This window comes from Symphalangus syndactylus, chromosome 12, assembly GCF_028878055.3.
Source record: "Symphalangus syndactylus isolate Jambi chromosome 12, NHGRI_mSymSyn1-v2.1_pri, whole genome shotgun sequence".
NCBI classification, from domain to species: Eukaryota; Metazoa; Chordata; class Mammalia; order Primates; family Hylobatidae; genus Symphalangus; species Symphalangus syndactylus.
Window position 1 is genome coordinate 31,259,721 of NC_072441.2, and position 480,600 is coordinate 31,740,320.

At 38.8% G+C, this 480,600-nt stretch overlaps 2 protein-coding genes, 1 long non-coding RNA gene and 1 other non-coding gene across 5 annotated transcripts; 3 read left to right on the forward strand and 1 right to left on the reverse strand.

Annotated features, from left to right (window-relative positions):
- Window positions 1-229: 229 nt before the first annotated feature.
- Window positions 230-132,423, reverse strand: PIGK (phosphatidylinositol glycan anchor biosynthesis class K). Its single transcript, XM_063624086.1, has 11 exons — window positions 132,287-132,423; window positions 123,089-123,142; window positions 119,265-119,356; window positions 80,466-80,601; window positions 77,945-78,056; window positions 75,062-75,158; window positions 72,847-72,964; window positions 72,548-72,658; window positions 65,664-65,836; window positions 34,249-34,333; window positions 230-3,716 (listed from the first exon to the last, which is right to left on the reverse strand). The coding sequence occupies exons 1-11, from the start codon at window positions 132,377-132,379 to the stop codon at window positions 3,600-3,602; spliced, it is 1,188 nt and encodes a 395-aa protein (XP_063480156.1). The 5' UTR covers window positions 132,380-132,423; the 3' UTR covers window positions 230-3,599.
- Window positions 132,424-132,458: 35 nt separating this feature from the next.
- On the forward strand, window positions 132,459-187,044 carry LOC134733668 (uncharacterized). Its single transcript, XR_010117310.1, has 7 exons — window positions 132,459-132,639; window positions 133,777-133,982; window positions 160,503-160,732; window positions 174,942-175,069; window positions 180,778-180,865; window positions 181,647-181,749; window positions 186,639-187,044. It is a non-coding gene; the product is annotated as an uncharacterized lncRNA (long non-coding RNA).
- A 6,412-nt stretch (window positions 187,045-193,456) lies between these two features.
- Window positions 193,457-476,506, forward strand: AK5 (adenylate kinase 5). 2 transcript variants are annotated; one of them, XM_063624158.1, is made up of 14 exons: window positions 193,457-193,911; window positions 198,463-198,649; window positions 205,294-205,461; window positions 209,068-209,237; window positions 209,339-209,452; window positions 250,370-250,561; window positions 321,346-321,436; window positions 327,997-328,073; window positions 393,191-393,233; window positions 396,190-396,234; window positions 425,471-425,634; window positions 428,717-428,833; window positions 442,675-442,866; window positions 475,120-476,506. In XM_063624158.1, exons 1-14 carry the CDS (start codon window positions 193,852-193,854, stop codon window positions 475,186-475,188), a joined length of 1,689 nt encoding a protein of 562 aa, XP_063480228.1. In that variant the 5' UTR covers window positions 193,457-193,851; the 3' UTR covers window positions 475,189-476,506. The 2 variants fall into 2 exon arrangements, with proteins under 2 accessions (XP_063480228.1, XP_063480229.1); XM_063624159.1 differs by having other exon boundaries at window positions 205,366-205,461; window positions 475,120-475,256.
- Window positions 330,661-330,722, forward strand: LOC134734991 (U7 small nuclear RNA). Its single transcript, XR_010117856.1, has one exon. It is a non-coding gene; the product is annotated as a U7 small nuclear RNA (small nuclear RNA).
- Window positions 476,507-480,600: the final 4,094 nt, after the last annotated feature.

Sequence of the window (480,600 nt, forward strand, 5' to 3'; positions counted from 1 at the left end):
CACCCTGAGAAAGTTTCACTCATGTCCATCCTTGAAACTCTAACACAGTCAAAGCTGGCACTCCCATAGTCAAAAGAAAGAAAACTGAACGTGGGTCATATCATGTGATTCCCACCTGGCAGACCCTATAACTGGGTATACCTCAGCAGGCAAATCTCAGAGTCTTCTGAAGTCTCTGAGACTGCAAGCTGTGCAGGTGACACAAGAATGACACTGCCACCTTTCCATGTTTGGAGTAAATAAATTTTTAATAACCAGTTTCTTGGTTACAACTTCATCTATATAAATCCCCTTATTCTAGGATCTACACAGTTAAACCTAATATTTCACAGCACATTTCCAAAACAGTACATTTTTTACACTAAGAAAAAAAAAAGCCTGGTTACCACCAAGGTGTATTGTCCATGAATTGAAAGGCTTTCCTATTTAAGTAGCAGGTACATGTGTAAATAGGGCAGGCAGCAACAGAACAGCAATATTGGAGAACGCTTTCTTTATAGTAAATGCCCTTGAGTATGAGATGTGACAATGAAGCAATAAGGCCAATTCTATAAAGCAAAAATGGATACTGATCTCGTTATTTTATAGCCATACCTTGTGGTATGTTTATAATGTATTTCTTTCACATGTTAAAACAGCATCTACTAAAGATGGGCTTAATTTTGGTAATGTCAACTGAAAAAAGTTATATGTTAATGCAATATTTGTTGTAAAGATTCCAGAAACACAGGAGTCAAAATTTCAAATTATGATTCCCACAGTAACTGTAACTCTGGTGTACAACATACATAATGGAAGAAATGTTATCAACATATACCATAGTAGAAAATAGTAAGCAGAAACAAGCTGAGTTATGCCTCTTGTGGGAATCATCATTTTCAACTAGCCGGGAATATATAAAAATCAAAACCATAAATGCACGGATTATTTTTTGCATTTAATTCTAATTTTTCTTGATCCAATTTAATCAGCTTTGTATCTAAACTACATTTTCCTTTCATAAACTGCAAATGAATGTCTTTTGTAATTTTAAAATCCACATCATTTGATTTCTTTTTCTCACACAGGCTGCCTTTGCAGGATGGCATCATTATACCCTGTCCCTCCCTGAAATGTCAGGACACATCTGCTGGGATTCATTTATCTACATTCCTTTTCTCTCTGAAGGACACCACGGGGGAGGAGAAAAAGAACAGCAAAGAGAAAAAGAATCACATTGAGTAGCTTAGAAAGCTACGTAAGTGCACTGTGACCATTAACTTTCCCTTTGGTATCCTCCTAAACCGATATAAGAACAATAATGCCACCATGTATTTACAATTTCCGAAGTGTTTAGTCAAAATATTATCTCATCTGATTCTCACCACAACACTGTGAGAAAGGCAAAAACAAAACACCTTTCTGTTGTTCAGCTTTTGTGACTCAAGTAGAATATATTTAAGGATTTGTTTTTATGTTATTGTTTAAAGTGTAGGCCATTTAATTGCACTGATAATATTTCCTAAACATACTCATCTACCACATGCAGAGGAGTTAGTTATTATGAAGGCAGAGTACGCTCTATGTAAAAAGATTATGGTTATAAGTGAAACATTTAACATACTTTACTTTAAGCTTTTGGCTTTAACTATATTCTGAAGATTCAATAATGAAAGAGAGGAATAACTGCCCTTTGAAATTCTGCCGAGGCAAAATTTATCCTGAATATTTTATCCAGTATTACTTTTCCCAGTTTGGTTTTAACTAAGAAGGGCACCTTCTACAACCTCTGAAGACGAATCCTTTTACTTTCTAGCAGTCTTTACCCATCAGGGTATGTTTCATTATATTCAAACTAAATTACTTTGGCTCAAGAACAATCATAATTCCTTTACCACCCTAAATAGCTCCGCCTCACCATGGTGTCCACGACCTTGTATGAGTGTCTGGAGGGCAACATGGTCAATCTTTTTGTGTCTCAGTGCTACTATAATCAGTCTATTCAATTGCAAGTTTATTTTCCCTTCTTTTCATGTACAGAAAGATCCTTCATATAATCAAAATTTTTCTTCCTCATTTATATAAGACATCAATAAAAAGATCAATTAAAATAAAGATTCAGAGCTGGCAAAAAGCCTCAATATCATTTGTTCTAACTAGGGAGATAACACGGTCAATCCTTTGCCTGTGAAAAGTATGACAATCTTGCATGCAATTAAAAGGTAGTATTATAAGTGCAAAAGGAAAAACAAACCTTAAGGAATATTAACTTTAGGAGGTTTTCTTGTGGAGGAAGAGTTGTCTTAATGTTACCTAAAATTATCAACAAAATTATAAAAAAATCTTTCCATTGAATAAAGATGAACACATAAATTCTTGCATAAAACAGATGAGACACTTGAAGGTATCCCCCCAGACATAAATACTGAACTTTCAGGCTTTTCCTCTACTCACATGCAAAAGTTTGAAAAGAAAAAACAACATCAGGGGTTGGTCATAGCACAGTCTCAATAATATTTCCAAACTAGAATGTCAGTGATGGGGATATGAGCTCTTGCATCTTACCAGAGACCAGAAAAGGGGCTTACTGCCTTATAGGATACATCAGCCAGACATGAAGGCTAGGCCATAAGCGTACATTTTCTTCACAGGTCCATCCACTTTATGGGATTTTTCTCAGGGAAAGTATAGATACAGCCAGTGGGCAAGGTTTACCTAAAACAGAATGAAATAAAGTCCTTGTTGGCTCTCTCTTTCAAGGTGGAAAATGAAGAGAACGTGACCAATTCAAGAAGATCACAGAATGCTTACAAATGAAAAACAATGGGGTATGTTTCTCTTGAGCAGTCAATACGTGAAATTATCAAAGGTCTAAAATTTCCCAAATAAACTGATAACATATAAGGTCCTGGAGATTGTCAGTGCCATAGATTAAAAAACCAATTTTTCATCTTTGCTTTTAATTAAAGCTGCAGGATTCCATGAGTGACCAGCAGTAAAATATTAACATATTAAAGAATAAACCAAAGGTAAATGTTTGGTACAATGTAAGTGGTCCAACAATAGAAGACTGTGAAATGAATTAAATATTCATACAGTGAATACTATGCAGTCATTCACAATGTATTTTTGAGAGGGAAAAGGTTGATAATACATTGTAAAATGAAAAAAGACATTACAAAATAGTATATTCCATATGATCTCCATATTGGGAAAAAATATGTGCGTAAGTCAAAAGATTGGGAGGATATAAAAAAAATAATTAACCGAAGTTACTTCTATTAGTGAGAATTTAATGTCTTCACAATTTTTTCTTTTCCAAATGAAAAGGGGATAAGGGGAAATTACTATTTTCAAAAACGATCAATGTATTCTGATCTCTTTGTCTCATTTGCTTTTATAATACACAAAATACAAAACTGGAATATATTTAGTGCCATTAAACAATTGCATTAACAATTATTTTTCTTTAAGTTATAAAATTAATAGTTGATTCAAATTTAGTTTCCTTATAGTTATTTCCAATTCACACAAGAGAAACACATTTTTAAAAATATATAATGACATAAATTATTATCCAAGTTTGCAGTCTTCCATGCATTCTTCGTTCATCATCAGGTCTAAAAAATGAACTTCATATGCTTAATTCCATAAGTTTTGAAGAAAACCATGATAATAAGTGCCCACAATCCCAGAATAAAGCCCCCAGGAGGATGCCAGTCTTTCAGCTTCGGTTTCTGCAAAACAAGAATAACATGATAAATTTTATAAGAGGTAAATAATTCAGCAATCAATAAAGCAAACATTGATGAAAAAGATAAATTTCACTGGTTGTGTTTGAATGGGGACTAGTTTAGTCAAATTAAACACATTGGGATAGCAACAGTGGTAAAGACTTCAGACAGGGCAAATATCCCACAGGGTAAACTGGCTCCTAACAAAGATCGGTTTCAGCTTCTATTTTGTTTCCTCAAAGAGTCCTTCCCTGACTACCTAATCATACCATCTATCCTCACTCAAGTTACTCAGTAGCCTAACAGTCTTTCTCACTTTGGATTTATATATTCATTAATTTGTCAGATTTATCTATCTCTATTAGACTGTAGTTCCATGAGGGTCATTATATTCCCAGCACCAACCTGCCATGGTGCTTGCCATTCAGGAGGCATTCATATATCATACTGAGTAAATCAGTGGAAGAACAAACGCTACCCAATTCCATTCAGCTATTCAACACACACTTGTTTGAGGGCCAGTGCCTTGGGTCATGTTTTTCCCTTGAGGTAGAATGCTCTCCTTAACCTATTCATTGTGCCTATTCAAAACTCACTAACTCAAATGCCTCCTCCAGACTGTCCTACCTGATATGTTATTTTCTTTGAGTTCCCATAGTACCTGAACTATAACTCCTTCTATTGTTACTGCTATTCACTATTATATTTATCTTTAACATTTATCTCCCTGCATACTCCCTGGGATCAAAGTCCATCTAAGTCAATTTTTTATCCCCCTTCTCTATTCCCCACCCCACAAGTGTCATGTATGCTTTTTTGTCCAGCAAGACCAGTCTTCTCCATTTAGTTGTCATTTCAACAGCTACATTACAGCCTTGTAATTGGAAGTTTGTGACAATGATCTCTTTTCTGCTTACTGAATTACTGGCCAAGACTGTAATGACAGTTATGATATTAGAATCATATTTTAGACTATAGGGGAGAGAAATAGCTAAAATTTGCTTTAGTCATCATGTATAATGTCCATCAATTCAAAATTAACTTTTCAAACTAAAAGGAAAGAAAGCTACCTCAGTATTTTAACTTGAATCATAATGCTAGAGTTTTCAGAGCTTTTAATCAAATGCTTAATATAAACTGACCTACCAATGTTTAAAGTGGTTACATTCCATTTTCATTCCTATGCTTACCCTCAACCTCTACCAGTCCATCCAGAAAACTCCCCCACAATTTATCCCAAAATATTAAATCCAATTTTCCTCATGTTATTTTCCACTTAAGAGTCTGCAGTGGCTTCCACTCAACACGTGCGATGATAATGGCAAAAGTCCTTGCCCTCTAATATCCTACAAGATGGTAAGTTCGGTGGTTCTCAAACCATTTCTAATGGCAAAGCTCTTGGAAGTTACAGTGCTTTCTGTGCAATACTGTGACAAATCTTAATTCCAGTAGAAAATCTAGAATAATTAATAAAAAGCAAAGCTATATTAAAGATAAGTAATATAAATATCACAAGCATGTGTCAATGAAAAAATGAGTGAACTAAACAAGACTACTGCTCAGTTTTTGTCCTGTTTATTTTCTACTAGTCAAACAATTTGTAATTCACACAGAAGGGTTGAAAACGTTTAAGATCTAAAACTACTTTTCCACATACCGGGAAAAGATTACCATTATTCATTATTAGTGGAAGCACACTTTTATACAACCTATAGATATTCCCTGAAAGCCCAGTTTAAAAGCACTGACCTAGTTTGAGAGATCAGATACTGATTTTCCCTAACAACTAGGAGTCCCTGATTTATACAGCATTTAAAAACACTCACAGTTAGGTTACTACTGTAGAAAAGTTAAATACATATTGTCAAAATCTGGCACCAATGTCGACTCTTAACTAAGGAGAACAGGCTATAGACAATTGTTCCATAAATCCAATTAATGAACTTCAGTGCTAAAAGAGTTAAGAAGGCATTTAAACCAAGTCATGTTTTTCAAATAATGGTGAACATCATTTAAGCTCTACCTTCATTAGAGATTATAGAAACAATAATCAAGTAGTTAATAGCAAATCTTAATTCTGCAGCTGTAATAACTCCAGTTGCTTTCCAATGAGATGGGCTCCCTGAGGTCATAATTTTACTATTAAACTTACCAGAAACAGTTGCCAGAGATAAGACAACTATGGAAAAAATAGCATCTTTGAAAGTTAACTATCATTTTTCCAAAGATTCAACAACTAGTCCTGGCAGCTATTTTGACCCATTATTCCACAAGCTGGCTTGGAGAATTCTGGAGGCACTTCATTCTGGTCTTTCAACCTCCTTGACAGGTATGTGTTTCACATCTAGACCACTGATGGCCAGGGTAGGAACAAAGAGAAAATCAAACTATTTCTCCAACAGCAAACTTTAAAAGTAATAATGGAGGACTAAGAAATATATGTAATTTCTGCAAAATTATAATGGAACAGTAAACTTATTCACATGATAACACTGCATAAGCTACCAAAAGCAGCAAATCCTGGCCTTTCAAAACTGCTCTTTGCAGTTGCTATGTTTTTTAATGTTCATTCAATACATTTTTTTGATTAATAAAAAATGGAAAATGCATTATGAACCAAATGCACTTTGGACTCAGCTTAAGAAGGTATCTGAATAGAATCCCCTAGTGCAGTCTCTCCCACCTTCTCACAATAATCCATACAAAGGCACAGAAAAAGACAACAGCACACCCTACCAAAATTCAGTTAACCTCTGATGAGAAATCTCTGACAGTTTCACTATCTGAAAGTCCCAGAAACAAGGATTAGAAACAAATTAATGGTAGGCTTAGTTTTCTGTTTGGTATATACCATGCAAAGGCTTGCTTTGCTCTGTGAAACACAATACTTCTGCCAGCTGAGTAAGGGACTTTAGCTCACTCCCTTTTTCCACCTGCTGTTTAACAGACACAGTGCTTATGCAGTAGAAAGATGGCTTTATGAGGCAGCCAGAGTTGTGTAATTCATTCCCAGTTCCCAGTGGCACACCTCTTTATATGTCCATTTAAATATAATTCCCAGCAAACAATATGACAAAAGGGTAGAGGGGCACTGACAATGGTTCACTGCTTCCTGGAAGGCTCAGTATCACAGGAAAAGTTCCGCAGAGACCAGAAAATGCAGGGAAAACCCTGTTAGTAGTACATGTTTTAAAAATATGGTTTTTTCCCATATACTTCACCTTTTTTAAAGTGCCCCAAAAAACAGGCATAAGTGGCATGGTAGCAGATGATCCTAGTTTAAGCCACATTTAGAGTGGTCTAAGAACCAGTCACTTGGAACCATATAACAACCTATTCCTCAGATACAGATTAGAGAAAGCATTTAAACCTAAGTGGATAGTGAAAACCATCCACACACTCTGTTGGCAAATACCAACAGTGTCCAAATAAAAAGGAAAAACTGAGGTGGACTCCATGAGGAAAAATACTCCCAAACATGAGAAATAAATTATAACCTGAAGATGCAGAGAAGATCTTTCTGAGAAAAATTTAATAAGGAACCAAAAATTAATTTTAGACAATTTTTATCTGGCATGGATTTGAATAAAGATTCACAACCAACCAAAAATGAAAGAACAATATAAACAGAAAAAGAATGCATGATACAAAGACAACAGGCTGAAATAAAAAGGGAGCTGGATGACATAATTTTGTAACAGCAAAATTAAAATCCACATTTACAAGGAACATAGTGTTCTAAGCACATCTTCGAGTCCTTCATTCATCCAATTGTATGTTAGATTGATGGGCAAACATGGCCCTAATTATCCATTCTTGGCTGTGTCCATACCCTCTGCAACGTGACTTTATAGAAGCTGTCATCAAGAGGTAGAATCTATATCCCTATCCTTTGAATCAGCAGGTCTTATGACTTCTTTTGGCCAACAAAATGCAACACAAGTAACAATGTCCCAGCTCTAAGTTAGCCTCAAGAGGCTTGGCTTGCTTCTGCTCTCTCTCAGACCTCTTCCACCACCAGGAGAAAAAGCCTACACTTCCAGCTACAGAAGAGCTGAGCTTCCCTCCAGCTAATAACCAGCCAACTGTAAGGGCAAAACCATCTAACTAATCGAGTTGACCACACCACAGACTCATGACGGAGCCTAACTGAGAACAGAACTGCCCAGCTAAACTCCCCTAAATTGCCAACCTGCAGAATTGTGAGCTAAATAAATGACTGATGTTTTAAATTACTAAGTTTGGAGTGGTTCATGATACATCAAAAGTTATGAAATACATCCACAGAGGTGACAATTAACGTGAAGAAAAGAAAAACCCTGATCCTTTATCACCATAAAAAAACAGAAAAAGTTCCCATCTCCATACTTGTAGCTTCAGGTTTTTCTAACAATGGCATAAGAACAGCATGATGGGCAGCAAATCAAGCCCTCGGTTTAGTGGAGATGCAGTGCTCTCTCCTCTAGCTCTCCTTTCTAGTCTTCTGGAAAGAGAGAAACTCCAACTGCCACCATGCCAGGACTTGCTTTCAAGGAAATGACAGTGACGCAGGGGAATCTAGAAACTAACTCATCTAGCTTCCCTTTAGCCTTCTTCCAACTGAAGTCTAGATCTGAAGTTTGGGTCCTCTTCCCTTTAAAGTTACCAATGAGAGGTAATCACATGTTGCGCCCGTGCTGGAGAAATGCACACTACCCAAGATCTTTATGTACCTTTTTCCATGATAAATGTGCAAGGCAGTTAATGTAATCTAGAAAATTAAGGATGATTTGTTTTCAACTATGATTTGGGTTTTAACTGAAAGATGACCACAGTTTTTCCTTAATCGTGATTTTAACTTTCCTGTGATAAGAACACCCATTGTTAACATTATTAGTTAACATTAATCTGGAATTTCTAGCCAATCCAGATATAACATGTAGGAAGGGAAAGTAAATTTTCATTACTCATAGATATTATTATTAGATATCAAAAAGCTCCATAAAATCAATTCGTACGATTATTGAGAATAAAGGGCTCGGATTTCATATAAATATTTTTAAAAATCATTATCTTTTAAGTATGTCAGCAAATATGAGTCAGAAAATAGAAAAAAATTTCATTCACAATAACTAAAAAAAAACTATGAATACCCATAACATGAGATGTAAGGTAAACAATCTACATTACTCTACAGAGAGGGGTAAAGAGTCAGAAATATTAAAAAATATATATAACGCTATACAATAATGTGATTCTGATGCAAGTGTAGAAAGACGAATAAAACAGAATAGAAACTAGGCAATCAGTCCAGTATCCCAGGATTTAGTATATTATAAAAGGGCTATCACAAATCAGTGGGAAAGGGAACAGTAGTCCTACTGGCGCTGTAACAATGGATTAGCATTTGGAAACAAAATCAGTTTTGTTCCTAACCCAACACCGTAAACAAAAACACACTTTACATGGTTCAGAATTAAATGTAAAAATAGAAGAAGAAAAAAAAGAGATAAAATGTAGGAGAATCTGTACGATAAGGGTATTAATAAGCCTAAAAGCAGTGAGTGAAAATAAAGAGAAGGTGGAGGAAATTTTTTTTATTTTTTTGAGACAGGGTCTTTGTCACACAGGCTGGTGTGCAGTGGCATGATCTCAGCTCACTGCAGACTCCTCAATCTCCCAGGTTCAAGTGATCCTCCTGCCTCAGCACCCCCCTCAAGTAGCTGGGACTACAGGTGTGTGCCACCATGCCTGGCTAATTTTTGTATTTTTGGCAGAGACAGGGTTTCGCCATGTTGACCTGGCTGGTCTCAAACTCCTGAGCTCAAGCAATCCTCCACCCACCTTGGCCTCCTAAAGTGTTAGGATTACCAGGGTGAACTACCGCCCACGCCTGGCTGTAAAGGATTTTTACAAAAGTTTCTGGAAAGATCTGTATTTCAAAATGTATAGAAATCAAAAGGCACATAAATGGAATTTATGACAGAAAAGGGGATAAATTCAATACATGAGGGTCTCCCCCAAATCAGTAAGACATGAGGGTATATCAATAAATGGAACAGGGAAATATTTTCACAAAAGAATAATTACAAATGGCTAACACTTGAAAAAAATCATTTTTCTTCATCATAAACACACTATATTAAGTATTTCTTTCTCTTCTTACAATTAAACCAGTAAATGTTAATAAGGACAGTCAACTTTTCTGGAAAATAACTCATTAACATGTTTAGAGGTCTTTAAAATATTCATTTATTCTAATTCCTAGGATTTGTAACACTTCTAGGATCTATATTAAGGAATTCAGAAATGCTCACAAAGGTTTTCTTCTCAGTGGCTACATAATAAAAAACAGGAAGGAATCTATAGTCACATAATACAGGAAACATTGTACATCCACATATTAATCAATAAAAATATTTTCAAATAATTTTAATGATTTGGAGATGCTTATACTGAAATAATAAAATGGAAACAAGATGTAAATTGAATCTGAAATATGATGTTTTTCTATAACAATATTCAAAGAAGGGAAATATACTAAAGTCTTACTGTTTTTCTGGGGGAAGCAGGGATACAGTTGGTTTTAAATCTCTTCTCTATGCTCACCTAAGCTTTTGAAAATGTTTTCTATAATGTGTATGTCTTACTTTAGTTATTTTGGGGAGAAATTGGATTATGCAGCAAAAATTTGTATTGAAAGAATCCACCTAGAAGAATCTTCATACATTCCTTTCCAAATAGGAGAAGCACTGCAGCAACACTGTTTATTACTGATATCCAACTTTAAGAAAAAGTAACCCGGATAGCATAACAGCAACATAATGTAATAAAGTGCTTTTTCAGTGTGTGTTTAATGATATTGCTGACATATGACAACACTATTTTTAAAACCACTATGTGTAACCTTTTAGACATTTTACAATGATTTTACTTACAATCAAGTGACAAAATTGGTATAATTATTGCATTTGGCAGTATAGCTGCATTTGAGGTAAGTTCATATTAAAGTATATCTTGTAATTTCATTTGTGTCCATTAGAGCTTCTTAAAAAAATGACTGATTTTATGTAGTTAAGGTACTCTAGTGACTGCCATTAAATGCACTCCTCTTTTTTTAAACTTTCACAATAAGTTACAATACAAAGGTGAAAAGCGTACATAAAACACGGCAATATGTTATAAGCAAACACTTAAAAGCTTAAGGGCTACTCTCTTACTGAAATGCCTAATATTTCAAATTTAAAAGAGAGGTAACTAAGCAACACTGTAATTCCAATTGCGAATAGTATTCAGCTTTCCCCTCCATGTTGCTAGGAGAACATTACCACATAACTTTCAAAATAGTTAACAGAGCACAGATCTAAGTATTAAAATTATGTAAAAAGAAAAAACTTGGGATTTTGAAAACTATACACATTTATTGGGAAGCAAATGGAAAATTTCCAAGGTTTCAATGAGATTCTTAAAAGTATAATGAGCATATGAGTTCAGTTAAATTGTATTTTAAGGAAAGAAAGTATAAAACAATCTACTAAGGTTATAGTTATAATTATTTCAGAAAATAGCTGTGTTCAACTATTTAATTAGTAGTGGTTTATTAGTATTTCCAGTCTATCTATATCCTTTATATAAAATGCAATTTGTATTCTTCTAATTATACTAATAGTATAAGTCAAACTGTGGTAAGCAGAATGTAAGACAGCTTCTAAGACTCCCTCAACCTGGGATAAATGCCCTATATAATACCCATCCCTTGAGTCTGGACAAGACCTGTGAATATGCTGGACTATCACTCCTATGATTAGGCTGAATCATATGGCATATGAGGGATTCTGAGGATATAATTAAGGTACCTAATCAGTTGATTCTCAGTTAATAAAAAAGATTATCCAGGGCATAGGGAGAGAGGTGGGAAATAAGGCACTGATCTAATCAGATGAGCCCTTTAAAAGGAGGTCTAGATAGCAGAGACTGAAGTTGGAAAGATAGATGTATTCGAAGTAGCCAAGATGCTCTCCTGTTGGCCTCCCAGAATCAAGCGGCCGTGTTGTACAGTGCACCAGACACAGAATGGAAGACAGCCTTTACAACTGACTAACACCCTCAGTCCTACAAAGAACTGAATTCTTTTAATTAGTAGGCTTGGAAGAGAACCCTGAGCCTCAAATAAGATTACAGTCCTGGTGGACACCTTGATTAAAACTTTGTAAGACCCTGAACAGAGGAACTGACTAAGCTATGCCTGGACTCCTGACTCATGGAAAGTGCAAGATAATAATGGTTTTAAATCACTAAGTTTGTTATACACCAACAAAACTAATTCACAAACAAATTTGCCAAACCTGGATGAATAAACAATACATGAACAAGACATGAAACTACTTATTACATCTGATACTAAAAAAATATGCAAGGAATCTACTTGCATCGTTGGCAGAGTTCCCTGGGTGGAATAACACTTAAAGTTATGACATTAACTTTATGTTCTAAAAAAAAGAAGAAAAATAGCTGAATTCTTCCTAGTCTTCCATACCTATTTATTATTCTCTAAGACCTACCTCAAATTTCACCTCCAGGTTAAGTCTATTCTCATACCCCAGTAAGAATTAATTTCTTCTTTTCAGGGCACTGGTGATATTTGGTTTATTATCTCACACTACAGTTAATATATGGGTGTGATTCTACTACATTTTGATCTGTTTGTGATACCTACTTTTGAACCTGATCAGGTCCTCACAAGCTCTGGATACAACAGGACAATTTGTCTTAGTTATGTATTATTTTCCTCTTGAAGACAAGAAATATAAAATACTCAAATATAAACATCATCTATTAAATGCCAATTCATTAATGTTCTTGGTTTTAGGATTTAAGGAAAAATTAAGAATTATAATGATCAACTGTATAATCTACTTTAGGATTCCACAGTGAGAAGTCATAAATTAAAAAATATTCTTTTGGCCAGGTGCGGTGGCTCACACCTGTAATCCCAGCACTTTGAGACGCCAAGGCGGGTGAATCACAAGGTCAAGAGATCAAGACCATCCTGGCCAACATGGTGAAACCCCATCTCTACTAAAAATACAAAAATTAGCTGGGCATGGTGGTGCACGCCTGCAGTCCCAGCTACTCGGGAGGGTAAGGCATGAGAATCGCTTGAATCCAGGAGGCGGAGGCTGCAGTGAGCTGAGATGGTGCCACTGCACTCCAGCCTGGCGACAGAGTGAGACTCCATCTCACACACACAAAAAATTCTTCTAAAATCATGTAAAAGATGGAATTCCAATGGAGGAGGTTAAAAGACTTTCCAATTGGGCAAAGTAACTACAGTTGGTGAAAACATTCAAAGGTGGCAGCAAGACCTGTTGTGGTATTCCATTCAGTGGATCTCATTTCAATGTATTACTTCATTGTGCGATTAATGAAATCCAAGAATCTCCACAGGAGAGGCATCCACTGAAGAGGCAACCAGGCTTAGTTTCCTAGTGACCACTCCTAACTATTTGGATTCTATTATATTTCTAGAGGCAACACCCTCGAATATTGTGAGTGGTATGCTTTAAAATTGAAGATTATGGATGAAATTAAATTTGCTAATCCATTGACCTTAAAATAGTGAGATTATACTGGATTATTTAGGTGAGCCCAATAGTATCACAAGTGTTCTTCAGTGTAGAGGGAGGCAGAATAGGGAGAACAAGAGCCGTGACAACCTGAGAAGGGACTCTGGCTGACTTTGAAGGTGGAGGAAAGGGGTCATCAGCCATAGGATGTGGGTGGTCTCTAGAAGCTTGATAAGGCAAGGAAACTGATTCTTCCCCACACCCTCCAGAAATGACTGACATCTTGATTTTAGCCCAGTGAGACCCCTGTTGGACAGCTGACCTTCAGAACTGTAAAATAATACATCTGGGTTGTTTTAAACCACCAAGTTTTGGTAATTTGTTACAGCAGTGATAGAAAACTCATACAACAGCAGAAGCTTTTGATGCAGATAGTCCAGATGTTTATTATATGTTTACATTTCAGCTTTTATATTTAAATTTCCGAGAGCTCTTTCTCATACAGAGAAGCTTTTTTTGTTTGTTTTATACCATCCTAGTCTTCTCTAGTGTATAAAATAAGGGTCAGATGGCAATGGCATTCTATCTTTAATTTACTTTGAAGAAAATAACTCATCCTAGGATTCAACATTGAGGGTGAAAGAAAGAGGGAAGGAAGCAAGAAATCAAAGTAAAGTCCAGTTGTTTGTGTAAATGCCCTTCAGTTTGGATCTTTCTGATGTTTTCTCATGATTAGATTCAGGTTATGCATATTGTTTATTAGAAATACTTTGTAAGTAATACTGATTCCTAATTGTATCACATTATGAGGCGTACAATATCAGTTTGTTCCATTATTGGTGACGTTGGCTATGGTGGCGTCCTTCAAGTTATAATACAATAAAATTACTATTTTTACTCTTTGTAATTGGTAAGTAATTTATGGGACAATAACGATTTTCTACTCAAAAAAATGTAAAAGAATTTGAAGTTCAAAGTAAATGAATATATTTTTTAGTTCTTAACTAAGAAAAATAACCCATAGTCCCCTCAAATAAATAATAAAGCTTCATTTATCAACAGTGTCTATCAGTGTCTGTTTAGGGGTAATCAGAGTTATGCTTCCACCTGTGACAGATTAAATGCTAAGGAATTATCTGCCCATCTTGAACAATTAGAAAGTCAGACAAAAGGTAATAAACAATGGTTTTCAGATATTAGACAATTTGCACCAGTTTTCTGATCCCTGAGAAAAACGAAACAAATGAGTCCTTTAATTGCCCCAAGCTCATTGCCTGTAGGCAGTTTCCAAACTACAGCACAAGAAAAGAGACCCAAACACAGCCTGGCAGTCTTCCTGAGTGGAAGAGACACAAATTAGAATTCAGGGAGGTTTAGGTGGTTAGAATTTGCAGGATAGAAGAGGAGGGAGCTGCACAGAAAGAAATACACGAAGGAGCTCCAGAGATCTGCAGAGGAATCTACTTGCATTTTTGGCAGAGTTCTAATCTATGCATGCATGACAAGAAACTACCTATAGCTGGTAGAAGGGAAAAAAATATCAAAAGGCCAAACAATTCCCAAAGCTCCTTCAGGGTTGGGAATTGTTCATGTACACACTTAGAGAAATGGACAGACCTTGTAAGATACAAAAGCATCAGGTCACAGCTTACAGTGAGGCTAAATCAGGATAGTGGGGCTATCTTAAAAAAAAAAAAAAAAAGACTGCTCTGGATCTGTTGGTAACAACTTAAGAGCAATTCTTAAAGTGATCAAACTTACCCTCAAACAAAATTCATCACTCACTATATAAATAAAACAAAAATCTAAAGTCCAGTAGCTAACAGCAACAAAAAAACTAAAAACATCTAGCATCCAATTTAAAAATCCAGGCATGCAAAAAACAGATATATGACATACAGCCAGGAGGAAAAACAATTACTAGAAAAAGACTTATAAATAAAAAATGAAAAAGGTGATTATTTCAATGGACAGGGATCTGAAAGCATATATTTTAAATCAAATGTAAAGAAAAACATGAACATATAAGGAGAGAAATAGAATATTTAAATAAGACCCATATAAGATCTTGAGATAAAAAAACACGAAATTTCATTTCATATGAAATATAAAATACATTGGATGGAATTAACAGCAGATAATACACTGGAAAAGAAACATCAGAGAACAAATAAAATAGCAATAGAAATTATTCATAATGAAGCACAGAAGAAAAAGGGCAGGGAAAAAAATAAACAGAGCCTAAATAAGCTATGGCAAATATCAAGCAGGATAACATTTGCCTAATTGGAGTCCCAAGTAGGAAGGGAGAAAAATATCTAAAACCAATAATGACACAGGATTTTCTCACGCCTTCACCAAACTCGCAACAGAGGCACCCTGTTTACTCGGCCCACCATGCTCAACCCCTTGTGGGAGGGAGCATGTGAGTGAGCAAGTGTGGGATCTGACTGGCTCTTCCAGGCACTGGCAGGAGAAAGCTCCATGCAAGGCCAACAGCAGCACCCAGGTGAGGGTGCCCACGACTCTGAAGCCCCAGAGTGGGTGTTACAGTGTTCTCTTAGTTCTGCTGTCTGTAGACAGCGGTGTGTTAGCGGCTCAGTTGGCCTCTTGCCTCAGTGCATGGAGCAACGGGGTGACTGCCCTCTATTAGCGAGGGTAAAAGGCTGGTGTGAGAGCCTTTCTAGGTACCCACACTTGGTGGGTCCTGAGCTCTTGTCTGGTGTCCAAGAAGAATAAGGTCGTGTAGACAATTGAAGGACGGTGAAGGTAGAGAATGTTATTGAGCAATGAAAACAGCTCTCAGCGGTGAAGGGAGCTGGAGAGGGGACAGAAAGGGCACGTCATCTTCCCTGAAGTCAGGTTATCTCTTCTTAAGTTCAGCTGTCTCCCTTGAAGTCCAGCCATCTCCCTCCCTACCAACTGAATCTGGGGTCTTTATAAGCACAGGATGGCGGGGGGCAGGCCATAGGTAGTTTTGGAAAAGGCAACATTTGATTGGTAAAAAGGCATTATTCAGAAAGAACCAATTGGGAGAGAGTAGGCAAACTTTGGGCCATGGGTTTCAGGCTGTTTGCTTTTTTGGCTTGAAGGTGGGGTTTCACTATCTGCCTAGAATTTCTCTGTCTCCTGCCTCTATCAATAATAGCTGAAATTTTTCCAAATTTCATGAAAACTAGAAACTACCAGATCCCTAAAGCTCAACACCAAGCAGAAGAAACACAGAGAAAACTAACACAAAGGGACAGCATAATCAAAATACTGACAATGACAGAGAATATCTTTAAAACAGTCAGAGAAAAAGGGATTTGTTTTTACAGAGCAGGGTTCAGTAAACTACAATACACATGCTGGACATCTGTTTTTATAACTAAAGTTTCGATGGAACACAGCCATGCTCTTTCATTTACACATTATCTATTGGGGCTTTCACACTATACCAAAAATTGAGTAGTTGTAACAAACACCATGTGGCCCACAAGCCTAAAATATTTACTATTTGGCTGTTTAAGAAAAAGTTTGTAGTTCCTTGCTATAGAGAAACAAAAATAAGAATGACTGAAGCTGCGCTGTCAGAAACCACGGAGGGCAGAAAACAATGGAAAGACATCTTTAAAGTGCTGAAAGAAAAACTAAAATTCTTAATCTTGAATTATACGGAAAATGCACCAAGTTAAAAATCCAAAAAGTACATTAAAACTATATTTTACATGGTATCTTTTTTTTTTTTTTTGAGACGGAGTCTCGCTCTTTCGCCCAGGCTGGAGTGCAGTGGCGCAATCTCGGCTCACTGCAAGCTCCGCCTCCCGGGTTAACGCCATTCTCCTGCCTCAGCCTCTCCGAGTAGCTGGGACTACAGGCGCCCGCCACCACGCCCGGCTAATTTTTTTTTTTTTTGTATTTTTTAGTAGAGACGGGGTTTCACTGTGGTCTCGATCTCCTGACCTCGTGATCCGCCTGCCTCGGCCTCCCAAAGTGCTGGGATTACAAGCGTGAAAAGAAAACCACCAACACACCAAAAATGAATAATGCTTGTTTGCAGTTATGCAAATATTCCTAAATGGGCAAACAGTTAGTGGGAAAAGTTTTAAATTTACTGTAACAGGATTTTGTTACTTTCCTACTTAAAAGGTAAATTCCAACTCCTCGTTTTTAGGCAGAATTTCTTTAACTTCTTTAATATGGATCTCTCAACAGAATCATCACATGCTTTCAAGTGTAAAAGGAGGACTGGCATCCTCCTTCTGAGATACATAGGCTGAGGCACAAATCATTACGCCTCCCACTGTGCTTAAATGAAATCACTCTTGGGAGAAAATAGTTAATTTCAGTCAAATTAACTTTTTGGAACACTATTTACTTGTATTAAAAACGATCATAAACAACATTCCTTTTAAAATAAATTATCTAAAGTTTGAAAAAGTATTTTTAACAAAAGTAGTCACTTTTAGTCATGGTGGTCATACAAATGTTTAACATATTTGTACAACAAAAATGAATCTTATAATTACTTTTCCCATACTCTACTTATAATGATCTTTCCCATGGATAAAGGCCCTCTATGTGGTTTACTCAATGACAATACCCTGAAACCGTCCTTTTCTGCTTCTATATACTAGTTGAAGACAGCACGCTAATGTTTACAGTCTATTATAATAATTAGTTGATAATTTTAGTTATACTAGATACAGCTATTTAGCACAAGGAAAATGTTTAGCATCTACATATCAATATATAATTTATACATCTCTCTCTAGCAATGTTACAGATTGAATAACACTACCCTTTAAAAGTAAACATTAATTTATTTGCGTAGAGGTGTTTATAGTATTCTCTGATGGTAGTTTGTATTTCTGTGGGATCGGTGGTGATATCTCCTTTATCATTTTTTATTGCGTCTATTTGATTCTTCTCTCTTTTCTTCTTTATTAGTCTTGCTAGCGGTCTATCAATTTTGTTGATCTTTTCAAAAAAAACAGCTCCTGGACTCACTGAGTTTCTTTTTTTTTTTTAATTATTATACTTTAGGTTTTAGGGTACATGTGCACAACATGCAGGTTTGTTACATATGTATCCATGTGCCATGTTGTTTTGCTGCACCCATTAACTCGTCATTTAGCATTAGGTATATCTCCTAATGCTGTCCCTCCCCCCTCCCCTCACCCCACAACAGGCCCCAGAGTGTGATGTTCCCCTTCCTGTGTCCATGAGTTCTCATTGTTCAATTCCCACCTATGAGTGAGAATATGTGGTGTTTGGTTTTTTGTCCTTGCGATAGTTTGCTGAGAATGATGTTTTCCAGTTTCATCCATGTCCCTACAAAGGGCATGAGCTCATCATTTTTTATGGCTGCATAGTATTCCATGGTATATATGTGCCACATTTTCTTAATCCAGTCTATCGTTGTTGGACATTTGGGTTGGTTCCAAGTCTTTGCTATTGTGAATAGTGCCGCAATAAACATACGTGTGCATGTGTCTTTATAGCAGCATGATTTATAGTCCTTTGGGTATATACCCAGTAATGGGATGGCTGGGTCAAATGGTATTTCTAGTTCGAGATCCCTGAGGAATCGCCACACTGACTTCCACAATGGTTGAACTAGTTTACAGTCCCACCAACAGTGTAAAAGTGTTCCTATTTCTCCACATCCTCTCCAGCACCTGTTGTTTCCTGACTTTTTAATGATGGCCATTCTAACTGGTGTGAGATGGTATCTCACTGTGGTTTTGATTTGCATTTCTCTGATGGCCAGTGATGATGAGCATTTTTTCATGTGTTTTTTTGGCTGCATAAATGTCTTCTTTTGAGAAGTGTCTGTTCATGTCCTTTGCCCACTTTTTGATGGGGAGTTTTTGAAGGGTTTTTTGTGTCTCTATCTCCTTGAGTTCTGCTCTGATCTTAGTTATTTCTTGCCTTCTGCTAGCTTTTGCATATGTTTGCTCTTGCTTCTCTAGTTCTTTTAATTGTGATGTTAGGGTGTCAATTTTAGATCCTTCCTGCTTTCTCTTGTGGGCATTTAGTGCTATAAATTTCCCTCTACACACTGCTTTAAATGTGTCCCAGAGATTCTGGTATGTTGTGACTTTGGTCTCGCTGGTTTCAAAGAACATCTTTATTTCTGCCTTCATTTCATTATGGACCCAGTAGTCATTCAGGAGCAGGTTGTTCAGTTTCCATGTAATTGAGCGGTTTTGAGTGAGTTTCTTAATCCTGAGTTCTAGTTTGATTGCACTGTGGTCTGAGAGACAGTTATAATTTCTGTTCTTTTACATTTGCTGAGGAGTGCTTTACTTCCAACTATGTGGTCAATTTTGGAATAAGTGTGATGTGGTGCTCAGAAGAATGTATATTCTGTTGATTTGGGGTGGAGAGTTCTGTAGATGTCTATTAGGTCCACTTGGTGCAGAGCTGAGTTCAATTCCTGGATATCCTTGTTAACTTTCTGTCTCGTTGATCTGTCTAATGTTGACAGTGGGGTGTTAAAGTCTCCCATTATTATTGTGTGGGAGTCTAAGTCTCTTTGTAGGTCTCTAAGGACTTGCTTTATGAATCTGGGTGCTCCTGTATTGGGTGCATATATATTTAGGATAGTTAGCTCTTCTTGTTGAATTGATCCCCTTACCATCATGTAATGGCCTTCTTTGTCTCTTTTGATCTTTGTTGGTTTAAAGTCTGTTTTATCAGAGACTAGGATTGCAACCCTTGCCTTTTTTTATTTTCCATTTGCTTGGAAGATCTTCCTCCATCCCTTTATTTTGAGCCTATGTGTGTCTCTGCACATGAGATGGGTTTCCTGAATACAGCACACTGATGGGTCCTTGACTCTTTATCCAATTTTCCAGTCTGTGTCTTTTAATTGGAGTATTTAGCCCATTCACATTTAAGTTAATATTGTTATGTGTGAATTTGATCCTGTCATTATGATGTTAGCTGGTTATTTTGCTCGTTAGTCAACACAGTTTCTTCCTAACATCGATGGTCTTTACAAGTTGGCATGTTTTTGCAGTGGCTGGTACTGGTTGTTCCTCTCCATGTTTAGTGCTTCCTTCAGGAGCTCTTTTAGGGCAGGCCTGGTGGTGACAAAATCTCTCAGCATTTGCTTGTCTGTAAAGGATTTTATTTCTCCTTCACGTATGAACCTTAGTTTAGCTGGATATAAAATTCTGGGTTGAAAATTCTTTTCTTTAAGGATGTTGAATATTGGCCCCCACTGTCTTCTGGCTTGTAGAGTTTATGCTGAGAGATCTGCTGTTAGTCTGATGGGCTTCCCTTTGTGGGTAACCCAACCTTTCTCTCTGGCTGCCCTTAACATTTTTTCCTTCATTTCAACTTTGGTGAATCTGACAGTTATGTGTCTTGCAGTTGCTCTTCTCGAGGAGTATCTTCGTGGCGTTCTCTGTATTTCCTGAATTTGAATGTTGGCCTGCCTTGCTAGGTTGGGGAAGTTCTCCTGGATAATATCCTGCAGAGTGTTTTCCAAACTGGTTCCATTCTCCCCGTCACTTTCAGGTACACCGATCAGATGTAGATTTGGTCTTTTCACATAGTCCCATATTTCTTGGAGGCTTTGTTCGTTTCTTTTTATTCTTTTTTCTCTAAACATCTCTTCTCGCTTCATTTTATTCATTTGATCTTCAATCACTGATACCCTTTCTTCCAGTTGATCGAATTGGCTACTGAAGCTTGTGCATTTGTCACATAGTTCTTGTGCCATGGTTTTCAGCTCCATCGGGTCATTCAAGGACTTCTCTACATTGGTTATTCTAGTTAGCCATTCGTTTAACCTTTTTATCTAGAAGAAATGGATAAATTCCTCTACACATACACCCTCCCAAGACTAAACCAGGAAGAAGTTGAATCTCTGAATAGACCAATAACAGGATCTGAAATTGAGGCAATAATTAATAGCTTACCAACCAAAAAAAGTCCAAGACCAGATGGATTCACAGCCGAATTCTACCAAAGGTACAAGGAGGAGCTGGTACCATTCCTTCTGAAACTATTCCAATCAATAGAAAAAGGAGGAATCCTCCCTAACTCATTTTATGAGGCCAGCATCATCCTGATACCGAAGCCGGGCAGAGACACAACAAAAAAAGAGAATTTTAGACCAATATCCCTGATGAACATCAATGCAAAAATCCTCAATAAAATACTGGCAAACTGAATCCAGCAGCACATCCAAAAGCTTATCTACCATGATCAAGTGGGCTTCATCCCTGGGATGCAAGGCTGGTTCAACATATGCAAATCAATAAATGTAATCCAGCATATAAACAGAACCAAAGACAAAAGCCACATGATTATCTCAATAGATGCAGAAAAGGCCTTTGACAAAATTCAACAACACTTCATGCTAAAAACTCTCAATAAATTAGGTATTGATGGGACATATCTCAAAATAATAAGAGCTATTTATGACAAACCCACAGCCAATATCATACTGAATGGGCAAAAACTGGAAGCATTCCTTTTGAAAACTGGCACAAGACAGGGATGCCCTCTCTCACCACTCCTATTCAACATAGTATTGGAAGTTCTGGCCAGGGCAATCAGGCAGGAGAAAGAAATAAAGGGTATTCAATTAGGAAAAGAGGAAGTCCAATTGTCCCTGTTTGCAGATGACATGATTGTATATCTAGAAAACCCCATTGTCTCAGCCCAAAATCTCCTTAGCTGATAAGCAGCTTCAGCAAAGTCTCAGGATACAAAATCAATGGGCAAAAATCACAAGCATTCTTATACACCAATAACAGACAGAGAACCAAATCATGAGTGAACTCCCATTCACAATTGCTTCAAAGAGAATAAAATACCTAGGAATCCAACTTACAAGGGATGTGAAGGACCTCTTCAAGGAGAACCACAAACCACTGCTCAACGAAATAAAAGAGGACACAAACAAACGGAAGAACATTCCATGCTCATGGATAAGAAGAATCAATATCGTGAAAATGGCCATACTGCCCAAGGTAATTTATAGATTCAGTGCCATCCCCATCAAGTGCCAATGAGTTTCTTCACAGAATTGGAAAAAACTACTTTGAAGTTCATATGGAACTGAAAAAGAGCCCGCATTGCCAAGACAATCCTAAGCCAAAAGAACAAAGCTGGAGGCATCACACTACCTGACTTCAAACTATACTACAGGGCTACAGTAACCAAAACAGCATGCTACTAGTACCAAAACAGATATACAGACCAATGGAACAGAACAGAGCCCTCAGAAATAATACCACACATCTACAACCATCTGATCTTTGACAAACCTGACAAAAACAAGAAAAGGGGAAAGGATTCCCTATTTAATAAATGGTGCTGGGAAAACTTGCTAGCCATATGTAGAAAGCTGAAACTGGATCCCTTCCTTACACCTTATACAAAAATTAATTCAACATAGATTAAAGACTTAAATGTTAGACCTAAAACCATAAAAACTCTAGAAGACAACCTAAGCAATACCATTCAGGACATAGGCGTGGGCAAGGACTTCATGTCTAAAACACCAAAAGCAATGGCAACAAAAGCCAAAATTGACAAATGAGATCTAATTAAACTAAAGAGCTTCCGCACAGCAAAAGAAACTACCATCAGAGTGAACAGGCAACCTACAAAATGGGAGAAAATTTTTGCAATCTACTCATTTGACAAAGGGCTAATATCCAGAATCTACAATGAACTCAAACAAATTTACAAGAAAAAAACAACCCCATCAACAAGTGGGCAAAGGATATCAACAGACACTTCTCAAAAGAAGACATTTATGCGGCCAACAGACACATGAAAAAATGCTCATCATCACTGATCATCAGAGAAATGCAAATCAAACCACAGTGAGATACCATCTCACACCAGTTAGAATGACCATCATTAAAAAGTCAGGAAACAACAGGTGCTGGAGAGGATGTGGAGAAATAGGAACACTTTTACAGTGTTGGTGGGACTGTAAACTAGTTCAACCATTGTGGAAGACAGTATGGGGATTAATCAGGGATCTAGAACTAGAAATACCATTTGACCCAGCCATCCCATTACCGGGTATATACCCAAAGGATTATAAATCATGCTGCTATAAAGACACATGCACACGTATGTTTATTGCGGCACTATTCACAATAACAAAGACTTAGAACCAACCCAAATGTCCAACAATGATAGACTGGATTAAGAAAATGTGGCACATATACACCATGGAATACTATGCAGCCATAAAAAATAATGAATTCCTGTCCTTTGTAGGGACATGGATGAAGATGGAAACCATCATCTCAGCAAACTATCGCAAGGACAAAAAACCCAAACACTGCATGTTCTCACTCATAGGTGGGAATTGAACAATGAGAACACTTGCACACAGGAAGGGGAACATCACACACCGGGGCCTGTTGTGGGGTGGAGGGAGGGGGGAGGGTTAGCCTTAGGAGATATACCTAATGTAAATGACGAGTTAATGGGTGGGTGCAGCAAACCGACATGGCACATGTATACATATGTAACAAACCTGCACATTGTGCACATGTACCCTAGAACTTAAAGTATAATAATAAAAAATACAATAAAATAAAATTACGAAGAAATTTTAAAAAAGTAAACTAATTATTTCCCAAGACTAAGATATCTATTGGCATATTTTAAACTAGAAACACCTTAGTTAATCAAAACTAGGTAAGATGGATACTATTCTGTCTTCGCAAAGTATTAATAGCCTTGGATATAGAATTGGTAAATAAAAAAGATACAGAAAATCAAATAATTAAATACACTGATTAGGCACTGCTAAATATATATGAATGCAGATTAAAGTAAAATAGTCTTTTAAAGGAAAATCTGTGTTTATCTAAGAATGATCAGAAATTATAATCTGAGATAACTGACATAATAATACACAAGTTACCCCCTAAACATGACTGGTGTGATAAAATGAAAGTTAACCCTGAATGTTAAAAATCTGTAACTAAAGATATTGATTCCTTTAATATAAAATGTGACTTTTCTGACATGCATATACCAGTTTTAAAGAGAATAATAATCTTAACTCTTAGCAGCAAGCACATTAAGGTGATTTCAGGTCAACTTAGATGGCAGATTAACTAACTCCTAGTTACATTATTTCGATTAGTTGCAAGTCAGTATCTAAACTACTGTCAAGAATATAGCATGAGGCTGAAGGGAACTGTGTTTTAGTTTGTCTGTATCCAGTCAGTTTCTGTATCTATATGAGAAGAGATCCCCCGTTACCAGTGATACTTCTGGTAATGTTTTTGGTGGATCCCTGGATTTCAGTGATGTTAAGATAGGCATATAATAACAAACTGATAAAAGTAACAATGTATTTTCCTCACTTTTTTCTTTTATCAGTTTGTTATTATATGCCTATCTTTTTCTTTCCTTTAACTAAGATGTTAACTTACCTTATTACGTTGTAAGTCAAAACCATCCCACTAGAAAAACAGGATGCGATGGGCATGAGTAATTTCATTCTATTTTCTTCACTGTATAATGCACTCTTTTCACCCTGTACAGTTTCTCTGCCTTAAAAGCAGGTACAAATACACAGCTAGAGAACCAAGAAGCACCCCTTTTCCATTCCCTGGAGCTGAAAATGGCCCATTTTCTCACTTTCAGTACTGCTTACCTCAACTTCCAGAAAGTCAACATTTATTAAAAACCAACAATCCTCCAGCAAAGCATACATATGCCCGTAACACTACGGTTTACACTTCGCCCTTAAAACAAATACAGTTAGAAAAACCTAATAATATATCAGACGCTATGTGATACATTTTGGCATAAGGGACAACAGAAAAAGAAAACATTCTTCATATTTGGCATATTTACAAAATTACAATGAACTTTAAAGGATCAAAACTCAATTTAGAACAGTCATTATGATTCTATCATGTCTTATTAAAATCAAAATCTATTATAAAGCATATTTAATGTCTTTAATATTTATTAAAAAATTTTAAAAAAGAAAAATTACATATTATTTGTGAAGAAGCACCAAAAACTTTTCTGAAAGCCTCTTTCTTAGTAACTAAGTTGATGAAGATGTAATAGAAAGGGAGAAAAGTTAATTACTACCAAGTATCTTAATATTCAAAGCAATACAAAGGGTCAAATGTCTAATATTCTTTAGGGATGTTTGCGTTCTAAATGTGATGAACTCTAAATTACTATGACTTGTGAAGATGTGTATTTGTCTAGTTGTTTTTAATTACTAATTGTTTTAGTTGTATGTAGCTAATTCTCAAGTATTCAAGGTCCACTCATAAGTTAATGCTCATCAAGGCTCTTTGACACTCATTTTTCTCACAACTTTGGACATTCCACTATGAGCTCCCCACAGTAGTGGGGAAGAGATTAAAAAAAAATAGTACAGGCAATCTTCAACCAGTGAATGAGTTATATTCTAAACATTCTCCTTATCATCAGTTTCATGGAAATTAAAAATGATTTTATTGAAAATCATGTTATGAATGGTGGTTAGATTATCCAGATAGTTCACAAATGCCTATTAAATTCTTAAGGCCATTGCACCATTTAAAAACTACATGGAACCTCAGAATAGGTGACCACATAGCAAAAACTTTCTCTTTTCAAGTCAGCCATCCATAGGCAAAATTTTAAATAAGCAAAGCTAATCTTTAGCACTCTCCCCTATCATTTTTTGAATCCACATCTCTTCATATCTCTACATGTCTTAAACCCTCTTTGGGAAGTCAAGTGCAGCTGGGGTGAAGAAAGCAATTGCAAACAGCATTGAGAAGGTGACTCTCTTTAGCCCAGCATCTAAATAATTGGATACTCATTTGCTGAAGAATTTTGAACTAAATCTGTTGATATTTATTCTTCCAAAATATGTTTTCAATTAATCAGAACATGAATTACACCTGTTGACACCTCCTTCATCAAAATTTTCTGGAGACAAAGCCTTTGTGAAAAAATGTTCATAAGGAGGAAGTATACCACAGTAATTAAGAAGATAAATTTTGGAGTCAAACAGACCTAGAATCAAATACTGGCTATCCCACTTATAAGATGGAAGATCATAGGCAAATTATTTAAACTATTCTGAACCTCAGTTAATTCACGTATAAAATGGGAACAATTTCATCAATGGTACTAGTTATTTTTGGGTGATCATTATCATTATCAACTGTAAAATATGTTTTGCACCTATTTACAGTTGTACAACAAAAATGAAAACAAACAGATGCTTCCTCAACTATTCTTAGTTTAAAAATCTTTATAAATTTGGTGAAAACAGGTATCTGTTTCTGCTTGGGAATACTTATGACTAGTGACACAACTTCCATTTCTATTACATAAATTTCTCATATCAGAAAAGAGATGTAATGACAAATTTGTAGGTGGACCAAAAATTTTCAAACTTAAAAGTTGATGATAATTATTAAAATGTTGATTGTCATTCTCAAACAGCTTTACCCTTGCATTTATTCCTTGATAAGTGACATTTTTGGAAGTGGCTGTAATAAGTTATAATGTGAAAGCTGAGGTTAATTTATATTAATTTAAAAACATATCTGATATTAAGAGATTAGCCCATGACCTTCAAAAAGTTTAGTTTTCATTACTTGCCTTATCACTTGAATAAAAATAAATGAAAACTGTATTATTTTTCACTAGACATCAGTTTTAAAGTTGCTATGGTTAGGGAAATCTCTACAAGATTTTAAAGCAATATAAGTCAGTCCTGAGGCAGACAGAATGCTAGGGATTCAGCATCCTTTTGATGAGTTTCCAGATATTGATAATTCAATAGGCACATTTTTTAAAAGAATGTGGCAGAGATTTCTACTCGATAGACATTTCAGTCAACCTTTAGTAAAGTTTAGCTGTAATGGGGTAGGTATTACTGTAATGGAAAAACACTAAAATGCCAAAATTGCAACAGTGGAACAACATGAAGAGTAATGATAAACAAAAACAGAAGAATTGAAAAATTACCACAATCCATGTCATATAATGTAGGGAGCTAGAATTACAGAGCCCAGGACAACATTTCAGAATGCAGAAAAGTGAGAAGAGATTCTCAACTATACATATTTTGAAATATCCCAATTACAAGAGTAAGAGGCTAATTATACACATAAAACGTTTGTGTATGGGCGGAGACTGCAAATAATTCAAATTACCTTATTGGTCCTCAACCTGAGGTGGTACTGCATTCCACAGGCGGGGAGGAGTTCAGAAAAGGTAAGGGCATTTTTTTTTTAGCATCACAATGACTAAGCAGTGCTATTGGCAACCAGTATTTGGAAGGAGAAGGGATGCCAAACATCCTGCGATGCACAGATCAGTCCTGCACAATGAAAGAACTGTCCCATCCAAATACCTAGAATACTCCCAAAGAGCAACAACGGACACACCAGGATACTGTATGAACTTGCTACACTGGAAAAAATTGTCTCTAGGACTAAAACGGAGTAACAAAGAACAGATGAAACAAGACTTTGCAAGATAATCTTCTGTGTTTTAAGCAAGAGTCTTACAGGAGACCCCAGTACTTCTCTCCAAGAAACTAAATCTGTAATGGATACATAGCTCTAATCTTCTGAGCAGCTTATCTTAAAAAAAGAGAATAGTAAGGTGATACTGTACCACCATCATGTACAGTATGCAGAGGGGCATTAAAAATAGAAATCTTGCAATCTACTAATCTTATCAAAATATTAAAGGATTTGTAGGAGGTCTTGTAACTGAAATAAGGGGAACAAGAGAAAGCCTAGAAGATGGTTAAGAACACAGTGGGGAAAACAATAGATATTTCTCCACCAAGACAAGGTATTCACTGATATATAACATTTGAGTAAGTTAAAGTTTTTTAAAGCATACATGGGTTTATAGCTTTGTTTACACGGAGCCTCTGCCTTAGTGGAGGGACCTAAATTCATGAAGATAAAATTGACTCATAATGGTGACTCCCAGAATTGAATCTCTCACACATCTTTTTTTTTTTTTTTTTTTAGACAGAGTCTCGCTCTGTCACCCAGGCTGGAGTGCAGTGGCACGATCTCGGCTCACTGCAAGCTCCGCCTCCCGGGTTCACACCATTCTCCTGCCTCAGCCTCCTGAGTAGCTGGGACTACAGGCGCCCGCCACCACACCCGGCTAATTTTTTTGTGTTTTTAGTAGAGACGGGGTTTCACCGTGTTAGCCAGGATGGTCGCGATCTCCTGACCTCATGATCCGCCTACCTCAGCCTCCCAAATTGCTGGGATTACAAGCATGAGCCACCGCGCCTGGCCGAATTTCTCACACATCTTAAACCCCAGCAGGCAAGCATCTACCAAAAGGTTTCTAAACAAGCTGTTTAAACGTGTCTGTGTGTGTGTGTGTGTGTATGCTTGCTTAATGTAAGAAGCTGAGATAACAAAGATAAATTTAGTGTCACAATAGAAATAATAGTCATCAGGACCAAGAACAGAGAGACTCCTGAGAGGTTTAAGTTCAGTACTTAGTTTACTGAGTTCACACCATGCTGCTGATGCCTTTCATACCATAGTACAGTCGAGTAATCATATTAACAGTCGAGTCATCATACTCACTGTCATACATTTTCGTTAAATAATTGTTTCATAATTATAACTATGTAACTATTGTTTGAGACATAAAATATTGATAATATATCTTTTCTTATATTAACATAACTTTTACTACTGAAACTAATAGTTGCTTCATTACCCTGTTCACTTAATTTTCTATGTCGCTCTAACTAAATCTACTCAACTTTAAAACTTCTTTTAACATGGTCAGACACGTTAGATAATTTTCCACCATTCCACTGACTGCAGACACCCATCTTGGAGACCTTCATTTTCTTGCTCCAATTTGTACTCTTTACTCTTTAAACTTCTACACAATTGTCACCTCAGGATGCACTTCACCATAAACTTGGGAATTTCACTAGCATCTCACCATGATGGCACAATATCTTGTGCCTTGGATAATTTCCCCTCAGGATTTTTGGTTTGCTCTTTCATTTAACGAATCATATCTCAAGTAGCTTCTTGACAAAGGATGAATAAGAAAAATTATCTATTGAGACTTGGGATGTCTCTATTTTATGATACTTAAACCATAATTTGGAAATGAACAGAACCTTAAGTTGGAAATGATTTTCTCACATAATTCTGAAGACATCACTCCATTGCTTTCTAGTTTGACTGGTATCTTCGGGGAGGAATTCCTCAATCTTCTGCTAATAAAATATAAGCCTAAATTCCAGTGTTCTGAAAGCTAAACAGGAGGAAGACACTTTGGAGAAGGACAAGAGGGTGTTTCTCTTTGGACCCAACCTCTGAGGTGCCTGGTACCTACTTTCCCAGAGCTCTGCAGTATAAATTCGTACAGGGCTCCCGTGTGATGGAAGTTAGGGCTCAGCTTTTCCACTCTGCTAAACTGGTTATCATTTATTCAACTACTTTTCTCCTTCCAAATTGTGTTGCCACTCTCATCTGTCATTCTCTTTTCCATTTTCTTTGTCTTTTGGGGTTTATCTATTTTTATGTCTTTGTTTTCATTTTATTAGTGTTCTTCAGAAGGGTAAAGCACAAAAATATGTCTTCCACCTGTCATGCTTAACTAGTTTATAAACATACTTGCAAATGTTGGTACCAATTACCACAGTGCCCTCAATTTATGCCAATTTATACTCTCCTCCAGTAGTATCACTGCCTCAGGCATCACTGAGTGTTACTACTTTTCATATATTTGCTTGAAGTTAAAAAAAATGAAACTTTCTGATAAAAATAAACAATTCTAACATCATTAATGAACATCAACATGTTTTTTATCAGTTTATTATGCTCTGCTATTTCAACTTTTGAGGCATGTCTGTGTGAGTCTTTATGTAGGTTCATTAGACTGTTCAGTTTTTTTCTTGTCATTCTGTAAGAGCTCTTTATATATGAAGATGTTAATTCCAGGAGGAAAATATTTTTCCACTGTGATATCTGCCTTTTCTTTTCTTTCTTTCTTTTTGAGACAGGATCTCACTCTGTTGCCCAGGCTGGAGTACAGTGGCGTGATCACAGCTCACTGTAACCTCAAACTCCTGGGCTCAGGGTATCCTCCTGCCTCATCCTCTTGAGTAGCTACAATTACAAGTGCCCATCACCATGCCTGGTTAATTTATGTTTTCTTTGTAGAGATGGGGTTTCACTCTGTTGCCCAGGCTGGTTTGCCTTTTCATGTCGATGTATAGAAATTTTACATTTTTACAAAGTCAAATATATCAATTTTCCTTTGTAGTTTTTGCCACAATTTTCATGCTTCGAAAGTTCTTATCCAAAAATTTTGCCAACATACTTTTCTAATTGTTTTGCCATTTCGCATTTTTTGCATTAAGCTTTAATCCTATTAGAATGTACTTTTCCATGTATTATGATGCAAGAACATAGTATCCCCCTCCAGTAGTTGTCTCAGCATAATTTATTGAACGATCTTTAAATTTCCCATTGATCTGTGATGTCACCTTTATCATTTATATAAACCATATACATATTAGGGTATCTAGGTTTGTGATGGTTAGTACTGAGTGTCCACTTGATTGGACTGAAGAATGTGAAGTATTGTTCCTGGGTGTGTCTGTGGGGGTGTTGCTAAAGGAGATTAACATTTGAGTCAGTGGACTGTGAGAGACAGAACCACCCTACACATTAAAAGTCATTATGCATATAAATATTTCTTATCATGAATTGGAATCCATAAAGTTTGAAATTCACTCCTCCATGTGTTCCACTGATCCTCTTGTCTATTCCTTTGTCCATATAATATTTATCTGATTACAGCTGCGTTAGGCTACTATTCTGATATCCACTAAAACAAGTGCCTCTCTTACATACTTTCTTTGGTTATTCTTGGACATTTGTTCTTCCACATAAATCATGTGGTCATTTTTTCCTAACAAAAAAAACTTGTTTCCACTCTAATTAGAATTGCTAAATTGGGAGAATTTACACTTATACTTTCATCATGTTGTTTATTTGGTATGTCTTTCTGTTTCTGAAACATAGTACTTTCCATGATTCTTATTATACAGGTCTATGGTTTACTTGTTAAATCTAATTGTAATTATTTTATAGTTCTCTTCACTGCTGTGACAGAAAAAATTTCCCATTTTCATTTCTGTGTGTTTACTGCAAATACAGAGAAGCTATCAATTTTATTTAAGAAGCCAATTTTATTTGGCTATCTCATCACATTCTCTTATTAATTTTATTGTTCATAACTTGAGTCGCCTGGGTTTCCTAGGTATACAATCATATTTTCTAGGATGGCTAGAAAAATGGTAAATAATTTGACAGCATAAAATGGTAGTAGTGAGAATCCTATCTCCTGATTGTAAAAAGCAGTTTAAATATCACACACAAGAAATGAATTACTGAAATGACTGATGCTCATTCCTCTCTCTTCTATTTCTCAAGTTTCTCCTTCTGTTTCAGCCTCTGTCCCTGCTTTGAAAGCCTCCATCTCTCCTGCAGCTTCTAAGTTGTGCTACTAGTGAGAGTCCTTGGCTTCTGGTGCCTGGGTAGTAGGGAAAAGAGGTGGTCCTGGCTTTCAACATACCACTAAAAATACGTTATCTATCCATTTAGAGATAGGTATACATAGTACAAAGCAAGATGCTAAAAGAAATATCAAGAAACTGAGACTGTCTAGAAAGATGATAAAATAGGATATATAAGACATAAAAATAAGTAACTCTATTTTAAATAGAAACGACATGTGCTCCAAAACAGGTATAGGTAAAGTATAAGATTATTTCTCATGGAAATAGTTACACGGGGAGATTATACACTACAATAATGCTGTAATTTGGATATAGATCAAAAAGCTTTTGTGAAACTAGCTGAACTTAATCATCACATGTATTAATATTCTCTTAGGAAAAAGGTTGCATGCATTCATTCATTTATCGAGACAGGGTCTCACTCTGTCACCCAGACTGGAGTGCAGTGCCACAATCTCAGCTCACTGTAGCCTCAATCTGGATCCCAGGCCCAGGAGATATTCCCACCTCAGCCTCCCGAGTAGGTGGGACTACAGGCACGCACCACCAAGCCCAGCTAATTTTCTGTATTTCTTGTAGACATAGGGTTTTGTTATGTTGCCCAGGCTGGTCCTGAACTCCTGGGCTCAAGTGATCCACCCACCTCGGCCTCCCAAAGGGCTGGGATTATAGGCATGGGGTACCACGTGCCCGGCCAAAATTTGCTTTTAAATAACGGACTTATCAGTTAATTTCTGGCAACATAACTCATATGTTTCTAAAAGACCAGTTGGACCGGCTAATGGTAACAGTCCTTAAGTTGTAGTACTGTCAAAAAAGGGAAATAACAAAAGGAATAAATGAAGAGTCTGCTATTAACAATGACCTGTCCTGAATACTCTTTAACTGAGAACAGAATTCATTTTATTCAATAAAAATAAAATACATAAAGTCCTATTGTGTAAAATTTCTTAAAGATAGGTATTTAGTAAAATCAACTGCTACTGAATTTTAATATAATGTTTGTAATTCAGTGTTAAAATTAACAAAGTCTCTTGTACTGCCAAAAAAATCACAATCTAGAATTTTCACCAGGGTCAAAAATTTTTTATCTTGGAATTCACACAGTGTATAACAGCCAAATGCAGCTGTTACATAAACCAGGTAGTTTATTGGTTCATCCACGCTATAAAAATATTACTGACATTTCATCTGGTCAACCATCTTAAAGGTTAATTCTTGTTTCCTCTTTCAGATTTTATTCTAGGTGAACTGTTCTGGGCAGATTCTATTTACCTATTCTGAGCAAACCACAAACTGTTTCATTGCTCACTCTTACTGTTAAGAACATATTGACTTGCTGCCTGCTCTGCTGTTTAATTCATTTATGCTGAGAGTCAGGCATGAAGACAGAATTTTAAATGTGACATTTGCAGACTGTTAGGTCATTTAAGCTCTGACAACACTAGGGAATTCCTGACATATAAACTGGACCTGATTACCAAGCACAGACGAGCTTCCCAAAGGTGCAAATTTCTGATCATTTTTTGTAATTTCTCACAGAATTGCAATACTAAATTTTAATGTCAATGAAAAATATATATAGCCAACATTTTAAAGTAAAAGCCTCCGTTTCTTTTAATAAAGTTCAAACTGGCACTTCTAATCAATACATATCAGCTAAATAAAAATTATTTTGATGGAAAAAGGCATATGGAAAAACTCACAATAACAATCAACATTCATAACAATTCTGAGAAACTCTGCCATTTAAGGGCTTTTAATATTTACTATAATATGTAAGGTTCTGAAATCTCTGCTAGGTCTAAAGGCTATAACTCTAGTCAACAGACCATTTAAAATTATTAGATTCTGGCCCAGCAGGGCAGAGGTTATATGCTGTCAAATTATAGTACAAAGTCTAAGCTTACATGCTTACAACACTGCCTTCTCAACGATTACAGTTATGTAGAAAGGATGATAAAATCATTATAATTGGAAATGAACAAATTGCCCACATGACATGCAGAATTACACTTTACAAGGGTTGATAATTGGGCGGGGTAAAGGATGCAGGACAAGATTGTTTTCTCTTTTTAGTGACTCCAAAAAATTACACTCAATGATATTTTTGCAGCTCTTTTTCCTTGTCACTAAGTACTATACACAATGGGTCAAAAGGAAAGTTTTCTGAAATTAAATTTTGTAGTTAAATAATGCACAAAAGGTAATCCTTATTTTATCTCATATTTTATGTAAGTAAGAATTCTAGTGTTAAACAGCAAGTAGCTTTTTAATATTGTGCTTTGAATGGGACTTTCAACTGTAATAGGGGTAGTCTAAATAGGGATAGACAGCCCAGAATGCCTTTCAACTATAGCACATTGATTCTGAAAAACCTAACAAAAGCAATTACTTTTGAGAGATTTAAAATCTTGTTTCTTTCAAAAGAATAAAATAAAATGCAAACCTGGTGTATTATCTGAGCTACAGGAAGTTGTTCAGCATATTTCAGAGGTTCCATTAGTTCCTCATCCATCTGGTCTTCCTTATAGCTGGAAAAACAGAATTTAAAAACACAAAGCTAAGGAAAATACTATTTTGAAATATAGCAAATATTTAAATATGTCAAATATGAAATATAGTAAAATGCATATATTTAAGTTTTTGAAATAATCAGTATTTATCAATAATCTTTGAAACACTACCATTGAAAAATTTTAAATGACTATAAAAGTATTCAGACTACATTAAGTAACTATGCAATAAAATGAGCTAGCATCACTTAATGTTCTCAGATCCTGTCTTTCTCTGAGAAAAAATGGTTCAGAATTCTCTGTTCAAAAGAGGGTGTTTCTTTCATAGCACTTACAGGTCTTCAAAACCTGGCTCCAACCAAACTCAAGCCTCATATCCAGCAACCCTTTCTCCACTTAACAGTCTACTGTTTTAGTTATATTTAACTACTGGCCAAACCCCACTGGGCCTTGCACCTCCAGGAGTCTCTCAGTTTCCCCATGCTGTTATATCTGTGTGGAACAACCACCAATTCTCTTCTTTATTTATTCTTCTTTTTAATATATTAATTTGTTTATAGCCATCTAGGTATATTATTTGCACTTCCTTGAAGATGAAACCCATGTCTTTTTCTTCTTTGTATATCTAATATTTATCAAAAAGACTCAAATGTTTGTTGACTGAATAATGAATATATGAATAAAATGAAATAAAAATAATTCTGAGATGTTATTTAATAGACAATATTTCTAATATCTACATGTACAATGAGATACAAAGCTGATATAATCCATAGCTAGGACAATATGAAAGAGTAAATTTAAAAACTTTTCAAATGAAGAAAATGTAGTATAATGATTTTTAAAATTATTGACCCTTTCAGAAACAGCAAGTAAACATTTGATTTCAAGACAATAAAACCTAAAAACATTTAAACTTCCTTTTGCCTTTTCTGTGAATTACACATCAGCTTATCAACTTAAAAATCACTAAATTTTAATTATCTTGAAAAATAAATGAAACAAGATTGGCTAAGTCTCTAGGGCTTCAGTTAAGGAATCTAATGAGAACTCCAGGATCTCTCCCATGAAAAAGGCAGATATATAAAAAAAGACAACATTTTTCATATGATTTAAGAGCTTCAAGAACCTCTTATCTAGGTAAAAGTTTGTGGATATCTTGCAGAATTTGCATAAAAATAACTAGCTTAATTTGAGAGAACTTTGAAGATTCTCACTAATGATGAAAAAAAAAAAAAAACTGCCTCAAAACATGTTTCATGGAGACAGAAAGAAGAATGGTGGCTGCCAGGAGCTGGGAGGAGGGGACACTGGGGAGTAATTGTTTAACAGGTAGAGGTTCAGTTCACGAGATGAAAAAAGTAATGAAGATGGATGGGGGGGGTGATAGTTAGACAATAATATAAATGTATTTAATGCCACTAAAGTATATACTTAAAAATGATTAAAATGATACGTTTTATGTTATGTATTTGTTATGGGCTGAATTGTGCCCTTCAACAAACCCCAAAATTCACATTTTGAAGCCTAACCACCAGTATCTTAGAACGTGACTGTATTTGTAGACAGGGTCTTTAAAGTAGTAATTAGCTTACACGAGGTCATTAGGGTTGATCCTACTCAAATATAACTGGTATCCTTATAAGAGGAGGAGCGTAGGACACCGAGACAGTAAAGATCACACGAAGACACTAGAGGAAAATGGCTGTCTACATGTCAAGGAGACAGACCTTAGGAGAAATCAATCCTGCTGACATCATCTAGCCGCCAGACTGTGAGGAAATACATTTACGTTGTTTAAGCCATGCAGTCTCTAGTATTTTGTTATGGCAACCCTAGCAAACTAATATCTACTAGCATTAGATATTTTTACCTCAATTAAAAAATAAACTAAAGTAAATACTCATTGACCAAAAAAAAATACAACTTGCTTTAAAGTATTTCACAGTGTATCTTTTAAAAGTTTATTTACATTATGTATAAAAAACACATACAGGCCAGGCACAGTGGCTCATGCCTGTAATCCCAGCACTTTGGGAGGCCGAGGCGGGTGGATCTCTTGAGGTCAGGAGTTCAAGGCCAGCCTGGCCAACACAGTGAAACCTCGTCTCTACTAAAAATACAAAAATTAGCCAGGCGTGGTGGGGCACACCTGTAGTCCCAGCTGCTTGGGAGGCTGAGGTAGGAGAACTGCTTGAACACGGGAGATGGAGGTCGCAGTGAGCCAAGACTGTGCCACTGCACTCCAGCCTGGGAGACAGAGCAAGAGTCTGTCTCAAAAAAAAAAAAAAAAACAACACACACACACACATACACACACAGCAACAAATGGAAAACCAGACAAACAAACTGTATAGACATCATCAAATTTTAAGATTCTTTTGTTTCAAAGGACACAATCAAGAATGAAAAAACAGTCTACAGAATGGGAGAAATTTTTTGCAAATCATATAACCAAAAAGGGACTTGTATTAAGAATGCACAAATACAACTCAAGAATAAAAAAGCAAACAACTCAATATTTTTCCTTCCTTATCAAGGACAGTCTTAAGTGCAAATGATGTATTTTTGTTTGTTTCTTTTCTACTGTGGTCAATGGTGGTAAGAATACAGTGACCACTTGTGCAGTTTGATTCCAGTGCCTTGATTCCTGTTAAGGCACCAGCAGTTTTAATAAATATCTTCTAAAAAAATAAAAATTAAATCACTGACATTAATTCTAAGAGTATAAAAGAAATATGACAAAGTCACTCTTCATTGGTTATTTCAAAAATCTAAAACAACAATGTCTAAGATGAAATACATTTTTTTCTCACAAAATGTCTCTTACTCAATATAAAAGATATTCTTTAGGTATACAAAAATATTTGAAATCTGGCAATTTGTTTTGAATAACTTTTTAAAATGCCATGTAGCTGTTATGAAAAATTCCAAACACGTTTCTATATTTTTTATATTATTTTTGTGGGATAATTTAAAAGTGAGCTGCAGATATTGTGACAGTTCACATCTAAATATTTCAGCAAAATGTTTATCAACCAAGGATATGTCTGAAATGTTTCTTAATAACTGCAGCACTTTTTCCAAATGCAATTCACAAGTAATCTTGAGTATCACTGTGGATATATGAGTATTTTGCTTATCCAATGTTTTATAATCAATTAAAATGATTACTCATTTTTATAATTTCTTAAAAACACATGTCCATTGCTTTCTTGCTTTATTTTGATATCAAGAAGTGTGACGCTAAGTTGGTTCTATGTTAATTACTTTCATTTTTAATTACTTTTAATTTTTAAATTACTAATTTATTGGCTTAGAAGCTCAGGCGGCCTTTATTCTCCCTTTTGTTTTAAGGTCTAATACTATAATATATCTTAAAAGTTGATTGTTACAGATCAAGTTTCCCAGGTACACAGGAAACAGGAGTCCTTTCAATATGGAAATTCAGATCTCATTTTATTTCGAAAAAGTTTTATTATAACTTTAAATACCATATCTGTTAATTTTCCACTTGTTTCCTAGTTCAAGGTGTTGAACTAAACATATGGAAAATTCTTTCTGATCCTTTTTATTTCTCTTATTTCAGTTTATTTTCTTGGCTCTTCCTATTCTTTACGTCTTTTATTGAACTTTTGGAATATCTCTCTTCCCTTGTCTACCCTGTAATTTATTTTTCATTTCTGAGATGATTTTTGTCTTTTTTCACCATTTACTTTCCCGAGTTCAGTCAGCTGCTGTTTCACATATCTTCCTGTTTGTCCATTTCAACTATGACTTTTTGAATGTCTGATTCATGGTGTCCTTTCATAATGCAATTGCTTGTTTAATACAGGTTATTCGTGTTCATATGTTTCATTTCAGTTTTCCTGGTTTGTAATTTTTGATTTCTTCCCTTCCTTTTTATTTGTGCTTTCATTCTCTGTGTGTGTAATTTACTAAGAAGGTTTGATTTTAATTTTGTTTTATACTTATCGTAACTTTGTAAAGGTGCTGGCTTCTTTTTCTGTTGAGGATTATTTGTACTGGCTTTTTTAGAATCAGCAGTAACAAGTTCTCTTGCAATGGAGGGTGAACGGAGGTAAACTGACTTACTAGGTTTCTCAGTTCAAGAGCACCCTCTTCTGTGGCTTCACTGAAGTGTAGTTGCTTTAGTAAGTGGCACTTTTTGTGGTGGGAGGGACAGGATTTGTCTTAAAAAAAAATTATCTTTTTCCCATAGTGCCCTTATCTTCAGCTGCTTTCTTCTTTCCTTTCACCACCACGACTCCAAGGGGCACCACAGCCCCACTCTGTCCTTTGCAAGGTGTCTTCCATTATCCCCGAATCCATGCTTTCCCAAGATTGTCACCTTAAGGTCATCCATACATTCTAAGCTCCATCTTGCAAATCATTATTAGTCACGTCTCTGACAAACCATATATAATTCGGAACGAGAAAACCACAAATATTAATTTCAATTTACATGTGGCAGCCATCCTAAAGGAACCTGGAACTTTTCTCCTGTAAAATGGTAAAGTTCTCTTTTCTTAAAGTCATCCAAGTGTTCCTTTTACTTAACATTTTGAGTCATTTCAGAAGCCCCCCTAAAAGAATGTGCTTTTTCCATGATCTCTTTCCAAGGTCCTTCACTAAGAAAACCTACTTAAATAACTTAATAAGGGAATAATTTCTACATGGAAAAAGCTGTGCATTCCTTATTTTGCTTTACTATTTTTTAAAATAGAGTTTTTGTAGAAGACAACACATGATATTTGCTTACTTTATAAAAGGATTTTGACTCTAATAGAGTCATATTACCATCTCAAATGAAAAGGCAGTTAAAATACTGTCCAAATCCTCTGCATAAATAAAATACTCCTGGCAAATTATGAAGCCTATGAAGTCAATCTTTACAATCTCCCTATGCTTTCTGTATCCTTTTTCTCCTTCATGTTTATCCAGTGCCTGAAAAATCTTTCTCTTCTGCCCGGGCGCGGTGGCTCACACTTGTAATCCCAGCACTTTGGGAGGCCGAGGTGGGCGGATCACGAGGTCAGGAGATCGAGACCACGGTGAAACCCCGACTCTACTAAAAATACAAAAAATTAGCCAGGCGCGGTGGCGGGCACCTGTGGTCCCAGCTACTCGGAGAGGCTGAGGCAGGAGAATGGCGTGAACCCGGGAGGCGGAGCTTGCAGTGAGCCGAGATTGCACCACTGCACTCCAGCCTGGGCGACAGAGCAAGACTCCGTCTCAAAAAAAAAAAAAAAAAAAAAAAAAAATCTTTCTCTTCTGTGCTATCCAAGTACTCCTAAAATAACACTGTAAAATTATTTACTGTGTCCATACAGAAGGTTATCTCTAACTCAGAAAGAGTAAAGTTTATATTCTATAGTGCCACACTGAGATCAGACAATCCACGTATAAAATAACATACAGCCAGGTATGATGGCATGTTCCTACAGTCCCAGCTACGTGGGAGATTGAGGAGGAAGGATCACTCGAGCCTAGGAGTTAGAGACCAGCCTGGGTTACACAGTGAGACCCCATCGCAAATACATAAACATAAAATTACATAGTTTATTTCAGGTAGAAGGCCAAAGCATCTTTCTAAACACTGGAAAAAAGCCAACAAAACGAACAAGAAAGCAGAGACACTGTGCTATGCTAGATACAAACTAAAAATTAAGAATATCAATAAATAATTAAAGACACATCATCTAGAGTAATCCAAAATCATTAGGAAGAAATTCTCTACACATACCAAAATAGGAAGGTAGCCCAATAGTTACTGTAACCTGTTTTGAAAATGACAGCTCAAAGAAGCACGTGAAACTAAAAGGAAATAATAGAGAAATCAAATTAATTTCTTCTTACAATCTTTGGAAAAAAGGATAGAAAAATTCACACTCCTAAACTGCATTTTTAAATGTTCAAATAGTCATATAATAGATAACACACATTGTACAAGATATAATTGATAAATCTGAAAATTTAAAGACACTCCGAGCAAAGAAAACTGAAGTTTATTGGTCAATGCAGACAAACACAAAATGCTATTACAAATTCAGAAAGGTCCCAAGAGTCACTAAAGATTATTTTTGTGAAAACAGGTTATATAGCAATGAGAAAACAATCTAATACATTACTTCCCTGAAAACGAGATCCGCTCCAAACTCCCTGCATCACTATTTTTCTAATTATCAAACTAAAAACTTGTGAGAAAAGATATGAAAATAGAACTTCAGTTAAAAGCTACTTTAAAGAAGCACAAGAAAGATGGTAAGCCAGGGAAAAAAGACATAATATGAGGCAGAGAACAGCAAATTAAGTCCAAAGAGAACTAAGGTTACACTAATTTATGGCCCAACTGTTGAAACGCATCTTATTTACTGTCAGTTTCCAATGTATTGTAAAAATGCACACACCAGTTAAATAAGAAGACCTGCCAAGCAACTCAGTAAAGCTGATATAATAAAATCCTAGAAAAATAAACTCTGCTTCTCATTTGGGAGACTTTAAAAGCAACTTCTTGTATGGTGAAAATTATAGGCAGGCTTTCCAGAAGTTCACACAACCAGCTAACCTGAATGCACGAGGAACTATCTGTGTAGAGTCAAAGGCAATTCTAAAATAGTAGTGTAGAGTTCTGGGGGATGTCAGAGAAAAAACTTGTCAAAATTATTGAGCACTTACTCTGAACTCTACTAAGCCTATCAGGAGTTAATGTATATTGTTCCAGTCATTTTATTTTGCTTTTACATACATATTTATGTACACATGAAATATACATAGAATATCTACAAATCATCTCATTAATAAATTATAGAGTGTAATTCAACCACTAGCTTTTTTCATTCAAATATGAGGTCAAATGTGACCTGTCACATGTTTCTGTATGTCCTGTGAGCTAAGAATGGCTTTTATGTTTTTGCATGGTTAGAAAAAATAAGTCTAAAGAAGAATAACATTTCATGACTAGTGAAAATTACACAAAATTTGAATTTCAGTGTTGCACTATAACAGCAGAGTTGTATATTTACAATGGAGACCATATGGCTTATGACCTACAAATGCTTTGAATATTTACTATCTGGCCCTTTACAGAAAAAGTTGCCCAACCTATACATTAGAATAATTATTTAGAAGTGGACTTGCTGGGTCATAAGTTACGTACATTTTAAATTTTGCTAGAAACAAGTAAATTGCTATCCAAAATGGCTGTATCAATTTATACTGCCACCAGAAATGCGTTAAGTTCCCATTTCCTTTCATCATCACCACTTAAATTTCCATAAGAAATAGTATCTCATTGTTTTAATGTTCATTTCCCTTCTAAAATCACCTTTAGGTGATCACTAACATGAGTCTTTTCCTCTTCTTAAACTGTATTTCTTTTTTCTTATATTTGGTTTGTCTTTTAAAAAATTAATATGTAGAGTTATTTCGATAATCTAGACAGAAATTCTTTGAAATAGATGTTACAAATAACGTCACCACACTTTTTCTTCTCTTTCAACTTTGTTTGCATTGTCTTTTTTTGCTATATATGATATTCTATTTCATTAATCTTTGACAATCTTTTTTTATTAGCTGTAATTTGAGTAGTGTGACACCTTTCCCTACTCCTAAGCAAAAAAAAAAAAAAAAAAAGACATTCTGCAATAATTCTGATGTTTTCTTTTTGCATTTTTATCTTTAATCCATTTGTATTTTGTTTTTACGTACAGTGTAAAGGGGAAATCTAATTTTATTTGTTTCTCCATGGCAAACCAATTGCTTCAACATAGAATTTTTTGACTTACCTATCCTTTCCTCCAAGTAAAACCATATCTATCATACATATATTGTTATGCAAGAGTCTCTTTGGGGGCTTTATAATATGTTGTATATGTATTTACCTAATCTGAACCAGTATCACATTATCTGACTCATCACAACTTTAAAACAGAAAATCCTGGTGTCAGATAGACTAAATGCCTCTCCCACCACTACTGTTCATACTCCTTAGTCATCCAAATGGCTTTAGCTTTTTGTTCCTTTACTAGTCCACACGAATTTGATAGCCAGCTTATTAAGTTCCATGAAGAATCCTAGAAAGGCAGAATGTAGTAATAGTTAAGAGAGCATACCTGGGGTCAGACAGCTAGCACTTCCACTTATGAGTTGTGTGACCAGATATAAACCTCTCCACATCTGTAGTCACATATAAAATTACCACATACTCCACAGCTGTTTTGAGGATTAAACAAGTTAATAACTTCAAAGTGCTTAGAATAGTGTTGGGTATTTATTAAATACTGGAAGTTTAAGAGAAATTGAATTGTATTTATTTACAGATAATTTAGATAAAATTATATGATAATTTATTCTTCTCATTCCTAAACATGTTCCACCTCTCCATTTATAGGTGTTCCTTTATGATCTATAATTAATTTTATTTTGTCTCCATAAAGAAGATGTACATCTTTTAAGATGTATAATCGGGTGGCTTATAGCTTTTGTTGCTTTTCATTATCTACAGATACATGCATATATCTATTATATATAAATAATATAGGAATATATACTATTGATTTCCATGTAATGATCTTTTATCTGGCAATCAATCTTACTAAACTCTCTCATTAAATTTAATATTGGTAGATTCACTTAGATTTTTCTATTATATAGCATCTGTGAAAAAGAGGAAGGGGGAGTTCCTGATCCTCACACCTCCTATTTCTTTTCCTTACTCCATTAGTTGAGACTTTTTGTGCAGTAACAAATAGATGGGATTATAGCATGTATTCTTATCTCATCCCTGATTTTCATCGAAATGCTTCTATAATTTCACACTATATAAAGTTTGCTGCTAGCTTTAGACACATTCCCTTTATTATCTCCCATTTATGTGCAGTGTCTAAGCCACACTGCCTTTTTAAAAAACATTATCATTTATGATTAATGATTTTATTCAAATGTTTTTTCTGTATCTATTGAAATAATTACAAAATATTTCTCATTTAATGTATTGATATGATGAAATACACTAATATATTTTCTAATCCTGAATCATTCCTGTAATTTTAAGATAATTTCTATTTGGTCATGAAATGTTTTTATTTATACATTACTGAATTTGAATTGTATTTAAGATTTGTACATCTGTGATGACAAGTGAGGCTGGTTCTCTATTTTTTTCATTCTCTCTTTGTCTAGTTTTGGTTTCAGAATTATATTCGTTCCACCGAATGAGGTAGGAAGCTTTTTTATTCTGTTCATATTATGTCAGCACCTCAAGTGGTTAATAAATGTCAAATGTAAATAAAAACCATCTAAGCCTGCTGTCTTGTTTGCAGTTTGTTGGGAAAGGGTACATGTTTTATACAATTAAAAAACGAGCAATATCTTTCAGTTGAAGGCTTAATTTATTTCTTTTACTTACTTTTTTTCTAAATCTAAATATTACGTTAGCCACATCTAAAGTGATTTTTATATCCTTATATTGAAAATGTCTCATGTAAATAGCACATTTTTAGGTTATGTTTTTAATTTAGTATGACCACTTTTTTCTTTGAAATAGGGTACTTGGTCCAATTATATTTAATGTAATAAGTGATACAGCTGGATTTACAACTACTACCTATTTTCTATCTCCCATCTGTTTGAATTTCCTTTTTCTTCTTTTGAATCAGCCAAATATTTTATTAAACCTTTTTTTCTGCTATCAACTTGATAGGTGTATTTTTACCATTATTGTAACAATTACCTTGGACATGAGAACACCCAACTTGGACCTGGTAGTCTAATCAAACTGTTAAACATTACCATTTCTTCAATAATAGTAGCACCTTACAACACTTTGACTCCATTTGTCCTCCTGCCTTTGACCTTATTATTGTCATATATTTTAATTCTACAAATACTTTAAACTCAACAAGATTGTGGGGTTCTTTTGTCTGATTAATAGTCAATTATTTTAACTGATATATTTACTGATTCTGGCTCTTTTCATTCTTTACTGAATTTTGTTGTTTCTCTTTCTAATCATTTTATTTCTGGCTGAAGATTTTCATTTAGTTTTATTTTATTTCAAGTGCATTGGCAACAAATTCTTTGTCTGAAAAACATCTTGATTTCATCTTCATTTATGTAAGATATTTTTGCTGGGTAGAGAATGATAGGTTAAAAGTTTTCTTCCTCTCACCACTTTAAACATGTCAGTCTATTGTTTTATGGCTCTCATTGTAATAATATGTCAGTATTAAAGATAATGTCAGGCTTTCCTTCTCTGTCAGGCTTTTAAATTTGTTCTCTATGTTTTTTCAGCATTTTGACTATGATGTGCCAAATTGTGGTTTTCTTTACATTCATTTTGCTTACAATGAATTAACTGAATATGTGGTCCGATATATTTCATTAGTTTAGGAAAATGTTTATTATCACTTGAAATATTGTCTGTTCTTATTTTCAATCTGTCATCTAGTTTGAGACGTTATTTACACACATGTTGGACCATTTTTCTGCGTCTAATATGTCTTGTACTCTTTTCTGTTTGTCTTTTCTGTGCTTCATTTTCAATATTTTCTATTGTACTGTCTTCAAGTACACTAACTCCATCATTTTCTGTATCCAATTTGCTGTGAAGCCATCGATTGAGTTCTTAATTTCGGATACTATATTTTTCAATACTAGAATGTTCATTATTTTAGTTATATTCTCTGGTGAAACTCCCCACCTTTTCATCTATTTTCAAGAATATTTTTCCTATTTTCTTGAACATCTTAAACATAGTTATTTTAAAGTTTTCGTCTACTACCTCCAAGTTCTGAATCACTTCTGAGTTTCTTCTATATTCTGTTTTTTTTTGTTTTTCTCTTGGTATATGATGACGGTGTACTAGTAATTTTTAATTGATGGGTATAGGAAACTGCATACTTAAGAAAGGTTATATACAGTGTTATTTTCCACTTAAGAAGGCCCATGTGTTCCTCTGCTGGGCAGTTAAGAGTGATACTCTGATCACTTTTACTCATTCAGGGACTGAGCTGAATTTAGACCACCTGAAAATTTTGATAAAACTAACTCATTACACCTTAATGTGGCCCTATTCTAATGGTGAGGCCCTCCAAGGTTTTTAGTTGAAAGCCTGGCAGGTCTTTGTCTCAACACAGAGAGTAAGACTATAGCAATTTCTACTATACTTTTCAAAGGTTTCTGACTTACATTTTTGGACTATTGTACTGCACAGCTTAAGAATTTGGCATGCCAGCCTCACTGAACTACCAAAAGCTGTACTGATCACTCTGTCCCCGTTAGTAACCCTTTAACAGAGGCCAAGCCCAAATTCTCACCTGTAGCGCAGAGGTATGTGACTTTTCTATGCAACTAATCACCTCAATCATCATAGTATGAAAGCAGCCATGATGATATGTAAATCAATGAATAAGGCTGTTTTCCAATAAATCTTTATTTTAAAAAATAGGCAACAAGAAGATTTGGCCCATGGGCCGTAGTCTGCTGACTTCTGCTTTTGCTGCACCCGGAAAAAGCAAGTGTACCCAAGAGAAAAAAGTGGCTAGAAACTGTCAGCATTAGTTCACCACAGTCTCCACAGCTGTCAACTCTTACCTGGTATGTTCTTAAGGGGCTCTCATCCTGAAGATGTTTATCTCCTCAGTAATACAAGACTAGTAAATTCATAGCTCTGGTTATCAGATGTTTTTTGCTTAGTAATTTAGCTTCCCTTTAGTTTTAGAATTTGGCAAGTATTTTGAAAGGAAAATTGGTAATATGATTGAGGCAAATATCTTGAAAAGGAAAGTTGTTTTGAGTAAATGACAATTTTGTCACTCTAGCCTAACAGTCACCAAAAATGTTGCTGGTGAAATTTCTCTATACTCTAGCAGTGGCCCACTGCCAAGCCCAGATTCTCAACCTTTGGTCTACTCCCAGAATTGGCGAATGATTACAGAGAAAAATTGGCTACAGATTCTCAGCTCATCTCTGAGAAGTTTCCCCAAATCTGGATTTTTAGATTCTCAGTCCTCATTGCTTCTACATCTGATATTTTTAAAAATACGCTTTAATCTGCCTTTCCTAATTGTTCTTGGTGAGCTCATAAGCCTACTGCAAATGATTTCATCCTGTTCAGAAGTAGAAATTGTACACTACTACTTTTGGTATTTTCATTATCACTTAGTCCCACCTATTTTTTAAATTTTCATAGGCTTTTAAATATTACTCTAAGAATTATTCAAAGAGTGTTTTCAAATTCCCAAACATATGTTTTAAACAATTCTTTTTTACTCATGATTGTAACTATTACACTGTGATCCAAAAAAAAAATGCTCCTTAAGATTCCAACACTTTACGTTATTAAGACTTACTCTTTTGGCCTAGTATTGGTTAATATTTGTAAACATTACAGTTGGTCTTAAAGAGAATGTTTATTCCCTAATTGTTCAATTTCTTGGCTCAAGTTTATAGATTATGTTGCTTACATTTTTAATTTTAAAACTTTTGGATGGATCTTTTATTGGCTTCTGATAATGTAATACTGAAATATTCCATTACAATGATAAACTTATCAATCTGTTTTTTAAATATGTACATTTGTTTTAAATATTTTGTGGTTATATTACTAAGTAATTAAGAGTTTAACATGCTTTTCTCTTCCTGATGAGATAAACCTTTACTTAGTTACCTTGCTTATGATTAATAATGTTGTATGTTATATACTCTATGTACTATGTACTATGTGTATACACATATACGTATATATACTATGTATACATTATACGCTGTAAGTATTTAAGCTTTCTTTTGGTGAGCAGTTGCCTGGTAATCCTTTCATTTTCAACTATTTAATATCATTATATTTTCTGTCTGTAGTTATGCCTCTTTTTATCCTAATACAGTATTCTGTTATAAACTTATTATTCACTTAAATTGTGATTACAAAATTAGCATTATTTCTCTTCACTCCTTTACTGCTTTCTCATTGATTTTTTAATTTCATTTTTTCTCCTGCAATGTTTCTGATCTTATTTCCTCTATTTCTATTCATTTATTAATCACTCTAAAAATGTAAACTGCATACTTTCCTCACTGTCTAAAGCTATTAAAATTTACAACCCTTTTCCCAAAGGAAAAAAAAAAAAAGCTGAAACTCCAGAATACTTTAACCAATCACTTCCTCTTCTCTTACACAATGTTGTTATTAAATACATTAATACTTTGGTTTATCTTGCTCCCCCAAATAATTATTATCATTGTCATTATCATCATAATTATAAAATATATTCAGTTTTTGCTTAAATTTACTCACATTTTACCAATTTATTACAGCATTCCTACTTACACTCAGACCTCTTTTCTGGTTCATTTTCCGTTTTCAAAAGTGCATCCCTTTAGGTATTAAGGTGTGTTGACACCAAACACTTTCAGCTTTTGCATATTTGAAAATGTCCTTATTTTTCATTCAGTCTTTAATGGTAGTTTAGCTAGCTTAAATTCTAAGCTAATAGTAATTTTCTCTCAGTACTTTATTGGTATGTATCTTTTGGTTTCCGCTGTTGCTATTAAGATGTTTGCTGTCAACTTAGTTGTTACGCATTGTAGATACCATTTTTCTCTTTGACTGATTTTTAAATCTCTTATGTACTTAGGGAGTTCTAAAATGCTCACATGAAGTATAAACCCTGTGTACTGTGCTTTGGATTTGTTGAACTACCTTCAAAATGCAAAAGTATAAGCCATTATCTCTTATATTTCCTTTTGGTCATTCTATATTTTCTTCTCCCTGGAACTCTAATTAGACATAGCTAACAGTTTCCAGTATTATCTTCATGTCTCATAACCTGTCTTAACACTTTCCATCTCTCTGTCTATATTTCATACTGAGTTATTTCTTTAGATCTATCTTATTTTACTAATTCTCCTTTCAAGTATGAGTAATCTTACAAAAACCATTAAAATCTTTTGCTCCTTCCTGTATCTATTCATACCTTTTTGAGATACGACTTTGTAGTTCCTTCTAAGAAAAGATATAGTCTGTTTTTCCAGCCCTTGAATTTTACTTGGATTTGTGATTCCTTCTGCACAACAGGATGCAGCAAGAATAACAGGGCTCCAGTTTCAAATCTAGGCCACAAAACGTCTTGCACGCTTTTGGGACCCCCGTGGATAGCCTCATGGAGGATAAAGGACCACATGGGAGCTGAACCAACATCAAAAGCCCCAGAAATGTGAGATAGTATGGCCAAAATCAGAAGTCACTCACTCAACCCAAAGATGACAAATGCTGAGAAAGCACAATATAAACTAGAAGAACCATGCAGGTTGAGCCCATCCTAAATTGTCAACCCTCAGAATCAAAAGCTAAATATGTAGTTGTTATTTAAAGATATTAAGTTTTGGAATGGTTTGTGATGTGTCAATACCTCAATAATATGTCTACTATTTAATCTGTTTATTACATCTTTAATTTGAATAATTGTGGTTTACAAATATGAAAGTCTATTTGGCCTTTTCCAAATATGCCTCATCATTCTTTATCATGTTGTAATCCTGTGTAATCCTTCATTTCCTTCTTTTATTTTTATTTTATCTCATTTTCCTCTTTTATTTGTATTTTATTTTATTTTGAGACGGAGTCTCACTCTTGTCACCCAGGCTGGAGTGCGATGGCACGATCTTGGCTCACTGCAACCTCCACCTCCTGGATTCCAGCAGTCTTCCTGCCTCAGCCTCCCAAGTAGCTGGGATTACAGGTGCATACCACCACACCCGGCTAATTTTTGTATTTTTAGTAGAGACGGGGTTTCACCATGTTGGCCAGGCTGGTCGCAAACTACTAACCTCAAGTGATTTGTCCACTTCGGCCTCCCAAAGTGCTGGGATTACAGGAATGAGCCACCACGCCCAACTTCTTTTATTTCAAAAAATAATTTAAATGGTTATTTTGTATTTTGTAATTGATAATTCATGTATCTAATGTTCTTATAGGTCTAATTCTCCTGATTATTCTGTATTGTGGTAAGCAAAATTCTAAGATGACCCTCAAGATTCTTATCCCTTGGTATTCATATGCACTGTATTGTCCACTTTCCTGGAGCATAGGCAGGACTGTGAGTATGATAAACTTCACTCCTATGAAAAGGTTATGTTACATGACAAAAGTGAGGGAATTTTGCAAATATAATTAAGGTCTGAAATCAGTTCACATTTAGTTAATCAGAAGGAGACTGTCCTGAGTGGGCTTGACCTAACCAGGCAAACCATTAAAAGAGACCATGCCCTTCCTAAAGTTAGACAGATTCAAAATAGGAGAGACTCTACTGCAGGTTTTGAAGACACAAACGGCCATACTGTGAACTGCCTTTGGAGGGGCCATGAGGCAAGGACCTAAGACAGTTTATAGGAGCTATGGATAGTGTTTGGTTAATACTCATAAGAAAATGGGATTTCAGCCCTACATGTGCAAGGAGCTGAATTTTGTCAACAATGAGTGAGCTTGGAAGAGGACGCCAAGCCTCAGATGAGACCACGGTATCAGGTGGTCTTTTTCGGCCTGTGAGACTTTAGGTAAAGGACCCAGCTAACCTGTACCCACACTTCCAACCTACAGATACTGTGAGATAGTATACGGGTGTTGTCTTGCACTGCTGAGTTTGTGGTAGCTTGTTATACAGCAATAGAAAACTAATACTCTCACGGGATTAGCTTGCTTTCTCAAATTGTCTATAATTTAAGAATATGAACACCTTAATCTGTGAGGATCCTGAGGAACCTCAATTGAGAATGATACCCAAATCGAATTTGAGTTTGCTTCTGTCTTGCTTTGGGATGCTATCAGTCTAGTATCACTTCAACTGAATTGCTCAACTTTAAATTTCTTGGGCCAAGAAGGTTAACCACGTTAAATCACGTGAGAGTATGACTGATTACATATTCCCAGGGAAGCCTCTTTTACCCCCACATCTCTAGCCAAGGCAGAGAAATGTCCTTATTTTCTTCCTTTCAGGCTGTTAGATTTTATTCCAGCCCACTCTCTGATTGAGGGTAAAGCCTTAGAAGTTAATGGTTTTATGCAGAGGTCTTAAGCTCAACTGTCAACAAATGGATCCAGTCTTTTGTCCTAACCCTCACACAAAGCCATTCTAACTCAAAACTCTAGGTTTCTATATTAGTACATATCACTTAGGCAGTCCTGCCTTCCACCTTCATTCAGCACTTGGGTTTTAGCGTCTATGTGTTTTTTTCCCAAGAGATTTCCCTACCGTTGAGCAAAGCAGAGCTTCCTCTGTTGTGAGCCACTGTTCAGCAACAGGCTCCTGTGAAAACTTTCTGCTCCTAGATAAAAAGGCCAACAGCAGGATAAGGCACACGGTCCCCTGTAAAGGTTTCTTTAGATGAAGGTGCAGCTGGAAACACCATGGGTTGGATCAAGAAGGAAATTACAACCCTAAATCACGTGACAGCCCTAAAGCAAGAAAGGGCTCCCATTGACACTCCCTCTTTTTAAAGTAAATCTATAGCGTCCTTGCAAAAGGAGACTGAGTCTGAACTTGCTGCCAACTGCTCAGGGAAGCTGCATGTTTAGAATACCAGCTGTTACTATCTAGAAACACTGTAGGAAGTGGAACCCATGTAGTCCTTACCACTGAATGAGGGGGTGCCACCAGCTCTGCTTCAATCTGGAAGAAGCCAGCAATGCTATTCATCAAATGTTGTTTGTCTCTATACACTTACTTTCTTGGCAGCTCAGCTAAGTATTTAAAAAGATCTTTTTAAAATATAATTTATAGAGCATCTAGGTATCTCATAACAGGATAATTTTCAGAAAAATCCTGTCAGCAACATTACAAAAGTGAAGTAAATTGATTATTCTTTATTATTAACTTCAAACCATCCCTCTAAACTCATTTACATTAATTTCTTGTTCTGAGAAAGTGAAATGTTGTATCTCATTCTAATATTACAGGGTGTTCTTTTATTGAGAAATGTTTCCTTCTAATGAAATGTGAAACTATGAATGCCAAAGGCTACTGAATTCAAGCTGTATTTTTATATCTGATACAGTTTAGATATTTGTCCCTGCTCAAATATCAGGTTGAACTGTAATCCCCAATGCTGGAGGTGGGGCCTGATGGAAGGTGTTTGGGTCATGGGGGCAGATCCCTCATGGTTTGGTGCTGTCTTCACCATAGTGAGTGAGTTCCCGCAAGATATGGTCGTTTAAAAGTGTGTGGCACCTCCCCAGTGCATGCTCACACTCACTCTCTTTCTCTCTTGCACTCTCTCCCAAACCCTCCCCTTTCTCCCTCCCTCTCTCTTGCTCTCACTCTCTCCCAACCCCCCTGCCCCACTCACTTACACTTGCTCCTGTTCTCCTTCCTATTCTCACCATATGATGTGCCTGTTCCCCATTTGCCTCCTACCATAATTGGAAGCTTCCTGATGCCTCCGCAAAAGTAGATACCCCTATGCTTCCTGTACAGACTGCAGAACAATAAGCCAATTACCCAGTCTCAGGTATTTCTTTATAGCAGTGCAAGAACGACCTAATACAATATCTAAGGTAAAAGTGGGTTTTTTCATATTCAGTGTTAACTCATGGGAACGTCATGTACTCTTTTATTACCAGAAGTTACCTAATTTCTGGATATTCAACGTTTTACTATGTATAATTTTCAAAGAAATAGCAGAAAAACAAAAAAACAAAAAAAAACTACATTTGACACTAAAACCATATGAGATTAATTTTAATCATTTTCTATGATTTAGAAGATACGTATCAGTGTTTTTACATGCAAAAGAGAAATCACTGTGAACATCACTTATTTTTTAAAGCGTAAGTTTGAGCTTTCCCTTTAGTTAGATATAACCTTTTAAATATCTTGCTTATGCATAGCAATTACAGTAGTTACAACTTTATGTCACACCGTATAGTTCCTTATCACCTGTTTCAGTACCTTAAAGGAAAAGTATCAAAGATTGCTATAAAGCATGCAATCTTTAAATCACCTAAGAGAAATATAAAATACTATTTTCTTGCTCCATCTCTCAATATACATGCTCTAAATATACACATCTTTGCTATAAATAAACATTATAAAAATTAAATATATTAATTTTAATCAAACCCAGTTTAAACTGCTTACCAAGTATCTCTGAATCTCTAGCTGGCAATATAGTTCAGGCCAAGCAAACTAAGTCCATTACTACTTGCAGTGTAGTACAACATAATTCTCAGCCAGCACACTTAGTTATCATGTGACATAGGTATTTTGAGATCATATCCTAAGAACTCTTATATTTCATTATTTTCTCTGCTCTTTACTTCTTGGGAAATCATACTAGAACATATTAATATTAGAAGCTGATGCCATCAGATAAGGAACAGAGAATGGCCCTTAATATTGAAGTTAAAATGAAGGAACTGAAAAAGGCATTCCATACAATATAAGCTGCACGCTTCCCTTAGTGAAAGTACTTTCAGAATAATAAGTCACAATTTCATCAAATTAAAGAAAGTACCAAGTCTGGAATATCTTTGAGTATAACAAGAACTTTGTATATAATGAATGCATTTAAAGCAGAGAAAGATGGAGCATAATACAGCTTGTCAGTGTTGGTAAGTCCCCTGATTTTCCTTTATTTTTATGAGAAAAATAATTTCAAAATGAAAATCTTTAATTACTTGATAGTAATTTATCTATAACATCTGTAGAAAAACATACTTTAAACAATATTTACTATATCAATTTAATAAAAGCTCACACAAATAACCTTACTTTGACTTTTTAGGTCCACTTTGGCATTATTCAAAAAATATTTATCATTAAATTTTGATTTTTTTGATTAAGCCCTGAGAAATCAGTTTTCTAATAAATAAAAGTTAACAGCTGTGACCCAAAATTGGTATCCAACATAAAGGATATCACGAGCAAAGACCACAGGTCCGTATCATTTACCAGGTCCAGTTTTCCCCCACAATAAAAGCCATAAATAGTTCAATGCTAATATTGCAATGTCAGAATGAGTATTAAAAAAGACTAATAGGCTATAATATTGAATTAACACTAGTAAGATAAAAATATAAAGAAATAGGCATAAATCCTGAAATTGAGTTGTTTTTTGTTTTGTTTTGTTAAGTCAGCTACACTGGTAAGTATGGGAAAGCCAGGCTGGTAATTCCTGTCAGAATGGGCTATAGATGGCATGGCTGATAAAAACACAAAACAAGCTATAGAAACAGAACTATAATACACCAAATAAAGATGGCATTGTATTGCTCATTGTATCTCTTGCACTGGAGGAAGACATCAATATGACTGTGATGAGCTTTAGATGGCACACTTTTAAAAAGGCATTGACAAAGCATGTTCATTTTATATACTCTACCCTCAATCTTCAAAATAACTCAGAAGGTAGAGAGTAGATCACCCTATGACAGATAAAGTATCTGAGTCTTAGAGAGATTAAATAAGGTACTGTATTAGTCCATTTTCACGCTGCTATAGAAAAATACTCAAGCTGGGTAATTTATAAAGGAAAGAGTTTTAATTGACTCACACTTCCACATGGCTGGGGAGGCCTTAGGAAACTTACGATCATGGCAGAAGGCAAAGGGGAAGCAAGGACCTTCCTCATATGGTGGCAGGAGAGAGAAGTGCAAGCAGGGAAAGGCCAGACACTTATAAAACCATCAGATCTTATAAGAACCCACTCACTATCACAAGAACGGCATGGGGGAAATCACACCCATGACCCAATCACCTTCCTCCTTCTCTCAACACATGGGGATTACAATTCCAGATGAGATTTGAGTGGGAACACAGAGTCAAACCATATTGGGTACCCAAAAAAAGCAAAATGTGAATGCAAGTCCATTCATCTCCATGCTCTTTCTACTAGATGATGTTGCCTTAAAAGTTTCTTTTCGCACTAGGAGGGAGCAATTTGGCCATACTTCACTTGTAGAATATTTGAAAACCAGTTAGCAAGGCACACCATTATGTCAACAGAAATTGACATTTCTGAAATGGGATTACAGATTTATATACTAATGTAAATGTCTTTTCCCTCTTGTTTTACCTAACAGCTACAATCCTAAAGTATTATTATATCAATCAATTTTTAAAATGGAATACACTTTCCCCAATGATAAGCTAGAAATAAAGATTGCCTTATTACTAATTAGTAATAAACAATCCTCACACACAAACACCCCTTAACTTTTTTTGACCCTTCAATTTCTTGGTCAAGTATTTAATAACATGGAAACTAATATCTAAAAATATGCCATAAGTATCTGATAGATTCACCTATTTCATAGATAAAATTCCATATTGTTAGGTTTTTTAAAGCCTACACTTACACATAGAGAGAAATTTTTACCATCCTTTATAAAAAGTTTTTGTGACCCAAAATTGGTATCCAACATAAAGGATATCATAAGCAAAGAACGCAGGTCTGTATCATTTACCAGGTCCATTTCCCCCCCATAATAAAAGCCATATAAAAAAAAAACTTACATACAGAGAGAAATTTTTACCAACCTTTATAAACTGACAATTCAATATCAAAATTATTTTTCTCTACCAGTTTCCTGAAAAAAATAACAATCATAATTTATTTGAAGGTATAACCTACCTTGATCTCCAGCATTTAAAAAAAAATCAAGACCGTTCCCTATGTACAAATATATGATACTACTGCCATCTTCTGGTACAACACAATTTCCCAATTCTGTATAGTATTTCTATAAATGAGAATCCTCCAAATATGAAATAACTAGTTTATATTACTGAAAGCAGAATTGATAATCAGCTAAATGGCTAAAATGCAGTTCAAATAGAATTCCAGCAATAATTAATTTTTATCAGTGTGTGAGATAAGTTCTCTCAATAATACTTAACACTTAGTGCTTTACTATATTTGAGGCATAGAATCAAGTGCTTTCTAAGCAAAATAAAAATTACTTTAATAACTATATGAGGTAGAGTTATTATTCTCATTTTACAGATGTAGAAACTGAGAACAGAAGAGGTCCAGTAATTTGCCCAAGGTTACATAGCTAGTAAATGGCAGAGGATCTGAATTTAGGAGCTTATTGATTCCAATGACTTTGCTTTTATTATTATATTGTAATATCCCCTATAATGTCAAATAGTAGACAATAAGTCTGTTAACTCATTTAGAATGATAAGATTTAATTTAGTGGAGTGGAACAATAATATTACAATCAGTGCAAAGATCAGAAGAGTCACATAAATCAAAAAGACATAAATCAAAGAACTAAAAGAAACCTTAAAGGTCACATAATTTATTTTTCCATATGATACAGAACTTTATCCTCTAAAAATCCAAATGGGTTTGCCTCTAATTGTTTTATAAATATCATATGATTTGTAGATTTTATACAATCAAAAAGTTTAGGTGCTATGCATTTACTGTTTAAATTAAAATTAACTTTGCTTTGACATATTTAAAAATATTAATAAACATTAGTTGGAAACTACTACTCCTAGTAAACATATTTGACAATTTATATTTAGAGATGTTTTATTAACACAAAGGGATATGGTACTATGTTGTGCTATACTATTTATATATACTGATTTCTTAAAAGTCATAAAGCAACTCAGTTGATGTTTTTGTTAATTACAGATAGGGCAGTGAAATAAACTGCTAAAAAACAAAAACAAAAAACTACCCATGACGTGACCAATCCATTTTGAAACTATAACAATAAGAACTTTATATATATGCAAAATAACAAAATGAGCAATTTAATTATGTTTTGGTGCCTTTATAAATCAAACGAATCACATCTAATTTCTGAAATTTCTTGAATAACTGAAGTGACAAACAGCTATAAATAACAATATAAAATAAATGACAAAATAAAATGCTAAGATAATGTGGGATTATACTGATGAGTAAATTAATCACTTTGAAAAATATAGTAAGATGTAGAAAAGTAAAGGAGAAATCCTGTCAACTGTTACTTGAACCATTTTGGTGAATTTTTGGTTCATACAGTTTTATAATTGTATCAATTTACTATGAGCAATTTTAAGCGAATCATGTGATCATAGTTTCATATTCTTCACAATCAATTTTACCCAAATCTCAAAGAGATGTTACTATTGAATATGTAAATTTAACTTTTGATTTAATTTCCTAGTAAATATTATAAATAGACTAGAATCCATATGTTCAATAATATAATATATACTATAGTAGGTCCTTTACATTTCCATATAAATTTTGGAATCAGCTTGTCAATCTCTACCGAAAAATAAAAAAATAAAAAGCCTGCTGGGGTTTTGATTGGAATTGGGTTGACCCCAAATCAATAAGATCTCAGAAAAATAGTCAATATAAAATCAATTGTAATACTTCTGCATTTGAGCAACAAACAAATGTAATGTTTAAAAAATAACATACAAAATGTTTAGGAATAAATTTAATAAAGTGTGTAGGAAATATCTACAATAAAACAATATAGAGAAATTACATGAGATCTAAATAACTGCAGAGATATACTCACGGATTGTGAGGACTCAATATTGTTAAGCTGTGATACAGCCCAATATAAAGTTAATTCGATCCCAATCAAAATCCCAGTAGGCTTTTATTCTTTTTCCTTTTTTACTTTAAGAAACCTACAAGCTGATTCATAAACTTATATGAAAATGCAAAGAACCTAGAACACTGAAAGCAACCTTGAAAATGAAAAAAAAAATTTGGAGGACTTATATAATTTAAGAAGTTTCTATAAAACTACAATAATCAAGAATGTAATACTGGTATAAAGATAGAAATATTACAATGCAACAAAATAAAGTCCAGAAGTAGACCTCAAAATGATTTTTTGACAAAGGGATCAACATAATTTAATGAGGAATAAATACAGATGCTGCTCAACTTATGATGGAGTTATGTCCCAATAAACTCATTGTAAATAAAAAATACTGTAAATTGAAAATGAATTTAATAACATGATAAACCCACTATGAAGTCAAAAATGATAAGTCGAACCATTGTAAGGAAGTTGGAGACCATCTGTAATTTTTCCGACAAATGTTACTGGAATATTTGGATGTCCATATGGAAAAAAAAATGAACCTTAACCTCTGCCTCACACAATACTCAAAAATTAATTCAAAATGGATCACAGGCCTACGCATAAAAGCTAAAACTATAAAACCTCTAGAAGAGAACAAGAAAATCCTAATGACCCTGGTTAAGCAAAGACTGCTTGCATAATAGGTACTAAGCATAAAGAAAAAACAAGTGGATTTCACCAACATTTAAATTTCTACCCTTCCAAAGACATCACTAAGAAAATGAGGCTTGGCACCATAGCTCATGCCTGTAATCCCAGTGCTTTGGGAGACCCAAGCAGGAGGATTGCCTGAGGCCAGGAGTTTTAGGTCAGCCTGGATAACATAGCAAGACCCTGTCTCTACAAAAAAATGTCAAAGAGGCCTGGCAAGATGGCTCACGCCTGTAATCCCAGCACTTTGGGAGGCAGAGGCAGGTGGATTGCCTGAGCTCAGGAGTTCCAGGCCAGCCTGGGCAACACGGTGAAACCTCGTCTCTATTAAAACACAAAAAAATTAGCCAGGCATGGCAGCATGCACCTGTAGTCCCAGCTACTCAGGAGGCTACGGCAGGAGAATTGCTAGAACCTGGGAGGCGAGGTTGCAGTGAGCCAAGATTGCGCCACTGCACTCCAGCCTGGGCGACAGAGCGAGACTCCATCTAAAAAAAAAAAAGTAAAAGAAAAATTAGCCAGGCATGGCAGCTTGAGCTTGTAGTCCCAGCTACTTGGGAGACTGAGGTGGGAGGATCACCTAAGCCTGAAAGTTCAAGGGCACAGTGAGCTATGACTCTGCATAGGCAAGAGAGAAAGATCCTGTGAGGGAAGGTGAGGGAAAGAAGGGAGAGACAGGGAGGAAGGGAGGGGAGGTGTATTAGTCTGTTTTCACACTGCTGAAAAGACATACTCAAGACTTGGAAGAAAAATAGGTTTAATAGACTCACAGTTCCTCATAGCTAGGGAGGCCTCACAATCATGGCAGATGGCAAAAGGCACTTCTTACTTGGTGGCAGTAAGAGAGAATGAGAGGGGAGCGAAAGCAGAAGCCCCTTATAAAGCCATCAGATCTCATGAGACTTATTCACTACCATGAGAACAGTATGGGGGAAACCACCCCCATGATTCAATTATCTCCCACCAGGTCCCTCCCACAACACATGGGAATTAGGGAAGTAAAATTCAAGATGAGATTTGGGTGGGGACACAGAGCCAAACCATATCAGGAGGGGAGAGGAGGGAACGGGAGGGGAGGTGAGGGGAGGGGAGAAAAATTCAGACTAGGTAAGTATCTTCTAACCCACTAAGATAAAAGGTGAGTGTTTAGGGTTCATAATGTCTTAGATTGTTTTTCCTTAGGTAATTCTATAGAATTTAGACTTCTACAAATTTGGTAACACTAAAATGTGCAAAATGTTTACAGTCACAACCTGGAGGATATCTTCCTAATACAGAAAAGATACAAAACTGGTAACCTGAGTAAAAGGTTTGCTGACACAGAATTACCACCAGTTTCTAAAAAACCCAGCTCTTTGAAGAGGAAGACAGTTTATCTGTCTGCATACTTATCCAAAGCCAGCCTATGTATACTACGATGAAGCTGTTTCAAATCAAGTTACGTAAGCAAAGCTTATTACAATCAGTCCTTATTTTACCTCATCTGCTCTTGCAAAGAAATTACAACACAATTAGTAAGACATACGCAGAAACAAAGGGTTGTTACTATGTAACTTTATCTTACTTAACATATCTAAGTTTCAGAAGACACATAAAAACAATTCTTATTTCATATAGGTACTCCCAATCAGTTTTATGTACTAACGTTCTCCATCGTATCTGATTTTACTCTAGTGTACTACACAAAATATAAAATATGAATAACTGAACCAACAGACTCCATTGTTTCCCTAATATGTGTAGAAAGTATTTCTGTCAATTTTAATAACAGTGTATTGATAATTTAACCTAAGATTTTTTAAAATGCATATATACTCCAGCCTATAATTTCCTTAATAAAATAGTTTTTTATGATATCTGATCTCTCATTATATACTTCTCTAAATAAACTTCGGATTGCCATTCATATTTGCATGCAAATAGCACCTACATACAATGAGATAATATTTGTAGCATCTATGTAAAAATTCCTGAACCACTGGGAGCCTGATTCTCATAAATTAACTGAATAAAGTACACCAATAATTATGAAGCCATCTGGTAAATAGCAATATTGTAAATAAAATTTATTTATAAACACTAGAGGGTGCTCTAATTCAACAGTGCTTGCTATCTGGCTGTGATATTTAAAGTAATTTTCTCCTTGATTAAAAACAACATCTTCAGCAATGACAATTTTTGCTACTGTGCTAATACATACAAATAATTTAAGAGCCAAAATTCCATTCTTCCAGAACATGTAACAAAACAATTTGTCAAGATAGGCAATATTAAAAAAATGCAAATTGTGACATGAAAAATTCAAAATGTCGGCGGAGAAGGAGTTAATGTGCACAGGTTTTGGTTTGTTTGTTTGCTTCTTTTCTCTTTTTTGGTGATTGAAGTTACATTAGTATCAGTTTTTGGTCTTTTTTTTTTTTTTGAGACAGAGTCTCGCTCTGTCGCCAGGCTGGAGTGCAGTGGCACTAACTCGGCTTACTGCAGCCCACGCCTCCTGGGTTCAAGCAATTATCCTGCCTCACCCTCTTGAGTAGCTGGGACTACAGGCGTGCACTGCCACGCTCGGCTAATTTTTTTGTATTTTTAGTAGAGACGGGGTTTCACCATGTTGGCCAGAATGGTGTTGATCTCCTGACCTAGTGATCCACCCACCTTGGCCTCCCAAAGTGCTGGGAGTACAGGCGTGAGCCACCACGCCCGGCCATATCAGTTTTAAATAACTTATTAGAACTATACGATTTTTAATGAACCTAATGGTAACCACAAAGCAAAAACCTATAATAGATACACTAAAAGCAAAAAGCAATGAATTAAAACATACCACCAGGGAAAATCATTTAATCGCAAAGGAAAATAGAAAAAAAGGAAGAGAGGAGTTATAAAATAACTAGAAAACAAATAACAAAATGGCTACAGTAAGCCCTTACCTATCAATAATACTGAATATAAATTGACTAAATTCTCCAATTAAAAGACATCATAATTAAAAGACATGACTGACTGTATTAAAAAACAAGACCCACCTATATGTTGCCTACAAGAAACTCACTTCACCTATAAAGATACAGACAAAAAATGAACAAATGGAAAAAGATATTTTATGTAAATGAAAACCAAAAAAGAACATGAGTAGCAATGCTTGTATCAGATAAAACAGACTTTAAGTCAAAAACCATAAAAAGAAACAAAGAAGGTCATCATATAATGATAAAGGAGTCAATTTAGCAAGAGAATATAATAATAGTAAATATGTATATACACATTGCAGTATTACCCAAATATAAAGCAAATATGATTAGATCTAAAGGAAGAGGCAAACTGTAATACAATAATAGTATTTCAACACCCCACTTTTAACAACAGACAGATCATCCAAGCAGAAAATCTACAAAGAAGTATTGGAGTCTATACTGTAGACCAAATGGACCTAATAGACATTTATAGAATATTTCAGTCAGCTGCTGCAGATTATACATTTTCCTCATCAGCACATAAAACATTATCCAGGATAGACCATATGTTAGGTCACAAAACAAGTCTCAACAAATTCAAAAAAGCTGAAATCATTTCAAGTATCTTTTTCTGACTATAAAAAAAAAACCTAAAAGTCAATAACAAGAGGACCTTTGGAAAACTATACAAATACATGGAAATAACATTCTCCTGAATAACAAATGGGTCAATGGAGAAATTAAGAAGAAAATTTAAAAATGTCTTGAAACAAATGAAAATACAAACACAACATATCAGAATATGGGATACAGCAAAAGTAGTATTAAAAGGAAAGTTTATAGCAATAAACGCCTACATCAAAAAGAAAGATTTCAAATAAACAACCTAACTATGCAACTTAAAGAACTCAAAAATCAAGAGCAAAACAAATCCAAAATTAGTAGAAGAAAAGAAATAAGGATCAGACTGGGTGCAGTGGCTTACACTTGTAACCCCAGCACTTTGGGAGGCCAAGGTGGGAGGATCGTTTGAGCCCAGGAGTTCGAGACCAGCCTAGGCAACATACAGAGACCTCCATCTCTACAAAAAATAAAAACAAATTGGCCTGCTGTGGTGGTGCATGTCTGTAGTCCCAGTTATGTGGGAGGCTGAGGCAAAAGGATCACTTGAGCCCAGGAGTTCCAGACTAGCCTGAGCAACAGAGCAAGACCCAATCTCAAAAAAAAAAAAAAAAAAAAAAAAGAAAGAAAAAGAAATTGAGACTAAAAAATATATAAAACATCAACAAAGCAAACTGTTAGTTTTTTGAAAAGATAAAATTGACAAACCTGTAGTTAGACTAAGAAAAAAGATTAAGAGCCCAAATAAATAAAATCAGGGATAAAAAAGGAAACATTTCAACTGATACCACAGAAATACAAAAACTCATTAGAGAATATCATGAACAAGCACATGCCGAAAAAATTGGAAAATCTAGAAGAAACATATAAAATCCTGGACACATAAAACCTACCATCATTGAACCAGAAAGAAATAGAAAATCTAAACAGACCAATAATGAGTAACAAGATCAAAACAGTAGTAAAAAATCTCCCATCAAAGAAAAGCCCAGGACCTGATGGATTCACTACTGAATTCTGCCAAACATTTAAAGAACTAATACCAAGTCTACTCAAACTATTTCAAAAAAACTGAAGGAGGGAATACTTCCAAATTCATCTATGAGGCTAGCATTACCCTGATCACAAAACCAGACAAGGCCACCACACACACACATAAAAAATCTAAAGGCCAATATCTTTGATGAACATAAATGCAGAAATCCTCCACAAAATACTAGCAAACTGAATTCCACAGCATATTAAAAAAAGACCATTCCATCATGATCAAGTGGGATTCATCCCAGATATGCAATAATGGTTCAATACATGCAAATCAATAAACATGATACACGATCAACAGAATCAAGGACAAAATCCATATGATAATTTCAATAGATGCTGAAAAAGCATTCAGTAAAATTCAGCATCCCTTCATGTAAAAACTCTCAACAAACTGGATTAGAAGGAACATACATCAACATGATAAAGGCCATACATAACAAACCCACAGCTAATATCATACTTAATGCGGAACAACTGCAAGACTTTCCACTAAGATCTAGAACAAGATAAGAATGTTCACTCTCATCACTTCTATCCAACATAGTACTGGAATTCCGAGCCAGAGCAATTAGGCAAGAGAAAGAAATAAAGCGTGTCCAAATTGGAAAGGAAGAAGTCAAATTATCTTTGTGTGCAGACAACATGATCTTACATTTAAAAAAAACCTAAAGAGTCCACCAAAAAATTCTTAGAACTGATAAACAAATTCAGTAAAATTTTAGGATATAAAATCAACATACAGAAATCAGTAGCATTTTTATCCAACAGTTATCAATCTGAAAAAGGCATCAAGAAAGCAATCTCACTTGCAATACCTACCAAAGGAAAAAATAATCTAGGAATAAATTTTGCCAAAGCGAAAGATCTCTACAGGAAAAACTACACAAAGCTGATTAAATAAATTGAAGAAGACACAAAAAATGGGAAGACATCCCATGCTCATGGATTGCACGAAATACATTGCTAAAATGTCCATACTACCCAAAGAAGTATATTTATTGATCTATACATATGCAATCTCTATCAAAATTCCAATGGCACTTTTCATATAAATAGAACAATCAACCCTAAAATTTCTATGGAACCACAAAAGACCCAGAATAGCTAAAGCAACCCTGAGCAAGAAGAACAAAGCTGGAAGCATCACACTATTTGATTTCAAATTATACTACATAGCTACGGTAATCAAAACAGCATGGTATAGGGATAAAAACAGACACATAGACCAATAGAACAAATAGAAAACTCAGAAATAAATCCAAGCACTTACAGCCAACTCATTTCCAACAAAGGTGCCAAGAATATACATTGGGAAAGGACACTCTGTATAATAATCGTGCTGGGAAAACTGGATATCCATATGCAGAAGAATGAAACTAGATCCCCATCTTTCACCATATCCCAAAATCAAATCAAAATGGATTAAAGACTTAAATCTAAGACCTGAAACTGTGAAACTACTAAAAGGAAACACTGGGGAAACATTCCAGGACATTATTCTGGGCAGAAATTTTTTAGGTAAAACCTCAAAAGCCATAGGCGACAAAAGCAAAAATAGATAAATGAAATTACATCAAGCTAAAAAGCTTCTGCATAGCAAAGGAAACAATGTTTAAGGTGAAGAGACAACATACAGAATGAGAGAAAATATTTGCAATTCATCCATCTGACAAGCAATTAATAACCAGAAGATATAAGGAATTTGAAACAACTCAATAGCAAAAAAAAAAAAAAAATCTAATTATAAAATGGGCAAATCATCTGAATAGACATTTCACAAAAGAAGACAACAGGTATGTGAAAAAATGCTCAAAATCACTAATCATCAAAGAAATGCAAATCAAAACTACAAGATATCATCTCACCTCAGTTAGCTTATAAAAAAGACCAAAAAATAACAAATGCTGGCAAGGATGTGGAGGAAGGGAACTACTCATACACTACTGGTGGGAATGCAAAATAGTACAGTCATAGAAAACAGTACAGAGGTTGCTCAAAAAATTAAAAATAAAACTACCATATGATCCAGCAATCCCACATCTAGCTACATATCCAGAAGAACGGAAATCAGTATACTGAAGAGTTATCTGCACTCCCATGTCTATTGCAGCAGTATTCACAATAGCCAAGGTATGGAATCAAGATGTGTCCATCAACAGATTAATGGAAAAGGAAAATGTACATATACACAATAAAATGTTATTCAGCTATGAAAAAAAATGAAATCTTGTTATTTGTAACAACACAGATGGAACTGGAAGTTATTGTTAAGTGAAATATGCCAGGCACAGAAAGACAAACATCACATATTCTCATTCACATGTGGGAGCAAAACGAGTGGATGTCAAGGAGGTAGAGGGTAGACCAGAGGCTGGGTAGGGAAAGTGTTTGGGAGGAGAATGAAGAGAAGTTGGTTAAGGAATATAAAAATACAGTTAGATAGAAGATATAAGTTCTAGTATTTGATAGTATAGTAGGGAAATTATTGTTAACAATTTATTGCATATTTCAAAATATCTAGAAAAAAATAGTAATGTACCCAACACAAAGAAAAGACAAATGTCTGAGGTGATGGATATCCCAGTTACCCTGATTTAATCATTAAACACTGTACACAGGTATCAAAATATCACATGTACCCCAAAAATATGTACAAATAATATATATCAATAAAAAAAAGAAACTGTTGTAACTAGAATCAAAGAAAAGCATCTTGTGCCAGTGTTTGAATTTATTCCTACAACATTCATAAGCTCAATCACAAATCCTTGAAATTTTGAAAATTGTTGTAATTATATATATTGCCATTTTTCAATCCAAAAAAAGTTCCCTATAGTGTGTTTCTAATAGATAGCAACAGATAATCACAGATAACAAAGTTTCATGGTATGCCATTATATATTTCAAGAAAGTAGCTATTGACTGACCCATTATTTATTTCTAATAAAGTATTTTACCTTTAAAAATGATTACAGAAAAAATAAAACAAATTATAAGTATTTCTAAAATTCACATACCCAAAGTGAACCAATGTCTCTCAACTTCCACTCTCTTACAAACGTCCGTACTCACTCACTGCTCACTCACATACAATTCACTCCCCAAGGCAGTACCTGGTTTACACTTCTCATTCCTTTCCCTAATGTTACCAAGAGGCCTAACAGAAAATTATGACGCTGGGATAGCCAGTTATGGGGAAAGTTTTAGGCCTTCGTGGCAAGTATCAAACTGAACCACTAGCAAGACTGTCTTTTGGAGCTCCAACATAATCCTAACGATGATCTTAGTTTCCACTAATATTGATAGTTTTTGCCTATAAATCTGTAAAGCATACAGCCTACATAAAGTGAAGACTGGGTATAAATGTGTAATTTTACTTACAAACACCAACTTTTGCCTCTTAATACAATGTTTCAAAAAAATGTACAAATTGTGAGACCAGTGTTCTATTCAAATAATGGTTTAAGATGAATACCTGCTTTCCATGATTTCTGAATCCTGTTGCAATTTAATAGTCTCTGTTGTAATTTCCACTTTCCGTACACTTCCAAAGAAATCAGTTATCAGTACATTTTTAGGATCCCTCTGAAAAAGATCAGTGCGATGTCCAGGAGTAGACACACACAGACTTTTGGGACACACCTGAAACTGAAAAAATATATAATAATAAATGCATGCATCCACACACATACAACATTTATTAAATCCAATGACATAATACACTAAACTATAGTGTATTTTTAAAACTCTCCCAACCTAAAGAAGCTATGTGTTCTAAAGAGCTTAAAGATTAAAGTTTCATTCCTATCATAATGCTCGGAATTTTAAGAAAACTATACAGACATCAGGACAGTAATAAAAAGGTAGCTGGCCACTGTGGGAAAAGGCATACTCACTTTCTTGAATTATATGCTTCAAAGTGTATTGTGAACCCTTAACTCTAAGAAGTCATACTCAACACGATGAAAACAGAATTGCTCTTTTTCTTTGTCTGTATCCATCACAGTGCAGGGCTCTACTAGCGTGGTTTTCAAACGTTTTGCAATCATGCCTCTTGATTCAAACTTTAAATTCAAATAAAGTAGTACATGGAGCCCCAGTATGTAAAAAACATTTAAGTGGAGTTGCTCTGGATTTTAGAATACTGAAGCACAGCCGCTCTACTGCGTATCCTCTTGCTCTCTGTTGTACTCCTATGTAGCATTTTATATATCAAAGCACTTTCTTAGTTTATATACGAAAATAAGCCCAAGCTACCTCCACAAATACTCCAGTGCTCCAAAGAATACAGTCTGAAAAACCACAACTTCACTGCAAAACAGACATCACAGTAATTTTTCTGTTAATCTTATCACTGATACTCCACGTCAGTGAATTACCAAGGACAGACATATATTCACTCACTCAGCAAAGCATAAAAAGCGTCTATCACATAGAATTCAGACTGTTACTTTCCACAGAGGATACAAAGATTGATAAGACATGATGCTGTCCTCAAGGATTTAAGTCTAGTTACAGAAGAATAAACATAACAAAGTAGAAAAAAATGCTAAGTCCCACTTCAGAAAAGGATAAACTTCTATAGTTTGAGGATGGGAAAAAAACAGAGGGTGAAATTCAAGCAATTGTTTTTTCCTTGAAAGAAAACGAGGACTTACTGGTGGGAAATAAGAGCATTCCTAATAAAAGAGCAGTTGCAGAGATGTGCAAAGCAAATGATTTAGTTTGGCTGAAACACAAGATATATGAGGAAAAATATTATAGGCCTGCCAGGAAGGGTCCAGGCGCACAGCACCTATCCACCCATAGAGATAAGACTGTCTGCATTGGCAATCACCAATATGAAGGCAGAAAGGTGGAGAAGGGTAGAGCAGCTACAATTTATAAAACACAGTGTTCCAAGCACTGTGCTAAGCAGTTTGCAGATATTCTCATTTAAACCTACCAATAACTCTGAGGTATACAAAAGTTGTATCTCCACTTCAAACTAAGGCTCAAAGAGATTAAGTAATTTACCTAATACCACACTGCCAGCAATCCTTGTCGTCCCTATTCAGGAAAGCAGTACAAGGAAACACAAAGAAGAACTCAGGATACAAATTAAAAAGGAAAAAAAGTAAAATGCCAAACAGGAATAACAGATAGAAGATTGGAGAAAAAAATGACAGATAAAATAAAATAAGCAGAGATAAAGTTGAAGTCCCAAGAATACTGAAGATCTCTTGGGTATTCCTGTATGAACAACTTGATGGGCTTTCTTAGGTACCAGCAGAAGAAAACACTTAAGAGTATAGCCAAATGGGACCGGGAAACACTGAATAATATTATCTTATTCTTTGCTGCCAAAATAAACATGCTTCCCCTTATTAGGAAGTCACTCCTTTCTTTAAGAATTTTTATCATATCAATCTGATTTCCTTAGCTCACGTAACACAATGACCCACAGGTCCCATATTACTCAGTTTAATTTTCAATAATCTCCTTCAGTTACAGAATGTCCACACTCTGGCCAGGCCATTATCAAAGATAAGAATCATCTATTATTCCAACTTCTGTGTATCTGCACATATTCTATTTCCTTAGTGTATGCTGTACCTCTCTTCCTTCAAACCATCCTTCCTTCAAGCCATTATCAAAGAAAAGGATCATCTATTATTCCAACTTCCATGTGTCTGCAGGTATTTTATTTCCCTAGAGTATGCTATATTTCTTCTCTTCCTTCAAACCTGTACTTACTTTTCCAAGAAAAAGTTATTACTAATCTCACTATATTTAAAGGAACCATACAAATGTGCATTGTTATCATGTCCTTTCATTCATTTAGTAGATATTCAATGAGCATCTACAAATAAACCAGGTACTATAATTAAGTTCTGTGGAGTGTAAGATGAATATAACATGGTCCTTACACCTCGTATTCAAGAAGCTCAAAGCCTTGAGGAAACATCACAAATATAAACAATTACAGTGCAATACTAAAAGTATACTAAAGGTACATGGCAAGAGTTATGTGTTCACAAAGGAAAAAAATTACCTGGAGGATCCAGACATTTCACATAACAAGTAATGCTTTATAAATGTGCTCTTCAGCTGTTACCAATGACACTATAAGTTTTTAAGGGGCTAACACCAGGTCTTCAAATTTTGCTACTCCTAAAGCAACTAACATACTACTGTGAATACAGCTGATACTCAACAAACTTTACTACACACATATACTCTAATAGAAAATAGGTATCATTATACAACTGAGCTAGAGATAGGTTAAGTCACTGCCCCAGTAAACTGCCAGAAAATGAATCATTCTTATTGAATAAGATTACAATAGTCATCATTAAATTTTAAAAATAAAGGTGGTAGGGTAAGATGAGATATTAGTGAGGAATGTTTATTAAAAACTAAATAGCAATTATGAGCAATAAAAAAATAAGTTTCCTTAATCTTTCCTGTATAATCAATAGAAGTATTTTTTAAACACTCATTAGATATTCAATGTGCAAGGTACATATATTTAAACTTTTGAGATAGCATGTCATGCCTTACTTAAATTATAAAATGTACAATCCAAAAATGAGAACTTCCAAACTGAAGTAACTGGAACTCAGGTGACTATAATTTTTTTTACAGTTAAAGTAGCATTATCACAAGTTTTAATATTCAAATTCATATCAAGATTTAATAAACATCAACATACATAATCTTCAAAATGAAGTTAGAAAGTAGTTGATATGGTTTGGCTATGTCCCCACCCAAATCTCATCTTGAATTACAGCTCCCATAATTCCCACATGTTATGGGAGGGACTTGGTAGGAGGTAACTGAATCATGGGGGCAAATCTTTCCCATGCTGTTCTCATGACTGAGTAAGTCTCACAAGATCTGATGGTTTTATAGCAGACAGTTCCCCTGCACATGCTCTCTTGCCTGCCACCATGTAAGACGTGCCCTTACACCTCTTTTGCCTTCCACAATGATTGTGAGGCCTCTCCAGCCATGTGGAACTATAAGCCCATTAAACCTCTTTTTTGTTATTTTTGTTTGTTTGTTTGTTTTTTATTGAGACAGAGTCTCACTCTGTCACCCAGGCTGGAGGGCAGTGGCGCAATCTCAGCTCACTGCAACCTCTCCCTCCCAGGTTCAAGTGATGCTTCTCCTTCTGCCTCCTGAGTAGCTGGGATTACAGGCATGTGCCACCATGCCCAGCTAATTTTTGTATTTTTAGTAGAGACGGGGTTTCACCATGTTGGCCAGGCTGGTCTAGAACTCCTTACCTCAAGTAATCCGCCCACCTCGACCTCCCAAAGTGCTGGGATTACAGGCATGAGCCACTGTGCCCAGCCTAAATCTCTCTCTCTTTTTTTTTTTTAAATAAATTACCGAGTCTCAGGTATTTCTTCGTAGCAGTATGAAAATCGACAAATACAGTAAATCGCTACCAGCATAGTGGGTTACTGCTATTAAGATACCTGAAAATGTGGAAGTAACTTTGGTACTGGGTAACAGGCAGATTTTGGAACAGTGTGGAGGGCTCAGAAGAAAACAGGAAGATGTGAAAAAGTTTGGAGCTTCTTAGAGACTTGTTGAATGGTTTTAACCAAAAAGTCCAGGCTGAGGTGGTCTCAGATGGAGATGAGTAACTACTGGGAATTGGAGCAAAGGTGATTCTTGCTATGCTTTAGCAAAGAGACTGGCAGTATTTTGCCCCTGCCCTAGAGATCTGTGGAACTTCGAAATTGAGGGAGATGATTTAGGGTATCTGGTGGAAGAAATTTCTAAGCAGCAAAGCGTTCAAGAGGAGACTTGGGTGCTGTTAAAATCATTCAAGTTTATGTATTCACAAAGATATGGTTTGGAATTGGACCTTATATTGAAAAGGGAAGCAGACCATAAAGTTCAGAAAATTTGCATCCTGACAATGCAATAAAAAATAAAAACCCATTTTCTGAGCAGAAATTCAAGCCTGCTGCAGAAATTTGCATAAGTAATGAGGAGCCAAATGTTAACTGCCAAGACAATGGGGAAAATGTCTCCAGGGCATGTCAGAGACCTCCACAGCAGCCCCTCCCATCACAGGCCCTGAGGCTTAAAAGGATAAAATGATTTTGTGGGCTGGGCCCAGGACCCCCTGCACTATGCAGTCTAGGGACTTGATGTCCTGTGTCCCAGCCACTCCAGTTGTGGCTAAAATGGGCCAAAGTACATCTTGGTCCATAGCTTCAGAGGGTGTAAGCTCCAAGCCTTGGCAGCTTACACGTGGTGTTAAGCCTGAAGGTGCACAGAAGTCAAGAACTGAGGTTTAAGAAACTCCACCTACATTTCAGAGGATGTATGGAAATGCCTAGATGTCCAGGCAGAAGTTTGCTGCAGGGGCAGGCCCTCATGGAGAACCTCTGCTAGGGCAGTGCAGAAGGAAAATGTGGGGTTGGAGCCCCTACACAGAGTCCCCAGTTGGGTACTGCCTAGTGGAGCTGTGAGAAGAGGGCCACCATCCTCCAGATACCAGAATGGTAGATCCACTGACAGCTTCCACTGTGTACCTGGAAAAGTCACAGACTCTCAACGCCAGCCCGCAAAAGCAAACAAGAGGGGGGCTGTACCCTGCAAAGCCACAAGGGCAAAGCTGCCCAAGGCCAGGGGAGCCCACCTCTTGCATATGTGACCTGGATGTGAGACATGGAGTCAAAGGAGTTCATTTTGGAACTTTAAGGTTTAATGACTGCCCTATTGGATTTCTACATGGGGCCTGTAGTGCCTTCGTTTTGGCCAATTTCTCCCAAGTGGAACAGGTGTATTTACCCAATGCCTATACCCCCATTGTATCTAGGAAGTAACTAACTTGCTTTTGATTTTGCAGGATCATAGGCAGAAGGGACTTGTCTTGTCTCAGATGAGACTTTGGACTGTGGACTTTGAGATAACGATGAAATGGGTTAAGACTTTGGGGAACTGTTGGGAAGGCATGGTTGGTTTTGAAATCTGAGAAAATGAGCTTTGGGAGGGGCCAGAGGCAGAATTGATATAATTTGGCTGTGTCCTCACTCAAATCTCATCTTGAATTGTAGCTCCCATAATTCCCACATGTCATGGGAGGGACTCAGTGGGAGATAATTTAATCATGCGGGGCAGTTACCCGCATGCTATTCTCATGATAGTGCGTGAGTTCTCATGAGATCTGATGGTTGTATAAAGTGCAATTCCCCTGCACATGCTCTCTTGCCTGCCGCCATGTAAGATGTGCCTTTGCTCCTCCTTCACCTTCTGCCATGATTATGAAGCCTCCTCAGCCATGTGGAACTGTGAGTCCATTAACTTTCTTTTACTTTATAAATTACCCAGGCCCAGGTATTTCTTCATAGCAGTATGAAAATGAACTAATACAGTAGTTCTATCAAATTTCACAGCCCATAGCAGTGGGCTTCAAAATCTTAGAGTAAAACCCCCTTAATAAATGAGAATTTACCTAAAAGATTTATATATGATTAAAGAGATCAATGCAAAGCTGCTTGGCTGAAGTGCTAGAGGACAGAGCCCTGTCTATTCAGTCTCGCCTTCATTCTAAGTCCCATGAAAGCAGGAACAGCATCTGCCTCTTTCATTAGGAACAGCCTGTGCTTGGCAGTTAGCAAACACTCAAGAAATGTTTGTGAAAGAATAAACAGACTATAAATTAATGGAGAAAAGAATGAAAGTCATTGACACATAGTAAATTATCCAGTCTAGAATTGTTGTTTCAAGCTTTTTGTTATGCCTACTTTCAACAGCAACTTCAAAGTAGATTTAATTAAAAGAATCAGCACGAAAAATTCAGCAAAAAAAATCTAAATTAAATTCAACAAGCCTTGTCAAATGACTATACTATAAATTGTAGGGCCCACAAAAAATACGTAAGAAAAGGTCTCTCTTTTCCAGGAGTTTCCCATTCAGTGAGAAAGACTTACATTCAATTAGTAAGGTCAATAAAAGACTGTGGTAAATGTTACTAAGGAGAAATAAAGGTCTATGGAGGCTCTGAAAAAAAACAAGAAATTCCCACAGGGAAGAATTCAGGGAGACTTCCTGAAGGAGATAAAATCTGAAGTGGCCCCTGAAGAATATGTATAATTTCAAAAGTTGAATCTAAAAAAAGTACATTTCTGGTAAGGAAAAGAAAATGAGTAAATAAAGGAAAACATCAGGGCTCTTGTAGTAGAAAGACACAGAAATACTAATATACAGGTAAAAGGTAGATATCAAACAGTTTTAAAAGCTATAATTCAAGACATAAAACAAGATCCTCTAGGAGTACAGGGCATAATACACTTCTTTTCACATTAAGGTTAGCATACATATGTGCTATAATCAAATCAAGTGAATACTTACAAGGTCATTCATATTAGTTTGGCTAGCTGGGTTAATTTCTTCCAAAAATTCCAAGACATAAAATGTGTATCTATCCATAAGATGGACTCCAATTGCAGGATCAGGTTGATGCTATGAAAAGGGGGAAAAAAAGTATTTCTAACAGTATCATTATAACAAAATGTTTTAAATGTAATCAAAATTTCCTTCTAATGTATCGGTCTAAGAAAGAACAGATACATTCATAAAGCATTTAATTGGTTTCAGAAATAGCTGCACATTCCAAAGACACAGTTTACAAATGGGGAAAATGCACATACCGAGAGTGAATCTTCTCCCACTTGACTACTAGCTAGAGCCATTATGTTAGGGGAATAAAATCGCTCATACATGGATGCTCCTTGGCAAGTATCAATAATAAACAGTAGCTCATTGTAGCTGAAAGAAAAATGATAACATCTTTGACAAGGATCATGCTGTAAATCATACACTAATATTTCTACAATACTTTCATAAGATGTTTAAATCATATCTTAGTCATTTCATTAGCTAAAAGTTTTCAGCAGAATTCCCAACAGAAATTTGACCTTAGAAAAGTTAAAGGTATAAATTTGTCCAAGGAAACCACAGCAAGTATTGCTTGTGCCCAAGGTGGCTGCCCTAGCTCTTTTCCCTCTCCCTTGTCTGTGCCATATAATTCAGAATCTAAACGAATATTCAACAAGCACTTATTTGGCACCCATGCTGTCCTAGAAATTGAGCTAAGTTCAGAAAAACAAGTATGACTTAGTAACTATACTCAAAGAGCATAAACTCTAAGTGGAAGACAGACAAACATACAACTAATTTGGAATGTGATGAGTACTACAAATATACATTGAGTGCCTACAATGTGCCTGATATTATGCTGGAGATACAATAGTCCCTGACCTCATATAGCCTAGAGTCTAACAAAATCAAAGTGTTGAATGAACACTGAGAAAGGACTAAGGAGAACTGCAAAGAAAAGCAGATCAGAGAAAGGTGATGCCCAATATGGACAATGAAGGATGTTATTTTGTATTACAGAGAAAAGAAGATAACATTCCCTCAGAGAGAAAAGCACATAATGTAAAAAAGTATAAGTGCTTGGGAACAGATCTATGTAGCTAGGATTTAAAGTAAATTTGGGAGAATGGAGGGAAATTGGTTTCAAAAAGGTAGAATAGGTTCAATTTGTAAAGGACACCAAATGAAGTCTGGATCTTATCCTATAAGTTTGGAGAAACCATGAAAGGTTTTTGTTTCTGTTCATTTTAACAAAAGAATAATATAATCAGGTATCTATTGCACAATAAGCTGGCTAGCCGGCAAAAGTTAAAGCAGAGAGGAGACATGTTTTCTGGGAAGTTTTTTCTCAGACACTGGGTCTAGGTAAACAGCTAACATGGAACCTAGAAAACAAAGCATTGAATCTTGAACCACAATATCATCCAAGAAAGTGACAGGAGGCACAATTAATATGACACATTTGTTTTGTGGCAAAATATGTGGAGGCTCCTATGCATTAGAAACACCCAAAGTTAGGAGAGGTTGTGGAGTAAACAAGAGAGCAAGCTCTAGGACTGAACAATCTGGGCATGAATCCTAGCTGTGTAAAGTTCGGCAAGTTATTTAATCTTTCTGTGCCTCAGTTCACTCACTTGTAAAAAGGGAATAATAATAGTATCTACCCCATAGAGTTGTAAAATTAAATGAGACAATAGATGTAAAATACAGTATGCAGCCCCCAGTACACATTCTATAACTGTAAGCTGTGAATAAGACATAATCAGTGCCTAGTAAAAGCTTCCTCTTCAACACTTCCACACATTGCTTATGCTTTTAACATTACAGTATTTATTTTGTAGCATCGTTGTGTACATATTTCTCTTTTCCATTAGATTGTAAACACTTTGAAGGCAGAATAAGCATCATATTCCATTTTCTGCCATAGGAACGGAAGATAGCCTATAAGTGTTTATTGAAAGTAATCAGGTTAAAAGTTCTTTCACTTACAGTCATATGTATGACAGCTTCCAACTAAAGAGATGCTTAGCAAGGGTTACTAACGATCATCCTTAATGTGAGTTAAGTTACAAATTTTATGATAATCATAATTTCAGCGATTTTTTTCCATAGAAGAAATATGTCTATCACATTAGGGGCCAAAGAATGAGCTAGAAAGAATAGGTACAAGTTGAAAAATAAACAGATGTTCATAATCTCCATAATAATAAGTAACTTGGTTGGAGGGACACTTATTTCCTCTAAAAAAGATGCTAAATAACAAGAGATGGAATCTTAAAAGGTTAACTATTTCATGTTATAGAATAACTCTCAGTTTTTCTTTTAAAAACAACCCAGTTCAGAGGAAATAACAAATGTAAATTTAAAAGAGTCAAAGAAATTGTCAAAATAAGTTAAAAATCTTAAAAAATTAAAATTACAAACCTACTAACCATGTGAAAATTAGGTATGAATATAGCTTATGAAAAGAAGTAATTTGCTAATTACCGTCTTTTCTGCCACATTTGTTCAAAAGCATCCGCAAGTTCTATGTTGGTAATTTCTTCAGAATCTTGAAATTTTAAGAAACCATTTCCACCATGTCCTTGTATAAAGAGTAAAAAAGATAAATATTTTTTAATGCAAACTGCATATATCTAGATATATACATTTACTTCATTCATTACATTTTGACATCACTTGTTATTTTAGACTCTAAAATGTATACAATGAAAACAAACAAATTGAATTTTCTACTATGCCAATTAAAAAGAGAATGATAAGACTATATAAAATAGCAGATATAATATCTTTAATACGGTTTCTAATATTCAATTACAGAAACCTATATTTATGCTCTTCCACTGGCTCCATTATTATATCAGAAATGAGTTTCCATTCACAAAAATGTTTCAAATACCAGGCAAACATTTTTGATGAGAAAGAAGCTGAAGACACTAGCTAGTCCCACATTTTTACTACAAGAGGTGGACCAGAAGATTGTGCTATTTGTATGCAATCTAGAGGCAAGCTGTCTGGATTCAAATGGTAGCTATGCCATGTTAGTTTAGGAAAATAATTTAATATTTCTATGCTTCAGTTTCATCAGCCATAAAGTGAGAAATGTATCTGCAACACTATCATTAGCTTACTTATACAGTTGCTTTGCACAGGTTTTTAAAAGGTACTTTCCACTGGGCATGAAAGTAGAAAAAAAAAAAAAAACTAGTCTCCCCACCTTCCTCCTGAATACATGCAGCCCTGTGAGCTTACAAGTGGTTAGTTGACTATGCCTTTGTGGGAGAAAAAAGTATCCCTCCCTCCCATTAGAATACAACCCTGTGGTAGGGCAGATTGCTTAGTAAGTGTAAGCACATACTAGATTTCAGTTCCCACTTAACCCCCAGCCAGATTCTTGGGTGCACTATACAACCCACACAACCACATACAGCAACCTTGAATATCGGCACCTAAGTCAATGCACTGCTGTGAGAATGAAATGAGTTAATAGCCACAATGATTCAGAATACTGCCTGACGTATACTATGCCTCCATAAATATTATTATCATATTATCATAATTATCAACCCTTTTATTCTCTTACAGACCCTGGCAACCTTCTACAAAAGATCAGGTAGTAAATATTTTTGGCTTGTGGGCCATATTGTCTCTAGCACAACTGTTGAACTCTGCTGTCCTAGTATGGAAGCAGTCATAGAAACTGTGTAAACCAAATGGATGCAACTGCGTTTCAATAAAACTTCCAAAACAGGCAGCCAGTTCACAGGCCAGTTTATCAAATCCTGTCTTCAACTACTGGAATTTGTTCCAAGCCTGCAGTTATCCTGAAAGAGTTCCAACAGAATCAGTAAACAAACAAAAAATAATAATAATAAATCCTTTAGTTTAGTACATTAAATAAAGCTAAGCTACGAAAAACTGCACTTCATCTTGTTTGCCACAAAAGCTTGAAAATTCCTTGTAATTTTCAGATAAAGTAAAATAAAATTTTTCCTGGCTTCATTAACTCTATTGAGTTAATTTATAAAGTTTATAAATTGAGTCTTGAAAGTTATAAATAAATGCAACATGACAGAGAAAAGCCACTAACTAGGGGTCTTTAACTATCCTGACATGTGATATCTAAGAATCATTCTGCACCTGTTTTATCATCAGTCGAATGGAATGCCCTCCAAAAAATTTATAGAACATCTTTTGATTATCATCCATATTTACCGAATACTACTACAAGACAGGCAACTGGTGATAAAAAAAAAAAAAAAAAAAAAGCAAGAAATATATAATCAGTGACATCTTGGAATTCAAAATATAGTGAAGGCAACAGATACCCAAACAATAAAGTAATAGTAAGTTAAATGCTATGAAAGAAACTAAAAATTAACATGGGCATGCATAGAGGAAAGTCCAGACCAGCCAAGGACAAGAGAAGTATCTTGGGATAAGGAAAATATAAGCTGTGTTATTCATACCTATTCTGAAATAGAAAGCAGAAATTATTAATAATAACACTGGGACAACAGGTGTAAACTACAACTGTCCCAGGTAATTGGAAACATCAGTCACCCTAGACATAGAAAGGAAGTCATGGAAGGAAGTGACTCCTGAGCTAAAACTAAAATGATATGGAATAATCAAGCAGGCAAAGTGGACTGAAAAGACGTCATAAGCAAATGCAAGAGCTTAAACAAATGTTTGAAAGACAGAACATTCAAGCTTGGAAGAGAATTAGAAAAAGTATTAAGAACTAAGACAAACTAAATAATATAGCTAAATCATTACATATATTATTATGTGTAATACATATGATAACTATATTATATTATGGTACACTTTATCTCCAATATTCCTCAAAGTATAATCAAAAGACTACTGTATCTCATATCTGAGGAGTATATCCACAATGCAATTTCATGAATCCCAGCCCAGATGAAAACTAAATAAAAATTCTAAAATAAGGCCTAAGTATCTACAGTTGGTAATCTTCATGTACAGCAAAATTTGAGATGGAAAACCATTATAAAGTTTTAAGCAGAAGAGGGACAGATTTGCAATTTCTATTAGACACTTTCACAGGATGATTAGCAGAAGAACAAAACTGAAGGATGCTATAGCAGGATACCAAGCAAAAGGTGCTAAAGTTTACCAAGTCAATAGTAAAAAAATATAGAGATAAGAAAATCAGGAACAGCACAAAATGTTATACTGTTTTCAGATATCATCTCAAATAGTTCTACATCATGGAAAATATAACTACATGAGAAACCATTTTAACCAAAAATCATTTCACGTGTTTAAATTTCTTTCCATTTGCCTTTCTTTTCAAAGAGTTTCAATATATTCTACTATAAAAACTCTAAATTATGAAATTACCTGTCATATAAATTAGAATATTGCTTCTATCATCAGAAAGAAGACGTTTTGACCGAGGAGTACTAGGTGGGATCCTCCCAGTTAATACCCGTAAAAAATTCTCCACAGTTACCTAAGGGGGAAAAAACAAGAAAAATCAGATGAAATAAAACCTGCGAGATCTTGACAAATTATTTTTTACTTTCAAAAATGTTCGTTCTTCTTTCTCCATATATTACTCAGCATCAACTGAAAATAAAACACCCAAAAATTATATAACTCAATTAAAATATATTCATTTAAACATATACCTCCCAGTAACTTTGTTACTATTTTTAAAAGTACTAAAAACTAACAAAGAAGGCAGGCCATGGTGGCTCATGCCTATAAACTCAGCACTTTGTGAGGCAGGGCAAGAGGACTGCTTGTGGGCAGGAGTTCAAGATCCGCCTAAGCAACATAGTGAGACCCCATTTCTATGCACACACACAAAAAATGTTTAAAATAGCCAGGTATGGTAACATGTTCCTGTAGTTCTAGCTACTCAGAAGCCTGAGGCAGAAGGCTCATTTGAGCCCAGGAGTTCACCACTGTACTCCAGCCTGGGCAAGAGAGCAAGACTATGTCTCTTAGAAAAAAAACAAAAACAAGCAAAGTAAAACTACCTTGGAGAAAAATAAGTTCTGAATTTAAAACTTTAAATGCTATGTGAAGTGCTGCCTTTAAAAACTACTAAAAAGCTGCAAAATTGTTAATCTGGCTGGGCATGATGGCTCACACCTGTAATTCCAACTACTCAGGAGGCTGAGGCAGGAGGATCACCTGAGGCCAAGTATTCAAAAACAGCCTGGACAACATAGTAAGACCCCATCTCTGGAAAAATAAAATAAATTAGCCAGGCAAGGTGGTATACACCTGTAGTCCCTGCTACTCAGGAGGCTGAGGCAGGAGGATCACTTCAGCCCAGGAGTTCAAGGCTGCAGTGAGCTATTATATGGCCACTATACTCCTACCTGAGTGACAGAGCAAGACTCCAGCTCTAGAAAAATAAAAAATAAAAGTTATTAATCCCTCTGCATAGGCAATTCTGTGGGAGGATACAAAATATAAGAATTTTTAAATAAACTCAACTACATTATTGCAGCTAATCTGTACAACTACTTAGTCAATTATAGATTAACCATGAAATAAAATAGTTCCATGTTCACTACCTGGGTGACAGGCTCAATCATACCCCAAACCTCAGCATCACACAATATACCTCTGTAACAAATCTGCACATATATCCCCTGAATTTAAAATAAAGGTTGAAAAAGAAAAAAAAAATTTCATATCTATTTCCCCAAAATTACGTATCTTTAATTTTTGAATGCACTTTGTTTCTCAGATTTTGTTAGTGGTATCTTTAACATGTACAAAATTCACAACACTTTAAACGAGATTTCCCAATCTAGAATTTCTATCCCTCTGGGATTCTTTGAAGGCATATTTAAAGTTGTAGAGAGTAAAACACTGATTTAAAGCCAACAGCTGAGTCATATATTATGCATATCTACATTTAAAAAGTAGAAAATCTATCCAGTTTTCTTGTTCAACTATTCCCTAGAACATGAGTGTATAAATTGTATGTATACACATTTGTGTATGTGTAAACTGTTTGATTTACATTTTTCCTGCAAGACAGCAAAATGCTAATTGTTTTAACAGGAATTCTTGTTGGCCAACAGGGAAGGAAAATATTTGGCCTATATTTTCTTAAAATATGACTAAATAAACAAGTAAAAGGTCAAACATACATATTTAATTCAATGAGCCAACATTTTTGAGTGCCTAACACCAGGCTCTAGGTACTTGCCAGCTATATGATACATAAGATATAGGCCCTCTTAGCTTACGGTCTAGGAGGAGATAGATATGCTTTTAAAATTGCTTCAAAAGTGGTCTAGGAACACACAGGAAATTGTGTCTTACTTTTGGTAGGCTTGGTAAAAGGGGAAGGATTATCTAAGAAGACTTCATAAAAGAAGACTTCAAATATTAAGTGGATTCACAATCTTTTATATTTAAAATGAAGTTTCAGAGGGACAAAATACAGTATAATACCATTTTTTACATTTACATTTTTCTTATCACATTCATAAAAAACACTGGAAGCATATTGAAACTGTAGTCACTATAGTTTTTCCACAATTAATACAATTACTAAAACTAATAAACTTGGAATTTTAGGTCAAATATGAAAAATATACGTTTACTATAAAATATATTTACTGTAAAAGAAATTTGACACATGAAACTTCACTATAATACTCTAACATTGAAGCCAATATAAAGTTTTTCTGTCCTAGATAAAAACATAAAATGTTCATGTTTTAATATTTTACTTATATATCATTGCCTTAATACGAACTTCAGAGAAAGTTACATCAAGGCTTCAGTGACAATTAAGTTTAAAGAAAAATAATAATTTTATTCTGCCATTGTTTTAGAGCTTAAAAGTAACAATGCCATTTCAAAAATGTGGCTAGATTAAAGAACTTACCTCATAACTTCTATAATCCACTTCCACATCATCTCCATACACATTTAGTTCCATATTCTTGTGACTAAACACTGTAGCTGGTTTGGGATTTCTAGGATTACAGGCCATATCATCTGCAAGCATTAGGACAATGTGACTAGGAAAAAAAAAATCCAGTAAAAATATAATTTAGATAAAAGGAATAAGTTAAACACAATTTATATCATGTAGCTATTGTGTTCATTTTTCTCCTCCTTAAAAAAACAATTTTCAACTACATAGTTGAAGGCACTTTATTTTTTTGATATCCTTGTGTACTATATAGACAAATTAGTGCAATCTGGCATAAACTTATGAACAGAATTTCAAGTTATAATGTTTTTCTGAACAATGTGTATACTTTATGCCACATAGCAAAGGGAAGCTAAAGAAACTGTCTTCCTCAAGCATCGAAAATATTTTTTAGTAAAATTTTACATTCTGAAGACATACAGAGTCCACATTAAACTATGATGCCCCAAAGAATTTAACTTTCAGAATCCCAAATGCTTGAGTATAAAAACATGCAACTGATCAGCAAGTACAATCAGTTTAGTACAAGAGCACACCTCCAAGCCAATCACTCCTCACAAGATCCACAAATCCACTCCATTTCCCTAACACCAGCAACCACCATCTTCTGGCTAGATGCTGGAATAGCTCCCTACCTGGCGTCCTGCTTCTACTCTCACCCTCTTTCAGTTCATTCTCCTAATAGCCCCCAGAGTGATCTTCCTTAAATAAGTCAAATTATTAAATGTTCCCACTTAAAAGTTTCCAAGGACTCCCCATTATATCTTTTTAAAAATTTTTTTTGTTCACCTGCAGTTCCATGCATCCCCATTACATTTAGAGAGAAACTGCAACTCCTTACATCATCTAAAAGGCTCATATAATCTCGTCTCTGTCTCTCCAACTTCAGCCTCTACCACCCACATTCTCTATGCTACCTCCACACTGGCCTTTCTGTTCTCAGACTATGCCAAGCCTTTCCCACTTAAGTGGCTACTGACCAAATTTAGACTTCACTCCTCCCAGATCTTCATATAATTCCAGCCTCAGCTATGGTACTCTGTCTTATTGTGTGTTTTATTTTCTTCAGGACATCTGTGAATCTGAAATCGCCATCATCTCCTATCACCACCACCCCCATTAGAATACAAGCTCTCTGAGGGCAGGCGCTATATCTGTCCTGTTCACCACTGTATCACTCACACTACATACTAGGGCCTGGCATATAGGATGTACTGAGTAAATAATTTTAAGTGAATGAAAGGTTTTAATTTTTGCATATAATTTCTTTAGAAGGAAATAAAATCTCTCTTTGATACTTCTCGTCTTCACTCTACCATTAAAACTGGTGAGTAACAATCAGGAAATTCTCCATTCTACCATATCTTGAGTTTCCCAAGCATAAGGAAAAAATTAATGTGGCATACGTAATTAGTCTGGCAGGAGACAGCAAGAAGAAAATGTTCTGCTACATATGTTCCAAATACATTAAAGTTCAAAACTGAAACATTATGATTTTTCTTGAAAATTGGCTAGATTTCTACTTTGAAAGTGTTCCAACCCTGTCACGTTCAAAGATCAGATCTTCAGCTGTTACTGATTCATTTTCACAGAATAGTGAGTCAATCCTCTTAAAACAGAAAATACATCTTCTCTTTTTTAAAACTTAAGGAGATCATTAATTTACATTAAATAAACATCAATCATATATTCCTTTGTTAAACAAGACTGAATTGACCTCCAAATGTCAATATAAAAATGAGTATTTCTGGCTGGGCACGGTGGCTCACGCCTGTAATCCCAGCACTTTGGGAGGCTGAGGCGGGCGGATCACGAGGTCAGGAGATCGAGACCATCCCGGCTAACACAGTGAAACCCCGTCTCTACTAAAAATACAAAAAAATTAGCCGGGCGTGGTGGTGGGCGCCTGTAGTCCCAGCTACTCGGGAGGCTGAGGCAGGAGAATGGCGTGAACCCAAGAGGCGGAGCTTGCAGTGAGCCGAGATCGCGCCACTGCACTCCAGACTGGGCAACAGAGCAAGACTCCGTCTCAAAAAAAAAAAAAAAGAATATTTCTTTAGGCTATGTTTTCTGTTTAGGGTTAATTTCACTCTATGAAACTAAATAATTATTCAATAGCTATACAATGTCAATATCAATCAGAAAGAAGTACTAACTTTAACTTAAAATCATAAATTTAATCAACATTTCTCTTAGAGATAATTTTGAGCCTCAATATAAGTACTATGACCTGTTAACATAATCAATATATTATAAAACACTGTACTTGGAATAATACAGAAAAAGAGAAGTTGGGAAACAGAAGAGATTTCAAACGTTTTGAAGTCCAACCACATATTCTAATTCACAGTTTCTAAAACTTAAGAAATGTACAGAACTCTTTTCTACAGAAAAAAAATAATTCTCACTTGATCCAGTTGTTAAATTATTTATATAACAATACTTAAGTATATAAATGCAAACAAACTACTTAGACTTATAGTTCTTACAAAACTATAAAATCGAGAAAATTATAAACTAAATCTAACAAAACTAGCAAACTAATAATACTCTAAAAACATTAATCCCATTGAAAGATGACATTATTTTCCAAAAACTAAATGCCTGCTGCTTTGCTTAACAGAAGAGCTTCGAGTCTGGTTCTACATTTAATTTTTTTTTTTTTTGTATTTTGACATCCTTAATTGTTTAAGCAAACTAAAACAGCCTGAGAAGGACTCCATAATTCCATATTTGAGTCCTTGTGGACAAACCGCAACCTAACTTTATAGGTAGACAAGATTGAAAACCCAATTTAGGAGTATGCACCTGTAACAATGGCTGAGTCTTGGCCAATCCCAGCAGCCGTACTTCAACCACTCATACACTGCCAAGTGCTCAAACTATGTTCAAATAAGTAAAATGCCAACCTGTAACCAATCCAGTTGTTTCTGTCCCTCACTTCCAATTTCTGTACCTCACTTCGCTTTTTTTTGCCTCTAATCTTCTTCCACCATGTGGCTGCACTGGAGTCTCTCTGAATCTGCTGTGATTCTGGGGGCTAGCCAATTGGTGAATTGACAGCAACTGGCCTGGGTGCAGGATCAGATTTGATCCAGTAATTAACTGGCTTGAATCCAGTTAGAGGCTTCTTACATCTGAGTGGGTCAGAAAGAAACTGGTAGTAAGTGGTAATATTGCAGGGGCTATAAAATTTGGCTTTTAAAAATTCGCAGGGGCCAGAGGTGGTGCCTCACACCTGTAATGCCAGCAGGTTGGGAGGCCAAGGTGGGCGGATCACGAGGTCAGGGGACTGAGACCATCCTGGCTAACACGGTGAAACCCCGTCTCTACAAAAAATACAAAAAAATTAGCTGGGTGTGATGGCAGGTGCCTGTAGTCCCAGCTACTTGGGAGGCTAAGGAAGGAGAATGGCATGAACCTGGGAGGCGGAGCTTGCAGTGAGCTGAGATCACGCTACTGCGCTCCAGCCTGGGTGACAGAGCAAGACTCCGCCTCAGAAGAAAAAAAAAAATTGCAGGGATTTTTGTGCTCTATCCCTTTGTTTCATTTTTCTCGTGCACTTAGGTAGGAAAAAAAACCATTGGCTGAGTTAATCAAGAGAACCCAAGAGCAAAGGCAATATTTTTGATAAAAATGAGATCCTTAATTTCTGAAGAACTGAGTTCCTTCTGGCTTATACATGCATAAATAAGTGTTAGGCCCCAGAAGCCCCAGAAGTCTTACAGAAATGGCGAGATCTTACTAAAGATAACTTAACAATAGAACATTCCAAATGAACAATGCAGTGAAATGCATTTACAACAATGAGGCTCCCAAATTAGTCTCATCTACGGATGCCTACTGATATGCAGAAACTTCTAAAAAGATTTCAATATTTTTATTTAAAGCACACATATTTTACTCTGGCCAGAATGGAAAATATTAGAATTCAGGTCCCCCATACAACTGGTTGGGCAGCAACTTGCAAAATTGAGATAATTTTGCCTGTGGTTCCATTATTTTCCTTTGTGATGCAGTTTGGCCCCCGGAACTATGGTGTGGTAAGCAGGGTCACTGGGGCTACTCAGGGAAGGGGAACCCAGAAACCTGACAAGCCAGCAAAAGGGCAAGAATTTCTTACCAGACTTCTGGCCTCTCTCTGTGCAAACTGGTTAAATGTATGGTAAAAATCACTGCTTATCTCCTCTGTAAAGTTTTAATTAATGCAAAAAAAAGGATTCTGAGGCTATTTTTAAGCTGTAGCGAATTTGGTGTCCTTGTCTTTCTGTATGGTTCTGTTATAAAGAGTACTTTAGGAATAGAACATAGGCTTAGGACCCCGTAAGCTCACTACTCAAGATGACCCAGCAAGCTGGTCAATAACAAACTTTGCTGCAGTTCCCTGAAACAAACAAAAAAACTGCCTGAGGTCTCCATCTTGTTTTGTCCTTGGGAGCTTAACCTTGTAAGCATGTGGTGGTACTTTCTCTTAGTCTCTGCCTTCCAGGGAAAAGGAATTTTGGGGTTCATGTCACAGCTAGCTCCAAAAATTATCTTGAGCAGTTAAAAGCCTTTGCAAACTCAAAATTGACTGCTCTAGACTTCTGGGAAGAGCAATGGAAGCTATCCAATGTAGCTCAGTAGCTAAGGCCTTGCCTTTTTACAATGGTGGCCTGAGTTCAATTCCTCGCTTAGGGAATGAGTCCTTTCTGGTTTGATATCTGTATGACAATTACCATTTGTTGATTCTCTTCCCCTCCATGAACTGTATTACATTTTTCTTTCTCTGAGCGAGAAATACTGGCTGTTTGGCCTGGCTAAAGTGGAGTAATCAGAAATTTAAAAGGACTTTTATAAAGAGGGCTACAGTTAAAAGTCAGCTTAATTAAAAGTGGATATTCAAGCTCTAACAGCCTGGGACTCCTTGAGAAAAGCAAAGGAGGCACCACACACCATGTTTTGGGAAAAATCTCTGTTTTCCTCAAGAAACCTCAGGAATTAAAAGTGGATAGATCCCTCTCAAAATCTAAAGCTCTGTTCTGTTTTGTATTGCCTTATCTGATGTTTTTGACTTTGGGGAGTATCGGAAATGACTTTGCATTATGAGAGAGCTTTGGTGTGTAATAACCAGGTAGGAAATATACTTTTAGGGATAGCTAATGGCAGTAATGGGGAGATACTCCGCTCTGCACATTTGGATCAGAGAAGCATGCTCTTGGCCACCTAAAAGTTATGGAAATGTCCCCACCCACCACTAAGAGATAAGACACCCATGGGAGCTGGGCTGATTCTCCCTTTATGGGATCCAGGATCTGATATAAAAATGAGAATGAGACCCTTAATTTCTGAGATCTATTTTGCCTTCCAGCTGTGCCTGCTTATTATATTAGTCTGTAGAAACTGCATGTTCCTGGCCCTGTTCCTCCAAGGACTCCACCCTAAAGCCAGTAATCCGATTAAAAACCTTAAAAACTGGCAAATAAAAAATCTTACAACTACTGGATCTTCTTCTGTCTATCTGTATAGTTATGTATGCATTCTGTGTGTGATGTTTCTATAAAAGAGCTCTAATTAATTGGCTTGAAGAAAAATAGGAGCTTAAATCAAATATTTGAAAGAAGAAACTGTAAAGCTTTTTAGTTCACATCACTTTAGTAATCTTTGGGAAACAAAAAATTTTAAAGATTATTGGTAAAATAAAGACATTTGTTCTTAATCAGGCAGGTCAGATATTAGGTTTGCTAAATGCTTTAAGGTCATAAACTGCTTTGACTTTTGAAAATTGTTCAATTTACCTACCTTGGAAATGACAGATTCTAGATAAGGCCTGGGGAAATGTGGAATTAGCCACGCCCTCTAGCTATGCAAAGAAGGTTATAAAGAAAAGAGATTTTATATAAGAAAGGATCCTGTATGGTAAATTCTTGTCCTGAAGTAAAATAACTGGTTGGTTAAAAACAGGGATGCTTAGGACAAGTCAGAAAGCCCAAGCATGACGTAAGTGGTCTGTGTAAGTCATGAAAGGATTCATGAAAGGAAATTTATGCACCAAAGGTAAACGTTGCTAAGAGTTACTATTATAACATGTAACTGAGACTACTGAAATAACAGTTTTACATGCAAGGTGTATAAGGAAAGTAAAACTTGTTTTTGGTAAAAAAAAAAATTATAAGAAAGCATGAGAATGTAAATTTTTGCCTAGTATAGAGGGTTAACGGATTGTTTTAAATTAGATAAGACAAAGCTAAAGGTGGAGCAAGTTGTGGAAGGTTTGTAAAAAATAATTGTAAAACAGATTCTGTGTGTAAACATATTGGCTACAGTTAAAGGGGTATTATTCAGTTTTTACATAAAGTGAACATTTAAAAAAGCACAATAGGTTTTTCTTAGAGCACTGATCTGCTCTTTAACAAAAATTCTAAAGGGTTATAAAAGGTTTGTAAGAATCTCACCTTATGGCCAACCTGATTAAGATTGATAAATTTGTCTATAAAGTTTTATTAAAAATTGGGGTTGATATTAATAGTAGACTTATGAAAGGGTGAAATTTGGCTCTCCCTGAACAAGATTTTCATGTAATATTAAAGGATAATAAAAAATTTTTGTTTGCCTTTTGAATAAACTAGGAAAAAAAGAAGGGAAAGACAAAAGACAGACGGTTTGGAAAGTGAAGTCTCCCCTCTATCAATGAGTAAAAGGTTTTTGCCTTTTTAAAAATTCTTTATCATTTTGGCTAAATGAGTGACTATGGTGACCAGTAATTCTATTTCATAATATCAGGTGTTTAAACCTCTAACATATTTGATAGGCTTCCTAAAATCAAATTTCAGCTTCAAAATTATCTTTTCTGACCTCTAACTTTGGGATGCTACAGAGGGCCCCTGAAGAATCCAAAAGACAGGTAAATAGGATTATTTGACATGTTATTTGGGAAGCACTGTAAAAATAAAAAATAATGCTTAACCTTCTCCAGGTTATAGTTTAGTGTATGTCATAAATATGTTCCAATATTGCATGGGATTTCTAAAATTCTAATATATCTAAGTAATGCTATCAATCATAATTATGGTTATTATTATAGACCACAGAAATTGTCCTTGTCAGCTGTGTTTTTAACTATGACTATTTAAAGTCACTTCCAGTTAATTGCTTAATGCTGCTGCAGTTTCTGAAAACTTCACAAGCACACAAAATCCTAGAATATGGTGTCTTTTAGGAGGTTCATGAAAGGATGGAAAGAACCCTGAAAAGTACTCTTGAATACAGGTTCCTGATAACATAAGTCAAATTATCTATGATAACCCATCAGTTAGTTATCACCTAACTTCACCTAACATCAGTTAGTTTATACACCTAAATTGGAAAAAACAACTGGTATTCAAGATGACATAAGTCCAATGTCAAGCATGGACTCTTGGAGAACCAGAATAGCCACCTTGTCCTTCCTGAGTCCTTAAAGTTTTTGTTATTAAAAGTTATGCATTCCAAAACATCATGGAAAAGAGAAAATAATTCAAATTAAATATTGGTGTGGTAACTTACAAATTGCTAAAATAGTTTATAACCAATGTTTGGTTTGTCAAACCCATATTCATGGGAAAATAATCAAAGCTTCAGCTACATTTGGTTACCTGATGGTAACCAGATGGTTGGGCCACTTAAACAGTTTATAAAGGGATTTCATTCAATTGTCATTTTCAATGCATGTTTTCTGGTTGTATAAAAGCTCTCCCATCCAAGTGGGCTGACATTATAATGTAGATTATGCTACAGTGTATTTTCACCAGGTAAAGAAAGCTTTTTAATGGTTCACTGAGGACAGTCAACCCCTTCTGTTGGGAATAGGCCCCCAAATCTGCCATAAACTGGCCCCAAAACGGCCATAAACAAAATCTCTGCGGCACTGTGAAATGTCTTGAGATGGCCACGACGCCCACACTGGAAGGTTGTGGGTTTACCGGAATGAGGGCAAGGAACACCAGGCCCACCCAGGGCAGAAAACCGCTTAAAGGCGTTCTTAAACCACAAACAATAGCATGAGCAATCTGTGCCTTAAGGACATGCTCCTGCTGCAGATAACTAGGGAGAGCCCATCCCTTTACTTCGGCCCATCCCTTTGTTTCCCGTAAGGAATACTTTTAGTTAATCTATAATCTATAGCAACAATGCTTATCACTCCTTGCTCTCAATAAATATGTGGGTAAATCTCTGTTCGAGGCTCTCAGCTCTGAAGGCTGTGAGACCCCTGATTTCCCACTCCACACCTCTATATTTCTGTGTGTGTGTGTCTTTAATTCCTCTAGCGCCACTGAGTTAGGGTCTCCCCGACTGAGCTGGTCTCGGCACCCTTCTGTCTAGAACCCAAAGACTGGATCTTCTGAAAACATCAGAGAAACACTGCCCACACCATCCACACTGCAACAAAACTTTGGAACCTTGAACCTTGGGTTCATAATCTCACAACTGGGAAATATTCCGCCACACTCTTGGAACTGTACACCCATTTGGACCCTTAAGGTAAAGCTAACCAGGAAAGTTTCTCCCCAGAAGAAGATGGCATCTTTTCCCCAGATGACAGCTTTTCCCAAGATCATGAATCAAGACTTCTCTACTATCGTGACACTCTTATCTTTGAATGTTTTTTCCTTGTTTATGCCTCTATGAACAACAGAAATAAAAACGGGGTCTCTTGTATGCACTTTGGGTATACTTTTATTTATGAAGGATTTTGCAGCCAGTCTTATATATAGATAACCTTATGCCTTGACAGATAAAAAATGAAGGCCCAATGTACATGATAAACTTTAATGGTATATAAGTTGCCTCATAATCAGTCAGAAACAGAACATTGGTTCATTCCTCTTAACCCACACCAGAGGTTAAAGAGAACATTGCCAGGAGGCCTTCATACTTCTAGAAGTGCATCATTTGTTAGGTCCTTTTCCCATGGTTTGGAGTAAAAATGGCAATGATTAGAAGTGTATCCTTAATGATAGGCTCTATAGCAGATTCTATGTAATGTGTATAGTTACACAACAGACTTTAAATTCTCTTACAAAAGTTATGCTAAATAACACAATTGGCTACACAGAAAAGTATCTCTGCAGCTGCTGGCATTTGTGGTCTAGGAGAAATACATCAAACGTAGATTATAGAGATTCAGTTTTAGGGGATTAATGGAGAGACTGCTTAGTTAAGTGAGTAGACTCTTTATCTAGCTCATTCTTTAATCTATTTGATTTTAGGTGATTTGGTTTATGGGGACCCTGGGTAAGGAGCATACTCCAAATTCTTCATATTGTCCTCCTGATAGTCATAATAATAGTCTCCCTGGTGTGCTATATTTTCTCAAAGGTTTTAAATGTTTACAAGTCAGCCATCTCTAAAATGTCAAATGGTCTCTCTTCAACTGGAATGACAAGAGCTGAAAGAAATGTGTGACCATGAGGACACCGTAACCTATGACCGACATGCTGAGACCAGAAACCCAAAATGATGGTAACTCAGAGTGGCACTAATGCTGTAAGTTTTGGTCACACTCTCACCTAAGTGAGAATCTGACTAAAAACGGGAAATTTTTTTAAACAAAGTTATGGGTGGCCATTGTTTTGGACTGAGCTCATAGGCTAGGCCCCAACAGACCACAAAAAATGGAGCTGCTTGTGCTAAATGGGACAATAAAACTAAGACTTAAGGAAACACACAAATCCTAGAACAGACCAGGTTTTGTTTTCCTCCTATTAACAAGATGTTCCAACATCAGGAGGTACCCTCTACTCAGTCCTTGTTCCTATCTTTGCAAAACTCACTGTTCTGCTGTTTCCCAGTGGATTTCAAGACCAAATAAGTACATTTATGATAGTGACAGTGACATTAATGATTAAAGTTTTGGTCAATCTCTCAAAATTGAGAAAATAACCAAAAGGGGGGAATTGGTAAAGTGAACTAAATGTGGTCTGAGAAGGACTCTGCTATATTTGAGTCCTTGTGGACAAACTGCAACCTAACTTAATAGGTAGACAACACTGAAAACCTAATTTAGGAGTATGCTCCTGTAACAATAGCTGAGTCTTGACCAATCCCAGGGGCCATACTTCACTCTTACACTGCTGAGTGCTCAAACTGTGTTCAAATACGGCAAACGCTGAGCTGTAACCAATCCAGTTGTTCCTGTTCCCATTTCCAATTTCTGTACTTCCTTTCCCTTTTTTTTGCCTATAAATATTCTTCCACCACACGGCTGCACTGGAGTCTCTCGGAATCTACTGTGATTCTGGGGGCTGCCTGATTCATGAATCACTCATTGCTCAATTGAACTCCTTTAAATTTAATTTGGCTGAAGTTTTTCTTTTAATATACTATAAACATAATTTGATGATATAGATAATGTCTGTTCATAAAAGTATGTTGTACACTATGTAATTCATAATTTCCAGGTTCTGTTTACTGTTCAGATCAGATATTATATTTACATAAGCTTTTGCCAATAAACATTCTTTGAATGCCATTTATCATAAGGTCTCATTTGATAACTCAAAGTGTCTTTTTCAGTTGAATACCAGGTCAGCATCACAGCAGTTATTTAAATCTGCACTGAATAAGTATCAAGTCAATCACTGCTGAAATCAAGACTCAAAAAAAAAAGCTACTCTGAAGATATACTACTGCATTCCTATAAATAACAGTAACAAGTTATTGTATCTTACTAAAATGACAAAATTCCCAAAATATCTCCAATAGATAAAAGAATATGTTGTTTTTATAGTTTGGCAAGCCTATTCTACCATGTGTGATGATTCAACTCACACTTTATTCTTTTCAAGCCCCTGCAAAACCTACTTCACAAAACGCAGCGTATGTAATATGACCTTCTTTCAACACAAAACCAAAAGAAGTGGGCACTGGAATTGTATAGCAAGTGTAGTTACACAGTAGTTATTTATGTAAATAGATTCCACATTTTCAAAATCATGCATTCCTATTAATTAGTTAAAAAAATGGGAGGGCACATACATACACATCTACTTATTTATAAGTCATACATATTTACTACTTTAAGTATATACAATAAATACTAGTGAAGTGTGAACCCCCAAAATATGAGACAGGTCTCAGTCAGTTTAGGAAGTTTATTTTGCCAATGTTAAGGACGCGTGCCCAGGACACAGTCTCAGGAGGTCCTACCAACATGTATCTAAGGTGGTTAGAGCACAAGTTGGTTTTTATATATCTTAGGGAAACATAAGACATCAATCAACATATATAAGATCACCATTGGTTCAGTGGGTCGGGAAAGGCAGGACAACTAGAAGTGGGTGGGGGTGGGGGTGGGCTTCTAGGTCACAAGTAGATAAGAAACAAATGGTTGCATTCTTTTGAATTTCTGATTAGCCTTTCCAAAGGAGGAAATCAGATATAGATTTATCTCAGTGAGCAGAGGGGTGAATTTGAATAGAATGGGAGGCAGGTTTGCCCTAAGCAGTTTCCAGCTTGACTTTTCCCTTTAGCTTAAGTGATTTTGGGGCCCCAAGATTTATTTTCCTTTCACAGAAGCATAATTTCTTTCTTCTTTCCTAGATAAAAACAAAGAAAACTGCTAATATTTTCTTCCCTTACCACTTTTTGGTTATTTCATCTAAATAGAATATCTGGATCATGCCTATATAGATATTTTTAAGATCATCATCAATATAAAAGTGAAATTTTAAAACTTCTCAAAAAAAGTACTCAGGAAGCCCAATCTGATAAACATATATGAAGGGAAAAATAGCCTAAAATAATAAATAATTTCCCATTATTATGTTGCCCAAACACTGAAAAACCAGGTAAGCCCTTCATCAGGGCTGCTAGGCCATTCTTTACCTGCCTCCCTGAAATTCCTCTGTAGCCCAATCAGGAACTAGTGATCAGTAGGTAAAAAAAATACATATTTCAAATAGATGAAAAATCTTCCACAGTCCTGGACCATTTGAGTGTGAAATTTCAAAAAACACAACTTTTTGTTTGTAATAAACTGGTATCACCTTAATAAAAAATTTTCATGGAATGAAATTTAAATAAATTGTATTGGTTAAAATGTTTTTAAACTGTTCTCTTAAAAATGTTATATATAATAATATAATAATATATAATGTTTTCCACAGCTATGCCTAATCACATACTACCTTAGAGCATTGTTTAGCTACTAGAGCTAAGATCTCCAGGCTTATCTTCCAGAAAATCATCACCCCAAGCTAGAATAGTAACTGAAATTAACACAGCAAGAAATATGAGGGTCACAGGAATCTTTGATGCCCTCTTAAATTTCTGGGTTTCTGCCTCATAGGTGTTGCTTTACCCCTGACACAAATTATTAAGGATGCTCTGTAGATTATTGGTTCTACAGCAATGTAATTAGGCCAAGCAAATTCATCAAGTCAGGCTAATCAGTAGCTTAATGCCAGGGTAAATTACCTTTTGTTTTTCTTCCTCCTCCCTTGCCATGTCTTCAGGAATCTTCAAGTTAATAACTCTAGCCACCAATGCACTGTGAAATTCATCGTAATAAATCTACTAACCACAGATGCTTGACCATCAAGATTTTCTGAATTACTTTCAATTTGCCAAATGTAGAACAATTAGCATTCTTTGATACATGATTCCAGGTATTTTGTACTCATATTATCAGAAATAAAAACTGAAAAAATTGCACTGCAGACAATTACTGACAGTAAGACTCATCAGTAAGCAGACATGTTATCATAGAGACAAATTACATGAGGGTAGAGCTAGCTAGCTATAGGCTCATATATTTAAAGTTACATGTGGTTGAGTACAACGAAGATAATAGCTAACATTTATTGAGCACTCCTGTGATGGTTACAACTGAGTGTCAACTTGACTGGATTGTGCAAGGGCAGGAAGCATCCAGCAGGGGAGAAAGATGTAGTATTGGAGGCTAGGCCAGGCTAGTCTTTTCACATTTTCACATTATTCTGCCTTCTTTATATTCTAGCCATACTGGCAGCTGCTTAGATGGTGCCCACCCAGATTAAGGGTGGGTCTGCCTTTCCCAGCCTCAAATGTTAAAAGTTAAACAAAAGGGTTAATCTCCTCTGGAAACACCCTCACAGACACACCCAGGATCTATCTATCTATCTATCTATCTATCTATCTATCTATCTATACACACACACATATGTGAGTTTATTAAGTGTTATATATATTTGCATACTATTAGTTCTATCCCTCTAGAGAACCTTGACTAGTATAGATTTTGGTAAGAGGAGTGATCCTAGAGGAACAGAATATTAAGGATGGAGTTCTTTCGTTGGTTTTGGGGTTTCTGGAGTTGGCTGCTTAATATGATTAGTCCCCAAAATGCTAAGGACTCTACTTCTAATAGTATGGAGAACACTGATAGTCCTTGGCATAAACTATTGTGACAGTTATGCAAAATAAATTCATTTGACACACCTGATTCCCTGCTCATGAGAGGCAAGGAGTTTAGTAACTCTATACATAATACCTTTGACCATATCTGGAGAACCAAGGAACATAATGAAGCTGGTTGGTTGCTCCTAAGCTTGGTAGACAAAGTGATGAAAAAATGATGAACTCAGGGATTCTGTCTCCCAGCTTCAGATACTGAGCCTCCCATCTGCTAAGACTGCCCTGACTGAGAGTCTTATCTCCTGTAGAGAAAGAGCTGAAATTGTGGAAAAACAGACACAAGTTCTTATCATGCAAGTGGCTGATCTGTAATGAAAAATGCACGCACAGCCTCACCAGGTGTCTATTGTTAAAGTGAGGGCATTGATTGGAAAAGAATGAGACCCTGCAACTTGGAATGGGAACATATGGAGGACCCAGATGAAGCTGGGGACACTGACTTTGTAAACTCTGATGAACCTTTTTTGCCAGAAGAAACAGCTTCCCCATCCCCAGCAGTGGCAACATCCCCTCTCCAACCCATGCTGCCATAAGCCTTTCCATCTTTGTCTGAGGAGATAAATCCTGCGCTGCCTGAGGCAACAGTAATGGCCTCCCCTGAGGCAGTTGTCAGGCAAAATAATGTTGATTCTCCTCAGGAGCCACCTCCAACACCCCTGTTTGCTTTCAGATCTATAACAAAAGTCCTGGCAGGCCCCTACAGGTGAGGTTGAGAGTGTGACCCATGAGGAGGTGCACTACACTTGAAGTGCTTGAGTTTTCTAATTTTTATAAACAGAAATCTGGAGAACAGGCATGGGAATGGATATTAAGGGTATGGGGTAATGGTTGAAGGAACATGGAGTTAGATCAGGCTGAATTTATTGATTTGGGCCCACTAAGTAGGGACTCTGCATTTAATGTTGCAGCTTGGGGCTGGGGGGAGTTCTAATCGTTTATTTGCTTGATTAGCTGAAATATGGATTAAAAGATGGCCCACTGTGAGAGGTGGAAATGCCTGATCTCCCTTGGTTTAATGTAGAGGAAGGGACCCAAAGGATTAGGGAGATTGGGATAGTGGAGTGGATTAGTCACTTTAGACCTACTCATCCCAGCAGGGAGGATCCAGAAGATATATCTTTGACCAATGCATTGTGAAATAGATTTGTGAGGGCAGCAACTACATTTTTGAAGAGCCCTGTTATTGCTCTTCTCTGTATGTCAGATCTAATAGTAGGAACCGCAGTTGCTCAACTACAAATTTAAATACAGTGGAAATAATTGGATCCCAAGGTGGCACAGGCCAAGTGGCATCACTCAGCTGTCAAAGGCAAGATAGGTGTAGCTACTCTAATGGACAGCAAAGGCAAAGTGGCAATCAGAATATTCTAACTTGTGTAGAGCTCTGGCACTGGCTAATCACGGTGTTCCTAAAAAGTGAAATTGACAGGAAGCCTACTGCATTCCTACTTAATTTTACAAGCAGAAAACTTCAAGGTCAAATGGACAAAAGACTAATTTGAATTACAAACACAGAGAATCATGGCCCCTCAATCAATTTGCAGACTTGAGCCAATTTACAGATCCAGAATCCCTGGGATGAAGGGGAGGCCAGGTCCCCTTGTGGAAGGACCCCACTACATAACCAACAGCTTATGCAGTGAATCTTTCTCCCATCCTTCCCCCAAGGAAACCTCCAGCCCTTTACCAGGGTAACTGCACATTGCGGAAAGGGAAATGATCAGACATTTCAGGAACTACTGGACACTGGCTCTGAGCTGATGTTGATTCCAAGGGACTCAAAACGTCATTGTGGTCCTCCAGTTAAAGTAGGGGCTCATGGAGGACAGGTAATTAATGGGGTTTTAGCTCAGGTCCAACTTACAGTGTGTCCAGTGGATCCCCAGACTCATCTTGTGGTCATTTCCCCAGTGCCAGAATGCATAATTGGCACAGACATTCTTAACAGCTGGCAGAACCCCCACATTGGCTCCTTGACTGGTAGGGTGAGCACTATTACGGCAGGAAAGACCAAATGGAAGCCACTAGAGCTGCCTCTACCTATAAAAATAGTAAAACAAAAACAGTATCACATCCTGGAGGGACTGTGGAGATCAGTGCCACCATCAAGGACTTGAAAGATGCAGGGGTGGTGAGTCCTACCACATCCCTGTTCAACTCCCCACCTGGCCTGGGCAGAAGACAGATGGATCTTGGAGAATGACAGCGGATTATCATAAACTTAACCAAGTGGCGACTCCAATTGCAGCTGCTGTTCCAGATGTGGTTTCATTGCTTGAGCAAATTAACACATCTCCTGGTACCTGGTATGTAGCCACTGATTGGGCAAATACCTTTTTCTCCATGCCTGTCTATAAGGCCCACCAGAAGCAACTTGCCTTCAGCTGGCAAGGCCAGCAATATACCTTTACTGTCTTGCCTCAGGGGTATATCAACTCTCTAGTTTTGTGTCATAATCTTATTCAGAGAGACCTTGATCACTTTTTGCTTCCATAAGATATCACCCTGGTACATTACATTGATGACATTATGCTGACTGGATCCAGTGAGCAAGAACTGGCAAACACACTAGACTTATTGGTGAGACATTTGCATGCCAGAGGATGGCAAATAAATCCAACTAAAATTCAGGGAACTTCTACCTCAGTAAAATTTCTAGGGATCCAGTGGTGTGGGGCCTGTCGAAATATTCCGTCTAAGGTGAAGGATAAGTTGCTGCATTTGGCCCCTCCTACCACCAAGAAAGAGGCACAATGCCTAGTGGGCCTATTTGGATTTTGGAGGCAACACATTCCTCACTGGGGTGTGTTACTCTGGCCCATTTATCGAGTGACCTGAAAGGCTGTCAGTTTTGAGTGGGGTCCAGAACAGAAGAAGGCTCTGCAACAGGTCCAGGCTACTGTGCAAGCTGCTCTGCCACTTGGGCCATATGACCCAGCAGATCCAATGGTGCTTGAGGTGTCAGTGGCAAGTAGGGATGCTGTTTGGCGCCTTTGGCAGGCCCTCATAGGTGAACCACAGCGGAGGCCTCTAGGATTTTGGAGCAAGGCCCTGCCATCTTCTGCAGATAACTACTCTCCTTTTGAGACAGCTCTTGGCCTGTTACTGGGCTTTGGTGGAAACTGAACATTTGACTATGTGTCATGAAGTCACCATGCAACCTGAACCGCCTATCATGAACTGGGTGCTTTCTGACCCACCCAGCCATAAAGTGGGTCGTGCACAGCAGCATTCCATCATCAAATGGAAGTGGTATATACGCGATCGGGCTCGACCAGGTCCTGAAGGCACAAGTTAGTTACATGAGGAAGTGGCTCAAATGCCCATGATCTCCACTCTTGCCACCCTGCCTTCTCTCCCGAAGCCTCCATGGATGGCCCCATGGGGAGTTCCCTATGATCAGCTGATGGAGGAAGAGAAGACGAGCGCCTGATTCACAGATGGTTCTGCACAATATGCAGGCACCACCTGAAAGTGGACAGCTGCAGCACTACTGCCCATCTAGGACATCCCTGAAGGACAGCGGTAAAGGGAAGTCTTCCCAGTGGGCAGAACTTCGAGCAGTGCACCTGGTTGTGCACTTTGCATGGAAGGAGAAATGGTCCAATGTGTGATTATATACTGATTCATGGGCTGTAGCCAATGATCTGGCTGGATGGTCAGGGACTTGGAAGAAGCATGATTGGAAAATTGGTGACAAAGAAATTTGGGGAAGAGGTATGTGGATGGACCTGAGGGGTCAAAAATGTGAAGATATTTGTATCCCATGTGAGAGCTCAGCAATGGGTGACCTCAGCAGAAGAGGATTTTAACAATGAAGTAGATATGATGACTCGTTCTGTGGACACCACTCAGCCTGTTTCCCCAGCCACCCCTGTCATCACCCAATGGGCCCATGAACAAAGTAGCTACGGTGGCAGGGATGGAGGTTACACAGGAGTTCTGCAACATGGATTTCCACTCACCAAGGCTGACTTGGTTACAGCCACTGCTGAGTGCCCAATTTGCCAGCAGCAGAGACCAACACTGAGTCCTCAATATGGCACCATTCCTCAGCATGATTAGGCAGCTACCTGGTGGCAGGTTGATTATATTGAACCTCTTCCATCATGAAAAGGGTAGTGGTTTGTCCCCACTGGAATAGACACTTACTCTGGATATGGGTTTGCCTATCCTGCACGCAATGCTTCTGCCAAGACTACCATCTGTGGACTCACGAATGCCTTATCCACCATCATGGTATTTCACACATCATTGCCTCTGAACAATGCACTCACTTTACAGCTAAAGAAGTGCGGCAGTGGGCTCGTGCTCATGGAATTCACTGGTCTTACCATGTTCCCCATCATCCTCAAGCAGGTGGATTGATAGAACAGTGGAATGGCCTTTTGAAGTCACAATTAAAACACCAACTAGGTGGCAGAGTTCTCCCAAAGGCCATGTATGCTCTGAATCAGCATCCAATATATGGTACTGTTTCTCCCATAGCCAGGATTCACGGGTCCAGGAAACAAGGGGTAGATGTGGAAGTGGCACCACTCACCATCACCCCTAGTGATCCACTAGCAAAATTTTTTGCTGCCCGTTCCTGCAACATTACACTCTTCTGGCCTAGAGGTCTTACCTCCAGCAGGAGGAACGCTGCCACCAGGAGACACAACAATGATTCCATTAAACTAGAAGTTAAGATTGCCACCTGGACACTTTGGGCTCCCCCTACCTTTAAGTCAACAGGCTAATAAGGGAGTTACAGTGTTGGCTGGTGTGACTGACCCAGACTATCAAGATGAAATCAGTCCACTACTCAACAACGGAGGTAAGGAAGAGTATGCATGGAATACAGAAGATCCATTAGGGCATTTCTTAGTATTATCACGCCCTGTGATTAAGGTCAATGGGAAACTACAACAGCCCAATCCAGGCAGGAGTACAAATGGCCCAGACCCTTCAGGAATGAAAGTGTGGGTCACCTGTTGCAGGAAGTCAGGGACCCCAAACGGAGGGACCAGCTGAAGCCATGGCAGAAGAACGTGGATTGTGAAGATTTTATGGACATTTATTAGTTCCCCAAATTAATACTTTTATAATTTCTTATGCCTGTCTTTACTGCAATCTCTAAACATAAATTGTAAAGATTTCATGGACACTTATCACTTCCCCAATCAATACCCTTGTGATTTCCTATGCCTGTCTTTAGTTTAATCTCCTAATCCTGTCAGCCGAGGAGGATGCATGTTGCCTCAGGACCCTGTAATAATTGCATTAACTGCACAAATTGTACAGCATATGTGTTTGAGCAATATGAAATGTGGGCACCTTGAAAAAAGAACAGGATAACAGCAATTGTTCAGGGAATAAGAGAGATAACCTTAAACTCTGACCGCCGGTCAGCCAGGCAGAACAGAGCCATATTTCTCTTCTTTCAAAAGCAAAAGGGAGAAATATCGCTAAATTCTTTTTCTCAGCATGGAACATCCCTGAGAAAGAGAATATGCACCTGGAGGTATAGGCTTATAAACAGCCCCCCCAGGTGCACCTGTCTCTTATGGTCGAAACTGCAGAGATGAAACATACTCCAGTCTCCCATAGCACTCCCAGGCTTATTAGGAAGAAGAAATTCCCGCCTAATAAATTTTGGTCAGACCGGTTGATCTCAAAACCCTGTCTCCTGATAAGATGTTATCAATGACAATGGTGCCCAAAACTTCATTAGCAATTTTAATTTCGCCTTGGTCCTATGGTCCTGTGATCTCGCCCTGCCTCCACTTGCCTTGTGACATTCTATTACCCTGTTAAGTATTTGATGTCTGTCACCCACACCTATTCGCACACTCCCTCCCCTTTTGAAAATCCCTAATAAAAACTTGCTGGTTTTTGTGGTTTGTGGGGCATCACGGATCCTACCAATGTGTGATGTCTCCCCCGGACGCCCAGCTTTAAAATTTTGCTCTTTTGTACTCTGTCCCTTTATTTCTCAAGCCGGCCAACGCTTAGGAAAAATAGAAAAGAACCTACGTGATTATCGGGGCAGGTTCCCCAATAGTCACCCCACTAGGAAAAAAAACAAGACCTGCTAAGGTGCTTGCTGAAGGCAAAAGGAATACAGGATGTATAGTAAAAGAAAGTAGTCATCTATACCAGCTATGATCATGTGACCAGCTGCAGAAATGGGAACTGTAATTGTCATGAGTATTTCCTCCCTCTTTTGATAAAAACATGTTTGTGCATGTATACATTTGTACTTAGAAAATATTTTCAGTTTATTTCCTTTTTCCTTTATCATATGACGTAAGACTTATTGACTTCATATCAGCATTTAAGTATTCTTAACTTTATACAATAGTACATTTGGGTTTGGGATTGATGTGTTTCCAGTTGCACAAAGGATAGTTGTATTATGTTAGGCAAAATTATGACCTTATTATTGTCTTTATTTGAAGATTACATATAATCTCAGACATGTATGGGTTCAAGTTGACAAGGGGTAGACTTGTGATGGTTACTGAGTGTCAACTTGATTGCACGGAAAGATGCAAAGTATTGGTCCTGGGTGTGTCTGTGAGGGTGTTGCCAAAAGAGATTAACATTTGAGTCAGTGGGCTGGAAAAGGCAGACCCACCCTTAACCTGGGTTAGTACCATCTAATCAGCTGCCAGGGTGGCCAGGATATAAAGCAGACAGAAAAACATGAAAGACTAGACTGGCCTAGGCTCCCAGCTGACATCTTTCTCCCATGTTGGATGCTTCCTGACCTCAAACACTGGACTCCAAGTTCCAGTTTTGGGACTTGGACTGGTTCTCCTTGCTCCTCAGCTTGCAGACAGCCTATTGTGGGACCTTGTGATTGTGTGAGTTAACACTTAATAAACTCATACACACACACACACACACACACAGATATACAGATATACGTACAGACGTATACATATATCCGATTAGTTCTGTCCCTCTAGAGAACCCTAATACAACTCAGTATGTCTCAAGTATTGCAGTCATAAAATAAGCACATTACAAGCATTATCTCATACACTATTTTTATGAGCTATATGTTATTATCATCTCCATTTTACAGGTTATGTGATGGAAGCACACACATGCCCCAGGTCACACAGCTAGCAAGTAGTGGAGTTTGAATTCAAACCCAGATTTGTCTGACATGAACGTCTGCTTTTAATAACTTTGCATTATGCTGAAACTAAGCGAACTGCCATTTGAAAGCATATAATAGCCGGGCACAGTGGCTCATGCCTGTAATCTTGACACTTTGGGAAGCTGAGACGGGAGGATCGTTTGAGGCCAGGAGTTCAAGACCAGCCTGGGCCACTTGGTGAGACTCCATCTCTACCAAAAAAAAAAAAAAAAATTAGCTGATTATGATATCGCATGGCTGTAGTCCTAGCTACTCAGGAGGCTGAGGCGGGAGGACTGCCTAAACCCAGGAGATCGAAGTTACAGTGAGCTACGATCATGCCATTGCACTTTAGCCTGTGCAACAGAGCAAGACCTTGTCTCAAAAAAAAGAAAAAGAAAAAAGGATTTAATTATATGTTTTTGTCTTAAGTTGATAATGGACCCTGATGATTAGGTTAGATAGATACATGACCTCATCATTGCTGTTTAATATTTATGGCACATAATTAAAATAAAACAGGCTCTTGAAATTCTAAATCGAACCATCCAGGGACCTTAGTAAAAATTCTCAAAGAACAGCACTAGAGCATATAATTTCACCTGTAAATGTAGTAAGATACAAATGAAAAATCTCAGTGCCTCAATTGTAAAACTAAGATAACAGAACTTCAAAGAGATAAAGAGGCTAATATTCTAGACAGTCTCCAATTAATTCCCCAAAGCCCCTGACTCATTTCTACAGAAAGGTATTGGGGCTGCATCCTGCTGCTGGTTCTTAGCCATCAGTTCTTTTCAGCCACCAGGCCTGCCACTTTCACTCTCAACCATGTGTACCAGTAGCCTACACCTTAAATCTTCACTGCTTCACCTCTACCTCCAAATATTCCCCAATGTTAATCAGTCTTCCAACAGCAGGAGAGGGGGCAAAGGGCACAGCCACCTCATCGTTCCCTTCCCCATTCCTCTCAGGATTAAAATCAGTACAGCGTTGACAAGTTCTCCATCTCTTTCTTCCTGTTTTCCATTGCTTAACTCCCCACTAACTAGTTTACTAACTTACTAAAGCACACGAACCTCAGGCTTATAATTCAAATCTGTGCATTACATTACCAAAAGTATAAGTTACTATATTTCTGATCATTTTGGATGGCTCACAGAAATGTCAAAATCAAGAGTGTTGTAGTCATGAATGTCACTGATCTGGTGTAACTTTCTTTTTGCTAAAATGTATACGACAAAATTTTTTAAAATCTTGATACACTGCATACAGTCTATCATAACTGAAACTACTATGTGAAATCTTTCACATATTCTCAGGTTCAACAGAAATTTTACTTTTGTTATTTTTCCAGTAATGATCTGTACTGACTTAGTCGGTCTCCCTAACTAAGCTACTATAATAAAAGTACTTTGGAACCTTGCTTAGCACCAAAAGATTTTAACAGTCTACATCTAACCTCTTTAGAGTGCTGCAAACCATTTCGTAGGACTTGACCACATGCTGAATTATACATTTTGCCTAAAAAGTGTATGCAAACATCACTAATATGCCTTTTATGATACATTTCCAGTGTCAAATGGCAAGAAAATCAAAAGATCTTCTTAGTTTTCTCTAGGTGAAAGCAAGATAACAAAGATATTCTTTTCTTTTTTTTTTTATTTTTTATTATTATACTTTAGGTTTTAGGATACATGTGCACAATGTGCAGGTTTGTTACATATGTATCCATGTGCCATGTTGGTTTGCTGCACCCATTAACTTGTCATTTAGCATTAGGTATATCTCCTAATGCTGTCCCTCCCCCCTCCTGCCACCCCACAACAGTCCCCCGAGTGTGATGTTCCCCTTCCTGTGTCCATGAGTTCTCATTGTTCAATTCCCACCTATGAGTGAGAACATGCGGTGTTTGGTTTTTTGTCCTTGTGATAGTTTACTGAGAATGATGTTTTCCAGTTTCATCCATGTCCCTACAAAGGACATGAACTCATCATTTTTTATGGCTGCATAGTATTCCATGGTGTATATGTGCCACATTTTCTTAATCCAGTCTATCGCTGTTGGACATTTCGGTTGGTTCCAACTCTTTGCTATTGTAAATAGTACCGCAATAAACATACGTGTGCATGTGTCTTTCTAGCAGCATGATTTATAGTCCTTTGGGTATATACCCAGTAATGGGATGGCTGGGTCAAATGGTATTTCTAGTTCTAGATCCCTGAGGAATCGCCACACTGACTTCCACAATGGTTGAACTAGTTTACAGTCCCACCAACAGTGTAAAAGTGTTCCTATTTCTCCACATCCTCTCCAGCACCTGTTGTTTCCTGACTTTTTAATGATGGCCATTCTAACTGGTGTGAGATGGTAACTCACTGTGGTTTTGATTTGCATTTCTCTGATGGCCACAACAGAGGCATAGATCAATGGAACAGAACAGAGTCCTCAGAAATGATGCCGCATATCTACAACTATCTGATCCTTAACAAACCTGACAAAAACACGAAATGGGGAAAGGATTCCCTATTTAATAAATGGTGCTGGGAAAACTGGCTAGCCATATGTAGAAAGCTGAAACTGGGTCCCTTCCTTACACCTTATACAAAAATTAATTCAAGATGGATTAAAGACTTATATGTTAGACCTAAAACCATTAAAATCCTACAAGAAAACCTAGGCAATACCATTCAGGACACAGGCGTGGGCAAGGACTTCATGTCTAAAACACCAAAAGCAATGGCAACAAAAGCCAAAATTGACAAATGCGATTTAATTAAAGAGCTTTGGCACAGCAAAAGAAACTACCATCAGAGTGAACAGGCAACCTACAGAATGGGAGAAAATTTTTGCAACCTACTCATCTGACAAAAGGCTAATATCCAGAATCTACAATGAACTCAAACAAATTTACAAGAAAAAAACAAACAACCCCATCAAAAAGTGGGCAAAGGACATGAACAGATACTTCTCAAAAGAAGACATTTATGCAGCCAAAAAACACATGAAAAAATGCTCATCATCACTGGCCATCAGATATTCTTTTCATTAAAGAACTCAGATGTCTATTTTTCTTCTGGGGCATCACTTTTATCATTTTCTTAAAAATCTTTTGGCAATGGCCAGGCACAGTGGCTCATGCCTGTAATCCCATTACTTTAGGAGGCCAAGGTGGGTGGATCACTTGAGCCCAGGAGTTTGAGACCAGCCCAGGCAACATGGCAAAACCCTGTCTCTACAAAAAATACAAAAATTAGCCAGGCATGGTGATACCTGAGTAACCTCCCACTCATGCTCAGGCCAAATTCTTAGAAACCATTAATATAAAACTCTGCGGAATATCTTTCCTCCAAAGAAATCAAATTCTATTCACAAATGTTAATTTTACTTGTCCCAGCTACTCAGGAGGTTGAGGCGGGAGGACTGCTTGAGCCCAGGAGGTCCAGGCTGCAGTGAGCCGCGACCGCGCCACGGCATTCTAGCCTGGGATACAGAGCAGGACCCTGTCTCAAAAAAAATAAAATCTTTTGGCAAGGACTAAATATTGGGACACAACACTAGTCGTGAAGAGTACTTTGCCACTGCTCTGCTCTTCAGTTTGATCATAAAAGCCAACTAAGACAAAAATGAAAAGGAAAAAATATAGAATGAGGACTGTCACAGATGAAATCAAATTAATTAGAAGATATTAACAAATCTCAATTAAGTGTAATTCAACAATACATATATTTTAGAAGCAATATAATGGTGTTCATTCTTATGAATTTGATTTAACTATTACACATTAAATTGTTCAGGCACTTACTTTATCAATATTTTAGATTCCACATTGCAATAAGATTACGGAAAAATAAAATTAAACTTTATGGAATAATGGAAGCAAGATTACAGAATTAGCCACCAAACTTCATTTTCAGGGAGCAGAAGAAAAAATTTGTTTAAACCAGTTTTCTACCATATTGAATAATATGGTAGAGATGACCTGTGAACACATATTTTTAGTAGATAACCACATTAAAAATAAAAGAGAAGGCAGAGTTCTGGATAAGAAACTTTTAAAATTTCTTCCACTTCTAACATAGAAGTAGTGATTAAAATTTAGTCACAATATGCTTGTGTTAATGGGTATAGAGTACAGGATGGTGGAAATAAATACAGAATAAGTCTTAAAATACATTTAGGACTAAAATACATTAGTCCTAAAAACCAGCTCTCTAATAAGATCTTTCTTGATTGTCCTTTGCTTCTTTTCTTTAGATATCCTGTATGGTGAAAAGTTGACAGGTTCTGATTAATATAGGTTTTACTTTCTAAAAACATATCTGAATTTCATGATTTGAAGGCTTAGAGATGGATACCACCTTAAATATATAAGTTAACAGACAGATGTAAGGATTTAACATCAGAGCACCTTTTACTGAATTGAGTAACCTCCCACTCATGCTTTGGCCAAATTCTTAGAAACCATTAATATAAAACTCTGTAAAATATCTTTCCTCCAAAGAAAGCAAATTCTTTTCACAAATGTTAATTTATCCTTTTAATTTCTTTTAAAGAGATATAACATAACAGAGTAAGAATAGTTTCCAACAGACTGTTAGCTGACAGTGTGGCATGAGAGTGTGTGAGTGTGTGTGTGTGTGTGTGTGTGTGTGTCTGTTTCTCCTAAGCTTTGTTCTTTCCGGTGGCTACTCAGGTAGGAGGAAATGAGAATTACAATGGCTGAGCAGAATATCCACCTTTGCATAGAAGTCTCATGCCACACTGGAGTTTGTGCCTTATGTAGCAACTCCATAAATATAGTTTTCAGGGTGTCTAAAAGGAACAGACTCAATTACAAGAATCATTGCACTCAGGAAAGCCCGAAGATATGTCTTTCTCCTCAGGCATTCATCATTTATTCATCCTAGTCCAGTTGTAGTCATCTAATGAATAAGGGAACATTTTTACCATAAGCAACATTGCCTGCCTTTATCATATTTCCAAGGGAACAAAGTTAGAAAGCAAACACAAGTCAAATTCTTACACAGAATGAAAGGGCTTTGTTAACCCTCTTCTATATTTTAATATTTATTCTAGTTATTATTTTTAATTGCAAGGAATCACTAAAGCTAAGATCAAGAAAGAAGGAAATACTATTCTGGACACAGGCCCTGGCAAAGATTTCATGACGCAGATACCAAACGCAATTGCAACAAAAACAAAAATTGATAAATGGGACCTAATTAAAATAAAGAGCTTCTGCACAGGAAAAGAAACCATCAGCAGAGTAAACAATCTACAGACTGGGAGAAAATGTCTGCAAACTATGCATCTGACAAAGGTCTAATATCCAGAATCTATAGGGAGCTTAAAAAAATTAACGAGTAAAAAATAAACAACCTTATTAAAAACTGGGCAAAGGACATGAACAGACATTTCTCAAAAGAAGACAAACAGCCAACAAACATAGGAAGAAATACCCAACATCTCTAATCATTAGAGAAATGCAACTCAAAACCACAATAAGATACCATCTCATGCCAGTCAGAATGACTATTATGAAAGTCAAAAAATAACATATGCTGGCAAAGTTGTGGAGAAAAGGGAATGTTTATACACTGCTGGTGGGAATGTAAATTAATTCAGCCACTGTGGAAAGCAGTTTGGAGATTTCTCAAATAACTTAAACTACTATTCAACCTAGCAATCCCACTGGGTACATATTCAAAGGAATATAAGTCATTCTACTTTGCTGTTATATAAGGGATATATAATACCAACCTAGGTGCCCATAAACAGTGGACTGGATAAAGAAAAATGTAGTACATAACACCATGAAATACTACACAGCCATAAAAAAAACACACTATTATGCCCTCTGCAGCAACATGGATGAAACTAGAGGCTATTATCCTAAGTGAATTAACACAGGAACAGAAAACCAAATGCCACATGTTCTCACTTATAAGTAAGAACTAAACATTGTGTACACATGGACACAAAGAGGGAAACAACAGACACCAGAACCTATTTGTGGGTGGAGGGTGGGGGGAGGGTGGTGATCAAATAACTACCTATTAGGTACTATGTTTATTATCTGTGTGACAAAACAATTTGTACACCAAACCCTGTGATACACAATTTGCCCATATAACAAATCTGCATGTGTACCTCCTGAACCTAAAATAAAACTTGAAAAGAAAAAAAAAAAAAGACTCAGTGACCTTCAGGTCATCAAGATTCTGGGCACTGAGAAAGGGAAAAAGAACAAAACCAACCTGATATTTCTGACTGGGAACCAGGTGGTGAAGTGGATGGAGAGAAGTCATGGAACTGAAAAAGCACTGACTACTCTGCTTAAGTGTGGAGCAGAGGATCATGTGGAAGCAGTGAAAAAGCTCCAGAACTCCACCAAGCTCCTGCAGAAGAATAACCCGAATCTGCTCAGAGACCTGGCTGTGCACACTGTCCATAGCAGGAACAACCCAGACTGGTGAGGTGTGGTCATGTTACACAGGAAGGAGGGTGATTCAGAGTTCATGAATATCATCGCCAATGAGACTGGGTCAGAGGAGACCCTCCTGTTCTTAACCGTGGGCGATGAGAAAGGTGCTGGACTCTTCTTACTGGCAGGGCGACCTGCAGCTGTGGAGACCCTGGGGCCCAGGGTGGCTGAGGTCCTGGAAGGCAAAGGAGCAGGGAAGAAAGGCTGTTTTCAGGGCAAGGCCACCAAGATGAACCAGCGGGCGGAGGCACAGGTGCTTCTCCAGGACTACATCGGCACGCAGAGTGCTAAGGAGTGAGAGCTTAGGGCGCTCACTTCCTGTTTCCACAGGAATCTTTTAGTCAATAAAATAGTTTGAGAAAAAAAAAAGAATGACTATTAAAATGGCACACAGTTTTATGGAAATTCAAGAATAAGGCCTTACAGGGATTAGAACTCAAAAGTAGTTCTAGATATATCAACATTAACAACTGGTGGAACTTCACGGGCTCCAGTATTTTGCCACTAATGTGCTAATGTGACTAGTTATTCTGCAAACATCTGCTTCTTTCTCCTTTCTCTGCTAATAGGCTTATTATTCCTGTGACATCTGTACACAAGTCATCACTAAAAATGGCTCAACTTACAAACATCTACTTTTTTATGACCTTTCATATATATACAGAATATATAGAATCTAGATATTTATATATCTATATATTTAAATTATAAATATATACATTTTTTGACTTTTATTTTGCATTCAGGGGGTACATATGCAGGTTTGCTACATGGGCATATTGTGTAATGCTGAGATTTGGGGTACCAATGATCCTGCTACCCAGGTACTAAGCACAGTATTCAATAGGTAGTTTTTCAGCCTTTGCCATTCCCCCCAACTCTAGAGGTCCCCAGTGTTTATTATTCCCATCTTTATGTGCATGTGTACTCAATGTTTAGCTCTCACACTTATAAGTAAGAAGATGTAGTACCTGGTTTTCTGTTCCTGCATTAATTCACTTAGTAAAATGGCCTCCAGCTGTATGCATGTAGCTGCAAAGGACATGTTCTTTGTTCTTTTTATGGCTGCATAGTATTCCATGGTGTATATGTACCATATTTTCTTTATCCAATCCACTGTTGATGGGCATGTAGGTTTATTCCATGTCTTTGCTATTGTAAACAGTGCTGCAATGAAAGTATGAATGCATGTGCCTTTATGGTAGAACAATTTATATTGCTTTGGGTAGGTACCCAATAATGGGATTGCTGGGTCAAATGGTAGTTTAAGTTCTTTGACAAATCTCCAAACTGCTTTCCACAGTAACTGAACTAATTTACATTCCTACCAACAGTGTAAAGGTGTTCCCTTTTCTCTGCCGCCTTGCCAACATCTGTTATTTTTTGACTTTTTAAGTCATTCTGACTGGTGTGAGATGGTATCTCACTGTGGTTTTGATTTGCATTTCTCTAGTAATTAGTGATGTTGAGCACCTTTTCATGTTTTTTGGCCATTGGTATGTCTTCTTTTGAGAAGTGTCTGTTTATATCCTTTGCCCAGTTTTTAATGGGGTTATTTGGTTTTTGCTTGTTGAGTTGTTTATGTTCCTTATAGATTCTAGATATTAGACCTTTATCAGATGCACAGTTTGTAAATATTTTCTCCCACTCTGTAGGTTCGTCCATTTACTCTGTTGATAGTTTCTTTTCCTGTGCAAAAGCTCTTTATTTTAATTAGGTACCACCTGTCAACTTTTATTTTTGTTGTAATTGCTTTTGAGGACTTAGCCATGAATTATTTGCCAAGGCCAGCATCCAGAATGGTATTTCCTAAGTTTTCTTCTAGAATTTTAATTGGAGATCTTACATTTAAATCTGTAATCCATCTTGAGTTAATTTTTATATATGCCTTTTTATGATCTAATGATAATTAACACTCTCACAGTAATAATAAGACTAGTATTTGGCATCATTAAATTAATGCCAAGTCAGTTAATGCTAAACCAGTGCAATCAACGTAATTAGAAAACATGATAGGCTGATTCAGGAGATTATATAATGAAGCAAAGGAGAACAAAGCTGGGAATTACAGCTGGGCCAGCCAAACAAAAATATTCACCCCTTTTAAGTATTGTTTCCCCTCTAAGTATTGTTACAGATGAAAAAACTAAGGCCAAGAGAGATTAATTTTTCCAAGATCAAAAAATGAATAGTGACATTCTCAGGCTATTTCCAGGTTTACTGAAGGCCTGGTGATACAGGAAGAAGTAAAACATGTAAACATGAACCTCAGGCACAGCGAAGAATTGTCTTATGTAATAATAGGTAGAACTTCAGGTGACAAAGCAGTTGTTCTACAGACTATTCTGAATTCCTCTGCCCTGTCTGATTTCTTACTCTCTGCAGGTTGTGCCAACTGCTAAACTTCACAATCACCACAGTGAGAAACAAGGCAAGTAGAGAGGCAATGCAGCCACTCATGTTCTCATCACACATATGCTTTGTATTACTTCTTTGCTGGTTTGATAGTAATCTGAGCAAAAGCAACTTAAGTAAAGTCATCATTTTTGCCCATCTCTGAAGCAAGGCTAAACTTTGTGGTCTGGCCTAACTCACTAACAGAACCACGATTTAAACTAAAGTAGTCTGATTCTGGGGCTTATATTCTGAAACACTATTAACTGCCTCCCATCTAAGTTGTCATATTCTTATGTTTACACAATCCTTGAAAGCACCTGAATTTTAAACTAGTTTATAATTTATTTTAAAGCAACCATTAAACAAAGTTATTTAACAAAGCCATTACAGGAAACCAAGTTATTGTACATTATGACATAAATATTAGATATAAGACACCAATAGGTTCACCTTATTAGGAATACCAAAGTGAAAATAAAAATAGTTTGCTGAGTTATCCTCAAATTGAAATAAATAGCTCTAAACAAAGCTTATTACAGGAAAAAGCTCTGAAGATAGGCTACTGTAATTTTGGTAAAGTTATTAGATAATTTATTAGTAAATCAAATAAAAATTATCAAGCAAACATCAACTTCATAAAGCATATTGGCATTTACCTTTATTTTCAATGAATTGCTTTATCCTTTTTCTTTATTATTACATTTATTTACACTGATGAATTTGGCAACATAGTATAATATAATCTCAATACCCAATTCTAGTATTAGGTCTGCCACTATGCAGTTGTTAACTGTAAACATCACATTACCTCTCAATAATACATTTTTCTCATGTATAAAATAAAGAATTTATCTGCACTATTAGTTTTGAGGTCTTTAAAGATTACTTTTATTCCAAATTTTTTAAATATGAAAAGCTTTTGAAGATTAAAAAATATTTTAAAGGTACAAAGATTTGAAAGGAAGAAAACTCATTGTTTGAAGATTTTATGGCTATCAAAAATAAAAATTTATAGTCAATTATTAGAATTAATAGGAGTTTAGCAAGTTGCTAGAACAATATATAAAAATCAACGGCATACACAGCAACAGAAGTTAGAAAATATATTTTCAGAAAGGTACCATTTACGATAATAACAAAAAATAACTTTAAAAAGCTACGAAAGATGTTTATGGAGAAAAATTAAAAAATTATAAAACTTGAATGCTATTAAACCCATAATTAAATAGATAAACCTTATTCATAAATTGAAAGACTTAATGCCAAAAAGAAGCCCCTTCTCTCTAAATTAATCTATAAACTCACTGCAATGCCAATGAGAATCCTAAAAGGGATTAAGAACTTGACAAACCAATTCCAAAATTAATATGGAAGAACAAGACCTAAGAATAGGCAAGACCATTCTAAAAAACAATAAAGCCAAGGAAATCAAGTTAACAGATATAAAGATAGTGACAGTAGTAAAGACATTGTGGTATTGGTGAAGGAATAAGCATCTTTCTCTTCAGTATCAAAATCTTCCTATCTATTTACAAATCAATAAAGAAATTACCCCTATGCTTCATAAACCCCATTCATGGTCTTGTTAGACTTGCAAATTGGTCCTACGTATGATCTAAACATAAGAGCATCAAGGTAGTGGCCAAACTTCTCCTTTTACCTTGTCACTGTTCTCCTCAGAACACATTTCAACTTGCTAACTATTCTAAATGTTTCTCTATTCAAGATATTATACACTTCTCCACAAGGAACATCATGTAGAGTGGCAGATCAGCTGCCAATATGTGAATAAAATGACAGATTGTTCAGAATACATAAGTATCCTTATTCAAACACTATTATTTATATTTTTAGGAAGTATTTTAGAAAAAACTGTTGAGAAGTGACAGGAGACAAGAGAAGAACATTCGAAGGCATGAGTTAAAATTATCTTCACAATAACTATGATTGTACTTTGCAAATTATTTACAAAACTTATTGCAGGACTGAAAAATCCTTTTGTTCATAAAAAATGAGACAAAATCACCAAATATGATTATCAATATATTAAAATAACATAAAATAGTAATATAATAAATGTAAAATATATTTAGAAATTTTAATAAATTAATTGTAATGGTGTAAAAATAAAATCAGTGGCCTCCCTAGTCAGAGCAATCTATGAAGTTCTACACACAGGGAAACAAAGGGACAAAAGACATTTAGATAAAAAAGAACACAAGATATTCTGGGTTTTCTAGGTTCCACAGCATTTACTTATATCACAGCTATCTTCTCCCCAAGACTTACAACAGTTAATATTCAGGTAACATTTACAATTAGAAAATTATTTTAATATACATTATCTCATTTTATTCTGACACTATACAGATTGGTATAATTATGTGTACTCAACACTGAAATCTCTTATTAAATTCTAGGTGTGCTAAATCACCAAAAATAGAAATGAAAGTAACCATGTAGTAGTTGTCACGACAAATCAACAAATGAAAATATTGAGCTGGAATTAATAAAGTAGTAGTTAAGGCCTGAAGGCTGGGTGAAAATTTTGGATTTGTTAGAAAGGCAACAGAGTTACTGCAGGTTCTTAATTGTGGAAGTGAAAAGATGAAAGCAGTGTCTGAGAAATAATTCTAACAGTTATGTGTAGGATGAGTTGGAGGGGGAAAGGGACTAGAAGCAGGGAATAAACAGCTACAAAGGGGTTGAAGTACAGAAGCATGTACCATAGCTACAATGTATATTGAAGTACACGAATATTGAAGAAGCATGAAGTACATGAAGCACGAAATAATGAAGTCTTAGACAAAAGTAAAAATAAAAATATGAAAAAAGTAAGAAAATGATAAAATCAGAGAGGCATTTCTTATATTTATTTAATATTAACTATTTTCACACACCCCCTAGTCACCACATTCAACATATATACATTTTAGAATTTCATAAGGTATTTAATGATGAGTATGCATAATTAGACTAATATCTATATAGATTGTCATAAGAATAAAATGAGAAAATGTATATATATATACACATTTTAGAATAAGATATTTAATGAGTGCGCATAATTGTACTAATATCTATAGATTGTCATAAAAATAAAATCAGACAATTATATTAAAAGAATTCATTCGGCCGGGCGCGGTGGCTCACGCTTGTAATCCCAGCACTTTGGGAGGCCGAGGCGGGCGGATCATGAGGTCAGGAGATCGAGACCACGGTGAAACCCTGTCTCTACTAAAAATACAAAAAATTAGCCGGGCGTGGTGGCGGGCGCCTGTAGTCCCAGCTACTCGGAGAGGCTGAGGCAGGAGAATGGCGTGAACCCGGGAGGCGGAGCTTGCAGTGAGCTGAGATCGCGCCACTGCACTCCAGCCTGGGTGAGAGAGCGAGACTCCGTCTCAAAAAAAAAAAAAAAAAAAAAAAAAAAAAAAAAAAAAAAAAAAAAAAAAAAAAGAATTCATTCATTATAAATGTTACATAAATATTAATTGTTTTAATTTCTTGGGGAGAAGACAGCTGTGCTAAAACAGTAATGCTCTGGCCATAAAGTCAGAAGACCTGAATTCAAATTGTGGTCCTATTTTTATTAATATTTAATTGACCTTAAGCAAGTCATTTAACCACGCTGAGCAACCATTTTTAGTATGTAAAATGGGAAAAAACAATCTCTCATAAAGGTCTCAATGAATAAATAAAATAATTCATTATAAAATTCCTAACATAGTCTCTGAATTACGGTGGATAGTGAATGTGTGTTACAGGAGACGGAGGGGAATCCATATTGGCGGCTGTTATTGAACAGAAAGCCACAAGTATTTTTAAAGAAGCATTTTAAGGAGTTACCATACAGTAAGATTGCTAAACAGCTTATTAGCACTCCACTTCAAACAATGTCCTCTTACGTATAAGGCCAAATCCACAGCAGCATAAACAGCAATAGGCAAAAGCTATATGATCAACATGATTTAAAAAACAACAACAACAACAATTAGTGACTTTTTCTACTTACAGAAACATTACCAGAATTTACATAACTGACCAAATAGCTCCTACTTCTAATTCTAATATTTATTAATTGGGAAAGAAGTTAAAAGGGCCAAAAGACGTTAAATGGTAATACATAAGGTCAAGGGTGACTTGTTTTGGGCAAGACTCTCATGGATTTCTGATAGAAAAAAATCAATTGAAGTGCCCTGGTAAGACTGCCTCAGCCATAGATCCCTCAAGAATAAGTTAGAAGATAGTTCATAAAAATCAACTATAGCCAGGCACAATGGCTCATGCCTGTAATCCCAATAGTTTGAGAGGCCAAGGTGGGTGGATCACTTGAGGCCAGGAGTGTGAGACCAGCCTGGCCCACGTGGTGAAACCCTGTCTCTACTAAAAATACAAAAACACACCTGAAATCCCAGCTACTCAGGAGGCTGAGGCACAAGAATCCTTTGAACCTGGGAGGCGGAGGTTGCAGTGAGCCAAGGTTGCTCTACTGCACTCCAGCTTGGGCTACAGAGCAAGGCTCTGTCTCAGAGATAAAAAACAAGAAAAAAAAAAATCTACTATAGCTCGGCACAGTGGCTCAGTGCCTATAATCCCAGCACTTTGGGATGCCAAGGTGGGAGGATCACTTGAGCTCAAGAGTTCGAGAACAGCCTGGGCAACATTGTGAGATATCAACTCTACAAAAAATTAAAAAATTAGCCAGGCATGGTGGTGCGCACCTGTAGTTCCAGCTACTTGGGAGGCTGAGGAGGGAAGATCACTTGAGCCCAGGAGGTTGAGACTGCAGTGAGCCGTGTTTGCGTCACTCTACCCCACCCAGGGCAATGGAGTGAGACACTCAAAAAAAAAAAAAAAAAAATACCTGACTAAAAACAACAAAACTATACAGCATTGTTAGCTCAGTGGGGGTCGACAAACAAGATTAACAGAATATAAGTAAATGGTATTCATAAAAGTTTCCTTTCTCAACTAAACTAATGAGGTTCTACTTAGCTATGGGTCTTTAGCACACTATTCATTCATCATTCACTCTGCAACAACATGCCAAAGAATGCACCGTGAGAAATACATAGTATAACATCCAGCCTTGAAGATATAAGATCAACACATGTAACAAAGTGCCAAAAGAGAAGCACAAATACAGTATTTATGCAAGAAAGACCAAGAAAGCTTTAGGGAATTCATGGATTGAATCTGGACATCAGAAAACTAGAGGGGAAGGAGAAAGGAAAGAACTGTAGGTGAGCGACCAGTGCAAGGTAATGAAGGACAATACAGTGACTGGGAAGAAAATGGCTGGAGCATAAGAGATCGAAACTGAAAGATCAGAATGTCAAGATTTGGAATCAGACTGCAAAAAGTCTTCAGTACCAGGATAAGGATTTGAACTTTATCCTAAATACTCTAAAAAGCTTTGAGTAAGGGGAAATAAAGAATAAAAGCTTTAAATTAGGAAGATTAATCTCACATAAGACTGAAATACAGAATAAGAAAAAAAAAATAGTGTTAGATGGACTCAGAAAAGCTATTGGATTTTATAGAAACAATGCATCAGACAGGGATCACTACATAAACTCACATCCACCCAACCTGTAGTAGAGCTAAATTGTATTTTTAAAAACATTACATAGACATTTTACTCTGTGAACTAAATCTTTTTGCACTCAGCCAAAAGAGAGTGACAGACAGATCATGTCTCTCAATCTAATACTAAATCCATTTATTCCCTAAAACAGGAGATGGGAGCTATGATTCTACATTCCCTCAGTCAGCCTCAATTCCCATGTGCTTCGCACAGCATACGGAACACAATTCTAGTGTTAAAGATATGTATACTTTTTCATAAACATGGCTCTAATCATAAGTAAACCACTTTATCCAGTGTGCAAATGAAGAAAATAGTAATAGCACTGGAGGAAAAACTAGCTGTGGTAGACTTGATGAAAGACAATACTAAACTAATTTATGTGCTATTTGGGAAACTTTCAGGAGTGATTGTGACTCAGTTTGCTTCACATACTAACCTTAGAACCTAACTCCTACTTAATGCCTTTTCTTCATCTTAATCATACTAAACAGGTAGCTAAACAGGGATTTAGTCCAAAACAATTATTTGAGGGCAGAAAATTCCCTAAAAATAATGAAAGATTTTAGGAAGCTAAAACCAGGCAAATAAAAACAGAATCTCCATAAGGTTAGAGATTTGTGTGGGCACAAAGTACAAAAACCTCACCTGCATGGAACTTAGATAGGAAACTGGTCATACTCGAGCTAGAGAGCACTTATGAGGGTCTTATGAGTGTATCTTTGCATTTTTTCCCAGAATCATTAATAACCCTTTTCCCTGAGTCAATATTTTTAAATATTATAAAATTCTGGCAACCTATTTATTAAAATGTCTTTAACATCATACTAACATTTTCTAATGTTGGGGGAAGTCAGGAACCCCGAACGGAGGGACCAGCTGAAGCCATGGCAGAAGGACATAAATTGTGAAGATTTCATAGACATTTGTCACTTCCCCAATCATTACTCTTATAATTTCCTATGCTTGTCTTTACTTTAATCTCTTAATCCCATCATCTTTGTAAACTGAGGATGTATGTCACCTCAGGATCCTGTGATGATTGTGTTATCTGCACAAATTGTTTGTAGCGCATGTGTGAACAATATGAAATCTGGGCATCCAGAAGGAATACAATGGCTGCAATTTTCAGGGAACAAGGGAGATAACCTTGTTATCTCCTGACTAGGGCCTGACTGCCTGAGGGGCCAGACAGAACAGAGTCATATTTCTCTTCCTACAGAAGTGAATAGGAGAAATATCGCTGAATTCTTTTTCTCAGCAAGGAACATCCCTGAGAAAGAGAATGCATTCCTAGGGGGAGGTCTCTAAAATGGCCGCTCTGGGAATGTCTGTCTTACACAGTTGAAGATAAGGGATGAAATAAACCCCAGTCTCCTGTAGCACTCCCAGGCCTATTAGGATTAGGAAATTCCTGCCTAGTAAATTTAGGCAGACTGGTTGTCTGCTCTCAAACCCTGTCTCCTGATGTTATCAATGATAATGCATGCCCAGTGGGACATGAAACTTCATCAGCAATTCTAATTTTGCCCTGGTCCTGTGATCTCACTCTGCCCCCATTTGCCATGTGATATTTTATTGCCTTTGAAGCATGTGATCTCTGTGACCCACACCCTATTTGTACACCCCTCCCCTTTTGAAATCCGTAATAAAAACTTGCTGGTTTTGCGGCTCAGGGGGCATCACAGAACCTGCCAACACGTGATGTCTCCCCCGGACACCCAGCTTTAAAATTTCTCTCTTTTGTACTCTTTCCCTTTATTTCTCAGACTGGCTGACACTTAGGAAAAATAGAAAAGAACCTACGTTGAAATATCAGGGGCTGGTTCCCCTGATATTCTAACACTAGACTAACACAATTTAGGGGATATAAATATTTTTACTTTTAAAATACAAACTGTGTTTGCTTTGCACAACTGATAAAATATTTCCAAATCATACATTTATTTATTTACCCAATACTAGCTGAGCAGAATCTTTTCTATTGATTTCTATTTATTAAATAACAAATGGCTTAAATCACCAACTGTTTAAATCCTTAATTACCCCACAACAAAGACTTCATAAACACAGTTACAGATAAGCAATTATTTGAAACAGAAATAAGCTTTTAAATAACATTCTTCAGAAACCTAAGGACAAACCTACTAAACATAATATACAAAATACATCCTATTGCTATTGTCTATTCCTAAAAACTCCTTCCAACTCTAACTTAAATCATTTAAATATATCTTAATGATTGACTCATAGAACAAAGATTAATTTACCAAAGAAAAACTATTGCCAAGCCATGCATAGTGATTCTCTAGAAGAGTATATCCAGTATAGATGCAAGAGCCGTTAAAGCCCAAAAGCTAACTACATAGGCCTATTTGAGAAAAACCAATTGACGAATGACAAGAATTATATCTATACACTTGATATAACAAATCAACCTCCTTCTCAGACTTAATGTAATTTTAAAATAGTAATATTATCTAGTTGCCATGATTTCCAGATGAAATATGGCAATCATAGTTTTGTCAGTTACTCAGACTGGAATGATCTATTCACAAAGACTGTAATATAACTTTGTTTCCTGAGTCATTCACTGCTTCCTTTCTGTTCCTGCAGCACTTTATGCATATCTCTTATTTGTTTTTACTGGAAGTACTTGAATCCTGAAAGAAGGTACTATTATTACCATGTAACAAATGAGAAACAAGCTTAGTATGGTAAAGTGACATAAAGAAAAATCATCATTAAAGCCAGATTTCAAAGTCATGTCTAACTACAAGGCTCTTTCCACACTGACTTACTGGTACTAAATAAATCAAACCTAAATAACTGAATTGACTACAGTTCCTTGCTATAGCTGCTTTGGTAGTAGGAAAAATGAATCTATCATGGACAAAACAATGTAGAAGACATGCTCTGAGTGAAGGTGTGGTGATACTGCCTATTATCTGAACTCACTCTCTACAAGTAGGAAAATTCCCACTTTATGAGTCTTCATATAAAGCAAAGCCCACCTTCCTATATAGAGGCTAACAATGCCATATACTAGCTCTTCCAGTCACCCTGCAGCACAGACGTGGGTGCTGAACCTAGACTTTACCAATATAACATTCCCACCAAGACCTCTATAAGAGAGACAGTAAGAAGTTGGGACAGCAAAGTTCAAATTTTGGCAGCAGGAGGCAATAACAACATTAAGTTTCAAACGGAAACAAACAGTAGCAGCTATGCAGTGGCTGAGTCTAGGCTTCAGCAATTTGCAGCTCCATTATTGTCACCAGACTGTTTTAGGTCATTTTTTTGCTATGTCTCTTCTAATATCTAGGCTTCCTTGTTCCTGGCTATTAAAGGATACAACCTTCTCACTAATTTGGCAAGGTAATCAATATGCTTTCAATAAATCCCTTTTCTGCTTGAATCAATCAGAATTGCACTCCATTATCTGCAATTAAAAACCCTGACTGAGCCATTTACTAATTAAATACATTACACTAAATAATTATATTTTATCCAATCTTTTTACCTTAGCATTTGTTCTTTTATATAATTTGTCATTATGGTCTTAAGTAACATCTAATTTACACATGGTAGTATGCTCTAATGACAACAACAAAAAATCTTCAAATGAGATTTTTTTTTTACCTTTTTCAAAAGTAACACAAAATACAAATATAATAACAATTATCTAAGGGTTATTTTCACTGAAGTTCAAAGTTAAGCTTTATTCAGGCTTCTTACCTGTCAGGAATACCTAGCCTCTTGACACTTCTATAAACGGAAAGGGTATTTGCAACATGTCGATAATTAAACCAGAATCGGGATGTACACACCTAAAGTATTAAAACAAAAACACAATTTTTATGCATCAAGGCTAACTAACCATGGAGCTGCAGAGTATTTTTCTTTAAGTAGGATACAGAGATCTCTAAGAAACAGTATGCCATAATTCAGGCTTTAAAACAGCAAACACAAAAAATTGTCAGTAAAGGCCAGGCACAGTGGCTCACGCCTGTAATACCAACACTCTGGGAAACCAAGGCAGTAGGATCACTTGGGTCCAGGAGTTCGAGACCAGCCTGGCCAACATGACAAAACCCCACCTCTACTAAAAATACAAAAATTACCCAGGTGTGGTGGCGTGCACCTGTAGTTCCAGCTACTTGGGAGGCTGAGGCATGAGAATCGCTTAAACCTGGGAGGTGGAGGTTGCAGTGAGTGGAGATGGCACCACTGCACTCCAGCTTTGGTGACAGAGCAAGACTCTGTCTCAAAAAAAAAAAAAAAAAAAAAAAAAAAAAGAATTGTCAGGTCAGTAAAACTAATCTCTCCAAAGAGAAGTCTTTCATAACCAGTATTAGATTTTAAAAGACCATTCAGCTTAAGAGAAAGCGTATCTTTGGGAAATTTAATCAAATACTGAGCCAACTTAGTTATCACAATTTCTGTGACTCAGTAACATTCCTATTCCTAAAAAATCAAATTCTTTAGAATCAAAGACAATGCCCATAATTTCTTCACAGAATAGAGAAGAAAATTAGCTACATAGGGTTATACAATATTTGTTTCATTCCACATTGCTTCCTTTATTGTGAGAAATGTAGGACACAGGATAAAACATAACATATAAAACAGTTGTAAATGTACATAAGAGAGTGCATTACAAAGAAGCCATTGAACTCAAGAGAAAATTAGAAACAATCCAACCAAGTTTTATAGTTTAAAAAAATTCATAAGAATTATATTAAAGGTGCTAGGAAAATCTAATTCCATGCCTCAAAAGTTAGTGTTGTTGAGAACCCATTCTAAGGTAGGTAAATATAGATTGGGGTCACTTGGTAATATATCTACCAAGCACAATCCTGGCTTCTATCACATGCCTGTGCCTTTAGTAGGTATAATGACAATTTTGAGAACAGCATAAGTGTTCTTGCCCCTGACAAACAGAAAGGAACTACATGGTTTTTTTAAATTAAGTTTTCAACCTAGAATCCAATCAGAAAAAGACTAAATTTTTGACTGTATAAAAATGTAAAATTCCATATATCAAAAATATCATAAAATTCTGGCTGGACACAGTAGCTTACACCTATAATCCTAGCAGTTTGGGAGGCCAAGGTGAAAGGATCACTTGATGTTAGGAGTTAAAGAACGGCCTAGGCAACACAACGAGACCCCCATCTCTACAAAAAAAAAATGTAAAATTTAGCAAGGAGTGGTAGTTTGTGGTTGTGGTACTAGCTACTTGGGAAGCTGACATGGGAGGATCACTCGAGCCCAGGAGTTCAGGGCTACAGTGAGCTATGATCACACCACTGCACTCCAGCCTGGGAGACAGTGCAAGACCTCATCTCCAAAAACTCCCTTTTTAATTTTAAATAATAAAGTATAACTTATTAAAGTTTCACTATGCTAATATGTAAAATACTGGACAAAAAAAGAAAACTGCAGTTGTAATACAATGCTCATTAATGTTTCTTTTTCATCTTTTATTTTTTACCTGAATCCCAGGTTACTGAAATTGAAGAGAGGTTTGGTTAGAGGTTTCCCAGAGCAAGGAAGGCTTTCATGTGTGTGTCAGTATAAGCTAACAGTATTTTAGTTCCAAAAGATAAGCCCTTTGGCAATTGGTGGTCTGCATATAAGCAGTTACTGCCTCTTGAACATGGAGGGGCTCCTAGTTTCCTGTAGAAAAAGTTTATCCTGTCAAATTGGTAGATAATGGCCTGGCTCCCAACAGTTCTCCTTACTTTTAAGTAGGCAATGAAATCCTCTCTCCTTGTCTTTAGCAGTCTTTTCTCAGTCACTTCAGAAAAATTTCTTGTGAAGGGTAGCGTATATAAGAGATTTTTTTCTTGAAGAACAAGAAAATGAGCCATGAACCCATGTTACACTGTCCTATTTAATCACAATGCTATTATATTTAAAACAAACAAGTATAGAACCTGTAATCACCCTATTATAGGAACCTATAGATAATTCATTATCTGTATTTTTATCAAATGTGTTTGTCAAATGATTCTCAATAAATTTACAAAGCCTCAAACATTCATTTGGCGTCGGTAAGTTAATTATAGTCTTGCATGTTTATTCTGCACTTTAAGTTGAATTCCTCTATCCATCTCCTTTACATTCCCACTATATTCTTACCATTTATAATTTCCAGTTTTCTTCCTTTTCCAACATGCATTACTGGCTTTGAGATGCTGTACATTCTCTGCTCCCTTTTTCACAAAATCAGCTTCCTTTCCTGCCTCTTTGAACCTATTCTCTATTTCCCCATTGTTTCTTCCAGTCCAACCCTTGTACATGTTTTTTCATTAAGTCAAACATTATGTTTTCTAATCATATAAATGCCATTAAATGAAACTCCAGTAATGAAACTATTATCCAAATATTTTCAAAGCATAGGAAAAACAAATTTGATTATGTGAATTCTGTTTGAGGAATTAAAACTACAAATTTATGAATCCAGAAAAATTAAAGATGGTAATTCACATTAAGGTTGGGCAAAAGGCTGAAGAAAAAAAAAAGGCCAATAAGCAGGCCCTACTAAAAATCAAAACAATGCAAATTAAAACAAAATTTAATGTGTTGACCAGCAGTCAAAAAGTTAAGGTAAAAATTAAGAATACATAGCTGACTTGGATTTAGAAAAGGAGCCACAGCCTTTCTGGAGGCAATTATGCTCCATGACTTCACATTCTTACACTTAGGAATTTATCCTAAAGAGAAAATCAGTCAGGTCACAGAGTTATGTGTATAAGAATGTTCAACACAGAACTGTTTACAATAACGAAAAATTTAGATTCTAAATGCCCATAAACTGGAGGTTACAGTACATTCATAAAACGGAAGAAAATACAGCTTTTGGAAAAGATTATGTATCTCCATACCTACTGGCAGGGAAAGATCCCTAAGATATGCTAAAGGGTTGCAAAACAGCAGGCATAATATGATCCCAATTATATAAAATCATATATCTATATATCTTTATGCTTATACATGAAGAGGGAAAGGGCTTGAACAATGCTCATCAAAATATTAACTCCGGGATGTGGGACTTGAAGCCATTTTCGGGGTCTTCTTTAATTGAGGTGAAATTCACATAACAAAATTAGTCTGCCTCCTTTAAACTTTTCTGTATAACTTGAACTTCTACAGTGGTCATTTATTATTTTATAAGCAGAAAAAAACCGAAAAAATTTTAAAAAGTGTAAGGAGAGAGTATCTATAAACTAATACTATAAATAAGAGATGCAATTAGTAGTTTCCAGCATTAAAATATTTCTACCTTTCATAAAATGCTTCCTTTAACAATAGTATTCCCAATTTATTCTTACATTTATTTTCAGATCATCACTTGACAGATATTCTGAGGACAAAGAATATTACTAGAGTATTATAGTTGATGTGGTCAATTTAAAATATAGCCAAATCAAAATAAAGAATTTCTGATATAAAATGTAAAAAAATAAATTGTATTTTCAAAAGTTTGATTCACACAAATTTCTCAGATACATACCTAATGTGAACAGCAAGGTATACTTTTACAGCATACTTACCAGAACAGCCCAGTTGTTTGTATGGCCACTTCTAAAGAATTGTTCTGCTTGATCCTAAATAAAGCAAAACAAATAGAAGAAAAAGCCACAATTTCTCAGAATAAAGACTGATAATGGACAGTTAAGACTCATGTAGTTTTTACAGTTGTAATAACAATCATCTTAGGTAAGTTTATGAAGATTTCAGTATTTGTCATTATGGACTACATAAAGAATCAAAAGAGCTTATTGCTTAAGATACTATAAGGACAAAAGTCCTGAACTGGAAATCTGGAGAACTGGGTTTCAGTCTTGGCTTAGACATCAATTAAACAGAGTAACCTTGATTAAGATACTTAACCTCCCTGGAGACTCAGTTTCCTCATGTGCAAAATGAAAGCAATGCCAATCCTACATCAGTGCTCTTTTAGAGAACTGTAAGATATATGTGCAAGAGCTTCTGCTTTAAAATATTATTTAGCATTACTCAAATGAAAGCCTACTATATAACTCATATCTTTCTATTTCCCATACCCTGAGAATTATTAAGAAAGTAGAATGTATGTTCAATTAAGAACATACAATTTGCTTGTTCAACATTTAACAAGGCTATTATTTAAAACTGCAACCTCGCCCCACCATTTTTCTTATATGATTTATTTTTTTCTACTGTGTTTATCATCTTCTTACATTACATATATAATTAACTTATTTATTATGTGTATTAATCGTCTGTCTTTCCCAAAACAATGTAAGCTTCAGTAGGGCAAGGGCTTTCATCAGTTATATTCGATGATGTATTCCAAGTAAGTTTGGCATATAGTGGGTTTTTAATAAATATTTTTTGAATTAATGAATCCATGGTCCAAATGCCTTTACTGTCCGTGAACAAATCAAGAGTCTCCTATGGAAAACTGAAACCGCATGGTTGATAGTTTCAGAATATGGTAAGAAGGTATTACATAAAGGTTGTACTATAAAGTTGTAACTTTCAAAATCTCCTTTTAGGTGGTACTCTGATAATTCCTCTATTAAAGTGATCACTCTCTGCAGTGAGAAGGCAAGGTAAAAATGCATATGCCAGGAATTTAACCAAAGATTAATATTTCACTTTTAGCAATGCCATACAGATCATTTTTATCCTCATGAATTGCATGTGAGATATAATCTCCCAACATCCTCAACAAAAACAAAATTATCACTGTTTGAACTTCTCACAGACATCTTTTTAATCCTTTAATCATTTAATAGTCATCTCAGTTGATTCTCTAAAATCTCTGCAATTATGTTAACCAATTCTTTAATATTGATCACAATATTAAAAATTAAAGGCCGGGCGCGGTGGCTCACGCCTGTAATCCCAGCACTTTGGGAGGCCGAGGCGGGCAGATCACGAGGTCAGGAGATCGAGACCATCCTGGCTAACATGGTGAAACCGCGTCTCTACTAAAAATACAAAAAAAATTAGCCGGGCGTAGTGGCGTGCGCCTGTAGTCCCAGCTACTCAGGAGGCTGAGGCAGGAGAATGGCGTGAACCCGGGAGGCGGAGCTTGCAGTGAGCCGAGATTGCGCCACAGCACTCCAGCCTGGGCGACAGAGCCAGACTCTGTCTAAAAAAAAAAAAAAAATTAAAGATCAGACAAATGTGCTACAACACCCATAAAGATTGCTGAGGTTTCTTTCTTTTTTTTTTTTTCTGGGAGATATAATTGAAAGAGAGGGGCCTGATTGCTTTTAAACATTTTATCTCAAACACAGACAGGTCTTCTTCATATGCTTCTAATTTTCCATTCAGTCTTGTAATTGTGAATGACTTATTTCATGCCTTCATTCTACACATAAGTTAATATGCTTCCTGTTAAAAATGTCATTCAGTATCCATTCTTACTATGTTCTAGGTACTTTATTTGAACTCACCAATATAGCTGATTGAGCACATCCTCTAGCATTCTGCCAGGGACTATTTCACCAACCTATTAAAGTAAGTCTAAATTATATTTGCCATCTCAAGACACTAAAATTTTCTAACACCATCCTGACACCTAACGAACATGATTTTGTTTATATGTTAAAATAATAGTGGATATAAGCCACACTGACCTCAGATCAGCTCCCAAACATTAATTACTAGACCTGCCAGAATGTCTAGGTTCAAATCTGGGCTCTATTACTTACTAGGTGTATAAACAGGAAAGTTCCTTAACTTTTCTGTGCCTCCAAATCTCCATCTATAAAACAGTAATAATATTATCTGACTCAGAGAATGTAGGAATAGTGACTGGAACATACTAATAGCCTGAAAAACATTAACAGCTTTAATTTTGAGCTAACAAGAAAATTTCAGGGGAATAAATTTAAACTTCCACTTGTACACACATCTGTACCTGTGTGCACAAGTACGCACACACAAGTGTAAAGACCCAAGTATTATATATGCTGCCTACAAGAAACTCACTTCACCTATAAACACGCATAGACAAAGTGAATGAATGAAAAAGGACATTCCACACAAACGGAAAACAAAAGGGAGCAGGAGTAACTGTACTTAGATCAAAAAAAGACTTTAAGTCAAAAACTATAAAAAAGAGACAAAGGTCACTATACAATGATAAAGAAATCAATTCAGCAAGAGAGCATACAATTATAAGTATGTATGCACCCAACACTGGAGCACCCAGATGTATAAATCAAATGTTATTAGATCTAAAGGGAAAGAAGAGATCAAAATATAATACTAGGTGGGGACTTCAACACTCCACTCTCCATTGGACAGATCATCTGGACAGAAAATCAACAAGGAAACATTGAATTTATTTTATTTTTGAGATGCAGTCTCATTCTGTCACCTAGGCTGGAGTGCAGTAGCACGATCTTGCCTCACTGCAACCTCTGCCTCCTAGATTCAAGCGATTCTCCTGCCTCAGCCACCCGAGGAACTAGGACTACAGGTGTGCATCACCACACCCAGCTAATTTTTGTATTTTTGGTAGAGACGGGGTTTCACCATGTTGGCCAGGCTAGTCTCGAACTCCTGACCTCAAGTGATCCGCCTGCCTCAGCCTCCCAAAGTGCTGGGATTACAGGCAAACAGAACTAACAGACATTTACAGAACATTTCTTCCAACAATGGCAGATTATACATTCTTCTCGTCAGCACGTGGAACATTCTCCAGGACAGACTGACCACGTGGTAGGCGCAAAACAAGGCTCAGGGAATTTTTAAAAATCAAAATTATACCAAAAATCTCTTCTGACTACAATAGAAAAGAACTAGCAATCAATTAACATGACAAATTTTGGAAAATGTTCAAATATATGGAAATTAAACAACATGCTCCTGAACAACCAACGGGTCAAGGAAGAAATTAATAAGAAAATTAAAAATTTCCTTTAATACATGAAAATAGAAACACAACATAACAAAACCTATGAGATACAGCAAAACAGTACTAAAAGGTAGGTTTATTGCAATAATCGCCTACATCAAAAAGTACAAAGATTTAACCTAATAACACATCTCAAGGTACTAGAGAAGAACAGACCAAACACAAAATAAGAAAAGAAATAATACAGATCAGAGCAGAAATAAACAAAAGAGAGTTAAAAAAATACAAAAAAAGTCAATGAAGCAAGAAGCTGGCTTTTTAAAAAAATAAACAATATCAACAAACCTTCAGCCAAACTAAGAAAAAAAGAGAGAAGACTCAAATAAATATATTCAGAAACAAAAAAAGGAGATATTACAAATGGATACCACTGAAGTACAAAGAATCACTAGAGACTATTATAAACAACTATACACAAATACACTGGAAAACCTAGAAGAAATGGATAAATTCCTGAACACATACAAGCTACCACGACTGAACCAGGAAGATAGAGAAACCTGAATGGACTGAGGCTGAGTAATGCGCTTGAAGCAGTAATAAAAGTCCCTCAATGAAGAAAAGCCCAGAACGGGATGGCTTCACTGCTGAATTCTACCAAACTTTTAAAGAACTAACACCAATTCTTCTCAAACTATCCCAAAAAAATTGAAGAAGAAGGAATTCTTCCCAATTTGTTTTATGAGGCCAGCATTACCCTGATAACAAAACCAGAAAACAAGCATACAACAACAAAAAAAAAGGAAACTAAGGCCAATACCCATGATGAACATAGATGCAAAAATCTTCAACAAAACACTAGCAAACTGAATCCAACAGCACAACAAAAAGATAATATACCACAATCGAGTAGTGTTAATTGCAAATCAATAAACATGATGTATCACATCAACAAAATGAAGGACAAAAAACATATGACTGTCTCAGTAGACACAGAAAGAGCATTTGATAAAATTCAACATCCCCTCACGATAAAAACTCTCAACAAATTGGGTATAGAAGGAACACACCTAAACACAAAAAGGCCATCTACGAAAACCCACATCCAACATCATATTGAACAGGGAAAAGCTGAAATCTTTCCCTTTAAGAACTAGAACAAGACAAGGATACCCACTCTCACCACTCTTATTCAAGACACTGCTGGAAGTTCTAGCCAGAGCAATTAAGCAAGAGAAGGAAATAAAAGGCATCCCAATTGAAAAGGAGGAAGTCAAACTGTCCTTATTCACAAACAACATGATCTTATATTTAGAAAAACCTAAACGCTCCACAAAAAAACTCTTAGAACTGATAAGACTAATTCAGTAAAGTTGCAAGATTCAAAAATCAACAGACAAAAATCAACGGCGTTTCTATATACCAATAATGAACTAGTTGAAGAAAAATCAGGAATGCAATCCCATTTACAATAACTACAGAAAAATTTAGGAATAAATTTAACCAAGAAGTGAAAAATCTCTACAATGAAAATTACAAAATATTGATAAGAGAAAATTAAGAGAACATAAAAAGATGAAAATGCTTCCATGCATTGAATTGGAAGAATAAATACTGTATTGTTAAAATGACCACATCACCTAAGTGATCTACAGTTCATTGCAATCTCTATCAAAATACCAATGATATTCTTCACAGAAATAGAAAAGCAATCCTGAAATATCTGCAAACTATTCATCCAATAAGGGATTAACATCCAAAATATACAAGGAACTCAAACTTATGTTAACAGCAAAAAAACACAAATAATCCAATTAAAAATGAGCAAAGGATCTGAACAGATATTTCTCAAAAGACATACAAATGGCCCACAAGTATAAGAAAAAATGTTCAATATCACTAATCACCAAGGAAATGCAAACCAAAACCACAATGAGATATCATCTTAGTGCCTATTATCAGAAAGACAAAAAATAACAAATGCTAGTTAAGATGTAGACAAAAGGGAATTGGGAATTCTTATACACTGCTGGTGGGAATGTAAATTAGTACAGCCACTATGGTGAACAGTATGGAAGCTCCTCAAAACACTCAAAATAGAACTACCATATGATCCAGCAATTCCACTACTGGGCATATATTCAAAGGAAAGGAAACCAGTAGGCCAGAGAGATATCTACACTCCATATTTATTGCAGCACTATTCACAATAGCCAAGATATAGCATCAACCTCAGTGTCTATCAGCAGATGAATGGACAAAGCAAATGTGTGTGTGCGTGTGCACGCGCACACGTGTATATATCAAATGGAGTATTATTCATCATAAAAAGAATAAAATCCTATCATAAACAGGTACATGGATGAGCCTGGAAGAAATTACATTAAGTGAAATAAGTCAGGCACAGAAATTTAAATTTTTTAATTTCAATATCACCCAGATATGGACATTTTTAAAACTTGATCTCATGGAAATAGAGTAGAATAGAGGCTGGAAAGAATAGGAAGGTGACAGGGGGAGTACAGAGAGACATTCGTTAACAGATACAAAATTACAGATAACAGGAATAAGTTCTAGCCTTCTGTAGCACTTCAGAGTAACTATAGTAAACAATAATTTATTATATTTTCTCAACTAGCTAGAACTCTTTTCTAACATTTTGAATATTATCAACACAAAGAAATGATAAACTTTTGAGGTGACAGATATGCTAATTACTCTGATTTGATCATTTCATATTGAATATGTCTCAAAATATCACACTATATACTCCATAAATATGTACAATTATTGTGCCAATTAAAATATATACATTACAAAAAGAGAGGCATCGCCTAAAGAGAATACAATATTGGTCAAAAAGTAAAGTATCTATTTCTGGAGATTTGTGAAATACCATTAACAGATTTTAGAGTGTACATGTAACCCTCAAGAATATCAATTTTCATTAGAATATGATTTGCTATAGTAATACAAGTCAAATCTTATGTTAACTACCAATAGAGATGGAAAAAAACTGTGATCTCTGAAATTACTATGGCTAGGATAAAATACACTTAATTTAGTAAGGCAATAACATAGTATTTCACATTAAATGAAACTATAATGGGTTGTCTATTGTTAAGCATTGTTTCTGATAAATTATTGACATAATATAGAAGAATAACCTGAACAAAAAGTGTGTGTGTGGCATGTGTGTGTGGGTGTGTGTGTGTGTGTGTGTGTATCTTTCCCTCTCCAAACTCAACAGCCGCCTGATGTTAAAGAAAGCAATGCGCTACAGTGGTTAAGCATTGATTTGGGAATTCAAAGACCTAAGCTAAAATGCAGGTCCTATCTCGCAACTGGCTGTGAAATTGGGGTAAGTCATTTAGCTCTTTAGACTTGACTATCCTCATGTCTCTAATGTGCCTTCCACCTCCAAAGTTCTTACTTCTTTCAGACTTTAGTGAAAAAATTTACATGGCAAAACTTTTTTGTGGTTGTCTAGACAATACAGTCATTATAAAGTCATTCATTCTACATACAGTAAATGGAGCACCTATCATGTGCCAGATACCATTAATATATAGTGATACAAAAATCACTGAAAAGCATGCTGCTTTCTCTCAAGAATCCAGAGTTCAATAAAGAGGAGCATGCAAACACATTACACTACAATGTAACATTCATTAATTCATCACACTCATTGGGCAACATGCCAGTCACTGCCCTGAGTGCTCCAAATACAATGCTGGGCAAAAATAGCTACAGTACTGCCTTCAAATAGGTTACTATCTAATTGGATAGATATACATTTAACAGATAAGGAAAGACACACAATATAATAAGAGTATAACAGAGGGACCTGACCTGGTCAGGAAAGTTTTCCTAAAGAAGTGACTGTTGGGTTAAAATCCAAAAGATGAAGAAAAGAGGAAATACAATTCCAGACAGAGGGGAGACAGCTCTAATGTGAGAAAAAGCTTAAAGGTTTTGAGAAACTGAAAGAAAATTAGCCTAACTAGAAGTTTGAAAGAGAAAGAGAAAAAATTTGAAGTGTAGTCAGGGCCCAAAAACTATGCAGGGATTTTGTTTGTGGGTCATGGTGAAGAGTTTAGAGCAACATTAAGGTGGTCTTTTGAGCAACATTAAGGTGCCTAGGTGACATGATTGGAACTGTATTTTTAAAAGTTACTCTGGCTTCAATTTGGAGAACAGATTGAAAGGAAAAAACAATGACTCAAGGCAAAACATTTAGGAAACTGTTGCTCCTATCTCTAAGTGAGATATGATGGAATAACAGTACAAAGTATACACGGGTTATAGTAAATGAGTGCTGTATCAAGTGTACGAATTACAAGAGTAAAGGCAAAGGTAAGAGATAGGGAAAGGTTCTACAAAAGTTATGCCTTTACTGCATTCTAGCACATGAACAGAGGAAACACGATGTATAAAATATTGTAATGTGAAAAAGTACAGCAATTATTTAACTACAAAAAACAGTAATAGTATCCAAGATGAAATGGTCAAAATTAGAATAAAGGAGGGAAACAGAACTATTTACTCATATTTATGTTCTCTAAAAATTATGCTATATAAACATCAAGTATATAAATTAACAGTAATTCATAAATATATATGAAGTTCATGCTCAATATCTTTTTTTAACTGATAGGGTGTGTATTCAAAAAGTTTGGAGTCCACTGGTCTAAGCTCAAGGTGCCCAGGTGGTGGGGAGAAGAGGTTCCAACATGGAACACCGGAAAAGTAGGCAAGCACCAGCTCATAACGTTTAGACTTTATTCTGTATGCAATGGGGAAATATTTAAAAGATTTCATCAGAAGAATAACCTGATCAGCCATACATTTCGTGGAGACGAATCTAGCACCAAAGTGAGGGAGTATGGAGGCCTATGGAAAACAACATAAAGTAATCGCCAAGAGTCTAGACAAGAAGTGATCACAGCCTGAATTAAGTCGGTGGAACTGGAGAGGTGAGGGCAATTTTAAGAATTGAGATCACAGAATTTAGTGATAATTAGAATATGGGAAAAAGAGATTAAGACTCTCAGGTTTCTAGCTTAGGAGCAGCACATCTGGTTGAGAAATGGAGGAGAAAAGGGGTGCTTAGTTTTTCGGTGTCTTTTTAAGAGGAGGTAAGATAAGCAGAAGATAAAACTGTGGACACAGATTTTCAAACGTCTCCTGACTATCCCGGCTTCTTAGTCAGCTGGATATGCAGGCCTGAAAAAGATACCAGACATCTAGATTGAAGACCGGGACTGAGGAATCGTCAGAGTATGGTGGATAGTAAAAGCATTATAGAGCACCAGAACATCCTGTGCCCACGTTTAAAAATGGGAAGCTGGAGGAGCCCAGGATAAAACTAAGCACCCCTTTTATCCTCCATTTCTTAACCCAGACGTGTTGCCCCTAAGCCAAAAACTTGAGAGTTTTAATAAACACATATTTATCCCATGTTCTAATTATCACTAAATTCTATGATCTGGATTCTTTAAATTGCTCTCACCTCTCCAGTTCCGTCTGACTCCTATCAAGAACAGAGGGCTGCAGCTGAGTAGTAGGAAAGCAGTTGCCGCACACTGACATTTCACCAGCCTTTTGCTCGTATTTCACCTGCTAAGAACTAAACACATGTAGGAGCAAAGGATCAGGTCCTCCTCTGTCTCCGAGGGTTTATTTTAATTCATCGTTTTAAAACGCTGAAACAGACCAACACTGTTCTAACGCGTGCCCAGTGACACCCTCCTCAAACCCAGCCTGGATCAGGGGCTGATTGATCCCAGGAGGCTTCCCTCAGCTGCTGTGTATCGGACATCTGCTGGAGGGCTCACAGCCACGACACAGCCGGCCTCCCGGGGCTCTGTGGTCAAATGAGCCTGACTCCTACCTCGATATGACTAGCGGCCACGCTGCCGAAGGACAAGAGCAACACAGCTGCCAAGGCAGTCGCAGCCCGGCTGAGGCTGTCGGTGACGGCCATGTTTGCCGGCTTCAGACTTCCCGCACCTGAAAGGGCGGAGGCAGTGCCGTAAAGTAGCGCCGCGGGTTTTTGCGACGCCATCCGCGCCCCTTCGAGGTGGCCCTGTGGTCCGGCTTTAGAGCTCCGCGCTTTTGTGGAGCTCGAGAGTCCGGGGCAGCTGGGACAAGGTAGACACAGGATATCGACCTTTTTATTTTTAACTGCATTTTCAGTTTGGAGGTTGTAAAATAGGTATAACATTTAAGAAAAAAATTTGAAAGGTGAGCGGAGGAAAAACCCGTGACTCCTTAAACTTTAAAAAGTTATTTCTCTGTTCCCTTATTTATTTTATTTATTTATTTATTTATTTATTTATTTATCTTTTTGCGGAGTGCTGCCAATTCTTTGAAAATATGAAGCTGGATGTGGTGGGAAGAACAAGCGTTTTGGCACAAGAAGATGATTAATTGGATAAACTATAAATGGAAAATGTGGGTGGGCGCTGCAATTTAGAGGCTTGGGGTCTACTACATGGTGAAAGGATTAACATGGGAAGCTAGTTAAGTTTTTGTTTCTTGAGTATCTTCTGCAATTATGGAACTAAAGCCTATCTGGAAGAGACACAGCTCATGTATATGTATGGTCCACCATTCTCTTTATTATGTGCGTTCAGTTTTAATTTATGCATTTCATCTAGTATGACATAAACGTTTCCACGCTGCTTCCTCACAATTTAAACATTTAATGGTGAGATAAAATTCCATCCATTATTGATGCCTCAGCCAAAGTAATTGTCCCTCTACTGCACAATGCAAAGTTTTTAAGTTTTACTATGAAAATAATATTGTAAAGAGTATCTTTTGTGTGTCTCACTTTTTAAATCTGTTGAATTATTTTGTTTGTATAATTTTCCTGAACTAGGAATTTGGGGTCAAAATATTCAAAAACATTTTAATAACTATAAATGATGTTGCTTTCCAAAATGAACAAGCTTACAGCACTATCAGAATACACAACACCAAACCATACCATTTTTTTTCCTTTAAATTCTTTGGTATGAAATGTTACCCCTAGGTAACTATACTTATAATTCTTTGGTTACTATCAAGATCTGATGTCTTTCTTGTGTTTCTAAACTATCTCTGTGTCCTCTGATGTAAATTCTTTGTTTATATATTTACGTTTTGCATATGAGTTTGAATAATATATTTATAAATAAGTAACATTAGCCTTTGCCATATTTTATGCTATTGCTTTTCCCATTCTCTTGTCTCTCTTTTCCTTTTATTTGTTTCTTTTGCTATTGCACTTTGTGAGAGGTTTCATGCTATGTAGTCAAATTTAGGTTTTCCAGTATGTGAATCCTAGAAAGTGAATACACTGCCAGAATATCTTCCATTTATTCATTAATTCAACAGGTATCTATTGGATGCTGATGATTATGAAACAAAGTAGCAAAGATAAGAAGCCATTTGCTCATTCTGCTCCTTTGCCAGCAATATTTCACAAAGCCCCTGACTCCTTGACTGTGAGCAGCCTTGTGGAAGAATGCCTTGAAGACCATAAGCAGGATGGGGAACAGGTTTGCACATCTCTTGGCTGAATCACCGAATTTTTACAAAAGGTAAGTTCAGTGATCCTAGCCTTTGCCTCTTCCTGTACATAAGATACTGTCTGACAAGATTAATGATTATGCCTCAAATTCATGAACAGATGTAACTTCATACCCACACTTTGATGAGACTTTACTTGTATTAACCCATTTTCATACTGCTATGAAGAAATACCCAAGACTGCGTAATTTATAAAGAAAAAGGCTTAATGGACTCACAGTTCCACATGGCTGGGGAAGCCTCACGATCATGGTAGAAGATGAAGGAGGAGCATGCAAGTCCAAAATCCAGCAGGGCAGTCAAATCTTAAAGCTCCAAAATGATCTCATTTGACTCCGTGTCTCACATCCAGTTCACATTGATACAAGAGGTAGGTTGCCATGGTCTTGGGCAGCTCTGCCCCTGTGGCTTTGCAAGATATAGCCTCCTTCCCAGCTGCTTTAACAGGCTGGCATTCAGTGTCTCTGGCTTTCCCAGGCACACGCTGCAAGCTGTTGGTGGATCTACCATCCTGGGGTCTGGAGGATGGTGGCCCTCTTCTCACAGCTCCACTAGGCACTGCCCCAGTGGGGACTCTGTGTGGGGGATCCCACCCTACATTTCCCTCCTGCATTGCCTTAGCAGAGGTCCTGCATGAGGGCCCTGCCCCTGCAGCACACCTCTGCCTGAACATCCGGGTGTTTCCATACATCCTCTGAAATCTAGGCAGGGTTCCCAAACCTCAATTCCTGACTTCTGTGCACCCACAGGCCCAATATCACATGTGAGCAGCCTGAGACTGCACAAAGCAGCAAGGCCCTGGGCCCAGCCCATAAAACCCATTTTTCCTCCTTGGCCTCCTGGCTTGTGATGAGAGGGACTTCCAGGAAGACCTCTTACATGCCCTGGAGACATTTTTCCCATTGTCGTGGTGATTAACATGTGGCTTCTTGTTACTTATGCAAATTTCTGCAGCAGGCTTGAATTTCTCAGAAAATGGGTTTTTCTTTTCTATCATGTCATCAGTCTGCAAGTTTTCCTTTTATGCTCTGCTTCCTCTTGAACGCTTTGCCACTTAGAAATTTCTTCCTTCAGATACCCTAAATCATCTCCTTAAAGTTCAAAGTTCCACAGATATCTAGGGCAGGGGCAAAATGCCACCAGTCTCTTTGCTAAAGCATAACGAGTGACCTTTACTCCATTTCCCAACAAGTTCCTCATCTCCGTCTGAGACCACCTCAGCCTGGACTTCTTTGTCCGTATCACTATTAGCATTCTGGTCAAAGCCATTCAACAAGTCGCTAGGAAGTTCCAAACTTTCCTACATCTTTCTGTCTTCTGAGGCCTCCAAGTCTCTAGGAAGTTCCAGAGTTTCCCACATTTTCCTGTCTTCTTCTGAGCCCTCCAAACTGTTTCAACCTCTCTGCCTTTTACCCGGTTCCAAAGTTGCTTCAACATTTTCCGTTAACCTTATAGCAGAGCCCCACTACCTCAGTACCAATTTACTGTATTAGTCCATTTTCATACTGCTGTGAAGAAATACCCAAGACTGGGTAAATTTATAAAAAGAAGAGGTTTAATGGACTCACAGTTCCACATGGCTGGGGAGGCCTCACAATCGTGACAGAAGGCAAAGGAGGAGCAAAGGCACATCTTACTTGGCAGCAAGGCAAGAGAACATGTGCAGAGGAACTGCCCTTTATGAAACCTCAGATTTCATGAGATTTATTCACTATCATGAGACCAGCAGGGGAAAAGCCTGCCCCCATGATTAAATTACCTCCCACCAGGTCCTACCATTGACACATGGGGATTATGGGAGCTACAATTCAAGATGAGATTTGAGTGGGGACGTAGCCAAACCATATCATTAATGTAATTTCTGAGCACATTTGATATAACTTTTTAACACACACACAGCAACCACCACGTATGTTTAAGCTATGGGGTGAATCAATGCTTTGGAGCAATATAACAAACTCTCTGAAAGGTTCTCCCAGGTTGCAGTACTCACTAAGACTTTGGAATAAAATTAACTTTAATTATTTAAAAGCCTGTTTTTTTCTTTAGTTGACATAACATACCAGGATATTGTAGCTGGAAATATGTAGGAGGTTCTTGCTCTCACGAACCTTACATTCCAGCAAGGAAAGCAGACAATAAGAAAAAAGAAAAATGAATACAATAAATTCTCATGATGATACATGATACATGATGATACAAATAAGGTAAGATGACAGAAACTGAAGGGAGAGGGAGACACTACTTCAGTGGCGTGGTCAGTGAAAACCTCTCTGCATAGGTGGTGTGAAATCTGAGAGCTGAATGACAAGAAAGAACTAGTGATGCAAACATCTGAGGGCGGCACATTTCTAATATTTATTTTTTACTAGTTTTATTTTGTGTCAATTTTATGTTTAACTCTTTAATTATCTGGCATATATTTTGGTACAGGAGTCCCCCTTATCTGAGGAGGATATGTATCAAGCCCCTCAGTGGATATCTGAAATCACAGATAGCGCTGAAGGCTATGTGTACTATGTTTTTTCCTACATATATTTATCTATGATAAAGTTTAATTTATAAATTAGGCGTAGTAAGATATTTACAAAAATAATAAAATTGAACAGTTATAACAATATACTGTATAAATCTTAGTGAATGTGATCTCTCTCTCTCTCAAAATCTGCTGTACTTACCTATTGCCAGACCACAGTTGACCATGGCTAACTGAAATCATGGAAAGCAAAACCACAAATAGGGAGGGCTACTGTATATGCTATAAGATAATATGTGAATTGTCTATTGCTACATAACAAACCACCCAAAACTTTGTGATGTGTCCAAGCCCAAGGATGCAAGGTTTCCAAGCTTTCAGATCCCAAGGATACCAGGAAACAGGATTCCCAGGAGGCCATTGCTATAATGATCTACCACTATTTTTACCAAAACTGGTGTTTGTATTAGGCTGTTCTCCCATTGCTGTAAAGAAATACCTGAGACTGGCTAATTTATAAAGAAAAGAGGTTTAATTGGCTCATGGTTCCATAGGCTGTATAGGAAGCATGATGCTAGCATCTTCTCGGCTTCTGGGGAAGCCTCAGGAAACTTAGAATCATGGTGGAGGGTGGAGCCAGTACGTCACATGGCTAGAGCAGTGAGAGAGGAGGGAGGTGATACACACTTTTTAAATGGCCAGATGTCAGGAGAACTCACTATCCTGAGGACAGTACCAAGGGAGATGGTGCTAAACCATTCATAAGTAATCCACTCATCCACCCCCATGATCCAGTCACCTCCCACAAGGCCCCACCTCCAACATTGGGGATCACAACCCCACATGAGATTTGGGTGGGGACACAGATTCTGTATCAGTGTTGTTATTCAAAAAATTTTGTACATAGTCCTTCCCTTTCCCATTTTCTTGTGATACTCCTTTATTAAATTGTTAGAAGAAATAGAATATTTCGGCTGGGTGCAGCCTGTAATCTCAGCACTTTGGGAGGCTGAAGCAGATGGACTGTATGAGACCAGGAGTTCTGAGATCAGCCTGGCCAACATGGCGAAACCCCATCTCTACTAAAAATACAAAAATTAGCTGGGCGTGGTGGTACGTGCCTAAAATACCAGCTACTTGAGAGGCTGAGGCACGAAAATTGTTTGAACCTGGGAGACAGGTTGCAGTGAGCCAAGATCGCACCACTGCACTCCAGCCTGGGCAACAGAGCAAAACTGTCTCAAAAAAAAAAAAAAAATTTCTAGGTATTCTGTTCCTTCTACACAACTATTTTGAGGCCAGTGCCATGTTAATTATTGTTGCTTTTAATAAGTCCTAATATTTAGCCATTAGGGCTAACCATTTCACTGTATTTCATTTTTCACAAAATTATTGATTTCACCTGAAAATTTTCTAACCAAATTTTACACAAATTTGTTCAACTTAAAAGAAATGCTACTTAGATTTTTAGTGGGATTATACAAAATCTATTAAGTTTAATAGAAACTGACATCTTTATATTTACTCTTCTCATCTGAGAACATGGAGATCTATTTATTTGAGAGATTTTAAAAAATTATTTTTGGCCAGGCACGGTGGCTCAAGCCTGTAATCCCAGCACTTTGGGAGGCTGACGTGGGCAGATTGCCTGAAGTCAGGAGTTCGAGACCAGACTGGCCAACATGGTGAAACCCCATCCCTACTAAAAATACAAAAAATTAGCTGGGCGTGGTGGTGTGCACCTGTAGTCCCAGCTACTCAGGATGCTGAGGCAGGAGAATTGCTTGAATCTGGGAGGCAGAGGTTGCAGTGAGCCAAGATTGCACCATTGCACTCCAGCCTGGCGACAGAATGAGACTCCATCTAAAAAAAAAAAAATTGTTTTCTTTTTTTTCTTTTTTTTTTTGTTTGAGACAGAGTCTCGCTCTGTCGCCCAGGCTGGAGTGCAGTGGCGCAATCTCGGCTCACTGTAAGCTCCGCCTCCCGGGTTCACGCCATTCTCCTGCCTCAGCCTCTCCGAGTAGCTGGGACTACAGGCGCCCGCCACCACGCCCGGCTAATTTTTTTTTGTATTTTTAGTAGAGACGGGGTTTCACCAAGGTCTCGATCTCCTGACCTCGTGATTCGCCTGCCTCGGCCTCCCAAAGTGCTGGGATTACAAGCATGAGCCACCGCGCCCGGCCAAAATTATTTTCAATAAAACTTTAAGCCACAGATATCTATGATTAAACTATTTCCTAAGTATGTTTAACATTTGTTAAAACACTTAATGTATTTTGTATTTGGTAGGAAATATATAAAAGTTATTATATATGTGTGTAATATCTATAATATTCATTATATATTCAAATCAGTTATTGCCAATATACAGATCATATTTCATGTCCAACTGTTCTTTCATTATTTTAATAAGAATTATTTTAATAATGAAAATTATTTAAAAACTTTTGTTCGACAGACTGGACTTTTCTAGTTCTAAAATATCTGTCAATTATCTTTTTGTTACTTTATAGTATTCTTTCTTGATTTCTTTTTCACAGCTTGTTATGGCTCAATATTTATAAAGTTGATAGCAAGTAGCTCTTCTTATTTTGTTTTTGTTTTAAAATTAAGGTTTTAGCACCTTTTCATTAAGTTTATCATTAGTTATTGGATTAGAATGCTCATTATCATGCTAAAGAAGTAGATTTGTATTCCTCTTTGTTTGTTTGTTTGTTTCATTAAGCTGCTGATTTTCAAGTATAGCATAGAGGCAGCTTCCTACCTAAATGAAGGACATGAGCAGTTGTAAACACGTTTCAATATTGGAAATAATAATTCCTTTTATCTGTGAATATATAAGATAGCATTGTTTATAATTTGTATGGTTAGAATTGTTAACCATAGTCTGTGTTTAAACTAGAACTCAATTTAGTTATTCATTAATTTATTATTGAGATATTCATTAAGTGAGTTAAGACAATTTGGCAACTAAAACCAAATATGAGTATTTGATTGATCAAAATTACACACACGCACACACACACACACACACACACAGGCATATATATTTCTGGCTTCTCTAATAAAAGTTTTTATAACTGACCCTCACAGTAAGTCATGCCACAAAGCCTATCCATGCTGTTTTTACTGTTGTTCTTCAATCGAAAGACAACTTAAGATTGACCCTACAGAATCTAAGATCACCATTAGATCACTCTTTATTCTTGCCCCCTCCTCTTACCTGTATCCCTTCCATATCTTCTTCTTAATTCTCTTTTTCCCTCTGCTTCCTTATGCACCAAGAACACAATTGCGTTACTCATTCACTCAATGAATATTTATTAAGCACTAACTATGTACCAGGTATTGTGCTAGGCACCAGCAATACAGGAGAGAGCAAAAATTGAACAAATTCCTGGCCTTACAGAGCTCACACACAGTCCAGGGGAGCCAAACATTAATAATAGAAACATTATACAAATGTAAAAGTCTAATAGGAGACCATTTAAGAAAAATCAGAGTAAGTTTCTCTGAGGAAATGGACTGAGCTGAAATTAATGAGTTAATGAGGCAGATATGGAGAAGGGGGAAGAGCTTTCAAGGCAGAGGAAGCAGCCCTTCCAAAGACGTGTGGCATAACAGAGCTTGGCTTATTAGAGGAACTTATAGAATTACACTGGTCTTGCAGTTTAGAGAACAAAGGGGAGAGTGCTAAATTGCTAAGGGGAGAGGCTGAATTGCTAAGCAGGTGCCACCTCTCTCCACGGACTTGTGGGTCAGGTTAGATTTTGGGCTGTATCCTAAGGGCAAAAGAAAGCATCACAGTGGGAAAGATTATGTTGCTTCCAATGAGGAGAACTGGGAAATGCTTTAGGTACAGCATTTAAAAGGCCACTGCCACAGTCCAGGCAATGGTAGCTTAGACCAGAGTGTTAAGAGTTAATAGGGATTTTAGAATTACAACTCAAAGAACATGATGATGGATTATATTTGGGAAGTAAGAGAGAGGACAATTTCAAGGACGACTTTTAAATATCTGGCTTGTACAACTGAATGCATGGCAGTGCCATTTTTTAAAGCATAGGAACCACAGGAAGTGGAGCAGGTTTAGGATTTATATACAAGTGAAGTCTGGTTTAAATATTTATCCAGAGCTATTTGAAAGGAAAAATTACATAAACCTATTATAAATACTTTTGTGACTAGTAAATAAATGTTGTTACAAAATAAGTGGAAAAGATACATTTAATCAGGATAAGAATATAGACCCTGCGAGATATTTTACAATATATTTTATACTATATAGTTCAATTGCTACAGGCAAGTCTGTTTGCTACAAAAATCTGTGCCAAAACTATTTTATGGAAGCATTTCATATCTAACAGTCAAAGTCTTTTTGGGGGCCGGGCATGGTGGCACACACCTATAATCCCAGCACTTTGGAAGGACAAAGCGGGTGGATCACTTGAGGTCAGGAGTTCAAGACCAGCCCGGCCAACATGATGAAACCCCATCTCTACTAAAAATACAAAACTTAGCCAGGCGTGGTGGCGGGTGCCTGTAATCCCAGCTACTCGGTAGGCTGAGGCACAACAATCTCTTGAACCTGGGAGGCAGAAGCTGCAGTGAGCCGAAATTGTGCCACTGCAATCCAGCCTGGGTGACAGAGCAAAATGCCATCTCAAAAAAAAAAAAAATGGTTTTCAGAGCAAGGTAAAATTCAGTAAAAGGAAATTATATATGTAATAAAATACAAGTAGAAAAAAGTAATTAAAGCCAAAGGGCTTTCATTCTAGTGTATTTATATCATTTCCTTGTATTTATATGTATTTCCTATCATGATCTTGATATTGCACCACCTTAAATTCCTTTTCAGTTTGGCCTGAAATACTTTTCTTCCCTCCTTCCAGTGAGCCACTTAACAATAGTTTGTTATTCTGCTATAATCCATTTCCATCTCATGACCTTCTCATTAGCTTCAGACTAAGTAAGCCATAATAACATTGCTTCAATACAAGAATAGAGCAACTGCCCTTCAAAGTCTCATTTTTTGAAATCCTGTGCTATTATAAAATGCCATAATGACCTGAACATAAAGTCATGTCAAATGCTTTAGCAATGTAAAACTTGCTGTCTCATTAAGAGTATAGTCCTCCATTGTTAAACAAGAAACCACCAGCTCTGTTGGCATAAAGCCGACCAAGAGAGTTTAGTTCTACATGAGGCTGAGAATTTTCAACAAGTGCAATTAATTTTATTCAGCTCATTTTTATTCAGTTGTACATTGATTTTATTCGTTAAGCATCTTGTGACACTCTGAAATCCCAGGGACATTTAGTAGATATTTTAATCATACCACATATTGTAAAGTATGGGACATCCTGAAAGATCTCTCTTAGGAAGATATTAGAATAATGGAAAGGGTAGGGAGGAATGTGTGTGTTGTATAGAAAATTGCTAGAAATGTACCATGGTAGGCAAAATAATGGCTCCCTGAAGATGTCTGTGTCCTAATCCCTAGAACTTGTGAATATGTTACCTTATATGACAAAAGGGACTTTGCAAATGTATTAAAGTAAGGATATTGGGATAAGAAGATAATAATGAATTATCTGGGTAGGCCCAATGTAATCACAGGAGTTCTTTTAAGAGGAGGGCAAGGGGGTCAGAGAAGAGAAAGAGATGTGAAGACCAACCAGTGGTCACAGTGATGAAGGGCCACCAGTGAAGGCATGTCTGTTGCTTCTAGAGGCTGGAAAAGACAAACTAATTTTTCCCTAGAGTCTACAGAAGGAACACAGCTCTACCAACCCATTTTGGACTTCAGACCTTCAGAGGTGCCAGATAATAATTTGCTTTATTTTAAGCCACTAAATTTGTGGTTACTTATTATGGTAGCAATAGGAAACTAACACAGGTACCTCAGCTGTTAGCCGTGGTTACCCCCTAGAGGTTTGGAAATGAAGATCAGAGTTGAAGAGGACTTTTATTCTCCGTTCTTCATGTTATTTGAACTTTTATCATGGATTTATGTTGGTTTTATTATGGATCTATATTGCTTCTTAAATAAAAATAATTAAGAGTAAAACTAGCTAATGTTAAGTGAAAAGATAGTGTAGAAAATTGTATAAAGGGTAATTTTTCAACCACGAAAAAATAGAAAAAAACAAGAAGGAAACTTACTAAAATGTTATCCAGTTGTTTTTCCTGAGTATTAAGAGTGTGCATGTTCTATTTTCATTTATCCTCTGAGTCACTCAAGTTATTCATTAACCATCTACTCTGTGTTAAAGAATGTGCTAGGAACTGAGAATGCAATGGGGAATAAGACAGACACAATTTCTGCCCTCATGGAACAAGGCAGATTAAACAGATGATCAGACAAATTATTAATTAATTATATCGTAATAAGTTCAAGATAGGCAAAATACAGGCTGAAATCATCATGCACTAAGGCAACATAACGTAGTCAGGGAATGCTTTCCTAAGGAATTTCAGCTTGGAATGAAATAAGAATTTTCCAGTCAGAGACAGGAAATAAAATTTTTTACAAAGAGGACATACCCCCTTTTTATCAGGAGAAAAATGAACATTTTAAATGTTTTTTTAAAAAGAAATAACTAACATTTCTCCATCCTTTTATATCTGGTAACAGCAGCTGCTCAGTGCTGGAAATGGTCTGCTCTTTCTGCTTGATTTAGCCAATTCAGTTTAATGATCAGACTTTTTTTTCTCTTGTTCAGGCACTTCAGGCAAATGAAATATTTAAGTGAATAAATTGAGGCCACTAGACAAAAAAGTAAAATAATAATGGTTAAATATCCTCCTTATCCAGAGCTCACATTATTAAACTATTAGATCTAATACCTTTTGGTTGTCAATCTATCAAAAAAAGCTTGTGATAGGTCCTTAATATTGATTGACCTTGACAGAAATAAGACCCAGTGTCTTTGCCAGTTGAAGTTCTGTTTTTATCCAACCAAAACTAAGAAACACAAATGAAGGAGCAAAGAACAAAAATTATTTTGAAATCGACACAAAATGTATCACTAATCGAATTTTTCTCAAAAGAATTTCATAGATGAAATCTGTACCACTGGGTACTAAAAAGTAAGAATTCCAAATTTCTCAACTTTAGAATCTTCTCTTAAAATTTCCAGATGAGTAGTAATTTTCCAGATGATGGTTTGGGATTACTTTCCGGCACAAGAGCAGGGAGAATAACATCTCTGTAATGAATAGGCACTAATGATTTCATAGTTAATGATTAACATCTCTGGAAAAAAAACAAAATAAAAATAGAGAGCCTATTAATAAATGTCATGCCACCAAAAATCACTACGTGAATAATATGTTAAAAATTTTATTTAATTGATTCTTTTTGTTTGTTGTTTGCCTGCTTTCCAGTATACTTATGTGTCTGTAACACTTAGAGCAGTAATGTCCTTTAATGAAAATCAGAATAAGTATGACTATGTTTAACAAAAAATGTATCATAATGTAGAATTGACATATAATAACAATGATGTAATGAGAAGTTATGTGCTGTTTATGACAGAGATTACCAGGTAAATTGCAAATAGAAGATACTATAAATATATCATTGAGAATGTCATGAAAGTGGAATGTTTGAAGTTCAGATATTCTTTCTACAAATGCAATAAAATATTTAGAATTTTTACTTGGTTGAATAGTGTTCCCCCCAAATTCATGTACTCCCAGAACCTCAGAATGTGAGCAAATTTAGTAATAGAGTCTTTGCAAATATAATCAAGGTAAGGATTAATATAAGATCATACTGAATTATAGTGGGCCCTAAATCCAATATCTGGTGTCCTTAATAAGAGGAGGAAAGGATACAGACATAAACAGGAAAGAAAAAAAGGCCACGTAAAGATGGAGGAAAATATTACAGTGATGCAACTACAACCAGAATGCCAAGGATTGCCAGAAGCCACCAGAAGCAGGAAAGAAGCAAATAAGGATATCTTCCCTAGAGTCTTCAGAGACACCATAGACCTGAAAACACCTTGATTTCAAACTTGTAGCCTCCAGAACTGTGGGACAATTAATTTCTGTTGTTTTAAGCAATCTAGTTTGCAATAATTTATATTGTAACACTAGGAAACTAATATAGGATTTAATATAGATAGCCATTTTCATAATCAACAAATATGTTTTAGAATTATGTTATCTGCACTCATTCTTCCTCTTTAGCCTCTTTTATGGTAGAAAGAGAGATGGACAAAGAGAACAATTTGTTTTGTGATGTTTGTAACAGTTGTATTTGTTCAACAAAAATTTGAGCACTGAATCAGTTAGGATGATTTTGCCCATGAGTAACAGAACCCCTACTAAAAGTAACTTAAGGCCAGGCGCGGTGGCTCACGCTTGTAATCCCAGCACTTTGGGAGGCCGAGGCGGGCGGATCACGAGGTCAGGAGATCGAGACCACGGTGAAACCCCGTCTCTACTGAAAATACAAAAAAAAAGAGCCTGGCGTGATTGCGGGCGCCTGTAGTCCCAGCTACTCGGAGAGGCTGAGGCAGGAGAATGGCGTGAACCCGGGAGGCGGAGCTTGCAGTGAGCCGAGATTGCGCCACTGCACTCCAGCCTGGGCGACTGAGCAAGACTCCGTCTCAAAAAATAAAAATAAAAAAAAATAAAAGTAACTTAAGATATAAGGTTATTTAATAAACTGACTAGACTAGCAGTCCGCTGAAAGCTTGTTACAAAGTAGGTGTGCAAACGCAATGACTTCTTCAATAGCCCTCTTGCTCCGCCACCTCAGTATATTGGCTTTGGGATTCTGATTTGTTCCTCATGGTAGCAGAATGTCTGCTGAAGCTCCAAATATTACATACTTGTCTTTTATCAAGGAACACATTCTTAGTAGCCTCTTAGAAGGCAGCTTCTAATATTTGATTGTCCAGGGTTTGGTCACATGCCCATTTCCAGACCAATCACTGACAAAGAGTATAGGATTGCTACAATTAGTCAAGATCAATCACTATTTGTCCAAGAGGGCTGGTAATGTTGCTTCAGAAAAGGAGTTAGGGTTCTTTGAGCAAGGAAGAAAGAATTGCCAGGTTAAAAGATATGCATATTTAATTTGAATAGGTGGAGCCAGATTGCTCTCTAAAAATAAATCTCCATCTAAACTCCCACCAGAAGAGCATGAGGATTCCTATATCCCCACACTTGGCATTTCTCTTTTTTTGTTTTTTTCCCATTCTAATAGGGAAAAGTGATAGTTCAGATATGCATTTATCTGATTACTAACACTTTTGAGCATGTTTTCATATGCTTGTTAACCTTTCAGATTTCGTCTTTTGTTAATTACCTGTTCATACTGTTTACCCATTTTTAAGTTGTTTTCTATCCCTTTTTTGGTCTATTTGCAGTGATTCCTCACATAGTCCATATATTTAATCTTTTGTTGGCTTTATATATTTCAGATAAGTTCTCCCCATTCTGTCCTGGTCTTTCAACTTTTTCTTTTTTTTTTTTTTTTTTTGGTTTCTTTTTGAGACAGAGTTTCACTCTTGTTGCCCAGGCTGGAGTGCAATGGCGTGATCTCGGCTCACTGCAACCTCCGCCTCCCGGGTTCAAGCGATTCTCCTACCTCAGCCTCCCGAGTAGCTGGGATTATAGGCATGTGCCACCACACCCAGCTAATTGTTGTATTTTTAGTAGAGACAGGGTTTCTTCATGTTGGTCAGGCTGGTCTTGAACTCTTGACCTCAGGTGATCCGCCCACCTCAGCCTCCCAAAGTGCTGGGATTACAGGTGTGAGCCATGGCGCCCAGCCCTCAACTTGTTCTATATTACCCTTCATTGAACAGAAATCCTTAATTTAATAAAATTAAAGTATGCTTACCTCATGGAGTTGTTAGCTTTAAATATGAAGATGTACATAAACCTCTTGGCCATAGTCTTAAGTACAAAGTAAGAACTCAATGAATAAATCTCAAATATTATTAATTGCTATGGTTGTTATTCATTTGACCCTACCAATTCCAGAAGGATTGCAACTCTCTTTTGCTCCCATAACACTCTACATGTATTTCTATTGTGGCATCTATTATATTATCTCACATGGTGGACAGATTGAATTATTTCCAGCCAAAGACATCAAAGGTCTTACTCATTTTGTAATCTTGTATTCCCACAATCTAGGACAATGCTAAAAGGTGCTTAATAAATGTCTGTTAAATAAATATACACACAAATGAGTTTTCAAAGAAATTCAGTGAATAAAGAATACTAATTGAAGAAAGGAATAACTCTAGAAGTCACAGAATAATTTTAGATTGAAACAATGAAATAGAAAATATTTCCAAAGACACATCTGGTGAAAGACTTATCTAAAATATACAAGGAACTTATAAAAGTCAACAACAAGAAAACAACCTGATAAATAAGCAAAAGACCTGAACAGACACTTCACCAAAGAAGATCTACAGATGGCAAATAAGTATATGAAAAGATGTTCAACATCATATGTTATTAGGGAAATGCAAATTAAAAGAACAATGAGATACCACACATACCTATCAAAATGACCTAAACACTGGAATCCTAAACACTGGAAACATCAAATGCCAGCAAGAATGTGGAACCACAGGAACTCTTATTCATTGTTTGTAGGAATGCAAAATGCTACAGCCACTTTGGAAGAAGATTTGGCTGTTTCTTACAAAATTAAACATAATCTTACCATATAAGCTAGCAATTGCACTTCTTGGTATTTACCCAATGAACTGAAAATTTACGTCCACATGAAACCTGTACATAGATATTCATAGCAGCTTTATTCATAATTGCCAAAAGTTGGAGGCAACCAAGATGTCCTTCAAGGGATGAATGGCTAAATAAACTGTGGTACATTCAGACAATGGAATATTATTCAATACTAAAAATAAATGAACTGTTAAGCCATGAAAAGACATAGATGAAATGTAATGCATAATTACTAAGTGAAAGAAGCCAATCTAAAAAGGGTACACGTTGTATGGTTCCAACTATATCTCATTCTGGGAAAGTCAAAACTATGGAGACAGTAAACAGGTCAGTGGCTTCCAGGAGCTGGGTGGGAGAGAGGGGTGAATAGGCAGAAGTTAGAGGATTTTTGAGGCAAGGAAAAAGTTCTGTATGATACTACAGTAGTGGATATATTTCATTATACAAGTTTCAAAACCTAGAGAATGTACAACACCAAGAGTGAACCCTAATGTAGACTATGGACTTTAGGTTAAAATGATGTGTTAGTGTAAGTTCATTTATTATAACAAATCTACGGCTGTGGTGAGGGATGTTGATAGTGGAAATGATTGTGTGTGTGAGGCAGCAGGGAGAATACGTTAATTCTGTACTTTTTGCTCAATTTTGCTGTGAACACTAAACTGCTAAAAAAAAATTCTATTTAAAAATGAAAGACATCAATAAAAAGTACAAATCACGTGATTGTCACTAAAAATAGACAGTTGGCAAGGACTAAATTAAGAGAATGAATCTTTTAAAAAAATGACATGGTATATGAGAAAAAAGCAATATGAGTCTATCAGAAAAGTGGGGATATTTAAAAAGATAACTGTAGAATATATAATTTTATTTTGATTAAGTGTTATTGTAACTCCTAACAAATATTTTTAACCATGTTTGCTAACAAATAACAAGATGGATAGATTTTAGTTGCAAATAAACCAAGCAATTATATGGGGCAGTCAGTCAGTGAGAAGGAGACGAGTAGAAGGGCATGGACCATCCATGTGCATAATCATTACCTAGACCTTTAGTGTTGGCTATATAACAACACTTGAGAGATTCATCAACTACTGAGAAATTGAGAGTCACAAAATTTTTCATCAGCCTAAAACTTCTGCCCAATAAGGAACTTGAATTTACCCAAATGTTACTATTTACTTGCAGAGTTACACTACCATTTTATAGTTTCCTTGAACATACATGAATGAGCAAATGGTCATCCTTCATGCTTAACGAAGTAAGGTGTTTAAATTTTGGTTCAATAGATTTAGGTTAGACATCAAAAAGAAATTCATGACCATAATGATTTTTAAGGAGGTTGTGAGCTACCGTAATGATTTTGGCCTCTTCAGTTGTCATCTAAAATTGTATGATTCTATGTGTATGTCTTAATCTTTCTATTTGTGCATTTGGTGTTCTTATTGTTTAAGGAGCATACCTAAAGTGTGGGGCCCCTTCTAAGGACTCCAAGACCAAGAGTCTTAACTAGAAGTGTTTTTCTCAATTTTCTATTTGTTGAATTTCTAAACTTGAACCTAACAATCTTACATATAATCACCATAAATTACCATTTATGGAGGCCAGTGCTGAATACAGAATCACTAGAGCTCCTCGTAGGTCTCTTGAGTCTGTTGCAGCATAGTGATTAAAGGGCAGTGACTGGAGTAAGGACTGCTTGGGTTCTGGTCTAAGCTGGACATTACTAGCTGTATCTCTTTGGGCAGGCTATATAGTCTTTCTGAGCTTTGGTTTCCTCATATACAAAATGGTAGTAATAAAAAATGCCTATGTTATGATTTGAATGTGTCCCTCAAAGTTCACGAGTTGGAAACTTGATTCCCAATGCAGCAATGTTGAGAGTTCAGTCCTAATGGTAGGCATTTGGGTCATGGGAGCATCACCTTCATGAGTGGATTAATGCCATTATTGCAGGAGTGGGTACATTATTGCAAGAGTGTTCTCCTTATAAAAGGATGAGTTCAGCCACCTCTCGCTTTCTTTTTCTTGCACCCTTTCTTTGTTCTTCTGCCATGAATAATGCAACCAGAAGGCTTTCACCAGATATCAGCCTCTCAATTTTGAACTTCCCAGCTTCCAGAACCATGAGCTAAATCATTGCTGTTCATTATAAATTACCCAGTCTGTGGCATTCTGTTACAGCAGCACAAAATGGACTAAGACAGCCTACTTCATAGAGTTATCTGAGATAATGCATATATACAAGCTAAAGACGTTAGCTCAGTGTCCAGTACACACTGAGCACTCAGTTAATACTAGTTATTGTATTAGTCCATTCTCACACTGCTATAAAGTTACTGCCTGAGACTGGCTAATTTATAAACAAAAGAGGTTTAATTGACTCATAGTTCTGTATGGCTGGGGAGGCCTCAGGAAACTTACAATCATGGCAGAAGGCAAAAGGGAAGCAAGGCATGTCTTACATGGCAGCAGGAGAGAGACAGAGATTGGGGGAAACTGTCACTTTTAAACCATCAGATCTCATGAGAACTCCCTCACTACCATGAAAACAGCATGGAGAAAACCACCCCCATGATCCAATCACCTTCTACCAGGTCCCTCCCTTGACACTTGGGGATTACACTTAGAGATAGATTTGGGTGGTGACACAGAGCCAACCATATCAGTTATTATTTTCCTCTTCTGTCCCCCATTGCCAGCTCTCTTTACTGTCTCTAGCAAGTTTGCTATCTTGTTCTCTCCCTGCTCTACTAGAACACCACATTGCAAGTCTCTGGGGGCAAAAATTATTCTGGTAGTCTGACTTATATCTGCATTGCAAAATTTACTTCCACTGCCTTCCTGAGTTTCAGTTTGATGATTAATAAAATCATTTCTTTTCAATGTTCTTGTTTTTCCCAAAACATTGAGGAAATCTTTATAAAATTCATATTAGTATTTCTAATATTTATATCAATGGAAGTAGCAAAATAAATAGAGTTAAGTTATAATTCACATGGCCAGACATCTCTCTTTGTATTAGCATATTCTGGCAAAAAGAAACCCTAAAATTTTAATAAAAACTAGATCTTTTATAGACTTTATAATTTTATCTGTCAGTTCTGATGAAAAAGCCTAATCTTTTCATATGTGATTTCAAAAGCTTCCTTTCTAATAAGAAACAGATTGTTTTGAACAGAGAAGTACCCATCAGTGAAAGATATGTAGGACTATAATGTCAGTTAATTTCTATAGCTGCAGTCTTATTGTTTAAAAAAATACAAAAATTACTTTAGTTCTTAAGGGCATCATTAAGTATAGAGGTCTCAAAACAAATTTAATGCATTTTTATTCCTTTTGTTTTGTGTCAGTACCACAAAATGAATGTGAACGCTTTGTTTACATTTTTTGTTCTCTTTACAGTTGGAGCTTTTTATCATTTGAGATCAAAGTCAATTTTTTAAATAAGTAAAATAATTTTTAATATCTCCATGTGGTACTCTTTTATTTTCTCCTCTTCTATAAAGGGATTTACAATTATTTATTCAAAAGAAGGTAATGAGGCAATTTTAAGCCAGGCTTAATAATTCAAGGACATAATTTTAAAAAGTTATCTAAAACTGACTTTGGGCGTCTTAGTAAAAACCCAAGTCAGGCAAGATAAAGCACTTTCTGGCTAACTACTATGTGCCAGGCATCACAGTGAGCCCCAAGAATAAGAAACAGAACCGCAGTTCTTAGTTGCAAAGGCTCATTCTGCAGGAAGAGAGGCAGAGAGCAGCCTCTTGAATAAATAATTGTTCAACAAGGTTTTAGAGCCATAATAAAGCTATATCTGAAGTCCTACTGGAATTCAGATAAATTGTTCATTCTAGTTAACTTAGCTAACTTTTTTCTTTATTTCTGTAATGGAGACTAACATTAGCCCTATCACATAGGATTGTTAAAAAGGTTAAATGAAATAATAAATGTGAAGTGTTCAGTACAGTGTCTGGCCTATGGCAAATTCTCAAGGAAAGCTAGTGTCATTTTTTTTTTTAGTATTGCTATAATTATTATTAGGAGTCAGGGAAGACTTCGCTGGGGAGGCAACATTAGAACTTATCAGGAAAGGAAAGAATAAGAAGGAGTAACGGGCCTGTTTGGAAGAGGCAAGGGGCATTTCAGGCAGATGTACAGAATCAGAGAAAGGCATGTTGTGAGCTTTTGAGGAAGGATGAGCAACCCAAGTAACTGAAACAGAGAGCATGGGCTTGAATAATAGGAAATGGTGTCGTCTGTGAAGAACCATGTACTCTCTGCCAGAGTGCTAAACTTCTCCTTGTGAATAGTGCACAGCTATCAATTCAAGCAGCCTGAAATGGTGGCATGAGCCTGTAATTCCAGATGCTCAGCAGGCTGAGTGGGGAGAATCTCTTAAGCCCAGAGTTTGAGACCAGCCTGGGCAACATAGTGAGACCCTGTCTCAAAAAAAAATTAAGCAGCAGGGTAACATGATCAAATGTATATTTTAGGAAGACAGCAATAAAGAGACTAGAAATAGACCATAATAATAGTTTATGTGAGAAAGTAATGACTAACACATAATGCTCATTATGTGCCTATGTTGTTTACCATATATTTATGTGCATTAATTCTTGTAACAGCTTTATAAAGCAGATATTATTATTTTGTCATTTTACATATGTACAACTGGGGTATACAGTTTTTATGTAATTTGCCTCAGGTTCCATGCCCAGTAGGTGTTGAAGCTAGGATTCAAACTCAAGTAGTCTTACTCTTGAATTTGCACACTTAATGAATATCCTTCACTGCTTCTCAAGTGTCAGGCTAGAGTGCTGGCAGGGTGGCCTGCACCTGTATACCAGCTGGTCAGGAGGGTTAGTCAGGAGGATTGCTTGAGCCTAAAGGTTTGAGGCTGCAGGGAGCTATGATGGAGCCACTGCATCCAGCCTGAGCAACAGAACAAGACCCTGACCCTAAAACAAATTTTTTAAGCTACTTAAAAAAATAGGCTAAAGAAAAAAAAGCACAAATCAGAAAGGGAAGTTGTATTCAACAGAATTGACTAGCTTGTTTTGTAATGCCATAAAGACTTATTGGGTTCCTATCACCTGGCAAGCACCTGCAGCCACAACAATGAAAAAACAATTTTAAAAAAGCAGCTACAACAATGCAACAATGAAAAAAAAAACAATCAAAAAGCAATGAAAAGGCCTGTTCTTATGAAGTCTGTTTGCTAGTGAAGGAGCAGATAATATGTGGGGCGGAGGCACATTGAAGGGAGGAAAGGTAAAATTTTACCTCTCTCCCCTTAGGGCTTTTTGGCCAGGGCTGAGAAATAAATTGACATAAAAGAAATGAGTAGGAGAAAAGCATATAATTTAATACAAGTTTTATGTGGCACACGAGGCTTCATAAGAAAATAAAGACCGGAAGACCCAGGTAGAATCGAATACTTACATACTGAATTGGACAAAGAGTAGTAAATTATGAGACTGTGATGAGGCAAAGGGGCTTGGGCTAGGGTAGTTAACTGGGTAGAGAAGTGGCTAGGAAGATAAGGGTTAGTTTAACCAGGTTTGTTTGTAGAGAATTCTCCCCCCTCAACTTCCTGTTACTGAAAATAAGAATAGAACTTTCTTTCTGGTACAGGAGGATTTTTCCATGTGGGGGTTTTATCTTCAACTTTCAGGAAGAAAAAGGGGAAGATTAGAGCGCCTTTCTTGCAGCCACTGTTGTTCTTTTTCTAAAGTGCCTTTATATCAAAATAATCCTTATGCCAAAGTGGTGTATTTGCAGATGGCATATTCTGCCATCCTTCATTTCCCTCCCTTGAACCTTCCCCAAGAAGTTTCATAGTTCAGAAGCTGAGTTGATAGATTGCAACCTTAGCTTACTGAAAATCTCTTACTCCTGGAGGACAGGTCAGTTCCATTAAACAAACAGTTGTGTTTCATTTTAGGAGACAATGTTGCAGGTGGGTTCCTACCAAAGTTAGGCTTCCATATGGTCCGAGCAATCAGGCATTTCTATGGAAACAAACAAACAAACAAAAAAATCTGTTTATGAGTCCAGAGGGCAGCCAGTCAAGAAGATTTCTAGATACTGGGCTCGATGCATTTCTTTTGCTGTCTGAATGTCTCTGGTGATGTTGTCAGGTGATATGGGTGAACTTTCTGAGTAGTCCACACAGCAACAGGCATGAAGCTTGTTTATATTTGAGTTTTTGTGATAATTTCTATGAAGTTTATATCAAGTCATCCAGCTTCAGCTTGCAAGGCTTTGGGAAAGGGGCAGTTTTATTTTTTGTTTCAAGTCAGAAAGGTGGGAGAAAATTGGAAATGTTAGTTTGGAGAGTCATAGCCAGATATTGGAGGAAACTAGAAGAATTCACGATACAGTCCAGTTTACAGAAAGATAACAAAACCTTAATGACAATGAACAAGGCTAGAATTGAATTACTATAGTTTTCTATAGTGCACATAATTTTTCTGTCTATAGTCACCCTCATGTTTACCAAACATAATCACAGTAAGACTCATTTGTTTGTAAAATAAGTCTAGTATCATTAAATTTGGGCTGATTATTTAAATAAGCAAAGCAAGAATAGTGACTGGTCATATAGACACTTTTTAAATCTGCTTTGCTGGAACTTTTAATAAGGAATCTCTGATTAGACTTTTAAAAGCCTCTCCATTCCAGACTCAGTGCTGCACACCTATAGTCCCAGTTACTCAGGAGGCTGACGCAGGAGGATTGTTTGAGCCCAGGAGTTCAAGACTAGCCTGGGAAACACAGCAAGACCTCATCTCTAAAAAAAATACAATAAATATATATACATAAATAGTTAAACAAAGAATTAAAAAATAAAATAAAGGCTGGGCACAGTGGCTCACGCCTGTAATCCTAGCACCTTGGGAGGCCGAGGCAGGTGGATCACCTGAGGTTGGGAGTTCAAGACCAGCCTGAGCAACATGGAGAAACCCCATCTCTACTAAAAATACAAAATTAGCTGGGCGTGGTGGCGCATGCCTGTAATCCCAGCTACTCAGGAGGCTGAGGCAGGAGAATCACTTGAACCTGGGAGGCGGAGGTTGCAGTGAGCTGAGATCACACCATTGCACTCCAGCCTGAGCAAGAGGAGTGAAATTTCGTCTAAAAATAAATAAATTAATTAAATTAAATTAAAATAAAAGCCTCTTCAAGCTATAAAGCTAAGGTAGGGACTTTGCATTCGACTTCACTTACCTATAGATTTAGGTGAATTCCTCATTTCTCAAGGCTCTCAAAATATTGTGAGCCTCCTGGGCCTACCAGGAAGTGACGTTCCTTACTCACCTGTAAGGTTGGAATCCTTTGAAGCCAGGTACTAGTCTTTTTTTTTTTTTCTAAGTGGCTTTATTGGGTTGATAAAATCAACCTTACTTCATTAAAACTGTCTGGTTATATCTGATCCTATGCATATAATTCTGAAATATGACATTCTAGTCAAAGCCTTGGTAATATAACCAATGTTTCCAATCATATCATGTTACAAAGAAAATATATTCTTATTGATCTTATATAAATAACTATATTGCCATGAAAATAATACTCAATAAGAGTTTCTGAATTTTGGAGGGATCAGGTAGGGAATAGATAAATGCTTCAAATCTGTTTCCAAAGTATACTTTACTAGATTGCTGCAAGCTATAACTAGCTTAAATAGAAACAGAAAAAGTGTTCTTTAAATCTGGAAAACAAAATATTAAAGCATTAATATAATAGTTTAATAAAGTCATAAAAAAATCATCCTCATCAGTTTATTTACTTCCACTAATTACTTCTTGTTCTGCTTAATCCTGGGTTAGAAGTTTTATGAATCAATCAGTTTATCCATTTGATTTTTAGAAATTCTTATCAAGCTCAGTGGTATGATCTTAAAGTTATCAGAAGCCTGCACTTGTCAGAGTCTTTTCCGTGAATCTCTTTAACCATAAAGCAGTTTTGTCTGTAGTTGATTTCAGGAAAACATCAGAGTAAAACAACTGTCTGTGAATGACAAATGCTGTTAAATGGCCATGGTCAAAAATCTCATGAGAGATCATTACAATGCAATTAATAAGAAAATTTGGTTATTTCTGTGGCATGCAACATTTTAAGATAATAACTAGGATTATGACTGATGACATTATACCAGGACATATCAGATTTCTAGAAATTTTATACAATTTCTTTAATACTTATATTAATAATATATATTCCTACAAATAACACATAACCCTAATTATTTTAATATCTCTCTTTCAGAAAGATAAAAAACAAATCTTTTGAGATTTTCCAGGGGACCTCTGGAAAATCCCAAAGTTACTTTGAGGTCAAAAGCACTTTAGAATTTGATCCTGGGAGTTCAAATGTTGTCAAAAATGTCAAAAGGTTTAAAACTCTTGATAAAATAGGATCACAGATCACTTTGAAACAATACTCAGTTATCTATTGTATTATTCTGTCTGTGTTGCTACAAAAGAATACCTGAGACTGGGTAATGTATAAAGAAAAGAGGTTTATTTTAGCTCGTGGTTCTTCAGCCTGTGCAGGAAGCATAGTGCTGGCATTTCCTTCTGGTGAGGGCCTCAGGAAGCTTGCAATCATGGCAGAAAGTGAAAGGGGAGCCAACATATTGCATCATAAGAGAGGGAGCAAGAGAGTTGGTGAGGAGGGGGGCAGGCTTTTTAAAGAACTAGCTCTTGCATGAACTCATTACCACTCATTACCACAGGGAGGGAACCAAGCCATTTATGAGGGATCTGCCCCCATGACCCAACACCTCCAGCTAGACTCCACCTCCAACATCAGGGGTCACTTTTCTTTCTTTCTTTCTCTTTCTTTCTTCCTCTCTTTTTTTCTTTTCTTTTCTCTCTCTCTTTCTTTTTTTTAATTTTTTATTTCATTATTATTATACTTTAAGTTTTAGGGTACATGTGCACAATGTGCAGGTTTGTTACATATGTATACATGTGCCATGTTGGTGTGCTGCACCCATTAACTCATTATTTAGCATTAGGTATATCTCCTAATGCTACCCCTCCCCCGCTCCCCCCACCCCACAACAGTCCCCGGAGTGTGATGTTCCCCTTCCTGTGTCCATGTGTTCTCATTGTTCAATTCCCACCTATGAGTGAGAACATGCGGTGTTTGGTTTTTTGTCCTTGCGATAGTTTACTGAGAATGATAATTTCCTGTTTCATCCATGTCCCTACAAAGGACATGAACTCATCATTTTTTATGGCTGCACAGTATTCCATGGTGTATATGTGCCACATTTTCTTAATCCAGTCTATCGTTGTTGGACATTTGGGTTGGTTCCAAGTCTTTGCTATTGTGAATAGTGCCGCAATAAACATACATGTTCATGTGTTTTTATAGCAGCATGATTTATAGTCCTTTGGGTATATACCCAGTAATGGGATGGCTGGGAATTGCCACACTGACTTCCACAATGGTTGAACTAGTTTACAGTCCCACCAACAGTGTAAAAGTGTTCTTATTTCTCCACATCCTCTCCAGCACCTGTTGTTTCCTTCTTTCTTTTTTTCTGAGACAGGGTCGAACTCTGTTGCCCAAGCTGAAGTGCAGTGACACCATCTCAACTCACTGCAACCTTTGTCTCCCAGGTTCAAGCAATTCCCCCACCTCAGTCTCTCAAGTAGCCAGAACCACAGGCACATGCCACCATGTCCGGCTATTTTTTTTTTTTTTTTTGGTAGAGATGGGGTTTCACCATGTTGGCCAGGCTGGAGGGGGTCACATTTCAACATGAGATTTGGATGGGACAGATTTCCAAACCATGTCATCTGTTTAACCATAGTGACAAAGATTTCAAAGACAAATACACAAAGTTGCATACTTGTAAAAATAAAACAAAAACTTTGCTCTTGTAATGTCTTTTGTGTTGTTGTTGAGACAACGTCTCACTGTTGCCCAGGCTAGAGTGAAATAATGCAATCACAGCGCACTATAACTCTGAACTCCTGGGCTCAAGCAATTCTCACACCTTAGCCTCCTGAGTAGCTGAGACTACAGGTGTGCACTATGATGCCCAGCTAATTTTTCATTTTTTGGTAGAGACCAGGTCTTGCTATGTTGTCCAAGCTAGTCTCAAACATCTGGCATCAGGCATTCCTCCCACCTCAGCCTCCTAAAGCATCGGGATTACAGGTGTGATTCACCATGCCCAGCCTTCTTTCAATATCTTTTAATATTTTGTTTTCTTAAGTAATCAAAGACCTGATAAGGACAACAAGGAGCACAAAAAAAATTATTTTGATAATTTGATCATTTGACAGGTAATGGAAACTCCTGTACAAAAATCAAGAAAACTTTGTTCTTTTAACAGAGAAAACACCAAATTCTAGTTTGCTCACTTGCTTGCTTGCTCTTGGCTGTCTCTCTGCCTCTCTCTTTTCCCACCTTCTTATATTCACTTAATTTTTGTCTTTTATTCTTCTCTTTTTAAAATTACGAAACAATCTTTAAATAACCTCTAAACTAGGACAAAATTATTCTCCTTTTCCCTCAACAAAATTCATCTTTTTATACCTCACAACTTTTCTTGCCAAAAACACATCCTACTTTCATTACGTTCTTTGCATACAGAGTTTTATTTCTTGTTATTTCCAGTAGTTTTATGACATATTTTTGTTCGAATTTTAACCTTAATAACCCTAATTCCCAGTAACAACTAGAAATAAGCAATTGTGAACTTTGTGTTGTGTACTAACATTCTGTCATAGATTAGGCAAGTTGTGAACAAACCATTTCATAATTTCTGGAGGCACAAGCCTCTTTCATAGCATAATTTTTCTAATGTAACAAGAAGAACATATTATTAACAGGTCCAAATATCTTTTGTCTTTGTATCAATTAAGAAGCTCGAGTAGATGAACTTATATTCAGTAATTAATGTTTTGGTATTTCATCTTATTTGTAAATGATCTAAATATTCAATTAATATTTATCATTTAACTTAACTGAGTATAACTTTAAGATTTCAAATTTCCAAAAAGATTTTGGAAACTATTTTTAAGCAGATATATTTTTATAAAACATAATCATTCTTATAAAGTTTATTTGTAAACTTTTATCCTATTTACATATATTTGACTTATTCTTTAAAATTATGTTTCGATTACTCATGAAAATTCCATGAGATATTAGACAAAGCTAGTCTTCATTTTAAGCTCTTTTTCTTATTGGCAATTTTTATAACCTATTAGGCAACCATCAAACATCATTGAAGCAAAGCACCAGAAAATGTAAACATAACAGCTTTTTTCCCCTTTACCATCAAGCTAGATATACCTTAAGAAATTTACTGTTATTGTATGTTTTATTTTTAAGTTGAATTTATAATCTTAAAAACTTAAATGTCAAACAGAGATAACATGGCTTGTTTGACTAGTAACCCCAGGTAGAAAAAAATTGTATACTTGAACTATATTTGACAACCTGAAGACATGCCTGTTTTAATTAAACCAACAAACTTGAGCTAGCTTTGTTTACCAAAAATTATCCCACCTTGTATGAGCTTGGAAAACATTTGAGTTAGTCTCTATATTTCTCTATATATAGGCATTTATGTTTTTTTGTTTAAGACAATTAAATAGAGCTCTTTTACAAGTTACTTTCGGCAATACCATCCAGGGGTAGAAAAAATATTATACATATCAACAATCACACTCATACATAAACACATGGCCCAGATGCAAACAGAGATATTATAGCTTTCATTCTAAAATTTTAGCCATGGAGCAGGTATAATAATACAGAACTCACTAGTTTATCACTAGTTTATAAGAGAAAAGTTGGTTCTAAACTGTGTTTCAGGCAGATGGAAAAAGTTAAGTTCACCTGCTCAGATACAGATGACTTTTTAAAAATATTTGTGGAGAAGACTTTTAAGATTTTTTATTTGCTCTTGATAGGTGATCTCATGGAGGCTATGAACTAGATTGGGGGAAATGAAGTGTTCCTCATGGTTCGGAGTTGTTTGGTTTTTAAGCCCCTTTTTTTTTTTTTTTTTTTTTTTTTTTTAGTTCCAGCTGGGCTGGGCATAGAAATTGTTATAGTTAACTCCTCAGATGTTTACATTGTGAAGACATAGTAAGGTTTACATCTCCAAGGGACTGAGAAAAGATGTGGGTTTTCTCCAAGAAAGAGTTTTGGAATGTATTTGCCTATTATTAGGCATATAGGGTAATTCTTTCTTTTTCTTAAATATTTATATTACTTTGAGTGTAATAAGATGCTTCTTAGTGTCTCAACACGGAGAGTGAATTGTGTTGAGAAAAGGGGAATTGCTGAGGAGCAGCTGAGCATTATTTCAGAATGAGTGACTATGAAGATGATGCTGTTTTTATCACAGATGGTGAATACAAACTAGGTTGTGAGGGCTAATAGTGAATTCAGTCTTGAACATTTAGAGTTTGAATTACTTACTTAACCTCCAAGCTAAAAACATTGGTCTAGACTGAGCTTACTAGTAAGAGTCAAGGGCAAGCATCAATATTTGTAAGTCATAAAGTGATCTATAAGTGATGATTTTATAAAGGGAGCACCTGCAGATCAGGGCTTAGGCAGAGAAATATCAAAAGCCAATGTGAGGCTGGGCACGGTGGCTCATGCTTGTAATCCCAGCACTTTGGGAGGCTGAGGCGGGCAGATTGCCTAGGTCGGGAGTTTAAGACCAGACTGGCCAATGTGGTGAAACTCCATCTCTACTAAAAATACAAAAATTAGCCGGGTGTGGTGGTGGGTGCCTGTAATCCCAGCTACTCGGGAGGCTGAGCCAGGAGAATTGCATGAACATGGGAGGTGGGGGTTGCAGTGAGCTGAGATGGCGGCACTGCACTCTTCACTCCAGCCTGGGTGATAGAGTGAAACTCAGTCTCCAAAAAAAAAAAAAAAAAAAAAAAAAAAAAAGCCAACCTGAAAGGAAGCATTCAGTGAGGCAGAAGGACCAAAAGGGAGGTGGGAGGTGTGCTGAAGAAAACCGAGCAAGAAAAAAATTGCAAGGAGACAAGGAGTAAAGAGAGTATACGCAACAAATATCAGGAAAGGAGAGGCCTGGGAATCAGGGCTAGATTTGGGGATTCTGATGTCATTATTATCTTTGAAATTAAAAATCATTCCTCATTTTCCACAGAAACTGATGCAGAGCCTCATCAGTTTAATTTCTGCAACAACCAATAAAATTACTTACATGCAACTGGTATCAATAGATATTGTTTTTATAGTTTACGTTTCTGTTTTATGATTATAACGATTCCTTATGTTACTTCCTGTTATTATTTTGTGTTTCCAACAGAAGAGGTTCAATTAAGTGGTTGAAAGCTTCAGGAAGAAATTTAAGCTAAATTGAAATGAGGGAGTAACATCAGCAAGATGATGAAATGGAAGATCCCCTACTATCACTCCCTCCATAAAAATACAACTGGAAACTACTTAAAGACAAGAACACAACCCTGAGTTCACCACAATTCAAGGGAGAATTGAAGAAACCTCCGGGGCCCTCAAAATTGAGAGAAGCTGTGACAGGTAAGAAAACTGGCTGTTTCAGACATCGCAGCCCCCTCCATCAAGCTGGCATAATGCTGCTCATAGAGAATTTTCCTAGACTCATGGTTTCTAAGGTAAGAAGAGGGAGTTGGAAGTGAACATACGATCTCCCCACCAGTATGGGAATCTTCTCAGGAAGCCCACTTCTGCCCCATCCCATGGGAACAATTGGGAGTGTCAGAAGGGCTGAATTACTTGGGATGAACTGAGACAAAGAGTGGGACACTGATCATAGCAACTGGCACATGGATCTTGGTGGTTACTCTTCACTCCAATCAGTATGGACACCACATTGAAGAGATTGGCTGGCACCATAGTGCTATAGGGGACATAGTCTGTGAGAAGGCCTGAATCCCTGGCCAGATTTCAACAAAGACTAGGTGTTCCTATGGAGCTTCCACTGGACCAGAAACAACTAGAAATGTTAGGATTGAGTTCCAGTGACTGCTTAAGTCTTCCACAAACTGGGAGACAGTGGCAGGGCAGCCATATAGCTCCAGGGCATTGTTAACTTAGTGCTCACTATAAGTCTTCCCCAGACTGGGAAACAGTGGCAGGGCGAAAGTTAGTTCCAGTGCAGTGATTTAGTTCTGGTACTAACTATAAATTCTCCCAAAAAAAAAAAAAAAAGAATAAAAGAATATCAGCAGTTAAGTTCTGATACAAAGTAGTAAAGTTCAAACACCACCAAAGAACACCTGCAAGAACTGGAAGAGGTAGCTATCTCCTAAAATGTGCAGGTATTAAGGCAAAGCCACAAGAATTGTAAAAACTCAAGGAAATATGACCTTACCAAAAGAAATCAACAAAGCTCCAGCAATGGAGCTAGAAGTGAAGACCTAGGAAATGTTAAACAGACAATTCAAAATAATCCTCTTAAACAAATTTAGAGAATCACGAGAAAATATGGATAGAAAATACAAAATTTGGAAAGTAACCCAGGAACAAAATGAGATATTTGACAAAGAAATAAAAGAAATAATAAATAAAAACAAACAAATCTTTTATTTCTAGGTTTCTAGAAATAAAGAAACCATAACTAAACTGACACAATAACTAAACTGAAAAACTCATTAGAAAGCTTCAACAGCAGACTTGATTAGAGAAAAGAATTAGCAAGTTTGAAGACAGCACATATGAAATTACCTAATCAGAGGAGAAAAAAAGAAAAAAGAATTTAAAAGTGTAAAAAAGAACTTTTTAAGAATTATGGCACATGATCAAGCAAACTAACCTCTGCGTAGTAGGAATTCCCAAAGGAGGCAAGAGGGAAAAAGGCCTAGAAGGCATATTTAACAAAATAATGGTGAAAATTTCCCAAAGATGGAGAAAGGGGACACCATTCAGATACAGGAATCTCAGAGGTCGTCAATCAAATTAAACCCAAAGAGGAAATCCCTAAGGCATATCATAATCAAATTAGCAAAAATCAGAGACCAAAAAAATACTCAGTGCAGGAAAAGAAAAGAAAAATATTACATTAAACAAAGCACCAATACAGCTTTCACTGGATTTCACAGCAGAAATCCTACAGGCCAGGTGAGAATGGGAAGCTTCAAAGTGCTGAAAGAAAAAAAAAAAAACTGTCAACCAAGAATAATGTGCCCAGCAAAGCTATTAAAACAAGAAGAGAGATAAAGACTTTCTCGGACAAACAAAAACTGAGGGAATTTGTCAACACCAGACCTGTGTTACAAGACATGCTAAAGAGAGTTCTTCAGTCTGAAAGAAATGGATGCTAACATGTAACAAGAAACAATCTGCAGGTATGAAACTCATTGGTAAAAGAAAGAAAACAGACAAATTCAGAATACACCAATAGTGAAATTAGGGTAAGTAAATGACCTATATCTTAAATATGAAGATTAAAAGACAAAACCACTAAAAACAATAACTACAATTTATTAAGAGATGCACAATGTAAAAAAAGTAAATTGAAACACGAGAAAGTCAAAATGTGGTGAGAGGATGGTATTAAAGTGTAGAGTTTGTTTTTTCTTATCTTTTCTTTGCAATAAAATATAAGTCACTCTCAGTTTAAAATAACGTATTATAAATATAAGAGGGTTTTTGTAAGCCTCATGTTAACCGTAAAGCAAAAACCTACAATAGATATATAAAAATAAATAGCATGGAATAAAAATGTACTACCAGAGGAAATTACTTAACCACAAAAGAAGAGAGTGAGAGAGGAAAAAGGGAAGAATTCACAAAACAACAAGAAGTCAAGTAACAAAATGGCAGTAGTAAACCCTTACTATGAATAATAACTTTGAATGTAAATGGATCAAATTGTCCAACCAAAAGACATAGAGTGGCTGAATGGATTTAAAAAACAAGATCCAACTGTATGCTATCTACAAGTACTTCACTTAATCTATAAAGACATTCACAGAGACTAAAAGTGAAGGAATGAAAAAAGGTATTTCATGCAAATAGAAACCAAAAAGCAACAGGGATAGGTTTACTAATATCAGATAAACTAGACTTGAAGCCAAGAGTCATTTTTAAAATGACAAAAAAGAAAGCCATTATATAATGATATAGGGGACAGTATAGCAAGAATACATAATAATTGTAAATATATATGCACCCAATACTGGAGCATACAAATATGTAAAAAAGTTAATAGACTTAAAGGGAGAGATTGACTACAATAAATAATAGTAGGAGATTTCAACACCCCATTTTCAGTGATGACCAGATCACTCAGACAGAAAAGTAACAAAGAAACATTGGAGTTAAACTGAATTCTAGACCAAGGGAACATAACAGATATTTTATGTTATGTTATATTTTATTTTACTTTATGTTACAGATATTACAGAACATTCCATCCAACAGCTGCAGAATACACATTTTTCTCAACAGCACGTAGAAGATTATCCAGGATAGATCATATGTTAGGTCCCAAAACAAGTTTTGACACATTCTTTAAAAATCCAAATCATATCAAGTGCATTTCTTACCATAATTATTCCAATTATTCTACCATTCTGGAATAAAACTAGAAACCAGTTTTAAAAAAAAGAAACACTGGAAATTGTACAAATTCATGGAAATGAAACAACATACTCCTGGACACTGAATGGGTCAACAACAAAATTAAAAAGGAAATTTAAAATTACCTTCAGACAAATGAAAATGGAAACATGACATACTAAAGCCTATGTAATATATCAAAGCAGTTCTAAGAGCAGTTCTGTAGCAATAAATGCCTACATCAAAAAAGTAGAAAGACTTCAAATAAACAACCTAAAGATCACCTCAAGGAACTAGACAAGCAAAAACAAACAACACTGATAATTCAGATAAAGCATCTATCTGAACAATACTTTTGTATTGTTGACGAAGCAATTTTTGACGAAGCAAAAATTGCATTTTTGAAATAATAAATGAAATTAACAAAACTTTAGCTAGACCAAAGAAAAGAGAGAGGAATCAAATAAATAATATCAGAAACAAAAAAGGAGATATTACAATGGATACCACAGAAATAGAGAATCATTGGAGATTATTATGAATAACTATATGCCAATAAATTGGAAAAACTAGAAAAAAAAGATTAATTCCTGAGCCCTTACAACCTACCAAGATGAAACCAGGAAGAAATAGAAAACCTGAACAGACCAATAACAAGTAATGAGATTAAAACAGTAATAAAAAGTCTCCCATCAAAGAAAAGCCCAAGATCTGATGTATTCACTGTTGAATTCTACCAAACATTTAAAGAAGAATTAATACCAATTCTACACAAACTATTCAAAAATCTTAAAGAAGAAGGAATACTTCCAAACCCATTCTATAAGGCCAGCATTACCAAGACACCAAAATTAGACAAATACACAATTAAAAAAGAAAACCACAAACCAATTTCACTGATAAACATAGATGCAAAAATTCTTAACAAATATCAGCAAACTGAATTCCACAACATATTTAAAAAGATCATTCCATCATAGTCAAGTGAGATTTATCCAAGAGATGCAATAATGGTTCAACATATGCAAATCAGTAAACTTGATACACCACACTGACAGAATCAAGAATAAAAATTGTATGATCATTTCAATAAATGCTTAAAAAGTATTTGATAAATTTAAACATTTTTTCCATGATTAAAACTCTCAACTAATTGGGTATAGAGGGAACATACTTCAAAAAAATGAAGGTGAATATGTGAAAAACCCACAGATAATATACTGAATAAGGAAAAATTGAAAGCCTTTCCTCTATGATCTGGAACACAGCAAGGATCCCCATTCTCACCACTTTTTCAATAGAATACTGGAAGTTCTAGCCAGATAAATTAGGCAAGAGAAAGAAAATAAAGGACATCTAAATTGGAAAGGAAGAAGTCAAGTTATCTTTGTTCACAGATGACATGATTCTATGTTTTGAAAACTTTGTGATTCCATGAAGAAACTATAATAACTGATAAATTTGGTAAAGTTGTAGGATACAAAGTCAACATATAAAAATTAGTAGCACTTCTACATGCCAGTGGAAACAATCTGAAAACAATCAATAAAGTAATCCCATTTATAATAGTGACAAAAAGTTGAAATAGCTAAAAATAAATTTAACTGAAGAAATGAAAGCTCTCTACAAGGAAAACTATAAAACACTGATGAAAGACGTTAAAGAAGACTCACAAAAAATGGAATGATATCCCATGTTCATGGATTGGAATAATTAATATTGCTAAAATGTCCATACTACGCAAAACAATCTACAAAGTCAATGCAATCCCTATCAAAATACCAATGATATTATTCACAGAAGAAGAGAAAAACAATTTTAAAATTTGTATGGAACCACTGAAGACCCCAAATAACCAAAGCAAACCTGAGAAAATGAACAAAGCTGGAGGTATTACACTACTTGATTTCAGAATATACTGCAAGGCTATAGTAACAAAAACAGCAGTACTGGCATAAAAACAGACACTTAGGCCCAATGGAACAGAATAGAGAACACAGAAATAAATCCACACATTTATAACCAACTCATTTTTGACACAGGTGCCAAGAACATACTTTGGGGAAAGAACAATCTCTTCAACACATGGGAAAACTAGATATCCATATGCAGAAAAATAAAACTAGATTCCTATCCTTCACATTATTCCAATACCAAATATAAAGGGATAAAAAATTTAAAAAATAAGACCTGGAACTATGAAATTACTAAAAGAGAACAGCAAGGAATCACTTCAGGACATTGGTCTGGGCAAAGATGTTTGGGGTAAGACCTCAAAAGCACACACAATAAAACCCAAAAATAGACAAGTTGATTATATCAAGCTAAAAATGTTTTACATAGCAAAGAAAACAGTCTACAAAGAGACAACATACAGAATGGAAGAAAATATTTGCAAAGCATCTATCTGAAAAGTGATTACTAAACAGAATATATAAGCAACTCAAATAACTCAATAAGAAAAAAACAAATAATTCAATTTTTAAAATGGGCAAACGATCTAAATAGACATTTTGCCAAAGCAGACATACAAATGGCAAAGAGGAATATGAGAAAAGTGTTCAGTACTACTAATCATCAGGGAAACACAAATCAAAACTACAGTGGGATATCATCTCACCCATTAGAATGGCTATTATCAAAAAGACAAAAAAATAACAAATGCTGGCAAGGATGTGGAGAAAGGGCAATGGTCATATACTGTTGGTGGGATAGTAAATTAGGTTGCCTTTATGGACAACAGTATGGAAGTTTCTTCAAAAACTTAAAATAAATCCACAATATGATCTACTGAGTATATATCCAAAAAAGAAAGGAAATCAGTACACCAAAGAGATATTGGAGGAAGAAGCAAAGCAAGATGGCCAAATAGATCCCTCCAGTGATTGTCCCCACTGCAGAAACATCAAATTGAACAAATATCTTTGCAAGAAAACACCTTCATAAGAAGAGATAGTCTGTTGAGCCTTACAGTGCCTGGTTTTAATATGATATCAAGGAAAGAGGAACTGAAAAGGATAGGAAAGACCATCTTGCATTGGCTACGCTACCCATCCCCCATCCCAGGAAATGCATGGAAAGAAAATCTATGTGCTTGCGGGGGGGAGAGTGAAGTGATTGTGTAACTTTGCATTGGAACTCAGTGCTGCCCTATCACAGAGGAACCCAGCACAGGGAAGAATTCTGCCATTGCCCATGGAGGGAGAATATAGCCTCAGCCAGAGTAGAATCCTCTGCCCCAAAGAAGTTCCAGCTAGCTCCACCATGGACTCACTAAAGTGACCTGGAGTCCTGAATATATTTGAAAGGCAGGCAGGCCACAAGGAATGCAGTCTCTAAGCAAGTCCTGGTGCTGCACTGGGCTCGAAGTCAGCGGACTTGGGGTGCAGCAACCCAGTGAAACATCAGCTGCTACAGCTAAGGGAATGCTTATATCACCCCTCCAACAACTCCAAGCAGTACAGCTCAAGTAGACTCCTTCCACTTGCAGGAAAGAGAGGGAAGATTACAGAGGACTTTGCCTTGCAACTTGGGTACCAGCTCAGCCACAATGAACTAAAGCATCAGGCAGATTCCTGAAGCCCCGGATTCCAGGCCTTAGTTTCTGGACAAGCATTTCTAGACCCACCCTGTGCCAGAAGGCAACCCAGTGCCTAGAAGGAAAGGACCCAGTCCTGACAGGATTCACCACCTGATAACTAAAGAGCTGTTGGTCTTTGAGTAAACATCAGTAATAGCCAGGCAGTAGCCACCATGGGCCTTGAGCAAGATATAGCACTGTGCTGACTTCAGGTGTGATCCAGCACAGTCCCAGCTGTGGTGGCCAGGGAAGTACTTGCATCACAACTCCCCCAACTCCAGGCAGCCTAGCATGGAAAGACAGGCTCCTGTCTGGGGTAAGTGAGGGAAGAAAATGAGAGATCCTGCTTGGTAATCCAGGGGATTCTTTTGGATATTACCCAAGCCCTCTTTGAGCCTGCAAGTGTCACAGTGTTACTGGGCTCGGGGTGCTCTTTAGTCCAGATACATCTGCAGTGACCAGAGACTTAGATGACAACATTCCATTCTCTTTGAATATCTCAAAAGTCTTCTCAAGAAAGACTGGTACAAACAAGCCCAGACCGTGAAGATTAGAAAAAATACCTAATTCTTCAATGTCGAGGCATCAATAAACATCCATAGGCATCAAGACTATCCAGGAAAAGATGACCTCACCAAACAAACTAAATAAGGCACCAGTGACCAATCCTGCAGTGACAGAGATGTGTGAACTTTCACATGGGGAATTCAAAATAGTTACTTTAAGGAAGCTCAACAAACTTCAAGATAATACAGACAAGGAATCCAGATTTCTATCAAAAATTTTTAACAAAGAGATTGAAATTTAAAAAAAAAATTAAGAAGAAATTCTGGAGTGGAAAAATTCAACTGACAAACTGAAAAATGCATCAGAGACTCTAAACAGCAGAATTGATTAAGCAGAAGAAAAAATTAGTGAGCTTCAAGACACGTTATATGAAAATATATGGTCAAAGGAGAAAAAATTGAAATGAATAAAAAAGAATGAAGCATGCCTATAAGATATAGAAAACAGCATCAAAAGGGCAAACCTTAAGAGTTATTGGCCTTAAAGAAGAGGTAGAGAGATTAAGCTAGAAATCTTACTCAAATAAATAACAGAACTTTCTAAACCTAGAGAAAGATACCAATATTCAAGTATAAGAAGGTCATAGAACACCAGGAAGATTTAACCCAAATAAGACTATCTCAAGATATTTAATAAAACCTCAAAGGTCAAGGATAAAGGATTCTAAAGGCAACAAAAGAAGCAAATAACATATAAAGATCTCCAATGTGTCTGGCAGACTTCTCAGTGGAAACCTTATAGTCCAGGAGATAGTGGCATGACATATTTAAAGTGCTGAAAGAAATAAAACTTTTATCCTAGAATAGTATATCCAGTGAAAATTGCTTAAAACCTGAAGAAGAAATAAAGACTTTCCCAGACAAAAGCTGAGTGATTTTGTCAACACCAGACCTGTCCTACAAGAAATGCTAAAGGGACTCCTTCAATCTGAAAGAAAGGGTTGTTAATGAGCAATAAAAATTTATCCAAAGTTACAAAACACTGATAAGAGTAAGTACACAGATAAATACAGAATACTCTAACACTGTAATTGTGGTGTGTAAACCACTCATTTACTGAGTAGGAATACGAAAAGACAAAACTGTCAAATACAATAACTACAACAAAGTTTTAAGAGGCAGAGTGTATAAAAAGATAAGAAACAACAAAAAGTTTAAAAAGTCAGGGGGATAGAGTTAAAGTGTAGAACTTTTATTAGTTTTCTCTTTGCTCTTTTTGTTGTTTTTTTGTAATCAGAGTTAAGCTGTCATGAGTTTAAAATAATTAGTTATAAGATATCATTTACAAGCCTCATGGTAACCTCAAATTAAAAAAACCTACAACAGATACACAAAAAATAAACAGCAAGAAATTAAAGTATACTACCAGAGAAAAATCACTTTTACACAAAGAAACCGGGAAGGAAGGAAAACCAAAAATCAACCAGAAAATAAATAAAACGGCAGTAGTATCATATGATCCAGCAATCTCAATGCTGAGTTAGAAAAGATAGGAAATTGGTACATCCAAGAGATATCTGCACCCCCATGTTTATTGCAGCACTATTCACAATAGCCAAGATTTGGAATCAACCTAAGTATCCATCAACAGGTGAATGGATAGAGAAAATGTGGTACATATACACCAAACTGGTCCAACCCACGTCCCATGGGCCACATGTGGCCCAGGATGGTTTTGAATGCAGTCCAACACAAATTCGTAAACTTTCTTAAAACATTATGAGATTTTTTTTGTGTTTTTTTTTTTTAGCTCATCAGCTATCATTAGTGTTAGTGTATTTTAAGTGTGGCCCAAGACAATTCTAACAATGTGGCACATGGAAGCTAAAATGTTGGACACCCCAAATGGAATATTATTCAGCCTGTCATTTGCAACAACATGAACGGAACTGGAGGACATTGCGTCAGGCACAGAAAGACAAATTTTGCATTTTCTCACTCATATTTGGGAGCTAAAAATTAAAACAATGGAACTCATGGAACTAGAAAGTAGAATGATGCTTACCAGAGGCTGGGAAATGTAGCAGGGAGTAGAAGAAAGAGTGGGGATAGTTAGTGGGTATAAAAATATAGGTAGAATGAATAAGAACTAGTATTTAATAGCACAACTGGGTGACTTTATTTTGTTCTTAAGTTCAGGGGTACATGTGCAGGATGTGCAGGTTTGTTACATAGGTAAATGTGTGTCAAGGGGGTTTGTAGTACAGATTATTTCATCAGCCAGGTATTAATATGGTATTATCCATTAGTTAGTTTTCCTGATCCTCTCCCTCCTCCTACCCTCTGAGAGGCCCCAGTATGCATTGTTCCCCTCTGTGTCCGTCTGTTCTCATCGTTTAGCTCCCCCTTCTAAGTGAGGACACATATGTCTGGTTTTCTGTTCCTGCATTAGTTTGCTAAGCATGATGGCCTCCAACTCCATCCATGTTCCAGCAAAGGACATAATCTCATTCCCTTTTATGGCTGCATAGTATTCCATGGTGTATATGTACCACATCTTTTTTATCCAGTCTATCGTTGATGGGCATTTAGGTTGATTCCATGTCTTTGCTATTGTGAATAGTGCTGCAATGAACACACATGTGCATGTGTCTTTATAAAAGAATGATTTCTATTCCATTGGGTATATACCCAGTAATGGGAGTGCTGGTTCAAACGGTATTTCTGTCTCTAGGTCTTTGAGGGATCATCACACTATCTTTCACAATGGTTGAACTAATTTACACTCCCACCAACAGTGAAAAGCATTCCTTTTTCTCCACAACCTTGCCAGCATCTATTATTTTTTGATTTTTAGTAATAGCCATTCTGACTGACGTGAGATGATATCTCATTGTGGTTTTGATTTGCCTTTCTCTAATGATGAATGATGCACAGCTGGGTGACTTTAGTCAACAATAATTTATTGTATATTTAAAAATAACTAAAATAGTAGAATTGGAATGGCAGTAATATAAAAAAATGATAAATGTTTGAGGCGATGGATACTCCAATTACCCTGATGTGATTATTACACATTGTATGCCTATATCAAAACATCACATGTACCCCATAAATATATATACCTATTATATACCCACAATAATTAAAAATCCATTTTTTTAAAAAAAGGCCTGGTGCCGTGGCTCATTCCTATAATCCTAGCACTTTTGGAGGCCAGGGTGAGAAGATCACTTGAGATCAGAGTTCAAGACCAGCCTGAGCAACATAGCAAGACTTTGCCTCTAAAAATAAAAATAAAAAATTAACCAGGTATAGTGGTAAGCACCTGCAGTACTAGCTACTTGGGAGGCTGAGGGAGGAGGATCACATGAGTCCAGAAGTTAGACGTTGCAGTGATCTATGACTGCACCACTGCAATCCAGCCTCTGCAACAGAGTGAGACCCTGTCTCTATGAAATTTTTTTTTTAATTTACAGAGGTACCTGCACTTCCATGTATATTGCAGCATTATTCACAATAGCCAAGATATAGCAGCAACCTGAGTGTCCATCAATGGATAAATGGATAAAGAAAAAGTGGTATATATACACAATGAAATATTATTCAGCCATAAAAAAAATGAAATCCTGTGATGTGCAGCAACATGAATGGAAGTGGAGGACATTTTGCTAAGTGAAATAAGCCAGACTCAATAAAATAAATATTGCATGTTCTCATTAATATGTGGAAGCTAAAATGTTGATATCATGAAGAAATAAGCCAGATTCAATAAGACAAATATTGCATGTTCTCATTCACATGTGGAAGCTAAAATGTTGGTATCATGAAGATAGAGAGTAGAATGATGGTTACCAGAGGCTGGGAAGGGTAGCGGCAAAGGGGATATGAAGAGAGGTTGGTTAATGGGTACAAACATACAGTTATATAGAAGGAATAAGTTACAGTGTTTGATAGCACAGCAGAGTGACAAAAGTTAATAATTTATTGCATATTTCTAACTAGCTAGAACAGAAGATTTGGAATGTTCCTAACACAAAGAAATGATAAATGTTGGGGGTGATGATTATCCTAATTATCCTGATTTAATCATCATGCATTGTATGCTTGTATCAAAATATTACATATACTCCATAACTAGATACAATTATTATGTATCAATAAGATAAATAAACAAATAATAAAATCAAATTGGAAGTAAGTGTATGTTTTCCAAGGGGAAATAGGGGAGGGGGTATGGTGGAGGGACTTCAGATATCCGAAAAGACAGATGTATGGAAGCAAAAAGTAGTGGAGAGATGGTAATTAGACCAATTTAGTGGACTGGCTGAAGGTTCTTTTATGAATGTTGTTGGCAGTAAAGCTAGAAAGCTCATTAGTGACAACACAGAAGAGCTTACATGTAAGACTGAACATGTTTGTTTATTCTCCTGCAATATACAAACATGTTGTATATTGTATATATACATGTTGTATATACAAACATGAGGGATCCCCACAGACTAGGAAGTAAGGAAGACAAAGAACCAAACTACCATTAATGTGAGGATGGTGTGCAGTAGATTGCGGGCAGCAAGGCAAATTCATCTGAAGCCTTTTCCCAGTTAGAGAGAGGTCAGGTGAGAACTAGTTTCTATCAAAGTGGAAGTTTCATCAGTCAAGTCACATCTAGAGTTGAGACAAGAGACTGAAAAACAAATACTCTGTGAGACACTTAGACCCAGAGCCAGGCTAGAACATCCAAAATCTATTTACCCATCTAAAAAGCAAGTTGAAATGTGGCAACCAAGGTGTAGAGCCAAAACAGGGTAAAAGTAACCGAGAGATCCAGCCAGGATGGACAGGGCAGAAGGAGGCAACAGTAGGAAATTCCTAAGTCAGAGTGCAACTACTGGGCTAATAGGCTGCCACAGGCCCTTGGGGAGAGTCAGAATGCAGATGGGGTTGCAAATATAAGAGATATTTCAAAATAATAATGCATGAGACTTGATGACTGTTAGAAGCCAAAAGTGAGAATAATTGTCAACACAGTGACCAGAAAAATGGTAATGCCATTAACAGAAAGGGGGAGGAAAGTGAGAGTTAGTTTTGAAAGGTGGGGAGAAGATGAAGAGTATGTTTTTGGACATGTTACTTTGAGGTGATGCCAGGTCCTAGTAGAAATGTCTTCATGGTCATTGAAATGTGAGATTGGAGGTCAGGATGGTAACCAGGCCTTAGTTTGTATAGATATACCACAGGATCATATAGAAATGCTTGAAGTTTCAAAAAGGCAGAGAGGGTAAGAAGGGAGAACAATCAAGAGCCAAAATCAGAATCTCACTGTTTGGGACAAAATAGAGAAAAAAAAGTAGAAACAGAGAAAAAAGAAGTGACTGAAGTGACTGAAGAGGTAAGAAAAAACTTAAAGCAGACTGATGAAAAAGGTAGGAAGAAAATTAAAATAGATGAATGTCATAGAACCTGGAGAGGAATATACAAATGGCAGTGTTCACTAGGTCAGAGTAGATGCCGTGGGATAATAGCTTCAGGTACTCACCAGTGTGTCTTCCAGTCCCCTCTACATCCTCATCCTCTGCCCATTCCCCAGCACTTCCTCACATAAGTAGCTCCCCCTACTTGGTCAAGACATCATTGCCTCCAGCGGGTAGCAGAAAGAAATGGTCAACCCTCATATTTGAATTTCAAAGTAGGCTCTTGAAGTTAATAGGTTTTTGAGTTTTTAAAGAGACTGAGCTGTAGAACTGAGGCCTAGGATTTCTTCTTATAAAGAGCCAGAGTAATACCCACTTGCCATCCTCTCAGAAGTTTCAAGAGCAGAAGGAGAAAGCTTAGTCCCTGACAGGTCCATATGGAAGGTCTTTTTCCAGCCCACTCCAAGAACTGGTCTTCGGGAAGTGTGGTGGATACCAGGCCCACCATAAAACTTCGGGGGATTTCCATAAAGGAATTTGTGTCTGCTTCATATCTGCAACTCCGAAAATGAAACACAGATGACCTCAAAGAAGTGCTTTGAACACAATGAGAAGAAGTAGTGGGACAGATAGCCTGATGGCAGCTCTGGGTTGTTCATAGCCCCAAAGAGGGATGAGGCTAACCAAACCTTCCCTTCGCTCCAGAGAATAAATTATACAAACGAAACAGCCAGAGGCCCAAATATCTTATAGTCCATGAAGACCACATCTGAAGATACCAATGTGGACTGTGCAAATAGGAAACCAGATGCAGACCCAGTGTACGTGAGCATGCACAATTACCAGCCACCTCAGTAAATTCCAGAGCAGAATTCTCTGCTTATCCAATGCCATAACGCCATATGCGATGCCCCCAGTCCCTGCCCGCTCGTAAAGGAGATGCCATCCTGGGAGAAGGAAAGAAAAGAAAGTGCTCTGAACTGGACTACATTTAAACCTAAATAACTGGAAAATTACTGTATTCTCCTGAGTTTACCTCAAGTAACAAGATAAAGCTTTCTGCCATCAGGAGGAAACAGGAGCTGGAAGTAGAAATTAAATTTAGTTATGGGAAAATAAAGTGAGTTGCCATTTTTGCACACAAGAATATGTGTCTGTGAAACTTGTATCTGCTACACATACAAGCCTAACAACTATTTTGATCCATGAAAAATCACAATATTCTATTTTTGATACAGACAAAGGCACAAAAATGCTAAAAAAAATTAAGGACAAAATTGTGCTTAAGCAATATGTAACAGTGCTGCAGCATTATATATAAGGTTATGGGTGTTGGTGAAAAATAAATTTTGTATTCTGTTGTATATAATTGATACATTCACTCAGTTTTTATTACTGCTCTTCCAGCGATGGCTATAAAGGGTAGCAAATATCATTTGTACGGCTTAAGTTTATCAAATACCATTCAATTTCTATTCTATGAATATATTAATAGAATCTCCCAGAAACAAGTCAGTAGAATGTTTTTGAAATTACTTCAACAAAAGATCAATTTTACCTCAAAATATCATATCATGGAAGAAGGTGCTTTTAAAAATTTATTCATTATTCCATCTGAGGGATGTAAGTAAAGTGTAGTGTAATTTAGACTAATGAAAAAAGCTTTATAATCTAACTCCATTTACTACTCTGAATTAATGTCATAGAATACTTATTAAGATAAAAGGAGCAGTGTGCTACTTCAGTGTCAAGCAGTGTTGGATTTAATCAATTTCAGATGTATACAACCCTGGCTTTCCCAGGCACCCCAACCAGATAGCAGAGAGGCAAGGGGGTGAGTATAGCAAAACTAGGTAATGAATGTAGTCTTTGGTGCTGAACTTTTACCCAGCAGAATTACTGAAATTAATCAGTTTTGCACTGCAAAATTTCTCAGGAACCTCAACTCTCTTCTATTTTAGTGTTAATTCCTTTATCAGACAGGGGACTTACTGAGAGGTTCAGGAAGTCTTTGTTCCCCATCGTTTGCTCAAGCATGCCATTATCAATCTAGATAGATCTCGTCTAAATTTCTGATTAGTCCTTTCAGGTGTCCATTACAGAAAACCCGTAATGGGTATGTGGATTAGTTCTACTTCTAGGTGCTTCCTATAGTAGACAAAATGTATTAACCCTAAAATACAAAAGGCATTTCCACTGCAGAAACCCAAAATCCATTCTCTGGCACATGCCATGATTCATGATTTATCAAAGCCTAGAAAGCTCATGCCTGCCAGGGGGCTCTCAGAATAAGACCACCATGCTCTCAGCTTCTACTTATCCAATGGCTAGAGTAAGGAGTGGAGGCGGGGAGACTTATGTGCTCTTGAACTCACAGTCCATCATCAGCAAACTCTTATTTTCTCAATCTCTTCTGTCAACATTTCTCCCACCTTCTTGCTTTACTGTAAACTTGGCTCTCCCCAGAGCCCTCTCATGTGGTAGCTGTTTTTCTTTCATATTTCTGAAAATATTGCGCCTGCGGGTAACACAGAAGTAGGCGTCCTCCCTTTTTCACTCCAAATAATTCTCTTTTCATCCCCCCTAACACTCTCTAACTTTGAATCTCATATCACCTGACTAGACAATACCATTGCCTCTTCTTGTTGCAGGCATCCACCAGATTTCAATTACAGCTCACGGTCACCCTCTTCAACATTATTACTGTCTTAATTCTTAGTGATTTCAAAATCCACATAGATGATCCTTCCAATACTCTAGCCTCTAACTTCCTTTACCTCCCCTTCTCCAGGATCCTGTTTATCACCACCATTGCTCATTCTTATGGTGTATCTTAGACTTTAAAATTACCAAAAATTGCAACTCTTCCTTAACCTAAATTTCCACCATCCATCTTCCCACCACCATCTATTTACCTTCTCTCCCCTCCTCTCCCTTGCCCTCCCCTCCCCTCCTCTCCCCTCCCTTCCCCTCCCTTCCCCTTCCCTTTCCTTCCCTTCCTCTCCCCTCCCCTGCCCTCTCCTCCCCTCCCCTCCCCTTCCCTTCCCCTCCTCTACCCTCCCCTCCCCTTCCCTTCCCCTCCTCTACCCTCCCCTCCCCTCCCCTTTGCTGACAATCTCACTCTGCATCCAGGCTGGAGTGCAGTGGCACAATCTCTGCTCACTGCAACCTCCTCCTTTTAGGCTCAAGTGACCCTCCCATCCAGCCTCCCAAGTAGCTGGGACTACAGGTGTATGCCACTACACAAGGCTAATTGTTGTATTTTTTGTAGAGACAGGATCTCACTTTGTTGCCCAGGTTGGTCTCTAACTCCTGGGCTCAAGTAATCTGCCTGCCTTGGCCTCCCAAATTGCTGGGATTATAGGCATGAGCCACCACATTGCCGCTATTTTTCTTAGAACCCTGTCTCCAAAGATAAGATTTCTGACCATGTCAAAGCCAACAATCTACTGATTCTGCCACCTTTTCACTTTCCCTCACCTCATCAAGGTCCTCACAGTCCTCTTTCTGTAACTTAACATCTGTGTTCAATTATTATAATCAGTTCTCTTGTATTCATGCTTACTTCATCATGCTTCAGCATACACCTTACATGCTTGGCTAAAGCCTAAACCTTGTTAAATCCAACTCGCAATTGATAACATGGTCACATCCCATATCAAATCCATTATCAAACATGTCTTCAGAATATAACCTAAATACAACTGATTTTTATCACCTCCACCATCAACAGCCTGGTTTTTATCACCTCCACCATCAACAGCCTGGTCTAAGCCACCGTCGTCTCTCTCTGGATCATTGTAATAGCCTCCTGGTTTCTCTGCCCTTGCTTCCTAGACTCTGTGCTCCAAACAGTAGCTATCCACAGTCAATCTGTAAGTCAAATCATGTCATTCCTCTGCTCAAAACACTCCAATCACTTCCATCTGACCCAGAGTAAAAGCTAAAGTCTTCGGAGTGACCTACAAGGGCATATCAAACAAATATTTGCAGTAAATAAATATTTGTTGAATGAATGAACATGTATGCATAAGGGACCATTCAAAAACTCATCTATAGCATCTGGGGATGCCTTCTCTGTGCTCTCCTCCTTTCAAGGCTAAGAACTGCAGACTCAAAATGCATCTGACAAGCTCAAAATTGACATCTGATATACCCTCCAGACCATCAGTGGAATATTTTTTTTTAATTCGACTTGAACTCTGTGAGGTCAAGATTCAAGTGTTTATTTTTTTTTTTTTTTTTTTTTTTTTTTGAGACGGAGTCTCGCTCTGTCGCCCAGGCTGGAGTGCAGTGGCGCAGTCTCGGCTCACTGCAAGCTCCGCCTCCCGGGTTCACGCCATTCTCCTGCCTCAGCCTCTCCGAGTAGCTGGGACTACAAGCGCCCGCCACCACGCCCGGCTAATTTTTTTGTATTTTTAGTAGAGACGGGGTTTCACTGTGGTCTCGATCTCCTGACCTCGTGATCCGCCCCCCTCGGCCTCCCAAAGTGCTGGGATTACAAGCGTGAGCCACCGCGCCCGGCCTCAAGTGTTTATTTTTATAGCCCTATCACTTAACATGGTGCCTGGCTCAGAGTAGACATGCATATATTTGCTGTGTACACTGCAAAATAAGATACGTTGGGGAGGAAAGGATCTATGTAGAACTGGCAAACCTGCCCAGAGTGGTTGGAGAAATTTAGGAACCAACATTACATAAATAAATCCCTGTTGCTACTCCTCCTGAAGAGTACTGCAAAAAACTCTCACCTCAGAAAGATCTTCATCAGAGATTAGCAACTGCAATTTGAAGGGCCTACCCCTATGAATTTCCCATTGGGATCCACATCTGAAATTCTAGTCTGGTTTCTCTGTCCTTGATCTTTTAATCTGTGTGGAACTTCTTCCAGTTGGCAGTACAAAACAAACTTCCTGTAGGTCAGTGTCAGTTGCTTTAGAGGATAACTGCCTACTCTTTTGGAATGACCCATTGGCTTCTCCAAAATGAATTTCATCTCTGTCACATAGTCTGTATTTTAAACCAAACCATCTTAAATGAATTCCTCTCAAGTGTGATGGAATATCGCCCAGGTATTTTTGTATGATATGGTAACAGAGACAAATAGATAGAAACTTCATTTTATTTACATAAAATAAAAACATATATGCTTTTATATTTATAGATACTTTCTGTAAAGAAAAATAAGATTCTACTAATAGTAGGTAAGCTTTGGCAATGGGATAGAATGTTGGCATAGAAGGTGAATAAGTAGAATTTTCTTTTTCACTTCTATGTCTTTTGAAATTTTAAATCCTTGAGTCTATGTTCTTGATTTGTTAATTTTTTATTCAACAAATATTTATCAAGCATATAATGTGGGCAAGGTGCCTGCTTGGCTAGACCAAAAGATAACTATCATTCAGCAGAAAATATAATTTCAACAATAAAAATCACTTCGTGTGCATGGATACTGGAATGTATGAGAGGAGAGGAAGAAATCCCTGGATACGAAGAACAAGATTCTAAATTCAGTTTAGCAGAAGTTCCAGAAGCCAATAGATGTTAGTGAATCTTTACCTGCTGCCACTGATGTGGGGTAGTAGCTTGAATTTCTTCATTCACCCTTCACAGTGACATGGAATGTCAGGCTAGCATCTATCCTGTGCTAGACCACATGCTGGATTCTTCTTTTGACCTAATAGAGTAAGGGGCCACCTGCTGCTCCAAGGAGGCAGAGGGACTCATGGTTCTCCTGCAACCAAACCCCGCTATTGCGTGCCCTTCAGCTTTACTGGGAGTTTTCACCTCCTGCAGATTCTCAGCACATAGGGCATACTATATCAGCTGGATTTACACTTTTCTTTGCCCCTAGAATAACACACAGTGGGGAAGGTCAAACTCTCATTCAATGGTGCCTTTTCCCATTAAATCCTCACAGCAGGTGTGCAGAGGAGCTCACTATCATCCCTCCCAGCCACACTTAGTGGTCACTTCTGCTTCTCAGCCTGCATGTCCTTGCTATCTGGACTCCTCTTCTCCTGCTAAAGCCCCTGCCTAGAGTTCTCTTCAATTTGGGAAGGAAGTTATATTATTTGTATACTTTGAAAATAGCTTAAATTAAGAAAAATCCCGAATTAATCTTTATAGAAATTCTGCAGATGTACTTTGTTTCTGTGTTGCCTTGTCCACTGGTCTCACTGAAGCCACTTCACAATAATAATAATAGCTAACATTTAATGAACACCGATTCAAGCTTTGCATGTATTAACTCATTGAATACTCACAACAACTCTCTACAGTAGTACTAATTTTATCCGCATTGTTCAGATGAGGAAATTAAGGCATTGAGAGCTTGAGTCACTTGCCAAAGAGCATACGTGACTTGCTATAAAGGGCAGAGCCGGGATTTAGATCCCATCCATCAGACTCTAGAATCTGCCTTCTTAACTGGTATACACTGCTTCTTCTTATCCAAAAATTAAAAAGAGATTTTTCTAAGAACAAAAAAAAATGAAGTGGACTTTAGTTCATTGCAGGTTTTCAAAGTAAAATTTTGGCCAGCTAGTTTCTATTCCACATTGGTTAAAATACAATGACATATATATTACAAAGAAATTTGTAATTAAAAAAATCCCCAAATCCTGCACAGGGGTGCAGGACAGTTGTCTCAGTGAACCTGCTTTGCGAAATTGGCACAGAGAGCAGGGTCTTGTCTGGCAAAATCATGGCTCTAGGGCAAAGAAAGACGGGCAATACTACCCATACCCAGCCCAGAGGAGAGACACCAACCTGGGGCAACAGGGGCTGTACATGAAGCTGAATGATCTATGGAGAAGAAAGGGTGATGAGTGGGATGTAGAAACAGGATCTTGCTATGTTAACCAGGCTGGTTTCTAACTCCTAGCCTCAAACAATTCTCCTGCCTCAGCCTTCCAGAGTGCTGGGATTACAGGCATGACCCACCGTGCCTGGCCTGGAACTTACTTTCTTACTGGGAGAAGGCCATCCAATAGAAACTATAAACAACAAACTGTCAAACTGTATAGTTTGTTAAGTAGTGATCAGTAGTATATAGAAAAATAAGACAGGAGAGAGGAATAGGAAGTTCTGGGGCAGTCAGGGAAAGGAGGTTTACAGTTTAAAATAAGGTTGTCAAGGAAGGGAAGGAACCACCGAGAAGAGGACATTAGAGCAAAGGCATGAGGAGGTTAGGGAATAGACCACATGGTAATTTGAGGGAAGAGCAGTCCAAGTAGAAGACACAGCGAGAGGCCCTGAGAAAAGAACATACCCGGAGGGACCTGGGAATCACAGGGAAGCAGAATGAAGAAGGCAGAGAAGGTTGGGAATAGTAGGAGATAGGTCATGAGGTCAGAACAAAGGAGTGGAGAAGTATAGTGTGTGTGTGTGTGTGTGTGTGTGTGTGTGTGTGTGTGTGTGTGTGTTTAAGGGTGGGTTACATAGGGCACTTTTGGCCACTGTAAAATAATTTTGGGTTTTTCTCTGATGTGTGATGGGTTTTGAGCAAAGAATGACATGATTGGACTTATTTTTTGACAGCACCACTCTAGTTGCTGAGTTGAGAATAGAGGCAGGTGGCAGAAAGTGAAAGCAGGGAGACCAGCAGGAGGCTACTGCAAAAATGCAGGTGAGAAATGATGGTATTTGGACCAAGGTGGTGGTAGTGATGACGGTGAAAAGAAGTTAGATTCTGGATATGTTGTGAAGCTACAGTCAACAGGATGTGAGTGATGAAAGAAAGATTCAAGAATAACCCCAAAGCTTCTGGCCTGGGCAACTGGCAGAATTCACTTGCCATTAACAGAGGTAGAAGAAACTTCACAAGGACCAGGAGAAGAGGGGATGATCAGGAAGCTGATTTTGGAATATTAAATTGGAGGTGCCAATTAGACTTTAGAGTGGAATTATCAAGTAGGCATTGTATACAAGAGTTTCTGTAGTTTGAGTAAAGCTCTAGACTGAGGATATAAATTTAGAAAGACTAAGGGCATATAGATGGCATATAAAGCCATGAGGCTGGATGAGATCATAAAGGGAGTGGGTCCATACAGAGAAAAACAAGGTGTCCAAGGGCTGAGTGCTGGTGCCCTTCACAATTAGCAGTCAGGGAGATGAACCAGTGAAATAACAAAAAAGGAACCATCAGTGAGGTAGAGAAAAATGTGGGATGTATTATTCTGCTGACTCTTGAGTTTATTGCTAATTTGAGTATTAGACTTCTATATATTCATATATTGATAATGTAAATCAACAACTGATTCTGAACTCCATCTGATTTTTTTCACCTGCTTTTAAAAAAGCAAATATGACACAAAGACAAGGTGAGGCAGAGGCTATAGCTAGAAAGCATTTAGTGCTCATAGATGAGTGGGGAAGAGGGACTGACGACAGAATGTTTGAATTTGCAGGTGTCTCAGAACATCCGGGAGTATGATTGCTGTAGTTGTCACATGGAAGAGAGAGAGTCATTGTAATCACAGGCGGCAGAAACACTGGGGCAGTATTGAAATTGTGAGTACACGATTAGGAGATCAGATCTGAACTAAGAAAATTCAGAAAGAAATATTTTTATTTAAATAATAAAAGATAGATATCTAGGTATAGGAAATATCCGGATGCTTTATAGCTTCTCTATTTTCATATCAGTGGTGTGGGTTTGCCTACATTATGTCATCCTGAATTAGGAAGCTTGAATGTTGCTGTTTTTTATTTAATGGATGTTAGTAAACATCTTTTCTGGTGTGGAGAAATGCTATGGATAAATAGGAAAAATAACAAAATCTCAGTATCCTTTGTTATTTATATGATTATAGAATTGGTAAATTATACTATTTTAGGAGTACATTCTTGTCATTTGTTATTCTTTTCACAAATAGTCTGTTTTCTCCATACTTTTTCCATCTAGACATGTACCTATTTAGCTCTTTAAAAGGAATTAATTTTTTGATGTTTCAGGACAAAATACTCCTACTAGTTTGGAGGAGAACTGGGAGCTAAAAATAATCTAATTGGCAAGCTTTTGAGTATTAAATAAAAAGTTCTCATCTCTCCATGTCCACTGTCTAAAAAACAAGTCTCAAGGATTTCATTAATGTCTGAAGTTTATTTTCACATTTTATTTTTATTTATTTTCCTATGATTCATTAAGGAATTATATTTTAGCTTAAAGATTCTACAAAGTAATACCAATAACAAACAGACTTTAACCTCAGTGTAAAGATCATCAGTTCAGTTTGGCCTCTTTCACCTGGGAATAAACCAGAAGTCTCTTACCAAGAACAGGGCCTCTGTAAAACTTGGCACTAGAAAGTTTAGTAATTTTATTCTCAATAAGGTGTTATCTCTTAAAACCCCACACTATTTGTCACCTGGAGCTGGAAAAGGTCTCCCGTAATACTTCGCACTGTCCTGTTAGTTATCCAAAATGATGTCAAGTCATTTCAGATTCAAGACATTTTATTCATTTTTCTTCGATTCTTAATATAACAGTGTTTTTGTTTGTGTTTTGTTTGTTTAACAGATTTCTTTCATTTCCCTTCATGTGGTGGTTTCCACCATGGTCACTGAAAGTTTGAAAATTTATAAGATGACTGCCTTCTGATCATTGTTACTGGTATTTCTTTTTAAGGAATAATTTTAATCAGATGCCCTTTGTACAAAACAGTTTTTCACAAAGCAAGCACAGACTCATAAAACTCAGGTGTAAAAGAGATGTTATACATCAGCTGAACCAAATTTCTTCTTTCACAAATGAGAAAACTAAGACTCAGATGGTTAAGTAATTTGGCCAGTGCCATATTGCTAGCTAATTAGCAGAGTTTGGTCAGGACTCCCTAGTCCTTCAGAACACATGTAAACCTTGTAGCTGGAATTATTTGTGTAATTATGAATGTATAGTCTGACTTACTCCACCCCCAAACACACATACACACACATGCTTAAGCTCTTTCCAGGGAAGAATTATCTGTTTTGTTCTCTGCTGAATCCCCAGTGCCTATCACAGGCTCTTGAATATAAATATCTGTAAAATAAAGGAATGAATGAATGAGTGGATATATTCAACAGATATATGTGCAGATACTACTATTATTTAGACAGCAGTGCTTGGTTTGGGAGATGTAAAGATGAATAAGACAGGGTCCAGAAGAGAGGCAGACACAGAAACCAAGGGCACAGGAGCCCAGGGGAATGACTCATTCTGGGAAATTGTGTTTCTTCTGGTCCTGCATTGAGAAGGCAGCTCTAGGGAATATGTACAGAGAGGTGCAGCCCTGAAGACCTTCATCACTTCCTGCAAGATCCAGCACATAGATCTCCACTCAAGACCTTGTACCCTATTTCCTCTTAGACAATTGCATATTGCATTTCTGTTCTGTTTTATTCTAGAAGAGTGGCTCATAGTAAGTTAAAAATACACCAATGTGTCCACAATTTCAGTGGAACAGATGACTCACAGTTCAAATCACATGAAGGGAAATGATTATAAGTCAGCTGTGAACTTATTGGTTCCAGAATAATTTAAGGCACTAGCCTGCCTAGTTCAATGAAGACACTGGTGGAATTTTTTCCACATGTGGTTCATAATCACGTGTAGAATTGATTTCCGAGTCTCCTCAGGAGCCTTCTGATGTTGCTATGTGGTGCTATAACATTAGAGAGGCTATGTAATAGTCAGGTTCAATATTTTTTCCATCAATGTGGGCACCAAAGGAGACAGATGAGGTTCCTTCTTTTCTGTGTTCACATTCAAACTTCCAGTCATGGGGCTGTGAAGAAGGGAGTGCTCTCAGCTCATATTAGCCACTCAACAAATTATTACCAGATCCTATTTTCCTAACAACTAATGAGAAAGTGGTATGTGCCACTAAAAAAGAATGGTGAACACTTCCCCAGGGGCATAAGTTATGCCCATCTATTAGATTTACCTTCTCTCTCCAGGAGGATGCCCAGGTTGGGCACTCCACCCTATGACTGAGATAAAGGTGAAGGTGCAGCTGCTAGATGTAGAAACGGTTAAAATAGGAAACAAGTTTGTAACACCAGTTCCCTAGTGCTAACATGGGTCAAGTATTTCAATGTGAAATGTCTCATATAGAAATTTAGCAGTGGGCAATGGCAATCAGCAGACTGTTTTCCAAGGGTCATTTGGGTAATATAAGCCTCCTGTATAGAGTAAAATAACTAAGAATGCTGGTTAAATAAAGATAAAGAAAAAATACATATCAAATCTTAGAGAATGTGGGAAATATGCAGCAGAGATATTCAATAAAAAATCTTTTCTTAATAACAGAAATACAATTCTAGAGAACCTGGAAAGTAAAAAATAAGTTCTTTGGCAGTATTAACAACAACAAAAAGGGGGTATTTTTACTATATAGTGTGTTTTGGCTGGTAGAGAAAGATAAAATGACCAAGACCTTGAAATTGAATGTCTAGAGGTGCTAAATCAACAGTGTTTTAAAACTCCTGCTAATGACCGATGCAGAAACAATACAAGAAAGCAAACAAAAAGACCTCTTTTGCTTCAGTGCATAGAGTATGAAAGTATATCTGTGAATTGGGATTAATAAGGTAGAGTTGTTCAGAGTTCATTGGAATCATTTGTACATATTCATATGTAAACTCATATTATACACAATTCAGAGTAGAGATGATAGTTTCTCCTGTGAAAGGAGGTATGATTAGCAGTATCGGTGGACATGTAAAACTATCTGGAACTGTCTACTCGTTTGGTTCCAGTACCTGTGCTCCTTGCCTAGTTGTTGATGACTGCCATGAAAGTGGTGATAGTTCACCATAAAACCATATTTACTCCTCAGAGAGCCTAGGCATTTAGTAGAGATCAATGACATTTACTAATATTTGCACAAACACAGAAAGTGAAGTTATTTTGGTAATAAATAATTTAAATTATTATGTATTCTCAAAGTCCTTGAAATCAAACTTTCTAACAACAATGAGTACCAAATTGCTTCTATAAATATATTTTTATGAAGATTCAACATATTTATTGGATGACTGGTCTAATGGCATATGAAGCAAATTAGATTACAGTGAAATCCACACTTTATTCAATAATTAAAACATTCCTAAGCTCTAGATGCTAACATATTTTCAAGCATTCAAGACTTTAGAGAGATGGTTCAAACAAAAATAAGCCAACAAACCCATGTTTACTAAGAACCAGGGTAACAAATACAGCTTAAAAACACCCACTTTGAAGTTGCACATAAGGACTTATATCAGCTGGTTTTTATATCTGGTTCATTATCACCATTTCTAATTTGCTTTAGAATCAGCTTCCTGAAGAGAATGAAAAGGTAAATGTGGGGAAGTAGAAGTAGCAAGGGCTGACTGAGGGCTGGCCATGGAGAAAACTGATCATCCCTTTTCCACACTCCCTTAGGTTCCTTTCATTTCAAAGTTAAGATTGCATCACCACATCTTTCTCAAGCTCAAATGACAAACTATTGCTACAGTTATAATGTTTTTGATGCACTGATATTAATTACCATTCTTATTCTAGTACTCCATGTACCTTGCCTCATAAAAGCATATTAAAAAAAATGCTACAGGATTTTATGGGAAGCAGTTATTTCATGATGCAGAAGCCGAGAAAGCTTTATGAAGAAGATGATATTTCAACAAGATCCTTGAAGCAGGAAGAATTTAGCCACCAGAACTGGAGAGGTATTCCAGGCAGGCAGACTACTCAGAGCATCAGACAAGTGCACCCAATCAATTCAACGTGCATTTACAATGAGGGAAAGGGAGTAATGGTTCAATGATAGATTAAGAAATTCAGTAGGCAATGAATTGGAATTTGGAGGCTGAGAATTAGGTTTAGTTTCAACTCTGCACTTAACAGCTCAATTAACCCTCACAATAATTCAGTGAGCTAGGGATTAATATGCTCATTTTCATAAAGGAGAAAACTGAGGCTTGGACTGGTTAATAAATTGTGGACATCAGATAGCTGAGTAAGAATGAGACAAGGCTAGAAATTATGACTCCACAGCCTATGCTCTTTCTACTCTATTTTTATAGTCTCTTTGGTTTAGTAGCCTTTTCCTTCGGGGAGATCATGAGCATTTTGCCACACTGGCTATGACTTTGTTTCCTAAAAACCTGGCACAGTGCTTGGCATATAGTACGTGATCAACAAATGTTAGCTAAATGAAAGTATGGATATCTAGCAACCCATTGTCACAGCAGAACTGGAGCACAGAAGAGCCAAGGCTGAAGATAAACAGGTAAAAAAGTCGCCTTCTCAGAGGCCATTGGTGTAACTCTAAGATAGATGAGTTGAAAGGTGTTTAGAATACATTTAAAAAGTATTTAGTGAATACGTCAGACTAAGCATAAGAATACTGTTTCCTTTTACTCTTACCAAATCGTAGATATGAAATGCCAGGGTGATTGTCCCCATGAAGCCACCAGCGCCATGTTAGGAAACACCTTCTTTTGAAAGTGGGTGCTCAGGACAACAGAGATACACAGAAACTTTTCTTCTGCTTTCATAAAAGTGACAGAGACGAGAGATAACCAAGGATCCCCGGTGAAATCCCACCATCAAGCCTAAAACAGCCTGAAGGCTGACAAACCAGACTGCTGGTCCCAGATGAAACCCGGAGCCAGACGGAGAACTGCCCCTGTTTACCCACCTTTTCTCAACTAATTCTTTCTGAATAATGCCCACATGAGCACTGGGGGGATGGGGTGGAGCCACGGGAATCCGTTCCTCGTGCAGCCCCACCTCGTGGGCGGTGGCCTGGCGTTCTGTTCAATCTGTGAGGTGGGAGTCTATTAGCAGGACCTCTTCTTTTTTTGCTGAGAGCTTTCTTTTAATAAATTCTGCTCTCCTCACCTTTCAATGTGTCTGCATGCCTAATCTTTCCTGGTCGCGTGACAAGAACCTCGTTTTAGCTGAACTAAGGAGCAAAAATGTCTGCATCAAAAGTAGTTCCAACATTGAGACTTCCAACATTTCATTAGCATGAAATAATCTTCACAAATAGCACCTTCCAGTTTCTGAAAATTACAAACAAGAACATTGTGGAAGACGAGGAATACAATACAACATTTCCTTAAAAGGAATATGCCATGGGCTTGCGTTATATTTTCTGGAGGTGAGATGATTAATGACCTCTGAGAATCTATTTGGAGCTTGTAATTTGAAAATAGATTAACTGATGAGAAGCTTTATTTTGATCCAAATAATGGAAGTGTAACAACAGGCTAGTTTTTAGAAACGGCATGAACAAGGTCATAACAATCTTTTTCTGTCCTAATGATTGTGATTCTGTAAAACTGGTGATCAGGGACAGCTGGATGGGAAGGACACCTAGCACCAATTATCAGAGATTAGTAGACACTCTATTTGTTTGATTTAAATTGCATCCTGTTTGTTAGCTACAGGCGTGAGAGATAATCGTGAAGGCAATTCAAATACTCGAGCACAAATCATAGTCATGAATAGAGAAACTTGGGTCTATAACTTGTTGCAATTAGTCTTCTTTTCCCCTACATCTCAAGATTAGTTAATGTTGATAGAATTTGAAAATGATAACCCTAGAAAATAATGGAGCAAATACATTTACAAATTTAAAGCACATCAAGCAATGGGGCTGCATATGCTCACAAAACAGAAGTAATATTTAAATGTATTATAAATTACTCAAATCATAAACTTACAGTATTTATTATGTACATGATAAACTGCATAAGGGTAAACCATGAAGACACATTTTTGGGTCAAGGCAGATGAGAAAAACAAAGGTACGTAAATAAGGAAGAAGGCAGGATAGAGGTACAAGTAACATTCTAAAGAGGATAAAGGAAGAAATCACATAAATCCATTAGGGCTAAATAAAGATGGCTTTTAGGGAGAAGGTTGTCTTTAAATGGAGCCTTGGAGGTATGGAAATATTTGACTAAGTACAAAACAGGAAACTAATCGTATTTATCAGGTTGGTGCAAAAGTAAATGCAGTTTTTGCCATTAAAAATAATTGCAAATGGCAAAAACTGCAATTACTTTTGCACCAATCTAATATTTAAGTGTAAATGGCCATGAGAGGCTAGTGAGTACCATAATGGATGGTGAAGAAAATGGTGGCCACTCAACATTTTTGCACAAGACAGGGACATTCTTGGAGAAATGTTTTAGTATTAGTTTTCCTCTGCACAATCTAAAATGTTGATTTATTTGGGGATTTATTTATTTAACTTAACCACTACTCATATATCTCCACTAGATCTTTAATTTTATGATTTCATCTGATTAGAAAAACAGTGTAAATGTTAATTGTATTGCAGAAGGACAATTAATAGAAGAAACGTGGTTAAACAGACTAGCTAAAAACAGGAACAGATGGTAAATTCTGGTGAGTTTTAAAATTTTCCAGCACACCAACATGAATGCCTTGTGACTACTGAGAAAAAACACATTTTATTTCTTGGATGGAAAGATTTTATCTTACTCATCCTAGGCTGATTAGTGTATGCATCACTAATACATTGTCCATGAGACATATAGTAAAGACAAAAATAAGCAATGTAAACAACTCAGAAGGGCATAGTGGTCCTGATACATATGTATGACTTAGACATTTTAGGCCTCTAGGCTCAACAGAATTGCTGCTTGTCAATAATGGTAAAAAGAATAATATAATAAAAACCTAAATGTGTTACTTGCATTCTGTGAAAACAAATTTTAAAAAATAATCTGTTTTAAAAAATAATCTGTTAAAAATGATCTGTTCGTTTTTCTCTAAGACCTCCTAAAGCTTTTACTTCTAAGCATATGTTAGAATATTTCTTTAAATCAAAACAATAATGTTTCTCTCTGTATTTTACCTGCAGCTTTGAAACTTAGAGGGTCTTTGGAGTTCAAGTTGCTCCCTTATTTATATCTATCATAACCAAGTTAGGATTACTGATTGATGGATGAAGACTAGATTTGATGGAATTACAGAGTTCACATGGGCAGGTAAAATATTTGTGCAGAAGGAACATTGAAGTTCTGAAACATTTAAGTTGCAAGCATATCCTGAAGCAAGTGTAAATTCCCCTCTTCCACTTGCACAGGAGGTTGTACAATGTGTGAGTCAACCTAACATGTAGGTTACCTTTAGAGCTCAAATGGCTGCTATAAGCCAAGGGTTGCAGATGAAAATGAAGAAATATGGTCAGTAAGCAGTACGGAGAACCTACCATCTGCCAGACTCCCTTCAGAGCCAGTTGTCCTGTTGCTTTTCTGGGTTGCATAGAGTCCTTTGTCATCTATCTATTAAATAATTTTGTTAGTAAGCCTCTTGAGGCCAATTGTCTCCACACTATCCTCAGGCCAAAAACCATGAAGTCATACTTGAGGATTTCTTTTTCTCTCATATACTACATCCAAGCTGTCAAGAAACCCTATTTGTTCTATCTTCAAAATATATCTAGAATTTAACCAGTTCTCATTGTCTCTGCTGCCAATATTTGAGTCCATGCCTTCGTCACCTCGCACCTGAGTCACAATAGCCTTCCAAGTGTTCTCCCCACTCCTACCTTTTCTCTCTTACCTATACCTAAACCAGCAGAGAAGCCTTTTAAAATGCAAGTCAGATCATATTAGTCTTGGCTTGAAACGTTTCTCTAACTTCCCATTAGAGAAGAACTGACAATGGTTTACAAGGTCCCAAGTGCTTTGGCCCCATTCCTCTCTGTTCTTCTCCTCCCTCACCCTGTTCCTGCTACACTAGCCTCCTCGCTGTTGCCAGAAAGTGCCAGGAATCTGCCCTTGCTAGGACATTTGAAGTGGTTGCTCTCTTGCTTTCTCAAACCTTTGCTGAAATTTCACCTTCTCAATGAGGCCTTCCCTGACCACTCTGTATAAAACTGAAGCCAGCCTTCTAGTTCTCCTTACCCTCCTCTACTTTTTCTTTTCCCATGGTATTTATCACCATCTAACAACAATTTCATATACTTGTTTATTATACCTGTTGCAAATTATCTCCTGCTCCTAGATAAATGCTCCATGCATGTGTTTTATTCACCTACGTGCCTGACAGCACAGCAGTGCCAGCGATGCCTGGCACACAGGAGATGCACAAGAAATATCTGTTGACTGAATGAATTATCATAAAACACTATTTTCATTGTGACTCGTAAATCATGTATTTATACACCATTATATTTCTAGACATTACGAAGACATTGCTTGAGCTAGATTTTCTCAGCACCTAAACATACTCCTACATGGTAAATCAGGAATCTCTATATATGGCATTTACTCTTTCAAGCCATCATGGTGTAATTTTTAAAGACTTCAACATATTTGTTTTTTAAAATAGAAAGTTTACTTTTTCCTGCTAGGGTACCTTTCTAAATTTCTTTGGCTGAGTCCTAAGCATTCTATAGATACAGCTATAGATATTTTATTCCTCCATTCATCTGTACCTATGATGACTCAGGGAAACATTCCCACCAAGAGCCTGAAGGATGCCCAGCCCTTTGGAAGTCCTAGTCATCATCCCAATGGTTATCCCTTTATTTATTTATTTATTTTTGAGATGGAGTCTTGCTCTGTCGCACAGGCTGGAGTGCAGTGACGCCATCTCGGCTCACTGCAAGCTCTGCCTCCCGGGTTCACGCCATTCTCCTGCCTCAGCCTCCCTAGTAGCTGGGACTACAGGCGCCCGCCACCACGCCCGGCTAATTTTTTGTATTTTTAGTAGAGACAGGTTTTCACCGTGTTAGCCAGAATGGTCTTGATCTCCTGACCTCGTGATCCTCCCCCTCTTTGGCCTCCCAAAGTGCTGAGATTACAGGCGTGAGCCACCATGCCCGGCCCCTGATGGTTATTCTTCCTCCCACTTCCTCAGCTGCTTCCACAGAACAGACCTGGAGCCTCTGCCCCCTTGTTTCAAATCAACCACTCTGATTTTCATCATCAGTTATCACTAACTGATATGTTCTTGTTTATGTCCTTTTTTGTATTTTTTAATCACTATGTGATGTTGTCTATGCATTTTTATTTGCTTATTGTTCATCTGCACTTCTTACACACACTCTTCATAGAATTTAAGTTCCTTGACAGCAAGGATCATGTCTGTTATTCACTGCTATATCTCAGAACCCAGCACCCTCTCTCAAGGCATGATGAGAAGGGAGTCTGTCCGAAGACATCCGACACGCAGTAATAATTTTGATTCATTACAGCTTGCAGGAAAGCAGTCCCAAATAAACAAAGGGCCAAGGGCCGTGAGCCTTCTATATAACCACACATAGAATTTCATCACAGGGAATGAGAGGCCAGCTTTCCCACAGCAAGGATGTATTTAGTGTCCCTTGTCCTTTCTCTTTCCTCTCTTTTGAACCATTAGCTTGGCTTTTAAGCATTATCCCTCTCTCATGTAGCCCCTCCCTACAAAGCCACAACTTCCTTTGCAAAAGTAATTACGAACATCTTCCTCTTTCACGCATCTCTCTCCACCCTGGCACACACCAAAATACACTAATTGTCTCTGCATAAGGCTACTTGAAAACTTGCCGTATCACCATTTACTACATTTTTCAGGCTATCTACAATTTTTAGTGCAGTGCAGTGCTGTCTTTCTTATCCATTCTCTTTTTACAAGCAAGTTCCCATCACTTGTCCGGTAACACTAAAGTACACTTAGAATTATGCATTTCTTCAAGGGAAGATAGGTGAGCCGTGCTCTGCCAGATTCTTGTCTGCAAAGAATGACCTTGAAAAGTCCTGGAGAAAGTGGCCTCTTCATTCCTGCGTGCTTCACCTCCACTGTGCCTGCTCACAAAGTAAGCCTTAATGCCACAGACCATCGTACTTTTCAAGCATCATTGCATAGGGAAGAGACACTGCTTTCACTACTGCCATAGCCAATCTTAAATAAGGTAAAGAAATACTAGAAGTTGGGACTGTAAGTGAAGTGGCATATTCTAAGGGCAAAAACCAATTTCCACGGAACTGAAATACCTGCCTCGTCTAAGGCAACCATATGACACACGGGTTCACAAGTGTTAAAACTTCATTTACTCCCTCAGGTAACACAAAGCTGCAGCTGTAGTTAAGGCTTGAGCTGCAGTTGTTTCTGGAACAAGAAATAGAACCAAGAAAAGATCTGCAAAGATGCACTTGAAATGGACATTCAGACTCTATAGTTTTTTAAAGCAGTGGCAGCTTTGCTTCTTTCTCCAGCCAGACCCCAGATACCAGTGCCTACCAAAGTGTCCTCTCTCACACACCCTCCTACAGTGTTAGGCTTTGTGGGAAGTTAGAGATCATATTCTCCGGGGGCAAGGACTATCTCCCAAACAGGCAATGAGAAGACATCTTAGCAGGGAATTGAGTCATCTTGGGAGCTAGGAGGAAGATGGGTTACACCTTGACAATGGTCTGCAGCAGGAAGATCCATTCACCATTATCCCTTAGCGCACCCACCCATACTCACTCATATTCCCCCAGCGGTGCTCCGATGCGACAGTGTCCACGGACTGCACACTCCTCAGGTCTATTTAATGATGCCCACCCTCCCCACCTACTAAACACATTTGCAATTCCAGCATCTCTAGCTCTCCACTACCACCCACCTTTCTCCTCCACTGTCCCTTCTTCTCCATGGAGATAATTAACTAGTTGACTACTTATTAGTCCTTCAGTTGATTAGGATTTCAGGCTCACACTAAGGCCTTATCCTAAAGTCTATGAAGATTTGTGACACCGACAGGGAAAAAATTCGAAACCAGCCAGCAAAACTTTCCTGAAGGATAGAGATACTCAATATCTAAAAATTATCTTAAGGGTTGGATTCCACACCGTGAATCCCCTTTCCCCCTTCCCCACAGCTCCCTATAGTGAAAGATCGGTAACCTTAGGAATAAATGATAAATCCTGTGACTACTAGGTTTTTCCTGGGAGTTCCTCGGGGACCCGGAGGTAACCGTGTATGTGCGTGCGTGTGTCTGTGTGTGTACAAGGTTCGGAGAAGCGAAACGGTCGCAGGTTCCTACAGACCCCGACCCTGTTCCCTTGGCCACCTGGTCCCGGGTAGCTGTATCCCTGGGCGGCGCACGCAGGGAAGCGTCGCGCTCTGGCGCCGGTGCGGCACCGAGGGGTATGACTGCGACCCCCTGCGCGCGCCCGCCCCCACCCCCGCACCTCGCGCCCGCCCGCGCAGCGTGACCGGCAGCCGCCGCAGACCCGGCTCGGGAAGGCGCGGAGCGCGGCGCGCTGAACCGGAGAGGCGGGCGGGCTGCTGCCTTGCGTCCGCCACGCTGTCCTCCCTCCTCCGCTCCCTGCGCTCCACCCCTGGCGGCCGCGCTGCCTGGCAGCCCGGGAAGCCGCGGCACAGCTGGTCGGCGTTTGCAGCTCCGGCTCGGGGGCTGGAACCGAAGCGGGGGCGGCGGGAGCGCGGAGACCACAGCCCCCGGGGAGAGGCGGAGGGGGTCCCTGGCCTGGGCGGAGAGGCTGAGCTGAGTGCGCGTGAGAAAGAGGGCTGCACCGCTGCTCGGCGCGGACTCTGCCAGCCCTAGCGCCAGCCCCGGCTCAGGTCGCCGCAGCCCGGGAGCCTCCCCGCTTGCGCCCCAAGGCACACGCGGCACAGCCATGAACACCAACGATGCCAAGGAGTATCTGGCCCGGAGGGAAATCCCTCAGCTTTTTGAGGTAGGGCTAGGGCTGGCCGACGGGCGGTAGCATCCGGGGACTGCATCTCGGGGGTTCGGGGTGAGGCAGCCGCGCCCCGTCCCACCTTCTCCACACGGGGCATGTAATTGAAGGGGCTTGCAGAAGCGCACTCGCCCGCTCGCCCGAGGATAGTCGCCTTTCCCGCGGGTTGCCAGGGTCCCTGTCAGTTGGCTGGGCTTAGAAGCCTGCATCTGACAGATCAAGTTTCAGTCTTCCCGCAGGGTTCTGAAAGCAGCCTGTCCCCATCGCGCCCCTCGGATGTGGATATCCAGGGTGGGCTGCAGACCGCGGCCGGGCCGCGCTCTCTGGGGGCGAGGGCCAGGCCAGGTGTCTGCATTGTCGCCCAGCAGCGAGTAAAGACTCGAAACTGAGGGAGCCAGAGCCCTAGTCACTCTACTTGTCGAGGGTCGGAGCCCCTGGGGGAAAGAGGAAATGTGGACGAAGGCAGCCTTCCCTGGAGACGGCTTGGAAGAGAGGGATGAAGATGCAAAAAGCAAAACCCAACCTATCCAGTGCCACCTCCCCGGTGACAGGCCCCCAGCCTTGCTGTGCGCTTTCGCTGAATGAACTCCTGAGCACGTTTTTTCCGTTGCCTAGGAAGGGTTGGGCCGCAGGTTTCGCCAGTGCTCGACAACCCACCTGGAGATAGCGGGTCGGGGAGGGAGCTGCGAGGCGGGCGGACTCCTGTTGCTCAGTCTTCAGACCGCAGCACAGCCTCATCTGCACCGGGACCCGGGAATGGGGGGACACTTGGTGACTGAGAGAGAGGAGGCTTGAGGAATGAACCTTGGTCGGTTCTAAGCCACAGCCCCTGTCTCAGGTCGTTTGGCTTCCTTTCCTTCGCCTCATATTTGAATTTAAAAACATTCCTGAATCTCAAGTGCTTTTGCTTGAAGTAGGGGGGAGGAGGAGAAAATAATAGAAGCAAGCCAAGCTTCCTAAGCGTGCTCTGAAAGGGGAAATCCATTCACTGCAAACCTCGTTCCCCATTTCTGAAAACTGATAGACTGATACCGTAAACTAAAGATCATGAGGGTTTTTCCCCCCGGTTTGGGGGATTTGTTCTGTTAAAAGGAATTTTAAAGCACCACTTGAGAAAATAATTTTGCCTCAGTTTCCCTAAACTGTCTTTAAAATGGGTTGCCATAATTACAGATCTTCTTTTCTCTCACCTCTGTAAGCCACCGTTTTCAGGTCATCTGAAATCAAGATTTCCAGGTAAACCACTCACTGAGCTCGAGCGTGGTATGTTAAGCCCCAATCTAGCAAATGCGTTACTCCTGCGTGAAAATAATTAGGTGGTGTTGCATAAGGACAGGTCTTGAGAATATGTGGGAATCTTAAGAGTTGTTCTTTTTTTGTTTTTATTTTCAAAGAGTAAATATGGAAATTAAGAGGCGAAGGTTTTTCTCACAAAGATTACTACTGAGATATATTTCATTTCTACGCTTCTAAAAGAATCATTAAAAACAGCTGTAGGAGGACCACGTGATTGCAAAAATTCCTACGTAGTACATCTTTTTTTCTTTATAAATGTGGGTACTGTTTTTCCTCCTTGGTGGAAGGTAGCCACAGAGAATTTTGATAGTTTATTAAAATCTACACTGTGTATGCAAGTAAGTTATGGCAGGCCTTTTTGTTAAGGTTTTATGTTTTTTATTTACTTTTCTGCATATGAATGGGATAAATAATGCACACCCAGAAAAGGAGGTCAGCTTGCTTGGGTGAAATACAGTAATGGACTTAGATTCACTTCTGGACAATGAGAAGATGGAAGTAGACTGCTGGTGACCTCCAAAGGCTACATCCTTCAGTAAGACGAATCTGTGCTATGCGCAGCTCAAGAGGAAAGGAAAATCTGGCAGTTCTCCATGTGATGAGTGTAGACTGTAAAACTAAATACTTTAGGCTTTTAAAATGGATTTTGCCCGCCACAATATTCCAGGTGTACGAAGTTTAACAATTAGCTATCTACTAAACACCAAGACATTGGCCCCAGCTGTGGATTTTAGACGCTATTACAGACAAACTGACTGATTATTGTATTGATGTATTGTCAGACAAGTAAATATATCTAACTGACCTTTTCAGCTTTCTTCCTAATTTGAGACATCATGTAAGCTAAATGGAATATGGGATATCTCTGGTAGGTTCATGTTTGAAATGTGTTTCCGGTTTTAGACTTTTTTAAACCCACTTTCTTATTATTTTGTCACGAGTTCTTAATTCTGGCTAACCTTATGGTGTGTATATTGATCTTGTACCTTACAGCAGAGATTTGGCAATCATTTTGAATACTGTGGAAAATCAAATTAGATTATTCAAGGTCTCAAAGGGTTCACTGAGAGACTGAGCAATAATATGTGCTGGTTGTCTTCAATCCCTGTTAGTGGCTGGCTATTAGAAGAAAAGATTTGAATTATCCATGAAGGAATGGAGCTCATTTTCCCATTTTAAAATCAATGCCCTTTGGAGAACCAGTTTTATTTAAGGACGCTGGAAATGTATATTTTCAGAAAAGAGTCATTGAGTGTGTTCACCCATTTCAGGCAATAGTAGGGATAAAAAGAGGGCATTTTGCAGAGGGCACAGAGAATCTCATGTTTTCTTTTATCTCATATCACGTTTCTGCAACAGGTACAGAGAAGAACATATGGGTTTTGGAATTGGAAACACTGAATTGAAATCCTGGGCCTAGGAGTTTCTAGTTGAGTAACCTTGAGCCATCACTAACATCTCTGAGCCATGATTTCCTAATCTATAAAATGGGGATAATAAAGTCACACAGGGCTGAGAATGCACTGGGTATGCAAATAAATATGTGACATAGAGGCTTTTATTTATTAATAAGGCTAATATTGGCTTGGCGTATGGGTGGAATGTGAGAAGCTCAACTGCAATGTGTGTGTATATAGGACAGATTTTGACAAACTGGATTGGATGCCCAGGTAGTTTTTTCTGCTCCCTCTGCAATTGAACTTAGCTAATGGAGGTACACACTCTAGCTTAGTCTATTTAGGATTTCGGAAAACAAATGTACCTAGTGAGAATTGCCTACCATTCTGAGCAAATTACACAGGAAATAATTGAAAATAAAATACTGTATTTAAACAGATGTCAGCCCTTCAAAGGGTGTTTTGTATACTAACAATGTATATTGGTAAGAACAATCCTTTATGCTTTTTCGATGAAATACTCTAAAGGAAAATATTTTGCACATCAGTCCAGCTTCCAGGAATCAGCATTTCCAAACTGGTAGCGTTTTTAGAAACTAGTACCAGTGACACATAGACACCATGAACCAAAAAAGTAATAGCAGGATCATGCTTTTTTTCTTTCCCCTCTGGAATCTCAGTGGATATTGTAGTGACTTTCTCTATGTCAAACAGTAATTTTTTTTGTTTAGTCTCAGACCTAAATTTTTTTGAGTCTCAGTTAGACTTGAGCTTTGAGGGATTTTTTTTCCAATTGGAAAACAGTTAAATATGCACCTAAATATGCCAGGGAAAGCATCAGTATCTGGGGATTGAAAAATGAATTAGACTCACTCTGTGTTGTTGAAGAGCTTATAGTTTAGAAGAGAGACCATTTCATAACCCAGTGGTTTCAGTAAAAATGACAAGTGTGATGTTTTATGCTGGATACCATGGGAACACAGAAGAAGGGGTTCATAGACCAACCTAGGGATTCAGAGAAGACTTCCTGATAGTAATAATAACTAAAACCACCAACAAAGTTTATTGGGCACTTACTATGTGCCAAGCACTTAATATACACTGTACAAATATGAAATTATTTAATTCCTAAAAAACTCTATGAGGTATTTATTATTACCCCCATTTTATAAAAGAAGAAACTGAGGCTTAGAGACATAAAGGGTGGGTAGGAGTGAGATAAATAATGACCAGGGGCATTTTCACATGCTGCATTTTATCTCACTGTGATGAAGTGAATGGCTCTTCCATTTTAAACTATCTAGTTGCCTGAATTGCTTAAGAGGCAGAGAATGCTGAACTGAAAACTAATAAGCAAGAATTTAAGGGATTATCTTAATGACTCCGTCAGATCGTAATTTCAACTCTAATTGTTTATTAAAAGACAAATGCAAAGGACAAAAACAACCAGAATTCAAAGATGAGCCATAATACTATTTTAACAAAGGTGGGTGGGGCCACATGCAGTGGCTCATGCCTGTAATCCCAACACTTTGGAAGGTCGAGGTGGGTGGATCGCTTGAGGTCAGGAGTTCGAAACCAACCTGGCCAACATGGTGAAACCCTGTCTCTACTAAAAATGCAAAAAGTAGCTGGGCATAATGGTGTGCACCTGCAATCCCAGCTACTCAGGAGGCTGAGGCAGGAGAATCACTTGAACCAAGGAGGTGGAAGTTGCAGTGAGCCAAGATTGTGCCACTGCACTCCAGCCTGGGCAGCAGAGTGAGACTCTATCTCAAAAAAATAATTAAATTAAAGAAAAAACAAAGGTGGGTTTAAAAGATATTTTATTTGTACATATTTTGTTATATTTCAGAGTCTTTTGAATGGACTGATGTGTTCTAAGCCCGAAGATCCAGTAGAATACTTGGAAGGTTGTTTACAGAAAGTAAAGGAACTGGGTGGCTGTGACAAGGTGAAATGGGATACATTTGTAAGCCAGGAAAAGAAGACCTTACCTCCACTAAATGGAGGACAGTCACGGAGATCCTTTCTAAGAAATGGTAATGTATATGGAGAATAATAGACAGTTTTATAGTTATAGCAATTCTTTTTAAAACATGCCATATAGACTATATGCAGTGATTTCGTTTTTTGAGTTTACAAATGCCTGAAGTCATTGGATCGTGATTAATTTTTCTGTGCTACTAATTCTAATCACGTCCATAAAAAGACAAAATTACATACCATTGTCCAACAATTCACTAGAGGCTTAATGAAATTTTATATTACTGACTTCATTATTTTGTAAAATAAATTACAGTAGCAAACCATACATACATTTTCCTTAAAATTGCAAGTAAGATTTCTCCCAATAAATGAATAGAATACAGGTATAATTGGTAGTTATTACATAGCAGTTCAGCATTTTTTATTAGCTAGAAAGAGATTTGGCTTACTAATGTTTCCAAGTTCAGAGTTCATATTAATGCATCTGCATAAATGCATGTAAAGTTTATACTAGTGTTAAAAGAAAAACTTCAGCCAAATTAAATCTAAAGGAGTTTAATTGAGCAATGAACAGTTCACCAATTGGGCAACCCCAGAAACACAGTAGATTCACAGAGAAGCCATCGCAGCCATATGGTGGAAGAAGATTTATAGACAAAAAAAGGGAAATGACATACAGAAATCAGAAGTGAGGTGCAGAATGGCTGGATTGGTTACAGCTCAGCATTTGCCTTATTGAACACTCAGCAGTGTATGAGTGGTTGAAGTACGGCTGCTGGGATCGGCCAAGACTCAGCTGTTGTTACAGGTGCATACTCCTAAGTTAGGTTTTCAGTCTTGTCTACCTATTAAGCTAGGTTGCAGTTTGTCCACAAGGACTCAAATACGGAAGTATGGAGTCCTTCTCAGGCCATATTTAGTTCACTTTAACACTAGTTAATTCAATAAAAATGTATTAAGGATCTACCGAATGCAATGTATTAATCTAATACATTAGGCGTTTGGGTGCTATAAAAGAAGTGGGAGAAGTAAACTTGTTTAAATTTTCGGAGTTGTTTAGAACTAAAAACCGCAGTTCATTAGAGAAGATTTATGGTGTTTTGATCTCTTTCTGAAATATGTGCGTATCAAAATTAGGGGTTCAACATGAGCCAACCAGCCTTTCAGGCTCTAGATGAAGTTGAGACGTATAATAGTATGTGCAAATTGGCATCAGTTCAAATTAGAGGGAACTAAATTCTGTTCTAGTAGCCAAAATCATTATATTTTCAAAACTGAAACCATTCTCAAAAATTGTACAACAAAAGGTTTATGCTATACAGACAGAATCTGAAATGGAGACAATTGTATCTGCAATGAATATAAGCAGGAAGCAAATCTTAGTTTGCTTAACCTTATTGGTCATGACCCACATAGATTTTATTTGAATGCAGTGTGGGAAAAAGTCATAGTGTGCTAATTTTCAAGGAACATAAGCAGAAGAAGGCAAACAGAAATAGCTTTTCCTCAGAAACATCTCTAAAGAAAAGAGTCCTTCACCATTCATGCAGAAGTCAATGATATGACTCTGACCAAATTTCCCAATGCTGCTGAGAAGTAATGAGATGTCTGAAATTGCTATTTAAAACTAATTTTAGAAACGTTCAAATGTTATAACAGACCAAAAAACAGAGAAATAGAAAATTTTTAGTGTGACTATAAGATAATAAGATTAGCATTCTGAGTCTTAGAGAGCAATTAATCCCATTACTGTACAAGGTCTCTCACCACTGTCCGTCTTACATAGGCAGGAGGTAAAATAACACTCAGTACAAAATAAGCCATGTGGTTACATTCTATGGGAAGTCCTAAGGTAAGGTTGTGTCTTTATATACTTACTAAATCAGATTTGCACCAAATATTTTGATTTGACCCTTACAACCCTTACAATACCAAAGACATTTTTCTCTTACCATACAGTCTATTCATAGACCCACTTTCTGGTTTGATAACCAAGCAGAGTCCCAGGTATAAAGTTCACACTTTGTAAATCAGCGGGATTTCTGGTTTACTGCGAACAGCCTGGTAGACAGAGTAGCAAATGAACAGAATTGGAGTTTAGGACTCCAAACTGTGCAGACACAGCTTAGATGTGCCGCCTCTGTGGGCAGCAGGTACTCATGGTTGTATCTTTAGCCAGTTGCTGCTGCAGCACACCACTTAATACATTACTGCTTTAGTGAATAAATGATATTTTTGTGGGCTTGAACAGTTCATACACATCCCCAACATACGAGAAGCTTACTTCTCAGGGTGTCATCATACTTAATGTCTGGCTCCCTGTTAAATACATACCCCGTACTTTTGTTACATCAAGGGAGGTAAATATGGGGATCTGCTTTCTAAACCTTAAAGTACTAATAATCCTCAGGTACATTTTAAAAATTAAATCTAAGAAGTTATGACATCTACTTAGTCGGAAAGCTGCTCTGACTGGGTGTAAAAGTGACTGCAACAAAATGAAATCTTGATGCTTCTATTTGATACTATGATTGTACACAGAAGCTAGGCATGTGTCAGTAGAGAATGGTAAGGACTGTGGCCAAACTAGAGAGCAGAACTAGAGAGAACAGTCATTGTTCAAAAACAGTCAAGTACACCTGTAGTCCCAGCTACTCGGGAGGCTGAGGCAGGAGAATGGCGTGAACCTGGGAGGTGGAGCTTGCAGTGAGCCAAGATCACACTACTGCACTCCAGCCTGGGCGACAGAGAGAGACTCTGTCTCAAAAAAAAAAAAAAAAAAAGTCAAGTACAAATTTTGTAAAAATGTCCCGCTGAAAAAAACACATCTGTGGGGCTATATTGGGTATACAAATTGTGAGTTTGGAATTCCCAATCTAGCAGGATAAGCTAGATAAACAAGAATGGAAAATGTAGGCTTAATTTTCATTAAAATAAGATTGCATGTTAATTTTAGGTTCTCCATACCCACTGATACTTTACCAAAATTCCCACACAGGGATCTTTTAATTAATCATCAAATATAAACTTTTCACATACCTATGGTGGTAAGAATGTTGCATCACACGGTCTTGTATCTGAAAGGTATGCTAAAAAATGGAAAATGGTTTCTAAACTGATTGGTCCTGTAATAATACAATTCTGTTTCATGAAATGCTTTCTTCATTTGTGCTTTGAAGGCTTTAGCTGTAATGTATGGAATAGTTTATTACATTCAACAAAATTGCTAACTGCCCAATATCTTAAAGCATGCTGATTATTTCTAGAAATGAGTGATTCATGCATTTTTGAAAAAATATTGCCATAGCTATGTTAATGTGTTACTACTATGAAAAATTATTCTGTGAAATGAAACATTTTCATCATCTAATCAAGTTACTTTCCTAAGTTAAAATATGATAAAGCAATGATTAAATTATTGGCTGACTGTCTTTAAAGCATTAAATATGAGGTAAACGTCCCTTTCTTTCTGCCACATGCATACAATTGAATAATTATCTGTGAATAAGAGTTCTAATCCCATAACCCCAAACATTCATAGAGCCTGTCTTCCAGAATATCTCATTATCTTATATTCAACATGTCCAAAACCAAACACACTATATTTACTTCAAAACCAACACTTACTTCTTTTCCTGTTTCCATGAAGTCAGCCAATAAGTCAATTGGGCAATAAATTAACCATTTATTGAGTACTACTATGTGTCAGACGTTCTTTTAGGACTGAGAATACAACCACCAGGAAAGAACAGACATGGCACCTTCCTTTGGGGACCCTACAGTCTAGCAGTGAAGTCAAGCGGTAGAAATATAAGCCAGAGCACAATGGCACTATAGGAAAATCATAGGTTAAGGAATTAACCATGTTAACAAAGGGCTGAATGTAACCTAGGCTGGGGTTCAGGGTCGGCTTCCTGGAAGAGGTGATGTGCTTATACTTGGAGCAGAAAGCTAAGTGTGTGTTAGCTAGAGAAGGATGAAAGAGATTGTACCAGGGAACAGAGAAGAGAAGTTCCTGAGGCAGACAAAGAGGCTGTAATTTGGTCAGGAATGAGAGAAGTCCAATATTGCTGGAGCAGAAAAAAGAGAGCAGAAAGATACTATATGAAATGCAGTATGGTCCTTATCCTTTTAGACTTGAAACCTGGAAATTGTTTTTGAACTGTCACCTCCTTTCATTTCTCATATTCCAACCCTAATCGTATCCTTCAGATCTGGCCATCCATTTCCATTTCCCCTGCTACCACTATAGCCCAAGCCTTCATTTCTCATCTGTTGATTGCTTTAACAGCCACCTAGCTGCTACTCTTTCTGTTCTTAGTCTTTCCCTGCTCCAATTCATTCTAACTAGCAGATTAACCTTCTTAAAACATATATTTCATTTCATTGTTTCCTTTCTCTTACCAACCCTCCCCTGCAAATCCTCCACTGGCTTTCTACTAGATTAAAGCTAAACACTTTACTATGGTAAAGGATTCAGGGACCTCCACATTGAACCACGCTCTGCCCACCCATTTTATCTTCTAAGTTTTCTCTATGGGAAACTATTTCAGTAAGACGTTCTTTTTATTATTAATTCAACAAATATTTATTGGACACTGACCATCTGCCAAGCACAGTTCTAGATCCCAGGGATACAAGCTCCAAACCATAGGTAAGGCACCTGCTCTCATGAAATTTATAATCCAATAGGAGAAGACAAACAATGAATGAATGGATAAATGAAAAAACTCTCAGATGACGAAGTAGATGCTGTGCAGAGCATTAGAGTGGTGTGCCTGAGACTCACTAGGAGGCTGCACTAGATTAGAAAGTCAGTAAAGTCCTCTTGCAGGAGGTGACCTTTAAGGTAAAGTGTCAACGACAAGCAGTCAGCCGTGGGAGCAACAGGGGAAGAACATTTCGGGCAGTTGATTGTGGTGGCAAGCATGGAAGCAGGTAGATCAGTAAATAGTCTTTTATGATATTCCAGGTGAAATATGATGATGGCTTGGGAAGAGTTGTGATAGTAGAGATGGAGAGAAGCATATGCATTTGGTATATGTTTTGCAAATAAAGTCTTGGGAGTAGATGTGCAGAGAGAGGGAAGAAAGTAATCAAGGATAATGTTTCGAATTTTGTCTAATGTTGGATGAACTGATTAAATTTCAAGGCAGAGCAGGATACTGTTATTGGTGCTTTTCCTGATGTAGCCCTTCCCAGCTCTTTCTAAAAGAGATCTGCTGTCATCTGCAGACTACCCAGTGCTTTTCATGAAGCTAAAATGAATCTAGTGGGCCCATGGTCAATGGCCTTATTTATTGTATCAACAGAGAATGGAAAGTTCTAACGGATCAACATCTCTGGGAGGAGATGTGAGCCTTATGCCATGCTAAGATACAGTAGTCATCTTAGCAGAATTCCTCATGGAAGGCCAGGCGGCCTCCTGTTTGCTTTGTGCAAGTGCGTTTTAGGTAGTTAGTGTTTCTCTGTGCCTCCTGGAATACTGACACCTGAGGTAAAGAAGAGGGAGCCATGAACTATATATCGACAACTGGTTGAGACCATCTCCCTGGTTTGGACTTGCCAGCCCTGTCCTCCGGTCCTTTTGAGTATGTCATTTGCATTTCTGACTCGGAGTCTTTGTACTGTTCCCACCAACTGGGTTGTATTTCCTGCATTTCATCACCTGTGCTTGTCTTTCAAAGTTCAGGTCCTGCCTCCTTTGCAAGTCCTTTCTTACCACTGCAGCCCAAATGTAATTCATTAAATTACTGTGGTGTTTAGCAGAGAGATACTCATTTTAACACTTACCATGGCTGGTGTTCATACAGCTATAAGATACAAACATATAAGCTCTAGTTTATAAGCGCTGAAGGGACAGGACTACATCTTATTCTTACACCAAATTACTCTTAACACACTAACGTATCTGGCATGTTATAAACGGCAATAAATAGCAAATATTTGTTGCCATTGTAGATACAAGCTTAAACTTTTACATCTTTAAATCAAGTAGATTAAAAATAATAGGTAAATTGATAAAGTAAAATTAGATGATGTTACGAGATATTCCAATTGTAGGAATTATTTGCACCCTCCTACTGACCGTGACAGTACCTTAATTTTTTATTCATCATGCCACCAAGCCATTCCATTGGACCACAGTAGCATTTCTGGGTCATAGTAAGCAGCTTATCTATATTTGTTGAATGAATGAAATGCACAATATGTAAGCGTTAGCTTTACGGACAGGCAGCTGCAAATGCTTGTGAAGGTTGTGTACTACATAACTCCAGAGAGCACCATTTGCAGAGGCCACGATGTATACAACCTACTAAACAAGACTAGGCAGTATCTGAGAAGGTTCCTCTTAGGGCAGAGGGCAGCAAAGTTTCCTGAGCCAAGTTCATCTCACTGCCGGTTTTTATAAATGAAGTTTTATTGGAATGCAGGCACACTCATTTGTTTATTGTATTTTTTATGACCGCTTTCATACTACCATGGCCAAGTTGAATAGAAACTGCATGGCTCTCAAATTCCAAAATATTGCCTATCTGACCCTTTACGATAAAGCCTGCTGACCACTTAGGGAGACTTCTTCCAGTTAAGAAAAAAACCCATTTAATTTTAAAATTGCTTTTACTAATTGTTTAAGTATGAAGAGTGTTTTATTATGGTGTTTTTTCCTTTTCAAAGTTATCTTACTCTTTTGCAGTAATGCCTGAAAACTCAAACTTTCCATATCGGCGGTATGACCGGCTCCCTCCAATCCATCAATTCTCCATAGAAAGTGACACGGATCTCTCTGAGACTGCAGAGTTGATTGAGGAGTATGAGGTTTTTGATCCTACCAGACCTCGACCAAAAATCATTCTTGTTATAGGTATGAGGACAGAAAGCAAAAATTCTCATACTGTTGCTACCTTTGTTTATATATTTACATTCCAAAAAAGTAAACCGTATATTATATGTGCAAATACTTAGTTGGATAATGACAAGCAGTAGAAACAAAAGCTCAAGGGACAATAAATGGAAATATTCTTAGTATAAGTTTCAATAAAATAGAAATTGTTATAATTATATAATCTAATGCCTATTGCATTTTCATAGATTCCCAATAAAATGTCATAGAAATTCTCTATAATGAATTGAAAGTAATGCCTTCAAGATTTATTGTCCTGTGGTTTTATTTATTTAATCTTGATCACAGATAACTGAGCCAATTGAAGTTTTCTAAGAGCTGGATGTGGTGGTAGTCCCAGCTAGTAGGGAGGCTGAGCCAGGAGGATCCCTTGAGCCCAGGAGTCCAGACTGGGCAACCTAGTAAGACTCTGTTTCTAGAAGAAAAAAAGAAAGTTTTCTAAACATGATGTGACTTTTTCCCCCTTTAAATCAACAAATTAAATTTTTACTCACTATTAACTTTAGAGGGAAAAATAAATAATAATATATTGGTAAAGATTCATATAAATGAACCTTCTTTATGGCAAATTGGCACCTATAATAAATCCAAAGTTTCACTGTTAAAAGGCAAACAAATCTAATAGAATAGTGTTTTACATAGCACATAACATCCAAGTATTAACCAAAATAACAATGATAATAGTTCATTTTAAAAGTTGCCACTATGAATCTTACGTTGAATATGGAAATATCAGCCCCGTGACATTTCACAAGGAATAGAACATGAAAATGTTTTAAATATTTTTGAAAAATTCCTTTTTGGTCAAGGAATTTGGTCAAGAACCACTTGAGCCCAGGAGTTTCAGACCAGCCTGGTCAACATAGTGAGACCCTGTCTCTGCAAAAAATTTTAAATATTAGCTGGGCGTGGTGGCACACACCTGTAGTCCCAACTATTTGGGAGGGTGAGGTGGGAAGATAGTTTGATCCCAGGAGTTCAAGGTTGCAGTGAACTCCACTGCACTCCAGTCTGGGTGACAGACCTCATCTCAAAAAAAGAAAAAAAATTTGCTATTTTTGCAAATTCTTTCTCAAAATCTATAAAAATCATGAAGAGACCTGTGAACATGCAACACGTAGTCATTGTTTTCACATTCCAGTTAGAATCACCTTTCGCAGAGATGACCAAAAGCAAAACTCTGGCATGAAATATTCAAAGCTGTTCTAGCCGGTTGCATTAACAGAGTGCCAAATTTATGGAGACCCCATGCAAGGAAGTAGTGCTCCAGAGGACATAGCAATGTTGGCAACTAGGACAAAAGCGTGCAAATAAACACACCAAGCTATAACAAGAATTTAAGCTCACCAGACTAGAAGGAATGACATTTGTACATTTTAAAGTGAAATGAAAATGAAATTGTAAATATATCTAGCCTTGAATTGTTGAAAACAAAATTACAGAAAGAGAGTTTAAAGTCAGTTTTTGAAGAGTTAAAATATTTTTATGGCTTTATGGTAGCCACTGTTATGCCATAAATCTCTATTCTTGCAAATGGAATGCATTCTTTTTATGCTTAAACATTTTAAGTCCTTACATAGAAGATGAGGAAACACTTTAATAAATGATAGAACTACAGATGAAAGATAATCGGGAATTATCTCATCATTTTATGATGAGATTTATATGTGGACAGAACACATTCTTTCTATTTTGTTGTTCTTGCTGCAAGTAATAAAGTATTGGTCATTATTAACAGGATGAACAAATGGAAGCTCGATTGTTCATGAAAATGTTTGATAGCAAATTGATCTTGTATAAAAGAGCACAAATATTTTTTGTGTGTACTATGAATTTTATATGAAAATGATTAAAATATTTCAATAAACTAAGATCTTTGGAGAATATATAAATACTCAAATCTCCCCCACTTCACATTTCTTTCTATTCAGTGAAATCAACTTGTTTCCCAAGGTTATGATTCTTGTTATAGACTTACACACCATGTTGTAACATTTTGTATATTACAAGAATGATGAAGAACCAATAAGTGTAAATAATTTCAAGAGGATTGAAACAAGGGAAGAAAGGAGAGGGTGTATCTTAAGTTGTCTGAGAGAATTGGGACAATTTTATGACGTTTATGGAATTGTAAAATAATTGTACCTGAACCTTACAAATTTGTATTAGTTCCAACCTAAAAATGTGAGAGTGAGGTATAGATGCCCACATGGTTTCTCTTCCAGCACTGCAGAATTTTTTTAAAGCTGGCTCTCTTGGAACAGATATGAATCTCTCTTACATTAACGTAATCATAAAATATCAGTGAGATGGACCCTAATATTTATAAGTTTTAGAGATAAGTGAACAGAACAAAATTAAGCCCATTCTGGCTTTAGAGAGAAGTAAAATTAATTTGATAGAAACATTCAGTAATTAAGCTCATCCAACAAATTAATGACAGAGAATATCTCTCAATTGTGCCAATCATATTTTTTGTTGTCTACTATTGCCTCCATTAGTTGACAAAATTTTTTTTTCTTGAAAGTACAATAACATTCTCAGTGTGTCTGAATTTTTTAAATTAATGGAGTGTATAATCTCTTAGTTTGGTGGTTGTGATTAAGTGTGGAAATATAGTTTCTGAAAGATACCTGATTCTTCAAGGAATAAATCAGTTTGAATTTGTCAATGGAATTGGTCAGATAATTTTTTTATTTCAAGCCAATTCATGATATGCCCATATATTAGTAGGTTAAAAGCAGCTATTTAAAACCAAAACTTACTTTTGATTTGAAAAATAATCTCATAGAAGTCTTTAATCCATTTTAATTTTATTTTGCATATGACAAGAGATAGGGATCTAGTTGCTTTCCTCTGTATATGGATATGTAGTTTTTCCAGCATCATTTATTGGAGAGACTGCTTTTTACAGGGTGTGTGTTCTTGGCATCTTTGTGAAAATGAGTTCACTGTAGGTGTGTGGATTTGTTTCTAAGTTCTCTATTTTGTTCCATTGGTCTGTATGTCTATTTTTACATTGTATAAAACTGTAGAATTCAAAGGATATAAGGCAAGGACAGGCAGGAGCAAACATTTCAAAAAAGATTTAAATGAGCTGTGTAAATACTGGTGGGCCTTTGTCTAAAAATAATGGTTACATTTCACCGAATTACACATTAACTCTGTTGGCATGGAATCCATCATTGTTACTTTGATCATTGTTTTTTATATTCCACAGATTTTTCTTTGATTACAGAGGGAAAAATGTTAGATTTTACATAGAAAAATAGTCAAGATTTCTTTCAACTACACTATTCAAAAATTTTTTTAATTAGCTATTTGCTCAAATAGGGAGAGGAAAAACCTGTATCTCTCATTTAATACAGTTGGTCAAGACAATTCTTTCCTTGACGAAGTCTCTACTTGCTTTACATTCAAAGGCAGCACTGAGAATGCCACAAATGGAACCGTTAACCACCTTGCCTTGGTGACACAGAATCTGCATCCCAGATGAAGTAGTAGTTGTATAAAAGGGAGGTCCTTATTGTATCAGAAGATCACAGTTTTGCCTGTTTTAAATACTAGGTGGTCCAGGAAGTGGAAAGGGCACTCAGAGTTTGAAAATTGCAGAACGTTATGGATTCCAATACATTTCTGTGGGAGAATTATTAAGAAAGAAGATCCACAGTACCAGCAGCAACAGGAAATGGAGTCTTATTGCCAAGATAATTACAACTGGAGAATTGGCCCCACAGGTACTGCTGTATAATTTTCTTTTATTCTGCAAAATGTTTTCATACCGATTGAGTATACTAAGTTTAACTGTGGTTTTTTTTATCCTTTCTGTTTATAAAAGGAAACAACAATTACAGAGATAAAACAAAAATTGATGCAAATACCTGATGAAGAGGGCATTGTTATTGATGGATTTCCAAGAGATGTTGCCCAGGCCCTATCTTTTGAGGACCAAGTAAGTATGTCTCCTAATATTTTAAATGAACTACTTTTTGCTTAAAATTTGGGGAATAAAAACAAAAAGACTTCGTGGAAGACTTGTGGTGCTTTTGAATGAATTCTGGTCTGAAAACAGGCAAATACATCAGTATGGGTTGGCAGAAGGTCATTTCTTTGGCAAACACTTAAAAATTAAAGACAGTCTCTGCCAAAAGGAAAGATAACTAATAATAGAATTCATTTTATTGAAAAATGCAAATATCTCTAAAATTTATTCAAAATACTTTTCATACAATTGTTTTTTATCTTGAATTACTAAGAATAAGCCTTATTCAGTACTGTCCAGGGATGCAAAACATTACCCTGTACTTATATGCATGCCAACTGAGGAAACTTTCTTTGGGTTGCGAAATACTGAACCACCTATGTAGATTAAGATAGGGTTCAGTTGCCAAAATTTGAGTAGGCTGTGCCTGCTGAACCCCCAACACATCTGTTTTAAAGGAAAATAAATCAATTAAAATATTTGATATATCTAAGCTTTGAAAAGCTTATGTTAATTGATTTTTCATTAAAAAAAAATTAAGGCTGGACTCAGTGGCTCATGCCTGTAATCCCAACACTTTGGGAGGCTGAGGTGGGTGGATGGCCTGAGCCCAGGAGTTCCAGACCAGCCTGGGCAATATGACGAAACCCCATCTCTACAAAAAAAAAAAAAAAATTAACCAGGTATAGTGGCGCACACCTGTAAGCCCAGCTACTCAGGAGGCTAAGAAAGACTGAGAGGGAGGAGAATCACCTGAGCCCAGGGCATCAAGGCTGCAGTGAGCCAAGATGGCACCACTGCACTTCAGCCTGGGTGACACAGCAAGACCCTGCTTCAAAAATTTTTTCTTTTAATTACAGAAGTAATATATGCTCATACAAATTTTAAGTCTATCTGTAAAACGTGAAAGTCCATCAACACTCTCCCATTCCGCTGCTCCTCCTTTCCTGAGAAATAGGAGTACTGTTAGGTTTGTTGTATATTCTTCCAGACCTTTTTCTATACTTACATGCATACATACATGTATGGACACACGTGCACATGCTCATATACAAATGCGTTCTAAATTTTTATAATGACTTTTCCAAGTTATATCAATGTTGAATGAGAGTATCTTTCGCTACAGACCCTTTCCAACCAGATATGATTCATATTTAAAATTTTTGCAAACCTGATAAGTAAATGGTGTTTTGTGTTTTAAATTTGCATTTCATGGGTTACTATTAAGGTTAAGTATATTTTCATACACTCATTGGCCATTTGTATTTCTTCCTTATGTGAATTGCCTGTTTTCCTTTGCCCATTTTTCTACAGACTTTTTAATCTTTTTCTTATTTATTTCAAGGAGCATTTAACATATTACAGATATCGTATTATACAGTATAAATATGATGTCAGTTTATGTATCACATGAAAAGAGCCTGGAGTTGGGCAGTTCACGGCCAGGGGTAGCTTTACAAGACATTTTTTTGAATGTTCCCATTGACGGTTTTGGATCACCTATTGTGCTAGAATGTCTGCCTCCCCTTCTTAGGTTTCCTCTCCCACCGTAAGTCCACAACCTCTGGTGCTCAGTCAGCTTAAGGGCTTGGTTCTAATTGTTCTGGCTTTGAAGAGAGAAAAACTGCAAAATATCTGATGAAGTTTTGTTATTGCTGTTGCTACCACATTATATTGCTGTTGAAAGCGGGTGCTATGGCAGCCATTCCATGTGATTCTTGATTATTGGTAGAAGTGTGATAGGCAGGGAGGCAGGCATTGCCACCCAAACCTGGTTCTCCCACCCACATATTGAATGTGCTAAATTTGGTAGGTACGAGCAGATGAAGCTACTTGATTTTTTTTTTTTTTTTTGTCTATTGCTTTTTAAACATGCTATGTTGAATATCTTTCTTTTTTGTTGAATCATAACTCAGGAAGAGTCCCTGGCTTTTCTGGTGACTTAAAAAACATTAACAAAAGATCTCATTGTCAGCTCTTAAAAAGTCCAGTCCAATCTAAATCAAAACTTTATTCACTTTACCATATATCTGCTGTCCCCAGCTTGGACCAGATTCAGACTCAGAAAGCTAAGGTGGTGTATCAGAATCCTGAAATTCCTACTCATGTGACTTGCAGTAGGTGGGACAGGGAAGGAAGAGAGGATTCCCTCCAAAAAGCATAACCCTCTGGTAACTCTCTCTGGATACCTGATCAAGCTACATCTTCTCTTATATAGCCTAGTCATGGGTAACAGTACTGATTTGGAGTCTGTTAGCAAATTCTATATGATGGTCTGTTATTTCTATGTAGAATGTGCAGTAACTTACATTTATGGTTTTCAACCACACTTCTGAGGCTGAAAAGTTCCAATTTAACATCTTCTTAGGTTGACATTCTAGCAGCCTAGAGGTTCTTTGCCACTGTGGGCAGTACAGAGGTGTCTGAGGTCGATGTCACCTTTGCTCATCCTGCGGGAGTTAAGCAGGTGTGGAGGCAAAGCTGAAATGTTTATGTAAAGCAGTGTCAGGGTCAGCCCTGATTATTCTACACCCTATGTAGGCTTAAGCTTCTGGCGTGTCTTTTTTTCTGCTACCACTCCTGAGACCAAATATGTGGGGTCTTCCACACCAATTCTCCAATTCTCCAACACCAACTGGGTGCCTAAGAATTCAGTTCAACTTGGACACTATCCAGAGTTAGTTCAGACCCCACAGGTTAAGAGCTTAGTTCCACAAGTCTGTTCCTGCTTCAGACATCAGTTGCAAGTCCCAGAAACCACCTGTACTTCTGATTGACAGTCTATAAATTCAAGGTTTCCATAACACTCTCCACAGGTTGTATAATTCACTGCAGTGACTCAGAAACCAGAAAAACACATTTACTGGTTTATCATAAAGGATACAACTATATATATATTTTTATTATACTGCATCTCCTCAAGGTTTTGCTTTAACTTAGTTTTTGTTTGTTTGTTTGTTAGTGCAAATGTCGGCACATACACACGTCAACATTTTCCCCAAGATTTCCTCACAGATCTGGGGTGTGAGAAGAGGTGAATTTCTGATATCAGTCATATATGGGTGATGGTCAGACCACTGTAACAAAAGGTCCTAACACTTAAATGGCTTTTAGGATGAAGAAGTATATTTTTCTTCTTTTGGAATAGTCTCCATGTGAACAGTCCAGCTTGACTGGGCAGCTTTTTTCCTTGAGGTCATTTAGGGACCATGGTTCCTCTCAGGTTTTTCTGCCATCTCCCAGGACACTGTCACTGGCCGTATGGTTGAAACAGTGTTGTCATCACATATGGGTTCCAGCTGGAATGGAAGGGGAAGAGAATGTGAAGGTCTGAAGTCTCAGATCTGGAAGTGACATCCATTGCTTCTGCTCACATGGCATTGCTGAGAATTTAGTCCTGTCGGAATTGAGAGGAAGGCCGGGAAGTAGAGTCCAGCTGGGCAGCCAGGTGCCTGGCAGCAATGCTATTACTATGGAAGTCTGGGAGAACTAACTAGCAGCTTCTCCCACAGTGTGCCTCTCTGGCCATGCAAATGCTCGCCTGCCCCCTTCTTCCCACACATACAATGTACTCACTCACTCCCAAAGTAAAACAACCAGAGTCCCATCATTTAGTTCAAAAGTAGAGAATCTCTACTCTATATATAGTTTTCTTCATCAGGTCTGGCTTTGACGTCTCATACTCAGCCACCTGGAAACTGAACTTCAAGTTATCTTCCTTGTCTACCACTAATACCACGAATAAAGAGTGGAGGAGCAAGCCCAGGACAATGAAATAAAGGCTTCTATTCAAAAAAGGAAAGTTTGGGAATATATACAGTAGTCACTGAACCATGGTGAATCCTGTTAGGCAGGGATTGCAAAGGGTCCTTGCCCTGGCAGTGCCTCTGAGAAGTTCTTCCTTGTCCATTATCTGCATGACACATTGAAGTAGTATATTGGAGACTAATATGCTCTCCTCTCCTTTTTTTTTTTTTTTTTCCTAGGTGACAAGATCCTTCTCTGTCAGCCAGGGTGGAGTGCCGGGGCCCCACTGTAGCTCACTGCAGCCTCGAACTCCTGGACCACACTCAGCTAGTTTTTTAAAAACTTCTTGTAGGGACAGGCTCCATGTGTTACCCAGGCTGGTTTCAAACCCCTGGCCTCGAGTGCTCATCCTCTCTCAGCCTCCTAAGTGCTGGGATTACAGGTGTGAGCCACCGCAACTGGCTGAGACCTATTTTAAGTTTTAAAAAAATGCCTTTTTTTGGCTAGAATTATGTTTATTTTGGTAAAAACTGTTTCTTTCCAAATTTGGTAGATTTCCTCTCAAAAAGAGGAAAAAACAAAAAGCTTCCAGTCCGTGCTAGCAACTATATCATAAGTTCTTTTCCAGAGATAGTTATTAAGCTGCTTTCTTTTTTATCTTCCCGTTTTTCTTTTTTCTTTTCATTTTTATAGATTGAGGGTAAAAGTGCAGTTTCATTACACAGATATATTGCATAGTGGTGATTTCTTTGCTTTCTTATTTTAATGACAATTAGCTTGAGGCCATCTAAAACAGCAGGCTTGGGTAGAAAGGCAGCATGCTTAGTCTAGGTTTTGCTTCAGGGCTAGGTGCCTTTTTTTTGGTGGTAGTGGTGGGTAAATGGGAATTCTTTTTGCAACAGCCTAATTTGCTGTTTGGAGGTATGCAAGCAGTTAGCTTTTTTAACCTTGTGTGGTCTTAAATTACTGGATACTTTCTTTTTTCTTAAATCTGCTCACAAAGTAGTCAGTTCTTTCTTGAGTTAATCTATTTCTTGTAATATGTTGCTAAACGCAGCAAAGAGCAGTCAGCGTACACAGACGCTCTAGCTCTTTCCAGCCATTTCTTTAGCTATGGGTTCCATTGGAACATGACCTGCTTCCCAAGTTATCACAGTCATAATGATGTTATGCAGTGACATAACAGGGGTTATCAACTTTCCACCCTAAAATGTCTGTGCCCTTACTACCCAAGCAAATCAATGTCACATATTTTAGTTTTTTTGATATAGCAGTATCCCCCCACTTATGGGACTATTGGCTGTATTATTTAGAGTAAATCCCAGGCACTATAATAGAAAGACATAATGACACAGGAGCATAATACAGAAACTTATTTCCCTTTTATATAATGGATGGCCTCACTGTGAATGAGGGCAGGGCAGTTTCAGTCCTCACATTCATGCAGAGATGCAGGGTTTTTTCCAGCTCATTGTCTTTCCAACTCTAGAGCAACAGCTCTAAAATGTTTGGTCACAGGACCTCTTTACACTTTTTAAAAATTATTAAGGACCTCAAAAAGCTTTCATTTATATGTGCTATATCTATTGATATTCACCATATGAGAAATTAAAACAAATTTTAAAATAAGTATTTGTTAAGTCCTTCAAAATAACAGTAAATCCATACAAGTTAACCTGAATAACATATTTTTAGAAAAGTAATCATATTTTCCAAAACTTAAAAAGTGACGAGAGACATTGCTTTATGTATTTGCAAATCTCTTTAACTTCTAGCTAATAGAAGAGAGTTGTATTTCTCATATCTGCTTTTGTATTCAAACTGCTGTGACATCACACTTCCTGTCGCCACTGCAAAACTCCACTGTACCTTTGTGAGAATGTGAGAGTAAAAAAGGCACATAATGTCATAGTATTAGTAGGAAAATAGTTTTGACCTATGACCTTCTGGAAGGGGTCTTGACAATCCTCAGAGGTCTAAGAGCACAATTTCAGAACAACTGCCCTGGGACATTGTAGACATCTGCATGTTGAAAGCTAGGTCACTGCCATGGCCAGGTTCCAGCTGATTGGAAGGGGGAGAGAGTGCAGAGGATCTATGCTCAAATTCTTTTTTAAACTTTTTTTATTTTAACTTTTGTGGGTACATAGTAGTTATGTATATTTAAGGGGCACAGGAGGTATTTGGATACAGGCATGCAATGTGAAATAAGCACATCATGAAGAATGGGATATCCATCCCCTCAAGCATTTATCCATTGAGTTGCAAACAATCCAATTACACTCTTTTTTTTTAAATGTACAATTATTATTGACTATAGTCTCCCTGTTTTGCTATCAAATAGTAGGTCTTATTCATTCTTTCTAAGATTTTTTGTACCCATTAACCATCTCTGCCTCCAACCCCCGACACATCTGCAACCCCTTATTACCAACCCTTCCCGGCTTCTGATAACCATCTTTTTACCCTCTATCTCTATGACTTCAATTGTTTTGATTTTTAGATCCCACAAATAAGTGAGAACATGTGATGTTTGTCTCTCTATGCCTGTCTTATTTTACTTAACATAATCACCTCCATCCATGTTGTTGCATATGACAGGATCTCATTCGTTTTTATGGCCAAATGGTACTCCGTTATATATATGTACCATATTTTCTTTTTTTTTTTTTTTTGAGACGGAGTTTCATTCTTGCTGCCCAGGCTGGAATGCAATGGCACAATCTCGGCTCACCGCAGCCTCTGCCTCCTGGGTTCAAGCAATTCTCCTGCCTTAGCCTCCTAAATAGCTGAGTTTACAGGCACGTGCCACCACGCCCAGCTAATTTTGTATTTTTAGTAGAGACGGGGTTTCTCCATGTTGGTCAGGCTGGTCTCGAGCTCCAGACCTCAGGTGATCCACCCGCCTCTGCCTCCCAAAGTGCTGGGATTACAGGTGTAAGCCACCACGCCCCGCCTTATGTACCACATTTTCTTTATCCATTCATCTGTGGATGAACACTTAGTTTGCTTGCAAATCTTAGCTATTGTAAACAGTCCTGCAACAAACATAGGAGTGCAGATATCTCTTCGATGTACTGATTTCCTTTCTTTTGGCCATATCCCCAGCAGTGGGATTGCAGAATCTTATGGGAGCTCCATTTTTAGTTTTTTGAGGAACCTCCAAACTGTTCTTCATAATGGTTGGACTAAATTTACATTCCCATAAACAGTGTACGAGGATTCCCTTTTCTCCACATCCTCGTCAGCATTTGTTGTTGCTTGTCTTTTGTATATAAACCATTTAACTGGGGTGAGATGATATCTTATTGTAGTTTTGATTTGCATTTATTTGATAATCAGTGACATTGAACAGTTTTTCACATGCTCATTTGCCATTTGTATATTGTCTTTTGAGAATGTCTATTCAAATCTTTTGCCTGTCTTTTGATTAGATTTTTTTCTGTAGAGTTGTTTGAGCTCCTTGTATATTCTGGTTATTAATCCTTTGTCAGAGGGGTAGTTTGTAAATTTTTTTTGCAACCCACCATTCTGCATTCTGTGGGTTGTCTTTTTACTTTGTTGATTATATCCCTTGCTGTGCAAAAGCTTTTAAATTTGATGTGATCCCATTTGTCCATCTTTTCTTTGGTTGCCTGTGCTTATGGGGTATTGCTCAAGACATTTTTGCCCAGACCAATGTCCTGGAGATTTCCCCCAGTGTTTTCTTTTAGTAGTTTCATAGTTTGAGGTCTTGGATTTAAGTCTTTAATCCATTTTTATTTTATTTTTGTATATGGTGAGAGATAAGGGTCTAGTTTTATTTTTCTGCATATGGACATCCAGTTTTCCCAGAACCATTTATTAAGGCAGAAAGAGACTGTCTTTTCCCAATGTATGTTCTTGATACCTTTGTTGAAAATGAGTTCACTGTAGATGGTGTGGATTTATTTCTGGGTTCTCTATTGTGTTTGATTGGTCTATGTGTCTGCTTTCATGCCAGTACCATGCTGTTTTGGTTACTACAGCTCTGTAGTATAATTTGAAGTCAGGTAATGTGATTCTTCCAGTTTTGTTCTTTTTGCTCAGGATATCTTTGGCTCTTCTGGGTCTTTTGTGGTTCTATATACATTTTAGAGTCGTTTTTTTTTCTACTTCTGTGAAGAATGTCATTGGTATTTTGATAGGGATTAGATTGAATCTATAGATTGCTTTGGGTAGTATGGATATTTTGACAATATTCATTCTTCCAATCCTTGAAAATGGAACTTTTTTTTCATTTTTTGGTGTCTTCAGTTTCTTTCATTAGTGTTTTATAGTTTTCATTACAGAGATTGTTTGGTTAATTCCTAGGTATTTAATTTTATGTGTAGCTATTGTAAATGGGATTACTTTTTTATTTCTTTTTCACATTGTTCACCGTTGGTATATATAAATGCTACTGATTTTTCTATGTTGGTTTTGTATCCTGCAACTTTACTGAATTTATCAGTTCTAATAGTTTTCTTCTGGAGTCTTTAGGTTTTTTCAAATATAAGATTATATCATCTGCAAACAAGGGTAATTTGACTTCTTCCTATTCAATTTGGATGCCATTTATGTATTTTTCATGTTTGATTGCTCTAGCTAGGACTTCTAGTACTATGTTGAATAATGGTGGTGACAGTAGGCATCCTTGTCATGTTTCCAATCTTAGAGGAAAGGCTTCAGTTTTTCTCCATTCAGTATGATACGAGCTGTGAGTGTGTCCTATATGGCTTTTGTTGTGTTGAGGTATCCTCCTTCTGTCTCCACTTTTTTGAGGGTTTTTGTCATGAAGGGATGTTTAATTTTATCAAATGCTTTTCAGCATCAATTGAAATGATCACTTTTACCCATCATTCTATTGATATTATGTATCATGTTGATTGATTTATGTATGTTGAACCATCTTTGCATCCCAGAGATAAATCTCACTTGGTTATGATGAATGATCTTTCTAATGTATTGTTGAATTCAATTTGCTAGTTTTTTTTTTTTTTGAGGATTTTTGCATCAGTATTCATCAGAGACACTGGCTCTTAATTTTCTTTTTTTGATATGTCTTTCTCTGGTTTTGGTATCAGGGTAATACTGGCTTCATAAAATGACTTTGGAATTATTTCCTCCTCCTCTATTTTTTGGAATGGTTTGAATATGATTCGTAGTAGTTCTTCTTTAAATGTTTGGTAGAATTCAACAGTGAAGCCATCTGGTCCCAGGCTTTTTCTTAACTGGGAGATTTTTTATTGCAGTTTTGATCTTGTTACTTGGTATTGGTCTGTTCAGGTTTTGGATTTCTTCTTGATAAGTGGCATGCATCTTGGAATTTGTTCATTTCTTCTAGATTTCCCAATTTATTGGCATATAGCTGCTCATATCAGCCACTAATGATCCTTGAATTTCTGCAGTATCAGTTGTAATGTCTTTGTTTTCATTTCCAATTTTATTTATTTGGATCTTTTCTCTTTTTTTTCCTAGCCTGGCTGAAAGCTGCAAATATTTTCTTTGTCAATTTCATTTTACTTTTCAAAAAACCAAATTTTTGTTTCCTTAAACTTTTATTGTTTTTTCATTTCAGTTTCATTTATTTCTGCTCTGATCTTTGTTTCTTCTACTAATTTTTTTTTGTTTGATTTGCTTTTGCTTTTCTAAAATTCAGGATGCATCTTTAGATTATTTATTTGAAGTCTTTCCTGTTTTTTGATGTAGGCACTTATAGCTATAAACTTCCTTCTTAATACTGCTTTTGCTGTATCCCATAGATTTTGGTATGTTTTGTTTTCATTATCATTTGTTTCAAAATTTTTTCATTTGTATAATTATATAATATATCATATATATTTGGATTTTTTCCAGAATTCCTCTTATTATTAATTTCTGTTTTTATTCCATTTTGGTCAAAGAAGATGCTTGATCTTATTTCAATTTTTTTTAATGTTTTAAGACTTATTTTGTGACCTAAAATAGAGAATGATCCATGTGCTGAGGAAAAGAATGTGTATTCTGCAGCTCTTAGATGAAATGCTCTGTAAATATCTATTAGATACATTTGGTCCATAGGTGCAGATTAAGTATGAAGTTTCTTTGTTGATTTTCTGTCTGGAAGATCTGTCCAATGCTGAAAGTGAGGTGTTGAAGTCTCCAATGCTGCTTCTGTGTTCTCCCTCCCCTGGCACCCAGAGAGGCTGTCAGAACTACACCGCCACTTCTAGGGATGAGGGAGGAGTGGCATCTGCGATTCAGGACTGTTTTTTCTATCTTGTCAGTACTTCTTTCAGCAATATGAAGTTAAAACCAGGTACTGTTAGTGCTCACCTGGTTTTTGGTTCTGATGCAGGTGTTTTTTTCTATGTAGATAGTCATCAACTTGGTGTCTTTACAAGAGGGACGATGGTGGAGCTGTCTATTCTGACATCTTGCTCCACCTCAGGTGATGCTCAATTTCTTAAGTCCCAGACACATCATTTCTCATGCTCCATTGATGAGAACTTAAGTCACATGGCTTCATCTTGACTATAAAGGAGGTGGGAAATATGATCAAGTGGTCAGTCATGGGTCTCTACAGAGCTGTTATCATGGAAGAAAGGAAAACAAGTTTCGATAGACAACTAGGAGTCTACCACAAGCTGCTTGCTGTGCATGGCGCCATTTTTCCTTACTTCTCAGCCCGAGAGCTGAACTCTCCCAGTCCCCAGGCCTGTCACTTTAAAAGAAGAGGAGGAGGTAAGACTGTACTTATCTACCATAGTAGCCACCTGGCCCTACTTCTTGGCTTTGTATAGTAGTTTCTCTGGGAGGCGGGGCTTGCAGTGAGCCAAGATAGCGCCACTGCACTCCAGCCTGGGTGACAGCGAGACTCCGTCTCAAAAAAAAAAAAAAAAAAAAAAAATCTTTTTCTCACCTTTTGGCCTGATTGTTTAAAGGTTAATGAGGGGAAAGGAATCAAGATGGGCAACCATGGGAAGTCTAAGATCTTTTCACTGCCAACTAAACATGCTGCTAGCCAAGATTTCACTAGATAGCCCAGAGTCCACAGTGAAAACCTAAGCGATGTGTTTTTAAAAGGTTATAGAATTTCATATTTCATGGAAAGGGAGTGGGGCGAAAAGGTGGATTTCCATAGGGAGGTTTTATTAACCAAATAGTAAAGCTGAAACTAATAAGAGCTCCATGACGTTATTATTGAAAATGGAGTTCAAGGCCAGCCTGGGCAACATGGCAAAACTCCATCTCTACAAAAAATACAAAAATTAGCTGGGTGTGATGACGTGTGCCTGTAGTCCCAGCTACTCGGAAGGCTGAGGTGGGAAAATTGCTTGAGCCTGGAGGCTGAGGTTGCAGTGAGCTGACGTAGTGCCACTGCACTCCAGCCTGGGTGACAGAGTGAGACACTGTCTTAAAAAAAAAAAAAAAGACAACAGAGCACCACATGTTCTCACTTATAAGTGGGAGCAGAACAATGAGAACACATAGACACAGGAAGAGGACCAGCATATGCTGGGGCCTGCGGGGTGGTGGGGTCGGGGGAGGGAGAACATTAGGAATAATAGCTAATGCATGTGGGGCTTAATACCTAGGTGATGAGTTGACAGGTGTGCAAACTACTATGGCACACGTTTACCTATGTACCTATGTAACAAACCTGCACATCCTGCACATGTGTCCTGGAACTTAAAATAAAAATAAAAATTGAAAAAAAGAAAGAAAATGAAGGAGGGAAGTCTATAGCAAATCTATAAACACACACAAACACTCAAATTGATCGTGATTAACAATATATTCAACTCTCTGGTCCCAACTAATTTTCCAGTTTTATATACCTATCTACGCATTCGACATGCTGTACCACTTCCTATTTTTCACAGTGATCTGCTCCTGCTCTTTACTCAGTGCTATTTATATATTTCTATAACTTGCTTTTTTCACTGTGCATTCTGTTTTTGAGCCTATCTGTGTTGATACATATAGATCTAGCTCATCCTTATAACGATTTCATGTTACACTCTATAAATACATTGTATTTTATTAGTGAACTTTCATGTTGCTTTAAAATTTGTTTTATCATCAATACTTACCTTTTTATTTTAGGTTATCTGATGGATTAGAAATGTTTCTGTGTCGCTATTTTAATTTGCATTCTTCAAATTACTAGTGAACTGAAACATTTAGAAATGTGTTTTTTGGCCACTTGTATTTCATTTTTTGAGAATTGCTAAAACATAACCCTGCCCCCACTCTTTTCTCGTTAGATTGTTTGAGTTTTTAAAATCGATTTGGATGTTCTAGATACTAATCCTTTGCTACATATCTTATAATATTCTCTTCCATTTATATTTTTTCTCAGTCATGTTTGAGATATGTTTTGTCCTACAGAAATTTTAAATTGGAATTGGTGTATTTTTCATTATTTTCCCTTTGGCTTTTGCATTTGGATCTTAAGAAAGTGTTCCCCATAGTCTCATAAAAATCTTCTATAGTTTTCTAGTTATTTTTAGTTTTGTTTTAAACATCCAGGTATTTATTCTATGTGCACTAATTCTTTTGCATAGTGTGAGGTAGCAGTATAATTTTATTGCATGTTTTGAATGGAAATGAAAAATGTATTCAGTGGTCCAAAGAACATTTGTTGACTTGCGCATCTTTTCCTTCATTGAAATGACTTATTCCTGTATAGACACTGGTCTGTTTATGGTTTCTCTATTCAGTTCTTTTGTCTGTTTATATATTTCTGCACCAATATCATGGTTCTAGTTGAAGAAATCTAAATTATATCCTGATATCCAAAGAACAATCCCACCCCTTCTGTTTTTTTCTTTTTTTGTTTTTTTTTTTTCTTTTGAGACAGTCTTGCTCAGTCACCCAGGCTGGAGTGCAGTGACGCGATCTCGGCTCACTGCAAGCTTCGTCTCCTGGGTTCACGCCATTCTCCTGCCTCAGCCTCCCGAGTAGCTGGGACTACAGGCGCCCACAACCACACCCGGCTAATTTTTTTTTGTATTTTTAGTAGAGACGGGGTTTCACCGTGTTAGCCAGGATGGTCTCGATCTCCTGACCTCGTGATCCGCCCATCTCGGCCTCCCAAAGTGCTGGGATTACAGGCGTGAGCCACCGTGCCCGGCTTTGTTCTTTTTTAAGTTAGGTATGCCTATACATTTATTCTTCTTGATAAATCTTAGTATCAGTTTGTCAGATTCGTAAGAAACTGCTGAGATTTTGATTTGAATTTCAATATAGATTATATTATGTATATAGATTAATTTTAAGAGAACTCACATATTCCCATCCATGAACATTGTCATGTCACTCTGTTTATTCAAGTCTAGCTTTATGTTCTTCATTAAATAAGGTTTTATAGTTTTCCATTTAAATATTTTGTATGGTTTCGTTAGTTTTGTTCCTAAATATAATCGTTTATAGGTTTGCTACTATTACAAATGAGCTACTTTTTTCTAACCAATTCTTAATGCTCCATCTTTATAGAATTATTATTTGTGTTTATGGGTATGTCTGTTTGTCTCCCTAGACAGGCTTCTCTTCTGTTCTCTTGAAGGCACAGCTGACTCATTCATGTTGTAAACTCCTTCTTTTCTTCTTCCCTTCTTACCACTGCCACCTCCAGGACCCTCTCACCTGCGTGCCAACTTAGCACATCCCTTTACTACACTGAGTTCTATTAAACGTATGTTGATTTGAAGTGGCAAATAAATATTTGTGACATGGGTATTCAGAAAAAGGGAAGATTCAAGTGGCTGCATAAAAAGTGATCTTGAGTTCAATTTCTGAGATTCTTATTTCTCAGACCCTCATATAAATCAATAGAGTTACTTATAGCATCAGCGAAGTATAGTAGTTTGACTCTCATTCAGTGCGTACTACTGGCTAATTTATGGACCCTCTTGAAGCCTCAGTGTTTTCCTTTCAAGAATGAGAATAATAATGTCTCACGGGATTATTATGAAGATTAAATGATATAAAATATCTATAGTTCTAGTACAGTTTGTGGCTCATAGTAAACACTCAACAAAAGGAAGTGGCTATTGTCGTTAGACCATATTAAAGATAAACACTCCATAGATTTATAAGAGCCAGCTCTTCCCTTTCTTTTGTCAGAGCTTTTTCCCCCGATACTGAATCCATTACTCATTGTCAGAGGCTTTGAAGGCAGAAGAACCAGGTTCCTTCTAGGGACTGTTTTTCAAATTGGTTGATGGAACCCTTAGAGACCACCTTGAGGTGTTAAAGGCTGCCCAGAACAGTTCTGATTTTGTTCTGTTCTGAGGTTCCATTAAGACTTTGAAGGTTTTCTACTGCTAAGAATGGCTGGAAACCACTCTAGTGATCTGTCAGCTGGAGTCCTGGGACATTCACACCACTGGGCAAGAAGCATTTAGAAGCCCACTAATGAGCACATCCCGTTTCCCTCATCCCTTCCTCCCCTACAGCTCCTGAAGCAAAAAAGAAAGAATAATTCATTATTTGCAGCCAGAAGGGATGATAATCCAGAGTTCCAAAATAAGTCCATGGTAGCAGAAGTAATATTTAGAAAGTACGTGCCAAGTGCCAGGCACCTAGCTGTGGTTTAAATACATGATTATAATTCACGTCAATCCTATGAGGAAGTTGTTGACAATCCCCTCTCTAAATCAGCATTGGGTGGTCTCACTTCTTCTAGGTACATGGATATGGGTTGAGTTGTATAGTCGCTGTGCCCTTCACCATAATCTTCTATCAACTCTGCCTTCTAAGAATTGGTTCCTAAGGCAATCTAAGGCTGGACATGGTGGCTCATGCCTGTTATCCCAGCACTTTGGGAGGCCGAGGCAAGTGGATGACTTGAGGTCAGGAGTTCAAGACCAGGCTGGCCAACATGGCAAAACCCTGTCTCTACTAAAAATACAAAAATCAGCCAGGTATGATGGCACATGCCTGTAATCCCAGCTACTTGAGAGGCTGAGGCAGGAGAATCACTTGAAGCCAGGAGGCGGAGGTTGTAGTGAGGCAAGATTGCATCACTGCATTCCAGCCTGGGTGACAGAGCGAGTCTGTTTAAAAAAAAAAAAAAAAAAAAAAAAGTCCCTTAAGCAATCTGGTTCATTCGCATCACCACGGATGCAGTCAGTGCAGACAACCACAGAGCTGAGGTATTCTTAAATATGCATCTTGGTTTTACATATTTAATGTAACCCAAAGTCCCTCCACTACACGTACTGTCTTTTCTTCCCATCCAATTTTTCTTCCAGTTTTTCCCTCTGAGGGGTTGATGCCACAGTGCTGCCTTCTTCCCTGTCCTAATTAGGCTTGTATATTCACTTCCATGTGATTTTCATGTGAGGAGTGGTTTGGTGTCCCCAGCTGCCTTTTAAGAACCTATGCAGACCTTCCTTCATAATGATGCTGGCTAGTTCTCTTCCAAGTGTGTACCAAAAAAATTATTTCTGTGACCCCAAATGTTGCAAAGATCCAGACTTCTTCTTTCTATTGTATTTATAGACACTGATTGATGTTAAACTGACCTGGTTTTTCCACGGTTTCTGTATTTTTTATTCTGTTTTTGGTACAAGCAAAATATATTGTTTCTACAATAGTATTTATATTTGAATGTATACATTTTATTCCTGATTTTTATCATGTTATCACTTTACTCCCCAACATTAGCTGTCATTATTCCACTTTACAGGTAAGGAAACTAAGGCTCAGATGATAACTTGCTTAAAGCCACCAGCAGGCAAGAACAGAGCTAGGCTTCCAATCTTGGAGGGCATACAGACTCCAGACCACTAGCTTTCTCTAACCTTGAGGTCACAAACAGTCAGCCCTGAGGCTGAATGTGGACTGCAGACAATTTTTTAGGTGTGCACCAAATTTTAAAATTGGGAAGTTACCAATTCAAAAGCAGACTTTTGCTTTTCTTGAAAATTTTGGAGATTTGGCAGCTTTGAGTCTACATTCCTACATGTGAGTAGTATCTGTTGTTAGGCAAGGTAGGTGCTCCCCAGGTCACAGCAGCTCCCCTCCCTCCCTAGCCCGGCCCTCTCTCTCCTTTCCATCACCAACCTGGTCCTTTTAAGGCAATGGAGTCCACACTCTATGGCACACCCTGTCTTCCCCTGTCTCGGCTATGACCCTCTGCTGGCAGAACTGAGTCTGTGGGTTTGCTTTCCATACCCTGTGGTACCATGGCAGCTGCTGCCGTGATTCTTAGGATCCTGTTACTTCTTTTACTTCTTTTTCAGTACAGCCTACGCCCTCAGACACAGAGGCCTATGCAGTCAGATCCTCTCCCTTACACTGCTCCCTGTGGGGTATGTCCAGTCCATCAAGATTCTCCCTAAAGACACAGCCTGTAAGAAAGCAGAAGTCTTTGCCTCTGCCTGCCGCATATCTTCCGTGAGGCAATGAAGTACAGAGCTAGCTATTTGCTTGACGGACAAAGGGGAAGAAAGGGAGAAATAATAAAATAATTATAGTCATAGTAATGATAATATTGAACATATATTGAGAATTTACTATGTGCCATTGTTCTGAACCCATATATGTTAATATATTGATGTTAATCCTCAAAACAGTCTTATGATATAAATAGAAGAGTTGTTCTAATTTTACATGTGAGGAGATGGAGGCTACGTTTTCAAGGAGGCTGGGGAATCTGCTCCAAGTCACATGTATCAAGAGGCAGAGGTGGTATTTGAACCAGGCTAAGCAGGTCCTGAGGCTTCAGTCTTAACTACCACCTACTTTTTTAGAAACATAGGTTAATATGCTGGAATACTCTCTAGCTACAATTGTTGGGCTTTTATAACCTAAAATCAACTCATAATGAATGAATCAAACAAACGACAACGAAAAAAATAAAAATTAAAAAAAAGACCAGGAGAATGGACCAAGAAATACAGATGATATAAACACAATACATTTAAAGATATTATTTTTTGTACTTTTTAATGTAACTTAATTTTTTAATTGATACACAATAATCACATATATTTCTGGAGTACAGAATGATGTTTCAATACATATAGTGTATAGTGATCAGATCAGGGTGATTAGCGTATCCATCATCTCAAACATTTATCATTTCTTTATGTTGGGAACATTCAATATCCTCCATCCTCCTTTTAGCTATTGGAAACTATATATTTATTGTTAAGTATAGTCATCCTACAGTGGTATAGAACACTAGAACTTATTTATTCAATCTAGCTATAATTTTGTAAAGGTACTGTTTAATTCTAGCAGGAGAATAAAGTGAATGGGAGAGAGGAGAACACCTGTAAGGTCCATAGTATTCCAGATTATGAAATGACACAGGTATCTCAGGAGGAGATGAGAGCTTTCCACATAATCCTTCTAAGAAGTTTCACTTAACAACAGATATTTATTGAGATGCTATCATGTTCTAGGCTATTGTACTTTGTTCTGGAAACACAAAGATGAATGAATAATGTACCTTTATGGTAAAATACATGTACATATAATCATGCATAATAGAGTATAAATACATGCAATGATTAGCATATGGTCTCTCTTTTTTTAAACTTTAATTTCAAATAGCACATTTAGGTAGCTGAATATTTTAAGGATATAAAATTACATACACTGGAAACTCTCTCTTATTCTTGTCCCCAGGTACCTTCCCAGAAAGCAGACACGTTATCCTTCCAGAGATATTTTATACAAGGAAGCATGTGTATAGATTCTTGCTCTCACATTTTTGTTTTTTTCACTTAATACATTTAGATATTATTCTCCATACTTTTTTGATCATGTATACTACCAGTAAGTTATTTGAGCCCTTAGTATACATTAGAAAGTGAATTATAAAACATACACAGAGAATATTTAAGAAGGAGAGATGAAGATGAAATAACCAATAATTTTAGCAATTTATATTTTATTTTAGTATAAAAATGATTTTATCTCACTAACATTTTAAGCACAATGTGATTTAAAATGAAACTACTTTGAAGAAACTTGGTTAAAACTTTATGAGACAGGATTCAAAAATTTGATTAAAAACTTTATGAGACAGGATTCAAAGGTTTGATTAAAACTAAACTGATTGGATAGTGATACTTGATTTTATTTGTTGTTTTGTCACAAAAAAAATGCCTCACAAAATATGTAGATCCTATGTAGGCGACAGGTGACTGATACTTTTGTTTTCTAAGGTGTGAAGTATGCTGTTTATAAAACTACTGATGCTTGGTGCTAGCAGACACAAAGCATTTTTACTTCGATCATAGTGGAGTGGTCATGATGGGAAGGACTTTAAAGCCCCCACAACCTTCTAAATGCCACTCTTATTCAGTTGCATTCCTTCTGGCTTCTTGAGCAAGACAGAAAGGACTCCAGGAATTGTGCTTCGGAAGGTTGTGGCCCTGGAGCAAACACAGCCCTTGTGAACTCCATTTGTCATGCATGCATTGTGGGATGAAAGAGAGTGAGGCCTGCTGAAGCATGTAGAATGACTATCTGTTCATTTTTTTTCTTTTTCTATTTCTGATTTCCTCTAGGATCTGTAATTTAGCCTCAGCATTGCCATTTAAGGAGTCTAAAATAGAGTAAGTTCTGAGTTTGAGTGAGTGAAAGTGGATATATGAAAAATTCTCAACTAGATAAATATGGTTTTTTAAAAAACGTTAGAGATAAAAGAAAATTAACCCTCAGAGGGCTATCATCCTACTTGCATAGTGAATTGACTTGACAAACTCATAATTTGATTTGCTGTTCCTAAGGGAGACAAATTTGATTTCCTCCTAAGGGAGAGTGATTTCATTTTAATTATGCAATATGTTTTCTAAGCATTAGCACTTTCATGAAAATATTAAAAGAAAATGTCGGTGCTTTCCCCCGGAACTAATGACTTAGCTTGTTTATAATTATTTAATAATTAAGTTTTGAAATTGATAATATATTAGTAGAAGATGATTATTCATTTATTTTTATTGCAATATGCTGTGATGCTACAAAAGACCATTAAAGTTAAAAGGCTGATGAGATTTTTATAATTGCCCTATGCCAAGTGGAGAGTCCATATCCAAACTTTGTATAAAGATAAAATTAGAGTCATCTTTGATTTTGCCATGTATATCAAGGCATGGTTGCTGCATAACAAATCAGCCCAAAAACTTACTGGCTTAAACAACAGTATTTATAATTTCACATGCTTTCTGTGGGTCAGGAAATCAGGAACTGCTCAGCTGATTGGTTTCAACTCAACATCACTTTTGAGGTTGCATTTAGATGGTGATTGGGGTTGCAGTAATCTCAAAGTCTTCTCAATCTGTGTACCTCATGCTTGGTTTGGGAAGACTCCAACGGTTGAGTGCTGGAAAGCTGAGGCTCCTCAGGCATCTCTTCTCATCTCTCCACATGGAAGTCTCAGGGTAGCTGGACTCCTAGCAGCTCAGGGCTCTAAAGGCATTAACTCGAGAGAGCCAGAAGGAAGCCCTATCACCTTTTGTAACCTAGCTTCAGGAGTCATACAGTGTCACTTCTATCACTTTCTATTTGTTAAGAATGAGCCACTGAGACTGGCCTATATTCAAGGGGAAGGGAATTAGAATCCACTTATTTTTAAATAGGAGGAGTGTAAAAAAAAACACTTGTTGACGTGTTTTAAACCCCCACACCATAAAGCTCAGTAAATAATAAATACCTGCCCATTTTTCACTTTGCTTATATGTGTCTCTTCCTTTCATTTTGTTTCTTGCTCATCTTTTCATGCCAGGTGTTCGGTCCCATCTATTTGAACTTTTAGAGTCTTCTCTTAACTACCTTCCCTGTCCTCATTCTTTCCACATCTAGTCTATCTTGTGTCCTGTGGCCAGACTAATCTTTCTAAAAGACCACTGCCATTAGTTCACCCCTTTGAAAACCTTTCGTGACAATTATTGTCCACAAATATGTTTCTCCCTCTATGGTTTGATTCAGAATCAAGTACATGTCTTGTTAAAAAATGTATATTGTCCAATCTCCTTGAAAGAATTACTGAATTAGAATTTCTGGTGAGCGGAACCCAAGAATCTGCAAGTTTACAAATCAGCAACCTTTAGTAAAGTTTATTCTGAAACACATTAACATGCAAACTTCAGTCTATAATGGCACACAGCAAAGATTCTCAGCCATAGCATGTTGTCATAGTTATGAAACAAGTGGTCTGTTGTGAATAATAGTGAAGCACTGAAATTGGAGCGCATCCACCATTATCCCAATTGTATTAGTGCATTCTCACACTGCTATAAAGAAATACCTGAGACTGGGTAATTTATAAAGCAAAGAAGTTTAAGTGGCTCACAGCTCCACAGCCTGTACAGGAAGCATGGCAGCATCTGCTTGGCGTCAATCATGGTGGAATCTTAAAGGGGAAGATGGCACTTCACATGGCTGGAGCAGGAGGAAGAAAGAGAGGCGGGGAGATGCTACACACTTGTAAACAACTAGATCTTGTGAGAACTTACTCATTATACAGGGGCAAGGGGGGATGCTGCTAAACCATTCATGAGAACTTTGTCCCCATGATCTAATCACCTCTCACCAGGCCCTTCTCCAACACTGGAGATTAAAATTTGACATGAGATTTGGGTGGGGACATGATTCAAATCATAACATCAGTAATGTCACCTTCACTAGTCTTCACACATTCTGACTGGAAGAGAAATTCCTTAGACTATGAGGAATTTCAAGTAAGATGTGTTCCTAGTATTAATGTCATTAGGTGTATGAGCCTTCATGGAATCACTACCCCAAACAATCTGATTTGAACAATCCGATTTGAGCAGGACCTAGCCTGTTTTACCACTGTGCCTTCAACACTTTGTTCTTGCTCCCTCACTGCTTGTCTCTCTTCAGTGGGTCTTTTTTTTTTTTCTGCTTTTCCAGTCTCCCCTTCTCTTGGACACCTTCCTTTAGGACCCTAAGCATTGGAGATTTCTGTCTACTCTCCACTTCTTCAGCAAATTATGTTACAATTTACAATATTTATATGGCCTTTATCGTATAATGCTTTATATTGTTAATTATTAGTTCATCATATTGCTGTGTCAGGTTCCAGCAGGAAAGCAATGGCATACTCAAATAGGCTAAACAGAAGAGTGTTTAATAAAGGTGTGCATAGGACATGAGGAAACATGGAAAGGTATGCGTGGGACAAACAACAAAAGATAGTTCAATACTACAGGGCTGCTGGAAGTGGGTTCTGTTTCCATCCCAAGGCCTACAGGTTCAAGGAGGAGGAGTAGTTACTTGAACCCAGAAAAAGACAGATGTATGAAGAAAGGTTCCTTATAGGGGCCTTGACCTTTATAGAGAGAGGTAGCCAGCTCATGATGATTCCACAGGATGAGAGCCAAGGGAATAAATATCAAGACTTTCCTTTCCTCCCTTCCTCTGATCTCCTACTGATGCTTATACCGTTGGTCAAAAACAGCTGCAAGCCAGAGATCAAGAGAACTGATTTATACATTTCAAAAGAGTCATCAGGGCACAGAACTGGGGAGAGAATGGTAGAGTAGAGCTAGAGGGGCAAAGGGAAAATGGATAACACAATCAGATTTATTAAGGGCTGAAACTCTTTTATCTACTTTTTGTATTTCTCATGGCTCTGCAAGGCACTGCCCTCAGCAGTTGTTCAATGACTGTGTCTTCATTCTTTTATGCCAGCACACACTGGTTTGATTCCTCCAGAATGCCTCATAAGGATGAGTGACAAAAGGCTTCCCAGTGGTAACATTTTGTATTTTCTGTGCCGAGATTCACTCAAACATAAACTACTGTATTTCCTTAATTTCCAGGCCCAATTTCCTTAATTTCTTTAATAGAAAAGACCAGTTTCTTGAGAAAATGCAGAGACAATTATAATTTGGATATCTTAAGTAATTGCCAAAAATATAAATTCAAATTAAACTGGCCGTCATATATGTTGGAAGTCCAAGATACTATTCTCAGATCCTACTGATTTAGTCTCACTGACTGTAAGCACATTACATTCTGTGAAGAATGATTATGTGTACAAGTGTGCCCCATGTTATGAGAAAAATGTTAGAGATGCTGAATTTCTAAAATGAATAAACAGGGTAATTGTTTATTCTACAGAAGGTATATTAGTCCATTCTCATGCTACTATGCAGAAATACCCAAGACTGGTAATTTACAAAGAAAAGAGGTTTAATTGACTCACAGTTTTGCATGTCTGGGAAAGCCTCAGGAAACTTACAATCATGGCAGAAGACAAAGGGGAAGAAAGGCACCTTTTTCACAGGGCGGCAGGAAGAAGTGCTGAGCAAAGTGGGGAAAGCCCCTTAGAAAACCATCAGGTCATGAGAACTCAGTATCATGAGAACAGCATGGGGGTAAACGCCCCCATGATTCAGTTACCTCACATCTGGTCCCTACCTTGACACGTGGAGATTTTGGGAACTACAATTCAAGATGAGATTTGGGTGGGGACTCAGCCAAACCGTATTGGAAGGATTTCTACCATAATGGAAAGATTAAAATGGGATTTTCATTATGTGGGTAGAAATAAGTATACTTCATTTTTACAAGAGACACTTTTTAAACAATCAAAACACAGATTGAAAGTAAAGGATTAAAAAGGTATAACCAAACCAGGTGCAGTGGCTCATGCCTGTAATCTCAGCATTTTGGGAGGCTGAGGCAGGTGAGTCACCTGAGGTCCGGAGTTTGGGACCAGCCTGGTCAATATAGTGAAACCCCATCTCTACTAAAAATACAAAAATTAGCCAGTTATGGTGGTGCATGCGTGTAATACCAGCTACTCAGGAAGCTGAGGCAGGAGAATTGCTTGAATCCAGGAAGCAGAGGTTGCAGTGAGCTGAGATCACGCCATTGCACTCCAGCCTGGGTGTCGACAAGCAAGACTCTGTCTAAAAAAAAAGGTATACCATGAAAACACTACACATAAGAAAGCTGGAGTGATGTTACTGACATTAAAGTAGACTTCAGACAGAGTATCACCAGAGATAGAGGAATACTTCATAGCGGTGAATGCATCAATTCGTCAGAAAGACATACAATTTATAAACGTGTATATACCTAATAGAAAGTTTCAATATCCATGACTCAAAAATTGATAGAAATAAAGGAAGATAGAAAAAAATTGATAGAAATAAAATAGACAAATGCAAACTCATAATTGGAAATGTTAACAATCTTTTCTCAGTATTTAATATTAACTAGGCAAAATACCAGTACATAGAAAATCTAAAGAACAATAGACATGTCTAGAACACTGTATCAAACAACTGAATAATGCACAGTGTTTTTGAGTGTGTATGGTACATTCACCAAGATAAACCATTTACTAAGCCATTAATACAAGTCTCGGCCGGGTGCCGTGGCTCATGCCTATAATCCCAGCATTTTGGGAGGCCGAGGCGGGCGGATCACCTGAGGTCAGGAGTTTGAGAGCAGCCTGGCCAACATGGTGAAACCCCAGCTCTACTAAAAATACAAAACAATTAGCCAGGTGCGGAGGCGCCGCCTGTAGTCCCAGCTACTCAGGAAGCTAAGGCAGGAGAATCGCTTGAACCCAAGAGGCGTAGGTTGCAGTGAGCTGAGGTCTCGCCACTGCACTCCAGCATGGGCGATAGAGCGAGACTCCGTCTCAAAAAAAAAAAGAGTCTCAATACATTTTAAAAGCTTGATGTTCTTTTTGATCATAGTAGCAGAAAAAGCATTTGACAACATTGAACATAAGTTCATTAAAAACCCAGTAAATTGGGATTGGAAGGGAATTCTCGTCTAATAGGGAGCATCTACAAAAACCTGTAGCTAACATCATACTTAATGATAAAATGTTGAGTGCTGCCCCCTAATATTGGGAATTGTGAGGGTGTCGGCTTTTACCATTTCTATTTAACGTTGTTAAATAGAAGTAGTAAAAGTTCTAAATAGTGGTCTGAAATGTTCTAAATAGTGCTCTGAGACAAGAAAAAGAAACAAAAGGCATAAATATAGGAAAGGAAGGACTAATATTGTCTATATTGTTGAAATACATGATTGTTTACAAAGAAAATCCTAAGGAATCTACAAAATGTGTACCAAAACTATTAGTTAAATTTAGCAAGGTCGGAATACAAGGTCAATGTACTAATCAATTGTATTTGTATATATTAGCAGCAAATTTTTATGTACTGTAAAAACAGGGTGAGCCACGTCTAGCTCATTGTTTAACTTTCCATGATGATTATTTCCTAAAATATTGACTGAGAAGAACAATATCTTTATTTTTAAAATAGCATTGTTTGAATACATAGCCATGGATATTTGTCCAAATATGTGGATGGGATAGAGGGTGATATGCTTATGTTTGCATCAGAAGAATGAGTAGTGACTAATTTACTGATGTGGTGAGTAGCCCTTGATTATAGGATTTAATCTGTTTGTAGTCCTTGGTTCTTTTTTTTTTCTGTGAGTCATGGCCTAAAGAAATTCTTTCCCTTCATGCTTTAACTAATGGTTTCCATGAGTACATTGATTCATAGAAGAGTAACTCAAGCACAGATTTTACAGGCTACTTTATCCCGCATCAGATGACTGGTGGTCCCTCCCTCTGGGGGTTGCTGAGTCATTGCAGAGGAAAGCAAAGCTAGGCAAACAGAAGCATTTTCTCAATCAACTGATACCAAAAGTACAGCTTTACCATGTGGAGATTCTTGGGATTTTAAAAAAAAAGCAAAAACAAAAACAAAAAACTTTAAAATGGTCTTTGAACTAAAAAAGATTGGTAGCTACTGATCTCATTTTGTAAATGAGAAAATTGAAACCCAGAGAGATTAAATGACTGGCTGGAATTCACAAATCTAGTTAACGTGAGAGCTAAATTACGCACCTTCCTGTCTTTTCTCCAGTGCTCTCTCCACCCAACTATACTATCTCCCTGAGCAATAAAAAAGGTCGGTCTAGTCTCAAAGGACTGGGGTTTAAATTCAAAAGATCCGTCTGGAGTTAGATCCCAAAATGCTCTGAGCAGTGGACAACATATTAAAGTGAATTTTTAATTTTCCAAATGCCCTATTTTGTAAGAGAGAGTGCATTTAGTTTTACGAGCTCTGCGCTGTTTATTTCAAAATCTTTGTTTTTCTTTTCTTTTTTTTTATTTTGAGACAGAGTTTCACTCTGTCACCCAGGCTGGAGTGCAGTGGCGCAATCTCGTCTCATTGCCACCTCCACCTCCCAGGTTCAAGCAGTTCTCGTGCCTCAGCCTCCTCAAGTAGCTGCGACTACAGGCGTGCGCCACCACGCCCGTCTAATTTTTTGTGTGTTTTTAGTAGAGACAGAGTTTCGCCATGTTGGCCAGACTGGTCTCAAATGCCTCGGCCTCCCAAAGTGCTGGGATTATAGGTGTGAACCAATGCACCCGGCCTGTTTTTCTTTATAGTCATCTCCTTATAACTGTTTCCCATGCATGAAAAGAGTTTTTAAATAGCATATTGTCTGTTTCTTTTCTGCTGAGTAAATAAATTTGCATTTAAGAAAACAATTTTGAATTTATATAGGAGAAAAATCTCCTTAAAAGTACCATAAACATTAGAGCAAATTATTAGAGCCAATCATTGATTCTTCTTGTCTGAAAATTTTTAGGAATTCTTTAATATTATTTTTGTACACATAAACACTCAATATTTACTGAATGAATGATTGAAATGAATGAGCAAATGAATAATTAGAATGAATAATGGTTTAAAATCCCTAGCAGGCCTTTCCATATCTGAGCTTCTTTGCTTTCTATTATAATTTAATAATAAGCCTTTTGGAAATTAACTCAAATATGTTCCACTTGAACTACCAAATATTCTAATAAATATCGTTCTTTAGTCATTGTATGTTTATGTATGTGTATGTGTGTGCATACATACACGTGTGTGTAGATAGATATAATATACACAGAGAGAAAGAAATGAGAGAAATATTTGGAAAGGGTTTCCATCTCAGATTAGTTTCTGTCCAAATCACTCATACGTTTCCAAAAATAAGGAAACAATAAAGCACCAAATCAATAATCTAAAAATATCCTGTGAGAATGATTATATTTCAGTGCTCTGGCTCCCTGCTGGAGCAGAAGACCAGGGTGAAAGCAGCTGCTGCTGCTGCTGCAGCCAACAGAGACTCAAAAGTCTGGGTTCAACTCAAGGCACCAGCACAATTTGAAAAGACCCGTTCTTATAATAGCTATTGCCTTGTAGAGGCTTGGCAATCTACCCATTTACTAATGAGAAAGTAGGGTGAAGATTAGCCTGCTGAAAACACCGAACATTAAAAAATGGCATGAACAATGTTAGGAAATAACTTCTCTGATTTTAATGAAAAATATCTCTTCTGTCCACCACTGCTTTAAAAATTCAATTAATTAAGTGTGGAACATATTAAAAAAATGTTCACCACCATTTGCGTGTGTGTGTGTGTGTGTGTGTGTCTTATGGCTATAGAATAAGACTAAAACTAATTTTCATGTATGCCTATAGAACCACCTCATTTATGTGTATAAACCAATGGTGGCAAAAAGATTTCATCTTGTGTACTACATTCAAATTGCAATGACTCCTTAACCCAGTATGCTGAGAAGGATTCTGAAGCCATATCTAAAGTGAAGTGATAATTAGTAATGATGATTCTCTGCTCATCCCAGATATAAACCCACCTGAATGGGGCCACACCCCCCAGGATGTAGACTGCAGAGTTAAACAATTTGAATTCTCATCTCAGATGTTCTAGAAACTCTGAATCTACCAAGACATTTATTAGATCTTTATAGGGAAAAAATAAAACCTCTACCCTCCTCCTGGAAGTAGGGTTGTAGTTAAAGGGGCATGGGGCGAGATGGGGAAATTGTTGAACAGAGACTGTTCCTGATTGTCTGAAGGAGACTTGATTTCATGTATTCTGCAGATCATTTCATTGGGTAGTCTCTTGTCTTAGCTTCCTCTTCTGGATGTGATGGTGGCTACCAGGCCATCAGCCTCTAACATGAAGATGAAGCTTGAATTCATCATTCTCTATTACATCAGAGCAATTTAGAGCTGAATGCCAGATTATGAGCTACTTTTTTTTTTTTTTTTTTTTTTTTTTTGAGACGGAGGCTTGTTCTGTCATCCAGGCTGGAGTGCAGTGGTGCAATCTCGGCTCACTACACTGCAACCTCTGCTTCCTGGGTTCAAGCAATTCTCCTGCCTCAACCTCCTGAGTAGCTGGGATTACAGGCACACGCCACCACACCCAGCTAATTTTGGTAGGTTTTTTGTCTTTTTTTTTTTTTTTTTTGTATTTTGTATTTTTTGACGGGGTTTCACCATGTTGGTCAGGCTGGTCTCAAGCTCCTGACCTCGTGATCTGCCCACCTCGGCCTCCCAAAGTGTTGGGATTACAGGCGTAAGCCACTGCACCTGACTGCTACTTTTTAAATACAAAGTGCAACTATTATATTTCTGGTAGTAGTAGAATAAAATCTCACTAGTGAGTGATAGGTAATTTGATTATATCATCGGGGTTTCTCACAGACCCATTTTTGCCTGCCAGGACACAGACTTGGATGTAACTCCTTATTTTCTTCCTCTCCCTACACACTTTCACGGGAAAAGCAGAGTCCTAAAAAGTTGCTGGGGAAAGACAACATTCCATGTGGTCATGTGCTGCTCATGTTGACCACAAGTTTCCAGACCTCAAGGCCTTCTTCTCTACCTCTGTTACACCCTGTGCTGGTCTCCATTTTGGAACTATATTCCAATATAGTGAAACTTCCATACAGTTCCGCTGTATTGAAATAACATTTTATGTGTCTGCTTCTACAATGGATTGGGAGAACCTTGTGGGGAGGGACTACATCTTGCCCATTTTGCATCTCTTTCATCTAGTGTGGTAGTTGGCTCATAGTAAATGCTTAGTAAATGTTTGTTGAACTGAAGTGGACACCCATCAGTGCATTTCCAGGTGGCTTTAGAACCATACTTGTCAGAAAATGTTTTAAAAGAAAAAGAAATGAATGAAGAATAGTGAGCTAGTTTAACCTGTTAAAGGTACATATTAAACAATTAATAAATGTTTATGGATTGGAGTGGAAAAATGAGTGATTCTTCCTTAATGTTTCTTATATGTAGGATGTGCAAGAAAAATTTGAGAACAAGATGCATTAAAGACATATTATCAAATTATGGCTGGACTTTGGGTGTTAATGCCTCAAATATTGGCTGATGATATGTTTAAATTATTTTTTCATTACCAATATGAAAGAGAAGAGTTATTCTGAGATAACTCTCTGAGATAAGCAGAGAGATCTGGTAAGACCTAATGAATAGAGTGCAATACCGTCACTCCTCCATCCATTAATAACTTAATAGCCTTATGAATTTCTTTGGAGACAGTCTTTGAGTGCTAAGAAATAAATGTGGATAAGTGTGAAATAGAACTATATTAAGCATGAATCTTCTTTTGAAGTGTTAGCTTCTTTCAGCTACATAAATCAAAGTGACTTATTCCTAAAAAAAGATACCAGTTTGCCTTTGGAATAACACCAAAGTTTTTTTTTTTTTTTTTTTTAAGTACTGTCATGTAAGTTTCAAATGGAAATCTTTAATAATGACATTTTGTGTCAAGTTTTTAGTCTATTTTCCATTCAGTAGGTTTGTGCATGAAGTATTAATGGTACTATCACATAATTTCTCACTCTTTTGTATTCTCCCAATATCAGTTCACATTTAATATACTCTGGAGTTTTATTTTCCTCCAAGAAATGCTTTTAAAAGATTTGAAAATGTGCTTCTTCCTTTAAGAATGTCTAAACCACTTTTCTAATACTTCCTTTAAATGGATGCAATATGTCTCAAAGTATAAAATCCAGTTGTCCAAAGTAGGTAGATCAAGGAGAAATAACACTGTTATTTCTTTTTTAAATGAATACAATGAAATTAAAGATACATATTTTTAGTTAGCTCCAAAATTTTTTTGAAAATTAATTGCTGTGTAGATTAAATAGGAATTTGGACCACGTGATCTTTAAGGATTCTTCTCAATCTTTGCTTCCATGAATTCATGAACATAGTAGTCAATATAAGTCAGGATTGTGTTCACATACCAATAACAGAATCTCATGGGCAATCATTCCTATAGTCAATATCATGAATTTAAATGTTAAATGTTTGTAAGGAGGCAGGTAGAGAGAGCTGGCTTAGAAATTTGCTAAATGGGGCAGGGTGCAGTGCCTCATGTCTGTAATCCCAGCACTTTGAAAGGCCAAAGTGGCAGGATTGCTTGAGGCCAAGAGTTCAAGACCAGCCTGGGCAAAACAGCAAGACCCTATCTCTACAAATACATAAGCAAATAAATAAGCCGGGCATGGTGGCTTGCACCAGTAGTCCCAGCTATTCAAGGGTTGAGGTGGGAGAATCACTTGAGCCAAAGAGTTTGAGACTGCAGTGAGCTATGATTGTGCCACTGCATTCCAGCGTGGGCAACAGAGCAAGATCCTGTCTCAAAAAAAGAAAAAAAAAAACACAAAGAAGTTTGCTAAATGGTGACATTAACAACATGCTGAAGAAAATCTCTGCAGTGATTTTTCTTGGCTGAGTCTGGCAACATTGGCCAACATTATCATCCAATCATTTGACTGCTTCTTAATAGACACTGTTTGCAGTTTATTCAGTCACGCATTACATGCACTGGTAATGAGGAGTCCATAAACTGATCACCATGAACCAGGCAGGCATAGCTCACCCCACAGGTGTAGAAACAGCTGATGTATTTTTTTAACTTTACTCATTTGCCTTCATTTCTCCCTCCCCTCCAATTTCAGAAAGTTATTTTGTCTTATTGCAGTGCTGTTTGCCTGGTGTTAGCACTTATGGTCATAAAGATCATGTTTTACATTATATGTTATTTGCCTTCTATTCATAAAGGGCACATAATTGTAGACACTTCAGGCTCATTAGCTCTTCCAGATCATCTGTTTGCCCCTAGTCTGTCCCCATCCAGTCTGCTGCCTGCACTGCCATTGACACTCTAAAGCACAAAATAAAATATATTACTCCCATGTATATGAAACAAAACCCCAGCTGCTTAGCATGGAAGACAATGCCAGCCCATCTAGTCTCAGTCTACCTTTCCAGAACTTCACTTCTAGCTCAATAGGATCCTAGTAAATACTAGCTGAATAAATGTATAAATAAATGAAATAGATGCCTGAATAATCAAATTAGCAGTGAGGAAAAGACATCTTGGGGAAAAAAATAGCTTTGTAACTTTACATTCATTTCCTTATTGTCAACCTGGTATATACTATTCATTAAAACTTCAGGCCAGGTGCAGTGGCTCATGCCTGTAATTGCAGCACTTTGGGATGCTGAGGTGGGCAGATCACAAGGTCAGGAGTTCAAGACCAGCCTGACCAACATAGTGAAACCCTGTCTCTACTAAAAATACAAAAAATTAGCCAGGCGTGGTGGCGGGAGCCTGTAATCCCAGCTACTCAGGAGGCTGAGGCAGGAGAATCGCTTGAACCCAGGAGGCAGAGGTTGCAGTGAGCCGAGATCACACCATTGCACTCCCAGGACACAGTGTGAGACTCCATCTCAAAAAAAAAAAAAAAGAAAAAAAACTTCAACTTTTTCCTGTTTATTAAATTCCTATATCTTGAGCGCCTAATGTACCCCAATCACTTATTGAAATGAAGATTTGAGCCATAAAAATGAAGCCACAGAAATGTATGTTTCATAAAATAATTTTAACGATATATTTTTGAAACCATTAATGATATACTCTGTTCAGCAGATATGATTAGGCTTCTGAAAGGACAGAGTAGCTTAGTAACTAACTTATTTACTAAAGTAGTAGAAACAATATGCATTTGGGGCTGTAAGAGATTACCACAGGCTCATGGAAATGGATAGTGTCTTAGTTCCTTTTATGCCATTATAACAATACCACAGCCTGGGTTGGTTATACGTGTGGCAAACATCTCCTGTGTAGCTGACATTTTCTTACTCTTAATGGAGTATTTTAATAATAAGAGTGTTTTTCTCTATTTTAAAGCAATCTATTTTATCAAACTTTTCTTTTATGGTTAGAGTTTTCTAGGTTCTGTTTGACAAATCCTTACCAACCCTAAGATATAGAAACTATTTTCTTATATATTATCTTCTAGACTATTTATCATTTTGTCTTTCACATTTAGATCTAAAAATCCATCTAGAATGAATTGATTGCATATCATATAATGTAGGGAGTCCAGAGTCACTGTTTCCCATATGGACATCCACTTTAGCCAGTACCATTTGTTGGAAAGACTGTCCTTTCCCTACTGCATCGCAGAGCCACCTTTGCCGTAAATCAAATGCCCATATATTTGGGCAGTGAATCTGTCTCTAGGTTCCCTCTTCTGTTCCAGTGTTCTACTAGTTTTCCTTACAGCAATACCATACAATCTATTGCTTTATTCTTTTTCCTCAAGATTGGCTTGAGATCACCTTGGTTATTCTTGACTGTCTGCATTTCCAAATAAATTTGAATCAGCTTTTCAATTTCTGTATCCCTCCCCAGAAAACCTGTTGGAATTTAGGGATTACATTGAATCTACAGATCAATTTGGGAAAAAATGACATATTTTATGATATTAAGTGTTCCATCCATGAATATGGCACATGCGTCATTTTAAGTCTTCTTTAATGTCTACCAAGATTAGTATAGTGTTTTTGTACCATCCTTCATTAGATTTTCCCCCTAGGTAATTAAATGACTTTTTAAAATTTAATATTTTTATTTCAATTTTAAGTTATTTGTTGCTAGTACATAGAAATAAAGTTGATTTTTGTATATTAGCCTTATATGCAGACCATGCTAAATTTGCATATTCTAATAGTTTTAAATTTTTCATTTTTTATATATACAATCATATCGTATGCAAATAATGGCAATTGTATTTCTTTCTTTCCAACCTTGTGTTTTATTTCTTTTTTGTGTCTTATTGAACTGTCTAAAATCTCTGTTACAATGTTAACTAGAAGTGATGATAGTGAGCATCTTTGTTTCGGAAGGGAAAGATTTCAGCATTTCCCAATTAAGTATGATGCCTGCTATTCATTTTGTGTATTTGTTCTTTATCACATGAAAGAAGACCTCTTGAATTCCTAGTTTGAAAGAGTATCATGAATGAATGTTAAATATTACCAAAGCTTTTTCCATATTTATTAATTTATTAAGATTATCAAATGATTTTCCCCTTTATTCATTTCGTAAACTACAATGCTTGGTTTTTGAAAGGCAAATCAATTTTTCACCCACAGGTTAAATCCAAATTGGTCATGATATGTATAATCCTTTTTATATATTGATAGATTCATTTGCTATATTATTAGAATTTTTGTGTCTATGTTCATGAGTGAGATCGGCCTAAAATTTTTTTTTCTTCTAACATTGTTCTCAGGCTTTGGATTATGGTGGCCTCATAAAATGAACTGGAAAATATTCCCTTTTTTTGGTATTTTACAGAAGGCTTTTGTTAGATTGGTTTCTTGTACATTTCACCAGTGAAGCCACCTAGGTCTGTGGTTTTGTTTTTGTGAGAGTTTTGAATTATGGATTTCATATCTTTCATAAATATAGGATTGTTTAGACTTTCTGTTTATTCTTTTGTCAGTATGGAGAAGTTGAGTTTTTCTAGAAATCTGTTCTTTCTTTTTGAGACAGGGTCTCATCCTGTCACCCAGGCTGGAGTGCAGTGGCACCATCATGGCTCACTGCAGCCTTGACTTGCCCAGGCCCAGGGGATCCTCCCACCTTAGCCTCCTGAGTAGGTAGGACTACAGACATGCACTACCATGTCCCACTTAAATCTCTTCATTTTATATAAAATTTCCAAATCGTTTTCATAAAGTTATTCTTAAAATCCTCTTTTAGCATCTTAAACTTTATAGAATATTTAGAGATTCATTTATTTTTATTTGCAATATTATTTGTGTCTTTTCTCTCTTTCTTCATTAGTTTTACCAGGGATTATCAATTTTATTAGTCTTTTCAAAGAACCAACCGCTTAGCTATAATATGTTTATTTTATATTTTATTAATTTCTACTCTTTATCTTTTCTTCTTTCTACTTTTTAGTAGACCTTAAAAGGTCTAAATTTTTCTTTTTTTTTTTTTTTTACCATTTTGACACGGATAGATCACTGATTTCAACCTTGCAAATGTTTTAGAATGTCACAATTTTGTTATAATTTAATATAAAATATTATTTTTTGCCATTGTGATTTTTTGACCCAGGAAATATATTATTAGTGTATCATTTAATTTCTATACACGGGGATTTTCTAGTTATATTTTTATTATTTATTTATGTATTTTTTTATTTATGCAGAGCTTATTTCTACTATAGCCATTGATGTTTATATGATTTCAATCATTTCAAACTTGTTGAGGCTTCCTTTATGGCTCAGAATATGCTCAACTTTTATGACAACTTACAACTTTTCTGTGTGTTTTTAAAGACTTTATCTTCAACTGGATGGTTGCAGCGTTATAAATAAATATTGGTTTGTTAATTGTGTTGAAATATTCTATATTGTAACTGATTTTTTTGCTACTTACTCTATCAGTTGCTCAGAAAGATATATTAAAATTTGCTACTATGATTGTGGATTTGTGACTTTCTCCTTTTAGTTCTGTTCAAGTTCAGCTTTAAATACTTTGAGCTAGCTTACTAGATCATGCAAATTAAAAGTTATTGTTTCTCCTGGATAATTAAACCTTTTATCATAATGACATGGCACTCTTTAGCTCCAGGTAATACTTTTCTCCCTACAGTCTACTGCTGTGTTTGATATTTGTATAGTTTTACCAGCTTTCTGTTGTTTAGTGTCTTCAGGGTATGTTTTTTCATCCTTTTACCTTTGGCTTTTTTGCGTCTTTAAAGTGTACTGCTGTATCAAACACCTCTGAGGCCCCACCTCATAACCTCTGAGTCTACCTTTTACTTAGCCATTTTTGCTGTGACTAGCTTTGTGCCGGTGTAATGCGCAGCAACTCATGGTTTATGTTTGGCTTTCTGCCCTGAGGCACACATGCACAGGAGAACGCAGCCTAAGACACTCTTATGAACAGCAAGTAGTTGAGTTTTGTTTTTGTTTTTATCCAGTTCATATTTTTTTAATTAAAATATTTATTCTGTTCAAATTTAATGTAATTACTTCTATACTTGGGTTTAAATCCAATATTTTACAATTTACCTTCTATTTGTTCCACTTGTTTTGTGTTTCTTCCCTCCTTTCTTACTTTTTTTGAATTAAGCAATTTTTATTTTTAAATCTCCCCCCCATGCTAGTTAATTATATCTTCTGTGACAACTTTTTTCGTGATTATTCTAGAGCAGGGGTCAGCAAACTATGGCCCATGTGCCAAGTCCTACTGGCTGCCTGTCCTTGTAAATAAGTTTTATTGGAACACAGCCATGCCCATTATTTTGCTTATTGTCTGTGCTACTTGCACTCTACAAGACCACGTGGCCGGCAAAGCCTGAAATATTTGCCATCTGGTCCTTTACAGAAAGAGTTTACCTACTCCTCTTCTAGAAATTGTGGCATATTATCATTAACTTATTAATGTGTCATAGAAATCAGTACTTTTACAGTGGTAAAGGTACACTTCCTGAACAAGTAAAAGACTTTAGAACAGTTGAACTTCATTTACCTGCCTCATGATTTATGTACTATCTTTATTTGTAAATACCACAAGATACTTTCACTATTCTTTTATATGGTTAATATTTATTTAGGTTTACCTACATATTTACCATTTCCATTGCCCTTCGTTCATTCTTCTGGGCCAACTTTCTATCCTGGATCATTTTTCTTCTACCTAAAGAATACTCTTTGATGTTTTAATTACTATAGAATTTCTGATGACAAATTCTCTCAGTTTTTGTTTGTTTGGAAATGCTGTATTTAGTTTTCAGTTTTGAAAGGTTCTTTTGCCGGATATAGAAATGTAGGTTGGCAGTTATTATATATCAACACTTCAAAAAAATCGTGTCATTGTTTTCTGACTTTCGTTGTTTCTTTTGAAAATTTAGCTGTCAGTCTAATTGTTGCTTCTCTGAAAGTAATCTCTCATTTCTTTTTTGGCTGCTTTAAAGATATTTTTTGGTCTGTCTAGGTTTTCAGTTTTACTATGATGTGCTTAGATCTGAGTTTTCTGTTTATTATTGTTGGTTTTTATATTACTTCTTGGATATGGGACTTGATGGCTTTTGTCAGTTTGGAAAATTCTTAGGTATTATGTTTTCAAATATTGCTTCTTCATTTTTCTCTCTTTTTCTAGAGCCTTCTAACCATGTCTCAGGTGTCTCTTTTGCTCCTTTCCATATTTTTTCTACCTTTTTCTTATTTGCTTCATTCTGGATTATTTTCTTCTGACCTGTCCTTTTTGTTCTCTTTTCATTTGTCTCTGTTAAACACATTCAATCATCTTAATGCAATAAGAGTTTGAGAGTATCCTAAATGAAATTTAGTTATCTGAGAGTGGTTCACACATATTCTGATGGTATACGATTTTGGAGTTCCAACAAAAGCCTGGGAGTGGGGTTTGGTGTGGTTACTTTCTACAGCCTCTTCCCCTGGGTGGGCCCCATATACCACTTTTTGTCCCCTAACCCTGTGGTCTGTTGAAAGCTCTGCCCAGAAATTATTTCCATGTTAAATGATAGCGAAGTCCAGTTGTCTGTCTTTTTTCCTTTTTTAGAAAGTTTTTGTTTCAACTGTGATTTTCTCTTTTCTTTAGTACTTTCTGGTTTCTGACAGTTTAGCTTATCTGAATTATGGAGTCTAGACCTTCTGACACTTCTTCGTAAAGAATAGGGCAGTCAAAAGTACTGACAGTTAAGAACAAGGAGCATTAAAATGAGCTCATTTTGCAGTCTGACACAATGAATATGCCTTTGCTTATACAAAGGCAGTCACAGGTTCTTTTAACAGAACAGTCATTCAAGTAAAGGCTTTAAAAATGGACAGAGGAAGATTGAGTTGTCTGTGTAATGAAAGAAGAAAAAAAGACTGACTTTGTTGATTCCACAGGAGAAGCAGTATCAACAATTTGAAAGTTTACCTCTGTGTAGACAAAAGTGATGCCTCAGTTTTTTTGGGGTTTTTTTTTTGTAACTTATTTATTCAGTCATTCAATCAGCACATATTTTTTGAGAATATACACTAAGGAAAAGGATGCAAAGTATCTTATGACCACTGTTTTGTTTGCTGATACTTCTCAACATTTCACAGTGAATTTCTTAAAAACTTTCTGGGGCCTTCACATCTTTTAAAATAGAATGGTGTCTGCTACTAAAGTTTTGGGAAAGCATAAACAATTTAAGTATATTCTCTCTTTAAAATGGAGCACTATTGGAGAACATCAGGCCATAATGTATGCAGGGGTTACAAGGAATCCCATGAGCATCCTTATGGCTGGGGTGGAGCCGTCAGCTGATTACGCCTACCTGCTGTGGTGATCTTGGATATTTTGTATTTTAATTTTTTTTATTCCCAGTCATATGTTATTTATCTGTTTATCCAGGCTTAAAAACAGTGGAAATTTACTTCTCACAGTTCTGGAGGCTAGGAAGTGCAAGATCAAGGCACTGGCATATTTGGTGTCTAGTGAGGGCCTGCTTCCTGGTTCATAGCGGTCTTTTCTCTGTGCACTCACATGGTGAAAGGGACAGGGAATCTCTGGTTTCTATCTTATAAGGGCACCAGTCTCATTCATGCTTTTTATTTGTGTATTCATTGTATGTTTTTTGGCTTGAAGTTACCATGAGGCTTGCAAATACTATCTTATAACCCTTTTTTTTTTTTTTTTTTTTTGAGATGGAGTCTCACTCTGTTGCCAGGCTGGAGTGCAGTGGCGTGATCTCATCTCACTGCAACCTCCGCCTCCCGGGTTCAAGTGATTCTCCTGCCTCAGCCTCCTGAGTAGCTGGGACTACAGGTGTGCGCCACCACGCCCGGCTGATTTTTGTATTTTTAGTGGAGACAGGGTTTCACCGTGTTGGTCAGGATGGTCTCGATCTCTTAACCTCATGATCTGCCCGCCTCAGCCTCCCAAAGTGCTAGGATTACAGGCATGAGCCACTGCACCCGGCCATAACCCATATTTTAATCTGATAACAACACTGTTTGCATAAACAAACAAGCAAAAAGACAACTAATAAAAACTCTATGCCTTAACTTCATCCCCCCATTTTTAAACTTTTTTGTTGTTTTTATTTATATCTTATGTCTTGTAAAGTTATCGTTGTTATTATTTTTGACTGGTGTATCATTTAGTCTTTCTACTTAGGATAAGAGTAGCTTACACACTACAGCTACAGTATTATAATATTCTGTGGTTTTTTGTGTCTGTGTACTTAGTATTGCCAGTGAGTTTTCTACCTTCATATGATTTCTTATTGCTCATTAACTAACTTTTCTTTCTGGTTGAAGTACTCCCTTTAGCATTTCTTGTAGGACAGGTCTGGTGTTGATGAAATCCCTCAGCTTTTGTTTGTCTGGGAAAGTCTTTATTTCTCCTTCATGTTTGAAGGATATTTTTGCTGGATATGCTATTCCAGGGTAATGGTATTTTTTTCCTTCAGCACTTTAACTATGTCATGCTACTCTCTCCTGGCCTGTAAGGTTTCCACTGAACTAGTCATATGGCATTAATTTATACCAAGGAAAGACAGCAAACTAATCACAGTTATAACATTAAATAGCTTAGCAGATTCATTTCAAGGTCATCTTTTTCAGGCCTGAAGTTGCATTTATTGATCAAAAATCTTATGTATTCCACTCAATTTTTCTGTAAACCTAAAACTGCTTGGAAAAAGTCTAACTAAAAACATATATAAACAAAATGCAATTTTATTCAAAGTATTAAAAAAACACATAAATTTCAAGCTGTCGCTAGTATTTCAAAAGCCAATACCTGTAGTAAAAGACAAAATATAGTGATGATTATAATTGTTGTACTAATCACACATAGGCAGAAGGCTATCCATGGCTTTACTGTGTCAAGGAAAGAGAAGCACTTACATTAACAGACTAAAATAAACACAAAATTTATTAAAGTAAAACATTTCAGTGCAAAATGCAAAAATTTAAAAATGCAAGATTTTATCTGCATTCAATGCTGAGTTAGAAGTTTTTTCTTATGTTTTAATATGCATTATCACCAAACCAAGCACAATATATCATTTTATTTGTCAAAAAAATTTCTTATATAATTTATTTAAAGTAAATTTTAAATTATATTTTTTATTATAGTGGCTGAAGCTGGATGTTACTGATAATTGTGTTAACTATGAATTTTATAACATAATATTTGATAAAAATAAAAGCTTTAACTTCAGGTAATCTCTTTATCATATATCATACAAATACTACAAGTGATTTTCTAATTTTTTAAGGTTTCTCAAAAATGATTTGCATGTTTTTTAAAAATTGGGAAATACTAACTTCTGAGTTGGGAGTTTATTCCTTACTTTACAGTGGAGAAATCTGAGGTTCAAAGGGATTGAACAATTTGCACAAGGACAAACAACCAATAGAAGGCAGATTCTAGATTCAAACTCAGGATTGTCTGATTCTACAGTCCATGCTCCGAAACACCTTTCCTAGCATACGCCTGTGCTTACACAGTGGCAGTGAGAATTAGAAGATGAGACATCTGAACAATGTTTTCTTTTTCTTTTTCTTTTTCTTTTTTTGAGACAAAGTCTTGCTCTTGTTGCCCAGGCTGGAATGCAATGGCACGATCTCAGCTCACTGCAACTTCCGCTTCCTGGGTTCAAGTGATTGTCCTGTCTCAGTGTCCCGAGTAGCTGGGACTACAGGCACACGTCATCACAGCTGGCTAATTTTTTTATTTTTAGTAGAGACGGGGTTTCGCCATTTTGGCCAGACTGGTCTCGAACTCCTGACCTCATGATCTGCCTGCCTCAGCCTCCCGAAGTGCTGAGATTACAGGCATGAGCCAATGCACCTGGCCATTTGAACAATGTTTTAAAGACAAAATCAATAGGCAACAGTGATAACTTGGATAGATAGAAGTTTAGATGGGTAAGAGTTAGAATAGATACTAAGTCTTCTAGCTAAGAGATTTAGGAAAGGAGTGTTGCTACAATAAAAATAAATAAGTTGAGATTTTATTTAGGTGGGAAGTTGCTGAGATTAATTTTTGGTCTTGCTGAGTCACAGGTAACATTCAGATGTAAATAGAGCTGTCACATAGACATTTGAAAATACAGAACTGGGGTACTATTGAAAGTCAGTGCTGACAGTGTAGATTTGAACTTTATCAGCAAAAGGTAGTGGTTGAAACCAAAACAGTGGAAGGGCACTGAAAGAGTGAGAACCTGGAGAGGGAAGAGTATGATCTAAGCCTTGGGAAACACCCCCACTTCAGGCATCTGAGGAGGAACAAATGTGAGCAGAGGACAAAACAACAAAATAAAAAATAAGAAGTTAAAGGAGAACCAGGACCGCATAGAATCATGAAAACTAAGAGATAGTAAATGTGGCTAAAATGTATTGAGCACCTGCCATGAAACATACATGCTGTGTATTTTATATTATTTAATCTTCATAATAACTCAAGGAGGTAGGTTCCTGTATTTCTATTGACAGATAAGGACATAGAGGTTTAGCAAGATTAAATTATGTGCCTCTCGTTCAGCTAGTAAGTCCTGGGGCAAAAAAACTGGAATCCATGTCTTCCAGCCTCCCAAGTCCATTTTTTAACTAGTGGTCTCCAGAGTGCACAAAGCAAACCACTGTGATATGGGAAAAAATCATTAAAATTACAATGATAGAATCCCATCCTTTAAAAATTGTATTTTCATATATATTTTTTACAATGTGCATTCTGTACTAGTATAGTAATACATGCATATCATATGTACATGCGTAATTTGTAAATTAATAAGTAATTGGGGTGTATGCTTAAAACATTTACTAATGTGAAGAGGCAGTGAAACACTTTGGAGATTATTGCTTCAAACCACTATGCAAACTGTCTTTTTGCCTTGTCCCATTCTCAGTTATAAGCTGCATTCACTTCATATAGTCGTGCTATGTTTTAAATGCAATGCTAGTTCTAATTTAGTTAAATAGAAACTTTTTACTTCATAGGTTCTTTTCATCCCGCTTCTCAGTATTTCCTGAAATTTGTGAAGACCTCTGGGCCTTTCAGTGCTTTGTGATAGTGAAAGGAACAGAGGCCTTATACCAGACAGACTTGAGTTCAAACATTAACATTTACTTTACTGACCATGTGATCTCAGACAAGTACTTAATTTCTCAGAGCCTCAGTTAGCTCCTCTGTGAAATAGAGATCACATTTACCTTGCAGATTGTTGTAAAATTTAGCAATATCTTTTTTTTTTTTTTTTTTTTTTTGAGATGGAATCTTGCTGTGTCCCCCAGGCTGGAGTGCAATAGCACGATCTCAGCTCACTGCAACCTCCGCCTCCCAGGTTCAAGCGATTCTCTTGCCTCAGCCTCCTGAGTAGCTGGGATTACAGGTGCATGCCACCACCTGTAGAGACGGTTTCACCATGTTGGTCAGACTGGTATCGAACTCCTGACCTCATGATTCTCCCGCCTCGGCCTCCCAAAGTGCTGGAATTACAGGGTGAGCCACCATGCCCAGCCAGCAATATCTTAAGGAAGCAGCATTGGGCCTGGCATAGAGTAGATAATCTTTAAATGGCACCAAATAGTAATAATAGCAATAGTACTTGTTTGCTGTAGAGAACATCTGTGGCCCAGTAATTCCTCCCGTCTAAAATCAAGTTGCATATACAATATTTTTAGCAAAGTTTGGCTGAGACTGTTCTTAATTCAACTTGGAAACTTATTTGAGCATATATAAAAAGTGTTGGCTGCTGCATATGGCCACATGAGTTAGGGAATGCTATTTACATGGACTACAGTGGGAATGGCTGCTCCTGGCCTTGGGTAGAGCAGCAGCCCTGGAAATACACTGGCAAAAACATAGAGGGCCAAATATATGGCAGCCTCCACAGAACAAAAGGAAATGGATGCAGCTGCCCACACATGCGTTGGTTGGTATGTTGAATGCCTCTCTATTTGTTGATGCTCTCCACAGATCTGTACCCCCGATTTGGTGGTATTCCTGGCTTGTGCTAATCAGAGACTCAAAGAAAGATTACTAAAGCGTGCAGAACAGCAGGGCCGACCAGACGACAATGTAAAAGCTACCCAAAGGAGACTAATGAACTTCAAGCAGAACGCTGCTCCATTGGTTAAATACTTCCAGGAAAAGGGGCTCATCATGACAGTAAGTTAGCTCGACTTTTACAAGTCCACTACAAGAGTGCTCTTTCAGATTTCTCATTAGCCCATGTGCTCATTTAGAAATCCTCTTTACCTTAAAAAGTGGCTTTTGGGGGGTACAGAACCAATGGAAAAAAATGTATCATTTTGACCTGATTTGCCTTTTTAAGCCATAATGTTTTTTTTAAAAAACTTTCATTTTAATTTAATTGATTTTTATGAAAGAAGATAAATTTTAACCTTGGCCAAAATTCTGTAGTCCTCAAGTAAAAAAGTGTTTTAAGGTAACTGTCTGGGTGATTGTAAGCAATATTTGTCCAGTCTCTCCACTCTTTTGTCTGTCTTTGGAAGCCTAACAAAATTGATAGACTTATAACCACATAGTTCATGTGGGGTTATAATAGATTTAAGCGTCGTTTGTCATAATGTCCTACATAAAGAAATGAGATTCTGACTTCACAGAAAAAGTTTCCTAAGGGTTTGACTTGTCATAAAGAAGTGATAATGTATCAAAATGGGAGGTAGTCACCCTTCTGCTCCTTTGATACAATGCAAATATTAATGTTTTCCTAAATTTTTAGTTTGTTTTATGGCTAACGATATTCAATGTGCCAATGAAAGATGACACTGAATCATTAGTTTGTACAGTTTTTAGAATCTAGAACATTAGAGGTGAAGGTTCAGCTAAATTTATGATAATCACAACATCAGATTCCAGCATTAAAGTGTAGAGGAGACAATGAGGATAATGGGTCATCTGAAGAAAGCACTTTATGCAAGAGGACACTAAAACCACAGCAGCTCCTTGACAGCTAGATGGTGGCAGACCTTGGCAGAATCCTCTTCTCGGCCCTTGGGCCCGGGCCAGTGGACCAAAGAGTTTTGTCTAGTTGGGTTACAAGCCTCTGTAGAAAATCTAATCAAAGCGACGCATGCCCATCCCAATAAAAAGCACATAAAGACTTTTTTCCGCAAATTTTAGGTAAATCAGCTGAAGCCCATCCAGAGAGCTCCTGTGACCTTAACAATTCCTGGGTTAAAACGCTTTTCATTAGACTAGGATGCCCTTAGGCCTGAAAGAGACAGACATGACATTTGAAAAATAATTTCTTTGCAATCTTTTTAGCACCATAAAGAAATATTTAACATGATTTGCTCTTTGAGTCAAAGTTGTCATGTCGCAGAGTTGTAAATCTGATCTGGAAATTGTTCACAATGCCAGGGTTCATATTTTGATCTAAAGCAGGCATTGAGTAATTGAAAAGATTTGGGAAAATCAGGGTGGATGCTTCTGTGGCTATGTTTTGTTGGGGTTGTTGTTTGGTTTTTGTTTTGTTTTGTTTTTTTTAGTCAAGAGTCTTGCTCTGTCACCTGGGCTGGAGTGCAATGGCGCGATCTCGGCTTACTGCAACCTCCACCTCCCAGGTTCAAGCAATTCTCCTGCCTCAGCCTCCCAAGTAGCTGGGATTACAGGTGCACGCCACCACGCCCGGCTAAATTTTTGTATTTTTAGTAGAGACGGGGTTTCACCATGTTGGCCAGGCTGGTCTTGAACTCCTGACCTCATGATCTGCCCACCTTGGCCTCCCAAAGTGCTAGGATTACAGGCTGTTATTTGTTTTTCTCACCAGTTACCAACACTAACTTCCACATTGTATCATAAAAAAAGAAATTTGCCCTACGAACCAAATGCCAACTGTAAGATGCAGGGCCAGATTTAATTGATGTTTGCAAGGCTCAAAGGTGTTACCAGAGTGTCTCTGATTACTCCCTGCTTGTCACATTCGTCATCACAAGCAGAGCAGATTTCTCAAATGAATGCGGAGTGGAGATTGTTAATTTACTAATATTTTGCATGGAGGTGAAATGCCATTGCCTCTAATTGAGGGAGTCAATAACAGTGTGGATGACAGCCTGTAACCTCACTGCTAAAACCAAATGAGCTTTAAGATAAATGCTTCTAATTACTGAGAGAAAACTTGCCTAGTAAAGTCATCTTTTGGAAAGCAATAAATGCAAACACAGGCTAAGCTCTGGGGAATAAAATTTGAAAAAATTGTCTGACAAAGAAGCAAAACACATGTCCTCTTTTAGAACCTGGATCATAGTTTACTGCTGGAATTAAAATATGTTTGGTGACACTTCTGCTTTTAAAGATGAGTTAAATAATAAAAATGATCATTTGCATTAATAATAAGCATGTTAAGATTTTAATAAAAATCTGGGGGTTAATAGATCAAATCCAAATATTTCCTTTTCTCTGTGTTTTTTTTTTTTTTCCTTTTCTCCCACCTGCCCCTCCTAATTCATTCATTTACTCATTCAGTAAATATTTACTGAAAACCAGGATACTCTGCTAGGGGATAGGGGTGCAGAGCTAAATAAACGAAGGGTAAGGATCTTTATTTTGGCACTGACATATTGCAGGCACCTAGAACAGTACCTGCTCACTATATAGTGAGCTCCAGGAAATGAACAGAGCTTGCAGCGTGTGTAGAAAGAGATATTAAACAATCAGTTATTAAGGGTGATGACTGTTGAGTTATGTGTGATAGTTGTGATGAATTATTAAGTGTGAAAATGTGCAGGGTGTCCTCACATATGTCATGCACTGTTTTAGGGATTGGAATTCCCTGTGGTGAATAGAATAGACTGTCTCCACACTCCAATAGCATTCATCACTTATCGCTGCACAAAGTTCTTAAGGGCCGCAGAGACCAGGTCCCTGTTTAGTCCGGCTGAGAAACTTCATGTTGGTACTCCTCTTCTCTGGGGGTTTGGTGTCTGAATCCTGTCACTTGGAATCTCGGTTCCATTGCCATTTAATAGTTTCATGATGCCCTACAAGGTGTAGCCTCTAGGACTTGATCTCTCTATCTCTAAATTGGAGACAGTGTTACCTACCTCATAATATTGTTGTGTGGGTGAAACGAGAGAATATGTGTAACATGGTAGATGATGGTAATGCAGAGAGCATGTTTTAAGATGCTCCACGCAGCCGCTTTGCCTGATTCAGATTCCAGCTGCACCACCTACCACCTGTGTGACTTTCTGCAGGTTACTTGTCTGCTCTGCAACTCGTATGCCTTACCTGTAAAATAGGTATAATCATCATTCCTACCTCAGTGAGATTGTGAGGATTAAATGGATGTCAAGAGCTTAAAACGGTGTCTAGAATGTTGTAAGGGTAAATGACATGATTGATATTATTGTACAGTTTTTATATTTCTTCGTCTTTCTTCCTTCCCCAACAAATGCTCATCTCTTAGAACCTACAGTAACCACTAGCAATTCTGTGCTCTTTGAGGGAACTCTGTTGCCTTTTCTCCAACACATAGGTTATTGAAGAAATCCAAAATGGATAGATTGTAAGAACTTTAGACATAATCCACCTTTTTCTTTAAAAGTATTAATCAGTTAAAAGTTTGACTCAGTGTCTTCTTTAGCTTCTATATTGTCCGTGTAATCAAGCTACCTAAGGGCTGTGTCTGAATAGTAACAGACGTCATTCCACTCTTTTCTTTTTTACTTCATTGACTATATCTGTTGGCAGATTTGACTAGAGAACAAACCCCGTTTGACTGAAGAGAAAGCCTAATCAGATTAGCCAAGGAAAACATGCCGTTGCTTGAATACTGTATCTTACTGATATAGTTCCCATTACATGGACTTCTTCGTTTTTGTTCTTGTATTATACATGTCCATATGCAGTCATGTGTGGAAATATGAAAATGAAAATAATATGAAATCATAAGGCTAGTATATTAGAAACTTCTTCATAGAACTTTCTCAGACATATTAATATGTTGTCTTTAACTTACCGTGAGGTTGGATGTAATTTCTCAATACATCTTTTACTGCTTTATCCTTGTGATTAAAGATCAGGATGCTGTGAGTTCCCAATGTTTGGCAGAAGATTTTTCTTGTAGTTAGTTTAGGTATTGCTGGATCTAGGAAAGCTACTTTTAGTATTGCTGAGTAAGCTGTGTCTCTTGACATTTTGGAGCACTTGGACTTGAAACTGTATAACTCTTGAATAATAATTTCCCTTTTATAGATTTTTAAAGTTCCAGTAAAATGTCTGTTTCATGATAATTTTTAGTCTTTCTTGTAAAATTTTTTTTTCAACTAGTCTTCGTTTCAATCAGTCTCACCAAGTTGGAACACCTTTTTTTCTTTTTTTTAATTTATATTTATTGTACATGAATAAGTTCTTTAGTGGTGATTTCTGAGATTTTAGTGTGCCCATCACCTGAGCAGTATTTACTGTACCCAATGTGTAGTCTTTGATCCCTCATCCCCCTCAGGAACCCTTTTCTAAGAAACAGAATTAATGAAGACAAGTCAAGTTTTTGTAAGTTTGATGAACTTTTTAAAAAATACATGCAATTTTGTTTATTTTTAAAGAAAAAGGTCTTCTTAAATTGTGCAAAAAAAAAAAAAAAAAAAGCTCAGATGCAATGTATATGTTATTTTTCCAAAATGCATTCAAAACTTTGTGCCATTAGATGTTCTATTCAGCCAGAAAAACATGGAATTCACTAGGGAAATGGATATACACTTGTGTGCATTGAACAAATGCTACTGAATATTGGTAATAATCATTAAAATCCACATTTAGCTTTAGACTGTGAAGTAAACAAATGGTCATTTTCCTTCTGGACTTTTTGTAGGAGTATAAGTTGAAATCAGAGGTAAGCTGTGGTCACAGGATGTATGAGAGGCCTACTAATTCATACCCAGGTTTACCAACTAAATCTCTTCAGCCGGGAAAGGCAGAGGCTGAAGAAAGTTAAAATCAGGATTATTTATTGTTCACCAGTACCAGGTTTCCTGGGAAGTGGTCGAGGAATGTGGGAAGGGCTACAGTGGTATTTAGCAAGGCTGTATAGACCAATGATTCCCTAATTTTAGTACTTACTAGGCCAGAAAAAATATTTTTTAAGTAGGAGTAAGATGGCTTTTTAATTTTACGAAGTGAAGGCATTAGAAAAAAACTCCCAATACTTGCCTTATTTTTCTAATTTTGCTGTGGATTGGGAAACACTCATCACAAAGCAGCATCAGTGCTGGGAAATGACTGACAGGGCGAGCACAGGCCTGTCAAACACACCATTGTTTATTACCAGACATTGTCCCCAAGTCCCAGATAACCCCATTCGCACTACAGTTGCTTCATTTGCCCCGTATCACTTCCTTCAACTTTGGGAATTCCCGCATTATGCATGTCAAATTTACCGCTGAAACTATGCACAGTTGACCCTTGAATAATGCAAGGATTGGGGTGCCAGCCCCCATGCAACTGAAAATCCATGTATAACTTTGACTCCCCCCAAACAGAACTACTACTAATAGCCTACCGTCAACCAGAGCCTTATCAATAACATAAACAGCTGATTAACACATATTTTGTATGTTATACGTATTACATACTGATTCTTACCATAAAGTAAGATAGAGAAAAGAAAATATTATTAAGAAAGTCACGAGGAAGAGGAAATATGTTTATTATTCATTAAGTGGAAATGCATCATCATAAAGTTCTTCGTTCTTGTTAGCTTCACACTGAGTAGACTAAGGAGGAGGAGGAGGAAGAAGAGGGGTTGGTGCTTCTGTCTCAGAGTGGCAGAGGTGGACCAAAGTGGACCATGACCTTCAAACCCCTGTCGTGAAGGATCCACTGTAATTCCCATCCCGTCAGACACTCCAAGCCAAAGGAAAAATAAGTAGGAATAGTAAAAGTTGATTTAGAGAGAACTGCTGAATAATTATTTGTTAACTGACTTCACATTTCATAGGAACCAACACTAACATTTGAAGTATAATAGTACATTTATCCCTAAACTCTCGATGTACAGCCATTGGTTAATTATCACCAACTCCACTTAGCATCACTGCACAGATGGTGGAAATGGAAAGAAAAATAACCCAAAGGAGAAAAGAATTTTTTTTGTGGGGGATAGGGTCTGGCTCTGTTGCCCAGGCTGAAGTGCAGTGGCGTGACCTCAGCTCACTGCAACCTCTGCCTCCCAGGTTCAAGCCATCCTCCCACCTCTGCCTCCCAAGTAGCTGGAACTACAGGTGTATGCCACCATGCCCGCCTAATTTTTCGTATGTTTTGTAGAGACGGGGTCTCACTTTGTCCCTCAGGCTGGTCTCGGACTCCTGAGCTAAAGCAATCCACCCACCTCAGCCTCCCAAAGTGCTGGGACTACAGGATGAGCCACCGCACCCAGCCAGGAGAAAAGAAAACTAAACAGCATAAACACTTATCAGCAACCCACCTAAACATAAGAAAAGCAAACAAACATTTGATAACAACTTGCCCAAACAAACCCATTCTCCTAAAATTACTAGGAAGAAAATTCTGTTACAGCTTCTCAATAGGTAAGGGGTTGATGAGTTGGTAATGTGTGACATAATGAAGCTGTATTTCCTTTGAGTACCATCACTTATATCCTGTTTGAGCATCCATTGTCATGTAACCGAAAGCTCCCACTCATTCCCATTTCTGGATTTAGTAACTAAGAAAATAGTCGAGGAAGGGTGTTTAAAGGTTAATAGGAAAGGCCATGGAAGCATTCTGGAAGATATTTACTTAGGTGACAATGATATCTATATTCACCTGGATATATGGTCCTCTAAATTGCTTTTCAGTTGCCAGAGTGTGTTTAAATTAAGTAAACAGTGCCTTCTGGCACAAAACCTGATGCTGATAGAACCTCAGTGACAGCCCTGAAGCAACATGAGAAATACCGTGTCCATTTTTGACTGGAATAAAGAGCAGCTTAAAAGGAGTCACATGCTCTGGGCAACAAGCACTTATCAAATCTTACTGTGTGTAGAGCTGCCAAGACGGTGCCGCTCTCAGAAAAGTCCTGTTGCTTCCCTAAGGAGCTTGCCATCTCTGGGGATTACCCAGTGTTGCCCGCTTAATTTACCTATTTACATACCTATTTGTAATTTTGGTTTTAAAATATCCAGAACTAAATTGAAAAGTGAATCTGATTACTTTCATATGCTGTCATTACTGTGGGCTCTAAAACCTAAAATACCATGATCACAATTTCTCTTTCTGATCTTTTGGATAGAAAGGAAAATAAAAGCACAAAACCATTTGCTCACAAAATGGCAACCCGCATATAGCAAAGTACCTCATCCACAGTCCTGGGCAGCAAATTCTGCTGGTTCCTGAACAGCATCGAAACAACAGGAAGAACAAGCAGATACCACATTTATAGCTCATCCTGGCAATCTGTCTCTGTCATAAGCAACGCCCTGACTCACAACTTTTCCATCCCCAAAGCTCCCTCACTTCCAGTCGCCTTCACACCCCGTAGACAGAAAGCAAACCAAATGATTCAGCAAATGCATCTCTCTTGAAGTTGGAAACTGCTGCTGATTATATGGCAGTCCTGCTGTCAACATCGGATGAGAAGAGCTCTTGCACCAAAAATGCAATATTTTATTGTGATGTTTTATACAGGTATTAACAGGAAAAATAAGGAAGGACTTTAAAAATGAACAATTTCCTCCCCCAACAGAATGTAAAATATTTTTCTGTTGATTTTATTATTACAGACACTCATAAAACAGAGTCTGAAGAGCCCCATGAACAATTTTTTAACCATCTTAAATAGAAAGCAAGGCTCTCACATGATAACTATAAAACAAATAATGTGGACAAAATCAAGATAATTCAAGTGAAGACATTTGGAGGTTCACATTAAGAAAATTCCGTGAGTTCTCATTGTTCAATTCCCACCTATGAGTGAGAACATGCGGTGTTTGGTTTTTTGTCCTTGCGATAGTTTGCTGAGAATGATGGTTTCCAGCTTCATCCATGTCCCTACAAAGGACGTGAACTCATCATTTTTTATGGCTGCATAGTAACATGACACATGTATACATATGTAACAAACCTGCACGTTGTGCACATGTACCCTAAAACTTAAAGTATAATAATAAAAAAAAAAAATTCCGATTCCAAGAACTGTTACTGACAGGTCTATCTACAAATACTTTAGTTAAGGTCTATGCTATTTCTATGGGACTGTCTTCAACATTAGCTTGTCTTTTTAATTTTTTTAAAGCGAAAGAAAACAAATTACTAAATAGTTGGTAGCTGAATGTCATGTCATACTAACAACTTCCTATAAACTGCTGTTTCAACCCTGCAGGTTCTATATGTACACACACACACACACACACACACACACATATTTTTAGCTGGTTGATTCTCCAGGAGACACTCTGTGATCAGAACAATAATGTTGACAATAATGTCAACAAATATTCCGGACTTCCGAGTTAGGTCTTCATTTACTTTGAAATGTTATGCTAAGACTTACTGAGAACATGTGTAAGAAAATAATACTTTTGGTAATGTCCCTAGACTAAATTTTTTTCATGTTTAAGGCCAAACTAATTGGAATTGATCAATATCTTTTAAAGAGAGATGGCACTGTAGTTAAATTAAATGCCCCCCCCCCAAAAAAAAAGAAGACAAAATAAAAAGAATAAGCATTTAAGGCTTGCCAGTCAGGAAAATACAACAAAATATTATGAATAGATGGTGCCTTAGGAAACAATAGCTAACAATTCCTGAATGCTTAATATGTGTCTAGTACTATTCAGGATGCTTCTGTTCTCACTTATAAGTGGGAGCTAAACATTGAGTACAATTACCTATATAACAAACTTGCACATGTACCTCTGAACCTAAAATAAACATTTAAAAAAACTAAAAGCAAACAAAAAATGTTTCACATACAATAACTCGTTATTTCTCACCTAATCTTGTTGGGGCAGATACTATTATTATCTCCATTCTGTAAATGAGAAAAACGAAAGCACATGAAAGTGTAGCCTACCAGGATCCCACAGGAGCGGTGGAGTCTCAACCCAGATCGCACTGCTGGCCCCAAAGGCTGTTTTGTGATCATTCTGTTGTTCGTTCATTAAAATGCTTTCTCCAGGCACTTGTCATTTGACAAGCATGTCTATGCAGCTGTAATCTCTTCATTTCTGTTTTTTAGAAAAGAATAAATGGGAAAATTAATTATATTGGTACATTACATTGAGAAGTTTTTAAAGTAATTTTTGGTAGGTAATAGATGTAAAATAAGATAATTCATAAAATTGATTAAGCACACATTAGAAGCGAAGAAATTATACTACAAATGGCCAGTTGTTGGACCTTGTATTTTTGTTTATCCGTACTACTATCTCTTTCTTACCTATCTCCTTCTTGCTCAGTCCTACAAATCAAACGTAAAACCAAGGCTTCAGTTCTGGGACAGGCAAAGCACTATCCTTGTCTCCCTTAAGTCTTACATTCCATTTCCCCATTATGATAGTCCTTTTATAGTCATTCATTCAAACCGTTTCAGTGAGGGCCTATGTATTCGTGGCACCCTTTTCATCAGACAACAGTGATCCTCCTTTTACTCAACAGCTATCTGTTGACATGCCTGATCATGACATTTTCCCATATCCAGGGTACCACAGCAGGCACTGCAAGGAATACAAAGATGATGTGCAGCCAGATCCTGTCTTCGGGGAGTTTGTGGTGCAGGCACACAGACAATAGAAAGATGAATAACTTGAACTCAGCTGGGGAAGGGGTACGAGCCACCACACTGAAGTAATAGAACAGGCCAGGAAGAATAAAGGGCAGGGAGTGACTTCTTCCTGGAAAGATTAGGGAAGGCTCTCCTGGAAACATTGACCCTTGAGAGGCAGGAAAGAGTTGGAACCCAGAAATAGGAAAGAAGGGCATGATAAGCAGACACGTGTAGAACAGAGTAGTGAGAATTAGAAACCAGGGGACAGAGGTGCTGTCATCAAACTGAGCAAGGCACTGAAATGCTAGGCTAAGGAGGAAGGGTTTTTCTGTTGGCAAGGGCCACATTGAAAGGCTTGGAGCATGGGAGTGACACAGCTAGAAATATTAAGCTGGTAGCTGTGTGTGAAACAGTGAATGGAGGAAGCATCTGGAAGAGGTGTGACAAAGGCCTGGACTGGAATAGTGACTGACAAAAGGTTTTACTTCTCCATAGGGCAGGTCTACAACCATCTGGCACAGATGGCAAACATGGGAGTAATTGAAGAAGTTCTCTGAGGGAAAATAGCACTCAAAAATCACCTGCATCATAGGTGTAACATAAATTTTCCCAGTTTAACCATTTTGGTTTACCCTTTGGATAGTGTTCATGGCAAGGCTGAAAGGAAAGGAGACAGGGAAGGAAAGGGAATGTAATCAGGACTCTGACAAGCTAAAGCATTATCAAGTGACATTAAAATCCAAGCAAAGGGAGAGTAGAGTCAGTTGAATCACCAATTTTTCTTTCCACTAATAACTGTTTCAAAATAATTAAGTAAATTAATGAATTCAATCATTATACGTGGAACCATTTATTTTCATGGCAGACAGCCCTGCACATCTTGTAGCAGTGAGGACATAATTCCATTAAAGCACTGTGCAATAATTGGTCTTCACCAAAAATAAAAGGTTTGTTTCATTACAATAAAAGAATAACTGGGCCGGGTGCAGTGGCTTATGTCTATAATCCCAACACTTTGGGAGGCTGAAATGGGTGGATTGCTTGAGGCCAGGAATTGAAGACCAACCTGGGCAACATGGCAACACCCCATCTCTACCAAAAATACAAAAAATCAGTTGGGCATGGTGGTGCATACCTGTAGTCCCGGCTACTTGGGAAGCTGAGGTGGGAGGATCACTTGAGCCCAGGAGGTGGAGGTTGCAATGAGCCATGATTGCAGCACTGCACTCCAGCCTGGGCAACAGAGCAAGACCTTGTCTCTAAATAAATACATAAATATATGAATAGCTATGGCTTAAATAAACAGGTTTATTTGATGTGTGTAAAAATATGTTCAGAGATGGACGATCTAGGGGTGGTACAATGACTACATGGTGTCATCAAGGACCCAGGCCCCTTCTGTCTTTCTGTTCCAACATCTTTAATGCTTTGTCATAGTGAGAAAATCATCCAATCTACCTTCCACACAGGAGATAGTAAAGGGCTGGGAAGCCACAGCTATTGCCTTTCTTTAGGAAAGCAAAAGCTTTCCCATAAACCCCCTCTCCCTCCCTCATTGACTGGCACCTGTATCTCATTGGTCAGAAGTGGAGCATGTGTTTCCCCTACCTTCAGGGGAAGCTGCAAAATGGAGTTTTTAGCTTTACAACCTCTAATGTAGAAGAAGATAAAGGAGAAAGGAGCTAGAATAAATGAGTGAGCCAACCTACAATAACCACCAGAAGGTTAAAAATAATCCTTTTTTCTGTTTGAAAAGATATGTAAAATACATCTGCAAGTAATTCTTTTTTTTTTTTTTTTTTTCCTTGAGATGGAGTTTCACTCTTGTTGCCCGGGCTGGAGTGCAGTGGCGCAATCTCGGCTCACTGCAACCTCTGCCTTCCGGTTTCAAGCAATTCTCCTGCCTCAGCCTCCCAAGTAGCTGGGATTACAGGTGCCTGCCACCACGCCAGGCTAATTTTTGTATTTTTAGTACAGACTGGGTTTCACCATGTTGGCCAGGCTGGTCTTGAACTCCTGACCTTGTGATCTGCCCACCTTGGCCTCCCAAAGTGCTGGAATTAAAGGTGTGAGCCACCATGCCCGGCCCATTTGCAAGTAGTTCTATCAAAAACGGTTAAAATAGAAAATGTGCTTAATAATGTTAGCTACTTTTCAGTAAGCACTTTCAACATACCAGACTCCTTATTCACCTTATGGCTAATTCTTCCAACAGTCTTTTAAAATTAATGAAAGAAACAGAGGCCCTGAGAGGGCCAGGAACATGCCATAAAGCCTGAAGCCAGTAAACAAGGGAGCTGAGGTTTGAAATAGATTCTATGTTAGAAGATCCCTCAGTTAATGATAGGGAATTGAACCAGAACTTATGTGCAAGTAGAGTTAAACACCCCTCTCAAAACAGCCAGAAAATATATTGATAATGCCTGTTAATGTGAACCTGCAGGTTTTTGCTGATTGAGAAGCAATGATACCTGTTAAAAGGTAAACTGAGGCACAATAAAATTTGAAAGAGTTTATTTGCACAAACAGCGATTGATGAATTGAACAACTCCAAGCTGGAAGTGGTTCAGGAGATCCAACCAGGGAACACCAGGGGAAAGCTTTTCTAGGGCAAACACAGAAGGAAGTAAAGAAAAGAAAATATTTGATTGGTTACCATTATACAGTTGCCTTATTTGATCTATCTTGCTGGAAAGTCCTTAGTTATATAAGTTATTTGGCAGCTTCTGATAGGTTAGCCTTAAGTTTCATTTTTTTCTTTAATACAGGCATTTACAAGAAATAGCACAAGTTTTGTTTATGTTTGCAAATTGAGCAAAGTTAAGGTCACTTATGAGACCTAATTGGCTTTATCTACTCAGAGATTCTTCAAGTCTGGTCTCTATGTTAATTTACCTTTACGTACTTAACTATTTTTTTTTTTAAATAAGAAATTTGTTTCTAGGAGATGTGAAGAACTAACATACTGTATCAAATGCAGCACCAACTGGTCTACACATTTTTAACTATTTTAATTACTCACCTCTGTCATGTACATATTAAAATTATTTAGTGCCAGCCGGGCATGGTGGCTCAAGCCTGTAATCTCAGCACTTTGGGAGGCCAAGGCAGGTGGATTGCCTGAGGTCAGGAGTTCAAGACCAGCCTGGCCAACATGGTAAAATCCTGTCTCTACTAAAAATACAAAAGTTAGGCAGGCATGGTGTTCCATGCCTGTAATCCCAGCTACTCAGGAGGCTGAGGCGGAAGAATCGCTTGAAACCGGGAGGCGGATGTTGCAGTGAGCCGAAATCATGCCACTGCACTCCAGCCTGGGCGGCAGAGTGAGACTCCATCTCAAAAAAAGAAAAAAAATTATTTAGTGCCTTGTGTGTGCCAGGTGTTTCCATTTAGATTATCTCATTTCAGGTAAAGATAGGGACTTGCAACCTTTTCTCAGATAAACTCTAAACTGTGCAGTCTTACTCATGCCTCACCCACTCCGCATCTCACTCTGACATTACTCCTTGATCCCACTGTGCCCTGCTTCACCCTTCAGACTCAACTGCTGTTGTCTTCCTCACTATAATGGGCTTCCCTTGTCTGTCTTTTTGCCTCCCACTCAACTGGCTTCTGGAGGGCCCTTCCCCAGGCACAACTGCAGGATGCTTCCATCTACTTTGACCCAACCTGGCAGGGGGGACACAGGCAGGTACAGAGACACACCCCTGCTCTGAAGAAGCCCGTGGAGAAAAGGGAGGAAAGGAGATCAGTGAGTGGCCTCGTTGCATCTGACCATTGTAATGATAGGAGGAACGATGTACAAAAGGCTGCAAGAGGGAGTAAATTGCACCTGCCTTTCCATGATAACTCTGGTGGGACTGGATGAACTTGACACTCTGTGGAACAGAGATTATTCCATGCATTCAAAGAAGAAATGAGGCATCTGAAATTTCTAAGTGGAGTTACAGCCATTACCAAGTTCAGGATTGGAAATGGGAGTAAGTGGTGGGAAAGACAGAATCAAGAGCTAAGCAGCCAGGGAAGGAGTGGGGAATAAAATAAATTTTATCTAAACCATTCTAATTTCTTGTTGCTCTCTCCCTGCTCAACACCCCACTGAGGAATTTAATTTAGCTCAGTATAAAATAATCTACAAATATATTCATTCATCAATTTCTTTTTAGGCAATTATTCTGAGACTTCTAGCTAATGTGGGGTACTGAAAGATGTATGAAAATGTTGATTTTGGGCTTTAAGAGCTCCTATATGAAGTAAGAAAGCCAACTCTGAATTTAAAGGGATGTCTGTGGAAAGGAAGCTTGAATGTGTGTAAGTTATAATGTGATGCAGGCTCTTCTTTTCAGTAGTCCACTTAGTAGGGACTGTGCAGCTAGCACAGTGCCAGACTGTAGTGGGTGCTTTGAAGTATTTGTTAACTTAATGCATACATTAATGAATTGGACCACATCTGTTCATCCTAATAAGTTGAGAGTGAACAAGAACTTGTTTAGACTTCATTCACTAGGATTGAATAAACAGCTTTTCAGTAATGCTTCAAATTTGAGCTTTCAAAAATTCATGCTTTCCACTGTGGTCTAGTCTCTAACCATTGCCAATTCACAGGTTATTTGAAGGTGTCAGCAACCATGAGAGATTTCTCAGAAAATACCACAGAGTGTTGCTTCAAAGAATTTCCACAATTGCTGTCAAGTTCAGGATCAAGGAGGAAAAATAGAAGTAATAGATTTTTTTGTAAAGAAAAAGCTTGTATCTTACCTGAAAGTTTAATTTCAAAAGATAAATAGTGCTGTGTATAATAAGATATGATTTTTCCTCTATTCTGAAACTTATGCTTAACAATCTGAATACAGACATCACGATCACTTCATATATACTTGATAATGTTTATTTTTCATTTTTTTATCAAAGCTTTATTTAGAGTTCATATTTTCATGACAAATGAATTCTAGCAGAAGCCCAAAAAGATGATATGGCCTCTTACAACTGAATGATTAATGCAGCAGTAATTTCCAACTAAATTCTGTCTGTCTCAGAAGATTTTGTAAAGCCTTAGGTGAAATCCTTTGGGCTCAGTGAGCAGTTGCTGGATGACTGCAGCGTACTTGTGATTGCTGGCTCATTTCATCGGTTCAATCTGAATTCTTAAAACAATGAAATTTGATATTAAAAATATCAAGTAGTGCATTTTCTAAAATCCCATGGGTAGGTAATTCCACAGTTGTACTGCTCCACTTCATATTCTGTGAAATGATAGCCCTACTTTAAAACTGTAAAAGAGGAGAAGAAACATAGGAAACTTCAGTTATCTCAAATTTTCCTCTGTTACTTGTAGTTGTTCGAAATGGCATTCTCTGCAGCTAAGGACTTTTCCCTCTCCCTGCCGTCCTGATCAACCTCATCACCCTGTCTTGACCTGGATTTTTCTGGGAAGCCACCCTGATGGGGACAGATGCCCCCACTCTGAGGTCCCATAACACCCCATTTTGAGTCCATTCATGGCAATTATGTTATTTTATAATTCTACTTCTTTATGATTCTACCATCTTTGTACTATAACTCTGTAATTCCACTGTCTGCTCTCCTTTTTATAATTCTGCTGTCATCGTCAATATTTTATTTCCAGCAGCTGGCTTGGAGCCCATAAATTCACCTTCAATATATATTTACTAAATGAATAGACTATTACTGGGCTGTGAATTTTTGATAACCCTCATTAAATACACACACACACACACACACACACATACATATAGATACACACACTTAATATATATAGTTAATATATGTGGGGGAAGAAAGAGCAAAAACAAAGCCTGAAAAAATGTTTCTATTTGAAAACCATTTTTCAAATCTTCTCTGCAGTTGATCATAGGTAACACCTTTCAAGATCTCTAGTCTTTAAATTGCTGTAAACATGCTTTGTTTTCATGTTAAGACTTAGATCTCTTGGTTAAACTGCACATCAAATTTTGACATTTTTTGCTTCTACACTCCCATAAATTAAATTGAAATTCTTCAAATAATGCAAATTTCGAAATAATGTGTAATGTCACTGAAACAAAAGCTCTATAAGAGAAAGTATTTTGACTGAATTCTTTACTATCGTATCTCAATCTCCTAGAACACTTGGTACATAGTAAGTGCTAAATAAATATTTGTTGAGTGAAACATAGATTTAAACCAACACCCTAATCACAACCTGGATTTGGAAACATAAAGAGAAGAATCTAGAAAAAATGAACAAGACCAGACAAGTGAAAGCAACTCTTCTCTATCAAAGGATAAAAACAGGGCTGGTGATTAAAAACTCAGAAGTCAGGGGCAAACAGATCAGAGTTCTAGGCCATTCACGAATTCTTGACCTCTTGCACAAGTTTTCGAAACTCTTAGGGCCTCGATTCTACCATCTGAAAATTGAATCTCATAATGCCTGCCTCCTAAGTGGGCTGTGAGGACTGAGTGAGAAAAGGTAATTAAAGAACTAAGCACAGTGCCCAGCACAGAGAAAGCACTAAAAAGACACAGATATTCTTCTTATTTTGATGAGATTGGCCTTGGTACTGTCCAGAAGAATTATTAGTGCTATGGTAGCCATATGTGCTATGTACTTTCACATACTGATTCTTTCAATGTATTGGATTTCTGACAAGAGAGAAATTCCCATAATCCAGTGGTATTTTTAAAATCTCAGGAAAGTGGCTCCAACAGCTCCTATGAAATGATGAGCTGAGAAAAGTGAACACAGCTTAACAGTCAAAAGAAGTGTTGCCAAGCCTGTCACCAGCTATAGAAGCCCTTCAAAAGCTATTTGATAAGCTCTTGTGTTGATTTTTTCTCTCTTCTTCTGTCTTCTTCCGATTTGGCTTCCACTGTCTATTGATTTTTTCCCTTCCCTCTCTTTGAGCATGGTCTCAGTAGACACCAAGGACATTGGGTAGGACTGCCAATTTCATATTTTGTTCATGCCTATGTTATTCACAAACCTTCTCAATTTTTATTATATTCAAATAAACCTTATTCTGGTGAAATGTTGCAAGGGAATCAATGATAAATATTACATTAAGCAAAATGTAGTTTGGTATGGTGATCCAAGGGCTGACTTTGAAGTCACAAAGACCAGGGTTTGAATCCTGGCAAGTCTCTTAATCTCTCTAAGATGAAATGTCCTCATCTGTAAAATGGGAATGAAGATAACTGACTTGCAAGATTAATTAAGGATTATAGATAATATATATAAAGCTGTCATATCACATGGGTGGGGAAATTAATTATATCTGTAGTTATTAGTGTAATCTATAATAGCATATACTCCAAAACAGAAATGATCTAATCAAAATATGTGCTAAATAATGACAAATAATAGCTTACATTCATTGAACACTTCACTGAGCTGGACAACATCACACAAATGTGTTTTAGGAAGATGATAGGTACCCGGTGATCAATTCTCTTCTACTGCATGCTCAGTTACATCTAAGGTATATCTATTCAAAGTGATGGATTCCATGAGAAACCTGAAATCCAGTTCTGAGAGCTACTCATTACTTTTCAAAGTGACTAAATCAGGAGACAACACCAACAGCTACTTATTTTAATGAAGACATTTTTCAGAAGAAATGTCAACCGCAAATCTGTCTTGGCAGTTGCACGCCATGTTATTTTCTATCATTTTACTTTTCAACTTTGGCAAGCAGGAGCTGCCTGAAGGATGAGCAGCTTTCAAGTTTCTATCAAGAGGAGGAAAATGGAGTCTGTTTACTTCTGTTTTTAGTTCTTTCTATCTAAAAATCTTACACTTCCTTTTTAAACATGTAATATTTATGGAGATGTGTGTGTGTATGAGAGAGAGAGAGATCAAGCATGTGCTCATCTATGGGTGGGTGCTGCTGAGGGTCAAGAATGCAGAAGAATGTAAGAAGAAAGTAAAAATCATCCATTATTCTGAAGCCCAGAAATAACCATTGTTAACATTTTGAGTCTTTTTCTGTGCAGTGTTTTTCTATGATATTTTGACAGTATGATGGTTGAAATCATATTGTACTCTGCTTTAAAAAATTTTTAACTTAAAATTATTCGTGAGCGTGTTTACAAGGCATCAGTTGGGCAATTTATTTACCCCCAAAAGCCTCAGTGGTAATGACCCAGTATTTCTACTTCACAGAGTTGGCATGAGGTTCAAGTTAGAAAACACGTGAGAACCCTTTGTAAGTCACTTACAGAATGCACAAATGAAGTTATTTGTTCTCGGCTCCATGTCTTGAGGAGTCGAAAGGTCCCCATTAATTAAGCAGCTGCAGAACCCTCTGCAGATCACTCTGAGGATCTAGAAAAGACCAAGACAACTGTTGGTCTGAGAGTTTACAGAATGATCCCAGAGATAAAGCCAAAACATGAAAACATTAAGGAAAAAAGTAGAGGCTTAAACTGTCCTTTTGACACAAGTAGAACTTTGTCTTAATTACTTAAAAAGATTATCCGATACTGAATTCCTTCTATCCTTAGCTCTTTCAATTTGAAAATGAGTCATGCTTCAAAAAATTATTTTTTCTTACCTCAGACAGAATTATAATTTTACCAGCAATAATGTGATTTGTCAGTTGAATAGTAAGTTTCCTATCCCCTGAAAAAAAAAGAGGAAAGAAAAAGCCTATTTTTATAAATTCAGATTATTTATAAGGATTGGTTTAAATTAAAACCAGTGTTTTCACTGAGGAAAAAAAATCTTGAACTAAAACAAAAAAAAAAAAGAAAAGGAAAAGAATAAAAGAATTATAGGCAGTGCATGGTGGCTCACGCCTGTAATCCCAGCACTTTGGGAGGCTGAGGCAGGCGGATTGCGAGGTCAGGAGATCGAGACCATCCTGGCTAACGTGGTGAAACCCCGTCTCTACTAAAAATACAAAAAATTAGCCGGGCGTGGTGGCGGGCGCCTGTAGTCCCAGCTACTCGGGAGGCTGAGGCAGGAGAATGGCGTGAACCTGGGAGGCGGAGCTTGCAGTGAGCCGAGATTGCACCACTGCACTCCAGCCTGGGCGACAGAGCGAGACTCCGTCTCAAAAAAAAAAGAGAATTATAAAAGAGAACCCATTAAGATTCTATTAATTTATGTTATAGAAAAAATTAAAACTATTTGTTTTCACCACAAGCATATAAAGGTTATTTTCTCATAATTAACATGTTACTATGGAAAATCCGTATGTAGCATGTTAATGCCTGGAAGTTAAAATGTTTTTTATATTTTTTCTTATCCTTTTCTACAAATTTTTTATATGTATTCTGTAAACTTGTAAAAAATTTTCTGTAAATTTTTAACACGTATACTGTTGATAATCTGAAAAAAATAGATAAAAATGGTTTAAAACAGCATATACTTCAAAGTAAAACATAACAGTAAGCCAGCCAGCTCAAATAAATGAGAAATGGGAGAATTCAGCTCAAACAGACAAAACATAGCAATAGGATATCTTCAGGAAACCAATGAAATATTTGCCATAAGGGCAAGTGCATACATAACTTATTTGAACTTTTTATAAATCCTCTCCCTATGTAATTCACTAGCTTTACTTCACATTATTTGTTTGGTTTCATAGTATGTCAAACAGCTGTCAAATACAATGGCAGTGTTTTTTCCTGCCTTCATGAAGTCTACCAGGAATATAAAATATCAGAAGTTGTCCAAAGTTAAACAACTTTGTCAGAGCCAGGAATTGAATTAATAGGCCAAGGGATGAACCTTGAGTTAGCTGGAGCTGAGAGATAGATTGGTAAGGGACCAAGTAGAGTTTACCAATACTCAGAAGAAGATGAAGAATAACACAGGAAAAAAGGTCAAATGAAGCAGTCAGCACAAAGAGAGGGAAATGGATTTTCTTAGGGTCCAGCCCATAGAAAGCACTAGGTTGTTTTCCCATTCATTAATTCGGTAAGTATGCATTACTGTTGGTGAAGAGATTAGAGTTGAATAACATTGACTAGAGAGCAACAAAACATCTGCGCCAAAGCAACATCTTAGGACTGATAGAGGAAGAAGAGTCGGGGAGGGGAAGAGAAGGTGGTCAAAGATGTGAGAGAAAATGAGAATTGAATATCATAGATGCTGAATTTAAAAAGTTCCAGGGAGAGAAATGTCAACTGTCCAAAGTTGCTTCTCTGAGAAGTCAAGCAAGATGAGGACAGTAAACGCCTGTTCATTTCAACAGCTGGCAGGAGGTTTGTGAGTTTTATCATCTATTGCTTGTTTGGTGAATTGATAGAGACAGAAACCAGGATGGAGTAGGCAGAGAAGTTGGGGGGGGGTGGGTGTCAGAAAATGGAGTTGGATGAGCAGATGCAGAAGACTAAAGACATCTGACTGCAAAGGAAAGAAAAAAACGAAGGCAGCAGTTAGGGGAAAGGAGGAATGGAGAAAAGAGTTTTTGGTGTGTTTGTGTGCTTGCTTGTTTTGGTTTTGTATGACATTGGTTTTGTTTTTGGGAAGGAGAGACTTGAGCATGCTTTGGTGCTGGATGAAGGTACACATTTGAGAGGGAGAGACTGACATTTAATCTGACTGTAAGCAGCCTTGTTGAAAAGTCTAGAATAGATCAAAACCAGCAGTTCAACTAACTTCAACGAATATGTATTGTCCTTATGGGCCAGGGATCAAACATGAACAAGATAAACTCCCTGCCTTTTAGAAGCTACAATTTGGGGGAAACTTGCTCATAGGAAGGATGTTCAGGCAACAGGCAGGAGGCCACATAATTAAAATGTGACAAAATACAGTCCAGAAGAAAATTACCAGAAAAATAAAGACCAGTGCAAGCCCACAAGCCACCACAAACTCTCCCTTCTAGCTTGGCCTCCTAATTCTCCCTGTCCAGTTTTCCCGTCCAAGCTTTGCTGCTCACTTGAGTTGCTTTGGCTCTTCTATTCTACCTTTCAGATCCTATATTTTGCTGTCATTCATTATTTCACCTATTTTCCCTGACTACTCAAGCCTCTACCAGTCTCCTCTGTTTCTAAATTCCTTTACTACTTAATGTTCATACCAGACATTTTGGTTCTTAAGTATTTCCTGAGAGGCAACGTGGTATTAAGGGAAGGAGCTCTAACTTTGGTCTCAAAGTGACCTGGTTCAAATCCAGCTTCTATCACTTACTACCTATAGGACCTGACAAGTACCGTATTTAGTTTCTCCATCTCTAGGATGGACAGAGAAGTTTACCTCTGACGGTTACTATTAAGACTAAGTAAAATGATATATATAAAGCAACTTATACAAAGTTTGGGCTCTTAACCCAGATTGTGTGTGTCGTGAGCCCAGTGTATTAGTCCATTTTCATGCTGCTATTAAAGACATACTGAGACTGGGCAATTTACAAAAGAAAGAGGTTAATTAGACTCACAGTTCCACGTGGCTGGGGAGGCCTCACAATAATGGCAGAAGGCAAAGAGGAGCAAGTCACATCTTATGTGGATGACAGCAAGCAAAGAGAGCTTGTGCAGGGAAATTTCCATTTTAAACCCATCAGATCTCGTGAGACTCATTCACTATCACAAGAACAGCGCAGGAAAGACACCCCCGCCCCCACTATAATTCAGTCACCTCCTACGGGGTTCCTCCCAGGACATGTGGGAATTGTGAGAGTTACAATTCTAGGTGAGATTTGGGTGGGGACACAGCCAAACCATATCACCCTGCTCTCCTGTGGCATCTTGGGTAGGTGATTTACCATGCCTGTGCCTCAGATTCCTTCTTATAAAAAAGGATTCCTAATTGGTATCCATCTCATAGAGTTGTTGAGAAGAATGGGGCAATAAGAAGAATGAAGGAATACACATATGGTGCTTAGAACAGGACCAGGCTCTTAGGAAATAAATGTTTGTTGGATTTTTTTTTTTTTTACTGCCATTATGTTATCACAGTAAAGGATAGTTTACTTAAAATGTTTGCAACTCACCCGCAAGCAATATTGACATTCTCGTTTTCAGATCATTTCACTTCAGTGAGCACAATGTGTTAATTTTTAAAAACGTTTTTGCATTCTTTTGATATTTCTCTTATGTGGTTTAAAACGTGGGCTTTATTATATATGCTTCCTCAATTGTAGTTCAATACTTCAATACTTTAAAACTGCCATTATCTGTCCAAGCATATATTAATTAAATGACCTGGTCATTTAAATATATGTCATTTAATGTCACAACTCATGAGCCACTGGAAAGATCACTGTGGTATCAACTAATCTTTCTTCATAGCCTATACTTCCTTATCATATACCAAAAAACCCAAAAGATTATAAATAATTAAGACTCATAAAGTTATACATTATGCAAATCACGATCACTTTTAAAAAGTACCCCGACAGAAAACTTTAAGCAGGACATGAAGCATCAATGCACAGAAGAAATAGAAATAATCATCAAACAAATTATAAAAACTTGTTTTACAAGTCATCAGAAAAATCAAATCAGTAGTAAGACTCCATGTTTATATATGTCAAATTAAAAGAGATTGCTTTAAAGCATAATGTTCAGTGTTGGCTGGTAATATAAATTGTTGCCACTTTGAAAAGTAATTTGGTAATATGAATCAAAATCCTTAACCATGTGCATACTCTTTGACCCAATAATTTCACTCTTAGAAATCTGTCTTGATGCAATGACCATAGATAAGGATAAGTGTTTATGAAGAAGAATATTCAAACACATAATCACTTCCTTGGTGATCTCATTTACCCTCATGTCTATAAACTCTCTATACAATGCTGACTCTCAAATTTATATTTCTAAGCTTGACCTCTTCCTTGAACTCTGGACTCCTATATGCAACTGCCCATTGACATCTCCACTCGGATGTCTAATAGGTGTCTCAGGTGTAACACATACAAACTGACTCCCTGCCTTCTCAGCCCCCAACACATACAACCCTATGCTACTCCCAGTCCTCTCCATTTCTATTGGTGGCACCTCTATCCTTCTATAGGAGTCTGAGCCAAAAGATTTGTGATCTTTGTCAATAAATCCTATTGGTTCTTCCTTCAGAACATACCCAGAATCCCACTGCTTCCCACAGTCTCCGCCACTACCACTCTTGTCCAAGCCACACCATCTCTCTACTGGATTCTTGCCATGGCCTCTTAACTGGTCTTCCTGCTTTCGACCTTGCCCTCTTGCAGTCTAGTCACGTAGCAGCCCAAGGAAACATTTTTTAAAGTTAATAAGTTGACATCACTTTCCTATTCGAACCCTTCAATGACATTCACTCTCACTCAGAATTAAATCCAAAGTCATTCCCATGTCCCAGGAGGCCTTCTGTATGATGTAGTATCCTGTTCTCTCTCTGACCTTATCAGCTCCTGCTTTCCTCTTTGTTTATCCCACTTCTCTCACTGTCCCCCCACTGTTGTTAGAGTCCCCATGCACAATTCCACCTCAGGGCCTTTTGCTGTTCCCTCTGCTTCCATGCTGTGCCCTGATAGTCACATGGCTTGCTTCTTACTCTCTTCAAGTCTTTGTTCAAATGTTACCTTCTCATTGAGATCTTCCTTGACCCACTATTAAAAATGCAACACCCCTTAACCACACTCCTGATCCTTCCTACCTGCTTTATTTTTCTCCAGGACATTTATTACTTTCTACTATACCATTTAATTTATGTTATTCATTGTCTACCTCTTCTGGTTAGATTGTAAGCTCCATGAAGGCAGGGATTTTTTTTTTGTCTGTTTTATTCATTGCTGTGCAATGCCTAAAGTGGTGCATGGTACATGGAAAGTGTTCAATAAATATTTGTTGAATGAGTTAATAAATTTACAAGAGCAAAAAAAAGGAAATAAAGTCCAACAATAGAATCGTCAATTATATCATGGTACATTCAAACAATGATACGTTAATGGACATTAAGAATTGTGTTTTCAGAGACTTTTAATACCATAGAAATGTATGGAATTAAAGATTATCTTAACACGTTATACTTTTTAAGTTTTATTTTTTAGTTGACATATAATAATTGTACATATTTATGGGGCATATAGTGATATTTCAATAGATATAAGGGGCAATGATCAGATCAGGGTAATTGGGTTATCTGTCATTTCAAACATTAATCATTTCTTTGTGTTGGGAACATTATCTTCCTTCTAGCTATTTGAAATTGTATGATATGCTATTGTTAACTATAGTCATCCTATAGTAGTATGTAACTCTAGAACTTATTCTTTCTATCTAGCTGTAATTTTGTAGCCCTTAACAAATCTCTGTATCGTCCCCTTCCCCCTACTCTTCCTGGACTCTAGCATCCTTTGTTCTTTTTACTTTTGTGAGATCAACTTTTTCAGCTTCCACCTAGGAGTGAGAACATGTAGTGTTTAATTTTCTGTTCCTGGCTTATTTTACTTAAGATAACGTCCTTCAGTTCCATCCGTGTTGCTGCAAATGACAGGATTTCATTATTTTTTGTGACTGAATAGTATTCTACTGGGTGTATATAGCACATTTAGTTTATCCATTCATCTGTTGATGAACACAGGTTGATTCCATATCTTGGCTTTTGTGAATAGAGCTTCAATAAACATGGGGATACAGCTGTCTCTTCAGTATACTGATTTCTTTTCCTTTGGATAAATGCCCAGTAGTGGGACTGCTGGACCATACAGTAGTTCTACTTTCAGTGTGTTTGAGGAGCCTCCATACTGTTCTCCATAGTGGCTGTACTAGTTTACATTCCCACCAACAGTGCATGGCCTACCCCTTTTTTTGCACCTTCACCAACATTTGTTATTTTTTTTATCTTTTGATAACATTCGTGCTACTTGGTGAGATGATACTTCATTGTATTTTGTTTTGCATTTCCTTGATGATTAGTCATATTGAACATTTTTTCATATATTTGTTGGCCATTTTTCTTAAGAAATGCCTGTTCAGGTCAATGGCTCATTTTTTAATTGGATTGTTTGTGTTTCCGCTGTGGAGATGTTTGAGTTCCTTGTATATTCTGGATCTTAATCTCCTGTTGGATGAATAGTTTGCAAATATCTTCTTCCATTCTGTAGGTTGTCTTTTTACTCTGTTAAAAAAAAAATTTTCCTGTCACCTGGGCTGAAGTGCAGTGGCACGATCCTAGTTCACTGCAGCCTCAAACTCCTGGGTTTGGTCAATGTTATACTTTTTTTCATCTTGAAGGAAATATAGAAAATTATTAACTCTGGTGTTCTGTAGGTCAGCAGTCCCCAACCTTTTTGGCACAAGGGACCAGTTTTGTGGAAAACAATTTTTCCATGGGGTTGGGGGATTATTTCAGGATGAAACTGTTCCACCTCAGATGGTCAGGCATGAGTTAGATTCTCATAAGAAGCACACAACTTAGATCCCTTGCATGTGCAGTTCACAATAGGGTTCACGCTTCTATGAGAATCTAATGGCACTGCTGATCTGACATGATATGGAGCTCAGGCAGTAATGCTCCCTTGCCCACTGCTCACTTCCTGCTTTGCAGCCCAGTTCCAGCAGGCCATGGACAGGACCAGTCTGTGGCCTGGGACTTGGGGACCTCTGCTCTAGGTGGTGTTTCCAAGAGGTTTCTTTTATCGCTTTTGTAATTCTCTTTTATTTCTAAACATGCACATTGCTTTTATAATCAGAGTTTTTTTTCAAAAGCTATATAATTCATGTTTCTTTTTTAAAAAAAATATAATGGCACTGCTTGGGTGATGGGTGCAACAGAATCTCAGAAATCACCACTAAAGAACTTATCCATGTGACCAAACACCACCTGTTCCCCAAAAACCTATTGAAATAAAAATAAGAATGGAAAAAAGGTAATGGAAAGTAAATCATCATAATAATTATAACTACTATTGATTAAGGGTGTCAGAGACTTTGTGCACAAGGGCTAGGTCTTCTATGCACATTATGAAAGAGACAGAAAAAAACAAGTTTTGTAGTCAGATCCTACTTAGTTTCTTTAAGCCTCTATTTGCTCATCTGTGAACCAGCCTAACAATACCCCCAGAGAATTTCTGTGCAGATTAAATGAGATTAGGCATATAAAATATTTGATCCAGTACCCAGCACATTGTAAGCCCTTGATAATTTGTAGGTGCTATTGCTATTTTTGTTTTGGTTGCCATCATTATCTCCCATATGTTTAACAACCTTTAATTATAATATGGATAAGACCATTATAGAGATAAAATAATTCGTCCAAGTTCACACAGCAAGTGAGTGATAGATCCAGAATTTGTTTCATCCCTGCTGAGATGCAAAGCCCACGCCTGGTCTCTCTACCACACCATTCTACCTCTACCCCAGGAATAAGGGTTGCAAAGTTTTATTTTCACGGTGAGCACCAAAGTGTATGATATCAAGTTATCCGTACTCAGCTGCCTTATTTTTGACATTCTCCTCTGGATGAATGTGTGAACATGAGCCATATGTCTTAGAGTTAAACTTTCAGGAAAGAACGTGTGATTTTCAACTCGTGGACGATTTTTAGTTTATAGTATCTCTACTCTTCAGTAAGGTCAAATCATAATGACAAGAGGTTGTCACTTGGCTAAAATGCTGGTAAATTACTCAGTGACTTAAAATTGGCTTTTAACTTATATATACCTTAAGCAGAAGACTTAGTATTTTTTCCATCTTTAAAAGAAAGGTTTTTGACTCATATTAGCCTTCACCCATCATTGTTAAATGTCAACGGTCTATCTGTGAATAGTATCATCTTCACTTCAGAAATGCCAAGGCTCTGAAGCTATTTTCTGTTGGTCTTTGGTTCCAAAATTAATCATTCTCAGGCAAACTTGTGAGGTGTATTAAAGGAGGTTCTTATTTCTTCCAATTGAATCATGAGTTCATCGTTTAATACTTATACATGCATCCTTAAGGATTAATATAGTATATGGGTTGAGTATCCTTTATGCAAAATGCTTGGGACCAGAAGTGTTTCGGATTTGGGGTTTTTTTTGAGGGGGTGGGATTTTGGATAACTTGCATATACATAGTGAGATATCTTGGGCATAGGACCTAAGTCTAAACATGAAATTTATTTATGCTTTTTGGATTTCTGGTTTTTGTTTTTTGAGACAGGATCTCACTCTGTCACCCAGGCTGCAGTGCAGTGGACCAACCATGGCCCACTGAGACCTCCCAGGCTCAAGCCATCCTCCTACCTCAGTTTCTCAAGTAGCTAGGAGCACAGGCATGCACCACCACACCTGGCTAGTTTTTTTGTTTGTTTGTTTTGTTTTTTTGTAGAGACAGGGTTTCCCTATGTTGCCCAGACTCATTTATGTTATATATATAATATATATACACATATATATGTGTATATATAATATATATATACACATATAATATATATATTATATATATACATATATATGTGTATATATATATTATATATACACATATATGTATATATATAATATATATACACACCTTATACACATAGCCTGAAGGTAATTTTATGCAATATTTTAAATAATGTTGTACATGAAACAAAGTTTGTGTACATTGAGCCATGAGAAAGCAAAGATGTCACTATCTCAGCCACCCATGTGGACAATCTGTGGTTGTTGGCATCACTATCATTCCTGACTCTGAATTCATATGCTAATGATAAGCAATCATTTTCTTACACTTACACATAAGGACTTAATGGTAAAAAATATAGCATATCATTAATACAGTGAAAAAATAATGTGTTCAGTGTAGCTAAGCAGCACAGTAGCATCACCAGAATCCCTGTACGGGTTGAGCCTTCCTAATCTGAGTATCTGAAATCTGAAACGTCAAGTGTGGAATTTTCCACTTGTGACATCATGTCAGCATTCAAAAAATTTCAGATTTTGGTCATTTCAGATTTTCAGATTAGGGATGTTCAACCAGAATATATAATCTTAATTTTATGATCCAGCTCCATTTAACAATTAAAGGTGGTTATGTATCACTCCTTAGTCAACCTATAATATTTGCAGTTTATGTCAAGTCTACCAAATGCTTGATTTATTGAAATGGTGCTCATTCATCCTTATTAAAACCCTTATTCAAAATGTTTGCGATGATGGATATACCGATTACCCTGATCTATTCACCATAAATTATATGCATCAAAACATCACTATGTATGCCATGAATATGTACAATTATTATTTGTCAGTAAAAAATAAAATTATATTTTAAAATGTTTTATTAAAAAATTCTATTCAAAGGAGTTTTTGTTATCCACTTTACAGATCAGAAAGCTCAAGTTCAGGGAGGCTAAATAACCTTTCTAAAATCAGTCAGTCAGTGATAAAGCCAGGCTTCAAACCAAGATCTGTCTAATTCCGAAGCCTGTGCTCTCCCCAGTCCACAAGCTCAAAGTTACTGAGAAGCGTATACATTTTATCAAGATCCAGTTTTAAACTATAGAGAAATAGCAAACATTTTAGAGAAGTGTTGTATTAGAAAATTGTTTTTTCTTATGAAAGCAGATGCTCCTTTTATTTTTCCCTAATTTTCTTCTTCAAATAAATAATACATACTTCTCTCTTGGAATGTTGTAGGCTTTCCCCAATTATTCATAGTAATACAGTCCTCTGTTGTCATCTTGATCTGCCATCACATGTATTAACCTTTTTGTCTCCTGTATCAACTGATCATGAGAGTTATATTAATTATGGCCTCTTTATATAATCTGAAGACAAAAATGGGACCATACTTCCTTTTGCATTATATACAGTATAGAAAAATGGTAAATGCGAATTCTTTAAAATAAGAATGTACAATATTAGAATTACTTGTATTATAAAGAAATAATATTTTACTTTAGAGGTAACCATTGCTTTCTAAAGGTAGGAAACATTTGAGTAGTTTCAAAAAGTCTTGACAAAAGCATTAAGGATAAATTTGTCATAAATTATTAAAGGAAAACAAAAAGTTTTAGAATTAAGAGTGTAGTCACGCCCTTCCACAAAACACGCTTTAATGCTGCTGCCAATAAATGGCATTTGCAATATGGCATTTGCTATTAATGTGAGATAGCAGTTATATCTGCTTTGAGAAAGTCATATAATTTCTCCATGTTGCTTTCCTTCCCAAAGCAGCATCCAGTGTTGTAGGGAGGAACTTTTCCCCGCAGCTCCTGTTCTGTCCTTGCAGAACAAGGCTAAAGTGGCGGGAGCTGCCTGCTGTGAGCCTGGGAGTAGAGACTAGACAGATGTCTTCTAGAGGGTTCTGGTCCCCCCCTGCTGGTCCTCACCTGCTCACTCCTGTCCCAAGCAACGGGTACACAGCTTTTGTGTTCACACTTCACCTCCACCTCCCTGGAGAACTCCAGCAGTGAGCTTGGCTGCCCTAACACTTTTCCCCGTAAGTCACTGAAAAGCTCAAATCCCAAAGCTGAAAGGAAGCAACTAACAGACAAACTGTCTCACAAACTCACACGCAACCTCAAAGCCCTACAGGCTCTCTCAAAGTAAACTTTCACACCATGCAGAAAAAACTACAAACAGACTTGGGGGGACTTGGATCACAATTTATTTTCCAACTTTTTGCATGATTACTAGATAATCCACCACATTTTAATGAAAGGGGTTTAAAAACTTTAAAGATGAAAATCAAAGTTAAAATTAAAAAAAAAAAAACTAAAGATGGATCAAGATTCTCAAAGGGGACAATGGATGGAATGGAACGGAAATGACATTCTTCCCCTTGGCTGTTCTCCCATTTAGTACAGTCTCTTGTACTGGAAAGTCACAGAGAATGGAAGGAAAGAAGTCTTTTACCTCACTGTGGGTAAAAAGTGAGTGCCAGACTCCAACCCCAGCCCAGTCCAGCTTGGCAAACCTGCCAAGCAGTGCCAGGCCAGCAGCTTGGGAACCAGATTCTGGGATCCTCCATCCCAGCTGCACATAGCTTCGAGACAGGCCAGTGCCTCCTGAATCATTCAAGTGCTCCTGAAGTTATTCTGGCTGTCCATTGCTATCCTAAGTTGACGATGAGTGCGGTACTTTGTTCTACAACTTCTTTCTGAAGTCTTCCTTTACCAGTTATGCTTTCTTCTTTCTAAATCATTTATGTGTGGCGGGATGTCACATTTCATTACCTACTGATTCCATCCCATGCTGACCCAGAGAGGATGTGGGTATGAAAGGAGCTATAAATATTTACACTCCCTTTCCATTTGCATGTCTTCACACAGTTAAGGCACATCCCCCTTGCAGTCAGAATTCTGCTTAGGCTCTGATTCATGGTAATGTGCTTTTATTCCTAACCACAGTTCTCACATGACCAGGACCCCTTCTTGGCACCATTTGGAGTCTTCCAAGGATATATTTATAGGGGTTATTTAAAGGAACAGTCCCACACTGTCCAGGAGCTGGTTATCTAGTCTATCTATTTGCTATGCAAGAGGAGGAAGGGACTCAATATTATAATTTTCCCTGAAGCCAGGAGATCTCCAGGTGGAAAGAGTACTTTACAGCACTGGTGGTGCTATTTGGAAAGGGGGTTTCAACCCAATGGCACTGTCAGGCATGCTGGTAAGTCCTTCCCTATCTTGAGTACCTTAATCTGGTTAATTTTTTTTTCTCATGGTCACCCACCCCACAGGCATTTAATCATTCACTTGAGAGTACAGTGCAAAGAATGTAGGCTTCCAAGTTGGGAAGATGTAAGTGCTGACCTCTGACTCAACTGACACTGGAGCAATTTACTGTCCATCTGGGTCAGCTTGCTTCTTTACAGACAGAAATGAATAACTCCTCCTTTACAGGTTATGAGAAGGACTTAAAAAGATAAGGAGCTTGGCATTTAATAAATGGAAGTCTCTATGATTTCACTATTCCCTAGATAGTATGCAGACTGAAGAATAATGGAGGGAAAATAAATTAATAGTTATTAAGTTCTGATACTTATTAACACTCCTTGGAAAGATCCATCATGGGAGAAGGAAGAGGGAAGGAAGTAACAGAATTAGGTGACTTTATTGGTCCTACCAAACTGCTTGACCCTCTCAGAAGTGATCAGTAGAAAGACTTGCACTTCCCCATGAAGGTGTGAGTTCATCTGAACCTTTGGGTTTCTTTTATCTGCTTCTGATTTTGTTTATCAATCTTTTCCCCCATCCTTACTAATGCAACATGTGCTGTTAGCATGTCCTTATCTTTGATAAACCACTTCAAATAATACCACATACTTTCCATACATTTTTAATCACTGTCACTTACCAGGCTTTGAATAATAACACTAGATTTAAAACAACAAAAAGACTCCTTGGAAATGTTACAGTGAATTTTAGAAAAGTGCTTAGTGAAAATCTAACAGCAAAAATTGCACAACAAATAGAAATGGATGCCATTTTCTCTTTCACAGTAAGTTATGAAAATGCAACCATTAACCCAATCATGATAATAACTTTTATGAGCCCTTGAACACCAAAATTTAGACATCCAAAGACTTCCCACACACCACTCTCACCTTTTTAATGGAAAAACAGTTATTACATTTCAACACTCCAGGGAATTAAAAGAAGAGGCATCTTCAACAAACTAGGCTTGTGGTTAAATCTCTATGTTTAATATTCTGAAAAATAAGTATGACTCTTAGTCATTCTTAATACATTTAACTTACAGTGTCAAAATATCAATGTTTCCTAATGAGCTTCTAAACCTTGTGTTTTCTTTGATCAAGGAAAAGTATCTACCAAATCACTTTGGATATATAAGGACTCAAAATTACTCATGCAAAAAGTAGTATTGGGTAAAAGAGACTTTGGGAAGTCTTGTAGCCACCTGAATGTCACAATTTTCAAACATTTTGGTGTTCTTTCTAAATAAAATGTGTGTGTGTGTGTGTGTGTGTGTGTACATATGAGATGAAAGCATCTTGTATATATGAGTGAGTGCCAAATATTTGTTCTTAGAATTTTAACGTGAGCATTGACCAGTGACAAATCCCACATAAACACCACTTCAGTGGCCACCTTGTATTCTATTATAGGGATCTATGTCATTTGTTTCACCATTCTTTTATTCTTTGATGTTATTTTTCCAAGTTTTTAACCATTATAAAAATGTGACAAGCGTCTCTGCTTTCTTTATGTCCACATTTTTAATTATTTTTTTGGAATTGTGTCTAAGAAGGAAATTTCCGATTCTTTTTTATCCTCTTGATACATATTGCAAAATTACTTTCCAGAATAAGCTTGCAACCATTTATACTCCCACCAGTTGTGTAGGAAGTTCCCACTTCACAACATCCTTGCCAGCATGGGCACCCTCATTTTAAAAAATATTTTACATTCGAGGCATAGACTTCAAAGATGAGAGTCTTAGATGCCATTTAGTGTAACCTTTTATTCAATAATTTGTCCTCCCAATGCTCTAACTGTAAATTCCTTGAGGAGGATTCCGTGTTATCTATTACTATAATCCCAATTGCTTACATATATTAATAGTAATACAGTAATATTTGCTGAGGTAGTGAGTGAATATATGAATTAACATATGATTGAGGCCAGGTGCAGTTGCTCATGCCTGTAATCCCAGCACTTTGGGAGGCTGAGGCCGAGGCGGGTGGATCACTTGAGGTCAGGAGTCGAGACCAGCCTGGCCAACATGGTGAAACCCTGCCTCTACTAAAAATGCAAAAATTAGCCAGGCATGGTGGCAGGAGTTTGTAATTCCAGCTACTCGGGAGGCTGAGGCAGAACAATCGCTTGAACCCGGGAGGTGGAGGTTGCAGTGAGCCGAGATCGTGCCATTGCACTCCAGCTGGGGAGGCAGAGCAAGACTCCATCTCAAAAAAAGAAAAAAACAAAAAACATATGATTGAATAGATGTCCCTAACAGATAGTCATCTAATTGTGAGATCATTATTCAAAATTTAACTGTGTACTCCCTGAAGTAAATTGTAAATTTACTTTTGCTTTTGAAGTTACCATATTCTTCATTTTTTAAATTACTGCTAAATCTTAAGCATTACACTGTAATATCAGAAAAGCCTACTTAAAATATTATCCTAACATCAAAAATTGCCCAAGAAACTATATGTATGCCTTTCAGCCCATAAAATACATATATAGAGTAAATGTGTCATTTCTGAGATTTTCATTTAGAACACTGTCATTTCCCAATGGAATTAATTCTAGCTCAGAGTCTGTAAGAACTCACCTGAAATTAGATTGGTATCTCAGCTTCTTTACTGAGGCATGTACCAAAAATATAGAATTTAGTTTTAGCCTCTTATTTGCACCATTTTTAGTACTATCTCATAATAGTTCAAAGTGGGTTTTTTTGTTCTCTTGGCCAAGCAAAATGCCCTTGGGCTTGCTTTTACTCTTTCTCTTTTACCTTGCTTGATAGTAAAGTGTCCAATTAATTCTCCAAGTAGTTATCATGAAATCCTCCCAAATAGAATTTCCTTCAGATTGAAGTTCTCATTGCATTTCAGTTCAGTCCTTTTATGCCAATTGAGGTAATGCTTTTTTTTTTTTTTTTTTTTTAAGAACCAAGAGAAGGAAGCCCAAAGGTCAGGTTTAGTAATACCCCTTCCAAATATGTTTTATATTCCTGGGTCTCTTTTTCTAAAAGTACGACTTTGTTTTAAAGAAAGAGTATATAGTAGAAAAACTTAAAAGTTGTCATTGAGGCTGAGGTGGAAAGATCACATCAGGCCAGTAGTGCGAGACCAACCTGAGAAGCACAATGAGACCCTATCCCTACACAAAATGTAAAAATTTAGCCAGATGTGGTGGCACCTATTTGTAGTTCTAGCTACTCAGGAGACCAAGGCAGAATGTTGCTTGAGCCCAGGAGTTCAAGGTTACAGTGAGCTATGATCTCACCACTACTCTCCAGCCTGGGCAACAGAGTGAGACCCTGTCTCAAAAAAAAACGAAGTTATTGAAAAATCAGTTAAATATTCACTACATTTATCTGATTTTCTGATTTGTCCATTTTAGTTATATTAGTAAATGCATTCTTACCAAACTCTTAAAATTAATTATTTTCCTTTTGACATGGGCCTATGTACCCTCAGTAACAAGGTCACCATTTATTCTATGCTTATTACATGCCTGGCAATGAGCTAAGTGACTCATATTATCTCATTTGGTCCTCTCAATAACGCTGTACTATAGGGTATTATTAGTTTCACTTTATAAATGAGGAAACAGGCTAGAGACACTTGAAGATACTTGGCCAAGTCACTGAGCTGAAGAGTGTTTTAATTGAGTCAAGCCAGTTCAGACCTTACACTCATGATACTTGGAGGTAACACAGAGTAGTGCAGATCATCAGCCTAAAGCAGGAATTACAAAATAATTTTATCTGGCATGCCAAACTTGATCAGTAGCCCATTTACGTGCTGTGTTGAGGCAGGTGAACAATTTGAGTTCTATCAGAAAGAGTGTCACATTCTGCAGTAAATGCAGGAAAAGGACATCAGGGCATGCATGCTGGGGATCTGCCATCCCAGGCCTAAAAGAAACAGTATCAAGTGGAAATGAGAACAGCCTCAGAGCTGTGCTTCCCTAGGTGCTGATGCTCCATGCCCCATCTCCTACCTTCTCCTTGGGCTTTGTTAAATGTGCCAAGAGATTTTCTTTTTACAATCTATAGGTTACAAATGTTTTGATGGACTGGATCTTCAGCTATTCTGCAGGTCTTCCTAGGTCCCCTGTCTAGGAGTATTTGCAATATGTCACTTGTAGAGCGGGGAAACTGAATCATCTTAGTGCTGCACTCAGCCCTGTGCTCCTACAGCCACACAATAGAATGCAGCTCTTCAGAGACGCTGTGATAATCAAATAGATTCAAAGCGTTGGTTGCATATGGGAGATAGTGTAGTGCAAAGGATCATGGTCTGGAATTTGGAAGCCTGCGACTGACTCTTCACCCTGTCACTTGCTACGTGTGTAACCTAATGACTGAACATCTGAACCCCTGTTTTCTCATCTGTGGGAGTGAATAAATCATGTTAATATTTATTTCCCTAGGCCGCTGTGATGCTTAACTGAGAGAATGAAGGCACAAATGTATTGTAAACTATCAAGACCTCGTTATTAGAGATTGGTGTAGTAGCTAATGCTGATATTTTTAAAATGTTTAACAGTTTCTTATGCAAAACACAGCAGTAAAATTTATACTGCAGTGTTGAACACATTCAGCACAGCTTCAGACTCCTGGTTGTGCGTGAAAACTCCAAGAGGACACCACTGGTTTATGTCACTTGAGACTCCAGACATTGAACAGTAATTAGGGAACATGACAGTAATTTGATTTAAAGTCTGCAGCCACAGAGTTCAGGCTCCATCCCTCTCTCCATCATTCTCCCTGAGTGCAAATCCAGAGAGGAGGCAAGTAGGTCGAAGCAGACTCTGATGGTGTTTGCTTGCCAGAGATTAGAGAAAATGCGCCCACTAGGTCTACAGTGGTGCAAAACCAAGCCAAAAAGTGAGCACTTCAGTGCACTCAATGCCAAAAAACAAAAACAAAAACAAAAACCTATCTTACTTTTTTTTGTCATTACTGACTTCGTGAGTAGTGCATGTAACTATTTCTATGGGTCTTCTCTTTGATTTTTTTTCTCTTTGATTTTCAAAAAGAACCATTAATATTTTGATGTTATATTTACTGAGAGGTTGCACGATGTCAGCCAAAGTAAAAGGGATACGGATGAAATAAGAAATACAGAAGTCTGGCCAGGCACAGTGGCTCACGCCTGTCATCCCAACACTTTGGGAAGATGAGGTGAGAGGATCACTTGAGTTCAGGAGTTTGAGACCAGCTGGGCAGCATAGTGAGACCTCCTGTCTACAAAAAGATAAAAAAAATTAGCTGATCATGGTGGCTCCTTGGGAGGCTGAGGTGAGAGGATCGCTTGAGTCTGAAGGTTGAGGCTGCAGTGAGCCAAGATGGTGCCACTGCACTCCAGCCTGGGCAATAGAGTGAAACTCTGTCTCAAAGAAAAGAAAGGAAATATAGAAGTCTCACTTTAATCATTAAGTGACACCATTAAATAACACTGGTCTGTACTAAAGCTGAAATAAGCAATTATATGACTCTACTTGAATACTTAAATAAATATAATAATAATTTGCCCCAGAAGTAGGAAGCAGCTCCTCTCCCATCTTTTGTGGGCTCTTTCTCCCCTCAGATTCTGTGTTGTCTTTCTTGGTTTCTCTCTTGACTCTTGTCATACTCTTTATGGGAGCTCCAAACACATATACCAGACTCCCTGTCAGTGGGGTCCTCTCTACAATTTAGTTTAACACGGTTTATCCAAGACTGAATTTATAGTTTCTTCCCATCCCCAAACCTGCTTCTTTCCTATGTCCCTTACCTCAGTAAATGTCTACACCATCTCCTAAGATGCTTATGTCAAAAACCTCAGTCATGCCAGACCACCCTCTCTCACTTAGGCCCAAGTTCTCAGCACCCCAACCTCTTGATGTCTCTTCAGGTCAGCCCCTCCTCATTAGTCCTGCTGCCACTGTTTTGATTTAGTCTCTTCCTCCCTCCCATGCCATCTTTTCTTGCCGACATTACTACAATAACTCACTGCTTTCCCTTTTTCTAGCCTAGTCCTTTCCAACCAATCTCCACATGCTTCATGGGCAATGTGTATGATCATGTCACTCAACTGCTCCATCATTCTCAGTAAACTATCACAAGGACAAAAAACCAAATACCACATGTTCTCACTCATAGGTGGGAATTGAACAATGAGAACACATGGACACAGGAAGGGGAATATCACACTCCGGGGACTGTTGTGGGGTCAGGGGAGGGGGGAGGGACAGCATTAGGAGATATACCTAATGCTAAATGATGAATTAATGGGTGCAGCACACCAACATGGCACATGTATATATATATATATATGTAACAAACCTGCACGTTGTGCACATGTACCCTAAAACTTAAAGTATAATAATAATAAAAAAGATCATATTTAATTACCCCCAAAAAATTGACTTCAGTTGATCTTAAAAGGAAAATCAAGACATACAAAAAAAAATCCTTTAGTGCTTTCTTGTTATCTCTTGAGTAAAATGGGGATCTCTTAGCGTGACACTTAGGGCTACTCTATCATGTTATCTTCTGACTGTATAGAAATATTAATGGTTCCCTAAGTGGGTGATATAGTTCCATACTTCTGTGCTTTAAGAGATGTTCCTTTACATGCCTTGTTTCTTTCTTTTATTTAATTTTTCTTCTTGTGCTGTTAGCATCCCAGTATACCTTTGCATGCCTTTTCCCCTAGGAGAATGCCCACTGACTCTTTAAGCCTTAACTTGAATATCACAATCTTTATGAAACTTTTCTCCTTCGTGTTCCTATAGCAACCTGTAAATACTTCCTTGATAGCACTTTTCATGTTGTTTTATTATGAATGTTTTTTTCTAAACATCATGGGACAATTTTATTCAAATTTCTTATATGCATCTCTAACATCAGGGTATATGTCATCATAAAAGCCACTCTTTAAGTTCTCTCAGTTTTCCAGAATGCATCAACCTCACTTCCATGTAAGCTGTTTGAGACACAGCACTTTAAAAATCCATGTAGGGTGTTATGAAAATTTTATCCCAAGTCTTGAATACCCATTTGAATAACATTTAATGTTTTTCATTCTTCTTATATGTGCATATTGATAATCTCTGCAATGTGATGACTTACATTGTAAGGTCCTTACACTACAGGTGAAGCAGTATAATAGTATTTTTTTTTTTAGATGGAGTTTCGCTTTTGTTGCCCAGGCTGTATGCAATGGCATGACATCATCTCACTGCAACCTCCGCCTCTCGGGTTCAAGTGATTCTCTTGCCTCAGCCTCCCAAGTAGCTGGGATTACAGGCATGCGCCACCACGCCCAGCTAATTTGTATTTTTAGAAGAGATAGGGTTTCACCCATGTTGATCAGGCTGGTCTCAAATTCCTGACCTCAAGTGATCCACCCGCCTTGGCCTCCCAAAGTGCGGGATTACAGGCATGAGCCGTCGCACCCGGCCAGTATAATAGTATTTGAAGGCGAACTCTGATTAATTAAAAATTCATATTAAAGCAAGTTTGGATTAATAAAAAACCTGAAGAGAGAATATGTGAAAAAAATATGCAGATGGAATTGAGAGAGCTCTCCAGGGAAGATAAAGGAGCTATTAAGGTAACAAGAGCTAAGGTTGATGCAATTAAAATGTCAGGAATGCTTAAACAATCTCTAGGCTGAGGGGAGTTTTAGATAGGCAGGACAGCAAACTGCCATCAGTCTGAATAGAAAAGAGGTAAAATAAACAGTATTGGAAGCGGGTTATTATTCCAGCTGTTATGTTTGAGATGGGCCTGCTTTCATAGTCTTGGGAGGTCTGGGCAGAAACACACCACAGCAGGCACAAAAGACAACATGCTGGGTTGCTGCTCTGTAAAAATCATGTTTCTTAATCCTGCTCCCCAGGCCCACAGTTTTGTGGCCAGAACCTGTCACGTGCTCTTTGATCTTTGTGGGTCTGGGGTGATCCAGCATGAGAGGAACCAGCGGTTGAACAGGAAGGAGCACTGTGTGGCAGGGGTCCCTTGTTCTGGGCGAGCTCTGGCAGAAAGCTTCCGATGGCTGTCTTCCCCGTAGATAAATACCCCCCTTGCGATGGATGCAGTTGGCATCTTCAGCACCCCTTCTGGAGACTTGCCTACTGTGGTTCACACAGCACATTAATCGTCATTATCGCAGATCCCAGAAAGGAAGAGGCTTTAGGTTTCTTGCTTCCTTTCTCTGCTGGCAGCAGGTGACAGCAGAATTATTTATCCTTTGGACTTAGGAGTCCCACAGATTAGCGTCAGAGATTTGGCCTAGGGCTCTGCACAGATTTAAAGGGCCGCTGGTTGTTGTATTTAGTGTCCTTTGTTCCTAGTAACCCAGGTAACCTTCATGGTGGCAGTATGATCCCCTGATACTGCAGGAAACAGGAGGGTGAAGGAGCATGTTCTGTGTTATAATTTATGACTTAATTAGTTACTTTGTTAACATCTTAGGTAGGAATGTGGGCTTAAGCAGGGCACATCTATCTTTAAAGAATACACAAGTTTTCCAAGTTGAAATTTGGAAGTAAAATAAATGTAAGGAACAGAAACGAGAGATTACATACTTCATTACTGCTGTTTCATCTCCATGCTTTCATTGCATGGTGGTTTTTCTCATACTTCATTACTGCTGTTTCATCTCCATGCTTTCATTGCATGGTGGTTTTTCTCATACTTCATTACTGCTGTTTCATCTCCATGCTTTCATTGCATGGTGGTTTTTCTCATACTTCATTACTGCTGTTTCATCTCCATGCTTTCATTGCATGGTGGTTTTTCTCATACTTCATTACTGCTGTTTCATCTCCATGCTTTCATTGCATGGTGGTTTTTCTCATACTTCATTACTGCTGTTTCATCTCCATGCTTTCATTGCATGGTGGTTTTTCTCATACTTCATTACTGCTGTTTCATCTCCATGCTTTCACTGCATGGTGGTTTTTCTCAGATTTTAACTTGTATATTACATGAATCTAACAAACATAAATAACATATCTGGGTCAGTATTTAACATATATATTTCATAAAGGTCTTGAAAGCCAATGGGGTCTAAAACATGTTTGATTATTTCTTGTAAGAAGGCTGGATTTTAAATCTGCTTCTGTAGCATCTCAACAGCTTGCAGGGTTCCAAGGAACTCATAATTATTAATGATAAATCCTGAAGTGTCCCACTGAGCCCGCAGAGTAAAGAATACTTGAGTAAAGAATACTATTAAGAAGGCAGACACTGAATGAGCCAGCTGAAATGCAAAGACCACGAGAGTACAATTTCTCTTTGGCATCCTCCTTGGCAAGGTGGGATGCCAGAAACAACTGCTGAGTACACCATCACACCAGCCCTGGAGGTTAGAAGGATAATGGGGTGACAGGCAAAACCCAAGCCTAGAGCCCCCAGAGCAATAATAATAGCTCACATTTATCAAGCACTTGCTGAGTACCAGATTCTGTGCTAAGTACTTTATAGCCAATCCTCTCAAAACCCCCCATTTTTGCAGACTAGAAACTGAGGTTTAGAGAGGGTAGGTAACTGCCTCAAGTCACACAACTAGTTAAGTGATAGAGCCAGGACTCTAGAGCCTGCATTTCCAACCAGTTGCACTCTACCATTCCCCACATTTCATCTGGAGGAGGCTCACTCAGTTCCTCAAACATTTATTGACCACTTACAATGTACAACACATGTGCTAAGCCTCAGTGGAAAACTGTGAAATATTCACTGATTTAATCAAGAAGCATTTATTGAGCATCTTCTCTGTACCAGGCATTGTGCTAAATAAGCACTGGGGAGTGCAAATATGGTTAAGACATGCTCCCTGACCTCAAGGAAAGTATAGACTAGTGTTGGGCACAGACAAGTCACTCAACAGTCCTGGGTACCATGTGCTGTCAAGATGTGTGCTGCAGAGACAGGGCCATCTAAGAAGGTCAGAGAAGGTCTCCAAAGAAGAGGTGGCCCTGAGCTGAGTCATGAAGGGAAGATAGGAATTAGCTGGGTGAAGTGTGGGGACCAAGGCATCCTAGCCAGAGAGAGCATGGAGGTGAAAGTGTGGCATGATGAGGAAACTCCATTATGGCTGGAGTTTAGAATGAGGTAGGACTTTGAAGAAGTGACTCTGAAAATCCTAGCTCCACTTTTCATTTTGATACTGTTAATGCTTTAAGCTTGAGGGTCTCTCGGAGCATTAATTCTTTCTTTCTTAAGCAAAAGATTCATTTTAGCACATGCAATAGATTGAATGTTTGTGTTCCCCCCCCGAATTTGTACATTGGAACCTAACATGTAATGGAATTAGGAAGTTGCTTCCACATCAACAACCTTTGGAAGGGGCTAGAGAGACCTTTGGGAGGTGATCAGGTAATACCCAGATAGCTCACTTTTCCCTTCTACCCTGTGAAGTTATAGCAACAAGAACGTTTATGAACTGGAAAGAGGGCCCTCACCAGACACTGAATCAGTCAGTGCCTTGATTTTGGACTTCTCCTCCACCAGAACTGGGAAAAATAAATTTCTGTTGTTTGTAACTGACCTAATCTATGATATTTTGTTATACCCAATGGGCTAAGACAGCCCAGAATCCAGTCATTTGTTTATTTCTTCAACAGATATTTAACACAGGCCAGCTATGTACAAGACACATGTACAAGACACCATGCTTGGCACCAAAAGAACAAAACATGGTACTGCTTTGAAAGACATCGTGTACAGGAGGGCAAGACAGACATGCAAACAAGCAGTAGCAAAATATTACTTTGCTAAGTCCTCAATGGTGGGATATCCTTGACTTCACAGGGGTTTGCTCAACAGAGGTCTGAACAAAGGAAATCTGAACAATTTTCTTCAGCTCATAAATATTTGGGGTTCCCAGGTAACTCTATCTTATCATTACCACTATTCTCCTGTTATTACCAACTAGAGCATTCAGAGTTCTCTATTTTGTATATTCGGCTAAATTGTAGAGACACTGTTATTTAAAAATAACTAACCTCTTACTAGGTGAAATAAATTCCACATTGACATGGAAGCAACCCTAATAAGGACGCTAGATAGCATTAAAATAAGCAAAGTAGTAGATTAATGAGAAAAAACTTAAATGCATTATTGCTGCCAGACCTCCTCCGCCATGCACATGCCACCCTCCTCCGCCCAACCTCTGCACAGGGAGAGGCTGCACAGGTCGAAGGTGGTTGCTGCGTTGCCCGGGGATCTCAGGCAACCATTATCACCAGCACTTCCTCCACGAACTTTTATAAAACAGATTTTCAGACATTCTTTTCATTAAGAAATCTTTTTCTGCATTAAAAATGATATTAAGTCCTTTCAATCTTTTTCCCATAAAAGAACCCAGATCCTTTTACATTTCCTCGTAAGACCCACTTTATAATCCTTTAATTTTTTTTGTTTATTTCTGTTTAGAAATTATGCTCAAAATGCAAAACTGGAGCAAATGATAGTACCAGATTTAAATATTGCCATTTCTACTAAAGATGTAAAATACTTTTTAAAATTTTTCATTTGTTTTAGAGACAGGGTCTCACTCTGTCACCTAGGCTGGAATGCAATGGTGTAATCACAGCTCACTGCAACCTCAAACTTCTAGGCTCAAATAATCCTCCCATCTCAGCTACCTGAGTAACTAGGAATACAAGCACGCACCATCATGCCTGGCTAATTTTAAATTTTTTGTAGAGAAAGGATCTCACTCTGTTGCCCAAGCTGATCTCAAACTCCTGGCCTCAAGTGATCCACCCGTCTCAGCTTCCCAAAGTGTTGATATTACAGGCATAAGCCACTGCACCCAGCCTAGAACACATTTTTGTATGTTTTTATTCTATTTTATCCCACCAACCATCTGTGGATTCTTGGGCAAGTCATTAACATCTTGGGGCTTTGGTTTCCTCAACTGCTAGTAAAGAGTTCACATGGGTACTAAGTACTGTCTAACAGAGTTCACATGGGTACTAAGTACTGCCTAACAGAGTTCACATGGATACTAAGTACTGTCTAACAGATCTTCTAGCCTTCAAACCCCATAGTGATGTGATGTTATTGTTAATAATAATACTCTTTCATCCGGAATCACAGTATTCTTGAGGCACCTGTCATCTTGAGCCTAAATACTGCCAAGCTGATTGCTAAAAGTAAAGCTTGTTCAGACAACTCACTTAGAGTCCTAGATAAAAGAAATACAAAGAGAACAAATGAATATGTTCACAAATTCATTTGTTATATCTAAATAAAGTGTATCCCTAGAACACAGTTTAGTACCATATTAGAAAAACCATTATTATGATAAACGTCAGCAGAATGATTCAAAAACATCATAATGAGTATTTGAATAGATTGCTTTAAAAGACATTTGATAAAGTCATACCTTTTTCTGGAGTTTTTGAAAAGTAAAGTTTAAGCATAAAATTACTCTTAAAGTAATATTTACTGAAAATTAAGAGTCACTATACTTAACAAAAATATATTACACACATTTCCAAACAAAACAAGAGTACACTTTAGTGCACTCAAGTTATCTATATTATTAAGGATTCCCGCCACTGTGAGAAGTCACAAAAAATGGGGGATTAACACAGGAATAAAGAAAGACAAAGATTACCATTTGCAAAACATTTATGGTTAGGAAATCCAGGGTAATAGACTGAAAGCTATGTGTGATGATCTAGAAAATCTAGAAAAGTGATCATAAAATGAACAATAATGAAGGAAAAGAGATGCCATTCCCCGTATCAATAAAATGGTAAATATCTGCTACTTATGCTAATATGGCATTCTCTAGCACTGAATAAAAAAAATTATGAAACCTCCGTGGGAAAAGCAAAGGACTATTTGAGTAAAAGCCAATATATTTATTGTTTCTGACCCTAATGTTGAAGAACAGTCCAAGTTACTACAATTCCAATTAAAATATCAAAATGTAATATCAACATGAAAAGAACTTTATAAAATATGAAATACAGAGATATGTTAAATCAAGTGTTTTTAAGTAGTAATAATGCTCTAGGAAATGAATAGCTGTCAACGTAAAGAAAACTAAGCCACAATGAACTCTAGTTGAATGAAACAGTTAAATATATGGGGTTTTTCAGTTTAAAATGTAATATAATTGCTCCAGTTATTAAGGAAAATGTATTTCCCTTCACTATTGAGCAAATAGAAGAAGGGTGGATGAATTTCATTATTAAAAGATTAAAAATATGTTATACTAGAGATATAATAAAACCACCATGAATATGACAGTTTCTTCATATCTAAATTTCACATTAAAAAAAAAGCCATAAGCATAATAGCAGGCCCTTATTCTACAGATGGGCACGAACAGACATTATTTAGAAAAAAAAAGTTCATACTTGGCTGTTAATCAAGGAAATATTAAGTAACTCAAACGTGCAGTACCACCTCACAACTACTTATATTATCAAAAATAATGAAATTCTACAGTGACAGAGCTGTAGAGTATATTCATACATTGCAGGCAGCAATGTTTTACACTATGGTTATAAAAGATAATTGAACGTATATAACAAAACCTTTCAAAATCCTTTTTATGTGCAACATTTCTAGAACTATGTAGTGAGGGTGATAATTATATCTACTACACTTATTGGAAAACTAAATTAAGCCCTGCACTGGACACTTTATAGGTATTATTTCATATCCTTACTGAAATGCTACAGGTGGACATTACTGTGTTTTAAAGATAAGGAAATTGAGGCTCAGAAAGGGACTCCGAAAGGCTACATAAGTCGATCAGATCAGAGAGATTCAAGTCTTGGTTTACCCAAGCTCTTTCTACCACCCCATGCTGCCTCTGAAACAGTGCAAAAGAAAAACAGAAGAGAAAATAAGGAAAAAGAAAGACGAAGGAAAATAAAAGAAACAGGACACCTTTCTGAACTAATCCACATGCCTCATAACAGAAACTAGAAATAATTCAATGCCCAACAGTCACTATGGAAGTGAGTTCAAAGTATATAATAGCATCTATCAAAATGGACACACCCCTCGGATGCAGCAATACATCTAGGATTTGGTAATGATGACACTACTACTACTACAAATGATAACCAATTAGTGAATAGCAGGACTGAGGGTTGTTTGGTAGTTGTGGAGTGAGAGGCAGAATGGTATAGTGGAAGTACATCGCCTGGGTGCAGGTCCTAGCTCTGCCTCTTACTAGATGTAGAACAGTAAGTTTAACTCTTAAACTCTATTCATCAACGGCCAAAATTTGTTGATTAATAGATTGCTATTAAGTGGGTGAGATGCTCAGGACAGGGCAGTTTTCTTCATGTATCAGTGACATTTTGGGTAGTCTGACTTCATGAAGGTAAACTGAGACTTTACAAAGTGTTTTCTTTTTTTTTTTTTTTTTTTTTTTTTTTTTTGAGACGGAGTCTCGCTCCGTCCCCCAGGCCGGAGTGCAGTGGCACAATCTCGGCTCACTGCAAGCTCCGCCTCCCAGGTTCACGCCATTCTCCTGCCTCAGCCTCCCGAGTAGCTGGGACTACAGGCGCCCGCCACCACGCCCAGCTAATTTTTTGCATTTTTAGTAGAGAGGGGGTTTCACCGTGCTAGCCAGGATGGTCTCGATCTCCTGACCTCGTGATCCGCCCGCCTCAGCCTCCCAAAGTGCTGGGATTACAGGCGTGAGCCACTGCACCCAGCCAGACTTTACAAAGTTTTTAAGTGTGTGTTTCTGTTTCTGTCTTCTCCCCCTTCTCTACACCGCTCTCAAAATAATAAATATTTTGGCTACATTTTGCTGTTAGGCATCAAATTCCCACTGTTCATAAATATGTGTGGTCAACCAAAAGGCCTTTTGAGGAGAGCTTTCAATATGAATGCAGGTGCAATGTACACAACAAAAAGCAATGAACCTGGAAGAAATGGAGGTAACACAGGAAATGTGAGAAAACATTAGCAGCAGTCTAGTTACATCTTCAGAGAAATATGAGAAAGTAGTGTCACCACAGAACAGGAACGGGATGCCATGAGAGAAATAATCGTGTAGTAGAAAACAGTGGCATAATAGTATTTAGAGATCACAACCATAGGAGGTGAAAGTGGTATAAGAGATAAATCCTAAAACTGAGAAATCAAGAAATAGCAGTCAAATATATTGTTTATAATGGCAATAACTTCCAGCAGAAACAGCTAAAATAAAAATGAGTTTGCCTGCAAGAGAGTAGACTGCTATTTTTCATGAAGCCTTTTGATATCATATTATCTTTCTTTTTAAACTCTGTGTATATATTACTTTGATTTAATTATTTTTAAATTTTTAAGAGGCTTGGAATAGTTATAACCTTGCTTAGTATAATAGTTGTGTTCCTGGCAATCATTGAGTACTTTTTAATAAATTAATCAAGATTCATTTTCTTTGAGCCCTTAGTAAATCAAATAAATTATTTTAGGCTGTGTGTGAAATTTAGAGACGTGCAAGAAGTCCATTCCTTCCAAGAGTCTATCGTTTCTTCAGGATGGCAATATTATAAGGCAACATATTCCAAATATTAAATAAGAGTAACAGACTGACACTGTCTGTCTCTGGACTAAAGGGAGGAGATGATGTAGGCTTCAGTTCGTGGAGAAGGGGGCTAGAGCTGAGTGTTTAGAAGAACCTTGTGATTACATAGAGGGGTGTGGAGGACTTTGGGGTGAAAGGGAGCACACTGGAGCAGAGGCAGGCAGCTCATATGAGACTGTGAGATGAGTAGTAAGCCAGGTTGGCAGCAGCATAAGATTTGTACTGAAAGGGTGGGGGAAAATTCAGTATGAAAGGGCAGCCTGGAGACACCATGTCAGGAGAGCATTTTATCTCATAGGAAATAATAAGTCCCTGAATATCTTGTATGTGTCTGCAAATTTCTGGAATATATGAGAAAAGCTGTTACATATGTATAATGTGTAGTGATCAAGTCAGGGGTATTCAGGGCATCCATGACCTGAGTACAATACATTTTTGTTAAGTATAGTCATCCTACTCTGTTATCAACATCATTTAATTTATTCCCTTTATTTTAACCTGTTTCTCTTCATCCTCCCCTCTCCCTGCCTGCACTCACCCTTCCCAGTCTCTATTATCTATTTTTTTCACTTCCTACCTCTATATGTTCACATTTTTTCTCTCTCACATGTAAGTGAGAACATGCACTATTTGTCTTTTTGTGTCTGGCTTATTTCACTCAAGATAATGACCTCCACTTCTACCCATGTTGCTGCAAATGACAGGATTTCATCCCTTTTACGGCTGAATAGGATTCCATTGTGTAAATATGCTACATTTTCTTTATCCATTCATCTGTTCATGGATGCACAGGTTGATTTCATTTCTTAGCTATTGTGAATAGTGCTGCACCTGAATGTTTTTGAGCAAGTTATAGGCAAGATCAACCTGCTGGTAATATGTGGCTTGCTGTGACCAGAAGACTAAGCCAGAAGTCAAGAAGGAGTTAAGCAATTATTGCAACCTTTCAGCTGGGTCATGAGAGTGACTTTAGCTTGAACAATGGCATTGGCAATGGAAAGGAGGAATATTAGAATGTTAAAGATACAAAAACTTAGGGATACACAATTTTTTCATCTCTGAGGAACATTAAATATTATTTTACCCTAATTGTCACTGTAAATTTCTAGAATGTTATTATAATCAATCAGAGCTTTCACCAGCGTGAGTTAACCACTGTTACTGCTAATTTGACAAGGCCAAGCAAAGAAACTCAAGGTTTTAGCTTACATTTACAGCGTCTTCATGTCATAAATACAATTCCCATTAGGCATTCTGAAATGCAAAGTATTTTTTAAAGTAACTTATGGATGCTTATCACTGCTTTCCTAAACCCCAATCATACTCCCAGGCTGGAAACCACTGACTGGACCCAGAATGTCTTCATTTATAGGTGAAGAAGCTTAACTACATGTGTCTGAAAACATACTCCAAGTGATGAGCAGCATGGAGTCAAAACAAGCCTCTTGCATCTTGCTTAAAGTTAGCTACATTCTGCTGGGAATTAACAGGACTTGGTATCTGATTAGTAACGTTTTTAGGGAACATCTGAATCATTTGAAAAGCAAATAATCATGCTTTCATTTATCTTTTGTTTAAGACTGGCTTTCCATTAGTAAAGGTTTGCTCAAAGCAATGTAAACCATTATTTCTGTGTTAAAATTGGCTGCTAAAACCACCACCTGGATACTTTTGTCTAACATTGATTTCTCAGCTGCTTATTTTCTTATTATCCTGCCATTTTAAACGACAAGCATTACTGTTTCTTGATCCAGTATGACATAATGCCATATTAACAATCATATTGTTTGAAAGTTCCATTGTCATGCACATATATAAATGAGGCTTTAAGAGACTCAAGGTTTGAATTCCTCTTATTCTACTCTGTAACATTTTTTCTTCCATCATTCTGCAAATACAGTATCACAAGTGTTGGGCATTAATTGCTTATTCAGATCAATCTCACTGGTCTCCGTAGTGACATGCATATTTTATGATACAAGTCAAGCTGCTAGATTAACAGATGTTTGTCTTTAAAGGGAAGGAAAAGTGAAACAGCAGTCACAGCATCTCTGTCCCTGTATGCATTCAGTGTTAAATGCTACATTTAGAGAACGAATTAATATGTGTATTATCTCTGAATTTTCATCACCCCAAGCACTGTCCTCTGCCAGTAAGTTATTTTCAGCATTCAGGTAGTCTTTGCCACTAAATCTTTAACATCTGAGAAACCCAAAGCCATGTAAAAGAACCTGGTCATTCCTTTGGTTGTTTTGTTGTTGTTGTTGTTGTTGCATTTAGCATTCCTCATGTATGGGGAACTATGATAATTCAGAATGAAATGTGGGAGAAATACCTTTAAAATGTTGTCAGCTACATAAAGCCTGATATTTAAGAAAACTATTATGCCCTACTGAAAACAATGTGGGAAGCATAAGCTCTATGGAAAAATAAGATTGATTACAGCCTTGAACTTTCTCCACTTGGCCAAAAGGAGAATAAGAGAATGTGAAGTGTGAAAGCTCTTTCGATGTGGTGACTGGAAGGGCTGCTGTTGCAATGGACAGTCTGAATGACAGACCACAAATGAAGGAAGCAAATTCAGAATATCAGGGAAGTGGAGGAAAGTAGAAGAGAAGAATGAGGAGACTGGATGGAAGCAGAGCTAGCTCTGAAATGAGGACTACCCTGTGTGGAAAATAGAAGGCTTACTGATAGTCAAGCAGCATAATTAAGGATCAGTGAAGCTTACGACGTTGAGAATAGTAACTGACTTCTTTGACTAGAGAGCAGCCTGAATTGGAGGGGACTGTACTGTGGGACCCTGTGAGGTATGAAAGTGGATATCCCCAGGCTGCCTTTCTGATGTCTCCAGAGAGAGACTGTAGAATGACTTTGATGTGATACACTATTGGTAAAAGCCAAGACACATCTGCCTGAGGAAAGAAAATGGTGTAAATGAGGGAGTAGAAACATTCCATTTTCAAACGTGTAGTTAAGATGTTTGCAAATTCTTGTCCCAAACGCCAGGAAAGAAAGTGGATGAATCAATGGCTACTGCAAGAATAGTTTCTGTGCCTTGCTAATAGGGAAGAAGGAAGTATCATTATCTGGGCCACTGAGGCTGCCTGAAACAGGAGAAATGCTGGATTACATAAGTTAAATACAGAAAAGTGACAGAAGGATGTAGTGAGGAGGAGAAGATGACTGCAGAAAAAAGGAAGATGGAGGAAATGAATACAATTTTAGCTTTTCATAGAAACTGATAGTGTGATTAATAGGAAATTTGTGAAAATTTGGGAGGTTAAATAATTGCAAATTATTTTATGCATAATATGACACCACAGTGTCTCTGAAATTTGTTTTTTAAGGCTGGGCACAATGGCTCACGCCTGTAGTCTCAGTACTTTGGGAGGCTGAGACGGACAGATTGCTTGAGCCCAGGAGTTCAAGACCAGCCTGGGCAACATGGTGAAACCCCATCTCTACAAAAAATGCAAGAATCAACTGGGTGTGGTGGTGAATGCCTGTAGTTCCAGATACTCGGGAGGCTGAGGTGGGAGGTTCACTTGAGCCCAAGAGGTGGAGGCTGCAGTGAGCCATGGTCACACCACAGTTGGGCAACAGAATGAGACTCTGTCTCAAAAAGAAAAAAAAAATCTTTTTTAAAAAGAGTATAATTTCATGGCAGGCAGACTTCAAGCCTTTGGTCTGTCCAAATGCAGGAGTGAGAAGAGGGTCTCAGCTGGACATTCAAGGTCTATTTTAACCCTATAATTCTGTGTTTTGGTGAAGGATCACCAGTTATGAAGGATAATTAGCCATTCAATAAGAGACCTGCAGAATATTAAGAAATTCATTCTGTTCATGTCTGACATTCCTACCCAGGTAAAATCAGTGACAATTATTTCCCTAGACTACTGCATATGTGTTGGATGGCCTCATTACTCAGTATCAGTAAACAGTTAACTGATAAAACTGTTACTCTGGACACTCAGGTGAGAGGGTACCTGAAGCCCATTTTAGCTCAGAGTTGATGATGCTAACAACTTACTCTTACACGGGAGGACAAACCCAGACCACTTATAATGAATAAGTGAAAAAAAGGCAATAGGAATAAACATGGAACCAGGGAGATCATCAAAATCACCAGTCTGTTAAAAAAAGTAAAAAGGCTTTTATTTCAACTTCGGAAGAACATAGGAAATAAAAGCAAACACAAAATGTTTAAAAGTTCTTAAATAATATTTTTGTTCTACTTAATTTACATCTATTTTATATATATAATACTATATGTAGAATAGCATGATTTTTTATGTTTAAAGATAAGGAAGCTCTAAAAAAGCTAAAGTAACAAAGAAAGGCAGAGGCACCTTAATAAGAATACTTAAAATGTATGCGTACAATCACTTTGGAAGAACAATAGATTGTTTGTGTCTGTGTATTTTAAGGAAGCTGTAGAAATATTTGGTTAGCCATTATTTATTTACTTGAAGCCTGCATTGCTATCAAAATTGTTATCAAAATAATCCATGGACAAACTTTGTCTTGGGTTGGATCTCCTAGCGGCAGACCCTCTGACAAGGTCTGTTGAGGAAGTGCTCTCAGAAGACATCTGTCATTGAGCGAGTGGGAAAGCAGAAGGGAGGAAAAGGAGTCAGACACAAACAAATGGGTTCAGGAGAAGTCTAGCCTCAGCCTGGTTGCACGGGCAGGTAGGATGATTATGGAAACAGCCCCAGGGGTTGAGGCCTGCTCCCAGACAGGCCCAATTAGCTCAGAGCAGTCCTCCAGAGAAGGGTGCGGAAGTGAGCTCTTAGCTCTTAGCTGCCAGTGCTCACAACAGCTGAGGCATAGGCACATCAACCTGGTATATATTTATTTGTCTCTCTCAGTACTTTATGCAAATATATATATATATATATCCATCCTCAGGCTGTTGTTGCAGTATCTGTCTGTCCCAAGTATTCAATTAATAGCTAATGGGTGAATGAACAGATGGATAGGTGCTACAAAAAAAGACACTGAAGAACCAGATTCTAAGAAATAAATCATAATAATAACCAGCATCTAGAAAACATTTCCCATGTGCAGACACACTGCATGGATGATTTTCATCAGGTAGGAATTGTTATTATCTTGATTTTATGCCTGCAGAAACTGAGATGGATGTTTTCCAGAGCCACATGGCTGGTGCGACATCAGAGCTGACACATTTAACTTCTTCATTACACCAAATGCTCAGGAATTAGGAAGGTGAAATAAATGGGGTGAAACAAATATTGATAACTACTTATCCTGAGTCATTTATAGCTTCATAGAGTGGCTTTGTTTTCCTTTCAGAAGATAGAATTAACAGCTGCATTTTCCTCATTCTATAATAAATGGACAGATATGTAGACTGCAACATACTCCTTGAATAAAAATGAGAAATTCTAGAATCCTTGGATCATGCAGAGTACTTGAAACATCCAGAAGATTCTCAGTATTTTTGTCTCTGCTATATTACAGATTAACCATTGACTGTGAACATATATAATTATACAATCTAAATTGATTATGTTTAGGCCTGTCTGTAGTTTAAAATATACTATGAGTATTATTACAAGGTATGAGATTAAAATGGATGTTAATTTTTCAGTATTCCTCCTAAGCACAAGTTTCCAAGCCCAAATCTCATGAATGGAATGGGAAACAGCCTCTGATACATTTGAGGCCTTTCTAATGAGTTGCTTAGCTCTTCTTCAGGGCAATTACTGATTTGTTCTGTGCCGTATATGAGATAACTGACTTAAAGTTTAAGCCAAAATCCCTCTGTAATGCACTTGACATATTAGAGAAAGAAATAAAATAACACATTTTAAACAAACACTAATGTTTTCTTAAAGTGAGATAAGTTATCTGGCTACTTACAAATCATTAAACATTATGTATCTGGATTTTAGAAAGAGAGAACCTATACTGGTTTCTCTTCAGTGTGTGCCCAGGGAGTTGTGTTCAACTCTCTCGGCTGTCATTCAGCTGTGTTAGTTGTGACTGGCAAACACAGAATCCAAATCTGCACATTCATAATAATAGTTCTGACTCTTCTGACAAGACAGCTAAGTAGGTCATGATTTTATGCCAAAAGGAAATGGCCTTTTGGTGGCCAAAGGAATGATTGCTGGGGTTTTTTTTTTTAAATATAATTCATGGAAATCTATTCTGCGATCTACTGTTAATGTCATTGTTGTAGTTGCTCATTCCAAATTCATCACTTTGCCCACCGTGTCCCATTTTGCCCTTCCAACCAGGACATAGTAGTGGGATTTCCTTTAAAATATTTTATCTATTTATTTATATTTATGTTTTTGAGACAGGGTCTTGCTCTGTCACCCAGGCTGGAGTGCAGTGATGTGATCACAGCTCACTGCAGTCTCAACCTTCTGGGCTCAAGCAATCTTCCGACCTCAGCCTTCCAAGTAGCTGGGACTGCAGGTATGCCGCACCACACGCAGCTACGTATTTTTATTTATTTATTTATTTATTTATTTTTGTAGAGACAGGGTCTCACTATGTTGTCCGGCTAGTAAAATCTTCTAAAACTCAGGAAAGCATTTTGTGATACTGTAACTATAGTTATTACCACTTCAGAGTAAACACATCAATCTAGCTGGTTGTCAGGGCATAATTTCTGGAATACCTTATACTTCTTTTGGAGGAAAAGCCATTGAGACAGCAGTTCGTTTATTGATTCATTTATTCACTTGCAGGGCATCTCCTTTAAGTTAATGTCTGCTTGATTCAAAAGAGATTATGGAAATAGGAAAGCTAGGCACAGATTGGGACAATTTGTTGCTATCGTGGCTTTTATTTCTTTTATCTTTGTTGTAATGGTATTTATGAAATAAATGTAAAACAGAGGATTTTTAAAAAGTAGTGAGCATGGGAGCTAAGAAGTTGTCAGAAAGATATGTAAGTCATTTTGGACTTAAAAGAATTTATCCCACCTCAGATACTTCCAGAAAACGTGATTCTACATAGAAAACCACTTGCCACTTCCCAGTATGGTAATTGGCAATACTTAGATTTACTACATGCAAAGTTCTGTACTAATAATGGATTTTCTACCTTTCAGCATTCCATACCCACATGACACTATTTTCTAGGTGAGGAAAGAAGCTTAGAGAATCAGTAACTCCTCCAGAGTCACATAGCTAGTAAGGTGTGCCTGGGATTTGATCCAGGTGGTCTACCGCTCCACCTCATCACTTCCCTTGAGTGTGACCTGTGGTCAAAGAGAAATGATGCATTATTGTTGATATTACTAAGAAACTGATTTATCAAGCCAGATTTTTAAATAATGTAAATCTGGGCCGGGCACAGTGGCTCATGCCTGTCATCCCAGCACTTTGGGAGGCTGAGGTGGGCCTATCACTTGAAGTCAGGAGTTCGAGACCAGCCTGGCCAACATGGTGAAACCCTGTCTCTACTAAAAATACAAAAATTAACTGGGTGTAGTGACGTGCACCTGTAGTTCCAGCTACTCAGGAGAACGGCGTGAACCCAGGAGGCAGAGCTTGCAGTGAACTGAGATCGTGCCACTGCACTCCAGCCTGGGTGACAGAGCGAGACTCCGTCTCAAAAAAAGAAAGAAAGAAAAAATCTGGTAAATCTGAATGTGTGCTTTGTGATTCATAAATTCTTGTCAGATAAAGAGTATGTGGTGGGGCAGCCACAAACTCAAACAAGGATCTTCATGGGCCTGAAATATTGTGGGCTCAAATTCTCTCTCTCCTATGACATTTTCTTTAATCCTCATTCCCACTTACTCCACAAAACCTTCTTAATCCTCCTTCCCTCTCTGAGACCAGTTAATCCTTCTTTCTCCTTTGATCTCCTACTGTAGTTCTTTATACAGCTCTGTGACAGCCCTTATTTTGCATTAATGTTAGGGTTAAGTAAAAGTCTCCCTCATTGGATTGTGGACTCTTTAAGGGCAAGAGTCCTATTTTACTGAACAGTGAACCCTAGTGCATGGCATACAGGTGCACAACAAGTTTTTGTAATGAATTAATTAATATAAATGGCCACACAGTAATGTCACTTTTTCACTCATCTCTAATGGAAGTTCCTACTTGGACAGGGAGAGGACATTCATAAAAGGTCAAAACATAATCTATATTATATGATACTAGAGAAAAACATCTTTTCATACTATCTGCAACAAATGTATGTACCCAATAAATATTGGTTGAGTCATAATCAACTATTAAAAACTTCCAATGAGCTTGCGAATTCAAGAATTTACTGGGAAGTTTACCGAAAAATTAATTGTAACTCACATAGCTTTTAAGAGACACAGGATCTAAGAATACTCAGGACAAGAGACCTTTAAATTTGCACTCCCCTCAGTAATTTTAAAAGTGAGTATGAGGGCCCTCCTCTCCTTCAGTTGTTCCTGCAGTGAAAGAAGGAGATCACTTTGAGAGAGTTCAAACATAATATTGATCCCCTACACTGCTGAGAGACATAATGGATTCTTTTTTCTTTAGGATAAGAATGGAGCTTTGTTTGGAAGAAAAGGGGTCCTGCAAAATGTGATAAACTTTCTAAATATCCTACAAAGTCTCTTTGTCATTTTGTAAAAGTGGACATACTGCCTTTGTTTTTGTGTGATCAAGTTTGACTCATTCTGCAAAGCCTGAAGGTTGCATTTAAAATTGGCATTAATTTTGTTTTTCACAGGCTTAGCTTTTTTCACTGAAGCTTCTAACAAATTCTAGTTGGCTTCTATCTCTATTATCGACCATGTGTACCAAGCGGAATATTGTCTATAAAAATTTGAAGGCATCTGCTGTTTTGCAAAGACTATGTACCTTTTATTCCTTAGGTAAGTTTATCAATTCCAGTCCCCTTTAGGAGGAGGCTGACCATGCCCATGGTTGCAGAGGTGAAAATATAAAGAGAAGTGGACCTGGCTTGAGGCAGCAGAAGGCTAAGAGGCTCTTCAGAGCCTGTGCTCACTTTGTCTTTGAGTGAAGCTGCATCTTTGCAGAACAGCATCTCTCATTGCTATTGTCTTTGGAAGGCTCAAGCATATTTGAAAAAAATAAAAGAAGCATAACTAAACAAAACATAACCTCAAACAAAAGTGATAGAGAAGGTCGAGCCAGGACACATATAAACAGGTTTCGATGGGATGAGAAATTATTCGAAGGCCTCCAAATAACTGTAGGAAGCAAGAAAGAGCATCGTCTATTTCTTCTCAGAAGGATAATCCCAAGATTCTTATCTGTATCCCCTGACTCACTCCTCTTCATCCCCTCTACAAGCCCAACTCAACTACTGCCTGAAAGATCTATCAATACCATTCTTACTCAACAGGATCAACAGTAGGCTATACGTGAATCTGAACTTGCTGAGTTCATAGTTCATTGATATGTGGCTAATAAAATTATTTTTCTCTATGATCCACAATTCAGAAAATAAAATGTAGGTATGGATGGCAGGTAATCTCTTTTTCTACATGTTGCTTCCTGCCAAAGCCAATTCTTCTGCCATTTTAGTGGAAGAATAAGAAGAGTAATTACCCACAGAGTTGAGTCAGCTAAATTCACATAAAGTCTTAGCATCAAAAGCATTTATAAGGATTTTTAAATCTATTTGCATATTTTCTTCCTCTGCCCATGGAGGTAAATGTCAATTCCATTATTATACATCTGATTTCCAGTCTCATAATTTTCTTTGTCTCTCCTGCTTCACTTATATTTTTCCTAAAACTTGGGGAAAAATTGTTCAATTACCCAAAGAGCCCAGTGGCTATTAAGTTGTTAAACAAGCCCCCATTCTGTTTTCATTCTGTAATTATTTTTTAAATCAAGCCTGTCATAGCCATCTTGCTAATAAGTTAATTATCCTGAAACAAAGATCAATTTGATGTTTTGGGAACTTGGCGCAAACAATATTAACACAAAGTTATAGACCTGGGAATAGTGAGTAAGGGAAAAAATGAGGATGGTTGTTTAAACGGCTCTGAATTTGGAAATGACCCTCGAGCTAAAAATAGGAAGGAAAAACAAATGAATGTGGGATAACTAGGAACATAGGATTTGCTCTTCCAGAGCTAAAATAGCTTAATGCTTAAGAGCACAGGCATTGTAGTAAGACAGACTTGAGTTCTTATCCAAGCTGTGTTCTTCCCTAATTGTATGACCTTAAGTAAGTACTTACCCCTTTAAATTCTTTCCTTGGGAAAGTGTTACATTGGGATTGTTCTGGGATTTAACTGGGATGTTTGCGAGATGCTTTGCCTGTTACCTAGCATATATAGTAAATGCTTAATAAATGGTAACTCATGCCATGCACATGAGCCCACCTGTCACATTCCTGGGTGCACAACACAGCACCCACTCACTACAGACACATGCCCAGGGATTTCTGGTAGAGGATAGTCAGCTACCAGGTGTTAAAATCCCAAGAAAGCCTTCAAATAACTGTAAGAAGCAAGAAAGGACATCTCCCCTTCTCAGAATAATCCCAAGATTTTAAGGCAGAGGCACCCTCATTTTCTTCAAAGAAGTTACATCTTTCTTACCCTCATTTCTTCTCACGGCACTTCCTCTCCTTGGTGCGCCCTTCCTTTCCTTTCTTCACCTGCTCAGTCTAACTTGTTCAGAACCTCCCCGAGCCCCACGTTGCCTCACATACCCACCACCTGGCCCCCAGGACCTCCAAGCACACCTCCATCACAGCCCTTCCCACAATGAAGTAATGATTGTCTTAGCAGTCTTGTAGCGCTTCCTCCGTCATGAGGGCAGAGATGTTGCCGTGTTTGACTGAATTAAATTATTTCCCCCAAGTCATCCTTACTTTGTGTCCACTTCTCCAACAGGGGGAAACATTAGCACAATTTTCCTAGCAGCTCCTTTCCTATCCAGAATGATTGTCCACTAATCCAATTAAATTTTTTTTATAAATGTTAAGCCTCTCACTACTGGCAACACTAAATGTGTGTATTAACTAAAACGAAATTTGAGCCGAGAGCACTGGCTCACATCTGTAATTCTAGCACTTTGGGAAGCCAAGGCAGGAGAACCACTTGAACCCAAGTGTTTGAAAGCAGCCTGGGCAACATAGTGAGACCTTGTCTCTGCAAAAATATTAAACGTAAAAAATTAGCCAGGCATGGTGCCACGTGCCTGTAGCCCCAGCTACTCAGGAGGCTGAGGCAGGAGCATCACTTGGGCCCAGAAGTCAGAGACTACAGTGAGCTATAATCATCCCACTGCACTCTAGCCTAGGCAACAGAACAAGACGGTCTCTAAATAAATAAATAAAATTAAAATCTAAAGTCCAAATGCTTTTTCTACTTTATTAGTGGTATCTCTCATCATAATGTCCTCTCTTCCTACTGCAAGATGCATTCCCCTTAGTTTTCCATCTTCTAACCTGTTCTTTTTGATTCCACTTGATCTCCATTGAATCTTACAGTAATTATGAACTGACCATATTTGGCCATGGTAGTTAACGTCAACATTGCAGGAGATAAATTTTTTTAAAGGATGAATCATGTGGACTTAAACAAGTAATAATAAAAGGAAAGAGAAGGAAAAATAATCAAAGAAAATAGAATGAGCCTGATCTTCCCAGGGCCTAAATTAGCCCCTAGTCACACATCTGTTGCTCAGGCAGCACAGCGGTTTTTTTTTTTTTTTTTTTTTTTCAGGCTTTCAGGGTACCACTTACAGCTCTGTAGCAGGGAGACACTGAAGCATTAAAGAGAATGGAGCCTGTAATTAGGAGAGGTACCAATGTCACATGAGGCTGAAATTTGACTTCTGAGGCTCTAACTAATTTCTTTAGTTTGGACGCTTTCTTGGCAAAGCTTTAAATCTCAATGCCACTACTTTGTAGTTTTGCAAAGCCTCAAATTGCTGGAATGCTGGGAGGAGAGAAGAGAAAATAGAAAGGGGAAAAGGGTATGTTAATTAATTTAATTTTCTGGTTAATTCAGCTTGACGAGTATTTGTCTAACTCCTGGGCTCAGAATGCTGTAGGTGCAGTAGAGAAAAAATGAGAACTGCACAGTGTGATTCTTGTCTAAAATGAGCATATCATTTTTCTCCATGTTTCCCTTTAACGCTTTCTTTACCAAGTCATTTCAAAGTATTTTAGTCCTCACTAGAGGTTTAATAAGTACAGAAAAGCCAATATGATTTAATCTTGCTTCCATGCATCTCCAATGACCAGTCTAATACCTAGAACAAAGTAGGTGTTCAATATATCTTTATTGAATTGAATTGCATCATGTAGGTGGTATACGAGATTAGGTCCAATCTATATGGATCTCGAGATATTCTAAAAGTTTATTTATTTGACGAAATCTATTAATCACCCTATTTTCTGGGCTACAGATCCCTTTCTTAAGCAACTTTTGATTGAGAAGCATTATCTAGTCAGTATCATCTTAATGAAATCTTAAATCCTCTTGGTATTTACTACATAGGGGTTTATTTCAGCTACCCCCATTAGAAGTAAGTGCTTTCTGCAGCAACTTAATTTTAGAAGTGTTTTGTCATAGTACCCAAAGATTAGGGAGCAGAATATTGGGCACTTGATATCTGCTCATGATCTGGACATTGGTCAAGCTAAGGATGTTTGTTCTGGGGCTGTACCTGAATCTATAAAATTTAGACAATCGGCCACTGCAGCCACCCTCCCATCAGCTAAAGAATTGTTCCAAACCCCGATTGCCACCACTGACTTGGATTCTTTTCTCTTGGGCCCTTTTCTCTCAACTGCAACCTCCTGCATGGCCTGAAACCTAGCCTCTCCCTTCTTATTGTTAGTGGTCTGGCTTTGAATCCACTGTCTCCTAATTAGACAACCAGATCAAGGGGCTCTGGGAAAGGAGTCTAGAATGCTTTCTCTCAGTCACAGGGAATAGGGGGCCAAAGCCCTGGTTGAGCTGTGAGGGAGGGGCAGCTAAGCTGGGCCCATGTGTGTGGGTGCTGGTGGCTGGAACTCTGGGACAGAACCAGAGCAGCTTCTTTAGGAAGTGCCAGACCAGACATGGCCCACAACAGAAATCCATTCTCCCATCTCACAGAGGCTCTTGGAAGGGAGCTAGGCCCACTCTTCCTTTGATTGCTGAGGGAGACCGAATAGTGATGAGAAGAGAAAAACAGAATCCATGCTAGATGACCTCAATCCTCTCAACAAACTAAAAGGCAGGGTTATTTGCAAAGAGGTTTTAGAAGGTTGCTGTTGGGTGCAACTAGAGTCAACAATAGACAAAGAGGATTGCTGGGCAGTAGCCAGTTTCCCTATAGCTTTAAGCTACCAACCCACAGAGACCCACAGGAGTTAGGAAGTCATCTGCCTCTTGCAGTCAACTTTGCCTGCCCTTGCTCCTTCTGATTTCCTGGCTAGTCTGCAGGAAAGTTCTGCCAACAACCACAGCCACCCAGCAAGGTACATGCATCGTGCAGAGAAACAGAATCACCTACTAAGGTCCCCAAATGGGGAAGAAGATAAAGAATATTTCAGTATATTGCATCTGGACCTGGCTTGGCACAGTTTCTGGGGATTCTTGGGGGTCCATCCTAAGACTACTTCCAAAAGCCCTGCTTTGTTCTGCAAGTGCCCCAGCTAAGATCTGATCCTGACAGCCTTGGCATCTGCATCTGTCTGATGCAGACAGCTGTGCATTTGGATCCTGGCTCTGCAATGTAGTTACACAACCTGGACGAGTTATTTAATCTCTTTGAGGCTCAGTTTTTGAATCTTTAAAATGGAGATAATGTTTTATAATGTTATTGTAGAAATTGAATAAATCCATATAAAATCCAAATGATAAATTACAATTGATAAAAAATGTATAAAGAATGAAACTGGAAACCATCATTCTCAGCAAACTATCACAAGGACAAAAAACCAAACACCGCATGTTCTCACTCATAGGCGGGAATTGAACAATGAGAACACATGGACACAGGAAGGGGAACATCACACACCGGGGACTGTTGTGGGGTGGGGGGAGGGGGGAGGGACAGCATTAGGAGATATACCTAATGCTAAATGATGAGTTAATGGGTGCAGCACACCAACATGGCACATGTATACATATGTAACAAACCTGCACGTTATGCACATGTACCCTAAAACTTAAAGTATAATAATAATAAAATTTTTAAAAAGAAAACCTCTAATGCAGTGCGTGGCACATAGTAGTTGTTCAATAAATGGCGTTACCTGGTGCTCCTGTTGTTGAGTGCTGATGAAGATTCCAAAAAATATTCTGCAAGCTAATGTAGTCAGAATAATCAAAGTTATCTTAAGTTAGCCTTCTTTTCTAGGTTTCTATAGCAGAATAAATCAAAGTCACTATTACATTATTAAGCTTCAAGTTCAAGGAGAAGTTTTTCATAAAACAGTTCATAAATATCACAGCAATTTTCTCTGGTATCTCTTTATTGTGTTGACTTTTTCCCAACAAAGTTCTCTGGGTGCTGCCTATATCCAGTGAAATAAAGATTCTGTACAGAAGGCTGAGAAAATAAGTATTTTACTCAGATATACACAGCCTTCAAGCGTTCTGTACTCATCCCTTTGCATACCAATCATGTCTGTTTTTAGATCTGTCTTCTTTCATGATTTGTCCTTCTTTCATTCTGTTAAAAAAAAAAAAAAAAAAAAAATAGTATGTTCCGCCGAGCTTGGCTCAGCAGGGCTGTAGCACCGGAATTCTCATCAAAGCATGGGACTGACTCAACTTTCTCAGAGAATTGTTCCCACCCATCTCACTCACCACGTCCACTCAGGTGTTTCTCTTTCAAATTTTGTAGTTAATTATGAGGCTTTAAAAATATGGTTCTGCAAAGTAGTTTCAATGGTTGTTACTCCATTGCTGATAACTTCACTCCAGGAGCCATGAGTTTTTAAAGTTTATTACTCTTTTAGTGCAATCTTCAATTTTTAGTTGAAGAAAAATAAAGTCACTGCAAAGAGAACACCAATCAATCAATCTTTTGGAGGGACATCTCCAAACATATAAAAGAAATTTTGAAGGGCCAGTTATTTGCATGTTGAAGGAGCTCCAGTAACAAACAAGAAATGCCATTGGTGGAGAGCCTGCTTAATTGAAATCTCTTGCATGAAACAAGGGAGAAGTAAAAATTTCAAGAAGCTCATTTTGTTCGTAGAGAATGACACTTATGGGATATATAACACTGAAACAAAACAGCCAATTTATTTCCCCCATCAAGAAGGAGAGGGAAAAAAAATGGGAGACAGACCTAAGTTTAATCAAAAGCAGAATCTCAGAGGAAAGATTGAACTGGTACCATCCTTTTTTAGTCCATTGAGGGTGTTTCATAGACCTAACATCGCTCGTTATGTGGCAAGCCCTATCTCTGTTGCTCTGAAAATCAGAGCCAAAAGAAAATAAAAACAAAAACTCATTTCCGCCATTAAAAATGCAAACCATGATTGTAGTTTTCTCCTCAGATGGTGCATAATTCTCCTCCCTCTGCTATAATTCCCTTTCCTAATCTAGATATATTTTGTAGACTTTTGAAAGTTGTTACTGCATTTGTTATTCAAATTAAAACATATGTTGTGAATGAACTAGGGAATTTGGTGAGCATTTCATTTTGAAATTTCCAATTGACCTCTCTAGCCCTCTTACATTAAATGACATAAAATAGATTATGCAGACCACATCCTCTGCAAATTCTGTCCTTAGGAATAAGAAAAGGATTTTCTTAAGATTCCTAGATATTAAATAACAATTACCTAAAACATAGCATCCATCTAATCACAGAATTTCAGAGCTGTGAGCAACTTTAGACATCATCTGGTCTATTGTCCTGCAATTATATCTCCCCGGATCCTTTTCTGACCCATGAAATGTAAATAAATTTTTATTCCTAGATACTCATCACTCTACCTATGCTACTGCTGCAACACTATCACTCCTGCTACCCTTTGTATTTTGAAGTTAACATCCAAGGTTCTTGTAGCTGAAAACTTTTTCGTTAAAAAAAAACAAAATAAAACATCACTATTTGAATTTCAAAACAGTGTTTAAAAATCCTAAAGCCAAGAAAACCTAATATACATATTAGGGCTTCACAGTTTTTTCACTACTGACATTTTATGAGATGGGATAAATCTTTGCTGTGAGGATGGCTGTCCTGTGTACTGTAGGATATTTAGCAGCATCCCTGGCAAGTAGCCCCCCGACCCCCTGCAAGTGTGACAACCAAAAATGTCTCCCGCCAATGTTTCCTTGGGGGAGTGGGGATCGTTCCTGGTTGTTAACTATCAACATATGTTGTTTTTGAAAAACAAGTGAGAAAAAAAAGTTTGATGATCTAAAAGCCAGCTCTCCCTTCACCATACACACAACCTCTCTAACACTGAATGTCGTCATTTTGTAAAAATCTTTGCCAATTAAGTGTCAATTATGATAATATTCAATCAGAATGCTCTTCAGGGTTCAGCGCCATCATATTTGCTAAAAGAATAAAAAGAAAAGTCCCATGCCACTCTGGAGTTGTAGAAGTGAGATGTTGTAGGAAATGAAATCTGACTTAATTCTGTGGTCCTGATATGGGAGTAAATTGGCTTCAGCAGCATCTGCGCCATCCCATGGCCGAGTTGACTGTATGAATGTTATCTTCATTCCTCATGGCTCTATGTGTGTATGTCCAAAGCTTAAGTGGTCAGCTGAAGAATCTACATGTGAATAGCTAGTACATAGTAGTTATTCAACAAATACTTGTTAAATGATTTTATGAATTGTGCTTTACCTTTGCCTCTTGGACAATCAGCCATTTTAGTCTATGCTGGAAATAAAAATATTCTTGTTCAAATTAGTCGGAGGATATAAGATACCCCTAGAAAGTCTCAAAGTTTCTTATATTCCTCACTCTACATCCCCAAGTTTTAAAAAAATGTGTATGTGTTTGAGAGAGGGAGAGATCATATGCATGTATGTTACAGAAGCAATCAAAAATATATGGGACATGGTCTCTCAGCCCTAGGGTCTCAAAGAGAGAAAGTGACAATTTGTGTCAGGCTCTATGCTGGGATATTAAATAGACCATCTCTGTAGTCCTCACAACAATCCCTTGAGGTGGATATTATCACTGCTATTGTATAGATGCTAAGAAATAAGTTGCTCAAAGTCAGACAGCTGCTACACAGGAGAGCAGAAACTCCAGTCAAGCACTAGCTGTGTTTTCAGCTGCCTGAGCCCGGTTTACAAGCCTTCCGTGGCTCACTTGGCCTCATGTGCCCCCTTGGCCTCGGTTGCTTCTTGAATGGAGAGCCCTGTCTGCTACTGCCCTGACTGTCACCGCATATCCTAACCTTGGTGATGGCCCCAGTCAGCCTCTTCAAGGTTGAGGGCTGGGCCTCATCATTCTCACCATTGTGGGATCTCCTGCAGAGCCAGTACCTAGACCCCAGCAGACCAGACTTATGGAGGCACTGGCTTCTTTCAGCACTTCTAGATTCAGGGACTGTGCTGCTCCCTGAGCCCTGGCTTCCCAGAGGCTGCTCAGAGAGGCTGGGCAGCGCAACCAAGAAGTGGGGGGACCCAACTCTCCCTAGGAAAACTTGGAGCAGTGAAAGACAGGAGACTGGCAGGAGCCAGCAGCTGAAGTCCCCTTGCTCCCTCCCCCTACCAGACTGGCCCGAGATAGAGTATCTCCATGTAGCCTTTCTGGAGACCATGTTGCCGGCTGTGTTTATTAATGGAGCTGGGGTGCAGCTCATAACATTGCCCTCCTTCTTTGCCTTACTCCCCTTTTCCACTTCATGCTTAATGCCTGCCCATGGTTAAAATGTTAACTTGGAAGTTTTGCCTTAGTTTCCATTTTCCAGGGAACCCTGGCTAAAACATAAATCTTTAATTTATAAAATGACAGTGCTGCTGCCCATCCCTCAAAAGTTCAAGGAAAAATAGAAACAAAACCCCTCTTAGTAGATATTGCCCCAGACTGATGATAACTAATAGATATCCGAAAAGAAAAACAGCCAGCATATGTGGATTTGAAAAGCAGTGCATTGAGATGGCACTCACTGTACCTTTGTGGCCACCTTGTATCTGCCCTGACACTACCTGCTTTTCTCTCCTTGCTTTTAGACAGGAGGGCAGTGTTAACACATACTGGAGCAGAATGGCTGTATTTGTCTCACTGTAATGACCATATGCCACGTGGTAGGAGGAAGGTGTCAGTCATCCCAAGTTCAAGTCCTAACTCTTCTGCTTATTAGCCGTATGACTTGAGAAGGTCATAAAATCTCCGGGTAAATATTTCCTCTCCTATAAAGTAGAAATAAGGAGGGTCAGAGAGCGGTAGGGGAAAGAGGAGCAATAAAGAAACCTTTGAAAGAACAGCCATTGACTTAGAAGGAAATCCAGGAAAGGATTTCTGTCCGGGAAGCATGAGAAGAAAGTTTTTCAAGGCAGAGAGAGCTCCTGATATTTCAGAAGCCCCTGATAATTCAAGACTTTGCTGAGGTAAAACCATCTGGTACTGAGAATGTTTTTATTTCTAAATATCAAACAGGCCAGGCAAGGTGGCTCACACCTGTAACCCCACACTTCAGGAGGCCAAGGCGGGTGGATCACTCAAGGCCGGAGTTCGAGACCAACCTGACCAACATGGCGAAACCTCGTCTCTACTAAAAACACAAAAATTAGCCAGGCCTGGTGGCATGTGCCTGTAATCCCAGCCACTAGGGAGGCTGAAGCAGGAGAATCGCTTGAACCTGGGAGGCGGAGGTTGCGGTGAGCCAAGATGGCACCACTGCACTCCAGTCTGGCAGCAGAGCGAGTGAGACTCCATCTCAAAAAAAAAAATGAAAATAAAACAGAGCCTCTAAGAGAGAAGACCCAAAGCAAAGCAATCATAGGCCTAAATCAGCAAGGGCTGGAAGATGGTGATAACTTCACATAATTAAAAAGTTGGACTTGATTTTATTCCACAGATCTTGTTATATAGAAACAACCAGCTATGCCTTGGGATCAAAATCCAGAGCGATCAAATAGAGATTACAGTGAAGATGAACGAAAGGGAAAGCAGAAATGGAGAGAAGGAGGAAGAGAAGCAGGTGAAAAGAGAAGAGAAAAAGGAGAGGGCATGGAAAAGGAGCTGGAAGATGAACAGGAAAAAGAAAGGAAAAGGGAAAATGAGGAACAATAGCTCAAGAAAAGACTAGTCAGCAAATCCCTCGTGGACACTCTCCAGGCAAAGTTTAAATTAAGTACCCCACAATACAGGAGAGTCTAGCACTCTCATTTGAATTTGGCATGACATATAAACAGATAAGTCAATGGTTTTGTAAGAAGAGGAAGAAATACAATAAAGAAATGTCCAAGGGAAAGCATAAGAAACGACATAAGAGATGGGGTCTCGCTCTGTTGCCCAGGCTGGTCTAGAACTCCTGCCCTCAAGCGATCTTCCCACCTTTGCCTCCCAGAGTGCTGGGATTGCGGGCATGAGCCACCGTGCCTGGCTGAGATGTTTTATATAACACCATTCTCACCAATAAATGGAGTTCTGAAAGGATAAACAGGAAAATATTAACCATCGTTAATTCCGTGGAGTAGAACTAGATGAGGGAAGTGCAAAGAGTTCCCAAACATTCTATTTTTACCCTACTGTGGATTTAAAGCTTTTATGATGGGCATTAATTGATTTTATTTAAGAAAAAAATAAATAAATTAGCAACCTCTGGAAAAAAAATAATACAGTAGAAATAACACTGTCTGCCTCACCTTTCCCAGGGGTTGATGTGACATAGTGAAAGCAGTTTGAAGCATTATACAGATGTGCTTTAACAATACAAAGGGAGGTAGGGAAATAACTTTCTAACTTAGCTTTTCCCTCACTAGGTTTTCCCAAATAATGAAATAGTTCAGTAGGGAAATATAAAGGAATAAATTACTTAAATGTTCTGAAATATCTTCAGGATAATAATAAGAATAAAAGCTAAAGGTTGAGACTTCCACCTCTCACCAAGTTGGAATAGAAAAGACTGGATTTTTCTCTTCCACATGAAACAGTCAAAAAAATAAACAGAAGAAAACCTATTTAAGAAAACAGTTTTCGGCCGGGCGCGGTGGCTCATGCCTGTAATCCCAGCACTTTGGGAGGCTGAGGCTGGCGGATCACGAGGTCAGGAGATCGAGACCATCCTGGCTAACGCGGTGAAACCCCGTCTCTACTAAAAATACAAAAAATTAGCCGGGCGTGGTGGCGGGCGCCTGTAGTCCCAGCTACTCGGGAGGCTGAGGCAGGAGAATGGCGTGAACCCAGGAGGCGGAGCTTGCAGTGAGCCGAGATCACGCCACTGCACTCCAGCCTGGGCGACAGAGCGAGACTCCATCTCAAAAAAAAAAAGAAAAAAAAAGAAAACAGTTTTCAAGACACTGGACATCAAGCAATGAAGTGGTCCCTGGTAGAAGGGAAACAAATGGAGTGAGCCCTGTGATCACCTCAGAGCCTGGAGATGTTTCCAGGCCACAGTGCAGGAAAAAGGAAACCCTTTGGAGGCTGGGGGACTCCATGAGTTGAGGAGATGGAACTGAGAGTCCAAGAAATCAAGGTGGCTAGAGTTGCAGGACAAAAGTATCGAAGATGAGAGAGATACACAGATAACTCTGGAAATATGCAGAAGGCCTAATCAGATATTCAGTGGCCACCTTGTATCTGTCCTAATGATTTCCTGTTTTTTTCCCCTTGCTTTTAGACAGAAGGGCTGTGTCGACACTTACTGGAGTAGAATGGCTGCCTTTGTCTTACTATAATGATCATATGCCACCTGGTAGGATGGAAAGTGTCAGTCATCCAAAGTTCAAATCTTAGCTCTTCTGCATGCACATGAGGAAATTGCCTGATTCTGAGAAAAAACCAAAAAAAAACATACAAAAGGATTAGAGAACACAGTAGCTGGTGCTCACACCAGGCTTGGAATAGTGCCCGTGTCCTTCAGACAGACTTGAAAATTCACAAAGCATGGAGAGAGGCTTTGCTCAACAGTGGGGAATAATTAGCCCTAAACACTGCTCTGATCCAACCTAACAAATCTTAAAAGCAAGACCTGAAAGATGAAACTGTTTCCAAGTAACTGAACTACATTCCAGAACAAAGCTCAAGAATATTTATAGAAATACAAAAATATCCAGCATCCAACAAGGTCAAATTGTCAATGTCTGGCATCCAGTAAAAAATTACCAGGCACGCAAAGAAACAGGAAAATATACCCCATAATGAGGTAAAAAAAATCAACTGAAACTGACTCAGAACTAACACAAATGTTAGAATTAACAGAGAAAGACATTAAAAGTGACAGTAATTTTATTTCAGATGTTCAAAAGCTTAAATGGAGACATGGAAAATTTTTTTTAAAGGCTCAAATCAAACATTTGGAGTTGAAAACTACAATGTCTGAGATGAAAGATATCCAGGATGGGCTCAACAATATAACCACACAATGGAATACTAATGAATAATGAAAAAGAATGAACTAAGGATATAAGAACAGTGATGAATCTCAAAATAATAGTCCTGAGTGAAAGAACCCAGACAAAAAATTGCATACGGTACTATTCATTTTATGTAAAAATCTAGAAAATGCAAAATAATCTGTGGTTACAGAAAGCAGATAAATGGTTACCTGGTGAGAGGAGAAGGAAAAGGAATGCCAAAGGGGCATGAGGAGTCTTTGGAGGGTGATGGGTATGTTAACTATTTTTATTTTTATGATGATTTCATGGGTGTAGACATGTGTCAAAACTTATAATTTGTTTTTTTTTTAAATATAATTTCAACTTTTATTTTGATTTGGGGGTACATGTGCAGATTTGCTACCTGGGTATGTTGCATGCTGCTGAGGTTTAGAGTATGATTGATGCCATCACCCAGGTAGTGGACACAGTACCCAATAGGTAGTTTTTCAAACTTTGTTCCCCACCTTCCCTCCCCTCTCTAGGAGTCCCCAGAGTCTGTTGTTCCCGTCTTTATCTCCCTGCGTAACCAGTGTTTAGCTTCCACTTATAAGTGAGAACATGTGGTATTTGGTTTTCTGTTCCTGTGCTAATTCACTTAGCATAATGGTTTCCAGATGCTTCCATGTTGCTGCAAAGGACATGATTTCATTCGTTTTTATGGCTGTGTCTTATTCCATGATGTATATGTACCACATTTTCTTTATCCAGTCCACCATTGTTGGGGACCCAGGTTGATTCCATGTCTTTGCTATTGTGAATAGTGCTGTAATGAACATATGAGTGCATTTGTCTTTTTAGTAGAATGATTTATTTTCTTTGGATATATACCCAGTAATGGAATTCCTGGGTCAAATGGTCAAAGAACCTGTTTTAAGTTCTTTGAGAAATCTCCAAACTGCATTCCACAGTGGCTGAACTAATTTGTATTCCCACCAATAGTAAAAACATTTCCTTTTCTCTGCAGCCTCTGCAGCATCCGTCTTTTTTTTTGTCTCTTTTAATAATAGCCTTCTGACTGGTGTGAGATGGTATCTCATTGTGGTTTTGATTTGCATTTCTCTGATGATTAATGATGTTGAGCATTTTTTCATGTTTTTTGGCCACTTGTAAGTCTTTTTTCTTTTGAGAAGTGTTTATGTCTTTTGCCCACTTTTTAATAGGGTTATTTGTTTTTTGCTTGTTGAATTGTTTAACTTTCTTATAAATTCTGGATATTAGACCTTTGTTGGATGTGTAGTTTGTGAATATTTTCTCTCATTCTGTAGGTTGTCTGTTTACTCTGTTGGTAGTTTCTTTTGCTGTGCAAAAGCTCTTTAGTTTAATTAGGTCCCACTTGTCAATTTTTAAAACTTATAATCTGCATACTTTAAATATGTGCAGTTCATTGTGTATCACTTAGAACTCAGTAAAGCTATTTTTATTTTTGTTTGTCATATTATCTATTTTTTTCTTTTTTAATTTTTATTTTTGGTTTGGGGGCACATGTAAAGGTTTGTTACATAGGTAAACATATGTCATGGGGGTTTGTTATACATATTATTTCATAACCCAGGTATTAATCCCAGTATCTAATAGTTATCTTTTCTGCTTCTCTGCCTCCTCCTACTCTCCCCACTCAAGTAAACCCCAGTGTCTGTTGTTTCCTTCTTTGTGTTCATAAGTTCTTATCATTTAGCTCCCACTTACAGGTGAGGACATGTGGTATTTGGTTTTCTGTTCCTGCATTAGTTTTCTAAGGACAATGACCTCCAGTTCCATCCGTGTTCCCCAGAAGATATGACTTCATTCTTTTTTATGGCTGCATAGTATTCCATGGTATATATGTACCACATTTCCTTTTTCCAGTCTGTCATTGATGGGTATTTAGGTTGGTTCCATGTATTTGCTATTGTGAATAATGCTGCAGTGAAGATTCACGTGCATGTGTCTTTATGGGAGAATGATTTATACTCCTCCAGGTATATACCCAGTAATGGGGTTGCTGGATCAAATGGCAGTTCTGCTTTTACTCTTTGAGGAACTGCCGTATTGCTTTCCACAATGGTTGAACTAATTTACACTCCCACCAACACAACCTCACTACCATCTGTTATTTTTTCGCTTTTTAATAATAGTCATTCTGACTGGTATGAGATGGTATCTCATTGTGGCTTTGATTTGCATTTCTCTAATGATCAGTGATATTGAGCTTTTTTTCCATATGCTTGATGGCTGCATGTATGTCTTCTTTTGAGACGTGTCTGTTCATGTCCTTTGCCCAATTTTTAATGGAGGTATTTGTTTTGCTCTTGTAAATTTGTTTAAATTCTTTGTAAGATGCTGGATAGTAGACCTTTGTCAGATGCATAGTTTGCAAATATTTTCTCCCGTTCTGTAGGTTGTCTGTTTACTCTGCTGGTAGTTTCTTTAGCAGTGCAGAAGCTCTCAAGTTTAATTAGATCCCACTTGTCAATTTTTGCTGTTGTTGCTATTGCTTTTCGTATCTTTGTCATGAAATCTTTGCCCATTCCTGTGTCCAGGATGGTATTGCCTAGGTCGTCTTCCAGGAATTTTATAGTTTTGGGTTTTACATCTAAGACTTTAATCTATCTTAAGTTCATTTTCATATATAGTGTCAGGAAGGGGTTCAGCTTCAATCTTCTGCGTATGGCTAGCCAGTTATCCCAGCACTATTTATTGAATAGGGAGTCTTTTCTGCATTACTTGTTTTTGTCATAGTAAAGCTATTTTTAAAAACTAAAGAGACAAATTAACAAACCACTGAAAAACATGGAAAATAGAGAATTCATAAATATAACTATGTCATTTTAAAATATTTAAAATTTTGTAAATTTTAGGGAATTATAAAATAAATATTTAAATCTATAATTTTTGTTACATCTAAATCCATAGAATCTGTAGACTACATCTATAATATTGTATCTAATATAGTATCTGAAATTTGGTTTGGAGGTTTTGTTGTTGTTGTTGTTTTTGGAGACAGAGTGTCAGTCTGTCCCCCGGGCTGGAGTACAGCACCATCTTGGCTCACTACAACCTCTGCCTCCCGGGTACAAGTGATTCTCATGCCTCAGCCTCCCTAGTAGCTGGGACTACAGGCATGTGCCACCATGCCTGGCTAATATTTTTGTATTTTTAGTAGAGATGGGGTTTTGCCATGTTGGCCAGGCTGGTTTCAAACTCCTGGCCCCAAGCAATCTGCCCACCTCAGCCTCCCAAAGTGCTAGGATTACAGGAGTGAGCCACTGCACCCAGCCTCTTTTGTGGTTTTTTTTTTTTTTAATAAGTTTAGAACATCTACTGTTTAGAACTATATATTTGCATGTTTTTCAAATTAGAAAAATGAAGTCAGAAAGCCACAAGATAAATTTCAGTTATTTTTTCCAAACGTGCTCCATAAATTAAGAAAATATTACACTTTTTTTTAACCGTAAGTGACTGTACATTTACTCGCTAATACTCTTCTCTGTTCGATAGGAGGTCTGGGCTTAAAACCCTCTAAATGTCTGATTAAAGGCTCAAATGCTTTAATTCCTGTTGTTCTGCTTCATTAGAGATACAGTTGTGTGATGGATGCTCATTATATTTTTGAATTAACTAATTTGTGTATTCTCACATTCCAAACTTGTCTGTCCTGATTTCCCCCAGTTTGATGCTGACCGCGATGAGGACGAGGTGTTCTATGACATCAGCATGGCGGTTGACAACAAGTTATTTCCAAACAAAGAGGCTGCAGCAGGTAAGTCACTGTGTCCTTCAGACAACAGTACGCTGTGATCACCTGCCAAATGTCTGGGGCTTTGTTTTAATGGATGAAGCTAAACAAACTGCTGCAAGGTTTGAAGGATGACAAAGTCTCATACTTTCTGGTATAAAAATAAAAGTACAAAACAAAGTAGAGAGGAAAGGCTATAAATCTGTTCCTTATAGTTGCTGCTTTTCTTCCAGTCATTGCACATGCACATTACCAGGTAGTCACAATGTAACATAGGGCCTATGTTACTATAATAGAAAAATATCTAACCTAACCCATACTTTGTACAACAATTAAAATTTACAATATCTCCAGGACCCCCTAACTCATATGACTAGTTTCTCCCTCATTGCCTGAAAAAAGCATCCCCTCCAATCTGGTAGCCACTCCCATCCCAACCCACAGCTCCTGTGTGACCCCTACCTCTTCTCTTCCTAAGTGCTCTTGCCTGGAACTTTGACTTTGGACATTGATGTGGAGTAATCATACCTCCTAATGTAGGCAGTACTCACGGTTCTGTCCTGACCCTCCTCTCATTCTCTCCGTACTCTGACCCTGAGTCAACTCATTGTCACAGGTGGCTTCAACATCAATTCTATGTGGATGACTCTCCAGTCTTAGTTACAGTCCTGACCTTCTTTCTTCTGAGTAATGATCTCCAAGGGTAAAGACCAAAAGCTTGGGGCCATAAAGAAAAGCGGCTAAACACTTAACATTTTAAGTCACTATTTGAAGCCACCTAAGAGTAGCTTCAAAGAAAGAATTAGAAGGGTAAGGTGGTAGTCTTTCTGGGCAGACCCACAGAACACAGATAACCGATGTAAACTCATCTGCCTAACTTTCTGATGAGATTTATAAAAAGTTGGCCTATTGCAAGAAAGATGAAATATTGAGAATCATTTAAGATTATGAAAACATGACTACTGCTGCTCTGAAAAATACTATGACTCTGTGCTTTTCAAATTAATATTTTATTTAGAAGATGCTTTAGAAGTGACTACCTCTAATGACAAATATCTAACTGCTGGATATCCTCAGTTTGCTAATAAGTAGGATGGAGGGGCTGATTTAAGCCGCCCCTTCTTTGGGACACCCAGCACTTCGTGGCTCGCTAGCAGTGCTTCTCCACTAGGGAGGCTTGTGCCCTGCGGTGATGCAACTGTGCTGGTTTCTGTACCAAGAGGAAACCGCCCGAGGTCAGGTGCTGTGTCCTCCTTCTCTTAAGGTCCCCTTGGTAAAGTGCGTAGTGGCTGAGCCTTAGCAGCGGTTTCCAGGCGTCTACTTTCTCCTCTCTATACCTCAGAGCTCATACACAGAAGACTCTGTGCTTACAGCCTCAACTCCCGCTAACTCTTCCGCTCCTGAGACCCCCTGAAAGCTGGCTTCTGCTTCAGCCTTAGAATGAGTCTCTTTTCTCTAAAACAGCCCTTGGTGAATAAAGTGCGGTAAACTAGAAGTAAATGGTGCCTCCCCTACAGGAGGCAAATACTGTGTACCTCCAGGATACTGTCACTGTTAAGGAACAATGGTGACATCTCCTGGCTTATAAATGTTGATGACTCACCCAATAAATAAGTCATATCCATGGCCTCTGCTCTGTGAATTGTCAGCCTCCAGGTTTGGTCCCTCCACTGTTTTTTTCTCTCTCAACTCTCTTTCTGCAGAATCTCAGCTGCCCCACAGCTCCCATATCGCCTCCTATGAATGGCATCCAGTTCTCTTTCTCTCACCTCGACCTTTCTCCAGCGAGCCAGGCAGAAACATGCTTGCCCTCACACTACACACTGATCATCATTCTGTGGGGGCACCTTGGGAGTCCAAACCTTTGTCTCTATTCCCACTGCAGTCACCAAACACTTTGTCATTCCTCATCCCTGGCCTCTTCTGTCTGTCATGAATGTCCTGCTGCCATGGGGATCTTCACAGAATGCAGCTCTAAGCATCCTGCCTTTCTGAAAACAAAACAAAACAAAAAAAAAAACAAAACCTTCAATGACTCCTGCAGGCTGGCCACGAGTACGCTTAGCACAGAAGAAAGCCCCAAATCCTTTGCTTTCCTGCAGTGGTCCTGTTACTGCAACAGCATCCCCTCTCCAGCGTCACTGGCACCAGCTTCCCCCAGTTCTCTGAATACCTCAAGTTCCTTCCTGCCTTAGGCATTTTCCACCTGCTCTTCTCTCTGCTTAGAAAACGCCTCTCCTCATTGGCATCCCTCTCACTCTCCCAACCCCACAGAGCCCCATCCTGCACCTGGCCAGATTCTACTTTGCACCTCAGAGTAAACGTGGTGATTTTCTCAAGGAGACTTTCTCAGACCCCACCCCAGACTAGCTTAGGCCCTTGAATAGCACCCTGTGACCCACAGGTGTACCAGGACTTTTCTTAGAGACTACCATTGCTCTGATTGTCTGCTTCTTCAAGGCCTGTCTGCAGTGTCTCCCCCTCGATGAAGCCCTCCACCAACACTTCTAGCAAAGCCATCTGGCTGTGTCACTCAACTGCTCTGGGCCTCCATCTCCTTATCTATAAAGAGGGGATAATAATAGCAGCTACCCCAGAGGATTGTTCTGAAAAATAAATGGTTTCTGTGTGCAGAGTATGTGGCTGTCACATTGAAAAGGCTATCTATGAGCCTGTCTTTGCAGCAGATTTGAGGGCTCATGGGGAGAAGCCACATCTTACACAATACAACTTTCCCCCCTTTTCCTGGATCTACTTCTCTCTTCTCCTTCTCTGCCCTCCTCCCTGCCCCAACCCTGTCCTGGAGTAACTGAAAAGCTCTCCGCTTCCCCTTCTCACCCAGAGCAGCCCACCAACACCCAGATCCCTCAAAGAGTTCTAGTCCCAAATACCGTCAGAATATTTTTCCAAGTAAATACAGTGCTCTTCCTACACACTGTAATGAACACTCTCTATGCCTGTGGAATTCAAGCTGGACTCTGAGTGCTTAATGCAGGTCGGGCACTTATAGGAGACTTTTAATGTTTGTAGCATGGATCAATGAGAGCAAGAACTGCAAAGGTAAAGTGGAAGTATCCTTTCATTTTTAGTCATTTGGTACATATGCATTGAACACTTGTACCTTCTAAGTTTTGTTCTTAGATTCAGAGATGAAACACAACCCTTACAGGTTTAATTTTCATTAAAATTAAACTGTAACGAACCTGTTAACGAAAATTAAACTGTAAGCTACCCTGTAAGACACAGGACAAGGGAGAAACTGCTTTCCTCAGAGGGTGCAGTTTAAGGGTTGGAGGAGTTTTATTTACAGACACCCTTCACTGCTTAAGAAGCCCTGCAATTGTAGAAGTGTCTTTATGGGGTACTCCAAGTGGGAGGAGGATTTTCCTAAAAGTTTGAGTTAAAGATCCACTAGGAGGAAAAACATCTGTAACACTGTCCCAGAAAGTAATATGGTTATAGCCTCTGGTACCTCTAAAGCCAATTTGTATCATCTTCCCACTTAAATAGAAGGAGCCAACCTGAAAATAATATTTCCGAAGGCCATTCTAAAACTAGCAGCACTAGGTGCTTCCTCTGGGGTTCTGTATTTCAGCTCATACCTTTCTCTGTCATCTATAGAAAGAATATTTTTAAATCTGAAAAGAAATTGAAAAATTCAAAATAGGGGGAAATGAAAGCTACACTATCACTTTTTCATAACATCCTAATTTTGCTGTCTTTTTTGAGTAACAAGATCATTGCAGTTGTTTTATGTGTTAAATTATCCAACGAAAGAAGGCAGTAATGTGTACATTTGTCTATATTTTCCCTCTATTTTTTGTGTCAAACCTTAAGAGTATTATTAAAGGTCCCATTTTCAGCAAACCAAGAAACCATTGCTAAAAGAAAATGAAAGCCATTCAATCATTATCCAAGCCTATAATGATATCCTTTGTCTGTTGCCTCCCATGGTATATTAATACTGTTGCCAGGAGTAACAATGTTTCAAGAAATTTCATCCCTAATGATACAATATAATTCCTGTTAAAAGCATTTTATTGCGACAGAGGGAGACTCCGTCAAAAAAAAAAAAAAAAAACATACATTTTATTAGGAAATCCAATCTCTTCTTATTTATAAGCATGAAGCTTTCTTTTAAACAAAGGTATTTTCATTCTACCATTGCTGAAGATAGTTTTCTAATTATCTTGCTCCGTTTTCAAGTATTAACACGTAATATCCATTAAGTGAGTTGTTTTAAGAGCCCTTCACGTTGTCTTTTTTGAAAACAACGGAAAGAACATTTTGTAATTAAATAAAATAAGTAGGACACAGGTACTAAAAGCGGCTATATGTTTAAAAAGATTTCATGTTCAGATCGAAGTACTCACTCCACATGAATCACTCTAAGTACAGGTGAAGCAAAGGTATCATTTGAATCCAATAGCTATCACCACTTCCACTAGTCAGTGGCAGATAATAATCATATTGTGGAAGTAAAGCCAGCTAAAATTTGTGTTATCTTTAATGATGCTGTCAATAGCAGCCACCTAGAAGGCAGCATTGATTGTTACCAGCTTGAATGAGACTCCTTAATTCCACTTCTGATTCTTCCATTTCCACAGCCACCCTATGACCTGCGTCATCATCAGCCATTCACTGTTCCTCATTTTCTCAGCACATAGACTTCACAGCATGCTTCTCCAGGTCCTTTCCTGTAGAGCATTGTAGCAAAAGAGGGTCTGTATGAATCCATTTCGATTGCCCCTGCTTAGAATTTGGAGTCAACATGGTGTGTTAGAAAGAGAAGTAGGAGCTACTGGCTCTGCCTTTCTACATGACCTAGGCCAAGTTTTTTAACTTCTCTCCATCTCATTTTCCTCTTTTCTAAAATGAGAAGTGGGATTCTGTGAAATAGATGTTGAAAGTAATGGCAAAAACCACTATTTCTTTTGCACTAACCTGATAGTTCTAAAACATCTATTATCTTATAATGGGAAAAAAAAAATATATATATATATATATTTTATTTCTGATACTTACTGCCTCACAACATAAGTGCAAACTGACCTTCAAACTGGGCTTTAAGACGGCCGAGTATTTTGACCCCAAGATACACCTTACAAAATTCTTTATTTGAAAAAAATACCAAAAGTACAAAGGTAGAAAAATTATGTATAATCCCACTAATGTTAAAACACATATGTAAATTAAATCTTCCCACCTCTGCCTTCTAATCTCTGTTAATAGCATGGTGGGTAGTCTTGCCAACTCCATTCTCGCAACCACCTTATAAACAGTGGTCTGGCAAGGGCTGTGCTGACAGCGTGACTAGCATCATCCGGGGTTGTTCTGAGCACACGTATGCAACTCTTCATGGCAACTCTATGATTACTTTTCCAAAACGGTTTGATGGTTTAATATGTCCATTTTGAAAAACGTTATCATCCTGTAAAAAATGTAAAGATATAAACAGAGTAAACACTGGCATTACTGCTTAGAACTTAATTTAATTTGGTAATGGCTATTACTTTGTCAAGTTGGTAGACAGCAGGGACAATGATAAGAGAAGAGGAGGGGGAAAAAAGACAAGAGATGAGAAAAGACTGTGTAAGGACATACCCCGACTCATTTTGAAAGAAAATATGAAAGCAACATCGGGGACAGGTCTATATCTGAGAAGTGTATGAGATGCTCAACATTTTTTACAAATCTATATTCATTATTCATTACTCATTGGATATTCTGACTAAGAATTATTTGCCAAGGCCAAGTTTACAGTGAAACAATGTTTTTTCACAGGATATATAATATTTTATGGGCAGCACTGAATTCAGTCTTTCTGGGTAGTTAGATGACATATATTTCCTAGCAGGAAAGAGTTATTAAATGAGAATGATGAATCAGTTGTGCTTCAGAAGTCCCATTGTAAAAATTACCAATTTAAGTCTGAGCCTTGGAGATTAATGGGTGAGTGATTTAGTGAAACCTGTAGTACCTAAGGGAAATAATCTCTCTATTCATACATTAAGTTAACCTGATTTTTCTTACCTTCAGCAACTAAGGTGACCTGAAGGCTTGAGGAAAAACTCGGGTTTTCACGGAGTACGCAAACTTAGCTCTTCCTATTTCTGGAAACCCCTTACTCTCCTCCCACTCTGTTCTTTGCTCATGGTGTTCCTTCTACTTCCATTATTACTGCAAATCCTGAAACTGCTCCCCCTCCTGGACAACCTGTATTCACCCTCAAAATTCAGGATCATAGATTAGTACCTCGTAAAGAATCTTAACGCCACCATCACCTCTACTACTAATCAGAATTAGTAGCTCACTCTCTTGAGCTGCTGAGCCTTTAATAATAACCTCTTTTTGACAAATTATTCTTCCTCACAGTATTTTCTTCTTAAGGATGCAGATAGTGTCCAGAGTCTCTGCATTTTGAATCTCCCGCAAAACATTGTACCTGGCACATGAGAAGAGTCTAGAAATGTTTGTGAATTTAATGTAATATAGGAAAATATGGAAACCTAGTGAGAGACTGTTTGCTTTAGAAACATACACAGACAACCTCCATCCACTTATCTTTTCTTTCCTAATCTTAGGTTCAAGTGACCTTGATCCTTCGATGATATTGGACACTGGAGAGATCATTGATACAGGATCTGATTATGAAGATCAGGTAATTAAAATCTAAAAATAGTTCTCTATTTAAATGTTTTTAAGTTGAACTTTGTAAATGTTTTATGAAAATTTGAATTATAAAAACTCACTTTGTGAAATATATACAGATAACTAATAACATATTACATGATAAATTACAGTAGTCTACAGCTTTCATTCACTAAGTCTGGCTCTTTGGCACTCCCTTGTCCAAAGATCCAAAACACAGTGAATTAAAGAAAGGTTTATCATCAAAAGTTAACATGGGATACAAATGAGGTTCTCTTGCCCAAGAATTTGCCTGTGTCTCTATCCCTTCCCACTAATAAACTAATAATATTTACTGAGCATCAGCTACAGGTTCAGGGCTCTGCTATTTTATTGCTAACTGTATTAGTCCATTTTCAAGCTGCTGATAAAGACATACCTGAGACTGGGCAATTTACAAAAGAAAGAGGTTTAATGGAGAACTCACAGTTCCACATGACTGGGGAGACCTCACAATCATGGCAGAAGACAAGGAGGAGCAAGTCACATCTTACATGGATGGCAGAAGGCAAAGGGAGAACTTGTTCAGGGAAACTGCTGATTTTAAAACCAGCAGATCTTGTGAGACCCATTCACTATCACAACAGCACAGAAAAGACCCACCCCCATGATTCAGTCATCTCCCACTGGCTCCCTCCCACAACATGTGGGAATCATGGGAGCTACAAGATGAGATTTGGGTGGGGACACAGAGCCAAACCATATCACTAACCTGTGGAAGGGAATGACGACCAAGGAAAGCATAGCCAAGAAGTTAAATACATTTTCTCTTTGAATAAAACTGAAGACATTTATCTGGGTCATTTTCCTCTCCGCAGAAGAACTCTCTCTGCTGCTATATTTTAATGAACCAAAATAGTTGGCAAATGAGCCAACCCCCTAATTAGGCTTTATTTTTAAAAAAGAAAAATGTCCAAAACTTTCTTCCGCCTCTCATCAGTGCTCCTCAGCAATGGCTAAAAGCCAAGTGAACATGTTCTTGGAGGAGGCTTTGTTCCCATCTTTAACTAATATTCATCACAAATAAAGCAAACAGATCTGACCAGTGTCCACGTGTAATGGCTGGCTGTATATTTCATATACATATTCAGAAGCTATTTTCTGAGTATAAAGTTATTTCCTTATAGCACAAAGCAAGGAGATGATGTTGGCAAGTGCTATAATAGCTACATATGTCTATAGTAATTTTTAACATCGATTAAGTACTTACTACATGCGAAATGTTGTGCCGAGTTTCTTATATTAACTCACCAATTCTTCACAACATCTCTAGGAAGTAGGAATTATTTTCTCTATATCACAGACAAAAAAAAAAAAAAAAAAAAAAAAAGGACTAGAAGAGTAATTTACCCAAGGTTACATAAATAGTTACACAGTAGGGATGTGAACTTAGGGCACATTCTCTAGCGTACCCAAGACTGGGCAATTTACAAAAGAAAGAGGTTGTAGTGCCTCTGCCACAATGTACTGCCCTCCTATCCTAGCCTCCAAAGACAGGTCATTCAGTGATCTGTATTGGGAGCCTTTTCAGTTGCTGACCCATAAGACCCCAGCAGAGGCTAATGCAAAACGACCACTTACAATCTAAAATTACAGACTGCACAAAGAAATGATCCACAACAAGGAAGCCAGCTAGTTAAAGAAATGGAAGACTCCACACCCCTAAGAACTAGAAAGAACAGAAAAATCTAAAAGAAATCATAATATAAGGATATTCTAAATATTGAAAGGGAAGATTAGAAGCCATGAAACAAATACATGAACAAATGGAAAAGAAGAAAGAAAAAGGGAAGAAACAGGCATTGTAGGCACACACAAAAATATTGTCATTGAAATAGAAATTCAATTAACAGTTGAATAGTAGACTAGATGCAATGAAAAAGGGACTTAATGATAGAGTAGAGGAAATTGCCATAGAATAAAACACAGAGCTAAATAGTTGTCAAATATGAGAAAGAACTTAGGAGACATTGAGGATAGAATGATTGGTTCAACATATTCTAAAAGGAATTCCAGAATGAGAGAATGGAGGGGATGGAGCCGAGGTTATATTTTAACAGATAATAGTTGAGAATTTTACAGAGATGAATAAGACAAGTCCCAGTCCCGAGATGGAAAGAACATATCCAGTCCTGAGCAGGATTTTTTTTAATCCTCATCTATTCTTTTTTCACTTAGTCATTCAACAGGTATTAATTGGACACCGACTGTGTGCCAGTTTCTGTTTAGGCACTTAGAATATAATTACGTAAAACAAGCAAGGGCTCTTGTGGCAAGAAGCCTACATCAGAGTGCGGAAGACAGAAAGTAAACAATAAACATAGTAAATTAGTCAGTTCTCTAGATTGTCAGAGGTGATAAAATCTATGAGAAAAGAAAGTAGATCAGGGTAAGGGGGTTAGGAATGCTGGGGGAGGAACAGATCACCACATTAATCAGGATGGTCCATATTAAATGGTATGACCTCATTAAAGAGGTGAGATCTGAGCAGTGACTTAAAATATAACATAAACCGGCAGAAGATGGAAGAGAAAACTAAAATATTAAAAGTGAAAATATACTGTTACAGCGCTTTTAGAATTTGTCTAGCAGGCTTTCTAGTTTTTGCTGGAAAGCCCAGAAAAAAAAAATTCTTTTAAAAAATTAAAAAGTGAAAATGCAATTACTATTAAGGAATGACAATTTTGTTTGCAGCAGATTAAATGAAACAAGAACTTACATTTATTTAGCACCTACTCTAAACCAGGAATGTGTTTTATGGTTTACATACATTATTGCTGATCCTTACAATAACTCAAGAAGTAAGTTCTGTTCATCCCTAATTTACAGCCAAGGAAATTGAAGCTCACAAAAGTTAACTGACTTCCCAAGACCAAAAAGCTAGCAAGTTGTAGAGTCAGGAATCAAACTTTGATTTGCCTGGCACCAAAATCTATTCTCCACTTTCCCCACTCCAATAAAGCCGTTAACAAGCTCACTAGTAATCTTTCGCCAATTCCAGTTAACCCTTTTTAGTTATCTTTCTTGACCTTTGCTGCATTTGACACTGTAAACTAGGGATCACCACACTTTTTCTGTAAAGGACCAGGTAGTGTAAATATTTTAGGCTTTGTGGGCCCATATGGTATCTGTTGCAACTACTCAAACTCTGCCATCGTTGAGCAAAACAGCCATAACAATATGTAAACAATGAATGTGGCTTTGTTGCAGTAAAACATTATATGTGGATACTGAAATTCAAATTCCATATAATTTTCAAGTCATTTATTTCCACTATTTAAAAATGTGAAATTCATTCTTGCTGAAAGGCCATACAAAAATAGGCAGCAAAGTGGATTTGACCTGCAGGCCATAGTTTGCTGACTCCTGTCGTGAACCATTCCCCCATTGCTGACATTCTTTCCGTTAGCTTTCAACATTTCTAGAGCTTTTAATACTTGTCTGTGTGCTTCATATTTATTACCTCATTTTATCCTCAGACAACTCTATTATTATTATCCCAATTTTACTGATGAGGAATCTGAGGCACAGAGAAATTAAGAAGTTTACCCAAGGTCACACTGTTGGCAAGAGGTAAAGCCAGGATTCAAAAGGTAGAGCTAGGATTCGAATCCAGCTGTGTGACTCCAGAGCCAGGCGCAGGAGAGATAGGCTAGGTTGTGCTGGTATAATTAATAAAACTCAAAATCTGAGAGCTTTCCTTCCGGAGTTCCTTTTACATGTGACCTCCAAAGGGATTATGGATGGGAAGGAGAAGAACTTGAGGAAGATGCACCTGCATTTAATTGCACATTACCTCATCTCACATTCAGTAGCAACCCTAGTCACTGGCTCTACCTAGATGCAAGGAGGCTGAGAAATGGAGCTTATTTATATGCCCAGGAAGGGAGAGATGGGCTTGGTGAGCACCAAGCCAGTCTCAGCCACAAAGCTTCTGCTCCTAACCACAGGCTGCAGCACCTGCCTCCATGTGATCCCTGCCTCTTACTTCTCGCTTCACTCATTCTTGGTTTCCTTGCTGAACTCCTCTCCATCAGTCTATTATTTAACTGTGAACACTCCCCAGCATACTGACCGTGGCCCCTTCTCTCCTAACTGCACATGTTCTCCTATGAGAGGCTCAGTCACAGCCATGGTTTTGGCTTCACTTAGAGCTTCCTGATGAGCTCCTGTTGCATATGTCTGACTACTAAGTAACACCAGTTGGATTTCCCATGTGCATCTTGAATTCAACATGTCCAGAACCACGCTCACCATCTTCCCCCACAAAATCTGTTCTTCCTTCTGTTCTTCCTATTTCTGTGAATGATACCACCATTCTCCGGCTGCCCAAGCCAGACACAAGGGCGTCTTCCTAGCCTCCTTCCTTTCTCTCTCTTCCTACATCAGTTTGATCAAGAAGCTACTCAGTTCTCCTGCGCAGGAATTGCTTCTCCCACTCCACTGCCCATGCTTTGGTTCACACCCTCAGCCTTCCTCCCGGGGACCATAGGGCCAGCCTCCTAACCAGTCTCCTTCCCTCAGTCTGCTCACCCATCAAATTATCTTCCTGAAAGCACACACAATCATGGAATTCCATGGCTTAAAACTTTTCTTGGCTCTTCATCGATTTCAGAATTAAACTGGAAGCTCTTAGAAGATTCATAGAAACTTTCAAATCTGAATATGACCGCTACATTTTTCTCCAAACTCGTCAATTGCCATTTATCAAAACACACTGACTGCTCCAGCCACACAAAGCCATTCTCAGTTCCCTCAAATGGGTCATGTTTGCACAGTCTCTTTCCTCTATATGGAAGTTTCCTCAACCCTATTGCTCCTGTCCCATGTGACCTCTACTCGTGCACCATCAGGACCAAGCTTCCCCTCTAGGAAACCCTTCTCTTGTCACAAGTTTGGTTCACCTTCTCAGGGGGCCCGTGATACTCTGTGTTGTAGTATTATCTTGCATTTCAGGTACTATGTTCTGCTCTCTGTATCCTCAGTGCCTGCCATGGAGCCTGGCATATGGCATATGCTTAATAAATGCCCATTTGTTTAAAGCCAAGAACATGAATTCCAGTACTTCTATTTAATGTGTGATGTTTTTATGCCTTACTGAGCCCCTTTTGAGCCTCAATTTTCCCTTCGAGAAAATGGTGGTGACAACCCCACTTAGAAGTACTGTTGGCTGGGTGTGGTGGCTCACACCTGTAATCCCAGCACTTTGGGAGGCCAAGGTGGGTGGATCACGAGGTCAGGAGATTGAGACCTTCCTGGCTAACACGGTGAAACCCTGTCTCTACTAAAAATACAAAAACAAAAAAATTAGCCAGGTATGGTGTTAGGTACCTGTAGTCCCTGCTACTCGGGAGGCTGAGGCAGGAGAATGGCGTGAACCTGGGAGGTGGAGCTTGCAGTGAGCCAAGATAGCACCACTACACTCCAGCCTGGGTAACAGAGCAAGACTCTGTCTCAAACAAAAAAAAAAAAAAGAAGTACTGTTGTCAGAGGTAGGGAGTGCAGGGTACCTTGTACAGAACAGATGCTGCATAAATGTGAGTTCCCTACCCTCCCTCTTTCAAATATGACTGAACTTTTCAAGATAGCCTTCTATAGCTGACAGAGGCCACCACTTCTTCAACTAAGTGAATGCCAATTGTCTGAGCACTTCTGATTCCTGGACTGGCATGTGAGGCACTTAGAAGTTGCTGCTCTATCCTAACAACCAGTAAAAAGTTGAACAACTGAAAAATAAACAATCACACTTAGATCTGTCAGAGAAGTGAGGTTACAGGACAAACCATTGTACCAAACATTAGAGAGACAATCAGAGAATCACAACTTCCCCAAACAGAAACCTACAGGCAGAAATGTCTGTGGAAGCCTGTACCAGGGCTGGAAACACTGAACAGTGACAATAGCTGGAGGTTCAGTGTGGACAATATGAGAGTTAAAAATCCCAGAGATCCAGTCATGGGACCCCACACTTCTGTTAAGTTTTACCTCCAGGAGCTTTGCCAGGTCCTCACAGTGAATATCTGGAAAAATTCCCCTCAGTCTTCTGGCAGTGGGAGGAGAAAAAAAACATTTTGAAATATGCTAAAGCATTCTGCTCTTCTTAACAAGGTCTGCCCTCAGAAGAAACTATTTTACCAGGGCCTAACATTCCTAGAGCAAGAGAAAACCCAACTCTAGCCGCCTCTAGCCATCCTGTCCCACCCAAAGGGAGAAAAAGTATCGACAAACACTGGCAAAGTTCACAGTCCAGGGCCACAGGCTCACCAAAAGACTGAGACCTAATTATAGGACTGTAGAACAATTCCCCGGCCCCATACTTTATCACAGCATTACTAAAGGTTATTTACTGTGGTTCCTTTTATTCAGTATATCAGGTCCATCTGTCAAGGAAAAATTACAAGGTATGTCAAAAGGCAAAAAACATGATTTGAATAGACTGACTAAGCATCAGAACCAGTCATATATCGCAGGAATGTGGGATTATCAGACCAGGAACATTTTATTTTATTTTTTAGAGACAGACTTTTGCTGTGTTGCCCAGGTTGAAGTGCAGTGGCATGATCATAGCTCACCGCAGCCTTGAGCTCCTTAGCTCAAGCAATCCTCTTGCCTCAGCCTCTTGAGTAGCTAGGACTACAGATGTACACCACCATGCCTGGCTAATTTTATTTTTTGTGTACATGAGTCTTGGTGTGTTGCCCAGGCTGGGAATTTTTTTAACTATGATTAATATGCCAAGGACTTTAATGATAAAAAGTAGACAACATGCAAGAACAAATGGATAATGTAAGCAAAGAAGGAAATGCTAACACAGAAGCAAAAAGAAATTCTAGAGATCAAAAACACTGTAATAGAGGTGAAGAATGCCTTTGGTGGGTACATGTAATAGACTGCACATGGCTGGAGAGAGAATCTCTGAGCTTGAGGATATGACAATAGAAACTTTCAAGGCTGAAAAACAAAGGGAAAGACTGAAAAGACAGAACTGAATATCTGAGAAACATAGGATAGCTACAAAAGATGTAACATATGCATAATGGGAACACCAGAAGGAAAAGAAAGAGAGTAATGAACAGAAGCAATATTTGAAGCAATATTAACTGAGAATTTCCCCTAGATTAATGAACAACACCAAACCACGGATCCAGGAATCTCAGAAAATATCAAGCAGGATAAATGCCCCAAAACAAAAGGCCTTTATATTCAAACTTCAGAAAATCAAAAATAGAGAAACAAATCTTGAAAGAAGCCAGATTTTAAAAATGCCTTACCTGTAGTAGAGCGAAGATCAAAATCATTTTTACTTTCTTTTCAGAAACTTTGCTTGCGGGAAGAAAATGGAATAAAATATTTAAAGTGTTGAAAGAGGGGAATAAAGCACCAACCTAGAATTCTGTACTCAACAAAATTATCCTTCAAAAATGAAGGAGAAATAGAGACTTTCTGAGATCAACAAAAATTGGGGGAATTTGTTGCCAGCAGACCTGCCTGGCAAGAAATGTTAAAAGAACTTTTTTAAAGAAAAGAAAAATGACATAGGGCCGGGCGTGGTGGCTCATGCCTGTAATCTCAGCACTTTGGGAGGCTGAGGCAGGTGGATTGCTTGAGGTCCGGAGTTTGAGACCAGCTTGGCCAACATGGTGAAACCCTATCTCTAGTAAAAATACAAAAAAGTAGCCAGGTATGGTGGCACACGCCTGTAGTCCCAGCTACTCAGGAGGCTGAGGCAGGAGAATTGCTTGAACCCGGGAGGCAGAGGTTGCAGTGAGCCAAGATCATGCCACTGCACTCCAGCCTGGACGATAGAGCAAGATTCCATCTCAAAAAAAAAAAAAAAAAAGAAAAGAAAAATGACATAGTTCAGAAACTCAAATCTATATAAAGAAAGGAAGAGCATGAGAGAATGAATAAGTGAAGGTAAAATAAAGAAATTTTTCTTATTCTTAATTGATCTAACAGATGAGTATGTTCAAAATAATAGCAACAATATATTTAATTATATATAATTATGATTCTGTATACATGTTTATGTATAAGTGAAATAAATGAGAGCAATGATACAAAGAACAGAAGGGAAGAATTAGGGATGTTTTGTTATTACAAGGTACTTGCCTACCCATGAAGCAGTAGAGTGTTATTTGAAAGTGGACTTGAAATAGTTGCAAATGTTTATTGCAAATTCCAGGACAACCAATTAAAAAAGTGAGAAAAGAAATATAAGTGGCATGCCCATAAAGGAGAGAAAAAGACTCATAATGCTCAATTAAAACTACAAAAGGCAGAAAAAGTATGTAAGACAAAAATAGGAACAAAGAACAAAAGCAACAAATAGGAAACAGTAACAAATATGGTATATATTAATCAAAGTATATCAATAATCACTTTAAATTTCACCGGTCTAAACACACCTATCAAATGACAGAGATTGTCAGAGTGGATCAAAAATCAAGACCCCACTATATGTTGTCTACAAGAAACCCACTTTAAGTATAAAGACACGTACAGATTAAAAGTAAATAGAGAAAGATACACCACACTAACACTAATCAAAAGAAAGCAGGAGTTGCTAATTAATTTCAGACAGCAGAATTAAGAGGAAGGAAAGTTATCAGAGATTTTTTAAAGCATTATATAATGATAAAGAGGTTAATTCTCCAAGAGGACGTAATAATTCTTTACGTGTATGTGCCTAACAACTAAGCATCAAAACACATAAGGCAAAAACTAGTAGAATAGCAAGGAGAAATAAGTGAATTCACTATTATAGCTGGAGACTTCAACACCCCTCTATCAGAAATGGACAGATCCAACCAGAAGAAAATCAGTAAAGTTGTAACTGAACTCAATAATACCACCAAACACCATCAGTCAACTGGATATAACTGACATCTGTAGACTGCTTTATCCAACAACAACAGAATACACATTCTTCTCAAGCTCACATGGAATATTCACCAAGACTACATTCTGGATCATAAAACATACCTTAACAAGTTTAAAAGAATATAAATCATACAGTGTCTGCTCTCAGACCACAGTCAAATTAAACTAGTATTCAATAACAGAAAGACAGAAAATCCTCAAATACCTGGTGATTAAATAGCACATTTCTCAATAATACTTGGGTCAAATAAAAAACCTCAAGAGAAGTGTTAAAATATTTTGAACTAAACGAAAATTTTAACAAAATTTGTGAGATGCACCAAAAGCAGTGATAATGGGGAAATTTATACAATTGAATGCATATATTTGTATATATGTTTGTATTTGTTCTAATATTCACATATTAGAACAAAAGAAAAATTAAAATTAATAAAAGCCTCCACTGCAGAAAACTAGCAAAAGAAGACCAAATTAAGTCCAATGCAAGCCAAAGGAAAAAAACTAATGAAAATTAAAGCAGAAATCAATGAAATTATAAATAGGAAATCAAAACAGAAAACTAATAAAACCAAAAGCTGGATCTTTGAAACGATCCATAAAATCAATGAGGAGCCTCTAGCCAGGCTAACCAAGGAAAAAATAGAGAAACACAAATTATTATCAGAAATAGAAGATGAGAAATCACTACGGACCTCATGGACAGTAAAGGGATAATAAATATTATTAACAATGCTATGCCCATGAATTTGATATGGAATGGACCAATTATTTGAAAGACACAGCCAAGACTCACACAAGAAGAAACAAACTATCTGAATAGGTATATATTATTAAATAAATTGAATCAATAACTAATAATCTCCCAAAACAGAGAGCTCTAGGTTCACTGGTGAGTTTACCAAACATTTAAGGAAGAAATCATACCAATTCTCTATCAGAAGATAGAAGCAGAGGGAATATTTTCTAACTCGTTCTATGAACCATTCTCTATATACCAACACTAGACAAAGACATTACAAAAAAGGAAAACTACAGACCAATATCTTTATAAGTGCAGGTGTGAAAATCCTCAACAACATATGTAAAAAGCCTACAGCTAACATTGTATTTAATGATGAGAAACTCGAAGCTTTCCTGCTTTTCTGCTAAGAAAAGAAATAAGGCAAGGATGTCTCCTTTCACCATTGCTTTTCAGCATTATACGTGGAAGCCCAAGCTAATGCAATAAGACAAGAAAATAAAAAGCATATAGATTAAGAAGGAATAAATAAAAGTGTCCTTGTTCATAGATGAACACATAAAGTGAGAACTCACTTATTACCACAAGGACAGAACCAAGCCATTCATGAAGGATCTGCCTCCGTGACCCAAACACCTCTCATAGGCCACATCTCCAACAGGGGAGGTCACATTTCAATGTGAGATGGGATGGGACAGAACATCCAAACCATATCAATGACGATGGCTTTTTAGACATAACACCAAAGGTATAATCTACAAAAGAAAAAGTGCATAATCTGGACTCCATTAAAATGTAAAACTTTTGCTAATTGTCTGAGCAGAGTGTGTAGAGTTGCTGAGCCCACACACTAAATCTGAAAATGACACCAAGGAAAATGTTTGCTGTTCCTCTTCTCTGTGTACTTTTTTGTTCATTGAAAATACCTACTCAACACAGAGAAAACTATCACTTAGGTTCTCAAAACCTGAAGCGACACTTCTGCAGCTTCAGCTATCCAGAACAATTGCCCCATCAATAATAGTAGGGACTTTTTCCCATAGGTCAAAAAACCAAAACCAAAAACACCAATGAAGGTGATAGCCCAGGCTTTCCACTCCATCATTAGGCTCATTTGTGCCTTTGTCCATGTAACCAGCTTCAAAAGAGGAGATGTGCAGCTTGTCTTCAGGTTTATGCTCTATCCAAGTTCTTAATCCCAACCCTCCCATCCTACCTAGAACCGTGCTCCATTCAATGATATTGTTTTTTTCCCACAATGCTCTCATCTGAAAAGTATCCTTCTCTGTCTACTAACCCACCACCCCTACTTTTAGGAAAGAAGGGAGCCATCAACAGTGCCAAATATCATAGAAAGGCCAAGTAGGATATTATCTTTCCTCTCCCCTTTCCATTATCATCTAATTTGGTAAAAGAGAAGTCGGCTCTTTGATCCCATGTCCTCACCTCCCATTCTGCCCTACAAACCATCTTTATTTCCAGTTCTTAAAATGTCTGGGGCCCAAGACACTAATGACACTTCCGCTTTCTCAAAACTCTTGCCTCCCTTGGCTTATGCCAGCACTATGGCCATTATTTCCTTGTATCTTCTCCCCAACATGGTTTTTCTCCCACTGCCCTCTCTCTAAAGGTTGTGTTCACTAAGTTCCATCCTAGGACCTCTTATCTAATTACACAATGCTTCATCCAGGCTTATGCTTTCAACTTCACTAGTTTACTTATTTATTCAACTAATATTGAGAAAATTCAATGTGTCAGACTCTATATGAGGTGCTGGGGATACAGTGGTGGGCAAAAGATGGCACAGTTCCTGCTGTCATAGAGCTTATAGTAGAAATAGACAAGAATAGAATAGTCAGAGAAATAAAGTTAAAACTGTCAAGTACTTGGGAGAATAAGTGCATGGTGCTGTGTGTAGATGTGGTTGGTGAGGTGAGGAAAGGCTTCTCCAGGATGGTCTAGATCCCCTGACCTCGTGATCCACCTGCCTCGGCCTCCGAAAGTGCTGGGATTACAGACGTGAGCCACTGTGCCTGGCCAGCAAGAGATTCTTGAATTGAGATCTGAAAGATTGGTCATAGGTAACCAAGTATGTGTGAGAACAGGAAAGAATTGGGGAGAAGAGAAAGGGATGTTCAAAAAGAGGAAATAGCAGGATGAAGCAGGGAGAAGCATAGCGTCCAAAAGAAGACCAGGATAGCTGGAGTGCAGATGAGCCTGGAAAGTAGGCCTTTGCAGAGCAGGTTAGGCATTTTGACTTTATCCTAAGAGCAATGGGGAACCTTGAAGAGTTGGGGTTTTTGAGGAGAGAGGAGAGTGTGTTGACATAATTATATTTGTGTTTATTTTTTAAAACATTGTTGTGGCTGCAATATGGAGAGCACATTGGAGAAAAGCAATCTATGGAGTTAAAAAAACAAAAAAACAAAAAAACAAGGTGTCTATGGAGTCCAGAGTGGGAGGCTGCAGTGGTCCAAACAAGAGTTGATAGTGACACTGGAGTAAAAAAGGGGACAGAGAGAAAGAGGTGTATTTGAGAAGAACTTGTGACGAAAATCAACAGGACTTCATGTTGGAATGGATATGGGAGCCAACAGGGAGTGAGCTGTTGAAGATGTCTTCTGGGCTTTCAACTTGTACAGCTGGGTAGACAGTGGTGGCATCCACTGAGAAAAGATGAGTTCTGTAAAGATAAGGCACGAGTGTAATTTTAGATACGCTGAGTTCAAAGTGCCTTAACATATCCAAGTAGAAAATTTCAGTGAGCAATTAAATATATAGGTCTGGTGTTCAGAGGAAAGAGCTGAGCTGGAAATACAAGTTTATGAGCCTTTTTAATATAGATAGGACTTGAATTTGTGAGTGGAGATGAGATAGAGAAAGAAAACAAAATTGAGAGGAGAAGAGGATCTATAGCTGAATACCGAGGAAATTTAAAGTCTTAGTAGAGAAAGATGAAACAGCAGAAAGAGGTAGAAGAAGCCATTAGAGAGATACGAGGAAAATCAGTAGAATGTGGTGTTCTAAAAGCCAGAGAAAACAGTATTTCAGCATGCAGGGAGTGCCAAATGTGGCTGAGAAGATAAGGAAGAGAGAGACTGGAAAATAATCATTGAATATAGAAACGGAGGAAATTGAGAACTTCACAAAGAGCTATAAAGTGAAGACACTTAAACATGTTTTAACTCACAGGAAAGGTCTACTTGTTTATGAAAAGGAGAATATACAAGTATAAGAGAGAGGAAAGTCTATCTGAATGTGGTAGGACTGGGTTCTCCAGCCCTGGTGGAGAGACTGGCATGAGACCAAAAGAGTCTCATGTGGGTTAAGACAGGAGGAACATTGATGGGATAAGAGGATGGTTTTGTATATTTAATGGTGGGAAGCCGATGAGTTCCTGCAAGATGACTTCCAGAGGCAAAGCCATCTGTTGAGATTTCAAGGTTTCAAGAGAGTAGAAGCCTGAACTGTTGTGAAATCTAGCAGGCAATGTGCTAAGGAAACACAACAGGATTACCAAGCATTTCATTTGATATTAGTGAATTGAGAGCCCATTTGACATTAGTGACTAGAAATTTATTTTGACAAATCAATCATTTTCATTTTTTTCCAATCCTTTAGCAAATGTTTATTGGGTGGCCTTAGGTGCCAGACACTCTTGTAGGCACTATACTGAGTGTTGTGGAGTTCTAGCGGGACACAGAGAAGGTCAGTAATTTGGTTCACACAGTGATGGAATTTTACCAAATATGTGGTTCAGAAAGACAGAGAGCAAAGCATTAGCAGAGTATAAGTGTAAATGAGCTGAGGATTCTAAGCAGTTTAGGAAGGAAGTGGGTAGCGAACAGTTAGGGGCCAATGCCCAAAAGCACTAGAAGCATATTTGACTTCTTTAAAAATATAACTCTATGTCACTCTTTTAAATCAAGAGTGCTATCTCTTGATTTAAAAGAATATTTGATCCTAGCAATTGTGTCATTCTAAATAACAAACAGAGAGGGAAATTCTCTCATAGAAAAAGATATTTATTCAGAAATGGGCATTGCAATAGGAATATGGGTGCCATTGTAAACTATGTGTGTATTCAGGGAGGTAAAGGAAGACAATGATCTTGTGAGAAAAAATGAGGAGGATTACATAATAGTTTTGAGATAATTATTCTTGGCTACAAGGATAAGTAACAAAGGTGGTGTCAGTCCAAGTTTGGACAGGCAATTGCTGGGCAGATGTCCTCAAAGAAGTGTTTTTTGTGTGAGGTTGTGATGGCCTTTGTGTGAAGTTGTGGTTTTTGCAGAATTTGTGGTAGTTTTGTTATCAAGAACTTGTGCGCGAGAATCCTCCCTTTATGGCCTTCCCAAGCACTGTTTTTCAGCTGTTTTTGGTTTTGTTTTTTTCTTGTTAACACAAGTGACTCTATTTTGATTCTGATCACTTTCACATTTCCCCCCTTTTGATCAAGATCTTTTTCTGAAAGTATCACCATTCAATCATCCTGTAGTCAGATTTTGATTGTCCCTTGGTGCCAGGATGTGTCCCAGATTGTTGGTCTGGTCCCACATCAGAAGAAGTGATTGGTGAGTAGGAATCTGTGTCAAAAGCGTTCTAGCCACATTTGAGCAACAAGGGAGGCTTGGAGGAAATGGCTCTCACTCTAAGTCTACTTGGAATTTATTGCTATGTTCAGTTTTGTCTATTCCATAGTATTTTGGCCACAATCTCAAAACACTGGGCCAGCATTATTCTGTTAGGAGTTGTACTTCTGCAGAAATTTAACAAGCAACAAGTACAAGTTTTAAAAACAAAAATATAAAATTAATAGTAATATGATAAATCCAAGTTTGCATAATGGTTTTGAGCCATGAATCCAATCTTAAAGACGAGCAATTGAATAAAGCAAATGACCACTGAGAATTAGATGACATCTGTTGTTACCGTGTGACCCATTTTAAAAATTCTGTGGAAATGGGCCTCAACTTCCCCAGAGGAATTTACCCAAGTATAACATAGTATTAGCAGAAGCATAGACTTTTTTTTATTTAAACAATAGATACCTAAGAGGTCATGTTCTTTTAAGTTATGAGCAGAAGCTGCTGATTGTGAAATCTGAATTACATAATTATCTTGCCAAAGAAAAAGGTAAGCATAAGAAAGGAAAAATTAAGAGGGGCAAGAGTCTCATTTTGATGGAGTGTCTTGGGAAACGCTGCCTATAGCATGAAGCCATCAACTTCTCTTGGCTTGCAGTTTGAATTCTCTGCTATGGCATCAGGTGGATTGGTGAACTTTCTGTATGGCACAAGACTTGTCCTTCTTTTTTCGAGTATGAGACTTGTCTCTTGAAATTTATATCAAGTTGTCTAGCTTCAGCTTCTAAGGCAGCAAGCACAGAGCAGTCTTTGCTCTTAGTTGGAGAGTTGCAGCCAAATATTGAAGAAAATTAGGAGAATTCAGGTTCTAATCAGGTCTATAGGTAGAAGAGAAGAACTTGAAAACAATGCACAGGACCACAGCCTAATGATAGGTGTATTATAGTTTTTTTCTTTAGAAACATAACATTTTCTCTCTATAGTCATCCTTATTTTTACCAAAGATAATCACAGTAAGACTGATTTGTTTGTAAAATAAGTTTAGTTTTGTCAAATTTTGCCAGCAAGAATAGTGATTTGACCATGCAGTAATCTCAAACTTAAAAACTTCTTGAGGGTAGGAAGCCAAACCAAAACTGACTTCAGACTTTATCTGTAGTACCTATAAACAATTTAAATATGACACTTTAGTCAAAACTTTGGTGATAAAACCAATGTTTCCACTTGTATCCCATAATAAAGAGAACAGATTCTTATCAAACTTTAGTAAACAATTATATTGTCATGAATAGTTTTCCCATTTTGGAGGGATCGGGTAGGAAGAAAAAGTAAATGCTTTCATTTTTGTTCACAAATGTTTACTTTACCAAGTGGCTGTAAACTATAGATGGCTTAAGACAAAAAGTTTTCTTCAATCTGGAAAACAAAACATTGAGGAAAAGAACCAGCAATATTTCAGATAAATAGGCTATAAAATTCTTTTTATCAGGTCATTTAATTTCATGTAATTAATTCTTGTCCTGCTTGAGCCTGATTATTAGTTTCATTAATTTATTAGTTTCTTCATTAGAGTTCTGAAAATTTTTATTTAGTACATAATTTTTATTTATTTTATTATCTAATAACTTTGATCTTAAAGTTATTAGAAACTTATATTTAAGACTACTTCTTAGAGTCTTTTCCATGAATCTGATTGAGTATGTCTTTAGAAAAGAACTCAAACCAGTAACTGTGGATGACAAAAAGATAGAAAACAACCATGGCTTAAAATCCGATGAAATCAGAAAAATAGAGTGCAAAGCAAACATAAACAAATAAATAAATAAAATTTGAGGAAAGTTCATGATAACTGGAAATTGACAAGGAAATTTGGCTACTTTGCAGCATACAACATAGTAAGAATTCTGACTGATATATTAGATTTCTAAGAGTTTTATATGATCAGTGCAAAGCAAACATAAACAAATAAATAAATAAAATTTGAGGAAAGTTCATGATAACCAGAAATTGACAAGGAAATTTGGCTACTTTGCGGCATACAACAGAGTAAGAATTCTGACTGATATATTAGATTTCTAAGAGTTTTATATGATCTTGGAACATTCACATCAATAACATACTCATAAATGTAACTGAAAAAAGATCTAGCATCACTTATCATTTGACAATGCTTCCCATACGATTTACTAAATAAACCTAATCGTTTAATATCTGTATAAGATGAGAGATACAGTCTTTGAGTCTCTCCAGGGCCCAACTGGAAAAATCACAAAATTAGTTTTAGGTCAGAAAGATTAAATTTAGAACTTGATCCTAGGGAAACCTTTCAAAAAATGTCAAGAGGCTGAAAACACTTGATCAAAATCGGATTACAGAAAGACTTCAAAAACAATACAGAAAGTTCCATGGATATAAAACAAACAAACAAAAATCCTTAACCTTTCCAAAGCTCAGTTTTCCTAAGTAATCAAAAAACATAATAAAGACAACGTGAAGCACAGGAACTTACAAAAATCTTCATCTTAGGCCAATTACCAAAAGGGGGGGAAAAAAAGCTTCCTGCAATATAATTGCTTCTTATTGGAAGCCTGTTTAAATAACCTGGAAGTCTAACCTGATGAAAAACTACTTGAATTTAATCAGACACAAGAAGAGTGGGTCCAATGGTATGAGTTTACATCATATCATAGAAGAAGTAAACAAGAAAACTAGTACCTTGAGCAGAGGAATACATGGCTCTTAAAAAAAAGTGAAAACGTAAAATTGCCTGGTTACATGGAACAATTCAGACATATCAAGAAAAGCCAAGATTACAGAATCAAGATATACTGGAGGGAAACATTGCTCTTCTAGGGCTTCAAGACAAACATTTGAGCATCAGGTCATAACGGCAGAGCTTGAAGTAAAGAAAAAAGTTTCAGGAGCTGATGAAAAAGTTGAAGGAGCAAGTTATCAACCTAGCCAAGCAAAAAGATGTATCCTCTCAAGGATGAACAGGAAGAGCAGAAGGCAGTGTTGTGTGACGTGCAAATCCTGTGCTGCAAGATACAGCAAAAATTGTACTTCTGAGATATGAATCTGAAAAGCTTCAAGAGGAAAATTTTACCTCAAGAAATGAAATTACCATCCTAAGTGAAGAATATAGCACTTTTAATTTGAAACTAGGGAAAGTAAATAGAGACTGTAAAACAGAGGCTGGGCGTGGTGGCGCCTGTTATCCCAGCACTTTGGGAGGCTGAAGCCAGGAGATCACAGGGTGAAGAGATCAAGACCATCCTGGCCTACATGGTGAAACCCCGTCTCTATTAAAAATATAAAACTTAGCTGGGCATGGTGGCGTATGCCTGCAGTCCGAGCTACTCAGAAGGCTGAGGCAGGAGAATTGTTTGAACCCAGAAGGCAGAGGTTGCAGTGAGCCAAGATCGCACTGGCACTCCAGCCTGGTGACAGAGCAAGACTCTGTCTCAAAAAAAAAAAAAAAAAAAAAAAGAAGCTGCAGTTTAGAAGATGGCTGAAATTTTACAGAATTAAAAATCAAAGACTTTCACAAATTTTACTAAGAACAGATTAGTACTTCAAGAAAACTCTGTTGTTCTAATATAAGGAACCAAAATCTTAGTTTTATATCTTAGTTGTAAATGAAGTTTTAACTTATAAACTAAGTTATGTATGTAATCAAAACTTAATCCTTAGAAAGATATACATAATTCCCTTTTATTTATAGCAAATTTGATCACACACACAAAACTCCTTTTATAAAATTCATCCCTCAAAAACCTTTCATGATCTGCACAGACCTTTGATGGCAGGCTTAAGCCGTTAGTTTTGTCCTGTACATTCACTTTTTAAAATAACAAGTCACCTTAGGATAAAAATTTATTTTCCTTGTTCCCTTATTATTTTGAAAAATTATTCTCTTCTAACATTCCATGCCAAAAATACATCTTCACACTTAAAACTTTCTTCACATCTCTGTTTCCTGCTTACTGGTTCCTTTCTGTCTTGTTTATATTTCCTTTCTAAATTCATATTTTGAAACAATCTTTAAATAACCTCTAAATTAGACACATTTTTCTTTTTCTCAACAAAGAGCCTATTTTTATCCCTTTTTTATAACTTCTTCTGCCAAAAACACATTTTACTTTTATTGGTATGCTTTGTATACAGAATTATATATATTAATTAAAATTCAAACTCTTAGTAACATTAATTTCTAATGAAAGTGTAGGAAGCAAGAAATTTTGAACTGTTCCATATCAGTATTTTATATATAAGAATGATTTTATAATTTTGGAAACGTGTTTCCTCATAATTTTAATGTGTATTAATGAACCCAAATATATTTGTTTTTCTATAAAATTTAAGAAGAACAAACTTATATTTATGTTCAGCAATTTGTTTCAATATTTTATCTTATTTTGAAATGACCCAGATACTTAGTATCTATTCTTAATTTAACATAACTTTAAAATTTTAAGTTATCAAAAATATTTTTTGAAACTAAGAATTCATTTATAAATGATTATACCATTTACATTCACCTAATTTATTTTTAACAATTATAACTATATTACTTATGAAAAATAAGATATTAGACAAGGCTAGTAATTATTTCGGGCTATTTCCTTGTTAGCCATTTTTACAGGCTGTGACTATTAAGCATTCCTCACCCAACTATGAACCATAAAGTTAAATACTTCAGTATCTTGCCAATAACTCAGAAAATACAGCTGCTTTCATTAAATCAACAATATTAAGTTAGTATTACTTATCAAGGAGTTACATAAACAAAGATCATTCTCTTTTTAGGATGGATTCATAGTTCTATGACATTCATGTCAAACACTGACTCCTTAAAATATCTAGCAAAGATAAATATAAAACTGCCTGACCAGTAAACTCAGGCACAAATCTTTGCTGACAGCTCTTAAGACATTTCTATTTTTATTTTATCAACAATTTTAAAATCAGTTTACTTATCAAACATTTACCCAAGTCAGGTGAAATTAAAAACTTTGAGGTGGCTATTACGTTTTTGATAACATACTTGATTGAAGTGCTTAATTTTTCCCTTTAAGTCAATTAATTAATTAATTAGCTCTTTGATATATTTTGGCAGAAAAATGCATACATGCAACATAAAAACATACAGACAACATGAATACATCGAAGCAGATTCTTTAGCTTTCATTTTGAAATGTTAATCATGAGACAGCAAAACATAGTAATTTAAACTTACCAGTTTATAAAAGGACAGTTGAATCCAAATTATATTTCTGACAAAATGGGACCTGTTCACATGACTAAATTTTATTTGCCCTGATAGGTGATCTTATGAAGGCTGTGGACCAAAGCTTTGGGTAAAGCAGTTTCCACAGCAGTTTGATTTTTAGAAACCTCTTTTTATCCTTCAAGTTTTAAATTAGTACAGGGGTTAAATATTCAAACATTTTCATTTTAGATAGCACCAACTAAATTGTGTAGAAAAACAAAATATTCCAGTGGCCTTGAATTCCGGCAATAAATTTATCTTTTTATTTGTTTGTCTGATTTACTTGATTAGTCAATGCAGGCAGGAAAGCATTTTAGAAAAAGGTATTTAAAGGGTTTTTTTTCCCCCCTCAGCTTTTCCTGGCTCACACACAGCAGACAAAGCAAAATTTTTATGTCAGATACCTTCTATTATTCCCCTGAGCTCAAGATTTCGACCTGTTTGATCTGAGAGCCTAACTTTTATAAACCTTAATCTAGTTCTTTCCTTCTTAGACTATCTAGCTTTTAATTAACTAAAGCAATTGTTAAATCACCCTAAGCAATTGCTAGTCAAGCAAAACTAAATTAACATTTCCAAAAGGGATGACTCTTAGGTGTACTGGATAGCTTGTTGGTTGTCATGGAACTACTGTAATTTGAAAGCCCTCTCTTTTTTTGTTATCTTGGCTGAAATGCCCTTTAAAAAACTTGTAAGTAGCTTTGGAAACTAGTAAAATTAGATTATTTTAATACAAGTGAAAAAGTCAGCAGATTCAGAGAAGCAGAGAGGGGAAAGAAAAGGAAAAAAAAAGAGAAGTTGAGAGCCTCTACATACCAGCATTTTGTTTTAACCCTATATTTGGTACCAAAAAAAAAAAAACTTGGGGAGTTCAAATAATGCCTAAGATGGCCATTGGTTTAAAAACATGCATGAGGAAAAACCATGTAGCTGGCTGGAGTCCCAGAAAAACTGGCATGCCTTAATGTTTGAGAATCTCATTTTGTTTCTTATTAATCTCTTGAGAGAAAAGAAATCCATGCATTCTATCAGGGAATGTCAGGAGTTTGGTATTTTAGGTAGTGGCTTTTAATTGGCCATCTCACACCTACCACTTTGAATGTTTATTTTTTGCTCTGGGAAGATGTTCAAAAGCAAGCAAGAAGAGAAAAAAAGTACAAGATTCAAATTATTTATAGATGTGCATAACCAGACCAAAATGAAACCAAAATTAGAGTGCTCACAAAAATGTTAAGCCAGGCCTGCTAATCAACCAAAATATCAAACTAGGCATGCAGACCAAAAGTGAATTCACCAGAAAAGACATGCATCACAAACAAAGTACACATTCTATAAAAACCAGAGTACTCGAACCAGAAGAACATTGTCCTTAAACCAGAAAGGGCTTCCCAGAAAAGACAAAAATTTTTTATCATTCCAGGGGGAATGCAAGGTCCATTATTAAAGTGGCCTTACAATTAAATCAGATCCCAAATAATGTCCAAAAAACTCACCAAAGGGAGAGAGTCAGAAAATCTGAGAAGAAATTCTCCAGGACCAAAAAGGCGACTCATAGAAACGAAGAGCACAAAGGGCTCAGGTGATACTGCTCTCCATTTCAGGGGCTGGTAATCTATCTAAGGTGAGCTGACTTAGATCTCACTTCTGACACCACTTATATAATCCTAAATAAGAGAGAGAGAGACTCTCTGAAAGAAAATATTTATTTGGGAATGGACATTGCCATAGGAATACATTTGCCATAGTAATCTATGTGCATATTTAGGGAGGCAAAGCAAGCGAACGTTTTCTAAAGGAAAAATGAGGAAGATTACATAATTTTTATTGATACATAATAGTTGTACATATGGGAAATGTGTGATATTTTCATGCACGCATACAATGTGTAATGATCAGGTAATTAGGATATCTATCACCTCAAACATTTATCATTTCTTTGTATTGGGAACATTACAAATCTAGCCATTTTGAAATACACAATGAATTATTAACTATAGTCACCCTACTTTGCTATCAAACACTAGAAATTATTCTTTTTATCTAACTGCATTTTTATACCCATTAACCAACCTCTCTTCACCTCCTCTCCCTCATCACTCCTCCTAGCCCCTGGTAACCAACATTTAACTCTCTGCCTCCATGAAATTTACTTTTTTAGCCCTTGCATATGAGTCAGAACTGTGATATTTATCTTTTTGTGTCTGACTTATTTCACTTAACATAATGTCCTCCAGTTCCATCCATATTGCTGCAAATGATGGTATTTCCTTCTTTTTTATGGTCAAATTTTATATATATATATAAAATTTGGCCATTAAAAAAGAATATATATATATATATATATATATATGTCTCATTTTCCTTATTCATTCATCCATTGATGGACACTTAGGTTGATTCCATATCTTTGTTATTGTAAATAGTGCTGCAATAAACTTGGAAGTGCTATATCTCTTCAGCATACTGTTTTCTGGGGTTTTATATATCCTTTATTCTTGCTTTCTTATTTATTGTTATTGTGGTTTGGTGGGTTTTTTGTAGTGATAAGCTTTGATTCTTTTCTTTCTCTTTGGTGTATCTATTCCACCGGTGAGTTTTATAACTTTCATGTTTTTTCATGATGATGATGATCTTTTTGCTTCCAGGTGCAGGGCTCCCTTGAGCTTTTCTTGTGAAGCCAGTCTAGTGCTGCTAAATTTCCTCAGTTTTTGGTTGTCTGGGAAAGACTTTATTTCTCCCTCATTTCTGAAGGATAGCTTTGTTGGATATGGTATTCTTGACTGACAATTTTTTTGCCATACTTTGAATACATCATCTCATTTTCTTCTGGCCTCTAAGGTTTCTCCTGAGAAATCTGCTGTTCCTCTAATAGGGATTCCCTTATAAGTAGCTTTATGCTTTTCTCTTACTGTTTTTAAAATTCTCTCTTTGCCTTTGATTTTTGATAATTTGACTATAGTGTACTTTGGAGAGGACTTTTTGGGTTGAATCTATTTGGGGACTTTTGAGCTTCCTGGATTTGAATGTCCATATCTCCCCTCAGACTTGGGAAGTTTCTAGCTATTATGTTTCTAGCTATTAAGCTATTATTAAATAAGCTTTTTTACACCCTTTACAACATCTCTTTCTGAAACTTCCAGAATAAAAATATTTGTTCACTTAATGGTGTCCCATAAGTCTTGTAGGCTGTCTTCAGTCTTTTGTCTTTTTCGTTTTTTTTTCTCCAACTGTGTAATTTATAATGGCCTATATTCAAGTTCAGAGGTTCTTTTTTTTTTTTTTTTGAGACAGAGTCTTACTCTGTCACCTAGGCTGGAGTGCAATGGCATGCGATCTCAGCTCACTGCAACCTCCACCTCACAGGTTCAAGCTATTCTCCTGCCTCAGCCTCCTGAGAAGCTGGGATTACAGGAGCCCACCACGCCCAGCTAATTTTGTATTTTTAGTAGAGACGGGGTTTCGCCATGTTGGCCAGGCTGGCCTCCAACTCCTGACCTCAGGTAATTCTCCTTGGCCTCCCAAAGTGCTGAGATTACAGGCATGAGCCACCATGTTCAGCCAGAGGTTCTTTGTTTTGCTTCATAAAGTCTGCTTTTTAAGCTCTCTATTGCATTTTTTATTTCATTAATTGAATTCTTCAGCTGCAGGATTTCTGTTTGGTTTTTTAAATGATATCTCTGTTGTACTACTCATTCATGTCATGAATTGTTTTCCTGATTTTATTGAAGTGTCCATCTGTATTTTCTAGTAAATCATTGAGTTTCCTTAAGATAATTATTTCTTAATTCCTTTTCCATCAATTCCTTGATTTACTTTTTATTGGGGTGTGTTACTAGAGAGTTATGTTCCTTTAGTGATGTTAAACTTCCATGCTCTTTTATGTTTTATGTGTCCCTGCATTCCTGTATGTGCATTTGGTGGAACAATCACCTCTTCCAAACTTTCTAGAGTGGCTTTCATAGAAAAAGACTCATCTACAGTTGGGTCCTGGTGTGCTGGTTGGGAAAGATGTGGTGACTCTGTTTCCAAGTAGGTGCCATTTTATAGTCTCTCTGCAGCTTCTTTGGCTGTGTTGAATATCAGTAATAACTGTAGGCACCTCAGTGGTTTAGGCTGTAGGACTTTGTGGTAGCTGTAGTGGCAGTGTTTATTGTTAATATCCTCAGTGGCATGGGCTTCTGGGGTCTTCCTATTCTCATTTTCCCCACAATGGGGACACTTAGCTGAGAGGATCCTTCTTGATGTCAGGTCTGACACAGCCTAGAAGCAATTGCAGTGGCACTGGTCACAGAGGCAGGTGCTCAGAGTGGCTGTGGGGCCAGAGTTCTGTGCTCAAGATCTCTCAAACCTATTGTGACACTTGGATATTAGGGTGCAGATTTGCTATCTGTGGCAGCGTTGGAGGTAGGTTGTTCACAGAGCCAGGATCTGTGACTCTGAGGTACCCCCTAGCAGCTTGGGTCCAGGAGGTTGGGTCGTAGCTGTGATTCTGCCCTGGGAGGCAGGGCACAGCCCTGGCCTGACTCCAAGAAATAAAGGATACTCTGGAGGTTTTAGCCCAGGGCACAGGATATGGCTGCAATTTGGAAGCCTGAACCAGTAGGGCTTGGTGGCAACTCGGGTCCCTAGACATGAGGCACTGTGTACTGGTAACAGATGGGGAAAGGTATAACAGTGGCTCAAAACTCAGCTTAGGGATGTCAAGCCATGGGGCAGGGATGATTCAAAAGCAGTTTAGACTCAGGGATGAAGGACTGCCGTGGCTACTCACACCCAGAGCAAGATACACTCCAGCAGTAATTCCATTTCCAAGATGGTGTGTAGGGCTGTAGCCATGTGGGCACAGAGGGTGGGGCTCCTTCTCTAGAGGGAAGAGAGCTATATGGACTCCAGGCAGCTCCTTCAACTGGGCTTAAGTACTTGTGAGGGCTGCAGAGGACCCCAGTGGTAAGGACTGTAGGTATCCAAGGTGCTGACAGGGGCCTCTGCGATCCTCTTGCTTACTTTTTCCCTGTAGAGAGAAGTTCCTCCAGGTTCCTAGTTTATCCTAGCTGGGGGATAGGGTGGTGGAAGTCAGGTGTTTCCTTCTGTTCTCTGTATGACCATCCTGAGTTTCTGTGCTCACCGGAGTTTCTGTTATTGTTTGGATGTGCTCCAGTGCCCTCCTTCAGTTATTTTTATTAAAATGTAACTATTTCTTCATTGTTTTATCTTTGTTGAGGGGACAAGTGCTAAGGACTTCTAGACAGCCATCTTGCTGATGTCACCATCTGCATAATTGTTTTTGAGATAATTATCCTTGGCTGCAAGGATCAATAACAAGGATGGTGTCAGTCCAAGGTTGGATGGGCAATTGCTTGGCAGATGTCCTCTCAGAAGCATTTTTTGTGTCAAGTAGCAACGGCCTTTGTGTAAAATTGTGGGGTTTGCAGAACTTTTTTATTGTTTTTATCAGGCATTTGTGCATGAGAACCCTTCCTTCATGACCTTCTCTGTCTCCATTTTTCAAGGTTGTTTTTAACACAAGTGACTCCATTTTGATTCTGACAACTTTCACACCTACCAGGATTTAAAATTAAATTCTGCACCTTCTGACTTGAGATATTCTGTAATAATTAAACATTAATTCCCTGCCACTGAACTCCTAAAGCATTAGAGGCTCATACCTTAAGTCTTAGCACTTGATTATTCATGTTGAGTATCCCTTACTCAAAATTATTGAGACTAGAAGTGTTTGGGATTTCAGATTTTTTCTGATCTGGGATGCTCAACTGGTTTTTAATTTTATACTTCATTGTGTACTGACTCGTATTACTCCCTAACCGTCTCCTGTATGCTATATGCATCCATTACAAATAAGAGCATGGAGTCTTAACCCAGATAGACCTGGATCAAATTACAAGTTGCAAGATACTTAACCTCTTCAAGCCTGCATTTATTTGTCTGTAAAACTGACATAACTTGCAGACTATTTTGATTAAAAGAGATAATCTATGTAAAAACACCTAGCACAGTAGACCATCCAGCAAGTATTTCTTCTTCTTTCTTTCCTTCTTGAGAGGGAGGGCTCTATCAGTACTTCTTTTGTGTCCATTGAACTGTGACAGGGACACTGTAGAGATCCAAATAGATTTAATGAATAAAATAATAATGCCACCTTCCATGGCCAGAACAGAGTTTACTGTAGGGTGTGTGTGTGTGTGTGTGTGTGTGTGTGTGTGTGTGTTTGTGTGTGTGTTCAACTGAATTTCCATAGTGATACTGAGCTTCTAAATCAAGAAAAATACTTTTTCTAATTTATTTTTTAAATATTTTAAGTAAACTTTATTGTGTATGTCTAACGTATACAACATGATGTTAAGCGGTACATCTATATAGTAAAATAATTATTATAGTGGAACAAATTGACATATCTATCATCTCACATAGTTACCTTTTGTTCCCCCCACCCACCCAAGACATGAGCAGCAATAAGATACTTATTTAGAAACAATCCTGACTGCAGTACTCTATTATTAACTATAGTCCTCATGTTGTACATTAAATCTTTTCACTTATTCATCCTACGTATTTGCTACTTTGTATCCTTTGACCTATAGCTACCCATTTCCTGTCCTCTCCCTGCCACTGCCCAACCCTGATCCTAGTAACTGCTATTTTATTCTCTCTCTCTCTCATTCTATATATATGTGTGTGTGTGTGTGTGTGTGTGTATGTGTGTGTATATACATATATATGTCTATATATATGTGTGTGTGTATATACATATATATATGTGTGTGTATATACATATATATATGTGTGTGTATATATATGTGTTCAAGATCCAGGGGTCTTGAACTCCTGGGCTCAAGCAGTCTTCCCGCCTTGGCCTCCCAAAGTGCTGGGATTATAGGTAAAAAACATCATGGCTGGCCAATATTTGATCTTTATTTAAAGATTCCACATATAAGTGAGAGATCATGCAATATTTTTCTGTGTCTGGCCTATTTCACTTAGCAGAATGTCCTCCAGATCCATCCATGTTGTGAAAAATGGCAGGATCTCTTTCTCTTTTACAGATGAATGATATTCTGTTGGGACACCTAGATTGTTTCCATATCTTGGCTATTGTGAATAATGCTGCAATGAGCATGGCAGTACAGACATCTTTATGAGGTAGTGATTACATTTCCTTTGGGTATGAAAGGGAGGGATTGCTGCATCATATGGTAGTTCTACTTTAAATTTCTTTAGGAACCTGCGTATTGTTTTTCATAATGACTACACTATTCTACATTCCCACAAACAGTATACAAAAGTATTCCCTTTTCTTCACACCCTCACCAACACTTGTTATGTTGTCTGTTTGATAGTAGCAATCCTAACAAGTGTGAAGTGGTATCTCTTGGTGGTTATTATTTGCATTTTCCTCATGATTAGGGATGTTGAGTACCTTTTCATGTACCTGTTGGCCATTTTTAATATCATCTTTGGAGAAATGTCTATTCAAGTCCTTTGCCCATTTTGTAATCAGCTTATATATTTTCCTGCTACCAGAGTGTATGAGTTCTTTACAAATCTTGGATATTAACCACTTATCTGACATATGGTTTGCAAATACTTTTTCCTAATCTGTAGGTTAACCTTTCATACTTTATTTTTTTGAGACAGAGTCTCACTTCGTCACCCAGGCTGGAGTGCAGTGGCGCGATCTTGGCTCACTGCAGCCTCCGCCTCCCAGGTTCAAGTGATTCTCTTGCCTCAGCCTCCTGAGTAGCTGGGATTACAGGCACCTGTCACCATGCCTGGCTAATTTTTGTATTTTTAGTAGAGATGGGGTTTCACCATGTTGGCCAGGCTTGAACTCCTGACCTCAAGTGATCCACCTTCCTCGGCCTCCCAAAGTGCTGGGATTGCAGGCGTGAGCCACCACGCCTGGTCAGCCTTTCATATTTCTTATTGGTTCGTTCACTGTGCAGCTTTTTAGTTTGATGTAGTTCCATGTATTTATTTTTGCTTTTGTAGCCTGAGTTTTTGGTGTGATATACAATAAATCATTGCCAAGGCCAATGTCAAGATCTTTTCTCCTGTGTTTTCTTTTAGGAGTTTTATTATTTCAGTCTTACTTTTGGGTCTCTTATCCATTTTGAGTTGAATTTTGTGTCTGGTGTAAAATAAGAGTCCAATTTCATTCTTTTGCAAGTGGAAATCTAACTTTCTTAGCACCATTTATTGCAGAGACTATCCTTTCCCCATTGTGTCTTTTTGGTGCCCTTGCTGAAAATTGGTTGACCATACATGTTTGCAATTATTTCTGGACTCTTTATTCTGTTCCACTGCTCTATGTTTCTGTTTTTATGCCAGTATCCTACTGTTTTGATTACTATAGCTTTGTAATATAATTTTAAATCAGGAAGTGTGATGCCTCCAACTTTGTTTTTCCTCTCAGAATTGCTTTGGGTATTCAGGATCTTTTGTGGATAAATACAAATTTTAGAATTGCTTTTTCTATTTCTGAGAGAAATATCTTTGGGATTTTGATAAGGATTGTGTTGAATATATATATTGCTTTAGGTTGTATGGCCATTTTAACAATATTAATTACTCTGATCCATGAGCACTTATTTGTATCCTTTTAGTTTCCTTCATCAATATTTTATAGCTTTCAGTATACAGGTCTTTCACTTCCTTCGTTAAATTTATTCCTAAATATTTTACTTGTTTGATGCTGTCATAAATGGGATTGTTTTCTTGTTTGTTGTTGTTGTTATTGTTCAGGTCATTGGTCAATAAATATTACATTTAGATGAAGCATGTTAGCTTATATTTGTAAAGTTGATTTAAAATTAAAATAGTGCCATTCGCAAGGCAGTATATTTCAGTAACACAGTGCTGATTATAATTTGAGGACTTAGCAAGTTGTAGCTCACACACTGAGTCCTGTTCCAATAGGTAAGTCAAGGGTTTGCGGCAAGTCCTATGAGGATCATCTGAAGCCAGGAAGCTGGAATGGCTGGGTTTGCCTCTCAGCTCTGCAGGAAACACTTGTGCTTGATGGTGAAAGTCATTGGTGGTCTACTGCAAAAATGAGAACAGGGATATTGAAGAGGAACAGAGGTTAAAAGGATGTAAGTCTAGCTTTCCCCAAAGACTGAAATAAAAATACTTGCCACAGTTGGTTCAGGCAGCCAGCACTTCCTGGCTATCTCCATTGGCCCTGGGGCGTTAGGGCTAATTGATTCTATAAGAAGAAAGACAAGTTCCACTTTTAAACCTCATAAATTAATATGGATAAATTTTCACCATTCTTGACTGAAAAGTCAGGAATGTCCTTCATAGTTTCGGTATAAATATTAAACAGTGACATTGTATCACTTAGGATGCCAATTCTGAGCCAGGAATTCAATAGATTTCCACTCTGAAGACATAAAAGCGAATGCCTCATCACTATGCATATCTGGCATGCTCTGTCACAGGAATATAGGAGGAACCTTTGCAGAAGGAAATGAAAACTCATAGAATTCTTTATTTCAAAGCAACAGGATATACTCTAGGGTTAGAAAACATGTGAAGGACTGATCAGTAGAGACTGTTTTCTTTTCAAAAACCCTGTTATTCTTGTCAGACAGGTATTATAATTAATTTCATGGCTTCTCTAACATCTTATTAACCAGATAACCTTGAATGCCAAGTAATTCTGAAGGCAAGATGAAAACATTTGTGATAACACAATAGTATCACTGCCTAATAAAGAAAAGGAATTAGAACTCAGGTGTGACCCATCATCTGGTATGTCTTGGAGCCTTAAAAGACAAGAAACTGTTGTTAATGAGAAACCAAATAACCTCCTGGGATTATTGTGTGTTTACAAAAGAGTCAGGTAGTATGCAAAAACCTGGAAACCCAGTCTAAAAGCAAACATAGGCTTATAGTCTTATGCAAACATAAATGTGGGTGGTAGGAGAGAGATGTGATGAGGTTGCCCTTTGTTCCTCATAGGTAGTTGCCAAGGAGCAGAAGTTACCATTGTCTAACCATTATCCATGAAGGCTTAGGGCAGCAACGAGCATGGAAGGGAGGCTGACAGGGGGCTGAGGGCAGCTCGACTGAGGCCTGCAGGTCCCCCTCGACATGAACAGCCTGGGCACTGTGGACAGCAGGTTGATGGCAGTAGGAAAAAGACATGCCCTTGGGTGGAAAGCAGCGGGTCCTGTCAAAGCCCCAACTTCACACCAGGGATGGCCTGAAGCATGGAGGCCAGGCTACCAGTTCCACAGACTGGAGTAAGAACTTGTGGTGCTCTTTTCAGGCCCATCCATGGCCTCCCATGCGCCAATTAGCATGCACTTCTTCCCCTCCGAAGCCCATAAAAACCCCAGACTCTGCCAAACTTGGGCAGACGATGGGACAACCTGCCTGCAGATAGGAAATACCCACTCTGGGTCTCCTCTCCGCTGAGGGCTGCAGAGACATTGGGATGACCTGCCTGTGGATAGCAGCTACCCACTCCGGTCTCCTCTCCACTGAGGGATATAGAAACATCAGGACAACCTGCCTGTGGATAGGAACTACCCACTTCAGGTCTCCTGAGAGCTGTACTGTTGCTTAATAAAGCACCTCTTTGCCTTGCTCACCCTCCAGTTTTCTGCATACCTCATTCTTCCTGGTTGCAGGACAAGAACTTGGGACCCGTGGCAGGACTGAAAGAGCTGTAACACAAACAGGACTGAAACATGCCCTTCACTCACCACATTGCAGACAACAAGAAGGAGGGAAGAAAGAAGGAGAGAAGAGCTGTGGCCCTCTGGGGAACCCAGACTTAGGAACTCCCTGAGCCAAGGCTGTAACACCCTCTTTGAGGCTCTGTGGTACCAGTGTCTCTGAGCTTCCAGGTGCCACCATGTTCCCTGGCACCCACAGTGGAAGCCACTTGCAGTATGCCTGGTCCAGCCACAGCAGGGAGCTGGCACCAAGAATTGAGGTTTGGGAACCTCCACCTATATTTCAGAGGATGTGTGGAAATGCCTGGATGTCCAGGCAGAAGTTTGCTGCAGGGGCGGGCTCTCACAGAGAACCTCTGCTAGGGAAGTACGAAAGGGAAATGTGGGGTCAGAGCCCCCACACAGAGTCTCTACTGGGGCACCACCTAATGGAGCTATGAGAAGAGGTCCACTGTCCTCCAGACACCAGAATTGTAGATCCACAGACAGTTTGCACCATGCACCTGGAAAAGCTGCAGACACTCAACACCAGCCCATGAAAGCAGCCAGAAGAGGGGGGTATACCCTGCAAAGCCACAGAGGCAGAGCTGCCCAAGACCATGGGAATCCACTTCTTGCATCAGTGTGGCCTGGATGTGAGACATGGAGTCAAAGGAGATCATTCTGGAGCTTTAATATTTGACTGTCCTGCTGGATTTCAGAGTTGCATGGAGCCTGTAGCCCCTTCATTTTGGCCAATTTCTCCCATTTGGAATGGCTGTATTCACCTAGCACCTGTACCTCCACTGTGTCTAGGAAGTAACTAACTTGCTTTTGATTTTACAGGCTCATAGGCAGAAGGGACTTGCCTTGTCTCAGATGAGACTTTGGACTGTGGACTTTTGAGTTAATGCTGAAATTAGTTAAGACTTTAGGGGACTGTTGGGAAGGCATGATTGATTTTGAAATGTGAGGACATGAGGTTTGGGAGGGGTCAAGGGTGTAATGATATGGTTTGGCTGTGTCCCCACCCAAATCTCATCTTGAATTGTAACTCCCACAGTTCCTGCTTTTTGTGAGACGAACCCAGTGGGAGGTAATTGAATCATGGGAGGGGCTGACATGCCCTGGAGACATTTTCCCCATTGTCTTGGGGATTAACATTCGGCTCCTTATTACTTATGCAAATTTCTGCAGCCAGCTTAAATTTCTCCTTAGAAAATGGGATTTTCTTTTCTATTGCATTGTCATGCTACAAATTTTCCAAACTTTTATGCTGTTTCCCTTTTAAAACTAAATGTCTTTAACAACACCCAAGTCACATCTTGAATCCTTTGCTGCTTAGAAATTTCTTCTGCCAGATACCCTAAGTCATCTCTCTCAAGTTCAAAGTTCCACAAATCTCTAGGGCAGGGGCAAAACGCTGCCAGTCTCTTTGCTAAAACAGCAAGAGTCACCTTTGCTGCAGTTCCCAACAAGTTCCTCATCTCCATCTGAGCCCACCTCAGCCTGCACTTTGTTGTTCATATCACTATCAGCATTTTTGTCAAAGCCATTCAACAAGTCTCTAGGAAGTTCCAAACTTTCCCACATTTTCCTGTTTTCTTCTGAGCCCTCCAAACTATTCCAACCTCTGCCTGTTACCGAGTTCCAAAGTCGCTTCCATATTTTCAGGTATCTTTTCAGCAATGCCCCACTCTACTGGTACTAATTTACTGTATTAGTCTGTTTTCACACTGCTCATAAAGACATACCCCTTCTAACCAGCTGAGAACACCACTTAAAATGTCTAGTTTTTCACTGAATATTCATAATCTTTAAGAAGTATCAGAGTCAACAGTTTTTATTAAGTGTCTATCCTGTGCCAAGAGTTCTCATGATCTCATTTAATCTTCACCACAACGGTAAAAAAAAATATATCATTATCCCCAAGGTCACACAACTAATAACGTCCTCACTGTAAGTTCATCTCTTTCCAATAAGGCATGCTGCTGCCCCAGAATCTAGAATAACTATCCTCAACAACCTTCTCCTAACCCCCTCAAAAAACTAGCTTGATTTTAACATCCTATTTGCAATCATGTAAGTTAATTTCTTTACAGGTTTGTAAAATGAGCAAGTTATATAAACAGATGCCTAAGACTGTAAGAAATGTCAAGTTTGTGATTGCTTGTCTTTCAAGCATAATACTCTTTGATTTCCTTATTTTGTTAAATTTAATAACTTTTCTTATTTATAAAAGCAAAACTAAGCTGGTGCAATGGTTCACACCTGTAACCCCAGCACTTTTGGAGGTCGAAGCAGGAGTATCATTTGAGCCCAGGAGTTCAAGACCAGCCTGGGCAACATAGTGAGCCCTCATCTCTAAAAAACTTTTTTAATTAGCCAGGCATGATGGTATGTGCCTGTAGCCCTAGCTATTCAGGAAGCTGAGCTGGGAGGATCACTTGAGCCTGGGAGGTTGAGGCTGCAGTGAGCCATGATTCTACCACTGCACTACAGCCTAGGCAACAGAGAGACCCTGTCTTGAAAAAAAATAAATACATAAAGACAAAAGCAAAACTATATGCTATGGAAAATTTGAAAAAAAATACAGAAAGTATAAAGAAGAAAATTAACATTGACATTATGAAGTATTTCCTTGATTGATAGATATTTAATAATGTTATAATCAGATTTTGCATTTAATAATATAGAATTTCCCATGTCATCAAATAATTTTTGCAAACACATTTTAATGGCACTATAAAATATAATTCTATAGGAACACCATATTTATTTTCATCATTCCCTTATTGCAGAACACCTGTTTTTCTTTTCATCTTTTCACTGTTATAAATAATGCTGCCCTGGCACATCATGGCACATAAACTTTTCCTAAATCTCTGAATATTACTCTAGGAGTAAATAAGGACCAAAGGGTATAACGGATAGTATTTTCAAACCCTCTGAATCTAATTTGCACATGTAAGTACTTCGGTACATAGGAGTTGCTTAATAATGTTGAATGAATAAACATGACAGTAACGTCAGTCTCTCAGGGTTGTACTTGCAGTTTTCCAAATCATTCTCTTCCTCTCAAGCTTGCTTTTGTATATTCTACATTCTGTCAGTGATTGCCTTTGCACCATTTCACCTGGTTAACTGGTGCCTGTCCAGAGAAGTCTCTCCTGACAAGACCCTCCTACCCCAGGGACCTGAAATCTGTAAGGTACCCACTTGAAGCAGTCTGTGCTTACTGAATTGATCATGTGGAACAATCACATGTTTCTACCTATGTCTGCCTCCCAGACTGTGAGTTCCTTGACGACAAGGACTATGTTTTATTCCTTTATTTATGTACTCTCCTCAGGTTCAGAAGGCCAAGTTAAACATATCTTTCAGTTCAGGGAAAATTGCCATTATTTCTGTGAAATTCCATTTCATATTTTCCCCCTTTGATATATTACTTTTTAATTTATTCTTTTTTATATCCCCATAATCATCTTCCATTTTTCTCTCCTGCACAAGCATCCATTATAATGCAATTTTATGTATCTTTTTGTTTGTATGTATTTTCAAAATGAGCTATGTTGTTCTATGTATGTATGACTTACTTAATTTTAATGAATGGACACACTTCTGTATCAACACTTGTTCATGACTGGCATATCTTTAATTTTCAATAAATGCCTGTGGAATTATGAAGAAAAAGGATAGCATTGCAATATTCTCCTTCTTTCTTATCAGATATACTTTAATAATAAATCAAAGATCATTGATGGGGCAAAGGACTCCAAAGAGGAAGATTTTTAGATAAGGCTGTTTATTTAAATGTTTGGAATAAGAGCTGTCAAATTGGATCCAATTTAGTCCCACGTGACTCATGATGCAGAGTATATTAAATGCTAAAATATCTGCAGTCTGTTGATCAATAAGGTAGTTCTCCAAAATGCCAGTCACCCATGCGGCCAGGCTAGATTAAACGGCGCCACAAGAACTTGCAGTAGAACCTCTCATGCTTTTCCATGGAACAAGTTCACTCCACATTCAGTCCTTCATTCAGCCAAGCGTAGGTAGCACAAACAAGTTTCACTGGGCCTGGCTGTCTGCTAGTGCTTCCATGAGCTTCTAGAAACAACAGTATTAGTCAAAACCTCCAAGAGTTCTTGTAATTTCCAAGCACACATGCTTTCTTAAATACCTACAGCCAGAGCCCAGAACATACCCATTTATCTTCCTATGTTTCATTTGGTCTCATTTTATCTGTGGAGGCAAATGTGTTTTTATTAAAGAGAAAACAAATTTGTGGACACTAAACTAGGAAATGAAATTACATAGATTGTATAAAATATTTCATACAGACTAAAAGCTATAGAGAATGATATAACAAACATCATTTATCCACTGCCCAGCTTAAGAAATAAAACACTGCAAATAACTGAAAACCTCTGTGAATCCCCTCTTTGGTCACATTCCTCTGGCCTGTCCCCAGAGATGTCCCCGTTCTGAATTCAGTGTTTGTCAATCCCGTATTTGTCTGTCTATTTCTGCTACATGTGTAGGTATGTCTCTAGAATGTGAGTTGCCAGAAAGCAAGTACTTTTCTCTGTTCACTGATACATCACCAGCACCTACAGCAACATTTGGCACATGGCAGGTTTTCAAAAAGTATTTACTGACTGTTGAATAAATAATGTATTCGTAATAATGTCAGGATTTTTTCATATTTTAACCCCTTATAAAGTGTTTCATATTGTATATATCCTTCTGCAACTTAATTTGTTTGTTCAATCTATGCTGATAATGTAACTTGGCTCCATTCATTTCACTGCAGTATAGTATTCCAATGTAAGATTAGAAGACTATTTATCTGTTCCAATGATGGACATCTAGGTTGTTTCCAATTTCTAATATTGTAAATTTGTTGCAGTGAATGTCCTGATACTGTCTTTTTGCTCCATTGTGTAAGAGTTTTTCTATAATAAACAGCAGGGGAGAAAGTGGGAAGGGGCTGACTCTTGCCTCTACTATATTTCTTCCTCTTCTAAATCTCTAGGTGAATGGGAAGTTGGGAAATCAGCTCAGCCCTCTGGGCATCAGCTTCCTCACAAATAAGATGAGGCCAGTTGGTCAGCCAGTCTTTTAATGGGTTTATGTATCTTCAACTTTATTATTACCAACAATGGTATAAGTAGTTAGGAAAGGACTAACTTCCTCCATGGAAACTTTCTGTATTTTTCTGAATCAGTTTTGTTCCATAGCCCTATTCTTATTGGTAAAGGAACTTTCATTCTCAGTCATGGTACGGGGAACCCCTTCTTCCTCTTCTCCGGGGTCTTAATAGGGTCTGGAAAGACTCACCTGGTCCAAAAAGTTTGAGGAAGAAGCTTCTAGTCTTCAGCTCTGTAGGGTCAACATGAGATGCTTATTGTTCAAGCCTGTGTGATCCACTCAAAAGTAGGCTGCTCTACTGCAGCATCCATGCTGCTGTGACCGGATGGACCACAGGACAGTTGAGACCCCAGCTATCTATCTGCCAAACGCAGGACTGTCAGCAAGGGAATAGGGTTCAGGTCTTCTCCATTTATAAACTACCAACCCCTCTTTACTCTGGAATATTCTCACTCTCCTGGCTGGGATAGACAGTGTTGGCTCATTCCACTTCCCTCAAATCCTACTCCTAATTGTATGCCATCTTGGTCAGTATTACTCCATCCACCCCAGGAGCCCAGAGCCTAGCCATTCTCATTCTCTCTCTCTCTCTCTCTCTCTCTCTCTCTCTCTCTCTCTTTTATGAACCAACAGCAGGAAAAGAAAAAGATATGGTTACTTTATCATCACATATCTAGCTAGCTTTATTTCTAGATATTTTAATTATTTTTATTTTCATCAGCTTTATTTACTCTGAAAATGATTGCATTCTAACAAAATATATTTAAATTCTGTAGACCAGACCATAGCTATTTTGTTTAATTTATACTTTCCAAAGAGTCTTAATAGATTCACCAAAATAGGAAATTAATGTTTATCACCAAAACAAATCATTATCAGGCAAAGTCAAGTTGAATATATAACACTTATACCCACAGCTCTTCACAATGGAAAAGTTTTAACTGATTTCATCTGGCACACAAATAATTGGATGACATTAGTCTTACACATTTTCTTGAGTGTGTCTAAGTTGCCATTTAAATGGATATGTTCTCTCTCAAGATTTTTTTTCTTTTGTGGAGTTTAGTTCATAAATTACAATCCTTATCAAGAGTTAAAACTGGCCGGGCGCGGTGGCTCAAGCCTGTAATCCCAGCACTTTGGGAGGCCAAGGCGGGCGGATCACGAGGTCAGGAGGTCGAGACCATCCTGGCTAACACGGTGAAACCCCGTCTCTACTAAAAATACAAAAAATTAGCCGGGCGTGGTGGCAGGCGCCTGTAGTCCCAGCTATGCAGGAGGCTGAGGCAGGAGAATGGCGTGAACCCCAGGGGCAGAGCCTGCAGTGAGCCGAGATCGCGCCACTGAACTCCAACCTGGGCGACAGAGCAAGACTCTGTCTCAAAAAAAAAAAAGAGTTAAAACTTCAAGTGTCATCTTCTCTCTGGACAAAGATGTTGAGCGAGATAGTTAATCATGTTGCCTTTCCTTTTTTGCTGTATCATAGGAAGCCTTTTCCACTATGCAAGCAATGATGATTAACAGCTCACTTTTGCTGAGCACTCAATTTGGGTCAAGTATTAAACTGAGTGGTTCACGTACTTCTTTATCCATACCAGAGCCCTATCTAGCGGGCATTAGTAAGCCCATTTCATAGATGAGAAAACTGAGACTCTGAGTGTGAAATTATTTGGCCAAAAACATCTAGTATATCACTAACGCAGGAATTGAACCAAATCTCCCTGCCTTCAAAACTGCTATAATCTGAATGATTGTTTTCCCCCAAAATTCACCTGTTGAAACCTAATTACCAATATGACCATGTTGGGAAGTAAGGCCTTTGATTAGGTCGTGAGGGCAGAGCCATCATGAAGACATGAGTGCCTTATAAAAGAGGCCCCAGCTTGCCCCAGCAAGCTGCCTTGCCCATCCCACCATAAGAAGGAATTCCACCATGGCAGGCAATGTTTGTTGGAGAAAATGAACAGGGGAAGCCCCTAAAACAGCAAGTAATTCCTCAATATAAGTTTTGAGATTTAATAGTGAGGGCACAGCCAGAAGGCATCATCTATGAACAAAAAAACAGGCCCTCACCAGACACTGAATCTGCCAGAGCCTTGAACTTCCACTTCCCAGCATCCAGAACGGTGAGGTATAAATTTCCACTGTTTATAACTCACCTAGTCTATGATGTTTTATTATAGCAGCCCAAACAGATGAAGGCAAAAAACTACTGCTCTGCACCCAGTAGTCATTACCCTAGCTGCACATTAGAATCACTGGGTGAGCTGTTAAAACCTCCCCACGTTCACGCCCCGCCCCCAGAGATTCTGAGAATGAAGGCTAAGCAAAGTTAGGTTTTGAAATCTCCCCAGGTGATTGTAATGTGCGTCTGGCATGAGACCCACTGTAACTAGCTAGGAAGGCTGACAGCTGAAAGGGATCAAGTCTACAAGAATAGAGCAGATCAAAAGCACCAGGAGTGGTGGTCTCCAAAATATAAGAAAGTATGATTTTTTTTTCTTTTTTATTATTGTTATTATTATACTTTAAGTTTTAGGGTACATGTGCACAATGTGCAGGTTTGTTACATATGTATCCATGTGCCATGTTGGTGTGCTGCACCCATTAACTCGTCATTTAGCATTAGGTATATCTCCTAATGCTGTCCCTCCCCCCTCCCCCCACCCCACAACAGTCCCTGGTGTGTGATGTTCCCCTTCCTGTGTCCATGTGTTCTCATTGTTCAATTCCCACCTATGAGTGAGAACATGCGGTGTTTGGTTTTTTGTCCTTGCGATAGTTTACTGAGAATGATGTTTTCCAGTTTCATCCATGTCCCTGCAAAGGACATGAACTCATCATTTTTTATGGCTGCCTAGTAGTCCATGGTGTATATGTGCCACGTTTTCTTAATCCAGTCTATCGTTGTTGGACATCTGGGTTGGTTCCAAGTCTTTGCTATTGTGAATAGTGCCGCAATAAACATACGTGTGCATGTGTCTTTATAGCAGCATGATTTATAGTCCTTTGGGTATATACCCAGTAATGGGATGGCTGCGTCAAATGGTATTTCTAATTCTAGATCCCTGAGGAATTGCCACAGAAAGTGTGATTTTTAAAATGCATTTAAATGTGAAGGAAATGTGCTAATTCATGAAAGTAACCCATAAAACCAGAGAAGAGTACCTAAAGTGCCTAGGGTTGTGCAGTTTCCATGCAGTTATTCAGCTCGGACTTTGTCCACTCTGAGGCAGTGTCTGTTTGGAGAAAATGAACAGTGGAAGCCCCTAAAACAGCAAGTAATTCCTCAATGCTAAGAGTGAGATTTCATAGAATTTAGAGAACTGTAATGATAAGACTCTACTACCGCAGTTATTTCCTCAGCTGATTGAGCCCTGTGGCAGATTTTGTCTTTGTTTTTCCCTCTGCTTAAGCGCACTAGTTTCTGATCTCCCAGGAAACTGGGGGTAAACCCCACCCTGACTGCAGCTCTCACCTCAGCATGGAGAGGTTTCACTTGGCATCTGCCTGAATACAGATGTCTCCGAAGGTTAACAGGCTGTTCTGGTGTTACACCTTGCTAGAGAAGAGAGCCATCTTGACCTGGATACATTTCTCCATCTCCAAGCTTGGGCTGGGGCACAGGGGGAGAATAGGAATTGACTGGGGAGAGAGCATGTGCCAGGAAGCAAGAACAGCACCTTCGAAGGCACAGACTTAAAAGAATGAGGATGGGCCTCAGTTCCAAGTATGGAGACCAGCCGTCCCAGCTTACCTGGTAAAACCCCCCGTCTTGGGAAACCCCTTCATCTTGAGCAAATGGGTTGGTTGGTCACCCTAGTTCCAAAGAACCATGCGGAATGGGGAAGGAGTGGCGTCCAGGGCATCCCTGAAGCCTAAAGCCTGCTCTTCTCACCTGCCCCATGCAGCCTTTTCTGAAAACCAATAAACTCCTCTGTGTGGGCCTGTTTGAGCCTCATTCTAGTATCTGGGGTCTGTTGTCTTCCCCTCTATGCATCACCTCACTTTTCTGGAGCACATCCTATAGTAGTTTCCTAAAAAAAAAAGTCAATGGGAGGTACATTTTCTAAAAGTCTTCCATTGCAAATGGCTTTCTTCTTTCTTCATAATTTTCTGACAGTTTGCCTGGGTTTTTAATCCTTGTGTTCGCAAATCAGTTTTCCTACAACATTTTGAGCCACTGTCCTCTGCCTTGCCATATTGTGGTCAGGCGTTGTTCTGATTTTCAGTCCCCTATCCTTGGGACCTGTGCCCTCCTCTCTCCTCACATTATTGGAAGTTTTAAAGATCCTGTCTGTGTTCCTGGTGTTCTGAAGTATCCCACTGATGTACCTTGGTGCATTTCTTCTCTCATTCACTGGGCTGCGCACTTGGTGTGATCTCTCAGTGTGGAGACGCAGGTCCCTCAGGCTTGGGACATTTTACAGTTGGTTTTTTTCTTTGCTCATTTTCTACCCTCTGCTCTTTCTGTTCTTGCTTTTTAGAATTGGATATAAGGCTTTCAGAACTGATTCTCTCCTTCTCTATCTAAATTTTCTCTCATTTTCTACCTAAATTTTCTACTGCCTTCTGCTTTCTGCAAACTTCCTTAACTTCACCTTCCATCTGTTCTATTGAATTTATTTCAGCTATCATAGTTGTAATTTTCAAGAGCTCCTTCAAGAGCTCTATCAGGAGAACAGCATGGGAAGACCCCCCCCCAGGATTCAATCATCTCCCGCCAGGTCCCACCATATGGGAATTATGGGAGCTACAAGATGAGATTTGAGTGGGGACACAGAGCCAAACCACATCATAAAGTAACATATTCGCAGCTTCTGGGGATTAATACATGAACTTCTCTGGGAAGGGGAGTGGCATTATTTAGCTTACCACAGGCAGGGACCGGTCATTCCTAGTAGACCTCCAAAGCCAGAAGAGAGAGACTTTGCTGTCTTTTTCTAAACAGGGAACTTCTGGTGTCTTGCCCAGGGAGCAGGATCCTGGCTGTTAGTTCCTCACTGCACAGGGAGTTGGTGGTCTGGTTGCCACATAAGCACATTTTAATCTCATTTTCAGCCTCTGGCTTCCGTCAGAGGTACTGGGACCTGGAGCCTTTGTCTTCCACATGTATCCTGTGTGGAAAACGTCCACATCACACTTCCACACTTTTCTCCGAAGGACTCAGTCATCTTGTTTTTAAATAGATCTAATTGTATCACTGTCTTCCTTGAAACCCTTTTAATGGCTTCTCAGAGCCCTTAAGATGAATTTCAAACCCCTTTCATGGATTATACTTTTCTAAATGGTTAGGCCCTTGCTCACCTCTCCAGCCTGTAACAGTTTTCCAAGCATTCTTTACGTCCCCTGCTGCAGCCAGTTTTGGGGTTTGTCTTTGCCTGTTCATTTCTCTGTGCGCCCCACCACCACCACTACCCCAGTAGACTGGAAGATCCACAAAGGCAGAAACCACTGTGTTCACTCATCTGTTCAACCCAGTGGTTCTCAAGCTTTAAGGAGCACAAGAATCATCAGAGCACTGATTAGAACAGTCTGTTGGGCCCCATCCCTACAGTTTCTGATTCAGTAGGTCTGAGGTAGCCTAAGAATGTGCCTTTGTCATGAGTCCTTAGGTAATGCTGATGATCCAGGGACCACACTTTGAGAACCACAGAGTTAACAAATACTTATTAAGCATTATCTTGTTCACCTCTATACCCCAGCAGCTACCATAGTATCTCACCATAGTAGAGCCTCAGTACGTGGCAACTATTATCATGACCAATAAAAGGAGTTAGAAAAGGAAGCGGGAAGAAGAGATACTGTGTACATTTTTCTAGAGTTTCTTGAACTAGAAAATAGTTGCTTAACTGTGACTTCTGAATCATTAAAATATGTTTTATAATATTTTAAAGAAATGGGATTTATAATCTTTAATCTAGCATAATGCAAGTACCAAGAAGAAACACTGGCATTCAGTGAAATCTGTCAAGGCTCTAGATCTTACGGTCTTAATGAGCAGAACAATCACTTCAGGCTCAAAGTATCTCTGGTATCTCAGAGATATGACACACTTCCGGAACTTGCACAAGAATACAAATTTCATTAATAAAGGAGTCACTGAGGCAGCAAGACAAAAATAAAGAGCATTTTAAAACACAGGACTGTGTCCAACCAATGCTGATAAAGTGATTCAGACCTCACAGAATGGGTCACCGTAGTCACAAATTAAGCAAAGGTGTAGATAAGAGATTATGTTATTGCTAGCTTCATTGCAAAAGATGAATCAAATGAAGAGCATTTAGAATAGTAGCAAATGTCAGAGGAAATATACAAAGCAAGACAAAGAAAGAATGGATATTTGTATATAAACACACTCCTTCCTCCTTCAAACAGATCTGCTATTGAATCCAAATTAAAATTAGAACATACATTTGTTTGTTCATAGACTTTGGCTCCAGTAAAAATGAAAGAAATATAATCACAACTGTCTTTTAGAAGTTAATTTGCCAGTCCTGAGAATGCTCTATATTTCAACTTCATTTAAAATGATTCAGAAGGACAATCAAAATGTTGTATGCATACAACGAAATACTATTCAGCCATAAAAAAGAACTAAATCCTGCTATTTGCAGCAATATGGATGAACCTGGAGGACATTATCTTAAGTGAAATAAGCAAGGCACAGAAACACAAACACCACATGATTTCATTTTATGTGGAATTTTTTTTTTTTTGAGACAGAGTCTCACCCTGTCACCCAGGCTGGAGTGCAGTGATACAATCTCGGCTCACTGCAACCTCCGCCTCCCAGGTTCAAACTATTCTCATGCCTCAGCCTCCCAAGTAGCTAGGATTACAGGCACGTACCACCACGCCTGGCTAATTTTTGTATTTTTAGTAGAGACAGGGTTTCACTATACTGGCCAAGCTAGTCTTGGACTTCTGACCTCAAATGATCCACCTTCCTCAGTCTCCCAAAGTGCTGGGATTACAGGTGTGAGCCACCACACCCAGCCTGTATGTGAAATTTTTTTTTTTTTTTTTTTTTTGAGACAGAGTCTCGCTCTTTCGCCCAGGCTGGAGTGCAGTGGCGCTGTCTCGGCTCACTGCAAGCTCCGCCTCCCGGGTTCACACCATTCTCCTGCCTCAGCCTCCCGAGTAGCTGGGACTTCAGGTGCGCGCACCACCGCGCCTGGCTAATTTTTTGTATTTTTAATAGAGATGGGGTTTCACCGTGTTAGCCAAGATGATCTCAATCTCCTGACCTCGTGATCCACCTGCCTCGACCTCCCAAAGTGCTGGGATTACAGGTGTGAGCCAGCACGCCGGGCCCTGTATGTGGAATTTTAAAAAATTGATCTCATAGAAATAGAAAATAAAATGTGGTTACCAGAGGCTGGGGTAGTTAGTGGGGAGGGGGGAATGGGGAGATGTCAGTCAAAGCATATATACTGACAGATAGGAAGAATACATTCAAGAAATCTACTGTGGCTTACGCCTGTAATCCCAGCACTTTGGGAGGCCATGGTGGGCCGATCATGAGGTCAAGAGATCGAGACCACCCTGGCCAACATGGTGAAATCCTGTCTCTACTAAAATTAGAAAAATTAGCGGGGCGTGGTGGTACACACCTGTAATCCCAGCTATTCAGGAGGCTGAGGCAGGAGAATAGCTTGAACCCAAGAAGCAGAGGTTGCAGTGAGCAGAGATCGCGCCATTCCACTCCAGCCTGGGCAACAGGGCGAGACTCTGTCTCAAAAAAAAAAAAAAGAAAGAAATCTATTGTACAGCATAGTGACTATAGTCAGCAAAGATACATTGTATTCTTGAAAAATGCAAAGAAAGTGGATGTTAAGTGTTCTCACCACAAAAATGACAACTATGTGAAACGATGTATTTGTTAATTAGCTAGGTTTAGCCATTTCACAATGTGTATATACTCAAAACGTGTGTGATAAATACATACAATTTTATCTGTCAATTTAAAGTGTTCTAGGAACATTATTTGAAGAATGAAAAGTTTTCTTTATAGAAAGATAAATAGTAGTCTTTAGAAAAACATTTCTGACTTTATGCTTTCTAAAAATATTTCCTGTTTTTCCACAAGCTCTCATCCTACTCAAAATTCATAGACAAGAGAACCAACGGTGTATATTATACACACCATAAACTTTTAGCATTACAACTTCCACACAGGAAAGTGATCAGGCCAAGGAACCTTTTCACTGCCTTGATCTAGTGAGGCTGGGCCTGGCATGTTGTAGATGCTTAACAAATATTTGTTCGATGGATGGATGGATGGATGGATGGATGGATGAATAGGCAGATGAATGGATGATTTATATATGAGTCCTGAATTTTCCTTTTAAAATTTTTTTACTTGAGCAATACGTATTCATTTTATAAATATTATAAAATATATTTAAAAGGAAAAGCATCTATAACCATGCACTCAATTTAAGCTATTTAATATGCTAACATCTTAATTTTTATGATAAATTCTTGTGTATATATATACATTTTTATAAAAATGGGATCACAGTACATCCACTATTTGGTTACCTGTCTATTCACATAATACATTATGAATCTCTTTCTGTATTAATACATATGCTTTCTAACTATCATTTTTAATAGCTGCATAAAAGTAGGAAAAATACAATAATTTGGGTATTTTCTGGGCTTCCTAAGCCTCAGTTTCAGAATTATAATCAATAAATATGGTAGTACTGTTCCCTATACTTTAAGATAATAAAACTGAGTTTGTTGAAAATACCATTGAGATAGTTAAGAAGACAATTATTACTGATAACTTGAATGCTGCTTTACTGGAGAAAATAATTTGTCTCAATTCTGCATAAAGTAGAAGCTCTGCAATCTTTAAAGTTATCTTAAAATTTATTCTAGCTTATTATGACTAGCTTGATTATGCCCCTGCTGCCTTATTTGCAATTTAGTACCAAATCTTTCTTTTTATGATGTGCAAAGAATCTAGATTCTAATGGGATTCTCATAAACATGGATTACTTGGGTATGGATTAGTGAACCATTACAAATAAATTATAGAACTTATAGACGTTGGAGGGGGGACCTTCTTCTCTCCTAATGTTTAAGGAGGGCCCAATAACAAGCACCCCAACTCCTCCCTGACTGACTTCTGAACAATTGAGAAGTCTCCAAATAATCTCTCCCTCTCTGGGGAGGAGTAAGTGAGGGGTCAGAGCTCAGCACAGTTAGTCTGATCATGATCAGCTTGGTTCACATTGATTTAGAGCTTTATGGTTTTTGTACATCTCACTTAATTCAAGAAAATGTCAACGTGTCAATTCAACAAGCACATATTGAACATCTACTAAATGTCAGGCACTATGCCAGATTCTGGCGTTACAAAACTTCATCAAGATTCACCTAGTCCTTGCTTTCAAAAATCTCAGTCTCTTGGGAAAGGCAGGCAATTTAAAAACATTCCCTCACGATGTGAGTGTCTTGGTTAAGATTCTTTAGGTTGTAAGACACAAAAACCTGTTTAGCTTGAAAAAAAAAAAATGTAAGTTTATTGTCAACCTATGGAGACCTCTCAAAAATCCAAGAAAGAATGCATCTGAACCCTAGGAATAGTGTGGAACTGGGTGTGTAAGAATTTCCCTCCGTTGTGTGTCTGTTTCCCTCTATTTTCCCTTATTATAGGCCTGTTTCTTCCCTTAGTTACATAGTAAAAGCATCTACCAACTGGTACAGCCCACAGCAGGGAGGCCAGTCTCTTTCAGTCTAAATTCCTAGAGAAGCATGCTCATTGTCCAAGCTTGGTTCAGGTACACTCCTCATCCAATCACCTGTGGTCAGGCTCACATGATAGGGGTAGGAGGGGTGCTTAAGCAGAGTCCAATAAGTATCCAGTATATTGAGAATTATAAAAGTGCTATGGGTTAATGAGGAGGGAGCCACTTACTCTGCCTTCTACGTTCAAGGCGCTATGAAAGATGAAAAGTTGAATAAAATACACAACTAATTCTGACATAGGACAGAGTATTGTTGTAGGACTTTTGCTTAGTTCAGCTGAAGACAGGGTCCTTTGTCCCACAGCCATGAAAATTCAGGCTTGCAGACAATTTGAATGGTAAGACAGTTTTAATGGGTGTAAAGGAAGAAAAGGGGGAAACAGGGACTCTCCCAAGGCCAGAGTCCCCTGCTAGAGTGCTTCCCACCTGGCAGATTGAATCCCAGGTTCCACACAGGAAGAGGAGGGGCCAGGCTCCTTCCTGCTGCAAAGGGTGCCAACTTCCCGAGGCTCCACCCCAGTGCGCAGGCCGGTTGGAGTTTTTCTGGAGACCTCCTCCCACCTGGCTGTTTCAGTACGATGTGATGCGCACAGTTACAGAGATGTAACATGCTGAGTGAACACGTTGGAGGGGAGATTGGTTCCAGTGGGGGAAGAAGAGTGACTTGAGTTCAGTCTTAAAATGAGTCTTTTTTTTTTTTTTTTTTTTTTTGAGACAGAGTCTCGCTGTCGTCCAGGCTGGAGTGCAGTGGCGCAATCTCGGCTCACTGCAAGCTCCGCCTCCCGGGTTCACGCCATTCTCCTGCCTCAGCCTCTCCGAGTAGCTGGGACTACAGGTGCCCGCCACCACGCCCGGCTAATTTTTTGTATTTTTAGCAGAGACGGGGTTTCACCGTGGTCTCAATCTCCTGACCTCGTGATCCACCCGCCTCGGCCTCCCAAAGTGCTGGGATTACAAGCGTGAGCCACCGCGCCTGGCCGAGTCTTTTAATCAGTTGAGTTGGGTAGGTAGCTAGGCAGATCGTTCTAGGTGAAGATGATAGGCTGAACAGATGACAGGGCATATTGAGGGACAGCCGAGAGGAAGTATGGGCTCATCAGTGGCAAAGATAAGCCTACGGGATAGGCTGGCCCAGATCAGGAGTTTTGCATACTATAGTAGTGTAAAGTCCCTGGCAGCCTTGGAGCAGAGTGATAACATGGAAACATAACATTACCACCCATGTGGAGAATGGACTGAAGTGGAGAGACTGGTTTCAGGGATGCTAGTCAGGAGGGCATTTTAATTATTAGGACAAAAGAGATGATGGACGTGCAGCCAGGGGAGAAGCAGGGGGAATAATGACAGGAGAGAGAGATTTAGGAGAACAAGGGAGAGTGAATATCCAGTACCTTTTATCTAATTGCAGAATTAAATTCTCATGGCAGACTTTGGGAACTCTTTGCCAAGAACCAGGGTGCTAACTTTGTGGTTGCTCTTGGAAAGAGGGAGCGGCCTCTTTCCTTTGCTTCTCTGCTTCTCACTGTGCTTGCCCTCCTGCTCTGCACACTGCTTAAATACTGTTAGCTGGTGGAAGGTTTGAATCCTGATGAAATTTCCAAACCCTCTCTTCCTGGCATATAGTTTTCTCATTTATGAAATGGAAGTGCTGCCACTTCAGGGTCCCGTAAAGAGAGAATGCTGATGCCAGGCCAGGGGAAAAAGCAATACTCAAGATTACCTTTTTTTTAAGTTCACTGCAACATTCAGTAGATGAAAAATGTGTAGCTGTAATTCATTGAAGGCAATGAGTAGTCTGTTCTTGAGTTACCATGGCAACTGCTCAATTAAGTGAAAAAAATGAAGAAATAAATATACTACAGTTTCTCTTGAGCTTAACATTCTTTAAAAAGAAACAAAAGAAAGTAATATGCTTGGTGAGATATTTTCCCCGAAGCTTTCCTAGGGCTTTGCATTTCTTTGCTTTGCCTCTTAACCAGGATGTCTTATTCACCTGCTGCCTACTGGGCTGAATGCTAGAGTTGTGGTTCGTGGTTGGGAACACATGCACCTTAAATTTTCCCCTCAGAATGCTCTTCGATCATGTTTGCTTACACCAATGCTTAAACAGAATTCTAAGGTGGTGGAGTGGAGCCTGTATCAGAAGGATAAGTGGGAGTAGTGGCTGGGTTCTAGCACTGGATGTGACCCCAAAGTTTCTTTGTAACTTTAAACAAGCAATATGACTTTTCTGAAAATATGAATAATAGCCCCTGCCTTGACTGTACTAAGAAACAAATGATATAATAATAACATCTTACACTTGTACTAGAATTTACAAAATACTTGGCGATCACCTCATTTCCTCTTAGTAGCCACCCTCTGGAGTGAACATTATTCTTCCCACTTGAGACGGAAGGAAACCTCCAGGCCGTGCTTTACACAGAGTCTAGAGTGATCTTTTTTAAAAAGCGCAAAACTGACCATGGCACTTCCCAGCTTCCAGCCCTCTAATGTCTTACTTCTCGTTGCTCCTGGGCTAAAACCCGATTCCCTCACCATGGCCCGTGAGGCTCTGCTGGAGTCCTCTGTGCACCGCCGTCCCAGCTCTCTGAGCCCCAGCCTCACTGGCTTGCTTTCAGTTTCTCTAAGGCTTGTGCTGCTCTTCCTGCAGCCCTTTGCATCCGCTGGTGCTCTTCCTGGGACATATTTGTCACTCCCCACCCATCCACCCTTCCTTTTCCTTCCCCTCCCCACTTGCCCAACTTAGAGTCCACTCCTCAGCCCAATCCAGATCAGAGCTCCTGTTTTAATCACCCTAGAACTCTATACTTCATATACACCCATGCTGAACATACATTTACTTATATCGTTACCTAATATCAGTTAGCTAGACACTAGACTTCATGAGGAGAGGGACCATGTTTGTTAACCTGCCATTGCACCCCAGCCTGGGCACAGTACCTGACAGATCAGGACAGATCGTGCCCTCAAAGCTGAATAAAGACCTCATTGATGTTAACAACAGCAGAATTTGGCCCAAACCTAGTGACTTAGCTCATTTTGTGCTGCTGTAACAAAATACCACAGACTGGGTGATCTATAAAAAACAAAAATTTAATCCTCACAGTTCTGGAGTCTGGAAACCAAGATCAAGGTGCCAGCATCTGGTAAGGGACTTTTTTGCTATGTCCTCACATGTTGGAACACAGAAGGGCAGCAGAGAACCCATATCCACAAGCCCTTTTTAAGAGGGCTCTGCCCTCATGATCTAAACACCTCCCAGCGGTCCCCACCTTCTAACACGGTTGCGCTGGGGATTAAGTTTTCAACACATGAGTCTTGGAGGGGACCAAAACATTCAAACCATAGCACCCAGGGTAGGGATCTAGTGCTTTTGCCAACATCCCACACTGCATTGCAGGTAGTAGAAATGAAAAGATTTTCCATGTGTAAAGCAACATATACATGGAAGACACTGAAATTTAAAGAAAATACAATAGCTTCTATGGGACCACATTAACTTAGATGTGAACATGCATCAAATTGTAACTCTCCCTGAATTGTAACATACTCCTGCATAGAAAATAATATCAAATTGCCTCGTTTATTCATTCCTGGATAGGCAAAAATGCATGGAGTCTTTGGAGTTCAGTCCCCTGGATCAAGGTATCAACTCTCTTACATACCAGGGGTGAGACATTGGACCTTGTGTCATTCCCTCACCCAAGCCTCACTTTCTTTCCTTGTAAAGTGGAGGCTCCTAATTTCTCCTTCACGGGGTTTCTGTGAACAGACTCACACAATGAACACATTCACAACAATGAGAATTTCTCTTTCCACCCCACAGACTTCTGTTCTGTGCAGAGCCTGCTGCTCAGTAATAAGTAGAAAATGAATAGGAAAAACACTTCGGAAATCCAAGGCTGATGATTTAGAAATGTGCCTTTGTGAAGCTGATGTTCAAAGATAAAAACTGTTTTGAGCATAAAGTAGTTACTTTGTAGTCCACTTAGTTCTCATATGGTAATTCATACCTGATTTTTTTTCTAAAATATATACTAATGTGTCAAATCCATGGCATAATCTTCTCCGTATTTACTCCTCTTTAAGGCTTTTAATTCTTTGATGTTAGTACACATAAAGAAAAGCCATGAAGAGGCATTGATGATAAGTGTTGATTCCAGCCTATGAAATATTCCCACTGTCCTTTAAAGTTTTAGGTCTTTACAACCTCAGGGGAAGGAGGAGAGGAGGCTGCTCTGAATTCATACGGTATATCTGGGAGGACCAGCCCTGTGCTCTCTCAAGGTGGACTGGTTTCAGAAGCAGTGAGCATGCCCTGCACTTACATCATCCCTTTCTCATCATCCCTCACCCGGTGCTCACAACAGTATCATCATGTAAGCACAGGAAAGCAAGGGTTCCTCTATTAGGAGGCAGCGAAGGCTGAGACCAGCAGCAGCAGCTCCAGAATGTTTACAGAAGAGGGGCTTAAGTGCTGGGGTAGGGTCAAAGGGGGTCTTAGAGGACTGGCCTGAGGCCACTTTAGTACACCAAGCCCCTTGGCTTATAAATAGAGGCACGTTTATTTGAACTCTTGAGGGGGTAGGAGATGTGGTTGCAGTGTCTGACTGATACCATTGAAGCAGCATTTGCAAAAGCAGTAAAATTCTGCTTTGCTTCTTTTTCCCTGTACTCTCTTTCCTTAATATTTAATATGGAAGAAATTGATAAACCTTCACCTCAAGTGAGGCCACTGCTAGCCCATATGGTACTTTTGTGCAAATTAGAAAAAGATCCCCCTCTTGGCAGACACATCAGTGAGACACACAGGTTAGTGACTGGATTCAGTCTCTACTCAGCTCCTTAGCCAGGAATATTTGTGCAGTGCACAACTGTAGAGCTGTACCTGGCAGCCATGCCTCAGAGGCAGGCCTGTGGCTTCAGGCCCCAGGAAACGGCTGCCTTCACTCAGTGGCGAGGGTCCAGCCCTGGATTTTGAATTTCTCAGCTTTTAAGAGTTAACTCTCATGCTTGCTTTTCTGACCTGAGCCTCTTTCATTTCTGCTTTTGGCAGTTTTCTTTTTTCTGTACCGCATGATATATGATGGGCTTTCAGAAGTAGAAAAGAGCAGGCCGGTTTCCTTGGCTCCTCCATCTATTTGTGTTTGGTACTTGGTTGAATGTGTGCTTTTCCAGATGATGTCACCATGTCTTTAAATAGTCCTCAAATACTCTTTGCTAAAGGCTTTTCAAAAGGCAGTAAAATGTTTCTCTTTACCTGCTTTGGAGCTTAGTACTGAGATTTTAAGACAAACAGGAGCTTTGGCTGGCTTTTGAGTTCAACACGTTTCCAGCAGGCACAGAGCTAGGCTAGGTCACTCTAGAAACCAACCTGGTAGCTGTCTTCTGCATTGTCTTGGGGAAATTATAGCAGGCAGCCAAAACAGAAAGGGTAAAAGTCCTTGGGCTAAAGGACTTTCTAATATTGCTTCAAAGTAAGAAGTGCTGCATATTCAGTTAACTGTTGCTGTGTCACTGCCTAGATCTTAGTGGCTTAAAACAACATCCATTTATTATTCCTCTTGGTTACTTTTGGAGGGAGGGAGGGTTGGCTGAGCAGTTCCACTGATCTAGGCTGGGCTCAGTTGATCTCAGCTCACTCACGTATCTGCAGTGGGATGGACAGTTTTGTGTGTCAGCTTTGCTAAGCTATTGTACCCAGTTATTTAATCAAATACTAATCTAAGTGTTGCTATGAAGGTGTTTTGTAGATTTGATTAACATCTACAATCAGTTGACTTTAAGGAGAGTTCCTTGATAACCTGGGTGAGCCTCATCCGATTTACTGAAAAGCCTTAAGAACAAAATTGAGGTTTCCCAGAGGAAGAAGGAATTCGGCATATGGCCAGCAGTGAGAGCTCTTGCCCAAGGGTTTCCAGCCTGCCCACCTGCCTTATGGATTTCAGACTTACCTAACCAGCCCCTACAACTGTGAAAGCCAATTTCTTGCAATAAATCTCATAGGTATAGACAGCGACATAAATAAACAACAGGTTCTGTATCTCTATAGAACCCTAACTAATCCATGTGGTCAGCCGCTGGGTCAGCCAGAGCCTTGCTGATCTGGGATGGCCTCAGCTGTGATGACCCAAACTCTGCTCCATTTGGTCTCTCATTCTCATGTCCTCATGGCAGTGGCAGGAGCCTAAGGGAGGAAATGGAAGCATGCAAGATACTTGAAGCATAGCCTTGGAACTAGCATACTGTAACCTCTTCCTCATTCTATTGGCTGAACAGCAAGTAACAAGACTGGCACAGGTAAAAGGGTGGGGGGAAAATAATCACCTCTGGATGTGAGGATCTACAAAGTGACATTGTAGGGGGCAAGAATGCAAGGAAAAGTGAACATCTGAGGCTACAGTTGTCATTGATCTGCCATAGACAGTTTGGTACAATGGTGCAGGAAAGCACAAACATCGGAATGTTTTGTAACTTCCAATATGCCTTTTTCCTCTCCTTAAGGGAGTTAAAACTACGAAGTAAAATACTCATAGTCTTAATTTTCTCACTTACAAATAAAGGATAATGAAGCTTACCTTGTGGTGTTAGCATGAGAATAATGAGATAGCTACAAAAGCATCTGTTGCACTACCTGTCAGGAGCTCAATAAATAATGCATCCCTGGCCAGGGGCAGTGGCTCACACCTGTAGTCCCAGCACTTAGTGAAGCCAAGGCGGGAGGATCACTTGAGCTCAGGAGTTCAAGACCAGCCTGGGCAACCTGGCAAAATCCTGTCTCCACACAAAATACAAAAATTAGCCAGGCATGGTGGTGTGTGCCTGTAATCCCAGCTACTCAGATGGCTGAGGTGGGAAGATCACTTGAGCCTGGGAGGTGGAGGTTGCAGTGAGCTGAGATGATGCCACTGCACTCCAGCCTGGACGACAGAGTGAGACCCTGACTCAAATAACAATAATAATATTAGTAACAACACATCTCTTTACCAGCAGCCCTTGAGCATGTACTGCATGTAAGAATAAAGAAGATAAAATCAATTGGAGGCACAGGACTGGAAATTTTATTTAAATGTCTTTGTAGAATCGATACTCATAGGTAAAAACTCTGTTCAATAGAAAATATTTGTTTGACAAATAGTTTAGTCTTATGTGGTAATTCCAAAACAGTTTTGAATTTATAGGCAAAAAACACCTTATGAGCACAAATACAACCCAGTCCCCAGAATTTATCTTCATGATTTTGAATTTTCTCATTTTAATGGCACATTTAGAATATATATGTGGTTTTTTTTTGTTTTTTTTTGAGACAGATTCTCACTCTGTGGCCCAGGCTGGAGTGCAGTGGCACAATCTTGGCTCACTGCAACCTCTGCCCCCTGGGTTCAAGTGATTCTCCTGCCTCAGCCTCCCAAGTAGCTGGGACTACAGGCATGTGCCACCATGCCTGGCTAATTTTTTTTTTTATTTTTAGTTGAGACGTGGTTTCACCGTGTTAGCCAGGATGGTCTCCATCTCCTGACCTCTTGATCTGCCTGCCTCAGCCTCCCAAAGTGCTGGAATTACAGGCACGAGCCACAGCACTTGGCCTAGGAGACATATTTTTTAAAGTTTTTGGAATCAGGCAGACCTGAATTCGAACTCTATCTCACACACTTTCTAGCTCTATGATTGAGGCACATCCCCTAAGCCCTAAGACATAGCCTTAGATCTGTAAAATGGGGATGATAATACCTCCTTCAGTTGGCTGCTGTGGTAAGAAAATTAAATACTACAAAGTAAGTGTAGTTATTGTTATTATAGCCAGTATAGTATGATGATGGAAACATTCATTCAGGGTTGAGGGCACTGACATGCTTTCTAAATTGCTTCCAGTGCCCACTTACTTCACCTGTTCATACTTTCCCCCACTGCAATAGCACTGACCTTTATTAAACTAGCACATTTGGGCTGGTTAGAGACCTATCTTCTGCAACTGGAGCAGTATGGAGTTTCATCTAGAAACCATAGAACTTGTGGATCTTAAAGCCTATCCCCAAAGATTGCCAATGCAAAGGAAGTATCTGTCATTGGAGTGCCAAAGGACATATGGAATGCCACATAAGGTGGCATTAACACCCCACAGCAAATTAAATTGGTAGTAATTAAGATAAAGTCATTATAATTAATAATGAAAAAGCAAAAATAGCAGCAAAATGCATCCTTCCTGAAAACTGTTAAGATTGCCAGTTTCAGTATGCATACACGTGCTGCAGGAGCATTGAATATTGTCGGCCTTGTACAGCGGCCAGATTCTTAAGAGAATGCTGAATTGGAGTTCTCCAAAGCTCTACAAACGTGCTGAGCTTAGGTTATGGTTTCCAAATTTTCTTAACCCTTAATAACTTATTTATTAGATTAATGATAAGTGCCTTTTAAATGTAAGCCAAAAATGAAATTCTATATTCTCATACCAGTATTCAACCAAGAAAGGATTTTGCAATTGTGCATAAGTTAAGCAGGATTCAGTGAACTTGCTGCCTGCCACCTGCAAGTAACCTAGCTAAAATTGTCATAAACAATTAAAAATGTTATTTTCTTCCTTACCTACATTTTAAAGGTAGATGATCCCAGAGTTGGTCCAGCAGGGACACAAGGTCACATGGGGCCCAGGAAGTTTCCCTATTTCCATCTGCCCTCCTGAACGCATAGGGGATGCCTCCTTTTGTGGTCACAGGGTGGCAGTGGTGGATCCAAATGTGGCATCTCACACAACCACTTGTAAAACCAGAATGGGAGAGTGAGGCTGATTCTCCCATGTGTGTCTTTCTTTTTTAATAGAGAAAACCTCTTTCTCTCAAAGTCCCCCAGAAGATTGCTTTTCATATCCTCTTGGCCCTGATTTGGTCACAGACCCATACCTGTAACGCAAGGGAGGATGGAAATGCAAGGATCTGGCATTTTCTGCATCCAGAAAGAGAGGTGGGCTCTACCTGCAAGAAAAGAAGAGGAGGGAGGGAGGGCCGGGCACAGTGGCTCACACCTGTAATCCCAGGACTTTGGGAGGCCAAGGCAGGTTGATCGCTTGAGCTCAGGAGTTCAAGAACAACCTGGACAACATGGTAAAACACCATCTCTACTAAAAATAAGAAATTTTTTTAAAAGACTGGGCATGGTGGCACGCACCTGTGGTCCCAGCTACTGAGGAGGCTGAGGTGAGAGAATCACTTGACTCCAGGTAGCAGAGGTTGCAGTGAGCTGAGATGATGCCACTGCACTCCAGCCTGGGTGACAGAGTTGAGACCCTGTCTCAAAAAAAAAAAGGGAGGAAGACTGAGGAAGAGTAGGCATCTAGAAGTGTCTGCCAAAGAGGTCACTGAGGGAGGAAGAAGAATGGCCCTTGGCAGGGGTCTGGGGCCACCCATTCCACCTTCACCAATAGTAGCCCCCATTCCTATCAGTCTTATATGTTACACTTCCCTGTGAGATTGTGTTTGACCAAGAGCTTCCATGGATAAAATCATTTGCAAATCTTGATTTTGGCACACACTCAAATACCTAATATACTCAGTGACTCAAAACTGACTGCTCCCCATTCCATTCCCAGCACCTGGAACAGTTCCTAGCACATAGTAGAAGTTTGTATGGATTTCCTATCATTGCCATAGGAGATTGCCACAAACTTGGTGGATAGAAGAGCACACATTTATGATCTTACAGTTCTGGAAGTCAAGAGTCCAAAATAATTTTCACTGGGCTAAAATCAAGGTGTCAGCAAGATTGCAATTCTTCTGGAGGCTCTAGGGAGAAATCCGTTTCCGTCTTTTTCAGATTCCAGTTGCCCACATCCCTTGGCTTGTGGCTCCTTCCATCAGTGGCATCATTCTGACCTCTGCTTCTGTCGCCACCTCTCCTCTGACTCTGATCCTCTTGACTCTTTCTTAGAAGGACCCTTGTGATTGCACTGAGCCCACCCAGATAATCCAGGATGATCTCCCCATCTCAGGATCCTTAACTTATCCACATCTGCAAAATCCCTTTGGCCATGTAAGGTAACATATTCACAAGTTCCAAGTATTAGGACATGGACATCTTTGCTGGGGGTGGGAGCATTATTCCGTCTACCACAGAACTCAATAAATATTGGTTGAATTGTTGCATGAGCAGTAGCATCTCAGCATTGGAAGCTTCTTGGGGTTTTTTTGGTGTTTTGTTTGTTTTGTTTTGTTTGAGACAGGGTCTCTGTTGCCCAGGCTGGAGTGCAGTGGTACAATCGCAACTCACTGCAGCCTCAAACTCCTTGCCTCAAGCTATCCTCCCACCTCAGCCTCTCAAAGTACTGGGATTACAGGCATGAGGCACCATGCCCAGCCTCAGAAGCTTCTTTAGACAGCACCTAATCTAACCTCCTACACGGTCTAAGAATCTCTTGACTGCCAGATAGTTACTCTGCCTCCACTTGAATACCTCTGGTGCTGGGATCTTCCAAATCTACCCCTCCAGGATTGGACAGCTACGGACCTTAAACATTTAGACTTTTCTAATTGCCTATGCACTGATATTACTTCTGCCCTTCTTCCTTCTGGAGAAATCTACTGATTGTATCTTCTCTATCACTATTTTTACTATATTTTGAAAAAAGAAACTGTGTCTTCTTCTTATATTCATCATTTACAAATCTTTACTTAGCACATCTCTGTTAGTCATTTGGGTGCAAAAAGATAAAAGACAGCCCCATCTTTGAGAAGTATTTTGGAAAAACAAATTCAACACATATGCAGTTAAGTAGCAATACAATTAAATGAGATCATCTACGTAAAGAGCTTAGTGCTGTCCCTGGCATACAGCAAATGCTGTTCTTACCACTCACACATACTCTGAGCCAAATGGATGATTCAGGGGGAGTTTGGTGAAGGTAAAGTCACTGGCAAGGGCTCAGGGAGGAGGGGAGGTGGAAGAAGGGGCAGAATGTAAACAAGCTCAGGGCAAAGGGGAAGGCATTCCAGGCTGGACAAACAATAAGCAGGGGTCCAGAAGGCAGATTAAACGAGTCAAGCTCTGGGGAAATTAATGGAGTCATTTGTCTCATGTGGAGTTTATCTTAACTAGCTTGGGCAAACCAGCCAGTACTTTATAAATATTGTCACTAGTAGCTATAGATAGCAACGGCTCATCAGCAGTCTCTCCCGAATGTCTCCTCCTGACCCCTTCTCAGGCTGGTGGACTCAGAGGAAAGCCTGTCACCTCAGGCCCCCATATTGTTTCTAATGGGAAGAAGACTTCTTTTGACCTGCCTCCTTGATTCCCAACTCCAACCTGGATATCATCTTTCATACCTCCCTGGCTCTGTGTCCCACTGCCACTAACTAGCCCTGTCTCACTTCCCACTCAGGCTTACCCTCTAGAGCCTTGGGGATTGAACACAGACATTCATGTTGAGGAATAATGAAAGCAGGAGAAGTAGGGCCCAGGTCAGAGACTGTAGGCTTGGGAGTGCTTGATGGAAAACTGTTGCTTCTATGACAGTGAGGATCAAGAGGTGCTTCAGGCTGCAGGGAAAGCATTAATTAGGGTACAGTGTGACCAATGGAGGAACTCAGAAGGAAGAGGACTGGAGAAGGAGTTGTCAGTCCCTTAAGCTCTCCACTGGCTCACCTCATCTGGACCCACCTTCCCCCAATCTTACTCCCTTCTTAAAGAAAGGTGATGTGACAAAGGATGATGCCTCTGGGTGATCCTTTTTCTCCCTGAAAACACACGAACACACATATAATGTGTTTTATTCTTTTATTTATTTATTTTTGAGACAGAGTCTCTTTCTTTCACCCAGGCTAGAGCACAGTGGTTCAATCACAGTTCACTGCAGCCTCAAACACCTAAATTCAAGTGATCCTCCCACCTCAGTCTCCTGAGTAGCTGAAGCTATAGGTGTGCACCATGTCTAGCTATTTTTTTAACTTCTTTGTACAGACGGGGTCTCACTATGTTTACCAGGCTGATCTTGAACTCCTGGCTTCAAACAATCCTCCCACCTCAGCCTCCCAAAGTGCTGGGATTACAGGTGTGAGCCACTTTGCTCAACCTAGTGTGTTTTATTCTAATAATCAATCTGATTTTCCATTTTGCTAGGAGTATGTGTGTGTGCATGTATATATATATACATATGTGTGTGTGTGTATTCTATATACTCCATATATAGATATATAAAGGCTCCATATATAGATATAGAGAGAAATATATATATTTCTCAGGAAGGTGGGGAGGTAGAAGAAGGGGCAGAATGTAAACAAGCTCAGGGCAAATGTATATATATACATATATATTTTATATGTATATGTATGTGTATATATGAGATATATATGTGTATATACATATATATACACATATATAACATATATGTGTATATACATATATATACACATATATAACATATATGTGTATATACATATATATACACATATATAACATATATATGTATGTATTACTCTGTCTGTATATCTATATATGGAGCCTGTATATATGTATGGCACCTAGCAAAAGTAAGAGACAAGCCAGTGTGCTCTGTAATTCCCAGTGACTGAAGCTCAGCTTTGCCATTTTATTTCTGTTTTACAAGAAAACAAACAGGTAAAGGTCAAATAATTCCTTGGCAAGACTAGTCAGATGTGACTTTATGGCCAACATTAACTTTACATGAAATTAAAATGGGAACTTTGCCCCCTCCTTTAAACCACCAGCCTAACAAAGCTCTTCTTAACAATGGTGCCACATTTGGCATCTGAAGACAAGATCAAAGTGTTTCATAACCTTCTAGCAGAGAGTTGAGTTGAACACATATTTCAGATGATGAAAACAGGAACTTAGAGAAAAACAGTGAGAAAATTTTTTTTCTTTAAAATGTCTTATTAGAGACACTAATGTTGCAATTTATACATAAGAGAAGAAAAATACCATTTCTCCTAGAGAACTAGGTCTGTTAAAGCAGTTTCTATAGAGAATCTGCAATTTAATACAACTGGAAAAAGGTTAGCCTAGCATCCACCACATTTTTTTCAACTCTGTTTACTCAGTTATACAAGTACTTTACAGCAAGCAGACCTCTAATTGTGTAGTTCAGTGAATGAGAAATGGGACTTGCTGCGGAATAAATTCTGGGGTGTAACTAAATTACATACCATTTCCCATACTTTTTTTCTTTCAAATTGCCCATTACTTTAAATGAAAACATGCTTTAGAAAAGAACTGTAACCACTCAAAATTTCTCAAGGACCAGTCTCCCTTCTCCCTGGTGATAAAATGTAGTTATGTTTTCATTTTTCAATATTCTCCTGCTGAAGTTCCAAGGGATTTCAAAACTTCATTCACAGTTTTCCAGTAAAACCTGTAAAATTCATTTTCAGATCATTGGTTTAGCATGATCCAGCTTCAGCTCCACTTTTAGCAAATGAATCCATCTTCGTTTCTATTCATACGACACCAGGAGCATTTCCAACGATGCCCCTCCCTGCTCACCATACTCTGTCATCCTGCACTTATGTATCATCTCACGCCACCCAGGTCAGCTGGAGGAAGGCAGAGCATGGGCTTGGGGAATCGGGAAGCCCGACCCACCAGGGCATCCTGCACAAGTTGCATAAGCTTTCTGAGCTTCAGTTTCCTCATCTGAAAAATGGGAAACATCAAACTTGCCTACTTGCTAGTTTTTTTCTGAGATCAGATGAGATTGCACATGCTGAAAACACTCTAAGTACTACTGAAATAATAGTTCCAGTAATCATTTTCTAAAATTGTTTAATATGTAAGGTGTTTTACTGAGTTTTTTTTAAAAAAAAAAAAACAGGTATAAGGAAAGTGCAAAAAAATTCATTTTCAGGTAAAAAGATGGGGAAATAGCCTGATCTATTTTTGATTGTTCTTTTTAGTGTGTGTGTGTGTGTGTGTGTGTGTGTGTGTGTTTCTGAGACAGGGTCTCACTCTGTCATCCAGGTTAGACTGTACTGGTGCAGTCATGGCTCACTGCAGCCTCAACCTCCTAGGCCCAAGCCATCCTCCATCCTTAGCCTCCTGAGTAGCTGGGACCACAGGCACACACCACCGTGCCCAGCTAATTTTTTAAATTTTTTGTAGAGCAGGGTCTCACTGTGTTGCCCAGGCTAGTCTCAAACTCCTGGGCTCAAATGATCCTCCCTCCTTGGCCTTCCAAAGTGCTGGGATTGCAGACATGAGCCACCCCCAGCCTGGTTGTTCTTTTTAAATTATTATTCCATCCTATTAAGATTCTGCCCCTCAATGAAGTGAACCCTTCCAAGAACTACAAGATATTTTTTTGCTCCACCTCTATCTGCACCACCCTGCTATTACTTCCTGTAACCAGAGAGAAGTCACTAGACCAATTTAAATAGAAATCTAGGAAAATCCTCATATGCTAGCATTTCATGGTTCATGATTCTTCCAGAATTGGGTTATTCTGTTTAGTACTCATTGAGGTAAGAAAAAATTAGAAAAGACTGTTCCTTGCATTATCGTAGAGACTAAGGAACGCTTTTAAATCCTTTTTTTTTCTTTTTTTTTTTTTGCATTTTGAAGTTGTCTGTGTTCAGTGTCAGAAAAACAGTCTCCTTTTTTTGCAGCATTCATCTGTGAATTTTAGAGCAAGAAATTAATCTTAGCTGTAACATTTTAATGTCAAGTAAGCCCCTTTCTCATAATCCCATTTGAAGTTATACACATTTTGCTACCATGAAACACACACGCTGGTTAATACAAACAAGTTACTCTGAACTGGGAATACACCCCCAAAATGACCTATTACTTCTTTCTCCTTCTCAGGAGAACTTTAATTTTATGGCCTCCAAAAGCATTTTTAAAAACCAAAACGGTTTAAGGAAGGAAAGTAGGCATATCTGAATACATGGTTGTCATCTCCAAGAGCAGTAAGAGGATGCTGCTGAGGAAGCAGAGGTTCATGTCAGAGAGCTGACTTCAAAGTTCAGCTCACCTCTTGTGCCAGAGGAAGCCCAGGCACATCCCCATCCTGTGCTCCCTCAGAATCTCAACTACAAGTTCCTCGTCCATGAGGTTGCAGTGAGGGTCCAGTGAGATCGTATCTGCAAACAGGCTTTCAAGTTGAATTATTTAAATGTCAGCTTCTTATGATGAGGTGATCTGTGATATGGTTTGGCTCTGTGTCCCCACCCAAATCTCATCTTGTAACTCCCATAATTCCCACATGTTTTGGGGGGGATCTGGTGGGAGATGATTGAATCATGGGGGCGGGTCTTTCCTGTGCTGTTCTCATGATAGTGAATGGGTCTCAGGAGATCTGATGGTTTTAAAAATTGGAGTTTCTCTGCACAAGCTCTCCTTGCCTGCTGCCATCCACATAAGATGTGACTTGTTCCTCCTTCTCTTCCGCCATAATTGTGAGGGTTCTCCAGCCACGTGGGACCGTGAGTTCTCCATTAAACCTCTTTCCTTTGTAAATTGCCCAATCTCAGGTATGTCTTTATCAGCTGTGTGAAAACAGACTAACACAATCTACTATGGCAATGCCACAGAAATTGGTTCTGTCACCAGGAGCAGTCACTACGCTGTAATCAAACCCAGTTGAAGAAGATAGTTTCTTAAAATTGGTGAACCCATCTGTGAGACTAAGTTGTTCGATTTTGATCTCCCTCATTTAAAATTCAATAATTCAAGGAAATGGGAACGACTAGACATGAATATCTTAAGGTGGTGATGATAGGCACCCTGATCCTAAAGGAAAGCACATACATACCCCAATTAGCCACTCTTCGTACAAATGATATACCAGAACCCAGCCTTGCAAAAGTAGTTTTTTTTTTTGCATACACACCTACACAGGGAAATAAGGTTGAATTGGGTTCCTTTTGCCCTCCTAATGGGTCTTAATTGACTGGAAGATGAGGGAAAGAGACCAAAGCAAGTCTGTAAACCAAATCTGCAGTTTCCCATAGCCACTAATCCCACTTTGAAATTTTAAATGTGTCCCTTCAATAGAATTCTAGATTTCTCCTCATCAATTACCAACATTATTACCCAATCTATAGCATCAAAATGATGTGGCAACCTGAAATTGTCTTTTTTTTTTTTTTTGAGGCGGAATTTCGCTCTTGTTGCCCAGGCTGGAGTGCAGTGGCAGGATCTCAGCTCACCGCAACCTCCACCTCCCAGGTTTCAAGGGATTCTCCTGCCTAAGCTTCCTGAGTACCTAGGATTACAGGCGTGAGCCACCGCACCCGGCCTGAAATTGGCTTTTGATGTTAGTGGGTTTGCTGCAGCTTCTCCCACCTTAACAGTATTAATCACAGCATTGCAGGCTGTGCCTTGGCGCCCCATACTTGTGAGTCTTAAAGGGCACCTACATCAAATCTGTGACTATATTTATACTCTCTCTCTCTTTGTCAGTTCAGAAGATTTAGTATCCCACTTCATGTACCTCAAAACCTAGTTTAATACTATAGAAAGTCACCTATGTCCCGTTGTGCGCACAAAGCCTAACTCAATAATTCAGACTTAAGGTGACAAAGGGCAGACTAGATGGAGCCTCAACACAGAAAAAGGCCAGAACACAAAGAGTCACCCACAGACACTCAGAGTGATGGCTAATGGGTTGAGTCTTCTTAAGTCATGCCTCATTGAAGAGGAGGCTCCAAGGCGACTGAGCATAAGCACCTGATCAGACGTCTCCTGAATAAGGCTACAGCCTTTGGCTCCTTGTCCAAGTGACATTCTGAAATTAATGCCTTTCATGCAGAGCACACCCAACATTTGAAAAGTAACAAGATTTAGTGCTTACAGGGGCTGTTTGGTATCTTTTTCACCAAAACCAGAAGTGTTTCCCATTCACCCCGAGTGTGTGTGTGTGTGTGTGTGTATGTGTGTGTATAAGATGCCAGATTAATTTTGTTTACAAAATATTCACGTTGGAACCACGAGGTTTATTGACAGTCCCTGGAAAATTACACCCTCCAATCAAACATCTCGTTCACCTGGGCTTTTATGTCACTGCACTGCATTCCTGGTGAGAGTTGATGACAGTTGCATCTATGTCCCAGCAGCCTGTTCACTATTGATGAATTAATGAAAATAAAGCTGGGGCTCCTGGGAAGCATTTGAGCAAGTGTAATAGAAGGCTGTGAATAAGAGCTTTGGATACAAATAGGTCAGACTCAAGAAGCCTGGCAGAGGTCAGATGGGTCCTTTTATAGTGGGATGCACTGTTTCAGGAATTCACATTAACCACAATCAGACTCCCCAAACATGATAGCCATGTACAACAAAGATCTAATACAGCCTAGCCTATAAGGTGGGTATAAGTCTGATAATCTAACAATAATATTAAAAATTGAGGGAGAGGACTGCATGGTTTCCTCTCAACATTACCTAGATAGATTCAATAGCCGTCTGACAAACAATAAGCAGATTTAGATTAAACAATCCTTTTCCAGGAAATACCCTTGAGCCCGTTCTATGCAGCTGCACCTTAGGCAAACTTATTAATTGCTTCAAATAGGTCCCTGTCTTAAATCCAAAATTCCCTGAGAATTTGGGAACTCCTCAAGGTCCCTGTCTTGAGGAGTAATTGATAATTTTCCCCTAGAAGCAAAGCCTGAGATGAGAATTCTCATGCAACTGCATTATTAGGGAGCCCTCTGAGGAGAAGCAGGATAGGGCAGGGGTAAGAGCTAAGCAAAGATGTGGTCCTGGCTCCATCCTAACTTCATCCTGAGACCACGGTGAGCTCTGGGGCCCAGCTTGCTCCATGGAGTCATCCCAGCTTGAGGCAGGGAGCCAGACTGCAGCAGTTCGGTGGAGGGGTGCCTGGCCAGGTGAGCAGAGGAGAGGGGATGCCCCTACACTGATGAGACCAAATCCATAGCAGCCATGCAAAGTGGTAAAAGAAGTGGTTCTCATCCCATCCTGACGTCACTAAGGACATGATGGCATGGCCATGGGCCCCTCCCATGACCTCTCTGAACATCAGTTTCCTCATCTGTAAGATGGAAGAGTGGGTGGCAGTGTTGGATTAGGTGATCCCTAAACTCCAAGTTCTGAATCGTGGTAATTTCAACAAGGGAAGTGGTGGAGAGGCTTGTTGAGGAATAATTGATGTTTTTTCTATTCACAGAAGAGAATTCGTTAATGTAAATGTGTCCCTGAATGACCACTCTGTTAAAAGCTCTTCTCTTACCTGGAATAGCACTGAATGCACAGGCAACTCTTAGAAGATGAGCAGTAAAATTTCCCTGAAGGCATATATTCTAAACAGGACGGCAAGAATCCGTCTTTAAATAAAGTGTTTTGAGGGCAGTTTACCTCAAAGGAGTGTTAATACAACCAGACAACCTCATTTAACTGACTCAGGCATCAAAGTGAATTAGAGGCAAGAGGCTGGCATAAAGCACAAGCCAGAGGCTGTCCCTTCAAAATGGTACAACCTCTATGGGCAGCAGTTTGGTAAAATTCGATCAAAATTATAAATACATTTACTCTTTGACCATGCAGTCCCCTCTCTCGAAATTTAGCCTGCAGTATGAAATGATATTTATGCAAATTTACTCACTATGCCACTTTTTCCAAAAAAAGTTCGAGACTGGAAACTACTCACTGATCCATCAATAAAGGACTAATTAAACAACAACAATTATGGTACCATACATACAGTAGAATACTGTGCAACCGATGATATTTGGTACAGAGAACATTCTGTACTTATATGGAAATTTCTCCAGGATACATTGATCAGAGAAAAAGCAAGTGGAGGAGCAATGTATTATAGAATAGTATTATATCATAAACACATATGCATGTATAATAAAAGTATAATTCTTTTGTATAAGAAATGGAGATCATAATATCTATTTATGTTCACATGTATCCCTGGATATCTAGAAGCCATTTTTGTGTGCCTCAAGAAAAATCTATGTAAGTGGTTACCTATAAGGGGCGACACAGTGGAGAAATGATACAGATGAAGACATAGGTGGGGCTGAGGGTTCTCACCTAGTGCCTTTTATAAAATGTTTTTCTGAAGTTTTTTTTCCAACCACTATGAGCTACTCCATAAGGAATAGAGCATCTGTTTGATTAAATTATTTTTTAATGAAAAATTTAAAGGTAGGCATCAATAAAAACTGATCACCCCAACTTCCTTTATTTCATGCTTTGGTTCCAGGATTGGCAAATTATGGCTAAATAGTTGCCCTGTAGGGGCCGGGCACGGTGGCTCATGTCTGTAAGCCCAGCACTTTGAAAGGCTGAGGTAGGCAGATCACTTGAGGTCAGGAGTTTGAGACCAGCCTGGCCAACATGGTGAAACCCTCTCTCTACTAAAAATACAAAAATTAGCCCAGCATGGTGGCACATGCCTGTACTCCCAGCTACTGGGGAGGCTGAGGCCCAAATTGCTTGAACCCAGGAGGTGGAGGTTGCAGTGAGCCGAGACTGCACCACTGCGCTCCAGCCTGGGCAACAGGGTGAGACTATGTCTCAAAAAAAAAAAGGTAGTTTCTGCAGGGGACATGTGGCTCACGATGATGAAAATAGTTACTATCTGGCCCTTTACAGAAAATTGTTGCCAACCCCAGCTTTAAAATTTAGAGTTACTCATAAAACAGCTGTGATCACACCTACCAGTAAGCTTCTGATACCAAAGGATTTTGTCTTCTTGAAGTCAGCCTTCCTGTCCACAGATAGCTTTTGCACTTTAAAAAAAAAAAAAAAAAAAAAAAAGGTGAGATACTGTACTGGTTAAGAAGAGAGCATGTACTCAGGACAGATGACCCAGGTTTAATTCTGAGCTCTGTCCCTCACTACCCTGTCACCTTTGGAAAGTTAACTTTTAGAATTCTCAGTGTCTTCGTCTGTAAAATGTTGTCCCTCATAAAATTGTTTGGAAGTGCCTCCCTCTGACAGTTGTTTGGAAGTTCAAGTATGCCAGTGTTGCCAAGGAGTTCAGCACAGTACCTGCTATTATCATTATCTAATATTGTGATTTTTTTAACAGGGTGATGACCAGTTAAATGTATTTGGAGAGGACACTATGGGAGGTGAGTTTTCCTTACTGATCAGATCAAACTTGTCATTTTAGTAACTTTGACCATGCCTTTTTAATTAAACATCAACTTAAGAGACAAAATATTAACAGCATCACTTTTTCCTTAGCCAGGGAGCATGATTAAGGGTAGAACTCTTTGGGTCTTTCCCGCCTCCATCCGTGTAAAGAACCAAAGGGGGGTGCATTACTAAGTGATGCATTTCCTAACTGCCCAGAGAACGTGACTCCCGAGAGGCTCTGCGAAAAGAGAATGCTCTACTCAAATTTCTTTGAAATATGCTTAATACCAGGTCCCCACTAGAAGATCCAAGTATATAATAGCATCCAAAGCTCCCACAAGTCCTGCAGTAAAAAGAGTTGTTAAACTTTAATTCAACATTCTTTAAACATAATTGAAACACAAAAATCTTTTTCCTGGGTGGTAGTTACTATTCCACGTGTACCTTTGGGATCCAACCTACCCTACACCAGGATTATACTGCTTTGTAATTTTTGTCATATTAAAAGTTTTGCAAAGGGCCAGGTGCAGTGGCTCACGCCTATAATCCCAGCACTTTGGGAGGCCAAGGCGGGCGGATCACTTGAGGTCAGGAATTCAAGACCAGCCTGGCCAATATGGTGAAACCCTGTCTCTACTAAAAATACAAAAAAATTTAGAAAGGCATGGTGGTGCACACCTGTAATCCCAGCTACTCCGGAGGCTGAGGCAGGAGAATTGCTTGAACCCAGGACGATGAGGTTTCAGTGAGCCAAGGTTGCATCATTGCACTCTTGGTGACAGAGTGAGACTACATCTCAAAAAAAAAAAAAAAAAAAGTCCTGCAAAAAGTAAAAATTCCACCCATAACTAGCTATGCATGTAACTGAAAATAGATATAATTATGTGAATTTGGGACTATCCAAAAAAGAAAAGGTTCGTAATTTTCCTAAGTAAAAATACCTTCTAACATATCTACCCTGTAATAAAAGTTATAATATAAGTCATGGAAATATGTTTACAGTATTGATTCTAAACACATGTAAGTAAGTGATTTGGCTTTTTAAATAACCCCAGCTCTAATCTTGCACAGATCTATGAGCACAAGGTGGTAGGTAAAGTGTCATTTGATGATAATGGCAAGAGCGGTATGTGAAAATCACAGTCACCAAATGACATCTTGGTGATTCATGAGGAGAGGTACAAATACATGAGCCATAACTTAGCTGTCATTTAGCTAAGTGCAAATAATCAACTTGGTCTCAACTGGATAGAGGATGACTGATTGCCTAATAAATTTTCCCTTTTATTCTAGTTATAAAATTAACACATACTCACTGTAGAAATTTTTTAAGGTATAAAATAAGAGCCATTTAAAACCTTATGACTTATAAATTATCATGGTTAACATTTTGGTACATTTCATACCAATGCATTGTCTATATATCTATTTTTACATAGTTGAGAATGCATATGTATATATAAGTATCTCCAAATGTTTTGTGTATATCACAACATAAACATGTTCCTATGTCATTAAAAACTATACACTTAATTTGTAATGACTACATTAGATGAATGTCTTGTACCATCATTAATTTTAAAACAACTATTTTTTAAAACTGAAATAGGATACAATCATACCAAAAAAAATCACAATAATAACTGGGGCCATTTTCCTAGATTGCAGATAGGCTCAGAGTTCCTCAGCTTCGTAAATGTAAACTCACAGGCTGGAGAACCTGAGATGACCATCTGGTCCCACATGTTAGGAACACCAGTGTATCTGCCTTTAATAGAAAACTCCAAACAATGTAAGGTGTTTCCTGTCACCATGGGGTATTCTGTAAAGAGACTGGATTTGATTTAAAAATTCTTTTTGTTTGTTTGTTTTTTGTTGTGGAAACCATATGGTTTCAACGATCCCAAACTTACTTCTATCCTGTTTCCAGCTCTTTCTCCTCTCTTTGTCCCCAACCCAATTCATCATGCCCCACACTCTCTCTTTCTCTGGTAGAGTTGGGGCTTCTCTCAGCTAATTGTGAATTCCTACAAAATGTGGTGTCATGCATATAAATGAACTACCCCAATTTCACTAAAAAATGTTTCCTAACTGTCAGAATAATGATCTAACTTTCAAAAGTAGTTATCTACAGAAACTATGAACTGCTGTTACTCAGATACATTTATTTTAAAAGGAAATTTTATATCACCACCTTAAATGGAAAATAACATTATTTGCTCTAAGCGAAACTATTTTTTAAAATATTATTTTCCAGATACTCCACTTGCGTTTTAACCATCTGTATATAAAGGAAGCTTAGCAAATGTTTTAAATGTGAAATAACACCAAACTGAGATAGTTAGGATGATTTAAAAGTAATTTTTAAAAATAGCTTTCTTTGTGATTCGTGCTATTTAATGACATAAATTTTTGCCACCAAAAGTTGATCATGTTAAAATAAAAATACATTACCGGGGTGGGGGAATAAGACTGAAATGAGCAGGGCACGGTGGCTCACACCTGTAATCCCAGCACTTTGGGAGGCCAAGGCAAGTGGATCACTTGAGGCCAGGAGTTCAAGACCAGCCTGGCCAACACGGTGAAACCCCCTCTTTAATAAAAATACAAAAAATAGCCAGGTGTGGCGGCATGCCTGTAATCCCAGCTATCCGGGAGCCTGAGACAGGAGAATGGCTTGAACCTGAGAGGTGGAGGTTGCGGTGAGCCAAGATCGAGCCACTGCACTCCAGCCTGGGCACCAGGGTGAGACTATCTCAAAAAACAAACAAACAAAAACACTGAAATGGTCATTGGTGCCTACTAATTGCAGCCTATTCACACATTTATTCAACTTCAAGCTTTTTATCAAATAAAACTACAAGGTTTGAGTTTTTATACAACATGAGTAAAACCAGGGCTTCAGTACAGTTTTTCTTGCCAATAACTTAAGTTATTCTTATTTTAAAGGTTTCATGGAAGATTTGAGAAAGTGTAAAATCATTTTCATGATTGGTGAGTAACAGCCCTTGCATTTTCTAACAATACAATTGCTAATAATAAGAATTTGGTAGTAGGCCGGGCACGGTGGTTTACGCCTGTAATCCCAGCACCGTGGGAGGCCAAGGCGGGCAGATCACGAGGTCAGGAGATCGAGACCATCCTGGCTAACATAGCGAAACCCCGTCTCTACTAAAAATACAAAAAAAATTAGCCGGGCATGGTGGCGGGCATCTGTAGTCCCAGCTACTCAGGAGGCTGAGGCAGGAGAATGGTATGAACCCAGGAGGCGGAGCTTGCAGTGAGCCGATATCACGCCACTGCACTCCAGCCTGGGCGACAGAGCAAGACTCTGTCAAAAAAAAAAAAAAAAAAGAATTTGGTAGTGAAAGAGACTATTTATTTCTCATTCTGTTTTGAAGTCTTTTTGGTCAAAATAGTACCCCAAGTTTTGCAGGTTATTTCTTTCACGTATGCAGTTTTATATCGCTTTGGGATTTGTATCTTTTCAGCATGGAAAAAGTAGGACTTGAAAGAATGTCAAACTTCTGAGTTTAGCTCTACAATAACAAAGTGCATTAAAAGGGTAAGAGGTTGTCATGTATTAAAATCTAACACACATCTTTTCTGTTTAAACACTGACCCCCTCCTTTCTAAACTGAATGCATCAATTGCCACATGTTCAAATATACTTCAATAGCCAGATCCTGATTCTACACAGCAAACAGTAAAAGCTATCTAATTTGCTCTTTGCTCTAGTACAGTGAAACTTATTGATGGATTAATTGTGGGAGAAAATGTGTTTGAGGTTTACCGACATTTTCTGAGCACCCACTATGCTCCCGGTTATCTCAGTTAATCCTTATACAATCCCATTACCTAGTCTATTCCTATTACTTATCTATTACATAGACAAGAAAAAGGAGACTCACGAAGGTTAAGGAATTTGTCCAAGATTATGAAGCTAATGAGTGTGTGAGAGCCAGATTTCCAGTTTTCCTTATGGAAATAAAGGGAACTAGTTGTGCAGTAGTTAAAGATGCACAAAAAAAGGACAAATATTATCCTTTCAAAACTTAGTACTTTTTCCTCTAATCATTCAAGTGCCTCAAAAAATTAGTACACCTACCTGTACATTTTCCAGAAAATGTCTATTTATATTCAGAAATAATGAAAAGGTCCACACCTCCTCAGTGAGTGGGAAAAGAATGGTTGTCAACACTACAGAAATATAATCAGATAAACTTAGACTCTTGCAAGTTAAAATCAGAGTGCCTCCTTGGAAATCTCTGGGTAAACTTCCCTCATTGTTAGATGAGGAAACTGAGGCCCAGAGAAGTTAAGGGGTCTGATCACAGTCATTCAATTAACTGGTAGCAGGGAGGAGACCAGGGTCTCTGACTGTAGTTCCTCACTCGAGGCTTCTCCCTCCTCCGCCACTCAGTTGTGTTGGTTGTTAACCTGAATGCAAGCTGTCTCACACATTCAGCCATCTGACACATGCTTATTGAATATTGGACCCCTGCTGGGCAGTGAGGAGTCACAGAGCTGCCATCTTAGATGAAGAGAATAATGGATATATCATTAACCTTGAAAAGTATTAGAAAGGAACCAAAGAGCTGAAATAGGGAACAACCTGGGTCAAGTGTTTGGAGTAAAATTAGGTGATTACTTTAGAGAGGGTGACCAGGGAAGGCTTCCCTAAGAACGTAACATTTAAGCAGGGAGATAAAAGGAGAGATGGGCCCAGTGAAGGGATGAATGGGAGGTGAGAGGGGGCAAAGAGAGCAGTATGTGTCAAGCAGTGGGAATTCTTGAGACCTACCTTAGGTCCAGTTGTCATCTGCCAACCTCTAGCTGACCTTAACTGTGGGAACTGGGTGGACTCATCCCACACTTATTTTGCGTTTTTTTCAGAAAGTAAAACTGTATATTGCTTATATCACTTATTGAAGAGTAACCTAATGTCATAATTGCAAAGGAAAATTAGTTGTGCTATAGATTACTAAAATTCCCTTTTCCACAGAAGTTTTAATAATCAATTTTCCTGGCATCCAGACCATACACAGAGTCTTATATTTTCTATTCAATTTTTATATTAGGAGCCAAGTTAGGAAAAGGGGAGATCCTTTAAACTTGACAGCTAGGAATTCACAGTAGGAGCCTATATTAGTCAGCATTCTCTAGAGGGACAGAACTAATAGAATACATATATACATATAGGAATTTGTTAAGTATTAACTTATGCGGTCACAAGGTCCCACAACAGGCTGTCTGCAAGCTGAGGAGCAAGGAGAACCAGTCCGAGTCCCAAAACTGAAGAACTTGGAGTATGAGGGCAGGAAGCATCCAGCAAGGCAGAAACATGCAGGCTGAGAGGGTAGGCCAGTCTCTCCTTTTCACTTTTTTCTGCCTGCTTTGTATTCGCTGGCAGCTGATTAGATTGTGCCCACTAGATTAAGAGTGGATCTGCCTTCCCCAGACCACTGACTCAAATGTTAATCCCTTTTGGCAACACCCTCACAGACACACCCAGGATCAATACTTTGTATCCTTCAATCCAATAAAGTCCACACTCAGTATTAACCATCACAGAGCCCTTTATTATCACATAGAAATCTGTGTTTTTAATAATGTGGTCCAAAGAAGCTTCCAAAAATAATACAGTATGTTTTGTGGTGGTCGTTACTGTCTTGGCAGTAATATTACTTCAGATTTATCCATTGTTTAACAATCACAGTTGAACTGTGAAATATATTGTCAAATGCCACTTCCCTCTCTCTAGGCATAACTAAAGACCTCACCTGTTACTAAGTCCTGTGCCCTTCAGAAGGTCAAACAACACAGTAGAAGATCTTTGGAATTAGACAAAGCTCGAGACCTCCAGGGGTCCACAGACCACCCTCTAAGAATTGCTGCACTGAGCAAGATTTTTCTTCTATCTAACAAAACTCTCCTGTATTTCAATTTACTGATCAGTCACTCTTCTAGTAAAAGAGATTTCAGCTTACTGTTTGGGCCATAGAAGGTAAAAAGCCACTGTGATACAGAAAATAACTGCTCTTCTTCTACTGTACGTACTGGACTCTGAGAATTAAGGCCTTAGTTCTAAATACTTCCTTGACAGGTGGCAGAATGGTATTTTGGGACTGCTTTATTGTAAGTCAATTTAACCTTATAAAAATATTCCAGATGTCATAGACACACCCATAGCTGTTTTGATGAGTTCACTTTCAGTGAAACAGAGTGGTTTTGTCTATTTGAGAAGATGACTGAATTGTCACTTTTCAAATTATTGTCTTGGCATATACCCGAAGAACACTGGGGCTGCAGTATTAGCCGGAGTCTAGGTTGACATCCTCACTATTTGCCTTAAGACAAAATTAATATGCCTAAAGCATTCTTCCCCTGTTTTAACATATCCGTTAGATCCTGTTTGTCCACAGAAAGGTCCAGACTTCTTAGACTGGCCTTCTGGTCTTTCCCATTTCTCACCACACTCCCATGTCAATCTTTGGCTCCAGCCACACCTGCATCTTTATTATCGCTTGAGCTTGTCGCACTTTGCCAGCCCTTTCACTTGAAATGTCTTCTCTACTGTTAATTATGCCCCAAGGTCAGGGTTAAGTTCTAGCTCCCTGAGAACTCCGCTGTAATCACCAGCCTTCCTCCTCTGCGCTCCTCCTCCCTTGTGTCTACATCATTCATTTGGGTACTACTTAATGACTAGAACAACAAATATTTGTTGGAATAATGAATTCTTTAAGAAGCAGTGTGGTCTGTTTCCATAACAACCAAAATTGCAATTGGAATTCCTGGCCTAGAACTGACAAGCAGCCTGTTGCTGCTGTGGCTGTTTCTTGCGGGATGGTTTTCATGTTAATTAGGAGCCTAATCAGATGCTCCTTTCTCCACGAAGCTGAGAACAAGCAAAAGCAACTTTTCCCCTGAGCTGGTGCTGTTTCTTGCTCATTTGCAGGGCAGTAGTCACAGGTGGGAGCAGGTGATAGCACTGATGGTCATCTGAGTAGAAACGATGTTCAGGGCAAGTGTACCATCTGCACCAAAGGGGAAGGACGGACCCAGTCAACCCTTTGAATACTGTGTGACTATACATTCTTCTTCCCGAAGAAAGCAGCTCAGTAGCTGTTTATAAAGAAATACCTTTCAAAAAACAAAGAAGGGATCCCACAGGGTAGGACCAGATGATCGAAAGGACTGAAGAAGATTCTGTGGACTTCAGTTGTTCACATACAAGGTATAAGAACCTGTGCTGACATACAAGACAGGAACGCAATCATTTCTGAAAACCGAAAATCATTTGGAAAATGTAGAAATATCCTTTAAAGAGCCTCATTATGTCCCACTAACAGGTTCCTACAGTTTTTCACAGCCTTTTCTGGTACATTTCTTCCCTTTTTTCTTTTTTTTTTTTTAATCTCTTGATCATTATTTTGCTATAAGCCCATTTATTTTGGCTTCTTTTTCCCTTCTCCATTTTTCATTGCCTGCCTATGCCCAAGATGTGACATAATCTAAATTCCTGCCAATTTATATCCAAACCTTGGGTAGAACTGCTCCAATTTGGGAAACACATCTGACTTTTCAAGTGAGGTATGATGTTAATGACATAACGATCAAGACATCATTCAAAGGCCATAGCTTTCAATGTGTCAGGGATACAGGTGGCCTAGTGTACATTGGCATTGGTGCTGTGATAAACTATTTTAAGTAGTGAGCTTTGGGAGGTATTTTGGCAATATTTTATGTTAATTTGTGCGTTTTAAACCACTACAAAAATAGTCCTATCTATTTTCCTAAGGAAAACTGGAGAAATAAGAATTTTTGCTTAAAACTCAATATTGCAATGCCTGGCACTATTTCATTATAGCCATGTTGACATTTCATTATTGCCTTATTATTAAAAAGCATGAATTGATTTTTTTTTTTTTTTGAGACGGTGTTTCGCTCTTTCTCCCAGGCTGGAGTGTAGTGGTGCTATCTCAGCTCATGGCAACCTCCGCCTTCTGCTTTCAAGTGATTCTCCTGACTCAACCTCCCGAGTAGCTGGGATTACAGCCACCTGCCACCACGCCCAGCTAATTTTTGTGTTTTTGGTAGAGACGGGGTTTCACCATGTTGGCCAGGCTGGTCTCGAACTCCCGACCTCGTGATCCGCCCGCCGTGGCCTCCCAAAGTGCTGGGATTACAGGCGTGAGCCACCATGCTCGGCCATGAGTTGATTCTTTAAAGTATCTACTTGGTGCTTAACTGAGCACTTTTGATGGACTTGACCCACGTATTTGGTTAAATTAAATATGAAAGAAATCGGATTATTTTAACTCAGTGTGGCTGTAATAGCAGTCAACATTTATTGAGCAGTTAACACACGTACCAGACACTACATAAAGCACTTTATAAAGTTATCTTATTGAATGCTCCTACCCATCCTCTGGAGTAAGCACTATTGCTATCCTGATTTTTCAAGTAAGACATTAGGGAATTCAGTTTATAGATAGTAAGTGGTGGATCTGGAGGTTGAAGGCATGGATTTTGGCAAAAAACACTGTCTGTTGTTTTTGTTTTTTCTTGAAGTGACAGGCTTTATTTATTTTCAAGAAAATTTCTGCCAGATACTCAAATCTGAAAAAAAAAAAAACCACAGTTTGTTTGTTAGATGCTCTTTCAGAAAGTAGATATAGTGTTCACTTTTAAAAGCAACTGATTCAGCTACTTAAATAATCACACAAGTGCTTTTCCCAAAACAAAAGCAAAAACCATAGGTGTGCTGAAGAGCCTTATGCGTATTTCCCATTTTGTCACACAAAATATTAAAATGATATGTGCTCAAGGGTAAAAATTAAATGTGTCTTTTTTACTGCTTCATCAAGGGCATTCTTATGTAACATTGGTATTTTCTTTCTTTTCTCTGTTTTTTACTGTGAGTACATGGTAGTGAGGCACACAACTAGTACAGCAGGACTAATAACACCGCTGCCGCGCACCACAGGTTTACAACCATTGCTTCTGCACCTCCTCCGAAATGCTAATAACCTCTTAGTGTTATAATGAATATAGGGGACCTCTAATGTCTGTGGACCACAATTTGAGAACCACCACCGTGGGGTTACTTTGGGCGTTGGGGTGGGTGTGTTGAGCACGTACGTAGGACAGAGAGAAACCCCAGATTTAGCACTTAGGGATTTCAAAGGGAAAAAGTTCCTTGTGCCTTTCCAAGCAAATAACCTCACAAATGTGAGGAAGAGGTCAGGGGGAAAATAGTGCATCTGCTGAAAGCCCTGTTTCTCTGGGCTCCTGTAGGCCTGGAAAAAGTTCTGAGTGTTTCTCTGTGCTCAGTAGTGCAAGGGGTAACTAAAAGGAAAGTCTGTGCAGTTGTCAGAAGACAAAGACTGTAGCAGGAGGTCCCAAAGCAGGGGGCTGGATGGAAGGTGGAGGGGGTACAGCCCAGGGGAGCAACAGCACCAGGAAGAACGAGAACTGAAGGGAGGGCAAAGAAAACCTGCAAGGTGGGAGAATGGCCCTGACATGGAGACTGAACTTTGAACTGGATTATCAAGGTTATCAGAAATCACTGGATTGGACTAAGAAAACCCAGACAGGATTTGATTGAGTTTCCACTCTGAGGTGAAATCGGGCAGCTCATGAGCTAGGGGCGGGTGCGATGGTTAATTTTAGGCTTCAACTTGACTGGGTTAAGGGATACACAGCTAGCTGGTGGAGCATTATTTCTGGCTGTGTCTGCGAAGGTATTTCCAGAAAAGATTGGCATTTGAATCAGTGGACTGAGTAAGGAAGATCCACCCTCACCAATGTGTGTGGGCACCATCCAATCTGTTCTGGCTCAGCTAGAACAAAAAGGCGGAGGAAAGATGAATTTGCTCTCTCTCTTCTGGAGTTGGGTCATCCATTTTCTCCTGCCCTTGGACACCAGCAGCACCCCCAGGTTCTCAGGCCTTTGGACTCAGACTGAACTACAGCCCCCCACCTTCCCTGTTCCTCTGCTCATAGAAGGCCTATTATGGAACTCCTTGGCCTCCATAATGGAGTGAACCAATTCTCATAATGGGCCCATATGTATATATGGGCTTTTGATGGGAATAATAAGCAACGGGATATATACATCCTGTCACTTCTGTTTCTCTGGAGAACCTTGACACATACAGCTGGGGTCACCTAGAAAATAAGTTGCCATCTGACTCTCTAGCCTTTGGCCTGGCCCAACTGGAGCACTGTTCCAGCTTCAAACACAGGCACCAGATCTCTACAGTTCTTTCTCTCCTGAAGGGATGCAGACACCAAGGGCCTCTTTCACACTCTTCCAGGCCTGACACCTGTATTTTCAAAGTCCAGGCCATTCAGGATGGGAGAGTAAAGAAAAAGAGACACTGGACTACTTTCCAAGGGAGCCTCAAATGCATTTACCAACTAATGAGATATCTTTCTAATGTTGGAGAAATGTGGGCATTTTGTGGTGACAATGAACCTACTTAATGACACAAACCTTTTCACTACAAAAAGGCTGTAAGTAATGTTGAACTAGAATGCAATGCATTCTTCGTTTAATCAAAGCAAATTAATAAGCCTTTATCAAGGGCTTACTATGCTCAAAGAACCGTGAAATTCAGAAAGACATAAAACAGTCCTCGCAACACTGCATGACGTGGCAGGAATTTAGGACTCATCTAGAAGGGCAAATTACTGCCAAACAGAAAAGAGCCCAAGTACATGAGGTTACCAGTAAAGGGAATGGAGGCCTCATACTCGTTGTGTCCCTACTCATTGGTTGAAATCTTTTTGGAAGCACTGTTAATTCATCAGCTGAGTCACCTGATGAAGTTTTAGGTATTTGGCCTGTTCACTAAAGGCCAAGTGTATTCAAGGAAATGGCCAATGTTCCTTATCTGTGTTATCCTGCTTATTGATTAGCAATTGAGTTAAGGGCCATCTCCAGGCTGACTCACTGAAAGCCTCTTTTGCTTGTTTAGAGAGCCACTCTGAATGATCAGGGGACAGTAGCAGATGCTGCAGGATCTAGCAGGCCCCAGCACTGGAGAGGAGAGAATACCCAAAGTCTTGTGTTTGTATCCAAGTTCTGTGTATCCTTGGGCCAACCCCTTATCTCCTCTGGATTTCTTTTAAAATAACAAAATCTCTGTCAACTCCAAATTTGAGCGACTAACAAGTTAACACATTGTTAACTGTTCTCTTAATTGGAAACTTCTACAACAGAGACATAGCCCAAGGAAGTAAAGCATGAAGGTAATTAAATAAGTCAAATACCCCATCCTCTAGCCTAAAATATTCATTTTAATTACCTAATAGCAAGATTAAAACTAACATATACTGGTGACCTACTGTGTTCCAGATACTGTGCTGTCTTCATATGCAGTATCTTTTTTTTTTTTTTTTGAGACGGAGTCTTGCTCTGTTGCCCAGGCTGGAGTGCAGTGGCTCTATCTCAACTCACTACAAGCTCTGCCTCCCAGGTTCATGCCATTCTCCTGCCTCAGCCTCCCGAGTAGCTGGGACTACAGGCACCTGTCACCACACCCGGCTAATTTTTTTGTATTTTTAGTAGAGGTGGGGTTTCACCATGTTAGCCAGGATGGTCCCGATATCCTGACCTCGTGATCTGCCCACCTCGGCCTCCCAAAGTGCTGGGATTACAGGCGTGAGCCACCGAACCCGGCCCCCATATGCAGTATCTTATTTAATCCTCACACCAGTCATCAGCACTCATATTGTTCCCCATTTTACAGGGAAGAAATTGAAGAAATCAAGGCTCAAAAAGGTTGAATAAGTTTCCCAGAGTTACACAGTTAATAAGTGACAGAATTGAGACTCAGACCCAAGTTTCTCAGACATCAAAGTCCATGCTCTAAAAGTGTCTGTAAAAGCAAGGAAATCAAAATGTAGGTGAAGTTGTGGGAATATAGTGGGTGAGAGAGGTTTGCCATAATTATTTGAATAAGTACTGCAATTTTCTGTTTTACTTTGCTCCTATGTATCTAGCCATTGATGTCTGAAAACAAAGGTCAAATACGATAGCAAGTGAATATTAATGACAAAGACCTCTGTCTACTCCAGCCGTGTTTCTCTCAAGTATGTTAAATTCCATTTTAACTTCAAAACAGGAAACAATTTGAACCCATAAAAGTACCCTAAACCATCACTGAAAGTACCGTGATTTCAGAATTTATGCTGTGTCTTTTGCCATAAAGAAATAGCAGAGGCACCTGTTTTGTGAGCATTGCCAAAACTACTTCTGCGGGCCATTGGCAGCAATCAGCAAGTGTTTGAGCATGTGATGCTGGGTGGGTCTGAGGGAACCTGGTCATGCTGAGATTTTCCCTGTGAGTGGGATGGAGTAGCTCCCCTGTATACTGATCTCAAACAGTGGCCTAGTATGGAGGTGGAGGAGGAAAATCCTACACAAGCAGATATATAGACTTAAAGGGGGGTGCTTAAACTCCCCACATGATAAAGATATTCTCTCTGCTATAGTACATTCATCCATTAGGTATATATGGCTTTGGGTGAATTTTGTTAGTTCATTTGACACATTTATTGAGTTTCTACTATATATCAGCAAAATGGCAGCCTAAGGATACAAAGATGAAAGGCAAGGCTCCCCAGTCTAAAGGAGCTCGTGTTGTAGGGAGGAACCCAACAAATAGCACAGCTTGGCACACGCAATGGCAGAGGCGCAGGCAATGGGAGCAAGACTGAAGTAGGGATCAGAGTTGAGAGAGGAAGTCAGAGCTGAGTCCAAAAGAAGAAAAGGAATTGGCCAAGTGCTAAGTGGGAAGAAAGTAGGGGTGAGCCTAAGGCAAGGACTGAGGGAATGGTTTGTGCAGGAGGGAGCCTCAGAGATGAGATGGATGGGAAATGGTAAGAGCAGAGCTGAAGACAAGGCAAAATCTGGGTCATGAGAGACTGTGATCCCAGGAGAGGTAGTATGAACTTCACCCTGTGGCAGCGAGACGCCATGAAGGCTTTTACTCAGTGACACATTGTCAGCTTCCAACTTCAGATGGAGCACTCTGGCAACCAGGACAGGAAGCCTAGGCTTCAGCAGGAGGTCAGCCACGGTCATCAGAATGGTCATTCAGGTAAGGAAAAAGGAGACAGTTGAGGTGAAAAAAGAAAAGCAGATCCAAGAGATTTAGGAGGCAGAATCAATGGACCATAAAGGTCCATTGTGGGAACAGGTGAATGAAAGGACCTGAGCATGTCTCAGAAGCAACTGGTTTAGACAGCCACATGGATGGAAGTGAGAGGTGAAGCCAGCTGGGCTTCTGGTTTGGGTGGGGATTTGGAGAACTTTTGTGTCTAGCTAAAGGATTGTAAATGCACCAATCAGTGCTCTGTGTCTAGCTAAAGGATTGTAAATGCACCAATCAGCACTCTGTGTCCAGCTAAAGGATTGTAAACGCACCAATCAGCACTCTGTAAAAATGCACCAGTCGGCATTCTGTAAAATGGACCAATCAGCACTCTGTAAAATGGACCAATCAGCATTCTGTAAAATGGACCAATCGGCACTCTGTAAAATGGACCAATCAGCAAGATGTGGGCAGGGACAAATAAGGGAATAAAAGCTGGCCACCCAAGCCAGCAGCAGCAAACTACTGGGGTCACCTTCCATGCTGTGGAAGCTTTGTTCTTTTGCGCTTCCCAATAAATTTTGCTGCTGCTGATCACTCTTTGGGCCTGCATTACCTTTATGAGCTGTAACACTCACTGGCGGCTTCACTCCTGAAGTTAGCGAGACCACGAACCCACCAGGAGGAACAAACAACTCCGGACGTGCCACTTTTAAGAGCTGTAACACTCACTGTGAAGGTCTGCGGCTTCACTCCTGAAGTCCCCAAGACCATGAACCCACTGGGAGGAACAAACAACTCCGGATGTGCCACCTTTAAGAGCTGTAACACTCACTGTGAAGGTCTGCGGCTTCACTCCTGAAGTCCCCAAGACCATGAACCCACTGGGAGGAACGCCACCTTTAAGAGCTGTAACACTCACTGCGAAGGTCTGCAGCTTCACTCCTGAAGTCAAGCGAGACCACGAACCCACCGGAAGGAAGAAACTCTGGGCACATCTGAACATGTGAAGGAACAAACTCCGGACACACCATCTTTAAGAACTGCAACAGTCACCACGAGGGTCTGCGGCTTCATTCCTGAAGTCAGTGAGACCAAGAACCCACTGTAAGGAACCGATTCCAGACACAGAAGTGCCATGCAAAGAGAAGGAATTTGCAGAAGAAATAGATTTTGAGAGACAGATGAACTCAGTTTTAAACTTTTTTGTTTGTTGTTGTCAGCGTTTATCACCCAGGCTGAAGTACAGTGGCGCAATCATGGCTCACTGCAGCCTCGACTTCCCAAGTTCAGGTGATCCTCCCACCTCAGCCTCCAGAGTAGCTGAGACTACAGGCATGCACCACCACGCCCGGCTTATTTTTCGTATTTTTGGTAGAGAGAGGGTTTCACCATGTTGCCCAGGCTGGTTTTGAACTCTTGGGCTCAAGCCATCCACCTGCCTTGATCTCCCAAAGTACTGGGATTACAGGCACGAGCCACTGCACCTGGCCAGTTTTAAACATCTTAAGATTGAGATGCTTATGGGACATCCAAGCAGTGATGTACATTAAACAAGAGATTTTTCACAGCTGACACCAAAAATACAAGTTCTGGCTATAGACACAGATGTGAAGCCATGTGTGTGCAAGAAGTCACCCAGTGAACTTAGGGCGGGTGAGGCTGGAAGAGAGCTAAGACCTGAAACCTTCCCAAGAGCCCTGCCAGAGCCAGAGGAGAAGAGCACAGGGAGGAAGGTGGGATATCTACAGCAAGTGGCATCACAGCAGGCAAGGGGGAAAATTTTCTTCTGGGAAAGGTTCACTAAAGTATAATGAAAATTGTCTGTGGGGTTTGGCAACAGGTGAGTTATTGGTGACTGGTGACAGCAGTTCCAGAGGAACGGGAAGGGGTAAAGCCAGAGGGTTACGGGTGACTAGGAGGTAAGTAAATGGGGATCTGTACAGACTACACTTTCAAGAAAGTTGACACTGAAAGAGTTAAGACTGTTTAAAGGAAAGTGAATATTCAGGGTGGAATATTTTTAAAACGAGAGACTCAAGCTCATTTGTATAAAGAGGGAGGCATTACAGGCTCTAGTCAAAAGCAACACTACATGAGTTCAAGTGTCGCTCCTACATGTACAGCTGTGTGACCTTGGGCATCATCCTTACACTCACTGTTCCTCAGTTTCTTCACCTGTCATGTGGAAGTATTGATCGTACCTAGGTCATGGGGTTGATGGGAGAGCGAAATGAGTTAGCACGTGCAGCAGGGCTCCTAGTGAATACAAACATTAGCTGTCACTGTAGATACTCTATGCAGAGTGAGGGGAGACATCCAATGAGAGGGAGAGAGTCTTGAGAAAAGGACGGTGAGGATGGGTTCAGAAGTGAATTGGAACAAGGAAAGGAACAAGATGAGGAAACCATAACAGAAGTTTAGAGGTTAAATTCCTGTTTGTTTCCTCAATGTTTCTTCCTCAACATTTCTTGTTAAAATTAAACACTCCCTAAGGGACTGAGCTGTTAAGTGGTGTTTCACGTACAACCAGCTGTAGTTGGCTGAGATCAATCAGTTGAAATGAGAATATGTCTCTGAAGCCCTGAGCTTAAACTTGCCTATATGCTGCCATTTCCTCTAGCTGACACATTCTTGCAGTTGTTTACAACAACCTAGCCTCGTAGGAGACCATTTTACCATAGGAGATCATTTTTTGCCTTGAAGAATGAAGCAGAGTAACAAGCCAGTGATTAAGGAATCAGTGACTATTTTGGCCCTCCAAATGTAACATTCACAAAGTATTTCCTTTCCAACTTGCTCCAGGCTCCTCTGAACCAGAAGTCTGAATGTTTTCTTAGCCGCAAATGAAAACATATTTAAACCAACCATCAGGTGGTTAAGGCAAAAAAGGACTCTTTCCACTTGTAACAGAGTGTAGCTGTTTTGCTTTACTGTGACTTTTGTTCCTAAGACTCAGGTGCTATTTTTTCTCATATTTGTCTGAGGCACTGACTCTGAAGATGTTCCTCCTGGTTCTGCCAGGCTGCAGGGAATGCCCTCAACTAGGAAGTGGATCACGCATTACTGCCACGCATCCACCCATCACCACCAGCCCAGCGACCTTGGTGTAAAGTGCATTGAACCTGTTTGGGCTGGTTACGTATGACCCTGTTTAGACTAACTCTTGTAGTCAATGCAGGGAAAGCTGGTGGGGAAGAGCCACAAGCAGAACACACTGGTTTTTTTGGAAGTCCTCAGCATGGTCTGGGTGGAGCCGTTGAGACAAGCACTGAGACTGCCTCTCACTCCAACATCTGCTGTTGAGAAAGGAAGAGAATGTTCAGCAGTGAGAAACCTGGTCGAGGCCAGCCAGCAGACTCCGAGAGAGACCCCTTGGGCACCCCTTCAGGGGACGATTTGCTAGAAGGCAGTGATTGGAGGGTGACCTTTACTAAATCTCCTAGATGACAGAGACCATGCCCTTTTTCCTTTTTCTTTCTTTTTTTTTTTTTGCTTCTGCAGCACCTATCAGGATGCCTGGCATTTAGTAGGCATTCAGTATATGTCTTTAGAATGAATGAATGGAATGGAATGGAATATAGTGGAAAATGATGAAAGCTCAGATTAAATTACTTTCCCCCAAGTTCCTCAAACTCAGGTGTGACTAATACAGACCCATTATCAGAAGCAAATGTACTAATCTGTCTTCCAGTAATAAACATCTCAGAGCCATAATGATAAGAACAGAGGTTTGAGGTAAAACAACGAGGCATGGCTATTTTTAAGAACCAACCATAACTAAGAAACTCTTCCTCTGGTCCTGGAGGATCAATGTGGAGTCTATAAAGTCTTTATGGCCCCTTCCCACAAAATAAATAAAACCAAAAAAAGAGATACAGCTTTTGGTAAATGTGGCTTAGTAAAGTAGCACACGGTTTCCGTATTAGACTCAGGTTCTAGTCCACCGTTAGGTAGCTGGCACCATGAGGAAGCAAAGTCAAAATACAAAACAAATAACAATTACATTGATGATACATGTCCCAAATGTCACCATCCTTCAAAGAATGGAGTGTGTACTGGAGTTGATGTGTTGACAAAGTGTCCATTAAAGACAAAAGAAGGCAAGGCACAGTGGCTCACTCCTGTAATCCCAGCACTTTAGGAGGCCGAGGCAGGCAGATCACCTGAGGTCAGGAGTTCGAGATCAGCCTGAGCAACATGGTGAAACCCCATCTCTACTAAAAGTATTAAAAAATTAGCCAGGTGTGGTGGGTGCCTATAATCCCAGCTACTCAGGAGGCTGAGGCAGGAGAATCTCTTGAACCTAGGAGGCAGAGGTTGCAGTGAGCCGAGATTGCACCACTGCACTCCAGCCTGGGCAACAGAGCGAGACTCCGTCTCACAAAAAAAAAAAAAAAAAAAAAAAATGAACAAGCAAAGGCTGAGTTATCCATCATTGTTGTGATAAGTAAGTACAGTGAAGTTCGTTTTTTGTTGTTGTTTTTTTTATGTTCCCACCCATCACAGAACCTATAATCTGTTCAGAAGCCAGAATTGATGCTTATGAAGACTTCAGAGCCCATCCCAGGGCAGTGTAGAATTAACTGAAAAGGAGCCACTCGGTGAAGGTTACCAGAGATGAGAGGACAAAGAAAGCACAATGGTTGGCGCCTCTTCTAGAAAAGCTGAGAACCAAGGGGAGTCTCAAAGAATGGGTGGGATTCCCTAAGTTTGAGAGAGGGCTGAGGAGAGAGGGATTGCAAGCAGGGAGATTCCAAGTTAGGAGCAAATCACAGCAGTAGGGATATGCCCCTCAGAGCCCAGGAACGGGAAGGAGATGGGCCAAACTTTGAAAGGCCTGGATGCATGAATGTGATGTTGACTGAAGACCAGTCCAGAGCTGGTGAGCAGGGCAGGCAAGGAAACACCAGGAGGACAACTGCCCTCCACGAATTCTCCCATATACAGTCATGCATCACTTAACAACGGGGGTGTGTTCTGAGGAATGCCTCGTCAGGCAATTTCCTCGTTATGAGAACATCCTAGTGTGTACTCACACAAACCTAGACGGTGTAGCCTAGTATGCACCTAGGCTATATGGTATAGCCTATTGCTTCCAGGCTACAAACCCATACAGCGTGTTACCATAACGAATAGTATAAATACATAGTAACACCACAGTAAGTATTTGTGTATTTAAACATAGAAAAGGCACAGTAAAAATACAGTGTAGTATAATATCATGGGATCATCCTCTATGCAGTTCATCATTGAGCGAAATGTTGTTATGCAGCCCATGACTGGACATTATACCTTCTCCTTTTACTTTTTTCTTTTAATACTGTCCATGAATGTAAGGTGGGAGGATGCAAATATAGAAAAGGTTCACATTTAAAGTAGTAGCTCAGATTGAACAAAATCAGAGCCCTCGTCTTCTAGTCTTCTCCAAAGAAGAAAGAATCCTGAACTGAAATATTAGACCCAGCACTGCACAACATCACTAGATAGCGTAAAATCAGAGACTGTGCCTATTTCACTCACTCCTGTTTGGCAGGAGGAGCACAGAGCTCAAAGAGACATTAGTCTAGCTTAATTCCCTAATCAAGTCTGGAAGTGAGTCTTGAACATCACTGACAGATAACTCTCTGGTCTTGATTTCAGTACTTCGAGTGTCAGGATATTCACTATCCTATTAACAATAGATAACTAATAACAATTGCCCCTCTTGGAACTCTGAATCAGAATTTTGGCTGAAAGTTTTTTAAAAAATAACTGCAGTTAAACAAGGTAGAAATTTATTTTATGTAAATTTTAGGTACAAGCAGTCATAGCAGTGGTGTGACATGCTATGGCCTCAGAGACTCAGGTTCCCTATATTTTTCTGCTCCTTTGTGTGGCTTCTCCACAGTTATCTCATGTCCCAAAATGGTTGCTGAAGCTCCAACCCTTATGTCCTAAGCCCATTAAAAAGGAAAGAGGAAATGGGGCAGAAGAACTTGCTTCTTCCCTTTAAAGACACTGCCTGGAAGTTGCATTCACCAGTTCCACTGACATCTCATTGGTCAGGAAGACACTTCTACCTGCAAGGGAGGCTGGTAAATGTAGTCCATATTTCAGATAGCCTTGTGCCCACAGTAAAAATCATGAGGTTTAATTTTTTACAAAGAAGGAGAAAGTAGATATCATGTTTCTATGACAGAGTCTAATGTAGGCCTCCTCCTGGAAAATCCAGGAAAAGTGGATTTGGCTTTAAAAAAAAAAAAAAAAAAGATGGGGTTAGACTGCTGTGAGCTGTAGGAGCTCACCAGCCTCTTGGGGTAAAAACATTTCAGAACCACCACCAACAGGCACCAGGAACGGTATCTGCCCTTTCGTCTCACCTGAGACCTGAACCTTCCTCATTTTCTGTCCATGTAAGAGCTGGAGTCATGGCATTTGGTTTCACAGTCTTGACTAATGAGAGATTTCACATCTCGCTGTGGCTATGGTGGGTGTTGGCTGAATGAATCGTAAAATCATAGAGTGTTAGTTAGAACATAGATGAAATCACATCCCTAAAATCTACTATTCATTGTTAATAAGAGGACCGGGCACGGTGGCTCACGCCTGTAATCCTAGCATTCTGGGAGGCCAAGGCAGGCAGATCACTTGAGGCCAGGAGTTTGAGACCAGCCTGGCCAAGATGGCGAATCCCCATCCCTACTAAAAATACAACAATTAGATGGGCGTGGTGGCACAAGCCTGTAATCCCAGCTATTCTGGATGCTGAGTCAGGAGATCGCTTGAACCCAGAAGGCAGAGGCTGCAGTGTGCCAAGATCACGCCACTGCACTCCAGCCTGGGTAAGAGATTGAGACTCAGTCTCAAAAAAAAAAAAAAAAAAAAGCAATAAATGATGGGGCCTGATAGGGTTGCCAGATTTAACACATAAAAATACAAGAGCCATAGTTAGATTTGAATTTTAGATAAACAATGACATGGCGTTTAAGTCTCATGCAGGATTTGACTAGGTGTCCTGTATTTTATCTGGCCACCTGATGGGGCCATGATGAAAGCCCAGCTCCCAGTGACCATTCCAGTCAACTTCAGGCTGTGCAGTGCATTTCCCAAAGGAGGTCTGTCTGATTTCCAGAAAGACAGGCCAGAAGTGTCCCACATATGAGAGGCTGTAGAGTTTAGTGGTACCAGGACACAGTTGGCCCTTGGCACGGTTTCTTCATCTGTAACGGGATCACAAACAGCACCTGTTTCAAATAGCTGTTGTAAGAATTAAATAATTACAAATAGAACACATAAAACAGATATTTATTAGATAAAATATCAAGCCAAAAGTATTGTGACTTTTATCTGAGTAGTCTGCAATGACTTCTCAAACATATTTGGTCTCTCAACTATACCATTGGTGCAAAATAGGCCACAGTTCCCCTACTATTCTCTCCAGCTTTATGCTGAGAAAACCAAAAATTCCCCTCATCTGCAAGAGAGAGGTATGGCCCTGATTTTGATAAGGCAATAAGGATTTTTATTAACCATCATAATAATTATTCATTCATGATAGAACCATTATCTTAGCATTATTATGTTGTAAATATAAAAAGAAAAATCAACAAAGACTTCCTGCAGTGACATTGGGGAGTTCACAGCAAATTGCCTTCCTTAGATTATCTAATCTAGAAGTTCCAAATCAGGCTAATCATCAGAATCACCTGGGGAATTATCCTTTTTTATTACGAAAATATTTCAAACATACAGCAAAGCTGAAAGAATATTACAGTGAACACATGTATACCCACCACCTAGAGTCTTCAATTAACATCTTACTACAAGCTGAGTTTCCCTAATCCAAAAATCCAAAATCCAAAACGTTCCAACGTCCTAATCTTTTTGCATACCAACGTAATGCTCAAAGGAACTGCTCATTGGAGCATTTGGGATTTTGAATTTTAGGATTTGAGATGCTCAGCTAGTAAGTATAATGCAAGTATCCCAGAATAAAAAAAAATTAAAATATAAAACACTTCTGATCCCAAGCATTTCAGATAAGGAGTGCGCCAACCTGTATATCTTGTCTTGTTATATATCTGTCCCTCTATTCGTCCATCAATACATCTCTTTTTCTTGTACACTTCAAAGTAAATTGCAGATGTCTGTACACTTTCCCTGGGGAATTTTCTAAAACTATAAGTTCCCAAGCCTCAGCCCAGAGATGTACAGATCTGCTAATTCAGGAATTTTTCCAAACAACTCCCCAGCTTCACTCTGGTAACCATGCCGATGGAGCCCTTATTAGCTGAAACATTACCAGTCTCATGGCAAAGGGAAAAGACCTGGCACACCATGTGCTGGGCGTAAAAACCTCTGCTCAAAACCGGTACACATCCGCCTCTGCCCACATTTCGTTGACCAAAGCAAGCCCCTTGGAACTCTTAACTTCAAGAAGTTTGGGGCAGGCTGGGCACGGTGGCTCTCGCCTGTAATACCAGCACTTTGGGAGGCTGAGGTGGGTGGATCACCTGAGGTCAAGAGTTCAAGACCAGCCTGGCCAACGTGGCAAAACCCCATCTCTACTAAAAATACAAAAAACAGCCAGGCATGGTGGTGGGTGCCTGTAATCCCAGCTACTCGGGAGGCTGAGGCAGGAGAATCACTTGAACCCTGGTGGCGGAGGTTGCTGTGAACCAAGATCATGCCATTGCACTCCAGCCTGGGCGACAGAGCGAGACTCCATCTCAAAAAAAAAAAAAAGAAGGTGGGGATGAGTAACCCTTTCACAGGCACAGGGAGAAGCACTATGGAAGGAAAGCTGGAATATTTAAGAAAGTAATACAGTCTAACACAGGAAGCCATTCATTTAATTCAGCTTCTTCACTTTACAAACAGAGAAGCTAGCACCCAGAGAGGCAAAGTGACTCTCCCAGAATCACTCGACTAGTTCAAAGCAGGAGTGGTCAAGAGCCAAGGTCCCCTAATCGACTTTATTGTCATGTACAGGGTTGCCTCTGTGAAGTTCACAGATACCCATCATTCATTCGTTGATATACTATACACAGGCACTGATAAATAAGGCATGGTTTCTGCTATCAAGACATTCCCAGACCCATTTAAAGTTTATCCATATAACCCTCAGCTGACCCTGGCATATTTCCACATATTCACCAAATAACCTGAAGCAGTCAGTGCATTTCAGAACTAATAAAGATGTTGTCTTTGAGGATAAAGATCTGTTTATCTCAATTGTTTTCGGTCCAAGAGTGTCAGTTCCCAGCAACAGCCTGCTGAAGCTCGGCAGTGATGCAACTCTTCCCAGATGGAGAAGGTTTCAGTTGACCTATGGGCCCAGACTGGTTGAGGATCATTCTTAGGGCACAGTCAGTTCATGATCTGATGGCATAATAGTTTTTCTCAGAAAAAGAGTCATTCGGTCACAAAAACTTAACCCAACATAGGGACCTATTTTCATTTAGGGAGAAAGAAATATTTCAACAGGCAGAAATATGACAGATTTCTAAAATATGAAGATTAGAAATAAGATAATTTGATTTGCAAGAGATATCTGATCCTCTCACAAGCTGTAACTGGGAAGACTATGCACCTTTAAAGGTGTTAAAACAGTACCAGGAATAAAACTGCTGTGTCCAACCTTCGTAAGCTCATGGAATTTTACTGGGAGTAAGTTAGAGTTAGAAAGACTTTATACGTCACCAACAGTAGCTGCCTCATTTTGCAGATAATAATTATCATGCTTATTGTGTGTTTCACTTTGCCAGCTACCGATCCAAGAGATTCACATGCATTATTTTGTCCTCACAACCAACAGGTATTGTGACCACCCCCATTTTGTAACTGAAGAGGTTGAAGCTCAAAGCAGATATGTGACTTGATCAGAGTCATCTAACCAGATGGAGAATGGCCTGAGGTGTGAACCTGGAACTCAAGCCCTTGGGTCCAGTGATCCTTTTATGTGAAAGGAGCGGCCGGGCGCGGTGGCTCAAGCCTGTAATCCCAGCACTTTGGGAGGCCGAGGCGGGCGGATCACGAGGTCAGGAGATCGAGACCATCCTGGCTAACACGGTGAAACCCCGTCTCTACTAAAAATACAAAAAATTAGCCGGGCGTGGTGGCGGGCGCCTGTAGTCCCAGCTACTCGGGAGGCTGAGGCAGGAGAATGGCGTGAATCCGGGAGGCGGAGCTTGCAGTGAGCCGAGATTGCGCCACTGCACTCCAGCCTGGGGGACAGAGAAAGACTCCGTCTCAAAAAAAAAAAAAAGAAAGGAGCAGGGTTGTCATTTTTGTGGGGCCACAGGCTCCTGGACACTGGCTCTTGTTAACAATTGTCTGTGACACTGGGCCAGGTTCTGTGGGACTGCCAGCCTAAGTGAAGTGGTTTCTGCCCTCTGCGAGCTTTGGCCTGGCAAAGAAAGGAAGAGAGCGTGAGCAAACTGTGTGTGCTAGAGGCCAGAGAAAGAGAGAATTTTGAGATGTTGGTCGTTGGTGTTACAGAGTCAAAGGTATCAAAGACTAGAAGCAAGCCAACAAGTAATATGACAAATATGCAATCGCTGCTGAACTATAAAAGAGCAATTTCAGAGTGTGATGAGGTATGAGATGGTTTCCAAGAGGGTAGGGAGTCAATAAATGAAGAGGAAATGGAAACAGGCAGTTTTCCGCTGCTAAAAAAAGAAAAGAAAGAAAAAGAATACAAAGATAACTCAGAGGACACACACAATGGTAGAAATATTTTAATTTGGACTGGGGAGAACCAAGCCGATGTTATACAGAAGAAAAGATGCCAACCGAGAGAAATATATTTCATATGGACAAAAAAGACAGCGTCAAGTTCTTGGAACAGGCAGGAGAAGATCCATTTATCATTAAACTTTTTAGTCTTTCAGCTGCTGTTATAAAGTGTCTATTATATTTCAGGCACTGTGTTTGTGCACCATGACGAGCAAAGCAGACCCAGATCCCACACGCAGATACCATAGAGCCTAATAATATATATCATACATATAAACTAGATGCATGTATCTGTAAATACATATGCTTTATCTATTAATATATTTTATATGTATATAATTTCCCTGCTTTGTCTCCTGTAAAATATATATATATAATATATATTTCTATTTTATTTATATTCATATTTATATTTTACAGGAGCCAAAGCAGGTAAATCATATATATAGTACCACAATAGCTGGTAAAATAGTGCCACAGTATTAAAAAAGCTGTGTCCAACCTTTGTAAGATTATGGAATTTTACTAGGAATAAGCTAGAAAGATTTCTAACCATCACCAACAGTAACTGCCTCATTTTACAGATAATAATTCTGATCCTTATTGTGTGGACTGGGGAAAACTGAGCATGATGTTACACAGAAAAGAAGCTGCCAACCAAGAGAAATAAATTTCATATGGACAAAAAAGAGGGTATCAAGTTATCTGTAATATATGTATGTATTTTACGGGAGCCAAAGCAGAGAAATTAGCCTTAAGCTAAATGGCATAAAGTTTTCCAAACAGGAGAAAGAAGGATGGAGGGCAAAGGATAGAAACATCAATGTTTTGAAAATGCTGAGGAAATGAGACAGCCTTCATCTTAGTGAGTAAGAGGGTTAAAAATGTTAAGAGTGAGAGGAATGAGGATGTGTTGAAGGACAGTGGGAAATATTAGCATCCATTCATGGACATCCAATTGATGTCCGACTTGATACCAGGAAAAAAGAAGGATATTTGCCAAGAAGCATTAAAAACTATTATGAAGTTAGATAGCATGACTCAGTTGGCTCAGTTTTTGGACTCTCTCAAGGGAACTCTTAGCAGCCCAGAATAGATGCAAATAAAGCCTATGGTGGGCTGGGCAGGGAGAGCAGGTTGATGGTGACACGGCAGCTTCCATAGAACTGAAGTAGGGCAAAGGATTCAAAGTTGCTAGAAAGGGGCTGGCGTCCAGCTAGCCAGGGAGGTAAGTGGAGCCCACAGGGAATGGGCCAACCCTGTGAGGTCATAACGACGACAAGGAACGAGTTGAGAAGAAGTGAGGTCGAGGGAAAAGTGAAAGGGAGAGAAAGATGCTATCAGTGTGGGAGAATAGATCCAAATAACGAACGCTCGGTTTCAGCTAGAGCCGCAGGGGGCTGAAATTGGGTTAGTGATGAAGGTCATTGGTGCTGAGGAGGCTTAAAGACCTCTCAGACTGGGGCGGAATAGGAATTAAAGCCTGGAAAGCTTTGCCGATAGCAATTAAACCCAGAGAATACTGTTCTCTCTGCTTTGAAACTTAGAGAAAATAAACGTTGAGTTCTAAACTAGATATGTGTATCTTCACATACGCTGTCACATATATACGTGTGTGTGTGTGTGTGTGTGACAGAGAGAGAGAGATCGTGCACACACGGGTATATCTTAAGTACCTGCAAGTGGTCTGGAAGTCTGGAAGTAATGGCTAGTTCTCAAATTCATTACTGACTTTGGATCATGTTTAATTTAAACCTTGATGTGCCAGACAGTGTAACTCAGGAAGAGCTATAGAGGTGTATAACCGCCCTTCATTGTAAATAGCTTTTGCCAAGCACCAATATTTTAACAGAGAGATGGGAATAGGAACATTTTTGTTGACATTTGGGGGAACAGGGGACAGATTTCAGAGACTTTTTTTTATTATACTTTAAGTTTTAGGGTACATGTGCTAGTTCAACCATTGTGGAAGACAGTGTGGCAATTCCTCAGGGATCTAGAACTAGAAATACCATTTGATGCAGCCATCCCATTACTGCATATATACCCAAAGGATTATAAAACATGCTGCTATAAAGACACGTGCACATGTATGTTTATTGCAGCATGTTCACAATAGCAAAGACTTGGAACCAAGCCTAATGTCCAACAATGGTAGACTGGATTAAGAAAATGTGGCACATATACACCATGGAATACCATGCAGCCATAAAAAATGATGAGTTCATGTCCTTTGTAGGGATATGGATGAAGCTGGAGACTTTTCAAATGTAGACTTGACAGAGCTTGGCAACTGGTCAGGTATGGGAGATGAGGGAGACCCTAAAGTGGAATGAGGCAGAAAGTTGGTGATTATTTGCCCCCATTTTACAGATAAGAAACTAAGATTCAGAGAAATTAAAAGATTGCTCTATAACCACGTGACTAGTTAGTGGTAGAACCAGTGTTGATTGTCAGATCACCCATCCTGTGCCCTTCATAATACTTCATACTCCTCCATTTCCACCCCTGTGCAGATGCAGAGCCCTTTCATGCTCCAAGTTCCATTACTGAAGACACCAGGCTCAGCCTTATGCCATCTTTCCCACACTTTCCTTGTGCTGGCAAAGGTGATTAATTACCCTTCCCCTTCCTAAGGAGTCCCAGCCAGTGCTTCTGCAATGGTGTTTACAGGCCCCACTCATAGAACCTATCACACTGCTGTGATGATGGTTCACCTCTCCATCTCCCCACTAGATTATGACCTCTCTGATGGAAAAGACCCAGTTCTGGGTCTTTTTATTTCTAGTGCTTAGCAGTGTCAAACCCATTCTAGCTGTCCAATAGATGTTTCTTTAAAAAGAGCTGTGTTAATTAACTTCATGCTTAATTCCAGGTAACATCCCGGAGTTAGTAAGATGCAATAAAATGTCAACAAAGGTCATTTTAGGCCAGGCCCAGTGGCTCACACCTGTAATTCCAGCACTTCGGGAGGCCAAGGTGGGCGGATCACTTGAGGTCAGGAGTTCGAGACGAGCCTGGTCAACGTGGTGAAACCTTGCCCCTACTAAAAATACAATAATTAGCCAGGAGTGGTGGCACTCGCCTGTAATCCCAGCTACTCGGGAGGCTGAGGCAGGAGAATCGCTTGAACCTGGGAGGCAGAGGCTGGTCCTTATCTTAAGGAGCCCAGCTCAGGATGCTGAATCCAGGAGCTATCTCACAGGAGAGGATTGCTCCTGTCAATACAAAGCAAACTGGAAAAGGTGACCCACGTGGGCATGCCGAGGTGATGCAGATGGCTTCAGTTCTACTTCTCAAAGAACACCAGGGACTGAAGAGAAGGCAGACTTAGACTCCCTGGGCTGGCAATTCCCATGCAGTCTCTCCCCTCCCTTCCTTCTGTGGCAATGCTGTCCAGACCTGTAGTGAAATGACTTACTGAGATGCAAAGTGGGCGTTCACAGTACATGCACTTTTCACAATGTAGCACCTTTGGCCTCACAGGGGAACGCTTTTTACATTTTTCCACCTTTTTTTGAGGTATTTACAGACACCTTCAAAATAGATGCTCATATTCCACACTCTCTTTGTGAATCACGTCACATGGTATGGTGTTCAGGCGTTCGAGCCTTGGGTAATGATACACTAAAAATTAGTGAAATAACAGTAAATGTGACAGCTCCTGTCTGTCATCAGTCATCTTGCCACCAGAGGACACAGCCCACTTGTTCTGAGATGTGGTTCCTCAAAATGTCTTTTGCCGTGTAACAAATTATCCTGGAGGGATATCAAGGCCCTGTTGTTTTTTATTTAAAAGTCATAAGTTAAGACCTCAAAGATATGTCAGTGGCAGTATATGAAAATTTATGTTTCTACCAGCAGTTTTTGTGCTTTCACTGCAGTGATAAAATCACTTTGTTCTTCAGTTTGGAGCCAAGGGAAGAATCAAGCTATTGTGTAGATTACTTAAAATTCCACAGTGCCTGCGCCATTTGGCCAAAGAATGCTAAAAATTTGCAGCTGTTGCTCCCACAGAAGTTTCTAACCGGGGCAGCGGCTGCCGTTCAACACACAGCTGGTGTTAATTTGAGCTGAAGATTTTTAATTGCCTTTGTGTCGAGATTTATTAAATAACATTTTAGAGGAACAAAAACTGTAATAGTCATATTAGCAGGATGCTAAAGGAAGAAAATAATTGGAACATGGCATTTTTGCCTTGTAAGCCGAGTCTGAAAATATCTTTTCCACATGGAGGGCTCCCAACCTTCCCAGAAAAAGCATTTCCAGGTAAATCCAGCCACAGAAGCCCTGACGGCCTTTGCAGGAGTTCAGCCACTTGCACCCCCTTAGTCATTTACCTGGAAGCACCACTTCTCTGGAGTGGCCTCCTTGTTCCCACACTCTCCATTCCTATTATACTGAGAGACAGGAGACATCGTGCTTACAGTAAACATAGCATTAGCTGGCGGTTGGCTGCTGCTTTAAGTGGTCTGCATTATTTTGGGGAGCCGCTATAATTGCTGTTTTCCTATTATGTCCAGCCCATCCCTGACAATACTATGAGGGGTCTGACCTCCTCCCCATTTGGCTTAGGGCAGCTGTATAGATGAGCAGAAGACAGAAAACTCAGGCCTTTCCTGGATTTTCTGGCAAGGCAAAGAAGGGGGAAGGAGGGGCCCTTCTATTAAAAAGGGTCAACAACTAATGTCCCTTAAGAGGGAACTTGCCAACTGCACAAAGAAAGGAGTTTTGAGTACGAGAAAAGGCAAACCAGGAAAATTGCAGAATGAGTTATAAATCCTCATTACCAGACTAAAATTTCAATCATGTTTTTGCATGCTGATGGTAAATATTTCCTTTTAGCAAGAAAACTTTGTCAGGCATTTGTGGCGCACTTACGACGTGCAAAGTGCTGTGTGATGTGCTCAGGGCACCCAGAGAAGCTTGCAGGGCCGGCGACCAGTGAGGGAGCTGCAGCCCAAGAGTAAGACAGGCAGGGAGCACCCGGCGCTGTTTACAGCATTGGCTGCAACAGAGCTGAGGGTGAGAGGTCTGGCTCCTGCCAGAAAGGGGAAACATGTGATCTAGACCTAAGGGCTGAGGAAGACCTTGATCATTAGAAAAAAGGATGAATGTGACCGGGCACAGTGGCTCAGGCCTGTAATCCCAGAAGTTTGGCAGGCTGAGGTGAGAGGATCGCTTGAGGCCAGGAGTTCAAGACCAGCCTGGGCAACATAGCAAGAGACCCTGTCTCTACAAAAAATTTAAAAATCAGCTGGGCATGGTGATGTGCACCTGTAGTCCCAGCTACTCAAGAGGCCAAGGCAAAAGGATTGCTTCAGCCCAAGAGTTTTGAGTTCAAGGATGCAGTGAGCTGTGATTGTGCAATTGTGCTCCAGCCTGGGGACAGAGCAAGACCTTATCTCAAAGAAAAAAAAGAAAGAAAGAAAAGATGAATGGGTAAAGAAAATGTGCTAGAATATAGAATATTATTCAGCCATAAAAAGACAGAAATCCTGCCATTTGTGACAACATATTGGAAGACATTATGCTAAGTGAAATAAGCCAGGCACGGAAAGACAAATACTGCATGATCTCACATGTACGTGGAATCTTAAAAAGTCAAATTCATAGAAGCAGATAGTAAGAATGGTGGTTGCCAGGGGCTGGGGAAGTGAGGAGACGTGGTTCTGGAGACCTCATGTACAGCATGATGGCTACGGTGAACAACACTGTATTGTCTACTTGAAATTAGCTAGGAGAAGAGATGTGAAATGTCTTCATCACAAAAAAAAAAAGATTATGTGAGGTGAAGGTTTATTAACTTGATTGTGGTAATTATTTCATAATATATATGTATATCGAATCGTCACACTGTACACCTTAAATTTATAGTTTTATCAATGATACCTCAATAAAGCTGGGGGAGAAAACAAAGAGAAGAGGAGGAAGAAAGGGCCTTTCAAGCTGAGGACCAAGAAGAACAAAAGCATGGTAGCCTGGAAAAGTCTGTGTGGGCATAGGAGGCCATTGAATGCTATGGAGGTGGAAGTGCCCTCCTTTCCAGGCACATGGAAAGCATTGAAAGAACTGTGTTAGTCCAAGAACTGTGTTAGTTGGACATGACAGTGCTGGAGGAGGGTAAGAAATGGGGGAGAGGGGCCCGGCACAGTGGCTCATGCCTGTAATCCCAGCACTTCAGGAGGCTGAGGCGGGTGCATCACTTGAAGCCAGGAGTTTGAGACCAGCCTGGCCAACGTAGTGAAACCCTGTCTATATCAAAAAATACAAAAATTAGCCAGGCATGGTGGTGCGCACCTGTAATCCCAGCTAATTGAGAGGCTGAGGCAAGAGAATCACTTGAACCTGGGGGGTGGAGGTTGCAGTGAGCTGAGATCGCAGCACTGCACTCCAGCCTGGGCGATAAAGCAAGACAATCTCAAAAAAAAGAATAAGAAGAATAAGAAGAATAAGAATAAGAATAAGAATAAGAATAAGAATAAGAGGGGGAGGGGGAGGGGGAGGAGGAGGAGGAGGAGGAGGAGGAGAAGGAGAAGAAGAAGAAGAAGAAGAGAAGAGGAAGGAAGAAGAAGAGAAGAAGAAGAAGAAGAAGAAGAAGAAGAAGAAGAAGCAGCAGCAGCAGAAGCAGAAGAAGAAGAAGAAGAAGAAGAAGAAGAAGAAGAAGAAGAAGAAGAAGAAGAAGAAGAAGAAGAAGAAGAAGAAGAAGAGAAGAGGAAGAAGAAGAAGAGGAGGAGGAGGAGGAGGAAGAAGAAGAAGAAGAAGAAGGAGAAGAAGAAGAAGAAGAAGAAGAAGAAGAAGAAGAAGAAGAAGAAGAAGAAGAAGAAGAAGAAGAAGAAGAAGAAGAAGAAGAAGAAGAAGAAGAAGAAGAAGAAGAAGAAGAAGAAGAAGAAAAGAAATAGGGGGGAAGATGCTGGAGAGATAAAGTTGGACTAGATTTTGGAGAGTTGGGATGCTGCTGCAGGGAATTTGAATTTTACTCTGGGAGCATAGGAGGCCATTGAGTGCTATGGAGGTGGGAGTGCCCTGCTTTCCAGGCACATCATCCTGCTAGCAAGTCTGTGGGGCTCCAAAGCCCCTCCCATTCTGACATGCAGAGGTGAAGAGATTGCCATATGCCAGGCGGAGAGGATGAGGACCTGAAGTGTGGCCAGGTCAATGTGGCCACAGTGGGGAGGAGAGAAGGGAACATGAGAGTCAGAGCCCAGCCTTCAAATCCTAGGCTTGCGACTCACTAGCAGTGCAGCCTAGGCAATGGAGTTAACTTCTCTGTGCCTCTGCTTCCTCATCTGTAAAATGGGAATAATGACAGTGCATGCCTCTTAAGGTTATTTTATATAACCTTATACATAATACCTAAAATGTTTAGAATAGTGGCTGGTGCAATAAGCACTTGATAAAGGTTAGCTATTTTTATTATTTTCAGATGTAAAATCCTGTGACTTAACTGATTGAACTTGGGAGGGCAAGGGAAAGAGTCAAAGACATGCTATTCATGAAGGGGATATGGCAGATACTCAGAATTGATAATAGCTAGGGAAAAAATAAGATAATAAGACATATTGAGGGACATTCTACAAAATAACTATTCATAATCTTCAAATGTGTCAAGGAAACCCACAGAAACTGTTGCATACTGAAGGAGAGCAGAAGGACATGGCAACTAAAGGCAATGTGTGATCCTGAACTCGACCCATTGACTTCAGAGGACATTATTGAGTCAATTGGGACAATTCAGTTGAAATTTGGAGGGGTCCAAGGATATCATTATGAAGGAGGATGTGCTTGTTTCCTTGTTTGTAGGAAATGACACTAAAAGATTCTGGAGTAAAGAGGCATCCAATTAGTAACTTATTCCCAAGTGTTTCTGAAAGTTCTTTGTCCTCACAACCCTTTTGTAAGTTTGTGATTGCTGAAAATAAAAACACTTATTTTTTTTAAATTAAAAGCTAGCGTTTGTTGAGCATTCACTAAGTATCAGGAATTGTGGCCAGTGCTTTGCACATGAGCAGGTTCGGTTCTCCAAGGAAACTTTGCTGACTTTGCATCTCTACCAAAACGGAGCCAATTACCCCTCATCTGTGCCCCGATAGTAGGCTGTACTCGTCTTCACTAACTGCCCGTGACCATGGGTTACAAGTGGTCTATGAAAAGTAACTGCTTGTTTTTCTGTAACACCTGCCCCCTCCCGCTTCATGGATAGTCTAAGCTCTTTAAAGGCAAGGGCTGTATCCCATTCTCCACTTGCATCCACCACTCTCAGCACAGCTCCTGGTATAGCAAATCCCAAGTTCCCAATACATGCTTAGTGACTGGAACACTGAGGCTTGCTCACCATGGTGACTACCATTAAAAATGAGGCACCAGACTTGGAATGCATGTCTGACACATGACTTCTTTTCAAGGTGGTCCTGGCTCTGGCAAAGGCACACAGTGTGAAAAGCTGGTGGAAAAATATGGATTTACACATCTCTCAACTGGCGAGCTCCTGCGTGAGGAACTGGCATCAGAATCTGAAAGAAGCAAATTGATCAGAGACATTATGGAACGTGGAGACCTGGTGCCCTCAGTAAGCAACACGGCCTGCCCCACATTACTGCCTTTCCTGTCTGGGGAGACCTTTGGGGTTTTTGTAATGAATCTGAGCTGCTGGAACTAAGAAACCCAAAGAAGCAATAGCTGTATTGTATTTCCCTCCTTTGCAGCAATACAGATGCAGGCAGGTCTACAGCAGACAGCCCTTCTGCCCAACCAGGTCGAGCTGGCCCAGGCTCCTTCCATCTTGTTGCTCTACCAGACCCTCGAATGTTGGCCTAATTTCACATTTTCCCCCCAAATTCATCCCACTTTAGAATTGGAAAGGCTTCAAAATAGAAGTGAGTGTGGTGCAGCAGAGCCTAGAATTAGAAACCCCCAGAAAATGTAAAATAATGCTTTGGTCTAGTTCTGGGAGGTATGATTATCTTGAAATTTGCTATCTTCTTGTGTAATTTAAGAATATCCCCTTTTCTGTCTTTTTCCTTCTTAAGTCACCATCCATCTCTAAGAAGCTGAATGGTAGGGTTATCAAGAAATATTCATCCCTGCCACACTGGGTCCCATGCTAGGCTCTATAATGAGGGCTGTATGATAGTCTCTGTTAGCAACAGAGCTGTCTGAGTCCTCTCTAACCAGATGCACTCTGCTTCCCACCTGGAAGCCAGAATGGTCCTCATGAAAGGAAAACAGACCTTTACAGTTGCCACTTAGCTGGCCTCCTGGAGCCCACTCTTTTCCCTAAAGTCTCCTCTTTTCACAGCAGCTGTTACCGGAATGGGGCCCCGATCCAGACCCCAAGAGAGGGTTCTTGGATCTTGTACAAGAAAGAATTCAGGGCAAGTTGTAAAGTGAAAGGAAGTTCATTAAGAAAGTAGAGCAATAAAAGAATGGCTACTCCATGGACAGAGCGGCCCCGAGGGCTACTGGTTACCCATTTTATGTGTTATTTCTTGATTATATGCTTAACAAAGGATGGATTATTCATGCCTCCCCTTTTTGACCATATAGGGTAACTTCCTGACATTGCTGTGGCATTTGTAAACTGTCATGGCGCTGGGGGGAGTGTAACAGTGACGAAGACCAGAGGTCACCTTTGTTGCCATCTTGGTTTTGGTGGGTTTTACCCAGTTTCTCTACTGCAACCTGCTTTATCAGCAAGGTCTTTATGACCTGTATCTTGTACTGACCTCCTATCTCATCCTGTGACTTAGAATGCTTAACCTGGCAGGGCGCAGTGGCTCATGCCTGTAATCCCAGCACACTGGGAGGCTGAGGCAGGTGAATCACGAGGTCAGGAGTTTGAGACCAGCCTGGCCAACATAGTGAAACCCCATCTCTACTAAAAATACAAAAAATTAGCTGGGCGTGGTGGTGGGCACCTGTAATCCCAGCTACTTGGAAGACTGAGGCAGGGGAATTGCTTGAACCTGGGAGGCAGAGGTTGCAGTGAACCAGGATCGCGCCTCTGCACTCCAGCCCAGGCAACAGCGTGAGACTCCATCTCAAAAAAAAAAAGAATACCTTAATCTTCTGGGAATGCAGCCCAGTAGGTCTCAGCCTTATTTTATCCAGCCTTTATTCAAGATGGAGTTGCTCTGGTTCAGACACCTCTGACACAGCCAGAATGATTTCTTTAAAACATTTATTAAAGTGTGCTATTCCCTTGCTCAAAACCTTCCGATGGCTGCCCGCCGCACTTAGGATGACATCCAGAGTCCTTCCTGCAGCTCTGGCCTCCAGCTCCCTCTCCAGTGTTACTTCCCACCACTCTCACCTTGCTCACTCCCACCCACCACTAGCCTCCTTGTTCCTGCCACAAGTCAGCCTGTTCCTGCCTCAGGGCCTTTGCGTTTGCTGTGTCTGCAGCCTGATTCTCTCCCTTCATACAGTCACATAGTTTGCTCCTTTACTTCATCCAGATCTCCACTTCAGTGTTACACTTTATCAGATGCCTTCCCTGACCACCCTATAGAAAGTAACACCTCTAGCATTCTATACCTCTTTGTCCTGCTTTAATTCTGTACCTATCAGTTATCTGTAGCTGACTCTTCATTATATATTTATTTGTTCATCTGTTGTCTGTCTTCTTCATTAGAATATAAACTTCATGAAGACTTCATTCACGATTATCTAGGGATAGATTCTAACCACACTCGCAATGGCCGCATTCCCCAAGCCCCTGCCAAAAGCCAGAGAGCCCATGAGCAGGGAATTCCTCCACTGGCAGCTGATTGCGTTTTTCCTCTACCAATTTCCAGACTCTGGTGTATTTCTCCTACTTCATTTACCATAAGCACTTGCTAAATACAAATTTTCAACAAAGAAAGTGATGTTACTTGAAAATGCTACATCTACCAAAAGTCTTTTAAGTCAGTAGATGTCAAATTTTATAAAATATTTACTGGAAAAAAAGTTAACAGTAAAATACCTTTTTTTTTGGATACACAGTCTCGCTCGTCACCCAGGCTGGAGTGCAGTGGCGCGATCTTGACTCACTGCAATTTCCACCTCCTGAGTTCAAGCGATTCTCCTGCCTCAACCTCCCAAGTAGCTGGGATTACAGGCGCCCACAGCAATGCCCGGCTAATTTTTGTATTTTTAGTAGAGATGGGGTTTCGCCATGGTGGCCAGGCTGGTCTTGAACTCCTGACCTCAGGTGATCCACCCACCTCGGCCTCTCAACGTGCTAGGATTACAGGCATGAGCCACCGCACCCGGCCAGTAAAATACTTTTTATACCATGTTTTGTCTAGTTTTAAATTGCCATTATGCCTAATTCATGGAGTGCTACCATATGAAATACAGCTACCTTATCTCATCTAATCTAAGATGCCAATATTTTAAGACAGATAACTGGTAAGAATATACCAGTAAGAAAAAAACACTAACAATTAAACTATGACTCAGAACTGATTATAAATACCTGCCAATTTCATAGATATTAAAATATGGGGTGGAGGTGGAAGAGTGAAATGAAATACGGTCAATTGCTGTCTGCTGTTAACCTTATCTGAACCTCCCTCCCTCCCTCAGTGGTTGACTGAAGGAGGGTTGGGGTACTTCTAGTGTTCTGTGAAAGAGCTCAGGTCCTGACCACTCTCGCTTTGCTCCAGGGCATCGTTTTGGAGCTCCTGAAGGAGGCCATGGTGGCCAGCCTCGGGGACACTAGGGGCTTCCTGATTGACGGCTATCCTCGGGAGGTGAAGCAAGGGGAAGAGTTCGGACGCAGGGTGAGTGGTTGTTATGGGGATCCTTCCAGAAGAAAAATAGGGGACATCATTGAGGTTGGGGGATAATTCAAAGTCTATTTCTTTCCCAATTAACATTAATGAAAACTTTAAGGGGCAGAAACTTGACTCAAACTAGAAATTTTAAAGAAGGAGTAGATTTATTGACTTAAGTAACTAAAACACCCAGCAATGGTTTAGATTTGGTTGACTCCAGATATCCAAATGTGTTCATCAATTGTCTGACTCTCTCTCTCTCTCTCTCTCTCTAATTCTCTCTCCTTTGTGTTGGCCTCATTTTCTTCCTGATCAAGGCTTACCTTCTGCCATCTAAGTGGTTTCATAGAAGAGTGTTTCTGTTTCCCAGTGGGTCCAGCAAAAGACCCAGAGTTGTGTTTCCTTATCCTGGATTTGGTCACAGTCCCATCATCACTGAACCGATTACTGAGGCCGAGAGGGAAGGAGAGGGAATATGCTGGCTGGCCCAGCCTGGAGGACCAGGGAAGGATGGGAAGGGAGGAGGGAGCAAGGGCACCACACCTGAACCACACAGGGCAGGAAAATTACCCCCAGGAAAAGTAGGGCTGCCCTTACAAGAAGACGGGGGAATGGGTGCTGGACATGCAGAATCAGAACTACACACCACCCTCCCACTATCCTCCCACCATCCCACCTCCCTGCCTCTCCTAGTGAGGAGGGTGGGTCAGGGACACTCACAGGGGAGCAGCAGTAAGTCAAAACCATTGTGGCTGCCACGTATTGAATCCACTCCGGGCCAGATCCTGTGCCTACACTTTATAGAGAGTACCTGTAATCTTACAAGTCCAGTCAAGAAGGGAACAATTGGCCTCGTTGTTAAACAAAGACTGACTTGAGAACCTAAAAGAAATTCATATTTATAGAGATATCTCTTTAGACTAGTTTTGAAACATTTTTCATATACAGTTTTCTCGTTTTTTTTTTTTAATAACATTTTTAGATAGATAGGGGAAGTATTGTCCTCATGTTAAGGGTGATGAGTGAAGCCCAGAGAGGGTTAATGACTTCCCCATGGCCACACAGCTGGTGACAACTTACTGGTAAGTGCCAACTGCTGGCAGGACTAAGATTTTGCAGGACCCATCGCCATCCACTTCTAGTAACATTGATTGAGGTGAATTATACTTGTGTGTCTCTGGGGGTTTACTCTGACCTCCTTCTGAGCCTGTTTCATTTAACTTCCTTACACAGTGTCAAAATACTTCAAGGTCAATTGCTCATCTTCCCCTACACTTCCTACATGAAACCAGAGTCAAAGAAAACATGTCTAGGTCTAGTTGGCATGGGTGGACCCTGGACCCATTCTGGCTGTCCCTCGACTCCAGAGCTTCCATCAGCAAGATGGGGGTGGGCAGGGAGAAGTGGATTTGCAGAGCAGAGCCCAATGACTGTGGAAGTTTTAGGCAGTTGTTGATGGGGGACACTCACATGCCCAAGTTCTAATGAGCTTTTTCCCATGAAACAAATTACTTCAAAAGCACAAACTTCAATATAAATCAACTAGTTTTTTACAAAATGGAATTGGGAGCGTTATTCTACTTTTTAAATAATTGTGGTAAAATAGACATAACAAAATTTGTCATCTTAACCATTTTTAAGTGTACAGTTCAAGGATGTTAAGTCCATTCATATTGTTATGAAACCATCACCACCATCCATCTTGAGAACTCTTTTTATCTTGCTAAACTGAAACTCTACCTACTATTTATTTTATTTATTTTTATTTTTGGAGACAAAGTTTTGCCCTGTTGCCCCGGCTGGAGTGCAGTGGTGCAATCATAGCTCACTGCAGCCTCGACCTCACAGGCCCAAGCAATCCTCTCACCTCAGCCTCCTGAGCAGCTGGGACTACAAGTGTGCACCACCACACCCAGCTAAACTTTTTGATTTTTTTGTAGAGATGGGGATCTCACTCTGTTACCAGGGCTGGACTTGAACTCCTGGGGTCAGATGATCCTCTCACCTCAGCCTCCCAAAGTGCTGGGATTACAGGTGTGAGCCACCGCACCTGCCTGAAACTCTACCCTCTCCCTCCTTTCCCCAGCTCCTGACAACTACCATTTTTCTTTCTGTCTCTGTGAATTTCACTATTCTAGGTACCTCTTACTTCACTTAACAAAATGTCCTCAAGGTTCATTCATGTTGTAGCACGTGTCAGAATTTCCTTCCTTTTCCGGGTCAAATAACATTCCATTGTATGTATATGCCACATTATTTTTATTCATTCACCTATCGATAGAGACTGGGGTTGCTTTCACTTTCTGGCTATTGTGAATAATGTTGCCATGACTACGTGTGTACAATATCTGTTCAAGTTCCTGCATTAGTTCTTTTGGGTATATACCCACAAGTGGAATTGCTAGATCATATGGTAATTCTATTTTTAATTTTTTGACGAGCCACCATACTACACATATACATACATACTACCAGCCATAGTGGCCACACCACTTCACATTCCTACCGAGGATGCATGAGAATTTCAACTTCTTCTCACCAACACTTGTTATTTTATGGGTTTTTCTGATAGTGGCCATCCTAATGGGTGTGAGGTGGCATCTTATTGTGGTTTTGATTTGCAGTTCTCTAATGATTAGTGACACTGAGCATCTTTTCATGTGCTTTAAATGAAGTTTTTTTTCTTTTTGTTGTTGTCTAGTTGTAGGAGTTCTTTATATATTTTGGATAGTAACTCCTTATCAGATATATGACTTACAGACATTTTCTTTCATTTGATAGGCTGTCTTTTCACTCTTTTGATTGTGTCCTTCGATGCACAAAAGCTTTTCATTTTTGTGTAGTTCAATTTATCTATTTTTACTTCTGTTGCCTGTGCTTTTTGTCCTGTACAAGAAGTTATTACCTAATCCCCATGAAGCCTTCCGTCCGTATTTTCTTCTAAAAGCTTTGTAGTTTTAGCACTTATATATTTAGGTATTTTGATCCAGTTTGTTTGTTTGTTTGTTTGTGACTGAGTCTCACTCTGTCACCCAGGCTGGAGTACAGTGGTGCAATCTTGGCTCATCGCAACCTCTGCCTACCAGGTTCAAGCAATTCTTGTGCCTCAGCCTCCCGAGTAGCTGGGACTACAGGCAGATGCCACCATGCCTGGCTAATTTTTTTGTACTTTTAGTAGAGACGGAGTTTCACCATGTTGCTGAGGCTTGTGTTGAACTCCTGGCCTCATGTGATCCGCCTGCCTTGGCCTCCCAAAGTGGTGGGATTCCAGGCGTGAGCTACCATGCCCAGCCGTGATCCATTTTGAGTTAATTTTTTATATATGGTGTCAGATTATTTTGCATATGGATATCTAGTTTACCCAATGCCATTTGTTGAAAGAATATTTTCTCCTACAGAATGATCTTGACATTTATCTTAGTCCATTTGCATTGCTATGAGGAATACCTGAGGCTGGGTCATTTATAAAGAAAAGAGGTTATTTTGGCTCATGGTTCTGCAGCCTGTACAGGGAGCATGGCATTGGCATCTGATCCCGGTGAGGCCTCAGGAAGCTTCCACTCACAGCGGAAGGCGAGGGAGAAGCCACTGCATCACATGTTGAGAGAGAGATGGCAGAGGCCCCTGACTCTTTTCTATAATGACATCTTCCACGAACTCAGAGAATGAGAACTCAGTCATTACCATGAGGATAGCACCAAGCTGTTCATGGGCAATCTGCCCCCATGACCCAAACACCTCCAACTGGCCCCACTTCCAACATTGGAGGTCACATTTCAACATGAGATTTGGAGGGAACAAATTCCAAACCACATTAGCATCCTCGTGAAAAATCATTTGACCATATATATGTGAGAATTTATTTTTGGACTGTCTATTCTATTGGTCTATATATCTGTCTTTATGCCTGTACCACATTCTTTTGATTACTGTAGCTCAGTAATAAGTTTTGAAATCAGGAAGTGTGAGACATCCAGCTTTGTTGTTCTTTTTGGTGATTGTTTTGGCAATTCAGGGCCTCTTGAGATTCTATATGGTTTTAGAATGATGTTTCTATTCCTGGAAAAAAAAAAAAAAATTGGGATTTTGATAGGGATTACATTAAATCTGTAGATCACTTTGGGTAATATCGACATCTTAGCAATATGAAGCCTTCCATGGATTGTTTTAGATTTTGTTTATTCTAATCTTCTAGCCAACGTCTAGGCTGTGGATAAGTCCCTAGGGATACATTTTAAGTAATTGAGGAACAGGAGTATTTTTCTTACACCACCTTAGAATCAAGGCCTGTGCAGGGCTGGGGAGTTGGAGGGGAAAGGAAGAGGAAGGTGTGGTACAGCCGTTGAGAAGCTTCCTGTCTATGAGGATTGGCAGTTGTGTAAGCATGACACTAACATACAATTGTAGATGTGTAATAACTGCTGCAGGGTCAACAGTGTTTCAGGCTTTTCCCACTTACCTTGCCCTTGAACTTAGGTTAGAAGAGCTCTGAGAGAGCCTCCAGGAAAGTCAGGACAGGTCCTGCGCGTGTTTGGAAGTGATGGGAATAAAAGTCTTTTTTTTTCTTTCTTTTTTTTTTTTTTTTTTGATACGGAGTCTCGCTCTGTCACCCAGGCTGGAGTGCCGTGGTGCGATCTCGGCTCACTGCAAGCTCTGCCTCCTGGGTTCACGCCATTCTCCTGCCTCAGCCTCCCGAGTAGCTGGGACTACAGGTGCCCGCCACCACACCTGGCTAATTTTTTGTATTTTTAGTAGAGATGGGGTTTCACCGTGTTAGCCAGGATGGTCTTGATCTCCTGACCTTGTGATCTGGCCTCCTCGGCTTCCCAAAGTGCTGGGATCACAGGCTTGAGCTACCGCACCTGGCCAAGTCTTTTTTTTTTTAATTGCTCTGAGAGGTGGTAGAACATTCTTTTGAAACCCTCAAATGATCGAGGACAAGATGTCTAGTAAATAAATAAGGTCTCTCTCTCTCTCTCTCTCTCTCGGTCAACAACAACAAAATTAAATTATAATCCTTCTTCTTTGGGGAATTTTAAAATTGAGTCTGAAGGCAAACCCCAGAACTTAGGCCTATGGGGTTCCACACCATTTTGAGCAATGACAGCCCTGGAGCTTCCCAAGGTGGAATCATTAAAGCATGTTACTCATGTACTCTGGAGTCAGAAAATCTGGGTTTTCACCTGTCATTTATTATGGAGATAATAATTCCTGTTAACACCTATTTAAAAGCTTTTGTAAACATCAGATCATACAACATACATAAATGTCTTCTAAGCTATAAAAGTTTATAAAATATTATCTAGTTTAGCATCACTCATTTGTTAATCACACCTCATACAAGCCTCTAAAATTCCTGCTCCATCACCACTTCCTTCTTTGCTTAAAACCCAATTAGGGTGAGCTCAGAGCTCTATGCAGCCCATTTGTCTGTCCTCTGGCCTTTGGGTAAGTATGAATTCAAATGGTCCATGTGATCTTCCCTAAAGTAAAGCAAAAAACTTCCTCTCCCACCGTGGTCCCCATTCAGACAGGTTTTAGAATGTGGCAGAGAAGAAGCCTAACTAGAACTAAGGAACAAGAAAGTCATCAACATGGTGACTGTACGGTTACACTCAATGCTAAAATTCATGATGCCATTTCAAACAACACACAGGTGATCCATTTCATTACTGAGCATACAACCCTTAAGTGAGATTTTAGACATCTACAAAGATGATTTCTTACATACTGCTGGGAGGAACTTACACAGATCAAGAGTGACACTGATTTGTCCCTGGGTACAGTAACTTTAGAAGATTCTAGTATCAATTAAGCAGGTGTGCAAGAGAACACATCCAGCCCTCCAGAATGAGCTCCTGCTTTAAACCTGACCAGATGGCCGGGCACGGTGCCTCACACCTGTAATCCCAGCACTCTGGGAGGCCGAGGCGGGCAGATCACCTGAGGTCAGGAGTTTGAGACCACCAGACCAACATGGCGAAACCCCGTCTCTACTAAAAATACAAAATTAGCTGGGCGTGGTGGCACATGCCTGTAATCCCAGCTACTTGGGAGGCTGAGGCAGGAGAATCGCTTGAACCCAGGAGGCAGAGTTTGCAGTGAGCCAAGATCGCACCACTGCACTCCAGCCTGGGCGACAGAGTGAAACTCCACCTCAAATAATAGTAATAATAATAAAACCTGACCAGATGAACAAAGATGCTGCAAACACAGAATGAGCTACTGTTGACTCATTAATGCCCTGCAGGGCCCTTCATTTGTAGCTCCCTTCCAAATTACAAGCAAGAAATTCATTTGAAATTTGACAAAGACAAATGCAGACATCTGATTTTCCCCAGAGATTTGAAGTAATCAGCTTGGTTGAAAGCACAGTATTTCCCCTAGTGCGCCAGGCCTGCAGCTATGTTTGAGGTCCATTCAAGCCTGGAGAGGTTTTAACCAGCCCACAAAAATCTCACCAGCCTTTCTGTGTCACCGAGATTGATGTGTCCGATGCATTGGACCATCAGTTCCTTTAAAAATTCAGTTAGTTAGGCTGACACTTTTGCATACCTGTAGCTGAGTTCTCCGAGATGCGAGGTCCTTTGAGGATTTCCTTGGCCACTGCATATGACATCGCTAAAAGTCAAATGCAAACTAATGTCCACAGCTTAAGGGTAAGTCTATGTGTGGTTTCTGTTACCTTCCTATCTTCTATTCCCCAAGCTGGTTTTATCCCTGTTGAATTACAACCTATACCTTCAGTTTACAGCATGATTTACTGGGGGAGGGGCTGTGTATATGTACATGTATGTATGCATGTATGCATGTAGATGAGTGTAACAAGGCAGAAGGAATATGAGGGAGGAGTCAGGGTTTCAAGATCACCATCCTCATTCCCCACTCCAGCTGAGAACCCCTGGTTATAGTGACTCTGGTGTGAACAGGCCTATATTTGGAGGCTGGCTTTGTAATTTGTTGGCTGGTAAGCAAGTCAGCTAACTTTGTCGATCTCCATCTCCTCTTCTATAAAATGTTGGTTGGAAATACATACCTCAGTGATTGTTGGGAAGATTGGATGGGATCCTTGACAAGTGCCTTTACACATTTATAAGCCTACATATGGTGTTCAATAAATCTTTACAGTTTTTTTAATAATGTGTATTTTTTCTGACTATAGAAATAAAAATTATATAGTATGAAACAATACACAAAAATATAAAGCAAAGAATAACTAACCACCCAGTGATAATACCTATTAACATTTGATATATGTTCTCCCCAAGCTTTGTTCTGCCCATTTTTGCATAGTTAAAATCATACAGAACGTAGGAATAGTAATTATTTTTTGAGTACTTACAATGTGCCAGGTACTGAACTTGATGCTTTACACGTCATTTGATTAATTTTTACAGTCCTACTTAATAGGTGTTAGGACCCCATTTTATAGGTTCTTTTTTTTTTTTTTTTTTTTGAGACGGAGTCTTGCTGTGTCCCCCAGGCTGGAGTGCAATGGCGTGATCTCAGCTCACTGTGACCTCCGCCTCCTGGGCTCAAGTGATTCTCCTGCCTCAGCAGCTGGGATTACAGGCGCCCACCACCACGCCCAGCTAATTTTTGTATTTTTAGTAGAGATGGGGTTTCACCATGTTGGTCAGGCTAGTCTTGAACTCTTGACCTCATGATCTGCCCACCTCGGCCTCCCAAAGTGCTGGGACTATAGGTGTGAGCCATTTTATAGATTCTTACTGTCTTGAGAAGGGCTCTGTGCTTAGCCTGACTCCCTGGTGTGAAATCAAAATGCTTTCCTGTATTAAGCCAATCTCATACTCAACACCAGCCAAATTAACCACATATTAACAGAAGTCATATTAACAGAAGTCATATTAACAGAAGTCATATTAATGGAAGTAGAATGCATGGGTTTGCTCTTGGCTTTTCCCTCCCAAAAGACTCTTAGCTGAAATTCTGCCTTTAGCCAGAATATGTACATAACTCTCGTGGAGGTGGGAATGATGGCTTCACAGTGATCCCTCTGCTTCACTACTCTCAACTATCTCATGACACTTCATTGACGACCAGTGTTTCTGTTTATAAGTGTATTCTAATCTTCAGAATGAGCTCTTCACACACACACACACACACACACACACACACGTGCACATACGCACATATGCACAAAGTTTGAGTCTGGCCAAGGGAATGTCCAGTTGGTTTGTTCTAGTTGTTTAGAATTGTGGGGAGCCCTGGAGGCCACATAGGATTTTTCACTTGAGATGTTTCTGCTCTTCTGATTCCTGGTTCACTGCAGAACTTAGAGCTGCGTAATGGTGTGTGGGGGAAGGAGGTATATATCAGTTGAGTAGTATTACTATCATTAGGGTTGTGTATTCAGGAATGCTGGAATGACCCAGATATTCCTCCTCTAGTGAGGTTCCCCCAAGGGGACATACCTCAAGGTGAGAGCAAATGAGAAATAGGCACGCCACTTTCTTTTCAGCCAGGGCCCTTTCCTGCCAACGCAGGGAGCCTCTGGTAAACATGCTGGAGCATGCGACTTAGGCTAAAAGCCTGAGTGAGGTCGCTGACTCTTTCTAGACCTAAATCTGACCAGTGGGATACTTTACAGGTCAAAAGGATGACTATGTTGCCAAGCCCACCTTAAATAACATTAGCTCCCATTCATGTAGTGTTTGAAGTGAGTCAGGGGCTTTACATGTACAAACTCATTTAACCCTCACAATAGTCCTGTGAGTCAAACACTATTATTATCCTCATTTTTAAATGAGGAAACAGAGGCATACACCAAGAATAAGATAGTTGTTATTCTCAACAAAGAGAGTTCCGGGATGGCATGGAGAGCTCCCGCCCACTGGTAAGCATGGCCTAACCCCCATTCTGACTTAATCAGAAGAAAACTAAGGTGGGGGTGGAGGCAGAGGGCAGGAGGGCAAACTTCTCCTCCCGCTCCACTTGCTGGAATGACCAAAGCAAAACCATGATCACAGTCCACAGTGCTCATGCCCTTGTGCTGCTGGGCTGCCCTCATGCCCTGAGGGGTGCAAGGATGAGCATGGTCCTGTGTCCGGAATTGGTGGGTTCTTGGTCTCACTGACTTCAAGAATGAAGCCGTGGACCCTCGCAGTGAGTGTTACAGTTCTTAAAGGCGGCGTGTCCGGAGTTTGTTCCTTCCGAGGTTCAGATATGTTCGGAGTTTCTTCCTTCTGGTGGGTTCGTGGTCTCGCTGGCTCAGGAGTGAAGCTGCAGACCTTTGTGGTGTTACAGCTCATAAAGGCAGTGTGGACCCAAAGAGTGAGCAGCAGCAAGATTTACTGCAAAGAGCGAAAGAACAAAGCTTCCACAGTGTGAAAGGGGACCCCAGCCAGTTGCCACTGCTGGCTAGGGCAGCCTGCTTTTATTCTTATCTGGCCCCACCCACATCCTGCTGATTGGTCGATTTTACAGAGAGCTGATTGGTCCATTTTGACAGGGTGCTGATTGGTGCCTTTACAATCCCTGAGCTAGACACAAAAGTTCTCCAAGTCCCCACCAGAGTAGCTAGATACAGAGTGTCCACATAAAGGTTCTCCAAGTTCCCACCAGAGTAGCTAGATAGAGTGTTGATTGGTGCATGCACAAACCCTGAGCTAGACACGGTGCTGATTGGTGTGTTTACAAACCTTGAGCTAGACATAAAGGTTCTCCAAGTCCCCGCCAGACTCAGGAGCCCAGCTGGCTTCACTCAATGGATCCCACACTGGGCCGCAGGTGGAGCTGCCCACCAGTCCCGTGCTGTGCCCCCACACTCCTCAGCCCTTGGGTGGTGGATGGGACTGAGCGCCCTGGAGCAGGGGGCGGCACTCCTCCGGGAGGCTCTGGCTGCGCAGGAGCCCAGGGTGGGGGGAGGCTCAGGCATGGCGGGGGCTGCAGGTCCCGAGCCCTGCGCTGCGGGGAGGCAGCTAAGGCCCGGCGAGAAATCGAGCATGGCAGCTGCTGGCCCAGGTGCTAAGCCCCTCACTGCCCGGGGCTGGTGGGGCCCGCCTGCGGCTCCAAGTGCAGGGCTCGCGGAGCCCACGCCCACCCGGAACTCTGCGCAAGCGCCCGCAAGCGCCACACACAGCCCCGGTTCACGCCTGCGCCTCTCCCTCCACACCTCCCTGCAAGCTAAGGGAGTCGGCTCCGGCCTTGGCCAGCCCAGAAAGGAGCTCCCACAGTGCAGCAGCGGGCTGAAGGGCTCCTCAAGCGGGGCCAGAGTGGGCGCCAAGGCCAAGGAGGTGCCGACAGCGAGCAGGCTGTGAGGGCTGCCAGCATGCTGTCACCTCTCAGTCCTACTAGATACCAAGAGGCAACAGAGGCAGCTTCTGAAAAATAAAATAAGTGAGTAGCCACCCCACCCCACTCGCTCCCTTTCCCACGGCCCCATCCTCCTCTCCTGGTTCCATTTGGCCCAGTCAGCTTCTTGCCCAAGCCTCATTCTGAAGGCCCTGGCCGTCTCCATCAGGGTGAGGTCACCAAGCTTTGGGGTTACATGCATCTGCTTCAGGCCTGTCACTCACTAGTCCCTAGTGACCTTGGGAAGGTTAACTTCTGAGGGCCTCCATTTCCTCATCCTTAAAGTGGGAATAATCATACTTCCCGGCAAGGGCGCCAGAGGGCTTAAGGGATGGCTGTTTGTAAAGCCCTTAGCACAGTGAAGCATAGCCAGCTGCTGAAATGTTGCTGATGGCATCTCAGCAGCCCTTTCAAGGGCACTTGTGCTCTAACTGAGGTCCCCTGAAAACCAAAGGCCATGGAGAATCCAATGATGCTGGTGCCAGAACCCCAGGGTGCCAGCGGGGTGATGTTGGGGGCAGGCCAATGTTCCCAGGTCTCTGATTCATTCAGCCAAGGGCAGAGTTCTTTGCTCGCCTGCTTACTTGATGTTGAAAACTAACTACAGTCCGGTGAAAACAGAGCAGAGCTGGGAGCCAGACAGCTACTCCAAGGGACCTTCTAATGATACACAGCAAAGCATTTTGAAAAAAATTAAATGGTATCTCATTCAAACATTTCAAAAAAATTTTAGGTATTAAAAACAAATGGTTCAGGTCACTTCCAAATAGAATAACTGATCGATAGCTTTTTATATAGGAAGAGAGTGCTGATTCCAGGAGAGAGAGGTTAAGGTCAAACAAACCCCCTAGTTTTGGCACAGGAAAATGGCTTGGCAGAGTAGCTTCTCAAACTATGATGTTGTGAAGACTCACCTAGGGATCTGGTTAAGATGCAGACTCTAGGCCGGGCGTGGTGGCTCACACCTGTAAACCCAGTACTTTGGGAGGCTGAGGTGGGCAGATCACTTGAGGTCAGAAGTTCATGACCAGCCTGGCCATCATGGTGAAACCCCATCTCTACTAAAAATACAAAAATTAGCCGGGTGTGGTGGTGCACACCTGTAATCCCAGCTACTTGGGAGGCTAAAACAGGAGGATTGCTTGAACCTGGGAGGCAGAGGTAGCAGTGCTGCACTCCAGACTGGGCTACAGAGCGAGACTCTGTCACAAAAAAAAAAAAAAAAAAATGCAGATTCTGCTTCAGTAGGTCGTATGTTGTGCCTGAGAGTCTGTATTTCTAACAAGCTTCCAAATGACATGCTGCTGGTCTGCGGCCACACTTTGGGAATCAGTGTGGAAGAAAAAGCTACCTCTCTGCCCCATGCTTATTTTGGTCTAAAAGGTCATTTGCTGCTGGCTCCTGCTCAGTGACACAAAATCTCTGTTTGTACCTGTGTCCCTGAATTATCTTTCCTGTCCCCACGAGTGGCCTGAAAATGACCTCACAATTGGAAAAATCGCCTGGCTTTCTCATGCAACCCTAGCCCGAAGTTGTTTTAGGGGGAACATTAAGCTGCCTCCCAACCTCGCCCTCTGCTGGTGAACAAGGGTCATTTTTTTCCTAAACCCTCACCCAGCCTTTCTTGCTGCACAAATGCTCTTTTTTTTCCTTCCAATTAATGCAGACAGAAAAGTCGCATGACCTGTTCCAGAGGTTATTGCACTGTTGTCGATTTTGGAGAATGTTTCCACTCTGTTCCTTAAAGTACACCCCTCAGAGGAGGTAGATAAATGTTTGACCAACACTGTCTGGCAACTCACGATATTGTGAGTTCTCCGTGTTTCCTAAACATCCTCTTCTTGACTGAACTTTGTTCTCATCCCACCCCACACACTTTCTACAGTGGTGGCAAGCCTTCATTTACTCACAGCTCGAATGGGGCAAGGTCAGGGTGAGTAATGGTTTCCTTTGATCCAGGGTTGGAGGAGGATGCAAAGTAAGCATGTCCCAGAGACAAAAGAACATTTAAGAGAAGGATATGGAGATGGGGAGACTCATACCACAGATCATACCACAATCACTCATTCATTAAAACATTTCTTCATCACCTACCGTGTGCAAGACTTGGGACTAGGAGCGGAGAATTCTTAATCCCCGCACGCGGGGAACCTAAGCCTCACAGAGGAAATAAGCGTAACAGTGAATCATTAGTGAGTGTCTGTCGTATGCCAAGGAGCATACGTACCTTATTTAATTTTATTTCATCCTCACAGCAATCCTATGATCATCCTCATTGTATGAATGAGAAGACTCAGATGCAGAGAAGTTGAGTCAGATTTCTAGTTAATGAGGAAGTCAGTTTAAATGAACAATATGTAAGTCTGGCACAGTGGCATGTGTGTGTAGCCCCAGCTACTCCGGACGCTGAGGCAAGAGGATCACTTGAGTCCAGGAGTTCAAGACTGTATAGTGCACTATAATTATGCCTGTGAATAGCCATTGCACTCCAGCCTGGGCATCAGAGTGAGACCCCATCTCTTACAAAAGAAAATAAAATTAAAACTTTAAAGAACAATGTGTTATTATCTGTCATGGTTCTGGAAGTTATGGGGCTCAGCGGGCTGGTTCTTACTTGAGGTTCCTTATGCAGTTGCACTCAGACAGTGGCTGGGGCTGAGATCCATATCTGGAGCCAGGGCTGGGATGTCTAAAACAGTTGGGGGCTGGTAGGGCATCTCCGTCCACATGGCCTCTCCACATGGCTAACTTGGGCTTCCTCTCAGCCTGGCAGTCTCAGGATAGTTGGACATCTTAGATGGCAGCGGACTGCCCGCTGCAGCGAGTGTTCCAGAAAACCAGACAGAAACTGCAACATTTCTTGTGACCTAGACTCTAAAAGCATGGGCGTTATTTCCGCTGTAGTCTGTTGGTCAAAACAGTTACAGGTCAGATTCAAGGTGTTTCTGTGTCTCAGTGGGAGACTAGCTTACAAGTAAAGTGAGATAACGAATTGATGAAGCCCATCCTGGAGACAAGTCATGACGCCGGGGTTTGACCCTAAGCAGCCTGACTGCAGCCTCTGTGTGCTGAAGCATTATGCTCCACTCCCCTGACACAGTACAGGCACAGCCACAGAATGCCACCTGTGGCTGTTAAAAGATACCACGGTGGCTTGAAGGAGAAGTGATTAGCTGTGCCTCAGGTGGTCAGGAAAGGTTTCACATTAGAGGAAACACCCCCTCACACATACATACTCCTTTCTTCTCAGTGCAGAAGAAGACAGTGGCTGCAGTGGGTGGCATATACGCCCCTGCATCACGTGAGGTGGCCTAAAAGCTGAGCGCAAGAGACAGCTCTGAGGCAGCGTGTGGAAGGGAACTGACCTGGAAGGGGGGAGCTATGGAGTCCAGTCCCAGCTGCACCACAGTGTAATGCTGGGACCTTGAAGGGAACCAGAAGGCCAAGAAAGGAGAAACCAGAGGCCCTGGGCCTTTCCAGAACATCAGCAGGGTGAGGTTTCTGACTGTGTTGTGCTCCACTCCCATCTCCAGATTGGAGACCCACACTTGGTGATCTGTATGGACTGCTCGGCAGACACCATGACCAACCGCCTTCTCCAGAGGAGCCAGAGCAGCCTGCCTGCGGATGGCGCCACCAAGACCATCGCCAAGCGCCTGGAAGCCTACCACCGAGCGTCCATCCCCGTGATCGCCTACTACGAGGCGAAAACACAGCTGCACAAGGCGAGTCGCTTCACTCTCCCCTCTGAAATGAGCCACTTAACTTTTTTTTTTTTTTTTTTTTTTTTCTCCACGTAAGGAGAAAAAGCTGAGAACATTTTAGTTAAGGGATCTGGGAATTAGAACTCCGTGCAGCTGCAGCCCTGGGGCCTAAAGGCCCAGCACAGTGGCTCACGCCTGTAATCCCAACACTGTGGGAGGTCAAGGCGGGTGTATTGCTTGAGCCCAGGAGTTCAAGACAAGCCTAAGCAACATAGATCCCCGCCTCTACAAGAAATTAGCTGGATATGGTGGCACATGCCTATAATCCCAGCTACTCAAGAGGCTGAGGTGGGAGGATTGCTTGAGCCCCAGAGGTGGAGGCTGTAGTGAGCTGAGATTGTGCCACTACACTCCAGCCTGGGCAACAGAGCAAGACGCTGTCTCAAAGAAAACAACAAGAATTTGGACCAAAATATGAATCCCTTACTCTTCACTTCTATTTCAATCAAAATTAAATATCTGTCATCATATAGACCATAAAAAGGTGCTTATATAATTTTCACAGATGCCCTTATAGTTGCTGAAAACAACTCTTTTTTCCCAAAAAAGAGAGGGAGGGAGAGAGGAAGGGAAGAAGGCAGAGAGGGAGGGAGGCATGGATGAGACGCAGGCTCTGCCACTGACTCTGGACTGTGAGATTATTCACTAGAGCTAAGATTCAATGACTTTGAATTTCTGTAATTTTACATCATTCACAATTGGCTCTTGGCTCCTTTGCCTCAATTTCTTGTGATAACCAACATTTTTAGAAGAAGCTGCATATGGGGCCAGGAAAGCAGGTAATGAAGATAGTGTGAGGAAATGAGTGTGTCGACCTAGCGATCATGAGCTCTCTGCTGAGTCACCATCAGTTTCATGAATTTGGGAAAACTGCCCAGTCCTCATCCTTCCACTCATCCCATAACTGTGTATCGGGCACCCATAGTCCATCAATTGCACTAGTGGTTTGGATGCAAATAAATAAGATTCTGGAATCCTTGCAAAGCTTAGGGTTTCAGTAGGAGAGAGAGACAAATGTGTGATCACGCAATGAGATCAAAGCAAGCACGGAATGTGTGGCAAGGGCCCTTTCTTCCAGTGTAAGGGGAAAGGAAAGGATCCAGGAAGGTGGCCTGAGGAGGGCTCGGCTGAGTCTCTGAAGTGGGGGTGCACGCCACACCAGAGAAGCCCCAAGTGGAGAAGGTCGGGAAAACCAAGTAACTCCACGAGGCTGTGACATAAAGTGCCAAGGAAAAGAGGGGTAAGAGATGGAGATGGAGAGGCAAGCAAGGACTAGATCAAGATGGATCATATGTAGGAGCAAATAATTGTCCTGTGAGTGATGGGAACTACCAAAGGGGCAGGAATAATCAGGATTTCAATCTAGAAAGCTCAATCCATCATCCTTATGGGGAATGGATGCAAGAAGGTAAGGCTAGGAGACCACTGAGAGGCTAGAACAGTATCCAGGAACAAATCCATAAGGATGACAGAGTGAGCTTTTGTCCAGGAACAAAATCCTGAGGACTCGAACCGGAGAAGGGAGAGTGGGATCTCTTGCTGTTCACAGGATAAGAGACATCATCAATAAATAACAAACTCGTCTCTGAGGAAGCTACATTACTGATTCCTTGGGGGGAAAACCATTGATAATGAATTCTTATCTTCTAACTGTTAATGGTCCGCTTTCCAGAATCCTAAGAAACACTGGGTATAGAAGTCTGAAAGATGCCTCTGCATTTAGCTCAGAGGTCAAATATGTGGCATGAGAGATAGCATCCCCTACCTCCTATCCATGGCCATTGCTAGTTGATCCCAGCACTGTTTCTCAGTAACCAGATGTGGCCTGAGAGTGTTTGTCAACACAGCACTCCGGGCAGCTACTGCCAATTAATAGGACTTGATGTGCAACATGAGACTTATTTGTTGTGCTTTGTATAACCTCTGGCTGCCACATTTTTAAAATAAAGACTTCGATCTTTAAAAACAGGGCCAAGTGCAGTGGCTCACACCCATTATCCCAGTTCTTTGGGAGGCCAAGACAGGAGGATTACTTGAGTCCAGGGGTTTCAAGACCAGCCTAGGCAACATTTTGAGACCCTGTCTCTCCAAAAAATGCAAAAATTAGCTGGACGTGGTGGTATATGCCTGAGGTCCCAGCTACTTGGGAGACTGAAATGGGAGGATCACTGGAGCCTGGGAGGTCAAGGCTGCAGTTTGCCATGATCACACCACTGCACTCCAGCCTGGGCAACAGAGCAAGACTGTCTCTCAAACAAACAAACAAAAAAAAAGTGTTTTTGTTATGTAAGAGCAATGTCTTAAGAATTCAGGGCTGCAAAGGCCTTCCCAAAATTAGATTGTCTGGTGATTTCCACCTTTTGAGCAGCCTGGAACATACACAGAAGTTACCCAGGTAGAAAGATTTCTTCCATCTGGGCACCGTGGCTCACGCCTGTAATCCCAGCAGTTTGGGAGGCCAAGGCAGGCTGATCTGCTGAGGCCAGTAGTTCAAGACTAGTTTGGCCAATATGGTGAAACCCCATCTCCACTAAAAATACAAAAATTGGCCGGGCGTGGTGGTGCATGCCTGTAATCCCAGCTACTCGGGAGGCTGAGGCAGGAGAATCACTTGAATCCAGGAGGCGGAGGTTGCAGTGAGCCGAGATCACGCCACTGCACTCCAGCCTGGGTGACAGAGGGAGACTCCATCTCAAAAAAAAAAAAAAAAAAAAAAAAAAAAAAATTCCTGGTGTGGTGGCACGTGCCTTTAATCCCAGCTACTCAGGATGCTAAGGCAGAAGAATTGCCTGAACCCAGGAGACAGAGGTTGCAGTGAGCTGAAATCGCGCCACTGCACTCCAGCCTGGGTGACAGAGAGAGTCCTGTCTCAAAAATAAAAAAATAAAAAAAAAGGTGTTTCTTCCACTTTTAAGATTTGTAAAGGTGGGAAAATTCCTAAGTAATTCAGGATTTAACCACTTTTAGGGTTGGAAAATTCCTCTTAGCTCTCTGTTGTATTATTCCAACCTGAATTCTACAGACTCACAAATGACTGCTCATGAGTGCAGGGTTGAGTTCTCTGACAAATCTGATTTCTGGAATCTTACTTAGAGCTTTCTAAGTTAGTGGTGTCCAAAAGACCAGATTACAACACATTTAAAGATTTTCATTGGCTTTTATTCATGATTCTAGAATTGGGCAGACCTCAGGACCAGAAAAATGTTTGAAGAATAAGCCGCATGGTTAAGCAATATTTACGTTTAGAAAACAGAAGTGAGGAACTGAGGTTAATTAGTTACAGCCTTACGTGAATCAGCTGGCTACCTACTATTGACTTCAGCTCAGCTGCTCAGCTGCTGGAACTACCAAAACTCAGCCATCTGTTACAGTGTGTACATCCAAGTTGTTTGTTTCATCTAGCACGGATGTTGGGCCCAGAACAGGAGCCTAGTCCAAACCAATGGCCTCCTACAAATGTTATTTAATGGTGGAAAAGAGGTTTGCAGTCCTCTGGCTCATCTCTTCAACTTCCCCTGCATTTTGGAGATGCTGGCAGCTGGGTCCGTGGTGAGGTAACATCATTATCCACTGCACAAATATGTAAAACCTCTCCAGCCCGGACTGCAGAGCAGCGTGAGCTTCAGCCTTCAGGACTCCCAGAGAGCCTCAGGGAGGCTGCTTCATCCCACTGCCCCTGCCCAGGGCCATCCCCTACCCACACAGCTGCAAAGATGAACAGTCCCCCCACACACCTAGCATAGAGACAGTGTGTGCTGGGCCCAGGAAGCTGAGATTTGCCTGCAGGTACCCGTGGGGTTTGCCAGTAGCTAGGGCGACAGAGCGGGGACTGCAGGAGAAGCAGGGGAGGGGACAGGATTGTTTGCCGCTGGAGAGGGAGAAAGCCGCTGGCCCATTCTGTTGTCTGGTCTCTGGGTTTTTGCCCAGTCCTCTTGCATCAGCTTAATCTCCCTTGGTTTCTAAGTAACAGCTTGTGGCCTGCTCCTGTGATGCTGTTTGGATTGTTTGCCCCTCCTCCCTGTTGTTTTACTGGACCCAAGACAGGGCTGCTCACCCAAGAGGACCTCCGGGTCACTTAAGGCGCTTTCTTAAAACTAGGTGGGGCTGGTGAATGCACTTCAAGAAAGCAAGTGAGACGGATCAGCAGTTCTGTGAGATCTATTTAGGAATTAAAGCCACAGGGTGGGCCAACCCATGCAGCCCACAAATAGGCCACAGGCACCGCCCTCAGGCCTCTACCCAGCAATGCTGACACTGAACCCATCAGCTGACGCCCTCCATCCCCCACTCCATGACAGTCAGCCCTTTGGCCACCAGCTAGCTAAGGGAAGTGCAGCAAAATTTCAAACAGATAATTTTTAAAGCAAAGCAGAATTTATACAGCCACTCCCTTATTCTTTATGTCATCATAATGCCATCCTTGTACAATAAAGTTAGAACTTCTTGTAATGTGCACACCAGAGATGGAAGTATATGTGATACAGGTGTATCCCTTTCTGCCTGTTTTCCTCCCTCTCATAAAGCAGAAGTTTGCCCTGCATCCGAGAAAGAATTAGAACCGAACTTTCTTCCATTCCATCCCCTACCTCCCTACACTTGGGCCAGGCAGCGTTCGCCAGTCATGGCGCTTCCTACCAAGTCTGAATACTGCCTCAGAAACTTGCTCAACACAGCAATATTGACCCTCACTCCCAGCTGACTAGAATTAGCCTACAAGAAGAAGTTTTCTTTCACCTTAGTGAGATCATTTATTATGGCATAAGTAACTGAAATGTAGCATTTGGGGATGAAAAGCACAATTACCAGCCAAAGACTCCTTGGGGGCTGGCGGGGGGAATGTGGGCCTGTGCATCAGAAAGCCCCAGGCACACTTCCGTCAACTTCGGTGAGTCATTTTACTGCTTCACCTCTCAGTTCTTCTTCCTAAAGTGGATAGAACACGATCTACTAGAATTGACCAAGTCTATTATTATAAAAGTAACACATACTTGCTTTATAAAATATAGAAAACTGGTCAGGTGTGGTGGCACATGTCTATAATCACAGCAGTTTGGGAAGCCAAGGAGAGTGTGGCTCACTGGAGCTTAGGAGTTCTTTTTTTTTTTCTTTTTTTTTTTTTCTTTTTTTTTTGAGATGGCGTCTCGCTCTGTCGCCCAGGCTGGAATGCAATGGCGCGATCTTGGCTCACTGCAACCTCCACCTCCTGGGTTCAAGCCATTCTCCTGCCTCAGCCTCTTGAGTAGCTGGGATTACAGGCACCCACCACCACGCCCAGCTAATTTTTTGTATTTTTATTAGAGACGGGGTTTCTCTTATGTTGGCCAGGCTGGTCTCGAACTCCTGACCTTGTGATCTGCCTGCCTTGGCCTCCCAAAGTGCCGGGATTACAGGCGTGAGCTACCGTGCCCAGCCAGGAGCCTAGGAGTTCTTGACTATCTTGGGCAACATGGCAAAACCCATCTCTACAAAAAATACAAAAGTTAGCCAGGCATGGTGGAACACATCTGTGGTCGCAGCCACTCAGCGGACTAAGGTGGGAGGATCATTTGAGCCCAGGAGGTCGAGGCTGCAGTGAACCAAGATGGTGCCACTGCACTCGCCTGGCGAGATCCTGTTTCCAAAAAAAGAAAAAAGAAGCAAAGAAAATATAGAAAACTAGGTAGTCCCACCACCCAGAGGCAAACATTGTGGGGCGTTTTCACCACATCTTTTTGCTGTGAATTTTAAAACATGATTGTGATTGTAGGTAATACTGAGCCAGACTCCGTGGTTGTGGGTAACAGGTGCCAACTCCCACTGGCCTAACCTGAAACACAGAACTTCACTATAAGGTTAGAAGATCAAGGCTGAGGCCCAGCAGGCCCCAGAAGGCGTGTGGGATCAACCCTGAAAGGCTCCCATGCTCCCCACTGCTTCACAAACACCGTTTCCTCCTCTCTAAGCCACGTTTTTTTTCTTTCTCTGGCCTACGAGCCAGAACATGCCCACCTGACAGCTTTCGCATTTGCACATTACCACGGCACGCTCATTCCCAGCTCCAGATTCCTGAGAGAAATGACGTGGTTGGCCTTGCTTTGCTCAGGGTCTCCTTGGCCCTCTTAGCTATGGACAGGCAGCTGGGGTTACAGGGGGCTTTTTCGTTTTTTTCTGTAATTTATCGAGCGCATATGGTACGTGTAGGACACGACACTTGGTGCTGGGGACACAGCAGTCAACGTGACAAAGCCCCTCACTGAAAAGAGAAAAACAGGCCAGGCGCAGCGGCTCACACCTGTAATCCCAGCCCTTTGGGAGGCCAAGGCAGGCAGATCACTTGAGGCCAGGAGTCCGAGACTAGCCTGGCAACATGGCAGATGTCTCTACTAAAAATACAAAAATTCGCTGGACGTGGTGGTGCACATATGTAATCCCAGCTACTGGGGAGGCTGAGGCACGAGAATTACTTGAACCTGGGAGGCGGAGGTGGCGGTAAGCCAAGATCACGCCACTGCACTCCGGCCTGGGTGACAAAACGAGACTCGGTCTCAAAAAAAAAAGAGCAAAACAGTATACAAGAAAATCAAGCAACCTCTAACAAGTTCTGTGGATAAAACAAAACAGAATGCGTTGTTGGGAGTGTGCACTGTGGGCAGCTGTTTGGAAAGTCTGAGGAGGTAGCATTTGAATTAGGACCTGACTGATATAAACATGGTTACCTGGGACTCTTCCCTGTGAAGCAGATGGAGGACAAGGAATACCCAGAGAGAAGGGCTTGTTGTGAGTTGAGAGAAACCACAGAAATAGCTATCTCAAGTGGCATAGACAGAATTGTATCAAATGATATTTATAGCCTCTTTTTTTCCTAAGTATAAGTAACAACTACACATTGTTTAAAAAAGAAACAAACTAGAAAATTTAAGAATATAAAGGTAAACATTGAAATTATTCAGAATTATTCCACCCAAAGATAATCACCAATGAACATTATATTTCCTTATATTTTTTTTCCCATTTTTTTATGTACATTTTGTTCATGGCATAATTAGCCCAGAAACACCCCAGGCCATAGATGAAGAGGGCCTGGTAACAGATTATATCTGTCCCTGCGTTATTTGCTACTCTTAACTGATTAAGAAGAGAGCCCAGTGACTCATTAAACATGAGTTTTACAGACACAGAAAATCAAGTTCCTTGGCAGTTCTGCTTTTGTAGAGGAGATAATAAGCTTTTTTCCTCAGTGATTCTGCTGCTGCAATGTCTCAACTTCGTAAATAGTGTGACCGTCTCCATTAGGTCCTGAAATGCAGTGGTCCTCATTCTTCTGGTCAGCATGCTGTCAGGAGAAGCCCTATGAATTGAGGCAAGAAGAGTGAGAAGTTTCTGCAGTTTCTGGTATTACTGAGGAAAGTGGAAGCAGAAGGTACCTTAAGGTCACATTTCACCGCTTGGTTGCAAAATCTACTGGGTAATTCATAACTGACTGGATCTCCAAGTTTGGAGTCTGACACAAGTAAAGGAAAACCCAAAATTACTTTTATACCTTGAATTCTCTGTACTAAATTCTTAATTTTGATTATTCTTTCACTTGGCTAAAGTGACTCAACTAATTTTTAGTTCAATTTCTCAGTGAATATCTGAGAATGCCATTATAGTGACTTCACACACAAATGACAGTTTCACTGGACATAATTTAAGTCATAATTATTTTTCTACCAAAAGTCAGTAAACATTGCTCTATTGTTTTTTTTATTGTTTGTTTTGAGACAGGATCTCTCTGTGTTGCCTAGTCGGGTTTGCAGTGGTGCAATTACAGCTCATTGCAGCCTCAACTTCTCTGGGCCCAAGTAATCCTCCCACTTCAGCCTCCCAAATAGCTGGGACCACAGACATGAACCACTGACGATAGGGAGCAGTCCAAGTTTTCAGAATTCTTGTGACTATTCTCATTTGTGGGGGCCTTCACGAGTATTTTAGTAGGAAGCCGGGAAGCTGTATCAGGATGCTGGCCAGATTCCATGCGAGGTAAGAGCGGGGACGATGGAGGGAATATTTTCCATCTCTGGTTAGTCGAATCTGCAGGTGCAGAACTTTGGATACAGAGAGTAGACTGTGAGAATGAGAGTAGACTGAGTAGAATGTGAGAGTACACACACACACACACACACAGTCATGCATCATTTAACAGTAAGGATACGGTCTGAGAAATGCATCATTAGGCAATTTTGTCATTGTGCAAACATCAGAGAGTGTACTTACAGAAACCTAGTGGTATAGCCCACTACACACTGCAGCCTGTCACGGTATTGAATACTGTGGCAATTGCAACACAATGGTAACCATCTGTGTATCTAAACATATCAAAATACGGCAAAGATACAGTAAAAATACAGAATAAAAAATTTCAATGGTAAACTTGCTGTATAGAGTGTTTACCATGAATCCAGCTTTCAGGACTGGAAGGTGCCTGGGTGAGTCACTGAGTGAATGTGAAGGCCTAGGTCGTTACTGTATACTACTGTAGCCTTTATAAACACTGTACACTTAGGCTATGCTACATTTGTAAAACATTTTTCTTTCTTCAATAATAGATTAACTTTGGCTTACTATAACCTTTTTACTTTATAAGCTTAAAATTTTTTCACTTTTTGACTGTTTCATAGAACTTAGCTTGAAACACAAACACATTGTACAGACGTACAAAAATATTTTTTCTTTATATCCTTATTCTATACGGTTTTTTCTATTTTAAAAAAACTTTTTTTTTTTTTTTTTTTTTTTTACTTTTTAAGCTTTGTTTCTTAAAAACTGAGATGGAGACACACACATTCGCCTAGGCCTGCCTACACAGGGTTAGAATCACCACGCCACTGTCTTTACCTCCGTATCTTGCCCACTGAAAGGTCCTCAGGGGCAGTAACATGCATGGAGCTGTCGTCTGCTTTGATAACAAGGCCTTTTTCTGGAACATTCCTGAAGGACCTGCCTGAGGCTGTTTGACAGAGCTCTTTTTTAACAAGTAGAAAAAATGCAGTCGTATAATATAGGAAATACATAAACCAGAAACATAGTCACTTATTGTCATTATCAAGCATCGCGTACTTCACATGCTTGTACGTTGCGTACTTTTCCAACACCAGCAGCACCACAAACACGTGAGTAATCCATGGCGCTGTGACATTATGATGGCCACCACATCACAAGGCACTGGAAACTTTTCAGCTTCATTATACTCTTATGAGACTGCCATTGTGTAAGCAGGAGTCTGTCATTGACCAAAACACTGTTGTCGGTGCATGACTGTATATACCCACACACTCGCAATTCACAGTGCCCCTCACAACCTTGCCTCCCTCAAATAACCAATGTGAACAGCTTATTGTGTATCTTTCCACCTCTCCTCCCTTCCTCCTCTTCCTCCTGCTTCTGTTCTCTTTCTTTCTTCTCTTCTTTCCTACAGCCCCTCATTCTTTCTCTCTGAAATCAAACTTTTTAGTACGGACACACACACACAACCATGGTGGGGGAGGGCTGATTTCATGCAAATACTACCAAGCTGTACACATTTCTGTGAAACACCTCCAGGTCAACACATCACAATATTGTTTTCTTCTTAATAGCTATATAATATGCCACAATATAGATATTCTATAGTTTATTCAACTAGGTTGTTTCTAGTTTAGTTTGGTTGTTTTTGTCTACTACTAACAAGGATGCGGTGAAAGACATGCTTAATTAGACTTTTTTCTAGTAGGAGAGACTGCTGAGCTATTTTAAGCAAAGGCTGATTTTTTTTAACTCATTCATTTCTACTCCCCTGGCTCTCCATGTTGCCCTGGGAAGACTTCTTTGAAGTATAACAAGTAAAACCAGGAGCTTTGGAATTTCCCAGCTCCTTGATGGTTAGCCTCTTTTATCAGTGCCCCACCTTCACTGGGGGTGCTTATCAGTTTCAAGTCTGAAGCGTCCCTGCATTTCATCTGGGCCTGCCTTGATTGACAACTAGAAACCTAGATTTAGATACAGCCCTCCCTCCTGCTAGTGCAGTGAAGAGAAAGGTGTGCCTGAAGGAGAGAGTGACTTAGAGGAACCCTAAGGTTCTATCCTCTCACTTGACAAATGAAGCATAAATCTTCCATCTGGCTGTGAGAGACTTAAGAGACTTTTTCTTTATGACTCTGCTTAAAATAGTCTTCTCTCCACCCCCTTTCCTTCCTGATTGTCAGACCTTCACCAGATTCCCGTGAAGACCTTTTGATCTGATGCAGTACTGTTTGCACCCCTGCGGTCCTGCTGAAATGAGTTGTGCTTGCTGCGTGCGTGTCTCCTCCCCAAACAGCAGGCAGAAGAGAATTCCAGGCCCTTTTGACTCATCTGTACACACTCTTGATTTCTTCCTCTGTGGTTGCTACAATCACATAGCAGATTTTGCCTTTGCCCATCTTAGGGCACCCCCTTCACTGAGGTCCACTTTAACTCAGAACCCCTCCCAGAGTCACTGCCATGAATTCTGCCAGCAAAGAACTGGCGCCATTCTATGTAAGGTGTTTGACATGCTCAGCAGACATTTACTGGGCATCTCCAAGGCCCAAGGCATGCCACTTAATGCTGGGATTTCACAGTTAAAAGACATGTGCTTGTAATCCCAGCACTTTGGGAGGCCGAGGAGGGCAGATCTCTTGAGGTCAGGAGTTCGAGACCAGTCTGGCCAACATGGTGAAACTCCATCTCTACTAACATTACAAAAATTAGATGGGTGTGGTGGTGTAGGTCTGTAATCCCAGCTACTTGGGAGGCTGAGGCACAAGAATTGTTTGAACCCATGAGGCAGAGGTTGCAGAGTTGAGATCGCACCACTGCACTCCAGCCTGAGCGACAACGTGAGACTCTGTCTCTACACAAAACAAAACAAAAAGGACTCGTGAAACTCTGTGACACATGAAACCCCAGCGAAGTGGTAGGTGCCATAATAGGATCTACAGAATGCTCCAGGCCTTTGGGAGCACAGAGCTTGGGCCTGGGAAGGCAAGTAAAGGCTTCAGAGAAAAGAGGACATTTGAGCTGGGTCCTAAAGGATGAAGAGAAACTGAAGCCAGATGGAGGAGAAGGAACAAAGCCACTGACACGTGAAAGTGCCAGGAATGCTGGCCCAGATGAAGTGCCAAATAGATGAATTAAAGTCGTGGCAGATGAAACTAAAGAGCAAGATTGAAGCAAGCGGTGAAGGGCTTTGAATCCATTCATTCATTCATTCTTCCTGCATTCAATAAACCTCCTAGATCAGCACTGTCAAAAGAAATAGAATGTGGGCCACATGTATAATTTAAACTTTTATAGTAGTTACATAAAGAAAGGTAAAAAGAAACAGGTGAAATAATTTGACAATATGTTTTATTTAACCTAATATATCCTAAGTATCATTTCAACATGTAATCAATATAAAGTTCTCCTTTTTTTTTTTTTGAGACAGAGTCTCACTCTGTCGCCAGGCTGGAGTGCAGTGGCGTGATCTCGGCTCACTGCAACCTCCACCTCCTGGGTTCCAGTGGTTCTCCTGCCTCAGCCTCCTGGGTAGCTGGAAGTACAGGTGTGTGCCACCACGCATGGCTAATTTTTGTATTTTTAGTAGAGACGGGTTTTCGCCATGTTGGCCATGATGGTCTCAATTTCTTTTTTTTTTTTAATTATACTTTAGGTTTTAGGGTACATGTGCACAATGTGCAGGCTTGTTACATACGTATCCATGTGCCATGTTGTTTTGCTGCACCCATTAACTCATCATTTAGCATTAGGTATATCTCCTAATGCTGTCCCTCCCCCTTCCCCCGACCCCACAACAGTCCCCGGAGTGTGATGTTCCCCTTCCTGTGTCCATGAGTTCTCATTGTTCAATTCCCACCTATGAGTGAGAACATGCGGTGTTTGGTTTTTTGTCCTTGCAATGGTTTACTGAGAATGATGTTTTCCAGTTTCATCCATGTCCCTACAAAGGACATGAACTCATCATTTTTTTATGGCTGCCTAATAGTCCATGGTGTATATGTGCCACATTTTCTTAATCCAGTCTATCGTTGTTGGACATTTGGGTTGGTTCCAAGTCTTTGCTATTGTGAATAGTGCCGCAGTAAACATACGGGTGCATGTGTCTTTATAGCAGCATGATTTATAGTCCTTTGGGTATATACCCAGTAATGGGATGGCTGGGTCAAATGGTATTTCTAGTTCTAGATCCCTGAGGAATCGCCACACTGACTTCCACAATGGTTGAACTAGTTTACAGCCCCACCAACAGTGTAAAAGTGTTCCTATTTCTCCACATCCTCTCCAGCACCTGTTGTTTCCTGACTTTTTAATGATGGCCATTCTAACTAGTGTGAGATGGTATCTCACTGTGGTTTTGATTTGCATTTCTCTGATGGCCAGTGATGATGAGCATTTTTTCATGTGTTTTTTGGCTGCATAAATGTCTTCTTTTGAGACGTGTCTGTTCAGGTCCTTCACCCACTTTTTGATGGGGCTGTTTGTTTTTTTCTTGTAAATTTGTTTGAGTTCATTGTAGATTCGGATATTAGCCCTTTGTCAGATGAGTAGGTTGCAAAAATTTTCTCCCATTCTGTAGGTTGCCTGTTCACTCTGATGGTAGTTTCTTTTGCTGTGCAGAAGCTCTTTAGTTTAATTAGATCCCATTTGTCAATTTTGGCTTTTGTTGCCATTGCTTTTGGTGTTTTAGACATGAAGTCCTTGCCCACGCCTATGTACTGAATGGTATTGCCTAGGTTTTCTTGTAGGATTTTAATGGTTTTAGGTATAACATTTAAGTCTTTAATCCATCTTGAATTAATTTTTGTATAAGGTGTAAGGAAGGGATCCAGTTTCAGCTTTCTACATATGGCTAGCCAGTTTTCCCAGCACCATTTATTAAATAGGGAATCCTTTCCCCATTTCTTGTTTCTGTCAGGTTTGTCAAAGATCAGATAGTTGTAGATATGCGGCATCATTTCTGAGGGCTCTGTTCTGTTCCATTGATCTATGTCTCTGTTGTGGTACCAGTACCATGCTGTTTTGGTTACTGTAGCCTTGTAGTATAGTTTGAAGTCAGGTAACGTGATGCCTCCAGCTTTGTTCTTTTGGCTTAGGATTGACTTGGCGATGCGGGCTCTTTTTTGGTTCCATATGAACTTTAGTTTTTTCCAATTCTGTGAAGAAAGTCATTGGTAGCTTGATGGGGATGGCATTGAATCTATAAATTACCTTGGGCAGTATGGCCATTTTCATGATATTGATTCTTCCAACCCATGAGCATGGAATGTTCTTCCATTTGTTTGTATCTTCTTTTATTTCATTGAGCAGTGGTTTGTAGTTCTCCTTGAAGAGGTCCTTCACATCCCTTGTAAGTTGGATTCCTAGGTATTTTATTCTCTTTGAAGCAATTGTGAATGGGAGTTCACTCACGATTTGGCTCTCTGTTTGTCTGTGATTTGTGTACAAGAATGCTTGTGATTTCTGTACGTTGATTTTGTATCCTGAGACTTTGCTGAAGTTGCTAATCAGCTTAAGGAGATTTTGGGCTGAGACAATGGGGTTTTCTAGATATACAATCATGTCATCTGCAAACAGGGACAATTTGACTTCCTCTTTTCCTAATTGAATACCCTTTATTTCCTTCTCCTGCCTGATTGCTCTGGCCAGAACTTCCAGCACTGTGTTGAATAGGAGTGGTGAGAGAGGGCATCCCTGTCTTGTGCCAGTTTTCAAAGGGAATGCTTCCAGTTTTTGCCCATTCAGTATGATATTGGCTGTGGGTTTGTCATAGATAGCTCTTATTTTGAGATACGTCCCATCACTACCTAATTTATTGAGAGTTTTTAGCATGAAGGGTTGTTGAATTTTGTCAAAGGCCTTTTCTGCATCTTTTGAGATAATCATGTGGTTTTTGTCTTTGGTTCTGTTTATATGCTGGATTACATTTATTGATTTGCGTATGTTGAACCAGCCTTGCATCCCAGGGATGAAGCCCACTTGATCATAGTGTATAAGCTTTTTGATGTGCTGCTGGATTCAGTTTGCCAGTATTCTATTGAGGATTTTTGCATCAATGTTCATCAAGGATATTGGTCTAAAATTCTCTTTTTTGGTTGTGTCTCTGCCAGGCTTTGGTATCAGGACGATGCTGGCTTCATAAAATGTGTTAGGGAGGATTCCCTCTTTTTCTATCAATTAGAATAGTTTCAGAAGGAATGGTACCAGTTCCTCCTTGTACCTCTGGTAGAATTCGGCTGTGAATCCATCAGGTCCTGGACTCTTTTTGGTGGATAAGCTATTGATTATTGCCACAATTTCAGAGCCTGTTATTGGTCTATTCAGAGATTCAACTTCTTCCTTGTTTAGTCTTGGGAGGGTGTATTTGTCGAGGAATTTATCCATTTCTTCTAGATTTTCTAGTTTATTTGCATAGAAGTGTTTGTAGTATTCTCTGATGGTAGATTGTATTTCTGTGGGATCGGTGGTGATATCCCCTTTTTCATTTTTTATTGCATCTATTTGATTCTTCTCTCTTTTCTTCTTTATTAGTCTTGCTAGCGGTCTATCAATTTTGTTGATCTTTTCAAAAAACCAGCTCCTGGATTCATTAATTTTTTGAAGGGTTTTTTGTGTCTCTATTTCCTTCAGTTCTGCTCTGATTTTAGTTATTTCTAGCCTTCTGCTAGCTTTTGAATGTGTTTGCTCATGCTACATGGAAACTGAACAACCTGCTCCTGAATGACTGTTGGGTACATAATGAAATGAAGGCAAAAATAAAGATGTTCTTTGAAACCAACGAGAACAAAGACACAACATACCAGAATCTCTGGGACACATTCAAAGCAGTGTGTAGAGGAAAATTTATAGCACTAAATGCCCACAAGAGACAGCAGGAAAGATCTAAAATTGACACCCTAACATCACAATTAAAAGAACTAGAAAAGCAAGATGGTCTCAATTTCTTAACCTCTTGATCTGCCCACCTCGGCCTCTCAAAGTGCTGGGATTGCAGACGTGAGCCACCATACCCAGCCATAAAATTCTTAATGAAATATTTTTACTTTTTTTTATGAACTATGTATTCAAAATCTGGTACTTAGGGCTTTACCTCAAATTTAGTTGCTAAGTTTCCATGAAAAATACTGCAACTATATTTATATTTCATAAAATTTACAGTTGAAAAGTAGATTTCACATACCCAAGTCATTCCAAATATAGTCCTTAATTTTCCAAAAATTGGGTCAAATACTAGGTTTAAATTTTAGATTAATTTTAATTAAACAGTATTTAAAAAATCAGTTCCTTTCTTGTGCTAGTCAGATTTCAAGTGCCCAGAAACCACGTGTGGCTAGGGGCTACCATATTGCATAGTTCTAGACGACCCAAGGATGTTTGGACTGAATACTGAAAGTACGCACTTCTAGGAGGGAAGCACTGAGTAACTTTAAACAGGAAAATGATTGAGCAGGTGTTTTAGAGAGGTCATTTTTAGAAAGGATGATTTTTTTTCATATCTGCTAAGAGATGTTATTCAAAACTTTAGGCAGAATGGAGAGGAAGAGAAAAGGAAAGACAGTTACTTAAAACGTTTAAGTGGACAGACTGCACATACTATGGAAAGTCCTATTTATAGAGAGGCCATTAATGTGCTGATTATAAATCATCCTTATATTTTTGCAGAAGTTTGTCCTTAAATCTCTCTAAAGTCAATGTATATATAGTCCTCCTTTCTATGGCTTTGATAACAAGGAGAACTGTGTGGCCTGACTGGATATGTGAACTGGATGACCCCCATGAGCAGTCTTTTACATAACCCCAACTTTTGAAAACTGCACTTGATGATTTTCCCCGGGTCATGCCCAGGTTTCTGCTCACTGAGGTGAACCTTGCTGAGCCGCTGCTGTTATCCTCTGGCAGTGAGGGATCCCTGTGGTGTGAGGCTGTGTCTTGTTTAACAGGGGACAAGATTAGAAAAGGAAGGTGCTGGCACACAGACCGTGATCCTAAACCATGCTGCAACAGCTTGGCTTTGTCCCAGAGGTTCCATGGTGCCAATACATGAAAAATAAAATGAAACTCAAGCAATGGTTTCAACCATGTGGGAAAATTCAGGAAAAACACAACTAGACATAGGCAATGTTTGGACCATCCAAGCGTTTTATGATTTACAAATCCATGGAACTAAAGAGGAAGAGTAAACAAAATGTGTAATTCCCAAAGCAGTGTAATTGCTTTCCTCATTTAGTCATATGTTCTGTTGACTGCTGGGTAGAAATATTATCACTGACTGCTCTACTTTTCCTTCAAGAAGTCAGGTAAAAACTCAGAAATTTACTATTTCCTGTTCACTTGCTTTTAGCTTTTTTTTTTGACATTGAGTTTCATTCGGTCACTCTGCTCACTGCAACCTCCGCCTCTCGGGCTCAAGCGATTCTTCTGCCTCAGCCTCCCGAGTAGCAGGAATTACAAGTACCTGCCACCACACCCATCTACTTTTTGTATTTTTAGTAGAGACTGGGTTTCACCATGTTGGCCAGGCTGGTCTTGAACTCCTGATCTCAGATGATCCGCCCTCCTCAGCCTCCCAAAGTCCTGGGATTACAGGCATGAGCCGCCGTGCCTGGCCTGCTTTTAGCTTTTTTTTTTTTTTTTTCTTTTTTTTTTTTTTTTTTTTTTTTTTATTATACTTTAGGGTTTTAGGGTACATGTGCACAATGTGCAGGTTTGTTACATATGTATCCATGTGCCATGTTGATTTCCTGCACCCATTAACTCGTCATTTAGCATTAGGTGTATCTCCTAATGCTGTCCCTCCCCCCTCCCCCCACCCCACAACAGTCCCCGGAGCGTGATGTTCCCCTTCCTGTGTCCATGAGTTCTCATTGTTCAATTCCCACCTATGAGTGAGAACATGCGGTGTTTGTTTTTTTGTCCTTGCGATAGTTTACTGAGAATGATGTTTTCCAGTTTCATCCATGTCCCTACAAAGGACACGAACTCATCATTTTTTATGGCTGCATAGTATTCCATGGTGTATATGTGCCGCATTTTCTTAATCCAGTCTATCGTTGTTGGACATTTAGGTTGGTTCCAACTCTTTGCTATTGTGAATAGTGCCGCAATAAACATACGTGTGCATGTGTCTTTATAGCAGCATGATTTAATAGTCCTTTGGGTATATACCCAGTAATGGGATGGCTGGGTCAAATGGTATTTCTAGTTCTAGATCCCTGAGGAATCGCCACACTGACTTCCACAATGGTTGAACTAGTTTACAGTCCCACCAACAGTGTAAAAGTGTTCCTATTTCTCCACATCCTCTCCAGCACCTGTTGTTTCCTGATTTTTTAATGATGGCCATTCTAACTGGTGTGAGATGGTATCTCACTGTGGTTTTGATTTGCATTTCTCTGATGGCCAGTGATGAGGAGCATTTCTTCATGTGTTTTTTGGCTGCATAAATGTCTTCTTTTGAGAAGTGTCTGTTCATGTCCTCTGCCCACTTTTTGATGGGGTTGTTTGTTTTTTTTCTTGTAAATCTGTTTGAGTTCATTGTAGATTCTGGATATTAGCCCTTTGTCAGATGAGTAGGTTGCAAAAATTTTCTCCCATTGTGTAGGTTGCCTGTTCACTCTGATGATAGTTTCTTTTGCTGTGCAGAAGCTCTTTAGTTTAATGAGATCCCATTTGTCGATTTTGGCTTTTGTTGCCATTGCTTTTGGTGTTTTAGACATGAAGTCCTTGTCCACGCCTATGTCCTGAATGGTATTGCCTAGGTTTTCTTGTAGGATTTTAATGGTTTTAGGTCTAACATATAAGTCTTTAATCCATCTTGAATTAATTTTTGTATAAGGTGTAAGGAAGGGATCCAGTTTCAGCTTTCTACATATAGCTAGCCAGTTTTCCCAGCACCATTTATTAAATAGGGAATCCTTTCCCCATTTCTTGTTTTTGTCAGGTTTGTCAAAGATCAGATAGTTGTAGATATGCGGCATCATTTCTGAGGGCTCTGTTCTGTTCCATTGATCTATGTCTCTGTTGTGGTACCAGTACCATGCTGTTTTGGTTACTGTAGCCTTGTAGTATAGTTTGAAGTCAGGTAGCGTGATGCCTCCAGCTTTGTTCTTTTGGCTTAGGATTGACTTGGCGATGCGGGCTCTTTTTTGGTTCCATATGAACTTGAAAGTAGTTTTTTCCAATTCTGTGAAGAAAGTCATTGGTAGCTTGATGGGGATGGCATTGAATCTATAAATTACCTTGGGCAGTATGGCCATTTTCACGATATTGATTCTTCCAACCCATGAGCATGGAATGTTCTTCCACTTGTTTGTATCCTCTTTTATTTCATTGAGCAGTGGTTTGTAGTTCTCCTTGAAGAGGTCCTTCACATCCCTTGTAAGTTGGATTCCTAGGTATTTTATTCTCTTTGAAGCAATTGTGAATGGGAGTTCACTCATGATTTGGCTCTCTGTTTGTCTGTTATTGGTGTACAAGAATGCTTGTGATTTTTGTACATTAATTTTGTATCCTGAGACTTTGCTGAAGTTGCTAATCAGCTTAAGGAGATTTTGGGCTGAGACAATGGGGTTTTCTAGATATACAATCATGTCATCTGCAAACAGGGACAATTTGACTTCCTCTTTTTCTAATTGAATACCCTTTATTTCCTTCTCCTGCCTGATTGCTCTGGCCAGAACTTCCAGCACTATGTTGAATAGGAGCGGTGAGAGAGGGCATCCCTGTCTTGTGCCAGTTTTCAGAGGGAATGCTTCCAGTTTTTGCCCATTCAGTATGATATTGGCTGTGGGTTTGTTGTAGATAGCTCTTATTATTTTGAGATACATCCCATCAATACCTAACTTATTGAGAGTTTTTAGCATGAAGGGTTGTTGAATTTTGTCAAAGGCCTTTTCTGCATCTATTGAGATAATCATGTGGTTTTTGTCTTTGGTTCTGTTTATATGCTGGATTACATTTATTGATTTGCGTATGTTGAACCAGCCTTGCATCCCAGGGATGAAGCCCACTTGATCATGGTGGATAAGCTTTTTGATGTGCTGCTGGATTCGGTTTGCCAGTATTTTATTGAGGATTTTTGCATCAATGTTCATCAAGGATATTGGTCTGAAATTCTCTTTTTTGGTTATGTCTCTGCCAGGATTTGGTATCAGGACGATGCTGGCTTCGTAAAATGTGTTAGGGAGGATTCCCTCTTTTTCTATTGATTGGAATAGTTTCAGAAGGAATGGTACCAGTTCCTCCTTGTACCTCTGGTAGAATTCAGCTGTGAATCCATCAGGTCCTGGACTCTTTTTGGTTGGTAAGCTATCGATTATTGCCACAATTTCAGAACCTGTTATTGGTCTATTCAGAGATTCAACTTCTTCCTGGTTTAGTCTTGGGAGGGTGTATTTGTCCAGGAATTTATCCATTTCTTCTAGATTTTCTAGTTTATTTGCATAGAGGTGTTTGTAGTATTCTCTGATGGTAGATTGTATTTCTGTGGGATCGGTGGTGATATCCCCTTTTTCGTTTTTTATTGCATCTATTTGATTCTTCTCTCTTTTCTTCTTTATTAGTCTTGCTAGCGGTCCATCAATTTTGTTGATCTTTTCAAAAAACCAGCTCCTGGATTCATTAATTTTTTGAAGGGTTTTTTGTGTCTCTATTTCCTTCAGTTCTGCTCTGATTTTAGTTATTTCTAGCCTTCTGCTAGCTTTTGAATGTGTTTGCTCTTGCTTTTCTAGTTCTTTTAATTGTGATGTTAGGGTGTCAATTTTGGATCTTTCCTGCTTTCTCTTATGGGCATTTAGTGCTATAAATTTCCCTCTACACACTGCTTTGAACGTGTCCCAGAGATTCTGGTATGTTGTGTCTTTGTTCTCGTTGGTTTCAAAGAACATCTTTATTTCTGCCTTCATTTCATTATGTACCCAATAGTCATTCAGGAGCAGGTTGTTCAGTTTCCATGTAGTTGAGCGGTTTTGAGTGAGTTTCTTAATCCTGAGTTCTAGTTTGATTGCACTGTGGTCTGAGAGACAGTTTGTTATAATCTCTGTTCTTTTACATTTGCTGAGAAGAGCTTTACTTCCAACTATGTGGTCAATTTTGGAATAGGTGTGGTGTGGTGCTGAAAAAAATGTATATTCTGTTGATTTGGGGTGGAGAGTTCTGTAGATGTCTATTAGGTCCACTTTATGTAGAGCTGAGTTCAATTCCTGGATATCCTTGTTAACTTTCTGTCTCGTTGATCTGTCTAATGCTGACAGTGGGGTGTTAAAATCTCCCATTATTATTGTGTGGGAGTTTAAGTCCCTTTGTAGGTCACTGAGGACTTGCTTTATGAATCTGGGTGCTCCTGTGTTGGGTGCATATATATTTAGGATAGTTAGCTCTTCTTGTTGAATTGATCCCTTTACCATTATGTAATGGCCTTCTTTGTCTCTTTTGATCTTTGTTGGTTTAAAGTCTATTTTATCAGAGACTAGGATTGCAACCCCTGCCTTTTTTTGTTTTCCATTTGCTTGATAGATCTTCCTCCATCCCTTTATTTTAAGTCTATGTGTGTCTCTGCACGTGAGATGGGTTTCCTGAATACAGCACACTGATGGGTCCTGACTCCTTATCCAGTTTGCCAGTCTGTGTCTTTTGATTGGAGCATTTAGCCCATTTACATTTAACGTGAATATTGTTATGTGTGAATCTGATCCTGTCATTATGATGTTAGTTGGTTATTTTGCTCGTTAGTTGCTATAGTTTCTTCCTAGCCTCGATGGTCTTTACAATTTGGCATGTTTTTGCAGTGGCTGGTACTGGTTGTTCCTTTCCATGTTTAGTGCTTCCTTCAGGAGCTCTTTTAGGGCAGGCCTGGTGGTGACAAAATCACTCAGCGTTTGCTTGTCTGTAAAGTATTTTATTTCTCCTTCACTTATGAAGCTTAGTTTGGCGGGATAGGAAATTCTGGGTTGAAAATTCTTTTCTTTAAGAATGTTGAATATCGGCCCCCACTCTCTTCTGGCTTGTAGAGTTTCTGCTGAGAGATCAGCTGTTAGTCTGATGGGCTTCCCTTTGTGGGTAACCCGACCTTTCTCTCTGGCTGCCCTTAACATTTTTTCCTTCATTTCAACTTTGGTGAATCTGACAATTATGTGTCTTGGAGTTGCCCTTCTCGAGGAGTATCTTTGTGGCGTTCTCTGTATTTCCTGAATCTGAATGCTGGCCTGCCTTGCTAGATTGGGGAAGTTCTCCTGGATAATATCTTGCAGAGTGTTTTCCAACTTGTTTCCATTCTCCCCATCATTTTCAGGTACACCAATCAGACGTAGGTTTGGTCTTTTCACATAGTCCCAAATTTCTTGGAGGCTTTGTTCATTTCTTTTTATTCTTTTTTCTCTAAACTTCCCTTCTCTCTTCATTTCATTCATTTCATCTTCTATCAGCGATACCCTTTCTTCCAGTTGATCGCATCTGCTACTGAGGCTTCTGCATTCTTCGCGTAGTTCTCGAAACTTGGCTTTCAGCTCCATCATCTCCTTTAAGCCCTTCTCTCCATTGGTTATTCTAGTTATCCATTCTTCTAATTTTTTTTCAAAGTTTTTAACTTCTTTGCTATTGTTTTGAATTTCCTCTCGTAGCTCAGAGTAGTTTGATCGTCTGAAGCCTTCTTCTCTCAACTCATCAAAGTCATCCTCCATCCAGCTTTGTTCCGTTGCTGGTGAGGAACTGCGTTCCTTTGGGGGAGGAGAGGTGCTCTGTTTTTTAGAGTTTCCAGTTTTTTTGGTCTGTTTTTTCCCCATCTTTGTCGTTTTGTCTACTTTTTGTCTTCGATGATGGTGATGTACAGATGAGTTTTTGGTGTGGATGTCCTTTCTGTTTGTTAATTTTCCTTCTACCAGACAAGACCCTCAGCTGCAGGTCTGTTGGAGTTTACTAGAGGTCCACTCCAGACCCTGTTTGGCTGAGTGTCAGCACCGGTGGCTGCAGAACAGCGGATTTTCGTGAGATCACAAATTCAGCTGTCTGATAGTTCCTCTGAAAGTTTTGTCTCAGAGGAGTACCCGGTTGAATGAGGTGTCAGTCTGTCCCTACTGGGGGGGTGCCTCCCAGTTAGGCTGCTCAGGGGTGAGGGACCCACTTTAGGAGGCAGTCTGTCCTTTCTCAGATCTCCAGCTGCGTGCTGGGAGAACCACTACTCTCTTCAAAGCTGTCAGACAGGGACATTTAAGGCTGTGGAGGTTCTCGCTGAGTTTTTGGTTGTCTGTGCCCTGCCCCCAGAGGTGGAGCCTACAGAGCCAGGCAGGCCTCCTTGAGCTGTGGTGGGCTCCACCCAGTTCGAGCTTCCTGGCTGCTTTGTTTACCTAAGCAAGCCTGGGCAATGGCGGGCGCCCCTCCCCCAGCCTCGTTGCCGCCTTGCAGCGTGATCTCAGACTGCTGTGCTAGCAATCAGCAAGACTCTGTGGGCGTAGGACCCTCCGAGCCAGGTGCGGGACACAATCTCCTAGTGAGCCGTTTTCCAGGCCCGTTGGAAAAGCACAGTATTAGGACGGGACTGACCCGATATTCCAGGTGCCGTCTGTTTCCCCTTTCTTTGACTAGGAAAGGGAACTCCCTGACCCCTTGCGCTTCCCGAGTGAGGCAATGCCTCGCCCTGCTTCAGCTCGCGCACAGTGCGCTTCACCGACTGTCCTGAACCCACTGTTAGGCACTCCCTAGTGAGATGAAACCGGTACCTCAAGCAGAAGTGCAGAAATCACCCGTCTTCTGTGTCGCTGGGGCTGGGAGCTGGAGACCGGAGCTGTTCCTATTCGGCCATCTTGGCTCCACCGCTTTTTAATAAAATAATATTTTGCTACACTGGTCAGAACATCACTTACTGTGGGATTTTTTTATCATGTTTCAGACCAAAAACGGTAAATTCTTTTTTTTATGCTTAATTCTTCCTTAAAATTTTTAACTTTTGTGGGTACATATTAGGTGTATATATTTATGGGGTACGTAAGATACTTTGATACAGGCATTCAGTGTGTTAGGATCACATCAGGGTAAATGAGGTATCTGTCACCTCAAGCATTTGTCCTTTCTTTGTGTTACAGATAATCCAATTATAATCTTTTAGTTATTTTTAAGTGTACAATAAGTTATTGTTGACCAGAGTCACCCTCTTGTGCTATCAAATGCTAGATCACATTCATTCTATCTACCTAAATTTTTGTGTCCATTAGCCATTCCCACTTCCCCCTCTCCCTTCCCAGACACTGGTAACTATCAATCTACTGTCTGTCTCCATGAGTTCAATTGCTTTAATATTCTCTCAGAAATAAGTGAGAGCATTCGAAGTCTGTCTTTCTGTGCCTGGCTTATTTCACTTAACATGACCTCCAGTTCCATACATGGTGTTGCAAATGACAGGACCTCATTCTTGCTTTCAGCTGAATAGTGCTCCATCGTGTATATGTACCACATTTTCTTTTTTCTTTTTTTGAGACAGGATCTCACTCTCTCACCCAGGCTGGAGTACAGTGGCACGATCATGGCTCACTGCAGCCTTAACCTCCTAGGCTCAAGTGATCCTCCCACCTCAGCCTCTTTTATTTATTTATTTTTTTTTAAGGGACAAGGTCTTACCCTGTTGCCCAGGCTGGAGTGAGTGCAGTAGCTCCATCACAGCTCATTTTAGCCTCGAACTCCTGGCCTCAAGCCATCCTTCACCTCAGCCTCTCCAGTAGCTGGGACTACTGGCATGTGCCTAGCTAATTTTTTCATTTTTGTAGAGACACTATATTTCCCAAGCTGGTCTCGAGCTCCTGGGCTGAAGCAATCCTCCTACCTCAGCCTCCCAAAGCATGGGCAGTTTACAGGCGTGAGCTATTCCATCCAGCTGGTACATTCTTGAAGTCAGAAGCAAATCTACTTACCTAGTTTCTAACTAAATTAAATACATTAAGACCTCATACATTCTGACTTTGCTGACTCAGAATTGCAGATCTTTCAGAGAAAGGTCACGATGAAACTTACTTTTGACTGTGCAGGATAAAAGAGGGTTACTATAAATTAACATTATAATAATTGATTATAGAGTAAACACACCCTATGTTGGAGGACAAATTACTTTCAAGTTTGCACAATTACTGAGGAAGTCTCATTCACAGAAAACAGTCAGTAAGCTGATTGTGCAGGATTGTTCTCTGTTTGCTAAGGACATTAAACACCAGCACCTTATAAGCTAACGGGTTTAAATTTGCTAAAGCTCTAAGCACGAAGAAAAGTTTTTGTGACTTTGAAAGCATTTAGTAAATTGGTTCTTTTCCATTTCTTTTGAGTTGCAGTTATATACAAAATGATAAATGCCACTTATTCTCTTAAAATACTCTCCACATGGGAATTAGATGAGCAAAGGGAATCTACTTTGAGACTTAGGAAAAGTCGAGGTAACCTGTAGAACGAAAGGAGAAATTTGGAGAGTAGACAAAAGGCTTTGTTCCCACCCAATTCAACTGGGCTCTCTTTTGCTCCTTAAAAAGACACTTCAGGCCCGGCGCAGTGGCCCCCACCTGTCATTCCAGCACTCTGGGAGGCCAAGGCAGGCAGATCGCCTGAGGTCAGGAGTTTGAGACCAGCCTGGCCAACATGGTGAAACCCTGTCTCTACTAAAAATACAAAAATTAGCTGGGCGTGGTGGCGCATACCTGTAGTCCCAGCTACTCGGGAGGCTGAGGCAGAAGAATTGCTTGAACCTGGGAGGTGGGGGTTGCAGTGAGCTTAGATCATATCATTGCACTCCAGCCTGGGCGACAAGAGCGAAACTCCATCTCAAAACAAAACGAAACAAAAATGCACTTAAGGAATCCAGGCCTTTCCCAACACACACACACACACACACACCCCTTCTATAAGACAACAGAAATTGCCTCACTGACTTTATTCTCAAAATTTGGCATCTTGGTCCTAAGGAGGATCCCAGATAACTTCACAGAGTTTTCTACTCACCCAAGTAAAAGACTGCTTTTCCCATCTAGAAAGCCTTATCGTTTGATTTTGTCTTTAAACCTACCCACATCTTTGGGCTCCACAAGGGCAAGCGCTGTGGTACATGACTCTGACTGGTTGGCAATAAGCAGTTTTTTAATTTCATTAATAAACCTCCATATTTAAGCCACAAAACAAAATGAGGAGGGGGATTGGGGTTGGAAATAGAGGTGGGCAGTGGTCCACTGAGAGCTCTGGGACCCTTCCCAGCTCTCCCCAAAACATCAGCTCTGGCCTGATTGACAGAAAATAACTAGCACTGCCCTTGAGGCACTGCGTGCTGAGTCCTCTGTGCTGAAACCAAGTCGCCTTGTTTTTAAAAGGCAGAATCCCTTCTCCTTCCATAAAGCCCAGACTTCAGACAATGGGCTCTAACAGGTTTCTTCCCCCACAGCAGTTCATTTCTATGAGGAAAGGAAGAGCAAATGTGGGAATAGAGGATACATTCTTTTGTTCACCTTTTATGATTTTTGCCTTTCTACCTAGAGCTAGGCACGGGGGGTTACTATGCTGAGTAATGATCTCGTGCTCATGGAGCTTACTGTCTAGCTGGATGTTGACAAAGGTTCTCTGCTGACCACACTTTAGTCAAACTCTTAAACCTTCTCCTAGGCCCATCTGTGCACTTCCTCGTAAAACCCAGTTTTAGCAAAGAACTCTGCTAAATCACTTTAGCAAGATCCCCTATCCTCAATATCCGATTGGGGTGCTCATCCTCTATCACCCCCAGGTGCTGTCTGATCATGTTGGTCTGTCTTCAGCAAGAGTCCTGTTAGGTCAGTGTAGCCAGAACTTTCCTTACTCCTGATGTTATTACCTCTTGGTAATTTTCCATCCACTGACTCCCAGCCTGCTCCCTGACTATAAATTCCCACTTGCCCATGCTGTATTCAGAGTTGAATCCCATCCCTCTCCCCCACTGCAAAATTCTGTTGCCATAGTCCCTGTACCCATCATAATGGTCCCCAGTAAAGCCTCCCTTACCATACTTTAACAAGAATCATCGAACATTTTTTTTTCTTTAACAATATACAAATATTTGGGTTAAGACTGGGTTTTATCTGGCCAAGAAGTGAAAAGTTAAATGTTGCAGTGAATCGCAATGAGTGAATGTCCACTGTGATAGTCAGTGGGGAAGGTAATACAGAAAGAGCCTTTAGTTCACTGTGATAGTAAAAGGCAGAAGGTAATAGAGTGCATTCAAAGGTTGTTGTAATGAGCAAATGGGTTTTTATCAGAGTCTAAAAGAAATCCTGGACAAGGATCAACCCAATTTATGTGAGTGTAACACTGGCATTCTGTTGAATGACCAAGTTATCAATCATGAAACATGGAGGAAATAGAACATAATACATGTGTTCTTGGCCAGCCACAGTGGCTCACACCTAAAATTTCAGCACTTTGGGAGGCTGAGGTGGGAGGATTGCTTGAGGTCAGGACTTTGAGCCCACCCTGCGCAACATAGCAAGACCCCGTCTCTATAAAAACATACAAAAAATTAGCTGGGCATGGTGGCACACGCCTGTAGTCTCAGCTACTCAGGAGGCTGAGGCAGGAGGATTGCTTGAGCCCAGGAGTTAGAGGTTACAGTGAGCTATGAGCTCGCTACTGCACTCCAGCCTGGGTGAGAGAGCAAAACCTTACCTCTTAAAAAAAAAAAAAAAAAAGGGTTCTTTAAAAAATGTGTATATTAATAGTGTTAAAAGACACATTACGAGTATGAGAAACATAGGTATGGTTTTCTTTTGGAAAGAAGATAAATTTGGAAAATCATATATAAAGTTGGGAATGTTAAGTAGTATTGGTTGCAGAAGACAGATTGGAGGAGAGAAATGTTTCAGAGCCAAGGAGCAGAACTAGAACATGCTAAGTCAGTTAAATGCAAGGAACTGGTGGAATTCAGCAAGAGGCTGGAGAACAGATAAATAATGAGGAAGATGCTGCAAAATATCTACCACTTGGTGAGGACAAGAAAGGGCCCTAGAACACAGTTGGGGTTTGTACAGATGAAGCAGAGGGTGTAACTGAGGCTGAAAAGTCCCACTACACATGTGCCTCAATTAGGTAGTGATATTGTAGTGAGAAAATTCACGTGCATTTGAAGTAGATGGTCACTTGGGATCATTCTCTAGGCTAATTATCTTCCTCTTCTGGGGAAGATATGGAGCTGACTTGGGGAAGTGTTTGTGCCAAAGGCGAAAGATTGGATCACTAGGGCGAAGAACTTACATTATACACAAGAGTTGTATTTGAGTCTGTCCTCATGGAACTTCTTGGGGGACCAGTGACAGACCTGATGCATTTTCCACTGATATGATCATGGACAGTGTAAATAATAAATCAAGTGTTTGTGGATTTACACCTTCTTCACCTGTCCCTGCTACAGGGGAGGAAACTTGAGAAGGGGCGGGAGTGTGAGTTAGCAACCCCTTCCTTTCCTCCCTCCTCCCAGCGTTTGATAAGATGAGGTCAGGTGATTGTACAGTGGGCTGTGAGCAGAAACAGATTTGCTGAAAAGAGATGAGGAAGGCAGACATCCCAAGGCATGTTTGGAACATTCAGGTTAAATGCAGCATAGCATTATTCAGCAATAAAAAGGAACGAAGTATTGATATCCACTACAACATAAACGAACCTTGAAAATATTATGCCAAGAAACCAGTCACAAAAGACCATATATTGTGTGATTCCATTGATATAAAATGTCCTGAATAGGCAAATCTATGGCGACACCTCATTCCAACCTATTTTTCCAGCTTCCTCTTTTTCTCTGCCTGCCCCCATCACCCCATGCAGCGTTTGCTCTGTCCTCAACAAATGACCCACTGTTCACTGAAAAATCTATGTGCTTTCAGATCTCTACACCTTTGCCATCTTTATTATCTTCCAGTACGTGTCTGTTCTTCTAGGCCCAGCTTAACTGGCAACACCAAACTAAACTGAACAATCCTGACGCCTGCTGAGAGGAGCTGATCCCCACTAAAAAGTGAGCTCAGATTTGGAATTACGTAGAATATCCAGGCTGGAACCAGACCTGGAGGTTATCTAGTCCTAGTTCAGTCCCTTCATATGATAGAGGAGGAAACTGAGGCCCCAAGAGGATGAATGGCCTGTCAAGTCCTGAAGCACACTGAGGGCAATCCCAGGCACACCTCATACAGGGCTCTTTGCCTTGCACTTCAACCTTTCTGCAGTTTGTTTGTTTTGTTTTTTGTTTTTGTTTTTTTTGAGATGGAGTCTCACTCTGTCGCCCAGGCTGGAGTGCAGTGGCGCGATCTCAGCTCACTGCCAGCTCTGCCTCCTGGGTTCACGCCATTCTCCTGCCTCAGCCTCCCGAGTAGCCGGGACTACAGGCGCCTGCCACCATGCCCGGCAATTTTTTGTTTTTTTGTTTGTTTTTTTAGTAGAGACGGGGTTTCACCATGTTAGCCAGGATGGTCTCAATCTCCTGACCTTGTGATCCACTCGCCTCGGCCTCCCAAAGTGCTGGGATTACAGGCGTGAGCCACCATGCCCAGCCTCTGCAGTTATTTTTGATGGAACAAATATTTATCAAATATTTGCTGTGTACCCATATTTTATGATGTCAGCCCATTCCTTAAAAAACTCTTACATGGGCTGGGCACCTGTAATCCTAGCACTTTGGGAGGCTGAGGTAGGCAGATTACTTGAGGCCAGGAGTTCAAGATCAGCCTGGCCAACATGGTGAAACCCCATCTCTACTAAAAAGACAAATGGCCACGCATGGTGGTGCACACCTATAATCCCAGCTACTCTGGAGGCTGAGGCAGGAGAAATGCCTGAACGTGGGAGGTAGAGGTTGCAGTGAGCTGAGATCGTGCTACTGCACTCCAGCCTGGGCGACAGAGCAAGACCGTGTTTTACAAAACAAAAAACACAACAAAAAACAATTCTTACATGATTCCTCATTATCGTCATGCAGTAGGGTACATAAGCCTCTTCATAGCCCAGCCTGTCCCTACAATTCCAGCTTCACTCCTTGCTACTCCCCCTCATATCTGGCCATCCACCATTTTGAACTGGTCAGCATAGTGTAATGTAGTCAACACGTGCAAAGACTTCAGAATCAAAGGCCTGGGTGTGAACCAGGTCTCTCCACTTACTTAACCACATTATCTTGAAAAAATTTAATTCATCTTTCAGAGCCCCTATTTCATCATCTGTAAAACTGGGATAACAATCCTTCTCTTCTAAGATCATTGATAGGATTACTTTGGTTATTTAAAAGGCATTTCTGTGCCATTACTAGTAATATTTATCATTTTAAATGATGACAATTATTACTTTCCTCAGAAAGCTTCTCTGCCCTCCCAACATTATGGAAGGTGCCCTTTTAGCTCCTGTGCTTATCTCCTAATAGTGTAAACTCCTGTTGAATGTTCATCTCTACCACTGAGCGTGAGCTCTTGGAAAACAGGACCATTGTTTCTCGTTCAACTTGGTAACTCCAAAACATTGATGATAACCAGGAAATGCTTGTTGGTTGAAAGGAAAAGAAGAAAGAAGTAAAGCAATAAGCAAGGTGCTGTGGGGGCCATGAACATGGCAAAGGTAAAAGCCCCTACCGTCCAGATGTAGAACCTCTAGCGGGACACAGACAAATTGCAGATTGCTATCTTTGAATCTCCTGTAAGGATAAAGTATATTTATGAGAGGGGAAAAAGAACTTTAAAAAACTTATTTTTTCCATATTGTGGGCTATATCATACATACAGGAATGCATAAAAGTAGTATGTAGAGTATGAGGAATAAAATGAACACTCATGTAACCACCATGCACGATGAGAAATAGAAGAGAATTGTGGAAGCTCCACCCTCCCCATATGTCTCCCCTGTCACAGCTTCCTTCCTCTCCCCAAGAAGTAACTCCTGTCCTAGATTTCGTGATAATCATTTCCTTGCTTCTCTTTATGACTTTATTGCCTATGTATGGATCCCAAACCAATATAGCTTTGTTTTTGAACCTTATATAAACTGAACCATACTGTATTCATATTCTTGAGACTGGCTTGTGTCCCTCAAGTTTGTGAAATTAATCCATGTTATTGAAGATAGCTGCGGTTCTTTTTCTTTTAATTACTATAGTATTCCATTATATGACTATGTCACCATTTATCCATCTATTGCTAATGGACATACAGGATTTTTCCAGTTGGGGAACGACAAACAGTGCTTCCATTAATATTGTTGTATTCATTTTCTCCAGTATCTAAACATGCAGCATTCTTTTTGTTGATATTGTTGAGAATTCATTCTACCTCTGGAAGCGGTGAAATCCCTAGGGGTAGGAAAATTCAAACTAGTTTGCACAAAGAAGATTTAAATAGGTAGACAAGAGTCTCAAAGTGTGCTTGAAAATGTGTGTTTGAAAACTTCGTGTTTCTCAAAGTGTGCTCCAACATGGCCCACAACAAAATGTGGAGAATTTGTTAAATATACAGATTAAAGACCCAGCCCAAACCCACCAACCAAGACCCTCTGAAGATATGGCCTGGAAAGCTGTGTTTTAGCAAGCTTACCACCCACCCCCACATGACTCACGGAGATCACCAACCCTCTACCTTTTTTTTTTTTTTTTCATTTGTTAGCATTTAGTTAAGCTCCCTCCTTGTGGCTTCAAGCCACCAGGACACAGCCTCTCTACCTCCCCCCACATATACACCCTTAATCTTCTCCCAGCTCTCCTGCTGAAGAACTTGGCCTTCGTGACAGCAGGCTGCTTTGGGAGTTCCCCTTCCTCAGAATTCTGCAGTAGCCCATAGCACTCCATCCATGATGGGAGCAGTTCCAGCCTGTTTTTTTTATTATTTTTTTTTGTCAGCATGTGATTACTCATCTCTCCTGACTGACCAAGGTCCACATTTGTCAAGGTCAAGAGTTGGGCAGAAGCTCTGGTTTCTCTTTAAGTGGTAATGCCTCATAACCAACTTTACCAAAGTAACCTGGGTGACACTTGTGGAAGTTGATGCACACCACCAGCATTCCCCTGGCCTCCCAGTTGCTTCCTGTGCTTGGCCAGGCCTTTACTTTCTGTAGATGATACAGGTGTAATGGAACAAATCTCAGCAGTTAGGAGAGGAGAAGGGGCGGTACTTTCATGCCCAGAAAATCAGCTTCCCTTGATATGTCCTCCTTGGGCTAGCATGCCAACAGTCTCCAAGCAGACTCTGCCTTAACACACCTACACACTGTGGTCCTAGCCTTTTGCTTTCTTCTCCACATCTCTCTCCCTCATCCCTCAATCTCTCCCCTATTCCCAAATGCTCCAGAACACTCAGAAGTCTCACTTTGAGTAACTCCAAAGTCTTTCCATGACCCCTACCTAGCAATGTTTTACCTAAATAGGCACTTATTGTTTTAAATAGACTTTCCTTTTTAGAGAAGTCTTAGCTTCACTGCAAAATTGAGCACGGAGTTCCCATATACTAGTTACACTGCTCTAAAAATCCTGTACTCTGCCTACTCATCCCCCCCGCCCTCTGCTCATCAGTCATTGATCTTTTTAAACCTGCTTCCAGTTTTGACTTTTCCAGAATGTCATATAATTGGAATCATACAATATGTACCCTCTTCAGAGGAGCTTGTGTCATCACTGAGTAATACATATTTGTTTAGTGCTGAATAATATTCCCCGTCCATCTGGATATATCAGTTTACCCATCCATTAAAAGACTGAAGATCATCCTGGGTGCTTCCAAGTTTTGTCAATTATGCATGAAGTTGCTGTCAACATCCATATGCAGGTTTCTGGGTAGATGTTCAGGTTTCAGCTCATTTGGGTAAACACCAAGAAGTGCAATTGCTAAAAAGTATGGTAAGAGTATGTTCGGTTTAAGAAACTGCAGTGTCTTCTGAAGTGGGTGTACCGTTTTGTGTTCCCACAAGCAATGAGTGAGAGTTCCTGTTGCTCCATGTCTTTACCAGCATTTGGCGGGGTCAGTGCTTTGGATTTTGGCTAGTCTAATAGATGTGTAGTGGTACCTCATTGTTGTTTTGAGACACCTAGTTTTAAAACCACTGCTCGTCACTTTTTTCTCTGTGTTTTTGGGGGTCTTGTGTTTTAAAAGAAGTTTGCAGAGCAAATTATGAGCAAGTGATAGTGATCTTTCATTATTAAACATGATTTACAAATATTTCAGACTAACTCTCTTTTTTTCCTTTTAAATATAGATAAATGCAGAGGGAACACCAGAGGACGTTTTTCTTCAACTCTGCACAGCTATTGACTCTATTTTCTGAAGGCAAAAATGCATGTTTGTTAGAATGGAAACAGAGAAAAACATTAAAAAGTTCATTCCTTAACACAATGTTTCAAGTTAAACCTTTTGTGTCCCCCCACCCCCCCCCCCACCCACCCCCTAAATCCTGACAGCACTGTCTGCTTCCCAGCTAGATCTGTGTGAGAGGTGTCTGGAAATCATGCATGGTATATTTGGGACTATCAATCAATCAGCCTCTTCTCCACACTTCAGACAACTGTCTGCACTCACAGCACGCACACTTTGTATCATGCAGGCCACACTCAGAGCTAGTCAGTACATGAACAGTGGTGCAGTGCCAGTCTGTGTCCATTGTGATCACAGGCCTTGCTAGACCCTGATCATCTGGTTCTCCTCTCATTAAGCATCCCTAACTAACTAACTCCCAGTCACACCTTCCTCTCCCCAAGATTTACATACTGTTCCCCGATGGAGGCCCCTGGCATGGGGGACAGCCCTGGGCATCTTCCTTTGGTGTCTGGCTGTTTTGTCAACTCTCATCCACTGGTGGCTCAGAGCCATAAGGTGGGTTGATTACACAATGCCTTGTACATGATATAGAGACATCAAGCAAGTAAAATTTGACAGAAATTTTAAAATATGAAAATGTATAGCTTTTCCAAGATGGTAAAACCCAGGTTAGTCATCAGTAACGTTCTCTATTATTTTTAAGAAACTTGGAATACTGTCATTATGGCTAAAAGAACAAATCTGATAAATTGTGTAACCTAGTCTCTTCTCTACATGGCGATGCATTTCAGCAATTATAAATTAATATAAATGACCAAAAGTAACTTAAAAACATGAGATATTTGCTATTTCATTCATTGGGCACTTATCAAATTAATTATAATTTTGATTTTAAATGGTCACCCATTTATTTGTTGCCAAGCAAGTAAAAAATACCATAACAACAAACCTGATGTGGGTGGGAGGGGCATGTCAGTAAGTGGTATGTACAATGTTGTGTTTGTTTCATATGGGCCCTTTCCAGGAGTTTGCAAACTTTGTCATACCCATATGCAAAATTGTGTTGCCTTGCATTAAACCAGTGAAGTTTGGGTTCTCTCTTGTGCTATCAGTTGTAAAATCAGAGCTTCTTATATATTCTACTGGAATAACTGCATCTTCCACTCAGTCACTACAAAAAAGCATAGTTTCAGTTTGCATGATTTTTTTTTTCTTCAATGGTTGTGCAGATAAGGATCCATTTCTAGGATAGAATTGTATTTTTTAAGTAAGTCATTTTTTTTCTTGAAATGGATATGTACAAATAAAATAAATGGAAGACAGGATAACTCTTTTTCTATTTATTTGTAACTCACATCATTCTGGAAAGCATTTGAAGCCTTATTCCAAACAGAATTAGAAGCGAACACAGAAATAGTCAAGATTTATGATACGCTTATATGGTTTTAATTTTAGCTATAGATCAGTTTTGAGTTATTACAGACAGAACTCAATGTATTCATGATACACGGTAACGTTCATATTTCCTCTTTCTCTAGCACTCATTCTGAAACAGAAATGTTAGTGTTTGCTAAAGAAGAAATTAAATTTCTTTGGTTACAGTTATGCCTCTATTAACAAAAAGGGGCATGTTCCCACGACTCCAACAGTTGTCAAATACTTCTTTATTACTACCCCAAGTCGTCACACTCTCTATCAAGGAGCATAAGTACTTGAGCAAACGGGAAAAAAAAGGGTTACAGGATGAAAATCATCAGTTGTGCCAGAAAACACAAAATGACTCTTTGTAGGGATTAACATTCTTGAAACACATACCATATACTGGCAAACACAGTCCATGCCCAGCACAGCTCTGACTGCACAGGTAAGGAAAATGAGACAGCAGAGGGGCAGAAAGGTCCAGCCATCTTTTACAGGCTTTTACGGCTGTAGCTGACAGCCACCTTGAAAAATTTAGCAAGGGTAAATGGCTTTGCCCCTGAAGAGTATCTAGAAGTACAAATCAACTCTTCTCTAGAACACATTACTGATTTGAATGGCTGGAAATGGTATCACTACTTTAAAGTCGTAAGATTTTAATACTGGAAAAGACCTTAGAGGTCTCTGTCTGGCGAAAGACCTGTGTGTATGTAGAAGACATGAGAACATAATCTAAACTCCTTTACAATGATGTGTATTCAAGGCCACATCTGAGCTGGCCTGTGCCCTCTTCGATGCCATCATCTACTACTCTCCTGTTACTCGTCTGGCTTAAGCTACTCTGGCCATCTTAATGTTGCCGGAACAAGCCACGGTCTACTGGCTCAGGGCCTGTGTGCTACTGTTACCCTTCTGCCCCTTCCTACAGATTATTCATGCAGCAAATTCCCTTGCTCCATCCTGGTTTCTATTTGAATTTACCCTGGCCAATAGAGGATTTCTTTGCTTATTCCATCTAAAATGGCAGACTATTCCCCATTCTCCCATTATTATTTTTCTCTGAGTGTTACTTATCTTCAAAGCATTTATCCCTGCCTGAATTGAAGTAATAGTTTTTACTTACTTACTTATTGCTGGTCTTCTGCATTAGATTATAACCTCCATAAGGACACGGCCTGGTATCTCCAGTCCCACACACAGTAATTATTATCGAGAGCTAACATATGTAACATGCTCTCTGCACCTCCAGTTTTCTCATGTATACAATGGAGAACATAATAGTAATGAACCTCATAGGGGAACTGTGAGGATTAAACAAAAGTTAGTAAGAAAGACACAAGAATCATTTACTAGCTCCTAATGTGCAATGAAAGGTAGTTCTCTGTCAACACTTACTGAGTGCTTCACTTCCACAACTGGGACTAAGACCCAGAATTTTCACTCCAGTGTCCTTTCCATTACATTGCCTTTTTTTTTTTTTTTTTTTTTTTTTTTTTTTTTTTTTGGGACAGCATTCTCCCCCAGGCCATTATGCCATGGCACCATCTCGGCTTACTGCAGCCTCAACTTCCCAAGTTCAGGTGATCCCCCAAACTCAGCCTCCCGAGTAGCTGAGACTACAGCCACGTGCCACCATGCCCAGCTAATTTGTTTGTATTTTAAGTAAAGACAGGGTTTTGCCATGTTGCCCAGGCTGGTCTCAGACTCCTGGGGTCAAGCAATCTACCTGCCTCGGCTTCCCAAAGTGTTGGGATTACAGACGTGAGCCACCGTGCCCGGCCCCATTACACTCCTCTTGAAAACATGGAAGGGAATCAAGATACACAGCCTAACTAGCGTCCCACAGAGAACCAAAACCACCTCTGCCACCCAGGGTTGAACCACAGCCTTTGGGTAAGACAGAGTCCAATTCCCCTGTCCTCTCACAGAACTGTCAAGATGACCTTCTGATGCAAGGCCTCTAAGGATCTCACAGACACACTCAGTCATAGGTGGTGTCTCTTAAGTTCCTGGAGGAAAAAAATGTAAACTCACCAAAATGTTGGTCATACAACCAACACGTATTTATTGAGAATCTATTAAATGCCAGGCCCTGGAGACACAGACAGACATGGATGGTCTCTGTTCTCATGGAGCTAAATGTATTATAACTCTGAAAAGTCTAGTTAACTAGCTACATGAACTGTAGAAAAAAAAAGTTATATCTTTTTTCTGGGATCATATAAACAGAAGAACATTTTTCATCAAGAAATAAAAATAGTTTACAGCCTAAACAGGACAATGTCTTCATAAGCTTGTGGAAAACCCCACTGAAATCTGAAGACTTCCAATCCCATCCAGTGCATCTACAGATGAACAACAGGCTTCAAACTTCATTATACACAATAAGAAATAGTTTTATATAGCACACAACACTTATATTTATGATTGAAAAAGACATTTCACAAAACAATATTTATTACATGTGATGTACCATTTTCTCTATTTCATTTTTTCAAATGTTCTTCATACCTAGTAAATTTTTGTGTTCTGTGAATCAATTTAAACAAAAAGGGGAAGGGGGGGAAACAGACAAGGCATACTATTAGGTTAAGTGAGAAGCACCCAACATGCATAGAAGAAAATCCTACCCGAGGCAGGAAACACAAGCCTTAGTCCCAGCTTTGCCTGAGACTTTGCAAGCCTGGACATATGCTCAGGGTTGTACTCTTAGGAAGCACACCGCGTCAGGAAAACAGAATGCAAGGCAACACCTGCACACCTCCACTCCTAACACCTAGTGTTGCCTGACACAAGCAGAAATTCCTGCTCAGGAAACAGGATAGTAAGGCAGACGCTGACTCTGAAGTAATCTGCCTAGGTTAAAATCCAAGCATCACTGCTTTACTAACTATACGACCTTGGGCAGGTTAATTAACTTCTCTCTGGCTAGATTTCCTCATATGACAACAGGATAATAAATGACCCTGCCTCATAGAGTTAAGAATTAGTTATCATATGCTTGCTTGGCACATAGTAAACACTGTATCAGTGTTTTCTATTATTATTATGCATCACACAAAAGGAAACCTCCTCTGCCTAAACCTTACAGCAATGGTTTTAGATATTAAAAGTTTCTTAAGATGTGCAAATAACTTGAGCACAATATATCAGGAAATAGATCTTATCTACTGAATACCACTGAATAAGCAATGCTTTAGCAAGTAGGTCTTTTACAGCCTGTTTTAGCTTACAGTCCAATAATTCTATGTAGGCAGATGGTGGCCTACTGGCAAATGACAGCTCTGCCCATTATTCCTGCAACTCTCAAATTAAAACAACAACAAAACACCACCTACTACCATCCAAACTTCAGAGCCTTTTAAAGCCATGGGGGCTATTTGCCTGGAGCTGAAAAATGCAAAACAAACACATCTTCTGCTCAAGCCGAAAAATCCTCTTTTTAACTCAAAAATCTCAAAAAATGTTTGCCCTTGAAAAATGCATTCAAGTGGTTTGTGTCTATTCCATTTATATAACAATTGTATCACTAGTAGCCCTCTTCCAAAGCATACATCACACTTTATGGAATTTTTGAATGGATCTGAATGGCTTTCCAAAACTAACTGGTATTATTTCTACACAAACATAGAAGTTACCATCAAGCGTTACTATCTTGCCTAATTACAAGTTGAAGGCAGATCTGGCATATTCACAAAACATTTAATATAAAAATCCCCAGAATGCTAATGATTCCCCTCTTCACCCACTAATAATTCCAGGGTGAGAAGTTAAGCTCAAGTCCATTTACTTTTCCTTCTGTTATGATATATTATATCTATATCATCAGTGATCTTTAATCAATATATTACTTTAAAATTCTCATATTTCTATATTTAAAATTCTATTACTTTTCTCAATTAAAAAAAATTCAGGGTATGATTTTAGTACCCCGCTATGTACTGAAGAGAACTAGTAAATAATGTTCCCTTGATTTAAAATAGGAAAAAACAGGTGATTCTAA

What these genes read in the sequence shown, in the direction of transcription:
- PIGK (XM_063624086.1), bottom strand. Translation starts at nt 132,379, where the DNA reads ATGGCCGTCACCGACAGCCTCAGCCGGGCTGCGACTGCCTTGGCAGCT. An exon ending in CAAACAACTGGGCTGTTCTG is followed by an intron (nt 119,357 to 123,088) that starts GTAAGTATGCTG and finishes TTAATACTTTAG; the next exon opens with GTGTGTACATCCCGATTCTG. An exon ending in AGGCTAGGTATTCCTGACAG is followed by an intron (nt 80,602 to 119,264) that starts GTAAGAAGCCTG and finishes TTTTTTTCCTAG; the next exon opens with TCACATTGTCCTAATGCTTG.
- AK5 (XM_063624158.1), top strand. Translation starts at nt 193,852, where the DNA reads ATGAACACCAACGATGCCAAGGAGTATCTGGCCCGGAGGGAAATCCCT. An exon ending in TAAAATCATTTTCATGATTG is followed by an intron (nt 396,235 to 425,470) that starts GTGAGTAACAGC and finishes CTTCTTTTCAAG; the next exon opens with GTGGTCCTGGCTCTGGCAAA. An exon ending in GTGGAGACCTGGTGCCCTCA is followed by an intron (nt 425,635 to 428,716) that starts GTAAGCAACACG and finishes GCTTTGCTCCAG; the next exon opens with GGCATCGTTTTGGAGCTCCT.